The sequence below is a fragment of the Orcinus orca genome, chromosome 10, assembly GCF_937001465.1.
Source record: "Orcinus orca chromosome 10, mOrcOrc1.1, whole genome shotgun sequence".
Classification (NCBI taxonomy): Eukaryota; Metazoa; Chordata; class Mammalia; order Artiodactyla; family Delphinidae; genus Orcinus; species Orcinus orca.
This window is the reverse complement of record NC_064568.1, coordinates 76,427,392-76,862,065: the sequence shown is the minus strand read 5'-3', so window position 1 is coordinate 76,862,065 and position 434,674 is coordinate 76,427,392. Positions and strand designations below refer to the sequence as shown.

At 42.3% G+C, this 434,674-nt stretch overlaps 4 protein-coding genes and 1 long non-coding RNA gene across 8 annotated transcripts; 4 read left to right on the top strand and 1 right to left on the bottom strand.

The window, feature by feature from the left end:
- The first annotated feature begins 27,777 nt into the window (after nt 1-27,777).
- On the top strand, nt 27,778-291,735 carry RCAN2 (regulator of calcineurin 2). Of its 2 annotated transcripts, XM_004267514.3 has the most exons (5): nt 27,778-28,051; nt 73,982-74,208; nt 270,787-270,960; nt 273,088-273,259; nt 291,515-291,735. In XM_004267514.3, the coding sequence occupies exons 2-5, from the start codon at nt 73,984-73,986 to the stop codon at nt 291,673-291,675; spliced, it is 732 nt and encodes a 243-aa protein (XP_004267562.1). In that variant the 5' UTR covers nt 27,778-28,051; nt 73,982-73,983; the 3' UTR covers nt 291,676-291,735. The 2 variants fall into 2 exon arrangements, with proteins under 2 accessions (XP_004267562.1, XP_004267563.1); XM_004267515.4 differs by lacking the exons at nt 27,778-28,051; nt 73,982-74,208 and adding an exon at nt 203,348-203,642.
- Nucleotides 291,736-311,207: 19,472 nt separating this feature from the next.
- On the top strand, nt 311,208-319,220 carry LOC125965674 (uncharacterized). The gene is made up of 3 exons (XR_007479884.1): nt 311,208-311,307; nt 313,961-314,019; nt 319,120-319,220. It is a non-coding gene; the product is annotated as an uncharacterized LOC125965674 (long non-coding RNA).
- Nucleotides 319,221-328,671: 9,451 nt separating this feature from the next.
- Nucleotides 328,672-341,078, top strand: ENPP5 (ectonucleotide pyrophosphatase/phosphodiesterase family member 5). 2 transcript variants are annotated; one of them, XM_033423878.2, is made up of 4 exons: nt 328,672-328,731; nt 331,408-332,271; nt 333,752-333,928; nt 337,098-341,078. In XM_033423878.2, the coding sequence occupies exons 2-4, from the start codon at nt 331,443-331,445 to the stop codon at nt 337,523-337,525; spliced, it is 1,434 nt and encodes a 477-aa protein (XP_033279769.1). In that variant the 5' UTR covers nt 328,672-328,731; nt 331,408-331,442; the 3' UTR covers nt 337,526-341,078. The 2 variants fall into 2 exon arrangements, with proteins under 2 accessions (XP_033279769.1, XP_012387734.1); XM_012532280.3 differs by lacking the exon at nt 328,672-328,731 and adding an exon at nt 328,747-328,882.
- A 1,388-nt stretch (nt 341,079-342,466) lies between these two features.
- On the bottom strand, nt 342,467-354,962 carry ENPP4 (ectonucleotide pyrophosphatase/phosphodiesterase 4). The gene is made up of 4 exons (XM_004267517.3): nt 354,787-354,962; nt 348,207-349,065; nt 346,810-346,980; nt 342,467-344,778 (listed from the first exon to the last, which is right to left on the bottom strand). The coding sequence occupies exons 2-4, from the start codon at nt 349,039-349,041 to the stop codon at nt 344,414-344,416; spliced, it is 1,371 nt and encodes a 456-aa protein (XP_004267565.1). The 5' UTR covers nt 349,042-349,065; nt 354,787-354,962; the 3' UTR covers nt 342,467-344,413.
- Nucleotides 354,963-354,985: 23 nt separating this feature from the next.
- LOC117200592 (chloride intracellular channel protein 5-like) lies at nt 354,986-398,717 on the top strand. Of its 2 annotated transcripts, none has more exons than XM_033423882.2 (5): nt 354,986-355,122; nt 374,311-374,507; nt 379,010-379,202; nt 382,803-383,318; nt 396,005-398,717. In XM_033423882.2, the coding sequence occupies exons 3-5, from the start codon at nt 379,197-379,199 to the stop codon at nt 396,056-396,058; spliced, it is 576 nt and encodes a 191-aa protein (XP_033279773.2). In that variant the 5' UTR covers nt 354,986-355,122; nt 374,311-374,507; nt 379,010-379,196; the 3' UTR covers nt 396,059-398,717. The 2 variants fall into 2 exon arrangements, with proteins under 2 accessions (XP_033279773.2, XP_033279772.2); XM_033423881.2 differs by having other exon boundaries at nt 379,005-379,202.
- Nucleotides 398,718-434,674: the final 35,957 nt, after the last annotated feature.

Genomic DNA, 434,674 nt, shown 5'->3' with positions numbered 1-434,674 from the left:
ATTTGGCCACGTATCATTTTTAACTTTACAAAACTATTTCTTAAGTAGTGTACAAATACATTTGTCTCTCCCATAAGAATAGTCCAGCAATATGCAGTCACTGACTCTGGGGTGCCAGGGCGAGGACCCCCCCCCCACCAATGCTCCACCATTATCAGCACATGGCTTCTACTTCATGATCCAAGATCCTCGAATTTCATTTCCAGGAATTGTTTTAACAAAATCATGGAAGTATAAAAAGAAATATCCTCAAAAGACTTCTTTATAATATCGTTTGTAGTAGCAAGAAAAAAGAAAAAAATCAGAAGCAATTAAATATCCAGGAGAAAGGGGTTGGAAAAATAAATTAGCTTAAGAACCAAATAATCAAAAACCATCATGCCATTAACATTCAGATTAAGTCGTAAAAAAAAGCAAGAATCATGAATATGAAAAATGTCTGTAGATTATTAAATGAAATAAGTAGATTACAAAACCTAACATATAGGATCTCATTATGAGAGTGTCATGTTCTTATGACTTTTCTGTAAGTTTGAAATTATTTCCAAACAAAGTTAAAAAGAAATGTGTTTGGTAGGTAGATAGATATGAAACAGATAATGGACAGATGGAAAGAAAGAAAGAAAGAAAGAAAGAAAGAAAGAAAGAAAGAAAGAAAGAAAGAAAGAAAGAAAGAAAGAAAGAAAGAAAGAAAGAAAGAAAGAAAGAAAGAAAGAAAGAGAAAGAAAGAAAGAAAGAAGAGAGAGCGTGTTAGAGAGAGATTAATGAATTCTGCCTTCTCAAGGAAATTGTAAGCTAAATATTTGAAATATATGAGTGGACTGCCTGATCAACATTAAGTTAAGGCTGGTTAAGAGAGAGAACTGAAAATAAACATACTAAAACTATCGGCAGTGGATATCTTTGAATGGTAAGGTTGTGGTGACCCTTATTTTCTTTGAACTCTCTTCCCCTCCTCTGACCCCTGAAGCACTCACATCTGAAACTTGACATCTGCTGCTCTGTGATATTAGTTGTCTTTTTGAATCTGAGTGTTCAGCTTCTCAGAGATATCGCAAGCTAAATATTCAAGAGATCGGAGTGGACTGCCTGACCAACATTGGGTCAGGGCTGGCTCCAGGTCAAAGGACTTTAAATGAACAACTGAAACAGAGAGCACAGGGGTTGCCATATTCCTAAGGTCAGGCCAAGAAAGTAGTCCCTGTTCAGCAGAAGACTTAGTGCTTCAGTAAGTCCAGACACTGAAGTGGTTCAGAGCACAGGTCCGAAACCCAGCTGCTTGGCCCTACAGAGTCACTCTCTGCCTCAGTTTCCTCACAAGTAATGTCCACTTCAAAAAGTTGATGTGACTTAAAACAAATTAATACATGTAAAGCACCTAGAATAGTTAATACATGTAAAGCACCTAGAATAGTGCCTGGAACTCAAATGTTAGTCCTTATTAAAAGGAATAGTATTTTTTCTCTTTGTAAAAGTGAATACAGAAACTTTACAAAGTAGCTATAAGGAAGCATAAGGAATTAAAAACCTTCCACATTCTCAATGCTCAGATATAAAGCTCTCAGATGTAATCACTGTTAGTATTCTGAATACATTTTAAAAAAATTTGCTTCTCTCTGTATCTTTGTATGTACGTATTTATACATATTTTAACTCTTTTTACAAAAAAGGGGTATCATACTAAAGAGAACTTTATAAACTTGCTTTTTGTACTTACAGTATGGTGAACAGTGTTTTATGCAATTAAATATGTAGATGAACATTTTAAGATGTTCTAGTCTTATTTGAACAACAAGTAAACCAATCAGGGCAGATTTAGCAGTTTCAAGTATCAAACGTCTTTCATATGAGTCAATAAGGAGAACGAAAACCAGAGAAAGATGTAATTTTCTACTGTAAATATTCAGACAGTAAAATTAGGAAATGACAAGAGATTGTGCACAGAGCTTTTAAAGTGCTAAAAATAGCATTGAGGACATTTAGAAATCTAGCCATGGTCTCCTCTTAGGAGGAATTTGATTACTTAACTTTATAAAGTAAAGTATTAAATTATTTTCCCTCATTTTTTGTTTCATGGCTATTTATAGAAAAAGAAATAGACTTTATTCCAAGAACAAGGAGATTCTGAACTAGGGCTTTGAACACTTTTACAAATTTAGCCATGATCTGACAAAAACAAGTGCGTTCTTCCAGCCCTTTGGGAGTCTAACCCCAGCCCCAGTGTAAGCACGTCCTTTCTGGGTGGGAGAGAGGATGGCCACCCACCCACGGAGCACTCCAGTGCTCTGAAGTGGTGTTTGCTGGGGGAGGAGACCAAGGTGCAGATGATGTACGACAGGTGGCGAGGAGGGGTCGGCAGCTGGGGAGCCAACAGAGTGGATGGGGTCTGGTCCTGCCACCTCACCAATTCTCCAGACAAGTCATGAACCTCTGGGTGCCTCAGTTTCTCCCTGATTGTACCCTCCCCCCCATAGAGCTCTAGAGAAGACCACACGGAAAGTGCTCAGAACAGGGTCCGGCATAACACAGACTACATGCTCAATAAGGGTTAGCGCCATGATCATCATTATCAATTATTATTATTGTTTTTATGATCTTCCAAGGCTCAGACCTCCATGCTTGCTGTGGACATCCCTGTATGGAAAGAGAAGTCAGCAGGTAGGGAGGTCCTGGGCTATCTCTGCATGTCAGAGAGAGACGTGAGGAAAAGAGCTTGCACAGGCACGTTGCATGCCTCCCCCCATGCCCTCTGCCCAATAACTTAGTGAAATCACATGGAAAATAAACTAAAGAACACTCTAAATGGCCAAAGAAGAGCACAGATGTCAGCGATTGTCAGCGCATAAACTTACTGGGCCTGACACACCTTGTCGGAACACATGAAGGACTGTGGGTAGACTGCCCAGCTATGCAGGGGAAGCCCAGGTTAATATTCGTGCCAAATACTTGAGACTTTTCTCACCAGTGTCCCCCGGAGCCACTGCCCCGAAGTCTGAAGCTGTGGAAATTCCCCCCATTTTCTGTACCCCGGGGTACAGAGGAAGGGGAATTTTCAGCTGAGGTGTGAGGCTGGGAGCAGGTAAAGACCAAGAGATCCAACACTGTAATTTCCAACTGAAAAATAAATCAAAAATATGATAGAAATGTCAGAAGTTGATAAAATCAGCTACCTAAATGCTGATCTGTAAATTGAATGAATTTATATTTTGGCCATGTAAAAACTGCATATTTATTTATTTATTTTTGGCTGCCTTGGGTCTTCGTTGCTGCACGCCGATTTTCTCTAGTTGCCGCGAGCGGGGTCTACTCTTCGTTGCGGTGCACGGGCTTCTCGTTGCGGTGGCGTCTCTTGCGGAGCACGGGCTCTAGGCGCACGGGCTTCAGTAGTTGTGGCACGTGGGCTTCAGTAGTTGTGGTGCACGGGCTCTAGAGCGCAGGCTCAGTAGTTGTGGCGCACGGGCTTAGTTGCTCTGCGGCATGTGGGATCGTCCCGGACCAGGGCTCGAACCCGTGCCGCCTGCATTGGCAGATGGATTCTTAACTGCTGCACCACCAGGGATGCCCAGAAAACTGCATATTTTGGGTGAAGACAATTTCCAAGACATAAGTCCCCCTCTCCCATACTTTAATGATGCTACAATCCGTGCCCTTGACCCTGGATGATTGTTTTCTTTCCCGTCTCTTCTGAACACTTGACCTCAGAGATCAATCCCCTTCTCACTCTCGGCTTCCAAATGTCCTGCCTCCACGTGTGGCTCCAGGCTCCAGAATCCGCTTTGATAATGAGAGTCTTTCCTCTGGTCTCAAGTGTCTGGCTGCCTTGGGAACACCACCACAGGAGAATCTGGATAAAACCAGTTTAGTCTTTTAGAAACAGAACCTGAGCTCCAATTCAAATCGTTCCCATTCTCAAAATGGTTTCTGGAGGCAAAGCCCCTGTCATGCAGCCGAAACTCTTAGTTCACTCCCTTATCTTGGCTGTCCCCACTGGGTAATGGACTCAGGACCTCTGATTCTTTTTCCCTTTGTAGCTCCATTGTCTATTGTAGTGCTTGGGAGGTGATGGGTCATAAATAAATGACCATCAAGATAAGTGTTTTGAATGAATGGTTGAATGAATGAATGAATGAACAAAGAAAATGATATGAAGAAGAACACCGTGCTGCCCTGCCCTCCTCAGGCTCCCATTCCTATTGGGAACATAAGACAGACCTACTAGAGAATGGACTTGAGGACACGGGGAGGGGGAAGGGTAAGCTGGGACGAAGAGAGAGAGTGGCATGGACATGTATATACTACCAAATGTAAAATAGATAGCTAGTGGGAAGCAGCCGCATAACACAGGGAGATCAGCTCGGTGGTTTGTGACCACCTAGAGGGGTGGGATAGGGAGGGTGGGAGGGAGGGAGACGCAAGATGGAAGAGATACGGGAACATATGTATATGTATAAGTGATTCACTTTGTTATACAGCAGAAACTGACACACCATTTTAAAGCAATTATACTCCAATAAAGATGTTAAAAAAAAAAACAAAAAACAGCCTGCAACGATACTGTAATCGAAGCTCCTTGGAAGTGAACTAGGAGAGCAGGAGAGAGAAGAAGTTGGATGGAATGATCTGGTGAATTGGAAAAGAGGAGAGATTTAAACAAGTTTTGAAGCATTGGCGGGACCTTTCTCAAATTGTCCACGACTGCCAATGACACCACTGAGGTGCTGCTGCAGATACTGTGCTCTCCTCAGCACTTTTACCCAGACAGTTTAGAAACTGAAGAGTCCTTGGGCCGATTCCTCCACTGAGCATATTAATCTTGGTCTGGTGACAGGTCACAATTTCAGATCTGAGCCTCCAAATCGAGCCCCCCCAGGAGATAATGATTTTTCTTGCTACCTCAGGAAATGCTATTCAACCCTTGCCCTACAAATCCAGATAATTTCTAAGATCTAGTTTTTTACTCAAAGTGTCTAACATACAGTTGTTTCTTATAGAAGATAATGTCTCTGTGCTTTCGAAAGAATGATAATGAACTCTGTAAGTACTGAAGTGGATATTTTATATATCCTCTTTCTAATCCTCACTACAACTCTACAGAATAGGTATGGTTATATCAGTTAGGACCCTTTGTGGCAATTGCCACAGTATTGAATTCCAACTGCTTTAAGAATAAAGAGGTAATACATTGGTTTAATCAGTGAAAAGCCCAGAGTTTGTGGAGTGCAGGCATGGCTGTATCCAGGGGTCCAAACAAGCTCTTTGGCATCCTGTGTCTCTTAATTTCTTGGTCCTGCTTTCTTTCTTTGTTAGCTACTCTCAGGCAGGTTCTCTCTACATTGTGACCTCCAGCAGCTCCATTCTTACATCTTTACAGCTCTCCGTCTAGTGGGGGAAAGAAACCCTCTGCCCAAATCTTAGACAGTATCTCATTGGCCCTGAATGGGTCATGTGGTCATCTCATATCCAATCATTGCTGCCGGGGGGATCTGATGCTCTTGTTGGCCAGATCATGGATACATTCTCAGTTACATGCTCGAAGTTCCTTCTGGAAAGAGCGATTCTCCCCCACAAATTGAGGGTGCTTTTACATTAAGAGACAGGACAGAGACTTAGGCATCAAACGATCCTAACAAGTTTGATCTCAGTTTCACTAATAAGATAGCTGAGACTCAAAATAATTAAGGTCACACAGCCGGGAAGCAGCTGTACCAGCCAGAATGTGGCAGGAAAAAGAATTCAGCTCAGGTAGTTAGAGACTAATGATGAGACTATTTGTAGATGTGCAGGCAGTATTAAGGGAACTAGCAAAAGCTGTTGAGGTGCTGGGAACCCAGGCACAGCAGGACCACTTTGAGATCTGAGGGGGAAGAGCTGGATCCCAAGCAGAGAGGCCAACTGACCATAGCAGTGGTGATGGAGGGACACCACCTCTGCCAAAAGTGCAAAGTGCAGAGGGAGCTTGGAATGGAAATGAGATCCCTTAACTTATCTCTGCTCCACTCTGATCTTCTTCCAGTACCTCCCACTGGGAACCAGCCACCAGCCAGGACGGGATGCAGCCAGGGCACAGAGCTAGAAAGAGAAGGGCAGGAATGGATGGAGAAGGAAGAAGGGAGAATGATTAAGCTCCACAGCTCTGTCAGGTTCTGAACCCAGCTGTACATGATCCGAAAGGTTCTATCAACTCCTCTACACACCTTTCATATTTACGAGGAGTCTGCGAGGTCAGAGATCTCCAGGTAAGAAACTCTAGATAAGACGCTGCTACCCTACACACTGGACTGGCAGCTCTCACTTTGCAGCTGGCTCCCAGATACCTTGAATCTGTGGCTTCAGCTGTTTGTCCCTGTGGCAAAACCTCCCCACGGTACCCACTGGTCTCATCACTCAGCACTGATTTTATTCGTTCAGTGCTTCGCCAAAAAAATTGCTTAGACTGGAAGAAGTGTTAGCAGGGACCTCTCAGATATGGTCCATGTCCTTTCATCTGAAGGAGATGCATTGATTATCCTTTGGGGAACCTTTGAGATCTGTGCTCCAACGAGGACAGACTACTTGGCTGTATCTTAAAAATACAAGGCTCTAGCGTTTAAGGAAATGAAATCAGAATTCTGACCATTGAAGCCAATGCCCAGTGCTGTCTAAACCTGGGGACCCTTGTTTTCCTGGCAGTATGGACACTATAACCTCTAATTTAACAAAGCGTGAGCTCTCTGAGCTTTCCCCACATAGATGTGTTGAGGGTATTTTCACGTTTCGACACAGATATGGTGGGTGAGCCTCGTGCTTATTTTGAGGCCTAGAAAATGCTTTGTGTCCTGCTTCACTAAGGAAGATTGTTTGGGAGAAACTCAGGCAGATTAGCCATTAGCGGTCTTGCTTCATGTCTTCCTGAAGGTTGACTGATATCAGCTTTTCTTGTCATCATCCCAGTGGTCTGCACTTGGATGTTTGTAAACAGTCCTGAACTGAGAGGAAGAAAGGACCCCTGGATCTGGAGGGCACGTTGAGGTTGCCTGGTCCAAACTTCGACCTAAAATTGGCTGCCATATGCTCTCTGCCTGAAGATTTCTCATGAGGTAGAGCTTTCCAATTCACAAGGTGGTGCACTGTTGCATAAATTCATATTTTAAAATCCCTCTTTTTTGGTCACAGTGGAATCCCTTTTCCATCTCTCACTAGTGCTTTCCCTGTCTATCGCATCAATGTTGGATAAATATAGGCACTGTCTTGACCACATGTCATTTTTCCAAATCCTGACCATAGCTATCCTATGTCTCTTTGGTTTTTCTAAAGAAGCCCAATCTAAGAATGTCCATTTTCTCGTTAACTGTTTCTCACGTGACTTGACTTCTAGACTCCTTCTAACTTGATTTCCCAGCAGCAAACGCTCTCTGGTTTATTATTTTCTCCAACAAAATGCGGCTTATGCTCCATGAGGCCTGACCCATGCCAAGCACCACGAGGCCATGGTGTCCAATGATGGGTTAGGATTTTGTTTTGTTTTGTTTTCTAGCTGCTGTGTCATGATCTTGCCTCACATGGGGCCTGACTGCAATAAAACCCCTGGATCTTTTCACAGGGACGCCTGCCAAGCCACAGCTCCTCTCCCTCAATATTTGTGGAATTGATAGCTATAAAAATAACATTCACATTTTCTTTTATTATAAAAGCCGTACACAATAATTGGGGGAAATTTTAAAGATGCAGTCAGGTAATTTGCTGATTAAAAAAGTATATCCGCAACAATCTCACTATCCAGAGATACCTGCAACTAATACTTTTATGATTATTAAGGATAGCAAACTACAATGCCAACAGGACCCATGCAGGGGTTGGAAATTTGCAAAACAGCCTGAGAGTGAAACAGTAGGGCGTGGGTGGGCCTATTGCCATTGAAAGACGGCAGACATTACTCAGCTAGGGCGACCTATTTTTCTCTGAAAGTGAGAGCTCCAAAAAACCAGAACCAGATATTCTGATTTTTTTTTTCAAGAGATACTGTATATGCAGAATTTATGAGAAATTTTCTTGTTGTGACTTCCCTGGTGGCCCAGTGGTAAAGACTCCGACTTCCAATGCGGGGGACGTGGGTTCGATCCCTGGTCAGGGAGCTAAGATCCTGCACGTCGTGGGGCAACTAAGCCCGCGAGCCACAACTTTGAGCCCGCGTGCCTCAACTAGAGAGCCCGCATGCTGCAAACTACAGAGCCCACGTGCTCTGAAACCCACAGGCCACAACTACAGAGCCCACGTGCCCTGGAGCCCGTGCGTCACAACTAGAGAGAAGCCCGAGCACCGCAACTAGAGAGAAACCCTAGAGCCACAACGAAGTGACCATGCACCGTAATGAAAGATCCCGCGTGCTGCAACTAAGACCCGCCCAGCTGGGGTGGGGGGTATAAATAAATAAATAAACATTTTTTTAAAAAAGAAATCTTCTTATTAAGTACTGGCAATTAATTTATATTGGGCAATTGGGAGATTGGGATTGACATATATACAGTAATATGTATAAAATGGATAACTAATAAGAACCTGCTGCATAAAAAAAATTAAATTAAATTAAAAAAAAATTTATATTGGGCAAAGACTTCACGTCTTTGGACCCTCCTGGGTCTTGGAGCTGCTAGTAGGTTGGCCTCTCTGGTGTATATCCTGCCACCCTGCCTTCTTTATTCTCTTGATGTCTTAGAAAAAGAAAAGGGGGGCTTATCCTCTCTACATAACAACCAACTATGACAGGTGATGGCCTAAGTTAACTCTAGGTATCTTTGCCTTAGCGAAGCTCTCCTGGTGAATTGCCCTGTCACACACCCTTTCTCCTCTCATACTCATTTCTCTCCTGTCCTCCACACATCTTTCCCATTTTATAGCTCTCACTCTGGTCCCAGCATTGCCAACAAGATTTGGTCCCCCAAACCCTTCTCTTTACCGTATTCATGCCACTTTCATGCTGTGGACAAGTTCTGCCTTTGGAGTGTCAGATTCAAACCCCAGTCCGCACTTGTCTAGCTGTATGACCCTGTGGAAAATGGCTTTGACCTCTCTAAAACTTGGTTTCCTCATAATTTGGGAAAAAATGATGTGTCCCCTGAAAAAATAGTTTAGAGGGTTAATCATAACGTCTGTAAGGCACCTGAGGAAAACATAGCTGTTGTGATATGATTATACTTGGTTTGCTTATATTAACTGTTTTCCCCAACTTGATGAGGAAAGAGTGGTTGCTTTAGAATATTCCTTGAAAAAATGAATAAGTAAAAGAATGAGTAAATGAGTAAGACGAAAAGCTATAAGCCTGCTGGTGGATCCAAGTTATTTTTAAAGATAGAGATACCGGAAAGGGGAAGGAAGACAGGGGCTTACACTGGGTAACTCTGGTTCCTTTCTCTCTGATCCTGCCTTTTTATGTGCCAAAGAAATACTGGCGTCAAATCAAGTATCTTGTCAGATTACTATTAGCTTTAATAATTAATTACTAAACAGCTTGTGGACTCTGATTTTTCAAATATGTGGGAAACAAAATTCTCAACTCAGACTTCTTGGAAATATTTTATCCTACTAGAGACTCTTCCCTCAGTTATGCAGTGGCATACCATTCCCTGAACAAGTCATCAAGGACTAGAAATACATACGTTACAGTTCGGGACTCGTGCTCACTCTTCTCTGTCCACTGGAAGCTCCACCCAAGCCCTCAAGACAGAAAATTCCACAGGGTCTATAAAGGTGTCTTCTGGACTCCATGAATATATATATATTTTTTTGCAGTACGCGGGCCTCTCACTGTTGTGGCCTCTCCCGTTGCGGAGCACAGGCTCTGGACGCGCAGGCTCAGCGGCCATGGCTCACGGGCCCAGCCGCTCCGTGGCATGTGGGATCTTCCCGGACCGGGGCACGAGCCCGTGTCCCCTGCATCGGCAGACGGACTCTCAACCACTGTGCCACCAGGGAAGCCCTCCATGAATATTTTTGAAATAAATTAATAGACCAAGAACAAGTTCAATGGCCAAGATGAAAATATATTTTATTTACTCCCTTCTCATTCTCTGCTCTTCACTAGCTGTATAACCCTGTGGAAAGTGATTTTAATCTCTCTGAGACTTAGTTCCTTACCCATAACACTGGGAATAATGATACTGCTCCAACTCTGTGACCTCCACTCTTTGCCAAGTTGCTTTTGGCTGCAAGTAAAAGAAACCCTGACTGAAAGTGACTTAAAGAGTCAGGACACGTATTATCTCACATAACAAGGTGTCCAAAGGTAGATGGTTCAAAACTAGTGGTTACCAGTAGGGAGAAGGAAGGGGGAGGGGCAATATGGGGGTAGGGAATTAATAGGTACAAACTATTAGGTATAAAATAAGCTACAAGGATATATTGTACAACACGGGGAATATAGCCAATATTTTATAATAACTATAAATGGAGTATAACCTTTAAAAATTGTGAATCGCCTGTAATGTGTAATATTATTGTACATCAACTATACTTCCATAAAAAAATTTTTAATGAAAAGAAAAAAAATGCTCAAAAAACAACAACAAATTTAGATGGCTCTGCAGCTCAGTGGTGTCTGGGCTCTGAGGTAGCCTCTCTGTGGTTCTCCTGGCTCCTTTCATGGCCATACGATGGCTGCACATCCTCTCGCGCAGCATTCAATACAGGAGGCAAACAGAATTCCCTAGAAGCTACCAGCAGATTTCCCCTTAGGTGCCAATGGCCAGATTTCAGCCACTTACCCATACCTAAACTGGAATAAGAGAAGAGATCACTTGTACCAATCATAGTTCATTCCCTGGGGCTGGAGGGAAGAACCGCCCCTTCCCTGAGCAACTTACGCCCCCATATCTGAACAAAATGGGGTGTTGGACCTCTAGGGAAAAGAGGAGCTGGTTGTTGGAAAATAAGAGCTAACAGGTATAGCCATTATTTACTGAGCGCTAGCTGTGTGCCAAACACTGTTCTGGAGACTTCATGTGCATGAATCCCTCATAACATACCTCTATGGGGTAGATACCATTACTCACAGTTCACACATAGGGAAACAGAAGCCCTGAGAGGTTAAGTTGCTTTTCCAATGGCCCGCAGGTAGCAGGCTGATAAGTAGACAAGCCAGGATTTAAATCCAGGCTGACTGGCTCTAAAGCCTATGCAATTAACCCCTCATCTATGCCGGCTTCCCTCACCGGGGTCTGCTACCCTTTCCATTTGGCAAAAAGTCCTGGACTCTCCAAAGTAAGGGCTTTGAGCAAGTGAACTGGGTGCCTGATAAATGGATAAGTACTTGAGTGTGGTTGCCGGGGCACAACCCTAGAGCATAATTACTGATGGTAACAGTGATAATAAACCCAGCCTATTGTACGCCAGAGATCCTTGTGATATCATCTCACTTGATCATTTGATTGAGATAACAGTCAGCAAGTTCAGTATTCTTTCCCCCAGTTTAGAGGAACATGAGGCTCAATTAACAAGTTGGGGAGAAACTAGGTTTGATCTCAGTTTTGCTCGATTACAAGATCCATGCTCTTTCTGCTGCATTCCACAGCCTACTTAAAAATTTAATAAATCGGAAGTTTACATTTGCATTAGTCAGGCATCAGATAGCACCTCCAACGTGGTGGGAGTTCCCCCACTGAAATACCAGCCAGGCAGAGTACCCACTGGAGGGGGCAGGAATGATGGAGCTGTGTTCATTAATTAACCAGTGCGTTGGACCACAGAGAACAAGGTCTTTGTGAGGCTGACCCTTCATGTTAGGCTGATAAGAGTTTGTTTCCACTTCTATTAAGACATGTATTACCTTCTGGCCAGTTTATGGTAAGTTCATTGCTGTCCTGTTCTCAGAACGAAACTGTAAGCTCTTTGAAGCCAAAGTCCTCTTTTCCTGATCTCCCGGGTTTCCATGGTGCTTAGCTCAACTTCGTAGTTACCGCATACTTGAGAACTATGTGTGGCCTTTATTAAAAAAAAACCTTTTCATTTTGGAATAATTTTAGAGTTACTGAAAAGTTGCAAAGATGGTGCAAAGCGTTCTTCGCACTCCACTGAGTTTTCTTCGTGTTAACATTTTGCATAATCTTTGTACATTTGTCAAAAGTAAAACATTAACGTGAGTACTAAATTAACTAAACTTGAGACTTTATTCAGATGTCACTGGTTTTTCCACTAATGCCCCTTTCCATTCCAGGAGCCAGTTCAGGATATCACATGGCACTTAGTAAGGCAGCATTTTATTTTGAAGAGCTTTCCTTACTTTAAATGTCTAAATGTGGGAAAGGAATTATATATGTATATACAGTTTCTGTGTGTGATAATAATCTTAAAAATAGCTGGAATTTAAGTTCTTACACTGTGACAGGCACAATTCGAAGTGGTTTATAGGGACCGCCATTTTTTTTCCTCACAAAGACTCTATGAGGTAGGTCTTTATCTCCATTTTATGGGGGGGGGGAAACCAAGGCAGGGGTCATGCATGTCAGTTAGCTACTAAGAGCCATGATTAAAGCCCAGACAGTCAGACTCTCAAATGCCATACACAAATGTAATATTTGAGAATAAGCTGTAAAGAGGTGAAACGATTATTAGGTAGCTTGTTTTATTATTGTGTCGTAGTGAAAGGTAAGACTGAAAAAGTTGCCATTCCTTCCAGACTTAGTTTCTGGGTCTTCAATTTTTCCATCCTCCTCTTATGAATGAAAGAAGGGCATCCTGCCAAGGCAGGGCCGTATGACTCAGGAAAACAGAACTGAAGGTTCTGACACCTAGCCTCAAATTCCCTTCCTGTCGAATGAACTAGAGTGTCAGGTCCAAGCCGGGGATACAAATGATAAATGAAATGTGGTTCGTCATCATCTTTTCCCATCATAAACCTCTGCCCAAGGGCTCTCACCCTGGAAGAACTGAGGTGTTGAAAGAGAGAATGGAGGTAAACTGGCAGAGTTCATGGAGAAGCTCAAATGGCAGGCTGGCACCTCCTGACACGGGATGTTCTAAATATGTCTTAGCTATAGCAACACGAGTTCCGTGTAATTTACAACAGGGAGACTAATAAAAGAGCAGCCATGAACAGTCCCCCAAATCCCAAAGTAGGCAAAACAAAACTACTCTTCTTCAAACTCAAAATTTTTGTCTTTCCTCTTATTAGTCAACACAATAATCTGTAGTACTGCTTTTCATTTGAAAATTCCTGTTGGGAGCATAGAGCATAATTCATTGCATAGAATTACAGTGATGGTTAGTGGCTGATGAGTTATTGCATAAGTAGGTCCTCGTATTCTTTTAATGATGGCAGTGGAACCAAGGAGGTAAGGGATGGAGTAGTGACAGGCTGTGAAAACAGATCATAACATAATAAGATCCACCCACCCATTCATTATTCATTCAACAGACAATACTGAAGCCTTATATATGTCAGATATGGGGCCACGTCCTCTCTGTCTAGAAGAGGTGATAGACATGAAACTAAGTCATCAATCTAATGTTGTAGTTTCTATGAAAGAAATAGTTATATACGGGGTTTTACAAATTGTCAGTTATGGCCCATATAGCATGAAATAGAATAATGTTGAAAATATCTGAGTCCACTGCACAGAGTAAGTAAAATATTCTTTCGTGAGACTTTCATTTCAGCAACATACAGGTGTGTGTGTGTGTGTTCCAGTGTGTCTATAAAATGTTTCTTACCATGGATTACAGTCAAAGAAGATGGAAGAGATGGAAGATGGTCTGATTTTCAATGGGGAAACCAAGGTGGGAGTGACGAATTCCCTTTTGGAATAGGAGGAGGGCGGATAGGAAGAGTCTCCATGACGTCTGAGTTAAGTCTTAAATAATGGTTCACCAGGTGGATTGTAAGATGAGAGACACTCTGAACTAACCAGAGCAGAATGGAAAAGGCAGAGAGAGGCCCGGCAGCCTGGCATATTGCACCCACTACGAGGTTCTGCCTTTCTACTGAAATTTGAGGGCTAGGAACCTCCAAGCGTGTACTGTCAGAGGACCAGTGAGAACTGCTACTGCATGTGGCTGAGAGCAGAGCTTCTCAAATTCAGTGTGCACACAAATCACCTGGGCATCGTGTTAAAATACACGATCTGACTCAGGAGGTCTGGGGTGGGTCTTGACACTCTGCACTTTTAGCCAGTTTCCAGGTGATGCTGGTGCAGCTGGTCCAGGGACAGCACTTGGAGAATCAAGATCTACTCTTAGAGAGTAAGAATGAGCTGTTGTCAGTGTTCTGCTTTTGTCCTTGGGCTGTATAGGAGCCTGCCCAGACATAGGCAGGCTTCCAGGGGGTAAGGACACAGGGAGTTGCTGGACCAGATAAAAATACTAAGTCATTGAATATTACCTACCATCTGACAGGAGCTGTTCTAAGTCTGTTATGTGTATGTAGGCTCTAGTTGGAAACCTCTAACAAGTCTGAAAGGTAAGCAATGTTGTTAGTTCCGTGTTATATGTAAGAAAACTGAGTGACTTCCTTAAAGTCACAGGATGTGGTAGAGCAAGGATTCAAATCTCAGGCTGTTACTTGTCCAGTGTGCTGTCTGAACAACTGGGATGGAATATACATGCAGTCCTGTCTCTTTACTGAGTTATTTTCCCATATTCTCTTGATTTTTTTCTTCTATGAGTGGGAATATAAGGGTTTACTAAACAAAGTGGAAATAACATATATACTTCACTATGTTTTATTTTGAGAGTTGAATTAAATAATGCAAGTAAAACATTCAGCATACTGTCTGACACAGCAGGAGGTCTAGAAAACTGTTATTTTTTAAATGGTTGTTTCCGAGACCCCAAAAACCAGAGGTTCTAGAACCAGACTTCCTTTTTCTCCCTACCCAAAACAATTCCCCAGTATTCTTATACAGCTCTCTAGGAAGATGCTGGGGCTCGGGGAATTTTTGTTGTGTATTATCTGGGATAATTTTTGCTTTTGTTTTCTTTTTTTCGGTTTGACTTTCTTTTTTCTGAGGCAGTGGAAGCAAAAGTTTCTATTCGTATCCTGCTCAGAGAACTGAATCTCATTCAAGTTAGACGGCAGTGGAAGCGAATTAGATCTTCTTGAGGTTCTTAAAGCCAAGTCCAGATGCACCCCCAGCACGTCACAGGGACACACTAACCTAACAGATAGAAAGGAGGACCTGTATCAAATTCTATCAGGTATCACCAATCCCAAACCAAAGCTAGCTGTTAGTAACCACATTTCCTTACTTCTTTTCTTCTACATAGTATTACCTTGGGGAGAAGGGGGTTCTATCAAAGAAACAATATATTTTGCTCTGAGTTAAATTCAAGCCTATGATTGTGCTTGTTAAGATTAAGTGTACTGACAAATGAATCTACATACAAAACTGAAACAGACACAGAAAACAAACTTATGGTTACCAAAGGGAAGTGGCGGGAGGAGAGACAAATTAGGAGTATGAGATTAACAGATACACACTACTATACGTAAAATAGATAAGCAACAAGGATTTACTGTATAGCACAGGGAGTTATAGTCAATATCTTGTAATAACCTATAATGGAATATAATCTGAAAAAAATAACTGAATCACTATACTGTACACCTGAAACTAACAAAATATTGTAAATCAACTATACTTCAGTTTAAAAACAGATTGTGTATTGATTCCTTTTAAAGGTTTTTTTCTTGAAATAACTTCAAATCCTATTAAATTATCTTATTCTTTTCCTCTTTTTGCTTTCCATGTCAAAATTCTGATTAATAATAATGTTATTAATAATGTTACTATTATTTTACCACTTTGATCCTTAATATGCTATGTGCTGATAAATATCTCATTGATATTTACCAGTTTAACTCAATGAGCTATTTCCCAAATGAAGTTTGATGGTGAGCAGGTAAAAATTAAATGAAATACATTTAATTTAATAAGAATGAAATGAAGCTGTAATTTATCAGCCTTGGTTCTTCTTGGTGCACCTTTGGGCCAGGGATGAGATGAGTTTTCAGTATTTTACTACCAAGTATGGAAAAGGTAGAACAGTTGGCAACCTGGAAACTCTTTTCACAAGGAAGTAGAGGGAACTATTTTTATTGAAATCTGGAATATTAGATCTAGAAAAAAGTGAAAGATTTTATGAGCAACTCCCCTTCCCCAACATTTTACACATGAGGAAACTGAGACTCAGAGAACCTAGCCTTACGTCACATGGCTAATTAATTAATGGCCAAGGAGAAACAAAAAAATTTCTTTTCTACCTTTTAGCAGCAATTTTTTATGGCCCTCATTTCATATTCATCCTCAAACTATTATTGTAGGTATATTAGGGAAGGTAGTTGCAGTTGCCTTAAAGTTCAAAGGAGAGGTTGTGTAATAGTATTCCCCAAATCCAGGTAAAATGATATCAGAGGGAAGGGTACAAGCACTGCTGATTGTCTGTACCTGATCCGGGAAACTCTGAGCTGAGGTCTGGGGCAGCTCTTGACTGCACTGGTGAAGGGAGTAAAGATTTCATTGGATCGCGAGTAGTTTTCCTTCAGTGCTAACTGTGTCTTTCTACCATGTGACCAGTAGCCACCAGATTGTATGTGTGTGTGTTTGTGTGTGTATTTATGTGTCCCATGTGTCTATGTGTGTGTATGTGTGTGTGTGTGTGTGTGTGTGTGTGTGTGTGTGTGTGTGTAGGGATGGAGGAGAACCAAGGCTTGTCTCTGATGCTCCCCCAGCAGTCACTATGCTCCCATAGTCCCCAGTTCCAGGCTGGGTGGGTCCTAGTTCCATTTCCCACGGACGTCCGTGCAGAGCATCTGAACTGCTATTTCAGAGACAGAATGTTCCAAATCAGGTCTTGTGTTTTGGCAGAGGAACGGAACCCTCTTTTCTAATATTACTTCTGTGGGAAAGTGTTTTCTGAGTTCCAAACAACTCAACTTACAAATACATTTTTGGAAGATGACCCATATATATATATATATATATATATATATATATATATATATATATATGTGTGTGTGTGTGTGTGTGTGTGTGTGTGTGTGTGTGTGTGTGTATATATATATATATACACATATATATGCGCTAAGGACTGCCTGTTCTGGGGGTAAAAATACTTACCATGTACAGCTCAGTGGTACCAAAGGCAGGTGTTTCTTATATTGATCTTATTCAAGGATTATCATATAATGTGCCTAAACTCTGAAGCATGTACCAGATTTCTTCCAGAAAGGGTTAGCCACTCCCCATGAGGTAGGATTTAAGCGCCCAAGAGCCCCCCTCTTTCCCCATTCGTACTCTCCCCTTAGTCTTAGAAAACTATCCACAGTCGTCAGTGCCAATTAAGGCAGGGGTTCAATGTGGGCAGAATCAATGTGTTGGCACAACTCTTTCTTAAATCAGGGTTCTTGTTTTTGGTTTTACTTTTGAAAATACAGATTCCCAAGCGCCCTCCTGGAGACTCTGATTCAGTCGGTGAGGGATAGGATTCTGGAAACTTTTTTTTAAACTGAAGTATAGTTGATTTACGAGGTTGCGTTAGTTTCTCGTATACAGCAAATTGATTCAGTTATACATAGATATATTCTTTTTCATATTCTTTTCCATTGTGTTTTATTATAGGATATTGAATATAGTTCCCTGTGCTCTACAATAGGATCTTGTTATTTATCCATCTGGAAATTTTTTTTAAAGTTCTCTGGAAAGTTCTAATCAAGTTACTTTTGAGTCAAGACATTTATTGATTCACTGATCGGTCCCCTTAATTATTCATTCTTTCCTCATATAGCAAAGTTTGCTCCTGCAATATAGGTATTGGGTACTGGGGACAGAAGGAAAAGAAAAACACAAGCATTATAAAAGGAGAAAGTGATATGGGAGCTGCTCGTGTTGTCTGGTGGGATTTGGGAGATTGCAATTACAAAAGGCTTTGCCGAAGCAGTGATTGAAAAGGTAACAAAGCTGAGTGGTAGGTCATCCACATTCTAGAGCCAGACTGCCTGGACTCAAAGACCAGCTCTACCATTCACCAACTTAGGATCTCTGTCGAGTTACTTAAACTTTCTGTGCCCCAATTTTCTCATCTTCCAAATGGAGAGAATCTTAGGACTTACCTCAGAGAGTTGTGAAAATTCAATGAGCTGATATAGGTAAAGTGCTTAGCACAGTGGTCTCAAGCTTTAGCAAGCATCAGAACCCCCTGGAAGTTTTGCTAAAACACGAGTCTCTGGGTCCCACTCCAAGTTTCCAAGTTGATAGATTGGGGGCGGGCCAAAGAATGTGCATTTCTAACAACTTCCCCGGGGTGATGCCAATGTTGGTCCCGGGACAACTCTTCGAGAATACTTAGAATTATAGTAAACAGCACTTGTTACTATTATTTTCAGTTGATCTTTAGCGGAAGAATTTGAGAGTGTCACGTAAAGGCACACAGGCAGAGGGAACGGCCAGTGCATAGCCCGGAAGGTTAAAAGCAGAGGGCATGCGCCAGGAGCAGAGAGAAACAGGCTGGCGGAGAGATGCACGGCACTGTGGCCTCCAGACTCTGAAGAACCTGGCCCCATGTAACTATAGATATTATCCGAGAGTAACCAGAGAGTCTATTATCAGCCATTAGCACCTTAGCACAAATTAATTTATCAGAGTAGTCTGTCACTTTGTCAAACCCTGGAGGAATCTGACTCACGCCTGGCAAATTAGGATGACCCTGAAAGATTCGTCCTCCTTTGGAAAATCAACACACGCCAGTGAGTCCCAGGCATCTTTGAGGGCGCTCACTTGTCCCTGTGGGGGAACCTGCCTCACCAGGGGACTTGTGGATCTGTGATCATACCTAGTATCAACCTACTGGCATCTGTACACTCATACTCCTGATATCCCAAACCATCTTGCTTTTACTTGCAGACTTAAAAAAAATACAATAACCTTGGAAGGCTTATAATATCATATTTATCTGTCTATCTGTGAATATTTTCCACACAATGAACAACAAAAAACTCATTTATAGACACATTTTCCACTCCATAGACTGTCAAAAGAGCTAAAAACAAAACACAACCCATCCATCTTTTTGTGTGTGTGATTTTTTCTTTTTCCCTCTTGGGCAAACCAAGTTCTCCATGAGTTTTAGTTTCACAGACCATTCCCATACTGCAGCCCCTTGCACATTCTTGTTTCCATGAAGGAAACACAGATCAGCTTAGCTGCCCTGTGGCTCTTCGCGTGCATGTCATTCTACCTAACACTTTTATCTGTACAACTTTACACACTCCAGACACTCCAAAGCCCAGTAAGAGTCAACAAGGGCAACGGTGGCTTTCATCCTGGCGTGGTGAGCATGGGGCCACGGTGAAAGCAGACTTGACTATTTTGGGCATGGCATGCTGTAACGAATGGAAAAAGAGAAATCAGAGACCAGCAGTTTTCCTCTGCCATCTGAACAATAGCACGGATGTGTCATGCTAAAACGAAAAGAGAGGGTTCGATGGAGGGAAACTGCTTTTACTGCTGCAAGAAAATGAAAAGAGGAGGAGGTTTTGAGTGTAGAAGAATCATTTATAGGAGAAAATGCTCTGGTAGGGAAAGAGACAGAAAACCCAAGTCTCAGTTTGCAACTGACAGCCTTTCGATTGCTCTTCAACTGTAGAATACTCTTGTAGGTGTAAAGTGTGTGTGTGTGTGTGTGTGTGTGTGTGTGTGTGTGTGTGTGTGTGTATGAGACAGAAAAAGAGACAGAGCCATACAACCTGTGCAGAAGGGCCCTATACTTGATTTAATGCTCTGCTGTCATTTTCCTGAAATTCTTAATATTTTTTGATCCAGGGACCCTGGGTCCTCCAAATTATGTAGCGGGTTCCAGAGAGAAAGTTAGCTCTACTGAGTTAAGATGGTTGAAAAAGGGCATACTTTTTTTTTCATATTCTTAACTGCAAAAGACTATTCTTCTGCAAAAGTGTGCCTCAACTTACCTGGTGAAACTTTTCTTCCTACTTCCTATGCTACCCCTGTGCTTTGTTCACATGAAGTCCTCATAGCTTCCAACATAGGCATGGTCATTGGACTTCTCTTGCCTTAGAGCAGAACTCAGCAAACTTTTTCTGGAACGAGCAAGTATTTTCAGCTTTATGGGTCTTGAGGTCTCTGTTGCAACTGCATCTGCTAAAGCAGTCATAGAAAATACATAAATAAAGGAGTGTGACTGTGTCCCAGTAAACCTTGATTGGCAAAACAACGTGGGGGCTGGATTTGGCCTGGGGGCCATAATCTCATGACCTCTACCTTAGAGCATTCTTTTCTTTTGATGATGATGATGATAACGATGATGACAGCTAAAATGGATTGAGGCCAGACACTGGGTCAAATGCTTTACAAACCTTACGGTATTTAATTTTCACAACAATGTAGGGTATGATTACCATTATCTCGACTTGACAGATGAGAAAACTGGCATTGAGAGGAGTAAAGTGATTGATTTATTCAAGGATATCCAGCTAGTAAAAAGAGGAGGTGAGATTCAAACTTGAGACCTGTGCTAAGCCCCAGGGTTCCCAGACCTTCACTTCTCATACCTGGGGCACTTGACTCTTGCCTGAAATTCAGCCCCATCCTGGTCTCTAGAACTGATCAACACTTTAAGTGAGAAGTCTCGTTGTCAGCCTCGTTGATACAACCCACTATCAAGCTGTCCTTACAGTCTCCCAAGCCTCTTGGTTTCCAAGGACCAGTCCCCATCTTAGGATCCTGATGATGGGGTCTCTGTCTTGTCCTGGATTCCATTTCTTCAAGCTTTTTTTGTTTAAGATAAGCCAGGTTCTCTATGTGAGATTTCTTGATGACAACAATGTGCTTGGACAGTTTTTTTTCGTCTGCTGTGGTGTTATTTTGAGACCACAAGGGCCTTTTGGACTGGACTTGCCTAGTGCTAGAGCCAATCTCTTCCCTCCTCTGCCCTCATTTATTCTCCCATCTCCATGCTTGGTCAACCTTTGCCCCTCTGTCTGCCTTGTGTTAACAGGGCCAAAGCTGACCTCTCCAGAGGTTGTGTGGTTCTCCCCACTTAAAAGGTCCACCACCTTCTTATTTTCCTCTCCAAATTCAATTAATTTTTGAAGCCCAGCCCAAGTCTCCCCATTTCTATATCTTCCCACACCACTCCAGTACTTTGTACTCCAGTACAAAGTTCCTTTCTTTCAATGCCCATCATCTAGCCCCATCTTTTATTTTTCTCTAGTTGTCTTGGGAGCTTAACACTTATTTCATTTTTCTTTCAAAAGCCCTTTGAAAGAACTCATTACTTTTGCTAATTTTCCACTTGTGGAAAATGTGGTAGACATTCTTAGGTACTGTGCATTATTGATGATTATTGGGGATCGTTGGTGGGCTGGTTATTGTGTGAGGTTGCCGAGATGAGGGGGGAATCATCTATCACAGGTACCTTATCTCACTAGGGAGGAAGGAAGAAGCAGCCCTGACAGCTATGATCTGCCAGGCGTGATCGGTTTGGCCTTGATGTTCTCCTGTTGAATATACACAGTTTCACAAAATATCCTAGGACCACGAGGGATCAAGATAAAAGCAAGATCTTCTGCACTCACAGCTAAACAGAGACAAACATGTGAACATTGTCCAAACTCCAAAAATGATCACATTCCCCTATTCTGACTAATATGAGTGATGGCTGCTCCTTGACCAATGATACCAGTGATAGCCTTACTTCATTCTTCCCACCTTACAGATAAGATTGATTAATATACCCAAGGAAAACAGTACCCCTGCTTTTTAATAGCATCCAATCTAGAGCAAAGTACGGCTTCTTTAAACCCTCCCCCAGATCACTTAAGACAAGTCCAAACCCTGTAAGTCCTTCTTAATGTCTTACTGCCATGCCCCACCATCTCCATGGTGTGCATCCTCCCTCACTGCAAAGAGCAATAAACCCAACTTGTTTGATTACAGGTGTGTTCTTAATGGTCTTTGGCTGGAGGACGTTGACACCAGAGATGCCTTGAGCTATAAGAAACACACTCAGTCATCTCGACTTTATTTTTTCCAGGGAGTGTGTGTGTTCTCCCCCACCCAAGAATATCTCTCAAGTCATTGAGAGCAACCAAGTACTTTGCTATAGGATCACTTTCTCTGTTCCCTGCTTTGACGAGCCCTTTCCACCTCTCCATCCTACTCTAAAGGCTGCCAAGAAAAGAATAAAGCAGATTAACTTAGAATGCTTTGAGAAGTGTTTCTTCCCTTCTATCCACTTCCATTTCCATGACATGAGAAACTATAAACCCAGAATTAATATATGATAGCCTCCACTTTCAGACCAGATCTGTCCTGCTCCAGTTTCATTTAAAATCCAGCCCATTTTTATTTTTGCTACTGTAAAGCATGGACGACTATATAAAGGAATATGCATCTTGCTTACATGGCATTACAACTAATCTAAATCTATAAGGAATAGCCTGACATTGAGATGGGCTACAAAGTACTTTTCTAGTAATAAATGTGGCACCAGATGAGCGAGCTTGATGCAGGAGAAAGAAGGGTTACTTGATTGAGACTGAGAAGACTGGAATGTTAGTTGCAGTGTTACACAAACCATCACTTTGACCTCAGGAAAGCCATATTCTGTTAGCCTAAATTCCTTATCAACGGTTAAACATTGATTGAAAGCATACTGCATGCCCGGTAGTAGGATAAGTTGCTTGGGCCATCCATTAGGTCATTTGCAAACAATGTAATGTGACAGGCATAATAAAGGGACATGTGAAAAAGAACTGCAGGAGCCCTGAGGAGGAAGGCCTGACTCACCCTCCATGGTCCCTGAAAGTGGCAGCATTTTCCTACACACAAAAGACCCCAAGGTCTTGAACCAGGCTACTTGGGTTTCACTCTAGCTCAACTTACCAGGGTTAGGCAATCTATCTGTGCTTTGGTTTCCTTACCTATAAAACAGAAATCATAGTTGTACTTATCTCATAAGGTATTATGAAGATTACATTAATGTACAAATACGAACTGCAGAGTTATTGGTACTCAGTAACCACTTAAGAACATATTTAATGTTATTGTTTTTGTTATTAGTAGTGATATGTAATCTTCAAATTTCCTCATAAATCCAAACCCCTATAATCTCTCCTAGTGCAGAAGCAGAGAGTCTGAAGTCCTCTCTTTGAAAAAAATGTAAGCATGTATCTTTGGAAAACATGAAATCCTTCCAGGGTCACAAGTGACAAAGAATAAGTTGAGTCTGGACTCTCTGGTACCAGCGAGTAAGAAAACACTCAGTTATGGCGATGTGCCAAGGGACACAGAAGTCAGCTTGAAGGGGCTCCCACTGGCCAAATCTGGGGGGATGAGCATCAAAATAAGTAATGATAGTAACAGATTATGACCCATTAAATAAACTAGGAGTCTGTGAGTGCACATTTATATTACTAAATAGTTAAATGAGGAGAAGAAAAACTTTTCCTTTCAGTAGCATGCTAAGTAACGCAAAAGAAATGATAGAAGTAGAAAAACATGAATGTGACAAGTCAATATCACGTGCTATACATAGGCTGCAATAAGAACACAGCACCACTTTGGTGACGTTCCGGAGTACACCTTATAACCTCAGTGTAAGGAAACATCAAACCCAGATAGAGGTACACTCTATACAATGACTAGCAAGTGAACTCAAAGCTGTCAAGGTCATTGTTTCAGACTGAAGGAGATTAAAGAAACATGACAACTGGATGAAAAGCAGTATCCTCTCTTGGATCCTTTTATAAAATGGGTCTGATAAAGGGTGTATAAGAGTTCTTTGTATTATCCTTGCAAATTTTCTGTAAGTTTGAAATTGTTTCAAAACAAAAGAAAAAAAGTACAGCTATCAGGAATACTATGTAGCTATAAAAAATAATGTTGTTGACACGAAAAGCATAAGCAACAACCATAATAAAAATAGATAAATTGGACTTCGTCAAAATTCAAAACTTTTATACTTCATAGTAAGGACACTCTCAAGAAAAAGACAACTCACAGAATGGGAGAAGATATTCGCGAATCGTGTATCTGACAACGGATTCGTATCCAGAATATATAAAGGACTCTTACACTCCACACACACAGACACACACAGACACACAGACACACACACACACACACAAACAAAGAAAAACTACCCAATTAAAACATGGGCAAAGGTCAAAAAAAAGGAGAAATACTTTGGCATAAATTTAATAAAATATATACATAATCTATGTGAGGAAAACTATAAAGCTCTGGTGAAAGAAATCAGAAAAACTAGGTAACTGGAGAGATATGCCATGTCTGTGGATAATAAGACTAAGTATGGAAAGATGTCAGTTCTTCCCAACTTGATCTTTAGATTCAATGCAATCCCAATCAAAATCCCAGCAAGTTATTTTGTGATATTGACAAACTGATTCTAAAGTTTATACGAAGCTGCAAAAAGACCAGAATAGCCAACACAATTTTAAAGGAGAAGAACAAAATCAGAGGATTGACACTACCTGATTTCAAGACTTACTGTAAAGCTACAGTAATCAAGGCAGTGTGATATTTGTGAACAAATAGATAAATAGATCAATGGAATAGAATAGATAGTCCAGAAATAGACCCAGATAAATATGTATAGTCAACTGATCTTTGACAAAGGAGCAAAGGCAAAACAATGGAGAAAAGATTGTCTTTTCAACAAATGGTGCTGGAACAACCGGGTATCCACATGCAAAAAATAAAAAATAAATAGAATAATCTAGATACTGAACTTATACACGTTACGAAAATTAACTCAAAATAGACCATAGACCTAAACATAAAATGCAAAACTATAAAATTCCTAGGAGATAATATAGAAGAAAACCTAGATGACTTTTGGTATGATGAAGGCTCTTTAGATAAAACACCAAAGGCACAATCCATGAAATAAATCCATAAGCTGGACTTCATTAAAATTAAAAACTTTTGCTGAGCAAAAGACACTGTCAAGGGGATGAGAAGACAAGCCACAGAGTTGGAGAAATTATTTACAAAATACATATCTGATGTAGGACTGTTGTTCAAAATATAAAAGAACTCTTAAAACAGAAAGGAACAATAAGAACAATAAGAAAACAAACAACCCAGTTAGGAAACGGGTGAAAAACCTGAACAGATACCTCACCAAAGAAGATCTATGGATGGCAAATAAGCATATGAAAAATGTTCCACATCTTATGTCATTAGGAAGCTGTAAATAAAAGCAATAATGAGATACCACTACATGCCTATTAGAATGGCAAAATTCCAAATACTTACAATACCAAACGCTGGTGAGGATGTGAAGCAACAGGAAATCTCATTCATTGCTGGCAGGGATGCAAACTGGTATAGCCACTTTGGAAGACAGTATTTGGTGGTTTCTTACAAAACATATTCTTATAATATGATCCAGCAATCACGCTCCTCAGTATTTACCCAAGTGAGTTGAAACTTATGTTCACGCAGAACACATGGAGGAAACTTAGTTGCATATTGCTAAAGGAAAGAAGCCAATCTGAAAATTCTATACAGTTCGCTGTATGATTCGTACCATATGACATTCTGAAAAAGGCAAAACTATGGAGACGGTTAAAAATGTCAGTGGTTGCCAAGGGTTAGCGGGGAGGTAAGGATGAATAGGAGGGGCAGGGAGGATATTTAAGGCAGTGAAACTGTCATGTAAGAGACTATAATGGTGGATATGTCATTATATATTTGTCAAAACTCAAAGAATGTACAACACCTAAAATGACCCCTAGTGTAAACTCTGGACTTTGGTTGATAATTATGTGTCCATGTCAGTTCATCTTTTGTAACAAATGCACCACTCTGGCGGGGGGATGTTGATGATGGGGGAGGCTGTGCATGTGTGGGGTAGGGGGTATATGAGAAATCTCTTTACCTTCCACTCAATGTTGCTGTGAACATTAAACTTAAAAAAAAAGTCTATTAAGAAAATAAGAAAACCTGTATCTGAGTGGTAAGAAAATGACCATGTTCACTTTTGTGACAGCTAACATATATTGAGTGCTACTGTGTGCCAGGCGTTGGGCTAAGTGCTTTACATGTATTACTTCATTGAATTCTCACATTAAATCTTGTGTTTTTCCAACTTTGCAAAATTTCTACAATAAATATATTATTTCTGTACCCAGAAAATTTTATTTGTAAACATATATGTGCATAATAGATCCTATTAAGGTGAAGGTCTTCAGGTTGGTGAAGATTCTAGGAACTACTTACTGTGAAATTTTGTTCAAAGGATTGAGGATATTTTACTTGGAAATGGGGGTGAGTGATGATGGCTATCTTCACATATTTGAAAGACAGTCAGTTGGAAAAGGAATTGGACACTGTCTTCATCGCTTCAAAAAGTGAACTAGAGTGAAAATCCTAGGAAAGTAATTTGGGGCTTAACATAAGGATGCTCTTCCAAACAATTCTATCCAAAAAAGTAATTCATCTAATCAGTGAATATATATGGATTTGTGCATCTAGAAGTTTGGAAGAGTAGGAGTCCGAGGTCATTTTCAACTCTGAAATTCTGTCTTTATTTATATTTAATGCAGATTAATCAGAGAGAAGAGCCAAGGTCTACCTTTTCTGTTTTGTTTTTCAAAGAGGATGCAATTGTGTGTCAGCCTTGGAAAAAACAATGTGGTGCCTGGGTGAGCAAAGAATAGTTGTGAAACTTACAAGTTGCTTCGATGCAATCTTAACATTGTTATCAGGAAACAAAAGGGCATAAAAAGCACAAGGGAAAAGGCCTATTTATGTAGCATTTAGAAAGATGACAGAACGCAAAGCTGATTTATATCTTATTCATTCCCTCCCTCAGGTTGGTGCACACACCCCCGCCCCTCCCCCACCCTCACCCCGCCACCCTTCCTCCTTCAGTTTTTCCCACTTCCCTTATTATATATTTTTTTACACTATTGGCATTCTCTTGCCATGAGACTCAACTCTATCCATACGGGTGGCACCCATAAGCCACGGCTCTTAACTGCTTTATTTTGTAAAGCAGAGACCTCTACCGGGGTTAAGTTTGTTGAGCGACAGATCTACCCAAGATTCTGTTTCACATTCAACCTTTTACTGTACGATACCGTAGGATGCCACCCACTCCTGTGTCACAGGCTCTCACACAATAGGAGTCCTTGAAGCCCTCAGTCCCCAGGTCTGGTGGCTGGGAAACCTGGCAAAGCCACGGCCCGCGCAGGGCACCTTCCCCCGCGAGGGCGGGGCGGGGCCGGGGAGCCAGCCACCGGGTGCCTGCGCCCACCCGGCGCAGCGCCCCAGGGCCCTCCCTCGAGGGGCTTCTCGACCTTTCCTCAGTTAGCCGGAGTAGGGGGGCTCCATCAGCTCAGTATTCCCCACCCACAGTTTGCTTCTCTATCAGTTTCTTCCCGGCTGTCGCTGCCCAGCCACCCTTAGCTTCAGCATCAGCCCCCTGCCCACTCCGACGCCCAAGGAAGCCACCACCCCGGCCGTGACCCCGAGGAGCCCCTCCCCCCGGGACTCCTACGGACCGTCTCCTGAACTCGGTCCCCAGAGGGTCTTCACCCCCTCCTGGGCACCGGGGCGGAGGGCAGGGGGAGTGCCCGGGAAGGGGAGTGTGTGGGGGACCGGGAAGGGCGCGGGGTCAGGCGGGAGGGGAGGAGAGGAGGCCAGACAGGGGCTCTCGGTTTCCCGGGGTCTGATTGGAGGTTGGCGCGATGAGTCGGAGCTGGGGGCGCGCCCATCTCCGCTGGCTCCTGCCAGAGCCGCCGGCTCGGCCCCTCCCCGGAGCCGCTTTGTCCCGGGTGACGGCCGCTGAGGTTGCGGCGAGGAGCGGGCGGGAGGCAGAGACCCGCGGACCCACGGAGCCGGAGCCGGAGCCCGGGAGGCGGGGCGCGCCGCGCACGGCCCCACGCCCAGGCCCGCGGGCACCGCGCCCGTCCCCGCGCGCTCTCGGCCCGGCCGCCAGGTGAGCAGCCGCGCCACGCCAGCAGTCGCCGGCTCCGCCGACCGGCAGACCGCCCAGCAGTCGCCTCAGCCTCCACCGACGCATCGCGGACGACCAGCAGGTCGGTTATGTAACGGCGCCGGCCCGCTCGTCCCGGCACCCTGTCCTGCCCTGTCCTGTCCTGCCGGGGCTGCGCGCGGCGCCCGGGCCGGGCCGGGGGACCGTGGCGGGGGGCGGCCGAGAGCGGGCGGGGTATGGGGCTGGGCCGGGGGCGGTGGCCGTGGCGGCGGGTGGTCTCCAGATCCAGTTCTCAGCTCCCGCGGCGGCCGTGAGGACCGAGGTCCCTTGACCCCCTCTAGAGGGCGCGGGTCTCAAGGAGCCCCTTCCCCAGTCCTAGTGGCCCAGGGGTTCGTCTTTCTAGTAGCAGCAGCAGGTGCATAAGTGGAGGAGCGGGAATGACGCCTGTGGTCCCTGGGACTGAGATTTGGAGAGGGGATTAGGGGAGGTGGTCTGTACGCAGAGAGCAAACGGGAAATCGGAGCCTCTTTTCCCAGTGCTTTAAGGAAAGTGCTGGGGAGGGGAAGGTGCTTTGAGACGCAGCGGACTGGGAATTGTCCTGCCTGGGATTAGCGGGCTTGGGTCATCTAAAAATAACTTCAAGTTTGAAAAGTGAAATAGAAGGGAGCGCAGTGTGCCGAGTTCCTCCTGCCTGTGGGATGCTTCTCTCTAGAAGTCACTAGAGGGAACAGGAAAATCCCAGCTGCCTGATCCCTCGGCTGCCTCCTGGTTTCACTGGTTTCCAGGGTGTCTCCGTTTGACTTTAGTTAATGATTTATTCTCCAAGGCACTGCTGTCTTTGTCTTATCCCAAAATGAATTATGGCAGAGTGCATGCTTTGAATCTTTCCTATTTAGTACGTTAGGATAGAAGTGTTCAGTGGACATCTAATGAGTCTGCTGCCTACGCTTTTTTTTTTTTTTTAAAGTATCCTTTCAGTAAAAACAAAAGTTTCTGAGCTCCCTTTAACATATATCCCACAACTGGAGATGAAAGATGCTAGAGCATTCCAGTCCACCCTTCTCTCTTCCCTAAGCCAGAATCCCACTTGTCATACGGAGGGGAGGCTTTAGGAAAAGTAGGACATTTTAAATAACGCAGCTCAACTTTCACACATATTACATCAACACAAAACACAGGCAAATGTATCACAGGCACAGGGCAACACTTGCTAACTGACCCCCTCCATTCCAGGAACACAATGAAGTAAAAAATAGAACTACCATACGACCCAGCAATCCCACTACTGGGCATATACCCTGAGAAAACCATAATTCAAAAAGAGTCATGTACCAAAATGTTCATTGCAGCTCTATTTACAATAGCCCGGACGTGGAAACAACCTAAGTGTCCATCAACAGATGAATGGATAAAGAAGATGTGGCACATATTTACAATGGAATATTACTCAGCCAGAAAAGGAAACGAAATGGGTTATTTGTAGTGAGGTGGATGGACCTAGAGTCTGTCAGAAGTAAGTCAGAAAGAGAAAAACAAATACCGTATGCTAACACATATATATGGAATCTAAGAAAAAAAAAAAAAGGTCATGAAGAACCTAGGGGTAAGATGGGAATAAAGACACAGACCTACTAGAGAATGGACTTGAGGCTATGGGGAGGGGGAAGGGTAAGCTGTGACAAAGTGAGAGAGTGGCACGGACATATATACACTACCAAACGTAAAATAGATAGCTAGTGGGAAGCAGCCGCATAGCACAGGGAGATCAGCTTGGTGGTTTGTGACCACCTAGAGGGGTGGGATAGGGAGGGTGGGAGGGAGGGAGACGCAAGAGGGAAGAGATATGGGAACATATGTATATGTATAACTGATAAGCAGAAACTAACACACCATTGTAAAGCAATTATACTCCAATAAAGATGTTAAAAAAAAAGAAAAGAAAAACCTAGAAGCTAGAAAGGATCAAGAAGCAGACAAGCATCGACTGTGGAACAAGGCAGGGGAGTGAACAGTTGGCTGCTTTTCAGTCTCCCATTGATTTCCTTTAGCCTTAGAGCTATTTTCTTAAGTACAATCAGTCACTGCGTTGAGTTAGTCTAAAATGTGAGTTGCTCTTTGCTTTCAAATCCACTGCAAATCGAATCAGCATTTACTGAGCACCTACTACTTGAGTCCAGTCCGCAGAATTTTATGAGGGAATGTGTCCTCAACTAAAGCTACAGGATCCCAAGAGCTTTCCAAATGCCTTGTTTGCAGCTCCTGCAGAACCCAACGAAATTAGGGAGGATGTGGCTCTCTCTTTCTCCAGTGATGAACAGTTAACGGACATAAGTGGGAACTTGAGAGCTTTGTCATTTGCAAGTACGCATCACATTCTTTTAAAAACTACTTGCATAATCGTTTGCAGTTAGTCATGTAGGTTATAGACATTAGCTTTATTGAGATCAACTTTGTCACTGAGGTCTCATTTTCCCATTCCTTTTATTTTCTGTACCATCCACTCAGTTTACTCAGCAGTTAATTTGTTAAGTACCTACTGTGTGCTATGTAGTCCCTGTGCCAGAGGCTACAAGAATGAGGCCCATGTTGTTCAGAAATCAATCTAGCAGAAAAGGATAAGAAAATTAAGTGATAAAGATCAGCATGGTGAGTGTTTAGTGGAGATAGGAGCAAGCTCAGTGGGAGCCCAGGGAAGAAAGGGTTCAGGGAATCTGGAAGAGCTTGCAGAGAAGTTCATGTTCAGACTGCATCTCTATAGAGAAGGAGCTAGGTGTTCCACGTTGAAAGAAAGTTCACGTTCAAAGAACTTGTAGGTGTTCTGCAGTGAGGAGGTGGCAGGAAAGTTTGGGAGGAGGTGTTTCAGTGAGCCTGGGCTATGAATATACCTTGCAGAGGAGGAGAAGCCATGCAGCCTGTATGGGAGAAATGATTTGATCTAATTCATCTTGCAAAAGTTACTTTGGAGGCGGTGAGTAGGTGGGGTTGCAAAGAGGAACGAGCTCAGATTTTAGACCACTAAAGCGGTCCAGACCAAAAACAATAAGTAAAATTAATTGTGCCTGAACCAGGTAGAATGGGGAAAGAGAAGAGAGACCTACAGAAAACCATTTCAGAGAGAGAATCAGTGGCTCTAGGTCACCAAGTGGCTGGTAGTGTGGAATGAGAAGCTTAAGATGTTTAGATAGATGGTCAGGCTTTGTACTGAGATAGGAAGTCACGGAGAATGATTAGGTTTAAGAAAGACGGGGACTTTTAACTGAAACTTTTCCTCTAAGATCAGGAATGCCCACTCTTGCCACTTTTCTTTAGTATAGTACTGGAAGTCCTAGCCATAGCATTTAGGCAAGAAAAAAAAGACATTCAAATCAGAAAGGAAGAAGTAAAACTATCTCTTTGTAAATGACATGATATTATACATAGAAAACCCTAAAGACTCTACTAAAAGACCGTTAGGACCAATAAACAAATTCAGTAAAATTGCAGGACATAAAATCAATGCACAAACATCAGTTGCATTTCTATACCCTAAAATAGCGAACTATCAGAAAGAGAAATTAAGAAAGCAATCCCATTTGTAACTGCATCTTAAAGAATAAAATACCTAGGAATAAATTTAATCAAGGGGGTGAAAGACTTGTTCCCTGAAAACTATGACAATAATGAAAGAAACTGAAGAAGACACAAATAAGTGTTGGTGAGAATGTGGAGAAAAGGGAACCCTCCTACACTGTTGGTGGGAATGTAAACTGGTGCAGCCACTATGGAAAACGGTATGGAGGTTCCTCAAAAAATTAAAAATAGAACTACCACATGATCCAGCAATCCCACTTTTGGGTATTCATCCAAAGAAAATGAAAATACTGACTTGAAAAGATATCTGCACCTCCATGTTCATTACAGCATTTTCTATACGAGCCATGATATGGAAACAGCTTAAATGGCCACTGATGGATGAGTGGATAAGGAAAATCTGGTATATGTGTATATACAATGGAATATTATTCAGCCATAAAAAGGAGACCCTGCCATTTGCAACAACATGGGTGGACCTTGATGGCATTGTGCTAAGTGAATAAGTCAGAGAAATATAAGTACTGTGTGATCTCACTTATATGTAGAGTCTAGAAAAACCAAACTCATAAATCCAGAGAATAGATTGTTGTTGCCAGAGGCAAGGGGTGGAGGATGGGCAAAATGGGTGAAGGTGGTCAAAAGGTACAAACTTCCAGTTATAAGATACGTATGTTCTGGGGGTATAATGTACAGCATGGTGACTATAGTTAACAATACTGTATTGTATATTTGAAAGTTGCTAAGACAGTAGATCTTAAAAGTTCTCATTATAAGGAAAAAAATTTGTAACTATGTAAGATGGTAGATGTCAACTAAACTTATTATGATGATCATTTCACAATATATACATACACCTAAAACTAATACAGTGTTTTATGTTAATTATATCTCAGCCAAACCGGGGGTGGGAGGGAAGGAAGTACGGTTGATCCTTGAACAACACAGGTTTGAGCTGTGATTAGCGATCACAATGTATGGAATCAAAAGACCTGGGGTTTGAGTCCTGATTCTCTCCAAACTGTTTCAGCTTCCTGCCCTTGGGTGAGTCATTGACCAATTCCTTTGTTTTCCAGGCAGAGATAGCAAGACTCAGATTTTCCTCTTAGAAGGGGGTATGTGTAGCGCCCCTAACCCCCGAGTTGTACAAGGGTCAACTATAAAATGAGAAAGAGTTGTTTTGAGAAAGGTGGGGAATTTTGACTTTGAACATCCAAATAAAAATACTCTGTAGGCACTTTTCTTTTCAAAGGTAATTTCTTCATTCCTGGTGCTAACTTCCATTCATCTGACTCACCTTCATTCCTGAGACTGTCTAGTGCTGCCTTTGGAGAAGAAGGAGATGATTTGACAGCAGGGAGTTGTTGCTGCCTTCTTCCCCCAGAGTGAAAGTATTAACTGTCAATTATCTGAACTAGTAGTAGTCATAATGGTAATAATTCAAACGGTAGCAACCATATGTACCATTTATTCAGTGCTTACTTTATGCCAAGCATAAAGAAGGTGGAGCTCTATACAGATGATCACGTTTGATCCTCATGATAACCTTACGAGGCGGATACTATTGTTATTCTCGTATGACGGTTAAGGAACCCAAGGCAAAGAGAGGGCACCTTATCTAGGCCACACAGTTAGTAAGAAGGGCACCCAGGGTTCAAGCTCAGGCAGTCTGGCCAGCACTCTGAATAGCCAGTGTGAATTAATAACCTTGAAATCATTCCTATGTAGCCTAGAATGTGTATTTTTACCCCGTGTTTGAATGTTTGTAGCTGTTGCCATAAAAGAGAATGGGAGTGAGTGAGAAGTTCTGGCCCTCATCCGGGCCCTGCACTTGATTTGTTGGGTGACCTCTGCAAAACCCCATCCCCTCTCGGGCCTTAGTTATTTTAAATCTGCATATTCATGGGGGAAGAGGTTGACTAGATGATCTCTGAAGAGTCTGGGCATTCTGAAGTCCCGCCATCCTGTCTCAAATTTTACTACTCGAGCTATAGATTTGGGTTAAAATCATGCCTGCCTGGTCCCTTTCATAATAGGAATGGGACCTGTGCCTATTCTAAGAGGATGAACTCAAGTGGTGGCCTGTCCTTAACAGCTTGATGGTAACTGGTCCATAGTGCCAGAGCTGATGGGGGTGCCTAAGGTTGCGGGAGCCCAGTTCAGGCAGGGGAAACCCAGACGAGCACCGCAGTGGGGGAATCTCCGTAGTCACTGTCCGGTTTCTGTATTTTAGATGTGTCACTTAAATTCTATGAGACTTAGTTTCCTGATCTCTGAATAATGGGGGTGATGAATACATGTGTTGTAAGGTTGTTTGTTGTAAGGATCAAAACAGATTACACAGAGCAGGCACTGCACACGAGTCTGCCCCATTGAAGATGCTCAGTGAGTGGGCGGGGGTGGGGGGGGTCCTCACCCCTGGCCACCCAGGATAGCAGACATGCAGAAAAGGGAGGTAGAGTATTTCCAAAGATAAACTCCTCCTACTTCACAGTTATGCTAAGGACCACCCTTTAGTGATCATCATTTCTCTCTCTCTCTCTCTTAGAAAGTAGTATATATTGGGAATATGAAAACACACAGCCCATTAAATACCTTTCAAAATATGCATCTCAAGTATTCATTGATAAATTACCCTCTTAGATATGAAAAAGTGTCAACATTCCACAACACACAGTTTTACACTCTTCTTTTGTCAGATAAATAGGCCAAGATTGCTGTAAAGAAATAGTATTGCTTGGGGTTGGTGGTCCTGGATTCCCCGATTACGGCACCAAACGTAAAGGAGACCGAGTGACTTCCTACTCTGTGTGTGTCTGCACATGCTGTGCTTCTAACTTGGAGAACTTTCTGCCTTTGCCTATAAAATGTTCACTGTCCTGTACCTTTTCTTTTATATTACCAACTGCCAGGTGTCATGTTGTAGGTAAAATTAATTAATCGAGTTGAGGATTTTTTCAAAAGGTGGAAGCAGACTTAAACTCAGTTGAAGCTGTTTTGAAGTCCCTTAAAACATATGTGTGATTGTGAATGGTACTTTCAAGAAGTTAAAGACAAATTTCCCAAAATAGCTCCAACTTCCTGCAGTTCAGAATGCCCACAGAAAATGTTTTCTATAGTCGGGATGGGAAGGGACTTATTTTCATATCTGTTCCCCCATATCCACTCACTTTGAAACAGGGATGAAACATGGGGTTCCTGAGCTTTGGAATGTACGCATAAGAAGATGCTGGAATGGTAGCTGTTGGACAAAAGAATTGTGTAGTTTGAGAGCTATATCCTAGTCTTTATTACCGTTGCCTTAGTTCTTTGTGGGAATCACTGCTTTACTGTCTCATGCAATTGAGATATGCCTGCTACAAAGTATTATAAGTTCTGTAAGGGCTTGAGCCATGCCTTAATACTCCTCTTACAGTGTTGGGAATAAAGTATAAAAAGTGTGGACTTGGTGTGAAACAGCCTGGCTTCACAGCCTGGCTTCACAGCCTGGCGCTGTCGCTTCCCGGCTATGTAACCTTGAGCTTCCCATTGACCTAACGGTCGCAGAAGCTGGCATTTGTTGAATGCTGCCCCTGTTCCAAACACGATGCTGAGGAGGCTGCATACGATATCTCATTTAATCCTTACAACAACTCCCCCACATGGGTATTATCATCACTATTTACAGAGGAGCACGCCTCGAGGATGGAGGGTCTGAGCCACTCAGAGCCCAGACTCTTGAGTTGCAATTTTCTTACGGGTACACTTAGGAAAATAATCCTTGATCTCCCCGCCTTACAGAGTCGTGAGGGTGCGATGCTATGGGTCTCTGAAGATGCACTGAAACACGGAATGTGTTAAGGATGATTGTCATAGTAGGGACCTCCCAAGAGATCAGATACAGTTGGGTCTGTGAGGCGAAGGAAGTCCACAATATATAAAATGCTTTTATAGAATGCACTTTTTCTTATTTTTTAATTATATTTATTTCTGAATTGAAGTATAGTTGATTTACATTGTGGTGTTAGTTTCAGGTGTACTAAAGTGATTCAGTTATACATATATATGTGTCCATCCATATATATTCTTTATCAGATTATTTTCCCATATGGATTATTACAAAATATTGAGTATAGTTCCCTGTGCTATGCAGTAGGTCCTTCTTGTGTATCTATTTTATATATAGTAATGTGTATATGTTACTCCCAAACTTCTTATTTATCCCTCACCCCTTTCCCCTTTGGAAACCGTAAGTTTGTTTTCTATGTCTGTAAGACTATTTCTGTTTTGTGCATAAGTTCATTTGTATCTTTTTTTTTAGATTCCACATATAAGTGATATCATATGGTATTTGTCTTAGAATGTATTCAGAAAACTGTATTTCCTTGCCCTGTCCTTTGGTAGTTTGTGTTATGATGCCTGTTTCTTTCAAGGGTAACTTGCTTGTTGTCAGTGCCAAGACTCAACCAGGCTGTTCCAGGAGGAAGCTGACCAGGCCATGGAACTGGGTCCTGCTGGTGAAAGGGCGGTTAGAGAGCATGGTTTACAGAGAAGAGGTAGCTGCCAGAGGGGTATTTCAGTATAAACAAGGAAGGCAGAAAGTCAAAGACAAGGTCAAGGGGGGCATAGGCATGATGTGGAGGGCAGGAAATCATCACCAGGTTTTCCATCAAGCGTGAGTGACAGGTGGGACATGGCATCTGTTCAGGAAGGCTAGAGGTATTTCTTAGTGTCTGCTGCGGTCTGTCCACTCAGCAAGAAAACCAGGGACCCTCTGCCCTGATTTTTAAAAATATTTTCTTTTTCTTAGACATACGTGCTTTCTATAAAATTTTTTGAAGACATAGAATAGTCTAACAAGAGAAAATTAAAATCACACATCTTACTCTGAGCAAATGATAATTACTAATATTTTGGTGTATTTCCTTTCAGTCTTTTTGATGTGCGTATTTTTGTGAAATCAGGATCAGCCTGAGCATAGAGTTTTGCATCCTGTGCATTTCATCTAACGTTTTAAATGACTTTTCATGTCAACAGTCTTTATGAGCATCATTTTCAGTAGCCACTCAGAATTCCCACAGATGATACTGCCCAATTCACTTACCTTCTCCCCTGTAACATTTAGATGGTTACCAATTATCCAGAATATCAAAAATAATCCTTTGATGAACATCTTTGATTGTCATTTTCTCTATATTTTGGATCATTTGCTCAGGCTAGAAGGCTAGAAGTGGAATTATTGGCTCAAATAGATGGACCTTGTTAAGGCTTTCTCTGTATTTTGACGTTGCTTTTAATGGTTTTTCCAGGAGGTTGTACTGATGAACGGTCCCACAAGCAATGTATGAGAATTTAGTTCTCACCTCTGCCCCGCTTGTAAGCACTCTTTATGTAAGGGGTGGCTGGTATTCATGCTTTTCGAAGATGACCCCCACTGCTTACCCAGCACTTCAAGGAAGTTGGGCTTTCTTTGTGGCAGTTGAGGATGGGTGGGTCAGCATCTGGTAGATTTCACATGCTTGAGCGTTTGTAGGAGAGTTGACTTGGGTGGATTAGCTTCTTTCCTGGTGGTTCTGTTATCAGAGACCTGGCATATGGATGTGTGTAACTCGAGCTAGTAAAGCTGACTTAAACTAAATAGAATGAAACAAGCTCTGCCTAAGTGAGAAATAGTTCAGTGTGCCTTTCAGATCCTGAAAAATTAACAGCAAATATGCATGTTTATTTGCCTTAGTTCTATTGTTGCTTTCCTTGGTTTTGACTGGTTCCCCTTCCACTGATGGCGGAGCCTCTGGGGCAAGCTCCAGACAGGTATGTCTGTTTTTTCACCTTCCGTGAGATGAGATACGATGCAGAGTAAATCAGTTTGAAGAAATAACTAGAATAATCAATTGGAATCTTCTTAAAAGTCACTTAAATGGTCATTATTCTAGGATTTTAATTTAATGACTAATCAAATTCATCTTTCCCCAGAAAGCCCCTGCATTCATTCTTAGGCTACCGTCAACTATGTCGATTATATTGACCCATTTATTGAGGTAAACAGCCAGCTGTGAATTATTTTCCCACATAAAATTATCTGAAATACAGGCTAAATTAATAGAATTTATTTTTATTTTGACTTCTGCAGCTAATTAAAGATAAAAGCCAAGTGATGAGGTCTGGCCAAGTGTTTTGTATAAACAAAGTACAAGTTATACTTCTCTTTTGAGGTTGAATCTTTTGTACAGAAATAAATTATTTATTTGGTTACAGGTATCATCATATGAATTTTGAAATGGAGGATGGTAAATACAGATAAATTAATGGTAGTTCAAACAAAATTTTATTTGTTTAAAAGCAAAGTCTCAGCCTTGACAAGGCAAGTGAAAGCAAAGTACTAATTCATGAATATGTTAATTTTTTCCTGCTGTGGGCATTAATGATATTCATTTGATCTTTTCTGATGTACAAACAACCATTTATAAAAAGGTTAAATTTTGGTCAGGGAGGATTCTTTTCTTATTTTTCTGTCTCTTGGTGATTTCTGTTCCACACACAGCTGTTGTTTAGTATTAAACTTCAGAATTTGACAAGGTGACATTTAGGTGAAGCTCTAAATTGAAATATTTGCTTGGTCAGATTTTCAAGGCATACCTTCTGACCTTGTGTCCAAGTGCCACAGCTCATGTGGGGATTCTTTTTTTTGATTGAAGTCTAGTTGATGTACAATGCTGTGTTAGTTTCAGGTGTACAGCACAGTGATTCAGTTATACGTACACATATATATGTATATGTATTCTTTTTCAGATTCTTTTTCTTTATAGGTTATTAGAAGATATTGAATATAGTTCCCTGTGCTATGCAGTAGGTCCTTTTTGTTTATCTATTTTATATATAATAGTGTGTATCTGTGGAGATTCTTGGCTTACAAGCTAGACCTTGGTTTGGTTCTGCCTCTTGAGATATCACGGATGGGGAGAGGGGATCTCCTTCTCGTTCTGGTTCCCAATCACGCTGAGAGGTCCGGTATCATTCTGGAAGGTCCGGAAGGTTTTTGCAGCCCCCAAAGATGTGCAGACTGATTTGGAAAGGTTGTGCTGGGTGGAGGTGAGATAAATGTTAAACCCAAACAGCCCCTAGATCCAAATTACTTTGATTCCAGCCCACAACCACTTTTTGAGGCTTGCCATGAAGCTGGAAACTGAGGACATTAAGACATTTAGGATGGCTCTAGGTGGGCTCAGTTACGTGCTAGCAAAGTCATTAATAGCTTACAAGGGGGACAGGTCACAGTGGCCCTGTGGGAGAACCCAGCTGCATGGTTTTGCCTGTGAGGCTCTGCTCCTTCAAGCTCATTTTTGTTAACCTAAACAGGTCCCCGGAGGCCACAGGGACAAGCCCTGGAGGAAATGACCCTGTATTATTCATGAGATGGCCTTCACACTCTCCACCTGTGGGAATCTCCACGTGGAGTGGTTCCTTGTGAGTCTTCTAGTTTTATTCTTTAAAAATTGCTTTTAAAATCTCATATTTAATGATACTTATCACAAGGACTTTGTCAGGAGTGAGACGGACCAAACATATACCATGCTTTCAGTACTTCTTCTCACCTTTAATTTAACCTCTTCCCCCCAGATCAACCATTATGAGGTCCTCACGACCATACCTGGCTATTGTCTTACAATTCAAGCCAACGTGCGATACTCTGTGAAGGTTATTTTATCCGAACGAAATCAGAAGTACCTTAGTGGCAATCCAGTCCTGGGGCTTTTTGTGGCAGTATAAATTTCGAGGGCATATCTTTATAGGAAAGAAAATCCAAGGATGACAAAGGTTAGAGATGTTTACCTAACTGGTGTTTGGGGCTGTTTTCAGTGTATCTGGAGGCCTGACATGGTGGATTTCCCAAATGATCATGACAGCAGCCTTCCTGCTTTGCCCCCCATCCACCAGGAGCTCTCTTTGAATTACTCCATTTCCAGAGGAGTGACTCCAGATCGTGGCAGAATCCTCGCTCTGACTCAGTTTGGGAACTTTCCCTTTAGAATCTGTCCCTAAATTCTTCTCAGACACCCTCATTTCATTGACCCGAAGGTTTTGAAAAACTAAAATAATACTTCTTCCTTCCAGAAGAATGGAAAAACAGATAAAGACAGAGATATTCTTCCTCCTGCAAAAAAAGAGGAGCGATGTTCAGTCAGGAGAACATAAAACACTTAGCTAAAGGATAATATTTTTAATATGAAAAAAAAAAGAACCTAGTAGTTATTTGAGGTCATCCAGATAGATGTAAGAACATCTAGTAGAAATGGTTCATTATCTGGTTTGGTGAGAGATCATCTCTGAGATAATGGTTTTCTTTGCCAGATGATTTTTATTCAGTTTTCATTATTCCTTTTTTGATTAGGCCAGCCCTTTTAGTGATTTTCCAAACTATCAGTGAAATGATGTCTCTTGTTGCTTTTGGGCTTCTACTCTTGAGGTATTTGTATGCAGCCTTTGTGATATCCTAGTCATTGCTGAAACAAACCATTCTTATACTCTTTTCTCATCCTAGGATTGACAGTGGTTTATTTTTAAGACAATATGCTAATAGCATGAAGAACTTATTCTTCTTTCATTGTAGAGTTTCTGTCAGTCCTGTTGTCAATCATGTCAATGTAAAGCTGTCAAATATACACATTTCTTTTCCTAATTGCAAATTGACTTTTTATGGCTACTTATTAGAGAACCCCAGGAGACCAATAGTAATAATTAAGCCATGACTGCTAGAGACCAGATATTATTTCTTCAGCTTCCTTTTCAAATAAATAATGAACCATCAGGTTGTTTATAAATAAATCAAACGTCCCTATAATAAATAACAAACTAAAAATTAGTTGCATACAATTTACAGATATAGGATGCTGTCGAAATTCTAGACATAATAGTCATCAGAATGAGGACATTTTTACTAATGAGAACTAATTTACGGCACACGGCAACTGTATAAAATTATAATTGGACCATCTCCTATCTCTGCTTCTTGAAGTTCTAGTCTTTTTTCTGCCAGGGAGGAAGACATTTTCCTCTACCTTTCTAGTTTCTTCTGGCAGGTCTAAGAATTAGGTGGACGTGAGACAGACTAACAGGAGAAAATGAAACAAAAGTTTAATAACATGTGTACCTGTGAGAGACCCAGGAAAACTGAATAACTCGCCAAAATGGCCGAAACCCTCACCTTCAGCTAAAGACAAAAGAGGATGTTGGGGGTGATGGTTTGGGACCTCAACAGGGAGGATGGCGATTCACATGAAGATGGAAAAGCAAACGTTTGCTGGGTCATGCGGACTCAGTGGGACACAGAATGGACTGTGATCTTCAAGAGTTTCCGCCCCTACACTTAGCCCGTATTCTTTGCAGATATTTCTGGTGACAGTATATTCCTGTAACAGGCCCTCTATCTAAATTCTTCAGGCAGTTAGGGAGAGGGTCAAAGTTTCTTCCTGAGTGTTTTGGTCCTTGATTGTTTCCAGCTGGAAATAATCTCCATGCCAAAGAGTCATGGAGTGGCAAGTTTTGTTGCCCTGCGCTTCAGGTTCTATCTTTTCCAGGTTTCCTCAATCCCTGAATCCTCAGCAGAGCCATCAGTCTTTTTTTTTTTTTTTGTATCTGTATTACGGCATATACATAGTCTAACCTTTATAGCTCATTCACTCATGTATTCATTCATTCATTCATTTGTTCACCCCTACTCTGTACCAGGTGTGGTGCTAGCCTCTGGGGTATAGAAACCAGTAGAACATAGCCCCCGTCTTTAGTGAAGCTTAGAGTCTAAGCTTTCAGCTTTCTTCTTGTTTACCTACCTCTCCTCTGGATGGTAAGTGCCCTGAGGGTGAAGACCATTTTGTGATTCCCCCCCCATATGGGGGGCACCCCACCTTGCATATGGTGGGCACCCAGTCAGTGGTAAGATGAACTGACCACTGGATCCATCCTAAAGAATTCGGAAGCACAAGATTGATGGTTGAACACTTTCAAATGTTTCTAAAGCCTTTCTCCTCCTCCCCCAATTGTTTAACTGTAAAAATAAGTAATTCCACAAGAATTGGGGGTGGCCAAAAAGTTTGTTCGGGTTTTTGTAAGATGTAAAAAACCCGAATGAACTTTTGGGCCAACCCAGTAAGTTTGACGCCTTTCACTTTGTCCAAGGGCCCCTTGTTCTCAGAATCTGCTCTAGTGCCACATCCGTATTACATATCAAAGCACAAGTGTGATTGGTAGCCTTGTCTGAACCCCCCCCCCCCCACCTCCGGGGCAGTCATAGGAAAGGCTTCCACCTCTGACTCAAATTCTTTTGAAATGCTTCTGTTTTGGTATGCGAGTGCATCCTTCCCTCTTTTTGCGGAGCTTGGACATCAAGTAACCGAGCAGGAATGACTGTGGCTGTTGATTGAGCACCTATGAAGCACCAGGCATTGGGCCAAGCACCTTCCACATGTTATCACACAGTCTTCTCAACATCCCAGTGAGGTAGGTTCCATTTTTATCCCGGTTTATCTAGGCAAGGAGATTGAGGCTCAGGGAAGTTGAGTAACTTGTCTAAGGTCTTACAGGCAAGAAGTGACGGAGCCAGGACTCACCAATGGTCTCTTTGCTTCTCTTGCCCACCACTGCTCGTCAGAGTGGGATTCATAGGGGCGTTCATGGGGGAGGGGCATAGGACTTCTGAATGGTAACATTGAAATTTTACGGGTTTTTTCCAGTGGTAATCTGAAATAATATTAGCACATTCTGGATCATCCAGATGACCAGCGTGTAATGAATAATACTGACACATGATTTTGGTGCCTGAATTTGTGCTTTTTATTTACAATCCAGTTGGTGCCAATACTACTTCAGTTGCCGTGGGCTTATGGAAATGAACCGGTGGACTTAACGATGTAACTTGCCTTCAGCGAAGGCCACGTGATGGTCCAGTAATGTTTAATTTTGCTGTGAATGAAGACATGGGGGAGGAGGGTCCTACTGCAAAGTGGGTGGTGAGTGCATGCTGAACTCTGAACACCTGCCTTACGGTTTTTGGTACCAGAATCATAATGAGGATGGAGGATTACATTTAGCAAAACATCATCCTCTGAATAGTAAGTCAGTGTTGTTAGTTTGAATTGGATTGGTTTTAAAATTTCATTTGTATTTTGTTAGAGCATTTAGTTGCAGTTTGATGGTTTTAGAGGAGTTGAAACTGTAAGACTCAGCTTTATGTCTGTACATATTTAAGTATCATTATAGAGAAAACCATTTAAGTCAAAATTGGGAGGGAAGTCAGGGTGATTTTTTGTTTCCTAAAAAAAGTGGTCATACATTTTTCAAATGTGAGCAAACTAAATGCCTCTGCACTCTGCCTCTGCATGATGAAAACTTTCCCCACAAAGATATGCTCTTCCACTCACTGGGGGTCTAGCCTGCCCGAGTCCTTCTTTTGGGATAAGGCATTGACATTTCCTTTCAACCTGAAAATAGAGTCTGGGAAGGTTAAGGTCTGACCTTGGGAGAAACTCTCCGTTGCTGTGGTTCTCCTGGGACTGGCCCTGTCAATCAAGGTGCCTTTGGACTCTTTGTCATTCTTGGTCCTGACTCTGATGACTGACAGTTGTGTATGCACATCACCCATGGTTTGTAAGCATTTTCTCATCACCACCATAAAGATTTGTGAATAGGGCTAGGGAGTGGTACCAGCCCCACATAGGTGGAGAAGATAATGACAATGTAATGGGATTTAAAAGGCTTCTGGTTTGAAAGATCTCTGAGTCTGTCCAAAATGACTACATCAGTTACTGTTTTGGGTGAAGAAAAGGAAAGCCCTGTTAAATGCAGACACTCAGAGAGAAGGTAATGTATGACTGTATATTTATCCTTAGTGCTTTAGTATTGTTTCTGACGATTCCTAGTAAGATTTTGGAGCACTGGAACAGAGGACAGTGAGTTTGATGCAAAGAGAGGAGAGGAGGGCTTCCCTGGTGGTGCAGTGGTTGAGAGTCCGCCTGCCGATTCAGGGTACGTGGGCTCGTGCCGTGCCCCGTCCGGGAAGATCCCACGTGCCGCGGAGCGGCTGGGCCCGTGAGCCATGGCCGCTGAGCCTGCGTGTCCGGAGCCTGTGCTCCGCAATGGGAGAGGCCACGACAGTGAGAGGCCCGCGTACCGAATAAAAAAAAAAAAAGAGGAGAGGATAAATTTATAGCATGTGGGCATGCAGTGCAGCTTATGGACTGAGGTCTAGGAAGCCTGGAGATCAAGGCTGCATATGAGCAGTGCCAACTTTGAGTAGCCTTGGGTAGCCTTTAAAAGAAGTAGTGTTTTTTCTGTGCACAAGTCACCATCCTTCTCTTATTTAAAATTTTAATAAAGTTTCCCTATTTTAATAAAATGTGTAGAAAAGTGTGTAACACATCAAAGTGCCCAATTAGTGTGTTTTTTTTGAATTTTATTTTATTTATTTTTTATAAAGCAGGTTCTTATTAGTTATCTATTTTATACATATTAGTGTATATATGTCAATCCCAATCTAACACTATCATTATTGGCGTTCTCTGACATCCCTAATGGTGCAGAGAGAACACTGCTGTGTGCAGACTGGAATCAGAGGAGCTGAGCTTGCGTCCTGGGTTGGCTGTCATTTCCCCATGAGAGACAAGACCTTCCCTGAGCCCCTTTGACCTCAGCTCCCTAGTTTAAATCATTAAGGGGTTGGACAGAATGGTCCCCAAGGTTCCTGCCAACTCTTTCATCCTTAGTCTCTTCTAGTCTTTGCTGCAGATCATGACAGCATCCATTATAACATCCACAGCATCCTTAGAGCCTCATTGATGTGTTTCATTAATGAGAATGACCACTGGTTATTATTATTATTTTTTTATGTTCATCTTTAAATGCAGAGCTATTCTTAGGCAGGGTCTATGGAAATTCTTTCTTTTGGCATCTCTAATGATAGAGGTATTCAGTAGCTTTGGGACCTCGTTAGGAAGAGCTTGAACCAAAAGCTCATCAAACATTTCCATATGTCTAGGGTTTTATGGTAGGAGCTGTGGCCATTCCTTTCTCCAAGGTTATTTTAACTGTACTACTTTCTGCAAGGGTCCTTCCATCTTCAGGATGGCCAGACAGGTGGATCCTGAATCCCAGCCGTGGGGAGAAAAGGAGAGCATTGGTTTTGTAGGAATCATTAACTTTACCTTATTTTTATATTTTGTCATGGCTCTGGCTGTGTTATCTGGCAAATCTCTTTTCAATAGATAATACTGTATTCATAAGCTCTTATTATTTGCAAGGTCTCCTTTTAAGACTTTTACCCGTAACATACCATTTGATGGTCATGGTACCTTCCTTCACAGTTGACAGATGGGAAAACTGAGGCCCAAAGTGGTTAAATGACTTGGCCAAGGTCACACAGCTGATAAATGGCACGGCTGGGATTCGAAGCCAGGCAGTAATGCTCTAGTGGTTTTAACACTATTTGATACTAGCTTTTGTATGTGTCACACACAAATGTTATGGACTCAGTGGTATCATTTTTATGAGTTGAGCCTTAAAGCGCTCACCAATCATTTTATCCTGAAGAGGATCAACTGATGCTCAGAGTTTTTGCCCCTGTTTCCCATTTCTGACTTTTTATGTCTAGTAAATAGACTATTAAGAGCCCATAGAGTCCTCGTATCTCTAAGTTCCAGGGTTGGGAGGGGAAGGGAAGGATTCTGTGAGCATGGGGATGCTTCTGAGCACTTCCTGCAGCCAACGCCTTCTTTTGCCGTCTTGCTTTCTTGCCTTCGGTGGCACGCAAAGGCCGGCAGTGACCACTTAATCGATAACTAATTACTGAGTGCGTAATTTGGGCACAGTAAGGAGCATGAGCCAGAGAACCTTCTACCCTCAGGAGTCTTACAGTCTGTGGGGGCTGGCACCATGCTCTGTGATCCACCGTTGTGTCCACCACGCCTGAGCACCTCGCGTGTGACAAGCCCTCAAGAAGTATTATTGGAATTTGGGGGTTGATTAGGTGACTGTTGATAGCATTCTGATTATGTTATTACTAATATTCACTGGATCATTTGTTTTACTTCATGCATGCCAGTGTACAAAAAATATTGTTTGGTTGGGTTTCTTCTCATTATTTTGCCCTGGTGAGATGGAGGGAGTAATAGATCAAGTTTCAGGGGATCTTCATTTTGGTCCTGAGTATGCTATTCTAACTGTGAGACCTTGGGCAAGTTATGGAACCTCTCTGAGCCTCAGTTTTCTACTCTGCAAAATGAGCATGGCCTGTGATCTCATAAGGTTGTGTGGAGGGTCAAACGGCATCATAGCTTTGGTGACAATAGATGAAAAGCATTATTCTTCTCAGCTTCACCCACCAGCGCTTTCCCATTACATACTCTCTGTTCACTTAGCCCATCTTCATGTTGACTCTTTTTCAAACTTTGAAAAGGGGTTCATGAGAACATCTGTTAGACAAACACTGAAAAGAGAAAAGAGAAAGAAGACTCTTTTTGGTGACTCATGACATCCCCGTTTGACTCTGAAAGCCATGACAGCAGACACTGTGGTTGTTCATTTTGCTTTGTTTTGTTCTGCACATGGTAGACCCTCTATATTTCTTTGCTGAATGAATAAGCATAACTCCTGATGTCCAGTATTAGCTCATGGAATCAAGTAGCTATTCTGCTGTGCGCAGGAGCAGAAACAACAGTCAGATGCTGGAAGGTCTAGCATTTCAACTACTCTCTTTTCATGTCATTACAGAAGCCAGCCAGAACGGAGGCAGGGATGTGATTAAGGCAAAATAAATTTGAAGTTGCGATAACTAAAGCGTGTCTGAATTACAGCTGTTCTGCCTGTTTGAAGAAATGTCATCTGGTGGATGACACCAGAGAAGTGAGGGGAGGACCAGCTAATCGGCGACCTGCTCTCACCTCCTTTCAAAAAAAAGCACTCACACCCCTCCTGACCCCACCCCAGTGGACTCAACCATTCACTGCCTGCCTCAAGTTAAAAATAAGCCACTCATCTTTATTGTTAAGAAATTAATCAGCCTGGGCAGAACATGGCTTTTCAAGGACAGACACATGCTCAAATGAGCATTTTTGGAAACGGGCACAGAGACGCATCTATGGTGTTCTGTCCACGCTTACCCTTGACTTCTGCCATACAAGCTGTGGGAGGTTAACACGCAGTGGTTACAGGGTTTCTCCCCTACTTAACGAATAGAGTCCTGAGAAAGCATCCGTGGTCATGTGCAGAGCGCCCTCTCCTCTGGCCTGGTTTCCAGGTGACCAGGTATGAACAGGTGGTTCCTGAGTCCCCTCTAAGATGTGTGCCAGGCGCTAGGGGTGAAATGTGGACCCGAACCGCGTTCCCTCCGTGGTCAGATGGGGCCACCCACTGTTGGAAGATGGACTGAAGCAGAGGTAAAAGAGATATTTAGAATGAACCTGCTTGGAACCTGCCTGGAAGTTAATGATGCTCAGTGTGAGGGGCCAGGGGCTAAGGTCAAGAACAGCACTGTGTCCCCAGGCAGGTTTTGAGGTGACTCATCTCCGAATGAGATGGATACTTGGCAGGACTTTCTGAGGATTTTCTGAAAATTGCTGTAACATCAACCTCAATAAAGTAAAAGGTTTTCAGATACTTACCTGGACTAAGGGGAAACATTTCCAAAGCTTCTGGGAGATTCTTAGGTGGGAAAAACCGTAATGTCATTTTAATCTAGTATTTGTCAGAAATGGAACAAGGTCACCTCAACACAACCTTGGAAGTCCCTAACAGTGCCTAAAAGGATTTCCTGATTTACAAAGAAATGTATTAAAACGATAAGACAGATATGGTCACCTAGAGAAATGTAAGCCTTGCCTTTCTCCTAAGGATGAGGCTAGACTTTCCATATCCCTTCTTAAAAGAAGACCTGCACCTTCTGCTGTATGTGTTCTTTCCCAGCGACTCACTCCTTAATCCTGTTCAACTTCTCTTTGCTCCTCCTTTTTATTACTGCTCTTTTGAAGGTCATGGAACCCCCAATCTGGAAACCAGAGTGATTGCTTTGTCTTCAGCTTCCCCAAACTTTTACGTGGCATGGATGCCAGCGACCACTCTTCCTTGCCTGAACCGCCCCCCCCCCCCATTCCTTGCCTCTGTGAGGAGGTTTTTCTCCTGATTCTTCTTATCTATCCCCACCCCTTTCTCACTTTTCAAGCCTGCCATCACTTACTGTATGAGTCAACTCAGTCAGCTCAGGTAACCAAGTACCAGAGCCAGTGGCTTAAACAACAAAAGTTTATTTCTCAAAGTGCTGGAGGCTGAGAAGTCCAAGGTCAAGGTGCCAGTTGATTCATTTCCTGGTGAGGACTCTCCTCCTGCCTGTAGACACCTGTCTTCTTGCTGTGTTGTTGCATGACGTCTTTGTACCTGTGTGGGGAGAGAGAGGGAGGGAGACAGACAGACAGAGATATTGAGATCTTTTCCTTATCTCCTAAGACCAGCAATCCTACAGGACTAGGACCCACCCTTATAACCTCAGTTACCCTTAATTACTCCCTAAAGCAGTGGTCCCCAACCTTTTTGGTACCACGGACCGGTTTTGCGGAAGACAGTTTTTCCACGGATGGGGTTGGGGAGAATGGTTCAGGCAATAATGGGAGCGGCAGATGAATCTTCATTGGCTCGCCACCGCTCACCTCCTGCTGTGAGGCCCGGTTCCTAACAGGCTGCGGACCGGTCCTGGTCCGCGGCCCGGAGGTTGGGGACCCCTGCCCTAAAGGCTCCATGTCCAAGTACAAAGTAGGGCTTGAGGCTTCAATATATGAATTGGTGGAGGTGGGCGGGGAGACACAGTTCAGTCCATAGCACTCACTTCTTGCAGAACCCTGTTGGTGGCTACTTAGATGGTCTTCCTGCTGTATAACCCTCTCACTCTTAGCTGAGCTGCTTGGAAATTTTGTTAAAGTGCATATCTGGTGATCACACTCTGCTGCTTCAACAGCATGCCTCACCCCTGGCTTTTCCTCCTCACTGGCAGCAGATTGACATCTTGGAAAGGTACATGACAATATGGCCTCTCCCCCACCCCACGTGTCACTCTCGGCTCCTGTAGTTTTCTAAACACTATTCCCCGAGCTCTCCTTCCTCCATGCCTTTGCTCAAGATTTTCCCTCAGCCGGGAATGCACCCCCCCTGCCCCCACTGCCCCTCCTCTAAACACAGGCTGCCTCCCTACCATCTATCCTCCAGTACTGCCTGCTCCGGAATCCCTGCCTGACTCCTCGCTCCAGCTGGAGCCCTTTCTCCTCTGAGTCCCCAGCACTGCCTGCACACCTTTTCTGCCACCCACTTCCCTCTCCCTCCATCCGGGACCTGTGTGTCCCTGTGTCATCATAGTCCTGGTGCCCCTCCTCTGCCACCTGCTCAGAAGCGGGTCTTTCTGTCCGACTCAGAATCAGTCATCTAAGCGGCATCACGGTAGTTTGCACAGAGCAGATTCTCAATACATAACTTTAGAGGAGAAATCTATAAACTTCTATGTAATGCTCAAAAATTAAAATATTATTTCTGTCTTGTAAACTCATCCTCAGTCTTTTCATGGTGCGTTATGTCAAGAGTGCCCTTAAAGGATGAAATTACAGAAGAAAATGGTTTAATCCTCATAGAGCTTTTACATAAATTATTCACACCTGAAATGGTAACCAGCAGTCTTTCATTATCCACTATAAAAATATTTCAGTGATTGATCTGACAATGATCAGGTTAAAAAAAAATTCCACATTAGTTTTGGATAACAGCATGTGGTTTCCTCTCTAAAGGTACTTCTGAGGCCATAGATTGACTGGGCTTCCACTGTGCCCCCTGCCATCGCCGGGCTTTTTGTTCTGTTGTTATTAACATTTGGCTCCTGGTGGTGATGTGGCAGAGTTCAGCCCACTGGAATCCTGAGGTTTGATTGATGATTTATACATTACTGTTTATTATTAAAAAGAATAAAGAGAAGGAAGAAAATAGCCCAGGCAGCCAAACAGTTCAGTTCCCTAGACATTTATTGGGTGCCTGTTGTGTGCTGGGTATTGAGATAGAGGGGTGTGTGTTTGTGTGGGGGGGTATGTGTAATATAATCTTTGTTACTCTCACAGACATAGAAACCAAACTTATGGTTACCAAAGGGGAAAGGAGGGGAGATAAATTAGGAGTTTGGGATTAACAGATACACACTACTCTATATAAAATAGATAAACAACAAGGACCTACTGTATAACACTAGGAACTATATCCAATATCTTATAATAACCTATAATAGAAAAGGATCTGAAAAAGAATATGTATATATAACTGAATCATGTTGCTCTATACCTGAAACTAACACAATGTTGTAAATCAACTATGCTTCAATTTAAAAAAATCTAAGAAAAATCCTTGCTATTGAGAAGCTATAGAGGAGGGTCATAATCGATCATCCTGGACAGTCAAACAGTGTACCATAAGACGTTGTATAGAGCGAACGAAAAGAGAAGAAACGTGAGTATGCTTTAAGAGTTTGCAAATTAACAGAACACAAATATATATGTACATTCTAAAGATGATTTATAGAAATAGATAAGTGTTCATGCAAATAACTAATCAAACTGTCCTCAAACATGACTCCTAAGAATTCAGGGCCATGGAGCCTGGGAAACTACATTATCATTTAAGCAAAAAAGCATGACCATTCAGAAAATGGGAGACTTGAAGGTTCAGCTCGGCTCTCTTAGGCAGCCCTAAGCCTAGTCCCATGGAGACTTTCCCTCTCTATGGGTTTCCACAAGTCACGCTGAGTAGCTCTATTCTGGGGGGTAAATCCTCCTATCTTATTACTTCAGAAGAAGCTCAGTGCTCCTGAACTCTCTTCTCAGATTGATTGGTTTACCTCACTTGGAACAACGCTCTGTATTCCTTCTTCTTTCAAGGAGACTTATGTGTCATGGAGTAGGCTAGGACCAAGGCTGATTTTTGATTTCCTCTTTCCTTCAGGACGTTCTAGTGAGTCGCCGCTAGGTATCAGATACTATGCTGGGCTCTAGAGATACAGTGTGAACAAGATAGATACAGCCCAGCATTTGCAGAGTTAATTGGGAAGAAGGCAATTAAACAACTACAGTATAGCCAGATAAGGACTATGATGGAGAAATACAGCTTGATGGGGAATTTATCTTAGAGTTAAAATTTTTCAATAACCTATTTGTTGCCTGGCTGAGCGCTAGAAAGTGATGTGGGGAAGGGTCGCAGAGAGGTATGACAAGGATTAAACTGACACAGGAGCTACAAAGGGACTATCGCTGGACTTGCTTGGTCTTGGTTGGGCACCTAAAATATAGCTAGCTATATGTTACAGAACCCTGCTTTTAAAGGAAGTCCCGATATATCCATCTTTAGCATTTATATGTGTGCTTTTATGTAAGGGGGCAATTTGTCACCTTTTAAATCTAGGTTTCTGTTGAGTCGTTTGGAATTTGGAAGGTATTTTCTCAGAGAAACTTCATAAATTATGACCAGGTCCCCAGGCTAACCCAAAAGGTTATTATATGCATGATGTACTTGAGATAAAGTACTGGGTTTCTGCTTTGAGACATCTTAGAAACTGTTCATGTTACTGTGGGAAAATGTCCGGTATTCCAAGTTGGAAAATAAGCAAGAAAGCTTTCCCTCTGTAGCCCTGATGGGGAGAACAAGATTTTCTTTTCCCTATCTGCCTCCTTCCTGAACAATGAAGAATTCCCCCAGGTCCAGGTCCCTGGGGTGTAGGATGGGGGCTCCAGTGGAGGTAGGGGCTAGCAGGGCGTCAGAGGGGTGTGTGCAAGGTTGTTGATGAAGATTCACTGTACATTTTAGGTGCTTTACATGTATCGTTTCATTGAATCCTTACAACACACCCATGAGATGCTACCTTTGCTCTGAAATGCTGGTGTGGGCCAGGGCTCAGACCTTGGACGTCTTCTCTCACTAACCCCCCTCATCCAGTCCCATGATTTCAAGTATCACTTATGATATAGCCCTCCTCCCTGAACTGTGGACTCAGCACCAACTGCTCATCGCTTAGATGAATAGTAGGAATCTTCAACTTAACCTGTCCTAAACTGTACTTTTTTAAAAAAATTTATTTATTTTATTATTTTTGGCTGCGTTGGGTCTTCGTTGCTGCGCGCGGGTCTTATCTAGTTGGGGCGAGAGGGGGCCACTCCCTGTTGCGGTGTGCGGGCTTCTCATTGCTGTGGCTTCTCTTGTTGCGGAGCATGGGCTCTAGGCGTGCGGGCTCAGTAGTTGTGGCGCATGGGCTTAGCTGCTCTGCAGCATGTGGGATCTTTCCGTATCAGGGCTCGAACCCGTGTCCCCCGCATTGGCAGGCTGACTCCCAACCACTGCACCACCAGGGAAGCCCTAAACTGCACTTTTGATTTTCTCTCTTCAAACCTGCCCTTCCCATAGCATTCTCCATCTTTGTCAATGGCAACTTCCCACTTCTAGGTACTCAGACCAAAACCTCAGCATTATCCTTGAATCCTCCCCTACTCCATATCCAGTCCTTCAACAAGATGCTGCTAGTACATTAAAAATATCCAGAATCCTATTGCTTTTCACTATTCCACCTGCCACCTCTCTGGTCTCCATCACTATCACCTCCTGCCTGAATTGCTGCCAGTAGTTTCCTAATTGGTTCCCTCCTTCTCTCCCTGCACTTTTGGTCTATTCCCCAAATAGCAGCCAGAGAAAGGTCAGTTTATGAAACTCCTCTATTCAAAATCTTCCAGCGGGGCTTCCCTGGTGGTGCAGTGGTTGAGAGTCCGCCTGCCGGTGCAGGCGACACGGGTTCGTGCCCCGGTCCGGGAAGATCCACATGCCGCCGAGCGGCTGGGCCCGTGAGCCATGGCCGCTGAGCCTGCGCGTCTGGAGCCTGTGCTCCGCAACGGGAGAGGCCACAACAGTGAGAGGCCCGCGTACCGCAAAAAAAAAAAAAAAATAATAATCCTCCAGCGGCTTACCATCTCAGAGTAAAAAGTGGAGTCCTCTCCATACCCTGTACGGCGCTCTACGTCCTGGCCTCCTGCTTTCCCTCGGAGCTCATTTCTTCCCACCCTCCCTTCCTATCATACATCAGCCGCTGTCAGGCTCTTTTTCCTGCCAGTCTCTTTACCTGGTAAGTCCTTCCCCCGATAGCTACATGACTCACCCCCTCCTTTTTTTTTTTTTTTTTATTTTTTATCACAGACATATTTCTGACATTCCTATCTGAAATATACAGAATAACAAATGCCCTGTCCTGCAGTCCCACTACACAGGTTTTTTTTTTTTTAACATCTTTATTGGGGTATAATTGCTTTACAATGGTGTGTTAGTTTCTGCTTTATAACAAAGTGAATCAGTTATACATATACATATGTTCCCATATCTCTTCCCTCTTGCCCACTACACAGATTTTAATAGACTGGCAGATACTCTGCAGGATGGCTGTGCCGGCAGGTGCACAGGGATGACAACTCCAACAGGCAGGGCACAAAGACTGAGCTGTGTGTGTTGCACCAGTCTTCACCCTCCTCACATCAAAGCCAAGGGCAGACCATGCTGATGTGGTCAGACTTGCATTCTTTTCCCCTCATATTATGTACTTCCCAGGTCCTTTTCTCCATATCCATACACCTATTACAGTTTTTAATGTTTCATATTTGGTATTTGAAGTAATTTTACATTCTAAGGGAAAAGGCCATTGAGATTCTGTTTGGAAGAAGGAAAAAAACTTTAAGAAATGTAGAAAATGGAGAAGATGAAAAAGGAAGTGAACTGGTGGAGAGAAGGGAAAAGAGAATTGTCTACATTTATGTAACAAATATTTTTGAGCATCTGCTGTGTGACACACACTCATCTGAAAGGTAGAACGAGGTAGCTATATAAAGAGACAAACAGCAACGGTCTCTCAAAAAGACAAGCTAACCTAAAATACGGTTTTTCGTCTTTCACACTGCCCCATCCCTGGTACTGAATCAAGGTTTAGGAATCCAGTCGTAAACACTGGTCTTTGACATCTTAAGAAGAAGCTTCTATTTTGTTGGCTGTTTTTTCCAGTTAAACATATGGAGTGGTGCTGGGATTGGTTAGACAAGCAGGAAGGGGGAGGGGCCCTAGTCTTCTCCTCTGACGTAAAGAGCTTCCAGTGTCATGTTGGATGGACGTTGGGCAGGCGTCTCACACTGTTGCGGTTGTGCTCGTCAGGAGCCTGCCGCCTGCAGTAGTGAAGCGGCCATCTTGATTAGCATGGCGTCCACCATGATGGTTCAGTTCATTAAAGTTACAAGCGTTTCCATCTGCCCTTTTGGTCAAGTAGAGGAATGATATACATACATCTTCCTCCCACTTCATTTCAAGCACCGTCTTTGGAGTAAGGCAGTATCGAGATCAGGAAAGGTTGTCGCCAGTTCTTAAAAGGTGAGTTGGCTGCTACTACCTGACTCCTCCACTGACTCGGTTTCTCTCCCTCAGCCCTCTGGAGGTGTTCCCCAAGTCTCTCTCCCTGAGCCCTCTGGAGGTGTTCCCCAAGTCTCTCTCCCTCAGCCCTCTGGAGGTGTTCCCCAGAAATCTTCCTACCAACCAGGTTCTATCCTCGTGGGCCTGGCCCCTGATCAGTTGTTGGAAGACGGAGAGATGAGGTGAGTTGGCCCTTCCAAGCAACTGATCCCAATTGCAGCCAGCCAGGAAGGACTTTAATAAAGGTTTCAGCTTGTTTTTTTGAAGCTAGAATCTGGGTCAGCTCTTTCTGGTAAACAACACATGGCACCAGAAGTGAGGAACTAATTATGGATCATCCGGAATTGTGACTTTCTGACAGTGTGGAGCAGAACTGCTCAGCCTGGGTCAGCTTCTCAGTCGGGCACCTTGGTTGAGCCGGCTGCGGGCAGGCAGCTCCACCTAGAGAGGAGGAGGTGTGCTCCAGCTCCCAGGCACACGTCCAACCCGCATTTGCTCCTTTAGGGACCTAACAGATATTGTGATTGTAAGCTTGAAGGAGGGAGAGAGGGAGAGAGAGGGAGGAAGAGAGAGAGGGATGCAGGGAGAAAGGAAGGAAGGGAGGGAGAGAAAGAAAACATCTTCAGCCAAAGCATATAAAAAGAAGGGAAGGATTTAAAAAGTGACTTGAAGCCATCAGGGCAGTGACTTACTTTCAGATCAAGAGTGAACTGGTGAATTGCACCAGCACTGAAAAGGGAGAGTGAGAACCCTCATCCTTCTGGATTTAACACAGCAGGAGACCAATGAAAGTCTGAGACTCAGGGAGTTACTCAGTTGAGAAAGTGGTAATGAAGGATGAACAGGGCTCTGCAACATCTATTAGGAGAGAGAGAGAGGGACAGAGAGACGGGAAGAGAGAGAGAGAGAGAGAGAGAGAGAGAGAGAGATTGAGAATGAGGGAGAATCGCAGTGGCTCTGGGTAGAGGTAGTGATGTTACATCGCTTTCGTCTTGCCAGTGCCACGGACCAGGAGCCATGCTGGGTGCAGGCTATTACAGGCAGAAGCAAGGATGCTCACCATATGGGAGGAAATGTAAAAACATCAGTAAATGGGTTCGCTTTGCCAAATGTTGTCAATAACAACACATGTGTAGACCAGAAGCAGAAAGGAGACGCTAGGTGGCCCTCCCTGGGTGGAGGGTGCTTTACTGGTGGTGGTGGGGGTCAGTGTGGGGAGGGGCCTTCCTGGGAAGGACCCCGGAGCCTCTGGTTAAGTACTTGGTGGCATTTTTATCCAGGTTGGAAAATGGCACTCAAAGGAAAGAGAATGGCAAGTAAAACTTAAGTCTCAAGCAGGGAACATGGGTTAGGAAGCCAAGTTCATGGGCTGAGAAACTGAAGGCAAGTTCTTAGTCTTGGTCCCGAAGTTACGTCAAACCCCGCGCCTACCACAAAATATGCCTTGCTTGGAATGTAAACAGTTATCTGAGACTAGACGAAGAGATAAAGAGGTGGGAAGACCGTGAGATTAACAAACGCCAGTCAGCGTCAGGGTCAGCAAATGCTAACATCTCCTGAGCTGCAGGACTCTGGAGCAATCGGGGCCCATGATAATCTCATTTGAGCCTCTCCATCATCCTGATTTGTAGCTCTGGAAACTGAAGCTCTGTGAGTGAAACTAACTTGCCTAAAATCACCAAGGAAAATGGAAAATGGTGGTGGAAGGAGGATTCAGCCCTAGGCTCCAGGCCTCAGCTGCCAGCCCAGTCTTCCCCCCCATGGTCACCCAGCACTGGGACGGCATTGCTGGCATTAGAATCTGGGTTCGTCTGTCTTTAGAGTTCCTTCAATCCATATAACAACCCTATGAAGTCAGTACCAGGATGGCCCCCGTGTTGCATACACTGCCCAGACATGTTCAGTAGCATGTCCAAGGTCACACAGCTAGGAATTGCTGGTGCCAGACCCAACAGACCAACTGCAAAGTCTACACTTTGCTCGCTGCCTCTCTAGGTGTGAAAAGACTGATGACTCCAGGAAAGAGGGGAGGAGATCCTCTGTCACGTGAAAGAACTAAGATGGCCAGTACTAATAATAGTTACATTTATTGAGCACTGCCTGTGTGTCCCATTGTCCTAAATGCCCTATTGTGTTAGCTGTTAAATCCTCAAAACAGTACTCTAAGGCGTAAACACTCCTGTTATCCCTACTTCAGAGGTGATGACCCTGAACGCAGAGAGATGAAGTAACTTGCCCAAAGACAGCAAGTATACTGGGAAGCTGAGAGTCGAAGGCAGGACTCCTGAAATCCATTCAATTCAAGAAATGCCAGAGGTTACCTTCTAGGGGTAAAGATCTTATTTAGCAGCGACAGGGGTTATCCAGGTGGACGACACAGAGCCCCTGACCCCAACAGGAAGTGGAGGATAAGAATAAGAAAAGTACAAGGAGAGTATTGATGAAAAATTAATCAGTTTCTCTAAGAAAGAAGTGGAAAATTTTATTCGAGCTGAATTTGAGGATTTTAACCCGGGGAGAGCATCACAGAAAGCTCTGAGAACTGTTCTGCCCATTAGAAGTCAAGGAACAGTTCTATAAGTTTTTTTGTTTGTTTGTTTGTTTGTTTGTTTTTGCGGTACGCGGGCCTCTCACCGTTGTGGCCTCTCCCGTTCCGGAGCACAGGCTCCAGACGCGCAGGCTCTGCAGCCATGGCTCACGGGCCCAGCCGCTCCACGGCATGTGGAATCTTCCCGGACCAGGGCACGAACCCATGTCCCCTGCATCGGCAGGCAGACTCTCAACCACTGTGCCACCAGGGAAGCCCAGTTCTATAAGTTTTTGAGACAGAGGGCTGTACATCAAATGATGTATTATTGACAGTTTACATCATCCAGGTCTAAGCATCATGGTGGTGGGTCATGTGACCCCTTATAAGATCAAGAAGGAATGTTATCTTTAAGGAGTTGTCTTGCTGATGCGAGGAGAATGTTGCTCTTTATGGTTGAGCACGTATTCCTGCCAATGGGGAGGTTTGGTGGATGCCAAGTGCAGATACACAATGCACAGTGGGGGGAGATGGGAGACCAAAGGGCAGAGAAGAATTTTTTATGTTTCAATGTTTCTTGTTTTGCCATGAAATATGAATTCTGTTTCACAAGAGGCACAGCAAAGTAAGTGTTGTGAGAGGTCGGACACAGGATGATTGGGGTTAGTGAGGGGGTGATCTCTTCTTGTGCAGGTGGGGCTCAGAGTGGGGTGTGAAGGCGGTGGCCCCAGGTGTGGCTTTCAGGATGAGCAAGATGTCGATAGGAGGGGCTGGGGACCAACACAAAGGCTTAGAAGCGAGGAAAGCTTGAGTCAGTGGACCACACAGGACCACACAGCTGTCCATACGTTTGACAGATAAAGCCCTCAGAACAAAGGAAGCCCTTCATAATTGCTGTTGCTGTTGTTGTTATTATTACTGTCCTTATTGACAGATGTGGAGACTGACGCTGAGACTTAGGACTCTTTTCTCACACCGACAGGAGAGTAAGATACATCTGGACAGGAAGACCGTCATCTTCCTGTGGGTGTCCAGGTTTGCTGGGCGGAAGAACTATTTTTATTGCACTTACTAGATCTTAGGGAGTTATGGAAGATTTTTAATGTGGAAGTAACCTGAACATTTAGCTGTATTTGAGAAAAAAAGTCGCATAGGCTATGCTGGGGACTGAGATAGGGATATTCATCTTTCTCTTCCTAGTTCCTTTATATTTGCATTAAAAAGACCTTACAGTCGAGCTGATCATTATCTGCTAATCTTATTAGAGAGAGTGTCACCAGCCTTCTTGGCCTCCTAATGAGTTCTGACAAGCCCTCCGCAACCCACCTGTCCTCTGGCAGCTTTCCAGTCTGGCTTTCCTTTCTTAATAGAATATCTGAATAACCCAGACCCTTCTTGGCTGGATTTTCCTCAAAGGTGCAGCCTCTCTTACTCTCTGCCCCTTCGCCCCAGCCCCCTAAGTCCCCTCTGACAGCAGAAGGGGAAAGATTACATCTTACTTTGGCTACCATAGCAACCCTCACCTGCCTCACTGCTCCCTTTAGAAGTGTCATTCTCTCCGGTGAAGTTATTTTGCATATAATTACTTGGCTTCTCTGGAGACTTGGGGCTTTCTTTTAAACTTCATCTTACAGCCATGATGAGAGGGTGGACTTCTGCCTACTTCCTGGGCTCAGAAATACCCCTTCCACAGTGGTGCAGGCATCGGTCCTGAAGCAGAGTTGCTCATTCCCCTTTCCATCTTTTTGTTCTTAAGAAAAAGAAAAAGGCAGTCAGAAATGGTGAATCTGTGGGCTTCCCTGGTGGTGCAGTGGTTGAGAGTCCGCCTGCCGATGCAGGGGACACGGGTTCACGCCCCGGTCCGGGAAGATCCCGCATGCCGCGGAGCGGCTGGGCCCGTGAGCCATGGCCGCTGAGCCTGTGCGTCCGGAGCCTGTGCTCTGCAACGGGAGAGGCCACAACAGTTAGAGGGCCGCGTACTGCAAAAAAAAAAAAAAAAAAAAAAAAAAAGGGTGAATCTGTGACATTATACATTTTTAGATTGAGTTCCACTGAAATTAACCTATCACATTTCTAGGCTACCACCCAATTATGAAGACGGTGCTTGATTTCTTCAGTTGGTCCCAGAGAGCCTCTGTCCATCCCTCTTCATTCCGTGCCCCAGGGGCTGACCCATATATTCCACATCCCAGCTCCCTTGCCCTCTGGTTCCCAGTTGGGTTTGGCCAATGCAAGGTGCCAGCAGGTCAGAGAAAGAGAGCAAGGTGGGGATATTAACTCCCCTGGCACCCTCTCTGTGGTGGCACTGAGGATGGGCTGTAGCCCTCAACCTGAGTGGGGGCCTTTTCCACTCAACCCTCTGTGTCCCGGTTCTGGAAACCTCTCCCCTCTTCTCAGCTCTTCTGGTCTAGGGATGGTGCTAGCCCAGGCTTTTGCATTCTCTTTTGTGGTTTCCCTAGAGCCTGCCCACACCTTTGTCAACAGTTCCATTATTAAACTCTTTTCAGATTCTCCGACTTGAGCATGCCATCTGTTTCCTGCTGGGACCTTGACTAATACAATGACTGAAGCTCTTCTCTTTTGGGTGAGGGCTCCAATAGTTCTTATTTGTTTTGTTGAATAAAGCTCTGGTTTATTGTAGGTTATTCTTTGTAGAAACAGATTTTCCGATCTTTAAGAGCAACTTTCTCACCTTCATACCCTTCATAAAAGGTGATGTTTCCTCTCTCTGACTCTCTACCCTTGCAGGAAGCCTGTTTGGAACCCATTTTCTGGATGTTGTCAGTTAGGGCTGTGAAAATGGACTACAAAGGCCCTAACTACCTGTCCCATCTGACCCTGCATAGATGTGAGGGTCTTCCTTCCCTTTTTATTTTGTCAGTTGGAAGAATATACAGTATTTGCAAATCTTCCAGGGAGACCATGGGCATTAAAACCCTACAGGTGTAAAGATGTTATGATGGGTGAGTCTATAGTCCTGGATTCTGCTGTAGAAGCCAATACAAAAGGAGATGGTGGCCACAGCTTGCTTTTTTTTTTTGTAACTTCATAAAAATGTATAAGAAGCTGCTTCCTTGGGGAATTGAATTAATTGAATTATTGTTCTGTGGGAGCTTCCAGTGGAACAGTGGTCCCAGAAGGTGTCCTGAAGGGAGCTATGAGCGAGGAATGTGGATACTTTCTTTTGAAAAACCACAAGTTGAACACTGCGTCCTCTTGGTTCTTTCAAGACTGATCCCAAATGGTATCAAGAATAGCAGGAGGTTCACACAGCACGGCGGGTGTGAAAATTCTGTGGCTGAATTAAATAGGCTCCATTATATTTCAAAAAGAGCTCTAATGGGTTTCTCTGGAGCCCAGCCTAAGAATATCATGTCTCTCCTTTGTATCCCAGGATGGCTGGGATAGTTTGATGTTGCTAATATTATACTTCAGTCTCCCTATAAGTTGGGCAAAATGAGGAAAAGGCCTGGCTTATCCCGAAGAGGGTCTAGCTAGGTGACAAAAGGACCTCATCCATAAGGCCAGACCAAAACTGGAAGCTGATATGATTTAATTGTAAAATGATTATCATTATTCACATAATTTTTTTTCTAATCAGTTTACTTTGCCCCAGGTATCGTTGAAGAATAATTTTAGAGCTAAAGGGGTTTTAAACACTGTAAAACTTATAAGTTGAGGTTTCTATTCTTTAAAAAAAATTGTGTTGGATTTATTTACCCTTATATTCAATTTAAAAATAGCTATAAGCATTTCTTTCTACTACTTATTAATACAAATTGCATTCTTAGTTTTGATCATTAATATTCAAGCTGACATGGTCACCTTTAGCTTCTTCCAAACTAACACATCTCCCCTAATCCATTTACTTGTTTTTCAATGAAAACTGAATTTAAAGTCAGAAGGAATTATTCCTTAATCATTTCCATTTATCCTATTTCCTTATTTATCCTCCTCAGCTGGCTATAACATGGAATCAAGGCACACTTTTTCCTATTTGTTGCCCTTGTTGCAAAAAGTTTTACATTCTTATTCTTAATTTAAAAAGCAGATGAGTCGAATCTTTAATATTGTTTGGTCTAAGGAAAAATAAACTCAAACTTAAGTTGCTTTTGGAGTATGTCCTACTCAGGTTTCTTCCTTTGTAGATCATTATTTCCTATGTTTAAAAATTCTTGCTTTCTAGGTTTTTTTTTTTTTTACATCTTTATTACAGTATAATTGCTTTACAATGGTGTGTTAGTTTCTGCTTTATAACAAAGTGAATCAGTTATACATATACATAAGTTCCCATATCTCTTCCCTCTTGCATCTCCCTCCCTCCCACCCTCCCTATCCCACCCTTCCAGGCGGTCACAAAGCACCGAGCTGATCTCCCTGTGCTATGTGGCTGTTTCTCACTAGCTATCTACCTTACATCTGGTAGTGTGTATATGTCCATGCCTCTCTCTCGCTTTGTCACAGCTTACCCTTCCCCCTCCCCATATCCTCAAGTCCATTCTCTAGTAGGTCTGTGTCTTTATTCCTGTCTTACCCCTAGGTTCTTCATGACATTTTTTTTCCTTAAATTCCAGAAATTCCATATATTTCTGTCTTTCTCTTTCTGACTTACTTCACTCTGTATAACAGACTTTAGGTCTATCCACCTCATTACAAATAGCTCAATTTCGTTTCTTTTTATGGCTGAGTAATATTCCATTGTATATATGTGCCACATCTTCTTTATCCATTCATCCAATGATGGACACTTAGGTTGTTTCCATCTCCGGGCTATTGTAAATAGAGCTGCAATGAACATTTTGGTACATGACTCTTTTTGAATTATGGTTTTCTCAGGGTATATGCCCAGTAGTGGGATTGCTGGGTCATATGGTAGTTCTATTTGTAGTTTTTTAAGGAACCTCCATACTGTTCTCCATAGTGGCTGTACCAATTCACATTCCCACCAGCAGTGCAAGAGTGTTCTCTTTTCTCCACACCCTCTCCAGCATTTATTGTTTCTAGATTTTTTGATGATGGCCATTCTGACTGGTGTGAGATGATATCTCATTGTAGTTTTGATTTGCATTTCTCTAATGATTAATGATGTTGAGCATTCTTTCATGTGTTTGTTGGCAGTCTGTATATCTTCTTTGGAGAAATGTCTATTTAGGTCTTCTGCCCATTTTTGGATTGGGTTGTTTGTTTTTTTGTTATTTAGCTGCATGAGCTGCTTGTAAATTTTGGAGATTAATCCTTTGTCAGTTGCTTCATTTGCATATATTTTCTCCCATTCTGAGGGTTGTCTTTTGGACTTGTTTAAGGTTTCCTTTGCTGTGCAAAAGCTTTGAAGTTTCATTAGGTCCCATTTGTTTATTTTTGTTTTTATTTCCATTTCTCTAGGAGGTGGGTCAAAAAGGATCTTGCTGTGATTTATGTCATAGAGTGTTCTGCCTATGTTTTCCTCTAAGAGTTTTATAGTGTCTGGCCTTACATTTAGGTCTTTAATCCATTTTGAGCTTCTTTTTGTGTATGGTGTTAGGGAGTGATCTAATCTCATACTTTTACCTGTCCAGTTTTCCCAGCACCACTTATTGAAGAGGCTGTCTTTCTCCACTGTACATTCCTGCCTCCTTTATCAAAGATAAGGTGACCATATGTGTGTGGGTTTATCTCTGGGCTTTCTATCCTGTTCCATTGATCTATCTTTCTGTTTTTTTTTTTTTTTTTTTTTTTCGGTACGCGGGCCTCTCACTGTTGTGGCCTCTCCCGTTGCGGAGCACAGGCTCCGGACGCACAGGCTCAGTGGCCATGGCTCAGGGGCCCAGCCATGCCATGGCATATGGGATCTTCCCGGACTGGGGCACGAACCCGTGTCCCCTGCATCAGCAGGCGGACTCTCAACCACTGCGCCACCAGGGAAGCCCCATACTGTCTTGATTACTGTAGCTTTGTAGTATAGTCTGAAGTCAGGGAGCCTGATCCCTCCAGCTCCGTTTTTCGTTTTCAAGATTGCTTTGGCTATTCAGGGTCTTTTGTATTTCCATACAAATTGTGAAGTTTTTTGTTCTAGTTCTGTGAAAAATGCCAGTGGTAGTTTGATAGGGATTGCATTGAATCTGTAGATTGCTTTGGGTAGTAGAGTCATTTTTACAATGTTGATTCTTCCAATCCAAGAACATGGTATATCTCTCCATCTATTTGTATCATCTTTAATTTCTTTCATCAGTGTCTTATAATTTTCTGCATACAGGTCTTTTGTCTCCTTAGGTAGGTTTATTCCTAGATATTTTATTCTTTTTGTTGCAGTGGTAAATGGGAGTGTTTTCTTGATTTCACTTTCAGATTTTTCATCATTAGTGTATAGGATTGCCAGAGATTTCTGTGCATTAATTATGTATCCTGCTACTTTACCAAATTCACTGACTAGCTCTAGTAGTTTTCTGGTAGCATCTTTAGGATTCTCTATGTATAGTATCATGTCATCTGCAAACAGTGACAGCTTTACTTCTTCTTTGCCGATTTGGATTCCTTTTATTTCCTTTTCTTCTCTGATTGCTGTGGCTAAAACTTCCAGAACTATGTTGAATAAGAGTGGTGAGAGTGGGCGACCTTGTCTTGTTCCTGATCTTAGTGGAAATGCTTTCAGTTTTTCACCATTGAGGATGATGTTGGCTGTGGGTTTGTCCTATATGGCCTTTATTATGTTGAGGAAAGTTCCCTCTATGCCTACTTTCTGCAGGGTCTTTATCATAAATGGGTGTTGAATTTTATCGAAAGCTTTCTCTGCATCTATTGAGATGATCATATGGTTCTTCTCCTTCAATTTGTTAATATGATGTATCACATTGATTTGCGGATATTGAAGAATCCTTGCATTCCTGGAATAAACCCCACTTGATCATGGTGTATGATCCTTTTAATGTGCTGTTGGATTCTGTTTGCTAGTATTTTGTTGAGGATGTTTGCATCTATGTTCATCAGTGATATTGGCCTTTAGTTTTCTTTCTTTGTGACATCCTTGTCTGGTTTTGTTATCAGGGTGATGGTGGCCTCGTAGAATGAGTTTGGGAGTGTTCCTTCCTCTGCTATATTTTGGAAGAGTTTGAGAAGGAGAGGTGTTGGCTCTTCTCTAAATGTTTGATAGAATTTGCCTGTGAAGCCATCTGGTCCTGGACTTTTGTTTGTTGGAAGATTTTTAATCACAGTTTCAATTTCAGTGCTTGTGATTGGTCTTTTCATACTTTCTACTTCTTCCTGGTTCAGTCTTGGAAGGTTGTGCATTTCTAAGAATTTGTCCATTTCTTCCAGGTTGTCCATTTCATTAGCACAGAGTTGCTTGTACTAATCTCTCATGATCTTTTGTATTTCTGCAGTGTCAGTTGTTACTTCTCCTTTTTCATTTCTAATTCTATTGATTTGAGTCTTCTCCCTTTTTTTCTTGATGAATCTGGCTAATGGTTTATCAATTTTGTTTATCTTCTCAAAGAACTAGCTTTTAGTTTTATTGATCTTTGCTATCGTTTCTTTCATTTCTTTTTCATTTATTTCTGATCTGATATTTATGATTTCTTTCCTTCTGCTAACTTTGAGGTTTTTTGTACTTCTTTCTCTAATTGCTTTAGGTGCAAGTTTAGGTTGTTTATTCAAGATGTTTCCTGTTTCTTAAGGTAGGATTGTATTGCTATAAACTTCCCTCTTAGAACTGCTTTTGCTGCATCCCATAGGTTTTGGGTCATCGTGTCTCCATTGTTACTTGTTTCTAGGTATGTTTTTATTTCCTCTTTGATTTCTTCAGTGATCACTTCGTTATTAAGTAGTGTATTGTTTAGCCTCCATGTGTTTGTACTTTTTACAGATCTTTTCCTGTAATTGATATCTAGTTTCATAGCATTGTGGTTGCAAAAGATACTTGATACAATATCAATTTTCTTAAATTTACCAAGGCTTGATTTGTGACCCAAGGTATGATCTATCCTGGAGAATGTTCCATGAGCACTTGAGAAAAATTCCATTTTTGATGGAATGTCCTATAAATATCAATTAAGTCCATCTTGTTTAATGTATCATTTAAAGCTTGTGTTTCCTTATTTATTTTCATTTTGGATGATGTGTCCATTGGTGAAAGTGGGGTGTTAAAGTCCCCTACTATGATTGTGTTACTGTCAATTTCCCCTTTTATGGCTATTAGTATTTCCCTATGCATTGAGGTGCTCCTATGTTGGGTGCATAAATATTTACAATTGTTATATCTTCTTCTTGGATTGATCCCTTGATCATTATGTAGTGTTCTTCTTTGTCTCTTCTAATAGTCTTTATTTTAAAGTCTATTTTGTCTGATATGAGAATTGCTACTCCAGCTTTCTTTTGGTTTCCATTTGCATGGAATATCTTTTTCCATCCCCTTACTTTCAGTCTGTGTGGGTCTCTTGTAGACAGCATATATATGGGTCTTGTTTTTGTATCCATTCAGCCAATCTGTGTCTTTTGGTGGGAGCATTTAGTCCATTTACATTTAAGGTAATTATCGATATGTATGTTCCTATTCCCATTTTCTTAATTGTTTTGGGTTCATTATTGTAGGTCTTTTCCTTCTCTTGTGTTTCTTGCCTAGAGAAGTTCCTTTAGCAGTTGTTGTAAAGCTGGTTTGGTGGTGCTGAACTCTCTCAGCTTTTGCTTGTCTGTAAAGGTTTTAATTTCTCCATGAATCTGAATGAGATCCTTGCTGGGTAGAGTAATCTTGGTTGCAGGTTTTTCTTCTTCATCACTTTAAATATGTCCTGCCACTCTCTTCTGGCTTGCAGAGTTTCTGTTGAAAGATCAGCTGTTAACCTTATGGGGATTCCCTTGTGTGTTATTTGTTGTTTTTCCCTTGCTGCTTTTAATATGTTTTCTTTGTATTTAATTTTTGACAGTTTGATTAATATGTGTCTTGGCATATTTCTCCTTGGATATATCCTGTATGGGACTCTCTGTGCTTCCTGGTCTTGATTAACTATTTCCTTTCCCATATTAGGGAAGTTTTCAACTATAATCTCTTCAAATATTTTCTCAGTCCCCTTCTTTTTCTCTTCTTTTTCTGGAACCCCTAAAATTTGAATGTTGGTGCATTTAATGTTGTCCCAGAGGTCTCTGAGATTGTCCTCATTTCTTTTCATTCTTTTTTCTTTATTCTGCTCTGCAGTAGTTATTTCCACTATTTTATCTTCCAGGTCACTTATCTGTTCTTCTATCTCATTTATTCTGCTCTTGATCCCATCTAGAGTATTTTTAATTTCATTTATTGTGTTGTTCGTCGTTGCTTGTTTCATCTTTAGTTCTTCTATGTCCTTGTTAAATGTTTCTTGCATTTTGTTTTTGTTTTTGTTTTTGTTTTGCGGTACACGGGCCTCTCACTGTTGTGGCCTCTCCCGTTGTGGAGCACAGGCTCTGGACACGCAGGTTCAGCGGCCATGGCCCATGGGCCCAGCCGCTCCACGGCATGGGGGATCTTCCCGGACTGGGGCACAAACCCGTGTCCCCTGCATCTGCAGGCGGACTCTCAACCACTGTGCCACCAGGGAAGCCCTCTTGCATTTTGTCTATTGTATTTCCACAATTTTGGATCATCTTTACTATCATTATTCTGAATTCTTTTTCAGGTAGACTGCCTATTTCCTCTTCATTTGTTAGGTCTGGTGGGCTTTTATCTTGCTCCTTCATCTGCTGTGTGTTTTTCTGTTTTCTCATTTTGCTTATCTTACTGTGTTTGGGGTCTCCTTTTTGCAGGCTGCAGGTTTGTAGTTCCCATTGTTTTCGGTGTCTGTCCCCAGTGGCTAAATTGGTTCAGTGGGTTGTGTAGGCTTCCTGGTAGAGGAGACTAGTGCCTGTGTCCTGGTGGATGAGGCTGCATCTTGTCTTTCTGATGGGCAGGTCTACGTCTGGTGGTGTGTTTTGGGGTGTCTTTGGCCTTATTATGATTTTAGGCAGCCTCTCTGCTAATGGGTGGGGTTGTGTTCCTGTCTTGCTAGTTGTTTGGCATAGGGTGTCCAGCACTGTAGCTTGCTGGTCGTTGAGTGAAGCTGGCTGCTGGTGTTGAGATGGAGATCTCTGGGAGATTTTCGCCATTTGATATGATGTGGAGCTGGGAGGTCTCTTGTGGACCAGTGTCCTGAAGTTGGCTCTCCCACCTCAGAGGCACAGCACTGACTCCTGGCTGCAGCACCAAGAGCCTTTCATCCACACGGCTCAGAATAAAAGGGAGAAAAAGTAGAAAGAAAGAAAGAAGGAAAGAAAGAAAGAAGGGAGGGAGGGAGGGAAGGAAGGATGGAGAGAAGGAAGGAAAGAAAGAAAGAAGATAAAGTAAAATAAAATAAAGTAAGATAAAATATAATAAAGTTGTTAAAATAAAAATAATTATTAAGAAAAAATATTAAAAAAAAAAAAAATGGAAGGATAGAACCCTAGGACAAATGGTGGAAGCAAAGCTATACAGACAAAATCTCACACAGAAGCATACACATACACAACTCACAAAAAGAGGAAAAGGGGAAAAAATCATAAATCTTGCTCTCAAAGTCCACCTCCTCAATTTGGGTTGATTCGTTGTCTATTCAGGTATTCCACAGATGCAGGGTACATCAAGTTGATTGTGGAGCTTTAATCCGCTGCTCCTGAGGCTGCTGGGAGAGATTTCCCTTTCTCTTCTTTCTTCTCACAGCTCCCGGGGCTCATTTTTGGATTTGGCCCCGCCTCTGCGTGTAGGTTACCGGAGGGCGTCTGTTCTTCTCTCAGACCGGAAGGGGTTAAAGGAGCCGCTGATTCGGGAACTCTGGCTTTCTCAGGCCGCGGGGGAGGGAGGGGCACGGAGGGTGGGGCGGGCCTGCGCGGCAGAGGCCGGCGTGACGTTGCACGAGCCTGAGGCGCGCCGTGCGTTCTCTCGGGGAAGTTGTCCCTGGATCCCGGGACCCTGGCAGTGGCGGGCTGCACAGGCTTCCGGGAGGGGAGGTGTGGATAGTGACCTGTGCTCGCACGCAGGCTTCTTGGTGGCGGCAGCAGCAGCCTTAACGTTTCATGCGCGTCTCTGGGGTCCGCGCTTTTAGCCACGGCTCGCACCCGTCTCTGGAGCTCCTTTAAGCAGCGCTCTTAATCCCCTCCAGGTACGTGGGGAGTTTCTGGCCTTTTGGGAGGTCTGAGGTTTCCTGCCAGCGTTCAGTAGGTGTTCTGTAGGAGTTGTTCCACGTGTAGATGTATTTCTGGTGTATCCGGCCAGCCGTCCGCACGACTGTCGCGGCTTCGGCCGCCTCCTGCTTTCTAGTTTGAATAACCTAGAAGACAAAAAATATAGGCAGGTTTGTTATGAGCATCAGATAAAAGTTTCAACCCTGGAGAATGCTTTTGTTACAGGTTATATATAAGTTCCCCTTTCTTGAGCACCTTTAAGCCCAGAGATAAACAGATGTCTGTTTTCTTGTGTATTTTCTTCCAGTCATGGAAAGATAAAAATATCAAGGTGAGAAGGGACTTTAAAAATAAATGTCAGCCAGCCATCTCCCTGGTCCTTGGATTCCCTAGGTGACATCCCACAAGATCGATATCCCCTGCTCTGTGGAGCTTATTCATTGGCTGTCACTGGGACAAGTTGCTCACTTAGACACGAGGCAAGACATTTCTGTTTTAACCCGAATTGTTAAAAGATCCATGGCTCCTTTTATTAAACTGAATTATTTTTCCCTGGTTGACTTCTGCTTTCTTAGTGCCACACACGAAAAATATTTCCTCTTTCAGAGTTTGAAGGCAACTGTGATTTCACTCAAGAATTCTTGCCTGTGCTTCCCTATGCTATGTCTACCCAATGCCCCTGTTTCTTAGATGACATGACTTTTGACCCCTCAATAAGATGGGATAGTTTCCTTAGGAAAAAATTCCAGTTTTTCTGTTCTAGGGGGTACTCAGAATCAGCCATGTTAGTTTCTGCATGTTCAGGGCACTCAAGATTATCATCACACCACCCCTCCCAAGGTGCCATTTGCCTTTTTCATAGATCACACATCACACTATTAATGGGGTGATTTTACTTGACAGTGAAGCTAGTATGAACATCTCCATGGATACTTACAATTTTATTTTTCCTGCCATGGCTCTCTGCTGTTCTCATGGGCTTATTTGTGATTTCCCTCTCCTTCTATATCTAGTTTAAGATTGTCTAGATCAGAACTCCCATGGGCAAAATGCATGGCTCCCCATTCTCACGAGCTACACCCCATTCCTAGGAAGGTCGTATTTTTTAGGATTCTGCAATTCAGAAATCTAAATCTCATGCATATAGTTAACCCTGTGACAATAATGGTATCCGACAGAATCAGATGTCTCTTTGAGTTCTCTTTCCCTGGATTTGTACCATATCAAATGTTGTTAGGAGTGAAAAGTGGGAGTTTTGGAAAGATTAATTCCTTGTGTAGAAACCCAGTAATGTCTAGATCATCTAATTCTAGATGATCTAAATCTAGATCATCTAGATCATCTAGATCATCTAATTTTATTGAGGGGGAGAGAATATATTCACTTACGCCGGAAATATTTATTCAGTTGCTACTTCTTTGATGCTGATCAGGCATCTTTAAGTGTCAAGTGGCTAGTCTTCGTGGTAGGAACCATACTGTCTTCATTTTAGGTCTTTTATTGTTTATTTAATAAGTTCTGTCGGGTCTTCTGAGGATCTTGGATGAAAACATTTTCACATTGTAGCAAAGTAATGAAACAGTTGAGAAGCTTCCACTCTCCAGGCTTCCTCTTCCTTTAAAAGGAGTCCAATTCAATCATTTATATTCTCATTGCCACCTACTTTGTAATATTTAAATAAACAGTTATTTTTGCTCTTGGTGGTGTTGGGGGAGGGGCAGTGTTTTTTGTTTTTTTATTTTTAATGACTCTTTTTTGCCCTATAAATAACTTTCCTTTCTATTGGCTCTCCAACCAGACCCATAGCAAATATTCACGGGCATCCCTGCTTGTGTCTCATTTTAGTGACATGGGCTCACATCATGGACGTTCACTGAAGTCTGAAACTTGTTTACAGCCTTATTAGTGGTGGATGGCAACCGCCTCTGTAGTGCCAGGTTCCTCTGATCTTGACAAGCTTGTACATAGTAATAAGTGGCTTTAATTCACATATTATTTTGGAGCCTTCAGAAGACATTCACTTGCTTCCTTTCGCTTGATATTCACAGTAGACAAGACCGCAGTCTTTCTCCATTTTGCTAACATGGAAACCACAGCTCAGAAAACATGCAACTTACAGAAGAACCAGAACCCAAGTAGGCCCCTGGGGCTCTTTCCAATATTTCATATAAATGTCTCTTCTCTGCATCTCAAGAAATTTTGAGGTTCTCCCTGGGGAGACTTTATATTTTAAAAGTAAATGGTGGTTTTTCTTTTCCAGATAAATGTAATGATGGAAATATATACTTTCTAAATGTCAAACAACAGAAGAATAGTTAAATAAATTATGACAGATCTATACACTGGGATTCTATGTGGCAATTAAAATTAATGTTTCAAAGAATATGTAATGATACAGGGAACTGCTCTTGGCTGTATCAGTGTGGGATACTAAACAGCAAGCTCTCAATTTTGTTTCAGAATTACGCATGAAAAAACAACGCTGGAACTAAATATGCCAAAATATTAACGGAGTTTTCTGGATAGCAGGATTATGGTTTTCTTTTCTTTTTTCATACCTTTCTGATTTTGCCAGTTTTTTCTTCAGTAAACTCATATAATCAAAAAAACATACATGTTATCTTAGTTATACTCCACAAATTTTTACTTTTAGCTAAAGGAATCCTTTGAGTGGTTCTTGTTATCTTTCATTTTTAAAATTAAATCTGAAATGAGTGGGTTAATTTTTATTATTAGTGTATACATTTGAAATAAATAATATTTTTAGAGTATATATTTTAAGTCGATCATTGTAACTCACTTGCTGGTCTGTTTTTTCCTGACAGTGACCCCTTTTTACATAATTCATTAACTCAGTCAAATATTTTGAGGGCTTTCTAGATGTACCAGGCTGAAGATACCTTGGACGAAGGCAGCTCAGTCTCTGCTCTCAAGAAATACCATTCTGGTTGGAGATACAGTAGTCGCAGTGCAGAATGAACTGTGCGAGGGCTAGGCTAGGCTGGTACTCAGGGACTGCAAAGAAAGGATGCTAAATTCATGGGTCCTGGGGGAGGTCGGAGAACCCTCCTGGAAGAGTTGCCTTTTGAGCTGAAAGCAGCTGTTCTCTTTTGGATGACCAACCTCAGATTTAGAAATAATGACAACATAAGTAAATCTTCTTAAGCTATGTAGTCAGTTGTTGCTGGAATTCCTTTCATCTTCAGCATTTCCCTTTCTGTCTGTTTATGTGGGTTTACTGAAGGTTAGTGGTTATACCAAAGCATAATAGTCTTGCTCTGAGATGATCCTAATGATGTGCTTTTATAGTGCTTCCGAGTACATATCCTTTTACGAGTGATTAACACTGATTTTGATCACTTTTTCATCCCTATTTCATTCCTCTGCCTCTTCCTACTTAGCCGAGGGAGGCAGATAGGGTTTTTTGTTCCTGTTTTACAAACATAAACGGAGTCACAGAATGATCAATAGATTTCTCCAAATTATGAGGTGAGTCAGCAGTGGAACTGGGAAGAGAAACCAGGGTTTCTTTGTTCAACGCTCTGACTTCTAAAGTATTTCTCCATGTAAGTAGAATAAGTTGTTTGCCAAAAATGCATTCACCTTTTAAATCTTGACTGAAAGTAATGAGCTTAAAATAAAGTCTTACAGAGGTAATCGTATTGTTACAGCTTAGAACAGAAGTTAAGGCTATTTGGGTAGATTAAAATGAGTCCTGAGTGAGGCTTAATATTTGGTCTATTTAATTAATTTGTTCAGCAATGGATTTTAATTCTCTTTGAAAAAAAGAATAATTGAAACAGTGTCAGACCCGTTTAAGAACATTATGGGATCCATTCTGATTAATTTTTAAAATGTTATCTAAGAAGGACAGGATTAAAAATGAAACCAAAATTGACAATATCTATATTTCATGATACTGGATGATTGTAACTTTATTATCAGAAGGTTTTCCTATAATCCATTGATGAAAATACACCGGACCCTTGAACAAGATGGGTTTGAACTGTGCAGGTCCACTTATACACAGAATTTTTTCACGGAGTACGTTCTACAGGATCTGAGGTTGGTTGAATCCGCAGATGTGGAACCCTATATAAGGAGGGCCGACTCTAAAGTTATACTTGAATTTTCAACCGCGTGGTCTCTTGGTGCCCCTGACCCCCACGTTGTTCAAGGGTCACCTGTAAAAGTGTCTTAATGTTCTTAGTAATTATTTTTACTATTAAAATAATTAGTACTCTAATAATAATGTGATAGTCATTATGCATATTATGCTAAAATATCTGAAGCAACAGTGTAAATGAATATGAAGGGAAATAAATACTTTTAAGTATTTCATTGAAGTTTTTTCTTCTAATTAAAAATATTCATAGGGAATTCCTCCAGTGGTTAGGACTCTGCACTTTCACTGCCAAGGGCCTGGGTTCAGTCCCTGGTCAGGAAACTAAGATCTCACAAGCTGTGCAGTGTGGGCAAAAAATAATAATAAAAAAATTTGTTTTAAATAAAAATGTTCATATATTTTGAATTCATTATGGGAAAAAATAAAGCTTAAACCATGTACCATATTTTTATTTAAAATACGTATTTTATTGATTTAAATACAGAAAATGTTGCATTAATTGGAGTTTTGAGAACTTTAGAATACAGGAATGGTTCTATTATATTTTATATAGAATGACATTTTTATTTTCCACAATTGTAGTGATCTAATTTTTTAGTTATTATTTCAGATTCTTTCATTTTTGGCTCCTGTATCCAACCAGGCCTAAGATTTTCTATGTAATGCATCATTTATATTGCCATCAAATACTGTTTATCAGGATGCCATTTAGGCTTTGTTTCTAGGAAAAATGAAAAAACAACCTCATCACAATACTGCATTCAGAGTTCGAGAGGGATATAAGTAGAAACCCATACTTGTGTGGGAATCTAGAATTTACGTCTTACCTAAACTTGGCAAGGGCAGAGTGACACTTTGCGGTACTGCCTTTCTGTCTTTTACCCTGAGGTTCTGCATTGCTGGGATTGGGGGAAACAGAGGATGATCCAGCAGCCACGTGGTAATTGCCAGGCAGTCTTATCTGGGTACCCATGGGCAAGTTATTTCACCTTCTGGGACTTTAATCACTGATCTTTGAACAGAATAGTATGATAGACATGAAAATAGATACAAAGGAAAAATATAGACATTGACTGTTGTTGAAGTATGCAGGAAAGCTGATGAAATCTATTGAATTATGTACCAGTATCAAAAATTGGAAAAAGTCTCCAACTGGCTGCAGTTGGGTAGAATTTTGAATGTAAGGGGTAATGAAAGAATAGAATCATGGAACACAGGTAGATGAGATTAATACTGGAAAGCTTCACACTGGGGACTCTGAGGGTGGGGAATCTGTATACCTCGGATCAGCCAAGATAGTAGTGATTTTTTAAGATCCAGAGTTCACAAATTAGAGTAACAACCCCAGGCAGAAGAGGGTGTGTGTGTGTGTGTGTGTGTGTGTGTGTGTGTGTGTGTGTCTGTGTGTCCTCATTTGGATGGATGATTAACTATTAGAGTTACCCTAATCAGGATTCAGGTGGTGATGAAATAGGTTGTACTTCCTTAAATATAGACTTGCAGTAATTTTGATCTGCTTCACTTCCGTGGTATAGGAGAGCAGACTTTCGTGCCAAACTCCCTGAGTTTGAATCCTAGTCCTGCCATTTTGTCATGGACCCTGTCAAAGTTACTTAATTGCTTTGTTCCTTAGTTTTTCCCCTCCGTAAAATGGGGATAATATTGGTACCAATCACATAGATGGAGATTTCATAGGTCAGTTAAGGCACGCAAATCATTTAGAATCATTCCTGGAACTCAAGAAGTGATAAGCATTAGCAGTAATGGTCGTGGTATTATATAATTCATCATGTAACTTATCAAAGCACTTTCCTATGTGCATTTTTGTCTGAATCCATTTGATTCTCTTAAGGAAGCAAGGCTCAGAGAACTTACATAACTTTCCTAGGTTCCCAGTCTAGTAAACACTGAATAGCTAGGCTGGAGCCCCTGGCCTCCAACTCCAGTCCTGCCCAAGTGGGGTTTTTTTTTGCCCATAGCTGGGACTGGATTCTTGCCCAGAAGCAGAGCTGTGTGGGAAGTTGTAACTCAGAGATCAAGGGGAAAATGTGAACTTGCTGGGTCTTCCCCCTTCTAACAGCCCCTGCTTCTCTTCCTAATCACACTCCCCTCTCTTGCCCCCGACACTCCAGAACTGCGACCTTCAAACCAAGCTTTAAGGAATCGAATCCTACTCTAACATGCATCCGTCTCTGTATCCTCAGGAATGAGGGGAGACTCTTATTTCATTGGGACGAGGAGCCTGGGGCAGCAGGGGCACATCCCGGAAGATGGAGGACTCTTCCTGCTCTGCTGCATAGACAGAGACTGGGCTGTGACTCAGTGTTTCACGGAGGAGGCCTTTCAAGCAATCACGGACTTCACGGACCTCCCAAACTCACTGTTTGCATGCAACGTCCACCAGTCGGTGTTTGAAGGGGATGAGAGCAAGGTAAGAAGCCTTTCTGCTCCTGAAACAGGGGGAGATGTGGCATTATCCCCCCAATATTTCCATTGCTTCTTTGTGGTTAATGTTTGGAAGTTTTTGAAAATGTTTACTTGGCACTTTTCTTGGCATGCATAGCAAGAGCAGAAAAGCCTGTTCTATTATCAGTTGACATTGGAGGTACACACAACAAGATTGTATGGGAGACGGTGTTGAATCAGATCTCGATGTCTGCCACTCAGAGGTCTGTCTAACAATGGTGTTGGGAATAGTGATTGCAGGGGATACCCCTTGGGCTAGGAAGCAGATGTTGTTTAAAAAAAAAAAAAAGTTTTATTTTCCCCTATTCTGCCCAAAGCTTAATTTGCCTTTCCCTACGCAGCACAAGCTCTCTTTCCCCCTTACTCTTCCTGCAGTTTGATGACTGTTCTAACAATAGTTTCTTAAATTGGACCCCAAGTTCTGCAGCACTTATTAGGTAAATTGGTTGGCCATATGAGACTTGCTTTGCTCAAGCGGGTAGAATTGTTTTGGGTGTGTTGTAAGAATTTGCGTGAAAATGCTTAACTCCTTGATTTGAAATAATTAGGGAATGAGGTTGTCTATGTACAAGCATTTTCCAGAATATGAAGCTTCCATTTTAAGAGTCAGCTTGATTTAGTGGAAGCATTCTTGGCCATCAGAGTAAATATTCCTTTTGGAGGTCTTGCGAAAGTTTACTTCGGATTTCTCTGACGTTTTAACAACAGAGTCTAAATGTATCAAACCTTCCCTTGTGGATGTGGATTTCTAATTGTAAAATCTATTACTAGGCTACGTTGTAAAACATAGCCAACATTTTTTGGGGGAAAGAGCCTTTTTTTTTCTACATTAAAGTATGGCTCTGTGTGACATTAAGAGTAGGATTTATGATCGCTGTTTCACAAACTTGGACTGTTTTTGCCAACTGCTGAAGTCCAAACTCTGTTGCCTGAACACAATTACTGGAAGTCTTTGTTCTGAATTTTATTGGTTTTGTAAGCAATCTTGATAGCCCAGAGGATTAGGAATTATTTCAAGCCATATAAAGGTAGTTTTATAATAATATTATTTTGGAGTTGAACAGTTGAAATGATGGGCTAAAAATAATTTGAAGTCCAAGGAATTATATGTGATTAGAACCTCCAGAGCTATCATCAGCAGACTATTTGAAGTAAGAAAATGACACATAGCCTTTTGGAAAGAAACTGGGAATTTTGCTCTTGGATTATAACCAGGTTTTAACACAGATTATAATTTATTCAGAGCACGTCATTTCCCCTGAAATCTACCTGATGTTAACTATGAAACAAAGTTCCGTGTTTTCTTGTTCTCTCATCTATTTAAATATCAACAATTAGAAGGATTTTCCTTAGAGTTTTTTTTACTTTAACATCTTTATTGGAGTATAATTGTTTTACAGTGGTATGTTAGATTCTGCTTTATAACAAAGTGAATCGGCTACACGTATACATATATCCCCATATCTCCTCCCTCTTGCATCTCCCTCCCACCCTCCCTATCGCACCCCTCTAGGGGGTCACAAAGCACCAAACTGATCTTCCTGTGCTATGCCGCGGCTTCCCACTAGCTATCTATTTTACATTAGGTAGTATATAAAAGTCCATGCCACTCTCTCACTTTGTCCCAGCTTACCCTTGCCCCCGCCATGTCCTCAAGTCCATTCTCTATGTCTGTGTCTTTATTTCTGTCCTGCACCTAGGTTCTTCAGTACAATTTTTTTTTTTTAGATTCCATATCTATGTGTTAGCATACAGTATTTGTTTTTCTCTTTCTGACTTACTTCACTCTGTATGACAGACTCTAGGTCCATCCACCTCACTATAAATAACTCAATTTCGTTTCTTTTTATGGCTGAGTAATATTCCATTGTATATATGCGCTACATCTTCTTTATCCATTCATCTGTTGATGGACACTTAGGTTGCTTCCATGTCCTGGCTATTGTAAATAGAGCTGCAGTGAACATTGTGGTACATGACTCTTTTTGAATTATGGTTTTCTTGGGGTATATGCCGAGATTGTTGGGGATCTTGGCATATTGAAGTGGGATTGTTGGGTCATATGGTAGTTCTATTTTTAGTTTTTTAAGGAACCTCCCTACTGTTCTCCATAGTGGCTGTATCAATTTACATACCACCAACAGTGCAAGAGTGTTCCCTTTTCTCCACACCCTCCCCAGCATTTATTGTTTGTAGATTTTTTGATGATGGCCATTGTGACTGGTGTGAGGTGATACCTCATTGTAGTTTTGATTTGCATTTCTCTAATGATTTGTGATGTTGAGCATCCTTTCATATGTTTGTTAGCTATCTGTAGTCTTTTTTGGAGAAATGTCTATTTAGGTCTTCTGCCCATTTTTGGATTGGGTTGTTTGTTTTTTTGATATTGAGCTGCATGCGCTGCTTGTAAATTTTGGAGATTAATCCTTTGTCAGTTGCTTCATTTGCAAATATTATCTCCCATTCTGAGGGTTGTCTTTTGGTCTTGTTTAAGGTTTCCTTTGCTGTGCAAAAGCTTTTAAGTTTCATTAGGTCCCATTTGTTTATTTTTGTCTTCATTTCCATTTCTCTAGGAGGTGGGTCAAAAAGGATCTTGCTGTGATTTATGTCATAGAGTGTTCTGCCTATGTTTTCCTCTAAGAGTTTTATAGTGTCTGGCCTTACATATAGGTCTCTAATCCATTTTGAGTTTATTTTTGTGTATGGTGTTAGGGAGTGTTCTAATTTCATTCTTTTACATGTACCTGTCCAGTTTTCCCAGCATCACTTAGTGAAGAGGCTGTCTTTTCTCCATTGTATATCCTTGCCTCCTTTATCAAAAATAAGGTGACCATACGTGCATGCATGGGTTTATCTCTGGGCTTTCTATCCTGTTCCAGTGATCTATATTTCTGCTTTTGTGCCAGTACCATACTGTCTTGATTACTGGAGCTTTGTAGTATAGTCTGAAGTCAGGGAGCCTGATTCCTCCAGCTCCATGTTTCCTTCTCAAGATTGCTTTGGCTGTTTGGGGTCTTTTGTGTTTCTATACAAATTGTGAAATTTTTCGTTCTAGTTCTGTGAAAAATGCCATTGGTAGTTTGATAGGGATTGCATTGAATCTGTACACTGCTTTGGGTAGTATAGTCATATTCACAATATTGATTCTTCCAATCCAAGAACATGGTATATCTCTCCATCTGTCTGTATCATCTTTAATTTCTTTCATCAGTGTCTTATAGTTTTCTGCATACAGGTCTTTTGTCTCCTCAGGTAGGCTTATTCCTAGGTATTTTATTCTTTATGTTGCAATGGTAAATGAGAGTGTTTCCTTAATTTCTTTTTCAGATTTTTCATCATTAGTGTATGGGAATGCAAGAGATTTCTGTGCATTAATTTTGTACCTGCTACTGTACCAAATTCATTGATTAGCTCTAGTAGTTTTCTGGTAACATCTTTATGATTCTCTATGTATAGTAGCATGCCATCTGCAAACAGTGACAGCTCTACTTCTTCTTTTCCAATTTGGATTCCTTTTATTTCTTTTTCTTCTCTGATTGCTGTGGCTAAAACTTCCAAAACTATGTTGAATAATAGTGGTGAGAGTGGAGAACCTTGTCTTCCTTCTGATCTTAGAGGAAATGGTTTCAGTTTTTCACCATTGAGAATGATGTTGGCTGTGGGTTTGTTATATATGGCCTTTATTATGTTGAGGTAGGTTCCCTCTATGCCTACTTTTCTGGAGGGTTTTTATCACAAATGGGTGTTGAATTTTGTCGAAAGCTTTTTCTGCATCTATTGAGATGATCCTATGGTTTTTCGCCTTCAATTTGTTAATATGGTGTATCACATTGATTGACTTGCATATATTGAAAAATCCTTGCATTCCTGGGATAAACCCCACTTGATCATGGTGTATGATCCTTTTAATGTGCTGCTGGATTTTGTTTGCCAGTTTTTTGTTGAGGATTTTTGCATCTATGTTGATCAGTGATGTTGGCCTCTGGTTTTCTTTCCTTGTGACATCTTTGTCTGGTTTTGGTACCTAGGGTGATGGTGGCCTCGTAGAATGAGTTTGGGAGTGTTCCTCCCTCTGCTGTATTCTGAAAGAGTTTGAGAAGGATAGGTGTTAGCTCTTCTCTAAATGTTTGATAGAATTCGCCCGTGAAGCCATCTGATTCTGGGCTTCTGTTTGTTGGAAGATTTTTAATCACAGTTTTAATTTCAGTGCTTGTGATTGGTCTGTTCATATTTTCTACTTCTTCCTGGTTCAGTCTTGGAAGGTTGTGCTTTTTGAAGAATTTGTCCATTTCTTCCAGGTTGTCCATTTTATTGGCATATAGTTCTTGTAGTAATCTCTCATGATCCTTCGTATTTCTGCCGTGTCAGTTGTTACTTCTCCTTTTTCATTTCTAATTCTGTTGATTTGAGTCTCTCCCTTTTTTTCTTGATGAGTCTGGCTAATGGTTTATGAATTTTGTTTATCTTCTCAAAGAACCACGTTTTAGTTTTATTGATCTTTGCTATCATTTCCTTCATTTCTTTTTCATTTATTTCTGATCTGATCTTTACGATTTGTTTCCTTCTGCCAACTTTGCAGATTTATTGTTCTTCTCTAATTGCTTTAGGTGTATGGTTAGGTTGTTTATTTGAGATGTTTCTTGTTTCTTGAGGAAGGATTGTATTGCTATAAACTTCCCTCTTAGAACTGCTTTTGCTGCATCCCGTAGATTTGGGTTGTCGTGCTTTCATTGTCATTTGTTTCTGGGTATTGTCTGATATCCTCTTTGATTTCTTCAGTGATCTCTTGGTTATTAAGTAGTGTATTGTTTAGCCTCCATGTGTTTTTATTTTTTACAGATTTTTTCCTGTAATTGATATCTAGTCTCATAGCATTGTGGTCAGAAAAGATACTTGATACAATTTCAGTTTTCTTAAATTTACCAAGGTTTGATTTGTGACCCAAGATATGATCTCTCCTGGAGAATGTTCCATGAGCACTTGAGAAGAAAGTGTATTCTGTTGTTTTTGGATGGAATGTCCTATAAATATCAATTAAGTCCATCTTGTTTAATGTATCATTTAAAGCTTGTGTTTCCTTATTTATTTTCATTTTGGATGATGTGTCCATTGGTGAAAGTGGGGTGTTAAAGTCCCCTACTATGATTGAATTACTGTCAATTCCCCCTTTCTTGGCTGTTAGTATTTGCCTTATGTATTGAGGTGCTCCTATGTTGGGTGCATAAACATTTACCATTGTTATATCTTCTTCTTGGATTGATCCCTTGATCATTATGTAGTGTTCTTCTTTGTCTCTTGTAATAGTCTTTATTTTAAAGTCTATTTTGTCTGATATGAGAATTGCTAATCCATGTTTCTTTTGATTTCCATTTGCATGGAATATCTTTTTCCATCCCCTCACTTTCAGTCTGTATGTGTCCCTAGGTCTGAAGTGGGTCTCTTGTAGGCAGCATATATACAGATCTTGTTTTGTTTCCATTCAGCCAGTCTATGTCTCTTGGTTGGAGCATTTAATCCATTTACATGTAAGGTAATTATCGAAATGTATGTTCTCATTACCATTTTCTTAATTGTTTTGGGTTTGTTATTGTAGGTCTTTTCCTTCTCTTGTGTCCTGCCTAGAGTAGTTCCTTTAGCATTTGTTGTAAAGCTGGTTTGCTAGTGCTGAATTCTCTTAGCGTTTGCTTGTCTGTAAAGGTTTTAATTTCTCCATGAATCTGAATGAGATCCTTGCTGGGTAGAGTAATCTTGGCTGTAGGTTCTTCCCTTTCATCACTTTAAATATGTCCTGTCACTCTCTTCTGGGTTGCAGAGTTTCTGCTGAAAGATCAGCTGTTAACCTTATGGGGATTCCCTTGTATGTTATTTGTTGTTTTTTTCCTTGCTGCTTTTAATATTTTTTCTTTATAGTTAATATCTGATAGTTTGATTAACATGTGTCTTGGTTTGTTTCACCTTGGATTTATCCTGTATGGGACTCTCTGTGCTTCCTGGACTTGACTGACCATTTCCTTTCCCACATTAGGGAAGTTTTCAACTGTAATGTCTTCAAATATTTTCTCAATCTCTTTCTTTTTCTCTTCTTCTTCGGGACCCCTGTAATTCGAATGTTGGTGCATATAATGTTGCCCCAGAGGTCTCTGAGACTGTCCTCAATTCTTTTCATTCTTTTTTCTTTATTCTGCTCTGCGGTAGTTATTTCCACTATTTTATCTTCCAGGTCCCTTATCCGTTCATCTGCCTCAGTTATTCTGCTATTGATTCCTTCTAGAGAATTTTTAATTTCATTTATCGTGTTGTTCATCATTGTTTGTTTGCTCTTTAGTTCTTCTAGGTCCTTATTAAACATTTCTTGTATTTTCTCCATTCTATTTCCAAGATTTTGGATCATCTTTACTATCATTGCTCTGAATTCTTTTTCAGGGAGACTGCCTATTTCCTCTTGTTTTGTTTGGTCTGGTGGGTTTTTACCTTGCTCCTTCATCTGCTGTGTGTTTCTCTGTCTTCTCATATTGCTTAACTTACTGCGTTTGGGGTCTCCTTTTCACAGGCTGCATGTTCATAGTTCCCGTTGTTTTTGGTGTCTGCCCCCAGTGGCTAAGGTTGGTTCAGTGGGTTGTGTAGGCTTCCTGGTGGAGGGGACTGGTTCCTGTGTTCTGGTGGGTGAGGCTGGATCTTGTCTTTCTGGTGGGCAGGACCGCATCCTGTGGTGTGTTATGGGGTGTCTGTGACCTTATTATGATTTTAGGCAGCCTCTCTGCTAATGCATGGGGTTGTGTTTCTGTCTTGCTAGTTGTTTGGCATAGGGTGTCCAGCACTGTAGCTTGCTGGTCATTGAGTGGAGCTGGGTCTTAGCGTTGAGATGGTGATCTCTGGGAGGGCTTTTGCCATTTGATATTATGTGGAGCCAGGAGGTCTCTGGTGGACCAATGTCCTGAACTTGGCTCTCCCACCTCAGAGGCACAGGCCTGACAGCCATCCAGATCACCAAGACCCTTTCAGCCATATGGCTCAGAAGAAAAGGGAGAAAAAAAGAAAGAAGAAAGAATACAGTAAAATAAAATAGAAGTTATTAAAATAAAAATATTATTAAAAATAAAAAATTAAAAAGTAATAAAAAAAAGAAAGAAGAGAGCAACCAAACCAAAAAACAAATCCACCAATTTTAGCAAGTCCTAAAACTATACTAAAAAATAAAAAACAAAAATGGACAGACGGAACTCTAGGACAAATGGTAAAAGCAAAGCTATAGAGACAAAATCACACAAAGAAGCATACACATACACAGTCAAAAAGAGAAAAAGGAAAAAGAAAATCTATATATATGTATAAAAAAAAGGAAGAGAACAACCAAATCAATGAACAAATCTACCAATGATAATAAACTTTAAGTACTAAGCTAAGATAAACAGAAAACCAGAAAGAAATTAGATGCAGAAAGCAAACCCCAAGTCTACAGTTGCTCCAAAGTCCACCGCCTCAATTTGGGATGATTCATTGTCTATTCAGGTATTCCACAGATGCAGGGTACATCAAGTTGATTGTGGAGATTTAATCTGCTGTTCCTGAGGTTGCTGGGAGGGATTTCCCTTTCTCTTCTTTGTTTGCACAGCTCCCGGGGTTCAGCTTTGGATTTGGCCCTGCCTCTGGGTGTAGGTTGGCCACAGGCATCTGTTCCTGCCCAGACAGGAGGGGGTTAAAGGAGCAGCTGATTTGGGGGGCTCTGGCTCACTCAGGCCAGGGGGAGGGAGGGGTACGGATGCGGGGAGAGCCTGCAGTGGCAGAGGCCAGCGTGATGTTGCACCAGCCTGAGGCATGCCGTGCGTTCTCCTGGGGAAGTTGTCCCTGGATCACGGGACCCTGGCAGTGGCGGGCTGCACAGGCTCCCGGGAGGAGAGGTTTGGATAGTGACCTGTGCTCGCACACGGGCTTCTTGGTGGCGGCAGCAGCAGCCTTAGCGTCTCATGCCCGTCCCTGCTGTCCGCGCTGATAGCTGCGGCTCACGCCTGTCTCTGGAGCTCGTGTAGGTGGCGCTCTGAATCCCCTCTCCTCGTGCTCACCAAAACAATGGTTTCTTGCCTCTTGGGCAGCTCCAGACTTTTCCCTGGACTCCCTCCCGGCTAGCTGTGGTGCACTAGCCCCCTTCAGGCTGTGTTCACGCCACCAACCCCAGTCCTCTCCCTGCGCTCTGACTGAAGCCCAAGCCTCAGCTCCCAGCCCCGCCCGCCCTGGTGGGTGAGCAGACAAGCCTCTCGGGCTGGTGAGTGCTGGTCGGCCCCGATCCTCTGTGCGGGAATCACTCTGCTTTTCCCTCCGCACCCCTGTGGCTGCGCTCTCCTCCGTGGCTCCGAAGCTTCCCCCCTCCACCACCCGCAGTCTCTGCCCGCGAAGGAGCTTCTGGTGCGTGGAAACCTTTCCTCCTTCACAGCTCCCTCCCACTGGTGCAGGTCCCATCCCTATTCTTTTGTCTCTGTTTTTTCTTTTTTCTTTTGCCTACCCAGGTACGTGGGGAGTTTCTTGCCTTTTGGGAGGTCTGAGGTCTTCTGCCAGCATTCAGTAGGTGTTCTGTAGGAGTTGTTCCACATGTAGATGTATTTCTGGTGTATTTGTGGGGAGGAAGGTGATCTCCGCATCTTACTCCTCTGCCATCTTGAAGGTCTCCCCCTTAGAGGTTTAATGGGTGTTTTGATTCTTTCCTGATTAAATCATTCTCAGTAGATTGAAACAAGGAGATTTAGGAAGGAGCTAATCTCAGTCAGGAAGGCTGCTCAAGAATGGTTTATCAGCTGAACCAGAATTGGTTACGTAGAAAGACAGAGGCCTGGGGAGAGTTCTCGGGAGTCTGTCCCCATCTATTTTGATATTCTGATCTGTGACTGAATAATGGATTACCAAATATTCTCATTTAATTTGTATACGAAGTTGGTAAATCGCAGCTTAACAAATAGTATTGGGTTTTAAAGTGACCTTGATAAAATATTGAGATGAAATCAATACGATGTAGTTCAGTGGAACCAGTTTCAAAGGATTTAGATTACATCTTTATAGCCAAGGATGTGAATTTTATAACTAGCCCATGCCTACCTAATGAAAGTTATTAAGTTAGACAGAAAGTCTTCCAGCTTGGTGTGATTTTATAGCCCCCATTCTGTGGACGGTCTCTGGGATATCAAATAATCTGATTCAGTTTTGATTTCATTATATATACAGGGTTTAGGCGGACAAAGCAAGATGATCAGATACCAAATGAATTGATAATAGAGGCACGACCACTGGGACTCTAGGAAAAAAAATGTTTGGGGAGGCTCATGCCTCCCATTTTTACTGCCACATGTTTCTCTTTATATTCCAGACCTTTCTGTTCCTCTCTTTACCTCCATTCTCCCCCCCTCCACTAGCTTAATAAAGCTCACTTGCCTTGTATGTCATTCTCTCAGGATATCCTTCCCACAGTGTTCAAAGTTCATGAATCGGAGCCAGGAATTCTGATGATGTTTATCTTTCCCAAAGGGTGGCCACTGGGGGCACTGTGCAAAGTTGGTGGCAGATATTTTTAGGTAGAGGGAGAAGAATCAAGAATGCTTTCCAGCACTTGTTTCTGCCTGTGGGCCAGGCTGGCCATGGGGATTGTCTAAAGTATTTGGCTTTGGGAAGATGCCTTCGGCAGCCTGGAATTATCTGAGAGATAAGACATCAGAAATGATGCTTGGTTTCCATTTCAGAGGTCCAGGTGGTTAGGTGGTAAGATACGTAACTTGCTTGGGTGAAGTTTTCTTTTCTGGCAAACAGACTTTTGATTCATTGTTTTGTTTTTTTTTGGGGTTTTTTTTTGCGGTACGCGGGCCTCTCACTGTTGTGGCCTCTCCCGTTGCGGAGCACAGGCTCCGGACGCGCAGGCTCAGCGGCCATGGCTCACGGGCCCAGCCGCTCCACAGCACGTGGGATCTTCCCGGACCGGGGCACGAACCCGTGTCCCCTGCATCGGCAGGCGGACTCTCAACCACTGCGCCACCAGGGAAGCCCCGATTCATTGTTTCTTGATATTGAAGGCCTAGAGTTTAGCTTGTTTGTTCAATTATTATAAAGCATACATTTTCCTTAGCTGAGTGGGAATTTATAAAGCTCTTGTTTTCTGACTATCATGGTTAAGTCTTGCAGTAATCTCTTCTCAGTTTTCCCATCTGTCTGAGACACTTTTCCTAAGCCCTTTTCCTTTTTGAGGTAATTTGGAACGTACTGACTTGGCCTGCTCTCAATATAGGTAACGCCGTAGGAGATGAGCTTCTGGTTATGTTTGTTTCTGCTTATCAGTGTGATAAATATTCTGAGATGCTCATTTCTGCTCTCCTGTTTAAATTCTGAGTTCTGACACCTACAGAACATTTTTTTCAAACAGCTTCATGAGACCGTGATGTTCGCTCCAATTTTTTGTTAGGCAGAATTCTGTGCGACTGTATTTTGATTTGATGCTTTTGCAAGGAGCGAGCACATACTTCAGTGTGGCTTGTTGTGGTCCAGATGGTTGGGATTTGTTTACATAACACAAAGGAGAACCAGAGCTGGAGAAAATTGGCATCTGAAACCAATAATGCAGATTGCTGTTTGCATGCTACAGCTTGCAGCATAAATATTTTTGTACGAAACACATTTAGAACCGGGAGCTTCACAGCAGACAACACCTAAAAGTTATTAGGGGGTCAGTTAACCTCTGGCATATTCCCCTGGATTGCCTTTCTACATCCAGCTGGGCTGCAGAAGTCATCTTAAGACAGGTGAGGCTGGAGGGGCACCCCGAGGGCTGCCCTGTGTCTGTGCTGAAGATAAGTAAGGCTCTGCTCGATGGGACACTGGCAGTCACTGGTAGCTAAAGGGGAACAGTGTATCAAACCACCAGGAAACATTTAGCCAAATTCAGGTCAATAAAGAGAAGCTTGAAAGGTGAGTTGTTATTGGCCTCCAAAAAATGTGTATTCATTTAGTTCAGTGGTAATAATAATAATATAACAGCAGTAGCAAACCTTACATAGCCTGTAGCAAGTTGCCTCATACTCTTCCGAAGGCTTTCTAGACATTAAGCCCTTTAATCACCATGACAACCCTATGAGGGCGGTGTCTTTCTGCCTCTCTACCTCCTGGGCACGTGGCAGGGTTGTACTCCCTGGACCCTTCTGTCTAGTTCTGCCCAATGTATTGATATAAGCAGAAGTGACCTGTGTCACTTCCAGGCCAAGCACTTAATTACCAATATTTGACACTGAAGAATGTTCTTTTCACTCTGCTCGGGCAACTGGCAACGTGCCAGGTGTGCCGTTCAGACAGTTTGGCTCACGGACTGAGGGCAAGGATGACACAGCAGGGTCCTGGGTGACCTGTGATAAACATGCAATGTGACTGCAACAAGAAAAGCCTTTGCTGCTTTAAGCCCCTGGAATCTGGGAGTTTGTTGTTAGAATATAACTTAGTCCGCCTAGGTTGATACAGTAAGTATGATTACACAGCGAGGTTGCCCATGGTTTCACAGCTGGAGTGGCAGAGCAGGGATTCAAACCTACAGAGTCTGTGCTCTTAAACATCGTGCGATACTGCCTCTTGATGTACAAATATTTATTGCAAACGGGTATGATGCTTGGCTCTGGGGATGCAGTGGTGAACAAGACAGCATAAACTCATTGAATTTAAAGTCTACCAAAGAAAACAATTCAAATAAAACAAACATAATAAATCCAGTGATGCTAAAATCAAAAGGGCATTTAATATATATTTTCAGCTATACTCGATGCCTTATATACACACACGTACACATGCACAAAAGATTTTCTTGTTTTTGTTATGTTTTGTTTTGCTTTTTAAATAAGCGGGCATTTCTGCCAACCATTAATGGCTGTGTTCTTCCAGAAAGGGCATAAGATCAGAGGCCTAGTGCTTTGGGTTTCTTAGGCTTTGTGCTTCTCATAAATAGATCATCTCAATGCCTCGTGAGTGGCTGGAGTGATTCTAGGTTCAAAGATGTATATCTTTCATTCAGCATCACCACTAATGTAATAAACCAGCTCCTTCTAGAGCTCAGCTGAGGACGCAGTGACCTAGGCTAACACTGGCAGCATTATGCAGTCACTCTCAAGGATTTTGGAAGGTTAATCTGGTTATTTGCAATTTTTACTTGATTCCCCACATAAGATTTGCCTTTACTCCAGTCTGTAGGGGGATGTGAATGTTCCCTTTGTACTTTACAACTGCAGATCTACAATCTCTTATCTGCAGTACCGAAATCTAAAAAGCTCTGGAAACTTTCTTTATAACCCATTTTAAGACAAAACCTCACTTGACCTAATTCATTCAGAATCTAACCAGGGCTGGTGAGAAGCTTCTTCTTGTGTGAATATTCATCCATCTCTCTGCAAAAATATTCCTGTCTTTAACCACCAGGGACTGCCTCAGACCTTGACGGAGCACTACACAACATGAGGTATGCGTACCGTATTACATTCTAAATCCCCAAATTCTGAATTGCAATCATATCAGGCCCTAAGAACTTCAGACGGTGGGTTGTGGACCTGTAGAATATATAAAAATGCAGTCGGGCTTCCCTGGTGGCGCAGTGGTTGAGAGTCCGCCTGCTGATGCAGGGGACGCGGGTTCGTGCCCCGGTCCGGGAAGATCTCACATGCCGCAGAGCGGCTGGGCCTGTGAGCCATGGCCGCTGAGCCTGCGCATCTGGAGCCTGTGCTCCGCAACGGGAGAGGCCACAACAGTGAGAGGCCCGCGTACCGAAAAAAAAAAAAAAAAGCACTCATACCACATGTTCAAAACGAAGGATGAATGCATCACTGAAATCTGAATGCCATCAAGAAGAGTGATTAAATATATTTTTCCCATAATGAGATCTTGTGTTTATTAGAAACAAAGGACACATTGAACACAAGATGGGCCCATTCACTTAGTTTGATAATAATAATAATATTAATTATGGCAGCAGCAAACCTTACATAGCATGTAGCAAGGTGCCAGATACTCTTCAGAATGCTCTCTAGACATTAAGCCCTTTAATCGCCATGACAACCCTTTGGTGTGGATACTGCCTGAGTGACCTTCCCGAGTCAAACTCTGACAATCTCTGAGTCTCCTTCTTTGAGTGTCTACAGTTGAAAGCCTCTGACCTTGACCTGCGGTCACCGCTCATCCTGCCCTCATCCCTTCACCTGGTTCCTGAATAATGGTCTGGTTTGGGTCCAGAGGAAAGACTCCTAGCCCATCAGGGAGAGAGTTACTGTTCCATGCAAGTGGTTGTCTTAACTCAGAGGGGTTTCCGTTGTAAAACATTTATGCCACCCCCATGTGTTTTGCCTCTCTTCATTTGTATTTTTCCTCTGTATACCCTGAAATTCTGGAAGGCAGTCAAAATTTGTATTCTTCTTCGTTGTATTTCCAGCACCTTGCTGGATCTCACACATTGTAGGTAATCAATGTTGAATCGGACCTCCACTTCAGTGGTGACTAAATGAAGATACAGAGGGATGAATTTGCCAGGATTGGCTGATTAATTAGAGAAACAGTAAAGAGCCGAGTGAGGCTTCTGGACGTTGAAGTCTAGTTCATTACCCACCGTACATCTCCATCTCTAAATTCTACCATGGAAAACGGCTTCTAGAAATAAAGGTGACTGTCCATCAGCATAACATTCAAGTCAAAACATATTGAATATAAGACAGAGAGGGCTTCCCTGGTGGCGCAGTGGTTGGGAGTCCGCCTGCCGATGCAGGGGACACGGGTTCGTGCCTCGGTCTGGGAGGATCCCACATGCCGCGGAGCGGCTGGGCCCGTGAGCCATGGCCGCTGAGCCTGCGCGTCCGGAGCCTGTGCTCCGCAACGGGAGAGGCCACAACAGTGAGAGGCCCGCGTACCGCAAAAAAAAAAAAAAAAAAAAAAAAGAGAGAGAACTCAGGTGATTCAATAGCAAGATTCAAATTAAATGTCAATGCATTGAGTCCATAGCACTCTTGCAGTGAAGATATCACATTCACATGAATAAACCTGTTTTACATGTCAGTTTATATTTACGTGGTGTTTTAAGTGTTTAGAAGTGACTGACCTATTTACTAAGCCAGGAGAGTAAAAATTAAGCGTCTTAAACACATTTGTTTCCATAATCACTCCTAGAGGAGAAAAGGGAGAGATAAGAAAAGAAAAAAGAAAAGGCAGCAAGGAAAGATGAAATCCAGTGCTTTAGAAGACCTTAGGAAGCTTGTTATGGGGATAGTTTAAAGCTGGTTGAAAAATTCTTGCTGAGGATACGTACCAAAGGACAAACAAGCAGATTAAATTGTTGTCTGTAGTTTGTGTCACTGAGTATAGGTTGCAAAAAATAAAAATGAAGTGAACTATTGTGACCTAAGGGTGGGGATAGGATAACCAAGCATTAATTTTATTTATTTATTTATTTATTTTAACACCTTTATTGGAGTATAATTGCTTTACAATGGTGTGTTAGTTTCTGCTTTATAACAAAGTGAATCAGTTATACATACGCATATGTTCCCATATCTCCTCCCTCTTGCGTCTCCCTCCCTCCCACCCTCCCTATCCTACCCCTCCAGGTGGTCACAAAGCACCGAGCTGATCTCCCTGTGCTATGCGGCTGCTTCCCACTAGCTATTTTACATTTGGTAGTGTATATATGTCCACAAGCATTCATTTTAAATATTAAAGCAGGAACTTGTTAAATTAGATACCAAATATTCAAGGAATATACTTAGGAGTGTCACCGTTTCTCTTGTGCCATCCTTTACAAGTGGAGGTGACATTTACAGCTTTCTTTGTTGTTTTCAAGAATGTTTAAATTGTAAAAAGACAGTGCCTATCATTGTACTCAGTAAGTTGGTCCTGTTTTCTCTTTTCTCTGGACAATTACTGGGAACCATAATTAGTCACCGCTAATCACTTGGGGACACCTGCCAGATGACAGCCCAGCGTGGGGCAGATTTGAAAGCTGCTGTAGGACATCCTCTGGAACCTTAACCTTTCTTGAAGTGACTAAAATATTCCAGAGGCATATTTAGTGGCTTGCTTCTCCACAGCACTGAGTGACCCCCTGGGGCTCAGGCGCCTGACAAGCCACTTGAAATGCCCCACTTAACAACCTGGAAATAATTGAGGCAGTGGGAAGAATTAAGCCCGAAGCACAGAGAGCTGAGAGTATTTGGTTTCTGTGCCAAAGGAGTGGGCGAGCGTGTATTCCTGATGGAACCTGGGGAAAAACGGCTGCCATGTTCCGAGGAGTCTGGGATGCTATTAAAGAGGGACTTGGAGTTTTCTTCCCTTTTTGGAAAAATGAAGGTGCTTGGAGCCCAGGTCATATGGTTTCCATCAGAGCTACTCGTAGCCTGTTCAGTGACTCTGTGACTTGATAGAAGGGGCTTCCACGGGCAGAAGCCGTTTTAGGGCACACAGCCTGAGGCAAGGCAGGTGAATTTGTAAAAACGGCACCGTTTCCTCTCAGCTGATGGGGTAGATGAAGGCCTGAGTAGTTGTGGTTGGCTTGACAGGGGGAGGGCAGGCTGGATTTCATCCTCCGCTCTCTTCCCGGACCAGGAGCTCTTGAGAAATACACAGAAGGCACACCCATCACAGTGTTCCCGGTCTCATATGATCATTGTCAGTTATTTCCAGTTTAAAAGGATTTATAAATTCAAGGATAATTATTGCGTTCTCTTGCCTAAGAACATTACTTTTTTTAAGATGTGGGTTTGGAGATGGAGCCCAGGGGAAGGGCGGGGGAAGAAGAAGACTTATTGTTATTTTTCCTCGTGCTCACCAGCTAAAGTTGGCCTGGGCTTCACCTGGCCTTTTTCGGCTTTTTTGACTCTGGTCCCAGTTTCGTGGTCACGAAATTCTTAGCCAACTTAGAGATAACCAGAGAAAGTCAGAGATTTTGGACATGAACTTTAAAACTCTGCCAAGGTATCTTTCATTGCAGGCCTGACATTTAGCTCAATGGATGAGATCAGTGTGATATAGATGAGCCAATTGCCGATTCCATTAGTACCACGTGACATTTACTCTGTGAGAGTGGGGTTATTAGTGTGCTGCTCATACATGTATTTCATTATTGTCTACTCAACCATACTCCCCTATACAGAATATATAGAAATATAACATGTAGTTTGTCTTTTTAAGTTTGATCAGTTTCTGGGAATATTTTGATAATGTTCTGTTTTACTGGGAATGTTCTATTTTATAGCATAACCATCGTTTTAAACATAAAAGCCAGCATCTCTATCAGTGTTTTGAGGGGGAGACCCATTGATCAGATGACATAGTTAAGATTTTTCATCAAACGTGTTGAAATATCACTTCTTCTTTTTTTTTTTTTTTTTTTTTCCGGTACGCGGGCCTCTCACTGCTGTGGCCTCTCCCGTTGCGGAGCACAGGCTCCGGACGCGCAGGCTCAGCGGCCATGGCTCACGGGCCCAGCCGCTCCGCGGCATGTGGGATCCTCCCGGACCGGGGCACGAACCCACGTTCCCTGCATCGGCAGGCAGACTCCCAACCACTGTGCCACCAGGGAAGCCCGAAATATCACTTCTTATGCTTTGTTCAGAACCTACATTTTCCCACCAGATTTGTAGCTATTATGAACTCCATACTATTTAGTATATTATTTATACATAGAGTAGACCACCTTATGGATTGCCTAGTCCAACTGGATGATTGTAAGTATCTTGAGGGCAGCAGAGCAAGTTCCTCGTCCTTCTGTGTCCTGCACTGTCCAGCTCTGGACCTAATAGGGGCACTGACAGAGAGGCGGGAGAGCAGAGAGAGGGTTTGGGTTCAGATGCACTTGGGTCCAATTCCTGCCTCATCTACATCCTAATTACATGATCTTGACCAGCTTAACCCCTTTGAATCTCAGTTCTCTCTTTGATGAGATGAGTTCACCATACCTTCTTTATAGGTTTGTTGTGTGATTAAACGAGGTGACATGGATCAAGGAGGTGGCATAAGACTAGATCTTCTTGGTAGACGTTGGTCTCTTCCTCCTTCGTTCTTCTCCCCACCAGATAAACCTGTGACTGTCTCTGGTTCCAGGAAGGAAGAGCTTTTCTAAAACCGTGTAACCCTAGGTGAAAGAAAGGCTTCATTTAGCCAACTCTTCGTAGAGTCCTACTGAAGTTGCCCTAGCCTTCAGTTTCAGGAAAGTTAATCTCAGTTTTTGCGACATGAAAGCTGTTTCTGCATTTGTTGTAGGACACATGTGGTTCAGTCTTCCCCATATAAAGTTCAGGTGATACGTTTCTCTTAGAAGATAGTGCCAAGAAAACTCTGTTGACTCTGGGGAACTGGTATTTTTCTCATTAGGAGAATTATGTAACTTACGTCTTCCCAGGGAGCTCAAAATAAAAATTAATACTCAGCCATAGCCACTCTTTTTATTCTTATTGGTCTTGATATTCTGTTTCTCTTGCATTAACCTAATTGTGTGTATGTGCAGTGCAAAAATTTCTTCTGAATTATCTGATCAAATGTTCATATTTTTATCTGTTCATATTGTTTTATGAAACATGTAAGGAGGCTGGCCAGGAGTTACTAAGGTGTATTTTGCAGATGTTTGAAATTCCACTGTGAATTGAAAAAAAAACACCTAAATTAGTAAATTATATATTTTTAGAATAACACACACATGCACAATTCTTTTGCTATAACTCATGTTGTTTGGAAGAATCATCTTCGAGGGAAAAATGAAGCTTGGCCATCACAATTAACAACAGCATCTTCCACAGCATGTGGGGTCTGCGTGTTTTTAGAAAAGCACCTGGTCACATAACTGTTTCTTAAGTTTGATTCTTAAAGCTGATCCTTATGCTACTATTAATTTGTGAGAAAATGAACATGTATAAGCCATTTGAGAATATGTGTATTTAAGTTTGTTCTTATACTAAATCACTGCTTTTGAACCCTAAAGGCCTAGAGCCAAATTATTTCTTGGGAAGGTACTGCAGTTTCAAGGCCTGGTATTGGTATTGTGTTGTCTCCAGTGGAAAAACTTGGAATAGAAGTCCACTTGCAATGAATCACTGTGTCAGTGAAGTTCAAGGCTTTGCAAGGAGCATAGAAGAGGAAGGAGTTTAGCTCTTCAAATAGCCTCTCCTGAAAATTTCAGAGAAAGGAGAGTCTTCATTGTCAGAAATTTGGCACTGATAACGGGCTTTCATTACATCTGCTTCCTACAGATAATCCTGCCCTACACGTGGGAGTCGGGAGGATGGGGACATGGTGATTTAGAAAGAGGAGGTGAAAGGGAGTCTACACTGGGTTTCCTCACCTGGCCTTTGCCCTACTTCCTGTCGACAGCTGGACTCCTGGCTCCAGTGGGGTTGTCTTTCCCCTAAACAAGCACCTCTGAGTTCACATGTCTGAGCAAGTAGGGTCCCTTTCAAAGGGCTCCTTTTTTTCTCGAGCTTGGGACTCTTGGGAGTTCCAGAAATGCACGATGAAGGCATGGTTGCAACAAGGTCACCTTTTTGAAAAAGAAGCACTCACTGCACATGTAAGACCTAAGTGTATTAAATAAGATGCAGAGCTGTTTCATTATGCCTATTTATAATGCCCCCAGCCCTGACTCTCAAACCCCTGACTCCTGCTTTGTTGAACAGAGGCTCGATGGCATGAGGATCGTCTTGTCCCCAAATATCTCCTACAGTGGCCTAGAGTCTTTTGGAACTTGAAGACTGTTTTCTGATCGAGAATTCCCTTTTTAATGAACATACCCTCAGGAGATATGATATCCTTAAGGTATATGCTAAGATATCCTAAGATACCTAACCTACATACCCAGGGCAGGGCAGTGACTCATGAATATGCTATCTAGGGGAAAGAGTACCACCTTAAGCAATGCACTCAATCCATCCATTGATTATTTAACAATTATTGAAAATCTGTTGTATCCCAAGTATTGGTCTTGGCCTTGGGAGTACAAAGATCGAATGAGATGCAAGACCTCAGGAAGCTTAATGTTGACTGGGATCTGATAATTAGAGTACAGGTTGGTTGAAGTAAGAGATTAAGGTAGATACAGCATATTAAAGGAGCCAGAGAATGGGCCACCTCAGAGGGGAAGAGAAGGCTCTGGAATCTCAGGGATGTATTTTTGTGTTTTGTTTTGAGCTCTGCCTTGCACCTAGACAGGCGTCTCTAAATGGACCCATCCTTTGCCATAGAATGTGCTGGCCGTGGTGACTTGTAGACAGGATTCTTCAGGCCTGCCTGTTGTGTAATCAGCATTGTTGTCCTGTCTCACGGGGGGCCTGTTTGGACAGGACCGCTGATGAGTGAGGGTAGCAGAGGGGAAGAACTGACGTTGACTTTGGCAGTAGCTTGCTCTTCGCCAAGTAAATCCAGCCATGGAGATAGGCATGGCTGGGTGGCTGCATGGATGGAACATTCTGTGACCCACCTGTCCTCATTTTCTCCTTCAGAGTGTGAAATGTTTGCCTTCCTCCAAAGAGGAGCTGTGAGCTTGCTTATTTTAAAAACTGCAACCTGTGAGGAGAGAGGGTGTTCTTTGACAACGTTACATCATTGACGCCTCTAGGTGTTGAGTCATCATTATTTTTAGGCAGCTCCATGCTTTTTTTGGTTGTTCTAAGAATAGCCCTGGTGTCTGGACGCTACAGAAAGTCACTTCAATAAAGATCCTGTCACTGCTCCACAGTGAGAATGGAATGCTTTCTTAATTTCCACATCCAGGGCACACGTTTTAGAATTTTACCTCCCAAACATTCTGCCCTTTTAGGTTTTCCGTAGTCAATGTGATAACTTTGTCAGGAGCTATCACTTGAATTTGTTCAGACCTGTGTCAGACATACTTATTGTTGTAAACAATAGCAGGAAGAACAACAGAATGAAAAGCCTTCCTTCCTAAAGGCTCTTCCTCATCTTCACTCAATGCCCCCCTGGGTTTGTGAATACCTTCATCAGTGACTTCACCCAATTTCTCAACATTTGAAGACCTGTTTCTATGCCTTGTGTTTTATGGATTAACTGACTTGAGATCCCTCACATGAGGACCTGGGCTAGGGGTGCTCCTGTTGGCATTTCTGTGGGATCAACTAAAAGAGGCCAAAATAAACGTTATTGTGGGTTGTTAAACTAAATAAGCATATAAATTGTAACCCATATTGGAACTTGATGACAGGGCAATAAAGCAGACTGAGCAAGGCCAGAAATGGAATTCTGTGGGTCAGTATAGAGACTGGTTTTCCCATTGCCTATTCAGAACATATGCCCAGATGTGATCAATTTATTTTACGTGGCACTTCGAAGCCCGTAAGAGCACTAATGGCTTGTGAGCCAAGCCAAATGCTGTTCTAACTGTAGCATCAAGGGAAGCAGCTGCTTGGAAGAAAATGAGGCAGTCGTTTAACGTTATAGTGTACCTTTTGTGTCTGGAGGGGACAGAAGGGCAGTCACATGACCTGGGTCTAAGTGTGGCTGAAAGGACCAGTGCGTGTGATGGGCTGGCTGCCGGGTGCAAGCTGGGAAGGCTGACCTGCGTTTGGTGGACTGACAGGGTTGGGTCTGCTTCTATTGTCTCAGAGCTCAAACCTCCTCCCCACCGGGGTCATCCTGTCTCTAATCAGGGAAATGGTGTATAGCATCATCGTGATTTCAGTCCAGATCCCCAAATCCATTGCTTATTCCTGTGTGACCATGGGCAGTTTATTTCATCTTTCCAAACAGCAGTGACTTCACCTACAAAATATCATCAAGTCATAGCATCCACCTCAAAGGTGGCTGTGAGGATATAAGTGGTGTAATCCAGGGTGCCTTGATCACAGTAACTGTGCATGTTGGCTAGGAATAATAACTTCTGCTCATCAGTCTGATCTTCTGCATCTTGCATCATTAAAAATTCATAAGACTCTTTGGATTTCCTTGCCCGTGGTTGTTGCCTAACTCACCAAAGAGCAGTGTACTGGTCAGCCCCGTTGTCTATTCTTGCCACCCTCAGAAGAACTTCTAAATCAAGATGGGAAGGGGGGGACCAGCCTCTTGAAATCTGAACAAATAGTTTATTCACAAGAACCACTCCCATTTACCATTGCAACAAAAAGAATAAAATACCTAAGAATAAACCTACCTAAGGAGACAAAAGACCTGTATGCAGAAAACTATAAGACACTGATGAAAGAAATTAAAGATGATACAAATAGATGGAGAGATATACCATGTTCTTGGATTGGAAGAATCAACATTGTGAAAATGACTCTACTACCCAAAGCAATGTACAGATTCAGTGCAATCCCTATCAAACTACCAATGGCATTTTTCACAGAACTAGAATAAAAAATTTCACAATTTGTATGGAAACACAAAAGACCTCGAATAGCCAAAGCAATCTTGAGAAAAAAAATGGAGCTGGAGGAATCAGACTCCCTGACTTCAGACTATACTACAAAGCTACAGTAATTAAGACAGTATGATACTGGCACAAAAACAGAAATATAGATCAATGGAACAAGATAGAAAACCCAGAGATAAACCCATGCATATATGGTCATCTTATCTTTGATAAAGGAGGCAAGAATATACAATGGAGAAAAGACAGTCTCTTCAATAAGTGGTGCTGGGAAAACTGGACAGCTACATGTAAAAGAGTGAAGTTAGAACACTCCCTAACACCATATACAAAAATAAACTCAAAATGCATTAAAGATCTAAATGTAAGACCAGACACTATAAAACTCTTAGAGGAAAACATAGGCAGAACACTCTATGATATAAATCACAGCAAGATCCTTTTTGACCCACCTCCTAGAGAAATGGAAATAAAAACAAAAATAAACAAATGGGACCTGATGAAACTTAAAAGTTTTGCACAGCAAAGGAAACCATAAACAAGATGAAAAGACAACCCTCAGAATGGGAGAAAATATTTGCAAACGAAGCAACTAACCAAGGATTAATCTCCAAAATTTACAAGCAGCTCATGCAGCTCAATATCAAAAAAATAAACAACCCAATCAAAAATTGGCAGAACGCCTAAATAGACATTTCTCCAAAGAAGACATACAGATGGCCAAGAAGCACATGAAAAGCTGCTCAACATTACTAATTATTAGAGAAATGCAAATCAAAACTACAATGAGGTATCACCTCACACCAGTTAGAATGGGCATCATCAGAAAATCTGCAAACAACAAATGCTGGAGAGGGTGTGGAGAAAAGGGAACCCTCTTGCACTGTTGGTGGGAATGTAAATTGATACAGCCACTATGGAGAACAGTATGGAGGTTCCTTAAAAAACTAAAAATAGAACTACCATATGATCCAGCAATCCCACTACTGGGCATATACCTTGAGAAAACCATAATTCAAAAAGAGTCATGTACCACAATGTTCATTGCAGTACTATTTATAATAGCCAGGACATGGAAGCAACCTAAGTGTCCATCAACAGATGAATGGATAAAGAAGATGTGACACGTATATACAATGGAATATTACTCAGCCATAAAAAGAAACGAAATTGAGCTATTTGTAATGAGGTGGATAGACCTAGAGTGGGTCATACAGAGTGAAGTAAGTCAGAAAGAGAAAGACAAATACTGTATGCTAACACATATATATGGAATTTAAGAAAAAAGTCATGAAGAACCTAGGGGTAAGACAGGAATAAAGACACAGACCTACTAGAGAATGGACTTGAGGATGCGGAGGGGGAAGGGTAAGCTGTGACAAAGCGAGAGAGAGGCATGGACATATATACACTACCAAATGTAAAATAGATAGCTAGTGGGAAGCAGCCGCATAGCACAGAGAGATTAGCTCTGTGCTTTGTGACCACCTAGAGGGGTGGGATAGGGAGGGTGGGAGGGAGATGCAAGAGGGAGGAGATATGGGGATATATGTATATGTATAGCTGATTCACTTTGTTATAAAGCAGAAACTAACACACCATTGTAAAGCAATTATACTCCAATAAAGATGTTGAAAAAAAAACAAACTATCATTCTGTCTACACCAATTATAGAGGATTTTCCAAAGAATTATTTTGTCAAATCATTTCTTTAAGTGTAATAAAGTCATTCCTACAAATTCAAATCCTCTTTATAATGATGTTTTTCTTCCAAAGAAATGACACTTTTCATTCATCTATTTTGTTATGATGTTTCCTGTACTATTTTCTTCAGAAAAATATGCTTAGATTAAGTGAAGAATCTTCTAAGCAAAACTCTTAACATACTTTATGACTATGAAAAAAATATCGTATTCAGACTTTAAAAGGCTCTGTTCTCATTTACCTTCTCTTTCTAATGTAAATGTTAATCTCTTCTTAAGGAATTGGGCCCACTTAAATTGCCAATCACAATGAACACACACTCAAAATTGGCACCAAGCGAAGATGTAACACCAGCAGAGAAAAATATCTTGTATTCAGTAGACATTGTTTCCCGAAATTAAAATTTGAAATGACTTTAATTGCTCACAAACTGCTTGACCAATCCAGTTTTCTCTGAAAACTGATGAAAAGATAGATCAAATGAAAAAGAAAACCATGAAGGCAAACCTGACTTATCTTTTCAGAAAACTTCTAAGGACATTGTTTAAAGTGTAACTTCAAGCCCAATACACACCAGGCTTCTCATCAACGTGTATAAATGGGATTTCCAAATGACTGTATCTAGTCTTTTTAACTTTACATTCAACATTAAAGAAAATGAAGCTTTCTAGTGAGTATTAGGGGAATGAGGACATAGGATTGGCAATTTATTGGTGCAGGATAGAAATGTATGCTTGGGGACTTCCCTGGTGGAGACTCCGAGCTCCCATTGCACAGGGGCTGGGTTGGATCCCTGGTCAGGCAAGTAGATCCCACATGCATGTCGTAACTGTATGCAGGGGAGATAGCACATGCGCCTTCCTGCGGGTGGGTTCTTTTTTTTTTTTTTAACATCTTTATTGGAGTATAATTGCTTTACATTGTTGTGTTAGTTTCTGCTGTATAACAAAGTGAATCAGCTATACATATACCTATATCCCCATATCCCCTTCCTCTTGTGTCTCCTTCCCACCCTCCCTATCCCACCCCTCTAGGTGGTCACAAAGCACAGAGCTGATCTCCCTGTGCTATGAGGCTGCTTCCCACTAGCTATCTATTTTACATTTGGTAGTGTATATGTGTCCATGTCACTCTCTCACTTCGTCCCAGCTTACCCTTCTCCCTCCCTGTGTCCTCAAGTCCATCAGAATGATAGTTAATGCCATTTATGGTAACCTTTTAAAATTTCCTTCGACACAAGTTATCATTCATGTAATACTAATTATTGCTTGGCACAAAGTATGAGGATTTATATTCTGATCCATATAGAAATGTCATCATTAATAAATAATGCATTGCAACAACATGCTTAATTGTCAGAGATTTTGTTGCCAGGAAGAGAAATAACATGGGGGGCGGAGAACCTCTCAAGACCTGATGTAGTTCAAGGTTTCTCCACTTTGGCACTATTGATATTTTAGACTGATCATTCTTTGTTATGGGGGCTGCCTTGTACATTATAGGATGTTTAGTAGTGTCCTTGGACTCTACTCAGTAGATGCCAGTAGCACCCCCGCTAGTCGTGACAACCAAAAATGTCCCTAGACATTGCCAAATGTCCCCCAGAGGATAGAATCACCTTGGTTGGTTGTTCCTAACCACAGATTAGATGAACTGCCTCGTTTTTTTTGTTTTGCGGTACGCGGGCCTCTCACTGTTGTGGCCTCTCCCGTTGCGGAGCACAGGCTCCGGACGCGCAGGCTCAGTGGCCATGGCACACGGGCCCAGCCTCTCCGCGGCACGTGGGATCTTCCCAGACCGGGGCACGAACCCGTGTCCCCTGCATCGGCAGGCGGACTCTCAACCACTGCGCCACCAGGGAAGCCCTAGGGAACAGTTTTAATAATATCACACGAGTAACTTTGATCATCCCTAGAAACCAATATTTCTGAGTTGTCCTAACACCTGAGAGCACCACGAAGGCGTATGAATCACTGCTGGCGTTCGCGGCTGAGTGCTAACCAGGAAGAGGAGTTCACTTTCTTAGACTGTTTTTCCCTGAGTGAATTTACTGAGGACAGTTATGTACTAAATAATAATTTTGGCATAAAGCTATCATTTTCCTCTAGAGATTTTCATTAGCATTAAAAGCAAACAGTGTTTTTAAAATAAGGATCTTCTGTGATATCTAAAATGCAACCAGGAAAATAAAAACATTATATATATATGCTTTATATATATATTTTATATACATAGATGCTTTAATTATATTTTATATATCTTATATAAAATATATTTTAAGCACACATATATAAATAAATATATATTTTTTATTTATATATGTGTGTGCGTATATATATATATATATATATATATATATATACACACAGCACACACATACAAGCTGGGAAGACAATCAAAGAGAAGAAAATCGTTAAGCTGTTGCTTTGAACTTTCCAGCAGAAAAGTCCTCCTGGAGTCCCTCCCACTTCCATATTCTGTTTCTGCCCTCATTCATTAATTATTTACACCAGCCATATTCTTCTGTGCCAGAGATCATTTTCCTGATTGATGGCCTCTGGGGCCCTCCACACACACATGTGCACACACACACACACACACACACACACACGAAGAAAAAAAAAAAGGCTGTGTCAGGGAAGATGATTTTTTCTTTTTCCTCCTCCCTCAATTTTTAATAACTCTTAGACTCTACAGCTAATAGCCTCCCTTAGTTCCCCTGTCTGTTGTTTCCTATTTCATATTCTTGGAACAAATGTGCTGGGAATTTGCTATTGCCTATCTCTTTGAAGACAGCAACCTTTTATTTCTCAGTCAGTAGAAATAAAAGTGAAACCACCCCTAGTAGGTGATGGGGTTGCAAATAAAAACTCCCCATGAGAAGGCAAATTTTAAACTAAAGTAAGGGGACTGGGAAGATTGAATTAAACTAAAAATGTGAGTGCATTTTCACTCTTATAGTCCTCTTATCTCCTTCTTTCTTCTCCCCCCAAGCAATTTTATCTAAGTCTTTAATTGCCATCTGTACCCTAATTCATCACTGCCACAATGGTATCCCTGATCTAAATCACCTCTCTGAGCTAGGGATCTGCCCTCTCCTCTCGATGACTCAGGATCTGAAAACTCAGCATGTTCAAAACTCAACTCTTCCTCTTTCCTGCTAACAGGTTCCCTTCCACTGTTCCCTGTGTTCCTGAATCAGACCGTCCTGCACCCCGCTCTTCAAATCAGAAATTCTCCTCTCCTTCACCCTCACCATCATTAAGTAATCCTGATGCTCTTACCTCATAGGCTTCTCTCCTATTTGATTGTTTTCTTTTATCCCTGATCCAGGCTTCAGCCACCTCTCATCTGGACCTATTACAGGTGCTTCTGTCTCCCACTGGTTCCCTCTGGCTGCTCCTCAATCCATTTCACTTTATAGGCGGAATCCTTGTGCTTTGGGTTTCAAAGCTCAAATCTGGTATGTGTAAAGGCTCCCCATTCCTTTGAGCGTAAAGAGACTATCCTTTCATTCCTGGTCTTCTTAGCCAGGTCCTCAAGGCCCACCCATCTCAAAGCTTTTCCCTTACACTGTAGCCCCCCTGGGCTCTTTGCTTCCAGCCATATTAACCGGGCTCTTCTTTCAATCTGTGAACATTGTCAGGTCCCCAGGGCCTTTACATGTGCTGTGGCCTCTGCTAGCATCTCTCACAGACACCCCCATCCTTACTCCCCCTGTGCCAGTCCCAGACCTCATGAATTCCTCTGTTATACACCTTCTTAGTATGTTATTTCTTTTTTTCAGGGTGCTTATCTCACCATAAATGATACATTATTTCTGTGATTGTTAACTAAAATCTAGGGTCCATGACAGCAGGAACCTGTCTGCCTTGCTTGCCATTCTCTAGCACTTAGCAAAGTGCCTGGATCATACAGCCATTGAAGAAATGAATATGTGATACCCTTGGTATAAAGTTCATATGTATATATATATATATATATATATATATAGTTACAGTTAGAGTCCCTCTAGATCCCGCTGTACTAACAGAGAGACATTTCACATGGAACTGATCTATTTCTTTTAGAAATTAAAACTTTGATTACTCTCAAGATATTTTCCTTTTCCAGTGGAATAACTAAGGAAACTCTTGAAGAGCTTGTTGTCATCTACAAAGGACTTTCCCTGAGTTATTTCATTTGACCCCAACAGCAAAGGTGTGAATTACACCATGTGGTGTGCTGCAGTGATTTGCCAATATGCACACAGATCTAGCATAATCAGAGCTTGAACCATGTCTTTTAGCTCCAAGTCCAAATGCCTCTGTGGTGCTGAGTTGCTTCTTAAGCGGCAGGATGTACCCCCATAGAAGCGTTTTTGCAGTTCTATTCATTTGTAATTTGCGTATCGTGTTTCCCTATATTGAATGGGATGCTGTAGGTACCGTCCCATAATGGACCCTGCTTTCCATAATCTTAGATCATCATATTTTTTCCCTACTATTCACACTGTGGTTTGCTTTTTAAAATAATTATAAATCTAATTTATATTGTAGTATAAGATTTTCATTAATTGATTGCCTGATATCATCTCTGAGGCTGGGGTCATCTGCCTTTACCATCGAAATATTTATGTTATTTCCATTTAAAGGTGACTCCTTGACTACATGGATTTATCTCCTCTTACTCTTGTTAGTAAAGATATAATAGGGTAGGCTTTACATGATGGAAAAGAATGGAAAGAAAATATCACCTGTCAAGAGATTTCAACACATTTTGAGAAGAAAGCAGATGGAAGAATTGTACCTGATTTAGTAGAATGGAGAAAGCAGTCAGCTAAGGTGCCGGCAGCGGGGAGAAGCTATTAAAAACACAAGCCCACAGAACTTCTGAGTGTTCTGGGCTCTGGAACACCAGACACAGGAAAGGGAATGTGTGGGCTGCATGGCTGAAAAGGGAAGCAGAGTGAAGGTTTAACCATTCTCCCCTGTCCTGGGTCCTGAACATCCACGGCTTGGTGATTACTTTCTAGGCCAGAGATTGAAAATTCTCTAGAAGTTCTAAGTCATTGCCCCAGAGAAAATTTCAGGTAGATCATTTATTTAATTATTCAGTCAAGAAATAATTACTGAGCTCCAACTATGTTCTAGTCATTGTTCAAGACACTGTGCACAAGACTGATAAACTATACCATCACTCACAAAGCTTATCTCCTAGTGGAAAGAGAGAGACAAGTAACACATAAAGAAATAAATAACAACCAAGACAGCAAAATAAAACAGTAATAAAATCAATAAAAGGTAAAAAAAAAAAGAATCTGATTTTCAAGTGGGAATAAATGCCACGAGGTGACATAGATCACCTTACACCATTTTCATTTTGATGAGGGAGTAAAATCTTTCCTAGAACCATTTCCCCTTCCCTCCAGTGGACTTTGACTTTCGTCTCGTTGGCCGGCACTCTTAGATTCAGAGGAGGCTGGGAAAGCATCTCTCAAAGAGGAATGGGATGACGGAGCCTGGCTTAGCCCTGGCAGGATTCATCTGCCGCAGAATTGGGACCTGAGTAAATTGGGGTTCTTTTGTCAAGGGAGAAGAAAGGAATGTCTTCCGTGGAATCAACTGATAATGTCTGCCACAAACTTGTGTCTGGATTGCCTGCAATTTTCAATTGTCCTTTTGTTGGTTTCTCCTAGTTCCCTTGAAAATCCAGAGCCTACTGTTGATCATAGTATAAGTACAGATGTATTGCTTTCAAGACCATGTGACTCTGGAAGCTGTGTTAAGGAAGTAAGATGTTCGTAAGCATTCAGAATTATTTTTGTTATATTCATCTGATGGGTATGTCATCATTTATTTATTCGATACAGATATTTATGTAGTCCTGATATGAGCCAAGGCCTTGGGAAACAACTTAATGAAAAATAATTGTTAATATTTATTGAGCTCTTATTATGTGCCTGGCACTATTTTAATTATTTTACATACGTGACCTCACAACTTTAATAACAATGCAATGCAGAAGGTACTTTTATCAGTGCTCACTTACCAATAAGAAATTGAGGCATAGGTTCAGTAACTAGTCCAAGGTCAAGTATGGATGTGGACCTAGAGAATCTGGCTCTAATGCCCATGCACACAACCATTAAGCTGGCCTACTGAGAGGATAAGTAGCGATTCTATGAAATGCAAATGGACATAGCAATAGATGATAATGTGATTTTTAAAAAGGAATTAACTGTATAATTTTTTGTGGTTATCCATTTAATTTCCCTCAGATTTTGGTTTACATGGTTCATCTAGTCAGTCTTTAAATAATGTTTAAACGTTAATCAAGGCTTCTTATTTTTGGATTTCTAAATTCAAGTTATTCAGAACAGTTCTAATTATTTCAAGGACTCAGGAAACCATCCTGGTGATAGAGTCCCCCTTTGTCCCCCTTCATCCCCCTCAGTTGGGTGATTTTTTTCTTCTATGATGCTCCCTATGATGCTACATGGAAGGGGCATTGTTATCTCCATTCTATTTAGAGCAGCGAAGTAACTTTTGCAAGGTCACATAGCTGATAAATGGTATCAAAAAGTTTGCTGACTCAGACCCTATGCTGTGCTTGTCACAAGTCTGCTGTAGTTCAAACTCCATCCCTATCACCAATTAACTGAGTGACCTTGAGCAAGTTATCTAATGTGTCTGCCTCAGGTTTGTCATTTGTAAAATGAGAATAAGATTAAGGATGAGAATTAAATGAGATAATTTGCATAAAGTACAGAGAACACGACATGTTACTTAGTAGGTGCTCAATAAAAAATACCCACTGGTATATCTGTTTTTCTTTTCCCTCCCAGTATGCTAATTGGGAGGATTTGTTTTGAGAAGGGATTTTAGTTTTTCATTCTAGAGTCCTAAAGCTCTAGAGCCCCAAATACCTTTACATATTTGCATAGCCAGCTACTCTTTTTTTTTTTTTTTTAACATCTTTATTGGAGTATAATTGCTTTACAATGGTATGTTAGTTTCAGCTTCACAACAAAATGAATCAGTTATATATATACATATGTTCCCATATCTCCTCCCGCTGGCGTCTCCCTCCCTCCCACCCTCCCTATCCCACCCCTCCAGGCGGTCACAAAGCACCGAGCTGATCTCCCTGTGCTATGCGGCTGCTTCCCACTAGCTATCTACCTTACGTTTGGTAGTGTATATATGTCCACGCCTCTCTCTCTTCGCTTTGTCACAGCTTACCCTTCCCCCTCCCTATAGCCTCAAGTCCATTCTCTAGTAAGTCTGTGTCTTTATTCCTGTTTCACCCCTAGGTTTTTCATGACCTTTTTTTTTTCTTAAATTCCATATATATGTGTTAGCATACGGTATTTGTCTCTCTCTTTCTGACTTACTTCACTCTGTATGACAGACTCTAGGTCTATCCACCTCATTACAAATAGCTCAATTTCGTTTCTTTTTATGGCTGAGTAATATTCCATTGTATATATGTGCCACATCTTCTTTATCCATTCATCCGATGATGGACATTTAGGTTGTTTCCATCTCCGGGCTATTGTAAATAGAGCTGCAATGAACATTTTGGTACATGACTCTTTTTGAATTATGGTTTTCTCAGGGTATATGCCCAGTAGTGGGATTGCTGGGTCATATGGTAGTTCTATTTGTAGTTTTTTAAGGAACCTCCATACTGTTCTCCATAGTGGCTGTATCAATTTACATTCCCACCAACAGTGTAAGAGGGTTCCCTTTTCTCCACACCCTCTCCAGCATTTATTGTTTCTAGATTTTTTGATGATGGCCATTCTGACTGGTGTGAGATGATATCTCATTGTAATTTTGATTTGCATTTCTCTAATGATTAATGATGTTGAGCATTCTTTCATGTGTTTGTTGGCAGTCTGTATATCTTCTTTGGAGAAATGTCTATTTAGGTCTTCTGCCCATTTTTGGATTGGGTGGTTTGTTTTTTTGTTATTAAGCTGCATGAGCTGCTTATAAATTTTGGAGATTAATCCTTTGTCGGTTGCTTCATTTGCAAATATTTTCTCCCATTCTGAGGGTTGTCTTTTGGTCTTGTTTATGGTGTCCTTTGCTGCACAAAAGCTTTTAAGTTTCATTAGGTCCCATTTGTTTATTTTTGTTTTTATTTCCATTTCTCTAGGAGGTGGGTCAAAAAGGACCTTGCTGTGATTTATGTCATAGAGTGTCCTGCCTATGTTTTCCTCTAAGAGTTTGATAGTTTCTGGCCTTACATTTAGGTTTTTAATCCATTTTGAGCTTATTTTTGTGTATGGTGTTAGGGAGTGATCTAATCTCATACTTTTACATGTAGCTGTCCAGTTTTCCCAGCACCACTTATTGAAGAGGCTGTCCTTTCTCCACTGTACATTCCTGCCTCCTCTTTTGATTCAAGACAGTCTATGACCCACAGAGGGTCAGCTGACTGCTGTTTTCCCATACAGATTGATTAAAGTGGTTAGTACTAAAAATCTTGAAATAGGATGGCTTTTTGAAAACTGCTTGATGATGAAAAGATTACAGTTGCCAAAAAGTCCTGTTGTCTTTAGAAACCATTATTTTATAGGAATATTGCAGATGAAACTTAGAGAAGATCCTTTAAGAATAGTGAAATGCAATTATGAAATAATTTTAACTATGTTTAGAAACATTTTGAAGAATCTTATTCATTTAAAAATAACAGCAGAAACTAATACAACATTTTAAGCAACTCTACCCCAATTAAAAAAAAATAACTACAAAATAACAATAAAATTTCCTTGGGAAGGAATATGACACACCTTTATTCTCTCTGAACCAACTTGGAGAGTTAACGGTATTGCTAGGTGAACCGCTGAGAAATGTTTAATATATAATCCTTATTAAAGAAGTAAATTTTATGTCATAAGGATGGCTGTGTTTCTGAAGATCAAGAATTAAGGTTTTGAAAGTGGCTTTTTTTTTTTTTTTAAGGTAAGTAGGCCCTTAAAAATACAGCTCAAGAAACTAATCACAGGTATTCATACTTGACGTTATTCAAATTGTAATGTAGTTTTCTTCAGCTTCTGATTGGAGAAGAATAAGCCAGAAGACATCAGCAGAGAGGGAAAAGTATATATATATAATACTTTAAGCTGATACCAGTCTAAATATATTTTCATTAGAACAGCAGCTCTCAAAGTATAGTCTGAAAACCCTGGGTGGTTGTCAAGATTCTTTCATGGTTTTATATATATATATATATATATCTGAAACACTTTGCTGTACACCCGAATCACTGTAAATCAACTATATTTCAATAAAAAAGAAAAAAATCTGATAAGCAGAAAAAATAAAACCAAGACATTGAAATATTTATAAACTGTTTACTATGTGCTACTCCTATTATTATTCAGATATAACATCATTTTGTTTTGTTTTGTTTTAATTTAATTTTATTATTTTTATACAGCAGGTTCTTATTAGTTATCTATTTTATACACATTCGTGTATATATGTCAATCCCCATCTCCCAATTCATCCCCCCCCCAATTTCCCCCCTTGGTGTCCACGTGTTTGCTCTCTACATCTGTGTCTCTATTTCTGCCTTGCAAACCAGTTCATCTGTACCGTTTTTCTAGATTCCACATATATGCGTTAATATTTGTTTTTCTTTTTTTATTAAATTTTATTTTATTTGTTTTCTTATACAGCAGGTTCTTATTAGTTATCTATTTTACACATATTAGTGTATACATGTCAATCCCAATCTCCCAATTCATCACACCACCACTCCCCCAACCACCACTTTCCCCCTTAGTGTCCATACGTTTGTTCTCTACATCTGTGTCTCTATTTCTGCTTTGCAAACTGGTTCATCTGTACCATTTTTCTAGATTCCACATATATGAGTTAATATAAGATATTTTTTTTCTCTTTCTGACTTACTTCACTCTGTATGACAATCTCTAGGTCTATCCATGTCTCTACAAATAACCCAATTTCATTCCTTTTTATGGCTGAGTAATATTCCACTGTATGTATGTACCACATCTTCTTTATCCATTTGTCTGTCGATGAGCATTTAGGTTGCTTCCATGACCTGGCTATTGTAAATAGTGCTGCAGTGAACACTGGGGTGCATGTGTCTTTTTGAATTATGGTTTTCTCTGGGCATATGCCAGTAGTGGGATTGCTGTGTCATATGGTAATTCTATTTTTAGATTTTTAAGGAACCTCCATACTGTTGTCCATAGTGGCTGTATCAATTTACATTCCCACCAACAGTGCAAGAGAGTTCCCTTTTCTCCACACCCTCTCCAGCATTTGTTGTTTGTATATTTTCTGATGATGCCCATTCTAAGCGGTGTGAGGTGAAACCTCATTGTAGTTTTGATTTGCATTTCTCTAATAATTAGTGATGTTGAGCAGCTTTTCATGTGCCTCTTGCCCATCTGTATGTCTTCTTTGGAGAAATGTCTGTTTAGGTCTTCTGCCTATTTTTCTATTGGGTTGTTTATGTTTTTAATATTGAGCTGCATGAGCTGTTTATATATTTTGGAGATTAATCCTTTGTCCATTGATTCGTTTGCAAATATTTTCTCCCATTCTGAGGGTTGTCTTTTCGTCTTGTTTATGTTTTCCTTTGCTGTGCAAAAGATTTTAAGTTTCATTAGGTCCCATTTGTTTATTTTTGTTTTTATTTCCATTTCTCTAGGAGGTGGGTCAAAAAGGACCTTGCTGTGATTTATGTCATAGAGTGTTCTGCCTATGTTTTCTTCTAAGAGTTTTATAGTGTCTGTCCTTACATTTAGGTCTTTAATCCATTTTGAGTTTATTTTTCTGTATGGTGTTAGGGAGTGTTCTAATTTCATTCTTCTGCATGTAGCTGTCCAGTTTTCCCAGCATCACTTATTGAAGAGACTGTCTTTTCTCCATTGTATATGCTTGCTTCCTTTGTCATAGATTAGTTGTCCATGGGTGTGTGAGTTTATCTCTGGGCTTTCTATCCTGTTCCATTGATCCGTATATCTGTTTTTGTGCCAGTACCATATTGTCTTGATTACTGTAGCTTTGTACTATAGTCTGAAGTCAGGGAGCCTGATTCCTCCAGCTCTGTTCTTTTCCCTCAAGATTGCTTTGGCTATTTGGCGTCTTTTGTGTCTCCATACAAATTTTAAGATTTTTTGTTCTAGTTCTGTAAAAAATGCCATTGGTAATTTGGTAGGGATTGCATTGAATGTGTAGACTGCTTTGGGTAGTATAGTCATTTTCACAATATTGATTCTTCCTATCCAAGAACATGGTATATCTCTCCATCTGTCTGTGTCATCTTTGATTTCTTCCATCAGTGTCTTATAGTTTTCTGAGTACAGGTCTTTTGTCTCCTTAGGTAGGTCTATTCCTAGGTATTTTATTCTTTTTGTTGCTGTGGTGAATGGGATTGTTTCCTTAATTTCTCTCTCTGATCTTTCATTGTTAGTGTGTAAGAATGCAAGAGATTTCTGTGCATTAATTTTGTATCCTGCAACTTTACCATATTCATTGATTAGCTCTAGTAGTGTTCTGGTGGCATCTCTAGGATTCTCTATGTATACTATCATGTCATCTGCAAACAGTGACAGTTTTACTTCGTTTCCAATTTGTATTCTGTTTATTTCTTTTTCTTCTTTGATTGCCATGGCTAGAACTTCCAAAACTATGTTGAATAATAGTGGCGAGAGTGGACATCCTTGTCTTGTTCCTGATCTTAGAGGAAATGCTTTCAGTTATTCACCATTGAGAATGATGTTTGCTGTGGGTTTGTCATTTATGACCCTTATTATGTTGACGTAGCTTCCCTCTGTGCCCACTTTCTGGAGAGTTTTTATCATAAATGGGTGTTGAATTTTGTCAAAAGCTTTTTCTGCATCTATGGAGATGATTATGTGTTTTTTATTCTTCAGTTTGTTAATATGGTGTATCACATTGATTGATTTGCATATACTGAGGAATCCTTGCATCCCTGGGATAAATCCCATTTTATCATGATGTATGATCCTTTTAATGTGTTGTTGGATTCTCTTTGCTAGTATTTTATTGAGGATTTTTGCGTCTATCTTCATCAGTGATATTGGTCTGTAATTTTCTTTTTTTGTAGTATCTTTGTCTGATTTTGGTATCAGAGTGATGGTGGCCTTGTAGAATGAGTTTGGGAGTGTTTCTTCCTCTGCAATTTTTTGGAAGAGTTTGAGAAGCTCTTCTCTAAATGTTTGATAGAATTCGCCTGTGAAGCCTTCTGGTCCTGGACTTTTGTTTGTTGGAAGATTTTTCATCACAGTTTCAATATCATTACTTGTGATTGGTCTGTTCATATTTTCTATTTCTCCCTGGTTCAGTCTTGTAAGGTTATACCTTTCTAAGAATTTGTCCATTTCTTCCAGGTTGTCCATTTTATTGGCATAGAGTTGCTTGTAGTAGTCTCTTAGGATGCTTTGTAGTTCTGCGGTGTCCATTGTCACTTCTCCTCTTTCATTTCTAATTTTATTGATTTGAGCCCTCTCCCTCTTTTTCTTGATGAGTCTGGCTAAAGTTTTATCAATTCTGTTTATCTTCTCAAAGAACCAGCTTTTAGTTTCATTGATCTTTTCTGTTGTTTTCTTTGTTTCTATTTCATTTTTTTCTGCTCTGATCTTCATGATTTCTTTCCTTCTACTAACTTTGGGTTTTGTTTGCTCTTCTTTCTCTAGTTCCTTTAGGTATAAGGTTCAATTGTTTATTTGAGATTTTTCTTGTTTCTTGAGGTAGGATTGTATTGTTATAAACTTCCCTATTAGAACTGCTTTTGCTGTACCCCATAGGTTTTGGATCATCGTGTTTTTGTTGTCATTTGTCTCTAGGTAATTTTTGATTTCCTCTTTGATTTCTTCAGCGATCTCTTGGTTATTTAGTAATGTATTGTTTAGCCTCCACGTGTTTGTGTTTTTCACATTTTTTTTCCTGTAATTGATTTCTAATCTCATAGCATTGTGGTGGGAAAAGATGGTTGATACTATTTCAGTTTTCTTAAATTTACTAAGGCTTGTCTTGTGACCCAAAATGTGATCCATCCTGGAGAATGTCCTGTGTGCATTTGAGAAGAAAGTGTAATCTGCTGGTTTTGGATCAAATGTCCTATAAATAGCAATTAAATCTATCTGGTCTATTGTGTCATTTAAAGCTTGTGTTTCCTTATTAATTTTCTGTCTGGATGATCTGTCTATTGGTGTAAGTGAGGTGTTAAAGTCCCCCACTATTATTGTGTTACTGTCGATCGCCTCTTTTGTAGCTGTTAGCAGTTGCCTTATGTATTGAGGTGCTCCTATGTTGGGTGCATATATATTTGTAATTGTTATATCTTCTTCTTGGATTGATCCCTTGATCTTTATGTAGTGTCCTTCCTTGTCTCTTGGAACATTCTTTATTTTAACATCTGTTTTATCTGATATGAGTATTGCTACCCCAGCTTTCTTTTGATTTCCATTTGCATGGAATATATTTTTCCATCCCCCCACTTTCAGTCTGTATGCGTCCCTAGGTCTGAAGTGGGTCTCTTGTAGACAGCATATATGTGGGTCTTGTTTTTGTATCCATTCAGTGAGCCTGTGTCTTTTGGTTGAAGCATTTAATCCATTCACATTTAAGGTAATTATCGACATGTATGTTCCTATTACCATTTTCTTAATTGTTTTGGGTTTGTTTTTGTAGGCCCTTTTCTCCTCTTGTGTTTCCTGCCTAGAGAAGTTCCTTTAGCATTTGTTGTAGAGCTGGTTTGGTGGTGCTGAATTCTCTTAGCTTTTACTTTTCTGTAAAGCTTTTGATTTCTCCATCAAATCTGAATGAGATCTTTGCCAGGTAGAGTAATGTTGGTTGTAAGTTCTTCCTTTTCATCACTTTAATTATATCATGCTACTCTCTTCTGTCTTGTAGAGTTTCTGCTGAGAAATCAGCTGTTTATCTTCTGGGAGTTCCTTTGTATGTTATTTGTCATTTTTCCCTTGTTGCTTTTAATAATTTTTGTTTGTCTTTTGTCAACTTGATTACTATGTGTCTCGGTGTGTGCCTCCTTGGGTTTATCCTGCTTGGGACTCTCTGCGCTTCCTGGACTTGAGTGGCTTTTTCCTTTCCCATGTTAGGGAAGTTTTTGACTATAATCTCTTCAGATATTTTCTCGGGTCCTTTCTCTCTCTCTTCTCCTTCTGTGACCCCTATCATGTGAACGTTGGTGCATTTAATGTTGTCCCAGAGGTCTCTTAGGCTGTCTTCATGTCTTTTCATTCTTTTTTCTTTATTCTGTTCCGCAGCAGTGAATTCCACCATTCTGTGTTCCAGGTCACTTATCCTTTCTCTGCCTCAGTTATTCTGCTGTTGATTCCTTCTAGTGTAGTTTTGAGTTCAGTTATTGCATTGTTCATCTCTTTTTGTTTGTTTTTAATTTTTCTAGCTGTTTGTTCTTTAATTCTTCTAGGTCTTCATTAATCATTTCTTGCATCTTCTCGATCTTTGCCTCCGTTCTTTTTCTGAGGTCCTGGATCATCTTCACTATCATTATTCTGAATTCTTTTTCTGGAAGATTGCCTATCCCCACTTCATTTAGTTGTTTTTCTGGAGTTTTGTCTTGTTCCTTCATCTGGTACATAGTCCTCTGCCTTTTCATTTTGTCTATCTTTCTATGAATGTGTTTTTCATTCCACAGGCTGAAGACTGTCGCTCTTCTTGCTTCTGCTGTCTGCCCTCAAATAATATCTTATTATATTATCTATAATATTCTCAGCAGCCCTGTACAGGAGGTGCTATTGTTATTTCCATTCTGCCTTCATGCTTTGGAAGTAAAGTTCCTTGGCCCAAGTCACATAGCCAGTCAGTGGCAGTGAAGGGACTGACCACGGGTGTGCTAACCTCATTTCTTGCTCTCTGCCTGAACAACTCTTCTATGTTGCTCCTTGCTCTGGCCAGGTGAGTATGTAGAGGGTGTGGCAGGTATCACTCATCTAAGGAATTCAGTCTAGACAGGCCAACTCATCAGGAAGAAGACAACAAGGTGTTCTAGGTGTAGGTGTCAGGCAGGATTTAGTTTCAGTGTCAGGTCAGAAAAAGGCACTAGACAGAGGTGGATTGATAAACTGAGTCCATGAGAAAGGCAGGCGGCTTCCTGACTTCTTTTATGCTCTTTGCCTGTGAGGCAGGACACCAGAGTAGTTAAGAAGGGAGGACTCGAGCTGGGCTGCTCAGACTTGAGTCCTGGTTCTTCCCCTGGGGCTGCATAATCTTTGGCAAGTTGCTTAAGCTTCTTGTACCTTACTTTTCTATATAGAGTGAATATGATAGTAATATTCCCACCTACCTCATAGGATTGTTTGAAATTAAATGAGTTTATAAAATAAGCCCTTCAGACAGTCCCCAGCCCTTAGTACATTCTATATACATCTATGTAAGTGTGAGCAACGTTTTTTTTTTTTTTATTTGTGATTGTCTGGGACTCATAAATGTTGATTAAGAACAAAAGAGATGAACCCAGGTTCCAACAGAACGAAAGGCAGAGCTGTTGGGGTGATGGTGCTGAGTGGGTAGCACGCAAGCCCTGGAACCAAACTTTTGCTACTTATTGGCTGTCTAAGCCTGGATCATTAGCTAACCTTTTTGTGCTTTAGCTTCTTCCTCTGTAAAATGGAGAAGATAAGAATGCTCACCTAAATCAATTATGGATAATAGTGGGCTAATGAATATTAGCTGCTTTGAGGACTTGGACCATCATAAGTATTTGACTGAGGTCATACTGTAAAAGCAAACTATGCCTTCAGCGGCTGGAGAACAGAAATTCTGTCTAGTTTCAAAAACCATTCGAAGAAGTGGCAAAAAGCATAGCTCTTTGACAATCGGATTTTGTCAAACAAAAGACAATAGGGTCTTTCAGCATAGTAAAAACAATGAGAAAGTAGGGCTCCCATAATTTGCACACCAATGGATAGAAAAGGTATACAGAAGGCAAAACTCTGTGTGCAGTTTCCTGAGATAAAGGGCCAGTCTTCTCTGTTAGCTGATGGTCCCAGTGTGTCCCAGGAAGAGGACAGGGCTGGGCCCAAGGGTGGTGAGGAGGTCAGGCCTTCAGTAGGTAGGAAGGTCCCATGGTGTCTCTTTTCCTTTCTTCGTTGCTTTTTTTCTTCCTCCATCCCGCACCCTATTGAAAAGCATAAAACATAAAATCCATAGGCCTGGTAGTCTGAAGACCTGGGTTTTGCGTCTTGATCTACCATCATCCAACAGTGGGACCCCAGAGAAGACACTCGATCTCTAGGGACCTCAGTACCCTCACGTGGAAACAAGAAGGCCAAATTAAATTATTTTAAAAGACCTTTCCTAGGCTGATCCTTGGAATTCAGTTAAGCTACCCAGAAATCTAGGGACGTTTGGGAATGAAATTAGGAATCCAGATGGTCTAGCACAAATGTTAAGGCCCACCGCTTCAGCCAGGCACTAGATATCCCAAATGAAACATCTGGAGAGCCCCAGGAGCAAAGGTCCCCCTGACCCTCTGTCTTGGCAGCCATGGGAGGACAGCCTGAGGTGAGTCTGCGTAAGCAACGCGTGCTTAACCAGAAGTTGTTTATCTGGACACCGTCATCATTCGCTGTGAAAAATGCCCTGGAGGGCTTCGTGCATCCTCTTCACCTCCTCGTCAGGACCTCTGCAGTCGTACTGTGCTAGTGTTCCTGTTGTTCGTCATGTTTTAAAATTAGCTTCTTAATCCCGTTAATGTTTTCAGCGTCTCTGTCTTGAGGTATGCACCCAGCCGGCACTTAGCGTCAAGCAACCTTTTTACGGCATATAAATAACAAAAGTAGATTACTCCCATATCCCTGGCTTCTTCACTAAGCTAAGTGCATTTACTCATTGCTCTTATTTTTGTACTTGGTGAAATAAACCTGAATTTTTGGCAATAAGTTTGGCTTTGAAATTCCGTGGTTCATCCTTTAGCTTCATCGACTGAGAAGGCAATAGCATTTTACGCCTTTGCCTGGAATATGTCCTCTTTTGTTAGTGACAGCATCCTTTTACCAGGAGGCTTTGACTCATTTTCTTTTTCTTTCATTCACTTTTCTTTCTTCTTGACTCCCTATCCATGTCCTATCCTGAACGCTCACCTCTTCTTTCTAAATAGTCTTCCTTGGAAATTGTATCCACTAACAACTTCATATCCCCTTTAAGCGGATGACTTTCAAATCTTATGTTTTGATATTTAGACAGCTTTTTCATCAGATACTTACTTCTATCATTCACTAGACATTTACTGAACACCTTGAATGGTATCCTGTGCTGGTGCTACGGGTGTAAAGATAGGTGACTTTCTCTACTTCCAGCATTCTCATGGAGTCTACCTGAAGTGACAGACACACAGTCTGACAAAACCGACCCAATATGACAAGTGCCAAGATAGAATATTTTAAAAAATGCTTTTAGAACATAGAGAAGTGAGTTAACTAAACCTCTGAGGTCTATCAAAGAAAGGCTTCACAGAGAGGAGGACATGGGAGGTGGGTCTTGAAGTTTGAGTAGGAGTTTGTGAGCGGTGACCTCTCTAAACTTCCCTCTGTTGGTTTGCTCTGATGTTCTGCTGTCACCTCAAACTTCATATGTCAAAAGTCAAATTCTCTGCCTTACTCCCTAAATTATGTCACACACTTGACTTTCCTATTTCATTATTCCCACAATCATCCAGGGAATATATTTTAGGGATTTTTGTCTCTTTTCTCTCTATTACCCTACTGTCAGGTCAGTCTGCCTGAGGTTATTTTCCCCATTTCATCTGTCTTTTGAATCATTGCCATATCAATTTTTTATGACCATCATTTTGATTTTGGTCACTCACCTATTCAAAAATAATGGCAAACTGACATTTGTTCAGGGCTTACTTTCTGAAGTGTTTTCTTTAAGTTATCTTATTCTCAAAACAATCTGGTGAAATAAACGCTATACTTTTCTGAATCTCTCTGAAATGTATAATCCAGTACTCAGTGAGCTCCTGGAAAGCAGAGATGACATTCTGTTCATCTCAGCACCCTCAGTACCTCTTACACTGCTGGTTCATAAATGAGGTCCAATAAATACTGTATTATGTATCTGTTCCTCCCTTGTGTCTGCACATCTTTATGTGACCAGTAAATATTATTCCATCAAAAAAAAATTCGATCAGAAGACATTGAAATTGGGTCATAAAAAAGACAGTTTCCCCCTTGCTGCAGGGCTGGTACTATATCTCCATACACTGCGCAGCAATCAGAGAACCACCTCCCGATGCCGTGATGGCCACTGTTGCAGAATCCTTGAACTTCAAGCTCCCTAATGGATTCGTAACATTCAGTGCTATGTAGATGCAGAACCACGCCATGTAAACCGCTTTCCTTAATTATGCCACCAAAGACACCATGTACACAATAGTTTGTTTAAATCATTGTTAATACCAGGCTCAATTTAATTGCGCATGGCTTTCAGTGATGCTCTATGATATTACAGACCTAGAGAGTCTGTTTAAGCACTCTGGTCTTTCATGTTTCTTTAACAATGGGGGGCAGGTGTCTGTGGCTTATAATCTGTACTCTTTATTTGCATATCTTGTCTCCTGAATTTACAAGAAAACTGGTTGTAGAAGCCATAATATAAAAAACATTTAAAAATATTAATGAAGTAAAATAATTCAAATCTGAATCTGTAAGAATTTGAAATGTTTCAACCTGGCGACATAGAGTAGCCAAATACTCTCCCTCTGGTCTGACATGGACTAATGAGCGTAAAAAGAGTCAATGACTTTTTGGGGGTTGTTAATGTTCTCATGAAACCATAGAACATAGTCGATCTTGCCTTTTAAAAGGCAGTTTGCTGACATGAAGAATATGATGAATCAAAAAACTGTTTAGAAATGTGCTTGACTTTGCAATAACATTTGTTCTTTCTCAGCCAAAATGCTTTGAACACATTAGGCGCTCTTTCCAAGAGCCCCTGCTGCCATCTGCTGGTGTTTATGATTCAGCAGCAAACTGCTAAATGGAGAATGGATGACGGGGTTCAGTTATAACCTATAAGGGAAGAGAATCTGAAGAATATATATATTTTTATTCAATATATATGTATATTCATGTATATATGTATATTCATATTCAATATATATGTGTAGGTATAACTGAATGCTATGGTGTGCGCCTGAAACTAACATGATATTGTAAATCAACTATACTTCAATAAAAAAGAAGCTATGTACAAAAAAAGGAAAGAAAGAAAAGAAAAAAAAACAGCAAAAAAAAGATGTTATTTTCAGGAAAAAAAATCATTTTGTGATTTCATCATGTTTTAAAGAATAGAAGTGAATACTAAAATGAGATTAGGTTACAACTACTTAGAAAAAAATGCCTTTTTATAGAATCTGGGACATAAATATAAAATAAAATGGGGATTTACCCTGGGTCCCAGGAAAAGCCCTTATCGTCCCTGTAAAAAACAGACTTCCGTCAGTGAAATCAGGTTGTAAGAAGCTGGGATAGCTGTGAAGTGAAGCAGACTCCAAAATCAGGCACTCTGTGTGTGGGTGAGGGGGAAGTTAGACTGGTTACTGGTGGGGGAAGGAAGCAGGTGTTGGGAGATGGGCTGGAAAGGCCTTCTAACAGTGGTTCTCAAACTCCAGGGGATCAGAATCCCCTGGAAGGCTTGTTCAAATGAAGATTACTGGGGCCTCCTCCAGAGATGTACTGGGAAATGCTTAAGAACTGGTTCATGAGAAAAAAGGCCCTGCTTTGTAGCAGTTGCTGATTTCCACGGTGAATGCTCCCACTGTGGCTGATTTCAAGCCACCAACATGGTATCACTAAATGCGGGGTCAGGAAGGATGCCCTGTAGCATCTCTTATGTAGCATTTCCACCACACACCTACACTCGTTCACCTGCACCTACAAATAACCTCAAGAGCATGGATGACGGTAAAATGTAGTTATTTTATTAAGAAGCATTGAATTTCAAACGTATTATTTCCATTTTAAATATAATTTATTTACTTGAAAGTTTATGTAATTTAAGGTTTAGTCATGGATGTGTTTAACAATCAGCTTATGAAATTCTGGGAAATTTAACAATCTATTCTCCAGTGTGGGTAGGAACTGGCTCCAGCACACAGCTGACCCCACCCCCAGAGTGGCTGCGAGGATTTCATTGGTATGGAGTGGGGTCCGAGAATTTGCATCTCTGAAATCCCCAGGTGATGCTGATACAGCTGTTCCATGGCCCACACTGAGAACTGCTGGGTAAGAATACGGCACTGGAAAGTGACTGGGTGCTTCCTTTAATTCAGATGAGTGAGGGAGGTTCTGTGAAAGGCTAAAATTGGAGCTGAGCCCTGAACCGTTAGAAAACTCCAGACTTGGAAAAACTGAGACCAAGAGCACCAGGTAGGACTTGCCTTGGCAGGAGCAGGGTTACCTCCTCCAGTGTGGCAGCTGGAAAGGTCACGGTGGGATCCCGATGCAGGCAGTTACTGCGGGAGTGTGAAGGTGAGGCCGTCCCCGCATGACTGAAGCTAGATTCTCCATGTGCAATGAGCCTATGAGATGGGGAAGGGCGTTGTGTATTTGAGACACCTATTTGTGAAATAGTCATCTTGCAGTGGGAGAAAAATAAATATTCTAAGGAAACATATTTCGAATTGCTGGCGATGTTAGCTGGCTGTTTGAGATTCTTTTGGTTATGAATGCAAAGTGAGAGCAGTTGGCATGGTTATGTCATTTTCTCTAGTAACACTGAGTTGCCAGGGTGCTGGTGCAGAGGAGTGGGTGACTGGGAAGCCTAAGGCTGGTCCAATTAAAATGATGGAGAAAGATCTCTGCAGTTCTTGTGGGTATTGGCAAGGCACTGATGACAGGCGTGAGATATAGAATCCAAGGTTTGCAAGGAATTGAGGACGTAAGGTTGCTTTGATTCTGGATAGTGGAAAAGTCAGAGCATTAATGACTGGAGGGTTGAACGAAATGGAAGAATTGTTGGAAAGGCTAGAGAGAGGGATGCTTGAAGTGTTTGCTTTAAAAACTCAGGCAATTTTTTTTCTGATCTAGCCATAATAATAGACTTTTGTCAGCTACAGTATTTAAGATATTTTGTCGATACTGTTAAATTGCAAATTATCATAACTTTCTTGAAGTCGAAACAAGGATAATAAAGATAATGATAATAAATTGTCTCACAGATTATTAATGTCAAATGACATCCAAAAGAATGGGGTTTGGGGACAGATCACTGGCCTTAGCCTCAGACTAAGCTTCGCATCCGGGCAGCTGGATGTGAGTTTCAGATCATTCACTTAACAGCTGCATGACTTGGGGTATAGCAAAACCGCTCTGAACCTCAGTTTTCTCATCAGTGAAAAGGGCCTGATAGTTTCCTCCATGTAGTGTTGTAAGGGTTAATCATGTATGTAAATCACCTGGCCTGGTGCCTGGTTCTTAGGACACGACAGCTTTATTTTTATTCCTTCAATACAAATAGGAAAGTGTTATAGCTTGTTTCTCTGAAATACGCCACCCCAAGTAACATAGAATATGTTGGATTATGACGATGAGTTATACATAAGGAATCAGAGAAAATGGTTGCACCCGCATTTTACATCAGCTCCCATGGTTGTCTGGGGAACAAATGAGACTCCAGAAAAATGGCCAGAAGGATTGATGGCCACTGGATGGGAGTACTTCCCTGCAGTACTTATAAATGAACAGCTTCTTTCTCTCTGTCCAAATTGATATGTCCCTTCGATGGTTTTATAGAACTAAATTGTAATCTGAGTTCATTTTCATAATCTTTCTTCATCAATTTGTTTCTCTCTATTGCCTTTTTAATCAGGAGGCTGCGAAACAAATCACAGATCTTAAAGGAGAAATCTCATTTGAGGGCTCCTTGAGCGAAGATATGCAAATGAAACCAAAAGCGAGATATGGCTTTTATCGCTCAAATGGGTCAAGTGAGTGAAAAGAAAATGATGATACTCAATAGGGGGGAATGTACAGTGAATCCTTGCTTGAAGACCGTAAATTGGTACAATCTTTCTGAAAAAAACATTTGATAATACATCAGGAGTCATAAAAAAAGCCCATGTTTTTTGACATAGCCACTCCCCCAGGCATGTATTCTAAAGAAATAGTAAAACAGTGTTGTGCAAAGATTTAGGAATGAATATATTCATTATGGTGAAAATAAAAATAAATAAAGGTGAGATAAACTAAAGTTCAGCAGTAGGAGAATGGTTTTAAAATGATGGCATGTCCATACAATGGTAAACGCTATAAGATTGAATTTTAAAAATGACAAGATATAAAACTGAAGGTTTTGCCTGATGCCAGTTCTATAAATAATAAGCACAGAAAATTTTATGGAAATAAATCTATCACAACATTAACCATTGTTATTTCAGTACAGTAGAGAGTCAGTTGATTTTCATTTTGTCCTTTTCGTTAAAGCCTCTCTACATTTTCCAGGTACTTTACAATAACAATATATTATTTTATATGAAAAACAAAACATTAAAAGGTGTTGAACTTATTGAGAAAAGGGTACAATGCTAGATCCTTCCACTTTTCCACACTTTCTGTGCTTTCAGCAGTCAGATTTCTGCCATCCCTTCTCTACTGGAATTGTTCATTTAGAGATTTTGGTGCCTAAAATTGTCAACTCCACAGGCATCTTCTCAGCCCTGAGTTTACTTAATTTCTCAGCATAGCTTACACAATTGATTTATCCTTTATTCATTTTTTAATACTAGCTTTATTTAGATGTAATCTACACATAGTAAAATTCACCATTTTAAAATGCACAATCACTTCTTTGTTCTTGAAACACCCTTCTTAAACTGCTGTGTCTGGACACTACCCTGATTTATTCATTCATATTGGGGGTCATTGGGCGCTGTCTCTGTGCCAGGCGCTAGTTCCCCTAACTTTACTCTGCCATTCCTTTTTGGTCCCCTTTGCTAGGTCCTCTTCCTCTGCCCAGCTCTCAAAAATCAACATCCGTAAAGCTCTGTTCTCTCTCTCAGCACTGTCCCCACTAGCCGGTGTATCTCCTGAATCTCTCCACCCACGTGTACCATTAATGCCCGAAAGCTCACGGGTCCACAGCTGAATTCATCTCTCCGTGTCCCTTGCCACACAGCTCCATTCCTGCACCCGCTTCTGTATTTCTATCCTGATTAATGGTGTCCCGGTCCTGCAAGTCAATCACGATAGAAGACCTAGAGACACATTTGATTCCGACTATTTTCTTTTATGACCGCCTTGTCTATTTTAAGGATCTTGATTCTGTACCATTCAAGCCATTTCTGTAACCAGTGCCCTGGTTTCACCCTCATTGGCTTGGCACCTCTCAAGTGGACAGTGCAGTCGCCTTTGGGGATCCCGTCTCTATCTTCCACACTGTCGCCAGGGTCATCTTCCTAATGATAGCCCTGGTTAAGTCCCTCTTCTGTTCCAAAACCTTTCTACAGTATAAAGGTCAAGCTGCTTGGCTCAGTAATCAAAGACATACGTGACCTGGCCCCGAACTACTCTTCCAGGCCTACATACCACTGTTGCGCCCTGTGACTCTCCTACAATCCAGCCAGATTTGAGAATTCATGACCCCTGGACACACCCCCTTCACTTAACCCATTATGGTGCACTTACTTCCATCATTCCCTTTTCCCTCCATTTCTGCTAATTAATACATGGGCCGCTTCCCAAGACCAGTTCAAATGATCCAGCTTCTAGGGAGTCCTCTGTCATTTCTTTAACCTTTCCCACCTTTCCACTCCCATCGCCATTTGTCTGGAAACTTCGAGCATTTACCACGCTCTACAAGGCTGTTGCAATTTGCCCATTTGTATTTATCTCCCACTTATACTAATAGCAGCCACTGGACCTCCTTTATCTTTGTGTAATTCATGATTCTAGCATAGGACTCTATGCAAAATGGGCACTTAATAAATATATTTAGATTGAAAAGGAATTCAACATCCTGGTATTTTAATCTCTAATTTTGTTTCTAATACACAATGTTCAAGGCCTCCACCAATAGGCAGATTACCCCCACCTCCCTGCCAGCCTTTAATATCTCTGGATGTTTTTAAATCTAAGCAAGTACATCATTACTTAATTACTGAGGGCTGAGTGGCCGGCCTCATGGTCTTATGATCAGAATCAAACTGATGCAGAAGAAAAACTCTAGGACTTATCACCATGCTTTGTCTCAGTCCATTCCTGATTCCAATCTACCCGTGAATCTGGTAGCGCTTCTGTCATTAAACAAAGCATCGCTTTCACTCTGCCAGGGGTTGATCTGCCCAGGTTGGTGAGCAGACGTAGTTCAGAGTTGTGGGCTTGGCTCTGTAACCATAAAGAGACTTCATCTCCCAGGATCTTCATGTGGTAACATCCTCAGCAGGTGGCAAAGAAAAAGAGAGGGGGCATTGGGTGCTCACCACTGGAGTCAGCTCTGACCCAAGAGGTCCATCAACCCATAGTAAATCTTATATTTTTAAGATCATATGCTTTAAAAAAATTTTTATAACCCCCAAGTTAAAAAAAAAAACCCTCATATATTTGAAATTGCACTCATACTGTTGATGCATTCCAACAACTTCCTTCAATGATATCTTCCAATTTAGCTAATCCACAAGTCGCAAGAGGACTTTTAACTGCCCTACAAACCTGGAGGGAATTTCCCATCTGAAAGTCTTAGCAGGAAATCTATCTTTCAAGAGAACTGCTCACATTTCCTAGTTTAATTAGCCTAATTAATATATTTAAGTACTGACTAATTATTATCATGTTTTCAGGATGTAATCTGTTCTTAAAAAGACACACACACTTCTGTTCTTCTTTTCATTCAGTTTGTCTCTGAGAATCTTCGATTCAATGCTGCCTCTCTCCTCTTGGGGAGAATTTTTTTTTAATATCATGAAGTTTTTGTTTCTCTTTTTTATACTTCTCTATTCTGCCAGTGTCAGTGCTTTTCTTTAGTAGAAGTTAAATCTTTAATGCCGCTCAATTTATTCATTGCATCTCAGTAGAGCCACCATTTTGGTTAAAGAGAAAGAATCGTTTCTCTTATGAAAAAAAAGGATTAAGAGTAAGCATAAGGACATAAAATTAAGAGAGAGCTTAATAACTTATCCTTGGCTTAGTTGGCTAAGTTAATTCTAAATTGGAAAAGAAATGTGCAGAATTAGGATTGTATAACTTTATCGATCCTTTTGATAACTGTGTAGGCTGAATTTAAATCAAGGGGATGAATTATATTATCAGCTAGGAATGGAGAAGGGTGGATAGTGGACTGGAAGAAGATTAGTTTCTTTCCCATTCTATGAGCTCTTAAAATGTCCTTGATAATATAAGAATAACCATGGGGACACTCAACAGAGAGCCTAAATGGGAGGCTTTCTTGGCCAGCATGGGATACCTCCGTTTCATTCATCCTTGCATTTCAGTGTTCCTTTTTGTTTACTTTAATATTACATGAAATCAAACATACTCAACAAGGTATAAGCACTTGCTACTTTCTTTTGCCACAAAGCTGTATAAGATCCTGCTTCAGGTGGCAGGATAGTGAGAAACAAAAGTAACTCTTCCCAAGTCCCAAACTCAAGTATCTGGCGCAACACAGGAGGACCGGGAAGTCATTAAAATAGACTTCTGAAGAGGGGAAGAAGCATCCCAAAGTCAGTGTGGAAAAAGCATGGCTCCCCTAAGGGTCCCATCTCCTACTGCTTGCGCTTGTGGGTGCTGGAGGTCTGGTTTCCAGGTCCTCGGTGTTATTCTATATGCAGTAACCATAGAAGCAGCAGCTACGAGTCTGACAAGAAAAGATGAAAAGGCTGAAAATAATCAGGAACATGAATTACGGGAGAATGGTAATCTGTGGTCCCATAATGTCAGGACGGCCACCAGTCTGTGTATTACCGTGGACATGATTATAAGTAGCAACCACGGGCTTCCCTGGTGGCGCAGTGGTTGAGAGTCCGCCTGCCGATGCAGGGGACACGGGTTCACGCCCCGGCCCGGGAAGATCCCACGTGCCGCAGAGCGGCTGGGCCCGTGAGCCATGGCCGCTGAGCCTGCGCGTCCGGAGCCTGTGCTCCACAACGGGAGAGGCCTCAACAGTGAGAGGCCCGCGTAACTGCAAAAAAAATAAATAAATAAAATAAGTAGCAACCACGAATGAGCACCCGACGTGTATGAAAGTGATTTCCCTATGGTATCCCTGACCTTCAAAAGAATAGGGAGTGATGACTATTTTATAGATAAGAACTCAGAGATGTCATATGACTGGCTCAAAGGCATATAGAAAATAAGCAGAGGAGCCAAGTTCAATCTCATAAGGTTTAGAACTGGGGCTACATTAGGAAGTGGTGATAAACAAGTCATTCCTTGTTGAGAGCATGTCCTAAGTTTAAAAGTTTGATTCCAAGCATCCTGCTTTTTATTATCCTTTATGTACTCCCATAGTTCCACTCTAGCAACTTTTGAGTGACTCCATTAAACCCTTTAGGATAGACCTCCAATCCATCCCTTTCACGACCTTACTACCCTCCTTACCAGCTTAAGTGTTACGGCCCACCATTATAACAGCCTCCTTCAGAATGCCCTTAGTAGTCTTGCTGTCTTTATTATATCCCCTTGCAAGAGGCTTCACCCTAGCTTAACACAATTCATGAGTCCGCCCCTGAGCAGTTGCTGGAGAAAAGTACACAACTGGCTGACTATTCTCACTTTACGACTGGCATTTCTCCTGTAGGTGTTCCCTTTTCCACTCTCTGAAAGCGTTGTTTCACACTTCTTCATCTTTTTTCCAGTCCCCATCTCAAATGATAATATTGCCTCACACGTCATTGAGATTCCAGAAACAAGCAGAGATTCCCCACCTCATCTTACCACGGCCAAGTCTACCCACCTGATTTCCTGTTAGCCAGTGCTCTCTGCCTTCCCTCCTTTTTCCAAAGGCTGAAGCATCTCTGATCCTAGCAATGACCCAACCCTCCACTGTGCCCAGGGTCCCAACCCTTCTTGCCTCCAAAACCTTTGGTACCTACCTTCTTTCCTAAATGATGAATTTCTTTCTCTCTACTAGGTTATCCTTATCAGCATGTGAAGATATCTCCTATCCTTAAAACAGAAAAGTCCCAACCCTTCTTGCCTCCGAAACCTTTGGTACCTAGCCTTCTTTCCTAAATGATGAATTTCTTTCTCTCTACTAGGTTATCCTTATCAGCATGTGAAGATATCTCCTGTCTTTAAAACAGAAAAGTCCCATCTCTGCCCTACGTCTTCTTCCAACTATTTCTCTTACCCACGTCACAGAAAAACTTTTTGGAATAGTTTTCTATAATCATTTTCTCCCCACCTCAGATTGATTCCTCAGCCTTCTCCCAGTTAGGCATCTTTCCCTGTAACTCCACTAAATGAGACAGCTCTCATTAAAGTGATAGTGACCTTCATGTTGCCAAACCCAATAGTCATCTTTTTCCATAGTGTTCTTGACCTCTCAAGGGCATATGTCAAAGTTGACCATTCCTTCCTTCTTGAAACTCTTTTGGCGCTCATGACACGGTAACCTCTATTTCTCTTTCCTCGTTGCCTACTTCTTTTCCAAGTCCTGTTCTCCTCTTTTTCCTCTGCTAAACTTGATGAACCCTGTAGGTACGTTATTGGCCACTTTCTGTTTTCTGTTTATACATTCTCCATAGGTGATCTCATCCAGCCCCATAGCTTTTAATGCCACCTCAATGCCAACAACTCCTTCAGACTCTACTTCTAGCCTTGACCATACCCCAAAACTCCAGACTCAAAAATTTAATTGTCTACTGGACATTCCCATGGAAGTTGGAACTTCTCCTTTTCAGACTTAACATTGACAAAGCAGAGCTTTTGGTCCCCCCACCAGAAAGCTTTGGGCTACCCCACCACATCTCAGTAAACACCATCACCACTCACTCAGTTACTCAAGTCAAACATCTAGGAGGCATCCTTCTTCCTAGCACTCTCCTTAACATATAATCCATATCAAGTCCTATAAGATCTATATCTGAAAAACACTAGGGCTTCCCTGGTGGCGCAGTGGTTGAGAGTCCGCCTGCCGATGCAGGGGACACGGGTTCGTGCCCCGGTCCAGGAAGATCCCACATGCTGCGGAGCGGCTGGGCCCGTGAGCCATGGCCGCTGAGCCTGCGCATCCGGAGACTGTGCTCCGCAGCGGGAGAGGCCACAGCAGTGAGAGGCCCGCGTACTGCAAAAAAAAAAGAAAAATACTAGATCAGACTTCTTCACTCTGTCTCTGCAACTATCATTTTAGATCAAGAGCCGCCATTTTCTTTTGCCTGCGGTGATCTCCCAGTGGATATTCCTGCTTCTACTATCGGGCTGTCTACAACCCACGCTCTTCACAGCAGCCAGAGAGATTGTTACAAAGCACTAATATGATGATCATGTCAATTCTTTATTTAAAGCCCTCCAATCACTTCCCATCATACTTAGAATACAATTCAAACTCCTGACTCTGATTATGCCCTGCCAACATTTCAAATCTTACCTTATAACCATTCACCTTTTCACCCATCATGTTTCTGCCAAACTGTCTCTCTCTTGTTTTGTTTTGATCCTGAACCAGCTGTTCCTTCTTCCTGGGATGCTCTTCTTTTAAATTATTATAGGATTGGGTACCACTTTTCATTCAGATCTCAACTTCAATGTCTTATCCTTAGAGATAGGACTTACTCTCACATCCCTCTTTTTTTCATTCTCTACTTGAAAATAATCTGACTTTAAAAATGGCTTATTTTGTTGATTTGCTGGTTGATTGGTTAGTTCATTTCTATCTCTCCCAACAAGCTCCATGAGAGAAGAGCCTTGTCTGAGCTGTTTCCCGGCTCTATTCCCAATCCCTGTATCCCTTTTGTGGATGAATGAATGAATAGGCTAGTGAATCAGATGAGATTGTGCTCACAAGTCTTGTTTCAGGGATAGCAAAGCACAGCAAAAAGAATGGTTTGGTACCAGAAACAATGAAACTAAGCCAGTGCCTTACATGTTAGTTTGAAGAGCTTGAAATGCATAAAATAACAAAAACAATCAGGCATTCTGAATTGCTGAGTAAGGTTGGGGAGGGGCTTGATATGATGAGAACCACCTTGAAATAGCTGCTGTATTCTGGCAATTCAGATGTAATTTAAGTTGGTTTCCCTATCGTGGTGGGAGGGTGAAAGAGAAAAATGAAATGGCCCAAAGCAGAAGAAAGCAACACTGACTCGAGTAGACCGCAAATGAGATGATCAGTCCTTATGTAATTGAGGATTTATGATAATTTCTAAAATCTTCACCTCTAACTTTGCTGTCTGTGGCACCTGGAGCATCAGCTGAGTGGATTGGGCAGATGCAGGTACCTGTGCCATTTCCCAGTATGTCAAGGGGGATGCTCCTGTCCTATAGGAGGAATGGGGGCCCTTATGATGCTCTTCTGCCCCCTGTGCCCTTATTATCTCTCTAAGGGCAGACCTGCCATTGTTCCCAGGTTGATCGACTCACTGACATGTTCGTTGAACACTCAGCATGTGCCAGGCAGTGTACCAGGCCTGGGGTTACTGTGCTGCCTCCCTTCCTACCCGGTTGCTTCATCTCCTTCGGGTCCCCCAACCAGTGCCGCTTTTCAGACCACTTTGTCGCTGAGCAAGGGCTTCAGTGCATAACAGCTTTCCAACATAACAATACGTCCAAGCAGAGAATAATAACTCGAGCCATTGACTGGTTTATGGAGGTGGCAGCTCATGGCCCATATTGATCAGTATTTTCTTGCAGCAACCTTTTCATTTAGCTGTGTGGAGCCCATTGACAGATCGATTGCTGCCAGCATTTCCTTCGCGGCAGGCACTGAGCTGGATGCACCCTTGCAGAGGGAAAAGGGCTCTGCCTTTGCTTTCTGAAATTAACTCCAGTGAGGACCGCCATGATTCCTCGTAGCTCCTAACGGCAGATCTTTTGAACACCTAAGGATGCTTTGACTCTTACACTAAAAAACAAGGGCAGACCCAGTAGATAATAGCAGATAAGCACAGGCTTTGGGGGCAGACCTGGCTTGAAAACCCAGCTTTGCCACTTCGTAACTGTCTAGCCTTACAAAATTCCTTAATACCTCTGACCCTGGGTCCTTTGCGTGTCAAATGTCAAGAGCGTTAGAATGTAGGAAGAGTACACAGGATAAGTGTTCAGTAAATAGTAGCTAAAATTAAAAGAAGAAATAACTGTTCTTTGATACTCTTATTTAAATATTGAAAGGTCACTAAGAATTCTTTAATACATGGATGAACAGAATTATAGCAAACTCTACTCTGTGTTTCTTGTTGTTTGTTGGGTTGGGTTGGGAGAGGGGGGCAGCAATGATGCCTCTAGTTTAGGCCTTCTGAGGTTTTCACTTATTCTATATAGAATCTTAGAATCCTGCGGTGAAATTTTGGGGCATCTTCATGTGAGTGAGGACTTTACTGAATATCCTATTCAACCCCTATTGATGCTTTCCTGAAAGGATATTTTGGCCACCTTGAGTAAATGCTGCAGATACACTCCTCCCCGTTTCCTACCACCTTCCAGCCCCTGCATCCCCAGCCTTTGCAGAGAGCAACGCGCAGATCCATGGCTTTCCTGACAGCCCACCAGGCTACTCAAGATTTACTCAGGGACTTGGGCTCTTCATAAAACCTAGTCCAGTTTATTACTATTTTGAAATCTTTTAATCCTAATTCTATGATTAAGTGAAAATTGTAGGACTCTAGTATAATATAGGGTGAGCCACGTCTTACACTAAGCCGATGACTTTGCCGGAAAACGTGAGTTTACCTATGGTGGAGAGAGATGTCGGCCAGTAGATAATAGAACTATATCGTGTTTCATTATGTGGGTCAGGGCCTTGGTCCTGGAGATGGTCTATTACATTAAAGTCTATCTTACCTAAAGCAAAGCTATAACAAGCAATGGAAGCCATATTCTTTTCAAATTGACTGGAAAGTTTAAAACTTGCCTTTAGTTGTCATGACCTGTGTTTCCTTGGACATCCCATCTGATATCAGGGTGCAAGCTGTTAGATTGTTCCTAAATGTTAAAATCTCTAACACCTCAGTTAGCCCAGTGGAAAGGTCCTGGAGGCAGCTTTGCCCTAGCGGGTAGCCTTAGGCTCATCATTTGAAATCCCACCCTTAGTCTCATCATTTGTTGAATGATCAATGGCGGGGACATAGCAGAGAATGAGAGCTGTGACAGCTTCTAGGAGCTCCCGATCACCTGACACTTACCACGGACAAGGTGTCTATGAACTTTTTGTTATCGTGGTAAAATATGCATAACATAAAATTTACCATTTCCACCAGTTTAAAATGTATTAAGTGCGTTCATATTGTTCAACCATCACCACTGTCTATCTCCAGAAATTTTTCATCTTCCAAACTGAAACTTCATATACCCAACGAAAGTAACTCCCCATTCCCCCTTCCCCCCACCCCCCAGCCTCTAGCAATCGCTATTGTACTTTCGGTCTCTATGAGTTTGACTCCTCTAGGTGCCTCATATATATGTGGAATCCTACAGTATCTGTCCCTTTCTGTCTGGCTTATTTCACTTTGCATAACATTCTCAAGGTCCATCCATGTTGTGGTGTAGGTCACAATTTCCTTCTTTTTAAGGCTGAATAACATTCCGCTGTATGTATGTACCACATTTTGTTTATCCCTTCATCCATCCTTGATGGAAAATATTCTGTGTGTTCTTCCGAAGAACCATAGACTGTTCTCACTGCTTGATACTCGAAGTCTGTGTCTTCAGAAGGTTGGGGTATTTTTTCAAGGTTACACGCTAAGAAATGGAGCTGCTGATGAGCAAACCTAGCCCTGTGAGTTCCCTCCTGCTGTCGGTTTCCTGCGTGCACCAGCCACCTTTCAATTATTGTAAGGATGCCCAACATCCTGGTTATAAGAGAACTTTGAAACCCCAAATTGACAAATATCTTGAGATCATATCACCCTTGTTAACATTCCGTGTTTTCCAAATATTAATTACTGTGCTTTTGAATTGTTCAAAGATTTGCTCTATAGGTAGGATTTTTCACAAAACAAGAATAATCATAATTCCTACAGGCTACTCTTATGAATCTGCTTCTTATCTGGAACCTCACCTCTGCTGGGCATTCAGGAAATATTTGCATACTGTAGTGACAGGCAAGAGATGCCCATTGTAAGAGCTGGTCTGTTCTATTGATATTTCTTGGGCGTGCCTTTTTGCCTGGTGGCCAGCAGGTGGCGACATACCATGCGCTGTTTCCTACTCTGGAAAAATCTCACCAAATCCTCTTCAGGTTTTTCAGCGTGTCCTCATCCACTTCAAATATGCCATTGAGAATGGGGTCTAGTATTGATATATTTCACATCAACTGGTAGCTCTAAACTTTGGTCAAAAAATATGAACTTGTACATGGAGAAAAAATTTTTAAAGGTACGAGAGTGTAAAATGTTGGCATGGTTAATTAATAAACCTTTAAAAGGTGTAAGAACAAGGCTTCCCTGGTAGCGCAGTGGTTGAGAGTCCGCTTGCCGATGTAGGGGACACGGGTTCGTGCCCCGGTCCAAGAAGGTCCCCCATGCCGTGGAGCGGCTGGGCCCGTGAGCCATGGCCGCTGAGCCTGTGAGTCTGGAGCCTGTGCTCCGCAACGGGAGAGGCCACAACTGTGAGAGGCCCGCATACCGCAAGGTGTAAGAACAAACTCAGTTTAAATTTCTTATTTCCTCCTATAACCCTTCTGTACCTACAAAATGTGATTTTTTTAAGTTATTGCATTCGTATTTGCTTGTAGAATTGTATACAAAGGAGAGTTAATCTGTAGGACTCTGGGGTTGATGAGAACCTTGAGAAATCATTTTAGACTATTCCTTTTCTTTACGCAGAATTCCTAATATTTATGCCCAATGCTCCTAAAAACTCCAAGACAATTTTTTCATTCACATAAATTGGCATATAAGAAATCTATTTGGTAGCATAATTAAAAAGACATCTGAGCGGCAAATGATTTTTGTTTGGATTTCACGGTTTGGTATATCCCGATGAAATTCATGGAACCTGGAATGTCTCCCAGAACCCAGGATTTTATGTGATGGTTGGCCCTTTCTCGTCCTCTTGACTTCCTGCATGTAAGTAGGAGCAAACATGATACAGGCATTCTTAAGAGGGTGGCATTTCTCTTGGTCACACTATCTCCAGTTGGAAAAAAAAAACACTAAGGCAAGTTAGAAATGTCATTTCCTTGCCAAGCCCCTAACCAATCTTTTTCATATTCCTTATTATCTGGTTATTCAAAGTAGCTGAATCACTCAGTCGGGTAGAGCACCAAGACAGAGGAACCAAGGAGCCGAGTTCCTTCTCTGCATGGGCTGGCAGCTCTGCTCTGTTTGCCTGGCAGGACCTGTATCCTAATCTTGGTCGCTGCCCTAGGAGACCTAGTGGTAGCATTCAGCATCAATCTGTCACCATTACTGGAAATAGGAAATCTTCAGATTATACCCGCTTCCCTCCCAGCGGAATCTTCTATACGTGAAGGGCAGCACATCCAGCTCCTTTTCTTTTTTTTTTTTAACAGTAGAGGGAGGCCAGCTAAACTGCTTAGCTAATTAGTCGCCATCTTCCGGGCAGGACAAAGAGAACCCGGGTTGCAGGCTGAGCCAGCTGGTCCCATCTGCGGCAGGTTGCTAGAAGAGCCTGCAGGCATCACAGCTGTTTGGCCCCATATCGGATGGCTCTAAACGTGTGAACAGGTACCTGGGCAAAATAATGTAGAGCAGAGAGGTGAGAGCTGCCCGCAGGGAAGTAACAGGAACATTGTCAAACAACTTTGGAAAGCTACCTCTTCGAGGGAGCTGACAGAGGCCACGGAGGAAACAGAAAATAGTCGTGGTTCCAGAAGGACTCTGACCAGAAAATCCTCAGAAGTTGCTCCCCTCCTGAGAGAATAATCACAGATCTCTGAAAATATCAATCTCAACATACTGATGACTTTCAAAACTCAGAGCTGCTCCTTTCCAGATGGGCAATTTCAGGGTGGGCTTGTATGAGTCCATTTTAACCTACTATTTCTTATTCCGTTTATACTCTTTTGGGCAAGGTTTCAGTTTTTCTGTAGTCCTCCATCAATCTTTTTCTCTTTTTTCCTCTCTCTTAGGAGGCATGCTTCTAAAGGTCTGCCCCTCTGTAAAATTTTGTAACCTCACCTTTATTTTTATCTAGTACTGGTAAGGTACCCATTCATCAAAAATTCTCAGGAATCAGCTAAAGAAGAGTCTGGGGAACCTTGGTATCTCTACAGGCCAGTGGCTTTACGCCTCGGCTGCATCCCACTCACCTGGCAGCTTATTAAAACACGGATTGCTGGTCCCCTCCCCCAGGGATTCTGCCTTAATAGGTTTGCCAAGGGGCCTGATCATTTGCCTAACAGGTTCCCAAGTGATGCTGATTCTGATACTGCTGGTCCATGGACCACACTTTGAGAACCAGAGCTGTAGGTCAAGGTATGGGCTTCCAAACTTCGTTGAACATAAAATCACCTAAATAAGTTGCAACAAATACAAGTTTCTCGATATTGTCACAAAATAGGATATTGCCATATAAAAAGTAAAAATGACAAGAAATTATCAGTCTTGAAATGGATTCCCTTCCCCTAATCCCACACACACACATATATATATATATATATATATATATATTTTTTTTTTTTTTTCGGTACGCGGACCTCTCACTGTTGTGGCCTCTCCCGTTGCGGAGCACAGGCTCCGAACGCGCAGGCTCAGCGGCCATGGCTCACGGGCCCAGCTGCTCCGCGGCACGTGGGATCTTCCCGGACTGGGGCACAAACCCGTGTCCCCTGCATCGGCAGGCGGACTGTCAACCACTGCGCCACCAGGGAAGCCCTCTGTTTTTTTTTTTCCACCTATATTTTAAAAAATCCTCATCCTTCTAGCCCTCCCTCCATGAAGCAGTTTCCCACAGCCAAAGGAGCTCTTTCACGTTTCTGAACATTCAGAGTATTGTAGTTTCCCTGTCTTCCTATTATTTGAATGTGGACTTTTTCAAGATGGGGGTTTGCCTGAGTCTTCTTCAGATTCTCTTTGGGGACTTAGAGAAGACATTTTAAAATGTTTAAATCTTTACTTTCTTGCTTTCTCATGAGAAATTAAGATTTTATTTCCACTAAGATCTTTATATTTGGGTGGTTGCTGCCTGTATAGGAAAGAGGTAGTTTTTATTTCTTAATTTAAAAATATTTTTATCTTTTTATTTCTTGGCCATGCCATGCGGGATCTTAATTCCCCGAACAGGGATAGAACCCGCGCCCTCTGCAGTGGAAGTGCGGTGTCCTAACCGCTGGACCACCGAGGACGTCCCACAGATGCATTCGTTTTGTTTTTTTTAATTGGAATATAGTTGCTCTACAATGTTGTGTTAGTTTCTATTGTACAATGAAGTGAATCAGCCACATATATACATATATCCCCTCCCTCTTGGACCTCCCTCCCCCCTTCCCCCCCATCTAGGTCGTCACATAGCACAGAGCTGATCTCCCTGTGCTATACAGCAGGTCCCCACTAGCTCTCTGTTTTACACATGGTAGTGTGTATATGTCATTCCTAATCTCCCAATTCGTCCCACCCTCCCCTTCCCCCCACCCCCCGTGTCCACATGTCCATTCTCTATGTAGTTTTTTAAAATAGCAGCGTACACTGCTATTGACTCTTGACGGCATTAGTCTTGGACCTAGTTTTGTGTCAATTTCGTTATCCTGAGGGTGCTGAAAGGGAGCTCTGGCTGTGTTGCATTTCTGGGTGTGTCTGTATCTCCTTCGGTGCCTCCCCCGCACAGATCCCCAGGCCCGTCTATGGCTACCTTACCAGACAGCATCGGCTGTGGAGGTAAGGAGCTGCTGAGTGCCTTCTGGCGCTGGGATAAAATGAGTTCTAGTTCCAGGCTCTAGGAGCTCAGACTTTGGGGTTTTAGGGTCACTTTTGGAGGACTCTCTCACCTTTAGTAGGCAGTGAAGGTTTGGGGACACAGTTTAGGGGTATTTGTTGCTGAATCCCCCGGGCACCTAATTGTATACCTAGTTTCCAACCGCAATACTGTAATTGTTATTTTAGAGCAACCGTCAGCTAATTGTGTAGTTTTTTGAAATACAAAGTTATGGGAATGAAGCCTAGAGCGTCAGGGATTAAAGTGCTGTTATCGACACTGAAAGTTCCCCAATCATTTGTAGCCAAACCATTCGGGGCAGTAACCTTTATAAGTAGAAAATGTGACTTCCAAAGTGCTCATGGTCGACGTTATGTTAAAGCAAACGGTTTACTAAAAGCTGGGAGCTGAAACCTGTTTCTCTCTGAGAATCATTCATTTGTAAGAGTTAAAAGAAAGAGCTGACAGAAACATTTGCTTTAAATTGCCCTAAAACTCAAACGGCTGTCCTTGGTCTCCCGTCAAAATCATGAATGCCGAGAAGGCTGAGTGATAAAGTCAGGACTGAACTAAAGGTTTATTGCTTTGATAAATACATCTGAAGCCTAAGAAAGAAATGAAAACAGACCAAGAAATATCTACCAGAATATAATGAGATTTGGAGGAATGGCTTTATTTGAGAAAATCAGATAATATATCTATTTTTCACACGGAGTCTGCATGGAGACCCTTTCATCCAAATTCCCCAAGCCAGTTAGAAGACGGTAGCATGAATCTTTGCAGATGATGATTTATCGATATGCCATCTTTTATTGCAAAAAGTCGTGCATTCAGCTATTGTTTAATCTTTGCAATATACTCGTAAGAACATAATTCTTCAGAAGAAAGAATTGCGCAAAATTTGGGAAAGTGCTTTAATCTTGGTGTGCAGAAAAGGAAGTAAGAACTGTGGTACAGTATTATATGGGTTATAAGCTTTTTCGACAGATTTCCATGGGGAAGCTGATAGAACAGTGTGGTGAGCAATCTGCTGGTGTCATATAATTCAGATTTCTCGGACCCCGCCCTCCATTTATCTACCAGGTTAGGCTTTGTCTACTTTAGCAACATTTAGCATCCAACACTGTGTGTGTGTGACGTTTAGAAAGGAATTGGCAGATACAAAATCAGTATATCTGCTCACACCAAAGAATTGCATGTCTAAAGTGTATTGAAGGTTCACTTATTTTGTGGGTTCTATTATATTTCTAGAATCATCTTTGGTTTAACCCATATCTAAGAATTGTGTGTAAGGCTAGTAAGGTACTCTTGACCTGGCTGGAGGGCAAAGGACTAAACTTGAGCCAAGAGTGTCAACACTCACACTAAATGAATCAGTGTGTTTTTTTAAAGTGCGTGTCTTCATTTTATGGTATTTAATTTGTAGATCTGTTTTAGTCTTAGATGAAAGCAGTAAGTGTAGGGAGTTTGTGCCTATTTCATTTTTGTGTTGTACTCATTTAAGTAGCTTATTGTTGAAAATACTAAGTCTTTGCTAGAGTTTAGTCACTGGTCACAGGGTGGATGGGGTGCTGACTGCTGAGGGCAGGTTCTTCTGAGTTTGACATGCCTGGTGTTCTCCAGAACCTTCTCTATTAGAAATGCTGCAAACTGGAATTTGTGCAGTGGGCTGTGGTTTTTACTAGCTATAGATATATCATCTGTTACATTGGACTCTGTTTCTTTTCTCATAAGTCTGGAAGATTTAGAGTAGTAGGGCTTGTCAACCTTGCCCACATAAAAAGTAATGCAGGTATGGGCATTGCCATCTCTGATACACCGTGATCATCCAGTTAACCCAGGATATGTCCATAGTATTATGTTAAGGTTCTCATCTTGATGAAAATACCACATTAAACATTCTCATAGCAGTGGTCGTGGACCACTATGAATAAGTCTTTGAAACTTCATTCATTCACCACAGTTTGGAAACACTGGTCTCTAAAGAACTGGTTTAATATATGCATTGTTTTTTCATTTTACATTTATTGCAAATGTAATAGTATTTCCTGTAGATATTTTAGAAAATTGAGACAATTTAAAAGAAGAATATAAACATTATTTGTAATGCCATCATACAGAGAAAACCACATTTAATTATCTGTTCTTTCCCTATGCAAATACATACATATATATATTGTTGTATGCCCCATTAAAATTTTTTTTCCACTTAGCAAAACATTGAGGGCAGCTTTCCAAATTACTAAGAACTCTTCAACAATAACATTTTGATTGTCTTCAATTTGTCAATTCTGGGTGTCTGCCGAAATGTACTTAAAAAGTTACCTGTTCTTAATATTTAGATTCTTTCCAGTTTTCTGCCATCATAAACTATGCTGTGATAAACGTACTTATTCCCGAATTTTGGTGCACATAAAGGAACCTATACACTCGTAGGATTTTTTCCTAGTATTAGAACTTCTGTCTCAAAGAGGATGCAAAATTTTAAAGATTTTTGCATATGCTAATTTTCTGAATCAAACATGTTAAAATAGATAAAGATAACTCATAGCTGGCTGAGGACGCACAGCTTAAGTAATCATCAAACCCTGCTTGTTCATTATTGGCTACTTCGGGATAGGGAGAGTCATTTATTTTGACTTAAAATGAAAAGGTTTTAACATTACCGGACATTCTTTACGTGTAAATGGTCTATTATTATGTTAAATGAATTAGTACATGATTTTTTTCTTTAAAAATCATCTGAATAATTATAGACTTACACGAAGTTGTAAAAATAGTACAGAGAGGTCCCGTGTACCCTTCCACCAGCTTTCCCCAAAGGTAACATCTTATTCAACCATAGCACATTATCGAAACCAGGAAATTGGCATTGGGATTATACTGCTAACTAGATTACTGAGTTTACTCAGATTTTACCAATTTTTATATACACTCACTCTGTGTGTGTGTGTGTGTGTGTGTGTGTAGGTCCGTGAAATCCTATCACATGTGGAGATTTGTGTATCCGCATGAGATACACAAATCACACAGCCACCCTGGAGAACTGTTGCATCACTGCAAGGAAACTCCCTGGGAGGATCCATTATAGGCTCTCCTTCCCATCCCCCAATGCCTGGCAACCACCGATCTGTTTCCCATCTCCAAAGTTTTGTCAGTTTTAGAACGTTACATAAATGGAGTCATTCTAGGGCATTTGTTGTTAAGCCTAGAAACTCTATCCTAGGTTACTGTTTACAATTTGGCTATCGAGGTTGTTGTAACGGGGATCGGAAGGGAGAGATAGCTCCTTGAAATCATTAAAACAAGCAAAAATCCCCGAAAGATGGAAATGTATTCTATTCACTTTAGTATCTCTAGTATCATGGATGATATTCATTATATGTAACAGCCTGCATGGAACAGTGACTGACCAATCAGAACAGACACCAGCTGTAAATTATCAGCACCTGCCACGTGGACGCAGCTGCATCTCAACCCTGCCTAGTATGTGGGACAGTGGCAGGCACATGGTAAGTGTGTCTTAGCTCAGGATGCTATAACAAAAATACCATGTGCCGGGTGGCTTAAGTAACAAACGTTTATTTCTCAGTTACGGAGGCTGGGAAGTCCAAGATCAAGGTGCTGGCGGACCCAGTGTCTGGTGAGGCCCCACTTCCTGGTTTGCAGACGGCTGTTTTCTTGCCGTGTCCTCACATGGTGGAGATCAGAGAGCGAAAGCAAGCTCTGTGTCTCTCCTTATAAGGATACTAATCCCATTCGTGAGGGCTCCACCTTCATGACTTAATTACCTCACAAAGAGCCTGCCTCCTAATACCATCCCGTTGGGGGCTAGGGTTTCAAACTATGAATTTGGGGGAGACACAAATATTGAGCTCATTTCAAGGTGCCAAATAAATGTCTTTTGAATGAATGAGGCATATGCACCCTCCTTTATGGGTCCTCTAGCCCTCATTCCTGAGACTGCAGTTCTTCTGGGTGGTATTCTCTCAGCTAAGCAAGAGTAGGCTGTAGATCTTTCACAGTCTGAAGATCATTCTAACAAGCCCTGGGGCAGTAACCCTCAGTGCTATGCACCAGAATAAAGAAATCCAATCTTTATTGGATCCTTTATGCTTCCATGGACCTTAAATTCAATTTGCTGTGGTCCATAAAAATGATTCTAGAATTATGGCCAAGATCAAGACAAGAAAAAGAGGAAAAGAATGTGGAATTCAATCAGGGAACAAAGACCTTTGTTGAATCCAATTGAGGGATAAAAGAAGTTTGTTGCAACTTGGCTAAAGGTGCAGAATTTCCTCTACCTAAATTAGATGAAACATTGACATGAGCTTATGATAAAAGTTGGGTGAAGGTGTAACTTGAAATACATTCTAGAAAATGTGTGGTATGCAGAGCTGTGAAACTAAACTACAGCTGGAAGGATTGGGTCATAGGGCCCCTGCTGACATAGCGCAGAGATCTCAAAGGAATTGTAAAGGAATCAGCTTGTTCACCTGGGATTTGGGGAGATTCAGCCTTGAATGACACTGTGCCCAGATCCTGTGTCTTGGTACTGAATTTGACAGATAAATAAGTGTGTCCTGAATCTTTGGCCTGAGGAACATGAGACCCCTGATAGAGTAAATGTTTCCTCCTGAATTGGAAAAATGACTTTACAAACCATGGAAGATGTTAAAGGAAGCAGAGGGAGGATGAAATCAGCCAACCTTCATAGCCTGAATGCGTTTGTGTAAGTTTAGGAATACATCTTGTCACCGTTAATTTTTTTTGTGGTCATTTGTTATTAAAGGTGTTTGAAGCAGTCTGACATATTAGAGTATCTGACAAATTCGCCTTGAGAGTTTTTATCTGGCATGTGTAATGAATCTAGATGTGTTATTTTTATTTCGAGAGGAGTAAAATAATTTGGTTATATTTGTAAATTGCTTTTGAATATTTAAGAGATCAGCGTTTGACAAAGCTGATCTTTCCTACTTTGTCAAAACATTTTCTTCACCTAATTCTTGGGATTTTACCTCACTTATGGCCTCCTCTTGCTCCTTTGCTGATTCCTCTTTCTTTCCCCAAGCTCAAGTTGAAGTGCCCAGGACTCAGCCTTGGACCTATCTTGCCTCTCTCCCTGACCCCATGGTTTTAAACACCATCAATGCACTGATGGCCCCAGAATGCACGTATCTGGCCTGGATCTCTGCCCTGAACTCCCAACTCGAATCTTCATCCTCTCCTGGACGTCCCTACCCGACATGAAAGCCTCTCAAACTTTAGCTATCTAAAGCCAGACTCATGATTTATCGCCACCACCACCCCATCACCACCCTGGCGACTTATTTCTCTGAAGGCTTCTCCATCTCAGGAACTAGCAACTCTTCCTTCTAGTGGCTCAGGCCAGTAGTCTTGTCTTTATCCAGGATTCTTCCCTTTTTCTTGCACGGCACATCCAATCTATCAATAAATTCATTTATTGCTGCTTCCAAATAAATAACGCCTACCACTCTCACCATCTCCACTGTCTTCCACCCTGGTCAGACCAAGCCACCATCACCTCTCACCTGGATCACTGCAACTGCCCAGTAACTGGTCTTCCTTCTTTGTCCGGATCCCCACACGGCCATGAGAACCCTCCAGTGGCTCCCAACTCACTAAGAATAAAAGCAAAAGCCTTACAGTAGCCTGCAAGGCGTCAGGGGACCTTTTGATAGAGAAAATTTAAAAGAAAAAGAAAAATGGAGGGCATGAATAAAAGTATAACAATATCTCAATCAGGGAAGAACTTCCATTTATCTATTCAGACCCTGAAGAATCCCTTAGACGGAACCCATGTCTATAATTAGGAATCTCCAATGTGAGTCTGAATGTCCTGAAATCTGGACAGAATTTTATCCTCTGGATTCTGTTCCATAATTATACCACTCTGTGCTTTTATTCCTCTAGCGTGCCTGGCCACATTTTAAATAAATAAGTCATAGATGTGGAACTGGCATAGGCGGTAATGAAAAGTAACTCAGGACTTACTCAGCACATTTGAGTTTACGCAAATGCCAAATCATAGGAGCTCCACGGACATCCCTCTGTTAAGACCTGTTTATAAAGACCTTATTTCAGCATCTTTTTGTCTAGATTTACTGCTGGTGAAGAACAGAGTTCTTGAATTCTAGGGTTCTCAGCATCTGGCAAGGGCTTAAATCTGATCGCTGTTCATGACATCCCAGTATCGCTTCTTTACCAAGCAAGAGAAGCATTAGCTATTGTTAGAACAACACGTTCTTTTGAACAGACACTGCTGGGCATTGTCACAAAGCATGAGCCCTGGAAGGTTGATGGGTAGTTCAGCTTTCAAACATTAGTCATCTTCATGTCACTTGAAGCCTTCAAACTTGAAGTCACAGGCCTAAGGACATACGTTTCCATGGCATCTGGACACGTCCTATTGCCTGCTAAAGAAATGGAGCACGATTTCTTGGTATTGATGTCAAAGGTTCTCATTTACTCTTAAAAGTTTGCTAAGAGTGTCGACCCCACTGGAGGTGACAGGCAGGGTCGAGAGGAGGTATCATCGGTAGACACAGAAAGCAAGCAGATGGGAGAGAAAATGGAAGAGCCTCCAAGAGGCAGGAGAAGAAGTAGTCAGTGGTCTGGCATCCCATGGAGAAGCCCGTAAGTGCCAGAGAAGGTGGGCCGTGGAAGTCAGAAGTCGGGAGTTTAGGAAAATGAAAACTACAGGAGGGGAAGAGAAGAACCATCCTTTGAGTAACAAGCTGTGACACTTGTTTATTCCCCTGGTAGTGGGGGCCACGGTTCAAGGATTTATGCGAAATAAGGAAATCGATTCCTTTGTGGGAAATTTAGAATGTTTAGAAAATAGTGTGTGCTGACACCATCATCCTTAAGAAAGGCCCCTCGCCTCACCATTTCTTTGGGGCCAGGAGAGCTGTCAAAAAGTGGGACCAAGCTATCATTTTTATTGAACACATACTACATGCCACTGTCTGCACTGAGCACTTCATTTGCCTTATCTCAGTGAATTCTTTCAGTGCCAGGAGTGGGGAATATTATCCCCAAATCACAGGAGTGAAAATGGAGGTTCAGGGAAGTTAACTTTCCTGTTGCTAGTTTGAGGTCTTGACTTTATATTCATAAATGTCAACCCCAAAACCCCACACTTAAACAATATACTAAACTTTGACAATATGTGAACAGATTGGGAAGAACGTAAAGGTCATCTAGTTCTGTTTTCAGATTCCAGTCTCTGGATTATTTTAGGCTGACAAGGAAATTTTTGATGATCTGTTGCAAAACTGGAAAAGTAAGGCCAATTTTATGAAATTTTAATGTAACCAAATTTGCTTAACTTAGAGAACATTTTTATTCTGATGTTCTATCATTCTTTCCTTGTAGGTCCCTAAACATGGACCTGTCTTTAATGAAAAGATTTTAATAATAGTAGGGTTTTTGTTAATGTACTTAGAAACATAAAAACTTGGCAACCCTATGTTGCCACCTACCATGTTTTTTCAATTGTGTTGGTCTGAGAAATCCAAAGTTCATGGGACCGGTGATTTAGCTTTATCCCCTACTCAGCAGTTCTCCACAACAGCCCTAAAAGATAGCCAAATAAGTTTTGTTTTTAAGATTTCCAATGATGGACTCCCTGGTGGTGCAGTGGTTAAGAATCCGCCTGCCAGTGCAGGGGACACGGGTTAGATCCCTGGTCCGGGAAGATCCCACATGCCGCAGAGCAACTAAGCCAATGCGCCACAAGTACTGAGCCTGTGCTCTAGAGCCCACGAGCCACAGCTACTGGGCCCGCGTGCCACAACTACTGAAGCGCGCGCGCCTAGAGCCCGTGCTCCGCAACAAGAGAAGCCACCGCAATGAGAAGCCCGTGCACTGCCACGAAGAGTAGTCCCTGCTCACAGCAACTAGAGAAAGCCTGCATGCAGCAACAAAGACCCAACGCAGCCAAAAATAAGTAAATAAAAATAAATAAATTTATTTTTAAAAAATGGTTCCTTTAAAAAAAAAAAAAAGATTTCCAGTGATGGTTGACTACTTTTTTACAGAGTCCTTGCTCTGTTGGGAGAAAGTTCTTCCTTTTATTGAATTACAATCTATCTTTATCTGATTAATGCAACAATAAAGAATAAGAATATCCCACTAGATCTGAAGGCCATGTGTGAGGGCAGACACCACATACAGTTCCGTCCTTCCTCTATCAGAAAATTATTCTGGGGACTTCCCTGGGGGTCCAGTGCTTAGGACACTGTGCTTCCACTGCAGGGGGCGAGTGTTCTATCCCTGCTCAAGGAACTAAGATGCACACAGTGCGGCCAAAAAAAAAAATTATTCTGTTTGCTTGTCTTCCTCACCCTTTATTAAGTGTCAGCTTTGTGAGGGCAGAGACCTTTCCCCAGCATCTAGGACAGTGCCTGGCCCAGAATAAGTGGCCAGTCAATGCTTGTAAAGTGAGTCCTTTGTCAATACAGACATTCAGTAAATATATGCTCAGTTTAGAAAGGCCAGTTCATCTTTTACTTGATATTACTTCAAATATTTGAATGTTTGAAGTCAGCTCTCATGTTCCCAATAAATCTTCTTCCTTTTCCCACATTAAGAATGATCAGTCCCTTGAGTTGCTTTCCCTGCGATAGGGTTTTCAGGCTCTTGCTGGTGATCTGTCTGTGCAGCCACTCCACAGCATAAATGAAGTTCCCAAAGCATTGCCTTAAAACTGAAGACAAGACACCATGGGACGTGGCTGAGGCTGGCTCCAGGGGGTCTGTTTCCTCTCTGAATCTCATAATGTGGCTTAAGTCTACATTTTTAAAGTCACATCGTATGGTTACCTATTAAGCTTGTGATCGATGACACCTGCTACGTCTTGGGAACGTGACTTTCTCTCTCCGTTTCCCTAAGTCTTTGTCGCATCTATTCTCGTTAGGCAAAATCTTCACCATTTGGTAAAACGTACCGTTTATGCCCTATACAATTCATCTTGAGTCTTGACCTACCCTTTAGCCTATTGAGGGCTTTACATCTTGATTTTTCTCTCATTCATTCATTCAGCCAATAATTACTAAGAATCTGAAAAAGAATGGATATATGTACATGTATCACTGAATCACTTTGCTGTACACCTGAAACTAACACAACATTGTAAATCAACTAGACTTCAATTAAGAAAATTGAAAAAAAAAAAAAGCAGAGTCAGGCACTGTCACCCTTCCCAGACACTCTGTGCCAAGGGCATTACTGGTCCTGCCTTAGGCCTTAGCCTTTCCTGCCTCTCGGCTGCAGTGACGCTGCCGTACTTTTGGAGAACTTGTTCTGTGCCAGGCACGTTCAGGACCTCAATCCATCCTCACAGCAGCTCCATGAAGTACAGGTACTGTTATTATCACCATTTCACAATCGAAGAAGCAGAGGCTCGGAGCAGCTGTGTCACTCGCCCAAAGACGATCGTGGGAGAGATGGAGCTGGATAGACACCAGGCTGCCGGACTCCACAGAACACACCTTCCCCTCTGACACGGGAGCTGCGGGGTCGAGTCCTGGCTGGCCTTTGCCTCAACTTCCTTCACCCAGGGCTGCCCTGAAACACTCTTATCCCTCCCGCCATGCTTCTGGCTGTCAGGACACCCAAATGCTCTACTGGCTCCTTTACATACATTTCCCCGCTCAACCTCCTGCAAGGGAGCTCTTGTTATCACTGTTTTACGTATCAGAAAACGGAGAGGTTAAGTCATTTTCCCAAGATCAGTATGCCTTCACTCTCATTGCTCCAGGAACCAGTTTTACTCTTTTCATCTTTCTATGCCTTAGTTCTCTATTCCAAATAATTCCCAACACTCTGTTTATGGCATTCTCTGTTCTAGTAATCCTAACAGAAATGGAGTGAACGTGACTCAGCTGGACTTTTGTAAAGCAGTGGAAGTTTGTGGTATCATACTGGTTGGTTGGTTTGGCTGCTTTTTTTAATGATATTTTATTTATTTACTTTTGGCTGCGTTGGGTCTCCGTTGCTGTGTACGGGCTTTCTCTAGTTGCGTCGAGCGAGCGCTACTCTTCATTGCGGTGTGTGGGCTTCTCATTGTGGTGGCCTGTCTTGCGGACCACAGGCTCTAGGTGCACGGGCTTCAGTAGTTGCAGCACTTGGGCTCAGTAGTTGTGGCACACGGGCTCTAGAGCGCAGACTCAGTAGTTGTGGCACACGGGCTTAGTTGCTCTGCGGCACATTGGATCTTCCTGGACCAGTGCTCGAACCCGTGTCCCCTGCATTGGCAGGCGGATTCTTAACCACTGAGCCACCAGGGAAGCCGTGTTTAACTTTTAATTATAGCAGGTCAGTAACTGACGGAAATGGATTATGAAAAAAAGTTACAAAGAAGATAGGAAAGTTCCAAATGTCACATCCCACAGAGAGCCGACCTGTAGTTGTGTTTTAGACAAAGCAAAGTAAAAAGACTTGGTTTTCTACTTGGGGAGGCTCAGCCCTGGGTTTTTACTTTATTTTATTTTATTGAAGTATAGTTGATTTACCATGTTGTGTTAACTTCTGCTGTACAGCAAAGTCATTCAGTTATACATATATATATTCTTTTTCATATTCTTTTCCATTATGGCTTATCACAGTATATTGACTATAGTTCCCTGTGCTGTGCAGTAGGACCTTGTTATCCATCCTGTATATAATAGTTTGCATCTGCTAATCCCAAACTCCCAATGCATCCCTCCCCCACAACCACCCCCCTTGGCAACCACAGGTGTGTTCCCTATGTCTGTGAGTCTGTTTCTGTTTCATAGATATGATCATTTGTGTCCTATTCTGGATTCCACATATGAGTGATATCACATGGTATTTGTCTTTCTCTTTCTGACTTACTTCACTTAGTATGATAATCTCTAGATCCATGCATGTTGCCACAAATGGCATTATTTCTTTTTATGGCTGAGTAATATTCTATTGTGTATCTATACCACATCTTCTTTATCCATTCATCTGTCAATGGACATTTAGCTTGTTTCCATGTCTTGACTGCTGTAAATAGTTCAGCCCTGGGTTTTGAACCTGTATCCTGAAAGGACCACGAGTACAGTGGGAACATTATCCTTATTCACTGTGTCTCATGCTCCATTTGTCAGTGATTTACTGACTGTTGACAATTTTGAATAAAGTTGTCAAGTGGGACTTAGAACAATTTCACAACGTTACAGAATCTGTGGCACAGAGTTTACCTTTACTCTCCACCCTGGGTTCACATCTAGACTTTTCCACTTCGAGAAGATCATTCTCTCAAAGGCACGAGAGGGCATGAGCCTTGGTCTCGGTGGAGACACTAGGTGGGGGAGTCCTGAGCAGGCTCAGGAAGACTGTAAAACCACCACCACTTTATTTTCCTTGTATTCACGAGCCATATAGAATCCCTAGCTGTATAGCAGGGCAACCAATACTGACTGTGCACCTGCAGAGTCCTGGGCTAGGTACTGAAATACCGAGATGAAGAGCATGCGATCCAGCCCTGGAGGAGCTGATGGCGGACCAGCAGAGAGGCTGGTACCTAAGCAGATAATTTCAGCGTCATCAGTGTACCATGGGAGGCAAATGGGCCAGGTGCTGTGGGAGTGTCAAGGAGGGGCCCGAGGTTCTGGGGTTACTTCCTGAAGGAGGTAATTCCTGAGTTGAGTCTGAAAGAATAAGTAGGAGGAGAAGGACAATCCAGTGCAAGGGAACAGCATGAAGAAAACTGTAGAGGCCTGAAACATCCTGTTGAGCGCAGGTAGCTACAAAACTTCCCTATCAGAGTGCAGAGGAGGAGCCAGGCGAGAGGGAGGTGAAGCCGGGGTGGTTCAGAGAGAGCATTGCTTGCCTTCCTCCCGTGGAATCCAGACTCTACCTTGTAGTCACAGGGAGCTTTTCAGACTCTTTTTTCTTTTAAATAATTAGGACAATATTTGCCTGACCGTCTTCTGGCTCTTCTTCCCCCCGCCCCCCCACTTCCTCCAAAGTTGATCAAAGGATTTCCTGCCTCTAGAATTTTGATTCATTTGCATGTCTTCATAGGTTTTGCAGTTCTACTTCCCTGTCCCAACTGAGCTCTGCTCTTTCCTGCCTGGATATTTTTTTTATAGTGGCAGAAAAGATGCAGATCAGGAGGAGGGTGATGGTGCCTCTTTTATCCGATGCGGTTCCCTGGAATCTTGTAGGATGCTGCCTTTTCTCAGATTGACTGCCCAGTTCTCCTTTTGGGGATTTGGGCCTCTCTTTTGTATTTTCCTTGGGTTGGAATTGTCCTCCTGTGTTTGAATATACATTAAAAATTTTCGAAGCCAAGTGGTAGAAAAAAACACTAGAGGGATTTTGTTTATGATTTTTTTAAATGTTTTACCGTGGAAAATTTCATACATGTACAAAGTAAACCGAATAGGTATGATTAACCTCTTGTAGCCTTCACCCAGCTTCAGCAGTCATCAGTATCCTGCCATCCTTAGTCCATCCATGACTCCGCCCCCTCCTCATGCTCTACTAGATGATTTTTTCAGTGCTCTACTTGCAGAGTAAAATTACATACATTGTAGTGTGTATTTATTGAAAAAATCCACTTACAAATGGATCCTCACAGTTCAAACCCATGTTGTTCAAGGGTCAACTGTAATAGATTCTTTGTACTGTTTGAACACTGTGCTGGTCAGGGACTGGTCAGTTTCTGCCCCTGTAATGATGGATGGCTGAGCAAATTACCCTGTAAACTCAAGCCCGCCATCTAGTGGCCATAGCAAGTAACTTCATGCTGGGCCTCAAGGAGAAAGGGTTTTTTTTTCTCGTGCTGTTTTTTGTGACATTTTTCCAGGAGGCAATTGTAATGAAATATCTGCTTTCCATTTCCATTTCCATTTCCATTTCCACATACAGAGTATTCTGTTCATGTACAACTACAATTTATTTTGGTAAAATATTCTAGACTACTTTCTATGTGGTCTCACTTTACTTAAAAAACCCAGGAATCTTATAAAAACACAGGGTGACTATAGCAGTATTTTAAACTAAATCATGCCCCAAAGCACTTTTATTAATAGAACCCCTGTAGATAGGCGATGCGATTTTTCTAAACTCACCTGGAGTTTGTTTTGCTGGGTTGGCACCGTTTGCACACGTGTTGTTGCATTGGGTTGAGTTCAGTGGAGCACAAATGGAATTGTTTTTGTTCTTCTGGGAATTGTGTTCTTCTCTGAAGCGAGAATATTTCTGTCCCACGATGGCTTCCTGAGGGTTCCAGGGCTTAGGACACTGTGGTTTCCGTTTCTTACACTAGAGAGGAGTTGGAGAATGGGGATCCTATTTTGATTGGGATCTCTTGCTCCTTGGGAGGTACTATTCTAGGTAGTGGTCTAGGTGTTTAACAAAGAATATCATTTCGGGATTAACAGATGCACACTACTAAATATAAAACAGATAACCAACAAGGGCCTACTGTATAGCACAGGAAACTATACTCAGTAGTTTGTAATAACCTATAGTGGAAGAGAATCTGAAAAAGAATATATATATATATATATGAATATATATATTCCTATAAACAAAGAATATGTATAAGAATCTATATATATATGTATAAGAATCTATGTATATTCCATATATATATATTCCATATACATATATGCATATATATATATAACTGAATCACTTTGCTGTACACCTGAAACTAACACAACATTGTAAATCAACTCTACTTCTATTAAAAAAAGAATATCGGGCTTCCCTGGTGGCGCAGTGGTTGAGAGTCCGCCTGCCGATGCAGGGGACACGGGTTCGTGCCCCAGTCCGGGAAGATCCCACATGCCGCGGAGCGGCTGGGCCCGTGAGCCACGGACCCTGAGCCTGTGCGTCCGGAGCCTGTGCTCCGCAGTGGGAGAGGCCACAGCAGTGAGAGGCCTGTGTACCGCAAAAAAAAAAAAAATAATAATAATATCATTTAATACACCCAGTCACCTTTTGAGAAAGGAATGATTAGTATTCCCAGTTTACAGGTGTGTCAGTCAGAGCATGGAGAAGTTAAATGAATTATCCAAGATATGAATAGCTATTGGAAGGTGATCTGATGCCCAGCAGTCCCTGTCCTTAATCACCTCACTCCACTGCCTCTTACATGACTGCATGCAAATTGGAAACCATGTGTTGGGAAATATAAGCCTATGCCTCTGGAGGACTATTTACCTCTCTGGGTAGTTGCTCCAGCCAAGTAGTCCTCGAAGAATGGCCTTGACAGATAAGATAAAAGGTGCCAAAAAGAGCTTGGATAGGACAGCAGTATGCTGTCACCTCTGATCCAAGGTGAGCAGGTAGGAACAGGGTGCCGTGACCTTGGCTGAGTTTAATCACTGGAATGTGGCCACAGCAAAGAAGGGAATTTCTGTATGGACTTTAGTGAGACTTTTTGTTTAATGGTCATAATAGCCATTATAGGAAACCCACTGCAAATAAAACCCTTTGCCTGTAAGGCAGAACTGGAATATCCCATAGGGTTACTATATAAAGCCTTGATATGCCGCAACCCAATTCGGCTTGTATTTTTATTCCTGACCTGTGTTCATAGACGGGGAGGCAAGTTCATTTCATGTTCATTCTCACTGGATTCGTGTGTAATAAGCCTTACCCTCAGCTTATAGAATCTAATTCCAGGGACTGGAAAAAAAAAAAAAAAGCCGCAGATAAGAGAACTGAACTAAAAGAGCAGTCCTAAGAGCTGGAAATGGATGCCCAGAGAGGTCAGGGGACTTGCTCAAGGTCATGCAGTCCATTAATGGCAGAGCTGGGGTGCGAATTCAGGTTTCCTGATTCTCCATTCAAGAGAACTGTATTATCGCGTATTATTTGCCTTTCTGGATTGTTCTCTTTGCTGTTCATAGCACAGAAATCCCAACGGCAGAACACGTCATCTGTCTTTCAACATTATCTGAAATCCATTCCGGAATGGGATGGAGCAGGACATAAGAAAATGCATTCATATATATATATATATATATATATATATACACACACACACTTCATTGAGTATGTCAGTCTTTTAAATATTGCCATGTTTTATTTATTTATTTATTTATGGCTGTGTTGGGTCTTCGTTTCCGTGCAAGGGCTTTTTCTAGTTGCGGCAAGTGGGGGCCACTCTGCATCGCGGTGCGCGGGCCTCTCACTATCGCGGCCTCTCTTGGTGCGGAGCACAGGCTCCAGATGCGCAGGCTCAGTAGTTGTGGCTCACGGGCCTAGGTGCTCCACGGCATGTGGTATCTTCCCAGACCAGGGCTCGAACCCATGTCCCCTGCATTGGCAGGCAGATTCTCAAACACTGCGCCACCAGGGAAGCCCCCAATATTGGCATGTTTTAATGTGAACTAATTGAGATCATGACTCCAGGTCTCCCAGAGACAGGAAACCTGAGGGTAGATAACACTGTGAGTATATTTTTCTTATGTCGCTTTTCCAGGCATGGAAGTACTTTTGACATGTTTAATTTATTTACTTTCTCTTATTATATATCATTGATCTGCTAATTAACTTGTGTTCCACTTAATCATGATGTTATTTTATTCTTATTTAAAGCAACTATTTTAGTACCTGATAGTTTACAAAGCCTTTCTCCATGCATTATCTCTTTACATCTTCATAACAATCCTACTAAACAAAAAGGACAGGAAGACTCAATCTGCATTTTGCAAATCGAAAATCAAATCACAAAGGGATTATGTGTCGCAGCTGATTAACAAGACTCGGTTCACTTCACTCCTAGACCAGTGTTTAGGCTCAGCCTCTCCAGCTCTGGTTCTCTCTCCTGCAGTGAGTTTCAGAATCCTCTGGAAGGCTTGTTAAGCACCAGTGGCTGGGTTCCACCTTCAGAGATGGTGATTCAGTAAGTCTGGGGTGGGGTCCGAGAATCCGCATTTCTGACAGGTGCCCAGGGCATGCTGATGCTGCTGGTCTGGGGACCACGCAGTTGAGAACCGCAGCTCCAGAGCTTTGTCATAACATCTTGGAGCATTTGGCAGATCATCCGTCCCTCCTCTGCAATACCGAAAGCCAGAAGGCTCCAAACGCTAAACGTTTTTCCCGGAAGCTTGGCGCCATCTCATTGGGCAGCAAAGCCCTACCTGAACTGAGGTGAGGCTATTTATAGTCTCTCTTTATCCCCTGGTGGGACAGTTCATACAGTTTGCTGCAGAAACATTAATACGTTGGATTACAGGGGGTGCCCCAGACCTTTCTGGGGGGTGTTCCACGGCAGACACATGATAATTCCTTTTAGAATCTGAAATACCCTGAAATCTAAAACACATCTAGTGCCTAAGACTTCAGATAAGGGACTGTACAGTTGTATTCACCTGACAAAACGGATTGTACTCTTTGCTTTTGATGTTGCAAAAATGCCATTTTTAGATAGCCACAAAAGTCCTCACACTTGAACTCAATATGTACCCTTGGAGACATCTTTTCGGAAAGATTTTTCAAAAGCTTCTGTCCTTCAGCTGCAGAAAACTTCAGCCTGCTGATCTGTAAGAAAAAGGGTTGGGTAGTCCTTCCCCCAGTTACCTGGGCAAATCCCAAGGTCACGGTGATCTGAAATGGCTATTTCCTAAAGCTTAATTACATTTAAATACGCCATCAGTAAGAACATTCATGCTTTGAATCAGACTCCCTCTGAAGCTTTTATTCTCTGCCTGGGAATGAGATGCCGTTAAGGCTGCAGATTTGGGTGACGAGGAAGGAGAGGAGAGCTCAGTCATTTTATTTAATAATGAGTCAGGCTGAGGTCATGAGACAATTATTCAAATCCCCCAATCCTCATTTCATTTAAATGAGAATGCTTCTTAGAGCTATTATAAAGTCATAAAAAGCATATTCATCAGGAAACGCTAACACGGATTGTAACTGGATTACATGAAATTGCCTGAGCTAAAATGAGTTAGAGAGCAAAAAATATTTTAAACCCTCACAATTCGTCTACCTGGAGCTTGGAATTTTGTGTTCTGTTCCCAGAATCGTTGAGGTTTGCTGCCACTGAACTGAGGTAGGTGTGGTTCCCTAGCTGTGCTTTCCAGAAGTCCCTCTCTCCTGGACGGTGCTCGACAGACTCAGAAGAGTTCATCATTTTCAGCGATTGATGTTGTCAATCAGAAATCTTCCAGAGAGCGCTGTGCTTGGAAGCAGTCAGCCTCTGCCTCCCAGGGGCAAAGAGGCTCTTTGCTGCCTCTGGCCCAGCAGGGTCCATGTCCCCATATGATCAGCAAACTTCCTCTGCCCTCTTGGACACTTATTTCTCCCAGGGTTATAATTCTCATTCACCTGCCTCCTATTTTCTAGATCCATGTACACTCCTCTACTAGGGCCAGAACTGATTTGATAGATTAAACCTATCAAACTTATAAAGCATATTTTGTCCCCATTTGGCAACTGTACTATGGGAGGTCTAGTTTGTACGTTAGGCCACCTAGTCAAACGATTTGATTCTCTGAGCACTTTCGTTGCAGAACCTTCTAGATAGACCCAAAGTGTAATCTCTCCAATTTTCCAAAAAGAATAACTCTCCACTGTATCAACACTACAAAGCCATTAGTTGGCTGAATTTCTCCCAAAATATATATATCAGTTTTGTTCTTAAGAAACTTCTATTCCGGGTTCAGTGTCTTCAGTAAGGAATAAGGTTTCAGATACCTGAGTTGAGCACTGTTTAGCAGGGCTGCTGCAGCCTTGATTCGTACACTCCAGAACCCCGGGGTATCCTGGACCATGTGAGTGACTGGGGCCCTGAGGCTTTTGCAGTGTACAACCTGCACAACCAAATGTGGCAGCTCTTTTTCATGTCTCACATTTTACGAATAAAGATTCCAAGGAGATAGGACTCCCTGGAGCATCATTGTGTCCATACGTCCCAAGATGTACGGGATTTACCTAAATCCCAGGTTAGGAATACTCTTGTAAAGCCTGCATTTCTGTCTGGACAGGATCATTACCAGAAGACCAGATTTCAGGCTCCGGCGGTAGACGATGATAATAATAGCACCTGCCATTGTTGTTTTGAACGGCTTAGGCCCTGGGCCAGGTATTCATCAGCTTTGCTGCAGCTGTCAGAGCTAAGTGATGTTTGTTAAGCTGTCTTCCATCCCATTCCATTCCCTCTCTGTGTTTACTCCCTCCAAAGAAGCCATTTATAAACGACCAGTCTTGACTGCTTATAAACAAGTCAGGAAACCCAGGGCATCTGGGGGGCACACCTCAGCCTCTCTGAGCTGGCACCGTGGATATTAACAAATGAATGGCGGTCAGCTTAATTGCAAGAAATCAGTCGGCATGTGTTTAGTTAGTGCCTACTGTGTGCGGGACGCTGTGACGGATGCCGTGGGGATGCAGATAATCAGAGGGGCAGCTGACGTTTTCTGAGTTCCCATGCATTACCCGTGTGGGGGTTCTTTTAATCTTGTAAGTTTATGAGGTCACTCTTAATATCTCTATTTTGTAGACGAGGAAAGTGAGGCATAGAGCAGATAGCGTAACCCAAGGTCATATAATTAATAAGTGGCCCCATGGAGGTTTGAACCCAAGGCTTTCTGACTGCAAATTTTGTGGTCTGAACCAGTATCCTCTACTGTTTTTCCCTCCCTGACCTCCCAGGCTGGTCAGGATATAGCCCCATCTTTATAACTCATACCATAACAGACTAATATGATTTTAGATAAAGTGACCGCAAATGCTTTATAACAAGCAGGAAGGAAGATCCTTATTTAGGCCAGCTACCTAGTATTGATGGTGCAAATTGGGGATGACCTCAAGAGGCACTCTGCCCCATTAGCTAACTTCTGCCGGAAAAAGACAGCTGGGCCCTGGGCTTTAATGGTCTTCTTCAGTTAGTTCATAATAAATAACTCTGTACACTAAGTCCCTCGTTCTTTGACTTGGGGCTACACTTCCCAGCTGACTCACCCTGCTGGTTCCACTGGGAAGCATGCTCCTCTGTTTGGTCATGTAAGAAAGCATTATGAGTTTTCCAACCGCCAGGATAGGGCACCGCTCACATCTGAATGTTTTCCAAGCTAAAGTCATTTCCACTAGGTTCTTTGGAAGAGATCTCCAGGGTCTTAATTAAGCCCTTGAACCAGTGCTTGGGGAGTAGCCAGTCTTGCATTTGAGCAGGCTGGTGACTTCGTGGGCACGTTCCCCTGAGCATCCAACGGGGGGAGAGTGTGTTTCAGCCCCTCCGTCCTTCAGGAGAGAATGTGGTTCTGCCTTCTTCTCACTTAGATGCCAGCCCTTGCCAGACACTTTATCTGGGGCCTCCAGCCTATGAAACATGGCGCTATGACGTTGAAGAAAAAGCATTAGGGAAGATAGGCTGGAGGGCGCACCCCAGCTAATTTACACCCCCCCCCTCCCCTGCCTTGGTTATATTCTAAGTTCGGTCTTTGTTTCAAGCTAGAGCTCCAGAAAGCAGTATCCTGGGACCATTTCTCCTCATGGAATTGCCTTTGCATTTCCCAAGTTGTTCTGAGACGCAGCCATATGAAAATCACGTCTTTGTCTTGCAGTATTAATTGCAGTGGAAGACAGTATCCAGCCTGCCACGAAATGCCCTACACAGATTTCCACACAAGCAGCTACTTTTCGTAACTTAATGCCAAGGAGAAGAAACAAAGAAACAAAACTTTGCTTCTGTTGATGTGGTCTGCTTCCTCCTTTCTGATAGGACCTTGTAAACTATCATCTTTGCCTTTTAGCACAGAGGCCCAGAGCCCATTCTCAGGGATGGCATCGGACCTTATGATCTGCTCCCTTCAACTTTTATGGTCTCAGTGCTCTAGTTTGATTTCATTATCAATACTCTACGTAGGTTTTGGAAAGAGGCGAGGAATAGATTTTTATAATTAAATATTTGCTGAGTGTCAGCTGTGCACGAAGCATTCTGTAGTAGGGGGATGAGGGTGTGATCTTCAAGGGGGGTTGAATTCGACAAAGGATCGCAGAGAATCCTTATCTCATGAGCTCAAAAATAATGGCAGCCAACACCAACTGCATCAAGTTCTTCTTTGGGGATGTAACCAGAAGGTTCCAGGGAGCAGGAAGGAAGAAGCATGAAATCACCTCTAAGTGGAATTGACACATATTCCGGGGAGCATGGTATTTGAGCTGGACACTGAGAATGAAAAGGAATTTATAGATGAGAAGAAAGAAAGACATGGCAGATGGAACATGTAGGAGGTCCTAGAACAGAGGTTGGCAAACCGCAGCCCATCAGCTAAATCTGCCCTACGACCTGTTTATGTAGGGTCTTGGTGCTAATTTACGTTTCTAAGCGATTGAAAAAATAAAAAGAAGAAGTGTATTTTCATGACGTGAAAATTGTATGAAACTTAAATTTCCATTTCCATCAGTGAAGTTTTAGCAGCACAGGCACACCCATTCTTTTACATATTGTCTGCTGACTTTTGCACTAGTACAGCTGCAGGGGTGAGTGGTTTTGACAGTGACTGAATGGCCTGCAGAGCCTAAAATATTTACTTTGGTCTTTGATGGAAAAAGTTTGTGATCCCTGATGACGGAGCATAAACAGGGGATGTTGTTTTCTTAGAATGGCAAATTGGCTGATGAAGTTGGTGCCTGGGGCAGAGACTATGCCAGAAAGGTAAACAGAGGCCAAGGTGAAGGTTTTGAAAGGCGTGTCTTCAGAACTTTAGTTCATAAGTCATGGGTCTCTATTGAAGGATTCCGAACTGGGGAAAGATACGAACCTGGGGAACGATATAATATCTGAGTTTGGGAGGAAAACCCTACAGGCCGAGAGTGGGCAGGATTGAAGGAGGTGGTCGAGTTTAAGTGATACGTGTGGGAAGAGTATTAGGGCCATTTGTATTTTCCAAATAACCATGTGGTGATTTTCATGGAATCTCACGAGTTGAACTTTAAACTGTGCGTAACAGAAGTAGAATTATTTTTTCCTTGCTAGCAAAGGGGTTTTCTTTCATCTTTCTGTGACTGAGCCACTTGAAAAACATGCCTTGTGTTTCTGTGGCTTCCAAGTTGCACTCTTACAAATATGGTTTGGTAAGGAAAAGTGCTGGGCTGTGTCAGGCAAACGGAGGCACGATGAATTGATGCATTTAGGTTTAAAATAGGAAGAGTGAAATTTTCTCACTGTTTTATTTAGTTTCGTTGTCAAAATGTAGGCTTTCTTAAAAGCGTTCAACCTGTGGAATCTAGAAATCACTTAAAAATATCTAATTCTAGATTCATAGGACTGAAAATGGTGGGGAGTGTTATAGCCTGTCAGCCTCGTATTTTATCCATTCATTTGTTCAAGTATCAAGCATCACTATATATATTTGTTTGTTTATTTATAGTAGGCTCTTTGGAATACTAAAAAATATTTAAAAATAATTCTGTTTAAGAGTTGAGTGATACCTACAAAATGTTAAAATAATTGTATAAGATAAAATGTGATCAGGCACCGTCGGGATTAAGAGGAGGGGGCAACTGGGGAGGGCTGAGATCGATTCCAGGACGATGTTTAGCATGAAAAGCCAGGGGAAGATGCTGTGGTAGAGGGCAGAGCAGATGAAAAATAAAAGGGGTTTTGATGTAACAGGCACTGGAGGAGCTGTGGCAGGTTTTAGGGTGGTCACATAGCCAGTAATTTAGTAAATGTGTTCTATGTGCTAAGCACTTTGTTACACCATGGAGAAATCAGGATGAATAAGACATCATCCCTGCCTTCAAGCAGCTCACAGTCCCCTGGGGGGACAAACAATGAAATGACTACAACATATCTTGAGTTCTGTGATGCAGGCAGCGTCAGTGGGCTGGGTTGGCGTGGTAGAAATAGAGTTTTAGGGATGTTGCTGTGACAGCATCTGTTGGCTGGAACATCAGGGGATAGACTTCACCTGAAGTATCCAGGACAGGTGTGGGGTTGGTTCTAAGGGGAGGAGACAGAGGAGATAGGGTAAGAGGAGGGGTTGGGGTGGGGTGGGGAGGGAGGGAAACAGACAGAGACTGACATCTTCTATCTTCTCATACATCAAGTCCAGGTCAACAGCTTCTACCTTGAGACTCTGTTATGTTTGCTGCTGTATTTAGGTACCCCCGTCTCCATTGTTTGTGTTTTACTAGAAATGTAAAGTACGGTATTACCGTCTTTGATTAGTCATTAAGATAAGGAAAAATATGGGGACAAATGCAGTGATACATTTTCCCTTGCTTAAGGACTAGTTCTCACTGTAGGAAAAACAAAATACCAACTGAATAAAATCAGGAGATCTTCAGGTGTTATGTTCCTTGACCCTATAGCTTCAGTTTAGTTACCTGCCAACAACCCAACTGCCTGTCACACAACAGAACTAAATTCGTAGTGATTTCTTAGGAACTCAAAGAAAGCAGTCTTCATGAAATAACACTGAATTGTCTGCTGACCTCCCTGTAGCCCACCGCTAGGGTGTGTCCGTGACTGATGACATCCAGAGCGAACAGTGGCCCAACAGTGGGAGACCTGGATGCTGACCCCAGCTCCTCGATTCTCCAGGAACATGATGGGAGACAATGAACCCTCTCTCTGGGACTCATTTTTTTAATGACCTTAGTAACTCTAACATGTCTTCCAGATCTGAAATACCACTTTGTTTTTATTTTTCTTGTAAGCTCAGGACACTTATCTTGCAGTATCCTTGGGGCAAATGTTATTTTCCTTATTTTACAAATGGAACACCTAGACTTCCGATAGTTACAGGACCCAGTAGGACATTAAAGCTCCAAGTAGCTCTTCTGACAGCTGGTGGTTGGCCTGCCTTTTGAGGAGTTGTTTTCATGGCTGGCCAACAACCAAGGAGAGTCTCGGGTAGGCTTTGCTCCCAAACTGGAAGGGCTCCACCTGTAAGTGTGACCAGACCAAATCCTTTTCCTCATTTTCCAAATGCCAATATCCAAGAACAATTGACAAGGGTGCTTTCTGAATTGATCGTACCTCAAATGATTCCGAGCACTTTGCCACTTATAGAATGATGACGCCTAGAAAGCTTGCCTAGGAAAAGGAATCCTTTAGGATTTCTGACTTTACAGGACAATTGGCAGGAAAATAAGAAGAGTCTGATGTGGTCTTGGTTTATATCCACTTTAGTGTGAGGGCTGCAGAGTGACGTGCTTGTTTAACACTGGGCAATGTGCTTCATCTCCAGGCTTCGATGTCCTAGTCTGCAAATTGGTGAAATACTACCTCACTCAGAATTGTTGCAATGTTGAAATTATATAATGAAATGTATTTGAATGTACAGCACAGAGCCTGGTACAAATGATGTGCTCAATAAATGCTAGTTGCTGCTGTTGTGGTGATGACCCTTTGGTTCCATCCCATCTGTTTTGCATCTTCAGTCCTAGTTGACTGCTAAGAAATATGATTATAGTAATCATGTACTACTCTTGGGCACTATCTTTTGCATGAATAATAAGAAACACCCTTGGGCATGCTGCCTGGGAGAGAATTCTGCCTTTGGTTATATTCCATATAGTTCCTGTAAGTTAATTTTCAACTAGAGTTGGAAGAGGTCTCTGTGGTTACCTAGTCCACCTGGTTCCGGGCCACGCATATGATGGTTCAGTACATTTGGTTTCTATTCAACACATGTTCATTGAACTTCTATGCTCTGTTCCCTATTTATGAAATTCAAAACTAGATCTCAATGATAGACGAAAGTGTTACTTACACAGGGACATGCAGTCCTAAAAGGTGGAGCTTTGCACGTGACAACTCTGTTGGGTGTTAGTTATCCACCATCCACTCTCCTTTTCCTCCTAAGAGAAACCCATTTTCTCAGGCATAGCCACTGTTCCCACAGTCAGCCTAGGTGGCTAAGGAGAAGCTGACCCCATCTTGATCTCCATCCAAAGTCTGATGAGTTTAAGAGCAAGCCTATCCCGATTGGCAGTGATTGGCTCACTAACAGACATCCGGGGCTCAAGATATGTCGACAAAACAATCTACATGTTGTTTAAACCAATTTGAGTTGGGTTTTCTGTGGTTTGGAGTCAAAAGTATTCTGACCCATCCACTTAGTATGAATCAATTCTGTTTGGAGATATTAGAGTTTCCGACTTAGCTTTTGTATTGTTATTTTTATTTTATTTATTTATTTGGCTGTGCTGCGTGGCATGCGGGATCTTAGCTCCCCGACCAGGGATCGAACCCGTGCCCTCTGCAGTGGAAGCATGGAGTCCTAACCACTGGACTGCCAGGAAATTCCCTGACTTAGCTTTTTTATTCCTTTCGCAAGTTGCCCTCAATACTGAGTGGTGATGCGCTGACCTGTAGAACTGGCCTAGAGATGGCATGGGATAGACTGACTAAAGCCCATTACAAAGTCACAGGCAAGGCCAAGACACTGGTGCTTATATTTCAGAAGTGTCACATGATAGTTATTAAGTGATATAACATAAAATCTTATATAATTTAAGATAAGGAGTAGGAAAAAATGGTATAATTTGTTGATAGGGGATTCTTCTGCTCCTCCATATACCTTTCTCCTTAATTGCCCCTGAGGAGGTAGAATGACGTATCTAATTGGTAGATCTGGGGCGGGGGGAATGGGAAATGCTTAGCTTAGCTCGTCTTTTCTTCTCCCTCTTGGGATCGGGCGTGCCCAAAGGAAGCAGGAATTCTCTTCTACCCTCTGTGTTGTGAGCCTTACCTGGACACACACACTCATTGTGGAAAAGTCTGCCCTGGCACAGCTTTGCTTGTGATTGATGAGGAAGTCTGGCCAGCCCCATGTCACTCAGTTACTAAGTTACTTAGCTTACACTCAGCCAGCCTCGGTGATTAATAAGAGTGGTATTTTGGCCACCATCTTTACTTGCTTATTTTGTTCCCCAAATTGTTTAGAACCAAGGTTGTTTTTTTTGGACACGCAACAGAGTTGATTCTCATGATGAATAGAGACTGGTCAGAAATCACTGCCTAGGGTAAAAACACTGGAAGAATCATGCCTCATTAATTAAAATGGTAGAGCTGGACCCAGCTTTGCTTATTTTCTTTTTCACCTTTAGTTAAAATGAGTTCTTAGCCATTTGTGAAGCTGATGCTTAAAGTTACAGACCCTCTCCCCAGAAAAAGGCACAAATACAATTTTTATACAATGTCGGGGTATGCATGTATCCCCGCCAAATCTACCCTGGGACCCTTGTGTGTCCATGCATCTCAGGTTAAGACTCCTGAGTTAAGTCCTCAGAAGGTAGCTCACTGAGCGGTGGGTTTAAATTGAAAAAGAAAGAAGCCTGGGGGGAAAAAAATGAGTGTGACACTGCAGGTGACTTGTAGTGGTACCTGGGAAAGCACATCCAATGTGGAGAGTGAACTGTGTGTTGGAGCTGGATACTGACTGAGTGACAGAGTCACCTAGAAGGTTTAAAGAAAGAGACTTTAATGAAGAGACTCCCCATTGAAGAGTATTAGGATAACCGGGGGGTTGAGGTACTCAGAGGCTGGCAGTGGTGGGGAGGTGTTGCCACCTTCTGGGTCATAGGAACAAGGAGAAGAAATATTATTACTAGGCCTAGCAAGAGCTCAAATAGTTTGCCAGGGGGAAGTGGTGTCACCCAAGAATGCAAACGTGGCCCCCAACTCTTTCTCTCGCTGACCCCTGATCTCCTGCTGGGGCCTCTCCCATTGGCCAACCTCAACTGGAAGCCAGGAGATAAGGGAGCTGGGGGGATGCATTCCATGGGGGCAGCTTCCTGGGCACAAAGCAAGGCCAAGAAGAGTAGAGAAGGAAAACAGGAGGCAAAGAGAGGATAACCAAGATAGAGCATTGGCCAAAACTAAAGAGACCGGCAAGGTTAGGAGTCTGAGTAATGCCCATGGGTGCTGGGGAGGCACTGACCAGGCCTTGGTCAACTTTATGTAGACTAGGATTGCGCTGAGGACCATGTCCAGGAGGAAGGTCATCTGAGTGTAGAAGAACAAACCCCCAAGAGGCCCTTTACAGAAAACAATTTACCCACCTCTTCTCTAGACTGAAGATAAACAACTCAGATTATCAATCTGGATACTATATGCAGTTCAGAGCAGAGAATAGAGAAAAGTTTCCTGGAGCTAGTTGAGTCTGAAGAGAAATTGAGGAGAATACAAAAGCCAAGATACATTTATTTTTAATTATCATTTGCCTCATACGTTCATTTCAAAATGCTAGGATTAATTGGCAGCTACGTAAGCAGACATTAGAAATGAGAACAAACAGAAAACAGTAGAAGAAAAACGTTATCAGCCTACATGTAGTTTATTTTCATCATCTTATAATCTGAGATTATGCGTATTTCAAGAGTAAGAAAAATTAAATCAGCAAGAGAAATCCCCATACTTAGTTTAAAAGATACGTCGACTAGATCATCTCTTACTGTTGATAAGAGATTCATCAGTGTGAACAAAGAAACATGAAAGAATGACTCTCCCTCTTGACTGAAAATAATGGGTCAGAATAATGAAATGATTTAACATGATCTTGAACTGACATTTCAAATTCATCATAACCCGCCAAGCCTTTGAAGTTCCACAGTGACATCATTTTAATACTGGGGCTTTCAAGAGCGTTCTAAATAGGTCAGCATCTCATGTAATCTTCAGGCTGTCACTAGACATTTAGGATATTTGTTGGGAAGAGCAGGTGTTCTTTTGAACTTTCTCCTTTAAGAAAACAACCACAATAATTCCATCCAATGGTGTGCTTTGACAAGTCTAGAGTTATCAATGCCTTGTGAAGAGAAATAACCAAATAAAATGCACACATGATAGTATATCAGTAAGACTTTTCCATTCTTAAGCCATTCCTTAAACTGTATCAGTAATAATTTACATGTTGAGATGGTGACTTCTTTCCAGCTGAGCCTCCCTTGTGTTATAAACACAAGTCCCCTTGCATGTTGCATTTAAATTTGCATGTAATTCTCTAAAGGTTGGACAATCAGCCAGGATAGATATGTCCAAGGTAATTAAAAAGAAAAGAAAAAAGAGAAACTCTTGTAGGAGGTGAGGAGGTGGGCTACAGAGAAGGAATTGAATAGAAAAGGGGGAGGTAGAGGATGGCCAATGGTCTTTGGGATCTTTGCATGGAGAGACCTGAAAGAAATGACCTCTTCCCAGCCTGTCAGGAAGAGATCTGGATACTTTAGGATCCTGGGTTTTAGGATTTTTGCCTGGGCAACCATTTGCAAAGGTTTTGACCTTCTCAGAGTTTAGAAGATGTGAACGTGAGACTTATTTCAAGCAGAATGAAAGTCGAGGTAGCAGGAAAGGAAACCAGGCTACCTGAGGCAGCAGCCAAAGCAGCTGAGCAGGAACCACACTGTTGATTCTGTGGCCCTGGGAAATAGTCATTACAGTCGTAGGCTCTAGAGTCTAAGGACCCGTGTCCAAATCCTAGCCTGATCATTCCAGCTGTATAATCTTGAGTAAATTCCCTAAGCTTTTCTGTACCTCATTTCCTCATCCTTAAACTGGGGACAATAAAGTACCCAGCTAAAAGGGTTGTTCTGAAAGTTAAGTACGAATGCAAGAAGAACACCTAACGTAATGCCTGACTCCGAGAAAGTCACCAATGGTGGGAGCTAGTGTTATTTAAAACATGCCTCTAATAACCTACACTCTCGAATTCCTTTGACTGTTGTCAACTGGTTATTTTCTCATCCGGCAACTGGCTAAGTGAGCTTTATCTGATGATTCATGATTACGGAAGGGAAAGGAAGAAGAAAGAAATATGTGGAGCTGAAAGTAAAGAATTTAAACCTGTAAAATAGCTTAAATTCTTAGAGAAGGAAGTAGAAGGGAGACCATTAGATGAAATTGACAGTTTCCTATTGAGGGTCCCAGTATTTTTTCATATGCCTTATAGTAAAAATGAAAGAAATGCCCAAGAATCTTATTCATATTGAGATCAACCATTAAGACTGGTCTGGTGGATTGGCTGGTAGGGCAGGCAACCTCTAGGCAAACATTTGCATGAGTCCATCTGGATGGGAGGAAGGTGCCTTCTGGGAAAAGATAGGAAGGGCGGCCTCCCTGCTATGGTGACTGTCGCCAGCTCAGCACTGGCCACTCAGCTACAGACACTGAAGAAGCTGTTTTTATGAAGAGTGTTCCATTAAACACACACACACACAGAGGCAGTGCTTAGGGAGAGGGACCTTCTCATTTTATTCAACATTCAACCACTACTAACTGGGCATCTATTATGTGCTTAGGTGGGCATGTAGTAGCCCTGAACAAAACAACAACTCCTGCCTTCATGTAGATTATTTGCTAATGGAGGAAGTCAGTGTAGGGGAGGAAAAAACATATTCCTCTACTTTTCTGAGTTCTTGTCTGAGACCCCTGTAATAGAAGACAGATTAACAAGAGAAAATCACTTTTAAATTGAGAAAGACAAACAGAAGTTCATTAACATGTATACCTCATGTATACAGGAGAAATGATAAACTCCCTGAGACCGCCCAGACCACCACCTTAAACAGCATCTTAGGCTAAAGACAGAGGTAGGACTGGGCTGACTGATTATGGGAGGTTACCAGGAAGAGCACAGTAAACAGGGCTGAGGTTGTGATGCAGATTTAGGTCAGTGCCTTCTCCATTGATTAGATTTTCTTGTCATTTAGAGTCATCCTGGTCCAGAGAGGGAGACACTTATAAACGGAGATTTCCTTTATTAATGTAAATTTCCCTTACAAAAGGATAACCTCTACTCTGTTTGCAGAGATTCTCCCATGTCTGCTATTTCTCAAAACACAGTCAGCTCAAAAGTAATCCTTATGGCAGAGAGGCATATTTTGGGGTGGTATATTCTGCTCCCCTTCATCAGACAAGAAATAAAATAATTAAAACATGTACTGTGTTAGACTGATAAATGGAAAAAAAAAAAAAAGCAGGACAGAGTGATAGGAAGTGACAATTTGGGATAAGGGTTGCAATTTTAGGAAGGATGGCCAGGGAAAGCTTCACTGAGAAGGTGACACTTGAGTAAAACCTGAAGGAGATGGGGGAACAGTGCATGTCAGTACCTGGAGAAAGAGTGGTCCATGCAGAGGGAACAGGCTGGCATGTGCCCACCAGGTTCAAAGAACAGAAGGAGGCTGGTGTGGCTGTAGCAGAGTAAGCAAGATGAAGAATGATATGAGATGAGGCCATTTCTTCCTAGAACCTAGGACCACCAAGGACTCCAGAGGACATCGGGCCTCCCTGGCCCCTGAAGATTAGTCGTTTGGGGGGCTGTTGGTGATAGCACGCCTGGCAGGAGCATCAGAACCCCAAGTTGTGTATCAGCAACAGGGGCTGCAGTGAGAAGGTCTCAAAGCACATATCAGACAGCAGGTACCCTCCAGCTGAGCCAGAGGAAAATAGAAAGCATGCAGCATGGTGCAGAGCCTAAGGGGCAGTTTGGGGAGACAGCCCTTAAGGTTTCAAGCCAAATTGGGTGTTATGGAACCAAACTTGGGGTCTGCTTGCCTGCCCCCTGTGCAGCAAAGCCAGTCTACTGATGCCAGGTTGTGAAGTACAGCGTTTATCTGCAGGGCCTCAAGCAAGGAGAATGGGCAGCTTGTGCTCAAAACACCTGAATTCTCTTCTCTGATGGCTTTCAGGGAAGAGTTTTTAAAGGCAACATTTGGGGTGAGGGCTGCAGAGTATATGACTTTCTTCTGATTGGTTGGTGGTGAGCTAACAGGGTGACTTTCTAGAAATCTTAATCATCAACCTTCTGGTTCCAACCAGTTTGGGGTCTACGTGCTTGTGCTAATCATGTAGTCGCCATTATCCACCTGGCTGGGTAGGAGTCGGGGGATCTTAGTTTCTGCAGAACAACTCAAAGATATGTGTCAGTTGTTATGTGTATCCCTTGAGGAGGAAGTAGGGCTGTGTTTTATCTCTGAACTATTGTCATTACTGTACTTTTCTTGCTTAACTGCTTTTCCTTTGTTTCTGCATTCTGTCACTTCCCTAATTAGTAACTACGTGTATCTGCTCTTTGGAACTCAGGGAAGGCCTAGGAGACTAAAAGCTTTTTCCTGCAAACAAGGAAACGGGGAAATGCAGGGGCTTTTGTACTCCGGGAGGGCCCCACGGGGTCCTGCTCAGTTTCAGGTGAGGCCAAGCAGGCAGCTCAAGTCCCACGTAAGCCATGGAAACAAGAGTTGGTGGCATTTCTGTTACTCGGTTACCTGGTTACTTACCAGTTACCGAAAGGCTAGTGAGTGTTGGAGAACCTGGAGTTATATCGGATTCTGCAATTTACTGCTAACCCTCCATATTCACTTAAAGATCAGTTCACATTTCCAGGCTTTTCCTCTTTCTTTATCTGTGCACTCTTGGAAGTGATGTTGAAGGGCCAGGCCAGTTGTGGGTTTGTATCTAACTGCACAATAAAATCCAGGAGGAAATTTACATTGTGGAAATGTGATCTACTTTTTCATGTCACACCCTTGTTCTCCCCTCCCCCTTTCTTTATTTGTCTATGAATTTCAGCTTAGTTTCTTCTTTCCTGTTTATGTCTTTAGAATTTTCTTTTTACTTCTCACTTTTTTTTACTTACTATCCTAGTTTCTTATTGAGTATAATTTAGCTTTCTTTGGTTTTAAAGAAAAATGTGTTTCTAAACTGAAATTCATTTAATTGGAAAATTGTAAGGTTAGAATTGATGTGTTTCTCTTCAAAGTCCTAAAGTACCATACGTGATACTGCAGCCTGTGCTCAGCTAAGTTATATGATGCGCAAGTGGCAGAACCTTGAAATACACTTATGATACACACAGGGAAAGAAAACCAAATGAAACAGTACATTCAGACACTGGTAGTATTCTTCATCATAAAAGTAAGTGATTAATTCTCCACTTTTGCTTAAGAAGAGGTGATGGTTTTCATAGTAATTTGAGTTTCCTACTAATTCCCACTTTATGCTACTGGATTTCTTTTTCTTAGAGAATTAATTATTATGTTCTTTCAAAAAGCATAATTATCATTGCATCCCATTGAATAGGAGGCCAGCTCCTTAAAGAGTGTCTGTTTTTAAAATTAGCTTAATAATTTCTGCATCACACAATACAAGAACCAGATATAATAAATGATTGTTCAAAATCTGCATCTCATCAGGGCCTCCTACCCTGATGGAGGAACAATGGGCTAAAGCAAGCTCCACTGGTTTATCCATGGGTCTGCATGAGAGCAGGATGCTGTGGGTACATTTTGGCATAAAGAACTGTATTTCTTTCATTAACAATGAAAATGCACACAAAGGAAAGAATTCCTGCAAAGTAACTCGTCTTCTCTCTGTGATCATTAAGAAAATATCAACTGGGTCTATGTGTCTCATCATCATGCCTTTCCTTAGGTTATTTGGACTTTCCCTCTGGAATCCAAGTTACAGTTAGAGAGGGAACAAATACAAAATGAAAATACAGGGGCTTCCCTGGTGGCACAGTGGTTGAGAGTCCGCCTGCCGATGCAGGGGACACGGGTTCGTGCCCCGGTCCGGGAAGATCCCACATGCCGCGGAGCGGCTGGGCCCGTGAGCCATGGCCGCTGAGCCTGCGCGTCCGGAGCCTGTGCTCTGCAACGGGAGAGGCCACAACAGTGAGAGACCCGCGTACCGCAAAAAAAAAAAAAAAAAAGAAAAAGAAAATACAGAATTGTGACATAATCAAACTGCTAGTGTAATACAGGCTCTAATAAAGGAAACAGCCTCCTGCGGATGAGTTTGTGGTGATGTAAGGTTACCACCTCTTTAAGGATTTATGTGGTTCATCATCCCATTGATTAACATTTCCTTATGGTGAATGTTCAGTTTACCTTATAAGGAAGGGGAGCTCCTACAGCATTAAGGATCTGCAGAAACTATTAGTTGATACATTTTCTCTAAAATAAATCTGTGTTGCTGGGAGTCACTCCTTTTGAGCAGGAAAAAAAATATTAATAACTTTTTCCTATTTAAGTATAAAACCTTTCATCACTTAGGTTCCTAAAATGAGATGATACATTCATGGCCTCTGTATTGTCATTACCCTAAGTTGGATTTATGGCAAACATCACTTCTCAATCATGGTGCTGTTTGATATCAGACCTCAGAATCTTTCTCAACACACCAGTCCATATGAATTCATCAGAGTCTGTTTGTGAGATCAAACATTTTTCAAATTCTAAGACTTGAATAAATATGTAAATTTCACATCCCTTTTTTAATTGATATTTTTCTCTGTCTCTTAAAACTTTATCTCTGCTGAAATCCCCAAACCATAATGATAGGTGTTGGAAAAGTTCAGATAAAAATATGTAAGTTCTCACTATCTAATCCAGCTGAAGAAAAATGACCATGGGATTACCATAAACCCCTCTTTGGGCACCAACAATATCACCAGTCTTTCTAATCTCTGAAATAAAACCTTCAGCAGCAGGGAGTCCATAACGACAAACAATCTCCTGACATCATGTCTGCCAAGAAAATTCAAACTAATCCAAATGTCAACCAATGTAGGTGTCAGTTCACCCCAGGGAAAATCAGCACCTTGTTCTTGAAGAAAGCATGCTATAGAAAGTCTTAATTTACCAAACTTAAAAAAAGATCCTCCTCTTTCTTTAGGCAGACATGTCATTTTAACTCTAATCTTGACTTATCTTCAGGCTCCTTGGTAAATTCAAAAGCCCAAGGCAACATCAATGTAACTTCTAAATGGCTTGTCCAATCATTATTTCAGATCATAACAATACTCAAACTCAAACAGTACTCAAACTAGTTTTTCCTTAAAAAAAAAAAAGTTTGATTCCATTTTTTTTACCTTTCATCTGGACTTGTGACATAATAGAAACTCAAATGTGCATTTCAAGTCAGGGTAGCCCAGATGAAAGCTGGATAGCTCTCTATTTCTTAATTAAAAATCCAGCTTGTCAAATAGCTCCCTATTCCTTTATATTCCTACAGACTCTGCCCATGTCTGGCTACACCCTTGGCTTCTTGCCCGCAGAGATTTCAGCTTATTTCGCTTTGTTTTCCAGTCTCATTCCAAGCAGCTCTATTTTCTCTTGCCCTTCCCCCAGGATAGCTCTCTGTGTCACTTCTTATATGCTGGACCTGCTGTGCACCAAATAGATTTCCACTTTACCATGTCAGGGCTGCAGTCCATATGGAAATTCTGGAAAATAGCGGCATTGGTTTGCAGCAAGATCAAGCCTAAAACCACTTTGTGACTTAAGGAACATCCAGAGGCTTTGACATCAAACCCGACTGCTGTATACAGATCGATCATTTTTCTGAAAATCCAAGTCAAGTTTTACACATACATGGGGGCAGGGACAAGGCCTGTTATTGTCTTCACTCTTCAAACACCATTGTACAAAATTAATGACAAATTTAAAACATACATTAGAACCATGTATAAGAATGCGCTTCTCCCTCTGTTATCAATGGGTAAGCCACTTTTCTGGATCCTTCCCCAGCGTGGCAAAGTGAGAGTTTTTTAGATTGAACCAATACAGATTTTCATGCATCTGCCTATTTGGTACCAAACAGATGGTTGATTGATGATTTAAAAGCAAAATATTAGGGCTTCCCTGGTGGCGCAGTGGTTGGGAGTCCGTCTGCCGATGCAGGGGACGCGGGTTCGTGCCCCGGTCCGGGAGGATCCCACGTGCCGCCGAGCGGCTGCGCCCGTGAGCCATGGCCGCTGAGCCTGCGTGTCCGGAGCCTGTTGCTCCGCGGCGGGAGAGGCCGCAGCGGTGAGAGGCCTGCGTACCGCAAAAAAAAAAAAAAAAAAAAGCAAAATATTAAGCAATCGTTTTTGTATCTTGTAAGCCCAGCCTCTGCTTTTGTTTATCCTCCATTTCTTAGACCAATGATATCTTCCTCAAAGTAGTTCTTTGGGAAGATTTTTGTCCCCCTCTTTTGTTTACGTAAAGCTCTCTTTTTTTTTTTTTAACATCTTTATTGGGGTATAATTGCTTTACAATGGTGTGTTAGTTTCTGCTTTATAACAAAGTGAATCAGTTATACATATACATATGTTCCCATATGTCTTCCCTCTTGCGTCTCCCTCCCTCCCACCCTCCCTATCCCACCCCTCCAGGCTGTCACAAATCACCGAGCCAATATCCCTGTGCCATGCGGCTGCTTCCCACTAGCTATCTACCTTACTACGTTTGTTAGTGTGTATATGTCCATGACTCTCTCTCGCCCTGTCACAGCTTACCCTTCCCCCTCCCCATAACCTCAAGTCCGTTCTCTAGTAGGTCTGCGTCTTTCTTCCTGCCTTACCCCTGGGTTCTTCATGACATTTTTTTTTCTTAAATTCCATATATATGTGTCAGCATACGGTATTTGTCTTTTTCTTTCTGACTTACTTCACTCTGTATGACAGACTCTAGGTCTATCCACCTCATTACAAATAACTCAATTTTGTTTCTTTTTATGGCTGAGTAATATTCCATCGTATATATGTGCCACATCTTCTTTATCCATTCATCCGACGATGGGCACTTAGGTTGTTTCCATCTCTGGGCTATTGTAAATAGAGCTGCAATGAACATTTTGGTACATGACTCTTTTTGAATTTTGGTTTTCTCAGGGTATATGCCCAGTAGTGGGATTGCTGGGTCATATGGTAGTTCTATTTGTAGTTTTTTAAGGAACCTCCATACTGTTCTCCATAGTGGCTGAACCAATTCACATTTCTACCAGCAGTGCAAGAGTGTTCCCTTTTCTCCACACCCTCTCCAGCATTTATTGTTTCTAGATTTTTTGATGATGGCCATTCTGACTGGTGTGAGATGATATCTCATTGTAGTTTTGATTTGCATTTCTCTAATGATTAATGATGTTGAGCATTCTTTCATGTGTTTGTTGGCAGTCTGTATATCTTCTTTGGAGAAATGTCTATTTAGGTCTTCTGCCCATTTTTGGATTGGGTTGTTTGATAATAAACAAATGGGACCTAATGAAACTTCAAAGCTTTTTCACAGCAAAGGAAACCATAAACAAGACCAAAAGACAACCCTCAGAATGGGAGAAAATATTTGCAAATGAAGCAACCGACAAAGGATTAATCTCCAAAATTTACAAGCAGCTCATGTAAAGCTCTCTTTAAACCCACGTCTCCTAAGACCTTGATGTGAAAAGCGTGGTTCATGGACCAGCAGCGCTGCATCACCTGGACGCTGGTTTGAAAATGCAGAATCATAGACCCCACCCTAGAATCTGCATTTTTACCAAGATTCCACACCCCGCCCCCGGGATTCTTATCACATTGAGGTTTGAAAAGCACTAGATGAGAACTGGCCAGCAATTTTCCAGAGCCTCTGGTGGGTGAAACAAAGAGATAGGATATATGTGGAGTGAAGGCCGAGAGATACAGCGGAAAGTGCTTGGGCTCTTGAGTCAGACATGCGCAGATTCAAGTCTTGGCTCGTGTTCATTTGTACCCTCTTTTGTTAGATTCTGCATATAAGTGATATCATATGGTATTTGTCTTTTTGTGTCTAACTTAGTTCGCTCAGTATGACAACCTCTAGGTCCATCCATGTTGGACCATCCCTGTTCCAAGTGGCATAGGGAACTCCACTGAATACTCTGTAATGGCCTATATGGGAAAAGAATCTTAAAAAAAAAAAAAGAAAAGAGTGGATATAGGTATACGTATAACTGATTCACTTTGCTGTACATCTGAATCTAACACAACACTGTAAATCAACTAGACACCAATAAAAATTTAAAAAAAAAATCTTGGGAGATCTGGGAACTCAGACAAATGATTTGTGATCTCTGAGCCTTGGCTCTAGCATCTGTATTTTGTAACTTCTATTATCACACTATTTTTTGATGAGAATGAAATAAGATGCATTCACACAAACAGGATACACTCACCCTCAGCTGATGCTGAATATATGTTGGTCTCATCCTCCATCCCCTGTCATGTGCCTTTTCCCCATTCTTGATAGTTCTATCTTTTGAGCATCTCCAATTATTCAGAGCAATGATTATGCACTTTTTATGTGTTGGGCCCAGCTTGAATATATCTCAATATATGTATCCAGAAAAATAAGATCATAAATAACCCAATTCATCAAATATGAATAGTTGGAAGATGGTAAGCAAATACACTGGAGAGTTCTGACAGAATGAAATTATTGATGAGATCGGCACATGCTCCTACATTCTACCCTCCTGTGTTTAGACTGACAAATATCTCTAGGCTCTGGGCCAAATGTTGGTGAAGATGAAGTATGTCTTTGCTACCTTCTCGCTTCTCAGCCCAACATCTTCTTTGCGTTTTAGTGCCCAGTCAGTGTCTCTGTATCACGTCAACCTTAACCGTCCAGAAGCTGCCTGTACGGCTGATCCTCGCAGCCCTGTGCAATTTTTTCTCCAACAAAAGTTACTTGTCCTGGGTGCTGTTCTCTGTGCTGTTGAAGCTGGGTGTCCATTCTGTTTTGGAGGAGTGGTTTCCAAAATGTGATCCCTGGACCAGCAGGTAGCATCACTTGAGAACTTGTTAGAAATGCAAATTCTTGCGTCCTATCCTAGAACTAATGAATCAGAACCTCTGGGGGTGGAACCCAGAAGTCTGTGTTTTTCCAGGTTCTCCATGTGATTCTAACGTGCTCAGTTTGGGGAACCAGCTGCATTAGAAAGAGCTATAGAATTCTAGAAGGGGAAGGAACTGTAGAACTGTAAACAGAGCAGGATTTCCCAGCTATAATGGTCCCCTAGTCGGCACCTAGCTCTGGCTGCGTGTTGGAATCACCTAGCAGCTTTAAACAATACTAATTGCTTGGATTCGCCCCGATGATCCTGATTTAATTGGCCTGGAGCGTAGCTGGGACACTGGGATTCTGTTTAATCTCCTAGGTGATTCTCCTGTGCAGCCTGGGCTGGGAACCACTGGTGGAGACGGCTGCTGACAGTGGGTTCAGATCACCTGGGGTGGGGGTGGGGGGTGTCTAACACAACCTGGGCCCTACCCTAGAGCAATTGAAACCAAATCTCGTGGGGCCTGGACATTTGTTGGTTGTAAAAGAGCCTCTTCCCTGATACACAGAGGAGGTTGAGAATCACTCGTCTAGTTTAATGCATTGATTTATAGATGAGGAAATGTGAAAAACTCCTCCCCCAAATTCCATGCTCAGGGGTCAATGCCTTCTAATGTGCCGCTGCTCTGGGTACTCCCATTCTAGCCGGGGAGCTCTCAGTTGAGGCTAGAGAGGAAGGCCAGCGATGGGACAATCCCAGGTCTTTTGAGCTGCCCTTAGAGATCCCTGGGGACCTGGGGCTTCCCCCCATCATCCTTGCTTCAAACAAGCTGCCACAGAGAGCCCTTCTGAAGTGTGCTCATGGCAGCGAGTAGGCTGCAGCCCAAAACACACAGTATGATCATTATGGAAGCCTATTTTTCTTTGACTTGATAAATTCTGTTTTACCCTATAGGATTTACAAAAGTAGGAGAAGGGATTTCTGCAGCAGGGTCTAATATGGCTTTCAAATGCCACAGCCATCATTCCTAGGACCACAAGAGTGCTTTTGCCTAGATAAATGTCATCCTAGACCTAGGGCATCACCAGGATTACAACGTTATTGAATTTTCCGTCTGTACCTCTGATTTGCATGTTGTAAAAATAAACTAAAGATTTTATCCAAAAATTAGTTCTGGGGTGACAGGATAGATTTTTCCAGTTCATATTAAGCTGATGCCTTCTCTGGTGAGGGAAAGGAAAGACAATATCTTGGTCGGGAGTCGGAAGTGACTCCAAGACCTCCCCTGAGTCTCTTCCTGCCCTCGTCAAGGTGAAAACTAAACTGCTTTAAACACTTGTCCTGTCCTAGCCTCTTCTTTAGGTTGCCTGTGTTTCCCGAGCGATCTGCAATTCCTGTTGCTAACACCTGCCTGAAGTTTGGTACCCTAGTTAAGAAGTCCTTGTGAACAATTAAAAACATCTTAGCCTCAACACGTACTTAGCTGTGTGACCTTGAACGTGTCAACCTCTCTGGGCTTCTGCAACCATATCTCTACACCAGGGAGAATATGAGCACCACCGTCATAGGGTTCCTGAGAGGATTAAATAGTTAATATGGGTTTTAAAGCATTCAGTGCCTGGCATGCAATAAGCAATATTCATGAATGTTTTATGTTTTAGTCCCATTATATATTTACAATCACTAACAGAAATATCACTCACCAGTAAGTAACTCCTTAACTAAGGCCTAGTTTCCATTCTGTAAATTTTATCTTGGTGACTCTTTTATGAACCATCTCCAAATTTCCACATGAATTTTAAAGGCATAACCAGAGAGAGTCTGATTAATGTGTCTTCTGGTGGGAAGCCTCAGACCTAGCCTTCTGAACTCCGTTTAGTTGCCAGCAGTTTGTCTTTAGCTAGGATGACCAATCATCTTGGTTTTCCCCAAGACGGAGGGGGTTCCAGAATGAGGGGCTTTCGGTGTTAATACTAAGGACAGACCCAAGTGCACCAGGATGAGTTTTCACTCTCTTCAGCCTGTGGCCAACTGGGCATGCATGGCCTGGCAGTGTCGGCTGGGTGTGATAGCCCCCTCTGCTCATTCCTTACTGTGAGGTACCCAAATCTCTGGCAAAACCAGCCTGTATAGTGAGAGAAGATCAAGTGCATCACAGCAGAATTACGAGGAGAACTGAATGGGTAAAGACTGGCCTCGGAAAGTAGGGAGACTAGAATGTTCTATTTATCTAGCTGTTGAGCTTGGATAGGTCCCTTAACCCCTCTGAGTTTCAGTTTTCTTATTTGGTAAAATGGCTGTAATATAATGTGTGTCTTGCAGGGCAGTTGAAAAGACTGTCCTGCACAGTGTGTGGGGAGGTGGGGGATCTATTCCTGGGTAAGTGTTCACTGCAGGGGGGCAGGTGGTGGGTATTAAAACCAAGCCCTGGGTTAGAATCCCATTTCCTCCATTTGCTCTCTCGTTGACTGTTGGCAAGGTCCCTTCCCACTCGGAGCCTCGCTTTTCTCATCAATGACGTTGGGAATCCCAGCATCTCCCTTGCAAAGCCTCGCCAGCCAGTGGAGGCCCAGACCTGCACAGGGGCTCACATCCACTGTGTGTCTTCCCTGACCAGGTGGAGTGCGTCTGTATCCGAGAGGAGATTTCTGGGGGGCCGGAAAAGAGGGTCCTAACATGGACGCACATCGGAATCATTTGAGGAAACAAACAAAAACACCACCATCCAGGCTTTGTACTCCAGCCTAGTGAAATCAAAATCTCGGGGGATCGGGGGGGCCGTAGCCCTGGGATCACTTTAAGTTTTTACTGGGCTAGAGGGAGGACCCAAAGAGCAGGAAACAAGAGAGGACAGCTATTTCATGGGTTCCACAAGGAAATCAGAGAAGAAATATGAACCAAACCTGGCCTTCTCTATTTGTCAATTCAGTTTACTGAGCTGGGCAGGTATGTGAATAGGAGGATAATTCTGATCCTTCTTGCCATGCATCCTGCTTGTTCCCTTAGTCTCTGACTCACTGCGTCAGCTTCCAAGGATGCGTCATGAAGTAGGGTCACCACGTGAGGCTTTCCTGGCCCTCAGGATGGCTCATTTCTGTGTCATTATGACAGATGTTCTAAAACTACTCTGCACCCTCCCCTTTCGAAGGAAGCTCTTTGGAGGTGGCAGGATGGGGTGATTGGGCCAGCTGAGTCAGTAAGGAAGGGCTCTACCACCCCAAATGGAGCAGCGTGCTGGCCTCTTGGCCACTCAGGCCAAGCCTGGAAATATGACTGTTACTTCCTCACTTCGATTTTGGAGCAATTTACAGAGGGCTTTCTTAGATTCCTTGGATCTGCGTCTGGAGATCACGCCAAGCTTTACTGAGCTGTGAGTCGTTGCTCGACATCTTTTTATTTCTCTGCCTCCTTGGCCCTCTTGAAAGTACCTGATTACTCTCTCAGGTTACCCAGTGAACAATGGAAATGGTAATATCAAGGGTTTCCCAAAGCTGAGTTAATGCCTGGCCGCCCTGTGACACTGAGCTTTGCATGATGTATTAACTAGTTGGGGAGAATCATTGGTTTTTTAAAGCATTTTAAGCTGAAGCATCTGAACTGAATGAGCTTGGATTTAGTCGTGACTTCCTAGAGGGAAAAGGGCCATGGACATTGTTACATCTTAACTTATAGAAGAGGAGGTCAAGGTTCTGGCGCAGGGAAGCCATCAGCTTGGGTTTCAGGCTTGGTTGACTCGGGAGCCAGAGCCTCATTCCCAGAGTCCAGAATCCTGCAGCCTCTACTCCAAGGCTTCTGGAACTTACTGAGGATCAGTGAACCACTCGTTTCTGCATCTTCCTATGGGAGGAGAGACTCTCTAGCTTTCATCGTATTCTCAAAGCGGTCTTTGTTCCAAAACATAAATTACCAGCGGTCTAGCCCTTTGCAATATAAGAAGTTTAAAATTTCATTCATAGCAGTTAGTAGACATATTTGTGGCATATTAAAGAGATAAGAATTACATTATAGGCCAATTCTACAAGTCATAAAACATTCCTTATTTTTGTTTGGGGGCCAGGAGTGGGCTATCTCATCCCAAAGTACTAGAACACCTAAGAAATCAAAGCACAGAACTCAATGAAAATGTCAAGAAGATTTTAAAAACCCACCATTTCAGATTTTTTGCTTTTTAAAAGGAGACCATTCATTTGTTCATAAGAGGAAACAAAACATATTTAAAGTTATTTAAAGACAAAAAGACACTGGGGTATAGCTTTATCGTTTTCCCTTCCACCATGCTTCCTGTTTCTGGTGATAGAACTCTACTGATGTCAGTGTTACAAGACACACTCCCTGTGAGGGTGCTTGTGATGAGATCTTTAGGGCAGCTGCAGCCTTCGCCTGGTCACGGTAGTAGCGCAACGGTGCCTCTCAGCCAGGTGGTTGGCCAGATTTGTGGGGCGGGGGTGCCACAGTGTGTGGTCCTGGAGCAGCAGCAGTGGCGTCTCCTGGGAGTTTATTAGAAATGTGGAATTTCAGGTCTACTCCAGAGCTCCTGAATCAGAATCTCAGGTGAATCTTGGCACAATGAAACCTGAGAAGCACATCTGTATATATGGTGGAGGACCTGAGTTAAAAAATAGGGACCAATCATTAAGAAGTCTACAGGGGCTTCCCTGGTGGCGCAGTGGTTGGGAGTGCGCCTGCCGATACGGGGAACACGGGTTCGTGCCCTGGTCCGGGAAGATCCCACATGCCGCAGAGCGGCTGGGCCCGTGAGCCATGGCCGCTGAGCCTGCGCGTCCGGAGCCTGTGCTCCGCAACGGGAGAGGCCACAACAGTGAGAGGCCCGCGTACCACAAAAAAAAAAAAAAAGAAGTCTACAAATAACAGCTGCGGAAAGAATGTAGAGAGGAGGGAACCCTCCTACACTGTTGGTGGGAATGGAAATTGGCGCAGCCACTATGGAGAACAGTATGGAGGTTCCTCAAAAAATGAAAAATAAAGTTTCCATGTGATTCAGCAATCCCACTCCTGGGCATATATCTGGACAGAACTATAATTCGAAAAGATACATGTACCCCTATGTTCATAGCAGCACTATTCACAATAGCCAAGACATGGAAGCAACCTAATGTCCATGGACAGATGAATGGATAAAGAAGATGTGGTACATATATACAATGGAATACTACTTGGCCAAAAAAAAAAAAATAAGAAATAATGCCGTTTGCAGCAACATGATGGACCTAGAGATAATCACACTAAGTGATATAAGTGAGACAGAGAAAGACAAATACCATATGCTATCACTTATATGTGGAATCTAAAATAGGCCATAAGTGAACTTATCCACAAAACAGAAATAGCTTCACAAACATAGAGAATAGACTTGCGGTTGCCAAGGGGGAGGGCATGGGGGAGGGATGGATTGTGAGTTGGGGATTAGAGATTCAAACTATTATATACAGGATGGATAAACAACAAGGTCTTACTGTATAGCACAGGGAACTATATTCAATATCCTGTGATAAACCATAATGGAAAAGAATATGAAAAAGAACATATATATATATATATCTGAATCACTTTGCTGTACAGCAGGAACTAACATAACATTGCAAATCAACTATACTTCAATAAAATAAATTAGAAAAAAATAGCGGGGCTGCTCCCATGGTGGTCTAATGGCCAGTCACTGCCCTCAGGCTTGTTTGATGACCAATGTCAATGTAGGCTGTAGGTTATGATAAAGCGTAAGTTAGTAGATACCAAGGTTTCTTTCTCTTACATTGTGCACCTGTCAAATCATATATGTGGACACACAGGTGGCAGTTACTGTGGAAAAAGAATTTCTGTTTCTCTTTCCTTTTTCCATTTTCACTTTATTCCTCTGAGCAGTCTTCCTTCCTATAGAGTTGTATATTCTCATGTGTATATTTTAAGATTTTTCTTTCTGTCAATATTTCTTTTCAGTCTGCACACATATGGAGGGGATTTTCTATTTTTAATATTTTAATAACTAACATCACATAGGGCTGATACACAGCATTCAAGACCAGAGCCATTGAATTTTAGATTAAGAAATTTATTACAATTCGTCTTCATTTCAGGCTGATATCTAAGTAAGGTCTTTTGCCTTTATTATGAGGGTGTCTGGGGAGACAACTCTGGTTATACACTGCAAAAGTTTTGAAGTTCAAGCATACCCGTTAAACAACAAAAGGGCACTCTTTATTTAATTGCGGAAGAAGTCTTGGTATTTTTATTTACAAAGGTAATTAAGTCTTTATGCCATAGTAACATGTTGTATTCCTGTCACTATGAACAATTGCTAGGAAATTCATAGGGTTAGCCAATGTTCATTCAAAACACTTTAGGAATTATTTACAAAGTTAACATTCTACCTGCAACATATATTTAATCTTTCCCCTGAGAAATCTCTGTGGGTTTCCTAGAATATTAGCAAGCTCATAATAAATATTTTGTTCAGTAATTGAAATGTGCTTTATTACTGTTAAAATAATAAGCAATGTATTAGGAGAGTCTAAAACGTTTAAACATCGAGTAAACAGTTGGAAAAGATCAGTGACTATCTGCATGGACCTTACTTTGCCATCACCTGGGGAGCTTTCAAGAAGACTGATTCCAGGATCCCACCCCCAGAGCTTCTGGATTAATTGTGCTAGTGTATGGCCTGTGCATCAGCATTTTTTAACTTCTTATTTTGAAATAATTATAGGCTCACAGGAAGTTGCCAAGATAATGTAGAGAGGTCCCTTGCACCCTTCACCCAGATTTCCCCAGTGGCAGCATCTCACATAACAGTGGTCCAACATCAATGCCGAGAAATTGACATTGGAATCATAACGTTAATAGTAGACCAGGAGCCTTATTTAAATTTCACCAGTTTGAAGATCAGGACTTTTAAAAGCTTCCCAGGTGATTCTCCTAAATAGCTAGCACTGCACACCTCTGCCCTGAGTGCCATTTAAGATCAATTCCAACCATAAGTCTGTGATTCACACACACACACACACACACACACACACACACACACACACACACACACTATACGTATTTGCATTGTGTAAATGTAGACCACACTCACCATACACATTCTAAATATTTAAAACTTTTAATAACAAATTGCAGAGTAACAGGGACTGACATTTAGAAGCAAACTTAACTGCCGGAAAACTGCACTTTACAATCGTACAAAATATATCCTGGTTTAGATCCTACGTCAAACAGAAGTGTCTACCATACCTGAGAAAGTAAACTAGGGTTTATGACGCTCAGAATTAAAGTCCACCTGAGAAACGAGAAGAAAATCCCATGGGTTTGGAAAATGTTATTTATAGACACAATTTAAGTTTTAAAGTCTGGTAACATGGTAAGAGACTTCTGATGTACATAATTATGTATAAAAATTCCCATTTATGTTGTCAATGCATGGAAAAAACTGTTGTTCTCTGTAAATAAATGAGTGTTTCTTCCTGTGCCGCCCGGGAACTTAAATACTGTCCTGGACAAGTTTCCATCCTTTTTCTCTTTAACAAGAGTTGAAATAGGTTTTCATCAGTTAAACAGTGGGAGGAATGAATAAACCTCATATCTCATCCTACTGTCTACTCTCAGGTATGAACTGTGAGGTTAAATAGGGACGTTTATAACCATAACAAGCTCTAAGCCAGAGCTTAGGGTCAGAGGATAAAACTCACGCTCACCTTATACAAAAAGGAGGTTTCCCTTTATTTGGGATGCAGCTTCTTCAGGTTAATGAAGAACCTTGCCATGGGGTCTGGGATGTATTTGCTGAGGCTTGTCTGTGCATGACCGGTCAGATTCCACCTGCCCCCGCCTCCAGCTGCACTGTCTGTATTTTCTGGTGTCTTGGGGTCTTTCAGAATGTCCCCCTCCGAGAAGCAGAATATGGTCAAGTGTTCCAGATGTGGAATGGCTGACCCTTGTCTTCAGAAGCCTCCCTAGACGAACTATCTGCATGTCTTCCTCTTTCTCAGGCCCCCCCCCCCCATCCCTCTGTGTCCCCAGGTTACCCTAACGACTTCCTGTTCCTGGCCCTGAGCCTGGCTCTCCCAGAGGAATTTTACTTGGATGAGTTCCATGAAGTTACAGAGCACCACGCATATTTGAGTCAGAGTTCTGAGAATATTCTCTCTACCTAATATTTCGGGAGAGAGGTTTAGTTTGGAGTGGAATTTACAGGAGCTCGGGGAAGCCTGCAGAAGACCTCGGAAAAACCGTGCTGAAGCCTTGTATGTTTCAGCCAAGGGGAGAGCCTGATGGGGGCTGTAGATCTGGATTCTGTCATTCTCCTGCCCTGGGCCCAGGTCCCCGAGCTCAGTCCTGGGAGGAAAAGCAGGATGGGACGGATGGAGGGAAAGGGGCCACTGTCAAAGATTTTGATACACATAATCCTTCCCTCCTCTTTATTCTATCTATTGATCCGTCAGTTTTTACTTAAAGCTGTGAACTTGTAGCAACCGGGTAAAGTGTTTGGAACATACTGACTATCGTAGGTCAGCTGAATCAAGACATCAGGATTTTAGATGTGCACCACTTCAAGCCCTTCCTGTGAACAGAGAGAGTGATTGGCCAGTTACTGTGGTTTCAGAGATCCCAGGAGGGGCGTACTCCAGAATTCCCTTCCCCCACTGGGGAATGCCTTAATGGTACACCCCAATGTTCACCTTGACATCCATGGCTTATTCTTGGAGGGACCCTGTCATCTGAGATGGGTTGCACTATTTTAAAGCTAAGAACCGTGAATTCACAGTGTAACAGGAAGCATCTGACCCTTTCTAGAAGGCAGCATTAGGCGGGGGGGGGGAGGAGATAAAGAACAAAAAACACTCCAAGTACACTGAGTTCCTGAGGACACAGGAAGGGGAGTCTGGAGGGCTGGTTGCCACAGAAACATGTCACCTGTCTCAACTTCCTGGCTTCCCACCTGCTCCGCCCTAATTATCAAAATAAACAAAACCAATCTGCACCATCAGTTCCCCGGACCATCTAGGACCGCATGCAGATGCGTTTTGTGTTGTTAGCCATCATTGCCAAGGTATTTATTGCCTGGGGCCCGCTGAATCACTGATTTTCCTGTCCCTGAGCTGGCCTATTTCACCAGCTTGGCCGTGTGTGCTGTTTACTTAGAGGAGCTATTAAATTTCTCACCTGTGTGTCTTGTGAGAGCTGCAGCCAGGAGATAAAGCCTCTTGGCGTGTGGAGCATTGGTACACGAGAGATTTTCGGGAGCGTGGCTTCCTTCAAATCCCTGCTCAGGAATCTCAGATTAGAATCAAAATCAAAGGCTACCCTAGCCTCCCTGATGGGTTTCAGCGCTCCACCATAACAAGACATGCTCCAGGCTTGAGACGTTTTGACTAGAAAGCTAGATCATTAGCAGACTGTACACGCAGAATTAAAACTCAGATATCAAGAGAATGCCTGAAAGGGAAAGCATTGACTGAGAATTGTCACGTTCCAGAAGGATTCTAGCACTGGAAACAAGAACTTTGGGGCCAAACATCGCTGGGTTAAAATCCTGACCCCACTGACCAACTAGGTGACTTTGGGAAAGTTCTTGAACATCTGTATTTGATCCAGCAATTTCACCGCTAAGAACCGATGGTACAGATACAATGATACTAGGTAGGATGTTTGTGTGTTAACTCATTGGAGCCCCATGACAACTCTAAGAGACAATACTGTTGCTGTCCGCAGGGCACTGAGGCACAGGAAGGATGACCTGCCCAAGGGTGAGTTAGCACTCTCATGAGAGGCAGCCTGGCCCATGGTTACGTGGATGGACTCCAGGGCCAAACTTCTTCGGTTTGACTCCCAGCTCTGCTGTTAACCAGCTATGCAAAGGGCCAGAATATTGCCTGCTACAGGAAAACTCCCATGTAGTATTTTACCCCGAGGGAAGCGAAATCTCCCCTGTTGTCAGTGACACCTACAGTGTCTGCTGATTTCAGTAATTTCTAATTCCAGAAACGAGAGCTGTTCAGCCCAATTCCTAAAGCAGTAGTGACCCCTGTGTATCCTTTTTCAGTGGTTTTGTTCAGCCTTTAGCTAGCCTCAGCAAGTGAAGAATTAGATGAGTTTTACCATTCCTATTCTTGGGAGATAGACCCAAATGCCCAGAAATAATGTTATTTATACCAAATGGCTGTCCTCAAACACTGTATCTCTGGGATCACTTGTTCTCCTCCTACTCTGGAGCTGTTGGGTTTGTGTGCCCCAGACCCAGGAGGACCTGCCCTCATCATGAAACAACCTCCTGCATCTCAACTGCTCTCCAAACACCTCTGTCCAGCCTGCTTACTTGCTCACAGACCAAGAAAAATCTTTTAACATCAATCAGTGCTCTGAAACAGAATCTAGAAGTGGGGACACACATTATAGTCAGTACTCCTTGGTGTTGTTCAATATCAGGTTTTTCTCCAGTTGCTAACTTTATCCTGCTTTCATCATTCATTCAACAAATATTTATTGAGGAGCTGCTATGTGCCTGCCACACCCTATTGTGATGCTGAGGATACAGCAGTGAATGTGACCATTGGTGCTCCTGCCCTCACAGATCTTGCATTCTGATGGAGAAACCAATAAAAAAGTAAAAAAATAAATATATGACATAGTCGGTGGTAATAAGGGCTATTGAGAAAAATAAAACAGGGGAATGTATTAAGGAATGGGAGGTGCTATTTTAGATAAGATGGTAAGGAAAGGCCACCCTGACATTTGAAGAGGGGCCTGAGTAAAGTGGGAGGAAGTCATGTGAGGTTCTAGGGGAAGAGCATCCCAAGAAAAGGAAACAAAGGCCCTGGGGCAGTATTATGTTTGATGGGTTAAAGCGACAACAAGAACAGCTTAAGGGCTCAAACGCAATAAAGATGGAGGACAGCAAAAAAAAAAAAAAAAAGATGAAGGAGAGCAATGGAAAACCAGGTCACGTGGAGCCAGGACCAGATGCGATAGGTTCTTATAACCTGTGATGAAAATTTTGGATCTCATTCTCAGTGTGATAGAGCGTCGTTGGGAGTTGAGAGCAGGGAATGGCATGAACGAATTGGCTTTTCAAAAGGTGGATCATTCTGGCTTCTGGGTGGGACTAGATCGTCTCGGGACCAGAGGGGAAGCCAGGAGATGAGTCAGGAGGCTCTGGCCTTCGTCCAGATGGGAAAAGATAGTGGTTAGAATCAGGGTGATACGAGTGGAAGAGGCAAGAAGGGTCAGACTTGAGAGAGACTCCAAAGGCTCAGTTAGCAGGATCTGCAAGTGGGTTGGATGTGGATGAGAGAGAAGGAGGGGGGTCGAGGAGGACTCACTCTGGAGTGAACAGTGCTGTCCTCTGAGATGGACATTTGTTTATTTACTTGTGTTATCTGTGAATATCATTCTTGCCCACTAGATTTAAAATTCCTTGGGACCAGGAATCCTTATTCTGTCTTTCCTCTTGGGAGTGACTCTCCTTGTACTTTGCACATAGTACATGCACAATAAAAGCTATGAAATGGGTAACTATAATGCCTAAGGTGTTTACTGTTGAGTCCGTGGCCCTCATTTTTACTGTTTGTTCTGGATTTGCTGTACTGTTTGGGGGAAAGGGCTCACTTTCTGACTGAATTTTCCTATTGTGAAGTAGGATTCATCATATTTGCCTTTGTCATGCAAATGCAGTGTCAGTATACCTAATAGTGGGTAAACAGTATGGGATAGAGAGTCCTCAGTTCTCTGTAGTAAGGGAGAGAGAACAGTGAAAATAATTTGGGGGGAATGTCTTACTGAGGTATCATTTCATATTTGCATTTCAGACTCGGAGGGTCGATTGTCACCACACCCCACTATGTTACTGGCAAACAGTGTTAATTAATTAAGTGTTCTTTCCTGGAATATCTGGAAAAAGCCTCAGAATGTTTCTTAATGTAGCCCTTCAAGTTGCCATTTCTGCCTGATCTAATCTAATCTGCTCATCTAAAAGTTGAGGAAATTAAAACCCAGACATAGTAAATGACTTGCCCTAGGCCACCCTCGCAGGTGGGGACAAAACCAGAGCCTGAACCTGAACTCTGATTCCCAGTCCAGTGTGCTTTCCAGCAGATAGTGACAGAATGATAGGAGGGTTCATGTGGGGAAGGTCAGGTAGGACAGGAGGAAGCTTATGGGCGTGTGAAGGGCAGGGTGTGGGGCTCCAAAGTGGACTGGGAGGCAGGGAAGCCCCTCAAAACAGGCTTGGAGTAGAAGGGGGTCCCAGAGCCCATTGCCCTGACAGAGGCAAAGCTTGCTGTCATCTAGGGTTCTTGTTTCAACATCTGTCTACTTAAAGACAAAGGACGGATCCATTAGCCTCTTTTATCCAATCAAATCATGGAGGATGTGATCCGGCATACTAATCCTGGCATTGAACATGGATTTTCTCTTGCTCCTTTTATTAAATATTTGCAGAATTAAAAAGCATTCTCTCATTGCCTGCTGAATCTGGGTTCAGTCACCTTAGATCGACCACAAAATGGCTGTTTAATTTCCTCAACACATAAAGTGACACAAACATTCTTTCAGTTGTTTTTCTAGATGTGCTGTCACTGGAAATCTAGCCATTATGGTTGAAAGTGAGGGATGCTTTGATTTAAATCACAATAGAGTATTCTGCTCAGGTCTTCCTTGTAGCCAAGCTGTCTTCTCCAGATCTGGAACAATAAAATGTCTTGCTTATTTATTCTCACACAGGCTTATTAACATGCCATGAAAGAAATAGGCCTGTTGTTCTTTGGAAACGTTTCTATTAAACAGATATTTCTTAATGAGACAACCCAAATTTTGGACGTGAGAATGATCTTTAAGCTGAACCTTCCACTGAGTGAAACCTGACTGGTTTTCATTTTTGGGGGGCCAGAGTTCTTTAATAGACTATTAAGCCTTTTAATGCAGTTGATAATTCTAATGTTAATGATTGTCTTAATTTGAGATTTCAGTGAATTCGTATATTTTTGACAATATGGAAAATATTATTAAAATTTAGATAGCCAAAAAACCCCACCTCCTTATAAAATATGCGGAAGTTACTTAGCCCTTCCATTTTTGTTGAGATTGTTAATAGCGTGCTTTTAAGCATAAGTTTAGATTCTTCACATTTGAACTTAAGGTGTAAATCAGATTCATTTCTTGGGGTCACAGTCTGGAGAACAGTGATTAAATCTGAAGAATTTTCGTACAGCTAATAACAATGTCATTTTGCTCACGTTGTGACCCAAAGTGAAAGGTGTGGTGTTGGGAGGAGGGAGATGAAGATTCTAGATTTGATTCTATCACTAACTTGATTCATGACCTGATGTACAGTGTATGTATCCACCCAGGAAGGGAACTCAAATTTCCCCATCTGTAAAATGCAGGCATAGGATTGATTCATTTCAAAGGTTCTTCAGAGAATTATCATTCTGTGACTTATAGTGTTGTGTTATCCAAATTTTTCTTTGTACAACAGGTTAGATTTTTTCTATTATTAAATTATTATTCTATTAAGTATTATTTTATCATATTATCATTTTATTCTATTATTAAAGTGACACGTTTACATTGCAGATGATTTGGAAAATATAGCAAACGAAAAAAGGAAAACAAAAATTATTGGCAGTCCCTCCAATCCAGAGTTAGGCACTGCTAATATTTCGGTGCATTTTTTTTTCAGGCTTTTTACATGTATGCATGTTACATGTAATAATGGGATCAGACTACATTTTTTTTACTAATGTCTTTCCCATGGCATTAATTCCTTTGAGAACATACTTTTAATAGTTACATAATATCTCATCCTATAGATTTATCATAATTCATTTAACTAGTCCCTAATGGTTGGACATATTTTTTCACTGTTATAACTCTTGCACATAAATATTTATCCATACCTCTGATGATTTCTTTGAAGAGATTTCTAGACATATTACCAGTAAAAATTATGCATATTTGTGAATATCTTTAACAAATTTTGGCGTTAGGACCTTGTTGCCCTTATAAAGCGACTTGACAATTATTTCTTCCTTCTCTATTTTCTGAAAGATTTTGTTTAAAATTGGTGCTTATTTTATTAATCTTACTCATCTTTTTGACTTTGGCATTTAACCCTTTATATTTCCCTCTCTTCACTGCTTTATCTATATCCCACAAATGTTGATACATTGTTTCATTATCATTTGGCTTAAATATTTAAAAAATTTTCCTTTGCGTTACTGTTTGACCAAAGGATTATTCAGAAGAGTGTTGTTTTATTTCTAAATACTTGGGAGTTTCTAGGTGTCTTATTTTTATTGATCTCTAATTTAATTTCATTGCAGCCAAAGAACATCCTTTATCAGTGGTTATCAAAATTTTTGATCTCACCACCTTTACACTGTTAGTTTATTGAAGACCCAAAGAGCTTTTGTTTATGTGGGTTACATCCACTTATATTTACCATATTAGAAATTAAAACTGAGAAGTTTCTTTTAATTTCTTAAATCATTTAAAAATAATATTTTTAAACATTTATTTTATTGAAGTATAGTTGATTTACATTGTTGTATTAATTTCTGCTGTACAGCAAGGTGATTCAGTTATAAATATATATACATTCTTAAAAATAGTATTTTAGTGTAAATAACATTTTTTAATGAAAAACAACTGTATTTTCCAAAGCAAACAAAAGTAGTGAACAGACTGAGATTGGTTTATACTTTTGCAAACCTATTTAATGTCTGAAAACAACTGGATTTTCACATTTGCTTCCTCATTCAGTCTGTTGTGATATCAGAAATCATTCAGCCTATGGAAAATTCCACTGTACACTCATGAGAGAATGAGAGTGAAAAAGGCAAATAAAGTCCCAATATTTTGAAAATAGCTTTGACTTTATGGACCTCCTAAAAGGGTCTCAGGGACCCCATGGACCTGGAGGTTTTGAGAGCCTCAGATCTACATGAATTTGATCCTTTTGAATTTATTGAGATTTGTTTTACAGTCTAGTACATGGTCTTGTCATGGTGAATGTTCTATGTTCATCTGAAAAGAATGTATTCTGCAGCTGCTGGGTACAGTGTTCTATAAATGTCAGTTAGGTCAAACTGGTTTGTAGAGTTGTTCCAATGTTCTTTATTGTTACTGATTTTTTTATTTTCCCTATCAGTTTCTGAGAGGGAGATGTTAAAAATATCCAGCTGTGATTGTAGATCTGTATCTTTCCCTTTAGTTCTGTCAAATTCTGCTTCCTTCATTTTGAATTTTGGTATTAAATGCATTCACATCTAAGGTGGTTGTATTGATTTTAAAATTATATGTGTATAATCTTATCTCTGGTAGTTCTCTATGTCTTAAAGTCTACTCTGTGTGATATTAATATAGATGCACCAAGTTTCTTATGCTTACTCTTCGCATGGTTTATATTTTTCTAATCTTTTACTTTTAAGAAGTCTGCCGGGCCTCCCTGGTGGCGCAGTGGTTGAGAGTCCGCCTGCCGATGCAGGGGATACGGGTTCGTGCCCCGGTCCGGGAAGATCCCACATGCCGCGGAGCAGCTGGGCCTGCGCGTCCGGAGCCTCTGCTCCGCAATGGGAGAGGCCACAACAGTGAGAGGCCCGCATAGTGCAGAAAAAAAAAAAAAAAAAAAGAAGTCTGCCTCTTCGGATTTCAAATGTGATATATAAGAAAGAGGAAGAGTATTGCTTTCTTGCTTTTTATCTAGTCTGATAATTTCTGCCTTTTAATTAAAGTGTTTACAGTCCATTTACACTTGAAGTAATCATCAGTATGGTTGGGCTTAAGGCTACCATCTTGGCATTTGTTTTCTATTTGTTCCATATGGATTATGTTCCTCAGTTACTCTTTCTCTGCTTTCTCTTGGGTAAATCCATTATTTTCTTAGTATTCCATTTGATTCCCTTCTGTGGACTTTTTAGCTGGTCCTCTTTGTGTTATTTTTAATGGTTGCTTTAGCCTAGAGACTACAATATGCATCTTTAACATATGATGGTCTACCTTCAACCAATGCTCTATTACTTCACAAAGTAAGAACACCACGACAATCTGATTCCTTTCTCATCTACCCTATCTTTGTGCTCTTATTGTCACCTACTTAACTTCTACCTATGCTGTAAACCCTACAATCTGTTATTGTTATTTTACTTTAAATAATTAATACTCTTTCAAAGAATTTTTAAATAAATATAATAAGAATGTCTTGTATATCTCCCTATGAATTTATCCTTTCTGGTGTTCTTGGTTCATTTCTGCCATTCTGAGTTTCCACTGGGGGTTATTTCCCTTCAGTAGAAAGAATATTTTTTTAGCATTTCCAGTAGTTCAGATATGCAGTAAATGGATTCTCATGTACTTTTTCTGTTGAATATGGTTTTTATTTTGTCTTCGCATTGTTTAACAACCTTACTGAGGCATAAATTACATACCATAAAGTTCATCCATTTTCAGCGTACAATTCGATGATTATTAGTAAACTTACGGAGTTGTACAACCATCCCCACCATCCAGTTTAACATATTTCCATCCCCCAGAAAAGTCCTTCATGTCCATTTTCAGGCAACCCTCTTTTTCACCCACACCTGCAGGCAAAAGTCAATCTACTTTTTTGGTTGTTTCATATAAATGGAATCATACATTATATGATCTTTTTGCTTCTTTTCATTTAGCGTAATGCTCATGAGGTCTATCCATGTTACAATATGTCAGTAGTTCATTCCTTTTTATTGATAAATAGTAAGTGTTTTAATGTATGACTATACATTTCAATTATCCTCTCACCAGTTAATGGACATTTGTATTGTTTTCAATTGGGGGCTATTATAATAAATCTACTATGAACATTTTTATACAAGTCTTTGTGTCAACATAGGTCTTCATTTTTCCTGGGTAGATACCAAGTAGTGGAATTTCTGGGTCATATTTTAATTGTATGTTTAACTTCTTAAGAAACTATCAAATTGTTTTCCAAAGTGCCTGCACTATTTTACTTTCTCACGAGCAACAGATAAGGATTTGCCTTCATATTTGAAAGCCATTTTTGCTGGATATAGAAATCTAGGTTGACAATTTATTGTTTGTCCTTCTTCACTTTAGATATGTTGTCCCATTGTATTATGGCCACTACTGTTTCACAAAAGAGTCTTAATTCCTATTGTTGTAATATGTCTTTTTCCTCTTCCTGCTTTTAATACCTTCTCTTTAATTTTGAGTTTTAGGAGTTTACCTATGATAATGTCTAGCTCTGGTCATCTTGGGGTTTAATGAACTTGTTGAATTTATGTATTGATATTTTAATCAATTTGGAGAAAACGTTGGCCATTATCTATTTACATGTTTATTCTGCATCATCCTCTCTTCTACTTTTGGAACTCCAATTATGCATCTGTTAAAATATATTATCCCACAGATCTCTTTTTCTTTATTTTAGTTTTGGTCTGGATAAAGCAGTGCCTTTACAGCCTGGCTCTTTGTCTGGGGCTCTTCGGGATTCTAATCCATTATTCCAGCCCACATAAAACCATAAAAGTTTGTTAGGAATTCATCTGGTTGCTCTTTACACCTGTCCGTAGTGAATTCTTCTTTCTCTCGCTATTACACAGAAGAGGAAAGCAGACACGTGTCTCTTCTCTCATGAGGAGGGCTTATCGCTATATGGAATTTAGTTCCCTTAGGATTCTTTTCCATCAGCTCTCTTAGGGGGTTTTAAAAATCTGTGATTGTGTAGTTCATGTGGCTTATCCTTTTTGAGAGAGTAGCGTGATGGTTTCCTGCAACTTTTACATTTAACTGGAAGTGGAAATTTCTGTGTGCTCCATTTATTTTTTTAAAGACGCCTTCATTCCAGAAAGATTGTTTCCAGTTATGCTTTCACCAACAGAGTATTGAAAACTCCATTTATACCAAAAATAGCAACACCAAAATTTCAAATGCGTATCCCAGAGCCATGCTTAATGAAAACTTCCTCTTTGATAAGTCTATTTATCATTCCACTATTGGAAGCCTACATTTTTCTCCATCATGCCTTCCATACCAGGTGTCCCAGAGACACAGCGCAAAGAAAACTCCACCCCAAAGCAGTTTTTATTCTTTTGTAGAGCATTTGTCCTGAAACTCTTCCTCCTTACCTATTTTGACGAAGTAGTCAGACTTGCCTGAGAAGTGACCTGAAAATCTCTTCCCTCTTCTTGCTTTGAGCCTAGAGACAGTCCCCCATAGCCAGCGTCTTATTTTCTCTACTCCTGACTCTCCAGCTCTGTGAAAACACTCAAATGAACATATCTCCATCAAAGAAAGGGTTTGATTTCTCAACGCTTTGGAAATTTCCAAAGGTATGGCTTTGCCCAACAGACACACAGCCCAGACCCCAATCTAGGTGGTATGAATGCGTATAATCAGCCTGCCGTGTTATACCAGAAACTGACATTTTGTGCATTTCCACCTAGCTTCTTAACCTCTCTCTCTTTATCTTCCTCCATCCTAGCTTTTTGATTTACCAAAACCCCTCCTTGAAAAGGGAGAGGAGATAAAAGAAGATAGGGGTTATGAAGGAAGATTTACTTTTTTAGATGCCTTCCTTCTCAGGCTGGCCCTAGAATTGTTAGAAATACAGAGCAAGGCATTTGGTGTCCTTACCTGCCGTTTTTAGGCAGATGGAATCTTCTTCAAGTACAGCACATTAGTAGTCTGCAGCTTGACAATATCCATTGACGTGATCATAATGTACTTCTAATTATTTCTAATTTATGTTTCTCTTTTTATTTAAACATCTGTTTCTTTTTTTAAAAATTTATTTATTTATTCATTTTAGTTTTGGCTGCGTTGGGTCTTTGTTGCTGCTCACGGGCTTCTCATTGCAGTGAGCGGGGGCTACTCTTTGTTCAGTGCGCGGGCTTCTCATTGCGGTGGCTCCTTTTGTTGCGGAGCACAGGCTCTAGGGCAAGCGGGCTTCAGTAGCTGTGGCATGTGGGCTCAGTAGTTGTGGCTCGCAGGCTCTAGAGCACAGGCTTAGTAGTTGTGGCACATGGGCTTAGTTGCTCTGTGGCATGTGGGATCTTCCTGGACCAGGGCTCGAACCTGTGTCCCCTGCATTGGCAGGCGGATTCTTAACCACTGCACCACCAGGGAAGCCCTCTAATTTATATTTCTTACATTTAATCCTGATGACTTATTTATTTATTTGAAATCTCACCAATCATAACCAGCATGTATTACTAATTCAGCTATTTTTAAAAATTATGAATTTTACCAGAAAATCTTTTCTGATCTTATTCATTTGATCTTTTTTGCTTTTCAGCTCTTTTCTCAAGCTCCATTTACTCCCTGGTCTCTGTCTTGACACAGACTAACCCTGATATGTCAAATAACAATATGATTACCTGCTCATTTGCTAATTTAAGACATTCAAATTCAATTTAAAATGAAAGATTTTCCACATTTAAGAATTAAATCCTCTTACTTCTGGTTCTGTCCCCATTTGTTTTTTGATTCTGTATAAAATTGGATTTTGCATTCACAGTATACGTACTTCAACACAGACATGTGCACGCATGCTGTATTACTTAAGGTAAAGCTGTCTTCTGTACCCGATATGCCCTAAAATCTCAGGGGCTTACCGGAAGAGAAGTTTGTTTCCCACTCATGTAAAACCCCGTCGGCAGTGTGACGGGGAAGAGGAGGAAGGAGATAAGAGTGTGGTTCATGCAGTCATTCAGAGACCTAGGCTGATAAAGGCTCTGTCATCTTCAATACTTAGCTCCAAAGATCAGGTTGAAGAAATGAGGTCTTCTGGAGGTTCTTATGGGCCAGGTCTGAACGTGGCATTTGTTCTGTCGCCACTCCAATGGACAGAACTCAGACTGGGTACTGTAGCCCTGATTGGGGAACCACTTTCCAGAAACAGCTCTGCACCATGGAAGGAGCACAAGCTTCGGTAGACTTTCAGCCATCTCTCCTTATACAGATTAGTATATCGGAGGCTGCATGGCTACGCTTCTTATTAATTCTTCAGTATACATCTCTAGGACTCTCAGAGCTTGAGGAATAGGGCAGTGGGGTAGGAGAATTCATGCTGAGCACCAAAGACTAAAGCAGATGGAACTGCTGCTGGGATAGATGGCTCAGAAATAGCCCATTCATGAAAAGAAGCGAGGGTGACCTCAGCTTGTCTTGTCTTTTACTCATGCATTCTTTCAGTCACTGATCAGACATTATCTTGATTACTTGATTTATGCCGGACAACGTGCTAAGTGCTGAGGACACAATAAAACATTTATCCCTACAGTGGGATAAATAAGGATTCATGTGCATTACGTATGTGGAAGTAATATGCATTATTTTAGTGGAGGAGACTTGCCTTCCACTGAGATAGCACGAGAAGTTCCCAGCACAAGGTCTCAGAGGTCTATTTGCGCATTAGGTTTCTAATGTTTCCTTACTAAAATCCCTTGCATATTTGTAGCCCCTGGTTCCAACTTTGCACTCCACTCTCACGTGTAGTAATATGATTTATTTGTTCTTAGTAGAAAGATCTCTCTGGCCACAGATCGTCTGAAGGATGGATTCAGTAGCAGTGAAATTAGAGGCAAGAAGAGCCAGGAAGCTACTGTTAGAGCCTTCACTGGGTCATTCTTCCCATGGAATAAAATTTAAATTTCTACCCATAACTCACAAAGCTCTTCATGGTCAGGCCCCTGGCTAACAGTCTAGCTGCATTTTCCACGCCTCCCAATCTATCATCCCTAACTCCATCTGGGAATTTCTGCAATATTGGGCCACTCATAGTTTCTCTTGCCTTACCACATCATCCCATGTTCCCGCCTGTACTTAAAATGTCATCTTACTACTTGTCTGCCCATCTAGATAACTGGAAAACTACTTATTTTTCAATGTTTAGCAAAATGTTCCTTGTTTAGGGAAAGCTTCTCTAACACCTATTCTATATGGCAAACTTGGATACTCATTCTCCTGTGCTCATACCACACTTTGTATCAACATCATTTATAGCAAATATAATTTATATTGTCACATCCTCATATCATATCATATCAATCATATTGTGATTCTTTACTCCCTTTCACAATGACCTCCTTGAGGAACAGGATAGTGACCTGCCATCTTTCTATGGCCAGCGCCTTGCGAGTACTGGGCACACAGTCTATGCACTAAATAGACATTGAATGGATGAATGGATGGATGAATTCTAATTGTAGGAAACCACCCATATGAAGCAGAGTGTTCTTAATAATATGGCATGTATTGAGCAGTTCAGTTTGTTTCAACAGTAGGATGTGTGCAGAGGAGTAGTTAGAAAAGAAATGGCTGGAGAAGTAGGTTGATGTCACCATATTAAAAAACAACAACAAAAACCCATTTGATTCTACCATCAATGGGAAGGCAATGAAGGTAGCTGGGCCAGGGGAGTGATGTGGTCAGAACCAGTTCTCACAAGTATGAATCTGGTGGTACCAAATAAGAAGATGGGGCAGGCAGGGAGGCAGAGTGGGTAGGAGGCTGATAGTGGACCTTTGTTATTTTTGAGCTTCCAGCATCCTCACACCCATCTGTGTTGGGGAAGTCTCCCCTCCATCACCCATGGTGAGGATATCACCTGCCACTAAGAGGCCATGGGAACCAAAATTTTCCTACCCAGATCTCCTAGCTGTTGGGTTTAGGGTGATTCAGGATGTGACCAGTTGGACACCACACTCAAAACTTTGACTCCACAGAATACTGCACAAAGTCACAGGGACAGTTAGGGATCACTCATGGCAGTAGAGGAGGAGGGACATGTCCAGGAGTTGCAGGTTCCGGTGGTAGTGTCCTATCCACATTCGTTCCTGTAGCATCACCTCGGAGGTTGTCTTCTGCAGTTTAGACGCTCTTGGTTCCTACCTAATTTCTGAAGCTCTTTCTCAAAATTCTTGTTAATTCTGTGATACCTGATAACTTCCTTGTATGTTCCTTTTCTGATAGTTAGCCAAGAGCAGTTTCTATCATTTGCAGCCATGTGCCCTGACAGGTACAGAGTTGAAAGAGTGGTGGGCATTGATGGATGCCCACCCAACATCCATTCCCTTCCTAACCCAGATCTTTGCTTGCATATCCGTCCATTCTCATGCAAGCCACATACTTTAGCTTTTTAACACCATTCCTTGCTGGAGGAGTAGGTTCAAGTTGACCTAAGCCCATCAGCACATTCCTTACCCCAACTGCAGCGTGTTCAGAAGTGAACAGGTGACCTAAATGGTCTAGCTGTAGAATGAAATACAGGCTGTGATTGCTAATGGCAGCCAATTTGGAAATCAGCTTTAGAATGACACTGAGCTTCAGAAGACAGAGTCAGAGAAACAAGGCCCTTTGACAACCTCACTGAACCTCGGGATCAACCAGCCCTGAACCTTAGTGAAGCTGTGCACTAGTCAAGCCAATGGAAGGGATCAAAGATGACTGAGCTTATGATGTAAGTTATTGGGTGGAGGGCGGTGTCACAGTTGAAACAGGGAGCACAGGAAGAGGAGCGGGCTTAGTGGGAAGATTAGAAGAAGCTCAGGTCCAAATATGCTACATTTGCTTTTTTAGACTTATTTTGGGGGTGGGGGGCGGGGTATGCGGGCCTCTCACTGTTGTGGCCTCTTCCATTGCGGAGCACAAGCTCCGGATACGCAGGCTCAGCGGCCATGGCTCATGGGCCCAGCCGCTCCGCGGCATGTGGGATCTTCCCGGACCGGGACATGAACCCGTGTCCCCTGAATCGGCAGGTGGACTCTCAACCACTGCGCCACCAGGGAAGCCCTGTTTTTTTTCTTTTCTTCATAATTCTTTAATTTCAAGTAAAGAGTAAGATTCATCGAATACTTTCATGTATTTACACCTCAACTAAAGTCTAGGCCTTTTTGAAAGAGAGTAGACATAGTTGCATAGAAAGACCACTACTCATAGATTTGGTTCCATGCTATGGTCTTAGCATGAGAGGGAGAGTGGGGCTAGGCTGAAAGGGAATCTGTTTCTAGAGTTTTGATTAGTCAGAACCATAACAGTTTTGCAATAGTATCCATTCCTAATCAATACCAATAAAGACTAGTATCTACTGCTGTAAGTTGTAATCTCAGTTTTTACCGTTACCCTTTTCTGCTAATGTAAAGATTAATGTTACTAGCTAACTATTGAAATGAACAAATGTGGATGTGTATCTCACTGTCATGGGTGTATAAATCTGATCACAATGTACTCTTGTCACCTGCATCGTGAAGTTATTTCAGATAAACTTACCACTGTCTACACAGGCTTGGAATTTTAGAATCTCCTTCCCTCCCTGCCTCCCCTTCTCCTTTTTCTGGTACCTCCAACCTCGATGCCTTCACTCTCCAGCCCCAGACCATTACCTTGACAGCCAAATAGTTGTTAAATCTTGAACATTCTATCTCCATGGTGTTTCTCATATCCATTTCTTTCCTTATATTACTATTACCTCTCCAAGATCCAGCCCCTCATCACTTTCTGGCTAAAGTTTGGAAACAAAAATTTCCAATCCCTCTTCACTCCGATTCAACCTAGATCTTTTCATAAACTTTTGATAGATCCCATATCTTTCTGAGTGAAATATACTCACTCTTCACCCTGGCACTCAAATTCCTCACCTTTGTGGCTACAAACGTCTCTTCCCATCTTACAACGCACCATGGCCCTGCTCGGACTTGCCATTCAAACTAAATGAGCCATTTGCTGGTCTTTAAACAAACCCCAACCTTGCTCACAAGACCTTGATCTCTATTAGTTCTACTAAGCGTCCATATCATATGCCCTCCTCTTTCATTGAAAGCTTTCTTGATTTTGCTGGTAGATGGGATCTTTCATCTTTTTAAGAGACCCACCCTTGTCACTGGCACCATCTTCTCCTTACAGATAAGACTTTGAAACCTTAACTGTGCAACACCTCCATTGCTTTTCCTGACCACCACCCCCCAACTAACTCCCCCACCGCCTACCCTCCTTTTAGTCACCGAGTTCTTTCTTATATTTCTACAATGTCTCATTGACGAATTTGGTCCCTCATTGCCACTGGCTTAGATAATCCAGTCAAATACAGCCAAGTATCTACTCTCTTAAATTTCCTTTGAGATGTCAATTTTCTCCCCTTCTGCCTTTGTTACATTCCAATCCAGTCTTCACATCAGCGCCAGACTCCTTTCAAAAGTGCAGATGTGTTCATGTTCTCACTTCTAGAACGTTGAAGTGAAGAGTTCACACTTTGGAGATAAGCCCTTCAAGATTCAACCTGGCTCTACCACTTTCTAGCTATTTGACCTTGGGCAAATGACTTCCTCATTTCGAAATGGGGCCTATTGTGAAGTTTAAATAACACAATACTTGTGAATTTTTGCAGAGGGACTTCACAAGTGTTGCCCTAAGTCAATGATAGTGTGATGGGATGATAAATTCCAAGTTTCAACTGAGACGTGATAACATAGTAAATACGACATTTTGAACAGACCAATAGGTCTGTTCTGCATATAGGTATCAGACCAATATGCAGATTTTCAAAGCAGGTGGCCCAAAACTAGTTAGATTGCTCTGAAACCTGAAGGAGGGAGAAGCAAGTGGAAATGGAAAGATGATTCTGTGAGCAGGTTTTCTTTGCAGAAATCCATCCTGGGACTCCTGCTGTTACCTCAGGCGGGAGGGTTAGGTGGTGGCAGCTCCCTCACCTCAGGTCTGATTGGAGGCAGGAGGCATTTCCATGGGATAGTTTGGAGACCTGAATCTGTGGTCCCTGATGAATGACTCCCACTTTAGTGTCCCCTGTTACTCTAGGGCTGTGTGTGTGGACTTTTTTGGTTGTTAGTGACAGAAACAATATCTGAATTAGCTTGGGGAAAAAACGGAGGCCTTGGTTGGGATAATACTAGAATATGGAAGAGTTGACTGAGGAGACCCATGCAAGGACAAGGTGCCCCCAGGCCTCAGGAGCAACCGGAAACGAGGACTCCAATGCTTCTAGGACTTCCTTCCTCCACTTTTTCTTTCAGTTTCTGTCTGAAGGTGGCTTTGTGGTGAAAAAAACATGGCCAGCCACAGTCCCAGGGTTCCGGCACCACAGGGGACTGGCACTCCTGACCCACTTTGGGTCTGGGAAATCCTCTCGGGAACTCTGACTGGCTTGGACTGGTCAGGGCCTCCCTCAGATGAACCCAGGGCGGGGAGGAAGAACAGCTCCCAGAGAGACAGGGATGCTAAGCAAACACCCTATTAATTTTCTGCCCTGTAACTTTTCAAGTGTGTCAGCTTCTTAGACATAGCACGGCCCGGTGTAATCCCCCCACAAGCCGGTTCAGATGGGGAGGACGGGAAGGGGGATAGGTCTTCCTAAAGGTGGATCGAAGCAGGGATGAAACCCTGAGAGCTGGGGAAGAGGGTAAGGCAAAAAAGAAGTGAGGGCTTCCCTGGTGGTGCGGTGGTTGAGAGTCTGCCTGCCGATGCAGGGGACACGGGTTCGTAACCCGGTCCGGGAAGATCCCACATGCCACGGAGCGGCTGGGCCCGTGAGCCATGGCCGCTGAGCCTGCGCGTCCGGAGCCTATGCTCCGCAACGGGAGAGGCCACAACAGTGAGAGACCCGCGTGCCGCAAAAAAAAAAAAAAAAAGAAGTGAGACGGCTTCTTCAGAGTGCTACTCGAGGATGAGCTGTAGGATATTCGTGGGGCCTCTGGAGGTGCCCACCGGGCAGTGGAGGAATGAGGACGGTCCCCGAGTCTGACCGAGGGCATTGCAGTTGCCACTTAGCCGGGACTTGTGTAGGATGGGGAGCTGGCCTTTTGTGTCGCTCCTCCTCCCCTGTAAATGTCCCTCTCACTTCTTATGGACCCCCCAGCTCCCACTGCACCATTCCCATCACCCTGTGACCCGAGGCCCCTTCATTTGCCTCACTCTCCCTTGCCAGGTTCACATTCCTTTAAAGAGACCCGCGGCAGCCCCTCTTCTCAGCTGGCTTCCACAGCTGAAGGATGCCACTCATTCCATTATCCAGTCACTGACACATTTCCCTGAGCTGTCACTGTGTGGCTACCCCCATTGTAGGCACTGGGGGAAAACTCAGTGAGCAAGGTAGAGGGGCCCTGCCCTCATGGAGCTTTCATTCCAATGGAGAGATCCACAGAAACTACACAAATAAATATGTGATATCAGTTAGTGGTAAGCGCTTTGAAGAAAAATAAAACAAGGCAGGGAGATAGTGAGAAGGGTCCTACTTAGATAGGCTAATCAGGGTGGGCTTCTCTGAGGCGGGGGCCTTTGAGCTGAGGCCTGAATGCTGTGGAGGAGTGAGCCCTGCTGAGATGGGGGAAATGGACTTCCAGGCGAGGGAAGCCAAGGGGCTGGAGGTGAGAATGTGTTTGACTTGTGATGACCGGACCTAAGTGAGGTATCAGAGAAGAAGAAATGCAAATAGCTCTTGACCAGATGAACAAATGCCCCACCAGGCTTATCATAAGAAGAATGCAAACCAAAACCCATTGAGAACTGTGGTTATTTAGACTTTTTGCTTGCTCAGGTCAGAAACAGAATCTGAATTAGTTGGAGGAAAGCCAGGGAGGTATTGACTGGGACAGTGCTATACTAGTTCACATATAGAAAGATCCTTAGATGTCCCCACAGTAGGAGAAATGCACCGAGATAACCACATCTCACTCACCAGATAGGCAAACGTCCAAGGCATTCTACAACACGTGCGGTGGGGAAACCCCCTTTCTCATAAATTACTGGTGGGGAAGCAAAATGGTACAACCCCAATGGAGGAGAATTTGTCTAAATCTAGCAAAATTATCCATACATTTGCCTTTTAACCCAGCAATTTCACTTCTAGAATCTGTCCCAAAGTTACAGTAGAAAAATGTGAGTAGATATAAGCCAAGCCTATCCATTGCTGCACTATTTAATAGCAAAAGACTGGAAACAACCCAGATACTCATCAGTAGGGGCTTAGCTGCACCAGCGTGGTAAATCCACATAGTACACATGGTGGAATACTATACAGCTGTGAAAAGGAATTGGACTCCTTTTACATATGACTATGTAATGATCTCTAGGATCATGCTTTCTAGTGATAAAAGCAAGACAGAGAAAAATGTGCAAAGTATGCTATCATTTGTCAAAGAAAGGGAGGGAAAATAATACACATATATATTTATATATTTTTAAATGAGAGAACAGATAAACAATAAAGATGAAATAACAGTAACCTGTATGGGAGGGAAGGAGGGAATTTGCTGGAGGAGACAGGGAGAGAAGCTAGATTTCTTTGTAGAGTTGTAGTTTGAGTTTTGAACCATGTAATATGCTTTATACTTATAAAACAAACCTAAATTTACTGAGAAAGCAATCCCTAGGAATCAAATTTGAAGGAAACAAATGAACCTCACTTGGTTTCCAGTTGGTGGAGGAGAGGAACTATTCCAAATGACTGAAGCACAGGACTCTCTACCATCCTTATGGGATATACCCTTAGGACAAAAAGAACTGGGGGATAAAATCTTAAATTGTTCCTACTGAATATTGTGATTCTGAAGCTGCTGTGTATTGTAGTATTGAATAACGCAAATGAGTAATTACGTTACTGGTAAGAACCAAGATATTTGGTGTGGAAGAAGGAGGATACAGATGTATGACTGAAAAATTCTGGATTTGATTTGGAATTATCAGTCAGAACTCAAGATGCACGTTATCTTTAAAACCCACTTATTCAACTATACTTCAATTACAAAATAAATTTAAAAATATATAAGTAAGGCCTTATTATTTAAAAAAAGTTTAAAAAACACATTTATATATTTTCTAGTTCAGTCCACTAAAATGTCTTATAAACAATAGCTGACTCAGTGCCAAGAACACCTCTAAGTCTATAGATTATGATCTTGAAATATGTTGAAATACTAAATGAAACTGAGAAAGAAATGACGGATTCCTTATCTGGGGCAGGAAATGGACAGGATGAGTCTGGAACATTTTGGCCTGCCAGAAGGTGAGGTAGCCCTCAAAGACTACTGAGATTGTGTCAAAAGGACGCAGGAGCCAACCTGCTGAGATTCTCACCAGCAATTTAAGCATCAATAAGATAAAGCGATGGTGATGAATTGGGAGATTGGGATCGACATATATACACTAATATGTATAAAATGGATAACTAATAAGAACCTGCTGTATAAAAAAATAAATAAAATTCAAAAATTCCCCCCAAAAAGATAAAACAACAGTGGATTTAAACCCATCAAATATGTTTAGTCCACGAGTTCATAAAGATGCTTAATAAAGTAAAAAACCTCAGTGATCTTCTTTGAAGGATAATGTGAAGCAAGTCATTTAAAAAAAAAAAAAGCTAGTTAATAAAGGAAAAGAATCAAGTGTGTATTTTGCCTGTCTTACAAAAATGTAGCTCAGGGTAACTCCATAGTAGATGAGAGGTAGTTCCTTGTAATGGAAGTACTCTATGAATAAATAAAGAGGGAATACCATCATTTTGCAACTTATAAAGAAAGAGTAAATCTACTCATTGAGCATGAAGGGCTGCTAATACCACAAAAAAGAGATGGCCAGGCATTACATACCCGCAATGGAAGTATACAGCACCATTCGTGAAGGAGTCTTGCCAAACCCAAAACCTATCAAGCGTCTGGATCTAATGAACAGGACCTACAGGTAAGAGAGAAACCAATTAAATGAAACTATGTGGAATTCATCAAGAAAATCCAGACTGGGGAGAATTCTAAAGGACAAATAACATGGTTTTATCATCACCAACAACAAACTGCAAGGAAGAAAAAAGAAGACATGGAGGAGGACTCTATAGACTAAAAGAGACATGAGAGACATAGTAGTTTAGATCCCAGCGTAAGTAAGCAAAATGTTAAATAAAGGAAGGATGGAAGGATGGGACCAGGGAGGGGATGGAGAGGGAGCGGGGAGGGAAGAGAACATTGGTAGTGCAGCTGGAGGAATGTGAACACTGGCAGGACATTTGATGATACTGAGGAACTGTTCTTGCTTTTGAGTGTGTGTGATGATAGGTATTATGATTTCAAAAGACAAGCCCTTGTCTTTTCAAGATAGACACTGAGATATTTACGGATGAAACGATATGATGTCAGACATCGGCTTCAGAATAACCGGGAGTGAGTGTGAGTGGTTGGGTACGTGGAACGCTGGTGCTCAGACTTGAACTTGCGTCAGAATCACTGGGGGGCCTTGTTAAAATACAAATACTGGTCCTACCTACCCAGTCTTGGGTGTGGTGCAAGAATTTGCCTTTCTAACAAATTCCGGTGGTGTTGATACTGTTGGTCTGGGGACCACACTCTGAGACCCACTGGTAGAGAGGAAGGAAGGTTGATCCCAAGCTATTGTACTTGGGTGGTGGGTACATGAAAGCTCATTGGAGTATTCTTTCGACTTCTGAATACGGCTGAGATTTTCAACGGTAAACATTAAAAAAGAGTGATCCAGAAGGACACAGAGGGGGGAAAGTCTTTGATGACCCGTAGTTGTAATGGGAACATCTATACTCATTAGCAAACCGGACTTGGCTGCTGCCTCTGGGATTGGAAGGTCCCCATCTCTTCCTGCCCACTTGGGGGTTAGTGCCTCAGCTCAGCTGTCAATCCTCTTGGAGAACTACCTGGCCTGAGGGGTAGGGAAGTGGTCTTTGTCTCAGGGTCTGCATCGTGCTGCATCCATTTCCTTAATGTGGTCCATCATTGGAAGAACCATGGTTTGAATGAATCCTAAGATTTTTCTGGCCACTTCACCTGGAAAGGGTGCTTCTGAGCAGAGCTGTGCCAGGGTTCAGCTGTCAGTGGTGGGGGTGATTACTGAACTCAGATACCCATGTATCCTGCAAGGACCTTTCTCAAACTCCAGATCGGGAGGCACCTCTGTGGGTTGGAGTCCTTCTACTTGCTTTTTTAGACTCATTTATTTATTTATCCATTCACACTTCAGATATTCCTTAGAGTGCCTCCTAAGTGACGGGTACTTTTCTAGCCCCTGAGAAGACAGCAGGGAACAGCATAGGCAAAAACCTCTGTTTTGTGGAGATTACATTCTAGTTGGGGACACAACAAAGAACAAGTCAGGAAATAAGTCAATAGTTTCAGATAGTGCTATGAAGAAAATTAGAGAGAAGATGCTGGATAGTGATTGAGTCCGTGTGTGTGTGTGCGTGTGCGCACATGGGTACACGTACTTTATTTAGGTGATCAGGGAAGAGTTCTCCAAGGAGATGACACGTGAGCTGAGAGCTGGATGGTAAGAAGGAGTCGGCCATGCAGAAATCTGGATATCTTTTGACCAAGGCAGTAGCAAGTGGGAAGGCCTTGAGATGAAAAGGAGCTTGGCATTTATTTTTTATTTTTTTGGAATCCCAAGAAGACCAGTGAATATGGGATGTGGAGAGGAAAGGGAGAAATGGTGAGCTCAGGTGGGAGGGAGAACAGACAAGAGCTAGGGTTCATAGGACCTTGTAGGCATATCCCGGGTGCTTATATACAGACCCCAGGTACCTCCCAGGCTGCCAGTCATCCCCCAGCTATCAAAAGGTACATTCTATCTGGAGAAATAGGGCACAATTTTAACGGGGAAGGCCCCTAGGGACTCTAATCTATAGGAAAGTGTTTTGTATAAGCAACTGAATAGTATAATATAGCCAATTTGTTGAACCAACCTATTAAAAATCCAATAATTTTATTTCAAAATCACTACATGCTCTCGATGCCTATAATGTCACCCTAAGTGCACTATTTACTCAATTTAAGATTTGCTCCCCTATAGTATTACCCATCATACAGATTCCTCTATGCCAGGTAGTACTATAAGGTATCAGTCATTTCATGCTAATAGAAGTGAATTGAAAGCTGTGTCCTTGAAAAGATATTTTTAAACAGGAAAGCATAAAGTTAGTGGACTCGAGAGTACGAGAAGGGATCTCCAGGGAAGAAACAAATCAACAAGGAGACACTGAAGCTGCATCAGGAAACAACTACCTATTTTACAGTTTGGAGTGAGGCTCTACTTCCTGGATAGCCTAATGTCCTCCTGCCAAGATGTGTCAGAGCAAAGCTCTTTCTCTTGAAATAACGCATGTATACCCTCTATAGCTATTTCGTAAACAGAAAGTGTGCAGTAATTCACAGAGCGCTTTAAGTGAACAGAGCAATGGTTAACCTTAAACTCTGTGAACCGTAGGAGCTGTCATTAATACAGTGTAGCCTTTTCATGACGATGAGACCGTTCTGTCCCCAAGGCAGCTCACGTGGCTGGGGTGAGCAGGTCAGTCACTCCCAGCTCTGCATTCGGGGACTTTATATTGGTTGCTTCAAGTCAGCCGTGATGAGGATATTTACATCAAAGGAATCAGCAAATGCTACACATCAGGCTTTTCTTTTCAGAGCTGATTGTTAAATATTTACCAGCACACTGCTGCCGTGACCCTTAAAAAAATAAATTTGGGGATATACCACGGCATATGAAAACAATAGCCTTGTTTTGGTTTTGCCTTTTGAACCGATGTTAGTGATATTTAAATTTGTATTCATCTTCTTGTATACTTTACATTTCAGCTATATTTATGTATAGATAGACCCGTTCACTTTCTCAAAAACCTTTGCCGGGCATTCCATGGTTGACCAGATAGATGCAAAGGGCCCCTCGAGGCTTTATGTCACCTGGCTCTTTCTGCCTTGTTTATCCCTGGCTCTGGACAAATTTAACCTTAAATGTGCCTCATCCCCCCAAAAAAAAAACCCCTATTCTTTCTTTGCTCTGGATATTTCTAGTCTGCAGCCCCTGCCTTGGGGGCTCTCTTCACCCCTTCTCTGTCTGACAAAGTCTTACCCATGTTTCAAGGTCAGAGCAGAAGTCATGTCCTGCTCCTTGAGGCTCATCTGCCCCAGCTCCCTTCAGCATCCATTGCTCTTTCTCCAGTGCTCCCACCAAGTGCCATCTGTCCCTCCTTTGCCACCATCACCATTGCCTTGTTTTATAGGTGTTTGTCTCCATGTCTGATCTCCTCCCCTGGATTTTAAGCTCCTTGAGGATAGTGAATTTTACTTATTCATCATTTTATCCTTTGGAGCAGCTGGTATAGAGCTTTGTACATAGTCATCACGCAGTAAGTGTTAGTTGAATTCTCTGCAGACATGATTTCATATTCCCCACAGTGCCCTGGACAACACAGTAAGTGCTGTACACACGCACACACGCACACACACACACACACACACACATACACCACCACCACACACAGTTTCATCAGTCTAAATATTTCTATTTGTGGACTGATTTCATTTAACCTGGAAATGGCTTGTTGAAGGGGAACATTAGACTCACATGAAGCCCCAAATGAGGATCAACCACAACACTTCTACCTTCAGTCTAAAATGTCACCTTTCTCATCTGCACGCAAAATTGGACCACCTTGTCCAGTCGTGGCTCAGAAAGGTGCCGATCTGTTACGAATCATGACCTCTGATAGCCACTGAAGATGCACCTGCATTCCTACTGGGCATAGATCCTGCCAGAATGTAAGTTCTGCTGGTATTTTTGAAACCAATGATAAAATGAAAACGATTCGGATTTTTTTCCTTTGCTCACTTCCACTGTAAAGGAAGGCTGCCCCTGTCTGGTTTGTTCATTCATTAAACAATTATTGCCTTCTCATGCCAGACACTCGGCTAAAGTCTCAAGAGATAAAGATGAATTATCCACGGCCCTGCCCTTCTGGGGTTCACATTTAGGAAAAGAGACTGAAAAAGCCATCAGATGTGTTCAGAGTCTCAGGCGAAATCAAGCCCCGAGGCTCTGATGATGACCCACATCAGTGCGTTTGCCCGCTAGATTCTGCCATCTGTCCCCACGTGAGATGTTTGCTGTAACTCCTTGCCACTGCCCGCTTTTGGTTTGAATGACCTTGGAGACAGCCTGAAATCCCGAGCTTTTAGAGTTTCTGGTCTGCACATATGTGCTTCAAACAGAAATCCACAAACCTCTCATTATCTCCTCTTAGCAGGCTGCCTACATGACTGACGACCAGCTCTTTAGTCACTCCAAGAATGGATTTCTGTGTAGCCTGTGCCCTCCCGGGATGCATGAGGGTGCCCAGAACATGTGTGGCCGCTCTGAGCGGCACAGGGCAGTTAACAGAAGCCACGCAATTTGCAAAATGCCTCAACTTCCTGCTCATTTCTGAGACAGAAAATGGTCACACCTTAACCTCAGGATAATTCCCACCCCCACCCCAAAGAGAGCCTCTGGTGTCAGATTCCACCCCCTCCCCACCCTTGCTTTTTGCAAACACAAGCACTCGGGCCGAAACAACAGCTATGACTCAGTTCCTAGGAACGCTGCCTGAATTGATTTAGTCTGAGTTCAGATTTAGCACATAATCATGTTCAATTTGCTCCACTGCACTGCCTAGAGATAAAAGGCTGGGGGGAAAAAAAATAGCTCCAGCTTGTGTCAGTCTTTGCGGTGATGTCATTGCCATCAGAGAGCCAGCCGCTTTTACTCTGCCCTGCTGCCTGAGTCGCGGCGGGCTGTGTGCGTGCAGCGGAGTGGGCTCAGGTGCCCAGCTCGGCCATCCCCAGGGCAGGGCAGCGCCCGGCCAGCCCGGAAACATCCACCTGGAAGGCTCTTCCCAGCCCGCACGACTCGGAGGCTGCCTAGCTGTTTATTGTCAATTCCGGAGGGGGAATGCCAGCCCCTAGCATGGACTGTGATGTTTCCACTCTGGTTGCCTGCGTGGTGGATGTGGAGGTCTTTACCAATCAGGAGGTTAAGGTACGCACCTGCAATCTTCTGTTTCATTGTTGCTGTTGCTGAAGCTGCCTGGAGCCTTGTTAGCTTAAGGGAACAATACTTTGGTTCATAGTTTTCAGCTTACGATCTGTGCTAGAAATGCATGTGGTGAGTGCCTGACTCTATTAATTAGAATAAGTTAGACGAGGGACTGGCACATTCATTTTAAATGGGATAAGGTTGGAAAAACCGCTGTCTGTTTGTTCTTGCCTTTTCTATTAGGTGAATCCCAGTTGTCCTTTTCACAGTAGACATGTTTTCACAGTCTCTGTGTCAATAAGAATTTGCCAGTCCTTAATGCTGAGAGGGGTTTTAAATCAATGATTAAATGAAGAAAGCACATATAATAAACATCGTACCCAGGACACCCTGATCGTGGGACATTAACCCCTTGATGGGACGTCACTTACATAGGCCGTGATGTGGTCTGCAAATTGATCAAAAGCTGTTCTACAGATGGCAGTTTCAATCCCCAGCTCCCTGGAAGTCAGAGTTGGAGAGCAGCTGTCTATATTTCCTTTGTCAGGCAAAAGAAGCAAGTCATCTTCCCTGAACAGTTGTCCATAAAGAAAGTTCAGGCATAAATAAATTTTGCGTAGTATTCTAGGGCGCTGGTCCTCACTGACTGTCTGCAACAATTGTTTGATTATCATGGGTAATTGTCTCCTGATGACATACATTCTCTTTGCTTTTCCCCTTTGGTTTTATGTTCTGAAAAAGATGCCATGCTTGTGAAATGGGCATTTTGATTTCTTCTCTCATATTGAAAATAAGAACTAGCAGAAGCTTCTTATTTAAACAGTTCACACACACGACAAAAAGGATAGTTGCTCATTGTGTGATGGGAGGAAGGAAAGGGGAATTGCACTGCATAATCATTTGTCACCTTCCCCTTAGTCTTTACTTAAAAGGAAGACCCAGAATTCTTTATTTTGGGGTGTGCAGATGACACCCTGGTGCTTCCCAGGTGGGAATTTATGTGTCCACTAGCATAACACATGGCTCTGTCATTCAAGATTGCAGTTTTGAACACCCTTTTGAAATGAATTCAAGAATCTGTTTTGTTGCTTCTGCATATTTTAAACGTGTGACCTGCGTTTACCAATTCTTAGGCCAGTGCTGTGAAGTGTCGACCACCTGTCATGCTGAGGTTCCGAAAATTAGAAGGTAATGGTTTGGTGCTGCCTGTGGTCGTGTCCACGAATGGAAACATGCGTGTAGCGACTCACAGCCCCGCTGGCCGTACACGCTGGGTACACTCCAGAAGGGAGCAGCCCTCAAAGCCCCTCCAGTTCAAAACCAATTTAAATTCCGACGTGGGTAACTGAGTAGAGAGCCATCTCCCAGCACCTGCTGGAACAGAATTATGCGTACATAAAGTAACACTTTACGATTCCCTTCTCTTCTGAACCGTTCCCTTTTAATTACGTGCTGGGCCTGTGAACGTCATAAAATAAATAATCTAGACTTTTTTGGTCCAAGAAATGATGGTGAGAAAATATTGATTAGGCATCTGGAGTCTGCCGGGCATTGTGCTCTTACAGGAAGGAGTTTAAAATATGCTTAGATGACGTAGGTATTTGTCATATAGACATACAAAGAACCACTTACCCAATATTTCTCTTTTTAAAATCATTGCTCTTTTTTTACTTATTTTTTATTGAAGTATAGTTGATTTACAATGTTTCAGGTGTACGGCAAAGTGATTCAGTTATATGTGTGTGTATATATATATATATATTCTTTTTTCAGATTCTTTTTCATTATAGTTTATTACAAGATACTGTATATAATTCACTGTGCTATACAGTAGTTCCTTGCTATTTATATTTTATATATAGGAGGGCATATCTCTTAATCCCAAATCCCTAACTTATCCCTCCCTCCCCCTTTCCCCGTTGGTAACCATGTTTGTTTTCTATGTCTGTGAGTGTATTTCTGCTTTGTAAATAAGTTCATTTGCATCATTTTTTAAGATTCTACATATATGTGATATCATATGATTTTGTCTTTCTCTGTCTGACTTACTTCACTTAGTATGGTAATCTTTAGGCCCATTCATGTTGTTGCAGACATGCCCAATATTTCTTAAAGACAGACTATTTTGTGGAATTCAGGGGACACAAAATTCTTACAGCTGGTTGTACTTGAGTGGTTGGGATGGTGTCATGGAGCAGGTGGTACTTGAACTTGACGATGGGTAGATTTTGATACAGGAAGAGGGAGGGCACGGGGACAGGAAGGCATTCCATCTTGCAGTCAGGTGAGTCAGTGCATTTGACTGCAGTAGGATCTCTGTGAGAGACTGGAGCGGGGAACAGAGCGGGGTCAGGGCCAGATTATAAAGCCTCTCACCCTGTTCGTCAGAAATGTATGGGGTTTTCTGGGAAGACTCCCACCAGAAGGATGCATTACATGTCCTTCCTGCTAAATAGCTTCGAATTACAGTTGATTTGTTTCTCTGAAACAAGTTACTTAATCATTCTGTGCCTTAGTTTTCTCATCTGTAACATGGGGATAATAGTAGTTCCTACCTTGTTGGCTTGGTAGGGGGATTAAAGAAAATTATACATGTAAAACAATTAATACAGTGCCTGACATATTTCGTGTTCAGTAAATGTTAGCTGTCACCATTATCGTCCATGGTCATCTTTTTAGACGTTCTCTAAAGGTGATAGGTTACTTTCCCCAGTTTACTGGAATGTCCTATCTCCAGCTGACTTTACAATGGCAGTCCAGGACATAGAAAGTGTTTCCACTGCCATCCCCCCCCTTCCCCCCCCTCCACAGCCCAGCAACTTAGAAAACGCTGCCCTTCCTTTCAGACATTTAATCATTTAACGTAAATCAGTGACGTTGTTAACAAGCAAAATTAAGGCAGGCCGAAGAGGTCTGTTGAGAAAACCTATATGTTCCTCGTTCAGAAGTGAGCATGGCTTAGTGTCATGAAGGCACATTCAGATGTCAAATTCTGGCACCAAAGTTTCTCCAAAGGTAAACGTCATTAATTACCAATTTCAGATCCATAGTGGAGCCAGGAGTTCCTTTCTTCCAAGTCCAATATTTCCTGTCAGAGAAAAGGAAGGCACCGGTTGGGGGTCTGTTTCACCTGCCTGCATCCAGCTTGCTTGATCTCAGGCTCTTTTTTGCTTTTTACAGACTCTCCCTTTCTACCTGGAGCCCCATGGGGAAGCAACCACACCAGGGTTATGCAACCAGCAGACTTTCTTAGCAAATACAGTGGTTAAATTGAAGGAGGTGGAGAAGATGCAAATCTAGTGACTTATAGCAATTTAGAAAACCTTATCCTCCGTGGGGGATCTCAGCTGGTTGCCTTGGGGGCCCTTCAGACTCCAAGTTCCTAAATTTTGCCAAAGCTGCTAGAGCAGTAATACCAAATAGAAGAGGAAATCAGTCCAAATGCATCCCCATGTTTGTCTTTCTCCGGAAACTCCGTTGGTAGTGTTGTGAGCTTAGCTGTCTGTTTGATGGCAAAGGATGCTTAGAAAGATGAAGAAATTTGAAGCCCTCAATAGAAGGAAAATGACATGGTGAACTGGAGAGTTTGTGGGCGCGCGCACGTGTGCGTGTGTGTATGTGAACGCGGGCAGAATTGATTTTCTCCGGTGTCCTTCTCATATTCTGAAAATAGTCTCCCCCGCCCCTCAACAAGAGCCAGATGCTTGAGGAAATGAAAGGGATCCAAAGATGGGTAATAAAATTTGTATTTTACTTTAGTCCAGTTGTTCTTAAACCTGATAACACATTGGTATCCCCTGGAGAGCTTTTAAAATATTGACGTAAACAAATAAACGTATACTGTCATTTCAGGCAGTGATAAGGGTTTTGAAGAAAGATGAAGCAGAGTGAGAGGGGGAGTTGCTGGAGGAGAGGTTGCATCGGGGGCCCTTTAGGCTCCTATCTCCTAAATGTTGCCAAGACTGCGAGATCGATAGTCCCCAAAAGAGGAGGAAGTCAGACAAATGGCGTTCCTCTGTATTTGTCTCTCTCCAGAAATGCCGTTGGCCACTTTTGAATGGATGGCCAGTAGAAGCATTTCTGGCGAGGCGACAGGTTTTGAAACGTCAGTGTTCCCGTGTCATTCAGGGATCTGAAGTGAGTGAAAGGACCGTGTATGGATCTGAGGGAAAAGCATTCCAGTAGAGGGAACAGTAGAGGCAAGGAGAGGCCATCTTATCTGATGTGTTCTCTCTCAGCCCCCCCATTTAACCCAGTGGTCCCCAACCTTTTTGGCACCAGGGGCAGGTTTCATGGAAGACAATTTTTCCACGGACGGGGGCTGGGGGATGGTTTCGGATGATTCAAGCGCATTACATTTATCGTGCACTTTATTTCTATTATTATTACATTGTCACATATAATGAAATAATTATACAGCTCACCATAATGCAGAATCAGTGGGAGTCCTGAGCTTGTTTTCACTTGCCACTCACTGATAGGGTTCTGATGAGTCTGCAAGCAATTGATTTATTGTGGTCTCTGTGCAGTCAAACCTCTCTGCTAACGATGATCTGTATTTGCAGCCGCTCCCCAGCACTAGCATCACGGCCTCAGCTCCACGTCAGATCATCAGGCATTAGATTCTCATAAGGGGCGCACAACCTAGATCCCTCGCATGCGCAGTTCGCAGTAGGGTTCGCGCTCCTGTGAGAATCTAATGCCACCGCTGATCTGACAGGAGGCGGAGCTCAGGCCGTAACACGAGCGACGGGGAGCGGCTGTAAATACAGATGAAGCTTCGCTCGCTCGCCCGCCCGCCGCTCACCTCCCGCTGTGCAGCCTGGTTCCCAAAAAGCCACGGACCGGTACTGGTCCATGGCCCGGGGGTTGGGGACCCCTGATTTAACCTATTTCCATCATTCGTTCATTCAGAGACCTACTGAGGCTGTCAAGATCTTATGCCATAATTTTAATTTTTTTAACGCTGCTCCTTTTTAGAAATTGTGCTTAAGCTAATTCCCTCATGTTATGTTTTAAGCCTGGTGGTTCTCTTGGAGGAAGGGGAAATAGAAGCAGAAATTTGTTCTCAGCATGATAATTTTTCATACGCTTGAAATCTTAGGATCACTGTAGGACTTTTCTTTCCCTTCGAAAAGTCTAGGACCTTTGCAAGGTGACTCATAAGTCCTACTTTCTCTCCTCTGCTTTTGAGAATTTCCCAGTATCCTCCTAATCCATGCAATCTTGGACAAGTCTCTTAACCTTTCTGGATGCGTGGTGATTAGGCTGAGAAAAATGCCAATGCTTTGTGTATTTTGTTTTCCTTTTTCACACAAAAATGTGATGCGACTGACTCATAGTCTGTGTCATGCTGTTGCGTGAGTTCTGAAAAAAAAAAACAAACCCAGCACATCTTGGCCATTTAGTACAAAGAAATCTCTCTGGCATTTGAACCACTGGAAATTTCACGACTTGTTTTGTTCGGCTGGATTCATAGGAGGAGAAGGATGGAGCAGAGTTGGTGTGATATGCTTTGCCCTCTGCTTTGGGGAGAGACAATGACACACATGAAGATGTGGGTGTTGGGTATCGGGATTGATGGGGAAGAGAAACTTGCGGGTATTTGTTAGAAGAGCTTGTCAAGCTTCATGCCTATTTCTTATGCTTTTTGCAAATGCAGTGCTGGGCAGAGGATCTGGCTGCAATCATGACTTTTTGGTTCTGTAGAAATATTCTTTCCGAATCTTCAGAAACCATTGTGTTCACTCAGTAACTTATAAGAATTTAAGTTGTGTATGATTTCATTCTCAAGCACTGAAACCCTCTGGAGATAATCATGGCAACTTTTAGGAGCCAAAATGTTAAGTTAACAGAAACTCTTATTCTCTGTTCAATGACTGGAATTTTAAATAATATTTGTTACATGTCTCCAGACCACTTTTAGTTTCTGAAAACCAAAAGGGAGTGTGGGGGGAGGATGGGGGAGGGGGAATGGGGTGGCCTGCCCATAACAGATTCTAATCCCCCAGCACAACAAAAGTGTGTTCTTCCTCTGCTAATGAAATGGACTAGAATTGAGGCCATTCTGGAAACAAATGCATTAATACAAAACGGAATGTTAGACATTAACCCTAAAAAAATACTTTAAGAAACTTAACATTCTTAAAGTGCACTGTTGAATATTATCTTGCCTCTGAAGAAAGTAGCAAACACCTTTCACAGATTGGGAAGAAGGGATTTTATGCAAGTGACAGATGCTCCCTGAGAAGGTTAACAGGCAGATTTCTCAGCCACCTGTCACATTAGGGAAAGACAAGGTACAGTATTCAACTAATGACATTGTAAAGCAGGAAAGCCAACTGAAAAGTTGCTTCTCTGTTTAGAGTCTTTTAACTGTTGGAAAGTAATTCAAACATTGACAGTTGCTACCTCTAACCTGAATGTCAGATTTATTCAAAACAGTAACAACAAAACAGTATCTTCATTAACATCGTTCTCCTAAAGAAACCGATTTTAATGTAAAACTCAGAGAGCACCATTTGCATCCTTAGTGATTCTGAGTACAACTATCAATAATTTATAATAGCCTGTTTTAGTACTTTCTGATGAAGCTTAAAATTGACAAATAGAAAATGATACCTGAAACGTTTATCATCACTGGGTATATTTAGGTTGTAAGCTTAAATGGCATCACAGCTTTGTGGTGAAGAACCCAGCTTTCCAGGGAGGTCATCAACCCTCCAGCCCATTCCTGGCCTAGAATTTCTGAAAGTAAGGGGACAGTATCTTTACATAAAGGGAATGTATCTCTTCCAAGCTCTAAATCTAAGCTGATTCCAAAAGATTAGTCAAAAGAACATTGAGAGGGCTTCCCTGGTGGCGCAGTAGTTGAGAGTCCACCTGCCGATGCAGGGGACACGGGTTCGTGCCCCAGTCTGGGAAGATTCCACATGCCGCGGAGCGGCTGGGCCCATAAGCCATGGCCGCTGAGCCAGCACGTCCGGAGCCTGTGCTCCGCAACGAGAGAGGCCACGACAGTGAGAGGCCCACATAACGCCAAAAAAAAAAAAAAAAAAAAAAGAACATTGAGAGAGTATTTAATGAGGTCTTCAAGCAGGTAAAAAGAAGTTGTGAACTCTTCATTCTATCTAGAATGTATCATTTATCTTAAAACTGTTTGAGAATATAATACCCACCAACTTAGACCTTCCCTAGAAAATACTCACTGGATGTGCCTTTGTATTCCTCTTTGGGATAAATGTATCCAGGGGGAACAATATACACAGGCACACACACACTGTGAAAATGTATTGTATGTGTATACTATATATAAATATATTTTTTCTTCCGTAACCCTGGAAGGTTTCTTCCTGCTCTGCTCCGCCCCTATCTAACCAGCTATTGGAAACTGTGGGCTCTTAACCATGTCAAGAGATGAAAAGCCCAGAGAAGGCTCCTGGCAAAAAGTTGAACAGAAGTCTAAACAATTGCTAAATAGTTTCTCCAGGGTGGGGTGGAGGTGGCAGGGGGGACACGAAGAAATTCATGGCCTGTTCTTTTTATTGTTACATGCCAAGGAAATGTTTACATCCTTACAGTCCAGTAGCACAGTTACTCTCCAGAATCTAATATACCAGCTCTGAACTATGCATTTTTTTAAAGGTTTTCAAAATGATCTTGACCCTTCAGCTTCCAGAAAGATAACTTTAACAAATGTATCCTTCTTTGTTATATCGGACTTCAGACCAGCTTTCATTCCCCGCCCCACCTTCACCCACATAACATCTTCACTAATATTCTACTTGTCCCAACAATCAGATTGTTTGCTACTTAGTCGTAAGATTTATTTCCTGCATGTCTGATGGGGCTAAAGGAATATGCAAGCAGTGTTTATGCTGTGCCCCAAAGATTTGATTGGGGGGGTGGGCATTTACTAAGTTGAGCATTAAACCATCTCACATGATGGCAAATGTAACCCCCCAGAGATAGTCATTTTCATGGATCGATATTTTATGTTATCAAGATGGACAATTTAAAAAATTCTAGCAACCCTTCTTCTTCACTAAATACTTCTGAGTGCATGACACACACCAGGGTACTCCTTGCCATCCCCATAGTAGCCCGGGGCATCTATTTTTCTGCCCTGTTTTAAACAGGTTCCTGATCAGAGAAGTTAAATTTTTGCACAAGATCACACAGCTATTAATTGGCAGAACTGGGACTCAGACTGTGGTCTGCTTCACTGTTTCCCCTACCGAAATATCCCTAAGGATTAACAAGCCATTAATCGATTACTGGGGGGAAAGAAAAGATATATATCTCAGAGGATAAGCCATTGAACTCATCTGTAGTATTGCCTCTAGTGTTCAAAGCACTGTTTTTGTCTTCTATTACTTATCAGATTAGGGAGTATTACTTTTACATAAATCAGTAGTGGAGATCATTTTACTTCTCTCATCTAACATGATGGCAGCTCTAGGCATAGCATCTGTTTTGGATTTCATCTGAAAATTTGTTTCAAAACCTAATAATGCCATCTAGTTGGGGAGAAAAAAAAAGTGCTGGAAAACCCAGGAGCTCACCAAGAGGCGGATGATAACTGGTATGGCAGTTCCGCCACCTCTTTCTGCACGTCGGAGAACATTTTCCAGGACTGGGTGAAGGGTGATCTCTGAAGAATTGTAGAACAGCAGTGTTGAAAGTTTTAATGGCAATAATAAAATTTTACTTTTGGACAGGGCTTTCCAAATTATAGAAAACTCAGCTTTCTCTCTGGAGCTCTCCAAGGTTAAACAAGACCACGCAGTTCCTCAGGGGAAGCTTGGACTGGGATTTGTTCACAGCACTGCACAAGGTCTCTTGGTTTATTATCATAGCCTGTATCAATAGCACATCTAAGAGAATTGATTTCATCTTCTGTGACTTCACTGTACCTTTAGGTATGGACTAAGAAAACCTCTCAGGCCACCTTTCCTGCAACAGGGTACATAAGCAATGAGCAAACTTAATAATAACAACAGTGTATTGAGCACTTACTATTCGTCAGGCACTGGATAAAGTGCTTTTATTCATTCGCTCATTCATTCATTCATCAAATATATATTGAGTGCCTTCCATACTCAAGGCCACACACTAGGTTCCAGAGATACAGAGGGTAACAGTCCTGTTGGACGCAAAACTCTGTGCTCTCTCATTATGCAGTGTTGGCCTTTATTCCACTCAGTTCCATTTTTCCCAAAAAAGACAATGCTCTTTCGACCTCCAAAGAGGCCTTCTTTGCTGACTTAGGGCACGTGAGAAGGAAGCAAGTCCAGCCTCCAAGTCAGACATCCTGCTTAGAAGTCTCTATTTGGCCACTTGGCCACTTACTGTGTGACCTTGAGCAAGGAGCCTTACCTCTCTGTGCCTCCGTTTCCTCAATTACAAAAGGAAGAAAATAATAGTGCTTGCCTGATCACTTGGCAGGCAGAACACACACCGGTAATGTTAACCTTTATCATCATCCATCGTCATCGTCATTATCATCAGTATCAGTAAACTTCTCATATAGAGTTTTGAGTTTTCTTCTCAAGGCACTTCACCTATAATAGGGGCACTGCCCCTATTTTATCAGACACTTGCCTGTGGTTTTCAACTCATCTTCGCACAGAGGAAGCAGTGCCCTACCTCAGCGACACTCTGAGGTCACAGAACCAGAGACGGAACCAACTAATTCAGCAGGGGAGTGAGCAACCACAGACCCAGACAGTTGGTCGTGACTTCCAGACCCAAGGCCAGTTTTAATAAGCATTCAGAGAACAGAGTATATGGCAGAATACAGAGGCTTTAAGGCAGGATGCCCGTTAAGGAAAAGAGAAGTTGAACTCAGAACCCATTTCTTCAAGACATATTTAAACACCTGTCTCTGAGCAGGAATTTTAAATGGAGTTGGTGACTAGTTTCACCACAGTTATGCTAAACCATAATTGCAATACTTTCAATATTGACCTTCACTTCCCATATCTACTTTAAAACGGTGGTGATAGGTGGAAATTAGATTAATTATCCAGGCTAAGCTCAATTTCTCTTTTGCTTAATAGGCCTTTTGCCCTAGAAACTCTGTTTTCTGCCATGCACACCTACCTATGACTACTTATTAACTTGTATCATAACTAGCAAATCATTCTGTGATACTTAAAACAAAATAAAAACTAAGCTAAAGCCCTACTCTTCATGGCCTGGATGAATAAGCAGTAGACCTGAATTATTAATGAGAGGGAGGGTAGATGATCTATTTTGTATGCTTTCTCTGTAGGGAATTGTTCCATACATCGTAGTGCTCAGCAAAATAATATTCTATATTTAAATAACGCTTAGCATATGATTAACCACAATTGATGTTTATGAAGGCCTCAGAAAACTTGAACCCTCTTTCAATGAGTGCGTCCTCATGCCACGCCTCTGTTATAGGTGGGAAGTATTATTCTCTCAATGAGAAATTCAGGTTAGAAGTGTTCTCCAAACCCAATCAATAGAGAGATTCAAGTTTGCTCCTTGTCACTTCACATTCTTTTTTTTTAATTTATTTTATTGCATTGTAGCTGATTTATGTGTTAATTTCTGCTGTATAGCAAAGTGATTCAGTTATACATATATATACATTCTTTTTCATATTCTTTTCCATTATGGCTTATCACAGGACATTGAATATAGTTGCTATACAGTAGGACCTTGTTATCCCTTCTATATATAATATGTATAATAGTTTGCATCTACTAATGCCAAACTCCCAATCGTAACCTCCTCCAAACCCCCTCCTCCTTGGCGAACAAAGATCTATTCTGTATGTCTATGAGTCTGTTTCTGTTTCGTAGAAATGTTCATTTGTGTCCTATTTTAGATTCCGCATATAGTTACTTCACATTCTTATTCCATAATTAATGGAGGCGAAACCAAGAAACAAGTTGGGACAACTTGGGACAATGGTATAGTGGCTTGTTCTTTGGAGGCAGAAAGACCTGAATTCATGCTATGTCTTATTTATGACTTTCCTCATATGTTAAAAAAAAGATACAGATTTAGGTTAAGGGCTATTGAGATGTAAATGATCAATAAAGTATTGCTGATGCCTGCATTTAGCATGAGTGGGGCATCTCATCCATTCATTCTACATTTAACAAACATGGCAGAGCACTTGGTAGGTAGTAGGTGCTGCTTCAGTACTTGGGATGGAAGCATGCCTCCTGCCCTCAAGGAGTTCAGAGCTGTTGGAGGAGTGAAGGTAATAAATAAATACATAGAGTTTAGAAAAGGCCATGGTTTGAATAAGCCCAGTACACTGTGGAAACCTCTGGGAGGGAGGTCTGGAATGAAGAGGAGAGGTTTCCCCAAGGAAGCAACTCTTGAGTTAACTGCTTTAAAGGTTAAGTAGGTGTTCGACAGGTGAACGAAAGATGGAAATCAGAGAGGGGCTCCCTGGGAGAGAGAGGAACCTGCACCACAACAGAAATGCCAGGAGAATGGTGACTCCTGGGAAGTAGAGCCCTGGGTGGGTGCTGGATTGTACAGAGGCTGGGCCCACTTTGTGAGGGAATTTGGATGTTATGCTCAAGTCCAATCAGATGGGCCATGGGAAACATCTTAAACAGGGGAGTGACTGTCCACCTGGTGTGACACAGGGTCCTCTCTGGTGGTAGTATGACTGTGGCTGCGCCGGGGCTGATGCTGCGGAGAGGCTAGCGTGGGGGAGGAGCTGCCGCCAGCCAGCCAGGCGGAATGGGAACCTGCAGAGTCCGAGCGTCCCTGAATTACGCTCATAATCTTCTGTGATTCCCTGTCTTGTGTTTTTAAAGAGGAAAGAGGTCAAAACAGGAAAGCAACTGCTTGTGGAAGTCATTAGGTTGCCATTCGACGAGTTTGAAGGGGAAGGGCATATATGTTAGTGCTACACCCAGGATACTCAGGGATGCATTCAGTTCAGCAGGCGTATACTGATTGTCTTCTAGGGCCAGGAGTCGGAAATCCAGGAATCCAAACCCTGGTCCCCACCCTGGGGAATCACTTGTTCTGTGGGCAAGGGGGGCTGACTTAGAATAACAGGTAAATGTCTTTTATCCAATAAGTCTGCCCTATCGCTTCTTCAAATTTCTAATAACTGGGAAATAGAAATTCAGTGATGTTGAATGCTGGACCTAGAATATTCTGGGTTCCTCCTGAGAGCAAGTACACATACAGGGGAAAAAAAAGAAACAAACCTGCAATATTTTAGCAAAATATGTTCCTAGGGGCTAAGATTCCCCCAGTGTAGCATACACAAATCAAACAGCAAGAAAAGTTTAGGAAGTCCCTAGCGGTCCAGTGGTCAGGACTCGGTGCTTTCACTGCCGAGGGCCCGGGTTCCATCCCTGGTCAGGGAACTAAGATCCCACAAGCCTCGTGGCCCAGCCAAAAATAAAAAGAGAGAGAGAGGGAAAGAAAAGTTTGATGCCATCCCTTGTTAGTTAACTGTTGCCATCATGCCAGTGGTCTTGTCCCAGTACAGTAGTCTATATATAATAGATGCTGAATAAAAGTTAGATGAGGAGGGCTTCCCTGGTGGCGCAGTGGTTGAGAGTCTGCCTGCCGATGCAGGGGACGCGGATTCGTGCCCCAGTCCGGGAAGATCCCACATGCCGCGGAGCAGCTGAGCCCGTGAGCCATGGCCGCTGAGCCTGCGCGTCCGGAGCCTGTGCTCCGCAGCGGGAGAGGCCACAGCAGTGAGAGGCCCGCGTACCGAAAAAAAAAAAAAGTTAGATGAGGGGATGCATTACTGGGGCCTGCGTTTGTTGCTGGTCTTGTTTTAGGCGACAGGATGGAGGAAGGAAGAGGAACGGGGAGCCTTCTCTGCCTGTCAGGACAGACTCCAAAAGCTGCACCTATCACTTCCTCTCAGATTCAGCCGGACCAAACCTGGGTGCATGGGCACATCTGGATGCAAGAGAGGCTGAGGATAGCACCTTGTTCCTGGTGGCCCCGTGCCCAGGTAAAATCAGGATTCTATTATAAAAAGAAGGGGAGAAAGGTGGCTATGGAGGGGCCCACAATTTCTAGTGCTAGTGACAAATGGACCCTTTAAAGAAATGACTTGAGAACTCAAGTTGCAGAACTCACCTATGTTAAATGACAGCCCAGAAGGAGTTCATGAATCCTCAAAACACACAGTCTAGAAGAAGTTTGTCGAATTTCATGAGACGGGTAATCTTTGATCTGGGGTTTGAAAGGCGTGGCAGGTACTAGTAGGCGCTCTCTCTGCAACCTGGCTGCTCCCTTCCAGGTCAGCTGGTGAGATGAGAGCCCCAGCAGGCTGCCTCTCCCGTCCCGTCTCCATGACTTGGCACTTGCCGTTCTTCCACGCTGACTGAGCATCCCACACACTTCCCTGCTTTATGTACGGCTGCTGTCCTCTTGGGTAGCTCTGTCTGTTTGAAGACAGGTCTGTATTGACAGATGGCAAGGCCATCTCTAAAGAGGTCCAGAGTATCGTTTAGATCCTTTGCAGTCAGTGGCTGGGGCTGGTATTATGCTGAATAAGCTAGCAAGCTTCTACCCCGGTGGGTACCAAGATGTCTTCAGCCTTCCTCTGCCCTTCTTAGGTGCAACAGAGCCCATGATGCAGCCATGGCTTCGGGGAGACTGAAGGAGGGCTGAACCAAGAGTCAGAAGCCCAAGGTGCAGGTCTTCAGGCCACTCAAGAAATTTAACTTCTCTCATAGACCATTGGAATGAAAAATGAAAAATGCCTAGATGAGCAGTGGGCGCCATGCAGAGGGAATGGGTTTTGGATTCAAACCAGTCTGGGCTGGAGCCCTAACCCTGACAGTTACTGGTTTTGCAGCTGTGGGAAGTTTTCTTTATCTCTGAGTCATGGTTTTCTGATCTGTAAAGTGGGTATAAAAATGCTGCTCTACAGAGTAGGGTAAGAATGTAACGAATGAAAGCACTCAGTAAGCAGCTATTATTTTTCTTGCCTCTCTCATCTCTAAACATTGATGATGAAAATACCTTAAATTCAACCGAGTCCAGTAGTGAGATTTAGCTCTGTTAAAAGCACAGTGGTTCTGCGATATTGAAGATAACGTTATTAGCTCCATCCACAGAATTATATGTCACTTTCCTGAAATCCACACAATTTTCTGAGTAACATTCCTGCATAGGGCATCATCCATTGTAGTGAAAAAATAAAATAAAAATCCATCAAGCCTTTCAAGGCTGCAAAAAATATGTAATAACTCGGGTCAAATTCTCCCATGTCACTAATATTAATGATATCAGTTGCTTCCTTTGGTTCAACACTGTGGCAAAAATCAAAAAAAAATGTTCAGAACAGCTATTTATTTGCCAGTACTGAGGAGAGAGAAGCAGGCAGAGATCATGTGTTAGGTCAACTAAGAGATTTCTTTGGAGGAACCATGAATCAGTCTTTATTCTTTTTTACAAGTATTGGAAAACAAAGTGTGTTGGACCAGGACAGTATGTACCCCCATTCAACCCTCCTTCTCATTTGTGTTATAGAATAGAAGCTCTGAGCACAAAAATTTTATAATGACTTCCTGATGACGTTCCGGCTCCAGACTCTTTCTTGTGCGTGAATGGGAAATAAACTCAAAAAGTACTTTAAGCTCTTGAATTCTGAATGAGCACAATATAATCAACCCTGAATGCCTCAACTTTCCCTTGAAACTTCTGCTTGATCCACCTACACAGTTATTCCAGGCAATTATCATCATTACCGGGGCTTGGAATCTGGAACAATCTTTACTCATCAGCCCCTTTTATTGACTTTCCACATAAGCAGAAGCAAATCTTTCCAAGTCTTTCTATTCAATCTAAGTTCAAGGCTATTTCAAGTACCTAATCTGAATGGAGCACCGTGTAATCTCCAAAGAGTAGAAAACTCAAAGTCCTACAGTCTAGCAGGACTGACTAGTATAAGTGCCAGGAGAAAGGTGCAAATTTAGTAACATGGGGCTTCCAGGAAGAACGATTCCCTTCACACTGGGCACCTGAGGACTAGCTTCATCTAAAAGTAACTTTTTTAGATCAGAATTTGGAAAATGACCACCTGTGAGCCAGATCCACAGATGGATTTTATTTGGCCTGTACAGCACTGTTTTGTTAAATTGAATTCTTTGCTAGCCTTTAAAATTTGGGGAGGTTTTATATTTAAAATCTATATCCCTGCTTCTCTTAAAAGATTGGCAGAGCTGGCATTACTGAGTCACCCTTCCCACCAGCTACAAGTGGCTCAAGAGGTTGCCCTTTTCAACAGAACAAGCATTCTCCAATCCCCACCACTCTCTGTTGCCCTACACTTGCCTACTTCACGTCTAGGCAGGGAGTAGTGGAGGACAATGCTGTAAAGTGAGGAGTGAGAATAGTCCTGCTGTGGATGCCCTTGAGCACCAACCAAAGCATTGCCCTTAATTCCGTGAACCATAGGGATCATCAGAGTGTTAGGAGCCATCATTTAGGAAGATCACAGTGCCTCAGGCATCCAGCCTAGAGAGGAGAAAGGAGAAAATGAGGGAAGGGAGAGGACAGGGAAATCAGTAAGGAGGTTGTTATCATTCTTTAAAACCCACGTCTCCATTTATTATCCCTCTTTCTTAACCCTACATGGAAATTCTGTAGACTGAACTAGAAAGAATGCTGGACTGTAAGTCAGAAAACTGGGCTCCAGTTACAGGTCTGCCCTTGCTAGCTAGCACAGTGCGTGGGCAAGATTTGGGCTTTCTAGTCCTCCCTTTGCTCGTGATGAAGGGAGCCCTGAGGGTAACGTTGACCTCCCAGGATTATGGTGGGGATTAAGCAACACAGCATTTTGGACAGTCTTCATGGACTCTGTTACCAGCCCCTCCTGACTTCATTTCTGCAAACTTCTCCATATCAGCAGGCTTACCCCCATCTCTTTCCTATTGATCAACTTTGACTTTATTCCAATGATTTCCCAGCTTGGATTCCTCCTGAGCTGCTGCTTATTTTTTGCCTTCTTAGTTGAGGTTTAAAGTCAGGGTTTCAGGGTGGAAAGGCCTCGAGGGACAACTAAGGGCCCCCTCCTTGCTGTAGCCATCTCCCCTCCAGTATCCCAGCCTCTCCTTGAACCCCTCCAGGAACGGAGCCCTTACTCCTCACTGTGACTGTTTTCGTGATTATTCTTTTTTTTTTTTTTACTGAAACCCTGTAATTTCAACCCATTTGTCCTAGTAGTCGTGTGCTCTGTGAGCAAACAGAGCAAGTCTGCTGTTTCTTTGCCAGCAAAATGCTCTTGTTCTTTGAAGACAGTTACCAGCTCGCGCTCCCCACTGCCGGATATTCCTCTTCAGATTAAATTTGCAGTTTCTCCGGCTTATCCTTTATATGACACGGTCACAAGTCCCCCCTCCCATCCTGAAGTTCCGCCCAACTTACACCGTCTTTCCATCACCAGCTGCTCTTCACTTCCCTCCCCTCCCCCTCCTTATCCAGCCATTCTGCACTTAGACCCTTGGTCTCATCCCACCCTGGACTATGCCAAGAAAGCACCCTTAGCCCACCCCCGCCCCCCACATTTGCCTCACCTCTCCCTTCATTCAAACTTCTCACATTCCGCGCTTTAAATTGGGCCATTTGTCTAAGATAAGGGTTCATGATCTCCAGAGTCATTAATGGAGCCGTATTTGGCGTACTCATAATGTTGAACATTATTGAGTGTTTACCCCTGTACTTAAGCGTACGTCCCATATCATCTCATTGAGTCTTCACACTCCCACGTAAGTCAGTACTGTTATCACCGTCCCTCTTTCACAGTTGGAGGGAGGGAGCCTTTGCGGATTAAGGAACCGTTCAAGTGGCAGCGCTGGGATCAAACCCAGGCTGCCTGGCTCGGAGCCTGTGCTTCTCATCACTGCCCTGGGCCTCCTCTCAGCATCTTTGTCTGAGGGCTATACCTGAGTATCCTTTCATTTGTCTATTTGTTGCATAATTTCTTTAGGGCTTTCACAAGATTTAATAGAAAGCGTAATTACTGTAATCATTACTGTCATGCATGAAGGCTTCTTTCCTTCCTCCTGTTTGTTTCAATAAAAGCCCCTAAAGCCATAGCCTGGCCCCCACCATCTTCAGGAAGATTTCTATGAGGATGTTACGGGATGCTCCAAAGGCAGGTGGATATATTCAAACGCTAAGCATTGCAATGCATTTCCCCACCTCTCCTCATTCCCCTTTTTTGCTCTGTTTTTGTCCATAGCACTTATTTTATAATGTATGATATAATTCACTTATTTATTTTTGTTTAGTATCTGTCTCCTCTCACTAGAATGTAAGCTCCATGAGGGCAAAAATATTGTATTTTGTGTATTGCTGCATCCTCAGCTTGGCACAGAATAAGAGCACAATAAATATATCCTGAATGAACGATACAGCAAGAAAGCATTCCACCTCCTTTTGAACATGGACCTTTGACCTTCGAGGTTCGTTGTTCTCGACAATCACCTTGACCCCCTTGCCTCCATCACCCTTATCCTCACACACACTCTTTAGCTAATGTCCACTCAGTCTTGAAGCCTCAGCTCACCTGGGCTTGGATTTCTACCAGAGCCTTAGCTGTTTCCTGAGGCCCACATGCCCCTCCTCTGTGCTTCCTCGTCACCCTGTGTTTGTCTCTGTCACTGTCCTTCCTGCTTTGTATTCCTGTAGCCTGCACTTGCAGACAGACATCTCCTCGCTAACCCTAAGCTCTCTGAAGGCAGGGGTCTTCTTATTCATGTTTGTCTCCCAGCACCCAGCCCAGTGCCTGGCATAGAGTTGGTGCTCAATAAATAGTTAATTCATGACTTAAAAATACTATTTTTCATAATGGAGCTTTGGAGCCACAAGGAGAGGCACAAACTAGCTTTGAGTGTGGTTAAGAACCAGAACTTGCCACTGGGGGATAGAAGTTCTTTATTCAATTCGTATTTACTGAGTGTCCGTTATATGCCAGGTCCTGGTCTAGACAGGAGACGTCAGGGAACGAAACAGTCAGAAATGCCCACCATGGAACATTCTAGTGGGAGGCGAGAGAAGATAAGGAATATGATAAATAAATGAGTTGCAGAGTATGTTAGGAGTGATACGTGCTAGAGAGGAAAAGAAGCAGCAGGCCAGGACGAGGGGAAAGGAGGTGGAATCTTCAATAGGGTGGACTGGAAAATGTCAATTTTCAATAGTTTTCTTACCGAAAAGAAGACCACAGAAGCCTTCCAGAAACACTTGCTGCATTCCTACAATGAGCAAGGCGCTCTGTGGAAGCCTGAGAATTCCAAAATGGAGCTCAGACACTGGTGAGAAGACTGTCATATCAATCAGAGTATGATAAACGTGAGCGTCCAGAGATAAAATGGGATGCCAGCAGGCTCTGTGAATAAACCAAACTGGCTTTCCAAATGCTGTGTGAATATCACCCTGGCCATCCTCATCCTCATCTCTCCTTAGCTGTCCCCTGCCCTTTTCTACACTGCTTCACAGCCTTTAAAATTGCTTACGGTGCTAGGACGGTAACTCTGAAACATGTCCGTTCGTTCGGAAGAGTTATAAAGTGTAGTTCTCCGGGGTGGTAGGATCCTTGAGGGTGTCGCGGATAACCGTTGATCTAGAAGCATCGGTGTGGCTGCTCCACTAACAGTAACACACACTGCCGCTGCTGAGTTGACATTCCTGGAGGAGAGAGTCCCCGAGCGGGCCAGGGAGAAGGTGATTTCAGTTGAACCGTCTGTTGACACCTCTCATCCTTTGGCTCTTTGCACATGGAAACAAGCCAATCTTGGAGCCTGTGTGGCGCCCTCAGACGTCACGCTGCTATTGGCACGCTTCTCACCACATTCCCTTCCATCGGGTGGCCTTTTGCACGCAATGGCCCCACTCTGGAGCATGCTGGCTTGATCCACAGCACTTCATGACTGCCTCTGGCGGTGCCTGTAAAGCCTGCCTCCTGACCACCTTAGCAGCATGTCCTGAGCACCTCGGCCGCCAGGAGTGGTACCAGGCATTCCTGACCGAAAAGGCCTCCAGTTGAGAACAGGATTACGTCCTTGCTGTGGGAGCCGACGTCCAGTTCACGTTTGCAGAGCGGTCAGCTTTTTCCTACGTTTCTCGTCTATTGAAGTGTTTCCACTGAGTTCGATGCCTTGATTAGCTCATGAACCAGCATAAATTTGGATCCTGGTCTTGGCCCCTGTCCAACAGATGTCTATGGAGAAGTATTTTCGGCTCTGCGGCTAACAGAGAATCCTGTTGATTCTTGAATAAATTACCCACGGAGCTGAAGTGTGCTGCCGATTGGAGGAGTTTAATTCATGATAGCAGTTTCCCTGTGAAAGGTCTGAGTCTTCCTTGGGAGTTATAGAAGTGTAACATCGACCCACGTTTGAAATCTAATGCACTATCAATCAAGTAGAAGTCTTATGCAGTGCCCTCTTAGCCTGGGTTCCCCAGAAAGCAGGGACTGAGATGAAGCTTAAGTGCAGATGCTTCACTGGTGAATGCGAACCAAGGAGCAGGGGTGGGGGCCAGGTGGAGAGAAGCAGGGAAGCAGAGGGAGCCAGTGCAAAGATGGGTAATGGGAACCCAGCCCCCGCAATGGTGACTGGTTGCTGGATTCCGTGGAAAGCCCGAGCAGCTGTATAAATATGGTACAGAACTTTCTGTCCAGGCAAAGAAAAGGGGAAGCCTTTATCCGTTCGCTTCCAGCCACCACTGGCCAAAATTTCTCCCCATAGATTGTTACCCCCCTGACCTTCAGGGCTATGTATATATGAGTACCGAGCAGGCTCTTGGGTTGCCTGCTGCCTCTGTGTCAGCAGAGAAGCTCGGGATGGAAAGAGACAGGTACTGAGGTGAAGCAAGGCCCTTGGGTTGCAAACTGCATGAAGCCGATTAGAACCCACACAAAACTGGTCACTGCTGCAGGAGTGGGAGTATGAGACAGGTGTCTTATTAAAGACACCAGCAAACAACAGATCTTTATCATAATTGACAACTGAGTCATCCTTTATACAAAAACTCCTTTCTTAGAGACAAAACCATCCAGAGTACCTGTGCTATTGAAACCCAGCAGGACCCTGTGGGACCCTCCTGGGTACAAATCCTTTCTGTGTCCATCACCAGCCCCCCCTTTCTTGTTTATAAGAAATAGGCTTCATTCAGCCTCCTTGATCTTCCCTGAATTCCAAAGGGCAGATTCAAACAGTTGCTAATCTGTGAAGGGAGGGAATGCAGACATGTAGGAGGAGAAGTCAAGAAACAATAGTGTAGCAAGGGGGCAGGGTCCTGGTTCCTCCTTAAGGAATAGACATAACAATACCTTTGAGTTCTTCTGCAGGAACTAAGGCCCCCTCCCAGGTGGAGGGTGGTACCTTCAGGCTGAGCCCAAGATTCCCGGAGCACCGCCCTGTTACATCACCACCAACTAATCAGAAGTGAGGCGCTAGAAGTATCCAGTAATAGCACTGGATGCTTTGCACTATTTAACTCTGTATTTATAGTCCGCCCCGTCCCAGGAAAGGCACAAGGTTGTTTGCATACCTTCCACTTGTGCAGCACTCTGCTGGGACCCCTATTCTAAACCTGGTCAGGTGACTACTGCTCTTAGCAAAAGCATGGGGATGGTACCAATAAGAGGCTTGATTTAGATCAGATTTGTCTGATGGTTGCTACTGTCATTTTCTCAAAAGAAAAATTCTCCTCACTCCTCAACTCCAATTATAAGTCCTTGATTACTGCCTCCCCCCACGCACTGCCAAGGGAATCCCGTAAGTTTCTACCCACTTCGGTACCACAGTGCTTCTTCCCTTTTTACCTCTTGAAACCTTTCCTTCCCTGTGCCTGAAAAAAAGCTTAATGGTTCCCATTTTCCCAAACCTATCAAATACACAACTTTTAATGGCTTCTGAGCTTCCTGAGTTTAAAGAGGCAAGATTTGAAGTAGGAAAAGATTGCTTAAACAAGGCACAAAAAGGACTAACCATAATGAAAAGATGGATAAAAGAACCTTAGAAATGATCTTGTACACCAAGGATTGGCTAAGGTCCTTTTGGGTCGCAAACAATAGATGCTGAAAAGATAGCTTAAGCAGAAGGGCAACTGATTGAAAGGATGCAGGAGCATTTTATGCAATCACAGGAAAAGCTGAACAACAAGACTGCAGAATGGCAGGGATCGGGACCACCCTGTGGACAGCAGGGTCTGCAGAGCCTCTCCTGGACACCGTCCACTGTTAGTGTCCCTCAGCTCTGATGTCACCCAACACCAGGACGCAACACATCATTCACTATCTGATAGAGCATTCATACTTCACTGGGCCAGAACAGGACTCTAGGCTTTTGCCCAGCCCCCACCCCCCCAAACCTGCCCCTCTCACAGTCTTCCCATTTCAGGAAATTGTACTAGCAGCCATCCAATCACTTTGGCCACAAGCATAGCAGTCTTCCTTGACTCTCTTCTTTCCCATACTCTCCATCTCAGCAAATCCTAGTGGTTGTACCTCCAACTCCACTTCCTACCCCCACTGCTATAACCTTAGTCCCATCACCTTCCTCTGGACAATGGAGTCATTTCCTAACAGGTCTCTTGCTTCCACACTTCCTCTCCTGTAATCCAGTCTCTACGCCCATCTCTATATCCCTCAGCCTGAGTGATCTTTCCAAATCACAAACTGGGTCATGTGACTCTATGCACAGTCCCTTCCAGTGGCTCCCTGTTGCACTTGGAATAAAATCTAAATGCATTACCAGCGGCTGCAAGGCCCTGCATGATTTGATCTGTTTGCTACACTTATGTCTGCTTGCTCACCTCCTTACTCATGCTTCAGGTCACACTGCTCTCCTTTCTGTTTCTGCCAAGAATGATCTTCCCTAGATTTTCTAGGTAATTGACTCCTTTTTATCACCTCCCCAGAGAGGCTTTTCTCACCACCCAACATGCAGTAGCTGCTTCTTTACTCAGTCACTCCCTGTCATTGCACCATTGTTATATTTTTTGCCATTGCATAGGATCTGATATTTCCTTATTTGTCTGTGCCTCCCAATAGAATCTAAGCTCTAAGACAATAATATCTTTGTAAGTCTTGTTCAACAGAGACTAAAACAGTGCCCTTAGTAGGCACTCAGTAGATACTTGTTGAATGAATGAATGCATGAGTGAATGAATGAATGAATGCATTAAATGGGTTGTGAAGTGTCAAATGCTAGAGAGAATCTAATTGTCCCAGCTTGGGGGATACAGTGTTTATCACTGGACCACTCATGTCTGGCCGAGGTCCCAGATCACAGGTGTGGCCACCTGGAGGCCCATCCCTGTGTATCTTTGCAGTCCTACAGCCATTCTAACAGGGCTTAGGCCTCATTTTACAGATGCAGACAGTGAGGCCCAGAGTGAATAAGAGACTTTCTCAGTTATCGAATCCTGCCATTTTCTATGTTAGCAGAATGTGCTTAATCTGTTCTAGTTGAGATATCTCTATATCTCTTTTAAAACCAATGGTGTTAACTACATGTTGATAAATATTTTCCTTCATCTACACCTACTCTATTTTAACACCAGTGTTGGAATTCTCGTTTCCTCCTACAAGAAAGAAACATGGCCCAGATTTTCATTGTGGGACTAGATGTTTCAGCTTTCCCATGCCAGGTTTTTTGTTTTGTTTTTTCTTTATTTGGCACTTCTAATGTGTTTTTAATGACAATGGAGTCTTGCTGTCCCTTTAGGTGCTAAAATCTCAGTTTACATAGCTATCTATTTTGTCTTGTTTTGTTTTAATTAAGGCCTAGCACTAGCTGGTAGATTCTGAAAATAGGATCCCATTTTAGTTTCTTCTTCTAGCTAAATGAAATCTTTAGAATGTGGTCATTTAATAGTGAAATGTGTGCCTAATCAGTGACAAGACTCCAACTTTTTTTTCCAGCTAGTTAGGGTTCATCTACAGCTTTCAGTCTAACATTCCTATTCACTGATTATTCTATTTGAGCTCCATCCAAAGAAATAAGTGCCATAACATATGCTTTCAAAGAGTAAAATAAAAAGGCATTAATAACTTTGATACAGTATCTATAGAGCATATCAAGCAAAGTATTAAGTAAGATTAATTCTGTTTTATTTCTTAGTCTTTTTTTCACAGAACTTATCTGTGAGTTCTTTAATAGGGTGATAAAGAATTAGAGACAGAGATAGGAAATCTAGATATGATTACAGTTATTATATATTTAAAATTTTTATGTATTCATTACTATGATAATAAAACTTTAATATAGCCACTCCAGTTTTTTTTCTGTTTTTTGGATTAGTGTTTATATGTTATATCTTCTTCCATTCTTTGACTTTAAGCCTATATACGATTTTGTGTGTAAAGTGGACTTCTTGTCAATGGCATGTACTTGGGTGTTGCTTTTTTAATCAATCTAATAATCTTTGTCTTTTAATTTATTTGTTTAGATCATTTACATTTAATGCAATTATAGGTATGGTTGGATTAAAGTCTACTACATTTCTAATTACTTTCTGTTTGTTCCCTCTCTTTTTATTCCCATATTCCTCTTTTCCTGCCTGCTTTTGAAATAGTTTAGCATTTTTAATTATTTCACTTTATCTCAACTATTGGCTGTTTTTAATACTTTTTAAAATTTTTAGTGGTTGCCCTAGAGCTTATACTATACGTACAATATAAATTTTTAAGTAGTTTATCTTCCCGTATATGATAAAAATTTCATTAGATTCTTGACCATTAGTATGATCACTTTATACCCAACTGAATATCGAAGCTGTCAGTTCCCATGTTTACATTTTTCTTAATTATATTTATAATAATAATACTAAATAACAATTATTGAGCATTTACTGTGTACAAGACACTACTGTGAGCACTTTTGTATTTATGACTTATTTGATCCTCATAGTTACCCAATGTGGATAGGTCCTCTATATCACCATTTTACAGATGTGAAAAAAGAGGCAGAGAGAGGACAAATAACTCACCCCAGGTTACAAGGCAGTAAGTGGCAATACTACTTTCATTTTAGGAGAAAAGAGTAGCATAGTATTTAATCCATAAGAGGGGGGAGGGGAATGAAGGCTTCTTAGTTGCTCAAGTTTTCGTGCAAGAAAGGAGGAAAAGCTGTATTCTCAGGACAGAATGGCAGTGATGTGCCACACTGGCACAATCCTGTAGAGAGGCCAGCCCCCCATTAGGGCTGTGAGCCGCTGCTAATTTGAACTATACTGCTTTTGTATTTTGTGTGCAATTTGAACATTTGTGGTTTTTTTAAAATAGTTTTAGAAGAGCTTTAAGAATAAGGTGTTTAGGGACTTCCCTGGTGGCACAGTGCTTGAGAGTCCGCCTGCCGATGCAGGGGACACGGGTTCATGCCCCGGTCTGGGAAGATCCCACATGCCGCTGAGCGGTTGGGCCCGTGAGCCATGGCCACTGAGCCTGCGCGTCTGGAGCCTGTGCAAAAGAATAAGGTGTTTATACCCCGTTCTACATTCATGTATATTTAAATAACATTAAAATAAAAATGATTGAAGTCAACATTAGAGAACCTTGAGACTTCCTTGTGTACACGTCTATGGACCCTTTGGTTCAAAGATGCACTGGCCTCATGAATGTGAGAGCATTGTATGCGCTCTGTGCCTCTGTCAGCAGGAAATCCTAGCACTTCTTAGCATCTGTCCTCTACATGATTTTGGTTTTGGTTGATTCTTCCTGTCTGGACTGTTCAGTAAGAATTCAGACTTTGGGTTGGTTAGTGCGCCTACGTTCTATGGGAGGTAAATGAGAGGAGCTGGTTCTCTACCCCCCTTTCCCCATTCCAAGGCGAGGGAGGTGTGCTCTGATTATTCCCTTTCTGAGAGTAGCCTCATTCTCTGTCAAGTGACGGGAGGCTGCATCTTCTCATCTCCAAGGCCTGGCAGAGCCCGTGCTGAGCCAATCAGTGTCTGCAGAAACTTTGCACCGAAATCCTTTGGCAAAATTGGATGCCCCACTGGGATGCCTGCTGCAGTAAGAGGGTGCCAGCTCTGCAGGGTCATGCAAGTTCAGGATCAGGCCCTTAAAACATAATAAAGGGACAAGTGGTATCGAGGCTTTATCACAAAGTTCTCTTGAAGAGTCAAAAATGAGAAAGAAAAAAAAAAACTTAGGAGAGTTCTCACTGTAGGGAAAGAAAATGAAGAAGAAATTTAGAGTATTTTTTGGTGAATACATCAGAGTATAAAGGAAATAGACAGGATTTGACCTCTTCAGGTCCTGGCTTTGCATCTTCTCTGTGTGGCTGGTTACCTATGTGACCACTCCATTAAAAGCAGAAACTGGTAGTGGGGAAGATTTACAGGAGATGCATTTTTTAAACATTGCATAAGAAGATGGTTCAGTGTTGGAATGAATCTTGTCATAGGTGGTTGGTAATTTTTCTTATGCCATAATATTATAATTTATATAATTAGATATATAATAATTATATACTATTATATATTATTTTTATACTACAATGTGTATTATATAATTTATATCACATAATTTATATAATTACAATTATAATAAAATATGAACTTTAATTAGATACAAAGAATTATGTATTGAGTAAATGCAATCTTAAGGAAGGAAAAAGAAACATAAGCATCTGTTTGTTTATTAGGTATCTTCAAAGTCAGATGGGATCCACAAAGGATTAATCAAATCCTCTACCTAGTGTAATTATTTTTCGGTGAGAAGGGAACGTGTGATCCCAAAATATGCTAACAGAGAAAGCAACAAGAGGTGTCCCCAGGTTACATTTTGTTGCTGAAGTCTTTGTTACATTCCAACAAATGGCCCTCCAATTTTTTTGACTCAGAAAGTTGGTATTGGCAATATACCAAGAGTGGCTCAATCTCTTTGGACCACATACGTATTAAGCAAACTCATAGGAGATGGATGTGTAAATCAGAAGGCCATTTCCCTAACATGCAGTAAGAAATAGAACCACCAGAGCAACTGGTATCCAGATACTCTGACAGCCCTCCTTGCTGGGAGGTCAGTATGGCAGGCTAAAGATAATCCCACGATTCCCTGGTGATCATAAACCACAGCAATGGCTCTGTGTTTAATGGCTTAGCATTATACCTACTGTATCAGTTTGCTAGAGCTGCCATAACAAGGTACCATAAACTGGGTGGCCTATAAAACAGAAATGTATTGGCTCACAGTTCTAGAGGCTAGAAGTCTGAGATCAAGGTGTTGGCAGGGCTGCTTTCTTTCAAGGCCTCCGAGAATCTGTCCCATACCTCTCATCTAGCATCTGGTGGCTTGCTGGCAATCTCTGGCATCCCTGTGCTTGAAGAAATAGCATCTGAATCTCTGCCCTCATCTTCAAATGGTGTGAAGTGTGTCTGTCTTCAAATTTCCCCTTTTTTTGTAAGGACACCAGTCATACTGAATTAGGGTCTACCCTAAGGACCTCATTTTGACATGATTACCTCTTTAAAAATCCTATCTTCCAAATAAGGTCACACCCTGAGGTACTGGGGAGTAGGACTCCAACATACATTTTGCGGGGAGACACAATTCAACCCATAACTGCTGTGTATCCACTTCCGTATTTGAGATGAACCTGCAGGAGACCCAGCTCTAACCAGTGCTGAGAGGGCTAGCAAACCCTTGCCTCTCACTAACATAAAGTTCCTGTAGCATATGGTGTCCAACCTCATTTTGAAAGCAGCAGCTTCAGATATGTTCAAGGTTAGGCTTAGGGCTCCACCTTGGGGGCAGTTTTCAGTTACCTGCTTAATTGCTTGGCTAATAGTGACTTTCCACAATTTCATCCTCGAAAGCTCTCCTCATTTTTAACTTTTGAGCAGGTTTTTGCTGTTATCCTTGCATAATTTATTTAAACATATGTCTATTTATGTAAATGTCTATTTATGATTCTATTCAGTGTCTCACTATTATAAGCCATATTTCAATAATAATGGCCAACACTTACGGAGTATTTACTCTGTTCCAGGTACTGTTCTTAAGTATTCTACATGTAGTAACTCCTTTGTAGTCCTCATGACAAGATAAGACGCCAGTTCAATATCATACTCATTTTTGACAGAGGAGGAAACAGATCCAGAGAGGCTCAGTGAGATAGAATCATGATTTGCACCCAAGTTGTTTAGCTTGAGCACTTAGTAAGATCTCCCTGCTTCTTAGCTGTGCCATCTTGGCAAGTCCTTCACTTATGCCAGTATGTAAAAGTGGAGATAAATAACAGGACCTACCTCGTGAGATTGTTCTCATCTTAGAACGCTACCATATAGTAAGTGCTCAATAAGTGTTAGCAAACAGTTTTTAAAAACTGACAATACCAAGTGTTGACAAGGATGTGGAGGAAGCAGAACTCTCATATAGTGCTGGTGGGAATGTAAAATGGTACAACCGCTGTGCAAAATAACTTGGGATTTCTTACAAAATCAAATGTACATGTACCATGGGACCCAGCAATTCCACTTCTAGGTATTTACTCAAGAGAAATAAAAACATATATCCAAAAAAGAAAGTGTTAGCAAAAACAACCCCCTCCTCCTCTGATACCTCACCCCACCCCAAATGGAGAAACTGGAATACAACCCAGGCAGATCTTTCTTAACCCTTGTGCAAGAGGTTGCCTTATCGTCAATGACTATTGCTGTTGATAAAAGTTTGCCCCATTTCTTTTCCTTATCCGACTTCCTTCCTTCCTTCCCTCCTGTTCCATTGGAAGAAGTATTTCTTCTAACACTAACACTTAACGCTAACACTTAAGACGGGATCCTATCCCCTGCTGCCTTCCTGGATCCATCGCCGTCCTCTTACCTCTGAATCTTCAAACCCTCCCTCTCTCCTGACTTCTTCCTCTCAACCTGCTAACAGGTTTTTCCTGTCCTGACAGTGGATGCAGTCTTGATGCCAGGCTCACCACAGCAGCTTCCCATTCTTTTTTTTTCTCTGCATTATTAAGAGTCTTTACAAAGTAGATTGTTTGCCTCTGCTATCTCTTCTCTCTTCAATTCACTGCAGTCCCACCTTTATCCTCTCACTATGGAAACTGCCTTTGCTTCCTGACAACTGCAATGGACACTTCTCAGCCTTGACCTTGACCCCTTCCTCAGCCTTTCACACAGGCAACCCCTCTCCAGTCCTTGAAATGCATTTCTTCATGGGCTCCTGTCAGGCTCTTGTTTTCTGGTTTTCTTCTTTCCTCCAGCTCCTCTTCATCTTCATCCTAATCTTCTCTCCTTTCCTTCTTCCCTTCAATGTCAATCTTCCCAGGTTCTGCCTTGAGCCAGCAGCTCATCTCTGTCTTCCTCATCCCAATTCTGACTCCAGGTGTTACATAGATCCTGATAACTTCTGTATCTGTTTCTCAGGCCCAGCTCTCCAAGAACTGTCTATTGCACATCTCCACGAGGATATTCCAAAGGCACCAAAGACAAAACACGTCCCAAGTGGAGGGCTTCATATCATTATTCCTGCAACTCAGCTGCTCTCCCTGATTTACTGAGAACCTGGGGCCTCCCAACTCCTCTGTCCTCCTGTGCCTCTATTCCAAGCAATATGGGTTTGGCTGAAACTCTCTCCTCCTTAACATCCTTGGAAGCCTTCTTTTCTTCTCTGTGCTCTGCCTGCTGCTAACTTGGCCGAGGCCCACACCTTTTTCTCTGCATCACTACAGCCACCCCTGAATGTGCTCTTCCTCTTATCTTTTCCTCTCACCTTCCAGTTCAGCCTCCACGTTGCAGATAAATGAATATTTCCCTTTAAAAAATAACTTTAGAACCTAAAAGTGATACATGCTCATACCGTATTTTGTTAAATCTTGGAAATTGCCTTGGAGACACAGTGAAGAAAGTAAAAGTTTTTCATTATCTTAAATCTCAGATATAACCATTTTAAACATATGGATGCATTTCCTTGCAGTTTAAAAAAAATGCATGTAGGGGGCCTCCCTGGTGGCGCAGTGGTTGAGAGTCCGCCTGCCGACGCAGGGGACACGGGTTCGTGCCCCGGTCCGGGAAGATCCCACGTGCCGCGGAGCGGCTGGGCCCGTGAGCCATGGCCGCTGAGCCTGCGCATCCGGAGCCTGCGCTCCGCAGCGGGAGGGGCCACAACAGTGAGAGGCCCGCGTACCGCAAAAAAAAAAAAAAAAAAAAAAAATGCATGTACAGTTTTTTTTCTAATCATCGTTGGGATCCGGCTTCCCTGTATCACTTTATTGCTTGATTTCTTCACCCAATGCACAGTATGTTACCCCGTATCATTAAAAATTATTTTAAAATATTATTTTGATGACCAACTTGTAGACTAGAAAATAAAACAAATGAACCATAATTTAACGATTCCTCTATGGTGGAGTATTTGGATTGTGTCCTTTTTTTTAAAAAAAGCTTTTTAATTAAGACTAAGTAAACAACTTTGGGTTTTAATCTGTAACTCTTACTTCTCATTATTTCCTTTGGATCAATTGCCAGAAGTGCAATTATTGGGTTAAAGAATATGAATATTCTTGAAGTTTTTGATGTATTTTACCCAGTTGCTTCCCAGAAAAGAGGTAACAAATGATTCCTTCTGTAATGCTGCAGACTGCATGCCTCACTCCCACTTGAATGTTCGCATTTAAGTAGTATGTTTTCTGATTCAGTAATTGAAAGATGCAAACTTGGTATTTTCCAGATGACGTTGAACATGTTTCCATATGTTTATTAGCTATAGCTAGTTGTTATTCTGTGAAGTGCCTCTTCATGTTTTCAGTTTTTATATTAAGGTTTTAGTTATTCGATTATTATCATTAATATCATTCTTCGTGTGAGTGAGCAGTCATTCTGAAATTCAAGCCCTGTGTAAAAATCCTTTGTTGTTCCCTCTGACTCTCAGGGTGAAGTTGCAATCCCCAAGCTTGGCACACAATGCCCCCATTATCCTAACCTTGACTGTCTGCCCTTCTGCACCAAGATGCACACAGATACACCATAGGCTATTCTGAACTATTTCCAGTTCTCAAAATAATGTGTTTGTTCTTTATGCCTCATGTCCGTGCAACATACTCTTTTTTCTGTCCCAGTCACTAGTCTCTACCTGCCCCCTGTTTTGCTGAGTGAACTGCCACTCATCCTCAAACTCACTCAGGAGTTCTTTCTCTTGGGTGGGAACTGCTCTTGACCACTTGGTCTGAATTATGTGTCTCTCTTCTGTGCTCTTATAGCATCTGGGAAGGCCTTTTTCTTAGCCCTCACCACACTGTATTACCTTTCCTATTCTCAAAGAGGGCAAGTCTTTTGTTTCTGCTTCTCTGGGGCCTAACAATACCTAGAAGATTGTAGATACACAAGAAAGCTGGAAGAAATAGAGGGGAGAATGAATGAAGCTATTATTCTCCATCTTAAAAAGGGCTGTATTTGCCATGGGAAGTTTATCTCATTTTAAATTTCTTTTTTTTTAATTTTTATTTTATATTGGAGTATAGTTGATTAACAATGTATGTTAGTTTCAGGTATACAGCAAAGTGATTCTGTTCCATGTATACGTGTATCTTTTCTTTTTCAAATTCTTTTCCCATTTAGATTATTACAGAGTACTGAGCAGAGCTCCTTGTGGTATACAGTAGGTCCTTGTTGTTTATCTATTTTAAATATAGTAGTAGGTGTATGTCAATCCGAAACTCAACTTGAATTTCTTATTTGAGTAATATAATAATATATTCTGGCCCTTCATTTGTTCAAGCAGATAGAGTTCTAGTATTTTGCTAATTTATTAAAGTTCCTATATATAGTATGTACGGTTACCACACATCTAGTGTCTATACTTTCTCATGAAGTTGTATGAAAAGAATTCTTTGGCACAGATTTGATTATCTCCAAAATTCATTTACTATTAAACACAAAGAATTAGAAATTATAACTTCATGAGGTCAGTTATCATAGCATTTGATGTCACAGCTCAGTTCTAAGGAGAACATAGTGAGATGCTAAGAACATAGAGAATGGCAGGAGGATGGATGGATGGATGGATGGATGGACAGATGGAAAATAGATCTAATATTTTACGTGTTGAGTAGAAAACATGTTCATTTATAAAGATACAGTATCTGTTTCCTTAGTCCATTCAGGCTGATATAACAAAATAACATAAAATGTGTGGCTTATAAATGACAAATATTTATTTCTCACAGTTTTAGAAGCTGGAAAGTCCAAGGTGGTGGTGTTGGCAGATTGGGTATCTGGAGAGAACCTCCTTCTTCATAGACTAGAGAGCTCCGTGGGCGTCTCCTTTATGAGGACACTAATTTCATTCACAAGGGCTCCACCCTCATGACCTAATCACCTCCCAAAGGCTCCACCTCCTAATACCATCACATTGGGCATTAGGTTTAAACATATGAATTTGGGAGTTGCCGGGGCAGGGGTGGGCAGGGGGAGGCACAAATATTCAGACCACAGCTTTCTGTTATCTACAAATCCTTTTGTATCATTTCAGACTATTTGAGGTTCAGTTAATTTACATGCTAAAATAAAAAATGATAACTAAAGGTCTAAAAGGGAAACTGACAAAATTTTGCTGTGCAATTAGGACAAAACCAAAAAAAAAAAACAGTCTTTCCCAAGAAACTGTCAAAAAGATAGCATAATGAGAACATCCCTAAATCAATTAATTATATTGGGAAGCCAAGATTCACTTTTTAAATGCATTTGTCTTGGAGAAAATTGAAATAATAATTGCATGCCTATAATTTACTTGATCAGTTTGCTTAATGATTTGGAGACCAACCAATCTTTCAAGTATAGAGTCGGCCAAGTTTGTCAATGTCTATAGCCTCACTTCTTCATAGCTTTCAAGCACTACCCTTTTATCTTCTTCTCCCAACAGCACAGGAAAGAACTGAGGTCGGCATTATACCAGTTACCTGACAGATTAATCACAATTTAGTGTAATAAGGTTGCTGACGGGGGCAGTTCCAGGAGGTATTTCCATTTTAAGCCTTTTAATTCCAGTTTTGGAGTGTAAGAAATTTTAGGCATCAGTAAGCATCGGAAATATCTGAGCTATTTGTGTTGAATACTTTTCTGCTCATTCATGCCTCTGAGCTTTTGGAAGTACTGGCCTGTCTGCCTAAAACAACCCTTCATCACTTTAAATTCACTCCCTATGCACTAGTGATTCCTAGTGGATAAAACAAGTGTATATGCCACCCTATAAGACGGCTTCCTTCTTAGGCATGCATAGAGCACAGCAAAGCCCAGGGACAGGAGTGTCCTTGGAAGACATTGAGGACAGGAGTTCTAGCAAAGTAAGGCTGCAGAATCGCAGAACATTTGTGGTTGTGGAATGGAATGTTTCATTCTAAGTAGAGGTGACCTTGCCTATGGGGGAAACAGAATTTAAGGTGCATATTTGTGTGAATTTTTTCTAGTGATCAAGGAAAAGACACAAGCTATTATTTAGTTTCCCTCCTGAAGCACCCACAACTCTGAGCTTTTAAATCAAAGCTCTGTGGTACCTGGAGGGGAAGATCCCTGAAGCTAGTGGCACCAGGTTCCACTGGCTCTGTCCTTCCATCCTTGGCCCTGTGTCACTCCATACCTCACATCAGTTTGTAACTCAGCATAATGAAGACACACTCATTTCTTCGCCTCATTTTCTCTCATCCCCTTCCCTTCCTCCCACCCTTCTTGCTTTCCTTTAAAAAGCAAAAATTACACCAGTGAAAAACTGGTTAATTATATTCAGTGTCTTTGAGTTCAGCTGGATTCAGCACTCTTCATTCTACTGTTGAGTTTTTAAGATACAAATAAAAGCCTTCTTAGAAACACACTGATTAAACTCTTCACCTTATTACATCATCAAAGCCCCATTTTGTTCTCTTCTCCCCTTTTCTGGACCCCAGCGAGACGTCTTTCATACCCCTGAACCTTTGACTCTTCCAACTCATGAAATTTCATCTTGTCCATTGAGTACAGGGTATCATTGGGCCACAGTTACTGGACATTGCTTTGTGGGCCAGTCCTGGTCATGCTGAAACTTTTGTTTTTGGGGCAGAGATGATGAGGAAGTAGTAGAATACGCTTTTACTATCCCGTATGAGTTTTAATCAGGATTCCAAATTCCACCCAGAAATTTCATCATTCCCTCAAAGTAATTTTACTTAAATCCTATAGTCATGATCTTGCTACCATACTTCCTCATACTTATGTGGACTGGATGAGATATCATTCTTTCTTTCAGGTTTCCATTTTCATGTTTTAAGTCCTATATCTTTGACTAGTGCCTACTAACTTAACAGCACCATATTAATACTGCTCTAATGATTTATTTCCTTCTATGCTTTTCCTGGATTTGCAAGATAGACATTTTTTTCCTTAAAAATAATAGTTTAGGCACAACGATTTACTGATATTTAAAATTGTTCTGGAACATCAGCCATAGAAAATGTAAGGGTGACATGACTATTATGAGATGGGGAGAAAGAGTTCAAATATAGTTCAAATACTGCAGAGTTGCATTTGTCACTGAACGAACAATCAACCAAGAATAGACAAAGTGGCCTTCTGGAAGCTTCGTCCAAATTAGGCTTTCAGTATTTTTCTCTTTCTCATCATTTACCGTCTCAGCACTGACTTATCATGTTTCCTGCGCAAGATGTCATGATGGTTAATTCTGTTTACAATGTTGGAATTTCTTTCCTAATTTGCATTACTTCACAATTTGTTATGTTGTTCCTGCATATCCCAAGCGTACTGAATTAATAAAATCTTGTATTAGGGTACAGGCTAAGGTACTGTAGAAAGAGAACTAAAGACATATGCCTTACATAAGATGGAAGGGTATTTTTTTGCGTAACAGCTTGGAGGTAGCCGATAGTCCGTGGTGGGTCAGTAGCTTTGCTCCACAGTCTCATGCAGGGATCCTGGCAGCAAGCCCTGCTATATCCCATACTTGGCTCCACCTTGAAGTCCAAGGTGGCTGATAGCTCCAGTTTTCTCCATTTTCCAGGCTAGCGGAGGGAAAAATGTTAAGCAGAGTACAAGCGGGTTTCTTTCTTTATCCTAAAAATGAGACGGAGACCTTGTATGCATCACTTCCTCTTGCATTCTGTCAGCCTAAACGTAGTCTCATGACCGTATTTAGCTGCAAAGGAGGCTGGGATACGTAGTCTCTAGATGAGTAACCACATTCCCAGATCCTCAGCGTTAGACTCCAGATCATCCAGTGTTAGAATCCTCCAATCAGCCTCTAATTATCTAAGGTTACAGAGGTATAGAAGGTGGGTGAACACAATTACACACACACAGAACAAGGGGTTCAGTAGGGTCTCAGCTGTGTATGTGTGTGTATGTATGTGCAGGTGAAGGTAAAGAAATTAAGACCTGGTCTCCATTAGAGAACAGATAAATATTTGACAAAGGAAGGCAAATGCATATTGATCAACAAATACACACTGTAAGACAGTGTACCAAATACTGTGTGGTATAGAATCTGATTCTAATAGAAGCAGATAACTGAAACATTAATGAGGGTTGGAAGAATATATGTTGTCTTTATGGAGGCTGGGTGTCTCAAGATGCATCTTGAAGGGTGGTATTTAATACTTTCTCAGATCCCCTAATTCATGAAGATTGCAACAGCATACTGCTTTCCCCAAATAAACTGCAGTAAAGAATCTTTCTGTCAGCTCTTCCAAGTTAGAGTTCCAAGAATACAGTAAACCAGGAGTGGCCAACACTGAAATGATGTGGGTTGTGGATGCCACGTGGCCACCAGCTCCCTACCTGGATGACTCATTCAGCCTCATCCGTGCACCAGCCTTGCAGTCACTCATGGCTCAAGGCTCCTCCCTCAGCAAAATTTCAGTTGCTCCATGTCCTAGAGCTTCAGGTCATTCAGCAATAGTCAAAACTCAAATGTCAGCTTCTCCTTTACCAAGTGTCTGATGCAGCCTTACCTGTGGACTCTGGTCTATTGGATGTTATTAAAATTAGTTCTTTTCCTTCCCTTTACCAATTTTGAAGTCCCTGTTTGCAAATTACTCCCTCTAGACAGTTGTGACATTCTCTCTCCCTTCTGGGCTGGGAGGAACAATTGGAGTGTCCTCACTGGGCTGGATTGTTCACCTCTATGGCCCTTCTTCTCCTCTCCCCCCAGTCCTTGGCATCTTGGTAGTGATGCCCACACTGCCAGGACTCAATAGGCTTACCCTGGCCTAATGCCCACTTTTGGGTTCTTAAGCCTTTCAACTAAATATTCTGACATTTGTTATAAATAAATAACACACATTTCTTTCACACTTGACAGTTTATAAAGTGGCAACTCTGGTTAATCCAACCCTCCTTCTTCCTACCACCAAGCTTTGATCAAACACCTGTCTTAACTCTCACTAGAGAATTCCATCTTGGAGTCAAAAATCCTCTGGGGTATGGGGGTAACTTTTGCATGAGGCCACTTATGATCAAAAGGCTTATAATCAGCTCCTTCCAAATGCAGCTGTGGTTACTTCAGATTCCAGATCTTTCCTGCATAGACCTCAGCTAACTCTCCTCACTCCCACCCCATCCCCTCCCCCATCCCCACACTAATATCTTAATGGTAGTCTCCTGGATTCTCCTTTTTGTTTCCAATTATTTGGCAGAAACTCAGGAGGAGATTAAAAGGTGCTCCCTTCTTTTCAGTATTTAGAGTTCTTAACCCTTCACCACCATGTTTGCAGTGAGAAGGGACAAATTCACAGCTCCTGTTCATGTTAATTCTATCCCTTTATCCTTTAAAGTTACATATGTTCAAGCTATTCCTCAATCGTTTAAAAAAAAATAAAGCATACTCTGAAGGAGCTTGAAATTATAACTAAGTTTACCAGAACTTTAAAGTTAATTATTAAATTTAAAGGTTATTGTTTGATTATTAAATAATTAATAATTAAATATTATTATTTAATTAAATAATTAAAAAAACACAAGTCTCATTTCCCCTTTTTTCTAATTCACCTGGCACCTGCAATGTGACCAGCCATCCCCTGGATTCAGTGTCTAGGTCTCTAGAAAGGTTTGTAGAGAGTGAAAGAAACCAGGCACACAGTAGGTTTGGGGTCCGTACTTATCATTTTGTTTACTTATGCAATTAGGAAGGTCCGCTTTTTTCCTATTCACTAGAAATTCCATGATGATTTTGTAATAGTCATAATTATATTGAATTACAATAGTAAAGAATTCTTTTAAAACATCATAATCAACTGGAAAAAGGATTAAAATCTCTCAGGAAGCAAAGTGCTCAGACTATAGCCCAAGTGTCATGTTGATGGCAACCCACCGTGGAGGTAGGCAAATATTGAGGACAAAGAGACAAAGTGGTCTTAATTAAGACCACACATGCATCTCCCTATGGGAGTCAGAAAACCAGAGTTCATGACCCTGCCTCTGACTTCCTGTGGTTAAGTCACATTTCCTGTGAGCTGCAGCTGGTATTAGTCAGTACACACTGATATATCTGTACCTCTTTTTTTTTTTAAATTGAAGTATAGTTGATTTACAATGTTGTGTTAGTTTCAGGTGTACAGCAAAGTGATTCAGTTATACATGTACATATATCCATTCTTTTTCATATTCTTTTCCCATATAGGTTATTGGTTTTTTCCCATATTGAGTAGAGTTCCCTGTGCTATACAGTAGGTCCTTGTTGTTTACCTATTTTATATATGGTGGTGTGTATCTGTTAAGCCCAAACTCCTAATTCGTCCCTCCCCTTCTTTCCCCTTTGGTAACCATAAATTTGTTTTCTATGTCTGTGAGTCTGTTTCTGTTTTATAAATAAGTTCATTTGTATCACGTTTTTAGATTCCACATATAAGTGGTATCATATGATATTTGTCTTTCTCTGTCTGACTTAGCTCACTTAGTATGATAATCTCTAGGTCCAGCCATGTTCCTGCAAATGGCATTATTTCATTCTTTTGTATGGCTGAGTAAGAATCCACTCTTTATCCATTCATCTCTCGATGGACATTTAGGTTACTTCCATGTCTTGGCTATGAACTGCTGCTATGAACATGGGGGTGCATGTATCCTTTCAAATTAGAGTTTTTGTCTTTTCTGGGTGTATGCCCAGGAGTGGAATTGCAGGATCATATGGTAACGCTATTTTTAGCTTTTAAAGAAACCTCCATACTGTTCTCCTTAGTGGCTGCACCAACTTTCATTCCCACCAACAGTGTAAGAGAGTTCCCTTTTCTCCACCCCCTCTCCCTGTATCTCTTGTTTAAATTATTTAAATACTTTTATATCAGTTGGTGGACGGCCTTTGCCCAAGCCCACTGCAAGGCCTCCTTGACTACTTTCCTGGGACTCCCTGGATTTCCCTGTGATCCAGTCACTAAAGGCTTATTTCCGGCCCTCCTGTGTGAGCAGTGCCCGTACAGAAAAGTTTCTGAGTATTTTGAGCATCACCCCTGCTCCAGGTTTAATATTTCTTATCTTTGATATGAAGATTTAGATTAAACAACCCATAAGTTTCCTTCTGAAATCCTGATGTTTTATTTTACATGATTAATGTTGAGAGGAAAAGATATGTTTCACTTGGAGCCAGAACTCTGCCTTTGCCTCTGAAATTGGCTTTTGGGAAAGGGTGTGATGCTCTCTTTGCATTGAAGGCTATGAAGAACCTCAAAGCAGTTTGCAGCCAAATGGAGCTGTAGGCTTTGACCCATCAATAACTCCCAGTGTAAGATTACTTATGGCATCATCAGTGCGTCTGAATATAGATGGCTCCTCCTGGGCTCTAGCTCAGTGGTCCACAAAGCAGACTTGGGTTTCGTGGTGTAATTTAGAAAGTGAACCCAAACATTTTCAATAGATGAAGACAGAGAACTTCTCTGCAGAGGAACCTAAGGGTTAAGACTGAGTCATTCTCTCTTAATACATCATGTGATCTGAGTTATCAGTAACCACAAGAATAGAGCAGAAACCTAAGTTGCATGTTGGCTATTTGAGTGGTTTCTTTTTGATAAGCATTTTCACATCATTAGGGAAATGGGATTATTTTTCCAAAATACACGCATCTTGAAATTTTCTCCTTTATGCAATTAAAACTTTTTGATTGGGCAGCTCAGGATTCTGCCAGACCCTGGAAAAATGGAAGTAAACAAGCCTGAAATGGCCCCTGGCCTCAGAGTGCTTCCAGTCTATTTATAACTCAGTGAAAGGAAGATGTTATTAAAGATGATAATGGGGGGCAGATTAGTATAGTGGTTAATATTGCAGGCTCAGGGGAAAGACTGCTGCTTATTAACTCTGTAACCTTGGTCAGATTAGTTACTTAACCTCTCTAAGCCTTAGTCTCCTCATCTGTAAAGTGGGGGCAAGAATATTTACCTTGCAAGTTTGTTAATCAAAGAAAAAAATACAGTGCCTTAAAATGTCTTTGGAATAATGCCTGACATAGAGTAAGTGCTAATACGTGATATCTCTGTTATTTTTTATTGAAGTGTAGTTGATTTACAATGATTCAGGTGTACAGCAAAGTGATTCTGTTATACATATATATCTATTCTTTTTCAGATTCTTTTCCATTATAGGTTATTCCAAGATATTGAATGTGGTTCCCTGTGCTATACAGTAGGTCCTAGTTGTTTATCTATTTTATACAGAGTAGTGCATATCTATTAATTCCAAATTCCCAATGTATCCCTCCTCCCCTTTCCCCTTTGGTAACCATAAATTTGTTCTCTATTTCGTGAGTCTATTTCTGTTTTGTAAATAAGTTCATTTGTATCATTGTTTTAGATTCCACATATAAGTGATATATGATATTTATCTTTCTCTGCCTGACTTAACTTCACTTAGTATGATAATCTCTAGGTCCATCCATGTTGCTGCAAATGGTATTATTTCATTCTTTTTTTCTGGTTGTTAATAAAGTAGAAGCACTGATAAGAATAAACAGGAAAATAATAAACCAAGAGAAAAAAAAAAAAGGTTTACCTTAGTTCTCTCCCTCAAGCTCCTTTTCAGGCACGTGCCGGTTGAAACTGAAAGCTGTTACATCACACCCGGGCCTTCCCTCTGTCTGATTAAGTAACTGAGATCTCCCTTTTCACTTGTTTTAGGGTCATGACATTTTTCTGAACCACCAGCATTTTCTTATCCTTTGAATAGATTTTCTGAGGAATAGATCAAAACCGATAGCTGCTCAAGCATCACTTGGGAAGCTTGTTTATGAAAACACACACTCCCGGACAGCAATTCCAGGAATCTTTGTTCATGGCAAATAAACCAAGGGATTCTTATGCATAAACCAACTATGGACACGCGCCTTGCAAACCTCTGCCTGTTAAGTAAGGGCAGGTGCTGTAAGCTGGACATGCATCCAGGGCTGGTATTAGCCAGCACACACCTGTTAGAATATCAAGCTAATTCCCTACTGCCATTCCTAACTAGCTTCTGCCCGGAATCCTTGAGTGCCCTTCAGCTCCCCCTCACTCCCTCCCCGCCCGAGCCCCAGCTGCCTGACCTTCCCCCAGGAACCTTCCAACCCACCAGCAACTCAAGAGCCTAGCACAGCATGGGCCTCTGCTCTAGGGAGCTAGCTGATGTCTGCTCTAGAACGGGACTGATTAATGAATGGTTTGAACACTGCCCTTGAAAATGACCGATTGTAGGGAAGAGATGGCAGCTCTATTTCTGGATGAAACACACACATACACACATATACCCACCACACACATGTACACTCATGTGCCCACACACCTCCCGGAGGCATTTATCACTTGCTCACCCCTTTACTAAGAGTCCTTCAGTGTAATAAATACCCAGCTTCTTTACTGAAGGGGCGAAAGAACAGGGTGACAAAGGCTGCCAACCCACCGGTTATGATGAATGCACTTTTCTGACTATTATTTCATAAGGAGCTACAGCCTCTTGGCAGGAGAAGTAATTCTCCAAGGCTGCCTTGGAACCAACGGAATTAGAATCCCTGTTAAAATACAGCTCTGGAGGGAGAGGAAACCCCTTCGTTCTTTACTTTATAACATGTTCGGTAGGTGCCTGGGGATGCCTGCTCTTTTTTGTAGTCTTCCGCCCTGGAGTAATCATCTTCACTATGTTCATCTGTCTCTGTCCTCATAGACAAGGGTCCTTTTAATAATTAAGGGTTGCAAACCAGTGAATATAACGAAAAGGAAGCAGACTCACAGATATAGAGAACAAATTAGTAGTTACCAGTGGGGAGAGGGAGGGGGGAGAGGGCAATGTAGGGGTAGGGGATTAGGAGATGCAAACTATTATGTATAGAGTAAGCCACAAGGGTGTATCATAACAGCACAGGGAATATAGCCAATATTTTATAATAACTATAAATGGAGTATAACCTTTAAAAATTGTGAATCACTATATTGTACACATGTAACTTATATTGTACATCAACTATACTTCAATTAAATTTTTTTTTTTTTTTGCGGTACGCGGGCCTCTCACTGTTGTGGCCTCTCCCGTTGCGGAGCACAGGCTCCGGACGCACAGGCTCAGCGGCCATGGCTCACGGGCCCAGCCACTCCGCGGCATGTGGGATCTTCCCGGACCGGGGCACGAACCCGTGTCCCCTGCATCGGCAGGCGGACTCTCAACCACTGCGCCACCAGGGAAGCCCACAATTAAAAATTAAAAGAAAACAATTGAGGGCCGATATCTTATGCAGGTTCCATGTTCTGGTATAGCAGTTCTTTGCTTGAAGAGATTAAAAGTATTTCTAATATTTTCTGTTCCCTTTTAAAAAAAAGGGATGATATGCCTTTAAATGCTCCATTGAACAGCCTTAGTTCTGACTTACCCAATTTAGAATGATTAATCACCTCACCTATACTGCCAAGTCCTGCTTATTACAGCACGGCGCAGAGCTGCCCGGCCAAGAGTTTCATCTTCCCTGGAATTGTCCTTGATCTTTCAAAGCTCTGTGTGGGGTAAAGAGCATTTCACTGGAAAACCTAAAGCATGGGCTCTGCTTCTAGCTCTACCACTCACCAGCTTTGTGACCTTGACCAAGACTTAATCACACTGTGCCGGAATTTCTTCATCAGTGAGGATGGTGAAAGCAACCATGAGTATCTACTGAGTTCTTATCATGTGCCAGGCACTATGCTCACCACTTTACATGAACTACTTCACTCAACAGTCCTTTTTTTTAGCAGTTGCTATTCATCAGATGCATTTTATACACTATCGCACTCAATTCTCACAACAGCTCTGTGAAGAACCTATTCTTATGATTCCCATTTTGCAGAAGAGAAGACTGAGAGTTACAAGGCCATGTTGCTTGAGCAAGGCTCTCCTACAGTAAGTGGCAGAGCAAAAATTTGAACCCAGTCCAGTCTGATGACCAAGCCAATGTTCATAACCACATATATACCATACTGCCCCTGATCTGGCTGGTCTTAGAGGACACCTTGGGTTTAGATAAGAGGAGATGGGTGTGAATATTAGTTTGACCAAAGATCTGAGGGCAGGAAGATCTAGAGCAGTGGTTCTCTACCAGGGGCAATCCCCCCCTCCCCAGGGGACATTCAGCAATGTCTGGAGACATGTTTTATTGTCATGATTAGGGAAGGCTACTTGCATTTAGTAGAAGAGGCCAGGGGTGGCACTGAACATCCCACAATGCACAGGACAGCCCGACACAACAAAGAGTTATCTGGATGCAAATGTCCATAGGCTGAGAAACTGCTAGCTCTAAAGCAGGACTGTTCTGCTTTGGCATCTCCAAAGAAGACAACGGCACGCTGTGGGTGTTGCCTGGTTGCTAAAGTACCCACATTTTTCCATTAGGTCATGTAGAATTCAAACTACCAGGATGTGGCATACAGTGAGAATCAACGGATCTTGCCAGCAAGCAAGACTCTGGCTTTTATTAATCAAGGGTAATGCAAGATGGGTTGAACGGAAAGGTCTTCCAACCATGTGAGTCCTAAGGTGCTAAGAAAATTTAGCACCTATGCAAAGGGAAAACAAACAAAAAATCCCTGGCTGTATGTTAGAATAATCCAGGAAGCTTTTAAAAATACCAGTACTCAGGTCTCAACCCAAGAAATTCTGATGAATATGGTCTGGCGTGGCCTAGATGGTCCCATGCACAGCCTGGGTTTGAGTCACTGGCTATATTGTTATCAAGGTGGGCGGTTGATGAGTAGAACTTGGATAAAACAGCAACTATAGAGATGAATTGACCATTAACAAATAAGCATCCAGTACAAGGAAACTTTAAAACACTCAGCGTTCCAGAGATGTATAACCTGAATCAAATCAGGAGGACACAACGGACAAACCCAAATAGACTGACATGCTATAAAACATCAGGCCTGTACGCGTTAAAACTGTCAATGTCAAGGCTTCCCTGGTGGCGCAGTGGTTGAGAGTCCGCCTGCCGATGCAGGGGACACGGGTTCGTGCCCCGTTCCGGGAAGATCCCACATGCCGCGGAGCGGCTGGACCCGTGAGCCGTGGCCGCTGAGCCTGCACGTCCGGAGCCTGTGCTCCGCAACGGGAGAGGCCACAACAGTGAGAGGCCTGCGTACCGCAATTTAAAAAAAAAAAAAAAAAAAGTCAGTGTCAAAAACTGAGGCTTGTTCTAGACTAAAGGAGATTAAAGAGAAATGATAACTGAATCCAAAACGTGATGTGGCATTTTCTTTTGCTGTGGAGGACACTAGTAGAACAATGGGTAAAAACTGAAAATTGTTTGTAGACCAGCGTTTTGTATCAATGTTAATTTCCTGAGTTTGATAACCATACAGTGGTTAGGTAAAAGAATGACCTTGTTTTCAGTAATATACCTAAAACTTTTAACAGTAAATGAAATGATTCAGAAAAGAAGTGTGTGTGTGTGTGTGTGTGTGTGTGTGTGTGTGCGCGCGCACGTGTGTGTGTGCGTGTGTGTGTGCGTGTGTGTGTGTGGGATGGGAGGGATAAGAATAAAGCAAATGTGAAAAAATGTTAACATCTGGGGAATCTGGATGAAGGCTTTATGGGTATTCTTTGCACTATTCTATTCTTGCAGCTGTTTTGTAAATCTAGAAATTATGCCAAATACAAAGTTAAAATACTCCAAAAGGTGTTAGAAGGATTCCTGTCTCTGGAACCCTTTGTGATTAAGATACATGCCTGTATTTCATGATGTCTTAGGTGACATCTTTTGTGCAAAGAAGAGGGAATAAGTGGAAATGGACATGAGGTGGTCTGAAAGTCTTGAGGTGGTTTTTTTACAACCAGGGAAATTCCCTTGTGACTTCTAAGCTAGGAGATCCCCCTAAGCGGGTCTCATGATAACACCAAGTCATCTCCTCAGGGAGCCTCTTTGAGCATCTAATGTTGAGTCAACTTCATCTAAGTCAATGCTGTGGTGACCTAGCCACCCAAGTGCTGCACTGCCTTTAGCACTTTGTCTTAGAGAATGCAGTCCTCCTCTTTTTAAACCCCTTATTCATGAGGTGGGGTGGGGAGATGGGAGGAGGGGCTGCTCAGGAAGAAAGAAGTAGATTAAATAGTCAATTAAATGTAATCCTCCACGACACTTCCCTCCCTCACACCCATCACACCCCGCCCGTCTTAGTTCCTTTGGGCTGCTGAAACAAAAATATCACAGGCTGAGTGACTTAAAAAACATTTATTTCTCACAGTTTGGAGGCTGGGAAGTCCAAGGTCAAGGCGCAAACAGATTTGGTGTCTGGTGAGAGCTTCCAGGTTCATAGATAGCCATCTTTTTGCTGTGTCCTCACATGGTAGAAGGGGCGGGAGAGCTCGCTGGGGTCTCCTTTATAAGGGCAGTAATCTCATTCAAGAGCGCTCTACTCTCATGACCTAAGCACCTTCCAAAGGCCCCACCTCCTAACACCATCACACTGGCGATTAGGATTTCAACCTGTGAATTTTGGAGGGACACATCCAGTCCATCACAGTGCCCTGCCTATGCCTCCCTCTGGCATAAATTAAAAGTTAGGTGGAGAAAAAGGAGGGGGGGGGGCTGTTCTTTCTTTATAGACAATAAAATATGAAATACAATTAAAAGCTACTTTCTAGAAAGAAAGTGAAAAAAGTGAAGTGGGTGAGCATTTCCGGGCACAAAGTCATTGTCTATTTTGGAGAAAGTGATTTTTTTAAACTGTTTTTTGTGATCCCTAGGTAGGTGACCACACATCTCAGTTTGCCCAGTCCTTTTAGCATAATGATCAGCACTTCCTATCATACTGAACAATGTCCCAGTTTAGATATTAAATTCTGTAGTCATCTACATGTAGAAAAAACCATTTCCCCTCCTGTGGAAGAATAATTTACACCGAGAGTGGTATTTGACTCAGATCACTGGACTTCACCGTAGAAAATGTCACCAGATCTGGGTAAATTGCCATGTGGAAATCTGAGCCCATATGAGACAGAACAGAGATGGACATACAAATAGAAAATACATTCTACAAAGGAAACAGTAAAAGACCTGAGAACAGAAAGTCAGCTGAACCAGAGAGTTTTGCTGACCTTTCTTTTTTCTTCACCCACCATTCTAAATTTCTTTTTTTATTTTTTGATAAAACAAAGCTGTGTCACCTCCTTGCGCCTCCCCCAGGCAGAGCCTTTCAATCTCAGCACATTTCATTTATGTTCCGTTTTCACAGAAGGGCCTGATAGTACTGATGGTATCAGCTGAAGAACTTCCTGAAACTCACATCTGGTTTCAGGGGAAGTCAGCCCGGGTACCTGTGGGAGGCTGCCATTCGCCACGTCTTTAGCTTTCGACCCACTTCTGTCCCTGTCCAGCTCACAAAATGATGTTCCCACTGGCTGCTCTAGTCAGTTCATCTGGGAAGCAAAGGCTCCATCAAGATGAAATAAATCGTAGCTGACGCACACGCGAAGGGGTGATTTAATGCAGTCCAGAGAGTTTTCAGTGCAATTTCAGCTCCCATGCTTCAGCTCTGGAAAAGTGTGACTGCCGTTTAAATTATTTATGAGTGTGTGGGATGGCTTCTTTCAAACACAAACGGGCTTTCATGTTTCAAGTGGTCCCCAAAGCAGCATTTTGTAGAAAGACTGTGTATAGCTCATGAGATCCAAGAGAGGAACAGTTTGATTGTGACTTGAGTTTAACGACATTCTACCTTTGGCTGAAGTCGAAGGACAGGTCTCATGGATGCCTCTTTTGATGGAGGAACGTTTAAATTCTGGGTCCACAGAGCCCATAGCTGTGGCCACACCTCATATGCTCGTGGACACAGTGGCCACTCCAGCTGGCTTGTCTCTCCTCAAAGATTGTATTGTGGCAAAATGTGTCCTACGATGGACACTGCTGGACATCCATAACTGAGGGCAGGTGTTACCAGCTCTGGTCTGACCTTTTAGGGAATTTTTTATGGTATATTAAGATATCCAGTAGAATTCTACACATTAAACCTTGACCCCATGTTTTTTTCACTTGAAAACTTTTTATCTGGGAAGAGAAACCAGCTCACAGAAATGGTGATGAACTCGTAGTGAATGTTCCTCCACTGTTGTTACATTTGTGGAACATCTTTTATATTTTAGGACACTCTAATCTGATTTTACCATTTTATATGTGTCACTTGCACGGACAGAGCATGAGAAAGGAACGAGGCTATCAGAGAAAATGGGGGGAACAGCCTGTGTCTCCACAGCTGTGTAGCAAAGTGAAGGTCTTCGTCCTGTGGTCACTCCATAAGCCTGTGTCATCCCTGGTCTCTGACAACCAGATAGCTTTTCTTAAGAATTACGAAGTAGGTGATGCTTACACTAAGCTAACAAAAAAGAACTCATGACTCTTAGTGACCAGCTGTTAAAAGAACAACAGCGATTCTCTGTGCCATCTGATAGCTCAGAGGAGGTCTGTGTTTGGGGGAAGATGGCGGAGCCAAGTCCAGTTTTGGCAAACTCACCAACTGTTTTTCATTGTGATTACATTCTCATCATGAGCTCCAGAGGGGCAGAGAAAGTCTAGACTTCATGGACCATAGACTCAAAGATACAAGCAACAATGCCCTTTATTTTTGGTAGCCAAAATGATATCTACTGTAAAACTTTAGTGTGCTGATTGTCAAAACATAATCTGGGAATTCCCGATGGTCCAGTCGTTAGGACTCTGTGCTTTCACTGTTGAGGGTCCGGGTTCGATCCCTGGTCGGGGAACCAAGATCCCACAAGCCGTGCATGTGGCCTTTAACAGAAAAGTGATCTGAGGAAGGTAGAGATTTAAAAAAATAATAATAATAATCTTAGCCATTTCTGGCTTTTCTTGTAGTCAACTGCAAGGTTTTCTCAGTCAATTTAGATCACCTGTAAACTGGTGTTGAATTAAAAAGCCTACGCATTGTCAGAGTGTTGAAACATGGCTGTTGGGAGTGAGGGTGGCGTCGTTTAAATTTAGCCAAGCGACTGCTGTACCCTCAGGCTGCTGACCCGCAGTCATCTGCATCCATCTGTCCTGGAATGAAGTACCCAGATTTCCATCTGCTGCCCTGGGAAAGTCTATGAGGTTACCCTCTATTCTTCTTGTCCCAGCCACAGACTGGGTCCTTGGGTCTCCTGCCCTCCCTGCCTACATCTGCACTCTTCTTGGAGAAACCCAGAAAGTATTGGAAGCTCCTCCATGACTCTAGAGGAATGGGAAATCCGCTGGGGCTGTCTTGGGCCCTCTCTGCCTGGACAGCCACTCTATTGCTTCTGTACAAAATAGGGTGAGTGGGGGGATTCTAGGGCCTTGCTGCTTTCCTAGACACCCCTCCCCGCAGGAAATGAGGGCCAGATGCTGTCTATTCCAGATCTCTAAACACACTTGGGGATCCCAGAATTCTACCCACCCTGTTGGAGCTGTTGACCCAGATTAGAGTAGGATATCGGGCCCCTACTCGGAGACCCACACCAGCCTGTAGTTCATTGTTCTCCTCTCCAAAGGAGAGGAGGAGTTTTATCTCCTTTGACAGAAACAACTGACTCTGCAAATATTCTTCTACATATTTCACATGAGCATCTGGACCTTAGCTTTTGAACTCAGAAGCTGAGAATCTGACCTCTTTGTTTTCTGCTTCCACAGTTGAGGGAGTGGACGACCCCCGTTTGGCTACCTGATTAGAGTAATGAGATTCAAAGAAAGAAGCCACCAGTTAATCCATCCCTCAGTAAATACAACTCACGTTCCAAACACTTTGTTTGTGTAATCAAAGGTCTGCAGGTCGAACAGCTTCTTGTCTGAACTAAACTCTGTGTTAATCTTGGAATCACAAACAGGAAGGCGGCTACAACGCTGCTGGGGAGTAAGTGATAAAATAATCACGGCCCACATTCTGCTTGCTGCAGGACCCACAGGAAGCCGCCACGCTGTGTCCCATTCAGCCAAAACTCTCGTCATCATCTTTGTCACCACTTTATGCATCCAGCCTTTCACAGAGCTGACGACAGGCCAACTTTGCCTGAAGAACCAAATGCGGTGGTTAGGCTTGGTCACAAAAGAAACACCCAACTCATGATTTTTTTCTTTTGCCACTTTCTTTCCGCTGTCTAAAGAGGAGATGACCATGATTAGCACAGTAGCCACAGTACCATTTAGAACTAATGCTCATGTCCTTGATGGACCCAGCCATTCAGCTGTCTGTGTTGATTAATGTCATCTCTGCACTGTATAAGGAGAAAACACCTTAATGTTTACAAGACATTTATGATCCCATTTACATCTGTTGATATATATAATCTGTGCGTACATACAGATACACACGCACGCATACACACACGTCCAGTTGGTTCTGTTTCTCTGAAGAATCCTGACAGATATAGTAACAAATTACCCCAAAACTTATCTCATCACGTGTCAGAGTCAGGAATCTAGGCAAGGCTTAGCTGAGTCCTCCACTTGAGGGACTCTCTCGGGGCTGCAGTCACAGTGTTGGCTGGGGCTACAGTCTCCTCTGAAGGTTTGACCGGGGAAGGAAGCTCTTCTAAGCCCACTTAGTAGTTGTGGCCAGGACCCAGTTCTTCACAGGCTATTGGACTGAGAGCCTCAGTCCTCTCTGGAGGCTGGAGGGCACCCTCAGCTCCTTGCTATGTGGGGCTCTCCAGAGAGCAGCTCCTAACGTGGCAGCTTGCGTCATCAGAGCAAGCCAGTGAAGAGAGCCAGAGAGAGAGAGAGAGAGAGAGAATATGACGGAAATCACAGCTTTTTGTAAAGTCATCTCAGAAGTGATGTCCCGTCGCTTTTGCCATTTCTATTCCTAAAGCGAATGGCTACATCCAGCCTGGACTCAGGGGAGGGGACCACACAGGGCATGAACACCAGGATGGGAGGATCACGGGAGCCACCAGAGAGGGCAGCCCTCCAGACATAGCTGGTCAGTACACATGACAGGTGAGACAAAGCTCAGTTTGAGTCCAGAGCCCGCCCTCGGAGAGCCTGGGGGAATTCCTCGGCAGGAATGGGCAACCCGAGGATTGCTTGGTGACCAGAGCAAAGGGAATCCTCCAGTTCATGGTGAGGCCCATTGCCCCTCAGCAAAGTCCCGGCCAGCATCCTCACAGCTCTCAGAGTTGGTGTCCCCCTTCTCCGAAACACCCTGGTAAACACGGCGGAAACCTGCCCTGTCAACCTTAACTCCATCTTGTATTTTCTGGAAACACGTTCCTTCTTGATATAGAGGGATGTAATCAATGTATTTGGATTCATCCGCTTGGCTCAAAATGTGACCACATTCCTTCAGATTCAAGACTCTGGACCTTTGTGCTTCCTGCCGTGAGAATAGCTTACTTTCTTCTCGGAATCCTTCTCCTCCAGGGCATCCCAATTGTCCGTGGGATCCATTCTAGTGAGTCTCACCTCAAGGGAAGGGAAGGGTGGAAAAGGCGGCTGGCGCTGGAATTCTATTCCTGGCAGCGCCGCTGTTGGAAGTAAGAGGGCATTGTTTTGCATGGACAGAACACACGCTACACTCGCCGGTGGGCAGTGGCTCTTCAGGAGGCAGGAGGGAATGAGGCTGGTGTTTGCTCACTGTAATCGGGTGCCGCCACACACCTGGGAGCACAGCGAGACAGCTTTCCCAGCTTTCTGTATCTCTCTCTTGAACCCCACGCTCACACACAGCCATTTCCCCCGGGGTGTGCCCAGAACCCCTGTGAGCCTGAGCCATTCCCAGTGCGGAGATACCCTCCACGGACACCAGCATTGGCCCCGTCAACCAGTCAGAATGCCTTCATTCCAGCAGTGTTGTAGAATGAAATGACCACGGAGAAAATGTCTAGCACAGCATCTGACGTTGCATTGGAACTACATTATAAATTCCTTGGCATTGAAGAAGGAATGAATAAAACAAAAAAGGTACCTTTTTAAAAAGTGGATGGTTCATGTTATTTCGTTTAAGGGAGTGATGGAGATATTCCTTGGTTTACCTGCTTTAGTCCATGCCTCGTGGACTATTGGATTGAACCACAAGAAAGTACCAATATTCGATGGTTTTTAACCTCCGTAAGACACAATTCCATGTGCTTCAACCTAATATAACCTCAACAAGAAGTCCCAGGTGCATTTTGGGCTCAAAATAGCAGACAGAAAACGTTTCAGTCCTCTGTCTGCCAAAATGTGTCTGAAATGGCAGGAGAAAAATATAATGAGAAGCAGCAGTCCGTGGCACTGGAACTAGTGGAAAGTGTCAGGAGCAGATCAGAAATCCTTCTGGGAGACAGCAGGCAGACGGGATCTTATGGGCAGGCAAGGTGGATGCAGGGTTGGCTGTGGTGGTCTTGGACCCCCAGGGAGCAAGCACCCAGCTCTCTGAGCATCATACTAGCTGACCAGGTGGAGCAGTGCGGGCTCCACAGGGCAGCCACCTGGGTTGGGATGGGGTCCCTCCTGACAGCCTCAGCCTCAGCATTTGCTCCCAGGCGAAACCTGTGAGAAAATAATCGTTCAGTAAAGTGTAGAATCAGCCGTATGTGGCTTCTTGAGGGTCATTGGGCCTGCAGGGAAAAGCAGAGCTGAGCCTGAGGGAACTTGAGTGAGGTCACCCCAGTGGCTCATCCCAGGGTCCTGCACTCACTTGACCCCTCCTAGCTTCTGTGTCCTGAAGCCGGTTAAGACATCCCACCCAGGAGCCCTCAGAGTCCTCCCAGCATGCCTGAGACATGCTTTCCCAGTCTCTGGGGTCATGGCAGCTGAAGGAGCTCAGCTGAGTCCCCTTGTGCGAATAGCCTTCAGCCAAGGAGAACGGGGGTCACCTTGCCAGGGCCATGCCCCTTCACTAGGGATGGCTCTCATTCAATGACTGCTCCAAACGATGCAAAGGCCTGAACTGGGGACACGTCTGAAGGGCCACCTCTCCCCCATTGCTGCTATGGGATCTGCTGAAGCCTTTTTTGGGACTATCAGCCTAGTATGATTGCAAAATATACACATATTTGACAATGCAGTGGCTCAGAACGTTTACCATCTGCCATCTTGGTGGAGGAAGGGGGTCTACTCAAAGATGTTTTCCCATAGAACAGAAAATAGTACTTCAAGAAAGAGGGAGATCCATAAACAGCAGAAGTAGCCCAAGATTGAAATGGGAAGAAATTCTGTTATGACCGTTGTGCAACAGGCCTAAAACTTAGTCGATTGAAAGTGGGCCAGCAATTCAGAGGGTTCTATGATGAATGACTTAAAGAAGACATTTTATATGATAACACAGATTATATAATTAGGAACCTGGAAGTACCATTTTGTGGTGTTGCTAATGAAATAAAGGCTTCTGTCTTTTCAATAAGAAGAGAAAGGCATTTATAAATTCTAGGAAGGAAAAAACTGAGACAGACATGATTCTATAATGAAACAAGCAAAAAATCTGTGCCATTGATGAAGTGAAAGAAATAGTGATCTCTAAAACAGCAAATCCAAACCCTCACCAGTCAAGAAATTGAACAGTAAGGAGAATTAAGAGTGTCATGGGGCTTCCCTGGTGGCGCAGTGCTTGAGAGTCCGCCTGCCGATGCAGGGGACACGGGTTCGTGCCCCGGTCCGGGAAGATCCCACATGCCGCGGAGCGGCTGGGCCCGTGAGCCATGGCCGCTGAGCCTGCGCGTCCGGAGCCTGTGCACCGCAACGGGAGAGGCCACAACAGTGAGAGGCCCGCGTACTGAAAAAAAAAAAAAAAAAAAGAGTGTCATGAATAGTTCTAGTCAATTTATTTTATGCCTATTGTACATACTGGTTGCATTTACTTCCCTATGCTGCTATATTTTTCCCCACCCAGGCTTACTTTTGTTACTTTTACATGATATTTTATAAATTTGCTGTTTTCTCGTTTTTTCCCTTAAGTAGGCTTGGGTTCTTTTTTAAATTAAACACTAGAGGTTTAAAATTTTGTTTAGATATCAGCATTATCTTCTGATTTTCATAAGACAGATCACTTCGATTTTATACCTGGAAACATAAACTTACTTTTCTTAAGACTTTTTCTTTAAAACTTTAGAAGACTCCTTTAGGAGATTACTAGTTCTTGTTTTGGAGAAAATCTTTTTCTGAAAGTCAACCATTTTTAAGTTTTCTTTAAATCTTTTATTCTGATAAATTTAAGTAAAATTGATAAATGTAATGCTTTTATTTAATTAAAAAGTTAACAGTGACTATCTTTGATGCATGGGGTCATTTTGTCCCTTAAATTTGTGTATCTTTTTCCAACTGGTCTACCATGACCGTGGTATTTTCTAAAGAGAATAACAGTAATCCTTTTCAGTTACAACACGGATCAGAGATAGAACTTGGCAAACAGTTGTGAATTAGAGGCCTCTTATCAACATCACTTGCTCATAAACTTTAACAAATCACTTAACTTCTTTTGGCCTTGGTTTTCTGAAATGGAAGATTGAGATGAAATTTATATTTGAGGCTTTCTAAAAAATAATTATCATTGCAGACCTGTTTTTCCTAGGGAATATCTCATTTCCAGCACTACACCTCTGAATATCTTTGGGTTATTCAAAGCTGGCATCATTCACAAGGTCAAAATATATCAGAGGAGATTCTTGATTCTAAATGTTGCTGTAATTCCCTTGTTCATGGGACCCTCCAACACAGTGCCCCATCTACCCGATGGGTCTCCTCTTTGTAGTGAGAAAAGAACCCGGTGAAAACAAAGACCAAGATAATAACCAGAGCAAACACAATGCGGTGTTTATGAGAACAAAGCCATCAATAGGACTAATGGCTAAGTGTAATTCTATAAATGTATTAATTAATGCAAAGAATCGAAAACCGCTAATATTGGAGGGCAGCGCTGGTAATTCCCAGTAGTGCAATTATATACATCAGTTTATGCACTGAGTCAGGAAACTCTTAAATCTCAAATGGTCCAACCCATATCTTCTAACCTGGTACTTATAAAACTTAAAAGGGATACTGATTATCTGGGGATCTGGTTGAAATGCAGGTTATGAATCAGTAGGTCACTTGACAGTCAGCCCCCACAGCTGCTGCTGCCGCTGGCCTGTGGTCCACGGGTTAGACTATCAGGATGACATACAGCACTTAGAATAGTGTCTGCACTTAGGGAGTCCTGCTAAGTGATAGTGATTATTATTACTGCTGGGAGGTTTGAGAATTCCAACTCTTCCTGTGTTCAAGTGCAGTAGTATTAAGAGTTGTGCAGCAAACAGGTTTTTTGCTGAATACAGTCATCCCTCGGTATCCTTGGGGATTTGGTTCCATGACCCCCACGGATATCAAATTCTGTGGATGCTCAAGTCCCTTGTGTAAAACGTCATAGTGTTTGCACGTAACCTGCACACATCTCCCTGCATACTTTAAATCATCTCTAGATTACTTATAATACCTAATACAATGTAAATGCTATGTAACTAGTTGTAAATATGACGTAAATACCTATATAAATAGTTACCAGAGCACAGCAAATTCAAGTTTTGCTTTTGGGAACTTTCTGGAATTTGGGTTTTTTTATGGTTATTTCTGATCTGTAGTTGGTTGAATCTGTACATGCAGAACCATGGATACTGAGGGCCAACTGTACTAACTAGAATCCTTTTATAAATTCATTTATGGATTTTAGTAACCCTTAAAAATTTATTGTGGAACTCTCTCCGAGATTACAAATAAGTAGCCCGTAGTGAAAAGAAAGTCTATGGAATATGCATGAGTTATTGCTAAAAACTGCAGAGGAGGCTTACACATTTGGACAGGATCCGTCCATCAGAAGAACGACTGTCATTTCCTTCTAGTGGGCTGAGGACCACAGTTTTGGAATCAGTGATTCGGGGGACCATCCAGTTGGTGGCCAAATATCCAGGGTGCCCAGGACAGTCCTCAGGTCACAGCATAACCTGTAACGCTGACCCCTTCAAATTGTACCGGCTTCAAAAACACGTTGTGTAGCGATCCTAATTATAGTAGACAATGATGACACGTTACGGGCGTCATCCAGCTTGCCTATTTCTCCCCAAACTTTCTACCACATGGAGAGAAGGGAATTCTCAGTCGAATCATCCTTCTTGGCTAGCCACAGCTTTGGCCGTAAATCAGGCTTATGTTCAATAATCCTGCACTTCTGTATGTAGCACATATACACAAATGTGTCTCTTGTGGAAGAGACATGGTAGTTTCATCATTTATCACTATGATACAATTTACAGATGCTACTAGTCTGAACTGCCCATGTGAAGCTCTCATCTTTTTTTTTTTTTTTTTTTGTGGTATGCGGGCCTCTCACTGTTGTGGCCTCTCCTGTTGAGGAGCACAGGCTCTGGACGCGTAGGCTCAGCGGCCATGGCTCACGGGCCCAGCCACTCCGCGGCATATGGGATCTTCCCGGCCCGGGGCACGAACCTGTGTCCCCTGCATCGGCAGGCAGACTCTCAACCACTGCGCCACCAGGGAAGCCCTGAAGCTCTCATCTTTTTGACGGGAGGAGCTTCTTCTCAGGTTCCATTTTACCTAGGATTATACAGTAATTCTTCACAGTGCTGCTGGCCTGTGAGATACACAGGAACAAAACTGACTGAAGACAAAAGATGGGTCCATCTCCTTGGGTGAAATGCAAGAAAGGGATGAAGCCGTATCAACCCAGCTTCTCTCTCCCGTAGGTGGGGCAGCCTGGAGTTTAAGCCTGTGGCTCCAGGTACCAGGATGAAGTCTGCATTCTGTCACTGACCGACCAGCTGGCCACATTAGGCACATGGTTGAATCTCTTTCAGCCCATTTCTTCATCTGTCTCCTAAGTTTATTGTGAGGTTGAAATGTGTTATCATATGGAAGGGGCTTAGGGAGGGCTTGGCCCACCAAAAGAATTCAGACTTTACCCATCCTTAGCCATACCCGCAGTACTTATCTGCTGTCTCCTAAATGTCCAAGGGAAGATTTAGCCACTGTGCAAAACTGCGATTCAAAACTGAGCTCCGTGTTAGCTGCGGCCTTAACTGCCATGTTTTAGTTCCAAAAGGCTTTCTTTTAGGTGTCTTGTGTCCCAAATTTGTGACAGGTTGAAACAATCATTTTAGTTTGAAATCTCAAGGAATCTGAACATGAGAGATTTCCTTTTATATAAGGTTTCTATTATAACGTATATTCTTCTTACGTCTTTATCTAAAGCGCAGAGAGAATAAAACCCAAATAAGATAGAAAAGGTGTAACTGAGAGGAGGAAAAGGAAGAGGGAGGAAGACGATTGGGAACATAACAAACTGTGTGTTTTCTTTCTAGATTTAAAGATTGAGTCATTAGAATTTGCTCATGTCTGCATCTCAAAAGAATGCAAATGCCATCTCAATTTCAGGGGAAGAATTAGTTAAGGATACCACGCTGGCTTTGAAAAGTTTGCTTTGATCGTATGCCAAATGGCAAAATGAATGGATTTAATTTGAAATTGCCTATCTTCAGAAGGATGTGATATGGGACATATTTAGGATTTAGCCCTTTCATTTAAGATTAAACATACTAAAAATGTCCTCCTCAATTATTGACAGCCGAATATTAAAACAGAGGCTTCATTTCAATCTTGAGAGAACACCGCTTGTTTCTAGAAATACATTTCCTCCCTCTTTCAACGACAACACTGCATGATGTGCTCAAGAGGGGACATTTCCTAAATTGGTGTGGGAGCTGGCGAGCACTTTGTCCTGTCTGCCTCAGTAGGCCCACGACCTGTAGTGTAGGGTTCAAATGAAATGTATTCAGTGGAGCAGACTGCTAGGAAAATGTCCTAAGAAACATGTGAGAGCTGACCCTTAAAATAATGAAATCTCAAAGCTTATTTGTTTTACGTTTTCTACGAGTAATTAATAACAGTTGTGAACGGGCAGCAAGGCCACGCCCATGGAAATGTGGCCTAGGACTATTACATTTGTCCTCAGTCCCCCGAAGTCCCTTTTCTTAGAGGTGGCCTCAGATTAATAGGAATATATAAATCCTTTGATAATGCTATCCTTGTCTGGAACAAAAAGCTCTGTCTAAAGTCTCCCGCCATCTCATTTCCACACATCAAAATTCTATCCACCTTTCATTTACCATATTTTACCTGAAGTCTTACTTGACCTCTTCCCCTTCTCCACGCACACACACACCCTTTGATGATCCATGATTCTCAAAAGAGATTCAGAGTGTCTTAAATAACCGAAGGAAGTGGAGATTAAACCTAGATGGAGGAAGGGTATGTCAGGGGAAGGGGTCAAGAAAGGCTTCAGGAAAGAAATGTGTAGAATTTGATTTAGGCTTCCCTGTTACATTATAACGTGGAGAATCTGGGTCCATGTGTTCGGTACGTATTTGCTGATTTTATTGAATGTAGCTTTGAAGAGAAGAAAAAATTCACCAAAAGGTAGCAGGGGGAGGTGAGGAGGACAGTTCTATCCTCGTTGTTTTATTCATTTCATTACCAAGTGAGCCCATCCCATAGAGCAGCCATCATGCATGGTACACAGTTGGCACTCAATAATGAATCCATGAGCAAAGGACACAGGACAAAAACATGAGCTGTTCCTACCCTTGAAGTTCTTACAGTCTAGTTAGTAAGGGAGCAGTTACCCTCACTAAGTAGATAACTCTGTTATGGGAGCACCGTGGGAGGCTGTGTAAACCTCAGTAGGGTTCAGGAAGGATTTCTCAGATGAGACCCAAGCTGGAACTTGAGAGACAATTAGAAGTTATCTGATGGGGATGGAATATACAACATGATAACTGTAGTCATCAACACTGTATTGTGTATTTGAAAGTTGCTAAGAGAATAGATTTTAAAAGTTCTCTTCGCAAGAAAAAAAATGTGTAACTATGTGAGGTAATGGATGATAGCTAAACGTATTGTGGCAATCATTTCCAATATATATGTTTGTCAAATCATTATGTTGTATACCTTAAACGTATGCAAAATGTCAATTATATCTCAATAAAACTGGAAAAAAATAAAGGGAAAGAAAAGAAACTATCTGAAGGAAAAGGGTGTCACAGGCAGAAGAGAGAACAAGTGAGAGACGGCTTGGAGATACAGAATAGGCTGCCTTTCGGAACATATAAGTAGAAATTTGCTGGAGTACAGATTAGGCAAAGGGTAGAATGTGAGATTTGTGGGTGAGTGATGGCCATTTTATAAAGGGCCTTTCATGCTAAGCCACGCCATGTTCTTAGAAGCTCTGTGAAGCCACCGAAGGATTTTATGGAAGAACTATATCATCAGAATTTTCTTTTTTAGAAAGACCTGTCTTGCAGTAGACTTTCAAGGTTGATTTGAGGGTGGCCAGACTGAAGCTAGGGGGACCTAGCGCAGCCATCGGGAGAGCTGTGGCGAGCCAGGGAGCTGGTGAGGGTGAAGAGTAGATGCTGGAAGATTGGGAGAACACAAGCTGACTGCTGGGATGTGGGGTGAGGGAGAGGGGAAAGACCAGGAAGACATTCAGCTTCCTGGCTTGAGCAACTGAGTAGATGGGGTCCATTTGCTGAGAAAGAGGAGAAGCAGATTTAGAGGTTGCCCCCCACAAAGAATGTGGCTTTAGAGGCATGAAGTTTAAGGCGTCTGTCGAATAACCCAAAGGAAATGTCCAGGCAACAGTGGAATATAGGGACTAGAGTTCTGGAGACGGGTTTGTCTAAAAGATAGTTGAGGTGCATTTGGACAGGTGAAAGGAGACAGGTGGGAAGGGCTTAACAAATCTCCTATTCGTCTGAGCTTCAGATATTTCCATAGGGGCTGTCGACTTTGTGATTTACTCACTGTCTCTCTGATCCTCAGCCCCTGCTAATGGTGCAGGATTTCCAAAGGCAAAGATTGAGGGCAATGACCCAGTTGATTTCCTCCTTAGAATTATTTAATTTACCACATTGTTTTTTTAAAGGAAACTTTTAAAGCTTAGCAGCCAGGAAAGAAATCTTGGTGGTTAATTGGGGCTTTACATTTTAAGTAGGTAACATCAATAAAATCACCTTAGTATAATTAGACTTAATTTTATATGAGAGATCGCTCTGAGCATTCCTATAATTTCTCTTAATATTTTAAGGATTAGATACAGGTACAAGTATAGATATAAATATAGATGGATGTAGGCATAGATGTATTTATATACTTGGATTTAGATATAGGGAGATTTGTACAGCTAGAGCCAGCGGACCAAATACAGACATATAAACAAAACATTGATTATCTTCAAATGTGGTACTCATAATACTAACAGCTCGAATAAACTTATTGTGCTCAGTGATTTAAATATATTAATTTACTTAATGCTCAGAACAGCGCTGTGAGGTAGATTCTGTTATTATCCCATTTTGCAGATAAGAAAACTGAGGTGTTGGGTAAGTAAATTGCTTAAGGTTGCACAAATCCTGGGTCTGGGATTTGAACTAGGCAGTGTGAGTCTAGAGTCTGTGCTAGTAACATGGCTTTATATTGCCTCTCTTTGTCAATCTCTAATGGGTAAATCAATATTTAAATAAATTTAGAATGCAGTTCCTGTCCTCGGGTAAGCTGTAAGGGAGCCGTGCAGTTCATCAATGACGCATGCGCAATTAGAGCCTGTGTCTAATCAGGGCTGATGATAGCCGCAGGCATTCTTGCAGATTAACCATCAGAGAAGAGGAGCTGCTGGCCCAGAGAAGGATGTAGCAGCCGTTAGCTCTCAGCAAATGCCTCGAACCCAGGCAGCCATTGATACTGTAAAATGAAACGTGGCAGCTATAAAAGGACTGTCGGATGCTCCCTTTGTATCTATAACCATGCAGAGACGTCCAACTTTATGGCACGTAACAGACAACTGTGCTCATAACCGCTTTCTCAGAGGTCTCGTTTTCCTGGCCCATCCCCCTTACAGGTAGGGGTGCTCCTCCCTGCCACTCCCTAGGTGTTCAGAGACCCCTTGGGAGGCTTACAAGTGTCCTGGGGCAGGAAGGAAGCATGCAGGCATCCACAGATGGTATCTTGCTTGGCATAGCCAGGCTCCACAGTCCCCTGGTCTCACTGGTGGGGGCAGTGAGACGCACCAGAACCAGTCCTGCATTCAGGTGCTGGGAGGGTCTTCCTCACCCAAAGCATGGGCAGTTGCTGTGCAAGGGTCGTAGGCACGCACAGTGCCACCTGTAAGCTCCGCTCTTGGTCCCCCCATCTGGCCCTTACCGCCCCTTACTGAGCAGCTGCAGGACGGGGTCCAAGCAACCCCCTTACTTGTTCCTTCTCCTCAGGCCTCCATCTTGGGTATTTACAAAATGGGTTCATGTGTGGCAGGGACTCAGTCATCTATAATATGAGACTTGGGCGGAAACTTGGCAGATTTTAGTTTCTTGGTTCTCATCCTGGTGATTCAAACGTTTAGGGAAATGAACGTCATCAGCTGAGAGTTACATAAGCATTGTACTTGTTTTAGCTATTCTGAAAACCTAGACTGCTGACTACTTGGTGATGGCCCAGGTGACTCATGACTCTCTTGGTCATACTTCCTGGGAAGTGAATGAAGTTGCAGCTTAAGGGCCCCTCATTTGCGTGGGTCTCTACCAAGGCCCTGGTAGGGCCCTGCGACCTGTTCCCATGGTCATATATAGTCTGTAAATTTTGCAAAAGTTATTCCTTATGAATTTTTTGGTTCTCATTCAAAAACAAAATTCTACCTTCGTGCCTAATTTTGTATTATTTTGCTTCAGGAGGGCTTCCCAGGTTGTAAAGGCTTCAGGCTCCACGATACTTAGATTCACCCCTATTCCAAGGTCATTCCAGTTTCTAGCCCTTGTACGGTTTCTTAGTTTTGGAGGAGTTTGGGAAGTTTTGTTTTTCCAGTTCTAAATGCATAGATGGCGGCTTAGTGGAAGTAGAGAACCAGAGATTTCCTTAACTAAAGAGAAGTAAAAATGGGTGCTCGCATGGCAATGTTATCCAGCCTCTGTGAACTTTAGGGTCACTGGGAATGAAAGAACAGAACCAAACACAGACCACAGAAAGCATTCTGCCAAGAAAGGCGTGTGATGAATTCATGAGGTTTTAGGACAAAGCAGCTCCTTTTGGAGTTTGGATCTGAGTTTTAGATCTTTGTCTCTCACAAGGACTCCACTGAGAAGGGATAAAGTCTTTTGTGCCTTTACCAGTGAATTATCTTTTTTTTTTTTGAGCCGTTATGCGACATGAGGTCTGTCCTCTTCTTTTATCAGCAAGGAAGAGTTGAGAGCCTCCTTTCACAATGGTTTTTTTAATTTAAGTAATATCAGGACCACAAAGGGAACAAAGCAGGATTTAACACAAGTCTGCCTGGCCTAAGAAATCCTGACCGGTTAAAATCCAGATGAAAAAAAAATCCCTACATGCAGGCCTGGTTATGCCTGTCACGTAAGGAGCCTGCATTATGGAAGATTTACAATAACAGTCCTTTTGACAGGAGGCCCTCCTGAGCAGCCCATAAAATCCAGTATGATCCTTAAACATGGGATTTGCACAGGGCTCACCCGGAGCTTCCACTGAGAAGTGATAAACCTAAATGAATTGTTTCATTCTTCAGCTGTTTCTGGGAGGTGTTATCTGACAGACGAGAGCCTTGTGATTTTGAGGGAAGCTGAATTTCTTACTAAGATAATTTATACCCAAAGGGATCATAACTGAGAAAATTGAAAAATATATGAAGGCGTAAAGCGTCATTTGGAACGCAGTAAAGGCACCATTGGATTTCTCTGGCAGCCACGTTTTCCAGGACAGGACTCTTCTTCTGGATGGACAAGGAAAGCTGGTTTTTCTCATTTTGGTTTTTCAGACTTCTCACTTGTTTGCATGGCATCCATGGTATATCGGTAGTATAAACAACTTGACCTTACTAGTTCTGGTTTTGCTAACTAGTTAGTCGGGTGACCTTGCAGAGGTCATCCACTTCTTTGGCTTTCGTGTGTTACTCAAGGATAATAGTAATTCCAACTCTCCTTCAAAGAGCTTTAGTGAAGATTTAATGAGATAATATATTAGACAATATTTTTCATCTGCAACCTGTCTGGTTTAGAATTAAACTGAAGGTATTATTTCAACGTTCTGATAGTCTATAATATACCTTGGGGTTTTTGGATCAACCAATCAAGTAGAATCCATTGAGTACTTCCTAAGTCCCGAGGGTGCTGTTAAAGGCTGTTGACTTAAAAAATAATTGTTGCTTTCATTTTGATCGGAAACTGTAATGAATCACCTGCTACTCGGTCTGTGTTCTGTAGCCGCTGAGGCCAGCATTCTCCACATCACCGGAGCTTCTTTATGAGGACCCTGGACAGATCCTTCTGCCTGGTTTTAAGACCAGGCTCATCTTTACCCTATTGGCCCTGAGAATTGCATAACTGATGAGGATTATCATATCATGTCAGCTTTGAGAAAAATTAGAGGCAAAATGTTGGCCCACCCGTGGCAAATGGTCAAGACTCTATGAGAAGCTTTTCACCTTTTCTGAGGAGTCCTCCTTCTTGGCTTTATCTTTCTACCCTTGTTTTCCTCTTTTTCTCTACCCTGTTTCTGTTTTTATTTTATTTTGTTCTTATATGTCTTTATAAGGCATGTTAGAATCTTTTTTTAATGTGGGGCACAAATAATAAATAAAGGACTAATTATAACAGAGATAAAGTAAGAAGGTTTAAGGAAAACTGCAGTGAACTTCTCCAGGGAAAGCAATCAATGCTTCCATTGGTAGCAATTCGTCCATACCTGCCTCCACACTGTCCAGACCACTCAAGAAAAGCAAATACATTTAAAGGTAGAAAATGTTAAATTCCAAAGTGTTCCTATTTGAAACCATACAATTATTTGATTTCAAATGTGGCCTGAGTTAGGCCTGGATCTCCATTCTCTGGTAAGCAGCCACTTTCACAATTTTCAGGCATACTACCTGAAATGTCTTTATGTGTACCTTGTAATCCTTGCTATATAAAGGGTGAAGCTGATAAAAATTGATGAGAGTAAAAATATCAAACTCTGCTTTGGACCCCAAGCCCCCCAGACCTTCATGGTCTTACCACCTACCTCACTCTCCTTTTCTGGTTATCTTGTCTACCCTGCTAAGGGTGTCAGTTTCTCAGGATACCCTCCATTGACACAGCATCCTCCCCTGTGTTCACGTCCTCATCCAGCCCCACTCTTCACCCCTGGTCCTTCTTCTCCCACCAACATCCTCTCCTAGCCTCTCTCACTTTCTTCTCTAGAGCCCCTTGTTAATTTTTCTAAGAGTACAATTCGTGTTCTAAAATGATCCCTCCACATCCTCCCCATACCAATCCTAGATTACTCTTGATGACATTTATCCCCTGGGCATCACTCAAGTGGAGGCAGACCATTCCTTGACCTCCATCATGCTGTACCCTTAAGATTCTCACTAGACCCCTTGTCTTCACCCCATGCCAACTAAATCCTTACTTTTTCTGAAGTCCTATCATGCAGCAGTTCTCAAAGAGTAGTCTACAGACTCCTGGAAGTTCCCATGAGGTCAAAACTATTTCCATAATAATACTAAGACATTATTTGCTTTTTCAACCATGTTGACATTTACACCCATGGTGCAAAAGCAATAGTGGTTAAAACTCCTGGTACTTTGGTATGAATCAGTGCAGTGGCACCTAACTGTACTTACTAGTATTTGTATTCTTCACAGCCACACACTCACAGTTAAAAAAAAAAAAAAAAAAAAAAGTGCAATAAAGAAAAATACCTATTTAACTTCAGAATGTCCTTGATGAAGCAGTTAAAGTTATTAGTTTTATTAACTCTTTATTCTTGAGCACATGCCTTTTTAATAATCTGAATAACGAAATAAGAAGTACACATAAAGCAATTCTGTGGCATACCAAAATACAATGTGTGACGTGAGAAAATGTTCTAAGCTGCACTAGATACTTATTTTTCTCCTGGAACACAGAAAGAACAACTAACAGACAAACCATAGTTATGCAGACATAGATATTTGGCGGACATTATATCAAAAACGAATGTTGAAGGAAAATAACTGACAGTGTCTGTTGCCAATGGTAAAGAACATACTTTCAAGCAAAAATTAGAATTTTGGAAAACTTGTATCCGCCAACAAGGATATGACAGCTTTCCAATACGGAAAGACTTTTTGATAAGATAGGTGGTAATATTAGTGAATGTGATTTTTGATATTGTGTAATGAAATGTGTCAACATTTGGAAAAGCTGTGTAACTCAAGGAACCAATATTTTCCAAATGACCGATGTACACTATGACAGAATCCTGCATGAGTAAAAAATCCACTAAAGATGCAAAGTAGATAAATGGATTTTAATATAATCAAATAAAAATGTTATTTGATTATGGCTTCAGATTCAACATTGCAATAGACTTTTAGGAACTGCCACTAGTTGAGTTTTGATGAAGTATCAAGGAAGAATATTCACAATTATTTGAAAGGTTATTGCAATGCTCTTCCCTTTTCCAACCACATATTTGGGTGAGGCCAGCTTTTCTTCAAACCCTTCAGACAAAACAGCATAATGTAATAGAAGCAGATGTGAGATTCCAGGTCTCTTCTATGAAGTCAGAAATGAAAGAGATTTGCAAAAATCTAAAACCAGGCCAGTCTTCTCATTAAATGTTATCTTTTTGGAGAAAACAGTTATTTTTCATAAAAAGATTATTTTGTCATATGATGGATTTATGATTGTTACTAGGAGATGAATTTATAAATAAATATTTTTCAATTTCTCAGTTTTAATTTCTAGTACAATAAATGTGAATAGATAAAATTCACATTAACAAAGTTCTTTAGGATAGACTTAGAGATTCTCATACTAAGCGAAGTAAGTCAGGCAGAGAAAGACAAATATATGATATCACTTATATGTGGAATCTAAAATATGACACAAATGAACTTATCTCCAAAACAGAAACAGACTCACAGACATAGAGAACAGACTTGTAGTTGCCAAGGGGGAGGGTGGGGGGAGGGGAGGGATGGATTGGGAAGTTGGGGTTAGCAGATGCAAACTCTTATATCTAGAATGGATAAACAACAAGGTCCTACTGTATAGCACAAGGAGCTATATTCAATATCCTGTGATAAACCATAACAGAAAAGAATATGAAAAAGAATGTATATATATTTATAACTGAATCATTTTGCTACACAGCAGAAGTTAACACATTGTAAATCAAGTATATTTCAATAAAATAAATTTTAAAAAAAAGTCCTTTAGGATCTTCCATCATTTTTGTGTGTAGCAAGGTCCAGAGACCAGAGTTTGAGATCATCGTTGTACAGCTTTATCCAAACCAGTGGCTAAAAAGAGAATAACTATTGAGGAAATTAACTTATTGTGTTTGTGGGGTACCAGACTGGAGGAAACTGGCAGCCAAAGGTCAGGAAAATATTACTGTGTGCCTGGTGGGAGCCTGGGCATCAAAACCATAGAAAATTTGCTGTAAAGGCAGGTGGAAGACCCCTGGGGCTGGCTCTGATCCAGTAACTGCTTTGTCTAAGGGTACACCTGGCACGTTCACTGCGCTGTATCTGCCTCTCGCCAGTTTGCTCTGGTATCCCGCTGCCTCAGCAAATGAAATGTTTGTCATGTCACTAGTGGGAGAAAAAATAGAGATAGCCAGCAAATTCCCAGTGCTTGGCCAGCTGTCTCCCCACCACTACAAGTTCTCAAAAGACCTGTGCAGAGAGGACAAGCCAAGTAAAAATTAGTTGTTTATTATTATTATCATTATAGTGATGGGTCCCAGATGGGCCAGTGAAAACCCTGGTCTCTGAGCCCTGGGCTGCACCCCCGGTCTGGTGGAAGACCTCTTTTTGCTTTTGGTCTAAGCCCAAAACAAGTGATATCAAAGAGGCTTCTGTCACCCGCCACCTCCAGCTTGCTGCCCGTATTAGCTGCCTGGGACCCTCTTTTGAAGAGTACAGTAGTGGAGAAAATAATTGCAGTCGTCACTGACGTCTGACATTCATATAACCCCTGCCCTAAGCCTGAAACCCTGCCTCCTGGATTCCTTTCTCCTAATCCAGGCTCTTGAGGCCAAACAGCTGAGATGGGAAGCATAAAGAAGACATAAAACAAAAAGCAAGCAATTAGACTCCAAGGAAAAGAACACCTCCTCCCCCAAGGCTATGCTGAGGTCCTGGGGAGGGGGCAGGAAGGAAACTCCCACACTAGAAATGGAAAAACATAGAGCCACAAAGAAACCCATGGATTTTGTCCTAAAAGATATGATATGCCACATAGAAATAAGATCTTTTAATTTCTTAATTCCTCCCATTCCTGAAAATTCTCAGATTAATCAAACCACCAGCTTTGATTTTACCAGCGGAGACTATTCCCATTGTGAGGAACCGGAAAGCATTTTATTCACCAGGATTCTTGTTCAGGAAAACACAGGAGTGTTGGGAAAGAATTCCTAAGAAATTCTTAGGAAGCCCCAGGCTGAAGCCCCAGGCCTGGGAGTTGGCTGATCCCAAGGTTTGAGAGTTGAGAATGAAAAATACCCAAGGAACAAACAAGGAAAGACCCCTGTTTTGTTCTTGCTAGGGAAAGAGGAATAAGAACAGAGCCTGAAAAGGGGGAAGAACCCCTCAAATCTCTCCATAAATGTCATGAAACTGAAACAAATAGCTGTTTTGAAAAGGGTTATTATGGGATTATTATGAAATCGTGTGTGTGAATCTTTTGAAAATTATAAAAGTTCTATAGAACGTAAAGAATCTTTCACTCAATTAAAAAAATGTGGAAAATAATACATAAAGAAAAAAAAAGAGGTTCCCTATTAATGACATTCAAATTCTTTAAAAAAAATTGCCATGGTCACCAGGGTTTCAATAAACGTCCTTATATGTAAACAAAAATAAAAACAGAAAACAAACAACATACACACAGAAAAAAAAAAAGACAAGTGTGTGTAGACATGAGTCAAAAATGGGAGAAACTGTGGTGGGCCACACGCTGGGGAATCTCAGAAATGGGCAGCAGCCTTTGGAAAGATCACAAGCCTTGGACTTGAGGGTCTGAGACAAGTTCACTTGGATGTCCAAGAGGCAGGAAGACCTTCCCGGACATCTGAGTTCCTCTTCCCATGCAGCCTCGGAGGGCAGTGATTCTCTAACCTGACATCACCTTGTTGATTCTATTAGATGTGGTCACACAGGAGCCTTGGGGAAGCTTATTGCTCTCCATCTCTTGCTCTTATTAATGCAACGATCTCTCCCTCTCAGTCTAGCAGGGTAATTATGGATGTAATTGAAAACATCTCTGTATTCTGGTCCTGGCTCTGCCAATAACTGCCCATGTGACCGTGGGCAGGTCCTCGTCTCTTCAGACCTCAGAGCCCTGATTTGTAAAATGATGGAGGTGAGGAGGGAAAGGCTGAGTTAATTATCCCTTATGTCCCTTACAAATGCAAATGCAATGAATCTTGCAGTATTAATCTTTCATGCATCTTCATTCCCACTTGAACTCACTCTAATGACAAAATACCTTTTATTGTAGAAATAAAAGAGTCAGCGTTTTTTTTGTTTGTTTTATTTTTTTAATAGATGTTATTCCCTTAGTGGCAATTTCTCCTTTAAGAACACAGAGTAACTTAACATGCACTGGTTTTGTTACTCATAATAGGATCTTTTTTTTACTTTTTAAGCTAAGAGGAACTAGATAGGTGGTGTTAATATATATATATGTATTTTTTTTTAATTCTCTAGTTTTCCTTTACGTCTTTCCCCATTCTTGCAGGTGTTCTCTTATTTGTGTCTGTGTCTGCCTCTCACCTTAGATTCCTAGATCATTGAGATTCAGAACAAAACGATCCTCATCTCTGTAGCCTTCTAAAACCTAAAGACCATCCTTTGTACAAAGTGAGCATTGAATAGATATTTCTTCAGTTGAATTGAAATTTGTATCAAATCAAAATTTTTAAATTATTGCTTTGTATTGTGATAGGCTTGGTTGTGCTGCAGAAATAAAATAATCCACAAATCTCAGTGGTTTCATGCACTAGAGAGTTCTTTTCCTTTGCCAAGGCAAAGTCAGCTATAGGATGGGGTGGGAGTTGGGAAAAAGATGTTTTCTGTTCCACAGAGTCACTCAGAGACCCAGGCTGAGGAGAATCCTACTTCTGACTACGCTACCATCTGGAGCACATGGCCTCTTCAGGGAAAGAGACTGAAAATTTTCTCGAGGGCTTTCTTCCTGCTTTCTGTACCCATTTCATTGACCAGAACTAATCACATGACACTGCCTGACTAGAAGGATTTTGGGTCGTGTGGGCTCCCATATATGTAGGCAAGAACAGTGCCCCCAAGCTTGATAATCACTAGCAATGTCCCCCACATGCCTTACTCAATAGCTGTAATATTTTGGAGATAATGGACTCCTTTGAGAATCTTATGACCATTACGATCCCTCTCCCAGAAACAAACACATATATGTTGAAACACTCAACACTTTGCATAATTGTCAGGTTTTTCATGCATTTCTAACCCCATTCACTGGTCCCCCTACAAATCCTTAGACACAGGTTGAGTCCTTTGACAGAATCCACAGGCATGTTTAGTAACTGGTAACAGACCAACAGGTGAAAAACAATACATTACAGCGCTCTGTTTTAATTTTATGTTAGGAAGAGCCTGTTTATTTACCTAGTTATTTGTTTTTGTCAGACCTGGCATAGTACAAGATATATGGCCAATGGACTTTCCTCTGTGTTTGTTTTTATCAGGAAAAATTTGAGGGTCTGTTCCGGACTTATGATGACTGTGTGACGTTCCAGCTATTTAAGAGTTTCAGACGTGTCCGAATAAACTTCAGCAATCCCAAATCTGCAGCCCGAGCCAGGATAGAGCTTCATGAAACCCAGTTCAGAGGGAAAAAATTAAAACTCTACTTTGCACAGGTAAGATCATTCTTTACCAAAGTGAATCCTTTTGCCCTGCATTATTTTTTTTTTTACCTTTTCAAAATGTAAATGGAGCCCTTTCTACTTTCAGATTGGCTTGTAGTCTATAATTCGTTCACTGAGAAACAAACTTATATCATGATTCCCAGGCAGGGACAGCAGAGTGGTTTAGAAAGCAGGTTCTGAGGGCCAACAGTCTTGGTTCTAATCTAGGCAGGTTACATAACCTCACTAGGCCTCAGTTTCCTCATCTGTAAAATGGGGATGATAACATACTCCCTACACTGTCATGAGGATTAAATGAATTACTGTGTGTTAAAGTGCTTAACATTCAGTAAATGCACAGTGAATGCCAGCTAGTACTTGTAATAAGAATGCTCTGATCACAACTTAGCTACCAGGGTTATAATTAAATTATATGACAGTTTTAATGGACTGTATACCTTTTCAGTGATTCATACCCATGAGAAAAAGTTACAAACATATGGAAATCAATATCATGTTTTATTTTATCCAAAAATAAATTCTGGCTATTATAAAAAGGCACGGGTAATTCTTGGCAATATTTATGAAGTCCACAGCAGTAGAAAATCAATGTCCATAATGTTTCATTAGTGTCTACATTTCATTATTAGTTATCTCAATCCATCTGTTATTGGTCTGTAAGGATCATTTCCGCCTTTGGACTCTGAAGAGATGACACAATGAAATGAACATAGACTTTACTTCTTTTTAAAGCTGAATAGTATTCCATTGTATGTATATATCATATTTTCTTTATCCATTCATCTGTTCATGAACATTTAGGTTGTATCCACGTCTTGACGATTTCAAATAGTGCTACAATGAATACAGGAGTGCTAATATTTGTTCAATGTCCTGATTTCAATTCTTTTGGATAAATACCCAGGAGTAGAATTGCTAGATCATATGGTAGTTCTATTTTAATTTTTTTTGAGGAATCCCCCCATTTTGTTTTCCAAGGCAGCTGCTCGATTTGCATTTCCACCAACAGTGTGGAAGAGTTCCAGTTTCTCCACATTCACACCAACACTTGTTGTCTTTTGTCCTTTTGATCATAGCCATTCTGACAGGTGTGAGGTGATATTTCATTATGGTTTTGATTTGCAGTTTCCTGATGATTAGTGATGTTGATCCTTTTTTCTTTTACCTATTGGCCATTTGTATGTCTTCTTTATAGACGTGTCTATTCACGTCCTCAGCCCACTTTTTAATCAGGTTATTAGGGTTGGTTGAGCCAAAAGGTAGAAACAACCCAAATGTTCAAAAATGGGTGAACAGATGTACAAATTGTAGTCTATCCATTCAGTAGAATATTGTCCAACCATAAAAAGGAATGAAGTACTAATGCTACATTGTGGATGAATCTTGAAAACATTATGCTAAGTGGAAGAAGCTGGATGCAAACTATCACGTGTTCTATGAGTTGATTATAAGAAATGTCCAGGATGGGCAAATCCACAGAAACAGAAAGCAAATGGATGGTTGCCACGGTCTGACCAGAGGCAGAAATGGTAGTAACTGTTTAATGGGTACAGGGTTTCCTCTGGGGTAATAAAAATACTTTGAATCTCGATAGTAGTGGTGATTGCACAATATTGGGCATATACTAAATGCCACTGAAATTGTTCAGTTTAAAATGGTTTAATTTCAAATTATGTGACTGTCACCTCAATTAAAAGAGAGAGAGAGAGAGAGAGGAAGGGAGAAAGATAGGAAGGTGGGAAGGAAGGATGGGGAGGGGAGGGGCAAGGAGGGGTCTTAGGACCAGCACCATCAGCATCGCCTGGGAACTTGTTAGCAATGCAGATTCTCAGGCCCTGCTCCCGATCTCAGAAACTCCAGGAGCGGGGCTCAGCAGTCCGACTCAGTAAGCTTCCCAGGTCATTCTTAGGCAGCTAAATGTTGAGATCCACTTATCTGCAGATCAAATAAGGTAACTGAGCACGTGGTGTGTGGTCAGTAGTCACTATTATTGTAGCCTGGCTCATTGGTTCACTTGTCACACCTGGCTGAGAGCCAGGCTCTGCGTCTTAGTGGAACAACGTGGCACATCCGAGGCCACAATGAATCATGTGTCTTCATTTCTGCTGTGTTTGAAAGGTCCAGACTCCAGAGACAGACGGAGACAAACTGCATTTGGCTCCACCACAGCCCGCCAAACAGTTTCTCATCTCACCCCCTGCCTCTCCTCCTGTCGGCTGGCAGCCCATCAGTGATGCCACACCAGTCCTTAACTATGACCTCCTCTATGCCGTGGCCAAACTAGGACCAGGTAAGCTCTGTGGGCCTTCCTGAAAATAAATATTTGTCAGCAACTTAGAAAAGCCAAACAAGATAACAGTCCTGAAATCCTGGGTTCCCGGTAACATCTGCATTTCTAATGGGTTTATCGCTGTATGTGGCCAGCGAGAGGAATGATGAATGAAAATGCAGCGTCAGACTTTGTACCTGTTCAAAAACAATTCAGAAACTGGCACGAAAATGTCAGTCCGTGCAAATTCTGGATTGCAATGAAGATATTCTAAGTTTGCAAAACAGGCAAAATGAGCTCTACCAGCTAGCACGACGAGGCTTCTATGCTGTGCAGCCTTGTTTTACTGCTGCCACGGCTGTGCCCAGGAATCTTCTGCTACAAGACAAGCCACCTGCCAAAGTGAAGCCTCTAAGTGCCCAAGAAGCCAGTCACAATAGCCTCTAACTTTAGAAAAATCTATGGTCATTTTGTTCCAGTGTTGGTACCTGTAGCTTGGATGCTCTCATTTTCACTGCAGTGTAGTATTCCACTGGGCGATTCCACCACCATTCTGTATTCATCCATTCTCCTGTTGACGGACATTTAGATGGTTTCCAGACGCACTTATCCAAAAGCTTATGTTTTATACCTAGAAGTGATGCTGTCCTCAATTTCAGCAGATGGTGCCACGTTGTACTCCATAGTAGTTTTCCTATATTATAGCAGGAGAGGAAGTGGTGGACAGTGGGTGGTCCGAAACCAGGTGGCAGCTGAGGTTTTAGGCACCAAAGATCCAAAGGTAAATAATGGCCATTGTGTCTTCTCTCTCTTCCAGTGGTTCTTCCGCTGTGAGAGGGGGCTGACCGCACCCCGAGAGATTCTGATTTAATTGACTTGGGTCAACTCAGGCATTGGTATTTTTAAAAATCTCCCCAGGTGATTCTGATGTGCAGATGAGTTCAAGAACCACTGGTAGCCAAATACCGGGGCTGTTAAATTTATAATACGTTCACATCAGTACTTTTTAGTGTGGTCAGGAAAACATTTGGCATCAGAATCTCCCACCCCAGAAATCTGCAGTTTTAATGAGCACATGTGTTGATTCTTGCATACACTGAAATTTAAGAATCCTGGGTATGAGGGTGACCCGCTCTCCTGGTTCACACAGACTCAGGGGTCCTGGGAACTTGTGATGCTAAAACCGAGAAATTCCCAGGCAATTCAGGGAAAGCTGACCATCCTACTGGGTCTTCAGATTTGATTAATAATTACTCCCTGCAAGAGAATTACTGGCTGTCCCATGTGTAGCCTTAAAGTCAGATTACAGCACTTTCCAGGGGAGGGTCTTTGGGGGTTACTTTGTAATCACCGACCAGTCACTCAGCTTCCCGAAGCCTTTAAAATAGCCCTTGTTTTCAACTACTGAGAAGCAGTAGGTGTCTAACTCCTAAGATGGGCTGAGGAAAAAAGCAATATAATAATAAGGGAGATGTTTATGGAATGTGATTTCCTTGAAAGTCTAGTCCACATACAGGAATCCTGGACATATGCACTCCCACGTGCATGGTATGTGCAAATGTTGTAGAGTGTGTACGATAAATCAAGTCTGCTCGTCAAGGCTATGACCCATTTCTCCCAGTAATTCAGGGCACTTCAGAAGCAGGACCAATGAAAGCTGCCGTCCTTGGAGCTGCTCCTTTGACTCCCAAGCAGATATTAACAAGATATTAACAAGAACACAGTTGAACATCTGGTACCGCTGTTTTGAATGTCAGCAAACAGAGCTCTACACAGAATCACTAAGGTCTTGGCTAGAGGGCCTAGGAGTCACTGGCCAACTTGCATTTTCCAGGAGGGGAAACTGAGGCCCAGAGAGGGGGGCAGAAATGACTTGCCAGTGACAGGACCAGGGCCCTGAGGCAGTACTCTTCCTGCTTCACTCTTTATAAAGGAAGTCCAGGCTAAATCAGACTTTCGGATCCCAGCTGGCCTCTGGTCTACTCACTGTAATCCAGTAAATTAAAATCATTTTTTATCCAGAGCCTGAAAGAAAATTCATTTATAGTCAGTGTTCTCAAAGCTTGATGCAAAGGCGAGATAAGGCCAAGTCTCAGACGCCTGCACTGGCTCACTGAGCTGAGTCCCAGGTCTGGAGGGCACTGCCAGGCACCAGCGTGACCTGGGACTGACAGAGGCAGAAGGAGTAGAGGCAATGGGAACCAGGTCTCAGAAGGGAAGCTCACAGAACCTGGTTTGGAGGAGTGAGAAAGTAGGAAGGAAATGGTCTTAAGGAGGCAGGAAAAAGGGGGTTCTTTTTAGAGTTGTGAATAATTTATCGACAGTGTTAAAAATTCATGCCTTTTGCCTTAATTGTGCCGCTAACCTATGAGCCTCACCTCCCCTCACCAAGTAAATCTACCAGTTCTGAAGTGCCCTGTGGCGCAGTCAGCACGGAAGCAGGCACTATTAATATTCCCATTTTCCAGATCTGACCACCAAGCTGTAGAGAGGTGAACACACTTGCTTGGGGTGATACAGCTAGTTGGGGGCGGAGACAAATGTCAACCCTGGCTCTTCTGACCATCACTGGGCCAGATCCAATGGTCTCTATTAAGGATCCTAGCTGCCTGGGTGGACTTTAGGCCAACTCTGCTCTGACATGGGCAGAACATTTATCTCAACCCTCCCTTGACAGTCACCTCTAACACCATCATAACTTCCAGAAAGTCTAATCCAGGGTCTCATAAGTGTGCAAATGAAGATCTGTGCACTATGTGGGCAACGGCGAATGTGGAGACTCTCCTGCTCTTTATAGATGACTGATATCAGCGTCCCACAGAACAGCTGCAGTTTGGGTGTCTTCTCTTCGTTTATCCTTCTCTCCATTCCTTGCCAGCTGTTTGAGGCTGTTTCTTTTTATTTAGTTATCCACGTGTCCTGTTCCAGTGTCCTTGAAGCTTCTGCACCCCACACAGATGAATGATTTATACCCAACAATTGAGCCGAAAATATCACAGAGGTTCTAGTAGAGGCCTGGGCCTCTGGCGGCTGTTTCGGCTGCACTGATGAGAGGGCAGGGCCACAGCCTGCATCCCCCCACCCACACCTCTGCCCCCTCCCCAACCAGGTGCCAAGGCAAGGAATTACTCCTTCAGTCTCCTCCTGGAACTTTCCACAAATGCTCACTTCCCCTTGTGGTAATTTTCTATTGTTCATCTTTCTGTCTTTTCTGCTTTTTGAGGGGAGAATGCAGGTTTCATTCATTTTGGTATTCCCAGGGCCTGATGGCAGTTTGCACGTAGTAGATGCTCAATAAATATCGAATGAATGAATGCATGAGCCCCGCTAGAGATAACTCTTCGTTGGCAAATGGCTGCTGTTTTATGGCTTTAGCCAGACTGAGTCAGGCAGCACTGAATTAATGTTTTCTCCACCAAGAGGACTTCTAGCATTTCCATTTGAAAAAATAGTAATAATTTAGTAAAATTCTTTTTTTTTTTTTTTTTACTGTACGCGGGTCTCTCACCGTTGTGGCCTCTCCCGCTGCAGAGCACAGGCTCCGGACGCACAGGCCCAGGGGCCACGGCTCACGGGCCCAGCCGCTCTGCGGCATGTGGGATCTTCCCGGACCGGGGCACGAACCCGTGTCCCCTGCATCAGCAGGCGGACTCTCAACCACTGCGCCACCAGGGAAGCCCTAAAATTCATTTTTTATTCCCTAGGCAGAATCATTTCAGTAACAAATTATAAGTCATTCCATGTTAAGGATGACTACCTCAATTCCAGCAGTAGAGAAATAAATTCGAATGAGAGCAGAGAAAAGCAACTCAAATGATCAAAGGAATGGTATTCTTCTTCCTTCGGAGGAGTGGCGAATAGTGCTCAGCTGGTTCAGCTGAGTGACTGAGAAGGGATGCAGAAATCTAAGGATACTGAAGAAAAGTAACTCTAACGAAAGAGCATCTCTGAGCAGGGATCCGGGGTGAGACGGTCCTCGGGCCCGGGATCACGTTGGCAAACCAGCTGACTTGTGGGAGCTTTGGCACATCTAGCTGCCCATGGAAGGCAATCGTGTGCTCTATTTAGACCCTTTCATGGAGGATAAATGGGAGAGTGAGGACACAGGCCTTAGCTCAGACAGGAAGGGGCAAAACAGCACCTCGTTCTTTAAGCAAGGCACACTGGTGACCCTCTTCCAGAGAGGGGCAACTTGTGCTCCCCAGAACTTCTAAAGAAGCTCTTGAAACGAGCATGGAGGGAACAGTGCAATTACAAAGGGGCCATGATCAAACCCAAGCTTGTGGGTTTCCTCTGAGAGCCTTTGAAATCCTTAATGGGATGTTACGACATGAGACCAGGGCCACAACACTGGACAAGCATCTCTCTGTACTATTTATTATAGTGAGAACAAATTCATAGTGCGGAAAATATATGAGAGGCACAATTTCAAACATTTTTAACCACTGTCTCCATGACTATATGTTCTGTTTTTCATCCAGAAAGTAAGTAAAATAGATAAATAAGGGGAAAGCTGTAAATAGAATCAATGGTTAAAACTTACATATGGGGCTTACTGTGTGTCAGGCATTGTTCTAAACACATTACTATATAGATTATCTCATTTAACGTTCACTGTGACTCTACGAGAAGGTGGTGTTATTCTCCTCATTTATACAGCTGGGGAATGTGAGGCACAGAGTGGTTCAGTAATTTGCCCAAGGCTACACAGCTGGTAAGTTAAAATACATCCCTCTGCCCCTGGTGAGAAACAGAAAGGATTAATGAAGCCGGCACACTTACCTTGAAGAGTGCAAAGTTTGCAAAACCAGGAAGATCTCTTGAAGAGTAAAATTAATTTCTCCAAAAGAAATTCCAGACTGTTGCAAAAGGACATTTTAAAAATACAAAAGAACTTAGACATTTGTTCCTCCAAATTTCATTTCTCTGTTTATTGGCTCCTCCTAAAATGTATCCACAGCATCGGTTCTTTAAGGCAAGTTTGATGCTTTCCTCTAATGTCAAGCAGGACATGTGAATCAGAATTCACCATCCTCTGCTCTTTTTAAAGGACAGGTCTATATAAAACAGAAGCTTTCTATGCAAATCAGAACTACAATGAGGTATCACCTCACTCCGGTCAGAATGGCCATCATCAAAAAGTCTACAAATAATAAATGCTGAAGAGGGTGTGGAGAAAAAGGAACCCTCCTACACTGTTGGTAGGAATGTAAATTGGTGTAGCCACTATGGAGAACAGTATGGAGGTTCCCTCAAAAACTAAAAATAGAGTTACCATGTGATGCAGCAATCCCACTCCTGGGCATATATCTGGAAAAGACGAAAACTAATTCAAAAAGATAAATGCACCCCAATGTTCATAGCAGCACTATTTACAACAGCCAAGACATGGACGCAACCTAAGTGTCCATCGACAGATGAATGGATAAAGAAGATGAGGTATAGAGATGCAATGGAATATTACTCAGCCATAAAAAAGAATGAAATAATGCCATTTGCAGCAGCATGGATGGACCTAGAGATTATCATGCTAAGCGTAGTAAGTCAGACAGAGAAAGACAAATATCATATGATGTCACTTATATGTGGGATCTAAAGAAAATGATACAAATGAACTTATTTATAAGAGAGAAACAGACCCACAGACACGGAAAACAAACTTACGGTTAGCAAAAGGGAAAGGTGGGGGGAGGGATAAATGAGGAGTTTGGGATTAATAGGTACACACTACTATATATAAAATAAACAACAAGGACCTACTTATTCACAGGGAACTATATTCAATAACATGTAATAAACTATAATGGGAAAGAACCTGAAAAACATTATATATATATATATATATATATATATATATATATATATATATGCTAGAAACACAACGTTGTAAATCAACTATACTTCAATTAAAAAAATCAAAAAAACAGAAGCTTTCTACATTTATATTAATTCCCCTAGTGAATTTACAGACACCCATCATTTAACAATGACCTGGACAAAATAAGATGAGCTTTTTCCTGGTGGAGAATGAATCGGATATTTTCTTTTGTTTATTTTATAATGCCTATTATTTCTGACTCCAGAAAGAGTATAATCCTGTGTTCTTTTTGGATGTAACACAAAATAGGAAACACAAAACCCAGCCCAGCAAAACAGCTTATCTGTACACATTAGCAAAATGGCAAAATAGAGGGATGTCCGTGGCACTAGATGGGTGGTCAGTCAGAGGTGGGCTGTGAAATGTCAGCTTATTCTGCTCTCTAGGATGGCTCTGGAAGGTCAAGTTCATTGTCACTGGAAATGCCTGCAAGGAGAAATATGGAAAGTCATTGTCTGGGCCTTTTTTTCCTCCTGCTATTTTTAGCTCTTGTTAGAGAGATCAATTTTAGTTAACTGCAGAGGAGGGCTTAAAATGGTGCTCGAGTTTCGAGTTGCGTACATCGGCTATATTTAGATTTTTTTCCAAATTCTTCTCCATCAAAACATGTCATAGTAATTGCTGGTTTGATTCTCAGTATACATTGTTTCTCCCCAAACAGAAAATAGATTTCATTAATACGTGTCACGTATAAGGAAGAAACATTTTCTATTCCAGGCTCATTGATTCCAAGGTAGGGAAAATTCCATTTTTTAAATATAGATGAACACCTATATTTGGGGTACCTGTAGCATGACCGCTATCTAAGTCCCAGTTCTTGTTCGACAACTGCTATACTCTGATCACAGACACAAAAAGCAAATAAAACAGCCAGTCCCAGGGTTCCATGTAGCGCAGTCTCTGCACGTCACCCCCGACCCGAGGGACACGCAGATTTGTGAGCCCAGGACACGAGCTCCTTATTTTACACCTACTTTCGAAGAATTTTCCCGGGGGGGGGGGTGATGTTAAAGGGGCTTTTTTTCTTAGCATATATTCCACAATTATCCTCAATCACTACTGAGTAGCAAGATGAAATATTTCCTCTTCTTATTTCACAGGTAAAATATGCACGTTGTAGGAAAACGGAAAAGACACAGGAGCAAAACGTGGGGGTGTGGGCGTGTGTGCGCATGCGTCATGCGCATACCCGTAGTCCCAATGCCAGGTTGCTATTTTTGGGAAAGGAGGAACAGGGTGATCATTCCCAGATTGGAGAACCTCCTGATTCTATGGCCAAATACAAAGTGAGAGTGCGTCCACTTTCCTTCCTCACGTCTGCATTTTCCTCTCATCCCGGGAACACAAGCCCCTCCTCGCAGGCTCCGGGGACCCTGTCTCCCTGGTTTCTCTTTATCTTTCCACCTTCTCCCTCTCTGGTTCCCTTGGTCCTTTACCTCCACCTAGGGTTCCACTCCTTTGTCTCAACCACTAATGCAGGGGCCTCAATCCGTTGTCCCCATGAATTCCCTTCAGGTCCTAAATGACTCAGGAGGGAATGAAGATAGATGGCCACCTAATCCAGTCTTAGAGGAAAAGCCCCAGAAGATAAGCAAACTTTATTTTTTTTTTACTGAAGGGTAGTTGATTTACAATATTATGTTAGTTCCAGGAGTACAGCATAATGATTCAATTTTTTTACAGATTATACTCCATTAAAAGTTATTACAAAATAATGGCTATAACTCCCTGTGCTCTTCAACATACCCTTGTTACTCATCTATTTTATACATGGTAGTTTGTATCTCTTAATCCTCTACCCCCTCTTGCCCCTCTGCCTTCCCTCTCCTCACTGAAAACCACTAGTTTGTTCTCTGTATCTGAGTTGGTTTCTGTTTTGCTATATGTATTTATTTTATCTTTTAGATTCCACATATAAGTGATATCAAATAGTATTTGTCTTTCTCTGCCTGACTAATTTCACTAAGCATAATATTCCCTAGGTCCATCCACACTGCTGCAAGCGGCAGAATCATTCTTTTTTATGGCGGAGTAATATTCCATTGCACGTGCGCATGCATGTGTGTGTGTGTGTGTGTATCACATCTTCTTTATCCATTCATCTGTTGATGGGCACTTGGGTTGCTTCCATATCTTGGCTACTGTAAATAACACTGCTATGAACATTGGGGTGCATGTATCTTTTCAAATTAGTGTTTTTATTTTTTCCAGATAAATACCCAAGAGTGGAATTGCTGGAACATATGGTAGTCCTATTTTTAATTTTTTGAGGAACCACTCGCTATACTGTTTTCCATAGTGGCTGCACCAATTTACATTCCCACCAATAGTGTACAAAGGTTCCCTTTTCTACACATCTTCACCAATATTTGTTATTTGTAAGACTTTTTGATGATAGCCATCTGACAAGTGTGAGGCAAACTTTCTTTTATTGAAATAGAGCACCTCTTAAAACAAAACTATGGAAGGATTCTGCCTCTCCCCACCTCCCTCTTCCTCTCCCTCCCCTTATCCCTCCTCCATCTTACCAAAGACCACTTCTGTTTTCCTACGTTGTTGAGGGTCGGGGCTGAGGAGAGGGGTGGGTGAGGAAGACCCCCGATCACTCACATGGATAATCTTTTCCTAACATGCACATATTCCAGACCTACTGAGGCAGGGAGGTCCACGTGTAGCCCTGATGTCTTTTCTGTGCCCTCCCAACCTCATTCCTGAACATCACAGGCAATATGGCGGTCATGCTTTCGCACTCGGTAGACCTCCATTGGAGTCCTGTCTCCACCACTTGTTTGTGGTGACCTGGAGCAATTCACTTCCCCCGCTGCACCTCTTTTTATTTAATGGTGATTATTTGACAACTTGCAAGCTCATTAGGAAGATACAATAAATAATATACATAAAGCACTTAGCCCAGTGCCTGGTACATAAGAACTATCAAATCCATAGTGGGTTCTGTGATCATTCTGCTCTGAGCAGTATTGTTTAGCAAGGCACCCTCAGAGAGGTTTCTTGTTTCCTCTGCCAGTACATGAATTACAGAGTCTACCAGGCAGTAAGAACAAGGTGCGCGTCCTTTGAGGTGTTGGTTGTTATTTACATGGGCTTGTTCTCGGAACTGCCAGTGAAATATTTGGGTTGGTCTAGGCTTTGCTTTATACCTTCTGCCACCGAAGCCTAGAGGGCATTTTTTGACAGAAACAGCTGCTGTGCAAAGGAAAGGGACAGAGTTGCTCTTCAGTGACTCATCCTGCCCTCATGTCTACCTACTGCATTTTTCTCCGAGGGTTCCCAAAATTAAATATGAGCTTGTGGAATCACTACGGAATCAGAGAGAAAACATTTGCAGAAGACTTCCCTCTCTGCAAATACTTCTTCCTCCCTGGATTTTTTAAAAAAAATCCTAAATCCCTCTTTCTACTTCTGCTTAGAAAATCAGTTCTTTCTCCACTCTCAGACTGATCTGATGAATAGATGGCTAACAAATAGCTGTGATTTTATTTATTTATTTACTTGTTTATTTATTTATATTTTTGGCCACACTGCACGGCTGCGGGATCTCAGTTCCCCGACCCGGGATTGAACCGAGACCACGGCAGTGAAAGCACCAAATCCTCACCACTAGACCACCAGGAAACTACCAGCTGTGATATTTAAAGTTTCAGTAAGTCCCTCTGCCCTGGGTCATCTCCTCTTCTAATTTGTAGCTGTCAATCAAGCTCCAACTTGAAGAGAGGTATTTCTCTTGCTTTAGGATGATGATTAAAACTCAGGATGTGAGTTTGAATCCAGCCTCCACTTTTTATTAGCTGTGTGACTTTGAGCAACTTTCTTAACCTCTCTGTGTCTCAGCATCCTCAACCGTAAAATCGGATCGTTGCAAACATCAAATGAGATAATAGTAAATGCTTAGTGTGTGTTACCTACTTATTGTCACCTGATTTTCAAACCGTATCTTAGTCTCCTGCTGAAATGTAAGTGCTCATGTTAAGCTCTTAGCTCAGTGTTTCTCAATGTGACATTTTGGAACTAACAATGCAGTACATTTAGCATCTTTGGGCCTCACCTACTAAATGCCAGTATCCACACCCTACCTAGTCCCTATGACAACCAAAAAAAAAAATCCACATCACATTTCCAGACACCATTGGGAATGTAGCACCTCTGATTGAGAAGCACACTAATTACACTGTGGTGGTATTTATCGGGTGGTTCTCAAATATGGCAAAGAGTCATCAGAGACATAGAGGCCAGGAGTGCCTAGTAAGGTGTCAGGTACCAGTGTGGGAGCAGAAACAAGTGGGGCAAGAGGGGGGACAGTACAGAGACATGCTCCCCGCCCCCTTCCCAGACACAGACACACATTTTCTTTCCTTCCCTTTGGAAAAATAGGGGAAGACAAGATTGCCAGTAAATAACTTAAAAATATCGTGAAATAACATATCTGTGGGAGGGAGGGTGCAGCTTTGAGCAACTTTATGATGTTTTTCACTATAACTCAGTCCTCCTACTGAGGAACCCGTTGGGCACCAAACCAAAGCAGCATCTGCCCTGCCAGGATGGAGAGAGGTTTAAAAGACAGTAAGCTCAAATACTGGCTGGTGCCTGGGGTGGAGGAACGGAGGCACCAGTCACCCCTCACCCCTTCCCGGCTCCCCACCTCTCCCCTATCTGAAAGCCAGACCAGGGCCAGGTGCCTCCGTCTACACAGTTGACCAGAGAATGGTAATCCAGGGCTTGTGGGCCCTCCCCTCCCTGCCAAACGCTATCAAGTCCTAACCCTAACACTTGATAAAAAAGGCAATCCAAATGTGAACCCTTTCAAACACTTTTCAAATCATTCTGAACCCTTCCCTCAGTCTCTGTGTTCAGTCTCCCAACAGGCAGCATGTTCAGTAAAAATAACCCACATGGAAATTCCATTTTGCTTATTCCATAAATCAGGACTGATGCCCACTACTTCCTCTTGAAAAAAAATCACATTTACAATCTTAAAAATTGGGGGTAGGGGTTTGCAGTGTCAACTCAGCATGACCAAGCCTGAAATGATTTTACTACTGGCATTTTCAGTTTTCTTCTTAATCAAATGTTAAAGGGCTGTTAATCCACACTGAAGTGTAGCACTCAGCACACAACACAGCATGGCCCTGCGTTCAAGGGTCGAGTTAGAGATGCTCTTGGCGCTTTTCTTGATAAGCCATCATCCATTCTTAAAATTCAGTATAGATTAATAACTGACACCTGCTTTTTCCTGTTTGGTTCAGAACTTGCTGAGGGTTAGATAAGAAATAAGGTAGATGAGATTAATAACGCCAGCTTTGTTTCTGATGAAAGGCTAACGCTGAGAAGGCGGCCAAGATGAGTGACAGCCAGGGCTCCCTAGTGGTCAAGTTCAGGGAACTCCCTGGCTGTCCAGGGGTTAGGACTCTGCACTTTCATTGCTATGGGCCCAGGTTCAATCCCTGGTCAGAGAACTAAGATCCCACAAGCCTCGCGGTGCATACAAAAAACAAAACCAAACCAAAAAAACTAGCCAAAGGAATCCTATTAAAAAAAAAAAATAGTGAAACCCAGAGCCATGCAGTTTTACCCAGCCTGTCCCAGAGATGGAAACAGTCAGACTGACCCACAGTGCAGGGTTTTTTCTGCTGGGCTTAGCACGTGGCCGAGAGCACGGCAGAGCACAAGCCCTTTGCAGGCAGGGCTGGATCAAGAGAGAGGCGGCACAGGGTGAGCTGGCATTGCCAGTTCCTTTCCCCAAAGGTACTCGTTAGATGTCACTCCTCTTCCACTGGGGAGGAGTAAAAGAGGGGCCAGAGAGAGGGGTCCCAGTGATGGGCTAATGGAACTCCCTCCCCTTGGAAGGAATCACTGGAACTGGTGAAGTATCCATTCTAACATAGCACGTGAGCAGGGAAGCAAAGAGGAAAAATCACCAAAGGCAATGAATTTCAACTCAGCTGTAGGGGGTCAGCTTGCTTTTGAACAAAGAACTTACATGACCTGTGCCCCACTTATCAATTGCTACATAACAAACTATGCCAAAACGTAGGGCTTGAGCAACAGCAATCATTTACTTTGCTTACGAGTTTGCTCTTGGAGCAGGGTCCGGGGCGGGGGGTGGGGGGCGCTCATCTCTGCTTCGTGCAGCGTGGCTGGGGCCACTCACCTGGGCATGGGCAAATCAGCTTTCAAGATGGTTCACTCACTTGGCTGGCAAGTTGGCATGGCTGTTGGCTGGCAGCCCAGATAGGCTGTGGTTTCTCTCCGTGGGAGCCTCTTCGGGCGCTGCTTGGGCTTCCTTATAATATGGAGGCGGGGTTCCAAGCATGAGCACCCTGGCAAAGCCAGGCGGTAGTGCCTGGCATTTTTGTGACCTAACTCAGAAGTCACACTGGTTGCTTCTGCCATACTGTATTAGTCAAGGCATCCTAGAGGCCCGAACAGATTTTAGGGGAAGGAGCAAAGAGGAAGCAGTCCTCAGTGCAGGAGTGGCAAGGTTCTAGAAGAGTAATGTCGGGCAGGAAATATTATGACCATCTTTGCAAAACACAGTCGATCCACTACAACACGTAACTTTCCTGTTGAGAATTCACCTTGAATATGAGAGGTAGTAGAGGTAAAGCAACAAGAAATCATGGAGGATCTATTTCCAGAGAGTCCAAAGTTACCATAAGAGATGCAGATTATCTCAGTCTATAATTTGTAGTCCCTGTATTTTTTATAATTTACTAAGTGTTGTCTTCTAAAAAGGTTCATTGTCAAGGAGATCTTACCTAGGATAACTAGCAATGGGCCAAACCAAAAAGGGCAAGATGCAGAAGGAATAAATGCCCCACTTTACCTACAGACTGTTCACGAAAACATGAGTTGCCATGAAAGAATATTAAAAGTTAAAACCAGGACTTCTAGCAGACTTTCAACAGACTCTTGTAGAATCTGAAAGCAGTAGAGTCGTGAGAGGCGGGGCTGGAGAGGAATTATGAGCTCATCCTTTGAGGTCAGGTGGACCTGACTTTGAATCGTGGCTCTGCCATTCACTACCTGTGTGGTCTCAGTGCCCTCCTGTATCATCGAGACATTATGAAACCGACATTACAGAGCTGTTGCCGTAATTTAAATATCCAATTTATGTGAAGTACTTAGAGCTGTGTCTGGCATTTACTAAGGGCTCGGTAAATAGCTGCTGGTGTGTTTCAGATAGATGGCAAGTGTCTGTGACACCTCCTATGTCCTGGCACTGAGAGCTCACAGAAAATAGGACAAATACCTGCCCTTCAGTGGTTTTTAGCTTAGTGGGAAAGCTAAAACTTACACACGTCTTTTGAACTGTGCCCAAGCCCATGACAGTTCCAAAGGCCTGGATGAGAATTTAACGTGTGACCACGTGCCAGAGGAGTCTACACTTGCTTGGCTGGGAATTGTTTCATGGAAGGAGGTAGAAAACCCTAACCAATGCCTCTTCTGAGGGCTTCTGGTCCTGGCCTCTTTTCTGAGGCCTGGGGAGAGGACAGTTTGAATACGAACTCGAGGAGTTGGGAGTGTGAAGGGGGAGCCGTGGCTTGGCCTTGAAAAGACACACTGGTCTGCTTGGCCACCCCTCCTCGTCGCCTCCTGAGCCCAGTGGGGCCCCAGGGGGTGACGGCACTGACGTCAGCCTTCATGGTAGAGGAATTAGCTGAAGCCCAAAGGGAAGGTGAGGCCAAAAACAGAAAAGTTCAATCAAGCAAGACCAAAGCTATGTCTTATGATTCTGTGGGCTCTCAGCAGCTGTTGGGCTTTGCCGGATTTTGATAGTAAGAAAGTTTCCAAAAACATAACAGTGAAATGTCAGCATTAATGGGGTCACAGCAGTAAAACAGCTCTACTACCAAGTAGTCTGACTTTGTTGACTCAATGTGAAAGTTGCCCTGCACAGGGTGGCCCGCATCCCAAGTGTGTCCCCAGCGCACCTAGTCTAAGAGGAAAGCATCTCTTTTCAAATAGATAAACACACTGCAACTAGAGGTGTCTTTAAGAGAATATTCTTTATCCAAGCCAGGGCAGAGAAAGGGTTTCATCAAACAGCTAGCTTCATTATGCACATTTTACTACTATTTTTGTTTTAAAAGCTAGCTTCTTTCCAACAGATGAAGAAAGGGCAACATCTGATCAGTCCCCTGGCTGGGGTCCCTGCTGTCACCACCTCACCCCCAGGTCCCTTGGTCTCCATCTGCCATGGCAGATTCTTTTCTGTCATCCCCCCATCAGAAGATGAGAGGCTGTTGCTCGCCTCATCCCTGCATCACACCCAACAGGGCAACGGAGGGGACCACGGCAGCCACTAGTGTCTCTGCAAAAGGCACTGCTTCTCCAAACAGGAGGACGTCGAAGGAATCCTGTGCAGAAAAACAAGAACTACCTCATCTGATGACTCAGAAATTATTTCTTTCTCTGTTTCTTGTCTGAAGGTGTCTCTCATTCAGACTTGCAAAGCGTTCTGGGAGGAAAGAGAAAATTCTAGAAACCCTGGGTACGATGAACTCCATCATTGTCCACAGGATTTGCTGTTCTCTCAGAAACAAAGATGAGAAGGCCAAAGACGAAGAGTGCTGGTGGCCGGGAGGGGCCGCAGAGCTGATCTGGGATGCCTTGCTTCTCCCGTTTGCATCCTCAGCATCCCTCCCTCTGCTACCCTCTCCCCGCACTATTATCATTTTCCAACGAAAAATTATGGTGCGGACTGGAGGAAGGGAGGGGGCAAGTTATTTGCACACCAGCATCCTCAGGACCACTGCCCCCGGCCTGTCACACCAAACCATGTAAGAGCGTCCACCCAGACACTGAAACACGGAGAAGCACCCAGGGGTGCTGGGTACCAAAGTAGATGCCACTACCTCTGAAGTTGCAGAGTTGCATCCTCGTGCTGCTAAACTCTCTGCAACAAGCGCCCCCAGTAAGCTGTCAGGTGTTTGAAAACAGCTGCTCAAAGAAGCCACCACCCAAGGTCTGCCCACCTGTTGCCCGGAGCCTCTCATGGAACGCTGAGGTGAAGCCGGCTGCACACAGCTTCCTCTCTTTAGCAACGTCTGCAGTGGCTCTTCTCCCTTGGACTTTTGATAAAAATGACAAATTGCTTTAAAGGAGAACGGAACAAACACAATTAACTGAGCTGTGAGTAGCGTCAATGTGTACATCCCAACTACAAGGGCATGTAGGATAATAAGTTCAGTGTGGATTCCAGGGAAGTTAGGTTCGGACAGACTATCCATCCCTGCTAGCCGGCAGGGAAGCAAAGCGTAGCACGAGTTCTGCTCCGTGTTCCCTGTTTTTGTCACTCTCCTCTCCTGAATCCACGCTGGCCCCGTCAGCTCTCTGTATCAAAAAAGTCAACCTCCCTGGTGGTGCAGTGGTTGAGAGTCTGCCTGCCGATGCAGGGGACACGGGTTCGAGCCCTGGTCTGGGAGGGTCCCACATGCCGCGGAGCGACTGGGCCCGTGAGGCACAACTACTGAGCCTGCATGTCTGGAGCCTGTGCTCCGCAACAAGAGAGGCCGCGATAGTGAGAGGCCCGCGCACCGTAATGAAGAGTGGCCCCCACTTGCTGCAACTGGGGAAAGCCCTCGCACAGACACGGAGACCCAACACAGCCAAAAATTAATTAATTAATGATTAATTTAAAAAAAAAAGCTACAGTAGTCAAGAGAGTGTAGTATTGGCATCAAGGTAGACAAATAAATGAATGGAATAGAATAGAAAGTCCAGAGATAAAAAAAAAAAACAGGTCAACCTTATTCACATAACTCTCTCTACCTACAATTTCACCCAATCTCGACTTTAAGTTATAGAGTCTTTATGGCCGTATTTCTGTGGCTCTAGCTAGTTCTCGCCCTCTTTGTTGCTGCCAAGGTCCAGGGAAGTGCTGGAGGTGTGATGCTCCATTCTTGTGAACTATCCGGGGCCCTCATCCAGGGTGTTGGTTCGGGGCGGGGTGTGGAGGTCCAGTAAAGACTTCTCCGACTCTTGACAGAGAGAACTCTCTTAGCAAGATATGGCTGTATCCGTTTGCTAGGGCTGCCACAACAGAGGACCACAAACTGAGTGGCTCACACAACAACAGTGTATTGCTTCACGTTCTGCAGGTTAAAAGTCCAAGATCAAGGTGTTGGATCAACACAGGGCCATGCTCCTTCTGAAGGTGCTGGGGGAGGATCTGGCCCAGGCCTCTCTTGTAGCTTCTGGTCGTTCCTTGGATTGTGGCAACATAAGTTCAGTCTTCACATGCAGTTCTCCCTGGATGAGCGCCCATGTCCTAATTTCCCCTTTTTATAAGGAAACCAGTCATTTTGAAATAGGGCCCACCCCGATGGCCTCATTTTAACTTAGTCATCTGTGAAGAACGTGTTTCCAAATAAGGTCATGGTCATAGGTACTGGGGGTCAGGACTTCACCGTCTTTGGTGGGGACAGGGGCGGGGGTGGGGAACACAATTCAACCCATAGCAACACATGACTCTGAACATTCACATCCCCCTCAGCATCACTTAGAAGAGATGCGATGCTTATTGCATTGTCAGTGCTTCTCAGTCCCTAACATCAGCACTAAATTTAAAACTGTGCCTTGCAAGCGTTTGCTGTTTTCACCGTGGACATTTCCCAAGGTGCACACAGGAGCACATAAACGCGACCCCAGCTCTGGCGCTGACAGTCCTGGCCCCGGCCCTCCGGAAGGGCACTGTCCACTGCAGACTGAGGAGGACAGGCAAGATGCCTGGACTGAGTGGTGTCTGGCTTTGATCCTGGAGGGAGGGCAAGACTTCGGGGACTAGGTGAGACTATAGCAAATAAAAGTTTCTGGTTTGGTGAGTATACAAATGTGGCTGTCATGATTGGTGAGAGACCGTGCAGCGTCTTTTGTCCTTGTCTAAGAAATGAGGACTTGATCTAGTGAGACCTGGAGAGCCACTGACCAGGAGGTTGTCTGGGAGACATTGCTTTTAGGTGTTTCCCATCCATGAAGGATGGAAAGGAAAGATAGGACGTCGGAAGAAGATTAAGTGTGTCAGCAGTTAACCTGAGAAGTTACAAGCATGCAGATTGAGAATGCCCCTTGCACCCTCCCACCTCCTGGACGCCTTCTACTTGTCTCTTAGACCCAGGTCAGCTGTCGCCTCCACTGGGAAGCCTTTCAGAGTTACTTGCTCCTTGCAATGTGGTATCACTGTCCTTGACATATATTGCCACCCCAGCGCTTACCATAGTATTTTGTGGTACTTTCTGTTTCCATGTGCCATCACTGGGCTGTGCTCTTGTGGAAGACACAAATATTTTTGAATGTGCCTTGTATCCTTTATGATTAGCAATGGGCCAGAGCATAGGAGATGCTCAGTAGATACACCCTGAAGTGAAACAGAGACAGACAGGAAGCCTGCTGGCTAATAGTGAATTGACTACAAGAAGAACCAGTCAAGAATAGACTACTAGGGCTTCCCTGGTGGCGCAGTGGTTGAGAGTCCGCCTGCCGATGCAGGGGACACGGGTTCGTGCCCCGGTCTGGGAAGATCCCACATGCCGCGGAGCGGCTGGGCCCGTGAGCCATGACCACTGAGCCTGAGCGTCCGTAGCCTGTGCTCCGCAACGGGAGGGGCCACAACATAGACTCTTGGAACTGGAGGGAACTTGACCGTCATCAAAACCTGTTACCGGGGTCTTCCGTGGTGGCCCAGTGGTTGAGAGTCCGCCTGCAGATGCAGGGGACACGGGTTCGTGCCCCGGCCCGGGAGGATCCCACATGCCGCGGAGCGGCTGGGCCCGTGAGCCATGGCCGCTGAGCCTGTGCGTCTGGAGCCTGTGCTACGCAACGGGAGAGGCCACGACAGTGAGAGGCCCGCATACCGCAAAAAAAAAAAAAAAAAAAACCTGTTACCATGTAACCACTGGAAATCCCAGATGAGCGGCGATTCCAGCTTATTCCGTCCTGGGGCAGCTCTTGCCATAAGAAATGTACAGCAAGAGGAGAACTTGGAGAACTTCTCCAAAAGATGAAGGAGTGAGGTGATGGGCTCAGGATTACTCAGCCGTTAACAGCAATGCTGGGAAATAGAAGAGAAACTGGTAACTTACTGCCAGGCCCATCACCCCAATCCCTTGGACTGTAGTTATTACCATTTTGAAGTTTACAGCTGCGGATACTGAGGCTAAGAGAGGTGAAGGGGCCTGTTCAGGGCTGTACCGGTGACGGGGGGCAGAGCTGAGATGCAAAGACGGATCAATCTCATTTCACTTTCCAACACCAGCCCTGGAGAAGACTCAGCATCTCCTGAGACACGTATAATGCGCCCTCACTTCCTAAACAAACTTCACCAAATCGTTTGTGTAGAAATCCCTCCTGCATTCTTACCCCCCATTTCTCTTGCTTTTCAGGAGAGAAGTATGAGCTCCATGCAGGGACCGAGTCCACCCCAAGTGTCGTCGTGCACGTGTGTGACAGTGACATCGAGGAAGAAGAGGATCCAAAGACGTCCCCAAAGCCAAAAATCATCCAGACCCGGCGTCCCGGCCCGCCGCCCTCCGTGTCCAACTGAGCTCACTGCTCCACCTCGAAGAGAATACCCGTCTCCTCTTTATCATGCTTTTCCCCCCCCTGTTGTTTGTTTGTCAAAAAAAAAAAAAAATTGCCTTTAAATCCCTGGGTGTTTGGTTGTTTGAGATTCCTTCCTTGTAATCAAGCCTCTCGGACAAAAGGGCTAGGAAAAGGTGATATGTTTCCTGATCATATCATAACCATCGAGTGTAAGACATTATTTAGAAGATTCTAGAAAAAAAAGTAGTATTTTCTTATTAAACAATCAGCACAGCCTAACCTTCGTGCTCTCCTGTTGATCCAAGCCGGAGACGTCAGTGGCAAATAGCACCTGTGTTGCTTGTGAGCCGTTCCAGTCCCAGTCCCGACGTGTGTGCGTTGTTCTTTCCTGGCCACTTAAGTAGGACCATAAGTAAACTTGACTTTGACTGCATGAGATATTCCCATCTGGTCTCCTCAGTCCTCTGCATCCCGACATTCCCAGGACATGCATGATCACCAGCATTTATTTTCACGATTTGACGATATACTCTAAGTCACAGATGGTCAGCGTCCAGTCATGTCCTATCTAGATTAGCAAAATTATCAGCGTCCTCCAGCTTATTAAACAAGTCTGGGTGTAGTCACTCTTTCGAGTCAAAGACTTCATAGCTCTGTTAAAATTCCTGGAGGAAAAACTGAGCTTGGCCCCAAAGACATCCCTCCGTAGATTTTGAACCACGATTTCATTGTAGAAGTTTCCCTGCCTCGTTGGGGAGGCTTGTCCAGGATGATAGAGACCGATTTCAGACAAATCTGTTTATCACAGAAGTTTCATGGTGTCTGAATGATTGTTTTTTTTCTCTTTGTATATTTGTACCAATGTTTCAGCTGTGCTTTTAAATATCTGGATGTCTTTTATTTAGGGATTGTTGAGCCATTAGCTGCTTTAAAGCATATGTGCATTGCTTATGAATGCATTCATATACTAATACAGGTAATCTGATAATATTACACTCTATTATGGATAATGCTGAATTTTGAAAGGGCACAAAACTTCTCATGCCAATATATAAATGACTAGCCAACATCTTTGCTATCAAGACCAGTTGCTTTTAAATAAAGCGAAGAAGCAAGTGTCGGTTGCAGACAGTTGAAATGCAGCTAAATCAATGTAGCAGCCACTGAGCATATTCAAAGGGAAAGACTGATAGATAAATGTATGCGGTTCCTACTCGTGCAATGCCGTATTGCTCAAAAACGTATTTGTTTTTGTTACATGTGATTTTTCTATTTCTCTAGCCCAAAGTGCATTATAGAAGATACACCTATAGAACCATTACCTTCTGCTCTGTGTGCCAGGCCTCATCTACTCCTGTACATTCATGAATTACTTTAGATGCAAATGCCAATTACGATGGAGTGGGGAAATACTTTCATTACCCAAGCCTCAGAAAAACACAAAGAACAATAACACAGCCACCTGATGGAAGGATTGTTGTGGTTTTTGATTAAGGTGTAAGTTTCATCAGAAACTTAAAACGTTAGACTGATTACTCAGAAACAAAAGTCCGTTCTACTGTGAATATAGCAATATAGTACTGAATACAGTACAGGTGAAACTGAGGACAGACAGCATTGCTTGTAAAATCCTGAGTTTCCATAGAAAAATGAAGGCTCCTTTGAAAAATAAAATCTGAGGAGTATATAACAAGCAAATGCTTTGACTTTCCTTTTCTGTGAAGGTTTTTGGTTTTTCATGGACAAATGAAAAGATTAGATTTAATAGTGGAGAATTCTTCCCTCTAGTGGAAGAAGTTGAGAACTACAGTCCATTTTGTGCTGATTCTCTTCTTAAGCGTCAGAATTTTTAGAAGGCAGGCTCTGGAGAAATCTGGGTGAGAGAAAACTATTTGGAAATGACTTCTCAATGTTTTAAAACAGATCCATCAGACATTTCCAACAAGATTTAGTAAAAGTTGAAATGACCATTGTGTGTCATCAAAAAAACCCTCAGTGGAATGTATGACCCAAGTGGTTAGTCTTGGTGACATTTATTGCAAAGTGTCAATGTTAATCTGTCTCAGATCAAGCAGTTCTCTCATGAGGTTGGGTTTGGGGAGGTGGGGAGAAACACGTGTCCCAGGAGAGGGAGAAGAAACGGGGGACTCCTTGAAGGGTTTCGGTGGCCCCTCCGAGCACCATGAAAGTCACAGCTGCCTCAGCATCTCCGTGAGCCACAGGATGCAAACCTCTTCAGCACTATTTTAAGTTTGAAAAGTTTAAATATGGAGGAGGAGGGGGAGATTGCCACCAACTGAATCATTTGTGCACGTGTATAGCTCAAAGAGCTTAGATTTCAAATATACCTGGTGAATGACTCTGTCCACGTAGTGTAATTTCTGTGTTTTCTGCCTGAGTTGGATATTTCTGAGTGGTGATTGTGGAGGAGGGCGATTCGGCCTGTAGTCCTTCTAAGATGTTACCAAGAGATGAAATTAACTCATCTGAGCTCTTCCTGAAATGGGGTGCGGGGAGCTGGTTGGCAGCATCTCATGAAGGAAGAGGAATTCAAGGCTTGGAGGGGTGGGAGGGGCTCTGATAAGGGGTCTGGGAGAGACCCCTGTTTATTGTCACACTTCAGCCAGCTTGGTCCTAAAAGCCATTCCAAGTGTACACGGACACTTTTAATATAACCCCCACTCTATTCTTTAGTTTAAAACACTGTAATAGACCTGAAGTAGGCAAAACTTTACTACATGGAACACAGAAAGCACTATCATAAAATAAAAGATGGGTACATTGTCCTTCATTAAAATTAAGAGTATCTGTTCATCAAATTACACCATTAGGAGAGTGAAAAGGAAAGCCTCAGAGTGGGAGAAGATAAATGTCTTAATTACACAGAGTTGTTAAATAACTCACACCCAAAATGTAAAAAGAACTTCTGCAAATTAATACAAAAAAGACAGACAGTTCGTTTTGTAAAAACGGTCAAAATACTTAAGCAGGTACTTCAAATATACAGGCAATTCACACTTACGCATGCACACTTGAAATACCCCTATGGCCCATAAATGTTAAAATGTGTTCAACATCAATTCTCATCAGAGAAAGGCAAATCAAAGCCTCAAATAGGTACACTATACACAATTCAAAATGGCCAAAATTAAGTATGGGGAAATGCAAAGTGTTAATGGTATCAGTCAAGGCAGAGTATAAACTGGTACTACCACGTTGGAATACTGTTTGGTAATATCTACCAAGGCTAAACATAGACTGATGTGGGAGGGATTCCACTCCAGGACAGACACCCAGCAGATCTGAGTTCTCACATCCACCAGAGTACTTGTACAATAGTGTTCCCAGTAGCAGGGCTTATAATAGCCATTAACTGGATACAACCCAAATGACCTTCAATTGCTGAGTGGATAAATAAACTGTGGTATATTACAAAGTGATTAAAAAACACAAATTACAGAGATATACCACAACATGGTTGGGTCTCAAAATCACACTTTCGAGCAAAAAAGATACATGAAAGTGTCCATCATGTAAGACTCCATTTATGATGTTAAGAAACAGTCAGAATTGACCTATATGGATAGAAATTATAATAGTGTCTACCTTTTGGAGGATATTGACTGGGAAGGGGCACACAGGAGCCTTCTGGGGTCTATAAACATTCTACATCTCTCTACATCTCCATCTAGACCTCTGCGCACGTGTGCATATGCAAAATTCACTCAAAATGCATGCAGTATATATGTAAATTACACCTCAGCTGAAACAAAACCACCATGGAAACGGGAAGGAACCATTAGTTGTAAAAAAGGATTGGAATGTTCTCACCCTAACAGCACATCTCATGGATCTTAGGTTGGTGAGATATTTCCATATGCACAAAGCCTTCCTTTACAATCTATAAATAAGTATTTTATAAACTAGAAAGCATAGGACTTAAGCCCTGGGTGAGGCACTGTTCATTCAGGTGGCAAATATGTACAAAAGACCTACTATGTGCCTGACCCTGGGTTCCAGTGGTGGAAAAGGTGGATATTGTCCCTGCCGGTTCACGGAATAGAGTCTAGTGTGGAAAAGAGACAATAAACGAAGAAGTAAGCAGACCAATAATTAGAAATTCTGGTAGGTGGGCACAGTGAGGAAAAGCCAGAACACAGTAGGAGTGTTAGCGGAAGTCTGTGTTCCCGACGCACAGTGAGGCCAAACAAACTGAGCGTTGGAGTTAGGAGCAGGGAAAGGTTTCTTGTGGGGCCCTGCAAGGAGACGGGTGGCTTGTGCCCTAAAAAGCCCGAGATCCTCAAAGGGTTTCGGCAAAGCAGTTTTAAAAGCCAGGTGAGGGCTTCCCTGGTGGCGCAGTGGTTGAGAGTCCGCCTGCCGATGCACGGGACACAGGTTCGTGCCCCAGTCCGGGAAGATCCCACATGCCGCGGAGCAGCTGGGCCCGTGAGCCATGGCCGCTGAGCCTGCGCGTCTGGAGCCTGTGCTCCGCAACGGGAGAGGCCACAACAGTGAGAAGCCCGCGTACCACAAAAAAAATGCCAGGTGTTGGGGGTGGGTGGGTTCCAGGGTATATGATCAGCTCATGCACAGTTCTCTGACTGGCTGATGGTGAGGTAACAGTGTGGTGTCACAGGGGTCAACATTACCAGTCCTTAGGCTCCAGGAGGCCTCGGGGCTGTGTGCTCATGGTCATCAAGTAGTTAACATCTTCCATGTGGTGGGGCTTTTCACATCTGTAAAACAACTCAGGAAATGTGCATCGATACTGTTATCTAGGTACTTCAGAGAGGAGCTAAAGCAGAGGATAGAGGGAAGGCCTGTCCTGGGAAGGCCCCATAGGTCCTGCTCAGTTACATGAGGACAGAGAATAAAAGTAGAGGATCAGGGTCAGGGAAGGCCTCTCTGAAAAGGAAACATTGACCCTGAACAGAGAAGAAACTAGCCATCGATCGAGGTGCTGGAAGAGAGTTCCAGGCAGCAGGGGGAAGGCGGGGGACGTGGAGATGCCTCTGCATTTTGGAGGGAACTTGAGAGTGTCATCAGTATGGCAGAGGTACAGAGGATGAGGGCAAGTGTGGTCCCAGATGAGTTTGGGAAAGGGGGCAGGGCTTAGGCTCCATAGAGCTTGGCAGGCCAACCTAGGGGGCTTGGAATTCATTTTAAGCACAATGAGAAGGGTTTTCAGCAGAGGAAATGTATGACCCACTTCATCTTGTGACAGATGCTGCTTTAATAGACACTTCCTAACACAAAGCCACAGCCCTAAGTGTCCAGATACTCCAGTGTGAGGGACCTGACCCTCTACTGCCCACTTTATCCTTGAAAAAGATAGCTTTGAATAGCTGTATTCATCACTGCAGTCTTATCTACCGAGCTCAGCACAACATCAGCACGCAATGTCTTTTCATGATTCTAGAAAAGTTTGTTTTTGTTCTTATTCCTTCTCAAGTCGTTGACAAGGCCCTGGTGCAGGAAAGGGGAGACAGAGCAGGTGATGAAGAATAAGTCGGTGATGCAGGGAAACCTTCATTTATCAGCTGGTACAGAGTGTCCCTGCTAGAAGACACCATGCAGAGAGTCACGGAACACTTAGCAGGCTCGCCCCTTAAATCTGCAATCTGAGAAACCGAAAATCTCAAGCAAAAAGTTTTCTGTCAAACTCATTCATCTGCTCCTTTCCAAGAGAGTCTGGGGAAGTGTTATTGGAGTTGATTCAGGGGCTTTTCATGTCTCTAAAAGGAAACTGTATCCAAGGTTAATTGTGTGTGTGTGTGTGTGTGTGTGTGTGTGAACCCAAGTGCGTTTGGTATAAGTTGGAAATAGGAAGCCCAGAATAAGCTGAAATGATTGAAATACTTTGCACAAAAAAGTATCCCTCCTTGACTCTCTTGCCTTATTTTCCATTCTCACCCAATAATTGGGTTTGAAAACCTTAGGGCTGGGCAGGACTGTGGGGCATCTTTGACTAGTTGTAATCATTAGTGAAATTATTGTTCCCCAAACGGACTTTGGATTTGCCTATGGGGTCATTTTATTCTTAAAGCAAGATTTATAGCTGTTTCTCTAATGTGGCCAACCTCAGACCCTGATAGCCTGTTTCCCAAGCCCCAACCCCCTTTTGGGTGGAGACACTCCCGTCCCCAGATGCCGTGGTGTTGGTGGCCCTCCACTGAGTGGCCAGACACTGCACTCAGCTGGAAGGATTCCCCCACCCAAGGTCACACCCGCACCCCAGGGACAGCCTGCATGCCGTGACTAGCTATGCGGTAGAGGGAAAACCCCATCCTGCAGCTCTGAAAGGCCACCGCAGTTCCAGAGCTCCCTGTGGGGTCGGCTAAGGTCTCTGCAACTCAGGTCAACTCTTTTACTTTGCCTAATTGTATCGCCTTCACTCCCCCATACATGTGGACCTTAAAGGCTCCCTGGTAAACTTCCTCTAGGCACATCTCCCTCTGAGTCTGTGTCCCAGAGAAACTAACCTCATACATCCTGGACCACCTGTTCTCCATCCTTGGAGTTCTGGGAACTGTACAAGTCTTCTCCATATGTCCCGCTGCCTTTGCATTCCTGGTGTGGATCAGTTATACCAGGGGTTAGTAGCTTCTCTAAAAGCAGCCCAGCAAAGCTCCATTCCGTGCTTTCTTTGAGCCATCCGGCTGAGTTCAGGGCTGGGGGAGTAGATGTGCTGGAAACTCAGCCCAAACTCCCATGTTGGAGAAATTAGCCAATCAGCCCTGCGGGGGCAGAAGCACAATGAACATCTGTTTTTGTCTGTTGTGTCGACTTAAAAAAAATGCACAACGTGAGAGTTGCGAGTTAAGTTTTATTTGGGGCAAAATGAGGAGTGCATCTCGGGAGACAGCATTTCAGATAGCTCTGAGAAACTGCTCCAAAGATGTGGTGTGGGGGGGGGAACGTCAATATATATGTGATCTTGGTGAAGTGGGAGTACATACAATCAAGCACATATTTTCGCAGAGGTTCTCACGAGGGTTACTTCTAGTCACGAGGAGCAGACATCACCATGAAGGAATTTAGTGCTTTTCTAGATACGAGGAGATCCAAGAACTGGGCTTATAAAATCAGCTCCTGGGGCTTCCCTGGTGGCGCAGTGGTTGAGAGTCCGCCTGCCGATGCAGGGGACACGGGTTCGTGCCCCGGTCTGGGAGGATCCCACGTGCCGCGGAGCGGCTGGGCCCGTGAGCCATGGCCGCTGAGCCTGCGCGTCCGGAGCCTGTGCTCCGCAACGGGAGAGGCCACAACAGTGAGAGGCCCACGTACCGCAAAAAAAAAAAAAAAGAAAAATCAGCTCCTGAAAACATCTAACTAGCTGAAGACCTGTTCTGTCAGTTTTTCTCAGAGCACCGAGGGCCTCATTCCTGATCTCCACCCTGAATTCCTTTCAGGGGGTGTTGAAGGTCAGCAGCTGCAGCGGCACCTGATTTAATCCTTGTAGAGTAGATGGCAAGTACCAGTTTGTAGTTGACAGTTGTCGGGGGTCCTTATGAAAAACACAGATGGGACTGTGGTAAAGAGGGCTGGACCCACCCTAATTCTGGCCTGTGTGCCACCCTTGTATCTGAGAAAGCGGTAAAGATCATGTCTATGACTTTAGACAAGTTACTCGAGTCGTTGAAACTCAGTTTTCTCTCCTGTAAAATGGGTATAAAAACCTACTTTGTCATGAGGACTTAATAAGCTAATACTAATAACGGTAGCAATTATTACTGGTGACTGAATTCACAAATTTTGGTGCCAAGTGACCTGGGTTTAAACAACCCCTACCTCCTGCTCTGCTGCGTAGCACACTTGTACTCTTCGCACAGTTTCTTAACCTAAGTCCTGGCTTGCACAACCGCCAAGAGGACAGGACGTTAGCACCCATCTCCTGGAGTTAGGAGGGACTCAAAGAGAAAGTAACTCAAGAGCTGGGCACATAGGACGTCCACGGCCAGTACTTTCTATGCATCGGGCCCCACGGGGAGCACTTGATTGACATTTATACTCTCATTTCATCTTCACGGCGGAGCTTTCTTTTCTCTCGTTTCTCATAAATAATAGGCGTCTTGTGTTGAATGCTCATGTATGGCAGCTGGTCTCCTAAGTTCTTTACATTTTCATTGCATTCTCTCAATGATCCTATGAGGAAGGTACTGATGTCCCCATTTTACATGTGAGGCAACCAAAGCCCAGAAGTGTTACATCCATGATACGCAAAGGGTGTTCCGCACACTGCCCACGTCAGCATCAGCATCCTTCCAGGAGCTGGGCGGACATGCAGAGTCTCAGTCCCTCCCTGAACGACTGAGTCAGATCTGTCTTTCAACAAGATCCTCGTGCCCGGGATTCCTATGCCGTTTACAGTGTAAAAACCACTCAAGGTCAAGGGCCAAATCAGAGCCCTAGCAGAGCTGTAACTGCAGAGCAGATACTTTTAACTGCCTCTAGGGATATAGTGCCCACCAAGGAACGTGCTCACAGGATATAATTTCCCTTTCCCCAGCAATGATCAGTTAGACCAAGTGCCTTCTCTGTTCCCTCCCACAGTTCACCCTTTCCGTTCTGTTGCCCTTGCTGTTCTGATTGAAATCGCAGCTCTGGCTGCCATGCTTCCCTCAAATCAAGCTCTGCCAGTGGCCATTCCAATGATCTCCAGTAAAAGTGCTCCTGCATAAGCTACAGTGGGATTCCCAGAAAGGCACTCGCCCCAGGAAAACAGCAGAGTTCTGAGAACCAGGCAAGCCCGTACTCCTGGGAATAAGGTCTCAGGCAGGCCTGCCAGAGTACACTGGGCTAAGCACACAAATAATGTCATCTCCACTTGGGGCAGAAGCAAACCACCAGGAAAACCACTGCCTTCATTCTTTTTTTTTTTTTTTTTTTAATATTTATTTATTTATTTGATTGTGCCGGGTCTTAGCTGCGGCAGGCAGGCTCCTTAGTTGCAGCATGTGGGCTCCTTAGTTGCGGCATGCAGACTCTTAGTTGCGGCATGCATGTGGGATCTAGTTTCCTGACCAGGGATGGAACCCGGGCCCCCTGCATTGGGAGTGCAGAGTCTTATCCACTGCGCCACCAGGGAAGTCCCCCACTGCCTTCATTCTTATTCTCAGACTAGAGATGTGGGAAGCCATGTTAGGGATACTGTTCCTATGCCGAGTTCCTATGCCGATGAGCCTGGCTGTAGGGTGTTGGTTTGCAACCTTCAAGTTCCCGGGATGAAATCTGAAATTGGTCCCTGTACACAGAGGACAAGAAGAGACAGAGGAAGGAAGCAGAGCACCCAGAGTGGCAGGTGGCAGCTTTAATAAGCCAGAGAGCTCAGGTAGGAGGCTGGTTCCTGGGCAGCTGCAAGAGGATTGAGCTCCACATCCCCCTGCCAGAATCGCAAAAGTCTATGTGGAGGCCTTACCTGGGTCCCGTCGTGTTTCAGTCCAGACGGTCTCAACACTTTGCTCTCTCAAGGCTGCATCCTTGAAAATGGCTCCCACCGTGGGAAAGGTGGGCAGAACGTACATTCCATCCAAGGACGGGGAGGGGGTGAGGCGCCTCAGATTGCCTGGGTCCCTGGCCCGCCCTCTCCATGACCTTTTCCAACACAGGGAAACATAATGCTTCCAAAACCCAGAACCTAATTGAACCCTTGATGACTGTCCTTTGGGCGGTGGCAGCAGAAGCCCACTTCCAGAAGGTTCAGAAGGCTCGAAACAAAGGGCAGATGATGTACGACACATAATAACCAATTCTTCCCTTTACCTTCAACAAATGGATCTTATTTCAATATGCGTCACCCCATTTCAATGACTTGTTGCCATAACTCAGCAGAGAGGTGGTCCCTATTATTAGGATTAACTAAACCTTGCATTCGCTTTACAAAATTGAAGAGGAGAACTTTCAAATGAGGATACCACACAAATAAATGTTAATCTTACCACTGTTTATAAGTTAGAAGAGTGTCTTGGCTTCAACATACAATTGTGCTGGTTCAAGCACAGGACCTGGCCACCCCCAGCTCACCCCACCTGGGGGACAATCCACCTGTCAGAGCCAACAACCACATCACCTACACTGCCAGTGTATGAGAGAGCAGAGATGCTGGACATTTTCTGAAATTAGAACTTGATGCTGAACTTTCTCGGGGATGAATAATCTCCTTTGCTTCTGGATAAAGCATTTCTACTTCTGGGCAAACCAAACCCTCTCTCATCCTGGTTTCTCCCATGCTAGGAAGGCAGAGCTTTCTTTTCAAGATGATCCTGAACCCCTATGCTCTTTTGGGCAAATCTCCTGTATCTATAGGAGATAGACCTTATATAGACCTTAAATCTGGCTTTGTCGAACTATGCTACAAGAGCCTGGCAGGTTATTCGAACTTTCTGAACTTCAGCTTCCTTATCTGTACGTTGGGAGTAAGGTTGTGTTTATGTAAAGTGTTAACACGTATCATGCCTGGTATACCATTCGCACCCACTTTGTGTCTTCCCTACTTAGGTTGCTTCTGAACCCATTTCCTCCTCTGGTTAGTGGCATCTGGACTTCCTGTGGGGAGCCACACGCCCTCCTGCTCTAAGTCCTGGCAGTTCAGTTGACATCATATAGCACCAGGTTTCAGTACATTCCCAGGTCTGGCCAGTACTCCAGCCATAATGAATGGTTCTGGAATGGTCACATGATCCAAGCTAGGTAAATCAGAACCAATACCAGGATTTTTGCTGGTACTGATGGAAAGGTGAATATTTTCTACTTAGGTTACTAAACTGGGCAAGGTAAACTTGAAGGGCCAAAAGCTACCACATGGATAGTTCTTCCCTGAGAATGAAGACAATCCAAAGGAAAGGAGAGCCGGAAGACTGCAAGAAAACCCTCCCTTCTTTTTATAGACAATATAACTCTATTTTTTAATTTTTACTTTACATGGGACTATAGTTGGTTTACGATGTTGTGTTAGTTTCAGGTGTATAGCAAAGTGATTCAGTTATACATATACATGTATCTATTCTTTTTCAAATTCTTTTCCCATTTAGGTTATTACAGAATATTGAGCAGAATTCCCTGTGCTATACAGTAGGTCCTTGTCGGTTACCTATTTTAAATACAGTAGTGTGTATATGTGTATTGCCCCCTTTTTGGAGTTTAGGAATAATTTAATTACACAATTATGGAGTTCGATACAACACTTAGTAGCCATTTTTCCTATTAGACTTTATTTTTAAGAACAGTTTAGATTTACAGAAAAGCTGTGCAATGAGTACAGATGGTTTCTATAAACACTGTTCCCAGCTTCGCCTACCACGAATCATTTACATTAGTTAAGGTGCATTTGTTACAATTAATGAACCAATACTATTGCATTATCATTAACTAAAATTCACAACGAAGAGCCGATCTCCTGCCTAGAGGGTTGAAGTCTGGCTGCCTGCAGTCTAGGGGCCCACAGAAAAGACAGCCATTCAGTCTGCAAGCTGCCTTCGTGCAGAGGCTCACTCCCACCGCCATGCGCCCCAGTGGTACCCAGTACCCCCGATGCCTGAGGCTTTCTAGTTCCGACTCTCCAGGGAGGAGGCCTAGATGAACAAAAGTTAAATGAATAGCCCAAAGTGCTGAGCTTCGAGCTCGGGCAGTCTGTGTCTAGAGACTACAGGACACTACACCCCACCCCTGTTGGGGTAGTAGTAGTAATGATGGACAGTGGTGGCAGCTAGAGCTAACCCATACCTCACCGCTGGACCTGAGGGTTGATAAAGTGCTGGCACACATGCTACATTATTTGACCTCATTTAATGCCCATGGGACACTAGCTGATGCCACAGGTGAAATACCCAACACCGAATAGACGGCAGGGACACTAACACAAAGTGTGAAACTCTCCAGGGTGGCAGGACTCCTTCTGCATTACTATTCATTCCTGTCCTAGGACTTTCTCAGCCCCACTCTGGGTCTGTCACCAGCTCAGTGATTTCCTGCAAAGTGCACAGTCTTGGTTTGTGTCTAACGTTGTTTCTGGTCCCAGAAGGGTACGCAGACCTTTCCAGGAGTGATGGGCTCAGGTAGTGACAGTTCCGATCTTTGATCTCTTGTTGTTCTTTCTTTCTGGAATTGGACAGTGGAAGTTGGCCCTGAGTCCCTGGATTCATCGATCCCTGAGTAGACAGAAGCATGAGCAAGACAGGTTCAGTTTCCTACACTCAGACAGGTCCGTAGCTGATCTATGCAAGGCCCCACAGGGAACTAAACAATTCAAAAATACTGGGGAAAATCATAACAAAATAAGTGGGATCCAAACATGCAAATGTGTGAAACATGGATCGAGTTATCTGGGGATTAAGGAGTGACAGGGCAAGCCCAAGCTGCTGGCCAGCTTCAGATTCAGCAGGACTGGCTGTAATTTGATGCCACCTTGCGGCGGTTATCCTTTTCAGCTTAAATACCGCTGCGGACAACTCTGGGTCCTGTGGCTGCCTGGGATTCCCAGGAAAGGCAGCAAAGATGTGAAGAATTTCCTCATAGATGTTGGCACAGTCTGGGAAGATCAGTCAGGAGGGTCCTAAAAACATAGGGACCCATCCGCCCCTTGCCTGCTTCCAGAGCCGGGCTGCCTGCCATGCACTGCAGTCCTTCCCTCCCCTCCTCAGCCTCCTTTCTCCCCTCCCTGCACCTTTGAAGATAAATACTGGCGCGTGCTCCTATTTGTATATGGGAGCGTGGCAGAAGGTGAGAGGCAATCACAAAACACTCATTTCTTATTCTCTCAGGTGCCTTGTAATGGCGTTTTATGCGAATAAGTTTTAAAGTGCTTCCAAATCTTACCTGAACTACTTCTACCAGTTCTTACGCAGTCCTGCCATCAAGAAAGCTCCACCTTCTAGCAGGTATCCTTTCTGTTTTACTTAGGACTAGATTCTCTTAATAATCGTCAGGGAAGCAAAGTGGGCTCTTTCAATGGTTCTTTTTTGTATATTATAGTTCTGAGGTTACAAAACTGCTCCCCGAGGTCTCCACATCCCTCAATAAGCACGTGGCAAATGTTTTAAGAGTAAGGAAGGTGTCTTACCCTCCTTAGCTTGACCCACAGCACTCTGATCCTGTGCTGAGCATCTATTAGGTGCTCAATAAATCTTAGATGAATGAAATGGGTGAATAAATCTGATGATTCGATATCCTAATGATATACACAAATCATATAATAAAACTGAAAAGGACTTTATACAAGACAATGTGAAAACTGTCCACCTTTAATGAAAAAATATATACCTGGCTACTCGGCTTATTCTCACAGACTCCTCGATTGTGATCTTAATCAGATGGGAAAAAAAGACTCCATCATTCATTCACTCAACAAACATTTTTTGAGAACCTACTAGGCTCCAGGCACTGTAATAGGCCTTGGAAAAATGAGACGTCTTGGTGAAAAAGAAAATCCAAGTTCCTTCCCTAACTGAGCTTACTTTTTATAGGTATTTAGGGGTTGGAAAGTGTTACAGACTGAATTGTGTCCCCCCACTCAAAATCCATATGTTGAAGTCCTAACACCCCATGTGACTGTATTTAGCAGCAGGGGCTTTACAGAGATGATTAGTATTCAATAAGGTCAAGAGAATGGGGCCCTAATCTGATAGGACTAGTGTCCTTATAAGAAGAGGAAGAGGGACTTCCCTGGTGGCGCAGTGGATAAGACTCCGCACTCCCAATGCAGGGAGCCTGGGATTCAATCCCTGGTCAAGGAACTAGATCCCACATGCATGCCGCAACTAAGGAGCCGGCGAGCGGCAACTAGGGAGCCCACCTTCCGCAACTAAGACCTGGCACAACCAAATAAATAAATATATATTTTTAAAAAAAAAGAAGAAGAGGAAGACACACCAGAGATCTCCGTCTCTCCCCACACACAGGGGAAAGGCCATGTGAGGACATGGCAAGAAGGTGGCCATTTATAAGGCAGAAGGAGAACCCCCACCAGAATTGAACCCTGCTGGTACCTTGACCTTGGACTTCCAGCCTCCATAACTATGACAAAATAAATTTCTGTTGTTTAAGCCACCCAGCTTAGGGAGTTTCATTATGGCAGCCCAGGCTGACTAATACACAAAGCATCAGTGGTTACTGTGAAAGATAGGAGAGGAGAAAGGAAAGAAAGAAAATTGCTCACAGGACAGGAGTACTGAGTGATTTTGATCATCAATTCGAATTCTTGTTATTTATCTAACAAGTTAAGATGACTCCTATTCTTTCAGGGATTCCAGTAAAGGAATATCTACTTCTCTTGAGACTCCTCTTGATGATTACCTGGCATTCTCAGCCCTGTCGAAAGCCTTTCACTGCAAGGTTATGTTCATTGTTTATCTACCTCCCGAGACTCAGAGTCTCCTCCCATGTGGCAAGTCTCAGCCTCGTCCATATGCCAGCTGCTGTTGCTCAGAGTCTGGCCTAAATATAGCTGCATCCCTCTCAGGGTTTTCTCATTTCTCCTGTGAACAAAATGCTTTGATTCCCAGTTCTGGTTTTAATTGGACACCTGGGTAATTTATTTCCATAGATGAGCAATCTCTCTGCAGTCTTTTTGAATCACCAAGACAGTCTGCCCTCCCTTGCGTCTTGGAATGAGGTAAGCATATACCCCAGTCAGCTGCTACGTGGGCCTGGTCCCTGTTCACATGACTAAACTTGGGGTGTTTGCATTTGTTATCTATTGCCGTTTAATAAATTACCACAGAGTTAGCTGTTTAAGCAACACAGATATATTATCTTCATTTCTGTGGACCAGGAATCCAAGCTTAGCTGGCTTTTCTACTTCAGGGCCTCTCACATGGTTGCATCAGTTTGTCTCATCTGAAAGCTTGACTGGGGAAGGATAAACGTTCAGGCTCCCTCGGGTTATTGTCAGAACGCTGTTCCTTAAGGCCTGCTGGACTGAGGGCGTCTGTGCCCTGCTGGTCATTGACCAGAGGTCACCCTTGTTTCCTTGCCACGTGGGCCTCTCCAACATGTGCATTTACTTCAGCCAACCATGAAAGCCAAGTGGGCAAATAGAGAGAGTCTGCTCGCAAGACAGAGGCGACAATCTCTTGTAACCTAATCATTGGGATGACATCCCATCGTCTTTGCCATTGTTCTGTTGATCAGGAACAAGTCACCAGGCCCAGACTACTCAAGGGTGGTGTGAGCTGATTACAAGAGGATGTGGCTATGTGGAGGTGGCCATCTTAGAGGTTACCTACCGCAGTGCTGGTGAGCAGAAAAGGAGCCACTCTGAGCCAATGGTCGTCTCTACGTTTCTTCCACACCCTTGGAAGAACTACTTACTTTCTTATTTCTTAAGGAAAGGAAATCTAGGAAGGTGATACTGATTTGATTGTGATCTACGTTATAGAAGCCATGTCAATTCTGTCTATGAAACATCTCCATATTCCTTATACCTATTGCCCTCAGCCACTTGAACGACTGACAGTTACCACCTGTTAAATGCATCCAGATGGAACTCACATTATGTCTGCCAAACACCACTCTTCCTGTCTCGGGAAATGGACCATCGCATCCCACGTTCTCAAGCCAGAAAGTAAGAAGTGACCCCTGACTACTTCCCCTCTTTACTCTGCCTTCACTGAATAAAATATTAATAAGTAGTTCAATAAGTTATGGTAAGTTATGTAGAAGGGGACCTACATGTCTATAGGGGTAATTATTTGGGGATGATGAAGGCAGGGCAACAAAAAAAAGTCCCACGTGGGGCTTTCCTGGTGGCGCAGTGGTTGAGAGTCCACCTGCCGATGCAGGGGACACGGGTTCGTGCCCCGGTCCGGGAAGATCCCACATGCCACGGAGCGGCTGGGCCCGTGAGCCATGGCCGCTGAGCCCGCGCGTCCGGAGCCTGTGCTCCACAATGGGAGAGGCCGCAACAGTGAGAGGCCCACGTATCGCAAAAAAAAAAAAAAGAAAAAAAAAAATTCCCATGTGATTTGGGTAAATTAATTTACCTCCCTTAGATCTAGTTTTCTTTACTAAAAAACGATGGGATAATACTGGGAGACATATGTCAAAGAGTTGCTATGAGGATCAAATTAAATGATATCTGTAAAATGCTTAGATTATTATTTTACGTCTTGGGAGCCCTCCATATGTCAGCTACCATACCAGCTATGAGAGAACCACATGGTGACTGCCATCGTTTGTTCACTAAATCAGCAGTCTCCTCTCTCTTCCACTTTAGAGGCTAAAAAGCTAAACACACATTTTCCCAACCTCTCTTGTAGCTGGGGTTGCCCAGGGGACATAGTTCTTGGAAAGAAAAAAGTCTTCTGATAAGAACCTCTTCCTTCCTTGAATAAGGATTCAGTGTCTTCCATTTGCATCCATGAGGTAGCAACATGCGGTTTAATTCCAACACACTAATGATGGTGGAAAGAGTGTGCTCCTAACGACATTGTCAAACAGCAGAACCAATGCCAGCACCCAGCTACCTTCAGGCTTCTTGTCATCTAAAAGAAAGAAACCAACCTCTACGTGTATTCTGTTATTTGCAGTTGAAAGCATGCCTAACAGATACCTGTTTCAATAGCCTGGAACTCAAATATCAGAAAATCTAGGACAGAAATATTTTCACCAAGGTCACAGCTTCTATATCAATCCAAGATTTGAAATTCTGTCTTTTTCCACATTGAATAACATCTTATAGCTCTTATAAATGCAGCAAAATTGTGTGGACTTCACAATATGTTCCGTTTGTTCTTCTTCTTAATTTGGTATATTTACTTTAAAATTATATTCCTGACAGTGAAGAGAGCTCCACACACTTAAGGCTTTAATATGATGTCAAAGAAGCAGTAAAGGAAAAAAGGGAAGGTGGGAGCAGAAAAAAGGCAGAGCCTCTGAAAAAGACAATAAACAGAAAAGGAGATAAGTATATTGATACAACTGTATGTAATGTCAGCCTTGAATTGCTGAAGTTTTTACAATGTTGACCTTAGACTTTGCCTACAGGAGTAAATTTATTATGAGACATGTTTTCCCTCATCCTGTCTCTTCCTAAGAATTCCCAAAAGTGGTATTTTAGGATCATAAGAGACATATATGTAGACATCAGAGGCACAACATGCAAAGTAAGTTAAGGGCCCAGGAAGAACTTACTGATACAAAATCTTTGGTCTACACTCCTGCCTAGAAATGCCAAGACCTGGCTGAATGTACTATCATAAGATTTACTAAAGTACAGATAATACAGCCACGAGACTGACTGTAGAGGTGCAATGGCCACTCACCACCCATGACTATAGAGCACTTGACATGTGGCCAGTGCCATATGTTGATATGGAAATATTTTGTATATATTGGGATAAAAGAAAATATATCCTAAAATTAATTACACTTTTTCTTTTCATTTATAACATGGTCACTAGAATTTTTAAAATTATACATGTGGGGCTTCCCTGGTGGCGCAGTGGTTGAGAATCCGCCTGGCAATGCAGGGGACACAGGTTTGAGCACTGGTCAGGGAAGATCCCACATGCCACAGAGCAACTAAGCCCGTGAGCCACAACTACCGAGTCTGAGCTCTAGAGCCCGCGAGCCACAACTACTGAGCCCCTGCGCCACAATGACTGAAGCCCACGTGCCTAGAGCCCATGCTCCGCAACAAGAGAAGCCACCACAATGAGAAGCCCGTGCACCACAACGAAGAGTAGCCCCTGCTCACTGCAACTAGAGAGAGCCCGCACACAGCAACAAAGACCCAACACAGTCAAAAATAAATAAATTAAAAAAAAAAAAAAATATATATATATATATATATACACGTGGTTCTCACTATATTTTTATCAGAGAGTATCCCTCTAGAACATGATGGCTCTCGTTAGCCATGAGTGTGACCCAACTTCACTTACCGGATTGAAAGAAATGAGTCTAAACAGACTAATGACAGGATGTGGACATTTCCACGTGGAGGACAGAAAGTTTGAAAAGGATGGGTCTAAGCAGAAAGTGGGCGTGATTCTAACAAATAAAGAGCATGCTTATGGAGGTTCATGAGAGGCTGGGGGATGGAAGAAAAGGGAAAATCCTTAAGAAAGACCGTGGCTCCAAAATCGTGTTTAGGCCATGGTGCAATCTCACCTGGGGCCCATTCCATCTGCCTCTGCTTCTTGTACTGTTTGTCCACCACAGTCACCTTCTCAGGGACACTTGGTCTCCACGAGCTATTTTTCTTAGAGCCCCTTCCAGGTCTCCCAGTGTGATGAAGGATTTTAATGCCCTGGGGCCACTACTATAGAATTCTAGTTGCAAGGTGGCTTTTTTTTTTTTTTTTTTTGCGGTACGCGGGTCTCTCACTGTTGTTTCCTCTCCCGTTGCGGAGCACAGGCTCCGGATGCGCGGGCTCAGCGGCCATGGCTCACGGGCCCAGCCGCTCCGCGGCATGTGGGATCTTCCTGGACCGGGACACGAACCCATGTCCCCTGCATCGGCAGGCGGACTCCCAACCACTGCGCCACCAGGGAAGCCTGCAAGGTGGGTTAATGGAACCGAAATGACAAATGTTTCTCTGCACGGCAGAGACTTAATCAGTTAGCTCAAACATGGAACTCCTGAGCTAGCCTTGAAATGAGCTGCTAAGAGACTCTCATCCATCTTCTGTTTGAAGCCTTCCAGGTCTCCATCGCCTGTGATATATTGTCAGTTTCCACTAAAAGCCTGGAGTCCCATAGCACTTACTCTCTGAAGGACCTTGGCTGTTCTGGAGAAAACTATTAAATGAACAAGTCAGCAGAGCTTCAATAAACAATCAGATTAACAGCCCAGTGGGAGAGTGAAAATCCCACAAGTAATAGATTTAAAACCCCACTAAGTCCCAAGTTGTGGGTCAGCAGAGGAATTTGCCTCCAAATGTTTTTTGGACAAAGAGCCATTACATTACCTGGTGGTCTCTGTGTGGGTTCCTTTTACATTTAGTCCTATTTGAGAGTATCAAAAAAGGCATTTTCCGGATGACAGGACTTTGTGTTTTATAATGCTCTGTGAGCCAAACCCAAAACATTCCACATTTTTAAAATTAATGTAGCAAAAAGAAAAATATATGTACTTGGGGTTGGAGCTACTAGTCAGATTTGAAGGATGCTTAACTCCAGTGGATGCCTTAAGTATAGAGGTCTCCTGGCAAGGGCTTCTCCCTTTCTTTGGAGGAGAAGCCAAGCTATTCCAAGGCCTTCAAGTCTTCAGCCAGCTCAGCTAGCATGAAGGGGAGGCAAATAGTCACACAAACACTAAACCCTGAATGCAAGAAGAAAGATTCCTTCCACCTCAATGAAAAGTCAGTTGGTGAACCTTCCACCAGGAAGGTCACGTAGATGACTCCTGTATATGAATTAGAAATCTGGAATTGCAGGGAAGCTATCCATAGAGGTGCGGAAAGCTAAGAGCACACCTCCTTTGCCTGTGGACAGCCTCCAGGAAGATAGAACCAAGAGTCAGAGCACGGAATGCTGTGGCTGAGTGTTGCTAAGGAAACTCACCTACCTCAAGAAGGATTTCCCTGGCTGGGAGCTACTTGGGAAGGTCGGCCAAGCCATGGCGGGGTAAGAACTCACCCTGGGAAAAGTGGCCAGACACTGCCAAGGAAGAATGTGGGGATCCATTGACTCCCTTGGTAAGAAAGACAGTCAGACCCCGATGCTGGTAAAGCCACTCATTTGAAGAGTGCAGTCAACTCGTGAATTCAGATACCAGTGCTGGGCTCTGGGATTTGGCCAGTACAGTTGCATCTGCCTCCTGCTGCCTGTGACGTGGTCACTGCATCATGTGGCAGGCGCTATTGCTTGCTCTTCCCCAAACTGTTACACAGTAGTTTTTCCTCGCTGGCAGAGGTTTATAAAGGCCAACAATGCCAGATGCTTCTTTTCCAGAATCCTTGAAGCCAGAATTTATTTCACAGGACTTAGGGGGAGTGTAGAGTGGGTTTTCAGAGGAAGGTTTCTTCTCCCTGTGAAAGACAAAATGCCCCTTTCATTCCCTGTATTAGTTTCCAATGGCTGCGATAACAAACGACCACAAACTTGGGAGCTTAAAACAAGAGAAATTTATTCTCTCATAACTTTGGGGGATAGAAGTTCAAAATCACATCACTGGGTCGAAAGCAAGGTGTTGACATAGCCACCTCCCTCCAGAGTTGCTAGGGGACCATCTGTTTCTTGCCTCTTTCAGCTTTGGAGGCTGTTGGCATTCCTTGGTTTGTGGCCACATTACTCCAATTTCTGCCTCTGTGTTCACTTTCCTTATTCTCCCTTGGAAATTTTCAAAACTTACAAATTCCAAGAAAATTCAACAACCTAATCCCAATTCCAAGCATTCTTTTCCTTTCACATGTTCCCCCACCTGGTTTTTAAACACAGTAGCGGTACCTGATAGTATATCATTGGCTCTAATTCCTTCCCAAAACACTAGACAGGATGGAAATTAACTGTTAAAAATTCATAAATTATTTATGTCTAGAAATCCTGTTTCAGCAGCTTCTCAATAACCAAGATAAGTAAACCCTTTCATTCATGAGTCAGTGTGACTTAACTACTTATTCCAGAAAATTATTTCCCAGGAAAATGAGACTCTTTAATAATAATTGGACTGTGTAAGAAAATTCCTGCAAATACATCTGTCCAGTTTGCTGAAATGGAGAAGCAGTTCCCCTATCGAGACCATAGAGGGCGCACCTGGGCAACGCCTTCACTGATCGCACAGCAGTTCACTTTCTAGATTCACTTCAAGACGCATGCTTGTTGCACCTACCAACCCAAAATATATGATGTCATAAATTTTGTCCAGTTCACAATCAGTCCTCTGCCTTGAAAGACCTGCCTTAAACCCCTTGGTACCCGCCCCTCCCAGCAACAAAATCCTGCAAGTGACCTCTGGGGGCCTCCCCTCTGGGACATAAGACTCTGCCAAAGTGGAGTTCCCCTTCGCTGCAGTGGGTCCAATAAACTTGGCTTTACTTGATTAGTAGATTTTTCCAGTGGTCGTTTGGGGAGTTGATGGCAAACCTCTACCAGTTCGCAAGTTAAATTTGTTTCCTTAAATAGTATTAAGTTCCCAATTCTGGTCTGGACCACGAGGAGGACAACTGTAGGTGAGGGTTTGTGAATGGCTGTTCTGACATGACATTTTCCCTTTCCGTTTCCCGGAGGCCACTCTGGGGGTTCCCGCTCCCACTATGCAGAAAGCAGTTATTCGGAAGGTAGAGAATTGGGAGCCTTGTTTATTTTGTACTCCTGGTGCCTGGCATAGTGTTTATTTTCCATTTGCCTCCCCAAATGCATCTAAAGCCCCAATTCTGAGAATAACTCTTGAGAATGTAGCAGCCCTACATTCTAAAGCAAGGTACTAGGCACATTACTTACGGAGTTACAAAACAGCAAAACTAGGCTTGTAAGCTCTACCCCGGCCCCCACCCACAGCCTATAAAAGGGAAGACTGCATGGCTGAGTGGGCTTGGGGAGCCCCGCTGGGTAGAGGGTTGCTGACCTTGTAATGACAGCTATTACATTTTCTGCCCTGTTCCACCTGATTTTTAAAATCTGTTTATATTGGGACCCACAGTTGAAAATACTTTTTACATTGAGTCTCAGTACACGAATATGTGTGTGTGTGTGTGTGTGTGTGTGTGTGTATAAACTGAAAGTTTTCATAAAATAATGGCTACCCTTGTTTCATGTAGTGTACTCTGATACTCTGATATTTCTATTCCAATTCATTGTATTCTTTTTTTTTTTTTTTGGCTGTCTGGCATGCGGGATCTTAGTTCCCTGACCAGGGATCTAACCCGTGCCCCCTGCAGTGGAAGTGCAAAGTCTTAACCACTGGACCACCAGGGAAGTCCCCTTCATTATTTTTAAAATGTAGTTACCAACCCCTAAATGAATTTGACAACCAATGGACCACAAACCCCAGGTTAGGAAACTCTCTCAGAGATACACCTATAGAAATCGGAGAATCTAATGAAACAGCAGCGAGCTTCTTAATGCAGGCTAGGTGATGGGGATCTCAGCTTTAACTCCGCAATTTCAGTCCAGAGGAGTCATGGGGCCAAAGTGAGTCAGGCTGAACTGATTTCAGGGCTCGCTAATGAGTCACAATCCACAGAATGAAAGGCAATAACAAACCCAGCTTCATTCCTAGACTTCACTGGGGTTGCCGATTGCCAGCTAGGGCCGGGAGAAATGAGAGCCAGGAAACCTTTCCCTGACATGGCCACTTAATCCTTGTGACACAGTTTTTCACAATGTTCCCCTCTTTCCTTTCTCCCGTAGATGGTGATTCTAAAATCCAGGGTGTACAAATAAAAAGAAAAAGTGTTCCAATGCTCCTGGTAAGTGGAGGAGAAACGGGTCTCTGGATTCCCAGTTGAGGAGAGTAATAGTGAATGTTCTACTGGGAAGAAAGAGTCTTTTTTTTTTAATTGAAGTATAGTTGATTTACAATGTTGTGTTCATTTCTGGTGTACAGCAAAGTGATTCAGTTATATAACTAATATATATATATATATATATATATAAACATATATACACACATATATATATATTTTCAGATTGTTTTCCCTTATAGGTTATTACAAGATATTGAATATAGTTCCCTGTGCTAAATAGTAGGTCCTTGCTGTTTATTTTATATATAGTAGTGTGTATCTGTTAATCCCAAACTCCTAATTTACCCCTCCCCCCTTACCCTTTGGTAACCATAAATTTGCTTTCTATGTCTGTGGGTCTATTTCTGTTTTGTAAATAAATTATTTGTAGCATTTTTTTTATTCCCCATATAAGTGATATCATATTTGTCTTTGTCTGACTTACTTCACTTAGTATGATAATCTCTAGGTTCATCCATGTTGCTGCAAATGGCATTATTTCATTCTCTTTTATGACTGAGTAATATTCCATCATATCTATGTACCACAACTTCTTTATCCATTGGAAGGGTCTCTGCTTGGGGAGAAATGTCTCCATCCCACAGCATGGCTAGATACTGTGTGACAGGCTTTGCCTGGGATATGCCTGTGTGTCGATGCAAACACTTTTTACCATTATCTTCCAGAGAAGAAAGACCTTTCTCTTTATTTCCCATATTTCCTGAGAAACCACAATGTAGAAAGTTTTTTCACAATCCTAAAAGTCCTAACCATGAGAGAGGAGCAATATTGTAAATATTTCCTTCACCTTCCATCGAGAAAAACAGCAATATATGTAAAACCAGGAAAAATAATTTTCATAATGCCAGCTGTATACAAAGCTCTTTTCCTATCTCTTCAGAAACAAAGACCCCACTGGCCCATTTCCTAACCTGCTCTAACTTCTCCCATTCAAATAGAATGTCACATTTAGAGTCAGACATTCACAGGGGTTGTTGAATCTCATTTTTAAAAATTCAAATAGATTCTGAGTCCAGGATGAATGGCGTAAGCCAGAAAGAAGGGACAGGATAAGAGAAATGTTCCTACGTATAGCAAAAATGACTTTGCCCAAGCAAGAACATTTAGTTCTGAAATCAAGTTAATGATGAAGTTACCCAGACATCATGGGCTGAAAAGAAAAAACAAAACAAAACAAAAAAAAACCCTGAAGGCACATGTGCACACAGTTGGTTCAGAAACCACCTTGTGGTCCAAACCTTCCAGGCAAGGCCACTGGACCACTCATCCCCGCTTCCCCACTGACCCTTTGTCACACACTTCAGGTTTGTTTCCTTTATTTCCTCAAGGCCACCAACCACATTTCCCTTAGCTTGGGGACTGCTGAGTGCTGGGGACAGGAGAGAACCCAGTGTGACTTTCCCTGGATGAACACCCCCAAGAGTGGTTCTGTGTCTTCCCCAGCAGTGCTGATAGCGTCTGGGAGGGGGAGTGATGAATGCAAAGATAGAACGGTCCAAAAAAGGGACACAGAACCTCACAAAAGCCCTCAGACAGCTGCCTGAAAAACACTACTCAGTAGTCGCTTCAAGAACCCCAACAGAGTGAAACTCTCCTGAGGCAGGGAAATCATTTTTGAAAACATAACTAATAGGTTCCTTTATTACCTAATCTTACGACAGCACTAGGAGAAAAAGATCATGGAATGTTTTCATCATACAGATAAAAAAACTAATCAGAAAAGTGGAGATTTACTTAATGTTCCTCATCTAGTAAGTGGCAGGACCAAGGCTCAAGCCAGTTATAACTCCAAGGTTAATGTTCTTTCCTTAGGCTTGTCAGGAGCAGAAGGGGCATGTAGAGCCTTGGAGAAGAGCAATGACATCAAGTGTGAAACAAAGCACTGGGTGATAGGCCCGCCTTCAAGTCCTAGTTACGATCTCAGCATCCCATCCAGGGCTGAGATGCTGATATGAGAGAAAATATTTCACTTCTGGGAGAGGGGAAATTATATTAACCCTCTGTTGCATTTTATTAAACAACATTTACCTATAAAACTTCATTTGGAATGAAGTCATGTATTCAACAATTTGGGGATGAAGTGATTTAATCCTAAAGGCCTGTCATGTTTATTTTGAGAAAGAATTTGCCATCTATTTGGGTCCTCTCTCTCAGGTCATTTGACTTAATTTTAAGGAGATGCCTTAAAACAGAGAAACGGGCTTCCTTGGCGGCGCAGTGATTGAGAGTCCGCCTGCCGATGCAGGGGACACGGGTTCGTGCCCCGGTCCGGGAAGATCCCACATGCCGCGGAGCGGCTGGGCCCGTGAGCCATGGCCGCTGAGCCTGCGCGTCCGGAGCCTGTGCTCCGCAACGGGAGAGGCCACAACAGTGAGAGGCCCGCGTACTGCAAAAAAAAAAAAAAGAAACATTCAGATGTACAACCTGTATCATTTCTGAAGTTTTTCTAATGAAGAATGTTCTGAGTTCTGAGTCCAGTGAGGTCCTGGATACTCTGTTTTGTACAGTTGGCCTGGCAGCCTCTCTTGGGTAGGGAACTTGTGTGTGGTTTACACAATGTCCCCCTTTGGAGCTGGGAAGACTTTAATCTACTGTTTCTTCTTTACTCACTTTAGAAACATTGAGCTGAGCGCTGTGTGGTGCCTGGGTGTTGGGGACACACTGGTCTCTGCTCTCAAACAATCAGACAAGTGGAGGAGGACCAAGCTATAAACAGGGCCTGACGATGTAAGGCAGTGGGAGGGTCAGAGCACATGTGCTGGAAAGCGACAGACCCTGGGTGGATCCCAGCTTCAGGGCTCCTATGACTCTGCGCAGGGTCTTAACTGGGCTGAGTTCATTTTCTCATTTATAGAAGCAAGTAATAATAAGACCAACCACACAGTTTCCTTGTGAGGAAGAAACAAGCAAGTACATGTGAAAAGCTAGGCATCACCTAGCACATAGTAATATCTCAATAAATATCAGCCTTGACAGAGGAGAATCAGGAAAGGCTTCCCAGTTCCCTGATGGTCTAATGTTAGGATTCCGGGCTTTCACTGTCATGGCCCGGGTTCAATCCGTGGTCCGGTTATTGGGGAATTGAGATCCTGCAAGCCATGCAGCGCAGCAAAAAAAAGGAAAGGCTTCCCAGAAATGCGACACCAGAGCAGGGAGAGGCAGAATAATGAGTAGAGCTTCTCAACCGGGGGCACATTTAGCAATGTCTGGAGACATCTTTGGTTGTCACAACTGGGGCAGTGGCGGGGTGGGGGGAGCCGTGAATGCTACTGGCCTCTAGTGGGAAGAGGCCAGGGATGCTATTAACCTACAATGCGCAGGATGGCCCCCAGCAAAGAACTGTCCAGTCCAAATGCCAATTGTGCTGGGGTTGAGAAACCCTGATTTAGAGCGTGGATTCTATAGCCAAAATGCCTGGGTTTTGTAGGGGAGGGAAGTCTTGTTTCTCTTCTCTCTTAGTTTTAATAACAGGAGGCTGCCAATTAAGCTGAAAAAAGGTCAACAGGAGGAAAGGGGTGATTCGTATTGCACACAGGGGTCTAGAAAAGAAGTAGCTGCTGCGTTACATGGCTACAGTTAAAGGCTTATATGTACACCTAACTTAGCAGAGAAAAGGGAGGGGGAGAAAGGCTTCTAGGGAAAGAACAAATAGGCATCTTTAGGAAGACAAATGGGTTTTTAGAAAAATAGGAGATAAAGTTTGTGATAATGTTTGTCTGCACAGGTATCAGTGGTCTTTTGTCTTCTTCAGGACCACAGATCTACCCCAAAGAGGGATCTATGGTAGGTTTACTTTGGGGAGTAGAAGTTGCCCCTTAGAGGGAATTTATGGCAGCCCTAATTTCTCAGAAGTCTCTGCTTTTGGTCAGATAAAGGAAGCTCCGAGAAGACTTGTTTCTGCATCTTTTGAATTTCAAATATCTTCAGCTTAAAATAGTCTTTATCCCAACTCTGAGGTTCCAGGTGGGACATGACAGTTTAAATTCTGGCTCTGTCACTTACTAGCTGTGTGACTTAGGGCAAGTTACTGAACCTTTCTGTGCTTCACTTAACTCATTTGTAAATGGAGAAATTAAGAAAACTTATTGGGTTATTTTTTTTTCAATTTATTTATTTTTTGGCTGTGCTGGGTCTTCATTGCTGCGTGCCGGTTTTCTCTTGTTGTGGTGAGCAGGGGCTACTCTTCGTTGTGGTGCGCGGGCTTCTCATTGCAGTGGCTTCTCTTGTTGCGGAGCACGGGCTGTAGGTGCACAGGCTTCAGTAGTTGCGGCACGTGGGCTCAGTAGTTGTGGCTCGCGGGCTCTAGGGCGCAGGCTCAGTAGTTGTGGCGCACGGGCTTAGTTGCTCCACAGCATGTGGGACCTTCCTGGACCAGGGCTCAAACCCGTGTCCCCTGCATTGGCAGGCAGACTCTTAACCACTGCGCCACCAGGGAAGTCCACTTATTGAGTTATGGGTAAATAGCTGGAACATACTAAGTACGACATTTATACTTACATAAATTCCAATGTCCAAATCCTAACGGATATTTTCCCCCAAATCAGGAGTAACGACCTCTTTCTATGCCTTATGTAGCTTCCAGACAGATCACCCTCAGTCCCGTGGAGTTCTAGTGAGTCTTTCCTTTGGCCTCTATATCTTTAGCCAAGTCTCAGCCTGGTTTACTTGGCTCTGTTAGTCGAGCATGATTTAAAACTCACATATAAGATGTGCAGTGTACAAACATGGAGCATTCTGGGATGCCACTGAAGAAAGGGCAAAGGGGGCAGGGAGGATGCAGAGCTGGGGGACCATTACTAGCATCTCTTTTGCAACTTCTGCTTTTATTATTTTATATTTACTCTCCATTTTCCCTTTCTGTTCAGGACTCATATCCCCAACACCTCTAAAACATTCCTCTGCGATTTTTCTTAAGAACTATCATGATAAGGCTTTATAGCTTCTTACTGTTCAAGGGCATTTTAGAATAATAGTCTGTGCTTGGCTAGTTGAAGGATAGATGAGCAGTTGGATTCTTGGATTTCTTTATGATTTCTCTCTTAGCAGAGCAAAAGGCCAGCTGGACCAATGGTGTATTTATACAAGCACCTGCACGTGAGCCATTCGTAAAAGAAAAGGATTAGAATCAACAGCACCTATGGCAAGCGAGTTCAGAATGGAGCATATTTGAAACAGGATGATTCTTATTTTTCTCTGAATATTTCTCCCCCACTTTTTTCTTCCATATTCCTTGTGACTATCAAAAGTCTGTCCTTCAGGCTGTATGCTTTCAGAGTCTTCTAAAAACTTTCTGAACCTAGGTAAGCATCCAGTGGTGGCCGTGAAATTTGAATTCACTCAGGGGCACTGTCACCCCTCTTCCTCAAAGACGGTTTTCAGCCTCCTTCTGGATCATTTCACTGTATCATTTCTTGTTTGTTTCAGTCCTTAGACCAAAGAAACATTTTTCAAAGCATCAACACCACCTGAAAGGCCAACCAAATTCAGAAATTGTATTTAGGGTACTCACAATAGGATGAGGAGAAGAGACCAGCTCCACAATACATTTGAAATGCAGCACATCAAATTGTTTGTTTACTTTCCTTAGACAGCCAATCCAAGACGGGCCATCAAGATCATTAGCAAAAATACTTGCTCTCTCGCCTATAGCATCTTCCAAAAATTTGACATCGATGAACCCAGTTCCTTATAAAAAAGGCTCTGACAGGGACTAGGTTGCTTTTTCTATCTACTCTTCTTATGAAATAAGTTGTGGAATTGGAATTGGTTATTGGGGGAGATTTATAGACTTTTGTGATTCACCTTCAATCAGAGCTGATTTTACAAAATAGAGTTTTAAATGTCTCATCATAAAACAGCTTCCTGTGCAAATATGTTCCATGATTCTAAAAATGGGACAGCTCTGGCAGGATGAGAAGAACAAGGATATATGTTGCCAGGGCAAAATTCAACCTGAGAGAATAATTCCTTGTTTTCTTTTATAAATAAACACTCAGGGGCTCTTAGTAAGTAGTCCTGGGCTCATTTGTTTTTTGTTTCTGCTGCTGCTTTTTCTTTTTCCTGCCTTCTCCGTCTCCTTCTCCCCCTTCTTTACAAAGACCTTAAAAAGACTGACATTTCTCTTGCTTCCTTGTTTCCATTTGAGATTCTGTCCCCGAGGTTATTGGGTTTTCATAAGGTTACTAGTGTTGGGTCTCAGTAAAACTACATGGTTAATATCAAAATTTGAATTTTCTGTGACCCGTTAAAATAAAAGAACACGGATAATTATGTTTAAAAAAAGGAAGGGGGCTTCCCTGGTGGCGCAGTGGTTGAGAGTCCGCCTGCCGATGCAGGGGACACGGGTTCATGCCCCCGTCAGTGAAGAGCCCGCGTACCGCAAAAAAAAAAAAAAAAAAAAAAAAAGGGAGGTCAGGAATAATTTTATTTAGTGGCCCAAATCCCTAGAACAGAGGTTCACAATCAAATCCAGCACGCAGGCTGTTTTTCTACAGTCTTAGAATATTTTTACATTTTGAAAAAATTGCAAAAAAACAAAACAAAAAACTCCCGAAAAGCCCAAACAGAAAAAAATGCAGCAGACATCTTACATGGCTCTCAAAGCTTTACTATTTGCTCTTTGGTTTTTTACAGAAAATGCTTGCTGAGTCCTGTTCCACTGCGTCCTTTTTCTCCTGGCCTGATAGATCACTAATCTAGTCATCTTCAGATTGTTCAGCTGAGCTTACATTTTCTATTTGGTCTATCTTTTTGGTCTAAAAACACTTGTAATATTATTCCTTGGATTTATTTTTTGTGGTGACTAATTTTCTGTTGTCAGTCATGCATTCATATTTATTGAGTTACTAAAACATTCCAGCCACTGAGATACTACTTGGGGTAAACTAATCTGTGATTACCAATAAAAGCCAAAGTCCAGTGGCTTAAAGATATATTTCAAACAAATATTAGACTCATTTAAGCTTCCTTTTAAAAATCGCTCTGATAGTAAATATGCATCTTTGTTATTTCATAACTTAAAAGTCTTCTATGGTTTCCCTTTCCCTACAGGACAGAGTGCAAACTACTTAGCCTGGAAGGCTTTAGGGCTTCCCACAACTGTCTTTCTAATCTCCCCTCCCACTAGTTCCCCACAGGGACCCTACACAGGATCAGCTGGACTATTCATTATCAACTAAACATAAGTTGTTCTTTGCTCTATTCATTCTGTTGAACACGCTAATCTCGTAGCTTAGAAAAACACTCCAGATATTTCCACTAAAAATAAAATGAGTTGATAGAAAAGCTGTTATGAATACATGGTGGCTAAAAGTGGCAAACCATTCTTATACAAGTCTTGTTTAACATGATGAACAGTTTCATCCTCAAGTATTAAAGGACAGTGAATTCAGAGCATTGAACAAGACGAATGTGTCCGGCCTGGTGCTGGGGCTGAAGCACGGTCCTTGTTCTCAGAAGACATCAACGTTTAGAACCCAGACTTACCTCTGGATCTCTCAACACTCCTTTCCTCCTCATTCACTCATCCATTCATTCAGTAAACTTTTATCGCAGTGACCAGGAACACACAAGTCATCAGGCCCCATCTCAGCCACCTGGAACATTAACCAACAACTACAAATGCAATGGCTGAGGAACGCAGGGCCCTCTGGGGTACATGGGGGCACATAACCAGGCAGGGCTGCAAAAGGGTGGGTGTCCTGGAGGAAGGTACTTATGACCTTGGTCTTTAAAAATTTAGGGGAGGTAGCCAGGCAAAGAGTAGACAGAGAAGTGTCCAGACTAGATTTCTCACCTCAGCTGTTTCATCCGTAGCTGTGAATATTATTGCTTTTTGAAAGTACCATGCTTGTCCAAGAATGGAGGGAAATGTTGTAGAAGGGGTTGGTTCTTTTTTCTCGATGTTCCTTTTACTAGATTGCATGGCTTGACAACAGAAAATGTATCTTGCTCTTTGGTATATTTAATCTTTTGCCATAAGTGATAAGTCCAAGTTAAATATGTACCAGTGGGACTATGAGATTCCTACATTCATCCCTGTGGTGTTGCTAAGTTGAGAACTGATCATTTCAAGAAAGAAAAAAAAAATTAACTATAAATAGACGTAAAGGAAATGCCAAAGTAGTGACTTAAAAAGGCAAGCCAGTGAACTACTTTGCAAATTATCTTTGTGCAAAAAATTAATTATCATTGTGCTATTAGGATCTTAGGATATATCGGAGACAGTATAGAATTAAGAGTGTATACTTTAAAGCCAAACTTCTTAGGGTCAAATCTCAGCTCTGACAGCACCTAGCTATGTGAACTAGGTAAATTGTTTAATCTCTCTGGACCAGGGTCCTCATATATAAAATGAGGAATAATAATAGTACCCACCTCACTGGGCCATTGTGAGAACTAAAGAAATTAATGGAGGGAAACGGCTTAAATAAGTGCTTGATACCGACTTTCTATCATGACTAAATCAATGAACAGGTTTCTGCAGCAGGATTTTATCAAATTCCACGGCAAATTACGTTTCCAGGTCCTAAAATCCTACCCGTGTGGAGGAATGGGGATGGAATGCAGTGAGCGAAGCACAATCAGGTCGCTCTGGGGGGTTATCCAGGGCCCCTTGGTGAGTTTATGCTGCAGTTGTAGTTTTTTTTAGACCATGCATGCTCACGAGCTGTCCAAGATATAGCAGGGGAGATATAGTCCACTTTCCCCACATCATGTTCAATTCAAGTACCCACAGTCATCGTTGCCAGTCTCTTTATTCACTCCTGCCCGATGATACCCATGGGGTTTCCTATGCTTTATTGAGCCAGTGAGTGCACTGGCTAACTCAGCCCTTTTTATGTGTGAGCATTACTTACCTCCTGACTTCACGCCTATCTTTCTCCAGGGACAGATCCCTTCCCTTTCTAACTCTGATGCAATGAACATCAGATAATAAGTCTAACGTATGGCCCCTCCAATTCCTCCGTTAAATTACAAACAGATGGATAGAAGATGTGAGACTCCTGACATAAAGTTGGTCCTGCTTATTTTTTCTGCCCATTCTTATATCGAGGAAGATAATTCATGATCTGAGTATAAACAGCGCTCCCGATATAGTCACGCAGCCATGATCTAGAAGGCCAGAGGGCTCGTAACATCATTTATGAAAAAAATAGGAATTCCTCTGGCCAGCTGTGGGATGCAAAACACATCACTGGCTATTCTACCCAAAAATGCTAAGATCCCACAGAGGAAATTAAATGTCATGAGATGCTCTTAATCATGAGAGTTGGCAAAATTGTTCTTCAAAGAGTACAGGGCAACTTAAAGAGCATCACAGGACAGTCAGGGGACAGAGAGAAGGGCGCACAAAAGGCGTGGTGCTGTGTGGAAACTTAAGAAATTAAGAAACTTACGTTTCTTAAGTTGTGCGGCCAGACTGATAATAAAATTGACATGAGACAAATTAACAGGAGAAAAAGATACTAATTTTAATTCATGCACACAAGGGTGACCAGTCTATTTACTCGCCTTTCAAAAGAAAATGCCCATCCTACTGACCCATTCCTATAAGGGCCTTTCTGTCCTACAAACTATGCTCCTCTGAGTGAGTCAGACTTAGTCACACACGTGTGCAAGCCAATGGCTAACAGAGGTAGATCGGCATCACGCCTGCACGAAAAGCCTTAACACAAAGAGATGACTTTCCAATTATAAAATTGTAGCCATTGGGGAATGGGGCAGAGAGAACCGTCCCATGGTTTTCCCTACTCTTCCAGGCCGAGAAAGCATGAAGCCGTAAAAGCAATTGCTACCTGCTTTGTCTATTCATAAACTGTAATACTGACAAAAGAACCCAGGGCACACTCAAACTACATAATAGTTGCAAAGGATGTTTATATGTACATTTTAAATATAAATACCTAGAGTGTCTTTTTGGTCTGAAAGGGGGACCATATGTTCAGGTCCTCCCACACGGAGTAAATCTGCAGAATTACAATTCCCATGATAAGCCAATGCTTTTCAAAATAAATGGTGAGGTTAAACCAGGTACTACTTAGAGGCTTCTGAGTGTTGTATTCTCCACGAAGAGCTGAGGATGTGGTTCTGACTAAATGTTTTCATCCCGTACACCACAAACACGCGTGCAGTTTTGTATTTGGCTTCTTCTGAGAACTTCTTGTTTCAAGATAGACCTCAAACCAGGTACCAGAAGACAACGGTCCCTCCTGCCTGCATCAGCACATCCTAAACTGATTTGGTGATTCAACCAATGACATTCAGTTCTAGCCTAGAAAATAATCCTTTCTTTCCCGTATGGTTTCCAGACTTCGTTTCATAAAGTGAAAGAACATGAAAAGCAGCAGAGCAGGGGCCCCAAGGAGTCCCTAGACTTGCAAGTTCAAGTTCTTATATGCTGCAGACTGAGCTGATCGGCTCACTGCTACGCACAGAAACGTGACCACTAAAAGTCAATCTCCACTAGGCCTAATTCATGAACTTTGTGGGGGAAGACCACAAAGCAGGGCTTATTTTTTGTTGCTCTTGTCTATTGAGGTATAATTTACATAGAGGAAAATTCAATATTTTCAGGTATATGGTTCTCTGGATTTCGACAAACTTAGACAGTCATGTAACCACCATCACAATCAAAAGTCCCTCACATCAGAAAGTTCCCTTGTGGCCCTTCGTAGCCAATCCCCTCCCTTCACGATTGGCCCTTGGAAAACACCAATCTAATTTCTGTTCCTATTGTTTTGCCTTCTCTAGAAGGTCATGTAAATGGAGTCATACAGTACATAGCCATTTGTATCTGCATTCTTTCATTTAGCAAAATGCTTTTGAGACTCATCCAGGTTGTTGCATGTATCAGTACTTCATTCCTTCTTATTGATGAATAGTCTTCCATTTATGGATATACCAGAATTTTGTGTATCTATGCACTGTTGAGGACCTTTGGGTTGTTTCTAGCTTTTAATAATGAATAAAGCTATTAAACTTTGCTTATAACTTTTTGAGTGGATATCTTCATTTCTCTTGGAGTAGGATTCCTCGGTTATATAAGTGCACATTTAACTTTATATGAAACATTTCCAGAATGGCTGTACCGTTCCCACCAGCAATATATCATAGTTGCAGTTGCTCTGCAATAGATGTTGTCAGTTTCCTTGATTTGAGCTATTTTAATCATAATTCATAGACTTTGGATCTAGGATGAGCTGTAAAATTAAACATTCTGCTAGCTACATATACTGGGTTGAATAGCGTTCAACCCTCCAAATTCACATTCTCCTGGAACCTCAGAATATGACCTTATTTGCAAATAGGATCTTTGCAGCTGTAACGAGTTAAATTTAGATGAAGTCTTACTAGATTAAAGAGGGCCTTATTCCAATGGCTTGTGTCCTCATACAAGGCCATGTGGAGACACAGAGACATACAGAGGAGAACACCATGTGACAGTGGGGGCAGTGATTGGAGCTGCAACAGGCCCAGGAACGCCAGAACCAATGGAAGCTGGAAGAGACAAGGCAGCATTCTTCCTTAGAGCCTCTGGAGGGAGGGTGGACCTGCCAACATCTTGATTTCAGACTTCAAGCCTCCAGAGCTGTAAGAGAATAAATTTCTGTTGACCTAAGCCACCCAGTTTGTGTGCTTTGTCCCAGTAGCCTGAGGAAAATAATATACTATGAATACAATTTGCAAAATCCAGTAATGCAAAGAAGTTTACACAGTTATATTTGACTGACATAAAGCTTCCTGAGAATAAAACATACTAATTGTTTGTGTGAAAATATAGTTCTAATTAGTACAAATATATCATTAGCGGCCTAAATTACTAATAGGCATAAAATTACTTGGACTAAATCTTTGCATAATCTGTAATTTAACTTTTCACTCATTGGGTTGAACTTCTGCTAATGAGTCCAAATTAGTGGAGACCTACTATTTATCAAGAATTAAGGTCAGTCCTGGGGGGGGAGGGGAAGGGATAAATTAGGAATTTGGGATTAACAGATACACATTATTACATATAAAATAGATAAACAACAAGGACCTACTGTATAGCACAAGGAACTACATTCAATATCTTGTAATAACCTATAATGGACAAGAATCTGAAAAGGAATATGTATATATACATATATATATATATATATATGACTGAATCACTTTGCTGTACACCTGAAACATTGTCAGTCAACTATACATCAATCAAAAAAAAAAAAAAAAGAATTAAGGTCTGTCCAGAACGAGAATCCTGATGGTTCCTAATCTATGTGAGACCCATATTTTGCAGAATGTTCTATAAAGGATTAAGAGATAGACTTTGTTTATTTTAGTTGTTGTGGTGGAGTATATTACAACCTTAAAGATTTTTAAAACTGTGAAATAATTTGCTCATTTTCCCTACCACATGGTACAGACTAGTTTTGAAAACAAAACATCTGTGGCAGAGCCAGTCTTGGCTATTTCATTAAAAAAAAAAAGATCCTATTCCAGTTTTACCACAAACCTCTTCCAGCTCCTGAGGAAGAAAATAATTCAGCTCTCCAACCCCTATTCGGCAGGCAGAGGGACCCCCATCTCCAGCCCAAAACCCATGAAAGAAGTTGATTCTTCTGTTACACCATTATTCAGAAAAATATTACTAGCTCAATGATTACATATATTAATTCAATAATATAAAACAAAGGAATAGCTACAGTTAACAGGTTGTGGCTTAGGCGACCATAACTGGCTGAGTAGTGATTGCATTTGGACAGAAATCAAGGTAACAGGGAGGACAGAAGGGCTGGTACAGATGTGGAAGCAGGAATTCCATGTTTTTACAATCAATCCTGTAGCTGTACTATGTAAGCCAGATTGTTTTTACCATTAGAGACATAAGTTATATAACAAGCCTGCCAGCTGACACTAGATGTCATTATATGGGGATCTGGGCAGTGTCTCTGGCACTCGCTGGCCCCCTCATGCCTCGTTTTCCGTGCTGTGCACTGTGGTTAACAGCTGCACCATGCCTGTTTCACAGGGGTGGGTCGTGAATACAATCGTGTCTTCCACAAAAAGTTTGCAGAGTCAGGCAGTGTCATCTGAACAGAGTCCAACAATGCCCAGCGAGACAGGCCTGTTTTCACTGCTCTGCTCTCTAATCAGCATATGCTGTTCTCTGACTGTTTTGGGAGAACACAGGGGGGCCTATTCTAGGGGGACAAAGACATAATCCTGGGCCACCCCATTCCGAGTTGAGGCAATTTCAAAGGACAGGGCTCTGGGCACTTGGACCAACCTGTACAACTTCATTGTCACTGGGTCTGGGTAAAAAGAGACACCAGCTTCCCTCTTAATCCCCATCCCACACGTGGAAAACCATAAACTCAAGTCACTACAAATAAAAGGCCATGGAAGAGTGCCCAGACACCCCTGGGGATGGTATGATGCATTTGGAAGGAAGCCATTGGGGCAGGGACTGTCCCTCCATGAGAAGTTGAGAGAAAGAGAAAAAACAAGGACCGAAATGTTTGCCTCATTTAATTAAGTATCAGCAGGCCTGTCATTCATCTTATGGTCCCCGTATACCAGACAGGGGTTGGGAGCCCTGGAGGGGACCCAGAGCTACTGGCTTTGCTCTCCATTTTAACGACTTAAGTTGTTGAAGCTTAAGTTGTGACAACCAAGCAGATATTATTGCCCATTGCATGGTGGTCAGAATTAGGCCTGGGAATTCTGTAGATGGACAAATTCAGAGGAGCTCAAAGTCACTGCTACAATTTATGATAAATATAGTTGGGACCAAACTGGCAAACTGTGCACATGCCTGCACTCCCTCTGACCTAAAAATACCACTGATTACAAAAACACCTGAAAAATTAATCCACTGTGGTAAGGGAGCAGAAGAAACAAGGCCAAAGAAGACTTCCTGAAAGAGGCATCAGACCCTACGTTCTTAGCTTTATTGCATATTTGGAAACAAAGCTAGGAGCAGAGTGTGGCCCTGCAGGCACCCATGTTGTCCAGTCTCTCACCCTGTGTAAATTAGCCCGATTGGGAACCCGGCTTGGTGTAATATGTGCATTCTTAGGTGCCACACTATTGCAGATCCCTCAGAGACCTGACATTGCCAAAACCTGGACAATAAACATTGGGGCTGCCGAGCTCACTAAATTAAATCCTTTTAAATTAGATTTTGCATCGTCCTATCGATATCCTGGGATGCTCAGGTGTTCCTCGGAGTAAAGTCCAGGGTATGGTGCCACCCATTTGTGGTAAGAAAACAAAACAAAAAAATGGGATAGCGCACTATGATCTCTCTGCATCACTGACTACAGGCACAACTGCCCGTGTGGAACAGGCACAGCGCATAAAGGTTTCGTGACCCGGCAGAGAAGGCCTTAGCGAGCTCCCGGCGCCTTCGCCTCCCCGCCCTCGGGCCTCCCGGCCGGGTCCACGCCTCCTCGAGCTCCCCCGGCTCCCGCCCTATCCACCCTCCGAACCCCACAGCGCCCGCCCCGCTCGCGCTGATTGACAGGCGGGACAGCGATCCCAGGAGCCCGGCTTTTGCTCCGCAACCCCAGCAGGAACCGTCCCACTGTAGCCAATGGGAGCCAAGAGGCGGGGCCTGCGTCGGGCCTGCGGTGCTGGTCAGGTGCTCTGCGCTGAGGTGGCTTAAAGGTGAGGGACTGCAGGTTCGGGGCGGGGGGGGGGGGTGCCCCTTGCTGCCGCCGCCTCCCCGCTATTGCCCCCGGTGTGCGGGAGGGAGCCCCCTCCAGGCCCTCCCTCCCATTGCCCCAAGCAGATGTGGACTGAGCGGATCGCCGCGAGGGTAAGAGTCCGGGAGTGTGGGAGGCTGGCCTGCCGGGGACCCACCCGCCTCCTGCGGGCTCCCCAAACTACCCTCCCACCCATTTTCACTGCACACATACCCAGAGCACGTTAGGGCATCTGCCAGCCTTGGTGGGCGGGAGGTTTGCGAATTGGAAACGTACCCTACCTCGAGATCCTTCCAGGAGCTAGGATGGAATCCCGGTGAAGAAGATGGGGCGATGCATCACCCTCCTCTTCATGTGTATTCGCTCTACACACACCTACTCCTCCTTCAGTGTCCTTCCTCTCGTTTCTTGACGCCCCGTCCCTCCAGATTTCCAAGGCTGTCTGTGGGGGAAGGGTTGGAGGGGAGGAGGAACTGGAATGCAGCTCAGTGAAATCTGGGCCCAGAACTAGGGATTCCACTGTGCAGTGCAGCATTTTGTGCGTGAAGAAGAAATCAGATCTCCTTTCATCCCTACCCCCACTTCCCAGTTTGTTGCTTTCTGTCATCGATGTGATGATGATGTCTTACCAAACATTCCTAAGCTTGAGGCAACACTTAGCCTTTGTTTATTTTCATTTGTCCCAGGAAAGCAGTTCTTTCCTGCTTACCACAGTTGCTGAATTAATTTATTAAAATAGAGGAAAATCAGATGTTTCATATAGTTGATTCTTTTTTAGCCTTAAATTGCATTTGGTTCATAGTATCCTTCCTTGTGTTAGGAAGGTGAAGGAGAGAGAGAGGAAAGGATCACCATTCTTAGCCAGAAATGTTAATAAGTATACTTGCAGTTCCTTATGGGAACTGATTATTCACATTCCTTCCAGGTTTCGAAAGTTTATTGCTGTTTGAGAAATAGTTTTTAAATTTAATTTTTGAACCATTGTCTGGAGACCAATACCTAAAACAATTTCAGTTTAAGCAACAATTTCAGTTGTAGGTATGCTGAAATCAATTAAAAAACAAAACAGAATTCTTGCCCCTGACAGCAAAGCAAGCACGCCAAGCAGTTTTTATTTACCTGCACTTACAGCAAGGCAAGACAGGGTCTAATTTTGAGGTTTAAGTATGTCTTCAGCATATTCAAATTAGGAAGATGTCCAAAGCTGAATTCGATTGCTTTTTTTAATATCAATTTATTTATTTATCTATCTATTTATTTATTTATTTTGGGGGCCGCGTTGAGTCTTCGTTGCTGTGCGTGGGCTTTCTGGAGTTGCGGCGAGTGGGGGCTACTCTTTGTTGCTGTGCACAGGCTTCTCATTGCAGTGGCTTCTCTTGTTGCGGAGCACGGGCTCTAGGCATGCGGGCTTCAGTAGTTGTGGCTCACGGGCTCTAGAGGCTCAGTAGTTGTGGCGCACGGGCTTAGCTGCTCTGTGGCATGTGGGATCTTCCCGGACCAGGGATCGAACCCGTGTCCCCTGCATTGGCAGGCGGATTCTTAACCACTGCGCCACCAGGGAAGTCTCTCAAGAGATTTCTTGACATAAAATACGGTTAGATCCAGGTTTCGGTGGGCTTATAAATACCTTCATGCAAGAATGGACAGCAGAGGGAGAGAGAACAAAAGATCCTTACTGGATTTGCAAACCCAATGGGAACTGACCAAATTTACCTATGTATTGTTTTTTCATATTATCTCTTATTAGCTTTCTTGAATAGAATAAAAGCTTTTTAGAAATACAGGCGGATTACCAACGACAATAACAACAACCTTGATCCCAAGAGATAATTTAATCCTGGGAAGTGCCTTTTCTACACACATCACTGATAAGACTAAATGTTGATGAATTTTAAGATTAGGAAGGTCAACATCAAGTTTTAGAATTATGTTTCAGTTTATACTTAGTTCATAATCTAATTGTTTTGTTTAAAGAAGGCTATGCTTTGATTGTTAACACATGGATGCAAGTTACATTTCACAAATATATTTGAATGTCACAAATTTTGTCACTTCAGGATACCAAGTTAATCTATTTTCTCCTTTCTCTCATGACATCTCTCACATCTCTTACCATGATGGACCAGACACAAGGCCTTGCCTTTGAAAAACAGAGGTGTACACCTGTACTTTTAAAAAGTATTATTTTTAAATTTGCTAGTGCAAAGTTGCTTGTTGCTAGGTCCCTATAGCCCATCTAACCATAATGATAAATATGTCCACAGGTATTTGACTATATAAATGTTTCTGACCAGGAGTCAGAAGTCTGAGTCAACCTGAAAATGTTTCTGAAAAGTTGTATGTAAATTATATCATCTTTTAAAATGATATTTGAGGATCTTATTTACATAATTTCTTTGAGGAGTGTTTCAATAAATTCTTGGAAACTAAAACAGTTTCTAAAATGCAGATATACTTTTTAGCTTTATTTACACAGGGAGCCCCAGGTCTCTTGTTTTAAGATGAAGTTCTGCAGCGTAATCCTTCCAGGGTGTGATTTACGATGTAACAGGGATTACTCAGCACCGTCCCTCTCCATTTTGGGTGAAGTAAACAAAACAAAATGATTGCCATTAACTTCTGTATGTTTCTTAAACAGATTGTCTTACACTGAACTGATCAAGTACTTTGAAAATGACTTCAAAACTTCTCTGGGTGTCCTTCATACTTGCTGCATTGACACTTTCAATTACATTTTCTCTCCAACCAGACCAGCCAAAGGTTCTACTAGTTTCATTTGATGGATTCCGTTGGGATTACTTATACAGAGTTCCAACACCCCATTTTCATCATGTTAAAGAATATGGTGTCCACGTGAAGCAAGTTACTAATATTTTTATTACAAAGACCTACCCTAACCATTATACTTTGGTAACCGGCCTCTTTGCCGAGAATCATGGCATTGTGGCCAATGACATGTTTGATCGTGTTCTGAACAAATCTTTCTCCTTGGATAATATGAACATTTATGATTCTGAGTTTTGGGAAGAAGCGACGCCGATATGGATCACAAATCAGAGGGCGGGACACACGAGTGGTGCAGCCATGTGGCCCGGAACAGATGTCAAAATACATAAAAGCTTTCCTACTTACTATATGCCTTACAATGAGTCCGTTTCATTTGAAGAGAGAGTTGCCAAAATTATTGAATGGTTTACATCGAAAGAGCCCATCAATCTTGGTCTTCTCTATTGGGAAGAACCTGATGACATGGGCCACCTTTTGGGACCAGACAGCCCACTCATGGGGCCTGTCATTTCAGATATTGACCAGAGGTTAGGGTATCTCATACGAATGCTGAAAAAGGCAAAGTTGTGGAACGTTCTGAACCTAATCATCACAAGTGATCACGGAATGACGCAGTGTTCTGAGGAAAGGATCATAGAGCTTGACCAGTATCTGGATAAAGACCACTATACCCTGATTGACAAGTCGCCGGTGGCAGCCATCTTGCCCAAAGAAGGTAAGTCTGAACTGACTGGGGGTCTGGGGCCTGGTCTGCGTGTGCCCAGTGCGATTGAGTGGGGGATTTTTGTTTCTGTGTCTTTCAAGTGTGCTTGCCTTTGTCATGGTAATATTCTGGGATTTAATCCTTAGTCTCTGAAAAGACAAACTCTTTTCTCAGAGTCTGATTTTTCACTTTTTCCTAGAATATTAAAACTGATACTCTCTCTACGTATTTATGGTAGTCGCACTTAACCATTTTGGAGTCATTGAATATGGTGAAAGCTACAGCCTCCATTCTCAGAGAAATTGAGATGGGAAGATATATACAAAATGTGCCTGCAGTTAATAGTGATTTTATGGAAGCCCTAAAGCCTTCAGTGGATCCTTAGTCAGGACCTGCTTAATAGGGAAGCAGTGGGGTATAGGAAGGAGAGAGTTTCGGTCGTCCTGCGATTTAGTTTTCTTATCTGTAAACAGGGGAAGTAGTAACAGTACCTCAAACTTTTTACAAACCTCTCCTGGAAGCCTCATACCAGCTCTGTCTCTCGTTATTTCTGTTTTAAAGATAGGTGAACAAGCTCAAAAGGTTTAACATCCCCAGGTCAAAAGGTAACTGCAGAGCAAGACTCAGACTTGCAACTCCTGACGTTTGTTTTATCACCTCCTGGGGTTAGTCTAGGTATCCAATGAGAAAACAGATCTTGAAAAGCTGAAGAGCTCACAAATGAGAGTTAGATCCCTCGCAGGGGAATTAAGAGGATCATAGGAAACAGGGAATGTTAAAATAGGCACGTGCAGCGGCACACAAACATGTCTACCAATTCAATACAAAATAGCAATCTTCTGTGGTTAAGAAAATCGCATTAACCCTTCAGTTCCCCTGATCAAGTTGGTATGGTGTTCCCTTGTTGGCAGGGAGGAAGCCCCAACAAATGGATTTGAAAAACAAGAAAAGGATGAAAGATATTGCCCAGGTGTACTGCGTTTGAAGTTACAGGGAGTACTTCTGCAACGCCTCCAGGGTTTCAAAGAACGTTTGACCAACCCTCACCCTCCACTTACCGAATTTTCTTGTCTTGAGATTCTCTATTTCTGTACTCAGAACTACCAGAACTTAGCTCTTTGGTTTTGTTTAGATGTTGCAGTGCCCTTGACATTTTACTTTGTGCCACCACTTAGTACCTGTGTGTATGTGTGTGTGTGTGTGTGTGTGTATTTAATCTTTAGGGATTAGAGATTTCTGGTTCTATAAAATGTCTTCTCTTAAGGTGAATTTACTTTAAGAGAAGATTATTTCTCAGTTTCCCCCACAAGATGATTTCCTCAAAGGGGATGGGAGTTCTAAAGTGTCTGGTGAGCCTTCATTACCTTGAACTTGCTGGCTGTCTACGTCAGTAGGATGTCTGCGTTGATTGACCTGTGTTGCCATGGTTGTTTCTTTGGCTGTAGCAGTGAGTGTCTTGTTCTGACTGCCTCTCCTCATCCTTCTCTTTTAGGCAGATTTGATGAAGTCTATGAAGCACTAGCTCATGCTCATCCTAATCTGACTGTTTACAAAAAAGAAGAGATTCCAGACAGATGGCATTACAAACACAACAGTCGAATTCAGCCAATTCTCGCAGTGGCTGACGAAGGGTGGTATATTTTACGGAATAAGTCAGATGACTTTCTGTGTGAGTATGTTATAGTATTTCTCCCCATTCTGCATCGTTGTCTGCTAAAGTGGAGGCTAAGTGGGAGTTGTTTCTGCTGTATTCAACAGTCTGTTTATCGACTGAATAACTAGCTAGTGTCACACATTAATAGCTAAATAAAGATCCAATAAAGATCCCAATAAAGATTTATTGGGGCTTTAAAATGAGGTAACCTCCTAAAAGTGGAACATTTACTTCTCTTGAAGCCTTCAGACCAAAGAAAAGCACAGTACCCTGTACTGCTTATTATAACCATTATGTTCCGGAGGAAGACCTAACTGAATTTTATAAATTGAATCATTTTCTGCATCTGTTTTATACTCTGATTTCAAAAGAGTTTAATCTCTGTTTTGCTTTTCAGTTGCTAGCTTTCTAGTTTCTTTTGCGCTTCTGGCTCTACCAAATATAGGCCAGCTTTGCTTTACACCTTGGAAACATTTCTAAAAATAAGTGCATATTGGCATGGATAAAAATATATCAAGATATATTTTCCTAATGAATATCTAGTGGTATAATTTTGGAGATATTTCCATTGAATAAATTTAGAATATAATGTAAATCCTATTTAAAATTAAAGCATGCAAAATAAAGAGCTTCCTGCTATCCTTTTTTTTTAAAATTTATTTTTGGCCACACCATGCAGCTTGTGGGATCTTAGCTCCCCACCCAGGGATCGAACCCGCGCCCCCTGCACTGGAAGCGCGGAGTCTTAACCACTGGACCACCATGGAGGTCCCCCTGCTATCCTTTTTTTTTTTTTTTTTTCGCGGTACGCGGGCCTCTCACTGTTGTTGCCTCTCCCGCTGTGGAGCACAGGCTCCGGACGCGCGGGCTCAGTGGCCATGGCTCACGGGCCCAGCCGCTCCGCGGCATGTGGGATCTTCCCGGACCTGGGCATGAACCCGTGTCCCCTGCATCGGCAGGCGGACTCTCAACCACTGCGCCACCAGGGAAGCCCCCCCTGCTATCCTTAAGTGTAGTTTCCCCTTCTCATGTAGCTTTTAACAAGTTAGTCAAATGGAAAAGTCATCCACAGGATTTTTATTTTGCCTGTTATTTGCATATTTGCTCTCAAACTCCCCGCCCTTACCCTGCTCTGCTTTCTATCAGCAGTGACAGATCCCTACAGACTAAATTCCCCAGGCTCCTTTGCTAACTGGTTTCTGGTTCAGTTTGGTCAATAGAGGACCTTTGCAGGAGTGTGGAAGGCTGGAGTTTGGGAGAAAGCCAGGGTATTTTTCCTCCACTCTCTCTGCCCCAGGCTGTGTCTCTAACAGTGACTTCATGTCCTCTGTGATCCCAGCTCTGGACGACTTCCTGCTCTATGGCCTCAGTGCCTACTGGGTAGTCCTGGCTTTGGGGTTCTGGGGACACTACCTCTTCCTTCTGTCCCTCCAGCGTGGGGGCCATGGGAGGTTCCCACTGTTCTACTCACTGGGTAACCTTGCCATCCCATGTTTGCTTCTGAGCTTCAGCACTTTTGTAACGAGCCCCCATCTGAAATTCTCTCTCGGATGCGTTCCACTTTCTCAGCTAATGGAGATATTAACACACACTACCAATCAATTCACTGGAAGTTGTTTCCATTGTTACTTGAATGTTGAAGCAAGCACATGGTGTCAACACTATCTAGAAATGTTCTTTTAGGCACTGGTCCTTGATACATATAAAAGATGAACAAAATGTCCCTTTAGCTAGAATTGGGTTCCCATCATGTTTATTGATAAAGAGAAAAGCAGTTGCCTGGCCATGGCATTTGTAGAGCATATGTAAGGCATATTGGCACATGCATACAGGTACATGGGTTCTGGTCCTGAAAACAGGTTTTACATATAGATAATAATCTGTAAAACAATATTTGATCAGGCCAGGAGGGCTGTTTTAAGAAGGCTTTTACAAGTAATTTCCTTGGCCAGGAGAATAGTTGCCACCTTTATATGTTCAGGTTTTCATGTATTGTGCAGGTAGCTCTTATGTTAGAGGGGTTGCTCAAAAAAGAACTGCTACCTCTGAGGAGATTGAATGACAATTTACAATTAACATAAATGTAAGTGGCTCTCTTGAAATTTTGGTTTGGTGAACTACACATACTAGATGAGTCACACCTATTTTGAGCAGAAAACCTTAATAGTGCTCCTATTTCTGTTACATCATGTTCAGCATAATTGTCTATTCAACAAATAATTAAGTACTGGCTACTACAGTCCTCAGCCTGAGTTCTATAAGAGAATTCAGCCCTAATGTCCAAAAGCAGTGGTTCTCAAAGTGTGTTCCCTGGACCAGCAGCACCCAAATCACCTGGGAACTTGTTAGAAATGCAGATTCTTGGGCCCAACCAGATCTACTGAACTAGAAACTGTGAGGGTAGAGCCCAGCAATCTGTGTTTTTACCTGCACCCATCCCCCTACCCCGGGGTCTCAAGTTTGAGATTCAAGTTTGAGAACCTCTGCCCTTAGGCATCCATTATTAATAATAGACAGTATTTAAATACTGTCTACTGGATCAAGCATTTATTGTAGGGGCTACCATTATGAAACAAAGTCCCTCTTCATGGGAAAAGTTTTCTAAGTCATAGTGAGTTCACTTCAAATCTGATTTTCTAGTAAGAAGTGTGATATGATTTATCTTTGCCTCCATGATTAGAGTCTAGATCCAACTTTTCATAGACATGAGCACAGCAGTCATCCAATCAATTACAAATTATATAATGGCACATTTCCCAAGGTTACTATTGATTAATTAACTAGAATAGCACAGTCTCGTCAGATGATTCCTAGTGATTCATAAATCCAGCGTTATTTTCACTTGAATAATAAACTCAAAAGAATCATGGCGGGCTTCCCTGGTGGCGCAGTGGTTGAGAGTCCGCCTGCCGATGCAGGGGACACGGGTTCGTGCCCCGGTCCAGGAGGATCCCGCATGCCGTGGAGTGGCTGGGCCCGTGAGCCATGGCCACTGAGCCTGCGTGTCCGGAGCCTGTGCTCCAAAATGGGAGAGGCCACAACAGTGAGAGGCCCGCGTACCACAAAGGAAAAAAAAAAAAAAAGTCAAATTAGATAAAATTTAAGTTCACAATTTGATGATACAATTATTTCCATTTTAATACCATATGGTTGGCTAACTTGTTCATGCATTTTATCTTCACAGTAGGCAACCACGGTTATGATAATGCATTAGCAGAAATGCATCCCATGTTTTTAGCCCACGGTCCTGCCTTCCGAAAGAATTTCACAAAAGAGGCCATGAACTCAACAGATCTGTACCCCCTGCTCTGCCACCTCCTCAATATCACTGCGGTGCCACACAACGGATCACTCAGGAACGTCCAGGATCTGCTCAGTTCACCAACTCCAAGAGCAAGTCCTTATACACAGAGCCCTCCTCTCCTCCATGGTAGTGTCAAACCAAGAGAAAATGAACAAGAGGAACCATATGCTTATTTCATAGGGGTCTCTCTCGGTAGCATTATAGTTATTGTGTTTTTAATAATTTTCATTAAACATTTAATTCGCAGTCAAATACCTGCCTTACCAGATTTTCAGGCTGAAATATCTCAACCATTATTACAAGCCTAATGCTCCTTTGATGTGGAGATTGCATAGTTATGTCAGTGTTTAAAGGTTTCAAATTCTAGGAAACCAGCTTCAAACATTTGCACAGACCATTAAGCAGTTACATACATATGCAGAGGCAGTCCTACACACACACACACACACACTCATGCACATGGACCAAAATACACATACCTGCAAAGGATGAAAGATGGGGAAGTATGTTTCCATTGTCCTCTCTGGCTTCTGGTAGGTAAGATCCTGCTTTATTTGGACTTGGCACATACAATGTATATATTTAACAACTTTGCACTATTTGAAGTACCTTACATATTGCACTTTAAATTAGTCTCCTAATGGGTACATTTATGTGAAATGCACTTTATTGACAATTACGTCTGATAACTCGGTTGAAAAAGACAACTTTTGCACCCATGTCCCAGAATACCTGTTATTCCTTGTTCAAACGGAACGAAATTTCTAATAATTCCTGAATACTGTAGAAATCTATCTATCTTCTTAAATTGGGAGAGCATGAAGAAAGTGAAAACTGTTGAAAATGAAATGTGATGACCTTTGAACACTGAATTTTGAAGAGATGCATTCCCAACAGCAGGGTGCATCTGTGGCACTCCTTGTCATATTTCTTTGCAATGGACATGGGTTTTCATTTACTTTTTCCCCCCAAAAAGAGATCCAAATACTGACGGATTCATTCCAGGTATGTTGTTTCCATCATGAAATTCATTATTGCTGTTTCCTGATTAGTCATTTTACTCTGATTTTAATAGTAAGACACCATGAGACCTCTACTCTGTAGGCTTGAAAAAAAAATAATAAGACACCATGAATATACATTTCTTTCCTCTCGAGTCTAGCACCGGTCTGACTAGAAGGCATCAGGCACCATCTCAGCAATATTTTCTCTTGCTCTGTAATTATTTGCTTCCTTGAAAACGAAACCACTATTAATCGCATTACAAAATCAGATGAGATAAAACAGTGTTTTCTTTCTGGTAATCTGTAGTGACAGAGCACAAGCATCTTTTAGATTTCAGCATGTGAAGGTCTGGAATTGCAAGAGAGCACAAACTACATTAGGGAAAATGTAGGCCACACAATCCTTGAAAAGAACTGTGTGGAGCTTGGGGGAAAAAAAACTAGACAGAAACTTGGGGAAAAAAATTAGGCAGGGCCATTGTTTGCAGTGTACCCAGGACAATGCTAAAGGGTGCCTGGTGGCAAAAAATAGTGAAGCTCCTAGAGGTAACAGGTAATTGAAACAAGAGGAGCTGAGGTTATAGCCTTGTTTCCTGAAATATCTGAATATCCACTCACCAAATGCTCAGTGGACTCAAAGATGAATCCAGGTTCACAAATAGACTTTACCTCCTGGGTAGTTTTTTCACCTGCCTGTTCATCTCAGCTTCGCATTCCCTTCCATGGAAAGATGTGCCTTAGATCTCTTAAGTAGGCTGGTTAGGGAGAGGGTAGTGTTACCTATGGTTTCTTAGAGGAAAGAGAAGGCCCTGGAAAGAATAGCTTTCCTTGAAGAAAATAGAAACCAGTTTATAGACACGTGGCCCACAGAAAATACTGTGATTTTGTGTATATTTATGCACCAACTCGCTAAAAGTAGGTAAAGTGGTAAATGTATTCCAGAAAGGATAAACTAGATGTAAAGAACAAAAGTGGCATAGTGAAAAATATAATTGAAGTGCTTCCTAAAATCAGGTGAATGAATTATTTTTTTTTTATTTTATTTTTTTTGTGGTACGTGGGCCTCTCACCGTTGTGGCCTCTCCCGCTGCGGAGCACAGGCTCCGGACGCGCAGGCTCAAGCGGCCATGGCTCACGGGCCCAGCCGCTCCGCGGCGTGTGGGATCTTCCCGGACCGGGGCACGAACCCGTGTCCGCTGCATCGGCAAGCGGACTCTCAACCACTAGCGCCACCAGGGAAGCCCAAATGAATTATTTTTAAATGATGATACCAGTAAACAGTGTTAGCACTTAATTCTCATGTCACCAATACAACCTCTAAATGGGATAGAATGGAATCGCTGGAAATGTACTATAGATGAAAAAGCTGAGAAGTGGGATGGTAGATAGCAGACTCCTCAAGAAGTCTGAACTCCGGATTAGACATTTTACAACATGTGACCACGCGTATTGGCTTGCTTTGTAGCGATGAACTTATCTGCGTTATTGAGATGCCAATCTAATGACTGAAAGATGAAACTGGTCTATTTAAAAGCATTATTATTCAAGTGCTCTCTGTGTATTTAAACTAATTGTTGCATTAAATTCATTTTAGAGGGTGCTATTACCTTAGTAGTAAGAAGAGAGTAGATTCTGTAACACTGATGAAATCATGAAAATTCTGATATGAAGATTTGATTATTGAATGGCTTCCTTTATCTGCAGATACTTATTTTCCTGTAAATATCAGCAGGAGAGTTTACCTGAAGGAAAATAAAATTTTAAACTTTGCTGGGGAAATATCTAGTCACTCATCATTTTTCGATAGTTTCGTTGTTCTTTTGGTTTTATCCGCATGTCTCTGTGGTCAACCTTTGTATGCAGTCAACACAAATGAGCATATAGAAATAACATGTAGACCAGCTAATCTTCCTAACTGTAAGTAAGAACTTTTAAAAGGTCCCAGGAATGGAATCCCCCCCCTCACAACACTGACATGTTTGCTCTACATCCTCTGTCGTCTATTTTGAAGTTGATTAGTTGATAACGATTTTTCTTGTTCAGCATGTATTTTGCAATGTCTTCTCCCTTTGCCACCTGCCATTTAAGTTGAAAATTGCTTTTCAAAATGCTTTCTGTCCTCTTAAGTAAAATTAGGATCGATTCTATTATTAGTTTCAGTTTCTTACAAGAGCCTATTTCTAGAAAATCTATAGTTTTCTTTTTTTGATGCTATTTTTATCAGGTTTGATATCAATGTTATATGCCCCTCAAAAACTCATGCTTTTTTTTCTACAACACTAGTTTTATGAAGCAAATATAACAGGGATAATCAAACCCAACCAAGGGGCACTAAAAAAGATCACTGTTTTGGGGGCCTGAAACTTTTTTGTAGAATAGTTTATACTTTCTCAATCTTTAATTAAGAAATTGGCTTTAATGTTCTTTCTCTATTGGAATCAATTTTATTCAGTAAATCTGGCATCCAAACTTCAGGAAGCGCAGGGCCTGGGAAATGGTTCTGGATCCAAGGACCTTAGCCCAGGAGTTAAACCATGAGGAGACAAAAGTAATTTGTTAGTATCAAGTTTTACCACTTTTGAAATGCTACAGAACTCTCTTCCAAAGTAAAGTGCCTTTTTTTTTGTTTTCCCACAGTTCCTAGAAGTATTCAATGAATGTCAAAAGAGGAAATTAATCACTGCTCTATTAGAGGAAACTTTGTTGAATCTATATTAGAAAAGACATTAAATACTCTGGCTATGTACAAAACTAAGTTTAAATACTGTAATCCCGCCCTCACCCTGAGTGTTTTGTAATCACCTTTTTTCAAACTTCTTCCTGTCTACTGTAAGTCAATAAATTATAGCTCTAGAAACTCTGCAAAATTTATCTTGGCTTTCTTTCCAGTGATGTCCTTATGTTGGATTGCATATTTATACACTGCTTTAAAAATCTGGTTAAATGTTGCAAACTTAATCCTGGTTTTAAAAAAATTGTAATGAATGCCTAGGTGGATTTTGCAGTATTACTAAGTCATGTCAACATCTATCACAGTATGTATATTTTGCGAGAAGGTGACAAATTAAAAAATCATCAATGACATCACATTGTATATTGAATGTGGTTAAAATGTTTTGGTAGATTTTATTCACATAAAATTTTTAAAATCATAACGAAGTCATAACTATGAATTCAAACAATATGGTCAAAATATATTTAACTTAAGGCACTACACACAAATTTCTTTAAAGCACACTCATGTCATTTATTTACATAGTATTTTAGGAATTTACAATACATACACATGTCCCATCTCATCTTTGTCCTTCATTTGTAGCTTTATATCCTCACAATGAAGTAAAAACCTCCAAATAAAAGGTATTAAATGCAATTATCCTTAAAGCTTACCAGATATGGGCAAGAGAAGGAAATACCCAAGAACAAGGCAAAGTTTTTTTTAATCCTTTAATGTTCCAAGTATCTGTCAATTCTTATACCAAGCTTACTGGAACAGTAACACAAAACCAGTGGTACAGAGCATTGAAATAATTCTTATTCTATTGCTGTTTTACCAGAAAAACTTGCACATTAAGAATAGCAGCAGAACTGTCCCTACATTTACATAAGTAAATGTACTTATTCTGAATTCACTCACTGAATTAACAAACTTACTAAAAAGTTTTCCTATTACCTTTGAGTATTGTTGTCATAAACAGTTAAATCTTTCCTGGAGCCAAATACTTTCTACCACCCAGAAAACACAGAAGCATATTAGTCAATTATTTAACAAAATACACACCAAGTGAAAAAGGCTGGCTTTACTGAAATATTTTCTCAGTGTACTAGAGCAGTCATTGGCTTTAAGTGATCATTTTTAAATATACAACTGAATTAACATAAAGTTCAATATAATAATATATAAACGTCTCTTTGATTAAATACTCTTCTTGTCCCATCAACATATACAAAAAACATTTACAACTTTAATTCAAGTTAGTTAGTATTTTGAGAATGGAATAAAGAACAAGACAAATAATAGGTCTTTTGTTCAAAGGGCTGAGACACTGCTGGGGCATCCCTTCCTATTCCATCCTCCATAAAATCCACTCACAGGTTGCATGCTATGGACAGACTTCTGAAACTCATATAACTGCCAATCAAGCCAGTACAACCACTAAAGCTCACACCACTGCAAAGACCAAGCTCTCCTCAATTAGTATTTTAGACATTTCAAAAAAATGCTCACTGCTTTAAATGTGACTGTTCTCCTGTCTTTTTTTTTTTTAATGGAAATGGAAGTAGAAAGAAATTTTTCTATTATTTTGTTCAGATCAACTATTAACCTTTAGGATAACTTTTATGTGAGGCAAAAACATCAGAAATAAAATCTGTCAAAAAGCAAAATGAGTCCTGGTGGTTTTATTTATTTATTATGCTGTTCTTAATACAGTCACCTATGACTGCATGCATGGACTATTCATGCAGGGTGTAGAAATGCTTCTCAAGAACCCCAAGTACAATGGGTACCAAATACCGGGATCAGGAGATCAGCAGTGACCACAGGATGAATTACGTTTGATGACTGGCACCACTGTTCTTGACCACCACGGATAATCAGCATTTAAGTGGGCTGCATATTTACTGTAGATTATCTTTGTATCTGTAAAACAGTTCCCTAGTTTATTTGTCAAAACTTTAAAGATCGCACTAGTAATATTAACTGCTTGCCTTAGCTGCTGATGAATGGTTCTTGAACTCAATTTTTCCTCTAATAGATGGAATCTCGTCTGCCACAATTCAGTTTCTTCCTACTAATTATGATTGTTAGAAGGTACCACTTAGCAAAGCTAGGATAACAGTTATTCACAACAAATCCTTCGCTCTGAACAAGTATGTTTTAAAAAATATGAGCGGAGTGGTTATTTCTATGAACCAAATATGGGAGAAAAACGCAGAGGCAGCGTTCAGGCTACTGAAGGTTAACAGAGTCCTGAGAGTTTCTTCAGCCACTTAACGCATGATTCATGTAAAAGATCAGAAGATACTAAATTCCATTTTAAATTTAGCTACGCTATAGCCTAAAAAGTAAGGCATAAAATTCCCAAAGGTAAATAGAAAAATCTCTTTTCCTCATTCTGACCCAATCAAAACCAGATTTGTATCAGGTTATACATTTCTCGGCAGCACCTGGAGACCTCTGGTTACAAAAAACAACATGAGAAAGTTAAAAATGGTAACAAAAATTAATGAATTTTTAAAAATTATGATTTTACCTTGTGAGTTAGAAGAAAGTACATGAAAGTGAAGTGCAATTATAACCTTTCCTGAGAGCTGGGTTCTATGGGGATGTGGGAGGCTGCTCCCAGGCCACTCACCTCCCACCACCTGCTGTAAGTCACACAAAGTCTGTACACACATACATGCAACACGCTGGTACGTACATACACACAACTAAATAACTTACACAAAGGCATTGAGTACAAAGTGAGGAAAGCACGTGTCCCTATTTTCTTAGTCTCTTCTTAGCAATACTCTTCAAAAGGTTTAACTTTTGAGGCCTCAATAGCTTAAGGGTCTTAACAAAGACACACTGGTGAAGAAGACTTAGGCTTTGTATCACGGGATCTTTGCTTGTTTTTTATAATAGTTTTTCTTAAAATAATTTCTTCATATGCTAGATCTTTTCTGCCTGCTTGATCCATTTTAATTAACCATCACAGAGAATTTCCTACCTCAAGGGTTTACTTGGGATACAAACTCTATTAAAGGCACATATAAAAATATAGGAAAGTTTTCCTTCCTGATACACAAAATCCACACATTTTATAAAGATTTCTGTTGTATAATTTACAAATGTAAAAATTTATTCAAAAAGCATACCCACTAAATTTTTGCATATTTTCATCTATAGATGTGTCTAATCTTCGTTGCAAAAAAAAAAAAAAAAGGCAAAGGCAGTATTTTTCTTAAAAAAAACCTTTCTAGTTAGGGAAACAGTTGGTGTTAACTAATGATTTACTAGCAATGTTTTCTACGGTCAGAGTTTTTTGTATTAGCTAATGCCGCAAAACAAAACACAAGGAAAAACAAAATAATTGTAGCATGCTTGGTCTAAGATCTTTGTCTTTCAAAGTATACTTTTTCATAGTTGTAACACCATTCCTTGGGTGTGTCCTAATCACAGCCACTTTGTATAAACCCCAGCACATGTCACCCAATTAAAGGATCATCGTCATCATCTTGTAGCTGAAGTCGGGAAAATGGCCGGGGTCCAGAGAGTCTATTCTGCATGATTATGATGAGGCAGGTCAGAGTGGTTAAGACCAAGAGCGCACCGATAACAATTCCTATGGCTTCCGGGAGATTAATGCACCACTGGTCCACTAACAAACACTTAGTGTGGCCGAAGGTTCCATTATTGGGATGTGGCTTTAATCCCAGGATGTGGCACATCATTGGGTAGATATCCACAATGTTAATGGTGCTGTGCTGGTAGCCTTTGTGAAATGCAGGACCGTGGGCAGCTAGAAATGGATTCATACTAGGCAAAGAATTATCGTAACCATGGTCACCTACTGGAAAAGAACAAGATGATGTCAGTAAATAAGAGCAGCTTTTCTACCACAAAATAACTTGCTTCTAGTGTAAATACACTGCATTCTTGCCAGTGTCATTCCCATTAAAATTCTGATTAGTTGGGCCAAACAGGTGCCAGCAGTACAATTTTCTGTTTTCTTCAAGTCACAGCCACGTCCTCTATTTCACACACACACCACCCCCACCTCTTCTCGATCCGTCATGACCTCAGGCTTTAAAACTCTCTCTCAGTCCCAGCCCCACGTATTTCACCTGCCAGTGTCCAGCACTGTTTGCGCAAGCCCACTGCAAACAGCACCAGTGATAGAAAGAGTGGTTGGCCTGAGGGTCCTGAGTAACTGGGGAGAGCAGAAGTGAGTAAAACCAGTGAGTGGCAAGGAAGTTAGCCTGAAGCCTGACCTACGTCAGCTGCTCCTGGACAAGACATAGGATGTGGAATACACCACTGGTCTACTGACAGCTGATGGACACCTCAGCATCTGGAGGGCCAGGGGACTGAGCACGTTACGGAAGGGATTCTTGCCTTGAATGTGACGTCTAACCTGGTGACTCCAACTTGTAACTCTAGTAAAAGTCTAACTCAAAGAAAAACCTGATGGTCCCTGATATCATTCCAATACCAGATCCTCAAGCTTTTGCTTTATTTTTTAAAATATTGCCTTTTAATGCAGACCAGTTACATTTAATAAGCTCCTACTTCCATATGAAGTGCAGGTGACTAAGTGATGAGTGGATCAGTGTTACATATTCTTTAATTGTATATTTGAAATATTTCATAAGAAAAACAACCCACGTGACCAATACAATAAAAAGCACAATATAACATTATATATAGGTATTATGATTTCAGTAATATAAATGTATATGATTATAATGTGAATAATATAAACCATATGATTTAATAATAAAAATATGCATTTGTATGTAACAGAGAAAAAGATTAGAAGGAGGAAAACACCCACAATTAACATCTGACTGTACTTCTGTATCGAAGGATCATGGATAGTTTTTGTTCTCTTTTCTGAACTTTTCTGTATTTTCCAAGTTTTCAATAATTAGGATACAACGTAAGTATCAATAATATATCAACTCTAATGGCCCTCAGTCTCATCCTTGCCTGATGCGTCTGAACTGCTATAGATCAGGGATCTGCAGACTACAGCACCTGGCCAAATTTAGCCCTCCGCCTGTTTCTGTAAAGGAAGCTTCATTGGAACAGCCCATGTCAGTTTGTTTTATGTATTGCCTGTGGCTGCCTTCCCACTATAAAGGTAGGATTGAGTAGTTGAGACAGAGACCAGCTGTCCCACAAAGCCTAAAATATTTACTATTTGGCTTTTTACAGAAAAATTTTCTGACCCCTGCTATGGTTTACAAAATCAGATTTTTGAAAAATGTACTTGAATTGAATTTTCCTTATGGGTAAAAAGCTGTAATTCTCCCCTATACATTTCTTCAGTTTGAGGAGAGATTTTGATCCATCTGTTTTGTTTACTTGGTCGATTTTTGTTTGCATACTTTCTGGTTCTTGCCCAGTGTTCTAACTAGCTGTAGCACTCAGGTAAACAATTTCATCACTGGGGAAAGACTTAAGGTTACTTGGACAAATTTTTTTAACACAAAAAAAGAAAAAAGGATTTGAACTAGCTAATCTCTCCCCCTTCACTTTGTTTCTTGACTTCTCTTTTATTTTCTTTGTTTCTTTACTACTCTCTTATTTTTACAAATCAAGAGAACCAGCCTTGAAAGTTACTGACAGTAACTGAAGTTTTTGTAAAAAAGTAAAACTACTCCTTCACCCTTAAGATCACCCAACCTTCTAATCTAAGGATGAAACTGTGGTTTCTAAAAATGGCTCTCAGATGAAAACCTGAGAATCACCTAGTTGAAAATCAAACTAATTATACTGTGTGAACATCTCTAAATCAAAGTATCCTGTTAATGGAACAATGTCCCGATGTGTGATTTATCCCTAGGATTCAAAAGAAAAATTCTAAATAAATACTTACATTTTAGTGATGATTTATTTAGCACAATTGTCCAGCCTTCATCAGCAATCAAAATAATAGGTTGAATTCGATCATTATGTTGGTAATGAAACCTGGCAGGAATGTCTTCTTTGAGATAAACATTCATGTGAGGGTCACAGACTTTCAGTTTGTTATAAACCTTTGTTCTGTCTGGTAGAAAAGGAAACAGCAAAGGAAAAAGTCATGTTGACTGATAAGGAAAAAATATTTCTAACTAGAATAACTGGAAATAAGTCCTGAACAATGTTATCTATTAAAGCCCTTTAATCATTAAAAAAACAGAATAATAATGATGTAACAGTGTTGGGGACACACACACACACACACACACACACACACACACACACACACACACACCTTTCCAAGCATTCACGTATCTCTCTTCATTTTGTGATTATCCCTGGTGGACTTTTATACAAAGAGGACAAATTTCACATCTAGCTTCCTAAGTAAATATAAACTAATTACATATTACTGCTAACTACTAATTCTAAGATTGGTAGACGAAAGGTATATCTCACACAAAAGTCCAAGATGTTTTTTAAGGATAAAAATTTCCTTTTTCCATTAGTGTGAATAAGTAAGAAATATATCAACAAAGACCTACTGTATAGCACAGGGAACTATATTCAATATCTTATAATAACCTATAATGGAAAAGAATCTGAAAAAGAATATATATATATATATGTGTGTGTGTGTGTGTGTGTGTGTGTAAAACTGCATTTCGTTGCTGTACACCAGAAACCTTATAAATCAACTATACTTCAATAAAAAAATAAAAATTAAAAAAAAGAAATACATCAAAAAGCAAGGAGGGACTTCCCTGGTGGCGCAGTGGTTGGGAATCTGCCTGCCAATGCGGGGGACACGGATTTGGAGCCCTGGTCTGGGAAGATCTCACATGCCGCGGAGCAACTGAGCCTGTGCGCCACAACTACTGAGCCTGCGCTCTAGAGCCCGCAAGCCACAACTACTGAGCCCGCATGCCACAACTACTGAGTCCATGTGCCTAGAGCCCGTGCTCTGCAACAAGAGAAGCCACCGCAATGAGAAGCCTGCATGCTGCAATGAAGAGTAGCCCCTGCTCGCTGCAACTAGAGAAAGCCTGCATGCAGCAACGAAGACCCAACGCAGCCAAAAATAAATTAATTAACTTAAAGAAAAAAAAGCAAAGAAATAATCCCTTTGAACCTAAACCTTAAGCTAATTGCCTAAAAACTTATACATCAGGGGGAAAACATAATCCCGCTCTGAGTGAGTATAGGAGTGTATGGCTGTGAACTACAAAACGTCTGAGCTTCGTTCTTTTACAAAACCCTTCCTCCTCAATCAACCGCCCCATTCAAATATTCCTTGGCTAAAAGTTTACTTACTTATTTTGGGAAGTATTGCAGCAACGGGGGTCAAGTCTACAAGAGTGTAGTCTGAGGGGTCGATGCAGCGATCCAAGTTTATCAGCTTGTCCTCAGAACACTGGGTCATCCCATGATCACTTGTAATGATCACATTAAGATCTTCCCACAGTCCTAACACCTTGAGTTTGTGAACTAGCTCACCGATATGGTCATCTATTTCTTTCAACACTCGGCGCATGTTTTCTTTATCTTCAGGGCCATATTTGTGGCCACTTGCGTCTGGCTCTTCCCAATAGAGTGTTGCAAAGGTGACAGGTGGGTTCGAATTGCTCAGCCACGTGGAGACGTTACTGAGTCTCTCCTCAAATGACACTGAGGGGCTGTAATTCATGAAATAGGAAGGTGTGGTATTGTGAATGGGCACGTCGGTACCAGGCCACATAGCAGCAGCACTTGATCTGTTTTCCTGAAGCTGGTTGGTCACCCAAATAGGGACTGCCTCATTCCACCAAAAAGGATCCTTGTCATTACTGTCAGAAAAATGTTTCTTTGTGATGACATCATACATGGAATTAGCCACAATGCCATGGCTTTCTTCATACAGGCCTGTCACGATGCTGTAGTGGTTTGGAAATGTTTTTGTGATAAAGGCATTTTTAACCTGCTCTACCAAGACACCTTCTTTGATAAAATTCTGGAGATGAGGAAATTCATAGTTGTGTAGATAGTCAGCTCTGAAGCCATCAAAGGATACCAGTAGTAACTTGGGTGGCAAAGTACAGGAAGAGTTCCCTCTACAACCAGTTATAAGTCCAGAAAACAAACATATCAGCAATAACTTCATAGTGAACATGCTGAAGGAGGGCAGTCAGGGTTCCTAAAATATAAAAACACAATTCATAAGTAGTAATGCTATTTGAGTTGGATTAGGTTTCAGAAGTTTAGTCATCGGGAGAAGAAAACCAACATTTATAAACTTTTTATACACCAGCTTTACCTACATCAACTTGAAAATTAAATAATGTCACTTACTGAAAGATAACTGAATAAAGATAAAGTGGGAAAAAATAAAAATTGCCTTTACTTGTCCAGTTGTATGTCCTGCCCCATTTTTCATGCTCTGAAGGGGATATGGGTCGTTCTTGTGCCCCATACCAATGGGCTGCCTTGTTTGTTTGCAGCAGCAGAAGTTATTCTAAAGGTTTAATAAGAACAAACGAAGAAACAAAAACAACCCTTTTGCACAAAACAGAAATAACGCCAAGCTTTCAGAGGCTCCAGGGAGGGCGATTATTTTTCTAGTTTCATGACTGGTACCCTATAGTTCCTTTCAATCCACAGAAATAGGGGGTGGAAACTCTACCATACTGGCTCATCATCAGTTCCTGTTGAAAAATACTGGCATGAAAAAGGGGAGTAAGTAATAAATACTACGTGAGGAAAAGGTCCCACCTCAATCTGAACCTGCCCAATATTCACAGGAGGCTGACAGACAGACAAAGCCTACAGGAACTTGGATGTCACGGTAGTTTCTGAGGAAATGCAACAGCTGTTGAAATGCATTTCATCACCACATCCCTTTTAAACTTCCTTTTTACTGTCAAAGACGTACAGTTGGCCCTCCATATCCACGGGTTTTACATCCATGGATTCAACCAACCGCGGATGGAAAATCCAGAAGGCTTACTGTATTCGTGTACTATTGCCACTTTATATAAGAGACTTGAGCACCTGCAGCTTTTGGTATCTGCTGGGGCTCCTGGAACCAATCTCCCTGCGGATAATGAGGGGCCACTGTAACTATCCTGCCTACCACCCTAGGCTCAGAGCGCTCCCTGATTTTTTGGTTCTTTTTTTAACAATCTACTGATTACAAAAAAACAGATTTCCCCAAACAAATCTCCCTACCTTCAGACTCTATCTTCTTTGGTTCCTAAGCAAATAGGAGATGTCATTTAGGTAGAGTGAGTCTCCGCTGCTGCCGTACTTCTTTTTTTATTATTTTTTAATTTTTTTGCCACGCCAAGAGGCCTATGGGATCTTAGTCCCGTGACCAGGGATTGAACCTGTGCCCTCTGCATTGGAAGTGCAGAGTCTTAACCACTGGACCGCCAGGTAAGTCCCCTGCCACACTTCTTCAAGTCCCCAGGGCCTCCTGTCCAGAGCCCTTCCATCTCTTAACTGACCTTCCTACCTCGATCACCGTCCCCTTATTCACCCAACATCCGCTCCCAACTTAACCTTCCCAGGAATAGCCCTGTCCATGACATTTCCTTGATAAAATCAGTATTCAAAGTCCCCCAGCCTATACAGAAACACCTCTGCCTGGCATTCAAGTCCCTCCATTATCCAGGCACAACTCACGTGCAAATTACGATGAAACAGTCACAGAAATCATGGTCAACCTTAATTCCCTTTTACCACACATTGCTGTCACAGTCTGTCTGAGATGTATTACAGAGACAATAATCGTTTATCTAGGTGACCTATAGGTGACCTATAACAGCTCTTCAGTAATAATTTGTGTTTCCAAACCTCTTAAAGTTACTTTGAATTCTTTGCCCAAATACTCTCTTAGGTCAATAAAACAAAAATCATTCAATAAATAATATAACTGAAGTCTATAACACCAAAATTTATGTATGTGCCATTTTTCAGAGGACAAGGGCTTTATACTTTTCAAACATAAAATACTCAAAATAGGGGCATAAATAATCAAAACAACGAATCTGGCTGTCATCTTGGAAGAACAAAGACGAGCTTGAATGAACTCTGTTCTACAACACCACGATTTCTTGTAATGCTGCGCTTGAGACCCATACATCATAAAGCATTGTTTTTAAAACTAAGCCCTTTGAGGAATCATGTCACAGTATGTCTAAAACTTTTCCAACGGAGTTCCTCTAAGAGCAGAGGGGTGCCGAGACAACTGTATATCCACATGCAAAAGAATGAATTTGGACCCCTCAGCTCATACCATGTACAAAAATAAACTCAAAATGACCAAGATTAAGAGCTAAAACTATAAAACTCTTAGCAGAAAATATAGGAATAAGTCTTCATGACCTTGAGTTAGGCAAAACCTTCTAAGATACAGCATCAAAAGCACAAGTGACGAAAATCATAAATAAATAAATTGGACTTCACCAAAATTGAAAGCTTTTCCATTTCAGAGGATATAATAGAGAGAATAGAAAACCCACAGAACGGGAGACAATATTTGCAAATCATATATCTGGTAAAGGATTTATATCTAGAATATATAAAGAACTGTAACAACTCTAAAAGTTAAATAATCCAATTAAAAAATGAGCAAAGGATCTGAAAAGATATTTCTCCAGATATAGAGATGGCAAATAAGCACATGAAATTATGTTCAACCTCATTAGTCATCAGGGAAATGCAAATCAAAACCACAATGAGATACCCCTTCACACCCAGTAGGATGGATATAATAAAAAAGATAATAACAAGTGTTGGCAAGGATGTAGAGAAACTAGAACTTTTATACACTGCTGGTGAGAATGAAAATGGTACAGGCACTTGGAAAACATTCTGGTAGTTCTTCAAAAGTTTAAACAGAGTTACCGTACGACCCAGAAAGTCTACTAGTAGGCATATGCCTCAGAGAAATTAAAACACAAGTCAATGATAAAACTTGTACACAAATGATCACAGCAGCATTATCTGTAAGAGCCATGAAGTGGAAACATCTCAAATGTCCGTAAGTGATAAATGGATAAGATGTGGTATATCCATACAATGGAATATTATTTGGCAATAAAAAGGAATGAAGTGCAAATATATGTTATTGCTTGGATAAACCTTTGAAACATTGTGCTAAGTAAAAAAAAGGCAGTCACAAAAGATCACTTATTGTATGATTCTATTTAGATGAAATGCCTAGATAGGCAAATCTATAGAGATGGAAAGTATATTAGATTTGTCTGGAGCAAGGGGTTGAGGAGAAATGAGGAGTAAATGCTAATGGGTACCAGGTTTCTTTTTGGGGTGATGAAAATGTTCTCAAATTGACTGTGGTGATGGTTGCACAATTCGTAAAAATGTACACTTTAAATGAGTAAACTAGACAGTATGTGAATTTTACCTCAATAAAACCATTATATTAAAAAAAAAAGAGTAGAGAGCAATGAAATTGTAATCTTAAAAGCATCTGGATTGTCCTGCCACAAAACAGGAAACATCTCTGATGTTTCATCTTACCTCAAAAATTATGTGAAATGTGTACTCTATACCACAGACCTGAGTTTTTTAACGTGAATGTGTTTCACCTCATTTCCCATGTGCAAAACAATAAAACAAAAACCTGTGTCCGCCCCTCTCTCACACAAAATACATACAAATCAAAATCTTTCTTCCCCAAATCTTGAGTGAATAGGAGGGTCAAGGCACATGTGCTGTTTACCCTGTGGTTCACTAACCCCTAGCACACTGCTGGATTCTTGTCTCCAGACTTAGAAGCACAGACAAAGTGGAAAGATTAGAGGCTCTGAAATCAGAAGGATCCCAGAACTCGAGCTCACATTTAGTAGATGGGCAACTGTGGGCAGAGCTACCAGCTTCAGTTTCTGTGTTTGTAAAATGCGGATACATAAAGTGTTAAACAATATAGGCCCTCAAATTTAGTCTCTTTTTTATCCACAGTTACAAAGCTGTTATGTTAGGAAAAAAGTCTGTACCGTGACAGGCGGAATGATACTACTGTGAAACTATAAAGTAGATGGAAATAATTTAGGTTAACCTCTTCTTTTTACACAGGATGAAGATGAAGTCCCTGGATTGGCCAAACTCAGGAAGCAATTCGTAGCCTTACTGTCTGTACTCTTACGAATTTCAGGTCCTTAACAAGTTTATAAATCTAGTAACAGCGAGTTTACAAGTCTGGTTTTAATCTCCAAACTACGAATGGGACTTTTCCTGCTTTCATTAATGGTGCCTGTATCTATGTCTACTGCATTCTGTTTCATCCCAACAGGAGTGTTAAGCTATAAACAAAACACCAGTGAGAAGTTCTCAAGTATTTCCAAGGAATAAAAAAATCACTAATTGCTATATTACAAAGCACTGGGAGAAATTCTGTAATTTTTCAAACCAAAAAGATATCAAAGGGAAGGAAAAAAAGCAGAGTCACCGGAACTACACCCAGATAATCCCAACCGAAGTTGTGTGTAGTTTTCTTCAATTCAGGGGCCAAAACACACTCTCCCTCATCTGGGATGACTTTCTTACTTGGATGAAATGTATCTCGGGCAATTCTCACTGGCATTCTTAGCTGAAATTGGGGGAGTGTGATAGTCAAAGGATATGATGAAAGCTATTTGCCACCATTAGCATGCCATCTGCTCTGTAATACAAAAGCCTTATTCTAAACACTTCACAAATACTATTTATAATGAAACTCTTACACAGCTTTAAAATAAAATAAAAATAAAATAGCATTGTCTATTCACATAAATAACATTGGTGGTTTTCCCTAGATTATTATTATTAATTTTCTTGATATTTTGAAGAAAAACTAAAACTACTCTCTGAAAGACTCTATTTTTTAACAACTCTAGGATTCTAAAGTATTCTTCAATTTTCCAGCACATACAAACTTTTCCGGCATCTTCAAAACAGCTATACTTAATCTTACTTTCTACATATATTATTTCTTTCTACAAAATAACTCCTTGTGTACTTCTTCTGTGTTCATCAAATTTCTCCCAAATTATATTTTGTAGCTGATTTAAAAGCAAGGAGGAGATATTTATATTTTATATATTTTAGTTATAAAATATCTCCTCCCTGCTTTTAAATTCGTTTAATTTCCTTAAAATAGCTTGGAACAACCTCTGGAAAAAAGGAAGAAAGAAAAGAAAACCGGAATATTAAAAGGAGCACTTGACTTTCTATAGTACTGGCAAGGTTTCCAGCTTGGGTCCACCAGATGGCCTGGTGGTTAAAGAAGAAACCCTAGTGGAGTCAAGGCTGGAATAAACCTGAATCTGCTCGTGGTCACTAGCTGTGCTTCACGTCTCTGAGCAGGACTTTCCCCATCTGTATAATGGGACGCTGTGATCTCACAGGGTTGCAGTGCCCAGAAAAGGAAGCGTTATTTGTAAAATGCTTAACACAGTGCCCGGCCGATAAAAAGCACTTCAGTGTTACCTTTCTTGTTAGGTTTTCTAGGAAATTCGTTTTTAAATTTGGCTGTGTCACTCCCATCAACTCTAATCGAATACTCAGGCGGAGGTAGGTCGATAGATACCTTGGACCGCGTTCCTGTAAAATCAAACGCCCGCCCCCTCCGGCCTCCACCTCTGTCCCGCCACCGCCCCCCGCCTCCACCCCATACCCCACCGTCCGCCCAGGCCGCGCCTACCTGCTCAGTTTCCTTTCCTCTTCCCACCCCGCCCTCGGCCGCCCCCAGCCAGGTACCTCCCGGCCGCTCCGGGGTCCCTCGCGGCTGTCCGCTAGGGGGATGTGTGTATCAAGGGTAGGGGATCTCACCACCTCTATTTTCAAAGCCCCTAGTGGACGGGGGAGGGGGTGGCATTTCCCTCCGGAACGCCGGGCGCGCTAGGCTCACACTCACCCGCTGCCGCCGCTTCTCTGCAGCACGCGGACCCGGCGCGCGCGGAACCCGGCGCTCCTGGGTCTTGGGAGCGACGGAGACCTGAAGGCGCAGGAGCCAGACCGAGCTCTTCCTGAGGCGCCTGCGCACTAACGGGCGCCCCTGATAACAGCCCCTTCCTCCCTGAGATTCGCGCTCCCCGAGGCGCTCCGAGGGTGCTCGGCTGCCCCGCGCGCGACTGCGGAACAGTTTTACAGCTCGTGGGGACTCAGCGGGCGACGGAGTATGACACATGTGCTCGGATTGGACACCTCAGCCGCCGTCGATGTAACTCCCTTTCCGATTGGTTGGATTCAGGTACAACCTGGAGACAGAGGCCTTGGGGGGGTCGAGTTAGATCTAGTAGGAGAGGTTAGTTCCACTCTCCTGCCACGCCCCATCTTCTAGCGTCCCAGGGCTGGTTGCCCTTCAGGGGACCTGAAACACAGCGAGTCCCTGAAAGGGCACCTGGCTATTGGCAGCCTCAGGCTTACTGCCATTCTCCGTTCGCCCCTAGTTAACATGCACCTGGCGGTAAGGTGTCTGCAGGAAAAACGACTTTGGCAGCCCCAGGGCCCAGCACGAGCAGCTTTAGGCAGTTCCAGTTAGTTGGGAAAAATACAGTGTGGCTCTACCAAAGCAGTATGTGTCCGTGTTGCTGGAGAAGTGATCACCGTATTACACGCGAATTGAGTACTAGGCAGTTTATGAGTAAGGTTGCAAGAAATACAGAAACACGGTCCTTGCAGTAGGGAAGTAGGAATGGCTACCAGCTGAGAAATGGGCGTTTCTTTTTAACACGCGTGTGGGTCTGGAGCTTTAGTGTAGAGCCATTGCCAAGACCCCAGAGTCTGGAAGCAGCTGCAGAGACAATCTGGGGCTGGATATTTTCTGTCGATTATTAGTTTGTACCTTCAGAAGTTAATTCCAGTTTCAAAGCTCAAGGCTGGCCTGTGCACTGGTGAATTGGGGCATCTTAGATCCGTCCGTGGGCTGCCAGAGCTGGAAGGAGTGGCAGAGGCCACGCTGTCCAGTCCCTGCGATCTGCCAGACCTGAGTTTGAATCCTCACTCAGCAGCTGAGCAATCCTGGGCCAGTATCTCCGCCTGTTTGAGCCTCCATGCCCTCATCTGCAAAACAGGCCCCCTTACAGTACTAGCCTCTTCGGGTTATTATCAAAAATGAGATAAAACAGTAAAGTACTCAGCACACGTGCTAAGTGTCAGTGATTGTTATTGCTATGACCAGAAGAATGTTCCTCGACGTGAACAATGGTCAGGGGAAAGCTGAGCTCTGGGGGAAATTACATGACATACAACTGAGTTAAATTTAAACGTCCTGGCATTTGGGGCGTAAGATTATGCATGTCCAGTTTGTTCATTCACTGGGTACAAGACTGCATGAAGAGTAGACAGAAACTGGCTGCCGTATACGTCAGGTGGTGATGGAGACAGCTGCTGTATGGGCATCAGGAGAGAAGGGCTCCCTTCATTCACTGTCCCTGCCCCTGCCCATGTGACTGGGTCAGATCAGGGAGTCCTATGCAGCCTGGTCTCCCCTGTAAGATAACGTGGTCAAGAACAGAGGGACAGAATGATTCATAAGGATCTTTTTGTCCCAAGCATCTGTTATCCTACAAATATTTACTATGTCAACCACAAATGAAAATCTATTTCAGATGCTTAAATAATAAGGATATTTCTCATCTCACAAAACAGGAAGTCCAGAGGTAGGGCAGGCTTCAGAACTGGTTGAATTAACAGCTCAACAATGTCACCGTGTCCTGAGTTCTTTCTAACTCCTCATGGAGCTATTAACAGAATTGGCTTCTGGTTCCTCTAGTGGTAAAGATAACAGTAGCAGCAGGGATCATATGACTCATTTTTCACTTCCTCTGGGCAATGGACATGACTTCTTAGTTTTTTTGTTTTTTGTGTTTGGCTCCAGCAACTATCTCCTTCAGTCACTCTACAATTGTGTCATATGCCCAAACCTAAGCCAGCATATGAAATTCAGCAGACCAATTCAGTCTGCACTTCGAGCTGAGTTCTCTTTACCAAACTGCACTTCTTCTGTCAATGGAAGTGAGGTGTAGTGGGTGCTGGGAAGGCCACCAGAGAGTCCACTATAGGGTCATTGGAAGCATTTAATGATAGTAAAAGAAAACATAACAGTAACAAATTCTCCATTTCCAGTGTGATTTTTCTGATATATTCCTTTATATAGATAGACCAAATAATAACGTTCATTTATAATTTTCTTTCAGCTCAGCTTTTGAAAAAGGAATAAATCTTAGAAATAGGGATGAAATTTAAGCCCATTTTTGTGTTGGAGATTGAAATGAACTAGGAGCTATAGTCTAAATCCGTCATGTACAAATGAATGTGGTGCCCCAGAGAGAACCGACTTGGCTAAATTCACACAAACTAATTACAACTAGAGTCTTTGCCTCCATGGCCAATGTCAAGTTTGGAAGCAGCATGTTAGAGGGAGTATCTTTTTCCCCCCATTAAGTAGACTCAAGACTTAGCATTTATTCATTAGTGTAAAATATTTAAAATGTTTTATCCTGTTTTCAGAATCAACGACATAGCTCTTCATGCAGTTATTTTTCTTTTAAACTCCTAACTGGGATGCATCACTCATTGTTGGCAGGAATGGATCAGAAGCTAGAAATTACAGGAAAAAAGTTTCACAAGAAAAGTCACACCCTGCCCCAAGAAAAACAATTCCTGTCCACTGCTCAGTCTGGTTTAACGACAAAACTGAAACCAGTGAATCAAATTTCAAGTCTCAAAGAATGTATTTTAAGTTTCACTTTTTAATATATATTAGATGTTACTGTGAAGAAAACATAATAGAGGTTTTCTCTTAAATATGATGGGGAAAGGACCTTAAGAATCATAGTACTTTAATAATTTTGAAAGTTTAACACAAACTCTGCATCCACCCCATTTTCAGCAAGATTGCATTTCAATAATCTCAATCAAATAAGACTATAAACTATTTTAAATGCTCATGTTAAAAGTGATCCTGTATTATTCATCATGAACTACTTAGTGTTAGACATTCTTCCCTCTACAGGAATTTTGTAAAGTATTTAATAAAGTTGTGCAAGAAATAGGAGAAATTCTTTTGAGGCCCTCCTATGTGGAAGGCAGTGTGCTAAATTTTAGGAAAGATGCAAAAATAAGTAAGATTCAATCACTGTCCTCAAGGTACCTCTAATCCAGAAAGGCACATGGAGAAGATATTACTTTGTTTCTTGGCCTTCCCAGAATCCATTTCCCCTTCTGGGTGTTCCTCCAGAAAACCATCCCACCTTCACTCCTAGTCGTGAGTCTTTTGGGGCTGACAACACTCCCCTCTTCTCCGGCATGGACATCTTTAGGGCAAATTTTGACCTAAATTGAGGGGTTTCCTGGGGCATGGGACTTCTAGTGCCGAAACCAGAAAAGTCCCAGACAAATTGCGATGAGCTGGTTACACTTAACTCAGACCCAAGCCTGGCCTGTTCGAGCTAATTCTGCTTCCTTGACCAGAGGAATTAGTTCTGTGATGGGTGGTGGGGACACGCCCCAGGCCAGACTAAAGAGATTCAATCCTGAAACATTTGTTGAAACAATAGAGAGTCAGTCTTTCAGCAGGAGCAGCTAAATTAGTAGAATACAGGCATCCCTCATTTTACTGCCCTTCACAGATACTGCGTTTTTTAACACATTGAAGGTTTGTGGCAACCCTGCATCGAGCAACTCTATCAGCACCATTTTCCCAACAGCATTTGCTCACTTTGTGTCTCTGTGTCACATTTTGGCAATTCTTACAGTATTTCAAACTTTTACATCATGATTATACTTGTTATGGTGATCTGTGATCAGTGACCTTTGAGGTTACTCTTGTAATTGTTTTGGGGCACCACAAACTGCTCCCATGTAGGACAGCACATTCAATCAACAAAAGCTGTGTGTGTTCTGACTGCTCTACCAACCAGCTGTTCCCCCATCTCTCTTCCTCTCCTCACGCCTCCATATTCCCCGAGACACAACAATATTGAAATTAGGCTAATTAATAACCCTACAGTGACCTCTGAGTGTTCATATGAAAGGAGGATTCCCATGTCCCTCACTTTAAATCAGAAGCTAGAAATGATTAGTCTCAGTGAGGAAGGCACACTGAAAACCAAGGTCGGCTGAAAGGGAGCCGAGGTGTGAAAGCAAAGGAAAAGTTCTTAAAGGAAGTTAAAAGTGCTGCTCCAGTGAACACGTGAATGATAAGAAAGTGAAACAGCCTTAACGCTGATACGGAAAAAGTGTTAGCGGTCTGGATGGAAGATTAAACCAGCCACAGCATTCCCTTAAACCAAAGCCTGATCCAGGGCAAGGCCCTAACTCTGTTCAATTCTGTGAAAGCTAAGAGAGATAAGGAAGCTGCAGAAGAAAGGTTTGAAGCTAGCAGGGCTGGTTCATGAGGTTTAAGGAAAGAATCTTTTTCCATAACGTAAAAGTGCAAGGTGAAGCAGCAGGTAGTGATGTAGAAGCTGCAGCAAGTTATCCAAAAGATCCAGCTGAGATCATTAACGAAGGCGGGTACATTAAACAACAGATTTTCAGTGTAAATGCAACAGCCTTCTATTGAAAGAAGCTGGCATCTAGGACTTTCATAGCTAGAGAGGAGAAGTCAATGCCTGACTTCAAAACTTCAAAGGACAGGCTGACTTTCTTGCTAGGGGCTAACGCCGCTGGTGACTTTAAGTTGAAGCCAGAGCTCATTTACCATTCCAAAAATCCTAGGGCCCTTCAGAATTATGCAAAATCTACTCTGCCTGTGCTCTATAAATTGAACAGCAAAACCTGGATGATAGCACATCTGTTAAAAATATGGTTTACTGAATATCTTAAGCCTACTGTTGAGAGCAACTGCTCGGGAAAAAATACTTCTTTCAAAATGTTCCTACTTATTGATAATGAAGTGAATGAAGGGAGCCCTTCTCTCCTGATGCCCATACAGCAGCTGTCTCCATCACCCCCTGACGTATACGGCAGCCGGTTTCTGTCTACTCTTTATGCAGTCTTGTACCCAGTGAATGAACAAACTGGACATGCATAATCTTACGCCCCAAATGCCAGGACGTTTAAATTTAACTCAGTTGTATGTCATGTAATTTCCCCCAGAGCTCAGCTTTCCCCTGACCATTGTTCACGTCGAGGAACATTCTTCTGGTCATAGCAATAACAATCACTGACACTTAGCACGTGTGCTGAGTACTTTACTGTTTTATCTCATTTTTGATAATAACCCGAAGAGGCTAGTACTGTAAGGGGGCCTGTTTTGCAGATGAGGGCATGGAGGCTCAAACAGGCGGAGATACTGGCCCAGGATTGCTCAGCTGCTGAGTGAGGATTCAAACTCAGGTCTGGCAGATCGCAGGGACTGGACAGCGTGGCCTCTGCCACTCCTTCCAGCTCTGGCAGCCCACGGACGGATCTGAGATGCCCCAATTCACCAGTGCACAGGCCAGCCTTGAGCTTTGAAACTGGAATTAACTTCTGAAGGTACAAACTAATAATCAACAGAAAATATCCAGCCGCAGATTGTCTCTGCAGCTGCTTCCAGACTCTGGGGTCTTGGTAATGGCTCTACACTAAAGCTCAGACTACTGGGGTCAGGGCCCAGCTCTCTTAAATGCTGAGGCACACACACTAACAAAAATAATTCAGGGGGCTTCCCTGGTGGCGCAGTGGTTGAGAGTCCGCCTGCCGATGCAGGGGACACAGGTTCGTGCCCCGGTCCGGGAGGATCCCACGTGCCGCGGAGCGGCTGGACCCGTGAGCCATGGCCGCTGAGCCTGCGCGTCCGGAGTCTGTGCTCCGCAGCGGGAGAGACCGCAACAGTAAGAGGCCCGCGTACCGCAAAAAAATTCAGGTATATTACAGAGGAGGATGGAAAAAATAGCAAGAGTCTTTATAATTATATCCAAGATTTCCAGATAATTTCATATTTGCTTTGAACTGCTTTGGAATGTTTCAGGCTAGTTTTCTTTCCTGAAGATACCTATCCTTTCTTCTTTGCCATGAGAAAAACTGGCTGTGCCCTTTCCTATTTCTGACCGGTCATGAATGTAATCTGCCTTACTTAACCTAAGGCATCTAGATCTGTTATGTAATTGGTTCTGTTAGGTGAATTATATTTGTTCCAGGTACGGTACCGGAGCCCTGGATATTCTGATGCTTTCTGATACCCCTTATAATAAAAGATGTACTTGTTCCGTTGGCATAATTTGTCGGAAATAAAAAGAAGGCTGCTTCTGTTTCCTAGAAGTCACTTTTCTAGAAGGAGTACAAAATTGGTTAGCAAAACTTAATTGGGTTATTGCTTCCTGAAAGTCAAATCATACCAACAAACAAAATGGAATCTTTTAAGAAATGTCACTCTTTATACTAAAACTCAAAATTAAAGAAAAAAAGAAAAAAGACCTTTATAAAATCATAGGACTGGATGAGCGCACAGAGCAGCTCATCTGTGCTACCCTCCCGGGCCTAGTCTGGGTCTGAACAGATTCTGCAGACACAGAAACAGGTGAGGGAGCAAGAAATGTGGTAAAGCTAAACAGCTGGTAAGAAGAGAAAGTCAGATCATGCACTCAGCTCCAATGTACCACCTCTGAGAAGAATTAGGTGGATTTCTGGCCCCTTTTCCAGAAGCCAGTGGAGTCCTGACTCCTCACTGCTGCTGGTTTAGGTCCTAGTGGTATCGTTACTGACTCCCCGCAGGGCATCCAGGCCCAACTCCCCCCAGGACACCCAGCATCATGGTTTTTCAACTGTCCACACAAGCTTCTCAACCACAGGCCCCGATGTCCTCAAGGATCGCCTGCTATGGTCCAGCCTCTAGGGATTCAGTGGAGTCACCGTGCTGCTCACCGAAATCCCGTATCTTCTCATTTTCCCCTCCGTGTGACGCATCTGCAACACTCAGATACTCTTGTTGCCAGTGAGCTGTTTTGCTCTCGTCTTGGATGTTTGCCAGCTCACCCACTGATTGGCCGAATCCCCCCTGTAGCGCCTGAACTTCAGATGATCCCTGCACGTCTTCCATGTGCTCAGCAGCCTCTCTCAGCTACTTGGATGTGGGACTCAGACCATGCAGGACCTCCCAGAGATTCAGGGAAGTTATCCGCCTGTATTAGTTTTCTGGGGCTGCCATTACAAAGTACCACAGACTGGGTGGCTTAAACAACAGAAATTTATTTTCTCATGATTCTACGTTCCGTGAGAAACTTCGAGTTAAGTCGAAGTTTCTTGGACTTCTAGCCTTCAGAAGGTGTCAGCAGGGTTGGTTTCTTCCAAGAGCCTCTCTCTTTGACTCGTAGATGACCATCTTCTCTCTCTTTGTCTTCACATGGGCTTCCCCTGTGCATGTCTGCGTCCTAATCTCTTCTTGTGAGGACACCAGTCGTATTTGGATTTGGCTCACCCTTAGGACCTCATTTGACCTTAATCACTTCTTTAAAGGCCCTGTCCGAAGTGCTGGGGGTCAGGACTTCAACCTCTGAGTTTGCAAGGGACACAATTCATAACCTACTCAAAGAGGTGGCTGGTCCACCTGCCAGAGTAATTTACCTGATTACAAGTGTGCCCTACCTGCTGGTCAGTGTCCCATACTTGCTGGCCAGGGTCACGTGGCTGCTTGCTGACATCACCCACCTGCCTGTGACAGAACCCGCCCCCGGGCCGGGGTGACCAACCTTTGCCCTAAAGAAAACCCCGGCTTCCTGACACAACAGCCTGACCCCTGACCTCACCTACTTGCAAGGATACCCCCAGTTTGCTTCTTACCTCCTCCTGCAGTACCTCAGCCACCTTCTCTTCTTCCCTGGACTCAGCTACGCCCCCTCCTGGGCTGTTTGCTTCCCTTCCTGCCCCTTGCTGTCTAGTCCTCACTCAGCATTCTGCTGGAGCTTTTGTTAGAAAATCCCTTCCTATGGCTCAGACCCCACCAGTGGGCTCTCATCACACCCAGAACTCATCTAGGCTCCTACAGCTGCTGCTCTGTATCACCTGAGTATTCCTTGGACCTCGGTTCCCTCCAGCTCACTGCCTCACACATCATTCCTGACACACTGGCCTCTCCTTCCCAAAGACACAAATCTCATTCCCACCCTGAAACTTTTGCCCCATTCCCACTGCCCGTATCACCCTCCACATGAGCTTTACACACCTCTCTCCCCATACTCGTTAAATCTCTGCTTATATAGAAATTCACTTGGTTAATAGAGCTTATACAGTTGTTCATAATTTCAGATGTTTTGAAGACTGCAGTGTTGTAAAAACTTAAAATTACAGAGATAAAATTTATACTAATTAATGGTCTTTTCAAGAAGAATGACATTTAAGGCGCCCTAGGTAGATGGTTATTTATCTCCTTTCTCAGTCCTACACAAAGGGAGACTGTATACAATTTTTCAGGAGCCCATTCTTTTCTTTAATGATCCTAATTATGTGTTCCGCCAAAACTAGTTATGTGACTACAGGCAAATTAGTTCATCTGTCCAAGTCCTTTGTAAATGGAAACATTTCTGTTTGCCATCCTCAAGAAGCTGTGTGATACACACATGGGGCAAACTCAAATGAGAGAATACTTGGAGTGGGTATTGAGCAAGTTAAAGAAGAGAGAAAATTTCATCTCATCTGGCTATTTCATGCTATATTTGAACGTGTGCCCATCCATAAGGGAGAGATGGAGACTATTATCACTGGTCCTTTGTATGGCATTCTCTGTTGGAGTTTGTCCCAACCTTGTTTTTCTTTTCTCTGATATTTACTTTTAGTTTATATGATGCCACCTTAAGTCCTTTCTGGAATAAGTTGAAGTTACATATAAATACATTGTTAAAACAGCACTCATCCTTTGTATACTGGAATCATGCTTTTAAAAAATTAATTTAAAAATTCAACTACACTTTGAGCTCTGTGACATATTAGCCCTTTCTTTTCAACCTATAGTTTGAAGATGGCTAGAGTCATTTTGCAAATAAGGAAGCAGAAAACATTAAAATAACCTAGGATGTGAGTTTATCCTTCTGTTATCTCATTCTTCACCCCCACGCACACATATTTTTTTTTTCTTTTTGATTTCTCAATGTATCTAGAATGCACCTGGAATGAACCTAAAAATATTTCTTCCCTGAGCATGGTATGTAATGTATGAAATGATTATTTCCAAGGTGTTTAAGTTTATGAATGACTACAGAAAGTTAAAGCCAAAAAGGACCTCAGAGATTATTGAAATCAAGCGTGTGTTTTACATGTAGGAAGCTTTAATTACCTACTTAGTTCTGAATAGCAAATTTGAAACACTCATGTCTTCCCTCAGGGCATTATAAAGCTGTCAGATTATATCCTACTACTTTGAACAGCCTTCTGAGGCATGTTTGTACCTGCTTCTTGGGTACTTCAGGAACTTCCTAAGCACTGAAGCAGTCTTGTAACCCGACTATCTTCCATCTGGGCAGATTCGTGTGTCTGGATCTGTTCACTGAACAGATTGGCATGGGGTGCACATCGACCCTGGGTCAGTTTTTTGAGCACAGAGAATTTTCTCCTCTACAAGATGCATTTCAAGCCCTCACAGCCTCCACGGGACATTCTTTGTTTTATGGTGGATTAGGTGAGAAGAGTAGGATGTCTCAGTCCAACTCTTTTCATTCAATGCATTATTGAGGGCCTACTGTGTGCATAATTCTGTGTTAACCCAGGTAAGAATAGTCAAGAGTTTGCTTCTTCCAGGACCTTGTAGTCTAGTTACCCATCAATCCAGCTAGGAGACTGTCACCAAGCAAATGCCTAGATGGTGGTCAGGTGCACCATCTTGGTTAAACATGTCAATAAGCCATTTCCTGGTCTTAATAATGTGGCGCAGTGGCTTGGGTGAGAAAGAAACTTAAGTGGCTTCTCCTGTTTCAGTAATGGAGGCAAACATAGACTCATCAAATGTGAAAGTTGGAAAGGACCTTAGAAGGTATGTGAGTCCATCCTATTTGCTGTCCAGGTAGGGAGGCTGAGGCCCAGGAGGGCAGGTTCGCGATCACAGCCCATTACTGTCTGACCCGGAACCTCCAGCTGGGTTCCCACTGCAAGTCCTGAGCCCTCTTCCCCTCTCTCCGTGTCCTCAGGACTAACTGTGCCTTTAAGCAGTAGCTCAGTGCCCTGGGGCAATTGTATTGACGCAGCTAACGTTGAGGGCAGAGATGTAGGGGATTCTCACCAACATTCAGGCATCCTGAGAAAGCATATGGCAGATCTCCTTGTTTGATTCACGATCTGGGTTGTATTCTTCATCTTAAAAGATAGAGTTTAGGATGGAAGCACTGTGAAGTTGCTTCCGAGCTGATAGCTCACACCGGTCTTAGCACACCACGCCCCGCTTGTCCCACAGTACTGTGCGTGGACCACAGGATTCAGGTAGACAGAGAAGAAAAATACCACCAGTGACATCAGTGGTCAGCTGGCCCCACCTCTGTGCTGGTGCCAACGGCTGAAGGGTGTGTGCACAGAAATAGCTGAGAGTGGCCAGTGACCTAAGCTCCATCCCCAGCTTGAGAACAAGTGTTCTGGACAGTTCTTCCCTGCCACCCCTGCCTGTGATGTCAATGGAAGCATGTATCTTTGCTACCCGTCATTTTCCTGCTTTTGTGACCTGCCATATCTTAGGATATACCTCATTAACTGGACCCATTTACGAAGGGGGTGGGGGGTTGCTAAAGAGATGAGCCAGGTGTAGATGCCAGGAGGAAGTTCATTGTGGCACACAGAGCCCTGTGTTGGGGCCACCGCAGGCTCTCAGGCTCTGCTCTTGGGCTGGGATTCAAGGGCGGGGGACATTTGAGGGCAAGGACAGCCCACCAAATTAAGAGGATCTGGCTTGCTGAGCATGTTAGCAGTACAGCGATGTATCATGGACCCACTGATCAGGTCTAGGGTACACCGTCAGGGTTGGACCCTGGTTAGACCCAGACAAAAAGCAGAGTTGATGCTGAGGTTTAGAGGGCTGGGAGAGAGCTCATTAAAAACCTCCTTCTTGGGCTTCCCTGGTGGCGCAGTGGTTGAGAGTCCGCCTGCCGATGCAGGGGACATGGGTTTGTGCCCCAGTCCAGGAAGATCCCACATGCTGCAGAGCGGCTGGGCCCGTGAACCATGGCCGCTGAGCCTGCGCGTCCGGAGTCTATGCTCCGCAACGGGAGAGGCCACAACAGGGAGAGGCCCGTGTACCGCAAAAAAAACCAAAAAAACCCCCCAAAAACAACCTCCTTCTTAAGCCAGCTTTGGTTCTAGAGAATGAGAAAGAAGATGTTCCAGGGCTGGTCTGTGGTAAAAGAAGAGACGAGAGGAAGGAGATGAGGCAGCCCACGAGGTGATCCCAGACATATGGCGCCAGAATAAACTCTGTTCACACCTGTACCCTCTGCGCTGTTTCCACGGCCCCCGCTCTTGTTCAGACCTGCATTGCTGCTCCCCTACCTTGACTTGTCCTCCTTACGAGCTATCCCAGCCCAGGCCTCATGTTTCGGGAACATGAAACTGGAAAGAACTAGAGCAGGAGGCATATAGCGATCACCATAGCAAGCGTTTTGACGGTTGTTTTGCTGGACAGTGTGCACCAATGACCTTGTGGTCGCCTCCGGAGACAGAGTGAATCTTCGAGTATGTCTCTTGAGGCGGAGGTAGATGAACACAGGGAGATGATTAAGAAGGCTTTTCACTTTTTATTTTATATTCTTTGATAGCCTTTGAATTTCTTACGTTGTGCCTGCTTTCATGTATTTCTTATATAATTTAAAATTAAAATATATAAAATGACTTGTAAAAATTAGAATGACAGCATCAGTCTGCTTGGGCCCCGATAAGTCGCTGCCATTGTGGTCTTAACGGTGTGGAACTGGCACACGAGGAGGGGCAGGGCAGGGCAGGGCAGAGGGTGGGTGCAAATTTGTAGCCGGTGCCAAGGCAGATGGCATCACGGGCCAGACTCTGGCACCACCATGGGGCAGGCAACACGAGAGCAGAGTTGGGGAGCTCTTAACTCAGGGCACCCCCAGAACCTTTCCATGCCTCAGTTTCCTCGTCTTTAAAATGGGAGTAGGGGCGATGACATTAGTCCCAGCCAACTCACAGGATTTGGGTTTTGTTTTTTTCTTTGGTTTTGTTCTTTCCTGGTGACTTGATGTTCCCATGCATTGTGGGTTTGACATAGTGATTGGATATTGAAGCAAGGTGAAGGGTCAAAGGCAGACAAAATGACTGGAGCCAAGGTGGGACGAGTTAACGACCTGATACATGTTGTAATGACCTACTTCTGCTTGGCATCTCCAGAGAGCTAAAAGCAGGACCTAACCACCATCGTTTCCAAGAAAAGAAAGCTAGTGGCATTTTGTCAGAGTGGCAGAAGAGAGGGCTCAGCCCTGTTTTTGATGGTCTTACGAATTTTAAATGACCACAGGAAAGCAGTGGAGACTTTTCTTGAGATATAAATCTCTCTCTCTATCCTTTAAGAAAGCTCCACAAACAAAATACTATCAGAATGATCACTGTTCTGCCAGTCATACTAATGAGGAAATGTACACTTAAAAATTTTTCCCTTCCCTCTCCTCATGACGGAAGCCCAGAGAATGCCAGCTCCAAGGCCAAGTTATCCATCCATAATTAAATGCATGGGCAAGAGCATACACCTGCAGTTTTTTTATTGAAATATAGTTGATTTGCAGTGTTGTGTTAGTTCCAGGTGTACAGCATGTGATTTATATATATTTTTTCAGATTCTTTTCCCTTATAGGTTATTACAAGATATTGAATATAGTTCCCTGTGCTGTACAGTAGGTCTTTGTTGTTTATCTATTTTATATATAGGAGTATGTATCTGTTCATCCTCAGCTCCTAATTTGTCCCTCCCCTCCCCTTTCCCCTTTGGTAACCTTAAGTTTGTTTTCTATGTCTGTGAGTCTGTTTCTGTTTTGTAAATAAGTTCATTTGTATCAATTTTTTAGATTGCACATATAAATGATATCATATAATTGTCTTTGCCTGACTTACTTCACTTAGTATGATAATCTCTAGGTCCATCCATGTTGCTGCAGATGACATTATTTCATTCTTTTTTATGGCTGAGTAATATTCCATTGTGTATATATTCCACATCTTTTTTATCCATTCACCTGTTGACATACACTTAAGTCGCTTCTGGGTCTTGGCTGCTGTAAATATATCTGCAGTTTTTAAACTAATTTTACTATAGAACTAACTTCATGGTTCTCCTGAGTTTTAGTTGTTCACGGTCTTTGTATAAATAAATAAATACACACACACATATGTACACACATAAAGTAAGGTGTTCTAGAAATGTAGAAAAAAAGAGTACAATTCTTCCACAGTCCCACCACCCAAAGATAACTGTGACAGTTTTGTGTGTGTGTGTTTTTGAAAAGTGTGTTTTCTTTTGCACACATTTAAATTTTTTTCCTGCATTGATACATCAGAAGGACCAATAGCAAGATGATAGCTGTACAGTTTTTACCCTTTCAATGCATAGTGATAATGGAGCAAAGCCTCTGTTCTGCTTTCCAGAAAGTTCTGCTTCTGAGGGAGGTTACCTCATTCACTCTCTCTCTCTTTTTCTTTTCTTTTTTTTTTTTTTTTGGCCACACGGCATATGGGATCTTAGTTCCCTGACCAGGGATCGAACCGGCATCCCCTGCGTTGGAAGCACGGAGTCTTAACCACTGGACCACCAGGGAAGTCCTATTCACTCTCTCTTATTCACAACGGGGGGCTGCCCTGCAGTTGAAGGGATTATTCCACGTTGTTCGGGAGGGAGAACTTGGAGAACTAGGTCTGGTCGTTTTTCTGGCCCTCCTACTTGCTACAGGTCAGACATCCTGAAGGCCAAGAAGAGTTTTGACATTTGGACAAAACCCTAACTGTGGAGGAGCATCTGCACATTTAGTCCAGTGGAGTTTAGTGCGTTCTTCCTGGAGTTTAGTGTTCTGGTTTGATTGTTACTGGCCTGACTTTTTAGCCATTTTCTGTCCGTTTCTCTAATAAGAGAAACTCTGAAACCTGTAAATTGCGGGAAGTTTCTAACCGTTGTGGAACACCTGCTGTGTGCCTTCCCCACTCCTACCCCCAGGCAGCCAGTGCTAGTTCCCCACACCTGATCCCCAGGCTCTGGAAGCTTCTCGGGGCCAGCTCTGCACTGGCTCCAGGCCCTGCTCGCAAACAAAGGACAATTAGCACGTTGTTCTCAATCGAGTTCATAGTGCAAAACCTGCTGGGCCAGGCGCAAGCTCTCTCCGCCGCCCTCCTCCTCGGGTACTTTGACTTTATAATTGACTGGTGCTGACTCCTGTCTGGGGACCAAAGGAGAACAGAGGGCGGGAAGCAAGGTGATTCCTCGGTGCAGAAGCCCCTTCCACTCCCTCAGCCAGGCTGCGAGCAGCTTTCATGTCCACAATCCTGGCAACGGCCATGGTTCCTCCCAGCCTCCCACAGATAGAATAACTGTAATCAATGCTAATATAATTATATATTTTTCTTTTTTACCATAATGACTCCTCCCACACAACTTTGGAAATAGCAAATATAAATTTTTTTCCAAGTATATATTTTGGCATCTGCCCTAAACACGTGCTGAGCCCACCTTTAAGGTAATCCAGCTATGCTGATCAGATATACACACATCAGAATTTGGGACACTGGTAGCGTTCTCCTAGATGTCAGTTTCCATAGGATTAAACTAATTTCTGCCAATGAAATCTTATTAATTCTGGGAATCTAAAGCTGAAGTTTGTCCTGTTTTAATGAGCACTCATCAACCTATATCGCACTTTGACATGTATCTCTAAGAGTTGGAAGAAATAGATGCCCACAAAACTTAAAAACCTTTACCCAAACCAGCATTTTTTAAGTAAAATTTTATCTTCTTCGCAGTCCCTTTGAAAACTTTTTAACTTTGAAAATTTAAGGTCTAGTTATGTGACACATATTAAACTCACCAGGAGAGCATTTAAAAAGTACAGGGGAGGGAACTCCCTGGCGCTCCAGTGGTTAAGACTCCAAGCTTCCACTGCAGGGGGTGCAGGTTTGATCCCTGGTCAGGGAACTAAGATCCTGCAAGCTGCATGGCGTGGCCAAAAAAAATATAAACAAATAAAAATAAAAAGTACGGATGCCCAGGCCTCTCTCCTACCCGCCTTCCCATGTAGATTCAACTGTCCTAGGGGGGCCAGCATCACCCTGGCTTTAAAAGCTCCCCAGGTGATTCTAGTAGTAAGCCAGCTTTGGGGATCAGTGCTCCACTCAGTAAGAAGAGGCGCCTACACCCCATTGGATGGTCCAGCAATGAATGACATTGCTGATATCCAACTGAAATCAATCAACAAAGGAGGTTACCATTTCAAATTAACCCAGCAGAAAGACTATGCATTAAATGGACAAAAAGTACTAAAGAGTTAGATTTACACATAGAATTGTAGACATTTCTAAGTTAACTATGTCAACATATGTTAGATTTTAACCACCAAGACATTTCATTAGGGTATTTGTGAATCATGTATGGCCTGGAATGATGAACTGGTCTCAGATTTTCTCTCTCCTGTTCTCCCAGCCACTCTGGTTGCCACTGGCAGCCTCAGTCCATGTTGGTCTGTGTTCTTCAGGAGGCTTAGGTCCTCTGTAAGTAACTGAAGGTCCCACATCGACCAGTATTTCTAGACCTTTGCCATGTTGCTCTCCATCTGTCCGAGTGCACACCTGATTTTTTTCTCTCTGCACAGGTGGTGAGCTGCACGGTGCTGTCAGGGCCTCTCCAAATGGATGTTAGAGGCATCAGCCCTGAGCTGGGATCAGGGGTACAAATATAAGCAGAAGTGTCTTCTCACTGTTGTAGGTTGTTTTCTTTTAAACATTTTATTATGAGAATTTTCAAGCATTCAGAAAACTTAAAAAACACCCATATGCCCACCATCTAGATTCTGCAGTATAGTTGTCCCTTCACAATGTGGCTTTGAACTACGTGGCTCCACTTATACACAGGCTTTTTTCAAGGAATAGTACTACAGTACTACACAATCTGCAGTTGACGGAACCCGTGAATATGGAACCATGGATACAGTTATAAAGGAAGTTATAATCGGATTTTTGACTGCACGGAAGGTTGGCACTCCTAACCCTGACATTGTTCAAGAATCAGCTGTAAACATATTCTGTACTTGCTTTACCCATGTATCTAGCCATCTGTTCATCCATTAGTTCATCTTATTGTTTGATGCATTTCAATGTCAGTTCTCATTGTTGTCAGTACACTTCACTTAGAAACATTTCAGCAGCAGCATATCAATAATGGTAGTACAGAATTTGTTTAGAGTTATTCTTCTTTTTAAATAAAACTTACAAAGACTAAAATGTACAAATCTAAAGCATACTGTTCTGAGTTTGGACAAATACATACACCTGTGTAATTCAAAGTCCTGTCAAAACACACGACGTTTCATTCCCCTGGGCAAGTACCTTTCTAACCCTTCCTGTCTACCCCTTTCCCCAGGTAACCGCTGTTTGACTTTTTAAAAGTTATAGATTTGTTTTACCCTCTGTAACATCATATAAAAGGAATAAAATCATATAATAAGTACTCTTTTGTGTCTGGTTGTTTCACTAACATGATGCATTTGAAATTTACCCATGTTGTTGTGTGTATCAGTACTTCATACCTTTTTATTAGGAGTCTTTGGCCCAACATTGACCAAGAAAGCCTCAAGACAGGCCTGGCAGCAGGTTGGAGCCAGGCAAGGCCACAGCAGTCCTCTCATGGATCACTCAGTGACAGAAGTCAGTGGCCTTTCATTAGGACACTCATGCAGCTCCATGGAGAGCAGCGTGTGGGAAGGAACTGAGGTCCCCTGCCAACAGCCAGATGAGTGAGCCATCCTGGAAGCAAGTTCTGCAGCCCCAGGCAAGCCTTCCGATGACTGCAGCTCTACCTTACATAATTGCAACCTCATGGGAGAACTCAAGCCAGTATTCCATGGTGTTGAAATAGTAGCCAGCATTGCACAGTACAGCTATACCACAATTTATTTATCCATTTACCAGTTAATGGACACAGGAGTATTTTCAGTTTTTGGCTGTTGTGAATAAAGCTGTTTTGAACATTCTTGTACAGGTCTTTTTTGTGGACGTGTGTTTTCATTTCTCTTTGGTAAATATCTAAGAGAGGAACTACTAGATATAGGGTAAGTATATGATAATTTTGTAAAAAAAAGAAAAGGACAGCCAGATCTTAAAGTAGGTACACTATTTTAAATCCCCATTTTATGAGAATCCAGGCACTCAGACATCCGTACCAACAATTGATGTTGCCATAGTGGTGGTTGTGTAGTGCTATCTCATTTTCTTTGCATTTGCTTTCTAACTTTTAATTTTCTAGTACATGTGAGTTAACACCTGCCATGTGCAAAACATTATGCAAGGGCCTTGCTGCTCAAAGCGTGGCCCATGAACCTGTAGTATTAATATTCTCTGGGAAATGCAGAGTCACAGGCCCCACCCCAGGCCTACTGAATCAGAATCAGTATTTCAACAAGATCCCCATAGAGTTCTTAGGCACGTTCAAGCTTAAGCATGGCATTAGGGGATGTAAAGATAAATAATATTGTCCTCAAGAAGTGGTGCAGGATAAAAAAGGTGTCGGGGAGGGAAAAAAGGCGAGGCTATTTTAATAGGTAGAATATGATGCTTGTACCATCAGACATGAAAACAAAGTCTGGAGAGATGGGAGAGGCCTTCGTGGGAAGGCATCACCTATCTGGGTCATGAGCAATAGATAGGAAAGAGGAAGGAAGACACGTAACCTTAGCTGCATTGTAGGTTACTTACCCTGGTAAAAAGCAGGAGTTAGATTGAGAGGTGGTGGTAGGAGAGAGAGAAAGCAACCTTTGGACTAGAGTGACAGTCCAAATAAGAGAGAAAGATGGAAAATACAGTGACCTCATGTTCCCCAATCCTGTGTGCTGTACACATAAAAGATTGTGTAGATAGGTAGATAGATAATGTTCATTCATTCAAGGAGACTCCTTAGCTTCAGGACCTCAGGATGTAGAACTAATAAGACCGACACTATGTGCCGTAATTATTAGTACTGAAGAAAATCACACAGATTTTCTTCAGTGACAGTAAAGAAACTGCAAACATGAAGACCCAGGACACCAAGAGTGCCACAAAGTATTGGTATGGAAATTGGGTACAAATGTAATTTTATATGTATATAGACAAATGTGTATACACATACACAAAGTGAAACCATTCGAATTTTGGTGTGGACAATCCAGAATTTAGACAGTTATCACTACTTTTTCTCTATTCGATTTGAACATTATCAGTGTTAGGAGCTAAGACTTGGGGTAAAATGTTATGAATACTTAGTTACTTAGATAATAAAATGAACCAGAGCAGGAGTAAAACACATTCAAAGGGAGTTGGTAGATTGACTCTAGGAGAATTTCTCTGAAATTGTTTCCTCGGGTGTAAAATAGAAAAACGAATTGCCCTATAGGGTTGTTGTGAAGATCAAATGGTCCTCATGAGCTCCTTTCTTCTTTTTTAAAAAATTTAATACATGTTAAATGAACTGTAAGGAATTTTTTAAAGGGAGGGAATTGAGCTCTAATAGAACGTATATAGATAAAATATTTTAAACATATGTTTTGAATTTGAGGCACCTTATCCTCAAAGCAAAATAATTGGGAAATGGGAAAAAAGCCCTTAGACCAGGGAATCTGTAAACTTGCAGTAGTTACCTAACTTTTTAGACTGGAAGAAGGAAACAGCTCATGAGGTGATGATGCCAGGTCTACACTGAGACCGGGTAACAGTGCTCCCTAGTGGACTAGAAATGAAAGAAAACACTCAGTTTTCCAAATCCTGAGGGTTTCTCAGCTTGATCTTTCTTGCATATTGTCTTTGCCTTTGGTAAAAATGTGTTCATTTTTATTGCATAATTTATCATTCTGGTTCAGTTATAGACATCTGATATTTTCCCTTACTTTACAGAGATACTTTACAGAGCATACATTTTAAACCTTTAATGATCACAGCATCCTTGAGCTATGGACGAAGTTCAGTGGCAGCTGTTAGGGGACCTGGGCCCTAATCTTAGTGTTACAAACATGCACCGGAAAAGCAGCCTGAGCCATGGCTTTCATATCTATAAAACGGATTTGGTAATACTTGCCTTACTGCGTTCTTGGCCAAATCATGCAAAATACTGTCTGTAAATGTCTTTTAAGTTTGCAGTTACTACAAAATGCAAAATATAATTATGATTTAGAGGAGATATCAGGGTTATGGAAAGAAAATAACTCCAAAAATACATAATAATAAATATAATTCAGAGTAGAACTAAGTTCTATTAACATACTAACGTGTCATGATGTTACTTATACATATTTTTTTTCCCCTCCAGAATCTCTTCATTCTGAGCTCTGAAACCAATGCAGCTTAGCTGTGGGAGAAGGATTGGAAACTAACACTGAACACGCCTGTCTAATCTATCAGGCTCTGAGGCTTCACACGTATCTTTTTCATTTAAACTTTCCAACAACACTTTGAGGAAGGTGTTATTTACATTTTTGCAAATAAGGAAACCAAGCCTCAGAAAAGGTAAGTGGCAGTCTACATTTGCACCCAGGTCTGTTTGGCACCAAAGTTTCCCTTACCCCATGTGGCTAAAACATTCCCCCTTCATCTTCATAATTTTTATAAACAAGAAACACTTCAATTAACCTCCAGTTGTTTTTTTTCACCCCACAATTCCATAATTTCCCATCTCTGCTCCCCAGGTCTGCCCACTCTGCACCCAAATGTAAACTAAAACCAAAAGAGAATTTAAACGTGTGTAGATAAATTGAGTATGTTATCTGCAGATAGCGATATTTAAAGGAAAATCATAGGCAGTCTTGAAACCGCTTGCAAAGCATTCAGTGAGCCCTGCCCTGCTGTGAGTATCACCCAGTGTTACTGTCGAGTCACCATGTCACAGCCTGGGAAGCGCACGGAAGCAAGAAGAATGAAAGTTTCCTATGTTATTGTCCCGTTAGTTGGGCCAACCCCTTACTTAAACAAAATCCCTTGCCTTTTAAAAAGTCTTTTGGCTAGACAGTAAAGAAAAGTATCTTTGAATCTTCTACACTGACAAATTACATCAGCTAACATTTGAGTTGACTGTCTGAAAAATACTGGTCTTATATAAATATGCTTAAATGCCATGTATATACACTGTATAATGTCAATTTTTTAAAAAGCAGAATACAAAGACAACTATGATTCCAAATGAAAATATAAACATACAGGTAGAAAAGGAGTAAGAGAAAATTAACATAAATACCTTCGGGTAGTGGAATTACAGATGATTCTTATCATCTTTTTTTTATAAGCATGAATGACATTTATAATGGAAAGAAGTCTCCTTAATATAAAGAACACAGACATCTTTGATGCCACAACAAGAACCTAAGAAGCTGAAAATGATAGCTGTGTACTTATTTCTCAGTAAGTGTGTTTCTTGTGGAGTAACTTAAGGACAGTGTCCTTCGGCAATACTGTTTAGAAAATGTAAAATCAAAGTATGAAAGGACAGCTTACTCAGGCATTTGTACCCAAGCCGGTGGAATTATTCCTCAGGTTTCATTTTCAAAGCCCACAGCTCTTTCTCCATCTTTTCTGGATGGCTCAGAGTAACAATTTACATTATATTTGTTATACAGTCTGCTCTGTATCTGTTATACAGATACAGAATCCAAGGATGCAGAGGGCGACTATACTCCATTTTACATAGGGGACTTGAGCATCCGTGGATTTTGGTAACCCCTGGGGGTCCTGGAACCAATCCCCTCAGATACCGAGGGATGACTATCTAGAGAAGTACACAAAATACATTACTGAGATAGATTGCCTTTGGTTTTATAATACAGAATCAAACTTCCTGGATGTCTTTGGAGAAAAAAAAAATCCCCAAACGGTAAAACCTTAAAACCCCTCAAACCACAAAGTAAAATCTCCAAAGATGGGGAAATGTACTGGAAGAAGGTGGAGTGAGAGAGCTCAGTGGAGTCAAGTTGTCTATGGCGGAAAGAAGGCACATTCCCTTTAGGCAGAATGATGGAGATAAAAAAAAATAGCCCAGTAATACTCCATTAAGTTACTAAGTAAACTTGATATTTCCTCAAGTTCCTTCAGCACTGAGGCAGCATGCCTTTATCCTTGTCTGCAAAAGCCCAGCTAAAGGGATGCCCAGCTCTCCTTTCCTCTCTTCTCAATGGACTATCCGGACATTTCGTTCTTTGGACATCTGCAAATTCATCTGCTTCAAGTTGCTTTTTTCCTGTACTAAAGGTTCTAGAGAAGTGACAGAAGGTTCTAGAGAAGTGGTAGACAGCTACTAAGGGGTCAGACTTTGGTCATGTTGGAGACAGCAGAGGGAGGATGTGGAGTGAGAAATCTGGACCCAGTCTGAATAAAGAGGAAGGGCAAGGGGCCAGCTGGGAGATATCCCTGAGGATGGGGCCCTGTGGTTGAGTGTGTAGTCCCAGCCTGGGTAAGTCGACAATGCCAGGGGCAGGGAGAGGATGAAGCAAGGGTTTCCCTGCCTGAGGGCTTAAGGGTATATAGTTCATCCAATTTTAAAAATAATGTCATTTTTCCATGTTCAATTTTTTAAATCAAATTTATTTAAATAACCTTGTTGTCCCTTCCATTTATGTTAAATTGTTTGAGTGAAGAGCATCCCATTTGTCTCATCCTCCCAATGTTTAATATTACCCTTTTCCTGTTTTCTGTATTCATTTCCTCTAAGTAATAAAACATCATAAATGACTTCTACTCAGGCTTCTAGGACCTTTAGGACTTTTCCCAGATTGTATAAAGTAGACAGCACCGAGGTGGACCAACTATTGTAATGACGAGTCAAGATATGGATGACTGTTCACAATTTGAAAAGTAAGAAAGTGCAGTAAAATTTTAAGAGATACCTATGGTGGGTATAATGGCAGAGTCAGAATTGTGAGGAATGAAATTCAAAATGTTGAAACAACTAGATGAAGGTAAAAATAAAGCTATGCGGTGACCAGCTGGGAATGGTGTTTGAGGGAGCTCCAAGGAGGAGAGAGAGTGCCAGGAGAGGTAAATGGGAGCGGGGCACATTCACAGTGACTGAAATAAATCAGCAGAACCATCTGAAGTTCTCAGGTACCTTCTACACAGTCCCCTCCCTGTGCCCATATTGAAATGTGGTTGCCACATTGTGATGTGACAGTAGACCAAGTTGCTCCAGTAAGCAACACCAGCTACTGGAAATGGTTTTCTCCGAGCACCTGCCTCTGTCTTGAAGCCAGCTGGAATGTAAATGATTGTGGGATTGAATGACTTTCTGTGTTATGTGTCTGCCCATCCTTGATATCATCCTATGAACATAAAACTCAGATTTCTGATCTTGGCGTTCAAGGCTATCCACAATCTAGCCCAGTACTGCCATCTTCTCTATTTTTTCTGGAATCCACATACTCCATCCAATCTGGTTTTTCTCCATCATTGTGAATTATCGATTCTGCATTATATTTCATACATTAATCCCCTTTCTCCACTTCTCCACACACAAAAATTGAAAGTAAAATCTTGGGAAAATATATACATAAACACTAACCAAAAGAAAACTGATATCAAAAGAAGGCAAAAAATAATGCTAGAGATAAAGAGTGACATTTTCTACTGAAAAAACAGTCCATCTACCAAGATTATATAACAGTTCTGAATCTGTGTGCATCCAATAATATAGCCTCAAAAATATATAAATCAAGCGCTTCCCTGGTGGCGCAGTAGTTAAGAATCCGCCTGTCAATGCAGGGGACACGGGTTCGAGCCCTGGCCCGGGCAGATCCCACATGCTACGGAGCAACTAAGCCCGTGCACCACAACTACGGAAGCTCGCACACCATGCTCTGCAATAAGAGAAGCCACTGCAATGAGAAGCCCGCACACCACAATGAAGACCCAATGCAGCCAAAAATAAAAAATAAATAAAATAAATTTATTAAAAATATATATATATATAAAGCAAAAAATGAGATAACTGAAGTAAGAATTAGACAAATCCATGATCATAGGGAAGATTTTAACTTTCCTTTTTCAATACCTAATAGAAGAAGCAGATGAAAGTCAATAGGAATATGAAATAATTGAGTAACAAAAATAAACAGATACTAATTTATTATCATCTACAGAATACTATACCTAACAATGGAGGAACACATGTTATTTTCAAATGCACATGGAAATTTCCAAAGTTGGCCATATGCTGGGCCATAAAGCAAATCTCAAAACAAATTTCAGTAGATTAAAATCATAACAACTGTATTGTCTGACCACAGTGAAATTAAGCTAAAAATCAACAAAAAATAGAACTAGAAAATCTTCAACTGTTGTAAAACTGATCAATACATTTATAAATAAATAACTCATGGATAAAGGAAAAAAATCTAAACAGAAATGGGAAGTATTTTGAACTGGATGATAAGGAAAATAAATCATATCAAAACTTGTGAGATGCAGATAAAGCTGTACTTAGAGGAAAATTAATAATCTTAAATGCATATATTAGAAAAGAAGAAAAGTTGAACACCAGTGATTTAAGTGTCCACAATTATCTTGGGATAAAAAGCAAACAGCAACAAACAAGTAAAAACAAAAAGAGAAGAAAGGAAATAATAAAGATAAGAGCAGAAATTAATGAAATTGCAAAGAAATGCACACTAGAGACTATTAATAAAGTCAAATATTCTCAAAAGAAAAAGAAAGAAAATTTAAAAATCCCTAATAAGACTGATTAAGATAAGAAGAAAAGGCACAAATCACTGATACTGGGTTTTAAAAATACCCCTATTTTTAATAGGGGTATTGCCTCAGATCCTACAAACATCACAGAAAAGTAATATGAGGATATTGCTTTAACTGATTCCCTATGTAGAATTTGCTACCGTGAAGAGATAATGCTTATTATCTCAAGCAAATATTCAAGTCAATTGTGGCAGTTATGTTTTGGGGGGTAAAGTTAAAGATTGGCCTTTATGTTGCTAAACTGAATTTTTTTTTTTTTTTTTTTTTTAGTTTAGTTAGAGTGACTCAGTTCTACAATGTTTGAAAAACCCTGTGTAAACTGACCAAACTGAGTCTTTGTACATGCAAAACAGAAGACTAGACTTTGGCCCCACAGTTATCCAAGACAATGGGCAGGGCTGCTGTAGTCCCAGTTGGATCCTTTCTGTGGAATAGCTAATTTGTAAATTTCCTCCATTGTACATGCAGGTAAGATCACGTTTTATGTGTATTTATAGCCTGTATCTAGTAGAATGAGTAGCATTTTGCCCAGTGGAGACAACATATGTGCAAAAGCATAGGGGCAGGAAATGGCATAGTATATTCGGGGAAGAGCAATGTTTCTGCTGCAGAGTAGGATATTTGAAGGAGTGCTGAGGGAGAAGCTGGCTGGACAGATAGGCTTGGTTTCATTTGTGAAAGGTCTTGGAACACACATCTTCCTGTATCTGCTTTATCAAAAATTTCCAGACATGGGTGTGATATAGGCAAACTTGTATTTCAGAAGGCACACAAGTTCATTCTTAGAACTTCTCAATCAAGTGAATATGTCTTGTTTCCTTTCTTAGGTTATATGTAACAGCCATATGGAGCCCTCAAAATACTTTCAATCGATTAACTGGTTGATAGACTCTTTCTTTTATCAGTAAACAAGCCAACTTGTTTTATACAAAGTGCTGTGGAAGACCCAGGTATTAGTTTTCTTCCTGCAGGAGTTTACAATATAGTAATGAAATAACACTTATGCACATAACACAGGAAGAAAATGGACCAGGAGTAAAAGGACTTGAATTCTGGATACATCTCCTCCATTTTAGTTGTTTATAAAAACAAATATTTAATAAGCACCTATTATGTGTCAGATATCTGTTAGACTTTAGGTATGCACTGATGAGCAAAATAGTCATGGGCTTTGTGTGTCCAATGGAGGATAATGACATCAGACAATCACAAAAATTTATTCAACAAATAATGTACTGAGAATCTAATATGTGCCAGGCACTGTTCTAGGTGCCTGAAGCAATAATGAAAAAGCAGACAGATCTGTGCCCATACAGAATTTACATTCTAGTGGGAGAAGACAGAAAACAAACTCTAGATGTCCAATAAATAAGTAATTTATATATCTTATTAGAAGGGGATATGTATTATGGTAAAAGAAATAGAAAGTCAGGTAAGGGTTTTTAGTAATGAGGAGGGGTACAGATAGGAGTTGGGATGGGTTGTCATTTTACACAGGACAGTTAGAATGGTCTCACTGAGAAGGGATGTATAAGCAAAAACTTAGAATTTTGGAGAGTTGACTCTGCATATATCCAAGGGAAATGTATTCCCGGCAGAGGGAACAGCCAATGTAAAGATCCTAATATGGAAGCATTTTGGAGGGTTCCAGCCACAGCAACGAGGCCATATCCTCTGAAGCAGGGTAAGCAAGGGGGAGAAAAGCAGATGTAGGAGAGTTTGTGTAGATTTTGTAGGGCCTTGAGGGTCACTGTATGGACTTTGGCTTTTCCTGAAAGAAATGGAGAGCCATTATAGGAGTCTGAGTAGGGAGAGAGATGATCTGATTTATGCTTTAATGGGATGACCGGTTCCATGTTACAACCTGTAACGAAATCATGATAGGTGTGTCCTGAAATGGGATAACAGGGGGACCAAATTTATAAAATACCTGTGTATTGGGCCCTAAGCTTAGCTAGCCCCCTCAGACTCACTGGGTCATCTTGGTGCGGACCTGGTAGCATGCGGTATATATAAGCTCACGTAGAATACTGTTCCTTGGAAGTGATGCAGAATGACACATAATCTTGTTGAAGAATGGCACATAATCTAGAAGTGTTCTAGCAGTGAAAGCACATATTCTCAAAAGGAGCGATATCACCCCCAAAGGGGTGAAAATTGGTTCTTAAGGGACAAAAACTTACTCTTTTTGATGTGTAAAGCACAGATGTACATACAGTATGTAACAGATATGTAATATATTGGCAGTATTTTAATTTCACGGAAAAGATACCTAAAAAGGATCCTTTAGGGATGGGGTGGGAGTGGAAGGTTGTACGATCATAAAAAAGGTTGGAAAACAGCGACTTAAGAAGGGAGTGAGTGGCAGGAAGATCACTGAACTGGAGGTTAGGAAATCACAGCCAAAATCAGCTCCATCATTAACTCTGTGAACTTGGACCACTTGCTTCCCCTTTCGAGGTTCCAGCCTGCCTTCAAATGTAAAATCAGGTAGACTGTATGACCTTTTAGCTTTTCTCCAGTGCTAAAATTATGAGAAGGACTTGAGCTGGCTCTCCACTGAGTTATAAACACCAGATTATGGGAACTATGGTAATCTATCAGGTATTTGGACCCATCAAACCTCACCTTTCAATAAAAGAAAGGGATAGCATCAATAGAGTTTAAAGTCTGTCTCTGGTCTCTTTCCCTTTATCTATTCTTTAAGCTATCCCCAAAGCTTGAATTCTAGAAATACTGCTTTAGTTCGCTCCAGAAGATTCCTGGATGCAACATTGGAGGCAAGGGTACAATGAAGTTTTGTCTATAAGATGCTCATCAGGGCTTCCCTGGTGGTGCAGTGGTTGAGAGTCCGCCTGCTGATGCGGGGGACACGGGTTCGTGCCCCGGTCCCGGAAGATCCCACATGCCGCAGAGCAGCTGGGCCCGTGAGCCATGGCCACTGAGCCTGTGCGTCCAGAGCCTGTGCTCCGCAACTGGAGAGGCCACAACAGTGAGAGGCCCGCGTACCGCAAAAAAAAAAAAAAATGCTCATCAAATGCTTTGGAACCTGTCAACCAGAGTTGCATTGCTTCTCAATTTTCGCACGATTTGTAGACACAAAAGTCCCTTTACAATCCGTCTGGGTTGTCACTTCAAAGAGAACGATGTACGTGGTGGGTGAAGGGATGCAGGAATTAGCAGGATAGAGTACCAGGTTAAAAAACAAAGAGCCTGTGTATTCAAGGCATCTGTAGATGACATCAACTAGACAACTTTGTGCATACAGTTCTTTGCTTTAGAAGTCCTTTGAGGACAGAGAATGTGTCTGCTAACTCAAATGTTTAGTGCTCAACTCAGTATCCTGTACATAAGAGGATCTTTGTGAAGGTGTCTTGACTATGATGATCACACAGGTCGAAGAGAAAAAAATAAAACTCAAAGCCATAAATCTTTGAGTCCCTTAGTTTGGGTGATCTGTACTGATGTGACCATAGACAAGGGCATTTATCTTCTTTTCCTTCTGTTATTTAATCACCTAGTGGTGTTTCCAGATAAGAAACGTAAGTGGCACTCATTACCTAACTGGAGCATGTGCAGCGCAGTTATCATAGGGTATCAATACTCAAACAACTGTTTTGTGTAATGAATTCAGCTATTCATAGATGAGTTACTATTGTGAAGAATTGTGCTCCACTGAACTGCAGGGACTTCTTGAATGTTGTCAACATTTGGAGGCAATTGGAAGAGGGAACACTATTTAGTGACAAATGGCTAAATATTCAGAATTTCAATGTATACTAGGAAGATAATTCAAGTCAACCTCTAGTTGATCCGAAGAATTTTGGAGTTACTGGCAATGAGGAAAACTGTAGAGTCTGCTTGAAAATATCCTTAGGAGTGAAGGAGTTAACTGAGTGTTTAAGCTTTATCTCATGTCCAATGGTCTTGTGGTTTGCCGATTAAAGTCTCCAGTCAATAATTGTTAGGGACCTGTCATTGATAGCTGTTGCTAGTTGCTGTGTTTCAAAAGCCCGTTGATTCCTCTGCAAGGTGATACAGCATCCTCTATCCCTTTCCTCATTTCAGACCTACTCAGGTCTGCCTGCAAAAGGATCCACCAAATCAACAAGCATGAATGATGAAGACTACAGCACCATCTATGACAGAATCCAAAAAGAGAGGGCATATGAGGATTCAGACCAGCCAGCAGAAGACAAAGGTCCCCTTTACAATGATGTCCATGAAGACTTGAAGGCAGAAGCCAATTTATATGCCACTGAGTTGGAAACCCATGGGTACGGCTCTGCGGCCATTTATGCTGTTGTTGGTCAGGAGAGCACCTCAGCCTCTTTTCAACGAGAAACAGGAGAATACCTCCTGCCTGAAAAAGTATACCCTGAGGCTCAGCATCCTCAACCTGGGGAGCCCCAGGAGAATGGAAGTGAGATGGAAGCAGATCCGACTTCTCCTTCCAGCTTCACCATCCAGCACAGCAGAGCCTTCTCCACCAGCGAGGACTCCCCTACCAGCTATTCTGCTGATGATGTTTCAGAAGAAAATGAATCAGCTTCCACTAACCCTGAGGTTAACCTCTTTGTGAAGGTAAGGGCTGCCTCTGACAGACGCACAAGCAGATGGTGTTTTATTTTGCTCTGAGTGACCAGGGAAAGATGCATGGTGTCATGGTCCTTGGGGGTCAGTATATATTAAAGAGTAGGGCTGATGGAATGGGTTGTTCCATAGATCACCCAGGACCGCTCAAAATTACAAGAATTGGTAAGTGCATTTAAAAGTGTGTGTCTAATCATTGACTTCTCTATACCACAGGCAAAGCATTTTTTAAGAGTTCACTTATGAGGGAGCAGAAATTGTTGCTCAGATCCTTTCCTTTGTGACAGACATTAAGTGCATTTTCCTGTCTGGTTAAATTTCTTTCATCATCATCATTTTGAAAAACGAAACTAAGGCTTGTTGAAGTCAAATCGATGGTCCTTCTTAACGTTTCTAAGGTCACAGATAGTACTTCGTATGTATGGTCGATAAATGTTACGTCTGTCACCGAGCTTGCCCTTTTGGCGCCAATATAACTAAAATATCTGATGAGATAAAATGATTTCTCTAGTAGTAATACACTTAGTGTCAGTGTTAATGTTTAGCCCTTAGTATACTTAAACAAAGAACTTTGGTGATCTTTGTATTAGACTGATATTCTAATAAAGATTATGGTTATGAATATTATCAAAACATAAAAATCATTTCAGGGCTAAACAAATCATCTTTGTAGATCAAGATGATGTTTTCCCCAACATTCCCCACCCAAATTCATATTTACACAAATTTTTATGTGAAGACAACAAAAATGATTACTCAATGAACCTATAAAAACCCCAGTCAACACTCATTTCTCCCCTTTCCAGTTTCGAATTAACTCCTTTAATGAAATGCACTTTCTTTTCTAATTTAATACATCATTATTTTCTATTTTTCTCTACCTGTTTGGTGTATAAATCGTCTCCTTTATTCTACCACAAGGTCCATTTCAAAAGCACCGAGAGCGTTTGGTTCATATTTAGGTACCTGGCAAAACTTGCCTGGGATTTTGTTGAGCATTTGGGAGAAAGAAGCATGTGTAGACAGAGTCCTTGCTCTCAAGAAATAACCATGTGGTACAGGAGACAGACTTGCAAGCTGTGAATTTTGGTGAAATGGAGGAGTGAGAGAGCGTTGTGCCGTGGGTATTCTGGGAATGCCCAAGGGTGGACGAAGGAGTAAGGAAAGGCTCCACAGAGGAGGTGACATTCAAACAGGTGCATTCCAGCCATTATATTCACATGACCGTTGTGTGAGTTTCAAAAAAAGTCACCTTTTTAAAAGTGAGGCCTAGGTGTATTTTCCTCAAGACAGAGGCATCCCTGCAACTTCCTGCAAGAGACAAGATGAATCAATCATCATCGTCATGATCATCATCATCATTATGGGCACATCAAACCATTATTTGCATGTTTGGCAAAGGGTTGATTTCATCAGAAATTAGGCTGAACCAAACAGAAGTAGGAGGAAATAGAAGTGTTGGCATCTCTAGCGGGTACCAGCAACAGGAAAAACTACTTGATAGTGTCATGTGGTTCCTAAATTATTTAAGATCCATGGTTCCCTAAAGTAAATATTGGATCTAATTAACTCTTTACATTTACATTCTTTTTAGTATAATTTTGTTAACTAAGTGGACGTAGAATGTACTATCAACCTCAGCTCCTATGTGTGGACTCCTTTTTAGAGATTCTCAGCATCACTCAGTGAGAAGAAGGGCAGTCCTAATCCTGGCTTCTCCACCCCCCAGCCCACCTCCACTGCGGTCCTTTATTCAATGAGGAGGGAAAGGAGTAATATGAAAACAGGTGATGCAGGGCTGTAGGGCTTGCGTGGGAGTGGAGGGCGTGTGTGTGACCAGCCCAGGCTCCTCCCTCCTCCCAGCTCTGCAGAGGGGCTGCTGGAACCCCTGCGTTGGACGGGGATCACCATCTTCCTAGCAGGCTTGTTGCTGGTGTTCTGGGGTTGTTCTCCTCCTGGGCTGTTTTGGTGTAGACCACTTGGGCTGCAGGTACACCTGTACTCATTTGTGTATGTTTCCACCTGTCTGGACAAGTCAGAGAAAATGTCATGCAGGTTAATAACTGTGTTCAACCAACTTTTCATTGAGGCTCGGCCATTTCAGGGTGTTGACCTGTTACTTACTTAGTTAAAATATGTCATTTATTTATTCATTCAACAGAGAGTTATTGCGCCAGGTTCTGGGTGTACAACAATGAAGAAAACAAAGGCCTGGCTCCCCAGCACTTTGCGTCGTAGTGGGAGAGACAACAGATGGACAAATAGAGAAGTAAATATAAAATATGCCGAGTGGTGATAGTGCCATAAAGAAACATAAAACAAAACAACGGGTGTGTTAATTTCCTACTGCTGCCCTAACAAATTACTACAAATGTAGTGGCTCCAAACCACATAAATTTATTCTCTTACCTTCTGGAGATCAATCGGAAATGAGTCTTAAAGGGCTAAAACAAGGAGTCAGCAGAGCTGTGCTCCTTCCGGAGGCTCCAGGCGAGAATTTGTTTCCTCCATTCTTCTAGAGATGGTCCTCATTCTTGACTCCTGGCCCATGTCACATCTCTTTCTCTCTGGCTTCCAGCTTCACCTTGTTTTTGGCCACACCATGCAGCATGCAGGCTCTTAGTTCCCCGACCAGAGATCGAACTCGTGCCCCCTTTAGTGGAAGCGCAGAGTCTTAACCACTGGGCCTCCAGGGAAGCCCCCAGCTTCCCCTTGCCTTCCAATCTGACTCCTTCTGCATCCCTCTTATAAGGAAACCTGTGATTAGTTTGGGCCCGCAGGATAATCCAGGTTAATCTCCTCATTTCAAGATCCTTAATTTAATCACTTCTGCAAAGTCCCTTTGGCTTCAAAGTTTCTGGGAATTAAAGCATGGGCCTATTTGGGAGCCATTGTTCAGCTTCCCACAGTGGGACGAGAATGATGCTGCGTAGGGGTGGGAGGAGTAGGGGTAGCTGAGGCATGGGGGCGGGGGATAAGAGAGGTGGAGGTGGGTACAGGTCACGCCTAGGCCTGATGAGCCGTTGACAGAGCTTCCACTTTTTTTTTTTTTTTTTTTTTGTGCAGTACGCGGGCCTCTCACTGTCGTGGCCTCTCCCGTTGCGGAGCACAGGCTCCGGACGCACAGGCTCATGGCTCACGGGCCCAGCCGCTCTGCGGCATGTTGGATCCTCCCGGACCGGGGCACAAACCCGCGTCCCCTGCATCGGCAGGCGGACTCTCAACCACTGCGCCACCAGGGAAGCCCAGAGCTTCCACTTTTACTCTGAGCGATAAGGGGAGTCATCAGAGGGTTTTGGAAGGAAAATTCTGGCTGCCTCTTTGATGATAGACTACAGCAGAGAAAGGGTAGAGGCAGGGAGGACAGGTTGGAGGCCCTTGAAAAACTAGGCAGGGGAGGACGGTGGATTGGACGATGGTGACAACAGTGGAGCTGGTGCCAAGTAGATTGGGATTGTTGGGAAGAGAGAGCCCAGAGGTTTTGCTGGTGGGTCTGATGTGTAGTATAAGGAAGGGAAGGAGCTAAGTTTGACTCTAGGGGTTTAGACAAGAGCTATTGAGTGAATGGAGATGTTATTCTCACTTCACCTGTGGACCTCTTCTCCAGGAACATATGATCCAGAAAATGTGTTCACAGTCATTCATATATCCATCCCTCCCTCCCTCCCTTCCTTCCTTCCTTCCTTCTTTCCAACATTTACAAGATACTTACTACGTGCCACATACTGGATGTAAGAGATGAATGCAGCACAACCCAAGTGCACTGTCCTGTGGGCAAAGACAGAGAACCACAATTCTTGAAAATAATAAGAGGAAAGAAATAACTGCTTCTTGGTCATTGGCTGAGATCCAGTGAAGGAAAAGTCTCTAGTGAGAGCTGCAATTCATGTCGTAAGGCAACCAAGAGGAGTTGTCAGTTCAGAATTTGCTGATAGGATTATAAGAATTTCTTGCTGCTTTCTGCTAAAGTGGAAGGACCTGTAGACATTTTCCTAATTGTGTGTGTGTGTGTGTATGGAAGAGAAAGAAAGAGGGGGACAAGAGGGACAGAGACTGAGGGAGGAAAGGAGATAGAGATATAGAGGGAGATAAGAGAGATAAGAGATAGAGAGGGAGATGGAGAGGGAGAGAGAGAGAGAAAAAATATTCTGGTATTTAACACAAAGGAAAAAAAGTAATCTGACGATGACAATTGCAAAGAAAAATGGTACAAATGAACACCATTTGTCCTGCACATAATTGATGTCATTGATTATGGAAGGCAGTATATATATGTATGCTGTAGAGCACGTTTTCAAGTCAGGTTGCATGGTTTGAATCCTGGCTTAGCACATTAATTTCTGTTAAATTGTTTACCACTTTTCTCATTGGTAAAATGGATGTCATAATGATACGTTCCTCATAGGGTGGTTATGAAGATTGAATAAGAGAATCCATGTAAATTGCTTCGTATAGCATCTGACGTATAGTAAATGCTCAAAATTTAGGAGGCTAAATTATTATTGTTTATTGTGATGAATTTGAATCATCCATAAAATAACAATTTTTATTTTAGGCACTGTGCCTTATAGTTAGTAGACATTATAAATGTTCTGTTAGCTGATATTAATGTGACGGTGTAATATTGTGGAAAGAGCACTGGTCAGGAAATTCTAACACGACTTTGTCAATGATTCACTATGAAACATTCTTGGACCCAAGTTTCCTCATCTCTGAAGTGCAGTCCATTCCAGCTCTTACAGTCTTTGACCAGGGTATGTGGCTCCAGCTCTGTATCAGTGTCACGTGTCTGGCACCATCTATTGTCCACTTGAGCAGACCACTTGATAGTGATTAGGGTCTCTAGATTTGGGTGTGGTAGGGAGGGCCAGCAGGAAATCAACACGCCTTTCCATCCTCAGCCCACGTGAAGCCTGTCCCTTGGAAGGCATCCTCAGGGGCTGTCTCTGATTAGGCACTCACAGAGTCCCCATGTAGAGTTGCACAGGTTGTGCACTGAGCAAAGTTAGGGGGCCCCATTCACAGAAAATATAAACGGCGTCCTTCTAGAGTCAGGCAACATATGAGCCCTGATAAATGTTTCTTAGACTCATAGCCTGGAGTATTTTTGTCTAAAAGAGTGACTCCCTATAATTTGGTTCGGCATAATGGAAAGAGTGACAGAATTGTCAGTAGAACTTGTTATTATTGCTGTAACACAGGAGCCTGATGCTGTTCCAGAGGTCATGGTATCCGAATAGAGTATTCAACCTAATCCACGGGCTGTTAGAATACTGTAATTAGGATAAAAAATATTAAGCAATATTTCTATTTAACCTAGTCCTCTTAAATGTTATTTTATATATTTCATCACATGTACAGTGTATTCTTGCAGTAGTACGTTAATATAATTTGTAAATGAATAAATATACATATATTGTGGGGAAACGTTTAAGTTCTGTATTGAGAGGCATGCTCAGTTTTTACACTCTTATTGACTCATAGGCTTTCCTTCCTTTTCTGCCACCACCTGGGGTCTGAGACTCTTTCCTCAGCCAAGCACAAGTGAGAATAGGTCCCCTCACCTCCCGGGTCCTTCCCGGGAGTTTTCATAAGCAACACACTGAGTCCATTTGCTTTGGAGGCAAACAAACATTCACCGTCTCAGTCGAGGAGCTAAGAAATCGCATGGAGGAAATGAGGGACATGCAGCTAGATTTGCATGTGGAGATCTGATTCAGGTGAGGAGCAGTGGGGATGTGCCGGTTGGTGGTCTCAGCAGACGCAAAGGCACAGCACATATGCACGTATATGTGAGGAGATATATTTGGCTGGAATGGAGGGAAGGTCCACATTGGTACAGAGCAGAGGCTGAGGTCGAAGAACCAGGAGTATAGTCTTTTTTTTTTTAATCATATCTTTTATTCTCCTATTATCTTTGGGTTTTTTGCTGTTGGTTTGTTTATTGAAGTAGGGTTGATTTACAATGTTGTGTTAGTTTCAGGTATACCGCAAAGTGATTCAGTTATACATACATATATAATTTTTTTCAGATTCTTTTCCCTTATGGGTTATTACAAAATATTAGGTATAGTCTTTCATGGCAAACTGAGCAGCTTGGATTTTATCCTGAAGGCAACTGAGTGTAACAGAATGTTTTGAAAGAGAATATCATTAGCGAAGCAATGTTTAGGGTGATGGATAAGCAAATTAAAAAGTATTTCCACCTGTTGGTGTAGAACAGGACAAAACAGACATCTACCAACTTTCATTTCTAAGATTAGTTCAAGCGTTTGAATGTAAATACATTGTGTATAATGACTATCTCCTTTTTTAGTTATTTATTCATTCAGCTGTCTGTCTGAATATGTCCAAGTATTTAGATCCTTGATTTCATACAGACAAATTTCTGGAAAAAGTTACCAAACGTGATGCTGATTTATATACTGTCTATATGGGTATCTAGGTACTTTATATTTGGTTGGGGGAGAGGGATAATGTGGATTTGGCACCAAGTTTGGTTTTTTTTGTTTTTTTTGCGGTACGCGGGCCTCTCACTGTTGTGGCCTCTCCCGTTGCGGAGCACAGGCTCCGGACGCGCAGGCTCAACGGCCATGGCTCACGGGCCCAGCCGCTCCGCGGCATGTGGGATCCTCCCGGACCGGGGCACGAACCCGTGTCCTCTGCATCGGCAGGCGGACTCTCAACCACTGCGCCACCAGGGAAGCCCTGGCACAAAGTTTTGATTGATGTTGTTTTAGTACAGTTCCCAGTAAAAAAACGTGTTTATAAGGTCTGTCTTAGCCTGGCTGGACTACTCAAAAGTTTTACATTTAGATGCCTGGAGATAGCTGGAGCCCTGCAAGGGGCTCCCTGTTCACAACCCCTAGGAACAGCCTGCTCTAATGTCAGTAATAAGCACACATCAAATATGTCCTTGGAAACGTCTGTGAGAAAGTGGAAGTCTGAGCCTGTTGCGTGTGCCCAGCTATGCTTTCGTGGAACCCTTGAAACATATGAGTATGGAACAAGGGGCAGGTTTGAACAAAGATTTCTACTTCTTGTCATAATGTCCTTTTAATTAGGGAACAGTCAAGCCAAAATCACTTTCTAGGTGCCCGTATGAACTACTCTGCTCACTGAATCAATGCCATCAATCAAAGAGAGAACAGAATCCTAGTGCTATAACAAGAATATTGAAAACCAGATGAGTCAAGTAACTTGCCCAAGGCTGATGGCAAATTAGTAGCAAAGCCAGGGCTTTGATCAGCCCGCCGCTTCCAGGGCACTTTCCTTCCTATTGGCATTCCTAGCCTGGGGTGCTGGATGCTCGTGAACGTGCTACAGGAGGTTCAGGAACATTCTAAAACTCCATGCAAATTTTTTGTGGAAGCTGCTTCCCCGAGGGTCCATGAACTCTTGCTGTTGTCTATCTCTGTGATGCATTGCGCTTCCCCACCTGGGTCCTCATGCCTTGTGTCTCCATGTGGGAGGGGGAGAATGACTGAGCAGCCCAACTAACACCTGTCCTTTCCGTGGAGTCAGCCGCTTGCTCTAAGCCTTTTAGCAACTTGAGAAACCATGGGAAGGAACACTGACAAAAGAGTAATAAAGATGCATTACCTGAATCATCATGGGGGGATTATGTCCACTCTGAAAAGGAAGGTGATGTGATATTCTGAAATACATACCACCAAATTAGAATCCACCTATTTTCCAAGGGAAATTTTGGACATTTTTTCCCCAGAGGGACTGCTAACTTAGTGTCAACTCAACCACACCTCATCCCACCACCTTGGTGGGCAGTGTCACCAATTGTACAAGCTAAAACTTTTTAGTAACTTAGATTTCTGCTTCTTTACTGCCCAACATTCCAGTCAATTTCACCTCCTAAATTGTTCTCATCTCTCCATCTTGGCCACCAATGGCCATGGTCATCTTGACCACAGTTATTCAACTTGTCGCTCTGCCTCTAGACTTATCTTCCTCCTAAGAAGCCCCACATAGTCACCAGAATGGCATCTGAACACACCATTCCCTGTTTCAAGCTATACAGTGGCTCCCCACTGCCCCCAGGAAAAAGGCTGGCATGAGAGAATGTACAGAAGGGTCTTCATGCCTCATCAGGCTTTTAGCCAAGACCTCATCACCTGCTATTCTTCACTCACACTTTGCCTTGAAAAATGTTGACTTGTATTTCCCTGCATACTTCATGCCGTTTCATGACACTGGGTCTTTGCTCAAGCTGTTCTCTTTCAGTGCTCTCCCTTCCTGGGTCAGCCTACCATCCTTTCAGACCCAGCCGAGAAGTCACCTTTTCCAGAAGCTTTTCTTGGCCCCTCCAGGCAGGGCTGGGTTGGGTCTTACCTCAATGTACCAGTCTGCTAGGGCTGCCATAACAAAGTACCACAGACTGGGTGGTACAAAGTACACAGAAATTTATTTTCTCTCAGTTTGGAGGTTAGAAGTCTCCAGAGTTCTCCAGGAGGCTAGAAGGCTAGAATCAAGGTGTGGCACGGTTGGTTTCTTCAGAGGCCTCTCTCCTTGGCTTGTAGATGCTGTCTTCCTCCTGTGTCTGCCCGTGGTCCTTCCTCTGTGTGTGTCTGTGTCCTAATTTCCTCTTCTTATAAGGACACAAATCATATTGGATTAGGGGGTCCACTCTAATGATACCATTAGGATCACCCTAATGATCTCATTTTACCTTAATTACCTCATTAAAGACCCTGTCTCCAAATACAGTCACATTCTGAGGCACTAAGGATTAGGATTCAACATATGAACTTTGGGGAGACATAACTCAGCCCATAACACTTAATGTTATAATTCTCTCACTGAAGGAGCATCTGTCTTTTATCCATTTTCATATACACAGTCCATGGCTACTTAAATGATGATTGAATTAGAAAGGAAGGAGGGAATAAGTTACTCCTAGGGAGGCTCAGGGCAATGGCGGGAGCGGGGGAGGAAGGCTTGTCCCAGGGGCCTGCAGCTGTAATGAGAACGGTGCTCCAAGCCCCTGTGTTAGTCTCATAGAGCTGCTGTAACAAATTACCATAAACTTGGTGGCTTAAAACAAAAGGAACTTATTCTCTCATCGTTCTAGAGGTCAGAACTCTGAAGTCAAGGTATAGGCAGAGTCACACTCCCTCTGACAGCTTTAAGGGAGAATCCTTCCTGCCTTTTCCAGTTTCTGGTGGCTCCTGGCATTCCTTGGCTTATGGCTGCATCACTCCCATCTCTGCTTCCATCATCACATGGCCTTCTCTCCTGCGTCTCTGTATCTGTTTTCTCTTCTCTTCTTTTATAAAGACTTGTTAATGGATTTAGGGCCCATCCTAATCCAGCATGATTTTACCTCAAGATTCTTCATTTAATTACTCTACAAAGACACTTTTTCCAAATAAGGTCACATTTACAAGTCTGTTTGGGCATAGCTTCGGGGAGGGAGGAACACTTCAACCCACTACATACAGCCCCTGAAGGTAGGACTGGGTTGAGTTGAAGCATGGGAACTCTGGACATGGACAGCCACTCCTGGGATCCACATATCCCACCCAACGCAAGGGGTTCTATGAGAATTCAGTGGACTGTTTGCACCTTCATCGCATTAGTTCTGCAGCATTCATGAGACCTCCTGGCACGTGCCTAGCATCACCCTGAAGTTGGGCAGGAAGCCAACCACTGAGTGCTTAATGTCATTTGCTGGGCTTAGAAGGGATGTTTGAGTCGAAGGACTTGAGGATTCCCACAGCGGTTGGTGTGAAACAGTGTAAGGAATGGCCTGCGGAAACAGTGTGGCCGTAGCTCATTCAACATGTCCTGGTTCCTGGGTCTAGCTTTGTGTTTCTGCATCTATATAATTGACCAAACACTGTTCTGACAAACACAGTGACCAAGAGAAGGAGAGTAGTGTCAACACTGGGAGAAAGAACGTCCACTGACTGGGATGGGGCTGACGATCAGAATATCTGGGGAGAGGGACAGTGACACGGATGATGGATCCTTTTCTGGACTCCCATTTTTTAAAGGGTAACTCACCAGACTGTCAGCGCCTTGATGGAATGGATGATGTCTTTCTTATTTCCACAACGCATTGTCCTGTGGGGTGCTGGGCTTGTTGTAGGGGGCTCCATAAATGTTGGACCAACTGAACTGACCCTTCAGGTAGCCTTCACCCAGTGTTCTCTAGCTACATCTTACTCACCTGTGTTTGTACTCCCACCATTAGTGTGGAGGCTGGCCCATAGTCATAAATATTTTTCAAATTGAATTAAACTGAACTTGTTATGGGAAAAGTAGTTAAGTTTTTTTTTGAAGGGAAAGCTTATTAGTGTATTCTGGGAAATGTGATCAGCATTTTCAAGCAAAGGCCCTATGTCCCTGCATCCATTGATGGGGGATGGGGGATGGGTGAATGGTAAGTCATGGTAAGGAGCCAGGTGATATGGGGGAGAAAAGAGAAGGAGAAATTCATATTACCTGAATGTTTTCTTTGAACTATGTGCTGTAAGTCACCTGCTTTATTGAAATTATTTCTGTAATAGGACTTAGGAGCAAGGTCCGCATCTGGATTCTGACACTGGGTAACCATGCAATGTTGGGGAAGTCGTTTGCACTCTCTGGGCCTTAGATTTCTCAACTGTAAAATAAACAGTTGGAATAAGTTGAGCCCAAGAGCCCCCACTGGTTCTAACCTGCGGAGCGTGAAAGCTTCATTCTCCTCTACAGTAAAATAGTTTCCCTCCCACGCCCCCACCCCAGCTTAAATTTATATTATCATGAGGCTCTCTGAACTATATACTGAACATACTCTTAGACAGTCCTGTGACTTGTTAAATGGGGGAAAAGGGAGATAGTGAGTAACAAAGAAAAAGATGTTCTCACACAGAAACAGGATTTTGACTCAACTCATATTGAATAATAACAGGTTTTGGAGCCCCATTGACTCTTCTCCCCTTTTGAATAGGTTTACCATTTGCATGGTTCAAAATTTGAAAGGTACAAAAGATAGTCTCTCCCCCACCATACTCCTTCAGACATCCCATTCCCATTTTCTGAGGTGATTTATTCTAAACTTTCATGTATGTGCTTCCTGAGACATTTTACACACATCCTGGCAAATATATGTATGTTTGTATATTCGAAATTATCTCTTTTCCCTTTTATTTAATACAGATGGTATTATACTATATATCCTATTATGTACCTTCCTTTTTTGAGAGTCAGTTTTGTTGGGACATAATTTACATACACTAAATTCAGCAATTTTAAGTGTACTCTTCAATGAATTTTGAACAAATATATACAGCTGTGTAACAATCATCACAATCATGATATGGAACATTTCCATAATCTCAAAAAGGTCTCTCTTGACCCTTTGCCATGAGTCCCCTCCAAGCCACACCCTGAATCCTGGAAAACACACATCTTTCTATCATTATAGTTTTACCTTTTCAAAAGTATCGTATAAATAGAATTAAACTCTGTAATCGTTTGTATGTGGTTTCTTTCTCTTAGCATAATGCTTTTGAATTCATCTGTGTCAGTACATATATCAGCAGGTGGTTCCTTTTTATTACTGAGTAGTATTCCATTGTGTGAATATACCACAATTCGTTCATTCATTCAGAAGTTGATGGACATGGATTCTTTCCCAGTTTTTGGCTATTATTAATAAAATGGCTATAAACATTCACATATAAGCTTTTGAGTTGATTGTGTTTTCACTTCTCTTGGTCAAATACCTAAGGGTGGAATTATTGGGTCATATGGTCAGTGAATGCTTAACCTTATTAAAAAAAAAGCTTTCAAATTATTTTCAAAGTGGCTGGAAGAATTTATAAAAGATTTCTTTTTGCTCCTTTTCCAGTACTTGGTATTTTCAATCTTTTAAGTTTTAGGTATACTGATAAATATATAATGATCTTTCATGGCAGCTTTAATTTACATTTTTTCTAATGACTAATAATAATATTAAGCATCTTTTCATGTACTTACTAGCCACCATTAGATCTTCTTTGATGAAGTATCTGTTCAAATATTTTGCTTATTATTGTTATTTTAGCATTATCATATTATTGAATTTTAAGAGTTCCTTATATGGTCAAGGTACAATATCTTTATCAGGTAAATATTTTGGAAATAGTTTACAAAGTGACTTGACTTTTCATTTTCATAAGTGTCTCTTTTTTTTTTGGTGATACGCGGGCCTCTCACTGTTGTGGCCTCTCCCGTTGTGGAGCACAGGCTCCGGACACGCAGGCTCAGCGGCCATGGCTCACGGGCCCAGCCACTCCGCGGCATGTGGGATCTTCCCGGACCGGGGCACGAACCCGTGTCCCCTGCATCGGCAGGCGGACTCTCAACCACTGCACCACCAGGGAAGCACACATAAGTGTCTTTTGAAGACTAAAGATTTTGATTTTGATGAAGTCCATTTATCAAAATTTTTTCTTCTATGGTTTGTGCTTTTTGTGTTCTAAGAAATATTTGTCTAGTCCATGGTCACAAAGATGTTCTCCTATATTTTCTTCCATAAGTTTCTCAGCTTTAGGTTTTATATTTAGTTCTATGATCCATTTTGAGCTAATTTTTCATAGGGTGCAAATATGGCTTGCATCTATCTATCTATCTATCTATCTATCTATCTATCTATCTATATCTAACTTTATCACAATCTCTCTCTCTTTCTGCAGCTCCATCCCTTCTGGTATTTAGATCTGCGAATTCTAGCTGCCTTGACCTTCTGAAACACCAAACTCTGTTGTCTCCTCAACTCAGAAAGACCACCAGCCTCTATTTGGGTTCTATGCTGTCTGTCTCCAATGTCTGAAAACCATCACTTTGTGAAGTTTGTCTGCTTTACTCAATGTTTAAAGAAATCTTCCAATTGTTAAGTGTAAATCTGGTTCCTTTTAATCCATCCTGGCCAGAAATGGAGGTTGTCAAAATTGACTTTAAGATCCCCATTTCACTTGGGTTGCTTCTCCTTTCTTTCCAGATATTGGCCCCTTAAAGGCAAGTTTGAATTGGAGTTTGGAATATAGCCATGAAGTTCAACTAGACTAAAGTCTAATGATAATGACATTAAAGTGATATAGTAGGAGTCAGCTATCGCAAGTATGTTGGCCTTCAGGCAAAGACTGCTTGCTGACCTTCCATCTTTCTATTTTCTTTTAAGACTATGTTGTCTTTTGCAAAGTCTTTATTTTGTACCTTAAGTTCTGAGTAATGACAAGACAGGAAAACAAATGTCCCAGCTAATCATTCACCAACATAAGTCATAATACAATTCCATCTTCTCATCTTTTAACCTCTTACCATTCAAGCCTCTGATGATTCCATGAGTTCCTTGGATGACCCTAGGAAAAGAGGTCTTCACTACTATAAAAAGGGAATCCTAGGGGCTTCCCTGGTGGTGCAGTGGTTGAGAGTCCGCCTGCCGATGCAGGGGACACGGGTTCGTGCCCTGGTCCGGGAAGATCCCACATGCCGCAGAGCGGCTGGGCCTGTGAGCCATGGCCGCTGAGCCTGCGCATCTGGAGTCTGTGCTCCGCAACAGGAGAGGCTGCAACAGTGAGAGGCCCGCATGCCGCAAAAAAGAAAAAAAAAAAAGGGAACCCTATGTTTAAAAAAAATTTTTTTTTAAATTTATTTTTGGCTGCATTGGGTCTTCGTTGCTGTGTGCGGGCTTTCTCTAGTTGCAGTGAGAGGGAGCTACTCTTCGCTGTGTTGCACGGGCTTTTCACTGTGGTGGCTTCTCTTGTTGTGGAGCATGGGCTCTAGGCGTGCGGGCTTCAGTAGTTGCAGCATGCAGGCTCAGTAGTTGCAGCACATGGGACCTAGAGTGCGTAGGCTTCAGTAGTTGTTCCATGCGGGCTCAGTAGTTGTGGCTCGTGGGCTCTAGAGCGCAGGCTCAGTAGTTGTGGTGCATGGACTTAGTTGCTCCACGGCATGTGGGATCTTCCCAGATCAGGGATTAAACCCATGTCCCCTGCATTGGCAGGCGGATTCTTCACCACCGTGCCACAAGGGGAGTCCCAGGAATCCTGTTTTTAAGCTACCTTCCAATACCCAGGCCCAAAGTGTCCAGAATGGATTTGCGTATAAATTGTATTGTGTACATGGGAAAATGCACTGACTGGCAGCTCTGCTCCCAAATGACACTCCCTTAAAAATATGAGATGACTCTCCCTGTGAGTGGAGCATGAAGTTTAGCCCTGAAACCAAATATTTTGTGTAATCTTGTGAGGTCAAAGATTAAGAACCTGGGCTTTAAGCCATGCCCCATTTTTATGCTTTATAAGCAGAACCTTCCTTTCATGAGCCTGTGGGTTTGCAAAAGTGCTAGCCTCTCATCATTGCCTGGACTTGGTGCACAACAGTAACATGGCAACAGCTGACATAAACAAGAGAATGCATTGTTTAGGAAACCACTAAGGTTCTGAGGTTTCAATGATAACAATCTCAGGGTAAGTATGTAAGGTGGTAATGAATAACTGACATGAGTGCCTTTTGTTAATTGCAGTACAACTGCATATTTTCTTCCCCCTACAGAAGTATTTTTGTCCTGTTCTCCTAAGGTAGCAAGAAAGGAAAGAATTTGGTGGAGAGTCTTTTTATATTTACAATAGCAACCCTCTATAAACTGGCTTGATTCTTCTAGAACCGTGCTATTCAAAACACGAGCCATTAGCTCTGTGTGGCTATTTAAATTTAAACTGATTTAAGTGAAAAAATCTTAAAAATGCTTTTCCTTAGTCATGCTAGCCATATGTGGCTACTGGCTACTATATTGGAAAGTAGAGCTAGGGAACATTTCTAGCATTATAGAACGTTCTATAGGACAGTGCTACTGTAGAGCGTCCTGGGTTCAGCTGTGGCATGAAGACCAATCATTTGTGTGGTCACAGGCCCTTCCTTGGGTCTTTATTCCCTTGTCTAAAAATAAGAGATAGGGTGATTGCGTTTAGTGAGACAGAAGAGTGGTCATGCCCACAAAATAAAGAAATCACCAGTGAAATTTATTCTCATCGATAAATAGTATCTGTGCTACAAGTTCATAGGAATCAATTGGTTTAAAATGGCAACTGTTTAGGAAAAGCTCTACAACTCATAACCAGCGCTTGTGAATCTCAGTAAATCTGTCAATAACCATTGGCCATGCCCAAACCCATTGAAGGTGTCTCTGTGGCAATGTTACCCATCAAAGCTGCAATAACTTTGAGGACTGAAGATGCTGCCTCACCAGCCACTTGGGCCAAACATAGCATTAAGCCTGGAGCCCAGATACAGAGATCAAGGTCCTTCTCCTCAATCAAAACAACTTGCCACAATAAAGCAGGGAGGGTTATCTGGGGTGGGGGAAGGTGGCTGCTTACTGAGAAGATATGAGGGTAAAGTCTGAGCAATTCTCTTGTAAGTGTGATGAGTTCTTATTCCATAATAAACATTGTATTACTGAAAGAATGAGCTCAGGTCTATTGCCTGTTCCTTCCTGTGTATCCCTTTAATCCATCTCCAATAAACAGGTTGATGAGTCTTTATGGAGCCTGCACTGCACTTGGGGTGCAGATGCTGTGAGAGGTAGAAAAGCAGTCTAAGATGGGGGCCTTTTCTGTGAGGCTCTGACCTGCTGGCTAGAAGGAAGGATTAACACACACCATGAAGCATTTAGAAATTAATATGAGAGTTGAGAGAGAATCAGTTGCCAGAATACATGATGTATGGTATCAAATAAGCACTGAAGGTAAGAGTGTTGGACTTATCAGGGAGGGCTTCATGGAAGGGGCAGACCTTAAACTTTGAAGGAAATGTAGGCACACAGGTTGCAGACAGGACGAAGGACAAGATGCCAGGCCTCAGCAATCACATCATCCTTCTCAGTCCTACGTCACTGGGAGGCAGTTTAGCATAGTGGCTTACAGCAGAAAGCCTTGGAGCTAGACTGTGTGACTCACATCCTGATCCTGTCTCTTATTAGCTATGTAGACTTAGGCAATTTATTTAACCTTTCACTGGATTATTATGAGGATGAAATAAGTTCATATATGTAAAAGTCTTAGGTACAAAATAAGCATCATATAACTATTAGTGGCCCCCTCCCACTCAAATCTCTTTTTCTCAGGCCTTACTTGTTTTTACCTGTATTTACATTGAACATCTCTTCTTTTACTAGAAGCCTCAATAATTCATATTGACTTGATATTTCCCTGACTTTATTCAGTTTGGTTTTCCTGATTTCTAATTTTTGCAATAAGTAAATATACCTTATTTAGGTCAAACCAACCCACAGAATTGTCCTGGTGAATGCCTCAGTTTCTTTTTTTAATTTTTTTTTTTGAAGTATAGTTGATTTACAATGTTGTGTTAATTACTGCTGTACAGCAAAGTGACTCAGTTATACAAATATATACATTCTTTTTCATATTCTTTTCCATTATGGTTTATCACAGGATATTGAATATATAGTTCCCTGTGCTGTACAATAGAACCTTGTTGTTTATTCTGTATATACTGGTTTGCATCTGCTAATCCCAAACTCCCAGTCCTGCCCTCTCCCACTTCCCTCCCCCTTGGCAACCACCAGTCTATTCTCTATGTCCCTGATTTTCTCTCTGTTTCATAGATAGGTTCATTTGTGTCATATTTTAGGTACATATAAATTATATCATATGGTATTTGTCTTTGTCTTTCAGACTCACTTCACTTTGTATGATAATCTCTAGTTTCTTCCATGTTGCTGCAAATGGCATTATTTCATTCTTTTTTATGGCTGAGTAGTATTCCATTGTATTGTATATATGTACCACATCTTCTTTATCCATTCATTCATCGATGGACATTTAAGTTGTTTCCATGTCTTGGCTATTGTGAATAGTGATGCTATGGACATAAGAGTGTGTGTATCATTTTGAGTTATAGTTTTGTCTGGATATATGCCCAGGAGTGGGATTGCTGGATCATGTGGTAATTCTATTTTTCTGAGGAATCTCCATCTGTTTTCCACAGTGACTGCACTGTTGTTCCCACCAACAGTGTAGGAGGGTTCCTTTTTCTCCACACCCACTCCAGCATTTGTTATTTGTAGACTTTTTAATGATGGCCATCCTGACCTGCATGAGGTGGTACCTCATTGTAGTTTTGATTTGCATTTCTCTAATAATTAGCAGTGTTGAGCATCTTTTCATGTGCCTACTGGCCATCTCAGTTTTTGGGTGTTTTTTAATCAAAATACTCTTGTCATCGGAGCCCTGAGTAGAATCGAGTTAATCACCAAATTTGAGGCTGGGTCTTAATGTGTTTCCCAGGGTTATACCTAAATTATACAAGAGGGATTATTTGGTTTAGGAAGACCTCTGTGCTGCATCAGTGTTCTTTCCTATCAGACTCCAAACTCTTTGACGGCAAAGACTGGGCCTTTTCATCCTTGGGTGCCCAGCCAGCATCTTGAATAGCACTTGACATCTCCTAGTTGGTCCATGATGCCTGAATTAAATGGACTTCTTTTTGTAAAATGAGCTAGTGATGCTTACCTCCCCCTAGCTCCCATAATTCAATTCCATTCAATTCAACGTATTTAATGAGCGTCCCCTCTGTGCCTGGCTTAGTGTCAGATGCTGGGATCCAGTGGTGAGCAAGTCAGGCATAGTCTCCCCTGTCATGGGGTTAATGAGACCAGTCTATTATTTCTTTGCTTCTCCTAAGGGAAAGATATGCAGCGGAACCTTGTAAAGCATTGCACTGCCCTTACAATCTCGGGACACAATATCTTTAGCCAAAAAAAAACAAAACAAAACAAAAGAACAACCATTGAACTCAATCTGGATTATGATTGGCCAGAAGAGTTCCCATTCCCAGATGTGGCTGATCTGTGCCCTGTAATGATGCTGAAGAGCGTGTTAACCAGGATGTGACAATGAGGTGACTCTGGTTTGCCCAAGGTCTCAGTGGTTTCACAGCTTGAGATAAGGGAAGAATAGAATTTCTAAGCCTCACCTTCTAATTGGGATCCTGTTCACTTCTTATTGTGACCTCATCATAGCATTTATGAGATTTCCTATGAATTTTAAACCCTCTGTATGTGTTAAATACCTCGTATAGTAGAATTATACAGTAAGTTTTAAATGAGGATAACAATATCTTCCTAGTAAGGTGATTGTGAGGATTCCAACTAGACATGGAAAGCATTCTACACATGCATAGAGCAGGCACTCAGTAATGGACAGCTATCATTTTTAATATATTAAACATGTTGTTAGATTATTATAGGGGACACAAAGGTAAACAGGACACAGTCCCTTTCTTCAAGGACCTTCAGCTCAGTACGAAAGATTTCATATTTACAAGTAACTATTACTAAGTCAAAAAGTGAAATTTTTCAAAAGAGAAGTGCTGACAATGTTCTTTTGAAATTTAGAAGAGAAAGGCATTATTATTGGCTAAGAAGATCAGTGATAATTTCACAGAAAAAGAAGCATTTATTTGAAAGATTTGGTCCAATGGAAATAGTGAAAGGGACACTCTGTAAATAGGGACTGCATGTACACGGACATTGTATCAGTCAGCTTGGGCTGTGTAACAAAACACCACACACTAGGAGGCTTAACAACAGACACTTATGTCCTCACAGTTCTGGAGGCTATAAATCTAAGGTCAAGGTACAGGCATGGTAGGTCTGACGATAACCCTCTTCTTGGCTTGCAGATGGCAGTTTTCTCACTGTGTCCTCATAGGAAGGAGAGAAGGCTCTCTGGTGTCTCTTCTTATAAGGACACTAATCCTATCAGATGAGGGCTCCACCCTTCTGATCTCATTTAACCTTAATTACTTCCTTAGAGGCCCCAACTCTAAATACATCCACATTGGAACTTAGGGTTTCAACATATGAATTTGGGGAGGACACAGAAATTAAGTCCATCACAGGCTTGGAGGTGGAAAATACCTTTATAAGGAACATTTGATGATATAATTTGATTGGAGCATAAGAGGGGCTGAAAGTGGAGGCATGGAAGAAGCAAAATTAAACCTTGGGATTGTTCTGGATTACAGAAGGCCTGGAATGACAGCTAAGACTTCTAGAGGGTAATTTGTCTGCATCAGGGAGTATCTAGGGTTTTAAACTAGGAAGTTGCAAGTTCAGAACTGTGCTTTGCGAAGATGATTTCGGCAGCTATGGGTTTTACAGCCAGTCTTGCCCTTGTTATCTTGGAGCAGAGAAGGAGGTGGAAACACTAGCAGATTAAGTACCTAGCTCAGAATCTCCCAACCAGACCTTCCAAGTTGCTTTTCTGAACGCCAGTCAGTGTGTTGTTTGACTGGTAAGGAAAGAACATGCAGCTTGGGACACTGACTCTGGGGTGCCCTTGTGAAAAATCAATATGGGAGGCATCTGCTCTGGACCTACCCTCAACCAAGACTTTCTAAGCATCAATCCCAAAGCAAGACAGTCCTTTCTATCTCAGCGAAAGATTTTGAATGGGAACTATTGCCCCATTGACCAAAGTAACTTTGGACGGTTTCTTGCTGACTACTGGGTACACAGCAGAGCTACCTGATCTTGCATTTCACGAAGGAGGCAACCAGTTCTCAGAGGTTATAAATCCTCAAATGTCATTAGAGAGCTCTTCAGGCCAAGATTACAGAATGCAATGCCTCTCCCCTGGGTAAAGTTCTCATCAGCCCCTCCTGAGGCAGTAGGTCCCAGCAGTCACTGCAGGCGACTAAAAATAGCCCCAGTATAAAATTCCAGCTCCCAGGACTGCTGGGGAGGTAATTGCTGAGAGAAGCAGCCCAGACTGTAGTAAAGCGTTGCCTTGGGTCTCCTAACACATCGTCAGATGGGATATTCCCCGAAATCACTAATGCCCGGCCTCAACAATTAGAGTGGATCTTCTGGGTGAGATTGAAGGCTGCTTTCTAATTACCATGGATGGGCCTTGGTGATTATCTAGTGAAACTGCACAGTTATACCTGAGAATAGTGAGGTCTGCCTTCCTCAGCGCCCTAACAGTCTTCCATCCACATTCTTTCATTCTTTCCTTCTTTCAGCAAATATTGATTGAATGAGGCTCAATTCCTTTATTCAGTGTCTCTGCTCAAATATCACCTCCTCACCATCCACAACAGAGCTCTACCAATCTTTTTCCTTATTCCCTGTTTGCTTTATGCCCCTGCCATCGCACTCTGTTATTGTCGGTCTGCCCTACTAGAAGGTTGATTGGCTCCCGGGCAGGGACTTTGCCTGTTTGGGGTCTGGCTTTTGAATGGCTGTGCTGAGTATATGGTGTGTCAGGCGTGGCCCTGCCCTCTATTCTTCCTGTAACTTGTATTAGTTGGGTGCTGCCCTTCTGGGTTCGGCCTCTACTTCTTGTTACTTCTCTCATGTTATCTGTCTCTTTTTTTTTTTTTTTTTTCAGTACGTGGGCCTCTCACCGTTGTGGCCTCTCCCGCTGCGGAGCACAGGCTCCGGACGCACAGGCTCAGCGGCCATGGCTCACGGGCCCATCCGCTCTGCGGCATGTGGGATCTTCCCGGACCGGGGCACGAACCCGTGTCCCCTGCATCGGCAGGCGGACTCTCAACCACTGCGGCACCGGGGAAGCCCCTGTCTCTCTTTTTTTATTCTATGTTTTGTCAACTGAAATAAAATGCACAACCTAAAAGTTGAGAATTATGTTTTATTCCATGGACTTAAGCCAGGAAGACAGCCTCTCAGATGGCTCTGGGGGACTGCTCCCAAGCGGTAGGGGAGGAACAAGGATGTATAGGAGTTTTTGCAACAAAGCCCAGGTAGTCAGAACCTCAAAAGATTGCTGATAATTAAAAACACAAAAACAAAAACAAAACAAAAACCCCCCCAGACATCTCAAGTTAATGATTTTAGTGCTTTTCTCTATATGGGAAGATGCAAGAGTCTGGGCTCATTGAAATGATTCCTTTGATATGCACCTTAACTATCTAGGACCAGTGTCCCGCTTTTCTCCATCCTGCATCTCCTCAGGGCTGCAGTGACTGATGGCTTGATGGCTACAACATCCTTCATTTACTGATATGGCAGGCAGCATTTGAAAGATTTTCTTTGTTTTCCAACTCTTCTATTACATTTTTCATTTTTGATAGTGACATTCTTAATTCCTCAGAACTCTGGTTTTATTCTCTACTTGTTCCTTTTTCAAAGCTTCCCATGCTACCCTACAAGGGAAGAGAGACAGAGGAGGCCACCACTGGGTAAGCAGGAAGGAAGTGGATTTCCAAACGCCAAAAACGTGAAGGATTGGGTGCGCTGCCACACCCACACTGGAAGCATCTTTCCCCAGCTCCTCAGATGGCTTCCTGTGGAGAAGAACCTTCCATTTAGAGCCTGGAGTTAAACTCCACCTCCAGCTGGGACAGCTGTTCTAAGATAGACTTTTAGTGAGTCACTCCACCTAAGCACCGCATCGTACCTCCCACCTGCTGCGGATTTGGCCAAGTTCAAGCCCACAGTTTCTCAGGTGTCCTGGCAGAGAACGTGGCCCCCACCTTCTCTGCAGCCCCCTTGGGATTTATTCTGGGCTATAGTTTTCTCTGTCCTCTATCATCAGTCAATGTGTTGCCTTCTCTCCTCCAGAAGTTTGTCTAAATCCCTTATCCATTGGTGATCCTGTCTCACTTCCTTTATTTTTGTGAGATTATTCCTTTTCATAGGTCTATACTGTTATTCCAGCAGGATCTCAGGAGGGTCTGTGGGCAGAAATCTGGCAATATTTCATGTTCAAGGTTCTAAATATAGTTTGGAACTATTGAATTTACAAGTGTTTAAATAGGGCTCTTTACTGCAGAACTTTTCAGCCCTTTCATTTGCAAACTACTGCAAAGCTCTAAGAAAGGGTGTAGATGGAGTATTTCCCAATTATTTGACTGTAAGATTTTCTTTTTTTCAGGGAAATCTCATCATGCTTCATGAAAAACACTGTGGAAAATACTGGATTAATTTACTGGCATTATACTAGCTCTGGGACTGAAATACACGAGACATTAACAATGTTTGCTGAATGCTTGTGCAAAAAGAGGTTGAGGGGATGGGTCCTAAGTACCACCCTCACTCCACCCAAGTTACAGATTTACTTCCTGGCCATGATGCCTAACTTCAGAGACTGAGTACAGTGGAAAGAACACCCAAGCTGAGTTCAGACTAGCATAACTACTGGGTGCCTTCAGGCAAATTAACTTCTCTGAGTCCCGATTTCCACATCTGGGAATAATATCTACTCTTCCTACTTTGTGAGGCAGTTGTGAGTATCAAAACATAAATTATATGAGCCAGTATTTATAAAATATAAAACAGTAAACAAATACAAGGAATTATAGTCCTTGTGGTGAAATTTAGTCGCTATGTCATGGGAGTTAGAATGTGAAAGGGAACATTTGAACATTCTCTAAACATATCCTAGGGCTGCAGACCTCCTCATCCTACATCTAGAGTCACGGCTCACAGGGAGAAGCACTTAGGAAAAGAGGAGAGAAACCCTACTCATGTCTATGTCTGTACCCAGAGCTAAATCAGGACTTCATCCCCATTTCGCTAGTGAAGACTTTGAGGTAGAGAAACAGACTCTGGGATCTTCAGATCTAGAGAAGATCTCAGATGTCGTTTGATCCGACTTGCTTGTTTTAGATGCATAGAAACTGTGACCCAGAGAGGATAAGGAGTTTGCCTCCAATCATACTGAAATAATGGTAGCGAGTGCTAGCAAGCAGGTGTCCAAGTTCAACATAACTTAACCTGGCAAACATTTACCCAGCCTCTGGTGCCGGCTTGCCGCTGCCCCAGGGGCTGGAGGACACACAAGTGGGACCAAGGTTTCCACCCTGAAGGAGCTCGCAAGTGCTCAGAGGAGAGAGTAACAGCAAACACTAGAGCAGAAGTGGGCTGTTCAGTTAAGTGTTCTAGGAGTTCGGAGAAAGGGTCATTGTTGATAGCTGAGATAGACAGAAATTTTTTTGTAGTGGGTATTTTCCATTTTCAGAAATTCTTCCCCTTACCTCAAAGATTCCTTAATAAGGAGACTATATATCACATACATACACACATATGTATATACACTTTTATTTTATATACATATATAAATATATGTACACTTTTAAATTTCACACACATATGTGACATATGTGATTTGGAGAGGCTATTATTCTTCCTGTTTCTCCTTTTTGGTTATCTTTAGAATAGTTTGAGATGTATACAGATGCAAGCTGAAGAATCTGTTGTAAATGTCAAGGGAAATTTCTTGACCTTAAAAAATTCCAAGAGAAATGGGGACCTGCTGGTGGAGTCCATTCTGCCTAAAATATATTTTTTTCCACCTGAGACAAAGTGCCTCAGAGTCCATGTTCCTTTTGTGGCAAAGAAGTAGAAGAGAAAACGTCCCTTTCCCTGGTAACAGCGTTTATTTAGTATTGAAATACTATCCCTGTGTTTGGAAAGCCCATGCATCTATTAGTGTTTTAATTTCTAAACAGAGCAGCAAATCGGTTTGGCATCTGTTAGTAACTGTGCCCTAAGATGGGATGATTCAATCTCGGCAATTAGTGGGCACTCTCTCCCATTAGGAGATATGATGAAGTGATGTGGTTGAACATCTCAGGATGCCAAGTTTATTCTGTGTTTGGACAAATGGCATATTGTCTTGGTTCCCATTTCTTAAAAAATCTTTTTAGAAAGACTCCTCTTTTTAGTTTATGTTGGAAAATTCAGTTTAACCAAAGAACCGGAACCAGAGCTGGACATTCAACAGTGTGAAGGATGGGTGTACCACCCTGCGGTATTCTGCCCACAAAGCAAGGACAGTTGAGAAGATTCGTTTTGGTGGCTCTGCATAGGGGTGTGGTACAGGGACCCACAGGGACCCAGAGAAACACAGAGGCAGATTAATGGGCAACTAAATAAATACCCTGCTGAGATCCATGTGGCTCAAAAATGGTTTACTGTTGAGGATATGTGTGGGCAATAGTCATAGTGTGATCTCCTAAGACTGGTGATTATGTCTGAAGGTATAGCCCACAGAACACACATCCTTGACATACTCCACCCAAAAATGGATCCTCTGGCTAAAAAAATTTGAGAAACAAGACCTACTACTTCCTCCTCTTGCAAATCCACAGTGCACATTAGCCTATAAAGGAGCAGAAAACTTAGTTAAGAAAACTTGAACCTTGTTTAACCCAGCATTTCCCAATATTTTGGAAACAGTAACTATAACATCCCATATAGTGGAATCAATGCATCTTAATCTTTCTGACTGAAGCTATTTATACAGCACATCGAAAACTAATTAGTGGGCTTCCCTGGTGGTGCAATGGTTGGGAGTTCGCCTCCCAGTGTAGGGGACACGGGTTCGAGCCCTGGTCCGGGAAGATCCCACATGCCGAGGAGCAACTAAACCCGTGCACCACAACTACTAGAGCCTGCAAGCCACAACTACTAGAGCCCGCAAGCCACAATTACTGAGCCCACACACCGCAACTACTGAAGCCCGTGCACCTACAGCCTGTGCTCCGCAACAAGAGAAGCCACTGCAATGAGAAGCCAGCCCACAGCAAGCCCACAGCAACGAAGAGTAGCCCCCGCTCACTGCAACGAGAGAAAGCCCACGCACAGCAACAAAGACCCAACGCGGCCATAAATAAATAAATAAATTTATTAAAAAAAAAAAAAGAATCCACCTGCCAATGCAGGGGACACGGGTTTGAGCCCTGGTCTGGGAAGATCCCACATGCCGCAGAGCAACTAAGCCGGTGCACCACAACTACTGAGCCTGAGCTCTAGAGCCCGTGAGCCACAACTACTGAGCCCACGTGCCACAACTACTAAAGCCCAGGCTCTTAGAGCCTGTGCTCTGCAACAGAGAAGCCACCGAAATGAGAAGCCCACGCACCGCAACGGAGAGTAGCCCTCGCTCGCTGCAACTGGAGAAAGCCTGCATGCAGCAACGAGGACCCAATGCAGCCATAAATAAATAAATTTATATTAAAAAAAACTGATTAGTGACAAAGAAAAAAAATTTAGTTTACATGAAATCTATTTGAGATGATGTAGCCAAACCAGTGTTTTTTCACTTGATGAAATTAGTCCTGCCTATTCCTACAGCCAGCTGGATGGCTCCTGCCTGGATCTGAAGGCTCTATTGAAACTGGGTCTCATACCTGGATCTGTTGGTTTCCAAAGCCCATGTTTTTAACTATATGTTATTCTACTTGATACGTGGGTGCATATAAACCCCTTCTCTCTGAAGACCATGTAATAGTTGAGCACTTTCATTTCCCCTACATTATCCAACTTCCCTGCTAGAAATGAAAAAAAAGAGAGGAGGAGAGGGAGGAATGAAGGAAGGAAGAAGGAAGGGAGGGAAGAAGGAAGGAAGGAAGGAAGGAAGGGAGGGAAGAAGGAAGGAAGGGAGGGAAGAAGGAGGGAAGAAGGAAGGAAGGAAGGGAGGGAAGAAGGAAGGAAGGAAGGAAGGGAGGGAAGAAGGAAGGAAGAAGGAAGGGAGGGAAGAAGGAAGGAAGGGAGGAAGGGAGGGAAGAAGGAAGGAAGGGAGGGAAGAAGAAAGGAAGGAAGGGAGGGAGGGAGGGAGGGAAGAAGGAAGGAAGGAAGGAAGGAAGGGAGGGAAGAAGGAAGGAAGGAAGGGAGAGAAGAAGGAAGGAAGGAAGAAGGAAGGAAGGAAGGAAGAAGGAAGGAAGGGGAGAGGGAGGGAGGAAGGAATGGAAGATTAAGTTCTTGTAGAAGCATGGGTAGGACTTTGCCACAGGAATACTTCTGAGCACTTGTACCATTCGTTTCTTTATTACACTTTCTAACAACTATCACAACTCCCTGGGAGATTTTATGCTTGGTCATAGGTTAAAAACATCATTATTTACAGGATGAAAAACTTCTGTCTTCCTAGGAAGGGGAGAGGATGGCAAAGATGATTGTGAATGAAATGGTCTAGGGTGACTCTTGAAAGATTGTCCCATGGAGCAGCCCCCAAGCCGTTCTTCTCAGTCTTCATTTGCAAAGCAAAATAGTATTAATGTAATCAGCCTCTTATCTTTATCAAATCTACCTACCCTAGGACTTGCGGGGGTTACTAATACAGGAGGCATTTAGGAAAGTGCCTTTGAACAACAAGCTCCTTTGTTTTCCTCCCTTGCCTCTGACCACTGTGGTTTTTAAATTTTCGAATTTGAATTCTCAAATTAAGTTTTGTATAACTTTTAGCATCATTTGCAACCAAGAAGCATCCATTGTCCTTGCTCCTGCCATCGTCCGGACCATGGATTCTGACATCTAAGCCACCATGGCATGACCTACTGAGATGATGTTTCAGGCTCTCAGCCCTTTCTTCTCCCTGGAGACAAGTGGCCCCTGACCAAGCTGTCAACTTCTCATTGGCTAACTCTCCTGAACTGTCCCCTCTGCCAGCCTGAACTCCTCTCCCACGCAAGGAGGGAGTCCAAGAACCTGACTGGGGCTTGGGTTCCAGGAGCTGGACTGGAACCACAGAGCTGGGGAAGGGCGTGGGGCAGGGGTCCCTGCTGGGTGGTGCAATGCAGGCAGCAAAAGTGAGATTTGGAATAAGGAGGCAAAGAGCCTGGGAGGAGAGGGATGTAAGCTGGACGGGAGGCCAGGGAGCAGGTAGAAAGAGCATTTGAAATTGGGAGGATGGAGAAGAGGCCGAGCTTGAAAATATTCCCACACCAAGGGTTAGGTTAGGAAAAAGGACAGATCCTGGACTCGTGAGGCCTGAAGCTTGTCTAATCAGGGAACCGTCCTCAACAAACGGATCCAATTTTACAAATATAAAACTAGACACAGAAGTGAATATTTATTTATAATGAGAAAAGAAATCAAACAAATGAGAAACTTACAAAAAAGCTGTCAAATACCACAGATACCCAAAAATTCAGAAAAGTAACCATGTTTTATTAAGTCCCTAACACACACCTATGATACTTTTTTCCCTGGGTTTTTTTGACTGCACACATTTTGATTGCTTCCTCGTTTGACAAGGACTTTGTAAATATACTTTTTTTTATGGGAGAAATGAAAGAAAATCTAATTCCTCCACTAGAACAATCGATCAATATATGAGTTTTAGTATTGATGGTTGGGATGCAAAGATGCAACTAGTTATAGAACTACTACAGGTTTACATGCTATAAATACATAAAGTCTATTTTGGCTACTTCCCCTTAAAAATGTATAGTGAATTTATTATTGTGTATGCTGCTTTATTGAGTATATTCCTGATGGGCGAGAACTTCTGTTTGACCAGGCATTGGTGAGAACAAAGTCCTCTGCTTGCAATTTTACGCATCTGATAAATGGGGGAACTTACCAGAGACTACCTTGTGACTCTGTGTATTTCAAACCTTGATTTTCCTCTATCACCCACGTACCTCTGATGCCTGGTGTCTTAGCACACATTTATATCACAATATGACCTCTGACCTTGCACATTTGTGTCATGACCTGGGTAAGTCAGCATACTGGACTGCAAGAGTCTTACTAGAAGCCAGTCCTTCATGAGGAGAGCTAACAATAATATTAACAGAAATGACTTAGGACCATACAAATATCTCCCACTAAACCCAAACTAAATATATCCCCAAAATGAAGTGAAGTCCCCAAAATGACCATGGCCACTTCAGTATCACCTGATACTAGACAAAATGTAACAGAGGTGAAGCTGTAATGGAAAAACACTGGTCTCACCCAATTGCAGCTCAAATATCTTATGTTTGCAAATTTTAAAAAACAAGATCACGTGAACACTATGGTAGGTCCTTTCTGAGCCTTGGAAGAGACGAATGCAAGGGGTGGTGGGGGGAGGGTGTCAAGGATTTTGAGTTTTATTAGTGTCACAATAAAAACTGCTTGGGTTAGGTCCCAGGTTGCTAAGCATCCTCCTATACCGACCCAGTATATAGACCCAGATTGTCTCTGTCCTGATCACATACGCGAAGGCTGGGCCATCGCGGACTCCACACTTGCACCAGGCACGCTGTAAAGACAGGTGCCTCCCGCCTGAATCCGTGCTGCCTGTTAGGAATAAGTGCCTCCTGTGTGAGAGATCTCACTGCCAGATGCTTCCATATAGAAAATCACTGTTACTAAAAGAAGGACGTTAAAACTACTTTAAATGGATTCTGCTTCAAAGGGCTTTGCCTGGGGAATACACCCAACGAAACGTAAAAAACACAGTTTTCAGGTGAGCAGTGGGGTCTCTGGTGACCACACTAATGGCCATACGGGCTGATGTAAAATGTCTAATCCCAGGACAGGCAGTCAGTCCCAGGTGGTCAGAGAGTAAAGAGGCTTTTGACTTTCCACCCTCTTGGCACTGTTAGACAAGGGTCACAGGTTGTTTTGAGGACACTGTATTAATCCTTCATCATGTTTCTTTTGTTCCCATTAAGGTAGAATTCATGAGCCTGTCTTGCTGATAACTTTACTTTGACTAGGAAGGTCTTTAAGTGAGGCAGACCAGATGGCAGCAGAGACTGTCAGAGGAGAAAGGAGCCTTGGAGCTATTCTTCATGGCACAGTGGAGGGAACCAAATTCCCACAGGCAAAATTACAAGTCAGAGTTAAGGAAATTGGCACACTTATTGGGAAGTGAGGCAAGAGTCCTCTCTGGAAATCAAGTCCACTTTGTTTACCTTCAATGCAAACTGGCATTCACTCAGAGTCTTTGTAGAGAAGATAATTCAGGAAACTAAGTGGGTAATTCAGGCATCATTTTTCTCAGCCCTATCCCCCGACCCCTGCTCCCACCTACCTACCCCAAAGTGTCTGCACCTGTCTGTACACAGTTAAGGTGATTGTGAAATTTGTATTTGAAGGTAATAATGAAATGATAATAATGAAATATTAATAATGAAATATTTATATTCATCGCACAATTATTCAGGGCTTCCAATGTCTAGGGCGTGGTAGAAATTTTATGGATACTATTTAATAGGAAAGAAGAAGATGTGGAAGATAGTGGGATCTTGATACATACCAACTGGTAATACAGTATGATTTCAATTTTGCAGCTGTAAGAAAATAAAAAATCTTGTGTAGAACACAGAGAGAGAGAATTGTTAACAGGGGTTATATTTGCATAGTTAGCCCTTGCCATTTTTTTCCTCTTTGTATCTCTCTATAATTTTTAGATTATTCACAATTTATAGATTACTTACTACATTTTAAAATTAGATATATTTTTTAAAAAATAAAATAAAATTACCTTGAATTTGAATAATAACGAAATTCATTTTATCTGGCTTAGTGCTTCTGATTTTGGTTATCTTGTTTGATATACAAGGAACCATGGACCCAATGGCATTAAGTAAATTTACACGTAAGATCCCCAAATTTACACATAACACTGTCTTGTTGCCCAGAAGGCCAGTGGTTTTTTGGTACCCAGCATCATGGAGAATGGAGCCCCTGAGACCCCGACGCTGTGAGTGCTTTATGAGGTCACACTCTCTCTGAGTCAGTCTAGGGTGAGTCATGCTTCCCATATCTGTGAGCGGAAGGAAGAGAAGGAAGTAAGAAAAATAATAATAACTTTATTGTTATTGTATTAAATAAAGTAAATTTCAGTGTGTCAGGCCAGGTGGTAAAATTATAGAAGCCAATCTTTCTGAAAGTGTAAAATCAACTGTGTTGAGTCATGATTTTTTTTTTAATTAAAAAAAGATTGTTGTCAAATTTGTTTATTTTCTGAACACTTGGAACTGCCTATTAAAAAGAGGCAGCTAATTACTCTGGCAAACTTTGTGGAAACTTGACACAGAGTCTTGGGAGTGGCATTAAAAATGTAAGAGGGCGTTTTACTCTCAGAGGAGAGCAGGGTGGAGAAGGGGCAGCTGCCTCCTCACTGCTCCAGGTCAGCAAACTCAGAATTATTTATTTATGGAAAGTGTGCTAGGTGCCAGCGGGGTTCTGGGGAAGCTGAGTGCCCAAGAATGAAGTCTTCAAACACGGCAAATGAATTCCCACAGCCTTGATGATTTAGGAGAGAGTTTTGCATTTGATTTTCATTGTTCGATGATTTTTCCAGATCCATTTCCAATTCAAGCTGAGAATTTCTCACTTTCTTTGGCTTCACTAGGATAAAACGTAGATTGTAGCTTTTATTCATGTGTTGTAACCCTAGGAATTACTGGAGATGCATTTTTACACCTTCAGTACCTCTATGGCCCCCCAAAGACAAACCCTGTGAAATCTATGACTGTTTAATGAGAGAATCCAGTTCCCCAAAACATCCTCGTTCAGGTCACCCGAAGGAATCTAGATTCCCAGTTCTCCAGGTGGGCGGCAAGTCTCCATTTACATTTTACCTGTGCCCTGAAAGTTCATAACAGTAACGAAAGCAAAAGGATTCAGAATCACAGCATGAAATTTCCAAATTTATGTATATTTCTAGAGAGGTATGTAAAGCACCTAGCCCAGTACCTGGCACACGGAAGGTGCTCAGTAAATGTTAGCTATCATCATCATCATCATCATCATCATCATCATCATCAATGGTCTCAACATCACCATACCATCCAGTAGCAGCAACCAACTCTGTTGGTGCTAATGAGGCAAAATCATTAGGTGTGATTTATGAGCAGGCTGGGGAGAGTCGCAAGGTAGAAAATCCCGGTGAATTATACACTTTTAAATATATCCCTGCTTGTCAGTCATCGACAGTGCTCCTTGGAAACCAAAACTATAAAGCAAGGGAGAATGTGCACCCAAAGTGTGTGTTCAAGGTTCCCGCCTGATGGATATTGTGTTTTACCCATTGAAATGGGCAAGTGGTGGAGCAGAGAAGGTCTGGGTCTGAGGTCTGGATCCTAGCTTCCTGTCTACTTCTAATGAAGAGCAGAGTGACCTTGGCCAAGCACCGCACTTCTCTGGGCTTCTGCATCCTCACCGGGGAAACAGAAACTTAGCGTCCATACTCTCGTTCCCCTTGGGCGTGCACAGTCTCTGTGTTTCGTTTACTTCACTGTTCCTTGCCTTTTCCAATTGAGAAAACAAGGGGGAGGTGAAAACAAGTCGGAAAACAGCACCCTCTAGGGGTTTTCAGAGGCATGTCTCTATTGAGGACGTAAGAGTATGAAAAACGCCTGGGTGAACACCTGGGGGCGCCGTACTTCCTAGGGCCTACGTTACCTGCCTGCTTCTTAAGCGGTCCTTGCATCCTTTTTTCTATCTTGATGCATCCTTTTTTCTATCTTGAATTTGTTTTGAAAAATTAAAAAACTCCAGAAAAAACAAAAACCCTAGTGAAAAATTGAAGATACAGAAACTCAAGTCAAGGAGGAAATTATTGAAAAAAAAATATTAAGTCCAACTTAGAGAAAGCAGCTATTATTTATTTCAATGATAAGTAACATTTGAAGAAGAAATACAGTCTTTTTGGTGCTTCCATTAAGAGAGTAAAGAAAATGTTCAGAATATTTAAGCGAGGTAAACTTTAGTATTTTATTAATGCAATATTTAATTTTTTAAAAATAAGAGTTTTGGAGGAAGTCCATTTTAGTTTCTATTTCTTGAGTTTATTATTCTTCTTGGCATGAGGCAAAAAGAAAGAAAACTTTATTCTTTCCTAGACAGGGAATGTCACAAATCACCTGAACTAACCCTCCCATTGTATAAATTAGTTGGAAACTCAATGCTTTTGCTTCTGGTCCAGAGCTCTTGGTACTTTCTGGAAGAGTACATATAATAATAGCAATGATTGTATTCAATACAAATAATAATGGACATTAACTTACTCTGTGCCAGGCACTCTGCCATGTTTTACATGGAGCCCCTCACTTAACGCTCGCAACAGCTCAATGAATTTGCTACTATTGTCATTACCATTTTACAGCTGGAGAAATGGAGACACAGAGAAGTCAAGTAAGTACTCCCAATTTCACAACTTAGCAATACCTGTGGGATTTTTATATTCAACCACAAACCTAACTCACATTCAAATTAATTGATACAGACTTAATTGATACATACATACATACCTCTAGGTTCTTTTCTGACCTCTTATTTGGGGGTGGGGCTTTGAAACAAAAAAATTGTTAGGTTTTGAAAGCTCTTTCTAACCATTGTGAGGATAAAATGAGAGTTGGGATGGGGGCTAAAAGACAGGCGATAAATGGACTCCAGAACCAGTCAGTTAGCAACCAGTTGTTTGGAGTGAGGTATAGCCTGAGTTTAATCATGACCTTTCCTAAATTGAGTCTATTGAGGAAGAATTTAAAAAGGGAAAAACTTAATTCGTAAACCTTTATTGAGCTCTAAGCACATGTATTTATATTTTCTTCTGTTCCTTGGTAAAAGCACACTGACTAAGCACATGGTTTTGTGTTGGTCTAATGCCATTTTTTATATGCATATTTCCTCATGTTTCACTTTAAATAATTGCATGATATTATTCCATCATCTTGATGTATCATGATTTGCTTAGTCATTTCCCTGTTGTTGAGGCTTTGGATTGTTCCCAGTTATAAAGAGCACTGCTATCCCACTTCCAGACCATTTTTAATCTGGGAGATATTTTTCTGGTGTATATTCCCAAGAGTTTAATTTCTATATCAAAGTGTACAATATATTATATCTTTTTCTATATATTTCTAGATTGCTTTCCAGAAAGACTACAGAATAAATTATGAGGCCAATAGCACTGAATTTTTAACACTTCGTTTTTCTGATTTATCCACCAAGAATGGTAGTTATTTTAACATTTTTTTGACCACACCACCATCACGACCACTGCCCCCAACATCACGACCACTACCATCATCATCACCTTAATCAACACAAGCAAAAACAGAACCATTAATATCATCAGCTACCATCACCATCAATACCACCACCAGCATCCTTATCCACCACCACCATCACCATCACCATCACCTTATCAACGACCACCATGGCACCAATGTCACCATCATCACAATCACCTTCATCAGTAAAACCACCACCACCATCACCATCATTCATTACCATCACCATCATCAAATCCACCAACACCAGCACCACCACCACCATCACCATGATCTGCTACCATCACCACCATCTTTAACATCACTAGTCCTCATCCACCACTACCACCATCACCTTCACCACCAGCACCAGCACCATCACCATGATCAACTATCATCACCATCAACACCACCACCACCAAAACCAGCACTACCAACCATTAATTTCACCAAGAGCATCAACACCAAGATTGTCATCCACACTACAATTACTATCATCTTCACTACCAACACCATCAACACCTTCACCAGCACCAGCACCAATACCACCATTACTATATTCCATCACTGCTGTTACTATTAATGGAAATATTCAATGTGTGCCAAATACTGTAGTCATTGACGTTAATGACTTTGTCCCCACAGTAACCCTTGTAAGTATATAATAGCCTCCTGTTACTGATTAGAACACTGATGTTGAGAGTTTAGGACCCTTGATCAAAGACACAGCTGAAAAGTGTCAAGGCCAGGATCCATGTCTATATCTGTCTACTCCACAGCCCATCCTCTGAACAGCCAATGCCTCTGCTTCCTTTAATCGATGTACCGTGGTGTTGCAACGTTCTTTTGTTTGCATTTCTTTAGTTTCTGTGGAGACTGAACATTTTTCCATGTGATTTATTGTCTGCATTTCCTCGGGTGTAAGCTCTCCATTTATTTCCTGTGACCTCATTTTGAATGAAAGCTGAATATTGATCTTAAATAATTAGATGAATTCTCCATTCTCTATGGTAAAGCTTTTCTTTTAACATTTATAACATATAATGTTCTCACTCATATTTTATCTTTTAAGCCCTTTTGTATTCTAACTATTTTACGTCTAATTATGTATTAGGAATCAAAAGTATTTCTTTCTTAATTGGAAAGAATATGCTTATTTTCCTCTAGCTTTCTTTACATGTTCATCACTTTACTTTGACCAAAATGTATTACAGTACACAATATGAGGTGTGAATCTAGTATATTCTCCTTACTGTGACTTGATTGCCTCATGTAGTAAATAATAATTATTTCTTGCATTTGTATATTCTTTTGTTCATGTATTAATAAGTTCTTAGAATAATTTTATTTACCGTTGAAATATCTATTCTCTACCATATTTTTTCTTGCTTTTAACCCAATATCATATAGTTTTGGTAATTGTCACTTGTTTTAAAACCTAAACACTAAATCCTTTATCAATCCTTTTGGGAAAAAAAAATTTGGATATTTGTCCTGCTTGTTCTTCTGGAGGAATCTTAAAACCAGTGTTTCAAATTTTATAAAATCTAAAACATAAAATCAAAAAATACTATGGGGCTTCCCTGGTGGTGCAGTGGTTGGGAGTCCGCCTGCCGATGCAGGGGACACAGGTTCATGCCCTGGTCCGGGAAGATCCCACATGCTGTGGAGTGGCTGGGCCTGTGAGCCATGACCACTGAGCCTGCGCGTCCGGAGCCTGTGCTCCGCAACGGGCGAGGCTGCAACAGTGAGAGGCCCGCGTATCGCAAAAAAAAAAAAAAAATACTATGAAGACTTAAATTGTTATCATATGAATAGAGTTTTGTTATCTTAAGGATACTTGGCTTTCCATCCATGAAAAAGCTTTCATTTCTCATTTATTCATAGTATTCTTTTTCTCTTATAAGATATTTTTCCTTTCAAAATAATTTTCTCATTTGGAGCTAAATTATTATCTGAGCATTAATGGTATTTTTATCACCACAGTACACAGATTTTACAGCGTTATTAAGTTATTCATCACCTAAGTATCCGGAAACAACTAATTTTAGTGAATTTATCTGTTCCCAACTCATCAACTTTTGCTATAACAGCAAAATCTAGGAAGATAAATGGTTCAATTTTCTGTGTTTCTTGAAAAGCAACACTCAAATTAGTAAAAACAATGACATCTTCTTTAGAGCCAAAATAGTTCAGAAAGGCAAGGCCCCCAGATGAGCCATTCTGGGAGAGAGAGTGCAGTGGGGGGTGGAGTGGGGGAGAGATTCCTGGCACATGGATACTCACTAATGTAAATAGCTGAGCCCACTAGGGCTGAGGTTTTACAACACTGTGATGTGAAGTGGGATTTTGATGCCACTAAACTTCCCTTTCTCCCAGTTCCCTCCTTTTCCATCATCTGGGGCTCCTATGTTCTGACTTTGGCAGAGAGTAACAGTCAAGACTGGGGTGTAAGCTGGAAAAATGGTTCCAGAGAAGGGCTTCTGAGAAGTCAACCCACTCCACCCTTGTCTACCCCCTTTCTCCCGAAGATGGAGCCCTGCCCCTGGGTCCTAATGAGATCCTGGGGGTATGGGGTCCCACCTGGGTGGGCAATACTTCTCTGACAGGCAAGGTCTTTAGGTTTGGAGACTAGATTTGCAGTCACAGCAAAAGTAGATGAGTCCAACTTCCTTTCATTTATTCAACAAATATTATTGAGTCTCACAAGCCACTAACTATGGACCTGGCTTTGATTTTTTTTTTTTTCATCGATAAAAGTGAAAGGGGGGAAACGAAGGCATTGGACCGGGTGAGCTCCTGGGTCCCCTTCACTTTAGCGTTAGTATGTCTGATATCACAGAATGGCTGCCCGAGGGGCTGGCCAGTGCGTTCTCCCAAATAGAAAGCTAGTCTCGGTAAGTGGGCCCTCTGAGTGCAGTAAGTCCCGGGCTCGGGCGGAGACCCAGCCTCTCATCCTGAGGTTCCTTGTCACTGGCTTAATCTTCTCAATACAATTTCAGTATCTTCTACCGACTCAGCAATCTGCCTTTTGGTGAATCCCTGTCTGTAACCCAATACCAATCCTTGCTGTGATTCTCCCGTTATATGCTCCCCTGTGCTTTCAGCCACCCAGCAATGACCACGTCCCTAGTACACACCCAAGATGGGCGAGCACCGTTCAGCAAACCGGGGGAGCTCTCTGACCATTCTGCAGACGGTCCATCCACTTACTTATTTAGTCCTTGTGCTTTCATTAATTTCTTAGCACAACCCATGTGCCCACACCCTCAGGCCTTTCTGCCCAATATCACGACTGAAGCAATTTGTTCTTTCAAACTGGCCAAGGCATGTCATTCAGTTGATAAACTGTGATCAAAAGCTTGTGCTTTTGATTTTTGAACTGACCGAGGTTTGGGTACTCATTTGCAAAAGAGCTTCTTAGCACTGTTCTGAGCAAGGGGTGGGAGGAATAATTAGTCAGTCGCCAACCAGAATCACAGGGATGTTCTTCTTATGGGAGGGAGGGTCCCTTGAATTCTCATAAGGGAAGCAAAGGAGATAAAATACAGTACATGCAAAAATATTAAGACCTTCCTGATATAGACAAATATTGAAATATTATGTTGTACACCTGAAATTAAGATGACATAATGTTGTGTCAGTTATATCTCAATAATTTTTTAAATGTTAAGACCTGAGGTTAAATAAGAATTGTTAAACTAAGAATGGAAAAAAGATTTTGGGGGGTATCTTTTTCCATGCTTCTTTTTCTTCAGGAATCTAAAATCAGTTTTTCAGCTTTTATAGAATATACTATGGAGACTTTATGTTATTTTATTTTTAATTTTGGAGTAAGATGGTAGACAGAATTTGGAGGGCAGTGATTTCCAAGAAGAAACTTCCCATATTCTTTTCAAAACAAACTATCATAACTCTTATACCGCAAAACACACAAGGTTTATAAACCTTGAACCCTTGGGAATCCTCTAATAAAATACTTGCTATTCTGCAATGCCACCGAATTCAGTCACCATCCGTTCATTTATTCAACAAGTACTTCCTGAGCACGATTCTAGCACTGTGGGTGCTCTGTGGGGAAATGAAAAGAACCGTAAGACATTATTCTAAGCTCAAAAACACTGCAGTCTCACTGGGGAGACAAGATTTACAGAGCGAAAGGAAAACTAATAATAGAACACAGTTTAGGATTAAACAATAAGGGTAAAAATAAATAAATCGCCAAATGCTAAACAAATGCCAAATGAAACAATAAAAGTGACTCTGAGTTTCAAAAGGCAAAAATCACTGCAGGCTGAAGGGATAGGAGACCCTTTCTGGAGAGGTGAGACTTGAGCGTTTGAACACAAGGAGGACATAGACCGGGCTGTTTGAGTGGAGAGGGCTTATTAAGAGCCAAGTCTGGCTGTGATGCAGTCACCGGGTCGGCTGGTGTCCCCATCAGACAAGTGGCCCTTAGAGTGACTTGACTAATTGTGCAAACTGACCAGGTACATCAGCCCAAAGGCCCCAAGTGAGAGCCTGGGGTAGATGCCCAGGCTTGATGTAAGTCAATGCTGGTTTTCCAAACACAATTCTGAGAGATTCAACGTCCAGAGGCAAACAGACCCAGAGAACTGTAGAGATGGAGGCATTATGAGGGGAGTTGAGGCCGGGTTATATCATTTAAAAGGAATTAAAGCATCGGGAAATTGCCAGGTAATATTAAGCAGCAGGTTTGTTTAAATAACATATCCTAAACCAAATGACTGTACTTGTCACTTAGTCAAAGTGCCTTTTACTTGAAGGAAAATATTTTCTGTTCCATTAGCTTTTTTTTTGTTTTTTCTTCTTCTAACATTAGTCAATAAGTTGAAAATTCCTACTGTCTTTTGAGGAAAAGATCCCAGCAGAATACAAAATAGGGAAAAGGCACTGACTGGTAGTAGCCAAGAGATCTGAGTTCCTGACCTGCTTCTGCCATTGATACCCTTTGAAATTTGAGATCTGTCACTTAAACGCTCTAGATTTGCTTCAGTCCCACAAGATGATGAAAACATGGACTGCCTTAATTATCTTACAGGGTTATTTGTGTTGGAAGTAAGGTAAAAATTTTTAATGTTTTGAGCACCTCCTTTTAACCAAGTACTTTCACATTCTTTATGTCGTTTCATGCTGAAGACAAGAGTCCATATTAAATATGATTAGCCCTACTCACAGTTAAGGAGACTACGAATTGGAGAGGTTAACTGATTTGTGAAAAGCCATACAGCCATTGCAACCCCAGTTCTCCAAACCTTAGGAGTCACTCTTCCCTTTATTGTCCAAAGGACACAGTTTGAGCCGGCGCACTGCATGCCTGCTCTCTCCTCCATCAGCTGGGTGCCGCTTTTGCTCCGAGAAGGTCTGAGACAGAACGTTGAAAGAGTGTAGTCCTTGAGGTGGGAGTGTCAAGTTCACACTGAACTACCCGATGAAGCTACTGCAGAAAAAGGGGGTGGGCTCCTGGGATGTGACATGGAGTGCCCCCAGCATGGGCTGCGATGTGTTCACTGGCTCAGCCTGAAGCAGCTGTGTTAGAATTATCCCCTGGCTCAGGGCTACCTAGAGGGGACGTCTTGCCTTCCTTCTGTGGACCTAAAAAGACTCTCTTAAAAGCAGTTGGCTCAACTTGGCTACACTACATCAGCTGGGGAGCTTTAAAAATAATCCCAGTGCCCAGACCACACCCCAGACCAAGGACATTAGAGTCTCTGGTGATGGAAGATGGGAATAAATATTTTGATGGGCCCCGAATGCAGCCAATTTTCAGAACCACTGACCTAGAGAACAAAGGAAGGCTCTCCCCAAGGGCAAATCAGAGCTTCCAGTATTTTACGATCCAGACCCTCCAGAAACAGGGAGAAGCTACTCTGGCACCATCTCCATTGGTAGCTTTGTTTGTTTGTTGTTTGTTTGTTTCTGATATATTAGCAAGTGGAGAGTAGCAGTCCCAGGGCTCTACCCTTAGTCTTCTTACTCTAAGATGCCATTGTTGCCTTAAAAAACTAAGAGCCATGGCTTCCCTGGTGGCGCAGTGGTTGAGAGTCTGCCTGCCGATGCAGGGGACACGGGTTCGTGCCCCGGTCTGGGAAGATCCCACATGCCGCGGAGCGGCTGGGCCCGTGAGCCATGGCCACTGAGCCTGCGCGTCCGGAGCCTGTGCTCCGCAACAGTAGAGGCCACTACAGTGAGAGGCCCGCGTACCGCAAAAAAACCCCCAAAAAAACAAAAAAAAAATCACTAAGAGCCTCTTGTGTTAACTTAGCATTTGATGGCCATCCACTGGGGTTATTGTCAAAGCTGGCTCTTCAGATGCCATTTAAGGATCAAATGTTGATTGTTTTTAAATTTTATTCCTATTAAATAGATAATTGGTGGTGATCAGCCGTTCTGGCTATCGTGATGGAAGTCAGTGCAGGGAGGACCATGCCGGAACGATGCTCCCCAGATATAGATAAATCTACAGATAAATGCATCTATGGATAGAAGTTTATTTGTTACAAAGTGATGCTAGTTTCCCACCCTTTGGCATTTCTTCTCTCTTCTCTATACAGGGTCTTTGTGGGACTCTCAAAGTCAAGACTTAAAGCTTCCTGGGCTGATATTATCAGGAAACAGGGTGGGTCTTCCTGTGTGTGCAGAATAAAGGTAGAAGCTGTAGAGGGACACGGGAAAGTGTCGGGTAGCCACACCCTCCCCTCCCCTCCCCTCCCCTCCCCTCCACTCCTCTCCTCTCCTCTCCGCCTCTGCTGCGGGGCTACAGAGCTTCAGTGGGCAAGAGAATCACAAGGGGAGGTGGGGGGAACTTATAAAATGCAGATTTCCAGACCCCACCCTCCGATTCAGTGTTTGTGGGAGGGGCTCAGAGGAACCCATTTTTAAGATGCTCCCTGAGTGATTCAGGAACGGACTGTCCTAGGAAACTCTGCTGGCCCCACACCCTTCTTGAAAGGCTGACTTTTGTGCTATTTATGGCCATCAACCTGCATTGTCCTTTGTAAATGCAGATATGACGGGACTGAGCCATTGGCTAATTTCCTCTGTGCTGCCTGCAGATGTACAAACAAGGGCAGTGGGAGGGTCTCCAGAGGAAAGTAGGATCTTCGAGTGTGAGGATGTCTGTGGGGGACGAGGGTCCTGAATCCAGGGCAACTCTGTAGAAGAGGGAATTGGCTTCCCAAAGACAAACGTGATTGACTTTGCAGCAGTGGGGGACCCACATCGCCCAGGGAGCTCTGACAGTCTCCTGACATGCCTGAAAAAAAATTTCCAGCAACATACAAAGCAAAAATTGTAAAAAGTGAAAATAAAAAAATTCTCCCTCCCTCATCCCACTGTTCTGAAATAATCACTAGAGTTTTGTGTATAGCCTTCCAAACAATACGTGTAATTGTGTAGAATGACATATATTTTACAAAAACAAAATAAACAAAATAAATGCATGCACTTTTCCACAATTTGTTATCTTTTTTTATTTAACAATATATCCTGGACATCTTTCCATATTACACAATCTACGTCTTTCCTGTGATAGCCTTCATTATTTGGATGCACCAAAATGTACCCAGTCTCTTTCTGGTGGACATTTAGTTCACTTCCAATTTTTCCTTATTTCAAACAATGATGCAGTGAACATCTTTGAATCTACACTCTTTGCTCACGTAAGAATTTCCTATCAGTGGACCTGCTGGGTCTTCATATGACCCAAATTTGTCTTCAAATTTGATGGATAACAGGCCCTCCAAAAAGATGTACCAATTTACACTCCCTACCCATATTGCATATTTACCCACAATTTTTATCATGAATCTTTAAAAAATTTTACAAACTAAATAAGTGAGAAAAATTGTTCATTGGTGCAATTTCAGTTTCTTAGCTAAGTGGTATGCCTTTTCATTAACATGACTAATATTAATTAGTCCCCAACTTCCTGTTTTTGTGAACTAATTGTTCATATCTTTTACCCAGAGTCAAGGCTCACCTTTGTGTTTTCACACATCGTGTTTTCTTATTTTCACTATGGCATCTGTTGGCAAAGAGTGAATAGTCTTGTGTTGGAAAGAGTAAATGCCATGGAGAGGGTGAGGGGCAAGGGAGCCATTTCCCAATTAATCAAGATATCAGAACCACCAACTCAGTATTAAAAAGCTGCTTATATTATTTAGTGTGTAAGACCTTTAAGAACTGGTGCAACATCTTATATTCTGCAAAGAACAGGAAGAAAATAGGACCTTAATAAGGATTTGTTGAACAAATGAGTAGATGTGGACAGATAGAGCTAAACATATACCATGTGTTGGGCATGAGGGGAAACAAAGATAAGAAACATCACCCTGCTTTCTCAAAGCTTGAAAATTTGTTGGGGCTGTCGCTGTGTAAAGTGATGAGTACAATACCAAAGGTGGTTAAAGTAAAGGGATGAGTAGATGCCTCCTGTACTCGAAGATCTTAGCTCTAGAGGGCAACAGATACATAAGTAATTTCAATGTAGTAGAACAAGAAGAGAGATTTGCGTAATGGGTTACGGAAGCATGAGTTTAAGGATGAGAAAGAGTTTGCTGGGTGAGGAAACGTGCAAAAGTATCTCAAGGAAAGGGAGCAAAGACACAGAGCTAGGAAACAGCAGGGTGTGTATACAGGAAATCAACCGTCATAGGCTTCCCGGAATCTTTAGGGCCTGAAGCCAGATGAGTCCAGTTGGGCAGGCAGGTCACAACCTGTCACATCATGGTCCACACTGAGCCACTGAAGAGTTTTGAGCAAGGGCTGGTGTGACCCAATGTGCTTTTTTAAAAAATTGTTATTTATATTGGAGTATATTTGATTTACAGTGTTATGTTAGTTTCAGGTGTATAGCAAGGTGGTTTAGTTATACATATATCTATTCTTTTACAGTTTCTTTTCTCATAGGTTATTACAGAGTACTGAGTAGAGTTCTCTATGCTTTACAGTAAGTCCTTGTTGATTATCTATTGTATATATAGTTATAAGGGGTTAATGCCAACCTCCTAATTTAACCCTCCCCCACCTTTGGTAACCTTAAGTTTGTTTTCTGAGTCTGTTTCTACTTTGTAAATAAGTTCATTTGTATCATTTTTTTAGATTCCACATATAAGTGACATCATATGATATTTGTCTTTGTCTGACTTACTTCACTTAGTATGATAATCTCTAGGTCCATCCACGTTGCTGCAAATGGTGTTATTTCATTCTTTTTTATGGCTGAGTAGTATTCCGTTGTATCTGTGTACCACATCTTCTTCATCCATTCCTCTGTCGATGGACATTTAGGTTTGTAGATGGCTTACTCTGGCCACCGGGTGGAGGATGGACTTAAGGGCAAGGTGAGTGGCTGAGGTGGAGGGCAGTTAAGGATGTTCTGTGACCGTTTAGGCAGGAGGCAATGCAGCCGCGGCAGTGCAAATGGAAAGTGGAGCGATTTGAGAGTAGGGACTTGGTGACTAATTGCATTTGGGATGACGGAGGAATCAAACAAAAATATGGGCTTGGTTCATAGATGATGATGTCACTGGCAAGGAAAGAAAATACAGGATAAGGAGAGGATTATTTGTGTGGTATTTTGGAAATGTTGACTTTGAGGAAACTGGGATACCCACGGGATTTACACAGCACAGTGATATATTAGCATGAGGCTCTCAGGGACGAGATAAAGGCTAACATCTAAGATCTGGGAATGAATGAAGGAACTCCAAATGGCCTTGGATTTCACGGCATAAGCCTCATTCGTAACTCACTCATAACCAGGCATCACTCCCAGAAGTTCATTGTCCCCTGATGGCCCATCACACTGCAGATCTGAAATGAATTTGGGCCTAGATCCTTGAAGCTTTTTTATCTCTAACACGAGCAGAGGAAGCCCAGCAGTGCATTCTTTGCTGTTGAATGAGTATGAGCTGCTCATAGATCCTTGTTCAAGTTTCCTTCCCCAGAGCTCAATTCCACAGCCCAACAATAGTTTGCTTGTGGTGAAATGAAAATTGGGGTTCTCTTGTTTTGTGAGAAGATGCGCTCCCCTGAATAACAAGATTGGGATTGGGTGGCCCTCACCTGTCACTATCTCAGCATGAATTAGTTTCTTGTTTACTATTCGCTAGTTTGAATGACCAAGAGCCTGGCTTCAGGGGAGACTCTGTATAGGATAAAGACATCAGAGTACATCAGAGAGTTCCAGAGGCCAGTGGTGGCTCTGCTGCTCTCCAGCACAGGGAATTTGGATGAGTTATTTTACCTCTCTGAAACTGAGTTTTCTGATCTCGTTAAAATGGGGATAATAAGAAAAATACCTGTTCTCCTACTTTTCATGACTGCTGGTATGATAAAATGAGAAATATTTTTGGAGGGCCCATGCAAACGTTCTTATTGTCTGAAGATGCCCGGCAGAGAGCCTGCACTGACCAGGCCTCCGTCAGCAGTCATCAAAGGAACTCCAAGAACTACGCTCATTTGTTTGCTCCTTTATCAACCCATTTACTCAACAGATGCCAGTTGAGTGCCTCCTCTGTGTGAGGCTCTGCGCTCACTGCTAGTGACAAAGAGAATGAACGCCATGAAAAGACATGGAGGAGCCTTAAATGCACAACGCTCAGTGAAAGAAGCCCGTCTGCAAAGGCTACATATTGCACGATTCCAACTATATGACATTCTGGAAAATGCAAAATGATGGAGACAGTGAAAAGATCAGTGGTTCCCAGAGGCTAGGGGGAGAGAGGGATGAATCGGTGGAGTACGGAGGATGTTTAGGGCAGTGAGACGACTCTGTAAGATACTGCAATGGTGGACGCATGTCATCATACACTGGTCAAAACCAATGGAATATATAACCCCAGGACTGCACCCTAATGTCAGTGTGGGCTTTGGGTGCTAATGACGGTCAGTGTAGTGTCTCTGATTGTAACAAATGCACCGATGTGGTGCAGGACGCTGATAGTGGAAGCTGTGCAAGAGTGGGGACAGGGGGTTCATGGAAACTCTGTACTTACTGCTCAGTTTTTTAGTAAACCTAGAGACAGACAGAGAGAGAGAGAGAGAATGGATGCTGTATGCCTTTTAGGCCCCTACAGCTTACTAGAGGAGAGAGGAACATAAACAGATCTTCAGACGTCGATAAACGGGAGTAAGTCCTGCGTGCATACAGTGCAAGCAAGCGCCTTCCCTTTTTGTTGTTCCGATATATTGTCTTCATTTGTGACAGGTGCATGCAGAGGGTCAGTACTATTTATCTTTCAGACAAGACCCGCTTCAGCCTTGTTTACTGCAGGGCGAGTAGCTTCAAAATGCCTGTGGCTTTCCGAGACAGGGGTGAGGGGTGCTGAGTGGAGAGCATCCACCAGGCTGGGTGCACAGCAGCCCTACAACCAGAGGGAAGGAACAGAGGAGTTGGCCTTGACGGATGAACTCAGCTAGACCACTTTGGCGTGGTTGTTTTGCATCCCTCTGCCCTTTAAGTTGATGACTTCCCATGGGGAGCCGGGTGTGGAGAGAAAGGCAGAGCTTAGGTCAGCGTTTGTCCCTTTGGGCCTTAAACATTGGGAGGCTCCATTAAGGGCATTAGGTCTGGTGTCTCGCGATGCAATTACCCTGTGCTACGTGGACGGAAGATCGGTGACTGAGTCCATATTCAGTTCTATTCATTTGGGGGCTTAATTTTGTAACTGAGGGAAAGTGACAACGGTTGGGTTTACAAGATTCTTAAAGAGCAAGGTAAAAAAGAATTAGTTCCACTGTAATTGAATGAATTTCAATGCATTTTTTAAACATAAAATCATTTAGATAAAATATCAGCCTTTGGAAGTGGGTTTGCCATCCCCCCCACCCCACCCCCCACCCCCGTCAATGTCCTAGCCTGGTCTAGATGCAGCCAATGAGCCAAAGCAAGTGGGAGAGATCTTGGGGTGAAAAACAGATACTGCAAAGGAGTCTTAGACTAATGTCTACCTTTTGTATGGGGGTGCATTGCAAACCTTTCCAAAGTGTATTTAACTGAGGAAATTACGCATCATTACAGAGCAGTACAGAAAGTGTATCGGCTGCAAACTCAATATACATTCAGTGGAGCTGTCATTATTTCTTCAGGCTGGAACTTTTTCACTGAATGAAAACCTCCAGGCAGATTTTCTCCAACAATTCCAATAATGTATTGAAATTACAAAGGTTGTAAAATGTAACTAAATAAGAAAAGGTGAAAATGTGACCCCGCAAAGTCACATAGGGATATCATGGAGAATTTCAAGCTAGACTTTCAGTTCTTCAACGTAAAATGCTTTGTTCTATCTACCTCAGGGGCCCTCACACATGCTGTTCCTTTCTCTCTTCCCTTCAGTCTTCAAGTGACTGGCCCCTTTTTATCATTCAGATCTGGGCTTAAATGTCACCTCCCCTGAGAGGCCTTCCTCAGGAACACCCTACGAAGGAGGTTCCCTCATTCCTCACTGTGACTCTTTAGCATTGTAACCCAGATTCCCAGATAATATTGAGCAATTTTATAACTATACATCTATTTATTTGTTTACCTGTTTGTTCTATCTCCCACAATGAATTGCAAGACCCAGCAGGCAAGGGCCATGCACAATGGTTTTCTCCCCCAAGGTACATCCAGTGTTTCTAAGAGTATTTGGTATATAATAGGTACTCAATAGATAAAGGAATGTGAAGAGGACTCATTCAGGAGGCAGCTGGTATAGATTCAAGTGCTATCTGGTTACAAAAATGTAGGTAATGAGCATCTTTTCTCAATACTATCAGATCTATTTTGATTCTGTGTTCCTAAAAACACATTGTATCTACTGAACTAGCCGGGCTGAGGAATGGGAGCACACCCGCTACCATACACACACGCACGCGCGCACGCACGCACGCACGCACACGCACGCGCGCGCACGCAGGCAGGCGCGCACGCAGGCAGGCAGGCACGCACACACACACTTGTTTTAGGCACTGTGAGTTCCGTGGGACAGCGAGCGGCTGGGTTTTATTCATAAATTTATCCCTAGCATTGAGCATAGTGCCTGGCACAGAACAGCCTACCATATTTGCTTAATTTAACCAAAGTGAGATATTTGAAGTGCTTTCTGCCTTCTCCCTGGAAGAAGAAAACTGAAGCAATTCAAGGTAATATTCTCTGATTTTTCTGTCCAAGCTTTGTGGGAGTAGGGTTAATCTTCCTGGCAGCTTGTAAAAGATTGCACGGTTGGCGAAAATATATGACAAAAATAGAATCAAATCTTCCTCCCTGAATATAGATTAAAGAGAACCACTTATTACTGTGCTGCAGAAATAAATTTCTTCTGTATCGGCCTAGCTATGACCAGGTAATAATGCACAGAAATGTTATGTTCTGTTTCTCTGGGTTCCTAAAGTAGAGAGAGAGAGAGATACAAGGAAATATACGGAAAGGAAGAAAGACTGAAACACAGATATGTTCCTAGAATTCTAGGAGAGGAACAGACTTATACTGCTGCTCCCACTTTTAGGATAGATTATTTTAAATTATTTTAAACAATTCAGTTAGATCAATTCTGCCCATTTCCAAGAAGGAACTTGTAATTTCCTAAATAATATACTATGCCTGTCAGGAAATAATTCCTTATGTAGCTTGAAGAGCTGACACGATGGCAGGCAGACAGTCAGATAAAGATAAAGGATGAAGGCCATCAAGCGTGGTCAGGGTAATTACAGGGTACAAATTCCACTCTTCACCTGGGAGCATTGCTTTTTGAATGTTCCAGTAGCTGATCTTCAGCTTTCACTTCCAAACCAGGTGTTTACTTCTTTTCTCTGTCTCTGTCTCTCTTTCTCTCACTTTTCTATGCATTTAAATATAATAATAAAATAATATTAAATAGTGCTTATTTATTGAGGTCATTAAAAGTAGATACTAGGGAGTCAAACAGACCCGATTCAAACCCCAGCTCTAGAGCTCTGTGGTTAGTTATGCTTACTGACTAATTTGTGTGTATCAGTTTCCTCATCTGCGAAATAGAGTAATGATAGTAGCTACCTTGTGTGTGGGGTTGAAGTGAGGGATTAAGTGAGAAGCTGCCTGTGAAATGCAATGCTGCCTTATATACATTTGGGGGAAAAGAGCTCTTTTGTCCTTTGTTTATGGGTCAGTCAGTATGTTGGCTGCATTGTGGATATTCATAAATAGAATTATTTAAACTTTACATAAACTTGAGGCAAGGTACAGTTATCCCCATTTTACAGATAAAGAAACTGAGACTTAGAGGGGTTGGATGACCAGGTTACAAGCCTAGAAAATGGCAGGAGCCAAGTCTTCAATTGGGAACTTCAGGATCTAAGCCCGGTGCTCTTTTCACTGTATTGTAAGACATTCAAAAAAAATCAGTTCCTGGAGACATTGTTTTATGATTTTGTCATTTTATTGTGTAGCTATCTATGATCACCTTCAATCTACACATAGGACTTTTCTCGTAGCTTTGTCAATTTCTGAACATATTTTTATTTTCATCTTAGATCTTAGCTTATGAGCCTGAGAAGACTACATAGTGTTTTTATGAGGACTAGACCTTTAAAAATCATACTTTTTATTCATCTTAGGATGTGGCCTCTTTTTTAAAGTGCATCATGCTGTTGCTGAGATCTTATTTCTGTCATATGGACCATCTCTTGCCCATGGCCCTCTTTAGTCTATGCAGGTTCTAACTGCTGTGGATATAAATAGCTAGTTGCAAACATCAGAAAACCCAACTGAAGATGGTCTGAGCCAAAAAGAGATTTTACTGACCATCGGGACAGGAAATTCTAGGCACAAAGAGGTCCAGTCCCTCACAGAACATGGTCCTCCTCTGTCCATCTCTTGGCCCTTGTTTTCTCTCTGTTGGCTTTACTCTCAGTGAGACTCCATCTTAGTAGTGGCAAGATAGTGCAAGCAACTCCAGGGTCATATCCTAGTTTCTCCGTAAGTCCAGCAGAAGGAAAACTTGTCTCTTTTCTGACAGAAGTCCCAGAATTGGATCTCATTGGCTCCAAGTTGATCGTGTGTCCATTTTGAACCAATCACTGTGCTCAGAGGGATTCAGAGGCTCCCATTGGCCAACACGAGTCACCTACCCTCCCCTGAAACTCCACTTGAAGCTAACAGGCTGTGAATGGAGGAGGTGTAGAATCTTAAGGAAAATTAGGGGCCCCTTTAACAAAAAGAATGGATTCTAGTTGTCAATCATTATAACAACACCTAACTTTTCCTTTCGGAACTGTAATCCGTTTGGTAATGGACATTCGCCCACTTCCCTCAAAACATTCTATATTCTGCTCCCACTTGTATAGATGCTGACTTTCCATCCCCAATGTCCCTCACCTTGCTTCTTCTCCAACCCTCACTCTCTTTAACAGCACACCCTTTTTTGAGTTATTAAAGGCTGTCTCTGGTCAATTGGCAAAATGAACCTGTTGGCCAAAATAAAATCAGATGTGTGGGTAAGAGTAATATGGGTCAACAGTTGTTTTGGAATTTTGTTATATGTATTTACCTTGGACCAAGGTTTTTTAAGTGCATTTGTGTAATAGTTGTGTTTTTATGTGATCTTGCTGTGACTGAAGTATGAGCTTTGCCATTAAGTGAGGACAGTCACCAGAGTAGTAAACTCTGTCAAAAATGCATGGTGATGCAACAGAACATGACCTGAGATCACTTTTCTCTTGGCTTTTGTCTCCTGTGGTTTTCCTTTCTCTAGGGGCTGGGTATTTTTTTGGGGGGGGGTGGGTACGCGGGCCTCTCACTGTTGTGCCCTCCCCAGGTGCGGAGCACAGGCTCCGGACGCGCAGGCTCAGCGGCCATGGCTCACGGGCCCAGCCGCTCCGCGGCATGTGGGATCTTCCCGGACCGGGGCACGAACCCGTGTCCCCTGCATTGGCAGGCGGACTCTCAACCACTGCGCCACCAGGGGAGCCCGGGGCTGGGTATTTTTTATTTTTGATGTGCTACTTCTTGGTCCCGATTTCTTTTTTCAGCTTATCTCTGGCTGTCTCTTAGGGTTCCAGAGTCCCCGAATCCAGTCACTTCTTATCTAAGACCAGCCATTCACTGATCCTACCAATTCAATAAGCACTGTCTAAGTCTCTATCAGCATCTCAACCTCGTCCAGCCACATCCTACTTCACATACACAGTGGTGGTTACGAATCCTGGTGGTTACGAAAATAGGCTTTAATGATGGAGAGACTTGGGTCAGAATACCAGCTGTGTTGTTTATAATTATCTATGTGACCTTGAGCAAGTTACTTAACCTCTTTAAGTCTTAGCTTCCTCATTTGCAAAATGAGACTAATAGCACCTGCCTTGGGTTATTATGAAGATGAAGCAAGCTAATAAGAGATTCAGAGTTCCCACACATGGTGGCCTCTTAGTAAATGTTAACTATTATTTCTGTTACAGAACCCTTTCCTGTGTTTCAGTTCAAAGCTAGAATACTTATAAAGACTTCACACTGTAATGTCCATTTCACTAATATCAGCCTTTGAGAGATATGAGTACAGAAGTCCAAGAGGAAAAAGAGGCTGTGAATAAAATAGGTGGCAGTTATCTATTCACTGATTCCATCAACCATTATTTAATGAGCATGTACACTGTACTGGGAATATTATCAGTTTGTTTGCAAGTTTATAGCCGGGGGCCATTACATTCTGTGGGGTGTGCAAAAGAGACATAAAACTGGATTCCTCTCCTCAAGGAGCTTTCACTCTTGTGAGAAAGACATGACTCAATCCTTGAAGGAATTCCATGAAGAAATAATGCAGGACCTAAATCTGCTCATTGTCAGGAAGTGATATGCACACTGCATGTTCTCAGAGGTTCTAGAAAGAGCATGGCACCCCCAAAACTCTAGTGGAGTAATGAGTGAATCAGTGGGATGAGTGACAGTTGTTGACGAGGACCCCTGGCTTCAGTCCAGCCTACTCCCTGGCCTCTCCCTTTGCTGAGCACAAGTAGGCAGGTTGCTGCTAGGACAGAGATCACTGGCGATGTTGAGCACGCCCAAGAGCACATTAGTTTATGAAGGAATAGAATTAGCAACCCACCCCGTCCTCCTCAGGGCCCGACCTGTGACCTCATGCAGGTGGAAGCCCTCATCTCTCTGTGTCTACCCTCCCTTGACCCTCCTTCAGAGACACAATATGACTGGTGCTTCTGCAGCTGTCATCAAAATCTGCCAGTCTCCTCAGCTTGAACCTGAAGCCCTTGAGCTTGTCCAAGAGATCCTCTGCAGAGAATGTAAGGGTTGAACAACCTGATTCCTATATAAATAGCTACCTTGGGCAGAATGAGCGGATTCAACTAAATACCATTAGGTACATAAAAGTTAGAGCCTATAACTAAGTGATATACTCTGGTACTGTGTAAGGTGAACATTTTTGGAAAATTTCCTTATAAGGATCATCTTTGTTTCATGATGATATATTCCTTTTCTCTTGTAAATATAGCGAGAAGTTTATTAATTTTATTGATGTTTTACAAGAACCAGTTTCTGGTTTCATTGATTTCCTCCATTGTTTTATCTTTTCTTCAATTTCATTAATTTCTGTGCTTATATTTATTATTTTACTCCTTCTTCTTGCTTTGTGTTTAGCTGGCTCTTCTTTTTCTAATTTTTTTAAGGTGGAAGCTTAGGTTATTGATTTGAGACCTTTATTCTTTTCTCAAAAGAACACTTTACACATAAATTTCTTCCTAGGGGCTGCATTAGCTGCATCTCACAAATTTTGGTATGTTCTCTGTTCATTTGTATTTAGTTCAAAATATTTTCTAATTATCCTTGAGGCCTCTTTGTTAACAAGTGAATTTCTTAAACTGTATTGCTTAATTGCCAAACATTTAGGGGTTTTCCATATATCTTTATTATTGGTCTAATTGATTCTGTTATAGTCAGAGAATATATGTTGTATGATTTCATTCTTTTAAAAATAATAAGGTTTATTGTGTAACCCAGAATATGGTCTATTTTTGTCTATTTGGGTGAATGTTCTGTGTGTACTTGCAAATAGTGTGTATTCTGTTGTTTGGGTGGGATATTGTATAAATGTTTATTAGATCAAATTGTTTGATAGTATTACTTATGTCTTCTATACTCTTGCTGATTTTTTTGTCTTCTTGTGCTATCAATTTCTAACAAAGGAGTGCTGCAGTCTCCAAATGTAATTGCATATTTGTCTTTTTCTTCTTTCAGTTCTATCGCTTTTGCTTCATGTATGTCGTAGCTCTGTTATTAGGTATATACACATTTGGGGTTGTTATAGCTTCTTGATGAGTTGGCTCTTTTAACATTATGTAATACCCGTCTCTTTATTCATGATGATTTCCTTTTTCTGGAGTCTGTTTTGTTTGGTGTTAATATGGTGACTAACTTTCTTTTGATTAGCATTTGCATGGCATTTTTCCTCATCTTTTTACTTTATCTATATCATTATGTTTGAAGTGAGATTCTGTAATGTGCCGTTTATTAGTTTTCTGTTTGCTCTCTTTTTCCCCCTTTTAGATTATTTGAATATTTCTTGTCATTACATTTTAATTTACATATTGGTTTTTTTTAACTATATCTC

Bases quoted from the DNA above. Each gene is read 5' to 3' on its own strand.
- LOC117200592 (XM_033423882.2), top strand. The intron at 383,319-396,004 runs GTAAGGGCTGCC...CTCTTTCTGCAG, and splicing joins AGGTTAACCTCTTTGTGAAG to CTCCATCCCTTCTGGTATTT.
- ENPP4 (XM_004267517.3), bottom strand. From the start codon at position 349,041: ATGTTCACTATGAAGTTATTGCTGATATGTTTGTTTTCTGGACTTATA. The intron at 346,981-348,206 runs GTAAGTAAACTT...CTTTTCTACCAG, and splicing joins TGCAATACTTCCCAAAATAA to ACAGAACAAAGGTTTATAAC. The intron at 344,779-346,809 runs GTAAGTATTTAT...GTTCTTTTCCAG, and splicing joins AAATAAATCATCACTAAAAT to TAGGTGACCATGGTTACGAT.
- ENPP5 (XM_033423878.2), top strand. From the start codon at position 331,443: ATGACTTCAAAACTTCTCTGGGTGTCCTTCATACTTGCTGCATTGACA. The intron at 332,272-333,751 runs GTAAGTCTGAAC...CTTCTCTTTTAG, and splicing joins AGCCATCTTGCCCAAAGAAG to GCAGATTTGATGAAGTCTAT. The intron at 333,929-337,097 runs GTGAGTATGTTA...TTATCTTCACAG, and splicing joins TAAGTCAGATGACTTTCTGT to TAGGCAACCACGGTTATGAT.
- RCAN2 (XM_004267514.3), top strand. From the start codon at position 73,984: ATGAGGGGAGACTCTTATTTCATTGGGACGAGGAGCCTGGGGCAGCAG. The intron at 74,209-270,786 runs GTAAGAAGCCTT...TGTTTTTATCAG, and splicing joins TTGAAGGGGATGAGAGCAAG to GAAAAATTTGAGGGTCTGTT. The intron at 273,260-291,514 runs GTAAGCTCTGTG...CTTGCTTTTCAG, and splicing joins CGTGGCCAAACTAGGACCAG to GAGAGAAGTATGAGCTCCAT.